Genomic DNA, 576,716 nt, shown 5'->3' with positions numbered 1-576,716 from the left:
TTGTAAATCTATGATATTTTAAGTTCATATATGGAGTCTTTATATGGCTATATATCTTAATATATATGAAAAATATTTATAAAAATGTAAAGGTTCTGTACATATAAAAATGTCTTAAGTTTGCAATTTGAATTATAGAAAAAAGTTTTATTCACTATTGGACACACAGAAAGTACAGTAAAAATCCATAGCACAGGTTATCCGGGATGAAAGACTTCAACTGTAATTGGTGTAAACTAAAGTTCAGCCATGGCAATTTAAAAAATGAAGTATAGAATTTCATTGTAGAATTCACTGGCAATGGAAATCATAAAAAAATTAAAATAAAATAAAATAATAGGTCAAGAAAAACTATATATTTTTATAAAAAGTAGTAATATCTACTGTTGTTATAATATAAATTGGGAAATATTCGTCATATTTCAAAGCTTAAATCAGCATAAACCAGAATGCAACTTAGTATGAGATTCAAATTGTATCTATAAATTTAAATTAGATCTAAACCAGCAAAAGAGAAGTTAAGATTACTCTTCTTACTTCAGACCGAAGATACTGGATCCTTCTTCCTTTTCCCTGCAGGCCTTAAAATTCTCTGTGATGTTGTTAACCTTGAACTTATTGCATTTATGATCTTTATATAGGGAGATTTAAAAGAGATTCAGAGTAGTGACGTGAATTGTGCAGCCTCATAAAACTGTTTTTACTGAACAAGCAGAAATATGCACACATCCCAGAATAAGTGCTGTCTAAACCAGTGAGTCATGTAAAATAGTACAGTCTCCTGTGCAATTATCTATGTGGTTCCAACAGCATTTATAATTACATTTGTACTAACACAACAAAAATGACACGGCTACATAGTTTCCAAGCCTGAATCAGCTCACATCCACCTCCTGGGGGGGGAGGTGTGTGTCTGCAATATGCTTTCATTGTTCCTTGCCATGCTGAACATGGCAAGATCTAGTCATGAATCCTACAGAACAAACCTCTGAGGGTTTCGCAGGTCTTGAAGTATTACACTCTCCATTGGACCCCATTACTTCCAGCAATAGCAAAATTTGTAGAATTTTATGCTTACATATTTCCCTTTTTTTTTAAGGTTTGGTCTCCTGGACTCTTTTGGAAATAAAAATAATGAAGTAGTACCATAGGAGCCTGATCTATTATAATTCTACCCCCAAAAAACACAGTCTCACAAATACTGATGAGATCTGTGTTCCACAACCATATTTCCAGCTCAGAAAGTTTTAACTGAACAAAGGTAAGTGTCCCTATGAACATGAGCTCAACAGCAACAGCAAAAGAAAAGCAGCAGGGATTCTGCACAAATAATTACTATGTAAACATCTCAAAAAAACCCATTTATACAGCTAAATAGCTTGCAATGTCCAAAAATGTAGAAAAGTATCATTGAGCTACATTCACATAGCATTAATTGGTTCTTTTGCAAGATTACATCACAAACTATCTAACAGATCTAAAGTATACTGCAGGGATAGATGTTATTCAGCTAGATGGCTTCCTATTCAATCCATACAGGTCTGCTTTGTGGCAGATTTTTGTTAAATATTTTTTGCAAAACCATTCCTAATTTACATAGGAATACGTTAATTAACTAGACAAGTATGTGACTTTAAATCTATTGCCTAATCTACTTAAATAATACATAGTTGGAAAATTGTGTCTTTTTGCTGGCTTTGTAGGAATTGCTGTGATCAATGTCTGACTCCTTATGGATAGCACTAAGATCTTTATTTTATGTTCTTTTCAGCACCTTGGCTATAACATCATAGAATCTAACATATAAAGAAAAAAATTAGCTGTAGACTAAACATCGTAAGAAGTTTGCCTGACATAGACTCTGGAAAAATGGCTATAGATCTTTCAGGTAAAGATAAAAGAATAGAGTTATGCAATTCTTCTATTTCTGAACATACCTATCACACTGGAAAACACAATAGAAAATTTATCATGACTGAAAATAAATACAGTTATTTAAAGATGTCTGAACTGAGAGATCAAATTTGTATTAGCGAAGAAGGAATGAAACTTCTATTCATAGTTCATCACACTCAGAGTTGTCATTTATTGCACAGTTATAACCATCTTGCCTCTATGCTACTTCATTTTTAACTGTTCAAAGATGCTGCAAATGCTGCTGTATCATTCCAATAGTCAATATTTTTCTCCACTTTTATGCGTCACCTCCAAGAGAGAAATAATATACCTATCGGTTTAGGAGTGGGAGTAAGAGCTTCTCTTTTTTTAAAGAAAAAAAAAAAAAAAAAGAAACCAAAACCAAAACTAAAACAACCCCAAACATAAGTTGGGGTCCAGGTATAATTTTTAGTTAAAGACCATGATTCATTTTGATTACTGATGCTTCTTGCTGGCAAAATAACCAACGTGTCTTGGAGTAAAGGCTGCATGAGGATGACTATATTTTATATTTTACCCTACCTTTTGTATACAGATAAATAATGAAATAGTTTAGACAAAAAGGGAAGCGCACATACAGTCATGAATAGTGACTAAACTTATGCTCAAAAATACACGGTATAAGAGTGCCATCTTCTGGAAATAATATTTCTTACATTTCTTAGTTCAATTTAATCCTTGGCTCACAAGAAATATTAGTTAAAGATTAATGATGTTTACTTGCCTGTTTGCCCTGTATTTCCCTTTTCATTTGTCTATGCTAGTTTTAAAATTAGTAGTCTCTGTACAAACTCGTTTCTATACAAGGACCTAGAAAGCGTGAATTTAATAATCAGCCAGAGTTTAGACTTTCGGTTTTATAAAGACTTTTACAATCCCTAAGGGTTAAAACAATCTGAACAGTAACCTTCTCTCAACAGAAAGCAACCAACTTTGTCTGGCTTTAAAAAGTTTTAATCCTTTATCTTGATAAGCTTCGACAAAATATAAAATAAAATGAGACTGTTACTTCTCATTGCTGTCTGTAACTTTAAAATGAATCCTCTGCTCTGTTCAGCCTGTTCTGCATGAGAAGCAAATGACTGATTGTTAGAATATGAAATTATATGTGCCTCTGAGGCAGCCACACACCCACATGCTCACTCTACACACAAAGTCTACAGAACCTTGGAAGTGTTTTTCAAGAAAAATAATTTGGACTAAGTATTCACTCTTCCAAATACACATTAAATTTCTACTAACTCTGATAAAAATATTCTGGTCAAAGTACCTCTATTTCTAATAAAAATTATGGAATACAGTTAATTTAATCCCACTTGTAATAAAGAAACCCCTATGCTCTATAAACATAAACAAATCAGGGAGCCAGTAACAGCACAGTTATCCTTGCCTTACAGAAGACGACCTTGTATCCATAAAGTGCACATTTAAAACACATGTTAAGGCTTTGCATTGTCTGGGAGTGAGGCCTTGGGGAAGTGATGTATAAAACACTGTCCTCCCTTCTTGCCTTGGAACCCAATAAAATCACATCTCATCTACTGTACTTCAGATAGGATTTTTCTGTCTGTATTTTTTTGTTTGTTCTTTTTTTTTGGTCCCTAGCCTTCATTTTTCATGTCATTTTTCATATTACCGCTACCAAAACCAATAATCATTTGTCCTGTATCTCACTCATTCTTTGTGCACTTAAAAGCCTCCAAAATGAAATTCCCCTTTTTCTCTGCTCTTACCTTCCCAGATTAAACATACCTATTTGTCATCCTTCCAAGCTCTCCACTTTCTGTTGTCAACAATCAGTCTACCCTTTTAGACCTTCTGTCCCAGAGGGATTTTCTCTTTGACCAGACCCTATTTTCCGTTCAGCTAATCAACAGCTTGCTCCACATCTTCCTTCAAGGAACTTTAAAATATGTTCTTATAACTTTTGTAGATATTTCTTCCTTTTCAGTTCAGAGTAAAGATGGAAAAAAAAAATAAATTAAAACTTTCTAAAGATGCTTTGATCGAATTAAAATTCAAGTATATATAACACTTGTTTAAGGTTATCATATTATCTGTATGTGCATTAAAACAGTTTTTCACCTCTTCCCAAATGATAAGCCCTCTAATTTGCTTAAGCTGGTAGTAACAGAATATTTGTGTTGCTTTGGTTGCTGTTTTTCAAATCCATAGTCCATCTTGTGTCATTTCCTGTAAACTATTAATACCGATTTTGGAATTTCAACTCTCACTACCATATTCTTGTATACCAACAGTTTGAAATTACACTGTTATAAGCATTCTCAGAAGTCTAGAAAACTGGCATTCTTAAACACAGATGTCTTCTCTGTCTTGTCACTGTTCCTCTGTGGATGATGGATGCAAATTAAAAGACCCATGCAGAGAGTTTGGAGAGGGTCCAAGAACGGTAAGCAAGTCAAGACTCAAGATATGGACATAAACACATTACAGTACTATAAACTGTTTTGTAGATATATAAAACTTCTTTCTTGCTCTAGCACTTTCAAAATCATATTTCAAAAAAAAAAGATGAAGCAACTTAAAGATATATTTTGCAATACTAAAGAGTGCAATAGGAACATTTAATAGACTAAAAGATCAGTTAGCAAAAACTTCTTACAATCTAATATTAGTTAGGAGGAATTGAATGAAATATAATAGTATAAGAGACTATTATGAGACACAGTGAAAGATACAGGTTAAAACAAGCAAAAAATGCATATTTACCGTATGTTGGTATTCTAAGGTCAAGGTTTTTAAGCTGCTCTCTGCAACCACATGAACAAACTAAAAGCAAAGATTTGAACAATGTTGGAAAACAGAAATGGAACAGACTTATTCAGACAGTATTCTTTTATTGTAAGAAACCGTGTATCACAATTTAAAACCAAAATGACAGTGCAGAGACTAAATGGACTTAGATACCAAACCTCTTCAATCACAGATGCACAAGATATGTGCTGATATATGCAGTTTTACAAATTATACAACTTCACTGTCCCATGGGTAAGACTGCTGTCCAGGAGGAAGGTTGAGCAAGCCAGTGCAGTGGTCATAGCTTGAGGTGCACCATCCTGGGGCCGGGCTATGGGGTCTGCTGGATGTCACCTCGGTGCCCTTTCCTGCAATCTCACTACTACTGCCTTGGAAATAACTCTTCCTTACAAAATAGCTTTGCTTTGTTCTTTTATTTGTTTGTGTTTGTTTTTGTTTTTTTTTTCCCCCTATTTCTTCTCTTAAAGCCTAATCCAGAGCCTTGCTTGGCTTCATATGTCTTTTTCATAAACTTCTTCCAATTTATGGGGGTTTTTTTATTCACAATAACCTTTTGAAAAGTAAAACAGCCGGTTCTGTTTCCAAATAAACAAGGTCTTTCTTAGAGTTTATTGAGGAATGGAATTCCATCAAGCCCTCAGAACACAATCTTGAAGTCTATATTGTGACCTAGCATGTCACTTGTCCAATTTAAAGTAATTTCCATTTTCTGTATGACATCAGAATCCTTTTCTATCATCTCAAACAATACCATATCAAATTCCATGTTCTCTGAAAATGTCAAGATACCAATATTGTCTAGCTAGTCCCTTACCTAAAATATTAAGTATTGCCTCAGTACCCATACATGCAGAGCTTCAATAATAAATTCCCAGCACACTAATTATTCCTGGTTTTGCATAGCCTTTATCTCTTCCCCCCCCCCCCCTTCCAGTTTATCCACTTTTTTCTTTTGTGACACTCCTCAGAGACTTTTAATGAAGTTCAGGGAGATTTTCTAGACAAAAACATCAGCTGACAATGAAAAAAAAAATCAGATAATCTGGTACAGTCTATTTTTAATAGAAGTTAATGTTGTAAGTGTTACTGCTGCAACATTAAAAAAACACTATCATGAACCTTATGTTAAAATTGTGTTAATAACATCTTCAACTGAAAGTGACCACAAGCTTTGCCAGTGATTTCACTGAAAGTTGCTAGACTACTCTTAAAAGATTTTGAAAATCCTGTCCTTAATATATGAATTTTAATTGGATCCATATTTTTATAGGTCCAAGATTTAAAAAAAAAAAAAAAAAGCATGACATTTTAAAGTTATTTCCAATTATAGAATTCTGTCAAAGTATCACCTCTGAACATTCACTGTGACACAAGCATTAGAAACAAATTTGGTAAGACAACTTTGTACATTTAGAAGGCAAGCTACAAAATGGTAATGGACAAGCAAGACCCTTTAGCTACAACCAACCTACCGTCCACATGTCAGGATACATTTTTTTTTTTAAAACTTGACTTTCATAGTTTGACACTGACTTACCTGGATGTCAAAGTCAATTAGACCAAAGAAAGGAAATATTCCTACGTAATAGTGAATGGGTCTACTGTCTTTTTTAAAAAACATGGCTAATTAGGTAGTTACAATCCAAAAAGATTTTTTTTCCTTTATCATCCTACAGGTAAAAATAGGCAGAGTTGACATTAAGATGAACTTTGAATCTTTGCACATACACAGAATCAAATAGCTATAAGGATTTTAAGTTTGTCACAGAAAATGCTCTCTCTTTCATTACCTTGTAATTTTATTTTTTTTTAACCCAAAACAACACCTTTTTCTATCTAACCAATGACTAACTAAAAAATCTCACCATAAATACATATTGTCACAGGAGTAGTTTAAATGAGTATCTGTAAGAAGTTTAAAAATCCACAACTCATTTTCTGTTTCAAGGATGAAAACAGGAGAGAAATCTAAATTTATTCATGCTGAAATATTTTCACTTATATCTGATAGTGAGTCATCTTCAGTTCAAGGTATGTCTTTGAAACCAGGACCTAATAAAGAAAACTGAAAGGTTCTAGAAAAGATTGCTTTTCTGGTCCATAGCTCAAGAATACAGCCAGAAAAATCCATGTAGCTCTGCTTTGTCAAAACTACAAAACTAGCAATATTCTAAATATAAAATTAGTAATTTCTGGGTATATACATCCTAAATGAAAGGATGTCAAAGCATGATTCTCCCTCGTTAGCTTGTCAGACAATCAGTTCAAGAAAGTCAAATACATACATACATACATACATACATAAAGTCAATCACTCTGAAGTCCTCTGTAAGAAATCAGAACACAGTGATAGTGTAGTAGGCAATGAGTTAAAGGCAGAAATATTCTTAATATTTTATTCAGTGTTTTGACCTTGGCTGAGAGCTTATAGAAAGATGATATTAGAGGTCATTCCTATACACAAGAAAATTCTTTTAAACACTGATGTGAGGCTATTCAAATAAATATTCTGAGTTCCTGAGCCTTTTGATGTCATTTTGTAACAGGATAAGTAAAATTAATATGGAGTTATCTGGAATCTGAACAGTTAATTTGTCTAAAAGGAAACATACCTTGCAGAGTTCAGTGTCTGATATACATATGCAAACTAGATTTATTATTTCAACTATTTGAAAGTCTATATAACCTCAGCTACACTAGTGAAAAGAAAGGAAGGATAAATACATGGGCTTGCTTCACAGGCTTCTCTTCCTCTAACTGCCAAAAATTCTTCCATGCTTTGTGACATCTTGCTAGACCGCTGTAATATACCTTTCTTCATTTCTTTGAGCAATTGCTCAAAACTCCCCTTGACATACCAGAAAATTCCTTGGCACACTGGTATTACCTCAGCAGAATTTACTTATCTTTAACCAAGATAATAAACATTTGAAATCCCACAACCAGTGTTTTGTGTTTTTTCTTTCAGTTTGTTCCTCTGTTACCAAGATCTTCCAGCATTAATTTTTCAAGTAGTAATAATTTTTTTACAGAGTAATACTTTTTTACTCTTGATGATAACTTATTTGTTTTTAATGTGCTATGCTTCTCTAATATACCTGTAAGAAACACTTACTAGAATGTAGAGTGAGGGTGGGAAAAGGTTAATAGAATTAGATGAATATTAGAAAAATATCTTACAGTCAGATTCTGATAAAGCACAAAAAGAAGGTTTAGAAGTAAATAAATAACTATTTGTAAATACCTTAAAGGAGAGAAAAAAGAAAGTATTAAATGAGTCTTTGTTTTAGTGAGGAAGGACATAACAGAAAGCAGTGGATTGACATTTCAAAAAAGATTACTTTCAACTAAAAAAAAATTACGGAAAAGGATATGTGTTGAAATAATAGTAGTCATTAATAGTAAAAATTGCAAAAGATTAATATGGAAAGTACTGAACTGTTCACATCTTTAAATCCAGATAAATGCCCTTCTGAAATATAGGTTTAATGAAATAAGTTATTGAGCCCAATGTGGAATAAGTGGGTAGAATTCCTGTGATATAGGAGGTCAAACTAGGTGATCTAATGGAACTTCTAGCCTTAAAATATATGAAACTGTGAAGAGTTAACCAATAAACCATATGGAGATAATTTTTTCTGTTCAGCTCAGCTATTTATATGCAATAAATCCTCCAGGAACAGAAAGCACACACTCCAGGGCCTCATCTTTACCTGTCTTTTGCACATTTATATCTAATTTTGAAGGGTAAGTTCTGTATAGTTAGACAATTGTGCCTTGATACATGGAGAAATGATGGCTTTTTGTAGCTTAGTTCATGAAAGACCAAAAACAAGGCTAATAAACATAATCTCCCAAAACCTGTTGCTAAAAATTCAAAGGTAACTACATTTATGAGCTTCTCAAATCTGCTGAAATTTATTGAGATAAAACTTTTTTGTCTAAACCAAAAAAGAAATACAGTTAACATACTGGTAGTATTGGAACTAATTAGTTAAAGGTAATTTTCTCCTTTCCAAAACGGTCATATTTCTAATAGCAATCCAAATACCATTGGATTACTTTTTTAATCAAATAACTTTTTCCCTGATTTGAATCAGAACTAATTCAGGACAGTCCTGTAGTGTGCTGTGCATGACTTGTGGTCAAGATGATCAGAGTTATTTCTATAAAATATGTATCAACTCACCTCAAAATACATATGTTACTTAAAAAGAGATCTTGATCTTGCATAAAGAATTTATGAACTAATGATCTTTCAGATGTGTCACCTATTATTTTAAAGCAGGTTGTTTAGGCACAGAACATTGAAAACAGTCATTTTTGAACACACCATGATAAAAATACAAATCCTTACAGTGGGTTTGAGGACAAGTCACTCACCTTCCCCTTTATAGACAGTATGTTATCTTAGAAGTTAGTAATATAATTCCATCACTTCTCAGATTGTGATGATCCTGTGTATTAGAAGTAATTTAATCACGTTACGAGAATTTGTTTAAAACATTGCAGAAAATATTTTTGTCATTCATCATGCACATCATAGTAGTCCTTTGCTTTGAGAATCCTTGGTTCTATAATGTTAAATCTGACTTTTCCATTCCTCCTTCCTGTTTTCTGAACCAAAATATTAACTGTGCAAGATTAAAAAAAGAATTCACAGCACTTAAATTTGTAATAGGAAGAATCTAATAATAAAAAAAAATCTCTTCATCTGATTATGTGTACCTTTCTTTGCTGATAAAATCAGTACTGTTGGGGCTATTATTTGACTTTTGGTGTCAAAAAAGCTACACTTTCATATGTTTTTTTCTTATCAGAAGAATAATCCATAGACTGAAGCCAATTTTCACTATTTCTATTTCATCAAACTGATCTGGTAAAGTGTGTTCCTCCTCAGTTCCTCTGTTCTGAGCCTTTTCTAACTCACGTGTGAACTAGACATAACATTTGTTTAACTTAAATTGCAGCAAACAAAATGAGCTTTAAAATTTAGGATACTTAGCAATGGATGTCCAACAGTTGGGCAGCAGTTTAGTACATTTCAAACAGATGAGGATTAAAAAACAGTCTATATTTCTGCAGTGCCAAAACTTTTTGTATTGTTTCTTCTTCAAATATTCTCTCTCACTATGTAGGGAACACATTACAAAAGCTTAAATTGTGTCCTTACAGCAATGAAAACTGAAGGAGAGGATACAAATAATTTAACCTAAACCAAAAGAAAACAAAATCTTTAAACTTTTAAAGTTCAGGTCTTAGGTAGAAAGACATCATGGGGAGATGACAGATCTGCTGCCACTGGGTTAAATTAAAGCACCTATAAATTACATCACCTGGCTACACTTCTGTCCCACATCCTCATACTGAATGAAGATCCATTAGACAAAGTCAGCTTAAAATGAATTTTACATGAATGAATTATCATCTAGTTAATTACAAGTAGAATCTAGTTCTTTATATTTCCTGAGCAACAAAGAAATGTATTACCCCAACTACGCTGAAACCTAAAAGCAGCATCGTAAACTTATCTCAGCTAGAAGCTGAGCCCAGACTAACCAGTCTTCCAGGATGACCGCCAAGAGAGAGGTGAGGTGACAGTGAGAAAGAAGCTTTCTGAGATACATCTTCATGGATTACATTGCCCACTGATTGAAATCAAGCATTCTGAATGGAATACTTGAACTGTATAAATTGGAAAATTCTTAAGACCATGTCTACCCTGTTGAAGTCATAGTAAGGGAAATTTTGTTACCTCAGGATTTTTGCCAGGTCAGGTGTTGTGGTTTAACCCCAGCTGGCAGCTAAGCACCATGCAGCCACTCACTCACTCCCCCCCCCCCCCCCCCCCGGTGGGATGGGGGCGAGAATCAGAAGAGTAAAAACGAGAAAAATCATGTGTTAAGACAGTTTAATAGGTAATCTGGTCTGGCAACATAAAGGTGAATTATTTATAGCTCAGTGGGCCAGCTATAGCCCAGGGGTTACTTTGGTGTTTCACAAGCTTGTTGTGTTTCACCCCACAAGGGGTTCGATCCCACGGGCACCTCTGGTCCATTTTATTGGGTCACTGCTGCACTTGCACTGCTTCTTGTAAGGTTTGTCCTCCGTTGGTTCAGGTGGTTCCTGCTATAGTAATTCCTATAACATGCAACTCAAATCATGGGTTACAATAAATTCAAAGGTTATTTCCATTACAGTATTTCCTGGTTTTGGCTGGGATACAGTTAATTATCTTCCTAGTAGCAGGTATAGTGCTGTGTTTTGGATTTAGGATGAGAATAATGTCGATAACATGCTGATATTTTGTTTGTTGCTATGGAATGTTTACACCAAGCCAAGGACTTTTCAGCTTCTCATACTTCCCTGACAATGAGGAGGTTGGAGGTGCACAAGAAGTTGGGAGGAGACACAGCCAGGACAGCTGACCCAAACTGGCCAAAGGGATATTCCATAACATGGGACATTATGCTCAGTATATAACTTGGAGAAATCTCGCTGGGGGTTTAGACTGTGGCTTAGGAACTAGCGGGGCATCGGTGGTCTGCGGGTGGTGAGCAATTGTGCTATACATCGCTTGTTTTGTATATTGTTTTATCATTATTAATATCATTATTATTATTCTCTTTTCTGTAATAATAAACTGTCTATCTCAAACCACAAGTTTTAATTTTTTCTCCTGATTCTCTCCCCCATCCTACTGTGGGGGGAGTAAGCGAACATCTGTGTGATTGTTTTAGCTGCCTGCTGGGTTAAACCATGACAGATCTCCACCCCTGGGCCCTTTGGGCCAGACCATAAGGTTTAGCATGGGAATGAACTCCTTCCCTTACTCCTAGCCTGGCTAGCAGCAAGGCGTTTATGCTATAGTAATTCCCACAACATGCAACCCATATCCCAAGTTACAACTATTTAAAGGTATTTCCATTATAATCTCCACCCCTGGTCCGTTTGGACCAGACCATCGAATTTAACATTACAGTCATCTCCTCCCCTCGCCCCTGCTCCAGCTTGGACTTAATCACAAACTGCAGTCCCTTAGGGGTGTTTCAGTCTCTCTAGGCGTATACCTGCTGTGGCATAGACTTATCCAGAGCCACAGCTGCTTTGAGGTGCACCTGTTCTAGCATGGCCTTCTCCATAGGCCACAATGTCTTCAGAGATATACCTGCTCCAGCGTGGCTTTACCTGCAGCCACAGTCTTTTCTTTAAACCTGCTGCAACGTAGCCTTACCCATGGCTGAAGTCCCTCCAGGGGTGTACCTGCTCTGCTGTGGGCTTATCCATGGCCACACACTTTGAGATGCTCCAGCATGACCTCATGCACAGCCACTGATGCTTCAAGGTGTACCTGCTGCAGCATAGACTTATCCACAGCCACAGATACTTCGAGGTGTACCTTCCCCAGCGTGGACTTATCCTTGGGCCACAGTCCCTTCAGAGGTATACCTGCTGCTGCACAGACATAACCACGGCAACAGATACTTTGAGATATACCTGCCCCAGTGTGGACTCACTGATGACCACAGACACTTCAGGGTGTCCTGCTCGTGCATGAACTCACCCACAGGTCACAGTCCCTTCGACTCGAGTGCACACAGGAGTTCCAGCCTGTCCAGGACAGCAGCACAGAAACAGCAGCAATGCCCTGGCCACCTGCCAGCCCAGGCACATCGCCATTGCTGTTATCAAAATGTTCCCAGGCACAGCACAGTGAGATGATCACCAGTACAGCACTACAGCAAGAAACGAAAGCAAAAAGCAGCCACGAACGAGCACTAGACTCTACTACACAGTAAGACAAGTAAGACCCATGGCAAGTACAAGAGCCTGCCAATTAATAGCTAAACAGCAATAACAGATATAAAGTGAATCTAGCACATTACAATCAAATCTGTCTTTATGTCAAACTCCTGTGTCCCACACTGGATGCCAAAAAGGCCTGTCATGATTTAACCCCAGCAGCTAAACACCACTCAGCTGCTCACTCACTCTGCCCTGGTGAAGTGGGGGAGAGAATTGGAAGCATGAAAGTAAGACAACTCGTGGGTTGATACAAAGACAGTTTAATACGTAAAGCAAAAGCCATGTGTGCAAGTGAAGCAAAACAATGAATTCATTCACCACCTCCCATGGGCAGGCAGGTGTTCAGCCATCTCCAGGAAAGCAGGGCTCCATCACGTGTAACAGTGACTTGGGAAGACAAACGCCATCACTTTGAATGTGCTCCCCTTCCTTCTTCTTTCCCCAGCTTTATACGCTGAGCATGACGTCATATGGTATGGAATATCCCTTTGGTAAGTTGGGGTCAGCTGTCCCAGCTGTGTCCCCTCCCAACTCCTTGTGCACCCCCAGCCCACTCACTGGTGGGGTGGTGTGAGAAGCAGAAAAGGCCTTGGCTCTGTGTGAGCACTGCTCAGCAATAACAAAAACATCTGTATATTATCAACACTGTTTCCAGCACAAATCGAAAACATAGCCCCATGCTAACTAGTATGAAGAAAATTAACTCTATCCCTGCCAAAACCAGCACAGTAGATAATGAAGAAATAAAAGTGAAAACATTCCTGTCACAGTTATGAACTAGAGAACAAAGAATTCATCAGAAAGTTTGTACTTGTTTCTAACTACAGCGTAGAACGCTGCAGTGCAAAGACCTTTTTTTATCAGTGAGGTTCTTAGAGATGAAAATTAGAAATATTTCTTTTGCAGACAGATGTGATACACTAGTTTTCAGGTTTTTTCAATGGCAATATAACCCTTACAAGTAATTTAGAAATGCCTTTGAAATATTTCCTATTTTGACTCATTAGTATTCAGAACAAGTTTTCCTCTGATTAATCCTTGATGTAGGAAGTTAAGAAATGAAATATTAATACAATTCGGGGACATACTATAACTGCAATTCATTTTTCCTAATTAGAAACTTAAGCATTTTGTATAACAAGCTGCATTTTCCTTACATGAGCTGGATTTCAAAAATAGCCACAGCAAGACCAGCAATATGGCAAAGCAAAAAAGTGGGTAAGAATTACGAATAATCACTGCCCAAAATATTTACAATCAGAAACAGGCAAAGAAGTGATGCACCACCTGTAATATTCCTTTTAAAATATAGGGAAACAAACTTTACATAGTGATTCCTTCACACCCAGTATCACTGTAAAAAGACTTTATATAGAACAGCAAATTTTGGGTATACTTAGAAATGTAGGAAACAAACTCTAAAACTAAGATTCCAGCTGAAGGTAGTAAAATCTGGTGTCTAGAAGGTAAAGACATGAGTGGAGCTGTGGGTGGTGCAACTGGAGCCCTTGCTGGTGAAGACTGAGGCAAAGTCATTGAGTACCTCAGCCTTCTCCATATCTTGGAGATAACCCGGGTAACTATTTCAGTCTGGAGGTAGCCCACATTTTCCCTAGTCTTCCTTTTATCACTGACATACCTACAGAAGCTTTTCTTTTGCCCTTGATGTCCCTGGCCAGATTTAATTCTACCAGGGCTTTAGCTTTCCTAACCCAATCCCTAACTGCTTGGACAATTTCTTTGTATTCCTCCCAGGCTACCTGCCCTTGCTTCCATCTCTGTAGGCTTCCTTTTTGTGTTTGAGTTTGTCCAGGAGGTCCTTGTTCATCCATGCAGGTAGAACAGGTTGCCCAGAGAAGATGGGGACCACCACCCCCCCACACCCCCCCCGAAGTGTTCAAGGCCAGGTTGGATGGGGCTTTGGGCAACGTGGTCTAGTGGAGGGTGTCCCTGCCCGCAGTAGGGGGGTTGGAACTAGGTGATCTTTGAGGTCCCTTCCAAACCAAACCATTCTATGATTCTATGATGTAAAAATACATGGCATTTTATTTTATGTGGAAATATGATTTATCTCAAGAAGCGTTAGTCACTGAATATTGCTATGATTCTTGCATTATGTTGTTATAACACTAAATGAATACTATATAATATAATTTCATTTACAATGATGGTTAACAAAGGGCTCTCCTTCAGTAGACATTCTGGAACACCCACAGGGAAACTTTCCGAAGGAGATGGGAACCATATGATCACTGAATGGCTTTCCACAGTTGCCTGACAATGCCTCTTCCTTCCTTGGACCCTGTCAATCTCAATTTTAGCACCCAGAAGGAAGACACTAATTTATTTCTGATTCCTTATGCTAAGCCAGTGAAGAGATCAAACCACTGAAGTTCTCAAGAGGCTAACCTACTACCTGCTGTTGGAACTGGGAAATCAAGCTGCCACAGACACTTGCAGAGTCTGCAAGAGCAAGGAACTATTTAGATGAGATATGGTCAGATAGTATTCAAAGTTCTGACAGACCTTAGTGAAAAAAAAAAATATTGAAGTCATTACCAACATAATGATGAATCGGGGAGTGGGAAATTGTCCATAAACCTTGCAATCACTATGTTTTGTGATGAGAAATGGAATGTGAATACAATACCATCTCCCATCCGAGCATCATGTGTTGAACTCACTACTCCACTCCCAGTTATTACCAATCCCTGTGATGCTTCAGTAAAATGAACAAAAAATCAAACACAAACTTACAGAAAACCTGAATAGTAATGACCAGGGATGGACCCATTTTTAGGAAAATAATCCTTCCTGAACAACATTAAATCCTTGAAAAACTAAGGTTTTTGCTTTTAAGAATTCTTTTCCTTTTTTCTGATTTCTTTTCTTTTTTATTGAACCTAAATCAATGTTTCTTGAAAAATCTTGGAAAAGCTTTTTACCCTTTAGTCTCTGTGTAATTAGTGTTCTTGCCAATTTATAAAGATACCAGTGAGAGTGGAGAAATGTTACTGAATAGTAATTTAACTGTATACTGGAGAAACTTCCCTTGCCTCCTGGCCTAGGCACTCAAAGAATCCAGAATTTTTAAAGACATTTACTTTGGACTAAATAAAATATTTTAGTCATGAGAAGTTTTAAATAAATAATTTTAATTTAAAAAAAAAAGACAATATAAGTTTACTTATAAAACATTTTAAATTGAGAAAAATCAAAACCAGTTTTAATTATGAATATGTTAAATGAAAGATTTCTTCCTCGTAGTTTGTAAAGTTGAATTGATATTGACAAATTAATAGAGTGGAAAAAAAAATAAAAATAAAAATTGTCTGTTGTGACTGCCCAAGGAGGGTGATAGGCATTCAGAAAATCTAAACTTAAACAAACTCAGTTCCCATCCAAGGCTGTAAGCCTTCCCAATAAGCAGTTTACAAAATGGTTTGATAAGAAGAACAAAAAATTGAATTGAAGTATCATTGTCATGTTAACGCAAATAGTGGTAAAGTGGATGACACTTGGCAGAATTCCTTGTTTCTGCAGTAGTTGTTTAAAAAGAGTATGGCCAGTATTTATATTCCTATTCCATTTGTTGTGCTGTTTTGCATATAGCTTTGTTTAACGAGGAAGATGATGTCGGAGAATGAAATACTGACAGTATCATTGCTACCTCTTTTCTCATTTTTCAGAATCTTCTCATTTTATCAACTTCCATTTTCCTACATACACAAAATTCAGGTTTCTTGCCACTAGCTTTAGAAATCTATTTTTTTTTTTTTTTTTAAATCAAAACTGGAAACCTTTCCTCTTCTTTTGCCTGTGCTTCTGACACTTCTTTTTTCAGTTTTCTGACCTAAGGTAACCATTAGTCACCATCCATTTGTCTAGGCTCTTGTTTCAGTCAGTGAAGGGAGGGAAGTACTTCCAAAGGGCTATTCTTTCCTTAACATATTTTTGCAAAGAGCTTCCGTAAATGGTAATTTCTCTGCATTGAAAGGGACCTAACCAATTAACTGAAACTTCAGTAGTGAGATAGATAAAGTTGGGTGAGATGAACCCGAACTTCAAGAGCCATTTGCCAATTATTGTTATGTTGTTATTTCTGACTAGAACAATCTTGGCATCACAACTGATCTTTCCCCTTCTCTCTAGTTCAAATCTGTCATCCTTTCATCTTTACCTTTCAACAGCTGCCACCCTTTTCCAGTGTGATATTTGCCTTATATTTTACCACATCACCAGGACAAAATAAAGCAAGCTACTCAAGATTAAACACCTCAGGTTATGTTCTTCACTCATTTGAGATTAAGTGCTATGTGTAAGGGACGTTCATATACCTGAAAAATAACATGGAAAATTATCCCTCAGTTTTAAATTCTTTCAAATATTTCTATTTGTGATTAAATATGTTTAATACTGAGCATTGGCATCAGTTTTACATTGCTAGAATATTCAAAGTAGAATTTGAATGATACTCACGCTTTACATGAATTCAAAATAAGGTGAGTTTCTGAATATATCTCTGTTGTGGTTTAACCTGGTAGGCAGCTAAAACAACTACAGCTGTTCAGTCGCTCCCTTCCCCCCTCCCCAGTGGGATGGGGGAGAGAATCAAAAAGAAAAAGGTAAAACTAGTGGGTTGAGATAAAAACAGTTTAATAGGACAGAAAAGGAAGATGAAGATGATGATAAAAGAATATACAAAACAAATGATGCATAGCAGAACTGCTCACCACCCAGAGCAAATGATCAGCCAGTTCCTGAGCCAAACCACCTCCCAGCCAACTCGCCCAGTTATGTACTGAGTATGACATCACATAGTATGGAATATCCCTTTGGCCAGTTCGGGTCAGCTGCCCTCCCACCTTCTTGTGCACCCCCTGCCTTCTCATTAGCAGGTCAGTATGAGAAGCTGAAAAGTCCTTCACTGTTTAACACTAAAATATCAGTGTGTTATCAACATTGTTCTCATCCTAAATCCAAACCACAGCACTATACCAGCTGCTAGAAGGAAAATTAACTATATCCCAGCTGAAACCAAGACAATTCCTTAATGTAGGTAAAGAAGAAGTAAGGAGAGACCTTTACTAAATTCAATGATCAACTTATACTTACAGACAAAAAGAAAGAAGGGGTTTTGTAATGCAAAAATAATGAAGAATGATTATCAATCAGCTAAATTATCTGTACGTGAAGTGAGATATACAATAATTCAAGGAGACATAGAAGTCATTAGATGTCAGATAGTTCTGTCTCATTAGCACAATAAAAACTTAGTTTGATGTTTCGCATCACTTGATCATCAGAGAGCAAGATCCATACATAATTGATAAAAACAGTGAAAAGCCAGAGATTAGGGCAAACGCATCTAAAGTTTTAAAATGCCAATGGAACTCGAATTTGAGAAAATAGAGAAGAAATTACATTGCTCATACAGTAAAGCTCAAAAAAGAAGGAAAGAATGGATGCTAAAGTTGTTTAAATTATTGACACCCAAAAATATGTATGTGATATTCAGACATAGGTTCCTATGCATTTCTGAAAAATCCTTAGGGCATTTTTTTGAAATTTAGCTGCATGTATGCTTTAAATTTTGACCTACTCAGTAATAAATGCAGCAAACAGGAATTATGAAAGAGAGTACTGCATTAGTTAGTAGACAAGGTGGTAAAGAATTTAGCCAGAGGAAAAGCCACACTTGATCTTGGTATCAAAGTTATTATTAGGAGCAGGTGAATAAAAGAATCTTGGTGTTGGTGATCAAAAGCTGTTGACTACAATGTAGAGATGTGAAGAACACTTGGAGCGGCCAGAAAATTCAGTGCAATGGTTGTAACAGAAGAACTATTAAAAAAGCTATCTGAAGCAAAGCTGTTTTCCCAACATATATCTGGTAGAATAAAATATATTACTTCATCAAAGGGATGAAATAAATATAAGTGACCCTGTGTGGTTTCATAAGAGATATATGCCAAACCCTATTTTTTTACACTAAGCTAATGCATAGATTTTAGAATAATTTTTTGTGCAGCTTTTGGAAATAAAAATACCTTGCATTATCAGTTTCTAGCTATGAAGATATAACTTCACACTCCAAAGTCATAATGTAATCAGAGATAGGGAGAATATTTTACTATTTTACTTTCACACATTTATTTAGACAGTAGCTATTGACATGAGGCCTCTGTCACTTAGCAAAAGAGTTAAGCAAGTTTGTTCAAAATATTTGTTTTTATCTAAAATATTTAAGATTTTTTTTTCTTTTGTACTGTTCAGTACATTGAAAAACTTCTGAAAAAAACTCTGCTATGACCCAAGTTGGAAAGCCATCTTTTTTTTTAGCAATCTACAGCATGGTGGAGTGTTGTAAAAGCAGTTCTGGTTTTAGGGGTCTCTGCATTCAGAGTGTTTTAAAATCATCCTCATCATGTATGAGATAAAAGAAAAAGAAAGAAAAGCATGTAAAATTCAAATACAAACAAGAAAAGATACACATAAAAAGAAAAAAATTAAGTAAAACTAATAAAAAATTTACATTTCACATCAGATAAAAGATTCCTTTATTACCTAGCTGATAATCTGCTTTAACGCTCAGCTAGTCATGAGATCATCATTCTACAAATCTTGCAAGCCTAACATCTTCAGGTTGTTATTATGCAATAGAATTTACTTTATACTATGTGTGCTTGTTTTTATGCCTCATCCTTTCTGTTGTAAGGTATGTTGATATGATTGGTTATATTGTTGTAAGACATTAATAATAAGAAGTTACCAGGATATGATATCTAGGTACATAACTATATCTCCTAAATGTACTGTTATTTTTGTATACTGATGGCTAGATTTTTGATACTATGGCTAGCTCAGGGTTATAAAATATTACATATATTGGGCAAGCCATATCCTGATGGCTTTTAAAGAAAATTGGGGTTATAGCAGGAACCCTAATAATATAAGAACAAGGTTTTAGCAGAGAACAGGCACAGTATGACACCAAAGACCTCAAGGCTATATAAATAAATAATCAATCAAACAAACAAGTAAATAAGTAAAAGAAACCACAAAATATAAATTACTGCTTAGTCAACAAATAAACAAATTCAACCATAAGATACAATTTCAACCTATCAACCAGTTTTAAGGTGCAACTTTAACATGTTTAGAATTTTGTTATAACCAGTTGCTGTTGTATGCTAGTGCAGTTTATTACAGTACAAGACTAATGAATACAACTAGTCCCAAAGACTTCCTATTTCAGAATGGGGTATGATCCAGCCACTTAAATAAACTAGTAACATTATTAATTCAGCTGGAGATGAAATATTTTTGTCTACCTGGCACAACTACACTTAAGATCAACACAAGTTTTTTTTCTCAGAACAAAACCTACAGTTCATATAACTTCTGATCTGACAATCCCACATCAATGCCTACAACTCACATTTGGGTCCTCTTTGAAAACTAATATAGTAATCAGTCATAAAAAGCAGTGCATAAATATGCAGTGTAAACCCTATATAGAGTTTAGAAAGAAAAAATAACAAAATCTAACCTTGACTATATTTAATATGTATCTGGTTTGGAATTAGAAAAATGAAAGACTGGTGGTTTTCAGTCTGTTTGGTACGAAAATCTGAGTAAGAAAAGGTTTTCAGTCTGTTTGGTATGAAAATCTGAGTAAGAAAAGAATACTTGTTAATAATTGCAAGAAGAACAAAGACATTTCTCAGTCAATTGTACGCAAATCAAAGCAAAAGTAAAAACAATTTCTATGTGTATAAATACTGCAACATGTTACTTAGAAGTCCAATTATTTTTAACATGTCTAAATTAAGCCTACAAAAATGAACAGGACATCTTAATTTCTTGATCTCAGCAACAAAACTGAAAAAGCATTAAAATAAGCATTTATACAAATGCAACAGACATTCTGATTTTTCTGCTTTGGAAAATTAATTCAGTCTCCTCTCTGCATCACAGAAACACATACTAATTCTAAGTTTAAACATATTCTAAATGAAATCAGAAGTAAAAAATTTTTTTTTTCTCTTCAATATGCATTTCAACACCTTAACTTATTTCTTTTGCAGGTATTGTAGATTAATTTTCTGATTTATATCTTTTCTCCTGTGTTGTTTCTTTTCTTGTTGATTTCTCATAACTGTCCTTTTAAAAAAAATCCTGTAAAATCCTGTACAAAAAAATGTATTTTAAAAATGGTAAACGCATGAAAAATATTTCTGACAATACCACAAAGTAAACATTTTCTAAGCACTTATTTTGAAAGAATGGCTTTTTCTATTCATTGCAATAGGCGAATAGCTGTAGGCAAAAAAAAGATGTACGTCATCTGAAGTGGTGAATAGGACCCACAACACAGTACTATATTATTAATGCAAACACTCCTTTGTTAACTTTAACAGTAAACACAGAGACTTGGGTTCTCTTCTGATCTTCTTAACATTATTGTATAAAAGTAAAGCAGGCTGTCATAAAAAAATGGAACTCAGTTACTTCTACATGTCAATTTTCAGACACACATTGTAGTTAGTATAGCTTAGAGTTTCAGCTCGCTCTTAAAAACACCTATTTCTCTTTTCAGATGCCTACACAGAGCTTTCTAGTAATGTCTGGGATGCTACAAGGTATTCCCCCTGGCCCCTACCTGCTGCTTCAAAAGGATATTAGCTATGGGTCCTGTGCCATATCCATTATTCCACCTGAATGACTTCCTATCCCCTGGGACGTTTTAGAGTGGGCAAGCTGTATATTTTTAGGCAACTTAATCTTAGCAGTCAAGTAAGGTTTTAGTTATCATAAATCTAACCAAGATCTCTGGTTTCAGTAATGTATGTAAACAAATATTGCATGAAAATAGAATAGACCTCTGAGAAATCACAGGTTTCATGAAAAGTGAATTTCTTACTTCCACAGAATCACAGAATGGTAGGGGTTGGAAGGGACCTCTAGAGATCATCCAGTCCAATCCCACTGCTAAAGCAGGATCACCTAGAGCAGGTTGCACAGGATTGCATCCTGGCGGGTTTTGAATATCTCCAGGGAAGGAGACTCCACAACCTCTCCGGGCAACCCGTTCTAGTGCTCGGTCACCTTCAAAGTAAAGTTGTTTTTTCTCATATTCAGGTGGAGCTTCTTGTGTTCCAGTTTGTTCCTCTTGCTCCTTGTCCTGTTGCTGGGCACCACTGAAAAGAGTCTGGCCACATCCCCTTGACATCCACCCTTCAGATATTTATAAGTATTGATGAGATGCCCTGTAACTCTTCTCCAGGCTAAACAGACCCAGCTCTCTCAGCCTTTCCTCATATGAGAAGTGCTCCAGTCCTCTCATCGTCTTTGTAGCCCTCCCCTGGACTCTCTCCAGCAGTTCCTTGTCTTTCTTGACCTGGAGAGCATAGAACTGGACACAATATACTCTCCAGATGTGGCCTCACCAGGGCAGAGCAGAGGGGGAGGATAACCTCCTTCAACCTGCTGGCCACGCTCTTCTGAATGCACCCCAGGATACCATTGGCCTTCTTGGCCACAAGGGCACATTGCTGGCTCATGGATAACTTCTTGTCCACCAGAACTCCCAGGTCCTTCTTCGCGGAGCTGCTTCCCAGCAGGTCAGCCTCTAACCTGTACTGGTGTCTGGGGTTATTCCTCCCTAGGTGCAGGACCCTACACTTGCCCTTGTTGAACTTCATTAGATTCCTCTCCACCCAATTCTCTAGCCTGTCTAGATCTCACTGAATGGCAGCGCAGCCTTCTGGTGTGTCGACCACTCCTCCCAGTTTAGTACCATCAGCAAACTTACTAAGGGTACACTCCCTCCCCTCATCCAGGTCACTGATGAATATGTTTATGTTGAAGAAGACCAGACCCAGCACTGACCCCTGGGGCACACCGCTAGCTACAGGCCTCCAACTAGACTCTGCACCACTTATCACAACCCTCTGGGCTCTGTCATTCAGCCAGTTCTCAACCCACCTCACTGACCACTCATCTAACCTCCACTTCCTAAGCTTATGTATACATACGGGTAAGCTTACTATACAACTCTAGTTAGACTACCAAAGAAAAGGCAAGATCTCCACATATGTGGTCTTCTTTGGAGAGTTAGCTCACCTCCAGCACTGACTGAAACTCAAAAGCATCTCCCTTTCCAGTCAGTATCAAGGAGAAACACCACTTCAGACTTCAGCATCTAGTTACAAGTAGCCTTGCTAGGGAAAAGCACTAAAAAAGGAAACACATCTAGTGGCCACTGGTGCACCCCACACCATGATCCTGAAAAAGAATCTGTAGTTCCATTGAAAAATGTTTGATACATGCTGATGTTTTTCAAAGTTTTCCTTTTTTCCACACCTTAGCTCATTTACCTGGGGAAGCATAAAACATGTGTAGGTCTTCAGAACATTTCACATGGAAAGAAAAAGAAGTAAATACATTTTAATCTCACAGTTAAGTTATGGGCTGTTGTATAGCAAAAATAGTTGAATTTAAATACCTTTGAAAATATTCTGTTAATTGAACAGGTGTTCACACAGTGCCTTGTCCCATGATCGTACCCTCAAAATTGTTCAGATAGGACATCACTTGCACCTATCTGACATGCACTTGGGCTTTTTAAGCAAATGATACTGTGCAGTGTGGCTAGTGCTACCTTATTGTGAAGCTGGAAATGTCTGAAGGACACAGCCAACAGCAGGAATTACATGCTAGTTTCAGGTGCTTTCAGCTGGACCTTGCCACTGAGTATCTTGATATTTCTTGATAAGTAACCTTTTAGATGATACGGGAAATTCATAGTTTCACAGATTTATTTTTGTATATATATATATATATATGTATACAGCCAGAATATATATGGATTATTATAGAATACTATGTGTACATTGAGTCAAGATTATGTCCATGTTATTATACATTACTATGTATTTTATATATAGTTGCATCACATTACCTTATATAGAAATAATTCAACAACTGAACAGAGTATTTTTCCTTTTTATTTCAGAATCTTTATATTCTGTTTATGTCTTCCTTTCAAATGTTTTAAATATGTGAGTCTCTTAGTTTCTGTTATACTTCTGTGTATACATACTGTTATGGCAACCTCTTGGTTTCCCTCTAACTTCTTTACAGTATTCTCAATAAGGCAACAGTGGAGTTTTAAAACCAGTAGCAAATATCGCCTCTGAATGAATAGTTGTTTTTCTTTTTGCTTCTAGGATGCAACAGAATCTGCTCTCTATATCAAAAAGTACAAGAACTGGGCAGAACCTCACAGTTAAGTGGTCTTGGTCCAACTCTGGTCATCACTGAGTGTACAGTCATGTCTTCAGCTCTTCCATTGAAAATCTTTTCCCACTGCATTCCAATTTCTTCAGCCATGTGGTGATGCATGAGCCAAATCTAGAAGTGCACATCTAAATGACAAAGGAGAAACCTCCTCTCCACTGTCAGTCTGGAGGATGACTCCAGAGCAACTTTTTATTATCTAAGTCTATATAAAACTTTCCTCAAAAAAAACCCAAACCCACAACCAGAAATAATGCGGATATTGTGAAATGTTCTGAGAAACATGGAAAAAAGACACAAAATGTCCAAAATGTCAGCTTAGTAGCAGCTGAGTGAGCTATCATTATCACAGCTAGCTTAAGTGTACCATAGCTGTTTTCTGCAGGTTCCTCAACTCTCTGCATTTTAAGAGTGCTTATTGACTCTGGAACCTCACTATAGCTGATGCCTCTTTGTTTCTGGATCAGTGTGACAACCCAAGAAATCCTCTGGGACCTGGAACATGAAGGGTGGTGAGGAATACAGGGAAGAAGTTGCACATGGCTAACTTCGCTCTGGCAGAGTTTGTTGATACAGGTTCTTTACCGTGGCATTTATAATGCTTTTGAACTTGAGCTTGACCAAAAGACTGTATACCTTGCTTTTTTTTTTTTTTTTCCTCCCACGATATTTGAACTATTAAACTCCATAAAATCCAAGCTTATTCAAAACAAGAACCAGTTCAGATAGCTTAGCACCCATGGTACTGACAATCTGAATCAGATATAACAACTGAATAACGGAGGATTTTTGTAGTTTTTGGCATTGCAGATATCGCAGAGGATAAATCTGGTCCACTGGTTACCAACTGACCACCCTATTGGAAATAAATAAATAAGAATATTTTTTCAAATAAATGACTGATTATGTTTAAGAAATATCTCTCTCTCAGAATTTCCTTTCTCTGTCATTCCTTGACCTGTTCTGTATATATATTGTATGTTATGTATATAAATTAATTCAAATTTATATTTCCTCTTTGCTGTTTTCCTTTCACTTTTTGAACGAATGAATGAATTAATTAATTAAATTAATAAATACTGCAGTATTACTGTGTGAGTCACATAAGTTGTTTCTAAAAGAGCCCATCGGGGATTCTGCAGCATGATTACTACTCCGTCTAAATACTCCTGATAGCATCACATAGCTGGACCCAGCTATTCTCCAAGTTTCTATGTCTCATAGGTGGCTACTTTTCCACAACGATTTTTCCAGTTCGAAACATAGTAGTATTGATTGTCAATGTTTGACACACAGATATAGAGAAAGAGCAGTTAGGGACATAATTTTATACATGCAATTAGTTTCACAGGGCTTAATTTTGCAGGAATATATAACCCTGGGTGTAGTTGTATAATATGAATAGGTGACAGTAAATGGTAGAACTCTGGCTAAAGATCTCTTGTGTTTGCACACTTTGCAGTCAATGGGAAATATGGTCCATGTATATTTTTCAGATTATTTTTCCTGATATCCCTAAGACATTTTTAATTGAAATTATCACTGTAAATTAAGGACCTTAGTACCTTGTAAACACACATGAGTGAGAAGAGACCTTTCTGTCACAGAAACAAGTAAAATGTTAATAAATACATTGCCCATTGTGAACTGTAAACTGTATCTTTGGAAAATTGTCAAAGTAACTTACAGAACATGGTGCTCACATTTAGTCTGAAATAATGACTTTAGGTACAGAATGGCAAATACTGTAATTTTAAGAGAAAAGGAAAGTTTTATTCCATAATTAGTACTAATTTTCAAATACTAAGCTAGTCAAACACTTCCTTCAGTATATTGGATACTTAATGTGCAATAAGCAGATTTGCAAAGCAACAAAACTAAACTGATTCAACGATTTTAAGAATACAAACTTTTAAAAAGCAAAAGAAAACTAATCAGTAATTTTTAAGCATTATTTAAAGTAATGTAGTCTGGAATTTATTCTGATGGAAATAGACATATTCCATATCTATTTATCTATCTATCTATCTATCTATCTTTAAAGATACAGTTCTGAATGAGTTTGAATATCACATATATTACATAGTTTAGTGTAAGTAAACTTTTACATTTCATTCCAATGGCAAAATCTTAAAAATATAGATACGTAACAGAACTAAAATAGAATATATCTTCAATCTAAGTCTGTGCTTGTTTCGGCTAGGATAGAGTTGATTTTCTTCATAGTATCTAGTATGGGGCTGTGTTTTCGATTTGTGCTGGAAACAGTGTTGGTAACACAGGGATATTTACGTTCCTGCTGAGCAGTGCTCACACAAAGCCAAGGCCTTTTCTGCTTCTCACACCACCCCACCAGCGAGTGGGCTGGGGTGCACAAGGAGTTGGGAGGGGACACAGCTGGGACAGCTGACCCCAACTGACCAAAGGGATATTGCATCCCATATGATGTCATGCTCAGCATATAAGGCTGGGGGAAGAAGGAAGGAAGGAGGTATATTTGGAGTGATGCCGTTTGTCTTCCCAAGTACCCGTTACACGTGATGGAGCCCTGCTTTCCTGGAGATGGCTGAACGCCTGCCTGCCCATGGGAAGTGGTGAATGAATTCCTTGTCTTGCTTTGCTTGCATGGGTGGCTTTTGCTTTACCTATTAAACTGTCTTTGTCTCAACCCACAAGTTTTTTCACTTTTACCCTTCTGACTCTCTCCCTCATCCCATTGGGGGTGGGGGGAGGAGGCGAGGGTGTGGCTGTGTGTTGCTTATCCGCTGGCTGGGGTTAAACCACGACAAAGTCCAAGGTCTTTTCAAACACAGCTCATATTGGTTTATGATTTTCTGTTTATTATTATGACATTAAAAATATTTAGATAAGACAGTGATGATATCTACAAGTGATGTACATCTCTGTGATTGATTTTGAAAAATAATAGCCCAAACAACACTGCTATCTAGTTCAGAACATATAACTGTAAAAACACTCAGTGACTTTAAAGCATATTTGAATTTGCAGATCCTGGCACAAGCCTAACTTTGAAAATGGAAAGCATGATTCAAATAACCATTATTCTTTATGGAATAATTCAGTAATCACTACTCCTTGTTTCCATGAAAATATTCTAGCACTATTTAGGAAAGAGAAAAAAAAAATAGCCATATCACATAGACTTAACAAAGGAATAAATCATTGACACATGGTCAGAAAGATAGAGGCATACGTGAGTGAGATTTTCAAACTTTAATGTATCCCTGTTTCTAAGATTCCTCAAAGTCTTCATAAATGCTCCTTAAGAAAATATCTATAAAGCAAGAGAAAACCATGTAGGCTTCCTGGTTATCCTCTGTTCAGAGCTCAGTAGAGAAGAAGAATAAATAGGTAACCCCACATGTTTCATAAAATGCCTACTGAAAATAATAATAATAATAATCCCTATTTCTTTTTACTAACACATTGAGATATTAATTATCTTCATGAGGGCTGAAAAAATAATCTTAAACTACAGTTAGTCTTCCCAAAATTATTTCAGTTTGCAGAGGGACTATTTCATAAAGTGGAGTAACTATTTCAGAAACTTTAGCAGAAAATAAAGATTTTTTTAATTTATGTATTTTTTTCTTCTTCCCTGAGCCACATGACCTTGTGCAGTAAACAAGGTATCCTCTGGCAGACACCCAGGAACTGATTTATCTGCTTAAAGCTAATGCTACTAGAGATACCTGAGGCTATTCAAGACATTTCCCGGTTGTTGGTAGGTATGACGTGGGGGCTACAAAAGATTCACCCTGTCTCTCTAGCAGTAGTTAGAGGCAAAACTGGATACCTGAGGGTGTCTAAGATATCTCTATGATTACTTTCAAAAACTGTAAATTAGGATATCTTCCCAATAAGTTAACCAATTTCATTACCAAGATGTAAACAGTCAGTTTCTGAATGAAGAGCAGCTGACTCCAGGCAAAACTGAGATGATTTCTGATAGACAGAAGAAAAATTTGCAAAAAACCTCTATAGGGTATTGAGTCTGTACTTTCTATTTACAGTGTATGATTTATATTTTATAGATTTATATTTATATTTTATAGTGTGACTGGATAGTAGCAAAGAATCATCCTCTCTTATAGAAAGGCTAAACTCTGAACTTGAGATAAGGAATCTGTAACATTCAGAGTAAGATTAATGTTGTTATCTGTCTCAAGACCACATTTTTTTATCTATGTTCAAATTAAAATTTGTTCAATGGACCCTTTCAGCTTCTGTGCTCCTTTAGGACAATACAAACTACAGTAAGATCAGTTAAGGCTTTGAGGTAAAAAAAATAAATAATTGTGATCTGAGAGGTGGGGTTTTTTTTTTAGGTAGGATGGGAGGTCCCAATAAAACCTTCCTGAAACAGGTTTTAACTACATTCTTTCTGCATGGCTTGCATATTCTGATCTCTCTAGCAAATATTATGAATATGATAGCTTTGCAAGTTTCTAGGAAATAAAAGTTGAGTCAGTATGACTGAAAATATCTGATATGCACAGATCCCAGGAGGAAAAGTAATCATGAAAGTGAGAGAATGATGTTTTATGATAGGTAGTTAGGTAAGCCAAGAAGGAGGAAGTGCAGTGGTTTGTTTGGTGGTATCTCCTCTTCACAAAAGCTGGGTTTATTTCTAGCATGAAAAGCACTAAACATCTAGGAAGCAAACATTTCCCTCATAACAGTGAGAAATCCCTTCAGCTAGTAAAGGAATTCTACCATGCATTAAAAATGTATGCGTCTGTATCTACAGCATATCTCTTTTATTTCCAAATTAAAGAGGGCCAGACTCTCCGGTATGTGCTGGAGAATTCTCTTTCACTAGTAATTTATTAGCAGCCATTACGTTCAATTATTATGGTCACAGAGAGTAAAACAAAACTAAACAGTTCAAAGCTGACTGTACAGTCTGAATATAACCTCTTTCATCTTTATCTTTTCACTGTTTTCCCAGGCAAAGTCCTGGCTCTGTTCCGTGAACTTTCCTGCCAGTTTTTGAATCTCACATAGCCTGCCAGGTCTCTCCTCACGCACATCTGCTGCTGTACTGATTCCCCTCAGTAACCTGCTGGGCTATCAGATGCTGGCTCAAGTTTCTGTTCCTGCCAACACAGGACATGCTGAGACCCTGTCTGGCTGCTGGGTTAGCCCTGACTGTGGTATTCTACCACTGCTGCTTCTGTCTGGTTTCCATTCAGTGGCCTGAATTTCCTGCTGCATCACCTCTTTTGTCTCAAAAAGACCCAGAAAAGTTCTGAACATACCTGTGCAAGGGGTCTGTTTGCAGTGAGGTACCTTTGTTCTTCATGTTCGATTAATTCTTTTCTACCTCTCTATGTCTCTTTTGCCTTTGGTTCTTGATACTGACTATGCACTGCAGTATCTCCTCATCCGAACAGAAATAATAGCGTGTTTGGATTTTCACTAGAATTTAGCACTGCTAGGCTAATGTACCTGAAAAAGAATTGGCTGGACACTATTCTGGCATGAGCATTAATCACAAAACTGCTACTTGTAATACGTTCCTTGTTAAAATTTTGTGTTGAAGAAACCCCAAACTACTTATTAAAACCAGAAAAGTTTCCAGAGGCTGAGATCAGGCAGCTTTCCGTCTTCAAAGTAACACCACGGTTCACCAACAGCCAGCTCACTCCTCTGAACAGTTAAAATGTTGAACTGACAAAGCTACTGCTTGGTACACATTGCAGCAATGTTCCTTCTCACCAACTTCTATATTCAGTAGAAAAAAATTGTTTTCCTGGACCTTATGTAACACCAAATAATTTTTTTTTAATGAGTCAGATGCTCAGTTAGTGATTGTCCAAGTTACATATGACAACATAAGAGGGAAGAATAAACATTTTGTGAAAAAGATTTTCTTGTACAAATATTGTTTTATAAATGCTTACCCTACAGATTCTTATTAGGAAAATCAGTGCTAAAAAAAAAAAAAAGGAATAACATATATTTTTATGTATATATATTCACATTCTAATTCTGTGTGTATATATGATTATTTATTTATTTATTTTAAGAAGTAATTTCCTCAGAGGTTAACCATGTTTTTATACTGTAGATGTTCTTAGACTAAGCAGTTTACACAGCATATAACCCGTGACAGATCACAGAATATATTACTTACCAAAACTGTTGGTCCAAGAAGGTAAACAATTTAACTTTTAATTACAAAAAGCTGCATGGCCATACTTTTCGGCATAAATTCGATTCAGTCTATGTAATACACCTGTTGCTCTTACTATGTAGTTTAGGTAGGTTTATTACTTCTTGAATGCTAGCAATATATTTTATGCAGTAAAGATAGAAGAGGAATATGCCCTAAGATTCTATTGCAAATTAGAGTTAGTGCTGTCCTAAGGCCTTAAAAGTTCTTTTTTCTCCCAAGAGGGGAATATTTTTAATGGGGTTCTGTGAAAAAGCCCTGCTGGACATATGGGCCATATGACTACAGGAATTGGAATTGTCAACAACATGCATTTTAAAAATGCATTTTCAATTCTCTGTGTTTGTGTAATGGTTTTGAGCCTTCAGGATTTATATTTTCAAAGGTTTACTTCTTCTAGCCCAAGAACTAGAAACCATACTCTTTTTTCATGACAGCAGAGATGCTTCTGTAACTAAATCATTCTATAAGCTAGGAATTAGGGAAGATATATCGTATATATGTTTATGTATATGTATAAATATACAAATAAAATACATACGTATATGTGTATATAGCCATTCTAAATATGATAATATAGACTTACAGGCCATATCTATTAATACTACCTTTTCTTCCTTAGTGATAAGTTGCTCATCACCACTACTACCTCCATCACCTTGGAAATACTCTTGCTTAATAATAAAAATATGTTTTCTTCAAAATCAGTATAAGCAACTGTAATGACAAACTGTAAACTTCAAAATTTGTCACAGAAGAATATTGATATGTTTTAGAATTTTTCATTTTGCTTTCAAACAGTTTTTCTAGTGTTCTAGGTTTCCATTATTCCCAAATCATAAAATGTACATGAATGAGAAAAATCTACAAAAATAATAGTATATCACTGTCACAACTGATCATGACCAAGATACTAATCATGACTGCTATTTGACTATGCCCCCTATATGCTCTCTGAGCTCAGCCAGAACAATCCTGTTGCTGGAGTATATCTATCAGCTTGTTCTGTGTTATGGCAGAAAGGAAACTGTTTTCAGGGAAGAATCCATTATTCAGTTCTTATTCAACAAAGAAAACAAAAGACTGGAGTTTCATTACCTCCTGAGCACACAAGTCATACACTTTTATTTCTCTTCTGAGGAATAAATATTTCAGTATCAGCCTTATTGGTTTGGGAGAGTAGACAAGATTTCGGGAATGAAAGTTTTTTTGCTCCAGCTATAGCACTTGAACAAATAAAAGTTATTGTTCATACTTACAAACTTTGTTTCCCTACATCCTTCGATCATCATAGGTACAACCTACATCATTAGATCATGAAAACTACAATAGTTCAAACTTTCTATATGTAAGTAGCCATTTTTTTTACATTAGAATATATTTTTCTCAATATGTAAATCAAAAGGAAAATATTTTATTTTCCATGACTTATTAATAATTAACAGAAAACAAAGTATATGTGTCTATATGTATATATATTCACATTTTGGTATACTACAGGTTCCTACAGAGCTTTGGAATCTTTTGATCCAAACTTGTGGTTTCTGAAAAAGAATTTACTTCAGGCTCTGAAATCATAATATTTTGACTAATGTATATAGTAGGCAGAATGTCAGATGGTGTCTTCCATAATTGATTGCCCTTCCAAAATTTCTTCCAAAGTAGGTTATAGTATCTGATAGGCAATAAATTATAATGAAGTGAGTTTTGTTACTGAATTCATAACGTGTCTGATTCTTTGGTGTGTAACTTTACAGCAAGATGCCAAAGGATCATTTACTTGGGGCCCAACATGGCTGATAAAAATCTCCCTATCAAAATTTATTGTTTTGACTTATGGTTTAAAATGATAAATTATGTAGAAATGAAATTAAACTGAATAGCTGGTAATTATTGATAGCTATTTTATTTTAAAGGTAATTATAAATTATATTTTCACTGATTGACAAAACTAAGCTGTGATGTAAATGTTAAATTCACTAAAGAGGCAGAAAAAGACATTCCAAAGTGAAACTGTGACAAAGTACTTATTATTAATATTCATTTAGGATGGACTTATAAAATGTCTTGCAGGAAGGAGTAAAACCAGGGCATAGCAATCATATGCCAGTTATTATTTTGTCAGTAAAATCACAGAATCACAGAATGGTAGGGGTTGGAAGGGACCTCTAGAGATCATCCAGTCCAATCCCACTGCTAAAGCAGGATCACCTAGAGCAGGTTGCACAGGATTGCATCCTGGCGGGTTTTGAATATCTCCAGGGAAGGAGACTCCACAACCTCTCCAGGCAACCCGTTCCAGTGCTTGGTCACCCTCAGAGTGAAGAAGTTTTTCCTCATATTCAGGTGGAGCTTCCTGTGTTCCAGTTTGTGCCCGTTTCCCCTTGTCTTGTTGCTGGGCACCACTGAAAAGAGTCTGGCCCCTGCCACTTGACATCTGACCTTTATATATTTATAAGTATTGATGAGATGCCCCGTAACTCTTCTCCAGGCTAAACAGATGCAGGTCTCTCAGCTTTTCCTCATATGAGAAATGCTCTAGTCCCCTCATCATCTTTGTAGCCCTCCCCTGGAGTCTCTCCAGTAGTTCCCTGTCTTTCTTGACCTGGAGAGCTCAGAACTGGACACAATATACTCTCCAGATGTGGCCTCACCAGGGCAGAGCAGAGGGGGAGGATAACCTCCTTCAACCTGCTGGCCACGCTCTTCTGAATGCACCCCAGGATACCATTGGCCTTCTTGGCCACAAGGGCACACTGCTGACTCATGCTCAACTTGCCAACTGAGGCAATCATCTATCATCTATGTATCTATCTATCTATCTATCTATCTATCATCTATTCTTTAGATTTTCTGTTTGTACATGCAGCATCCTGTTTTGGTTGAAACATGCTTTATTTCATGAAGCTCATAAAATAACATGAAATATTTCAGATTTGATATTACTTCTGTTAAACACACTCTGCATTTAACTGTTTAGGGGAGAAAATCTCATTAGCTCTGATTTGCATAATGTTTTCTTATTTTACATTAGATCAAGAATGAATCCACAGAAGGTGAGAAATAAAATTTTCATCAGGAAAGAATATTTGTCAGCAAGTTTTATAGTTCTGAAGTCTAATGTTCTCTAAATTCTTCTTGATGTGTAACTATTCCAGTCAATACAGCAGTATCACTGTAAAAGTATTAAGGGTCAAGACTCACTAGCACTTTTTGTGGTGTTATAAACTTTGTCTGATGTGCTACTCATTTCTTCTGAGATGGATCTATAAACAAAAACATATTGCAATGCTGAAAATCAAGATGATGAAAGGAAAAGAGCTGATATTCTCCCTTTTTAGTAAAAGATAGTATGCTCTGCCATACGAAACTCAAATGCTTGAGACACCACAAGCTTATACAGTTATACATCTCACAGTGATTCAAGGCTGAAGGAGAGCCAACATCTGTAGTCTCTTTCCTTGGCATGGCCATAGGTCTGCAGTGATTTCCCAAGAACATACGAGTCTAGATGGAGGCAATGCTGACAACTGGGCTGAAGAACAGACACATAAGAAAAGACTTTATGAGGTCAAACATGTACTAACCACAACAAACAGCACAGTAGTTACTGAAACGTTCACTGAGAAAGGACAGAAACAGTGGTATTTCATGTTAGAAATAAAATGAATGTGTGTTTTGTTATCCAACAGCACTTTAAATAATACATATTTTAGTGTGAGCTAGTTGCAGCTCCCACACTTACAATGTTTATCAATCCCTTTTGTAAAATACTGTGAATTTTTCTGTAATGACTCACCTTGTTGTTTTCACAAATCCTGTGACTTCATTGAGGAAAAGATTTCAAATTAAAAGACATGCAGTCATTTGTATCAGAAAAGTTTGGCCGAGATGCAAGCTTTTACATGCGTACGCGGAGCAAAGCATGCATGTGCACACACACACACACACTCTCACATCTTCCTTTTCTGACTGTTGAATTCCTCAGGAAAATGTTGGCAGCAGCTTACCTGAGTAATGGAAGATAACCAATGTGCAGCTGGGCCAATTTGCCTGTCATGTGGATAACCCCTGAATCATGCCTGGCTTTGGGTGCCTGAAACACTGAGAGAGGCAGGGGTGACAACAGAGAGATGCTTCACCTTCCTGACCTCTGTAGCACACATAGCCCAAGCATATGGCTCTCCTGAACCCAATTGACAGAGTAATGACAGTCCTGTGCTGAAAACCGATGTGTTACTCACCTTGTAATGCAACCTGTGTGTAACAGCTTTGTGAATTCAGCTTTTCAATTCTACGGATCATATATGGCATTTTAAAAATAGGCCTTGATGTTATATTTCTCTATATAGTGCAGGATGTGAATGTACAATAGTGCAGTACATGCAGTATGAAATGCTCTGGGTTTATTTAGAAGGGTAACTGGGAATCTGAGGGAGGAGCGTAATGTTTGTCCTTTTATTTGTCTATTTATGTTTCTTCCATAAAAAAAGTAGTTTTACATAGTATTGTATACTACACAAAAGGAAAATTGATCTTGAGTAAATTCACTTGCTACTTTAACCTCCTCAATCTGACAGAAAGCAATTTAATCATTATGGCATAAGCTGAAACGTCATGTTTTGAACGAGTTCAGTCACACAACTTGAATTACAAATTTTGGATTCTATAAGAAAATTGATTGCAAACAATATATCCTAATATTGTTACTTTAAAAAAAAAAAAAGACAAAAAGGCAAACATATTCAGGAACAAAATTCAGGAAAATGGTTGAAATTGAGTTGCATAACAAAAAATTAACTCCCACATCTATTCAATTTTATGTCTCATTATTTTAATTTATTCTTTTATTTTGGACATTTTGTTTTCTTCAAGTCGGCTATAAATGATTTGCATTTGGCCTCATCGTTTCCTTGCAGTGACACATGGTTTCATTGTTTTCAGACAGTTCCCTACTGGGTAAATTTCTTATTTTCTGCTACCCCCAAAATTCTCTATTTCACATACAATTTCACAAGTGCACATTATTGCCAGTAACAAAATCTAAGTTTGAGTCACTGCCGCATTTCTCTAAAAATTATGAAAAGCCATTTAACACTTCACAAATGCAGAAATCTGGCAGGAATCTAGGATGAACTAAGTGCCTCCCCTAAGACACTCCTCAGAAGTACCGGTTCAACATGGGACATGCATCACTAACTTGATTTTACCAACAGTAAACAGTAGTAACCATGTAGCAGCCCCTTAACTTATCTACAAACTGATAATGTCAGTTTCACATCCTCTATTAATATCTTCCCTGCACCTATTTCACTGTTCAAAGTCCCAGAAGAGCAGTAAGTCAGCTTTGTCTCTAACCATTAAGGAAGAACTACCTGCTCCATTCTTAAGATGCCAACATATGAGCCAGTTGAGTTTTATTAAGATTTGACATCCTTAATATTTCTGTGAGTCCTGAAAGTGTTATTATTTCTGTTTTCAGAACAGCAAAATGGGGTACAGAGATGAAGTAGCAATCTGTGAAAGCATGTGATACCAAAATGCTTCCATGCTATGTTACACTTAAAAAACTCATGTTTGTTTTGTAACATTTAACTTGATCTTCATCTGAAAAGAAAATGTCTTTTTTTTATAATTTGAGAACACATCTCAGTTACAATTGCATATCCATAATTATCACAGACCACTGAGAGCACATATGATTAAAGAAACTGAAATCCATGGTGATATTTGTGGAACTTCAAAATAACATACCTGAAAAAAAAAAGAGTTTGGAAAATGTTTGCAATAAATTAAAGACTGGAAATGAAAATATTACTCTGACTCCACTAATTAGAACTATTCACAGATCTTTTTTTCCTGATTTGAAAATGAAGAGAAATAATTTAGATATACAGGCTATATATTCTGATCTATTTGTAAATAGAAATGATCATGGTAAGACCAAATGCCAGTTTCAGCTGTGTCCCTGTACAGCCTGTGAAATCCAAATGATGCTTTGCTATTGTAGAGGCTTTAAAAAACCAGCCTCCAGCTAATCCCACAAACAGTAACATAGAGGTTGAGTTAGGGAACATAACGTCTCTGATTCAGTTCAAAGATACAATCTGGCTAACAAGGGACAGACATGGGGGATCCACCACATAGCTGGCTTGTGCCTTGACCTATGCAGGACCTTAGTTGAACCTCAACACATCACATGCTTGAGAAAAGGAGAATTAAATGGGTAAAACACAATAAAAAGTGGAATCCACACTAACTCTAGGCCCCTAATGCTCAGGGCTGCTCTGACATGTGCATTGTATATGAGCAGACTTCAGTGTCTCAAAGCCGACTGCAAAGAGCTGGGCTACAAGATGAGATGGAAACATAATGGTAAATTTTCTTCATACATGACTATCTCATTAGATTGCTCAGTCTCAAGACCTCCAGAAAGGCTGAATCCCAGGCCTTTATACTGGCTGTGAAGACTGCAGGCAATGTGCAGCCTGTTCCTCTCCTTGACTGGCTATCGGGGAGCACTGAGCATGGTGCCAGCACTCAGTGAGGCACCTCCTCTAATCCTCCCAAATGGGAGAGTACCATCTTTTCCTAGTTAGTTTCCAATTTTTCAACCAGTTAAAGCAAATTGGTAGACTTTGCTGATATTTGTGGGTTGGGTTTTTTTGTCTGTTTGTTTCAATAAGAATTCTAACAGTTAGTTTCCTTCCTCATTCACTTCTACATTTTTTCTTAATGTCTCTCATCGATTTCCAGGGGAAAAAAAAAAGAAAAAAAAGGAAAAAAAAGGAACTGATTATATTCATCCATGGACCCCTGCTGTTCTACTTCTAAATACTAAGGAACATGTACTAGTTTATACTATGACCGTAGGGGCAAAGTACTTAAAGAACAAAGATACTTTGGTCCTAGGTTTTAAAGATGAAGGAATAGGGAACCATATCACCTAAAGGATACTACAGGAAGGTCTGAATTTCTTTCATATAGAAAGCTTCAATTTACAAAATATATGCTAATAAATGTTATCATTGGCAAAAAGGAAGCTGACTCAGTAGCAAATATTATATTAACTTTTCTGTATTATTTGAACTTAATAAGTCAGTATATCTCTGGTAATAATGTCTGATAATAAATCTATGATGAAAAATGAGTAAAGCTCTGATGACAGCTCTGACTGATAAAAGTATTTAAAAAGTATAATTGTCTTCCCAATTATCACTGACACTCATGAAGATCATTCCAGAATAAACCTTAGAGATATTTTGAATCTAGAAAATTTCTGCAATTGCTGGCACACTGCAATGTGGAGACATGCACACAAATATTGGATACAACGAAATTTAAAAACCTGTCATTAAAGCACTTAATCTAAGGTTTGTTCTTCATTTAGCCAATGGACTGGAAATCAACTATCCTGAGATGTATCTAATACAAATGAGATGACTGAAAATGCCACACTCGTCTATCAACCACAGAAAGAACTTAGAAGAGAACAGACATTTAACTTTCAGCTGGTTAAGCTAAAATGAAATGAACCCATCATTTTTTATATAACAAAGTAATAATGCAAAAAGCTTCTTGTTGATTTTCTTCACAGAGGATTCTGCATTAGTGTTCAGGCAATAGGTGTTTTCTCAGCAATGCCCCTGGGAAAATCCATTCACTGCTTTGTGTCTGTTTTTCTGTCTTCTACTTTCCATAAAAGCTGGGGAGCTTCACTGGCCTGTTTTAATGTGCTTTAAGATATAATAAAAGTGCTAGATATGAGCCAGGTATTCCTACACTGCATGGTTTGCCTAGTTTATTCATTCAGGTGCTAAATTATTCTGGTTACTGAACATCATTGTAACTCACATGCAGTCCTACTCAAGAATAATAAAAATACTCTTCGTTTTTATTATTCCAACATATACAGAAGTTTTTGGTTTTTTTATACAAACATGAATTTTCCAGCTCACTAATTCAAACCCAGACCAAATTGAATCCCCCTTCACAGTGCATACCATGAGAGAAAAATTAATATATAAAGTGATTGGATTCCAAATGCTCTGAGGACAGGAACAGGAGGAATTTGCAGTTAAAAATATCTCCTTCAAAGGTAATGTGAATAGGTAATAATAGGATTAAGGATTAATTTTTACAAGGTCAAATATTACAGTTAAGTGATTTATTATGAGTCTCTGTTTCTACTTCAGACTACTCTGTCATTGCAAACTGGGCCCCAGATTGGGTTTATTGTTTGTTATTGTCTTATTTTCTTTCTTAGATCAGTAGCCTTTGTTCAGTGATTGACTTGTATGTAATAACAAGGATACCTGTGTTCCAAAATTTAATTCCCAGTTTTTGCATTTTTCTCTACGTACAACTGATGTATATTTTGGGGCAAAGATAAATATTTAAGAAGCTTCTAAGTTTGAGCTGCTTGGAAAACAAAACAAAACACAACAAACCCCAACAAAACCAATAGGGTGAAGTCCAAGAAAATGAAAAAAAAAAACAGACTGCAATTTTATATGAATTGCTTTTAATTTCAAAGTGAAAAGCTTCAAAATATCATCAGGGCTTTTTGTTTGGTTGGTTGGTTGCTTAGTTTGTTTTTTAAATCTGAAGTTGTGCATTTGGAAGAAGTTTTGGAAGTCCTTCTAAATGTAAACTAAAGTAATAAACATAAGAATATTACTGTACAGAACCATGCAATCAGCAACACTATGAAGAGACTGTCCTGAGTAGATCTGCAAGTTGCAGTGTTTTGAGAAAGCAATGAGGTCTTCAGAGCACTGTAAGAGATTAGGCAGATGGCCTCACTGATTAATGAATTTTGACAGTTTCCTCACCTCAGGGAAAATAGTGTTTGTATGCTTGTGAAGGGAATAACCTCGAGTGGAAAAAAAAGCAAGCAAAGAAACCAAACATGGAAAAGGGTAAAATTAATTAGAAATCCAACAATGGAGTAGGTAACTTTAAGCAGCAAGTCCCTTTCCTAAGAAGCTATTCATCTGTTACCCAATCAACAGCATAACAGAGTATGAAACAAGATGGAAAAGGAATATAGCCACTAGATTTTGACATATACACATCCCAAGATGACATCTCATAGATTTATAGCTATGACGTTTAATGTAAGTAATCTAAGACCCATTAATGAGATTTAAACCCTTCTGTCAGTTATAACAGAATAAAATACAGAGTGGAATAAAGCTTGTCAAATGAAAAAAATGCCGGCAAAATTGCACTAATCTCTGAGCAATTTTAGTCAACACGTCTAAAGGTGTTAAAAATAGGCAATCATTTTATGAGGCAGACAACCATAGGGTGAGTTATGAAAACCATCTTCAGGATTATTGAGCAAGTAGCTTCTAGGAGAATTGATCTTTTTTCAGATGATCATGTCACATGGGAAATTATAAATTATAAGAATTTGTTACCTATGTTTGGAGAATACAAACTTCTTATCCATTTGACAACAACAAAGTACAAAATACCGTTGGGAATATTTCAGTACTTATGCATTAGTTCTTCAGGGAGAAGTCTTTTCTTCTTTCAAAATTTATTTTTGTTTGTTTTAAAGACTAAAACAAACTCAGCTTTTAACATTCAGTTTTTCCCATTGGTCTCTCTTTTGCTTCCAAACACAACACATACATCTCATCTAAACAGAAGGTTATTCACTATGGGAGAACTGACAGGAAAAATATATATGGTGTCAAAAATTATAATAAATTTGTCTTTTCTAATGCAGTGATATGAATGAAATTAGAAAGCAAGGTAACAATGACAACAACCAAAGAGTCACATGTACCTTTTCCATGTTGACTACTGAACCTTTAAGTATTTACAACCTTTATAAGTTTTTGGAAGGTTGTTTAAACCATGTAAAATAACAGAATGTATTAGAATTTTGATCCTCCAACACTGAATTAAAACTCAAAATAATCAAACTGAAAACTAGTATTTATTATATTGTGGTAACTGAATTTTCTAAGATATATTCTGGTTGTTCAGGTGGACATTGGGGGGACTGGGTGGGCAGGGGCATTGCTTAAAGTTTCCTGTTCAGCACAAAGAACTACACTGAATTCAATAATTTTATCTTTGATTTTTCTTGAGACTAAGAAATCTCAAACCAAGCACAATTTGGATTAACAATTTAAAGCATAACAAAGGCAACCTCTTTAGTCCCAGACCATAGAACTAGAACTTTATGTTTATTCTTAATTTGACATTAAAGGGGACATATCATATTAACTAAAGTTGATTTAGAAGTTTTCATAACTCACATAAGCAGAAATTGTCATGTTTCCAGTCAGGATATACATTCTTTGTACAATTTTTGTCAGGGTTTTGGCTAGGATAGAGTTAATTTTCTTCCTAGCAGCTGGCATAGTGCTGTGTTTTGGATTTAGGATGAGAATAATGTTGATAACACACTGATGTTTTAATTGTTGCTGAACAGTGCAAAAATCAAGGTCGTTTTGGCTTCTCACACTGGTCCTGACAGCGAGGAGGCTGGGGGTGCACAAGAAGCTGAGAGGGGACACAGCCAGGACAGCTGACCCAAACTGGCCAAAGGGATATTCCATACCATATGATGCCATGCTGAACAATAAAACTGGGGGGATTGGCTGGGAGGTGGCATCCACTGCTGGGGGACAGGTTGAGCATTGGTCAGCAGGTGGAGAGTAACTGCATTGTGCATCACTTGTATATTGTTTTATCATTATTTTTATTATTATTACAATTTTCCCTTCCTTTTCTGTCCTGTTAAACTGTCTTTATCTCAACCCATGAATTTTACCTTTTTTTTCCCCAATTCTCTCCCCCATTCCACTGAGGCAGGGGAGCGAGTGGATGGCTGTGTGGTGTTTAGCTGCCTGCAGGGTTAAATCACAACAATTTTTTTTTCTTTAATGTTATATGACCAACACATACCACTATACCAATTATATATGACCACCACACATTTAGAGATGACCAACACATACCACCACATTGCAGACAGGAGCCATATCCCTGATTTCCAAAACCTTACAGAGTCCGGATTGTGCTATTGTGATGATTGTGCTACTACTGATCCTTAAGTGGCCCTCTTGTTGTTTACTGAAAAAATATTAGGACACGTCATTTTATATACACAGAAGGAACATAAATTTGATTGACAGGACAAGAGGCAATGGTTTTAAACTGAAAGAAGGTAGACTTAGATTGGACATAAGGATGAAATTCTTTACAACGAGGGTGGTGAGACACTGGAAGCAGTTGCCCAGAGAAGCTGTGTATGCCCCATCCCTGGAAGTGTTCAAGGTTGGACAGGGCTTTGAGCAACCTGAGCTACTTAAAGATCTCCCTGCCCATGGCAGAGGGGTTGGACTAGATGATCTTTAAAGGTCCTTTCCAATCCAAACCATTTTATGATTCTATGAAATTTATTTTTAAGAGAGAAAATCCGTGGAAATAGGTGGAAAATACCAAGGAAACAAAAGGAAAATATCTTCTACTCTGAAAGTTGGTCTTTTCATTATCTTATGATCTGTCATGATGTCATGAGTTTCCCCATGCATTGTATCCTCTGTTTCAGCTCCAACCAAAACAATAGCTGAAGAGTATCAGATAGCTACTGTTAGAGAAACGACAGTATTTTAATTAATGGCACAATTCAATATGCTATTCTATCCCTCAACTCCCAAATGTACCTATATTTCTTCCCCATGCTTCTCTTGGTCTTAAGAAAAGTTTTGTGGGAACTATGTGCTATAACTCAAAACATTAGAGCAAGGTTTGTACCCAGATTTAACACAAGGACAGAACTGCTAAATACATAAAAGTATTATTCATATTCCTATGTCTTATTCTCTTTGCAGTTCCTTACTCTGAATTGCATGATGTATAAATATTTACAAGAAAAAGCATATCTACTAGTAACAAAGACATGCTAAAATTGGAAAGACTGCTTCTCAGATACCAAACCTTAGATAGTAGCCATAAAAGATTTATTTGGCTTTAGGTCTGACTTTTCATAAGCTTACTAAAGTTTTTTAGTTAAAACAAAGAAAAAAAGCTAAACTTGCAAACTAGCAAATGCTCAAATAATTGTGAAATATTTCAGTATGAATATAAGATTGCTACCACCTGTTTCCACATATACATTTGCTTATAAGTAGGAATGTCTTCTTCAATAACAGTTGGTAATATCTTAGGAACAAGACTGTGTCATATATTTTTCCATAGGTGGTTGCTAGCTAACAAGACTTAAATGGCAGGCACTGCATAGGTCAAAACCCATTCTGCACTCATGTTGTACTTGATAATATATTCAGTTTTAATAAAGTAGAGAGAAGTGTTCGATGAAATACAGCTCTCTCAAAAGATCTTAATGTAATCTGTTGCTATTTGAAGATACAATTCCCACTGCTCAACTGAAAACTTTGTAATCAACAGGTTTTTAATCAATAATTTGAAACCTAAAACCCAACAACCAAAACAAGAACATTTTTACTAGCCTCTGTATTTAATTTAGTAATGGACTACTAAAATAATTGCTGCTGGCCTTGTTAATTAAAAAACTATGTTAGAAAGCTTCAAGAACTTGACTGTAAAGTGTATATCCTCTGATATACATATATGCATATAAATTCCTATGAGCCAGATAGATCAAAAAATAATACAAATAGGAAATAGGAATTGCACAAAAATAATATGATAGGGTATTAAACACCTTAATAAAACACAAAAGTAACATAAACATTGGCTAGCCTATTTTTATGTTCAGAACCATAAAATTTATCAAGGTTGCAATAGGCAAAAATATATGTGGACAAATTAGCAGAGATGCTAGTAACAATCATAAATTTTACTAATATTTTGTGCATTTTATAAAATAGGATGTCTTTTACAGGTTGGTCTTTTTTTTAATTTCTTAGTAAATTATCTTTAATGAATGCAACGAAGAATAGTAAATGTTTTCAATATAAGTTATCTGGTTACTGTTTCCATCTAAAGCAAGTTAAGAAAACAAAAGACTTAAACTTCCCCAAATAAGCAAATTTTGTATGTGGAGTTGTTATTGGAGCTATAAGTGAAATTATTGAACTCTTCCTGTTACAAAAGTTAGGCTCATATGTAACTTTGTGAAGCATAAGCCATTTAGAATGAAAATTTCCAATTTACATTAAAGTCTCCAGCTAAATTTAATAGGAATAAAAAAAGGGAGAGGGGAGGGGAATAAATTATCAACATTTGTAAGGAGAATTTCATTAATTTTCACTGAAGATCTTGATGCTTGATGACAAGGAAGGGGGGTGCACTGATTTACCAGTTCTGTCGTCTACCCAGTAATTCACATAATTTTGGCAAATTAAAAATATGGTGATAAGCTTTTGAGTTTTCAGAGAAGATTTACTTCAGGATTTTGCAGAAAAACATCTTAGAGATTGCATCTGCAGTATTCATACGTTAACTCTTCACAATTCCTATTTTCCATTTAAAGGGTGTGTGAGATATTAAAAAAGCAGACAAGCCTACTTGACCAAAAAGGACTAAGGATTTTCCTTCCAAACAGTATGTGCTTTGAGCATAACACCATACACAGAAAAGCAAATGAGGTTTTCTTTCTTATACTTCCATCTATCCTTCTGATGGTGCCAGCTATATTAAAGATGAAAAATCTTGAATGACATGTAAGGAGGGGTACTAAGCAAGCAACAGAGAAAAAAAGGGAGGAATACCTTCTTAGAGGAAGGTTCTGAGAAATGCTTACAGAACATAATGGTTACTGGGAAAGCATGAGGGAAGGGTGAGTGGGGATTACAACTGAGAGTGCTGGGGAGGAGAAGACAGTTTAAGGAGAAGACAGTGCAGACAGTGAGGAAGACAAAGTCTTTTGGAGTTTTATTTACCATAGGCAGAGTTCAGTGTTAGGAAAAAGATAATGGAAAAGGCTAGCTGGCAGCACAAGACCAAAAGTGTGTGTAATTATGACAGCTGTAAGTACAGATTATTTTCCTCAGAATCAAAAAAGCAGCTGAATTCAGTGATGGATGAAAAAAATAAAAGCAAGCAAGTTCCTTCCTACAGCTAAGTGAAAAGGTGCCACTTTTACCTAGAACCTGCCTTGAATTGAAAATTATTTCCTACTACTACCACTGGTTTCTGAGATCTTGAGGAATGAACATCTTGTGATTCTTACTTTCCAAGGCCTACTAGTAGCATTTCCCCTCTCATGTGAGTTCTTTTTCAGTTTTTTTTTTAGTTTTAAACTGGAAAATAATATGATAAGAAACTAGGTTAAAAATCAGATTGTAAAAATGAGAAATCTTACATTCTTTTAGAACATTTACCTAACGCTTCATGTTGACTGAATACCAGGGGATTTTGAGACGTCATGTGCCTAAAGGAACTCACTGAACTGGGATGTAAGCTTAACTAGAATAGGGACATATGGTTAATAACAGAGAGCAGAATGGTCCAACCATAAGAGCTGTGGAATGCATTCACTTCTCAAACATCCACTTCTTCCCTCTTCTAGAGGTGACATTATTGTTGTGAAATGCAAGAAGATCACAGTAAAGGTAAGTCAGAAGTAGCCCCATCTGAGGTATGTTAGAACTGTTGGGACAGGAAGAAGGACAAAACATACTTATGTGAAGGGACTCGCACATGAGTAGGAATTCCCTTTGCCTTCCAGACTTCAGCTGCATTTTCAGTATAACATCTATATTTCTCACAATTGAACAACATTTCACCAAATGGTATCTCAAGCTGATTTTTCATGTAAATATGCTTCAAAAACATATGGGGTTTTTTGAATAAGAACTGACCTTTTGTGTATTTCATTGTATGTTTTGTTAAAATAAAAGAATCAGATTAATATCTAAAAAGTAACAGAAAATAGTTCTGGTATGGACAGCTTCAGAGTCTTTATTTTGTGCCAACTTTAGATGATTTGCCTATACACACTATAAGCTCCATAAAACATAGCACTTGTGATGATCTGAGTTCTGCATATTATTTATATAATGTAGTCATTATAATGTGCAGGTATACATACTGATCTTTAGAATATAAAATCCATTTCATTTCTGAATTGGTCTGATTATGCTATTTTGGGGGGATTTGGATTGAAATTCCAGAAGCTAATGGCTATTGATTATCCTGTAGTCAGAGATTCATACACTGCAAAAGACTTTTACCGCAAGCTGAGTGCTATTAACATTATCACAGTAAGTTGTTGTTATTCAGACAGTATTATATGCCCCCAAACAACCAGCCAGATAGTTCCCATGCTGATAGTTTCCTCCAACTGAGGAAAAGCTGACCTTGTAACAAAGACATTTAACTATATTCAATGACAACATAAACTGGATTGGGGCAGTTTGAAAACTGCAGTAAGTTGATGGCAATGCAAAGTGAGGATTGACTGTTTATGGCAGAACTGAAATATGGTTGGACAGTCAAAAATAACTCTAAGTAACTCCTAGAAGACTAAAAAGGGCTGACTAACAAGGATAGGGAAATGAAGGAAAAAATACAAGGTCCTGATTAAACAGCACTGATCAGCACCAATATGAATCCCAATCTGGAGGTGGATTTTTCTTTTACATTCATAAACAGGAGATCATTTAACTGGCTTTAGGTCCATCAGTTGTAGCTGCCTACTTAGGGAATGTGAACCTTGTGTCTTGCTGACAAGGAAAGATGGTAAAACTGTGATGATCCACCAGCGACATTGAAATGTAAAAGATGGATAGAGGAGTAACAAAGTAATGAATCATCAGAGAGCAAAGGCGTAAGCATTGGAGACTTAGTTAAGTGCTAAAGCCCACTAGTAGCTCTGCTCATAAAGGAGTTAATAGTAAGAGGATGTAATGTCTTTCTCAAAACATAAAAGAGAAGGAAAAAGACTAGAAGATTGCAATGGAAAGGGATTTTCTAGTATTTGGAGGAGAGGCTATACCCATGAGCATGTTGACTATTAGAGAACTGAGTAAATTCCAGAGAGTGTTTAAAATTTAAATTCCAGAGAGTGAGGAAACTGAGGCAGGAAAAAATATAAAAGTTAGGTGGTTTATGTCTTGCTCTTTTTTTATATTGATGTAATAGTGAAAGAAACTTGTCCAAGGTCAATGAGGTCAATGATTCACCTAACAGAAAAGGTGATCTGTAAGAACAGAATACCTGGAAGTTTGTAGTACTAGAAAAAGTTAGACTCAATATAGACATACAGACAAGGGCATATCTCCATAGTCAAAAAAGGGAGAATCACAGACCAGCCTCTGACTGACTCGCATTGGTAGATGAGAAATAGCTTAGATCGTGAACACCAACAAACAGCAGGTAACTGTGGGTGTGGGTGAATGTTGGCAATTGAACTTTTGAACTCTCAAGCATGAGCCTGCCATTTGCTACCTGCAACCAGGAAGGCCTCTGACTTTGAGTGGGGAAGCAACTGAGAAATTGCATGTGATAATCAGGTAGGGTAAAAGCTATACTCTCATTGGGTTTTTTTTCGTTTGTTTTGTTTTTTAAATAAACCTCAGTGTCCAGATCTGCTATAGGTTGTCATTACTTCTCATTTCATCCACTCACATCCACAGTGCTTAGGACTATCTGCTCCTGGCCAAAATTTGTACAGAAAAGAAGTGGTTAATGCATCCAAATTGGAGCCAAAGAGTAAACCAAGTTGTTAAGCTCAGTTCCTGGTTGGTTTTTTTTGTTTGTTTTTATTTAGTAGTATTAAACATGCCCATTGGAACCACTTCCATAAAACTATAGGAGACTGACCTCTGATCTGAGTGCAGACCTAGAAAGCCTGCTTGAATTCAGCAAATTATTCTTTTCTGTCCCAGAACAATGAATCTCAATATAGCAATCTAATGAGTTTCATTCAAGCATTTCCAAGAGGGCTGTGACAAATCCCATTACAGTTTGCAAACAGAATCTACGCATTATCACATTTGAAACAGTTTGCTCATATCTTGTGCAGTTAATATAAATTGTAGTCTTACACCTGGTGATAGCACACCTTCTTGTCCTGTGTTAACAAGGTAGAGACAGGCAAAATACATGATTTAGAATGCAGTTGTTTTATTTTACAATTGCATGTTTCTGCTTTGACATTATATCATTTCAGGGCCAAATTAGAGTCTTGCCTGAAAAGTCTGTTATATGTCATTTCTTCTTGCAACAGAGGAAACCTGGACTAAAAGAACTGCCTTCATTGGAGACACCCAGATTTAAAATAGAATTTCATTGACAGCTTTGGACAATGTACGTCTGGAGGGAGGACTGAATGGATTACTACCAGCTGAAAAAAAAAGAATATTTTTTTCTTTCCTATAATAGCATCTAATCAGAATTTCTTATTATTTATGTTAGAGTAGGATTTTTCATTTAAAAGACATAATTTTATTTCCTCTTTCTCACTTATTTCACAGACTAAGCTGTCACAAAATATACTGTCCAGGCAGTGTGGGGTTGGGGGGAGGAATTTCTCTTTAACATTAAAGAAGGAAAAAAAAAAAGAGAAGTATTTCCAGTTAGTATAGTATAAACCATGCTATTTTCTCATGAGTTTGCTGCTTTTCTGTAAATGTATTTCCCCATAAATGTTATTGCATGAAAACAAATTAAAACAAGCCTTAACTATTAATCAAGCTGAAATTCTACCATGTAGGCAGACATCTGATTCATAATGCAGAAGACATTCACTGTCTTGCCTTACCACATTTCCACTTACTAATGAAATACCACAGACGCAATATCTCATACTGAATAGCCTCAAACTTATTTAAATTCCAATTTTTAATTTGTCAGCATTATTCCACATTGAATTTACACTAATTTCCAAGAGCACTATGAAACTTAAATTAGACGAAACCAACCTACACCATTTTTTTCCCCCTTGGAAACATGCTAGTAGGAAATTATGTTCTTTGTATATGACCCCAAGCATGGCAGGTTATATATTCCAACATACACCATGAAATTCATTAATATGGAGAGTGTGTGAGGATTAATTTATCTTCTTATATTCTCTATCATTCCCATTGGTATAATACTATTATTTATATATCTTTGTTCATGCATGGGATTAAAAATATTGTAACCATTCTGTACGTTTTTATAACAGAAAGTTGAATGTACAGACAAGTTGTACAGAAAACTTGATTTTCAAGTAAATACTGACAGCTAGGGAATGTCTTATATTTAATTTTTCATTTATCTAATTGAAATGACATCTCAAACTTTTTACATATAGCTGATATTGTTGTAATAAAAAAAAGTTTTCTTGAAAATATAATTTTGCAGTCAGGGAATGCATTTCCTCGATTTTAGTCCTGTCACATCATTTAAAAATAAAGATAACCTATTTCCATTTTCCCCTAAGATTGCATAAGGTTTAAATGAAGCTGTCAGGACAGAAATGTAAAATGTGAAGAATAGTCTAAAAGATTACAAAAAACTTTCATTTATGCTATGGCTCTTCCATCAGAGGCTATTTGTTCCAATTTTCATACTAGCAGATGATGCAGTGTATGTCACCATGAGCAGAAAAAGAACAAAATAGATAGGAGAGTGTATGGGACAGGGAGAAGAAAAATATTGTAGGGTTGATCTAAAAAAAAAAAAAAAACCCAAACAAGCAAACCAACAAATAAACCACTTAAATATAATAGCTCCCCCCAAAAAAATTACACTGCTAGCTTCCCCAAATTTAAACAAGTAAAATCACAATGAAAGGGTATGATTCTGTCACCATTATGCAACTGTCAACAGCTCTTTAAATTTATCTCTCTCAAAACCCAAGATTCCACATCTGACCTATGTTTGAATTTGGGATGTTGTCATGAAGGACAAATAATACTCCTTATATTGTATTATATAAATAATACCTGTGCTTATATGGGTAGATTTTGTTTTCAGGATGGACTGTCTCTCCAAGTACTGCAATCCCTGATTACACTGAATTGACACAACCACTGTTTTACTCCCTGTGTCAGATGCAGCTGGTCTACAGGTCATCGCATTGCCCTAAATTTGTGAGATAACTTCAAGCAGTCTGTAACAAATACTCTTTATTGTGTGCCTGTTAAAGATACCCACTAGATCATTCTCAAGCCTAAGCTATCCTCTTTCTTACAAAGCCATTTTCGAAACAACTCAGGCATAGTTTTCCAGGAAAATATTCTGGATCATGAAGAAGTTCTAAATCAGAAGTTCAAAGAGCAACAGATGTCTCCTGAAGTCTTATGGGCATGATTCAGCTACTGAAGCATTGCATGTGGTGCCATCTAAGAGTTCCTGGAGCATCTTGGGCACTGGCATGAGATTGGTAGACACAGCACCTCGACTACAAGAGATTTGTTTCCCCCTGGAGCAGTAGCTTTCCTGGCAAATGAACCCTATCTTTGGTATCTGAAGGGTGGTATAACTAATATGTACCAACCTATACAAAGCCAACTTTTGTTTGTTTGTTTGTTTCTCTAATATACACACAGGAAACAGTAACTGAAGGCATAAGTGTGGCTACTATATAACTGAAATTATTAAGTGTTCACTTAGCCCAACCTTAGAGGAGACCGTGTCTTAAGACAGTTCCTTAAACCATGACTATCTTGTCTGGGAGTTCAACAGTTGTAAGTTACAGGAATACTTTACCTGAACTGTTGCATTATTAATTTCAGGTAGTTTATTAGAACTGATGTTCCCATGGAGATAGGTTTTTGATATTCATTGCAAATTATACTGCTACTATTCTACTAACTCTGTGAAAATAATCAGTATTAATTACATGTTTTTTCTTTTCAAATTGCTCGATAAATGTGTTATGACGGTGACACTATTCAATTTACAAGCACGTATTAGCTACCTTCTTCCAGACTATGTTGCAATGACTACTACTGAGCATTTAATATGTTGGGTTTTTTCTTTCTAAAATGGCATAAGCTAAGCTAGTGTAGAAGTAAACACTGAGGTTCAAAGAATAAGAATGACCTCTCTACAGGGTGCATGTCTAAACCTATTTCTACTACAATGTTAAGTTTCAGAGTTAAAATTTACAATTAGTTGATAATATGTGGAAAAGCAGCAAATGCTTCAAATTGTTTGGGCTTTATTGAGGCCATGAACTCCATGAACTAGAAGAATGTCAGGTTCATCTCTGCTAAGATGGAATTTGGCCATCAGGTTTCAAGGGATGAAAATGGAAATGCGTATGACATGTCAGTGACAACTACTTTTGATTTACAGAAAGAAAAGCAATACACCGCTGTTTTCCTTTCTTTTATATATTTTGGTTTGGTTTTGATATATAGAGAAAATTCTTAATAAATTGGAAAGTCAAAGCTTCACAGGCCTCTACCTGATATTTCTAGTACAATAGCAGAGCTCAACACACTGTTCTTTGCATTCTTATATATATTAAGATCTCTACTCTGCCTTATTCTGTAACCAACTAACCACATGACTGAAAGTGGCCAGGAACAGAAATCTTTAAAATTAAGGGTTTTTTCCTAATTTGTTTCCTAATCACCTAATATGTTGCAGGCGCTATTGTAAAGGAAATACATCTAGAACTGTGGTATAATTGACACTTATAGCAAAGGACTCAGAGGACAATAATCTCACCTCTTTTCTTAAATTTATACAAAAGAAAATGGTAAAATAAAAATTAAAACAATGTTATTGGCTTAAATATAATAATAATGATTTAATACATGACTATTGTCATCAGCTCAGGAACAATAAGTTGCCATCATCAGGCCTTGCAAAGGAATGTGGTGTCTATATTTCCTCTGTTGTATCATTCTTGTCTAGCCACAACATTTCCTGAACTGAGCATGGAAAGACTGAATAACACTGCTATTCATCAGTACTTTCATTTTTTAAGCATCAGTAACCAGTAAAATCAGCTTAGAAATATGATTTATTCAGCAGAGACACTGCTAAGGAGAGTACAAACATTCCTGTGAGTGAGAGGTTTTATAAAATGTTTTTTCATTGAACACCAATCTCATTATGACTTCTCAAATTCAGACAAAAATGACATATTCTTCAGCAGAAAGATAAGAATTTCCATCAGGATGCATCTTAAACTGAGTAAAAGAAAATGTATGTGGCTAGATTTCCCTTATGCTATAAAAAAAAGAAGACAATATTTTATTTACTTTTAAAAGGGAATTGGAAAAAAAAAATCTTTTTCTCAGCGCAAGAAGAGTATTGCATTGTATAGGTTTCATGGAAATTAACTTGTACCAAATCTAAATTTCACAATTGGTGTGTTTAGTATTAACAGTGAGAACCACCTGCTTTAAATAGGCTGATATGCAGCTAAATAGCTGAAACAGGATTTACTATTATAATTGTCCCCCATAAGAAAAACTTGCAAGAAATACTGAAAGCAAGAAACCCTAAGAAACTTCTGCAGAAATTACAGCTGACACACATCTGGAGGAAAAATGGATATCCCATCTTCATAGCACACACCCAAACACAATTTTCTTAGTTTTGATAGATAGACAGGTAGCTTTTTCTCATTCAAAATCTTAAGAGGTCTTTTTTTTGTATCTCTTTGCACCCAGAAGAATAGACATAAAGCAGAAAAGCCATTAGACATCAGATCTAATGATCAGATCCTTTTAGCTACATCAGTGTCCTTTTAGCTATAGTCTGTCTGTTTACTAAATATAGTATTAGATAGTATTTTTAGTATCACCTTCTACTGGATAGCATAATACAACCTGTGCCTGCTGCTTTTGTTAAATAGGCTAAAAGGAGATCACTAAAAATATAACTTTTGGGGAAGTTAATATCTATTCCAGACATTATACTGAATAATTACAACCTAAATTAGTCTTGATTATTCTTCAGCTTATAAATTAAAAATTGGACCTGTCAAAAGAGTATTTGTAAAATTTAAGGTAACACTTCAAATTACTTTATTGAGCTCTACATCACCTAGTGGGAAGTAACTATTTAGATGTTTACAGTGTAAATATGTGTGTGTGTCAGTGTCTGTGTGTGTTTGTGTATAGACAGTGTTTATATCACTGATAAAATATTGTATTTGTATTTATTTAGCTGCTAAAATACAGATGTACACATCTGGCTTCTAACAAAAATTCTTTTATAGATACAAACTGGGAGCCTAAGGACTAGATTATTACTCATTCAACACCCACAACTGCTAGATATATTTACAGCTTGAGTATAGGATTAACTACTATGGCATTTATGGTTAATGGCAGTGATTAAGTTTTCTAAATGCAGAAAAGCAAAGAACCAGTATAAACTATAACCAAAGAAGAACTCTTTTTCATAAAGGCTGCCTCCGCATATGGAGAGTTTGCTTCTACTTTTAACATTTTTAGTACCATCCCATAAGAAGTATATATTAATCAGAAGCTAACTCAACTAAAACCTAAAATTTGAACACTAGGAATTTTAAGTGTGTTTCAGCTCCAAATCATAAACACATAAATTTATTTCTCAAGTGCAGGTGTCCATGTGGGAGAAAGACAGGTTCTCTCCTACTGTAATCAGTTGATGTCTAGGGAAGCATCAACTGCACAGTTATCCACTCTTCAGAAGTAGTTCCTTCTTTTTCTCAATAACTAGCCCTTTCTCAGTAGTTAGTATAGGTCAACTGTATGAATATTTAGCAGCTAAACTTCAGGTGCGTTTAATCATGAACATATAGAAAATAAACAGGGTGAAGTAACATCTGCTTTGCTTGCGTCTTCACTTTAAGTGATTTTATTTGCCATAAAGTTAACTTTTATCTGATATTTTCACAGTATAAAAATAATCTTCACTTGAATTTTGGTTTTATTTTTCTTCAATTGAAAGTCTTCAAGCCAAAATGAAACCTCAAGTCTGTTTAAAATACATTTTGTTTCAGAGGATGAATTTCTTAAATGTGAGAAAATAGACAAATTATATAGTTTCTTTCAAATAACTTTTTTTTTTAGGAGACATTTCTGTTATTGAGATCTTTTACAAAAACTGCAAAGATTGTTGTCCATTGAAAATCCATTTTCCATCAGTAATTTCCTTTTATTTTTGTGAATTCTTCTAAAAAGAATGCTATACATGTTGTATTTTTTTGTCTTGTTCTATACTTTCCTCCATGTGCCACATTCACTAACTCAGTGTTTCTATGATTCATTATCAATACTTTTTTGCCATGAAAAAGGTATAGGACATATTCTAATAAGGTCTCAAGGTTAGTGGAGAATGGGAACATAAAATATTTGAATGAATGACCTGTGAGATCTTGACTTCATTTATTCCAGGACAAATCTATTGACTTTTCAATCAAAATTCTTCAATAACAAATTTTTTCCTAAAATTCTAAAATTTTAATTTTCCAATGAAAATTAAGAGAAAAAAACAGAAAAAAAACCAAAAAACAACAGAAAACCCCACCCCAGAAACCCCCCAAAACCCCCGCAACCCTCAGTGACTGTTCCAGACTGTTCTGGCTATTATGTTGTCTCTGTTTCTATATCTTTATACATTTCTTTGTATTAGTTCCTATATTTTCTTCTGGATTATCTTTACTCTTCCTTAACAGAAAGCAAGCTGACTACTTTGTCCTCTTGACTGAGTACTATCTTTTGGCTATGCTACAGTTCATTTAAAGCATGGATTATAAAGCCACACTAATGTGCAATTGCATAAATGCAAACACATGGAAATACTACCTCAGGAGCAATTTCAACTATTAGTCCAAGTGAGGATTAAACACAGGGTATTTGGCTGTGCAGTACTACAAGCCTAACTGAACAGACAATTGCCAATGAACCTTTAAAACTAGTTCTATTGCACATACAAAGTAATTGCATATACAATTTGGCTTTGTCTTGCATTGTGCTTCACAGATTTATTTTTTAAATAATAGTTCACTTTTTATGGTATTGTTTGTCTCTGAGAAAATTATTATTCTTACAGTTTTTATTTGTTTCTGTGTATTTGGATTTATGATTTCTTTCTTTTCAGTTCCTGTACGACAGCAATTTTCTTGCCAGTTAAGAAAAAAAAAATACTACTGGGGAAGATTTTACTAAGTATCTTTTATGTGTGTTTATTTGCATCAGTAATATTCTCACAATCTTCCAACATGAGTATATTTAGATAGACTTTCAGAATTGGTCCATAGATAAATACATTTTTTTAAAAACTGTATTTTTTTATCAGAATATGTATTTTGCTTCTATCAGAACACATATGCAAAGACATAGGAGTAAGAGAAGCTAGAGAACATTTCATATAAGATCATTTGGAAAAAATATAGGTATCCTCACTGGAGCAGTGTAGGGTCTTCTTGGCAATAAGTGGTTTTAGTCCAAAAGCACTGAGCAAGCTGGGGAAAGCAGTTTCAACAAGTGTCTTTTTGTGCCAGGTATGGAGACAAACAAACAAAACAGCTTAGCAAGAGGGATGCACTAACCTGTACCAAACTTTCTATTTTGCCATGTCCAATGCCTAACCACAATGTGTGAGCATTTACAGAGCTGGTAGGCTAAACTTAGTTTTTCAGAGTTCGTCTTAAATGGAAATTCTCCATTGCCCGAGCTTGCCTTTTACGAATACTAGTGAGTCATTCAAATTACACTACTCTAATCTTTTAATTTAATTTTAACAGATACACCTTGGATAGATGCAGATGTAGCTCATTTAATTTGCATTAAAGCAATGCAGGGAAAAAAAAATTGTTGAGAATTCTTCACTCCTCTTTCTTTTATCCATAGCTCTTATGGCATGCATGCCAACGTCATATGATACAGGTGAGGCTATATGTCTATTCAGCCTTCCTGGTTAGATCAGGACTGTGTCTATTCCAGGTTGTGCAATTTGAAAAACAATGATGTATTTTGGTTCTGCCTCTTGAGTTCTTGTTTAAACATGAACAAATTAATCAACTACCTCTTTAGGTAGGAAATGTTCCATTCAAAATTGCCATTGACAAATGCATTTCAGGAAGCGTGATGGTAGTTTGGGTTGTTTTTCATTTCTTGCTATTTGCAGCAACGGAAGACAGGGTGAATTAATTTGGGAAAGAATAGATGGGAGAGATGAGATGAAGCTAATTTAGAAGCTCTGTAAAACTGTTTCTCTCTTTTCCTCATACCACTTATGACAGGAAAGCAAATGCATACTCATAATAATTCTGTTGGCACCAATGGAGTTATTCTGTGGAATAATTTGACCTTCAAAACCCAGTTTTCCATTTCCTTACACCTTTTTGAAGTCACAGATACACGCTCCAAATAAACACAATAATTCTGGTATTTTGTTGGTTTATATCTACTTCCCACGTAGGTTGAATTAAGTTATTATTGGTGAGGTTATTAAAATGTGGGATGACTGTACCACCTCAAATTAACTCCCTCAATACTACATCACAATTAATAGTGTTTAAAATATTGTAACTCTGTGGTATTGATTAAATATTTGCAAGGCATCACATGAGATTTAATAAATGCACTTTAAAGGCTTCTATTGTCATGTCCACTTTTATTAAAATACAAGTTTCAAATATACATATAGATGTTTCAGTTTATCTTTGGTAAAAATGCAACATTTTATTTGGATTATTGTTTACCTCACATTAAGGTAGAAAAGCTTCTGGAGGCCACATAGGATACTGCTAATGTCTTTTCACATACCACTAGACACCTATTCTTCAGTTGAATCCCAACCTGACACTATTGCTGACATTCCTAGAGGAACCCAGCTAGTTTGTCGGCTGAAGAGCCAGTAGGATCTCAATTCAACTTCCCCCACACCAGTGTCTAGTGTTATTTGAGGTTCCCTTGTAGACCTCCCATGACCTTCAGGAGTTGCAGCAGTAAGGCAAAGATCCATTCAGGGCCCTGCATTCTCTCTGCCACTTCCATGCCAATGATTATCTCTAGAGCACCTGGAATGGCACTAAAGAAAGGTTTGTGTACAGGCAAAGTATCTAGTTCAAGGTTTGAAATCCCAGTATTTTCTGAATAGCCACCAGTATATGGTGACAACCTCTTCCCATTTAACTCAAAAGTTCTCTAGTCAAGTAGGAAACCTCTCCTTATGTTTATTTAGACCACAAACTGAATATTGTGCTCTAAACTCGATATAGTGGCAGATATTTGGCATTTCTCTTCTTCTATGGCCCATCTAGATATTTCTCCATTTGATCCCTTGAAGGTGATTCCATTTAATATCGGAGAACCTCTAACATGTATTGACAAGGTGGACACAATTTGTTTGCCTATCTCTAGGTATTTAGTGCCATATAAGATATCCTGAGGTATCCTGGTAACCCACCTGGCTTCCACCTTCCACTCTAGTAGTTCTTAGTCTTCCATACATCTGGGACTGTATCAACAGAGGTTTTGTGTACAATAAATTCCAGAAAAATTTGGATTTTAAATCTACTTACGTTCTGGATTTTATTTTTTTTTCCTGTTGGCTAAGATTAAATCATTATCTTCTAGCTTACTGATGTTTTGCATTACATCCTCATGGACATAATTACAACCTTATTGTGCCAGAAGTCAGGTGTACAGATTCTTAACAAAAGCTTGTAGCTAGAAAATAAATGATAGAGTACATCAAATCATTATATGATCTTTGCATTTTGCATTTCACATATAAACTTTTCTTGACTGAAATCTACTATTTTCTATTGTTTATCTTACATGGTAAATAAGTGTTTCATTAATTGTTCATGTACAAGCTGTTCCAATATCCAGAGACAAGGAGATCTCTGTGGCAATCCCAAATTATTAAAATCTGTCCAGACTCCTTAGGATATAACAAGCTAGCATTTCAGAGATTAGACAGTGATATTAAAGTCTACCATTGTGATCCACTCATTTTTTAAACTAATTTTGCACAGAAGTAGACAAATATCTGGGTTGCAAATTATGAAAACAAAATAAGAACTTAATATTTTATTTAACAGCTTTTGCTTCTTGAGGTTTGCCAATAGAAGTAGAGTTCTCAATGTAAAATATTTTAAAAAGATTCTAGCTTTCAGAAAATTGTAGTTATTCACTGTTTTCAACCCTCCCAAATAGTATGTTGAGGAATTATAATAAGCACAACAGGAAAAAGAATATATGTCAAAATTCCTAACTAAAGGTCACGTCTTATTCAGTCACTCAGAAATAACAAGATTAAATGCATTATGCAATCTGTAGATAATAGATCTTTACATTTCTTGCATTACATGAAAGTTATATTACCAAGTATTCATATTTCTGCAAAATTATTTTATGTCTGCTTTAAAGATCAGAGTTGGATACATTGAAATCCTGGATACAAATGATTTCTCATCAGTTAGTGACACTGCTTTGCTGCCACTGTTTCAGCGCACTGCCACTCAACGCTATTTTACATGGTTTGGAGGAATATAAAGATTTTTTAAAAGCCTATTAAAATGTATGCTATTTATGTAATTTGCAATTCCTGTCCTTTGTAAAATGAAAAAAAAAAAATTAAAAAATCTGTATAAATATCTATCACTTGAACAGAAGAATTTTGCTGTGCAGGGCTATTTATAAGCAAAGAACTCACTCCATTCACAGAGCTACACAATATTACACATTTGTGCTACTACACAGCAATTGTGATTTTACAAAATATTATTGTATTTTTTTCCTCAAAAGTGTCAGAAACCACATCTTTTATACCTTGAAGGTATATTTATAACAAGGCATTCTGTTGCATTTAAGTACTTCACAATTCAGTACCAAGAAAAAATAAAGTCTCTTCTTAATTATCCCAGTTAACTTGTGTAATAATTGCATTTTACAATATATGTAGCACACCCATTGTTATTACGAAAAAATAATCCCAAACTCTCATAAATTCTGTTAAAAATTTAGGCTTGCATTGGGTATTCAGATGTTCATAAGTATTGAGATGTCTGTATGTATTTCAGTCATAATTGCAGCCACATGGGCTGTGTTTGGGTGTTAGTGCACTAGCAGCCCAGAATCCATGTCCAGTACAGGCTGCAAGTGAAGTTAAGCTAGATCCTGATGACCTTGCAGATTTTATGGAGTTTGTTCTATATCTAATTCCTTTAGGATCATTACCCTTATTTTTTGTGCTATAGAAGAATTTTAAAAGCATTAAATAGAAAAAAAAAAAGGCATTTTTTTTTTACTGCACATGCATCGTTGTTTAATAGATTTTCATTCTTAAGAACCTATGAAATGCTAGGCTGCTGGAGAGAAGTATAGTAACAATTTGAAGAGGTAAGCAGATTCATGCTATTTCAGGTTGTTTCATTTACAACTGTATAGATTCTGTATATATGTATACATCACACATTTTCATAAATTCAAGAGGAGACACCTGACAGTGAGGAGACAATTTTTAGCTGCTAAAATGAATGATAGCTGACAAGGACTGCCACTGAAAGATCTAATAGGTTAAACAATTTTAAAATAAAATAAAAAAATATATATAAAAGAAGAAAAAATCAGAAGTCAAAGGACAGAGCACATGTTGTAAAGTTAACGGTTGATAAAAGACAGCTTCTGGCCTTTTGGGAAGACTAAAGGGGAATGGAGGAAGATAAAGGCATTCGCTATTTCTGCTTCTGATAACAGCAGAAAGAGGAAAGTGAGACTGTCAGTACAGTGTTTTCAGTAAATAAATAAATAAATACCACCATGCTGGCAGCAGTCAGGCTAAGTTTGATATGTTAAGCCATTTTTGAGGAGACTGGCATTGAGATTTCCAACCTGTTCTTCTGCTTTACAGGGCTGAGATAACATTTGTTAACATATTCAAACTTTGGCAGGCTTTTCCAAACTAAAAGGAGCTTGTGAAACTTCAGAATATTACCTGTCACTGTCTGAATGCTCTTATTCACACAGATATTTAAACTTCTTTATGTTGATTCCATGTCTGCAACTCAAGATTATTTCACATGGCAAATGAAGGAAACAATTTAGGTGATGTCATGTAGTCATATTAGCACCACTGGAATTACTAAAATGTACTCAACACACCCATGGGACTGTTAGATATGACACAGGACCTGCAGGACAATTGGGCCATCTGTGGGTGATAGGTATCAGCCACATAGAATCATAGAATGATAGAATGGTTTGGGTTGGAAAGGACCTCAAAGATCATCTAGTTCCAACCCCGCTGCTGCGGGCAGGGACACCCTCCACTAGACCACATTGCCCGAAGCCTCATCCAACCTGGTCTTGAACACTTCCAGGGGTGGGGCAGCCACAGCTTCTCTGGGCAACCTGTGCCAGTGCCTCACCACTCTAACAGTGAAGAATTTATTTCTAACATCTAATCTAAATTGACCCTCCTTCAGCTTGAACCCATTACCCCTTGTCCTGTCACTACACTCCCTCATAAACAGTCCCTCTCCAGCTTTCCTGTAGGCCCCTTCAGGTACTGGTAACCCACAGTTAGATCTCCCCGGAGCCTTCTCTTCTCCAGGCTGAACAATCCCAACTCGCTCAGCCTGTCCTCATAGGAGAGGTGCTCCAGCCCTCTGATCAGCTTCGTGGCCCTCCTCTGGACTCACTCCAACAGCTCCATGTGTCTCTTGTACTGGGGCCCCCAGAGCTGGATGCAGTACTCCAGGTGGGGTCTCACAAGAGCCCAGTAGAGGGGCAGGATCACCTCCCTCGACCTGCTGGTCACACCTCTTTTGATGCAGCCCGGGACACGGTTGGCTTTCTGGGCTGCAAGCGCACACTGCCGGCTCATGTGGAGCTTCTCATCAATCAATACCCCCAAGTCCTTCTCCTCGGGGCTGCTTTCAATCCATTCCTCGGCCAGCTTATAGTTGTGTTTGGGATTGCCCCAACCCACGTGCAGGACCTTGCACTTGGCCTTGTTGAACTTCATGCAGTTCGCATGGGCCCACCTCTCAAGCCTGTCAAGGCCGCGCGCTGCTCCGAGGTCAAGATGGCGGCGAGGGCACCCATTGCAGGAGCTGGTCGCCTGTTAGACAGGATTCGCAAATGGTATTATAATGCAGCTGGATTCAATAAATTAGGATTAATGCGAGATGATATGTTGTATGAAGATGATGATGTAAAAGAAGCACTGAAGAGACTTCCAGAACATCTTTACAATGAAATAATATTTTGCACGAAGCAAGCGCTTGACTTAAGCCTGAAACATCAGATCCTTCCAAAAGACCAGTGGGTGAAGTATGAAGAGGGTAAGCATTATCTTGAACCATACCTAAAAGAAGTAATCCATGAAAGACTTGAAAGAGAAGCATGGAACAAGAAATAACATGTGTTACCATATAGTAACTAAAATGTCATCGTGTTCAGGCACCAGAATTACACAACTTCACTTTTAGTAAGAATCACGTAGGTAACAGATGTTAGCCTGAGTTAGACCCTGCAATCTCCCTCAAGATTAGATTTTCTATCCATGCAAATAGTGACTATGATAGGTTGGCTCTGCGTACTTTGTGTGCACAAGCAGGACCAGAAGACAAGTATGCTGCAGTGTAGTACTAAGATCAGAAGTTATGCCCAGACAGGGTGTTTGTTTGCTGTCTGCAAGGACCTCATAGGAAGAAGATGCCTCTTTAGAAAGCTATTTGGACTTCAGCTCTAAAGCCTGTAAGGCAATCTTTCAGACAGGCATAGTGTACTGATGATCACAGAATCATAGGATCATAGAATCTTTAAGGTTGCAAAAGACCTCTAGGATCATCAAGTCCAACCATCAACCCAACATCACCATGTCTACTAGACCATGTCCCGAAGTGCCATGTCTATACGTTTTCTGAACATCTCCAGGGACCGTGACTCCACCACCTCTCTGGGGAGCCTGTTGCAATGTCTGATCACCCCTTCAGTGAAAAAATTTTTCCTAATATCTAAACCTCCCCTGGAACAATTTGAGGCTATTTCCTCTTGTCCTATCACTCGTTGCTTGGGAGAAGAGACCAACACCGACCCCACCACAACCTCCTTTCAGGCAGTTGTAGAGAGCAATAAGGTCTCCCCTCAGCCTCCTCTTCTCCAGACTAAACAACCCCAGTTCCCTCAGCCGCTCCTCATAAGACTTGTGCTCCAGACCGTTCACCAGCTTTGTTGCCCTTCCCTGGACATGCTCCAGCACCTCAATGTCCTTCTTATAGTGAGGGGCCCAAAACTGAACACAGTACTCGAGGTGCGGCGATGGTATGACTTATTGCATTGCACTGTAATTTAAGGGTGATATCACTGAAGTTTTTTAAGGTCACACAGATCCAAGCCACTGGCAGAAGAAAAAAGAATCAGGTCAAATGAATTGTGTAAAAGTGGTTGTTCTGTTGCAATTGCTATTCCTCTGTTTTCTGAGTTAAATATTTCTCAACAAATTGCACATGGTTCAAGATTCCAGCAAGACTCTGTATGCATTCCCATGCACTCCCTTTAGTAAGGGAGGTAATGAATTTATTACTAAACAATTTTCCATGTTCAGAACTATATTGATCAGGTTATGTATAATAAGGAAAAATATCACCCCAAAATAACTAATTAGTTATATATTGTGTCACTCTGATGATGAATATTTTACAGAAAAAAAAAATAGTAACACATTGATAAAATGTACATTTTCAACTGGCAATGTATCTATTTCTGGATCCGAGCATTTTATGTCATCTAGATAATGTTATCATTCAATCTTGATAATCAGATGCAGTCTATTCTGCCCCAGCTACTAATATCATTAATTTGATATCTCCTTTTTAAAACACTAGTTTTCCCAGGAGAGTTAGAGTAATGCCTTTGAAGATTGAATTTGACTGAAAAGTTTAGAATAACAAAAAGAACACAAAGAAAATCAGAGAAGTTTGCCAAGATGCTTTCTAGCTATCCTAGATGAGTTAATAATATTAATATCCTTCTGGAGGTGCGTTATTTGCTCTAGCTTAAGCAAGGACCAATCTCAAAATTATTACACAGTCCCCATTTAGTAAATCATAACGAAAACGTCTTTAACAGCAGAACTTCAGTCTCAAAGAGTAAAGGAAACAATTCATCACTAGAATATTATACTATTTCTTGTCATAACTTAACTTTTGCTTAGCTGTCTATGACTCCTATTCACAAAGAGACTTTGGGACAGAGTTGAATTTACAAACCTGGGTCATTCACTTTGGATCCCTGTAAAATACATGGAAAGATGTTGATACCTATTGTTGTGATCCACAAAGCCTAAACTGATGAGTTTGAAACCAAAATAAAACACAGAGAATATTTTAAACACCCATCCTCAAATAAACACAAGCCAATATTGAGGGAAACTGTGGGCTGCACCTGTGCTAGCAAACTAAGCTAGCATCAAGGCAAAGTAGCATAGAATAGCCTATGCTGATAGTCTTAATTAATAGTCTCTGAATTTCCAAAACAAGAACTAATGCTGAAGTTGCGCAACAGCCCATGTCTACTTCTGAATTATGCCCATGATCAAAACCCATGTCAAAGATCCTTGAAAGAGCACAGCAGGATAGATGATCAAATTTGAGTTCCTGAATGGATTCCCTGCATGTTTGATTCATGAATACAGAAATATCTTAGTTAGTAAAATTCTAAATTTCAGTGCTTTTAACTTTGATACCAGGTAATTGCAAGCATAGTCTGAACTCCTGTAACAGTGAATCCTGTTCTGGAATTAGACATCATGACTTTTTCAGTCCTTTCTCACATTGTAATGATTGATCTTACTTTACCTAGCATTCAGCGTGTATGAGCACAGATACCATGTGTAGTGATCCTGATCACAAGACCTTTGTGTATCAAGGAGTTAGCGATCCATGCAGCCGTTAACGTGAGTAAGTCCAGGTCTGTGCTGTGCCATGCTGTGCCAGCAAGTATGCCACCTGCAAGGCCTCGCCTTTGTCTAAAAGTCCAGCAAGAAGTTCTCATGTAAACACCCTTTCTATTTGACAGCAGGAATGATAAATAGAGTTGTTTTGTTGTAAGAAAATCTTAAACCAGCTCAAAATACCAAAAAGAAGGAGCTTTTCTCCACAGACTGGATGTGCTCAGAATGCTGTGGGTAAATCCATATGGGGTTTGTCTGAAGCTGCATGAATGGGGGAGTCCCAGCATCTGAAAGACATAAGATTTAATCTCTCTCTACATAAGATTTACTTACTTTCTGCATTCCTCTTTTTAGTCAACCTTATTAAAGTGGATATTCTATTAAGTCATCTGTTGTTGGACCTTTCCTCATCTGTTTCTGAGATCCAGGAGGAGCCCTGCACTGTTCCTCTCTCACACCACAGCCCCACCCTGGTGCACAAAACCTTGTTTCAGAGTCAGAATTACAGTCTCTACTACATCTCTAGTGAAAAAGATATCAAAATTATCACAGATATCATATCAAGCATTTTATCCCAGCCAAACCACCTCAGCTGGGGGCTGAGGCGTGCCCTGCGGTGGGTGGGTTGGAGCCGGCTGGAACCGGCTGTGTCCGGCACGGGGCAGCCCCAGCCTCTCCTCACAGAGGGCCCTGCAGCCCCCGCTGCTGCCAGCACCGGGGCACCTGCATCCGGTGCAGTTCTAAACACCAGTTCTCCCAGTTGCAGAACGCACAGCAACGTGGTGGTGGATGTGGCACTCAGGGTAGTACATGAGATGCTACCTGATTCTTTACAGGAAAGGGCCACAAATATATTAAGCCTACAGGAGCGGACAGAGGAAATACAAGGGAACATTTTAAATGTAGATGTGTAGATGTGTTTTCCAGTATGGTAAAATTAAAAAAAAAACAAACCCAAAACAACAACAAACCCCACCTGTATAAGAAAAAAAAATTCCAAGTTTTCATGTTATCTGTTTCATCTTCCTCTCCTGTGAGACACAGTGGGTGGCTGGCAATATCCTCAGAAATATCCCACTGAATATACTTGAGCAGCCCAGAGACAGAGGGAACAGTTGGCTGCAAGTTCTGGGCCTGACACAGGAGCAGGAACAGAAGAAGAATTTCCACAGTCTTTTCCTTTTCACTGTTGTAATTGCATTGCACTTCCTCCTAAAGACAAATAGCATCCCTAGCCAAACAGAAATGACTGATGTCAGGCCTCTGAACAGATACAGAGATACTTGTTCTGAACCTTTAAAAAACAATCTAAACAATTCTTCTGGAAACCAAGTTGCTTTAATAATATCCTCACACTTCAGAAGGTTTTTGTATATAGTATCTGTATATTACTAAAATTTCCAGTACAAACTACAGATTTAAGAATGTATCTGTGTTGTTATTAACCACTTAAAAATCTTTTCATAAATGACCTAAAGCCCTTCTCAGATATTTGTTACTGTGTTGAAGGTGTGTTGTTTATGCAGGAGTAGATGACTTCTTAGATTCCTACAGCCCTTAACACATTAGGACAACTAAAGAGGTGCTCTAGAATGCAACACTTGCTAAAGGTTGCCTTCTCTTCAGCAGCAGTAAAAAGAAACTGTAGAAAAAAATATAAAGGACTCAGGAGAATGAAGGTGACAGGTTAGCTATTAAATGATTTAGATGTACAGCTCTGATTTCTCTAAGTTTACAGTTGCAGACCTGAAAAAATAAATCAGTACAGAAAAAAAAATCTGTAAAAGGTAAGTCCTTTGTAATAAAGAGTAAATAGGAACTAGATTATTTTTTTCTTTTTTTTTTCCAAAAGAGTGTTATCGAAGAAGAGATCCTTTACTAAAGGAAAGGGTGTTTTTGTTTTGTTTTGGTTTGGTTGTTTTTTGAGGAAGGAAACAGGAATAGAGAAGGTCCACTTCAATGATTTCAATGTCCAAAAGCACTTTCAAAATGTACAAGTCATAGGCAGTGGTACTAACAGATTTTGCAAAATACTGTCAGTTCATAATATAAAACAGCCTACATTATGGAGGAATTCAATACTATTTTTCCCCATAATTTTAATCGAAGTATTGATGAATTGAAAGGGCCAGTTTCAGAGCTAAACTTTCTGTACTTTAAACAGTTTGATATGAGAAAGATATATATGTGAATTAAGGCAGTAGTTGCAGGCAAATTAATTATATATATGACTCCATGCCTATAGATTTCATAGGCTTTTGTAAGGCTAAATAATGGTCCTTTGTGTTTTCTCTTAGATGTGAGCAATAAAAAGCACTGGAAAACTGGACTATGGACATAAAAGCAATGCAGTAAATAGTACAGATTGGATTTGAACATAATTACCCCAGGTCTATGCGATTGTTAATATAATATCAATCCAATATAAAACAGAGGAGTTCAAAACATGGAATCACCTTTACAAATCCAATAATTTTATTCCTTCATTAAAATTTTTAGACATGACCTTGAATCGTAAGCCAGCAGTTTCCCTTACATTTCATCAAATTTAAAACTTCTTCAAATATTTTTTGCGGAAAACCTTCATCCACAAACTTTCCTAATAAAATTCAGTTAAACTTCTATACTATCAGTATACAGCATATAAATTTGGTCTGCTGTATACAGCCAAGCCTGTATTTTCTTAGTCCCGTGACTGAGTGTCATCTAAAGAAATATTCAGTGAAATACTCATTTCAGCAAGCAGAAAGTCTGATAAAGGAGAATATTCAGGACAGTTAGGGCAAGATTCCAAGTATATACCTACAACTGAGCAAGTCAGTTTAGGCTTCCATGTTCAAAGGTGAACAATTAATGAAGAACAATTCATACAGTCTATTTTAGGTGCCAAATTTCAGATGAGATATTAATTAATCTTGTAAATACCCATTTTACTGTCAAAGGATTCTGTACATAACAAATCCAAATGTAGGGTATTTATCTAACTTCAAGTTCTGTCATGGTGTTTATTTGGAAAGGCAAAAGCAAATGAAGAGATACTATCTGCCCTGAGCGTAGAAGACTATTAATGATTCCCAGAAAAGTTATGTGTCTTTTTAAGGAAGGATTATTAAGTGAGGATTTTGATTTCAGGTGCATCTTTGAGCAAAGGATCTTATGCTATTACTAAGAATGATGAGGAGAGCTACAGTTTCAGCCTGTCACTGATTGAACAGGTAGGAGTGGAGGCATGACATGCTTCAAGATGTTAATTCTTCCGTCATATTTATGTCGGATCAAGTTAGGAAGAGACTGTAAAATGTCCTTTTCTCTGTCAGATACTGATTTGGTATGTTCCAGCAAATTATGTCTTTTTCTCTTAAATGACCTGTGTGCCCATGACTATGAATTTCACAAAGTCATTTTCAAAGGAAATTAAAAATGCTATCAACACTTAATTTCTTGATCTTTTATTATATTTCATCTTATAGAAAAGATGTAATAAAAGAAACTTTTACATTTGAGATAGATGTGGAGATGTTCTCTGACAGCTGCTTCTACCTTTGTCTTACATGATGCTGGATCAAACTACTTTATTTACCTGAAATATAGATAAGCTAAGTATAGATAAATATAGATATAGCTAAGTCTTAGCTAGTCAGTTTGGATTAATGAACAAAAATAAACACATTTAGATGATAATAGTGATTAATTTTATTTCTCTTAGATGCCTATGTCAATAAGAGATGTATCTCCCCCTGGAGATATGTATTTCTCTGAAGAAATGACTGAAGAAAATCTAAAGTTACTTATTTGGATTAAATGCTTAACTATTTAGACATCAGAATTTAGGTGGGAATAATTTCACTGTGTGTGAGATGAAAATAAAAAAATTGATACGAAGCCACCTAATTTGTCATTTATAATCATATCTATATATATTACATTGTATATATATTAGTGTATATATATGATAGTATATATGCAAACATATAGATATATTTATATGATATATATGGTTTGCCGTTAGCAACTAGGAAGATAAATTTATTATCTTATTATTTAGGAAGATAAATAGATCCTTTCCATAATTAGTCATGTTGAAGTACAGCTAAATCCTTGTAATATTCCTTGCTCTAAAACAATTTTATGGGTGATTTCGTGAATATGAGTTTCCAACAGAATAACACCTGTCCCATACAACCGGTGGCTTTGAAATACATATTTTCCACAGATGTGATTACTCACGGTTGCGCTCAGTCAGTTCGTGTTTTTCAATGGAGAAATCTGGCTTCTAGAAGCAGACTCTACTGAGCAGACTATGCAGGTGTGCTAGCAGATATACATATTAGGTTATGCATGCCCACAACAGAGTACAGAAGGACAATAGTGGGAGAGGGATCCCAAGTAATACCCTGCCCTGGCTATTCTCTGGTCCATCACAGGAGCCATCACCCCATCAAAGGCCCATCTCCACAGAGTGCAGGGGCACCATGGCAGGCAGGAACCCAATTTAAGGACTCAGAGGAAGGAACACCTTGTCCGGCCCTGTCCCAAGACTGTCCCGGGAGATCCTCAAACTCTGTGTTCCTGTTTGAAACCTACCAAGATAATACAACGTTGGAGCTCCTTTTGGACTGAGGTGGGTTGCTGCCTGAGGGTGCAGGACACATTATGGCTGCGGGAAGAGAGCATTTCAGGAGTGCACAGAACTTATTATGGGATGTTTTGAGGAGGAACCAAAGGAAGAAAAAATGGCTTTGAGTGATTTGAGGAAGAACGAGGAAGGGTGAGAAAATAAATGCATAAGGGGGTAAAAAGGGCCCAGTCATGTGTCAATAGTTTGCTGGTCAGTACATTTGTCTGACCACACCCTGCACCTTGTCAGCACAGTCTGCCCTATTTAGTTATTAAATTCTTTTCTAACACCTTCCTGGATGAGGCAGTCTGTATGTGGAGGGCGGGAGGTGTATGGGGATCTTAGTGCAGCCACTGGAGTCAGACCACAGGTTGGAGGGCCCGTGTGTCCTTAATACCAGTGACTGGAGAGGCTGGACGGAGTGGCCATAACTGGCAGCCACTGGAGTAGGACCTGGGGTCAGGAGACCCCTGTATTAGTGGTGCCAGCACCTGTAGAGAGCGTGGGCATGCAAGTGAGTGTGTGACCTCTAGCAAACATCATGCTGCACTAGCCAGGTGAAGCGGCCTGGGAGACAGAAGGGTGTGTGTATCTCCAAGAGCAAGACCAGGGAGGCTGACTGCTGGGGGACCAGTTGAGTCCTGACCATGGGTGTGTGTGCGTGCGTGTGTGTGTAGTGAGAGTGTGTGAGGGGGTCTGTACTAGCAACTCAAACAGGGCTACGGCTTCAGGGGTTCATATGTCCCAATGCCAGAAGCCAGGGAGACTGGGATCCAGGGGCAGCTACTGATCTGTGTTTGAGCCCAGCTGCTGGAGGCAGCCACCTTGTGCATAGCTATATACATACATATACTCTCACCAGCAGACCATCCTGCTCAACCAAGGAGGGGAGCAGGATGAGGTTCCTGGTGATGGCAGTGCTGAATGTGTCTGTCTCTCTTGATCTGCACAGTCAGCCATACGTATATGTATATATGTGGTGAATGTGTGTGCTCTATATGCATGTGCCTAGTGGGAATACATGCTCAGCCTCACTACAGGGTCCACCTGGGAGCGTGGAGCTGCAGCAGCCTCACTTCTGTCAGGTCATTGGATCTGGCCCAATATTTTTCCCTCACAATGCACACTTGCCTACATATGTGGCTCTGAAGTACAGCTCTGTCCCACATCTGATCGCTCAGATACAACCAGGTGAAAGCACAGAAGTGATGTTAGAACATAGCCGTAGCCCTTCACTGGTGGATCCACTGCTGTTTCTTAGAACTTAGGGTATACAGTATTTCATCAGTTCTCTGAGTAAATAAAGCGAGGATGAAGCATAATGACGCATGACTCAGCTTTTCTGACATGTTAGCAATATTGCCCTGTATTGTGTTTCCACATTTAACAAAAATAGCAGTTTTGCTTTCCTATTGCTTTTTACAATTACGAGCAGATACTGCATTCTCTGTCCTTGGGATATATGAAAACTATGCTTTCCTCGTGCCTCTTGCATGCTCTTTTCATAGTTTAAAATTCAAATATTGGTTCTGTGAAAAGATTATTCTAAAATCCAGTAAAATATTGATTAGTGTTTGTATTTTAAAACGTGAATCAAATCACTTAGAAGATTTATTTCAAGTAGCATATGTGTCTTGAGCCATTGAAAATACAGAAAAATTGTTCAGTATACATTATATTTTCCCCAAAATTCAAGGAAAATAATGCATCAACTACAAAATAAAATCAATCCATAATTATTGGTGGTAGCTGTTACTTACTGAACTTTATACTTAAAAACATTGGATGTTTCTTACACATTTTATAATAGCCAATATTATCTCAGTACTTATGAATAATAAAAATAGACATGATCCCAATGTGATTGGCATGAATTCAGTTACTACTGTTGTTCAAATTTGAGTTAGGAACTTGGAAAGCTAATTGTGATGTGTTTCTTTTTGTGTTAAGTGAACATGCAGGGATATAGCAGTCTGGGTTTAAGGCCTTTAAAGTTTACAGACACTGAACAGAATATTTGATACAAACCAAATGATTGGTGGGCAGAAAATCTGTTTTATTACTCTCTCACTTTTTCCTTCTGCTGAAATAGCTTCCTCTCTCGCTTCCTCAACTCTTTCTTTCTCTCTTACCCCTCTCACTCTTTTCTCTCTCATATTGAGTGACTGAAGGAAGGGAGGGAGGGAGGGAGGAAGGAAGGAAGGAAGGAAGGAAGGTAAGTAGGAAGAGTTTTCCACAACGCATGAAACAGACAGTTATTTCTTTTACTGCTCTTAATATTGTCTATGATTTGTTCTATTAAAACAGTCTGATTAGGAAGCCATGACCACCATTGTTCCTGGTTATTGTTTGAGATATCCTAACTGCTTTCAGGATCTGACATAAAATTCTGTATTTCCTCCTCCATCTCATGCAACTGAGAAGGCATGGGATGAAAACTCCATGGTTATTGCCAATGGAGTCACTGATCTCAAATGTCACTTTTCAAAGGAGGAAAAACACTCATGAATGAAGCAATGCACTGTTAGAAAGTGAATCAGCATTCAGAAACTCTCCTCACTGTTATAAACTTGAATAACTGATATCCATAAAAAAGAGAATGAAAGAAGAGCAATATTTTCTGGTGTTTCTAAACAAAACCAAAGCAAAATAGCTGATTGGAGATTTAATTTTGAATTTACAAACTGTGGAATTTACGGTCACTAAATATTTCACAATTTTATGGTTTACAGCTGTGTTTAAATAAATCTATCTAATTATATTGAAGGCTGCATTGTAATCACAGGCTAATCCCATTTGCCTGCCCAGAACATGATAACAATAAGCTCCATTGGGTTATTAAGATTTACAAATGGAGCGGGTTTTGCATTTATCCTCAGCTTCCTTTCTTTCTTTTTTTTTTTTTTCCCCCCCCTCTAAATGTGATTGGCTTTCTGCTTCAAAAGAATCATGTTTATGACCTTAAACCAAAAGTAAGATGGACAGATAAGTCAATTCTTGACACTTTCCCACAAAGACCAGACCATCTGGACACTTTGTATTTGTAACAGGTGCTTCTGGGACTTAGAGCCTAATTCTGGCCCAAATTCTGTTCTGTATGGGTGACTCCGTCACTGTGTGCAACTGCACATTGCATTAATTGAAGGGACTCAAAAAGGCCAAGTACAGTAATTAGTCAGTTGGTCATGCAGAAAGGAGACTAGTGGCTTAGTGCCACCGAATGTTGAATGCACAGATGTACAGCACCATCAACTTTTGCTCTCTGCGGTACTCTGCTAATCTCTGGCAGGTAGAGCAAAGATCTGTCTTAGTCCAGGTTTTCAGTCTCCTGGAAGCAACAACATAAATTTTATATCCACTTGGGAGAGAAATCATGAGTTTGAATGACCTAAAAAAGAAGCCACATCAGCATAAAATCGTCAGAATACTAAAAGTGCCAGATGGGCCAAATATGCTAGTTAGGTTTTTTAGGTTCCTGTCTGAGTTTTTAGGTTTGTCCAACAGCAACTGGCATATGTAATAGAAGCTATGAAATGTGTGTGATCTCAATTTTAGAAGCTTGCTTTTTTGAACTATGTTGTTTTTCTTTGCATGTACTTCACTTTTTTGTAGGCCTAGTTGTTCTGAGGTAATGATCAGAGATTGATCAGAATTGTTAGCTAGTGTCACCTAAAAAGGTAAGAATACGCCTGCTGTGCTACTCATTGCCACTGAGCAGTATAGTTAACTGTGGATAGTGGGAGCATTCAAAAAGGATATAAGTGAAACTGGTTTGTATTTGAGGTTTTGCTTGGCTTACAGCACAAACAAATACTTTTTCTGCATCCTTTATGAATGCCATGTATGCTATTGTGCTATACATCCACTCAGAGTGGGTTTCATAAAAAAAGCCTGAATTATTGCATTTCACTGTGATGTAAAATTTCTAGACTTTCTGGTCAGAACAATCAGAACTGGTAAATTGAAATCATAGTTTGCTTAGGCCATTATTTTCACTATTATATTAGGTCCTTACATTCGTTTGTCCCCTTGAAATCAGCATCTGCACCTTACATTGCTGTGATATACTACCATTGCCTTTGCTCATAGCACTCACTACAAGAATTACATATAATAGTAAAATGTAGTGTCTGAAAGATTATAAAAACTGTTTTTTCTAGTGGAGTAAATCATTACTGGTGTAATTATAGCTGCAGTGTTTTACTCTAACCATGGACTGGGTTCATAAAATTCTCTTTTCCAAGCTCAGATTATCCTTTCTGTTCCTACGTGGGGTCCTGAGAAATCAAGAGCATAAGACCCAGGAGATCTTGAGGAGGAAATATTGCCTTATTCTTTGTCACTTGTGGAAATCAACAGCTTTTTACTACTACTTATATTCCTAAATTGTAAAAAGAAGTGACCTACATGTCGAAATAACCAGTGTTACTTTAAACTTTACACATTTAAACATGAAAACACCTACAACAGGTACTGGCTGACTTACCTGAACTATTTTTGCTTAATCACAATGACATTTTTAGGAAAGCAGAAGAGAAAATTAACTGGGCTGTAATGTTCAGACTTATATTGGTAATAAGCGTGAAAGAAATCACATTTAAATTGTTCCTGAGGAGCTAAAGTGAGAAAAAGGACTGGGAAAGATACGTGAACCCAAGATACTGATCTAGTTTGATATTATAGGTTTCAGTATTACTCATCTGCTTTGCTTATTTAATTTGCTTGAGCAGACAGGGGAATCAAATATCCTGGAGAAAAGGATTCAGAGGGCTGATCATCCTGCAAAATTTTCAGTGGGAGTTGTGTATATTCATCTCTTGGGATTACTGAGCATTTAACATGCCATATTTCAGTTCCCTACCTAATTAACATACAGAACTGAGCTGAGAGACAGCACAAAGAGATGATGTGATGTGTTCAGTGATTTAAACAAAACTACCAAATCTCATTTAAGCTCACTGGACTTGAAAGTGCCTCGTCCACTTATTTTTTTAATATCCTGAGCACATAGTGTATGACTAAAATAAACATATTGGTTGTTTTGATCGGATAACAAATATTGGAAACAGGTTTATACTTTAGTTGGAATGTTACTGCACAAATGGCAATAAAAACTTTCCAAACAGAAATGCAGTTTAGAAAGCCAACATTGGTTTATTCAGTGCTGGGTGCATGGGGGATCTCTCCTCCTAACATGCACACCTAGCCTTTAATCCCTTATACAGTTATACCCTTAGGTTACAAAATCATTACAAAATTACATTTACATCACCTAGTTACCTTATTGTGATTGGTAAAAAGTTTTCTCGCTTCGATTTAAAGCTATATGCTTAGAGAAATTCAAAGAGCATGTCCAGTGGGGGGTAGTCATACCTCGAAGGCGGGTAGCTTTCAGAGTGGAGGTGTGTTTTGGTATTATAATTAGATTATAATGAACAAAGTTCAGTCAAAGGACATGATTTTGACAGAAAATGAAATATTACTTATACCCACTGCCAGCTATGTGCTTTATCTATTCTATCGTCCATGTCAGGCTGGGGCTATACAATGGACATAATTGGCAGCCACAAACTGGTTAGCAACATCAAAGTAACACAATAACCCAACCATCACCACACCATTCTGCTCAGAATGTTCTCTCCCCATCACCGTGATTATCCATTCAGTTACAGGAATATAATAGTCTTCTGCCCCAAAAAGTTCATAAAGAGTGGACAAGTTACTGGTGTAATCTAAGATGTGCATATGTCTTAAGTAATTCATTCTCTTATTCAAACAAAGCAAAATGATTGTCATAGAATGCATGTATTTTGTTTGAGTTGGAAAACAGGAATGTCATCTGTGGTACAGTGAAGATTGCAGGCAGCCTACCATCATCTTCTTTTATAATATAATTCTCACTTTCCATGTACATTTGCTAAATTTACTGAAACATTTGTAATTCCAAATACTAATCCTAGTCTAATTTTTGTAATATAGAGACCATATATTGTTTCATCTACAGAATTTCTGTAATTTAGAAATAACTCCAAATATAGTTACCCCAAATTTGTGCCGAAGTAGCCTGGAGTAAAAGTTCACTTTCAGAGTTTATGTAAGAAAATATTTCATGGCAGCCATCAATACCAGTAGCAAGAACCATTCAGCCATCTAGACAACAATGTTTTGAATGAACATAATGGATGAAGAAACATGAAAAAAATATTGAGAAGTACAAAGACTGTCTTGCTAGAGCATCCTAACCCTGCAAATGCTTATGCTTACCTTCAGATGATCACAACTTTTATGATCACCAGTGCCATTCATTGTTATGTCACTGATACTATGTGTTTTGAAAAGACATCACTGAGGGTAGCCTCACCTGACAGCTCTGCCATGAGCTGCCAGATGGCAGACTGATTCAAGGGTAACACAACAGTAAGTACTGTATGATTTCCTTAATTTACCATAATTTTCTTGCTGGATACTCCACAGATATAATATAGTTTCTCTGAACATCTGGGAGTGTCTTGTTGTATACATATCATGTATACGCATTTAGCTGTATATATGTTATATGATTAAGTAGCATAGTGGCTAATTGTTTAGTGCTTTCTAGCAAACACCAGGCATATATCCAAAACATGCCTGATATTACAATATTGTCACCGAAATCCGGGAATAAACCTCGTAACACCAATGTAGTGCTAAAAGGCAGGCATTCTTTATTGCAGGGCTGGATGCACAGGTTATGTAGGATCAAAACACACATATTCATAATTTTTCTCAGAAAAGGCAGTCCTATGATAATCATTTCTTAGAATCCATTTCCATATTCTCCTCCCCATCACGCATGCCCAGTGATTTGAGATGGTGGTCCTCAAGGGGTCTCTGGTGGTCGTCAGTGGTCATGCACCCGTGTCCGCTGGATCACCCCCTTCATGCAGGCATGCGCAGTATCCTTGTTGTAGGTGCACCTGTCCATAGCAACTTACTTCATAAGATTAATATCTCCAAACCTATTGTTCAGTTTGGTAGGGACTGTACATGGAACAGAGTAGCATTGTACCTTGCCATGGTCAGTTAGCTTCATTACCTATTACCTTGGTTACAAACTAATTATCTCAACCTGATTCTATAGTTTCTGTTTCACGGCCCCTATCCCACAGTTACAATATTGTCCTATGTATAGAAATTAAGCTCTTAAAAATTCTATTTAGCCTGTACTTTTCTTCAAATTTAAACAATATAAGATTCTCCCAGCCAAGTAGAATAACGAATAAACAACAAAAAGTGTTTAATTGCACATTATCTTAGTTATATAATCAAGTCTAAAGAGAGAAGTTCATCAGCTCTACCTCTGAAAGCTTTATAGATATTTTTGTCACTTTGTATATACATTTTATTGGTCTTTATTTCTCTGAAAGGTAAGGTAAGCTCAAATTCAAGGCTGTCTCTGGTCTGGGTCAAGATAGTTCTAATAGAAACAGCATTGACAGCAAATTCAAGTGTAAGTTAGGTGATAATTCTAGAAAAATAAATACTCAATCACACAGTAAAAATAAATTAAAAAAATGGTAAAAAAGAAAAGCAAAGAAAATTACAAGATACATGTTAACAATTTGGATTCCTCCATGAATGCATATCACCTTTCTATATGTCCATGAGAAAGACTGCCAAAGTTTTAAGGCTCTAAAAGGAAGTATCCCTTCTTTTTCTACATTATAATTAACTCAGCCTTGTGAAATTTAATTTGCTGTATATACTTCAGCACATGCAAAAATATACAATAATTGTCGAATATCAGTATGGTTTAACCATTATTTTTATTTCACATTTAGTGCTATATTTATTTATTTACTTATTTATATGTTATTCTGAGTAGGATCTTACGAACACTTAATCTCTATTCTCAGTTCTATCACTACTGAATATGAAAGGTGGAATCACCCATCTGGACCATAGCACAGCCCCTGAGTGGTTCAACTGAGTCACAAAATGTCTGATTCAAAGGGTGAAGGTTATTTAAGGAAGATCAGCAATTTATCTCTGCTGCCACCATCTGCCATCTGCTCTCACATGACACAATTTAACCAAACACTATGGAAGGAGAATCGGGCCCTTCGAGAAGAGAATCAAAACCTTAAGCAAAAGAACAGAGCTTTTCGTATGGAGAACAAAGCCTATTATCAGGAGAATCAAAGCATCCAAAGACAGAACAAAGTACTTTGGGAAGAGAATAAAATCCTTCAAGAGAAGCATAGAGACTCTTCAGAGGAAACAAAGCACCTTGAGAAACAGCAAAAGGCACTCCAACAACAAAATAAAGCCCTCAAAGAAGAGATTATGGCTCTCAAAGAACAAGAAAGAGCTTTTGCAATAGAGGAAAAAGCTCTTCAGCAAGAGATTTTAGCTTTATGGAATGAAAACAAGGCCTTCAAGGAGAAGCTTAAGGCTCTGCAAAAGGACAACAGGGCCATTCAGGAAGAGGAGAAAGCTCTTTGTGAGGAAAAAACTGCCCTCAGTGAGGAGAAATTTGCCCTCCAAGAGGAGAACAGGGCCCTTCAAGATGAGAAAACATCGCTGCAAAATCAGGAGAAAGCTCTCCAAGAAGAGCACAAAGTCCTCCATCAATGGAATAAGATACTTCAAGAGGAAGAATAAAGCAATATAAGCAAAGAATCAAATGCTTAGGGAGATTTAGCAGAATGAGTAAAGAGTTTACAAAGACAGTAATTTTCATTGTTAGCCAGATATCGTGGTCGAGTCTTCATAACAGAGCATTGGCAGCGACTAATGGATAAAAACAGTCCAAAGTATATCTGTTAGGCTTAGTGTAAAAGCCTAGGAAGTTTGAAAGCACTGAAACATGGATGTTGGTATCTTGGATCCCTGAAGCCTAATAAATTACTGCTGACAATACATAATGCATATCTGCAGATGTCATCTTTATTAAGATATTGAATACCACATAAAACAAGTTTCTTATTATAGTATTTCAAAGTTTAGATTAACACTTTTTTTTTTTTTACACTCCAGAATATTGGAGGATATTCATAGAAAATGGATTCTGATGGAATAAACACTAAAGTCATATACAAGTGAGACTGCGTCAGACTTCCACTTTTTACATCTGGACTTAACCAGTAAAGTAATGTTTCTGAAAATAGTTGGTATGAAATGCTTTCAAAATATGTTAATGAATCCTTTGCCTCAGAGATTTTCCTTCAAAGATCCAGTTTTAACATGAGTTTTGAGAAGAAAAAAAACAAAACAAAAAAAACCCAGTACATCTGTGCTACTAAAGACAGAAGATCAGGAAGCAAGCTTGAACGCTGTCTTCCTGGACCATCCACAGTGCAACTTTTCTCTATTTCTGCTCTGTGCAGCTCCAACAGACAATTTCAAAGACAATAGGTATGCACAATTACTCCCAAAAGCAATGGTTAGATGAGTCAGGGTTTGTCTTTAATCTTACACATTCCTCTAATGTCAGCCTTGTAGGCTTTGTACCCTTGGGCATCTGCACATGTATTTCTATCACATTCCAGTACCCATAAACAAAAATTTTACTATCATAGGGTACAACCACCACCCTTGTGGTGTGCAAAGGTATTATTTCAATAGCTTGGAACTGGAAAACCACACCAAAATAAAACCAACGCATTAACACTACCTGGTGTGCATAGGAAACCAGGGACAAGAACTGTGTGGATGTGGTCAGGCTACTCTATCTGCATTTAGCCATAACAGACTGACACAAGCTAATATTTGACACTTGACTTTGAGTCCATACCTCTGGAAGAGATTTCCGGTTCACCTAGGAAATCAAGTTAGCAACAAAATTCTGTATTAAAATACAGAATACTTGTTAGTGTAGAAACAAAAGGACTAGAAAAGAAAGTTCTCTAGTCATGGTTCCAAAATCTCAAAGTGAAGTGATATTGCAGGCAGTGGAGTGAGGACATGTGTAGCTAGCACCTGAGACAAACAAATTAGTATTTCTTTTCTTTTGCCAAATATTAAACTCTTAATATCTCTGACCTTAAAGGCCAGAGAGGTTTTGGAAAGTTGAGCAGAGTGGTGTACTAGTGGACATCTAGCCTGAGAAAACTGATGCAATTTGGAAGGCATATTGTCCTGGAGAAACATCAAGAGTCTTTTTCTTGTACAGATGGTTTCCCAATGAGAACCCTGATATATGTGTCCTGGTTCTGGCAAGGATAGAGTTAATTTCACAAGGAGCCAGGACAGGTGAGCCAAGCTGGCCGGGGGCTATTCCATACCATGTGATGTCATGCTTACCATAAAAGGGGGCTAGTCAGGCAGGGGTGGGTTTGGCATAGCTCTGCGCCTGGCCTGGTCAGTCACTTGTCAGATCGGTAAATTGTTTTCTGTTATCACCCATTGTTACTATCTGTTATCAGTACTGTTGTTGATTGTTTCCCTCTCCCTTGCTGTCCCAGTAAACTGCCCTTATCCCAACCCTCGAGGCTTTGCCGTTGTTTTTCCCTTCTCCTCCCCATCCCGCTGGGGGAGGGGTGAGCGAGCGGCGCGTGGCACTTAGCTACCGGCTGGGGCTAAACAACGTCAGTCCTTTTTGGAAAAGGCTACTGGTGGGCTTTTGGAATAGCTGCCTTGGAAGCAGAGGAAATTGAACCATTGTCTAGTTTGCCTGGTCTCTCGGAGGACCCTTCTGTTGTAGGGTTGCTGAGGGTTGAAGAGCAACAGGTGCCAATTGCTACTACAACTGTGCACCGGCGGCAATACCGCACCAACAGAGACTCCCTGGTTCCCATCCACAAGCTATTTTGTCAACTGAAGGGTCAGAAAGTGATCAGCAGAACCCACTCACCCTTTAACAGCCCCATATGGCCAGTGCAGAAGTCCAATGGAGAGTGGAGGCTGATGGTAGACTATCGTGGCCTGAATGAAGTCACACCGCCCATGAGTGCTGCCGTGCCAGATATGCTGGAACTTCAATATGAACTGGAGTCAAAGGCAGCCAAATGGTATGCCACAATTGATATAGCTAATGCATTTTTCTCGGTCCCTTTGGCAGCAGAGTGCAGGCCACAGTTTGCCTTCACTTGGAGGGGCGTCCGGTACACCTGGAAGCGACTGCCCCAGGGGTGGAAACACAGCCCCACCATTTGCCATGGACTGATCCAGACTGCACTGGAAAAGGGTGAAGCCCCAGAGCACCTGCAATACATTGATGGCATCATTGCATGGGGCAACTCAGCAGAGGAAGTTTCTGAGAAAGGGAAGAAAATAATCCAAATCCTGCTGCAGGCTGGCTTTGCCATAAAACGAAGTAAGGTAGTATTCCAATTTTTAGGCATAAGGTGGCATGATGGACGGCGTCAGATCCCTATGGATATTATCAACAAAATAGCAGCCATGTCCCCACCAACCAATAAAAAGGAGACACAGGCCTTCTTAGGCGTTGTGGGTTTCTGGCGAATGCACATTCCGAATTACAGTCTGATAGTAAGCCCTCTCTATCATGTAACCTGGAAGAAGAATGATTTCAAATGGGGCCCTGAGCAACGACAAGCTTTTGAACAAATTAAACAAGAAATAGTTCATGCCGTAGCTCTTGGGCCAGTCCGGGCAGGACCAGATGTAAAAAATGTGCTGTACACCGCAGCCGGGGAGAATGGCCCTACCTGGACTCTCTGGCAGAAAGCACCAGGGGAGACTCGAGGTCGACCCCTGGGGTTTTGGAGTCAGGGATACAGAGGATCCGAGGCCCGCTACACTCCAACAGAAAAGGAGATATTGGCAGCCTACGAAGGGGTTCGAGCTGCTTCAGAGGTGATTGGCACCGAAGCACAGCTCCTCTTGGCACCCCGACTGCCAGTGCTGGGTTGGATGTTCAAAGAGAGGGCTCCTTCTACACATCATGCAACCGATGCTACATGGAGTAAGTGGGTTGCACTGATTACACAGCGGGCTAGAATAGGAAGCCCCAGTCGTCCAGGGATTCTGGAAGTGATCACAGACTGGCCAGGAGGGAAAGATTTCGGAATGTCGCCAGAGGAGGAGGTGACACGTGCTGAAGTCGGCTAGCTCAGTCGGTAGAGCATGAGACTCTTAATCTCAGGGTCATGGGTTTGAGCCCCATGTTGGGTGCCAAAAAGGACTGACATGGTTTAACCCCAGCTGAGCACCATGCGCTGCTCGCGCACCCCTCCCCCGGCGGGATGGGGAGGAGAATGGAAAAACAAAGCCTCGAGGGTTGGGACAGTTTACTGGGACAGCAAGGGAGAGGGAAACAATCAACAACAGTACTGATAACTGATATTCACAATGGGTGATAACAAAGAACAATTTACCGATTTGACGACCGACCGACAGATGCTGCTCCAATTCAGATACTTTCCATGTTGGAATCATTCTTGGCAGAAGTCTGTCACACAGATCTTGTTTTATGGTCACTCAGAGAGAACCAAGAAGAGATGAACAGTGCACTACAATTCAGTACTTGAACTTTTTTCTGGATGCAGGCTAAATCATGTGACTACCTGTGTAAATATTATATAGTAATTGTTGAATATGATGTGAGCTTAAAAAAGTTAAAAAACAGTATAACCATAGAATAATTTAGGTGAGATGTGACCTCTAGAGGTCAAATGTGTCTTTTCAACAACAGTCTTGTCACTGTTTCCAGATTTGTCTCCTCTTCTGCAATGTCAATGGTAGGCCAGGTACCTCAGGTATGTTGTGGTAGCTGTTGTGGGCAAAACGGTCTCAAATTGGGGAATTTTACTTAATTTAATGTGTTGCTAATTAATGCAAAATTTATTTTTTACTCTCATATTGAGGGGGAAAAAAAAAAGAAAACCTAAATTAACAAGGAAATGCCTTTCTTCCTTGTGCTCAACTCAAGTCCTCCCCCTTCCACATCTCAACCTTCCTTGTTTTCATCTCACATTGCACTTGTCCCTTTCCAGTCCTTCTGGCCATGTGGAAGGGTGGGGTCGGTGAGCAATGTTTCCTTTCTGCTGGTCCTTGCTTCTTCCCCATTTGTATGCATGGATCACCCATGGCTGTAGTCCTTTGTGTCGCTGCCCTGACATGGGTCATCTGCAGTCCCTCAGAGGTAACAACTCCTCTGACACAGCGTGCCTCTTTTCAACAGTGCAGCTCCATCTGTCCCCCCAATTCTATTTCCTTCCATACATCCCCTCCATTTCTCTGCGGTGTTTTCTCCTTAATTTTCTCATACCTTCAGTAACTGGTGCTCTTTCCAGCACAGTTACAAATCAGGGCACTGGGGGGTCCCCTGACTTTCTGCAGTTCTGGTGCAAGGTGAGGTATTTACAGCAGTGTAGGAACCCACCAAAGCTGGCTGTGACTGGCCTAGAGCAACTCAGAGCCACCTCCACAGAGGGCATCCAGCAGCCACCCACTACACAGTCAGCCTACCAGTTACACCTGGTACAGTGTTCTCGTAGCTGCTTTGTTACATCACCAGTGAAGGAATGGTGCTGTCCCTGAGCCTGGACCTGGTGTCAAATTAACTCATGCATCTAGGTATAAAGTGGATATGTGGGTACATTCCAATTATGTTTTTTCCTTACTGGATGTACAATTAAAGTTTCCGTGCAATTTGACTTCCAGCCACCATTTTGCACCTCCCCTTTTGTCCTACTTTGCCCACTCAGAGTTGAAGTGCAACTAGTTCCTTCAACAACACATCTAACTGTGACTTGCAAAGCTCAACAGCTTTCAGTTTTGTCTGCACTGCAGTAGGGAAGCCTAAGGGTTGATTCCCACAGTTGGCAAAGGAGTTTGTGACTTCAATGGAAAGAATTTTAAAATTTTCATGCAAAGCCAAAAATTGTTTTCTGGACAAGGAATCAGAGCAGTAAGTTGGTGCAGTTAAGACATGCATTCTGAGTCAAACTTCAGGCTCATCCAAGTTAGACAGCCCTGATTCACATACGATTTATGTGCTAGCCTATGCTTTGGCTGTCAGACAGGACATGTAAGGAGAGAACCCTTACGCAGACATAAGACAGAGTTTGCTGTCATGTAGGAGAAAGTCTCTACCTTTATTCTTTACTACCTGTGTGGTGACCAGCAGATGGAGAGCCACCACTTTCCCCCATGGTAACCTGTTACACCTTGCTGTGCATACTAGGAGACACTCACACACAGAACTTGCACCTAAACTCATGGCTTCTCATATCTGTGAAGAGAAAGGAGTTCTTCATATATTCTGATAGCCTGATATTCTGATATATTCCAACTTCTGTTGAAGAATATGAGGCTACTCTTTTAGAGCTGCTTTCTCTAATCTTTTTCTTCCCTTGGTTCCCTTGGAATTTTATTATGTGTTTACTTAGAATTAGAGACTATAATAATAACTTGGCAAGATTATGTGCTAGTGATGGGAATATTCCTTTTGGAAAATGCTGCATTTACTTCTAATTACATTAGAGGTTATTTCAATTCTGGGTTTGGGTATTCATATAATGAAGAAATATGGTGCTTTAATTTTTCTTTATAGCATTAATATGATTAAATGTACTTGCACACAAATAAATTAATTATTCCATAAATACATTATGTTTAAAACATTACAAAATTATTGTGTTTAATTATATACTTCAAGTATGATTAACAGTGTTTCAAAGTATTTTAAATTAGCTGTTTATTTCTTGTGAAAAATTAAACACCACTGTGGCATTAGGAGCAATGATAAAGCTTTAGCTGAATGTATATAAGCAGCCATACACTGACTATTGTGTGATGCTGAAGGTCTTGGGTTTTGATCAGCAGAATGAAGTCCTGCTGGAGGCCAGTCACCAGCAGTGTGCACCAGGGATCAATACTGGGGCCAACACTGTTTAACGTCTTCATTAATGACCCAGAGAATGGGATGGCATGCACCCTCAGCAAGTTTACAGATGATGTAAAACCAGGAGGAGTGGATGATACACCTAATGGGTGTGCTGCCATTCAGAGGGACAGGCTGGGGACTTGGGCAGACAGGAATTTAATGAAGTTGAGCAAAATGAAATGCACAATTCCCCAGGGAAATTACCGTGGAGCAATAACCTCATGCTTGTTGGTGACCATCTGGAAAGGAGCTTTGGAGAAAAGGACCCGGGGGTGCTGGTGGACTCAAGTTGAACAGGAGATGGCAGTGTGCACTTGTGGCATAGAAGGCTAAGGGTATCCTGGGCTGCATTAGAAAAAGTATTACCAGCAGGCTGAGGGAGACAGGTTGAGGGCAGTAAAGAATTTGGAGCCAGACTGTTCTTTGTGTTATCCAGTAAAATGACAAGAGGCAATGGACAGAAATTAAAATACAGGAAATTCAAGTTAAACATAAGAATAAAAAAAACCCAAACCTTTTATTCTGAGAGTTGTCAAACTTTGGAATAGGTTGTCCAGTGAGGCTGCAGAGTCTCCATCCCTAGAAATATTCAAAATCTGGCTCCATCTGATCCTTCTTTGAGCAGGGGGTTGAACTACATGATCGTCAGTCCTCAACCATTCTGTCATTCTTTGACGTACCATACCAGACATCAAGTCCATTGATGAATACTAAGTACCTTCCACTTCTAACCTTGCACCAAGGTTTCTTTTCTTTCTATAGGATTTCTGTAAATCTGTAAGAACCCAAGCAGAAGAGTCTCAGGAACATCAAACATAGAAGTTTTACAGTGAAAAACAATCTATTTAAAGAAAAGATGATATTATTATTATTATTACTGCTATTGCTATTACTGTAATAATCATCATTGTAACTCAGTTCAGATGAAGGTTAGGAAAATATCCCAAACAACTTTTTCTGAAGATCATTTCCATTGGGCACTTAGCATCTATCTAACCAAATGGGATCTGACTGAATTGCGAACTTTAAAATAATAAAAAAAAAAAGACAAAAAAAGATAAATACTTCTAAAAGCCTATGAATACAATTATAATATATAAGTAAGGTGTTCAATCTTAAGACCTCTTGAAAATAAAAACCCTTTAACATGATCTTTTTTTCCATATTATCCTTTTATCCTTTATCCCTTACATTCTGTCCCTCTTATCCTTTTCTATATTATCCTTTAAAAATGGTTAAAAGTATAAGATAGCAAGTAACTAGCATAAATTTAATCTGCCTTATAATAGATACTTTTAAAATCTGGGAAATCTCCAAACCTGAGGGTAAACAACATAGGCTACATATTCCCATTGCCACAATGACAGAAAAGAGCGGTTACAGGGAAAGTAACTGCACAGTAACAGTATTGCAACTTGCCTTCTCAGGGAGACAAATTCAATGTTTTGTCAGTTTCTTTTCCCCCGATCTCTCTAAGCTTTTAATAAGCATGTAAATGACTCATGAGTATGTGATCATGAACATTTGGAGTTACCTTCATAGACGCTTTTATCATACAGGAGATGATATACATTTTTTTGGTTACACATTGCATGACTGTGTAAAGGAGGATGCTAGCTGGAGAGACTGCAGGCTATCAAATGCTAACACTGGAGGTCAAGGTGAAGTGTAATCTGAAAATCTTATTTATGTATGTTCAAATAGATGTGTTTGTACTTTGGCATCATTTTCACAGATTCACATATTCACAAATTGGTAGGGGTTGGAAGGGACCTCTGGAGATCATCTAGTCCAACCCTTGCAACCTAGAGCAGGATCACCTAGGGCAGGTTGCACAGGATTGCGTCCAGGTGGGTTTTGAATATCTCCAGGGAAGGAGACTCCACAACCTCTCCAGGCAACCCGTTCCAGTGCTCGGTCACCCTCAGGGTGAAGAAGATTTTTTTCTCATATTCAGGTGGAACTTCCTGTGTTCCGGCTTGTGCCCGTTTCCCCTTGTCCTGTTGCTGGGCACCACTGAAAAGAGTCTGGCACCATCCTCTTGACATCTGACCTTTATATATTTATAAGTATTGATGAGATGCCCCGTCACTCTTCTCCAGGCTAAACAGATGCAGGTCTCTCAGCTTTTCCTCATATGAGAGATGCTCCAGTCCCCTCATCATCTTTGTAGCCCTCCCCTGGACTCTCTCCAGTAGATCCCTGTCTTTCTTGACCTGGGGAGCCCAGAACTGGACACAGTATTCCTGATGTGGCCTCACCAGGGCAGAGCAGAGTGGGAGGATAACCTCCCTCAACCTGCTGGCCACGCTCTTCTGAATGCACCCCAGGATACCATTGGCCTTCTTGGCCACAAGGGCACATTGCTGGCTCATGGGTAACTTGTTGTCCACCAGGACTCCCAGGTCCTTCTTCGCAGAGCTGCTTCCCAGCAGGTCAACCTCTAACCTGTACTGGTGTCTTGGGTTCTTCTTCCCTAGGTGCAGGACCCTACACTTGCCCTTGTTGAATTTCATTAGGTTCCTTATTGAATTTCATATGGTTCCTTACTGCATTTCATATGGTTCATATGGTTCATCATGAAATACATCTTCAGAGAATGCTTCCAAATGAGGAACGTTTCTGTAGCATCAAAACCATCATATTTGAGGATTGTATTGTGAACAAATTCATTATATTGAGAGGAAGAGTAGACTAAATTTCAAATATCAACAAAATGTTATATGTCCTGAAGCAGTCTTAGCAGCTCAGAAATTATGTCACTCTCCAGAACCCTTTGAGATATAACAGGAAAGTAAGAGGGCTCTTAGTTCCCAGGAAAGTGTACTGCTACTAGCAGAATCATAGCAAAAATGCAGAGAATGCACATCTCTGGGACTTTACTGAAGGAGCAAACATGCCAAAGAACATGAAAGTACAGTGCTGAAAAGGAAGACTTGTAGGTGCCTCACAAGAAGTTTACAGGAAAAGTACATCACTAAGATGATTCAGGAGATGAGGCTGTAGGGAAGAAATCCTCAGTCTCAATAGGGCTCTAACTAAAAGCTATACCCATGCATAATAGTGAGTTTTATCCTCATGCCACTCAGTGTCAATACCCTTGTGGTTCCAACAGCAGAAGAGCAAACAGAATCCTCAGCGTGGTAGCCACTACAGATGGACTTAGCTCTGTCACGTGTTTGTCATGCAGTAGTGAATCTAATAAAAGTCAGAATCTTCTGAAAGTTAAAAATTATTGCTAGAAGAATCTGGAATAAATATCAACTAGAAAGCAAGAACATTTTCTTCTGGATGAAAAATATATACCTTTCATTGCACTGACAGAGACCCTCTATTCTTGTCAGATGTTAGGGAAAGTTGAAGTTACCATAGCAGAAATGTGTTTAGGTCTACATTTAGCTCCTACAAAAGAATCTTTTAAGAAAGTTTGTGCCAGCTTAAGGCAAATCTATGAAAATATGGTTTTGTGTTAATTGTGCAGAAAAAATATTTCTAACCTTTGAAAATACTACATTTTGAGTTGCTCCAGGGAATTTTTTCAACTAAGTAGATATCTCATTCAAACCTCCTCATGGCACTGATTCGGAATATTAAATATAATAGAAAATAAAATATAAAATCAACAGGAGGTCTAGGAGGCAGAGCTGGCTGTTAAAATAAGGTTTTGATGCTTATTAAAATGGTCAAACTATTGAAAGTCAATAGAATGAAGACCATTGATGTATAAATCTAATATACAAAGTCTTTGTACTAGGGAATGCACATATATTGGTTGGCATAGCGGTACAGCTTCAAAAATGCTCTGAGCCAGAGACTTACACTTTTCTGTTTCTCCCCTACAGTTACAGACATTGGATATGCTTCCTGTAACCAGGAGTTTGTAGACATAGACATAAATTAAAGGCATGCTTTTGTAACTTAGGCAGAATTTTAGGAAGGTGGCAAAATAGACTGGTGTAGCTTTCACTGGATTTCCACTTGCTGGTTACTTTACCTGAAGCGTAATATTAACAACATTTCTGAGTGAGGAAAGAAAAATAAATTAAAAAAAAAAAAAAAAAAGTGCTTTAGTCTAGGACTGCCCATAGGGTGAAATACTTTTTCTTGGATCTCCTGTGCAGGAGTAGAAAATTTTAAAAGTACAGTTCTCTTGCACAAGGAGAGGTAGGTCAGTGAGAAAAATATCTAACAGACCCAGGACATCCAGGCTCTCTACATATATAATGAACAGTTTGAGGAGGGACAAGAAGAGAAAAAACGATAACCAAAACCATGCATGATCAGATTCCTCAGAATGATGGATTGGAGCAAAAATTATGATAATCCTAATATTGTACTCACAGAGTGTATCAGTGTTTACACAGATTCTAACGTCCTTCAGAGTGAAATATGACTAACAGACCAGTCTGGAGTAAATTTTAGGTCACAGATCATTCTAGATTACAGTGATTAGAGATTTCTTCTAGATCATGTCTCTGTACTACTTGCTTGAAAGTCATTTTCATAGTAAACTGCAGTTTAATCCAATATTCAGTGCATATTGATTTTCCCTCAATATTTGATACACAGGGTATGCGGTCTGCTGTCTTTTTTGTCTTCATTACTGAGATCAGAAAATTCATACTTTTAGCTCTAAAGGTATCCAATTCATTCCCCAATATGCTGATCAAAAGAATAATCACAAGCCATCAGACATACATTGAATTATTGTATTTGTATACAGCAGGTTAATGATGTGTATCCTAGAGTTTTTGATAAGCTGATTCAAGGAGATTAGACTAAGAATAATAGCATAAAAGTGAGTAGTGGGAAACAGAAGCTGAAAAATCCATGAAACTTTCCAAATTAGAATATGTCTAGAGAATTTTTCTCCTAATGAAAATTGTAGAAATATCAAAGCTTGAGTCTCATAAAACATTTCAGTCATTCAGATATATACTATGCTAAATAATTGTCAATTTACAATTACAGGAACAAGCTAGCCATCAGGAATAGGTCCTTCTGGGGTTTGGTTCATTTTTAAACTCATTATTAAGTTAAATGAAAGAAAGACGTAACATCCAACCATTAAGAAAAAGTTCTTAAGAGTCATGGGTGCTCAATAGTTTACAAAACATAACTGCATTTAGAAATTATGGGTCTCTCACCTGGTTTACAACTCAGTCTCCATCCAAGCTTTCTCAGGGTTCATTCAGAGTCAGGAATTAGGTCCGGTCTCAGCCAACCCAGTAGGATAAAAATTAACACCTGGGACATCCTTATAGTATGTTGTTCAGGGTTTCAAGATGCATTTAACTTAGGTTTATTTTATTAGTATGTGCAACAGTCTTCACAGAGATCACTAAATCTATACAGAATTTACTGTTTACAAGATTGCTGGGAGGAATAAACAACTCAAAAAGGGAATGAAAATAGATAATCTGCAATGACAAGATATAAAACAGAGATTATCCAGAGTACCTGGAGTAGTCTCTTCAGTTCTGGGGTCCCCAGTACGAGATAGAACTGGTCATACTGGAGAGAGTCCAGTGAAGGGCCATGAAGATGATGAAGGGGCTGGAGCATTTCTGCTATGAAGAAAAGCAGAGAGAGCTGGGACTGCTTATCCTAGAGAAGGGGTTCACCTTAGGAGAATCTTATCAGTCCAGAGGAGGGCCACGAAGCTGATCAGAGGGCTGGAGCACCTCTCCTATGAGGACAGGCTGAGAGAGTTGGGATTGTTCAGCCTGGAGAAAAGAAGGCTCCGGGGAGATCTAATTGCAGCTTACCAGTACCTGAAGGGGCCTACAGGAAAGCTGGTGAGGGACTGTTTATGAGGGAGTGTAGTGACAGGACAAGGGGTATTGAGTTTAAGCTGAAGGAGGATCGATTTAGATTAGATGGTAGAAAGAAATTCTTTACTGTTAGAGTGGTGAGGCACTGGAACAGGTTGCCCAGAGAAGCTGTGGATGCCCCCTCCCTGGAAGTGTTCAAGGCCAGGTTGGATGAGGCTTTGGGCAACGTGGTCTAGTGGATGGTGTCCCTGCCCATGGCAGGGTGGTTGGAACTAGATGATCCTTGAGGTCCCTTCCAACCCAAACCATTCTATGATTCTATGATTCTAATGTATATAAATACCTGAAGGGAGGGTGTAAAGAGGATGGAGCCAGACTGTTTCTAGTGGTGCCTAGTGATAGGAACAGAGGCAATGGGCACAAACTAAAACACAGGACGTTCCCTCTGAACATCAGGAAACACTTGTTCACTCTGAGGGTGACAGAGCACTAGCACAGGTTGCCCAGCGAGGTTGTGGAATCTTCATCCTTGGAGATACTCAAAAGCCACCTGGGCACAGTCCTGGGCAACCAGTTCTAGGTGTCCCTGCTTGAGCAGGGGGGTTGGACCAGAAGTCTCTTCCAATTTCAACCATTCTGTGATTCCATGAATCCACAAGTCTATGATCAGGACAGCTGTATCTCAGAAGTTCAAAAAGTAAAATTTAAAGGAAGAATTAAAGAAAATAAAGTGAGTGGTAAAAAGATTCTCCATGGACATATATGGAAGGAGGATGAAAAGAGAAGTGGACCAGAGTTCGTGGAGGGAAAGATACAGATCAGGAATGATATAGGTGTTGCCAACATACTAAATACATGTTTTGCTTCTGTTTTCAGTAAGGATGATGATGATGCACCTAATACCAATTGAAAAGTAATTTAAAGACAATCAGAAAAGGGTATTAGAACATCATATGTGAGCTGTAAGTAAACGTTGGTCTGCTTGCAAAGATTATATTGTATATCTGAAAAATCTATATCCAGACTACTAAAAGAACTAACATATTAAATAATACATTAACAGACCCCAGCAATATAGTAGCAGAATAGAAAAAAAAAAAAAAAAAAAAAAAAAAACCAAAACAAAAACAAACCAAAAAACCACAACACAAAAAAAACCAAACAACAACTCAGAAAAAAGAAGAAAATAATTAAGCAGAATGAGACAAGTGTAAGTCTATTACTTTATTCTAAGTATCATGAATTTTTTTTGGACAGATTTTGTTTCAAAAACATCAGTATTATCAGAGACAGAAGGAAATGGACAATGATATAAAACATAATTTGGTTTATTAAATATATATAACATTAGAGTTTTTAAATATCTTTCCTAACAAGATAATTTCTGAGATAAGGTTAATACAAAAGACTTGAGATCTAAACACTATTTAAAAACATATCAATGAAGTTGGAGATCTTCCATGGGTTAATAAAAGAATTATAAAATGGATAAAGAGACTTTTTGGTGGGTATTAAATGCAGATTACTGAAATGAAAGGGAGATTGAAGTGTTCCTCTGGTTCAGTTTTTCAATAAATATTTAATATTTTCATATTTGACTATGTTGCCAGGCATAGGTCATGAAATCCATGTAAACACAAGGTTGAAGAGTTTGACCAATACTGTGGAGAGCAGATCATGACCGAGGAAAAAACAAATTAAGCTGAAAATTTATATAACAGAAATTGTGATGTAAACTGAAGTACGTAAGATCACTGTAAGCTAGGCACTTATTTTCTAGAGGCCATGACAGAAGAAGAGAAACTGTGATGACAACAAGGTGCCCAGGTATTGAAGTTTTCTAGAACTTCAGGTAAAAAAAAAAAAAAAAAAAAAAGCATGGAAATTTTAGAGTTTTAGTAATATCTTTGCAGAAGGCAATGTTAGTATATGTGTAGTTGCATCCAGCTCTGGTCACCTACTCTCAGGAAGCACGTATTTGAACTGGAAGAAGTGAAAAAGAATGGAGAATCTATTTTACAATATGAGAATAAAAATCTATGGCTAGCTTAGTCTAGCAAAATAGTGTTGAAAAACATGATTCATCTCAGTGGAAAGTACAAAAGAAGGAGATCTATCTAAGTACAGAAACTGTGGACATGCATTGCTCATAAACAAGTTACTACCAATTATTAAAAAAAACACTTCTCACTGCAAAATGAATAAAATTACTCAGTGACCCTTCAAGCAGGATAATTAGAAGCAAGGAACTCATTGCTTCACATGTCCTTAAATATACTTCCTGTAAATGCTCTTATTTGTTATTTGTATTGCACTTAATATCTAATACTTTGGGGATTCTTCTGGTTACCAAACAGGATTAAGAGGTTTTCTACTCCTTACCTCTCAGCCCAGAACTTGGCTTCTCTTTCACTGCATTTACATAACCAACTGCTACATTGCCAAGTGGAAAGGAGCAGTACTTGTTTTGACATCATCTATTATAGTTCTAGGACCATACATTCATGTGGCGTGTTTACCAGGGATGTAGTCTGTGTCAGTTGTATTGTTCCCAGGAATGACTGATACATCCGTAAGAGCTAAGCACTGGAGGACCTCCCATCTACATTGGTTGTGGTGTGCCTTAGATGTGCCACAAAAGTGACTTTGATCATGATTCCACTGGGAGGGAAATCTCTTGAGTGCACCACTGCTGTGCTCAAACACCTACTGTAGGACTGCAGATAAAAGGTGCAAGGGACATCCACATCTGAAAACAGCCTATTGAGTTGTTGAGATGCACCTATTGAGGACGGAAATACCAGAGACCTGCCATAGCTAGGAATTAATGAAGACAAAATGCACTGATGTTACTTAGCATGCCTACAAATATGTTTGCACACATTTTGTGGGTACACAGGAGCTTGCCTGACTGATACTCAGTGTTCTGAAAAGATGCTAGAGCTGAAAAAGTACCTTGAAACCAGGCACAAAATAAATGACTGGAAAAATAAAATAGATATACTGTAACTGATAATTTTCAGCACAAATTTTAGCAGTTACTGTGGCTTAGCCTCACTAGCTTTAAAGATTTTTAAGATGCAGTATGTGATCTATGGAAGGCTTATAATCATGGTAAGAGACTTTAAGCAACTGTGTAATGACATTTGTGAAGGGAGGTTGTTTCCTTAACTGAAACCTAAATGAAAAGAATAGGGTTTTTTTGTTTTGTTTCAATTTTTTTGTGGGTGGGTTTGGTTTTTTATTTTGTTGGTTTTTGAGGGGGTTTTTTTGCATTAACTGTGTATAAAAGTATCACAAATATTTCTGGGAAGACAAAGGAAACCTATAATACAACTTTAGGGGATAAGAACAGTCCATATATGGCCAAAATGTCTGAGAAGGAGACCACAGTTAATGAACACTAAAAACACTGTGGCAAATAATTATGCAATTTTGATGACAGGTACATTGAGTATCCAGTAACTTTTGGGTTTAGTGTCAGCAGCAGATTCTCAGTATCTTTGAAATAAGGACAGTTTTTAAGGTGTCTGAACATGGATTTAGATGGACAATACCTTCTGCATTTGTCTAGACACTGAAAGTTTGGTGGTAATAAATCATGCAGTCTGCATTTTGTGTTTGATAATGTGTTCAGTGATATACATGTGCTTTGGGGTGTGTACAATATGTATTCTATAAATTCTTCTAATTAAATATCTACTTTATTGATGTCTGTAGTTACTGAATATCATAAGCCATGCAGCTTTGTTTGAAAGAAATAAAAATACAAGTCTTTTCATTCAAATAAGAAAGCCTTCGGAAGGCACTGTGTTGAACACAAGTGTAACTTTAAATACATTCATAATTACTGTGAAATTACATCATTAAGGAAAAGCAACTGTTTAAGTACTTGGCTGAATTGTGGCCACCTTGGCCATAAAGGGAATGTTGACAATATCTGATCAGCAGATTAAAGGTGCAAAAGTCTTTTCTGTATTACATCAAATGACAACAGTTCTCCATCATTCCCATGCAAAAGGGCAAAACTACAAATTAATTCCTGTCTAGACAGAAGAAATAATGGTTTTTATCTAAATTGTCTTGGGCCACTGCTGGGACATTCAATGAAAAGCTCTACTACTAATGAATAAAAAGACAATTTTTTTACAATTAATGAGTCATAGATATTTTAAGCACTGCAAGTTGAGGACAGAAAGCTATTAGATTTAGAGGAAGAATAGAAGAAAATAATGAGATCAGAAGGGTGAGCTATTTTGGTACCTGAGAAAGGTTGTTATTCTAATTCAATATTTATCATGCGGTAGCAACTTTAAAATGAGGAATCTAAAGAAATGATGCTTGGAACTTGGATACCATCTGGAAAGTTCAGCTGAAGAGAATCATGCATAAGGAAAGTAATAACATTAGTAACTGAAAATATGTCTGTAAAACACATTTTTTATTCAAAGCAGAAAAAAAAAGAAAAAAGCAGATGGTAGAATTTGGAAGAGAAGATTAGAAATTAACATATTAATGGCCACATCCTGCAGTGACTGAAATAAACAGACTTTTCCATTGATTTTAATGAGAGTAGAATAAAGTATGTCATCAGAAGTGGTGAGAAAAGGTTGTAAACATAAAAGACCACACTCTCCAATTGTGCAGTTTTCTGCCTTATAAACACAAATTGGACTTCAAGGAGCTAAACATAACCACTTGCCAAGTCCTCTAATCAGGGAAACAGTTCTTGGGGAAAAAGTTAGCAAAAGTAGCTTCATTCCTTTGGATTTAAATGCGTTTTATGAAGGCAAGATATGACATCAGAGACAGATACTCATTTGTACTGGTTCAGTCACTGACATAAACTAGGGCAGCATTGTACTTTGATCTTCAACAAATCTAGGTATCTCAAATCAAGAAGGAAGATCTAGCTTGCCTGTGATCCTGTGCTCTCTATACGAAGTTCAGTTTGGTTTTGAACTAGGTAGGGTATCTGTCACTAAGATGTAATTACTGTAAATTGCAGAATTCCACTGAGTTACACAATTATGTGTATTATGCTCTATCCTGCATTTACAAAGCATCCTCTGCTAGGGCATTATGGAGAGGTAGGTCCTTCTAAGGTCTCAAAGGTGTAAGCTTCTGTTTAAGCACCTAAAAAGGTATAATTTAACCTGCAAAGGACATGAAGAAGAGTTTATCTAATATAAACTCTTTTCTATAAAGCAAAGACATTATTGGGGCTGCAGCTGCATTTTGAATTGATATATTTTATCTCTAAGGGTCATTGCACTGTGTAAATGAAGAGTGAGGGACAAAATGTTAGAGAAAATCTGCGTAACAAAACTTTGTCGTTATTTCAAAAGGAATGTAGCTACATGCATGTTATTTACTAGTTCTTGATGTTAATTAAAAACAAATAAAAAGGTGAATATAAATGGATTTGGGAATACCATGCTAATTTACATCAGTGTTTAATTTCCTGAAATACAATAATTAAAGTAAACACTAATTACTAAAACTATTTTTCATTGTTAAAGTGCAAAATGTGCTTATTTCTCAAGCAGCCTTATGTTTTTACAAGAGCACTCTCTTGTGGCTACAATAGTTTCTGCATTGTAACTGGTTCAACTGTTTTGAGGATCTTTTTGAAAAGAATTTTATACAGCAATTTAAAGTAATAGGAAAAGCAATAACCTTAGTCTGTCCAGCCATGCAGCAGATAATGAAAAAATAACTAAAAATCTGCATGAATCTTCTAAAAATCTGTTTTTTTCACCAAGGCATAAGGACTGTTGAAAATAGATTCCTATATTTTAATCTAATAGGAAGGCTTAAAATGATAGCCAGCCTAGAAAAGATAGCAAGAACCAAACATAATCAGAATACTATGCTGCAAAAGCAAAGATAGGGTAATCAAAATAAATGTAACATATAGGCAGGAGGGCTGGTCTATAGTCATACAACGCTGGAGAACTCTTTAAAAACAGTGAAGGAAAATGGCAAAGATGCAATTGCTTCTGCTTCTTTTGTGCAGTGATATACCTCTGTTTATCCACTGTATCTTGCAGTAACAAGAATATTCTTGTAGCAGATGAGAGATGCTCAGAAAGGGGTTTGAGCCAAGTTGTCCAGTGGTTTTTGGTAGTGGTCATCCTATAGCGGGTACTCATTAAAGTGAACTGTGCCAAGGACCTGGTCCACACAATCTTCTGACTGCATTCATATCTGACCCAAACCTTCTGCCTGCACTGGGATGACAACTGCCTCATTCCTATAAAAGGGGTCTTCTGGGAATCCCTTAGTGGCCTGGATGTCTGGACTACCTCCTTTTCCAGTTGGAATGGAGGGATTTTTCAATAGTAAAGTTTACTCATCGGGAGACAGTACAGAGCGAAACAGCTTTTGGGAAATGGTGCCATAAAGGAACTGTGATTGCTATCAAGGATTAGACACCTCATCTTTAATGCAGAACTTGGACATATGAATAATGGGAACTAAAGCTCTTTAATAGCAAGAAAATAGCAGTCTGGAGTCCAGTACTAATGGGAGTTACACTCACCAATGTTTGGCAAGTAGATTAATTACTCTTTACTAACCTGCTGTCATCAAATGGTGATGAAATCTCTTCAGGCAGACTGCAGGTTTTTTGTTTGACATGGCTTTTCTGCTTCACAGAGCCGTGTACTGATATGTAGTTGCACAAATAATAAATGATAAATCCAGCTCTCAGTCTTCCCTAGCTAACTGATACGTTACAAGTTTTCACTGACTCATTTGTTAATGTTTTAGCAATATTGTGAGATCCTCAGATGAAAGATGCTATATCAAAACAGATTACTGTCTCATGAAAGGTATCTGAAGAAATTAAGTTAAAAATATCTGCAAATACTTTTTTTAGTGTACTTATAAGTTTCCATATAGCTAATACAGATTTTCATAAAAAGGGCAACAGTTGACACTAGAAACCAAAAAGCTGTTCTTTCAAATTAATCAAGCTCTTTTCAAAGTACACCAATCTGTAGTTTGGATATCACTAGAAGAATATGATGAATGAAAATCTTCAATCTCAGAAGTTAAAGCTATGTCAATAGCAGTAAATTACACAGAACTCAGAAACCTTCCTGGGCACGGGGTTAAATGGAATGACCCATATCTATTAGTATATGCTTTTAGCCACAGGAAGATAGTGGCTGCATGCAAACTGCTGGCTGACATTTAGACATAGTAGCTGGAATATTTGGCTTCCTAAAACATACCCATGAATTAGTTCAGAGCTTGTTAGTTGGCCCAGGTCAAGATGATTCCAGAGAACAGTCTAAAAGCTTAAAAATACAGACAATTGCATTTCAGTCCTGAGAGTATTGCCTTACTGTCTCTGATTAAGTTACTAACATAGATGCAGTCTACAAAGTGATTGTGCACAGAATAGATGTAAAAGCTGAGGTCAGTGAAGGGAGTTGGAGGAATTTATGGTGTGATTTAAATATTTTTTCTAACCACTAAAGATTTATCAAACTAGTTTGAAAATATGTGTCATTACACTCTTGGCTTAAAATAATTCCTTTTTTCAAAGTTGGAGAGAAAAAAAACAAATGGAGTTAAACCCAAACTATTGTTGAATTTCGCAATATAGATAAAATTATATGCAAAATAAATAAAATAAATGTCACAATTCTCAAAACATTTTGTGATTTGACAATACATAGTAGCAAATTGTCAATAGCTTTATTCAAATGAGTAGTTTGACTGACTTCAGAGGCTATATGTCTACAGATTTAAAACATTAAAAAAAGTACGACTGACAAGCCTCAGTCCCAAGGCTATGCAAACTCAGTATGAAACCCATGGCCTGATACTACCTGTGGTAGGACTGTATTTACTGTGCTACAGGACAGTGCTCTCAGACTTCACCCTCTGGCCCTGATCTATTGTTCGTCTACTGTACCCATATGTGGAACCTAGTTGGTGTGGGGAAATAGATCATGTTATGTCCCCATCTTGGCAGGATGGCAACAAGTTCTTCCAAGCGCCTCTGATGGCACTGACAGCTTTTTACTGACCTTCTCTATTTCCACGAGTGCTTCTGATTCAATTTAGAACTGGACCATAAACCAGGGAATAAGAACTGGAAACGGGCATTTCCTGTGGTGAAGCTGTTAAGGTACATTTTGAAGCTTAGTAAAAAGCAGCGAAAAAGAGTGCCAGGCCTCAGCAAGGGAGATGGCATGATTGCCATTTTCAGTAGAGTCATTCCATGAAAACACAATAATCAATTGTCAGTTGTCTATGAAATTGCACTGGAGTTTCATTTTAGAATATATTCCACAGCTTTTAAAAATTCTCGCCGCTGGAGCTGATTTGTCTGGTTGGTGATAAGAGTTGTACTTAATGCCCTCTTCTCCTCCATCATTACTGGTAAGATTTGACCTCAGGAACTGCAGGCAATTGAGACCAGCAGGAAACTCTGGAGCAAGGAAGACTTACTGATGATGGTGAAGGATCAAGTTGGGAAATACTTAAATAAACCGGACATACATAAGTCCATACTGCCTGTTGAGATGCATGAAAGTGTAGTAATGTGAAATGCATGCCAAGATTTTAAATCATATCAATGGTCGTCAGCGGTAGTCGTGCCTGTTTTTCACATTTTAGGCAGATGTTCTGAAGTTCAGAAATGTGGTGCCTATCCAGACATGATGTATCCTGCTTCTTGCTCTCTCTGATCTGTGAATACGTGATCATTGCATGAGACAGTGTGGGTGGGAGCCTTTTCATCTGACTTCTGATGCCTGTACTGCAGATGTGAGTCTTAGGCACCCTGTGCCTCCTTTTTTTCTGGGTTGAGAAACAGTCACTTTCAGAGCATGATTAATTTGCCCAAACACAAATAATTATTTTAGGATGAGGTGATTAATATTCAGTGGTATCTATTACTCTTCCATGATGGTGAGGAAAATTGATAGGCACCTGATTGGATCAGTTCAGATATCCTGAATGTTGAAATTTAATCTACATATCTGCTTTCCTCAGCAGGAGTACCTGTTCAAAGAAATGCTGAAGTTGTCTACGTGACATACTGGAAGCACGTGGACAATCTTGTATGGTCTTCCAAGTCTTCTGAGAAGGTAGGAAGCTGTGGTAGAAATACAGGTAACAGACAGCCTTGAATAGCCTTTAAACAGTGTCTTCAGCTTCCTCAATGCACACGGAGACTGAAAACCACTCTGAAGCTTGCAGTAATAACTGCAGAAATTTCAGAATTGCAGTAAAAACTGCCGGAATTATATATGCTTGGTACAATTTAAAGCAATTTAACTCCTATTTCAATTCAAAGCTATTTTATAAGGTCAGCCACTCTATATTTTTCTCCTTACTTTCCAAACTAAATCTGAAAAGAAATGTCATTTCCATAATTCTCAAATACCGATCAAAAAGTTTTTGATTATTGAATTTATGGGCCAACAGAACCACAGCTTTGCTGTTAATTGTAATATTATTAAAATTCTCAGCGCAGAACTAGGAACATAAATGCTTTTTTCTCAGCATACTTGCAGGTAGTATTTACTTTCTCAACAATATTAGAGAAACTTTTGTCCATGTTCAAATCTGACCTGGTGGTTCTATAGTAGATTTTCAAAACTATCAAAATAGAACTTTAATTAGCTTCTTCCAACATGGTCTTGATGCATTATAAATTAGTTAAAATTACTTATTTACTTCCCTCTTTTTTATTTAAAAATAAATTAGTTTTATCAAGAAGAAAAATAAATAATTAAAACCAATGAAACATAGCTGTCTTCAGTTAATACCTCCATCTTTTTACCATCCATCTGCAACTTTATTGTACAATTCTACATATCTAATCTATTAAAATATTTCTGAGTAATATGGAAAAATCTTTTTTAAAAAAGAGGTCACTAGTATATCTATTTAAAAAAAAGTTTTTTAAAAAATAGATCATATATAGATACAGAGTATTTCCTGCCATTTCTCTTGGCAACCTATTCCAGCATTAATCGTTGCCATAGTGAAGAATTTTATCTCATGTTAAGACCTATTTCCCTTGAACAACTTTTGTCCATTGCCCTGTTGCTGTTCATTGTTATGAAAAGAGCACCTCCATTTTCCCTACAACTACCTTTTAAATATTGGAAGAGTGTGATTAGATCCCCCTGAGTCTTCTACTTTGACCTTTTCTAAACCAAAGAAGCCCAAACCCTTCAACTTTTCTTCAAACGTCACATTTCTCAGACCTGTAATTGTCATGGTGACCCCCCTGGTGGACCATCTCAAATTTTTGTTATGTCTCTTGAACTGTGTGAGACCAAAACTAGACACAGTATTCCAGGCATGGCCTAACAAATGCTGAAATAGATGCCTTGATTTGATGGATTTGCCTTATATGTTATATTTCCAAGGCCCATGTACACCAAAGGAGGTGTAAGGATTTCACAAAAATGAAAAAAATATTATAACAAGTTAAGCTATTAAAAGTGATGAGGTATTTCTTCCATGTTACATAGCTGAAAAAAGGCTTTCATGAATGATTATGTTTTAGTAACTAATATCTTAAAAGATAAAACTTCATCAGAAGTCAAATCCAGTCAAAATGTACATACTGCAATAAAATTATTCATTTTCCAGTTTCATAGCCTATCTTTCTCTCACTTTGTCTTACCATTTTTTTTCTCAACAAATATTCAGTAGATTTTATTTTTGTTTTCTTATCCATCGTGTTCTTGATTTCACATAATTTTTGAAACTCCCAGCCAGTTTATACAGCTAGTCTGTTCACAGAGCAGTCTGTGGTGATACATATCACCTGTCATCCTCTAATATGGAAATATTAATAGTCTTTAAAATATACAGGAAGCAAATAAGGCTTCTGTGCTTCATCAATGTTGGATGTGGCCCTAATTTTATCAGTGCACAACAGAGCATAAGCGATAAAAATTGAAAAAAAAAAAAAAAATATTTTAGAGTAAGAAACCACACAAAAATAAACGAACACAGAAGACATTAAAGAATCTGCAAAATTAAATGATAGCTGCAAGAATTCACTTTGGGGGTTATCATTTTGAACTGCTGCAAGCTGAACAGATCTGTAGAACAGACTATTTAAGTTGGAAGGAACCTACAACAATCACCTAGTCCCACTGCCTGACCACTTCAGGGATGACCAACTTAAAACATGTTATACGGGCACTGTCCAAATGCCTCTTAAACACTGACGGGCATGAAGCATCGATCACCTCTCTAGGAAGCCTGTTCCAGTGTTTGACCACCCTCTCAGTAAAGAAATGCTTCCTCATGTCCAGCATGAACCTCCCCTGATGCAGCTTTGAACCATTCCCAGACATCCTGGCACTGGATACCAGGGAGAAGAGCTCAGCACCTCCCTCTCCACTTTCCTACTCAGGAAGCTGGAGAGAGCAATGAGGTCTCCCCTCAGCCTCCTTCTCTCCAAATTAGACGAGCCCAAAGTCCTCAGCTGCTCCTCACGGGACATACCTGCCAGCCCTGTCACCAGCTTTGTTGCCCTCCTCTGGACGCATTCAAGGACCTTCACATCCTTCTTAAACTGCGGGGCCCAGAACTGCACACAGTACTGCAGGTGAGGCCGCACCAACACTGAATACATCGGGATAATCACATCTTGTGACGGGCTGGTGATGCTGTGTTGGATGCACCCCAGGATGGGGTTTGCCCTCTGGGCTGCCAGGGCACACTGCTGGCCCATATTGAGCCTGCTGTCAGCCAGCACCCCCATTTATTCTTGACAGCATCTGTTCCATGATCCTTAAACACAGTCACATGGGCTAGCAGCCAGTAAATGCTATAATATGGGGATTTTTGCACTAGAGACAAGCTAAGCTATGTCATATACTGCCAGATGGACATACGTGAATATAGTCATATGTCTCCAAATGGTCTCACCTCCTGTTATATATATTTTAGAAGGTACATTTGTTTACAATGAAAACCAGAAAATAATTAGATTTTCTTTGGAAAGCTGTTCTTCCCAAATGTCACGACAGAAACAGAAATCTTGTCAACAAAATGTTTACTCAGGTTTTATTTTCTCCCAAAAGTGTTGTTGGAAAGAGGACTCAGAACTGCAAGTACTTTCTTTGAATGAACAGGACACTAGCATGTAGTACCAGTAGTAGTTTTCTTTGAGTGTTCCGTTAAACATCCACCAGATGTCAGTACATACTTGCAGAATCGTCTCAGTTGTGCCACAGAGAAGTTTCTAACACAAATCTTACCGTTCTCATACATAATACAGAAATGCAAAGTTGCATATCACTGATGGTGCTGCCAAAAGTGCAAAATAGTGCAAAGAACATCCTTATACTTTATAAATTACAGACAAAAAAAAAAAAAAAAAGGATTGTGAAACTGTATTGTTCTTTATCTAGCACTTATTTGGCTACTAGCTAGGTAAAACTGCTCTGAAGCTTTATTTGTGAAAACAGAAAATATGGGGCAGAGAACTGGACTGTAGACTGGTCATTCACATTCTTAAATATGAGAGATAAGGAAAAAAAGAGAGATCTAGACTTCTTCAGTCTTAATAAAAGACAGCTAAGGAATAGTTTTATTGTTTAATATCAAATAAGTAATAGTATATATACTTAAATAATAATAATATAAATAAATAGTTTAATATCAAATAAGTTGTTATAGTGTAGAAGGAGCCTGATTGTTCTCAAACACAGCTATAGGATGTAGGACAATGGATACAAGTTGCAATAAGCAAAATTCTGATTTGACATTAGGAAAAAAACCCACAACCCACACAAGAAAGTAATTGGACACAGGAATGGGTCACCCAAAAGCTTGTGGAATCTGTCTCCAGAGACATTTAAAAATCAGCTGAACAAGACTATGAGCAACTTCATCAAACTTTGAAGTCAGATCCAGCTTGAAAGTTGGTCTAGCAGGGTTCGGACCAGATGAACTCCAGAGGTCCTTTCCAACCTAAATTATTCTCTGTTTTTCTTTCAGTAACATTTCAGAAGCAGGATACATTAAGGCACATAAAATGTCATTAGGCTCCAATCTGCTGGCAGATATATATATTTTTTTTTAAAGATAAAAAAGATTTTTATATTATAAAAAATAAGGAAATAAGCCTTCTGCCTATCACAGTCAGATACTTCTTTCCTCTCAGGCAGCTGGGAGCTGCACTGAGATGCCTCAATGATTTTCTGTATTTCTTTCTATGAGGTATCTCCACATACAAAAATAAGTATCATGTAAACTGTTCTCAGTGACAGTTTAGCACTTGAAATGTAGTTATTTGGGTTTGTTTCATTATAAAACCGACAGCTTTGTTTTATTTTCTGACACAGTATTAAATAGACCACATAAGTCCAGTGATTTTTAACTATGACTTCATTTAGGAAGTTGTTTCAGGACCTAGTTTGAAGAGTTTAAGAGAATATGCTGGAACAACATAAAAACCCAAACTAAAACAAAAAAACCCCTGAAGTTACTATCTACCTTAAATAAACAGATATTTTCACTGAATGTAATGAGAACAATTTAAAAAATGTAGTAAGATTTTAATGAGAATGACTCTATGGATACTTAACAGTGATCCAATACATTTTGCTCTGAAAATCTATGACTGTATTACAGAATAATTTCATTCCTATTCATTTTCTTTGCTAAGTTACTCTTAAAAATTCTTCAGAAAAAAAATAAAATTCTGAATATATAATTATTTCCTATCATTTCCCAAATTTTGGGAATCCTCAATATTTTTTGCAATACATCATATCCAAAGTAATAGGAATAGTTTATCATGGTATTGAAAACAGTGGTTGTATGGCTCAAGAAGTTTGGCAACAACATTCCTATTGTTTTTGGTTTGCCTTTTATTTATTTTCCTGAAGGACTGTTTCAGGCCATTCTTACAAGAATACTGTTATTTTACCCATAAGATTTATCAATGCCTTGTATAAACTAAAACCAGATGAAAGCTATCACGTACACAACCCTTAACTGAAATGTAAAAGAAACCTTAATTATTTTATTTTAGAAATAATTGAAAAATGTTTATTGTTTCTAAAATAATAATGTAATTTGTTTTGTTCATAGAAAGGATATACTGTTTTCTGATGGTGATCCCCGGAGACACAAAGCAATCTCCATAGAGGCACTGAATGGTTGCAGTATTGCCCGCTACTGATTTTCTCACAGAGGCCAAAAGCTGCTCAGTGTAACAGTCAAAATGTTTAATACTGGCTGAGAACAGTGTGTTGTACTCCAGGGACGCATTGATTCAGGGTCTAACAGCTTTTTCTTTGCAAGCCTTAGGCAAAAATTAGAGGTATTAGGATATTGTCCCAACAAAACCAGAGCCTACTTCCCCACAGGGATGAGTCCCCACTGGTGCAGGATGAGATGACAACCATTTTGCCTCGTTAATCATGTTTTTCTTCTTCTCAGGATTCCAGCTAGAGCCAGTCTGCTGATTTTTCAGCACTCAGAAGAAGCAGTCTTGAATCTTCATGTTTTCTGATTTGGGAGGAGGAAGTATGTTTAGGGGTTTTAGGGGTTTTGTGTGGTTGATTGGGGGGCATTTGATTTTGGTTTTGGTTTCTTTTTTAGCTACTCCACAGTTCTCATTGTTTTCAGCATAAGGATAACTGAAATCCCGTATGATTAGTGTTCCAGACATTTCACCATCTCTGCTTATCTGCATAAACAATTCATAGTCTACTTCCTTGTTTTACCCTGGAGATATAACAGTTTTTGTTTGAAACGCCTCTACAAAATCTGCCTCTTTTACTTCAGTTAGCCGTTACAGTTTCCAAGAGCACTGACACATAACAAAGTTTTTATTTCCTTTTTATTATTTTATAAATATCATCACATGTACAATATATTTATTTTCTACCAAAAAGAATATCCACTGAAGAATTTTACATTTGCAAAGACAAACATCTAAACTGTGAAGTACAGTTTAAGAATCAGGAATATTTCTTGGTTTTCAGGGATACCTTGTACCACATAGGTACAACCTATGTGTGTTTAAAAATAAATAAGTCCATTTCTTAATAGTTCTGTGAAATGAATTATATTTAATAAAAGAGACAGTCTAATTAAAATATTAAAATTTGATTAATTCATTATGAGAAGTGTTGTGGTTTAACCCAAGCCAGCAACTGAGCACCATGCAGCTGCTCGCTCACTATCCCCACAGTGGAATGGGGGAGAGAATAGGAAGAGTCAGCAGACTCGTGTGTTGTGATAAAGACAGTTTAATAAGTAAAGCAAAAGCCATGCAGGCAAGCAAAGCAAAACAAGGAATTCATTCACCACTTCCCATCAGCAGGGCGCACAGTAAGCTGTCCACTACCCTGGACTTCAGTAAAGCAAACTTCAGCCTCTTCAGGGACCTGCTTGGTAGAATACCATGGGACAAAGCCCTGGAGGGAACCAAGAAAGCTGGTTAATATTCAAGGGTCACCTCCTCCAAGCTCAGGAGCAATGCATCCCAACAGAGAGGAAGTCAGGCAAAAACACCCGGAGGCCTAGATGGATGAACAAGGAGCTCTGGACAAACTCAAACAAAAAAAGGAAGACTACAGAGGGTGGAAGCAAGGGCAGGTAGCCTGGGGGAAGTGGTGGGTTGAGCCTGGCTGGGGGCCAGGTGCCCACCAGAGCCGCTCTATCACTCCCCTCCTTCATTAAACAGGGGAGAAAAAGTGCAACAAAAAGCTTGTGAGTCGAGATAAGGACAGGGAGAGATCATTCACTAATTATCGTCACGAGCAAAACAGACCGAACTTAGAGAGGGAATTCGTCTAATTTATTACTAAGTAAAACAGAGTAGAGGAATGAGAAATAAAATCAACTCTTAAAACACCTCCCCCCACCCCTCCCATCTTCCCAGGCTCAACTTCACTCCCGGCTTCAACCTCTGCCCCCCCTCAGCGGCACAGAGGGACAGGGAATGGGGGTTACAGTCAGTTCATCACACGTTGTTTCTACCGCTTCTTTATCCTCAGGGGGAGGACTCCTCACACTCTGCCCCTGCTCCAGCGTGGGATCCCTCTCACGGGAGACAGTCCTTCATGAACTTCTCCAACATGAGTCTCTCCCATGGGCTACAGTCCTTCATGAACTGCTCCAGCATGGGTCTCTCCCATGGGGTGCAGACCTTCAGGAGCAAACTCCTCCAGCATGGGTCACAAGTCCTGCCAGCAAACCTGCTCTGGCGTGGGCTCCTCTCTCCACGGGGCCACAGGTCCTGCCAGGAGCTTGCTCCAGCGCGGGCTTCCCACGGGGTCACAGCCTCCTTCAGGTGCCTCCACACGCTCCGGCGTGCGGTCCTCCACGGGCTGCAGGTGGAATCTCTACACCCCCTCATCCTTCCTCCATGGGCTGCAGGGGGACAGCCTGCTTCACCATGGTCTTCACCACAGGCTGCAGGGGGATCTTGCTCCGGTGCCTGGAGCACCTCCTGCCCCCTCCTTCTGCACTGACCTTGGTGTCTGCAGAGTTTCTTACATCCTCTCCCTCCTCTCTCCGGCTGCAAAAGCTCTCTCTAGCTGTTTTTTTTTGCCTTCTTAAATATGTTATCACAGAGGTGCTGATTGGCTTGGCCTTGGCCAGCAACAGGTCCATCTTGGAGCCGGCTGGCATTGGCTCTGTCAGACACAGAGGAAGCTTCTAGCAGCTTCTCACAGAAGCCATCCCTGTAGCCCCCCCCCCCCCCAAAAACCTTGCCACGCGAACCCAACACAGAGGAATACAGAGAACAGCCAAGGATCAGTTGAGGAAAGCCAAAGCCCTGATAGAATTCAATCTGGCCAGGGATTTCAAGGGCAACCAGAAAAGTTTCTGTAGGTATGTTGACTACCTATAGATTAGGGAAAGGGAAAATTTCCTAGGAAGACTAGGCAAAAATATGGGCCCTTTCTGTAATGATACAGGAATACAGGAGAGCTGGTTACCTGGGATATGGAGAAGGCTGAGGTACCCAATGACGTTTTTGCCTCAGTCTTCACCAGCAAGGGCTTTAGCCACACCGCCCAAGTCACAGAAGGCAAAGGCAGGGACTGGAAGAATGAAGAACCACCCACTGTAGGAGAAGATCTAGTTCGAGAGCATCTAAGGAATCTGAAGATGCACAAGTCCATGGCACCTGATAAGATGTATCTGTGGATCCTGAGCGAACTGACGGATGAATTTGCCAAGCCACTCTCAATCATATTTGAGAAGTCATGGCAATCTGTTGAAGTTCCCACTGACTGGAAAAGGGGAAGCATAACCCCCATTTTTAAGACGAGAAAGACTGGGGGATCTACAGGCTGGTCAGCCTCACCTCTGTGCCCAGCAAGATCATGGAGCAGATCCTCCTAGAAACTACGCTAAGGCACACTGAATATAGGGAGGTGATTAGTGACAGTCAATATGGCTTCACTAGGGGCAAATCTTGCCTGACAAATTTGGTAGCCGTCTATGATGGGGTTACGGCATTGGTGGATAAGGGAAGAACAACTGACATCATCTACCTGGACTTGTGCAAAGCATTTGACACTTGTCCCACACAAAGTCCTTGTCTCTAAATCAGAGACACATGGATTTGACAGATGGACAACTCAGTGGATAAGGAATTGGCTGGATGGTCACACTCAAAGAGCTGCGGTCAACAGTCCAATGTCCAAGTGGTGACCAGTGATGAGTGACATTCCTCAGGGATCTGTATTGGGACTGGCACTGTTTAACATCTTTGTTGGAGACATGGACAGTGGGATTCAGTGCACCCTCAGCAAGTTTGCCAACAACATCAAGCTGTGTGGTGTGGTCGACACGTTGGAGGGAAGGGATGCCATCCAGAGGGACCTTCACAGGCTGGAGAGGTGGGCCCATGTGAACCGCATGAAGTTCAACAAGGCCAAGTGCAAGGTCCTGCACATGGGTCGGTGCAATCCCAAGCACAACTACAGGCTGGGTGGAGAATGGATTGAGAGCAGCCCTGAGAAGAAGGAGTTACAGGTGTTGGTGGACGAGATGCTCAACATGAGTCGGCAGTGGGCACTTGCAGCCCAGAAAGCCAACATTATCCTGGGCTGCATCAAAAGAAGCGTGACCAGCAGGTCAAGGGAGGTGATTCTGCCCCTCTACACTGCTCTTGTAAGACCCCACCTAGAGTGCTGCGTCCAGCTCTGGGGGCCACCCAGTGCAAGAACAACTAAGACCTGTTGGAGCAAGTCCAGAGGAGGGCCACAAAGATTATGAGGGCTGGAGCACCTCTCCTATGAGGACAGGCTGAGAGAGTTGGGCTTGTTCAGCCTGGAGAAAAGAAGGCTCCAGGGAGATCTTATAGCAGCCTTCCAATACCTGAAGGGGGCCTACAGGAAAGCTGAAGAGGGACTGTTTACAAGGGCATGTAATGACAGGACAAGAGGTAATGGGTTTAAGCTGAAGGAGGGTAGATTTAGGTTAGATATTAGGAAGAAATTCTGTACTGTGAGGGTGGTGAGGCACTGGAACAGGTTGCCCAGAGAAGTTGTGGATGCCCCCTCCCTGGAAGTGTTCAAGGCCAGGTTGGATGAGGCTTTGGGCAACCCAGTGTAGTGGAGGGTGTCCCTGCCCATGGCAGGGGGGTTGGAACTAGATGGTCTTTAAGGTCCCTTTCAAGCCAAACCGTTCTATGATTCTATGATTAATAAAAACTCTGAAGTTCATCATCAATATTATATCACTTGAAATGTGATTCCAGTAAACGTATCAAAATTGACTATTGCTTCTGAATACAACTGTTAAAGTGCTATTCAGTACAAATAACAGCAAATGACACCTTTGTATATTACTACATCTACAGGCTGATAGCAGTAGTAATGCTGGATATTCAGCACTTTAAAAATATTCAGTGACAAAAAAACAGATATGAACACAAATTCTAGTTAACTGCTCATTTAGCTCTATATTACAAAATATATTTTTATTTTTTTTTAATGTGAAGAAGAGGTTCAGAAATTCAGTCAATGTTTCTAAACAGCTACTCATAGCAATTAAAAATGTTTTTGTAATGGTCATGCTTAGATCTTTTTTTCTTTTTACTAGAAGTTTCAAACACATTTTTCTAAAAACTCTTTTATTCCTTCTAGTTAATGATCTGCAAAGTAAATAATCTTGTATTACTTTTTGGCTGATGCATCCCTGCGGTTTAAAGCCTTGTGTTCTCATTGCAGCACTGAAATAGATTTTACACACCCAGGACTTTGAAATTCATAGGAAATAATAAATGTTTTCAAATTTTCCAAAGTTTATGTTATAGAATGGATCAAAGTTCCATCTCATTTAATTCCTGTTTTTTATCAATTAAGAATCTGACCCAGAATCAGTGAATACAGTTTTTTAATAGTCAGTTCCTTGACTGTGCAGTAATACTCTGTCAACAAGGATTTTTCCACAGTAAGTCTTTTTCAGTCCACAGAACTACCTTAACAATCTTTACGGGATGATTTGATATCAATAATCGATGTGTTCTTTGACTATGCATATTTAAACAAGACACTGAGGCTTACAAAGGGAAATATTCAATATATTTATGATGTTTATTTTGAATGTTCAAAATATGTTAATATTTCCTCTTCCTCCACTCCCCCCAAGCAAGTACTGCCTAAAGTAAGCACATACTTCTGTCAAGATGTCTCAAAGCAGTTATCAAATTATGTCAGTTCCATTGTCCCTCTTTTACAGATGGGAAAAATAGGTATATAAAGCAGACTTACTTTCAGTGAGAAGAGTCATAGTGTAGCTTGAGGCCAAAAGTAAGTCCTTTACGGAATAATGACAAAACTCCTACACATCTGTTTACCTGCATCATTCAAATAAACCTTGCAGGCAACACAAATGATCAGAGTCTATCATAATATACACAGCGTAACTGGGTAAAACCAGCAGACAGGATCAAGGCTTGTATGATCTACTTCTATCCATTTAATCTTTTTTTTCTACCCAGACTAGGAAATGCTTCCTTGTAAAATAGTAATGCTCTATAAAACAATTCCAAAGTTACTTCCACTTAATCTTGCAATTATTTTAAAGAGAATATTTTCTTGAGTTAAACAAAGTGAAATACAGCTTTTCAGTCTTTCCCAGATTTGAAAACATTTTCATTTCTCATTTCCTACTCTATGTCCTCACATCTAGCACTATATTGAGCTTTTAATTCCTCCTTTATTTATTTTTCCCTTTCTGTTAAATTCCCAAGCAAACTCATTAGGTCCACATTAGAAATTACAAGAACATTGAAGGATCTGACAGGTTTAACAGCACAAACACATAGCTATAGCCCTTAAAGGATTTTTTTTTTTTTTTAAATTAACTCTTTGTGACCAATACCTTTGAAATTTGTGCCTACACACTATTCATTTGTAGTTACTTTTCTCTCTTTGGGGAAGATCAGCCTAGCTGAACAGAGAGATTTGACTGGCACTCAGGAAAAATAGGAGAGTTTATGGCCTTTGAAAGAAGGGGCAGGCAACTCAGAAAGAGTACAAAAATGTCATTAGGCTATGCAGGGAAAAAATTAGAAGGTCTAAAGCCCAGCTAGAACTTAATCTAGCTACTCCCATAAAAGATAATAAAAAATGTTTCTATAAATACATTAACAACAAAAGGAAGACTAAGGAAAATCTCCATCCTTTAATGGATGTGGGGGGAAACATAGTGACAAAGGATGAGGAAAAGGCTGAGGTACTTACTGCCTTCTTTGCCTCAATCTTTAGTAGTAAGACTAGTTTTTTTCTCTGGTTACCCATCTCCCTGAGCTGCAAGACAGGGACAGTGAGCAGAATGAAGCTCCCATAATCCAAAAGGAAATGGTTAGCGACCTGCTACACCACTTAGACACACACAAGTCTATGGGGCTGGATGGGATTCACCCAAGGGTACTGAGGGAGCTGGTGGAAGTGCTCACCAAGCCACTTTCCATCCTTTATCAGCAGTCCTGGCTAAGTGGGGAGGTCCCAGTTGACTGGAAGTTAGCCAGTGTGATGCCCATCCACAAGAAGGGCCGGAAGGAGGATCCAGGGAACTACAGGCCTGTCACTCTGACCTCAGTGCTGTGGAAGGTTATGGAGCAGATCATCTTGAGTGCCATCATGCAGCATGTACAGGACAACCAGATGATCAGGCCCAGTCAGCATGGGTTTATGAAAGGCAGGTCCTGCCTGACTAACCTGATCTTCTATGACAAGGTGACCTAGTGGATGAGGGAGAGGCTGTGGATGTTGTGGACCTGGACTTTAGTAAAGCCTTTGACACCATTCCCCACAGCATTCTCGTGGAGAAACTGGCTGCTCATGGCTTGAATGGACGTACACTTCACTGGGTAAAAACCTGGCTGAATGGCCTGGCCCAAAGAATTGTGGTGAATGGAATGAAATCCAGTTGGTGACTAGTCACAAATGGCGTTACCCAGGGCTCAGTACTGGGGCCAGTTCTGTGTAACAACTTTGTCAATCATCTGAATGAGGGGACTGAGTGCACCCCCAGTAAGTTCGCAGATGACACCAACTTGTGTGGGAATGTTGATCTGCTTGAGGGTAGGAAGGCTTTACAGAGGGATCTGGACATTCTGGATCTATGGGCCAAGGCCAACTGTATGAGGTTCAACAAGGCTCAGTGCCGCGTCCTGCACTTGGGTCACAACAATCCTATGCAACACTGCTACAGGCTTGGAGAAGAGTGGCTGGAAAGCTGCTCAGTGAAAAGAACCTGGGGGTGTTGGTTGAGAGCTGGCTGAATATGAGCCAGCAGTGTGCCCAGGTGGCCAAGAAGGCCAACAGCATTCTGACTTGTGTCAGGAATAGTGCGGCCAGCAGGACTAGGGAAGTGATCGTCTCCCTGTACTCAGTACTGGTGAGGCCGCACCTCGAGTCCTGTGTTCGGTTTTGGGCCCCTCGCTACAAGAAAGACATTGAGGTGCTGGAGTGTGTCCAGAGAAAGGCAACAAAGCTGGTGAAGGGTCTGGAGCACAAGTCTTATGAGGAGCGGCTGAGGGAACTGGGGTTGTTTAGCCAGAGGAAAGGAGGCTGAGGGGAGAGTATATTGCTCTGTACAACTACCTGAAAGGAGGCTGCAGCAAGGTGGGTGTTGGTCTCTTCTCCCAAGTAACAAGCAATAGGACAAGAGGAAATGTCCTCAAGTTGCACCAGGGGAGGTTTAGAATGGATACTAGGAAAAATTTCTTCATGAAAGAAAGGGTTGTCAGTCGTTGTAATAGGCTGCCCAGGGAGGTGGTTGGGTCACCATGCCTGGAGGTATTTAAAAGATGTGTAGTTGTGGTGATTAGGGAGATGCTTTAGTGGTTGGACTTGGCAGTGCTAGGTTAACAGTGGGACTTGATGGTCTTAAAGGTCTTTTCCAACCAAAACAATTCTGTAATTCTATGATTCTATGATTTTATCTACCAAATCTTTATCAAAAGCATAAAAAAAAGATTCCTGAATTAGATATCTAAATGAAGGATATTCAATATTACCAGACGTGTTAAAATTTCATGCTAAATATGCCCCCCAGTTTTAAAAATGGAAAGCACAAAGGAACTATTTGTAATCAGTCCCATCTCTTTGTCTTCCATTCTCCTGAATTTGTACTTAAGTTATTATGAATGACTCCTGACAAAGTATTTTTTCCAAAAAGAAATAAAAAAGAGAAAAAATAATTAAAAGAAAAAAAGAAAACTTATTTAATTATAAAGAGTGTAAACCATTCAATGCTTTGACTCATTATGAAACCAAATAAAAATGTCCACACTGCAGTTACTCACACATTTACTTGCTATAGAACTTGTCCATTAATGCTTGCTTTTCATTTTTCATCTTCATTGAAGTATCAGAAATGGCTTTCACTTAACGAATTTTCATTTGATAAATCCTCAACTGTTTCAAAAGTATAAAAATATTTCTTTGGTGCTGTAGAACAAGCAAAAGCTAATAAGAAATGAAACACTAAAAGAAAAAGCAATCACTTTGCAATGAATCACACCAAAAACTTACTAACATAGTTTCAGTTTATGTCTCTCCAATCTAGAGACAAAGATGTCATGCGGGATAAGTGTCAAATGTTTTGCACAAGTCCAGGTAGATGACATGAGTTGTTCTTCCCTTATCTACCTACACTGTAACCCCGTCATGGAAGGCCACCAAATTTGTCAGGTGTGATTTACCCTTAGTGAAGCCATATTGGCTGTCACCAGTCACGTCCTTATTTTTCCATATGCCTTAGCATAATATGCTGGTTTTGGCTGGGATAGAGTTGATTTTCTTCATAGTAGCAAGTAGGTGGCTGTGTTTTCAATTCGTGGTGGAAACACTGTTGATAACACAGGGATGTTTTTGCAGTGCTTACACAAAGCCAAGGACTTTTCTCACACCACCCCACCAGTGAGTAGGCTGGGGGTGCACCAGAAGTTGGAAGGGGACACAGCTGGAACAGCTGACCCCAACTGACCAAAGGTATATTCCATACCATATGACATCATGCTCAGCATATAAGGGACTGGGTGTTGTGGTTTTACCCCAGCTGGCAGCTGAGCACCATGCAGCTGCCCGCTCACTCTTCCCAGGCAGAATGGGGGAGAGAATCAGAAGAGTGAAAGTGAGAAAACTCATACGTTGAGTTAAAAACAGTTTAATAGGACAAAGAAAAAAAAAGGAAATAATAATAATAATAATAATATTATACACCTTGCAGGAGGTGACCCTTGAATACTAGCCAGCTGTCTTGGGCCCCTCTTCCTTTCAGTGCTTTCTCCCATGGTACACTACCAAGCAGGTCCCTGAAGAGGCTGAAGTTTGGTCTCCTGAAGTCCAGGGTAGTTAGCTTGCTTTCTCTGAATTCTGTTGAGACAGATCTAAAGATACTGAATTCCAATCCTTTCATTACCTGACAAGTATATACAGTTTGGAAGATAAGCATATAAGGTTGGAGAGATCACTTAGAGAGGAATTATTTCAACATTAAGTATATATCTCGGTTAAATGAGAAACAGCATTTCAGCATATTGAGTGAAAAGAGAATGGCAATTAAGATAATAATAATAAAATAACTCCTCTCAGTGGTTTATGGAAACAACAGGTATTAGATTGAACGTCCTTGCAATAAGCTCTCACAGCCAATGTAGTCTCCTGTGGGAAATGGAGAGAGTTATTTCTCTTGAACATTTAAAAGTAAATTAGGCAAAACTCTGTTGAAAACATGACAAGGAGCAATTATGAATCACCAGACTGATGAACCATATGACAGAATACATCTTTTTCCCTAGTTAATTTATATGATTCTGTTACTGAAATTATGTTCTTTCTCATTTCTAAGCAGAAATCTTCCTTGCAATGAGTGCTTTCTTCACAATGAAGATGCCAATCATTTTTGTCTGAAATGGCAGCTTTTCTCATGAAGTCACATTCTTTCATTTATGTGTTTGGACTTCACTGCACATGTTTTTTATCAATCTATTCATTTTGTAAGGCTCAGCAGACAGGAATTCACAATGTTGCATCATCCATGTATTCAACAGCAGTCACTGTTAAGTAAACTATTTGACAATGATACCTGCTATGAAAGCAAAATATTAGAGGTTAGTTAATTTAAATGAGAATTATAAAATAAACCTTTTTTTAATCCTTTTACACATTTTACTAAATTGTGAAATGGATATTAGCTATTTATATAATTTGGTGAAAATTCTAAGTAACACAAGCAAAACTTTAATAGCAGCAATATCTGTTCTCACAAAGTCTTTATAGTATACTACCAATGATCAATTTCATGAAAGATTCAGTTGAGTAAAACAGTCCTTCTGAAGCTGAACTTTCAATAAATTGAGAACAATAGATCAGTGTTTGTTCAATCCAAACAAAGACTAGGTCCATTTTTTTTCACCTTTCATTTCATAGATAACTTATAAAACATCAAGTTAGCTGACTAAATTAGATCTTCTTGAACAGAAATTAATCTTTCATAAGCTTAAATATTTTCAGTGCATATTCTACATTTAAATCAGTTGCTCTTTCCTTCCTTTAGAGTTACTGATTAGGAGGAACCATTTTGGTATGTGATACATCTAATCTATTTTAGGATCAAAGGAATGATATTTAGCTCTTTTGATGATAAAATGCAAGCAAGGTAATAAGTTCAGGTGTGAAAGTTTATATTGATAGCTCCTGAAATTAAGGGAGAAACCAGAAAATAAATGATCAGAGGTAGCAATGTTCTTGTCATGTTATTTCATAAATCTGGAAATCATATATCAGGAGTCTAGACTTAGAATATTAGGACCACAGGCAGGAAGGGACTCAGGAGGTCCCTGGTCCAACCTTCTGCCCACTGCAGGTCAGCTGTGAGATCAGACCATGTTGCTCAGGACATTATCCAGTCAGGTCTAGAAATCCTGCAAGGCTGGATACTGCACAATCTCTCTGGGCAACCTATTCCATTATCTGACTGTCCTCAATGGGAAGAAAGTTCTTATATCTAGTGTGAGCCTCTCTTATTTAAATTACGTGGCGTAACCTAAAGCAGTGTTCAGTTGGCAAGGAACACAGTGGTAGTTTCTGTGGCTGAGCACTAGACTGAGGCAGACAGGGGTGTTCCCAGAGCCAGGGAAACATGAGGAAGAGCAGAGAGAGCTGCCAGAGAGCCACCAGGAGCTGGCAGCTCCAGCAATGTGCCCTTGTGACCAACAAGGCCAATGGTATCCTGGGGTGCATTCAGAAGAGTGTGGCCAGCAGGTCAAGGGAGGTTATCCTCCCACTCTGCTCTACCCTGGTGAGGCCACATCTGGAATATTGTGTCCAGTTCTGGGCACCCCAGGTCAAGAAAGACAGGAAACTACTGGAGAGAGTCCAGTGGAGGGCTACGAGGATGATTAGGGGACTGGAGCATCTCTCTGATGAGGAAAGGCTGAGAGACCTGCATCTGTTTAGCCTGGAGAAGAGAAGACTGAGGGGGGATCTTATCAATGCTTATAAATACCTGAAGGGTGGATGTCAAGAGGATGGTGCCAGACTCTTTTCAGTGGTGCCCAGCAACAGGACAAGGGGCAATGGGCACAAACCAGAGCACAAGAAGTTCCATCTGAACATGAGGAAAAACTTCTTTACTTTGAGGGTGACAGAGCACTGGAACAGGCTGCCCAGAGAGGTTGTGGAGTCTCCTTCTCTGGAGATATTCAAATTCGCCTGGATGCAATCCTGTCCAACCTGCTCCAGGTGAACCTGCTTTAGCAGTGGTGTTGGACTAAATGATCTCCAGAGGTCTCGTCCAACACCTACCACTCTGTGATTCTGTGATTCTGTGATTCTGATTCTGTGATTATGCCCTTTGTAACTCATCCTCTTTGAATACACTGCTGTGAAGATCCTGGCTCTGTCTTCTCAGTAGCTTCCCTTTAGATAATGGGGGACTGTTGTTAGGTCCCCCCCCCACAGTCATCTCTTCTGCAAGCTTAAACAGGCCACTCCCTCAGATTCTTCTCACAGGAAAAGTGTGCTCCAGCCCTGACCAACCTGGTCTCCCTCTGCTGAACTTGCTCCACCTTACCAATGTCTTTCATGTAGTGGGGAGCCCAAAACTAGTTGCCATGTTCTAGATGTGGTTCAATGAGTGCTGAGTAGAGGGATAATCCCTTCCTTTGATCTGCTGCTTGTGCTCCTGTTAATACAGCCCTGGATGCTGTTGGCCATCTGTGCTGCCAGGCCACACTGCTGACTAACATTCCTCTCGCTATTCCCCAAGGGTCCTAAAATCCTCTTCCACAGAGTAGCTCCCCAGACAGTCTTTTTCCAGACTGTATTGCTGCCAGGGGGTCTTCTTTCCCAGGAGCGGGACCTTGCTTTTGTCCTTGTGGACTTTCATCCATCCATACTGTAACATCTTAACTTAGAAAAATATTGTGGGAGACTGTGTTGAAAGTCTTGCTTTTCAAAGAAAGACTTTGTTCTGCTCCTCTCCTCTAATCCACAAATCCAGCCATTTTGTCATATAAGGCAATCAGGTTGGTCAGACTTATCCTTGGCAAATCTATACAAATTTTTCCCAGTCATTTTCTTATTCATGTGCCCCAAAGTGTGTTTGAAGATGATTTGCTCCATTATTTTCCCAGGCAACAAAACGAGGCTACAAAGAGGGGAGTAAGAATAAGCAGGAAAATGGAAATACCTGCTGTACAGGTCATACTGACTGAAGTTCTTCTCTGTGCAGAACATGTCATTTTATCTAACCCGGCTGTAGATATCTCTAGCTAAGATATCTTACATCTAAGTCTAATTTAGTAACCTTTACAGACAAGATCTAGAAATAGAAACTCCAGATGATTATTTTCTCTGTAATGCCTTAGAATGAGATGAACTGTCCTCCAGAGGTTTCTGTTGCTCTCCATTGAATATAAAAGGGTCTGATGTTGTCTGTGTAAGGCATCTGGCATGGGATTCAGCTCATAAATTGTCAAATGCATGGTCAATGAAAATGTTAGAAATCAGCATGGCTGTCCTCATGTAGAGGTATATTGACATTTAAGATGCCCCAGAGTATCTGAGATATTCGTAACCACCTGTAATGCAGGACTTAGTGGAGTTCTTTTTGTATTTGTAGCCTTCTCAAGTGGCAGTTGAATACCAGACAGGATACCCCAAGGCATCTCAAATAACATTAAATAAGTGTGGAAACTGAAATGAGGCACTAATCAACAGTTAAGGGGTCCAAAGAGCCATCGACTTAATCTAAAATGTAGAATCCTATATGCAGACACAGACATTTAAGTTTGTAAAATCTGACCCTTAACTTTCTCATGTTCAAGTTGAAGCAAATGTATATCTCAACTACAGATCCCCTCAGGGCCATTTATGTCCTACATCACTTCTACAGTTCTGACCATGACTTATCATTGAAGATAATAGACGTCATAAAATGTTCATCTTGAGATAAAGTTCTTCCCCATACTTCTCCCTCATGCAAAGGACCAAATTGGGACTTACCTGGATCCACTGTGTGGGAAAAAGCATCATTATCTGAAATTCAAAAAAGGAAAGTGTCATATATGTAATGGCATGCTCATTTTATGACAGTGCATACAATTGTACAGGGTTTTTTTTGCCAAATCCTACATTCATTTGCACTTACAAATCCATCTTGACTTCACGAGTGAGTGAAAACATGCAAATTTGAATGCAAATAAGAGCAGTGCCCACATTTATAGTACTAACATAAACTGCAGTGTTTCATGAAATTTTAAATTGGAAAAATCCACTCATTCCATATGAACAACTTGTAACTAAGTGTGAATGATCATTGTTATGAAAAATAAATATCTTATCAGCTAAAATAAAAAAAAAAAGCTTTAATAAAAGATAAAATTCAATTAGAACTGATTTTTTAATTATATTAATTTTAAAAATAAATAGTACTAATGGTATTATAGGCAAAGAAAAGTACGTTAAAAAGAATCTGTTAAAATTTGTTACATTTCATAGAATCATAGAATCATAGAATAGTTTAGGTTGAAGATGACATCAAAGACCATCTAGTTCCACCCCCCTGCTGTGGGCAGGGTGTGGTGGGTTGACCCTGGCTGGGGGCCAGGTGCCCACCAGAGCCGCTCTATCACTCCCCTCCTTCATTAAACAGGGGAGAAAAAGTATAACGAAAAGATTATGGGTCGAGATAAGGAGAGGGAGAGATCATTCTCTAATTATCGTCACGAGCAAAACAGACCGAACTGAGAGAGGGAATTCATCTAATTTATTACTAAGCAAAACAGAGTAGAGGAATGAGAAATAAAATCCACTCTTAAAACACCTCCCCCCACCCCTCCCATCTTCCCAGGCTCAACTTCACTCCCGGCTTCAACCTCTGCCCCTCCTCAGCAGCACAGGGGGACGGGGAATGGGGGTTACGGTCAGTTCATCACGTGGTGTTTCTGCCGCTTCTTCATCCTCAGGGGGAGGACTCCTCTCATCGTTCCCCTGCTCCAGCGTGGAGTCCCTCTCACGGGAGACAGTCCTTCACAAACTTCTCCAACGTGAGTCTCTCCCACGGGCTACAGTCCTTCATGAACTGCTCCAGCATGGGTCTCTCCCATGGGGTGCAGACCTTCAGGAGCAAACTCCTCCAGCATGGGTCCCCCACGGGGTCACAAGTCCTGCCAGCAAACCTGCTCTGGCGTGGGCTCCTCTCTCCACGGGGCCACAGGTCCTGCCAGGAGCTTGCTCCAGTGCGGGCTTCCCACGGGGTCACAGCCTCCTTCAGGTGCCTCCACACGCTCCGGCGTGCGGTCCTCCACGGGCTGCAGGTGGAATCTCTACACCCCCTCATCCTTCCTCCATGGGCTGCAGGGGGACAGCCTGCTTCACCATGGTCTTCACCACAGGCTGCAGGGGGATCTTGCTCCAGCGCCTGGAGCACCTCCTGCCCCCTCCTTCTGCACTGACCTTGGTGTCTGCAGAGTTTCTTACATCCTCTCCCTCCTCTCTCCGGCTGCAAAAGCTCTCTCTAGCTGTTTTTTCCTTCTTAAATATGTTATCACAGAAGTGCTGATTGGTTTGGCCTTGGCCAGTGGTGGGTCCATCTTGGAGTCGGCTGGCATTGGCTCTGTCAGACACAGGGGAAGCTTCTAGCAGCTTCTCACAGAAGCCACCCCTGTAGCCCCCCCGCTACCAAAACCTTGTCACGCAAACCCAACATACAGGGACACCCTCCACTAGACCACGTTGCCCAAAGCCCCATCCAACCTGGCCTTGAACGCTTCCAGGGAGGGGGCCTCCACACACTTCTCTGGGCAACCTGTGCCAGTGCCTCAGCACTCTAACAGGAAAGAATTTCTTTCAACATCTAATCTAAATCAACCCTCCTTCAGCTTAAAACCCATTACCCCTTGTCCTGTCACTACACTCCCTCATAAACAGTCCCTCACCATCTTTCCTGTAGGCCCCTTCAGGTACTGGAAGGCCGCAATTAAATGTCCCCGGAACATTCTCTTCTCCAGGCTGAACAATCCCAACTCGCTCAGCTTGTCTTCACAGGAGAGGTGCTCCAGCCCTCTGATCATCTTCGTGGCCCTCCTCTGGACTTGCTCCAACAGTTCCATGTCTTTCTTGTACTGAGGATCCCAGAGCTGGATGCAGTACTCCAGGTGGGGTCTCAGAAGAGCAGAATAGAGGGACAGAAACATTTGTTTATACATGTTAAAAATTAGACTGTTGTTGTCATAGAAGAAATATTAATAATAGGACAAAAAGGGTGAAACATGAGGAAGTGAACCACTTGAGGTCCTTGATTTTACAAAATGATTACATATTAAGAACCCTACACTTTCCTGGATACCTAGATTTCCAAGCCACATCTATGTCTCAGGCTCAAGAAAGATCCTGGGAGGCCCAGTAAAGACCCAGAATTTTGTAGCAGTTTACATTTGGTTACCAGAGAACTGTACAGGAACTTAAAACTTTGACAGTCAGGTAGAGCTGCTTTCAGCTGATGAATTCAAATGTAGACCCACACAACACTGCTCAAAATCTAACCAAAGAAACTGTAAATAATTTTCTCTTTAGTTTTGGTGTTGGGTTTTTGGGTTTTGGTTTTTGGGGGGGTCTTTTGTTGTGGGGTTTTTTTTGGTTTTTTTTTGGGGTGGGGGTTTAATAATGTTTTTATACATAATATATATTGTGGAGCAGTTATGAACTATTTGTGTCATGCAAAATGTATTGCAGAAGGTAGTGGGATTTAAAGAGTTATACAATGCAGACATGGCCAATATGTTCTCAAGATGTTATGGTACTACTAGAGGACATGAACACTTTTTTTTTTTTTTTTTTAAATAAAGATTAGCAAAAAATGATTTGGCAATGTATTTTCAAGTTTATTGTAGACAGCAGAATCAATAAATCATAGGGCATGCTGAACAGAGGAGATTTATGGATCAGCATTTCTTGGGCTATGGTGGCCTAGAAAATGTGCTGATATGACAGATGTGGAAGGAAACTTGTTACCAGAAGAGTATCAATCTTTATGAGTTTACCTCAACATCATTCAATATATCAATTTATTCTGAATCTTACCTTGAGCAAGTCTGGGTTGCTGTTCATATCTTTGACAAACAATATGGAAGGCAGTTCTCCTATATTCCAGATCTCTCTGAAGGAGTTAGTAAGCATGTTGGATAGAGCCCTTACCACATGTCTTGAAGAAAATAAGGTATGATAGGGTGAAATAGAAAATTGTTCTCAAATGACTAGTAAAAAGACTGGAGACAAATTTGCAGGAGTAGATGGGAAGCTTCAAAGTGGAAGAAATTCACCAATGGAATCCCATAGGGATGTCTGTGTGCATCCTTGCTAAATATGGACACATTTGGCAAAATATGTGAATTTTGTCATTTGTAACCTGTAAAAGGGCCATAAATGACCAAGTTCACATATTTTGCCAAATGGTAAAGAGTTACTGACGGATCTTATACTATTGATTCATCAGAAAATAAATGGCCCTTTGCCATTGAAAAATTACTTTTTCAAAGTGAAAATGGTTTTATGAATATGTCATCTCTATGCTCAAGGTTGACAAGCCATAAAAACAAACAAAGGAAATATAATGTTTGGAAAATAATAACAAACATGGCAGAATAAATTTTTTCATGCTACTGTGTGAACTATACATCTACATTGGTTTATACTATAGTGTATGCAGTTCTGATCCCCCATCTTGAACAGGATCCAAAAGTTATGATGAAAGTACAGAGTAGCAAAGACAACAGATTTGAAATGGCTTCTGTAAAAACAACAGTTAAATAGAGTAGAACTCTTAACCCTGAGCAGAGATAACAAATGTGGAATCCATCAAAACCTAAACAAAATGTTGCCCTACATTTTCAGGTTAAAAAAAAAAAAAAACAACCTCACTGAAATACATTACATGCTGCAAAATAAGAATATCCTTATCCTTTTATTTTTCACTGAAGAGAACAAAAAATCCTTATTATACATACTATATTTCCCCATATTGATTGGGATTTATTTTTGTAATATAGTACAAAGTATTCATACTAACCATTTTTGTTGGTTTTATAAAGTTGGTTTCTTAGGAAAAGTAAGTAAGTGGCTGGTATATTGCTGCAATGGCTGGTATAGTGATATATACTGCATAAACCTGATAAGAATTAATTTGATATAATTTCTTTATTAAGCGAGAATGGTTCTGTCACTTTCAAAGAGGCATTCTGCTTTTCTTACATCACAAAAAAAAAAAAAAGGTTTGCTTTGTCAGTTCACTGACTATTCAGCCCTAAAAAGGGTTTTAATAATAACTTGTTTAAAACAAGAAGCCAAAGATCATTTTATTTCTGTTTTGTATAAGATACATTTCAAATTACAATCTTATATGACTTTGCCATGGGTTTTGGAGGGTTTATTTTGTGGTGTGTTTGGGGGTTTTGGGGTGTTTGTTTGTTTGTTTGTTTGTTTTAATGAATAGGACATGAAACATTTCAGGTATTTACTAAATTAAATTTTAATTTAACTTAAAGTACCACAGTTTGTAAAACTAAAGAATTGACCTTGAAATTCAGACTCAGTGTATAAAAATCCAAGCACTACTTTTGTGGGGGTGGATGGAGAGTGTAGGAGTGCTAACAAAATCAGATATAGTAGGTTTAGTCAGCAGTGCATTAAGTACCAAAGAAATCAGGAAGGAAAGCATACAATCTTAGGGCAAAAGATACAAAACATGACAGACATTTTTGACAGCTCCTACTCTTAAGAGACTGTACCCCAAAGGTCTGACTCACTTCAGACAGAGCCAAAAGTTCTATAAACATACATTTCAGATGACGTTTTATAATGTATATCACTAATTTGAAATAAAGAGAGATAAGCCTTTTATCTTGAAATATCTTCTCATCTGGTGAATTTGTGCTCAGTTCTGAGCTTTCATGCTTGGGAACAGCCACATCTTGACATTATCGCAGGTTGAGACTTAGGAACTACCTCTTTACGTGCAACTCAGTTTGTGTGGTGAAAATGCCCAGAAGTGAAGGCTGGAAAGAGATACGTACATTACCAAAGTCAGATGCTTTATCTGAACAACTGAAAGACCGCAACCTCAAAGTAGTTTATGATATACATCCATTCTCAAGCTTATTTAAAATACAAATTTTCTAAAGGAAAGTGGATTTGCTGTATCACTATTCTTTTCTTCTAACTCTGTTTACTTCCTAATCACTTGGACTGTTCTTTTGAAGATAATTTTACTGCCTAGGGATTTTCTTTGCTGAAGAGTTACCTTGTGTAAACACTTTGAGCTAGCTGTGTCAGACAGTCTAGCTGTGGAAAGCTCAGCTGTGCAGCTAGGAAAATCAAGTAACACAAAATGACTAAATGCATTACAGAGTATTTCAAAAATTTCTTCCATACAAATTCAGGCATGTTGTATCTTACACACACTTCATTTCGTATTTCTATCAGGTCAGACGCACTGCTGACAGAGATATTTTGGTGTGCACACACGAGATTTATGAGGGGCACAGGAGAGTTGCTTTCTGACCCCACACAATGGGAGCCTAAGTCTCTCCCGTTAAAATGTCTTCTAAAGTTGTTCTCATGCTGAAAACATAAAAAGAAATCTAGTGTATTTTTTGCTACTGAAAGTACATTTGAAAGTTATAATGAGTCATTATCCTCCACTTACAAAAAAGCTTGGTTTGAGTTCACAAAGCTTTTATCCTATGAGTCTTTTACACAGAGCTCATTATTCAAACAAAATACAAAAAAGGTAGCACAAAATAATTTTCCTCTTTGAAAAACTCTTCTCAATTCAAAAAGGGAGTAGGACTTGAATTAAAAAAAAAAAAAAAAAAAAGAGACTATATTTCTTTTTTAGATTGATAACAAATTGACTGTTTTATCATGGACATTTTTCTTTTGATTCCCTTAAAAGACCATGAACAAAAATGGTAGTACAAAGCAGACCTCAGAAGTTATCTGAATAATAATAACACAAAAAAAAACCTGATAGAATTAATTTATATTTGACTTGTTTGACTAAGACAAAATATGTGGAAGCTGATTTTATAGAGACAATCATTATAAAATGTTCTGCTAATTTATGATAGGTGTGTATCTCTGTGTTCTTACTATAATTATTTTTGACAATATCTTTTTTTCACTTCCTTTTGAAAGTACAGTCTTAAACAGCTCACTGAAGAAAGGAGCTCTACTAAACCATGCTATCACACAAGAAATGTTACTGTGATAATTTGTTATCCACTGAAATACAAACCAAGAAATGCCTATAGCTTGTAGTTTTCTGGATAATTATATTAAATAAAACAAAGAGCAATGGCATGATCCTTTGATTGTTTGGTTATTTGAAAGCATACCTGCATGTTGTCTAGAAATTTCATATGATTTTAGTTTCCAAGTTCTGATTTTGGTTCTTTCAACACTACATAAAATCATACAATGAGATGATAAATTAAACTTAATTTACATAATCCTTTAATTTACGTCATCCAAATTCTATCCCTCTCTCTCTGTTTTGGTTTGGTTTTGGTTTTTTTGTTTTGTTTTGTTTTGTTTTATTTCTTTTCACTTTATAGTTATTTAAGACTAATGAAGTTTGGAAGTAAAATTGGCTATGTTGACGCAGTACAAAAAAATTTATCCTCTCTCAAGTGTCCTGGTTTAGGCAGGGATAGAGTTAATTTTCTTCCTAGCAGCTGGTATAGTGCTGTGTTTTGGATTTAGGATGAGAATAATGTTGATAACACACTGATGTTTGTAGTTGTTGCCAACTAAATTATTATCATCATCATCATCATGATCATTATTATTATTTTCTTCTTCTTCTTCTTCTTCATCTTCCTTTTCTGTCCTTTTAAACTGTCTTTATCTCAAGCCACGATTTTTACCTTTTTCTTTTTGATTCCCTTCCCCATCCCAGTGAGATGGGAGGAGTGAGTGAATGGCTGTGTGGTTGTTTTAGCTGCCTGCCAGGTTAAACCACAATGTCAAGCAATAACGTAAATTGTTCCAGTAGTTACTAGTCAAAAAGAGCTAGTAATATCACCTAGCATTCATATATTTCTAAGAAAACCAAGAAAAGACTGTGAAAGCAATGGAATATTTAATGTACTGCTTTGGCATTCTTTACAATGAAACTATTCCCCGTACAACTTCAAATTCTGATGCCTTTGCAGATTGTTCAACAGTATCTATCTGTACAGAAAAAGCTTTACCTAAGGTAATCATTCACTAACAGCTGCCTTTTGGAAGCACTTTGAATAATTAATAAGAAATGCATGAATTTTTCTCAAGTGTAGTAGAATACTTCAGAAGACAGTCCATGTCTTCATAACTAAATGCATAGTAGATAAACCCCTGGTCCTCCAGCCAGATAATGTAGAATTTCTTGTGTCTACGTTTGTCAGTTAAGGTCCATCAGGGTGGACTGGCCAAATTTAACTACAAAGAACTTTCTATACCCTCAGCAACCATTATTATTTCTTTAGTACTTTTTCACTTAGGAGTACCTGAAAAAAAAAAAAGAGGATTGTATCACAACTCACTAGGATAATATTTTCATTACAAAGATGTACGTTAGATGTCCTGCAGTGACATTTGAGAGAATGTAGTGGTCCCTAAGGGTACATACCTTGCTAATCTGTAGGGTAAAGGGAATAACTTGGGGCTAATCTACCCATATTGTTTATATGGGGAGTGCCTGTGGAGTGAACTTTCGTGAGAATTGCAATTGTGTCTTAAAGATAATGTGTTGCTTTAGTCCAAAGGACAGTTGTGGAGTAAATAAGCATACACTGCAGCTGATCAGGAGATGGGGGCCCAAGAGTGGACTGTAGATGCATGTTGTCTGATAGTATAGACACACATAGAGCATCTCAAATTTATTTTATGAAATATTCAAGTACTAAGAAATATAGAAATGCTCAGTTTCCCTTAAATACTATGAAAGAATATATAATTTCAGATAAATTATTTAGAAGACTATTATTTTTACCATGTTTCATTTTCCTGTACTTTTCCAATCTTTAGATTTCACTATACACGAGGATGGTTTCAAAGTTTCCCGAGAATAATTGGTGGATTTCAAAATTTATGTCTGAAAATATTTAAATTTCTGAAATTAATACTCAACATCACAGAAAACAAAATTGCTATTCTAATTTCAGCATTGTGTTAAGAACACTCAGGAAAAAAAAAAAAAAGATACCTTATATTACATTTTGGGTTTTAAACGTTATGTGAATTTTAGCAAACTTTTACATTGCAAGCTTAGACATTATTTAGTGTTTTAATTATGTCACTATTTCTTCTGACAATACCATATTAAAATTTTAAATAGCCGTTGGGGTTTTTTTCCCTTATGTTTGCCTAAATAAACAGCCATAAGGATTTTCAACAAGATTCATCGTTATCACCTTCATCTGGCAAAGTCAAATCATTATTCACCACAGCAGGAGGTGTAGAGCAGGAGAACTTCTGAAAGTTCCCCCTAAAAAGATGACAAGCATTCAACATGCCTTGCAGTCACTTGATCAATTACAGGGATGGCAACATTACCAAATGTGTTTTAAAAATAGAGAAATAGGTACCTTAGAAAGACATGGCAGAAAACGTTTGAACATAGTCTGATTTTCTCTCCACTGAAAAAGCATACCTCAAACTGACAAATGTGAAAATTATAATGCCTTTTTTTTTTTTTTTTAAATTTTAGATCAGCCTGTCTATTATAGATAACACCTGCAAAAGTAGCACAGCACATAAGATGCACCCAATACAGCCCTCAGAATGATTGGAAGGTATACATCAATATTTGCTTATCTAGTTCTTTTGTGTACTTTTTTTGACATGAGAAGAACTACAGATAAGGACTGGGAGTTATCGTGTATGCTAAATCATATGAAAGTGCTAGGTTGTAGCAGTAAGTTTATACAAACGATATCAAAAAGGGAAGTGCCAAATACATGACAAATCTGATTCATTCAACCTTTCCAGTGCAAGCCAGAGATTTTTCTGGCTTTTCATATTATACGGTTAGACTATAGCTTCAAGCATATATTTACATACAATGTGTCAAATGTGCTTTTTTATTCCTAAGCACCACAGTGAAATGGATAGTATAAAGTGACTTGCAGTGATGGAAGAAAAAAAAAAGGAGTTGATACTTTAAATGCTCTGGAGCTCTTAACCATGCTGCTTGACACCTGCAGCTCCTTGGGATTCTCAGATCAGCAGGGAGCCTCTCAGAGATGTAAGGAACTTCTTCATTTTAGCATGACGATAGAGTCAAGTTGAAGAGATATTGCCTCTGTATATCTAACAGACTTGGCAGAAGTACAGCTTGCTTACAACATGGTGACAGAAGATTTTCTCTGTCTCCCCAAGCTGGGGTAAGTACATCTGAAGGGCTGATAACATCTTTCCCTGAAAGACTGCCATCTCTGCCTTCACAACTTTTATGGCTAAAAAGTGGCAATCTATAAATCTCTAAGGGAAGCATTTCTTAAATTATTTCTTAAATTATTTTTTAAAATAATCTCTTAAAATATTCATTTAGATTAATAATTATCCCTATGCCACATTCACTATAGCTACATCTGTACTGATAAATGCAATGAACCCAGGGTTCAATCACCCTCCCCTCAAGGTTTGGCAGAGCAGAATGGTTTTCAGACACATTTCTCAGGTTTAATCTCTAAAGTCAGTTGATCAAACTACAGAATGTGTGGTCCTGAGTCCTCTTAGCCTTCATGGCATTCCTGGGACCCTAAGGTGTAACCTCTTCAGTTAAAAATGTCTGAAATAATGTAACACATTTCATCCCTCTCCTACCTGCCTTCCTACTTTCCTTTCTCTCTGTCTGCTCATCTGCCTGTCTTTCTGTCTATCCATCCCTTTCTTTCCATCTTCCTCTTTCCATCTGTTTTTCTTTCCATCTTCCTTTCTTGTCTTTCTTGTCTGTGTCCCTTTCTTCTCTTCTTCCTTTTCTTCTGCCTTCTGTTCTTCCTTCCATTCTTTCTGCACAGCATTATTGCCTGAGATGTAAAGCAGGCAGGTTTTTAATGTCCTAGGGCAGTTCCTTAATGTAAGTCCATTTTTTTTTTCTTTTCTTAATGACTGTCGTTAATGTATTTCTAGAAAGTTGTGAGCAATATTGTAAAGGGGAAAGAGCCCATACCAGGCTAAACTTTTTTTTAACTGATTTTACAGAATAATTTTTGTTGTGAAATAAGCCCTCAAAGTCATCTTCTTGGGATTTGTTTTGTCTGGAATTAGTTCATTACAAAAGAAACACCAGAAGCAAACTAACATGGATGCCGTATGGATACTGGGTTGACATTGACCTGAAAGACAATTATAAACCAGTAACTTGATGGTGAGTATGTGTCTAAAGTCATTCCACCCTAGTTCCCTGCCAACAGAGTATGATGTTACCAGCTGGGGCACACTATTACTCTGCAAATCTAGTTTTCCTTTACATGGCACCTGGAATGTGGGAAGAGAGAAATGGATAATGAAGACATGGAGACAGGACACTACCGGGGAATGACAACACTTCATCCCAGATGCTAGGAAGCCCTACATTTGTTTGGTTTTTTGTACTTCAAGATGAGCTTAATGCACAAAACAGATTTACAAAAAATACATAAAATCTTTTTCTTCCTTCATACCAATATAATCTTTGCTACTGAAAATCAAGCTGCTGTCTGAGGTAAGTATTTGAGATTTCAACAGCCATTAGGGGACCAAGAAGGAAGGGTAAATATCGTTCCAATATTGCTGGTTAAGCTGCACGGTTTTCTGAATTATTTGATTGGTCTTTTAATATATCCCTCAGGTAAAGAAGTGTTCAAGAAGCTCAGCAGGAAAGATAGTGTAATGTATTCACCCTGGATCATTAAAACTTTGGAAACAGGGTATTTTTTTTACCCACTCTTGGGCAGGGATTAGAAACTGTATTATCAGTTCTGCAGATGCCTGGCACTGAAGCTACTGTTCTATTCATACCTTGAAGCTTTCTATCCCTAAGGATACTTTCTTTACGGAAACTATTGATTTCTGTCATCTGATGAACAGTCACTCAAAGTATTCTAGTTTTCTGTTTGCCTGTATGACTTTTATGGAGGAAACCATTGATTTTTGCTCTTTTTTTGTAATAGGTTTTTAAAATAGTTCTTTAACAACTTACCTTTCTTCCTCTTCGATGTCAGTAGAAAGAAGAAAAGTGAAGAATATAGAAAGGAACTACTTTGTCATTGAATCTGTGATGCAGGGGGATGCATATATGCAAACTTTATAGGACTGTTGCACACAGTAGCTGTAGTTCTATGAAAAATTGAGCCTAATTTGCATGTAAAATTGTTATTATAAAGGAAATCAAAGTTAATAATTTGCCAGTATTCTTTTTATTTTGTAATCATGTCGATATCATAATGATATTCATGTTTCATAAAAACTACTTAACCTTTGTATAGCTAAGGCATGCTCATTATAAATTTCTACAAATGAAGTTTTACATCAAGATGCTTGTTAGATAAAGCTCAAAACTGTAAGATTGTATTCAGTTTTATGTCAGGAAGATCTCAATCTTTTTTTTTTTTCTCATTTGTTTTACTCTTCAGAATGCCTCTTTAGAACCAGTGACAACACATCTATTCCATTGTCTTTATTCTCTTTTGACATAGATTATCATCACCATCTTCTGAGAAAGCTCATGAGTGCATGCTTTTTTGTTTACCAATATCAATATGAACTTTTATGTAGTGATTTATTACTTACTTTCTTACAGACATATGGATGCATGGATAGTTTGCTCTGTTACTAATGTCCTGGTTTTGACAGAAGTATTCCATACCATACAACATTATGTTCTGTTTATAACTAGGGGGTGGGCTGAAAGGTGGGGCAGCTGGCAGCCTGGTGCGGCATCTGGGGGTCTTGTACAGCATCAACTTTGGAGTGATGGTGTTTACCTTCCCAAGTAACTGTTACGCATGATGGAGCCCTGCTTTCCTGGAGATGGCTGAACACCTGCCTGCCCATGGGAAGCGGTGAATGAATTCATTGTCTTGTTTTGCTTGCGCATGTGGGCTGGGAGGCTGGGCAGACGCAGGTCTTGCGTAGCATTTACTTCAGGTGGGAAACTGCTGTTCATCACTTGTTTTGTATATATTATTATTATTAATATTACTAATATTAATAATATTATTTTCCTTTTTGTGTTTGTCCTATTAAACTGTTTTTATCTCAGCCCACAAGTTTTCTCGCTTTCACTCTTCTGATTTTCTCCCCTCTCCCATCTGGGCAGGAGGGGAGTGAGCAAGTGGCTGTGTGGAACTTAGTTGCCCGCCAGGGCTAAACCACAACTGTTTCAGTTTACATCTACAGGCATGATAGTGTAGCAATATTTTTAGTTACATGTGAAGAGGAAGGATGAAAAGTCAACTGTTTGATATTTCAGATACAAATCCCAAAGATTAATTAAGTAGGCCAATCAAGCTTCTATTAAACTTATCTCTAAGAGTTCTTAAAAATAAAAAAATGGAGGCTTTGTATTTATATGTACATATATTTAAAATATTAAGAATTCTTATTTATATATTATACATATATCCCTGTCTACTGTAAAATACTATATAAAATTTGAAAATGAGTGGAAATGTCAGCATGAAGTCATTTTCTTTAGAGAAGAATGCAATTTTAGTCAGACTATTCAGATGAGTTATTGTGCTGCAGCAGATTATTGAAATTTACATTACAAGGCACTGACTATTTTTCTAATACGTAGTTATACAAATAACTCACATAAAGATGTCATGAACACTATTATTCCTAGTCGGGGTTGAATTCCTGACTCTGTTAATGGTAATGAGAGTTTTGACATGATTTGAAGAGACATGAGAGTTTCATGGGGATTCAGCCCATTGCATGTTCATCTATCAGGTATGAATACGATCTGAAAGATTCTGTGTGTAATATGTGTATCATTCAGATAATTTTCAAGTTTGTTTACAGAAACTGAGAAATGTTAATACCTTCTGTTCATCTCACATTTTTAACTTTAACCTCAAACAGGGCACTACCCTAGTCCCACAGAATTGTTTTTTCATACTTATCTGACAGTTGTAATTGACAATAGAAATACAGAAAAATATTAGAAAATCCATGAAAGTTCCTCCAAAAATAGGATGAAATACAGTATGACTAATTTAAGTACCTTTAGTCTGTTAAAAAAATGTTTAGCTTGCCTATATAGTCAAAGGAAAGAGGTAGGTGTCTTTGATGGCATTTAATGGAAGAATTTGACTTCTTGTTTACTTCTTAAATATTTTTGTTTTGTATTATAGGTTTTAAAGACAGTTAGGGTCAAGTGAAACAGATTTTTTAGAACAGAAATTGAGTTAATATGTCATGGTTTAACCTGGATGGCAGCTAAAACAACCACACAGCTGTTCACTCACTTCCCCTCCCAGTGAGATGGGGGAGACAATTAAAAAAAAAAAAAAAAAAAAAAAAAAAGAGTAAAACTTGTGTGTTGAGATAAAGGCAGTTTAATAGGACAGAAAAGGACAACAACAACAAATACTACCACCACCACAAGTGATGAACAGCACAATTTCTTACCACCTGTACTTGATGCTCAGCTAGTTCCAAAGCTGCCCCAACTCGCAGCCAACCCCCCAGTTATATACAGAGCATGACATCATATGGGATGGAATATCCCTGTGGCCAGTTTGGGTTAGCTGTCCTGGCTGTGTCCTCTCCCAGCTTCTTGGGCACCCCCCACCTTCTCATTGGCAGGGCAGTATGAAAAGCTGAGAAGTCTTTGACTGCTTGGCAACAACTAAACCATCAGTGTGTTATCAACATTATTCTCATCCTAAATCCAAAACACAGCACTATACCAGCTACTTGGAAGAAAATTAACTCTATCCCTGCCAAAAGCAGGACATAATTGAACTTCAAACTTTTAACTACATGGGGATCTGGATCAAGTCTTAAATGCTCCAACTCAAATATTTGTGAGATGTCATAGTGGAAACAGTATAGTAAAATGCTAGTTTTCCCATGGAGAAACAATTAGGTTGTAATGCAATATTTTCTTTTTATTTAATTTTTTATACTCATAATCCATCAAGGCTAAAATAAACATAATTTATTCTGTTTGTTCTTAATGAAATTCTACATAGATTTGAATCTACTGAAGATATGTCTGCATTTTTGAAACTGTTTGTCACTACTTTTCAAAAGTCTTCAAAAAAGGGTAATAATATTCTACAAAGATATGAGTGAAAGCAGTGACTGAATTTATTTTAAAAAACACATGAACTGTGGCAAATCACCTGGAAAAGATAGACCCCTGGCATGTTTTATAAAAGAAGGCTAAAGCTCTTTACAAAAAGGTAATCAAAAACTCTTCAGTGAAATAAGTACTATAGAGAATTCTTCAAACCATGAAGACAACAGTAATTCAACACATTTTGGAATATAAAGACCCTACCAATGAAACTATTGTTTATCTAAAGTTATTTTAAGCTGCAGCCTGTATGTAGTGTAGCCTTTTTAAAGATCTGTAGGCATAGCACATTCAGAGATATTGGGAAAACACACAAAGAAACATCTGCAGAAATAGCTACACTTAACAAAGAAGTTGATAAATTAGAAAAGCATATCAATGAAAAACAAAAGAAAAGAGGAAAAAAGTCAAAACTCTGTTCCTCTTTTTTGTGCTTCAAAAGGGTACGACTGCAGCTTCTATCAGGTACCTTTTTAAAAGTGTTGGTTCTGGGCTGTAGGATCGTTGATCTCTCTCCTCACTGAGAAAATTTGAGTCATTTTGCCCTTAATGTTCACTGAACTGCAGAAAGACTTTCTTTTCAGAGAATATGTTGAATATCCATGAAAATCAGGAGGCTGTTATGTGATGAAGAACAATTTACCTGATGGTCTAGGTTATATTAAAGACCTGTATAGTGTTCACCTGTCATGTAGATAGACGAACAAATAGATGAATAAAATAATAAGTCATTTTGCAGTGAACATTGCATAAAAGCAGAGTTCCGTCATGAATTTTAGGACACGGTCATCCAAAGTACTGTGTAATCAGGGAATAATCACACAAAATGCTTGAATATTTACTTAACTTTCAGTGTGAGAATATTTACTGTTGACTGGAAAACAAGGAGATATGTTAAATGATGAAAGGGACATAGGATGACAAACCTTTTTCAAAGTTTTCAAAATATTTGTTTTCTCCTTCAAATTAATTTCTATTTAATTATAAAATTTGTATCCACCCTTTACTATGAGAAAGTTATGTCACTTTGTTTGGCTTTCTACTAGATAAGTCCACTAACATTTAGAGAGGAAGGGGCATGTCTCACAACAGTTCATCATTTTTTGTCTCATTGAATATCAGCTAAAAAAGAAAGAATTGGATATAAAGGAGAGATTCTTTTTCTCAATTTGTCCCTAGTGGTTTTATTTTATTTAAACATGGCTTATATCAAGTCTCTGATACTTCCTGACTTCCTCTATATGCCTTGTGGGCTTAAACCTTAAGTTGTCTTCACACGATACTCTCTATTCTTAGTATTTTATTTTCTCAGTATTTTGCAGACATTTTCCACTTTGTACAATTTTATCTTTTTCATCAAAAGTTCCTACTTTTCTGATTGCAAAATATGTGTACACATGGAAGAGTTCCTTCCCAGCAGACATTCTTTGTGAAGGTGGATCTATAGAACCCCGAATGAAAATAAAGGGAATTTTTCTAGTAATACTATGATTTGTCTTTACCAAGGAGAAAAACTGAAAATGAGTATGTTCTTACCTTAATGTGATCTTTTCCTTATGTTGCATTCTTCAAGTCCAATATATTGGGGTTTTTAGGGTGGATTTGGCAAGAGGATTGTCTTGTAAGATCTTGTAGATTTACTGTTACACTCCTTTTTCCCCATTCACTGCATTTTCTAGTTTTTCCATGGCTGGGAAGTCTCTGATGCTCCTTCATGGCATGGATGATCAGTATTTTGTTGAAGGCCTCATTGTACTTACTTAAGGGACATAAGATTCTGTTATTAAAACTTCCAGCAAAATGCTCACTTAATGCAGTTTAAGGAGGCAGAATACCACATCCTCTTCACAGTTTTCCAGTACAACAGGAAGGGGTGGTGCAATAACATCAACACAAACTACTTAACCTACAGATCTCTTCCATATCCTCATTTCTTGTTATTTTTTTTCTCTGGAAAAATGGAATTTTCTGTTTTCCACTCAATTTCCATTCCCTCTATAATGCCAGAGTAGAACAGGTCTTTTCTCCCAGAGGCAGAGAAATGGTAACTATAACAGAGTCACAGAAAGGAAACATGTAACACACAAACTTTAAACTAATGCTCAGTTCTTTAGCTCAGATTTGGGTATAGGTCAGATGATCTTGCTCTAGACTGCTGACAGATCAAAATTCTGTCCTTTTTTCTAGACATACAGGTGAAGAAAGTGATGTTTTCAAATACTTCAGTTATATGGAAACCAGTTTGCACAAAAGCATTCCAAGTAATTTTTCATAGTGGCTACATACCTACTACTCTCAGCACTGGGGGTTGTGCAAGAGCGGTATAGGGTCCTCAGGAGGTCACCTTGGCCACCAATATTTTTCTAACAAAAGCTGCTATACAGTATCACTCTGACAAATTTTGTATTTAATCTTGCCGTTTACTAGCTGTTTGCTTTAAAGAAGTCTGGGGTTATTACCAAAGCTTTGGAATTTTTTTCACATATCTCTTAAAAAGGGATTCATTTAGACACTGTTTAAAGGTTAGGTATCTAGTTAAAACCTGGAAGTGCAAGGTCCGTTTAAGCAGGGACAGGAACCTTTAGTAGTTCTTTTTTCCCATTCTGAGACAGAAATAGGTTTGGGGTTTTTTTGGCTAAATACATAAATATGTTTAGATGAGTGAAATCCCATCTTTAGCTAAGTAATTTTTCCTCTGGAATGTTGAAGAATTTCAAAGTTGTTATACCCTGCATGCTCTCCAGGTATATTTGATTTTCTATTATCTTTTAAAGGTGAAGAATCAAGTGTCCATGAAGTATAATATATTTGATATAGCATTATTTCTATTTTAATTGATGCTTAACATTACCAAGACCTTTCCTTTGTTTGGTGAAAACCTGTGTTTGATTACAATTGCCATCTTATTGTGAATAATCATTTCATCCACTCAAAAATGCAATTAGAATATTCATACTTGACTAGATATTTGATAGGAAGCACTGGCCTAATTTCATATTCTTTAGGACAAAATCTTATAAATCAGATTAAAAGAGTAAATTTAAGTAAGTTTTATGCAAAATACTTTAAGTTTGTACAAATGTCAAAGCTCAAATATTAGATAGTATAGTCATAACCAATGATCTTGATATTATTTTTCATCATTTTTTACAGTATCAATATCAAAAATTACCCAAAGAAACTTTTTCCCCTGAGGAATGGGAATAAATATAAATAGATCAAGAGACTAAATACTTACTACCTTTTTGTTATGTGTAATGTGTTATTTAAGAACAAAAGTAAAACATGTAGCCTATACATACACAGCAGCAATGGTTAGAAGGTTTGGCCATATATTAATCATACAATTATCTTTCAGTAATAATTTATAACATATTCTCTACCTTTGTGTTGTGGTTTAGGTCAAGACAAACTAAACACATTAACTGCTATGCAATAATTGGATCTGTGTGAAGGAGTCTGGATATTTATTGTCATGGTGACAGACTGATTAATAATGCAAAGAACACTGCAAAGTTACAGAAAAGTGACAATGTCTACTCCCCTCTTCCTTGCCGACAGAAGCAGTGGATGTCAGAGGCCAGAAGAAGCAGACAGCTGAACGTGAGAACATCAGGCAGCTCCAGCCATGAGAACTTGGTCCTGGGAACTCTCAGAGGTCCTCCACAGTCAAGTGTCCCCGAAGGTAGAGTCATGATGCTCCCCTTTGGTCTGGGACTGATGAGTTTTATGAGGTGGAGAGTATCTTACAAATAGGTTGATCTTTGCTAGTTGGTGGACCACTCTGAGCTGTTGCTCACTGACTGGTTGCTGTAAGTTGCTCGGCAAATATTCTTGTATAACTTTGGTTCTTCAATATCTACCAACTTTTTTATTACTGTTATTATTAGGTGTTTCGTTTTTTTCCCCATAACATTTACCTAGTTGTGTTTTAACAGAAGTTATATCTCTAACCTGTATAGCAACATTTTGAAGGCCACACTGTGGACCTCTTACATCAGCCTTAATACTCAAGTGGTCCCAACTCAGTAAGCTAAGATGCCAGATTCTTGTGACTTAAGGAAGCACTGATACCTACTCACACATATTCAGCTACCTGACCAAATATTACCTGGGAATCCATAGTTGCTTGTAGGGCTGCCACACAATGAAATAATTTTAATCCATCTAGTTGACATTCAGGTGCTATGTCTTTCTACTTCTGGAAATACTTTATCCCTTTGTGTTACATCCTTCCCTCTCAGTATACAATTCTCCTTGTTTGAAATATTTTCCCCTTTGAGATGATTACAACTCTTAGGCTTTCTGGTCCTTGTATAACACGTTTTTGATCACGCTTAGAAGCCATGTAAGAACAAGCCACCTTAAACAAACTTCCTTATGTAGTTTGGTCAGGCAGATGAAATGCTAGAAATAACACAAAGTCTCACGTATTGTAAATAAGCAGCTGAAAATAGAAAGGAACTATTGTTTAAATTACCTGCCAGCAGCAAAAAACTGACTATCCTCTTTTAGAACAAGGTTAGTTTGAACTGACTTCAGTACTCATATGAGCTTTATTTGACTTTGCATTCAAAAGGAGTATGATCATGTACATAGTAAACATGTAAGATGTAACTCTTAATTTTTATGTATGACTTAGCCTTCAAAGGAAGCAAAGTTCATTTAACCTTTGAATGACATGAAGCCACACTGACCAAGATCAGTTCAAACATGACTATTCAGTCAATTTCTCCACAATGTGATTAATTTGTGTCAAGTTTAACACTTATTAGTGGAGCAAAGGCTTTTTTTTTTTTTTTTTTTTTTTTAAAATATGTTTTGGTGGGAAGAAAAGATGCTGGGGTGGGGTTTTTTGTTTGCTTTGTTGGTGGGTTTTTTTCCAATTCTGATTAAATCGGTCATCCTTTTCATAAACGTATCAGCTGCAGCTACTTTTTCAGGAAAAGTGTTACTAAATCTATAACAATGTTTCTGTTTAAAACTGATCATAGAAAACTGAAAAAAACAGTAACATACAGATATGCTACTTACTTATGATATGGGAAACCCACCTTTAGATCCATAGTTTGCATCACTCAGGGTCATGACTTGAACATGGGTCTAAGTATTAAGTTTATTCCTGTTACATGAAAATACTTTGAAACAATTTTTTCACTAAAAATACTTCTCTTTTTTTTTTTTTTTCCAAATTACAAAAAATTATCTCAGCATGGAAAACTGTTTTCCATTCAGGTCTACTTATAATTGATTGATCACACTTCTATCTGTCTTCACTTCTGTCACACTTCTTAGCTACCAAATATCCAACCTGCAAAACACCTGGCATCCACCTCTTCTGACAGTGGTGTTTAGCTAAGAGCTCTTCAGACAAACTTCACTGCTGTCCTAGGCAGATCATCTTTTTTTTTTTTTTTTTTTTTTTTTTCAGAAACAATTCACCATTGTCTTTAAACTACTTTAGTTTTTCTGTTTAAGAATGCCAAGTGAGATTACACTTCACATTACATTTTATATGCACAGCAGTTTGTGTAAGAATGTTGTTCTACTAAGAAGAAAGCAATCTCTGAACTTGTTCCTGCAAAATTGCTATTGTCTGGGGAAAGATGTGTCAGATGGAATTTTATAAGAGCTAAAATTAAACTTCAGAAGTTTTATATCCCTCTTCACTCCCCTTTTGAGTCATAACAGTTCTGGCCCAGAACAGTTGAGAACAATTTGTCTTCATCTTTTTTTTAGCTAAGGAGAAAGAAATAATTACCGAAAGGATTACAAGGATAGAAGTCAGTCACTGAGGGGAGTTGCTCCAGAGCCAGCCCAGCCCACAGCAGAGCAGCAGACCGTGGCACACAGGGGGTTTCCTGAGACAGGGAAATGGCAGGGGAGCGGAGAGACCCGCCAGGAGCCGGCAGCTCTCGCAGGAGACACTGACATGGCCTGGCCATCGCCAGAGCCGCTGTGGCCACCCTCACACCTACACAGGGCAGCCCAGGCAGCACGAGCTGTTCAGGCGGCAGTTCGTGTGGGAGGGTGTGCAGGGAGGCGCCTCTTTGAAGGAAGGACTTTCCACTGGCCAGGTGGGAGACCTGAAGTGCGCATAACCCAGCAACTGGGCACCGTTCTGTAATAGGTCAAGGTCACCCATCCTACCTGACCCTCAAGGCAGAATGGTAGGCACTCATCTGAGGGCAAAGGCTGCAGCGACAGCCGGGGCCTCCACCCAGACGGAGCTGCTGAAGGGAGAGGCTGCAGTGCAGACCTCAGAGGGCCCAGGCCTTTCTCCTGGGGCAGGGATGGGTGGCAGACCTGCCTGCAAAAGGTGAGCCCAGGTGGAGGACCTCCTGCAGCAGGTGGTGAGAAGGCTGCGTAACATCAGGGAGGCTGAGAAGGAGTTAGATAGCTGATTCCAAGCACAGTCTGCAATAGACCCACAGCTCACAGCCAAACAACCAAAAATTCCCCCACTGGCATGTACAGAAGGGAGGGGGGCAGAAATGCAGAAGAATGGAAGCTTTCGACAGCAAGGACCAGCAGGAGGAAGAGACTTCCCCTGAAGGCTGAGGTGCCCTTGCAGAACCACTTCATCTCTCTGCAGAGTGAAGAGGAAAGACCCTTTTGTTGTAATCAATTAACAAAGTCCCAGTAATTTCAAGATGGTTTAAAATGGAGCATTAGAAAACAAAATCTCCACAGTTTTAGCAATAACATTGCAGATATCAGTAAGAAAATGAATAATAAAGCTACAATATGATTCTTCACTTTAAAGAATAATTTTGGCTTATCCCTGACTCTTTGGCTGATATGTGGAACCTACACTGGCTAAAATGAAAAAAAAACAGAAGATTACTCCCTGATGAGATTTCTGTGACATAGTCTAGGTCCTACATGGTGCTTTATATTATTACTTATCTTGTGAAAACTAGAAAAAAGAAATTAAGAAATCTTTACTTTTAAGCATTTCTGTTAAGCTAGTTCTCCATAAATATCCCTTAATTTTACTAATGTTAAAGATTTTCAGAGTACTACTTACCTCATGATTCTTCACTCTGGAGTGCCCCTGGGTGAGTATAATACAGACTTCAAGCTCCAATATCTTCCCCAGCTATAGATTATCAATTTCCGATGAGTAAGTTTATTGTATAGATACAGGCTAGTCCTAAACTAAGTTGTATCATTATGGGTGACCTGTAGTAACCTTTCTACCATTTCTGGCTTCTGCATCTTTGACCTTCCAGAAAACTTTTCCCTCTCTTTTCTGCCTACAATCTGCATATTATTATGCAACTCCCTACTTGGTTTTATGGTATTCTTCAGCTGTGTTCCTTATATACATCTATAGTGAAGTTGTGAGAGAGATATATGACTTTGAAGACCTCCAGAGGGTGATTTAATCCACCTAAATTAGTACTTCAGCTGTCAGTAAGTTAAACATGCCCAGAACTGTTTTCTGGCACTGAGGCCTATCTGTACTATTAAACAGTCTTCACCTCAGAAAATATTTGGCAACATCCAAACCGAGTATGGAAGATGATCCTGGCCCATAGCAGCTCCTGAGCTCTGCCCAGGAATTGTCAGGGAGAGTGTTAGTTGTTCAAGTCCAAAACCATGCTGGCGTTTGTTCCATCTTTGCCGAAAATATGGTGACTCAATTATGCTTCCCATAAATGTTCCCTTGCTATTCTAATGTACTAATGTAGCAGATCTAAGCCTGAAAAAACAAGCTCATATTTTATTGTTTGCTTGCTTGCCTGCCGGATGCCAATGAACACAGTACAGTTACTCGGATGGACAGCATGTATGGCAATATGTAAAAGCTTGTTCGGTGGCATGTATGTGGAGGGCAAAATAGGAGAAAGGGTATTTGTCTTCTAATAAATTGATTATCATCTATTTGAGTTTAGTCCTTTAAAAGCAGAGTCCATAACCAATTTCTATTAGTTATCTGATTACATTATCTATCTCCCTCACAGTGTCAGTATTATATCATCATGTAGCATTATCCCAGAGAATCCCAGAATTCAAGAAGTCTGTTCTGAAAGCAGCAGCTGAAAAAAAAAGAAAAAAAAAAAAGGTTAGTAATTCCTCTCTGTCTCCGAGCACCTATGTTGTTGTTAATGTGTGGAGAAGTGTGGCAAATGTCAACCTATGATAGCTCATCTCTTGAGTGGCAGTAGAAACAGATAACTGAAGGGGTTATTCACACTATCTGCTTTGGGCTAGTTTAAACATGCAACTGAGATGTGATTGAGATGCTTTGGGCTAGTTTAAACATGCAACTGAGATGTGATTGAGATTTGGAAATTAGTTCTTAATTCCCTATGTAGCTAATAGAGTGAAAGAGAATAACCAACAGAGGTGTCAGAATACTACAACTGGATGATTAAAATTAGATGGTAGGAACCTTATAATCTCTAATACAAGTCAGTAAAAGTCACTAACTTCTAAACTCAGTGTGAAAGGAAAAAAGATGTTGTACCATCTTTTAAATACATCAGTCATGTTATATGAGTCATCCTAGCCACTAAAAACATGCTTTCGCTTGCAAAACAGATTTGATAATGACCACTTATGCATAAGGGTGAGAGATATGAATAATGACAAGAAGTATTCATTCAGACTGGAAGTACTGATGTCTGTTGCATGGGTATATTCAAGAGAGAGCCAGGAAATAAATTGGAGTGGAGGTAATGCAGGTGTTTATTAATGCTGGCCAAAGCTCTACAGCTTTTGCAACTCTGCTTTTGCTGGAGGAGGAAATCAGGGGTAAATACCTCAGGAGGAAACACATGATGTCTAAGAAAAATCATATAGGACTGCGGTGGGTTGACCCTGGCTGGAGGCCAGGTACCTACCAAAGCCGCCCTGTCACTCCCCTCCTCAGCTGGGCAGGGGAGAGAAAACGTAATGAAAGGCTCGTGGATCGACATAAGGACAGGGACAGATCACTCTGCAATTATCGTCACAGGATAAACAGACTCAACTTCGAAAAAATTAATCCAATTTATTACCCAGAAAATGGAGTAGAGCAATGAGAAATAAACCTAAATCTTAAAAGACCTCCCCCCATACCTTCGTTCTTCCTGGGTTCCACTTCACTCCCGATTTCTTTACATCCTCCCCCGCAGCAGCACAGGGGGACGGGGAATGGGGGTTGTGGTCAGTTCCTCACACATTGTCTCTGCCGCTCCTTCCTCCTCAGGGCAAGGACTCCTCACACTCTTCCTCTGCTCCAGCGTGGGGTCCCTCTTACGGGAAACAGTCCTCCATGAACTTTGCCAATCTGAGTCCTTCCCATGGGCTGCAATTCTTCACGAACTGCTCCAGCGTGGGTCCCTTCCATGGGTTGCAGTCCTTCAGGAACAGACTGCTCCAGCTTGGGTCCCCCACGCGGTCACAAGTCCTGCCAGCAAACCTGCTCTGGCATGGGCTCCTCTCTCCATGGGGCCACAGGTCCTGACAGGAGCCTGCTCCAGCGCGGGCTTCCCACCAGGTCACAGCCTCCTTCGGATGCATCCACCTGCTCCAACACGGGGTCCTCCATGGGCTGCAGGTGGATATGTGCTCCACCATGGACCTCCATGGGCTGCAGGGGGACAGCCTACCTCACCATGGTCTTCTCCATGGGCTGCAGGGGGACAGCCTACCTCACCATGGTCTTCTCCATGGGCTGCAGGGGAGGGGGACAGCCTGCCTCACCATGGTCTTCTCCAGGGGCTGCAGGGGAATCTCTGCTCTGGTGCCTGGAGCACCTCCTCACCCTCCTTCTTCACTGACCTTGGTATCTGCAAAGTTTCTCACATCCTCTCACTCCTCTCTCTGGCTGCAAAAGCTGTCACTATTATTTTTTTGTTCTTAAATATGTTATCCCAGAGGTGCTACCACTGTTGCTGATGGGCTTAGCCTTGGCCAGTGGTGGGTTCATCTTAGAGCCGGCTGGCATTGGCTCTGTCAGACCTAGGGGAAGCTTCTAGCAACTTCTCACAGAAGTCAGCTCTGTAGCCCCGCCGCTACCAAAACCTTGCCATGCAAACCCAATACAAAGACTAAAATATAATTAAACTTAATGTATTTTATTGTATTGAAATATTGAGGATTTGTTGGTGTTATCCTCTCCTGGAACAGGATTGTAAGATAATAAATGGCAACACTTCCCCTCTCATTTTAGGTTGGTTGCTCAGAAGTTTTAGGAAGATACTAATTTTATCCTGGAAAATGCTACAAGACTACACTAAAATATTATCACATCACTTTCCAGCACTGAGAGCCACCTTGGGAAGAATTATCATCCAACACATGTTTTCACTGGTTGAGTGATTCAAATATACATTTCAGAATTAGTCCTGTAACTCAGAAATAAACTGATGGACAGTTCTTGGAGTTCCCCAAAAGATTTTTAAGATTTTCCTCGTATCAGAAAAACTTATGATCAGGGGAGGAAAGTATGTTAAATGATCATTTAACAAAGCTGAAAAATATTTTTTTTTTTACAATCTCATTGGCATTACTGCAGTAATAGGACAGCGTCTCTAGGGAAGATCACACAGCCCATAACTGGCAAAAATAGCTGTTAAAGTAGAAATGATGGTAAAAAATGGGGTGTGAATGAAATACCCAAAGCTTTCTGGAGGGTGCCTGCTCAAAGACAAGCTTTTACATGTGAAAAAGAAGATGACTAATCCACTGCATTAAACAGTAACCAGGGAAGACTCTTCAAACAAAGAAGGAGGCAACTTGAAAAGAAATCAGAGACCTCAAAAGGAAGCAGCAGGAGTCAAACCTAGCTTGACATTGCTAGAAGACACCCCGCAGTGCCCCAGCCCTTGCCCAAGCAGGACAGAGCAGCCATGGGGCAGTGTAAGCAGCTGCACTTTGGTGAGTGGGATGGCACTGTAGGGTGTAATACTCAGGGTAACAGTGCAGGGAATACACCTCAATTGTGCAAGCGTGAGCCTGTGGGGTGCTTTCTCAGCAGTGTATGCATCAGTGGGGTGTTGGGAGTGGCAGAGTTACACTCAGAGACAGAGCACCCTCATCTCCCACAGGAAAGTTGCTTACAGAAGGGAACCCACCTTCTTATAATGGTTGAAAATATGTTGCCAAAAGAAAGAGGAAAACAAAAGTGCTTCCATTTCTAAATATCTTTCAATACATTTGTTATGGGGCTTCTTCCTCAACAACTGAAGAAAAAAATTGCCCTTAAAAGTTTAATTTTAGAGTCTATAACTATTATTAGTATTATACCACAGAATCATAGCATGGTTCGGGGAGCAAGGGATCCTTAAAGTTTGTCTAGTCCAATCCCCCTTCCTTGGGCAGGGACATCTTCCAATAGATCCGGTTGCTCAAAGCCCCATCCAATCTTACCTTGAACACTTCCAATGATGGGACTTCTCTGAGCAACCTCTTCCAGCGTCTTACCACCCTTGTCATGTAAAGTTTCTTCCTTATGATCAATTTAAACCCACCTTTTGGTTTAAAACCATTGTCCCTTGTCCTGTCACTACAGGCCTTGTTAAAAACCCTCCCTCCATCTTTCTTATAAATCCTTTCTATATACTGAAAGGCCACAATCAAGTCTCCTCAGAGCCGCCTTTTCTCAGGCTGAACAGGCCCATCTCTCTCAGGCTTTATTCATAAGAGAGGTGTTCCAGTCCTTTGATCATGTTTGTGGCCCTCCTCTGGACCTACTCTAACAGGTCCATGTCTGTCTTGTGCTTGGGACCTTGAAACAGGACTCGGTATTCCAGATGGGTTCTCACAAGAGTGGAGTAGAGGGGGGAGAGTCACCTCCCTTGACCTGCTGGCCACAGCTCATTTTATGCAGCCCTGGATATGATTGCTTTTCTGGGCTGCAAGTATACATTGCTGGCTCATATCCCATTTTTCATCCACCAGTATCCCCAAGTCCTTCTCCACAGGGCTGCTTTTAATCCATTCATCCCCCAGTTGGTACTGATACTGCAGATTGCCCTGACCCAGGTGTAGGACCTTATACTTGGCCTTATTGAATTTCATGATGTTCACATGGGCCCACTCCTCAAGCCTGTCAAGGTCCCTCTAGATGACACCCCTTCTCTCTAGTGAATCAACTGCACTGTTATCTGCAAACTTGCTGACGGTGCACTGAATCCTACTATGTCATTGATGAAGATATTAAACAGTATTGGTCCCAGTACGACCCTTGAAGAACACCACTCATTACTGGTTTCCACCTGGACACTGAGCCATTGACTATATCACTTTGGACACAGCCACCTATCCAGTTTCTTCTTATCCATCTAACAGGCCATCCATGAAAACCACATCTCTCCAACTTAGTGGCAAGAATGTTTTGGGAAACTATCACAGGCCTTACAGAATTCCAGGTAGATGACATCTGTAGTTCTCCCCTTGTCCACTGAAACAGTCATTCCACTGTAAAAGGCCACTAGATTAGTCAGGACATTTTGCCTTTTGTGAAGCCATGTTGGCTGCCTCTGATGACCTCTCTGTCATCCATATGTTTTGACATGTCTTCCAGGAGGATATGTTCCATAATCTTACTGGACACAGAAGTGAGGTTGACTGGTCACTAGTTCCCAGGGTCCTCTTTTTTTAGCTTTTTTTAAAAATGGGTGTGATGTTTCCTTTTTTCCAGTTACTAGGAACTTTGCCTGACTGCCATGATTTTTCAAACACAATGGAGAGTGGCTTAGCAACTGCATCAGCCAATTCCCTCAGGACCCTGGGATGCACTTTGTCAGGTCACATGGACTGGTGTATGTTCAGGTTCCTCAGATGGTCTTGAACTTGATCTTCACATATGGTGGGAGAGACTTCATTCCCACAATCCTTGCCTTGAGGTTCAGCGGCTTGAGAGATTACCATTGAAAACTAAGGCAAAAAAATTGTTCAGTACCTCAGCCTTCTCCATGTAGGTTGTCACTTGTTTTCCAGTCTATAAAGGGGGATGTGCTGGTTTTGGCTGGGATAGTTAACTAGGGGAGTACATTTTCTTTAATCTTTCTTTTCTGGCCAACGTACTTGTAGAAGCCCTTCTTATTATTCTTTGCATCCCTTGCCTGTCGCATAAAAGGGTACAAGTCTAATGGGCGGCTGAGGGAGACCCTCCCATTGAGTCATGAGGTTCAGAAAAGACCCCTTGCTTTCTAAACTTCTCAGAGAGGAGCCTAGGTGCAGCTAGGTCCAGTCTTAATCCCAGACTTGGTCAATGGTTTATGTCTAAAGGATTATGTGTGTAGCCGCTTATCAGAGTCAACGTTTGCCTGTCAGAGCCCCACTAAGGACTTTCACTGAAACAGTTTTGCAAAGTTGAAAAGAAAAATTGGTAATTTATTGAGGTGACAGATATAAAAAGTTCGGAATTGCCATTGATAAATGCTCTTACTGCAACAATTTTGATCTCAAGTTAATAGTTCAGCGCTCTTGTTAATGATAGTTTTCCTGGGGTAACATCCAACATAATCGAGGCGCAAGTCTTACCAAAGAGGCGTCCCTGCTTGGGGAGAAGAGAGGTCCAGGCCCGTCGACCCATCTGTATAGTTGGAGCTCTCGTCCTCAAAAAAAGAGGATTCTAAATGCCAGATTATACTTTTGGCGAGGTGGGACTAAGTCAGGTATTGTGTGCCAATTGGCCCTTAACAAGGCTTGTTGTGCAGTCGAACAGGGCTGGTGGGGGGGAAGTGGCGGAGAACAAAAGCGTTCAGTACAGAGGAGTGGTGGTCTGTTTAGTTTTACGGAAGCAACGTCAAGCTGTGAAGGCTTCCCCTCACCCCAGGTGTCATTTAGTTTATTAAGGAGTAGACCATCAGGCTCCACATGAGTTAAGATGAACAAATTGCTCATCTCCTGCCCCTGTTCAGGTCCAGTGCTTATCAGTACAAGATAAGCAAGTTGCTCAACCCCTGCTCTCACCCAAGTTGGACCCCCTTGGGGCCCTTTCTGCTGACTCATAAAGGCCCTGTATTTGGTACCAACAAGCCTGGACAAGGCTCCAGTTGTGCCTTAGCTTTCCTAATAGCATCCCTACACATCCGGGCAGTGTCCCTATATTCTTCCCAGAATACATGTCCCTGTGCATTTCCTTCTCACACTTTTGTTTGACCAAGAAGTTTTTACTCAGCCATGTTGGTCTCCTGTCTTCCTTGCGCAGTTTCTTACACGTGGGAATTGAGAGCTCTTGCACTCCAAGAATAACATCTTTAAAGAGCTGTCAGCTCTGTTCAGCTCATATTCCAGTGAACAGATGAAACAAGATATACTGTTAAAATAACACACACAAAAGATGACAGGACTGTTCTATTTTCTTTCAAGGTTAAATTTTGTTACATAGACATCCTGTTCTTTGTTTAGAATTCTATATAGATTTTTTTTAAAATAGAGAAGTACATAGGGATTAAGCCTCTGACTTGCCTTCAAATCCAGTAATAATACCAATAAATCCCCTTGGATTGGTTTGGAAATTTAGTGCCTAACATTATGTCATTAAAAACTGAGCTGTGAAATAGCTGGCATCTGAACAGTAGTCAAATACTCATATTTTACAAGTTTATGGTATTACAAGTTATATATCCAAAATCCTCTAATTGCTCCAAGGTTGTAATTTCTCCCCTCAAAGTATAAAGGAATTGAATTTGAGTGAAACTGAAATGCAAGATTTTTCTTCATTTACTGAGCAAGCCTGATGTGATGACACCTGTCACTCCAAAACCTAAAGTACACTATTGAAGTATGTTGTTAGAAGCAAGCGAGAAAGCAACATAGCAAGCAAAATAAATCTTAAACAAAAGACTCTTGATATAAGCTAGCTGATGCTAGTATGGAAAAAGTGTATTTGCAGAGTTTTAGTAAGCATTGCCTAGTAACTAAAGAAATGTCTGATTCAGTTGCTAACATTTTGAGCATCTGAATATATTTTTTTTCTGACATAGTGTTTAATATCAAAACCTAATAATGTTCTGTGTTTTAAAACTATTATGTTTTTTATGGTATTCTATTCTCTAGACATAAAAACATCTTTTACAATAAATAACACAAATTTGCACATATGTATTTAACATTGAGCCATATGGATCTGCCATTTTCTCTCATAATCATTACTAGAGTAAAAAAAAAATAATTCAGTTGCCACTAGTAGTGGCAACTCTTTTATGCTCTAGAAGGAATACTGCAATGTTAAAATATATTACTCAAATCCATTTTAGCACAGATAGTTTTTGTCTGCTAAGATATTCTGTTATCTTCATTTGAGAGACTTCTTGAAATATAGACAATACTGAATTAAAATGAGCTGAGTGCATTCTGCATTTGACATCTCAGCAGAAATGGAAATAACTAATTACTTTTTTGAGAGAATTAATCATGCTTGACAGGAACAACTGATAGTAATACATTTTGTTTCCAAATTCATCTAGTAAATGAGGCTAATATTACCTTCCTTAGTAACAAAGCAAAACATTTAATATGTTTGGCTTAGGATTTATCACTGGTGAGCCTAGACTAAAATAACCTCTACACTTGAAAACCTGAAGAACAATTGTAGAAAATCTTGACACATGATCCTATTAAAACTTTGAAAATATAAAAGCTATGATAACAATTGAACACTATTTTCACAGGAAAACTTGGTTTTCTGGATTATATTTCTACATAATGTAGTTCTGTGTTTGATTACTGTAAATGAAAAATGAATGCCCAATGGAAGTAGTAACATGTATTGGATTGTTTATTGTGACAAAACACTTTCATTGGATTAATACACAATGCAGTGTATTAATGCATTAATACACTGCATTGTGTATTAATCCAATGAAAGTGTTTTGTCACAAGATTTCATATGCACTGTTACAGTTGGCAATATGAGTCTGTATCCGTTGCAGGAAATGCCTTGCTAACTCCAAAACCACTTTTATTCTCAATTTATGGCTTGTTTACTCTATTAAAATACTTTCCAAATACCGTCCTACTATCTAAATGCTCTACTTGTCTCTGTGGATTGCAGTAGCTGTTGCTGTCTACCTTGGCATCACTTCTGACTCATTAGCTTAATTATGCAGATGCAGAGAGCAATGTTTGTGTAAATCCTTAAGGTCTGACTGGAACCAATGGACTGCAGGACCAGAGGGCATTGTCCCTCCTGTTGTGCTAACACGTACCTACATGCACACATATACGCCTTCTATAGACACAGTCAACTGCCCATAAATTAACAAATAGCAGTGCCTTTACTGACAGCACCTTACATCCAAACACCACTGACATAAGTGTGAACAACAGAAATGGCTTGATCCTGCTTTTGCTTGTTGCCTGGTCAAAGCCTGCTAGCAGATCTCACCACCCCGCAAAGCACATGCACAAGCATGGGTCCTGCCAGTGTCTGGCTGGGACCTCTGGTCTGCCCCTCCAGTGTCCAGTCCTCAGACCCCTGGTCTCCGGACCATGCAGCTGTGGGCTCTGTGATAACTGAGACACCTCAGCTTCAGGAGAATTAGTCCTCTGCGGTACATCTATGCCAGCAAACGTGTGGCATCAATTCATACTTCTGGTGAAGCAAGGAGACAGTTGCTCCTTTGTCAACATTAGAGATAGACCAAGTTCAAATACAAGAAGAATAATTTGATCTCAGAAAAGTTCCTCCAATGGCTCCCAAGTCTACTAATTCTCTGCTATCTATCACCATCCTATAAATCAGCCAGGCCCATCAGCTGCTAGAGGTATCTCACTGTAGAAACAAGTATCTCACTGTAGATACAAGGTTCTCACTAGAATCTACTTGGCTTGCCCCATTGGCTGTTCAGACTTGGTTATTACGTACTCTTCCCTCAGCATTGCTCCAGATGGTGAACTTTGGGCATATTCTCTTCACTGGCCAGCTACAGCCTGGGTTTTTATGCATGGTTACTAGAGGGTCTAGGGCTGTAGGAGTCCTTGTCTGTGGCAATATGCAATTTCATAGCTCTTCAGTCTTTCAAAATCTTCTCTCACTTACAGGGCATGCTTTCATTTAACAGCTATGCAGTCATGCTACCTCTAACAATATTATCTTCACCTGCCATGTCCTTTTCCCTCCCCTTTCTGTTTCACTTGCTGCCTGTTATCATCAGCTGTCTCACTGGCAGAATGGATAGCAGAAGAGGTTAAAGGCAGACTGTACACTTGAGATCTTTTCCATCTGCTTGCACTGCAAACGTGATGGGGAAAGTCATAGTAAGGTTGACTGCACAAGTAATACATGCCTGTTTATTGCATATTTCAAATCACGCAACTTTGTTATTTTGTGACTTGCTTTTGCGTGGGCTTGTAAAAGAAGAGGGGTTTTGTTGTGTTTTTTTTTTTCTAACTGCTCAGTACTTCAGTCAACATAACAGATCCCTGCTAAGGGGTTAGCTGGTTCTAGCTCCTCCCAAGAATCAGGGAGAGTGCTTCTGAAGACACTGTTAATAAAAACATGTTTTGCCCCCCCACCCTCCAGTAGCAGCTGAAGTATATTAAAGCCAGCTATCTAAAAAAAAGCAATAGCTGAATCTTAGCTGTGCTCTATAGGATTGGTATTTCCAATGGAACTGTATCTTCAAAATACTGTATTCCAAAATTTCATTTCAAGAGACTTGAATGGACTTGATGTTTTCCAGAGATCACTCTTCCCATCACAAATAGTGGAGATCATATTACTTTAGGTACAGTGAGGTCCCATAGGAATAAAATATAATCAAAGATTTTTTTCTAGCTTTTATAGTTCCTTTCTGTGGCAAATAAGGAGTAAATGTGAACTGAACATTTGGTTTGCCTGAGGCAAGCTTATGAACACAGCTCCACTCTTTTTGCAGCTTATATTGTCTTCTGTTTGGATTTGATAACTCTTCAAAATAAGCCTAGATTCCCTTCTCTAGTGTAACTGTCAGCTTCTGTAGTGATCCCCTCTGAACTGATTCTTCTCAACAAAATGATACAGCACGATTGCACAAACCTCTATGTTCTTGGAAGAAATAATAAGGGTGTGCTTCAAAGAAAAAGAGTAAATTCAAACACAGAAATAATTTATTTTGCTTTCAGTCTGTTAACATTTAGACTCTAATAATTCTACTTAAGTAACAGGAAAAAATCATAATCTTCTATATTAATTATGTCATTATACCATCTAAATTTTTTCTCTTTGGTATGGAATATAGGAAAATATTGACAGTTTATTTTTGTCTTTATAGAGCTTCAATTTCTTTACACCAAACTTTACACTAAATATTGTAAATGTTTAGTAAATCCTCGCCCTTGTATGGAATGCAAGATATCTTTTAAAAGGCTTAACCTGGCTATATTTTCAGCTTGATTTCCAATGCAAGTTCAGCTAGGAATTAAGTTTTAATTAATTGATGTTGCTGAAGCCCTGGAACATTGATCACAAGGGCTTTTTCTTTGCTTTGTTTTGGGGGATTATTTTTCAGGGTGAAGAGTCATGGGAGGGTGCTCAATTTTATAAAAGAACAAAGAAAGGGAAAACTATTTACCTAAAAAAAAGAATCTCTGGAAGCACGTCTTATGCGAGGCTTTTCTTTGCATTATTAAAATGCTGCATTTTTAGATATATACATACACATATATATATGGGTGGGTGTATATATAGCTATAGGTACTTAAACTGCAACCTCTGTCATTACAGAATTATGCCTTAATACAGAAATATTTGATTTATGATAAAAACAGAAATACTAGAAGAAATAAATTCGTTCATAGCATATAATATTAGAAACTGAAGACACCTTTTTGTCATGTTTGTATCTATCTCAAAAGTAACATGAGTCCACTTGTAGGAATTCAGCAGTTTGCAATTCACTAATATTACACCAAGTAAACATATCTTATCCCAATGAAATCTTTCATATTTTCTATTTTTTTCTCAAAGTATGTTTCAGTATAATTATTCCATGTTGTGCCAAGTAGCATGTAATGTTTTAATTTCTTTATGAATTTATTTCTATTTTCAGTTCATATGCTGTCCAACATTGTGAATTTTTATGGCATTATTTGTATATTAATAGTGAAAATTAGTGACGACAGTTTATGACAGTGCTATAAGTAGAAGTGTAAAGTTCTGCACCTGAGGAGGAACAACCCTGGCACCAGTATGTGCTGAAGGCCACCCAGCTGGAAAGCAGCTTGGCAGAAAAAGCCCTGGGTGTTCTGGTGGACACCAAGTTCAACATAAGCTAGTGATGCGCCTTTGCTGCAAAGAAGGCTAATGATTTCCTAGGCTTCACTAGACAAAGTATGGCCAGCAAGTCAAAGGAGGTGATCCTTCCCCTCCACTCAGCACTGGTGAGGCAACACCTGGAGTGCTGTGTCTGGTTCTGGGCTCCCCAATATAAGAGAGACATAGACACACTGCAGGGAGTCCAACGAAAGGTGACAAAGATGATGAAGGGACTGGAGCGTCTCTCCTGTGAGGAAAGGCTGAGAGAGCTGGAACTGATTGGCCTGGAGAAAAGAAGGCTCAGGGGGGGATCTCAGCAATGTGTATAAATACCTGAAGAGGGGGGGTGCAAAGAGGAGGTAGCCAGGCTCTTTTCAGTGGTGCCCAGTGAGGACCATAGGCAATGGGCACAACCTGAACATCACTGGCACAGGTGGCACAGGGATGTTGTGGAGTTTCCAGCCTTGGAGATATCCAAAAGCTGGACATGGTCCTGGGCAACTGGGTCTAGGTGACCCTGCTTGTGTGGAGGGTTAGACCAAGCGATCTCCAGAGGTCCCTTTCAACCTCACCTGTTCTGTGATTTTGTAATTCTATGACATCTTTCCTCTATCATATACATTCCTTTTTAAATTCAGATATTATTTTTTTTATTCAAGACTAAAGATCCTGTGAAGCTGACAACGCTCAAGTTGCTTTCAGAAAAGCAAAAAAATTCACATATACATTTGCATTCAGCTAAGCTGAGAGTGGCAAGATATAATGTGGATGTGGAGTTTTTTTCAGAGAACAAAGTAAATGCTAATATGTACTTCGAAGGAGACTTAGGAGGTTACTAGTAATATCTTTGGCTCATCACGGGTTTTGGACCAGTTTATCCCCAAATTGTGAAATCCTATGAAGATTGAGGTGTAACTCATAACATGGGGATGGAAAGCTGTGGTACAGCTCAATGGCAACCTCAGACAGTGAAGGGAACATCACTGTTCACTACAGAAAGAGTTATGCAATACGGTTGTGAAATTTAGTCTCTATTGGGAGGCACTAAGGAGATTTACCGAAATGCAAAAAGCATTAATCTCATGCAGGAGGCGTTCCCTGTATGAATTATAGAAAACATAATTTGTAATGTCACTTTTTAACATGGTGCAAAAGGAGTGACTGATGACCAAGGAATGTATAGATGAGCAAAAAGGTGGATGACATGATGATATTGATGGCATTTTCAGAAATAGGGAATTTATTCAAGTCATTGTATCATTGTAATTATCCAGATTTCAGCTGGATAATTACAAAGGTGAATCAAATTTTATAACTTTTTGTGAATGGAGAATTCAAATTACAAATAAAGAATAAAATTTAGAATAATGCAGGGCTTTGAGGGTGGAGGGATGCTAAAATCCACAACGGCATTGTGAGGTTTTTTTTGGGGGGAGGGGTGTCAGTTACTGCTGGCTACTCATGGCTTATACAGACATACTCTTCACTGGGTAAAAAAAGGGCTGGATGACCAGTTCCAAAGAGTGTGGAGAATGGAGTTAAATCCAGTTGGTGGCAAGTAGTGTTCCCCAGGGCTGAGTACTGAAGCCAGTTCTATTTAATATCTTCATCAATGATTTGGATGAGGGGATCGAGTGCACCCTCAGTAAGTCTGCAGATCATAGAATCATAGAATGGTTTGGGTTGGAAGGGAACTTAAAGATCATCTAGTTCCAACCCCCCTGCTGCGGTCAGGGACACCCTCCACTAGACCACGTTGCCCAAAGCCTCATCCAACCTGTTCTTAAACTCTTCCACGGATGGGGCATCCACAACCTCTCTGGGCAACCTGTTCCAGTACCTCACCACTCTAACAGTAAAGAATTTCTAACATCTAATCTAAATCGACCCTCCTTCAGCTTAAACCCATTACTCCTTGTCCTGTTGTGCAGGATTCTTGATCTGCTTGAGGGTAGGAAGGCTCTACAGAGGGATCTGGACATGCTGGATCTATGGGCCAAGGCCAACTGTATGAGGTTCAACAAGGCTCAGTGCCGCGTCCTGCACTTGGGTCACAACAATCCTATGCAACACTGCTACAGGCTTGGAGAAGAGTGGCTGGAAAGCTGCTCAGTGAAAAGAACCTGGGGGTGTTGGTTGAGAGCTGGCTGAATATGAGCCAGCAGTGTGCCCAGGTGGCCAAGAAGGCCAACAGCATTCTGACTTGTGTCAGGAATAGTGTGGCCAGCGGGACTAGGGAAGTGATCGTCTCCCTGTACTCAGTACTGGTGAGGCCGCACCTCGAGTCCTGTGTTCGGTTTTGGGCCCCTCGCTACAAGAAAGACATTGAGGTGCTGGAGTGTGTCCAGAGAAGGGCAACGAAGCTGGTGAAGGGTCTGGAGCACAAGTCTTATGAGGAGCGGCTGAGGGAACTGGGGTTGTTTAGCCTGGAGGAAAGGAGGCTGAGGGGAGAGTATATTGCTCTACTACATACAACTACCTGAAAGGAGGCTGCAGCAAGGTGGGTGTTGGTCTCTTCTCCCAAGTAACAAGCAATAGGACAAGAGGAAATGGCCTCAAGTTGTGCCAGGGGAGGCTTAGATTGGATACTAGGAAAAATTTCTTCATGAAAGAAAGGGTTGTCAGTCTTTGTAATAGGCTGCCCAGGGAGGTGGTTGGGTCACCATTCCTGGAGGTGTTTAAAAGACACATAGATGTGGTGCTTAGGGACATGGTTTAGTGGTGGACTTGGCGGTGCGAGGTTAATGATTGAACTTTATGATCTCAAACGTCTTTTCCAACCTAATTAACATTTATGTCTTAAAATAATACAACTATTTCTATATATAGTTTCATACAACTGTATTGTAATTGTGAAAAAAAAAATTATTAGAAATGCTATATATAACTCCTAAAAATAGATGTGTCCAGTACAGTAAAATAAAAAATGTTAATTGTTTTCTTTTTCAACTGCTCTGATTTCAAAAGCATCTACTAACTTGGGGTTTTTTCATCTCAAAAATTTCTCAGCAACCTCAATGAAAGTATTAATAAAGTATTAAAAATAAAATATATAAATAATATAATAATACTCTGAAGTAATTAATATTCCAGAATTAGTTGAGAATTGTCACAGATTATATGACTTACTGTGAAAATAGAGAACTGGAACCTGTGAAGCAAGAGGATCTTTCCATCTAATTTTCAGTATTTTGTGGAAAGCATAAATAAAGCAAAATGAGAATGAAATGCTATTTTTCTGCATAGTCAACCCTTCCATTAAGTAAGGCAATTTCACTGAATTGTCTGCCTTGCTTTAATTTCACAAATCACTTGGTGAATTCACGTAGCATGTATTAGACCTTATGATTTTACTACATATCATTGATTTATATTCTAACATTGGGGGATAATCAGTATAGATCTGCTGAAACTGTGCTGTATATGTTAAATATGTGCCAAAAAGAAGTTGTAAACTACAATAGCTCATGGTTTTAAAGACATAAACTCAAAAGAATGGTAGGGCATTTCATAAATGATAAGGCTTTATCATCAAAGTATATCAGGTAATAATAGAGTTTATCTCTATTAGGTGGTTAAATATATGACTAAAAATAGATGTTGTTCCTATATTTGGTAGATGTCCTCTGTGTCACTGTCCCTATTTTAGCAACTGTTTACTTATTTTTGAAATTGCAACTGTTCCACATAATCATCCATCATTGAATGGAGATAGATCTTCAGTTATGACAACAATTTTGAGACCCGGAACAGTGGGCCCTAACAGGTAAAACTATGAAGGAAATCCAAAAATGAATTATAGCTTTTCAAAATAAAAATAATTTGGTTTTAGAGATAAATACCTCAAGGCTACTAAGATTGACATTAATAGTAGTTTCTTTTTAAAGATCTCGTCCCTAATGTGTATCAAGTAGCAAAGTACTAGATTTTAAAAATGTGACATTTATTCATGAAATAGATTACTGACATAAGGTAGCATTTCACTGGGATCAATGCCTTCTCATTTGAGAGAATTTTTTCAGCATGAAAGCAATCAGCTATTACAATAAACTTCTTAAATAATATTTAGAATTGAGGAAGACTCAAACAAAATGTTTAGTCTGTGACTAATAATTGCAATTTGCTTATTCATCTCCTCAGTAGGCTTAGAACCACATATCTTTCCACATTACCCTCAAAATGAACGAACATGCAAACAACCATTAAGAAACACGGCAGTTATAATTTTTGCTGCAGGACAATGGTTATAATTGTTGTTATCGTCCTAAGACTGAAAAAGGCTTTAGCTTGGATTCTGCAGGGCAGCATTCTTCTCATTCTGCCAGCCATTTCTATGTAACCCAGTAGTTTGAAACATCCTGGAAACTGTATTTGCTCCCAAATTATTCAAGATCATTTCAGATGCAAGGAAGTATAGATTAGCCAAGAACTATCCTGAGATATACACACAGTATACATCTCAGGAAAAACAAGCAAGCAAGCAAGCAAGCAAGCAAAGAAATATTGCCTATCCAAACAAACTAAAGAAACAAAAGATTAAGAAAAAAATAAATTAAACTGATATTAAAGCAAGATCGGAACACTCCCCAGTTTTGAAATGATTAAAAAATGCCAGAATTATCATAAGGAAGTAGGTTTGTTGCAGATTGTATACAAGGTTTTAGAAGCACATTAAATGAACATTAAAATACTTTGTATAGTCAAGTGTTTAACAGACATGAAATGCTAAAATTAATGTTAAATGTGAAAGCCTGTGAAGCTTTAATTCACTTGTTTCGTATCCTTGCTTTTTTGCATTGAAATGTAGTCTTTGCTTACTTAATTGACTATATTTCTTCAGACAGATCCCAACACATTCAGAGCAGATGGAAGAGTAGTGTTCACTTAAAAATTAACAATTCATTATTTTCTTTTTGTCACATTGATTAATGTTTAATGTTTAATTTCATAGAAAATTTTCCAGTCTCAATTTCCCATAGAAATTGTTCAAAAACTAATTTGCAAATTTGTTCTGAGTTTTTCTGTGGCCTTCATCACCATACGATTAGAATCTACTAACATATCTTAACAACACTCATGTATCCTCTTGAAATAGTATTATTCTTATTTTACAGAGTGGAAATTGAGCTGTGGAAAGATTACATTACTGAATTTCCACTCACTTTGGGTGAGATTTGATACAGGACATTATTTTTTTCAGCACATTTGTGATTATTTAGTAGCGAATACATCAATGCTGCAGCTTTCAGCAGTTATAGCAGTGAATGGTCGGGATTCAGCCCTGAAAGACTCTTCCAGAAAAGAAGAACACTATACCAGGGACAATTGATTAAGAAGAGTCTGGAGCGGCTTGTTTCATATGTGAGCAAAGGAAGAGAGAATACAAGTCATTAAGGCAGCAAAATATTCCCCATGGCAACTCATGGAAATGCACACCCTTTCTGGGCAATCTGTTCCAATGTTTACCATCCCTGCAATAAAAAAAAAAAAAAAAAAAAAAAAAAAAAAAGTTTTTTTTCTTATGCTTAAGTGGAATCCCTTATATTTCAATTTATGCCCCTTGTGTTTTTTCCTGTCACTGGGCACCACTGATAACAGCTTGGCTCTGTCTTCTTTAGTCCCTCCCATCAACTATTAATACACATTTATAAGACACCCCCCCGAGCCTTTTCTTCTCCAGGATAAACAGTTCCAGCTCTGTCAGCCTCTCCTCATGTGACAAATGCTCCAGTCCCTAGTTATCTTAGTGTCTCTTCACTGGATCTGCTCCAGTATGTCCATGTCTCCCTTGCACTGGGGAACCCAGACCTGAACTTAGCACTCCAGGTGTGTCTCACCAGGGCAGATGGATCACCTTTCTCATCTTGCTGATAATGCCTTTTGTTATGCAGCCCAGGATGCTGTTGGTCTTGCGTGTTGCAGGGGCATTGCTAATGACTTATGTCCTTATCATCTTAGCACTTCCAACATCAACAAGTAACATCAGGATCCTATGGATGACAACCTCCTTTATTCTGTAAATACAACCTTCAAGAAAGAAAACAAAAACAAAACCAAAAACAAACCACCAGTCTGGTTCTCTGACAATTCCAGAAAAATAGCTGAAAAATGTGGTGCTCTATTTCATGTGGAATCACCTTCTTTCTTAAGTAAATTACAGTTGTTTAAGCACGAAGAGATGTAGCTTATCACCCCAATTAAAGATTGTATCTTTTAGTATTTGCATGTACAGAACTCAGCTTTGAATTTTCAACTGGTTCTACTAAAAAGATGAATTGCTGTTTCTTAAAACTAACATCACCAGCAACTGAAAAGTTTGAAACAAGCTGATTTTGAAACATTTTGTGTGGAACACAAAGTGTAACTAAAACCTGGGCTGATATCTTTTGTGCTTATGATTGAGTATCTGTATATAATGTGAGAATGTGGTTTCCGTGGATCTAGAAGGGCTGTTAGTTGTCTGAGCTGTTGGTTGGCCATGGCTGCTGTGTCAACAAGTGACTCATTGATTCTTTATTATGGGATTGGCACATTGCCTGTTCCAAACTCACTGGTGAATGTCCTGTATGTGGTCCTCTGATTATCCAAATCAAGAAAATCTTGTGATGCTGGGAAACAGAGCTGATCTTTCTGTCTACCTGCCCATTACCTAGCAGTGAAAATAAGGGTGAATGGCAACTACATAGACGTCCTTCATTGTCTGAGCTGGAAGTGAGGTTTTGAACCCCAGGTGGTAGGAAATGCTCCACAGCCCTACAGTTGCACAGGACTAACATCTTTATATCACCTTAAGAAAATATCTAACTTCTTTTCTATTCAGTTGCTCCCTTTGTAGCATATACAAAATATCAGTATATTATCCTCAACCTCATTTATCTTTTCTTCAGAAAAGGTTTAGCATAATGCTGGATTTCCCATTTCCTTCAGTCCCCATGGATGGAAAAATAAGGTGAAAATAAGGTGTTTAAATATGAATGGTCTGTAACATATTGAACAGCAATTTTTCAATGTTTTAAGGGAACTTTACATGTTAGAAGTTGTCTTGAATTTTTACAATACTCTGCAATAATAATTCTTTATAAGATTCATGTACATAATCACATAATGACATAATTAACTCCTAAGAGCTAATTGTGGTCTTAGTGATGTATAGGGTGAGTCTTTACACAAATACATCTACCATTTAGTCAAACTTTTGGATTAAAAAACCAACAAATCTGCCATGAATACTGTTTTATTCTAAATAAATTATTTTTAATATGGTATCAGTTTGCATATAAGGGAGGCATTACAATAATATTGCTGCTTAACAAATAAAATTTTATTATTTTTAGTTGCATCTGTCACGGTTGAGATAAACTTTGTGTTTTAAATGGGCATTTTCTGCCTTTTGGGACTTTAGTATTTGTGAAGGTCTCATTTATGTTAGAGGAACTTTGAAGTTCTACAGCTGAAACAATCTTTTTCTTTTAGCGTATGACTCTCAAAGTATCTCCTTCAAACGGACCTGAGGCATGGGTGTGGGTGTATTTCTCTGTGATCTGAGATTTCTTTTCCAATTGCTATGTGTGAAAGCTTTTATGCACGTTCTACTGAGAAATCCTCAGACTAATGAAACTGCACTCTGGAATGCTGACTTCCTTTTTTTTTGTGTTTGTTTAATAGGAGTTTGAATAACTTTAATAATGACAGAAAAGTGATAATTTCAGAAATGTAGTTAATTAAGGAAATTCTTACTAAATTAACATTGTTAACATTTTCAAGATTCTTTAAAAAGATTTTGTAATACTTATAATACTGTGAAGATGAGGAAAAGCAACAAACATCCAAAAATCCAGCAAAATATCTTTTTCTTCATGAATACCAGCCACAAAATTGCAGGAACATAAAATGAGAAAATTCTATGCAAATATTTATCTATAATTATGTTTGTAAATAAGCATCAATGGTTCATTTCCAGCATGACTTAAAGACAAGTAAGTGATCATAGAATCATGGAATCATAGAATTATAGAATTGTTTGAGTTGGAAGGGACCTTAAAGATCACCTAGTTTCAATCCCCTGCTATGGGCAGGAGCACCCTCCACTAGACCAGGTTGCCTCAAGCCCCATCCAACCTGGCCTTGAACACTTCCAGGGAGGGGGCATCCACAGCTTCTCTGGGCAACCTGTTCCAGCATCTCACCACCATCATAGTAAATAGTTTCTTCCTTATGTCCAATCTAAATCTACCTTCTTTTAGTTTAAAACCATTGCCCCTTGTCCTTCCACTACAGGCCCTGGTAAAAGATAACATTAGGATCCCATGGACAACAACCTCCTTTATTGTGTGAGGACAACCTTCCAGAAAAAAACAAAACATCAATGTTGTCCACTGATGACTCAAAAAAAGTAGTTGAGAAACCTAGTGCCATATTTAGAATGGAATGGAATAGAACTATTTCAGTTGGAAGGGACCTACCATGATCATCTAGTCCAGCTGCCTGACCAATTCAGGGCTGGGCAAGTTAAAGCATGTTATTAAGGGCATTGTCCAAATGCCTTTTAAACACTTATCCATCATGTTCTTGATATCACATAACTTTTGAAACTCCCAGCCAGCTTATACAGCTTGTCTATTCACAGACCAGTCTGTGTTGATATATATCATCTGTTATCCTCTAATATGGAAATATTAATAGTCTTTAAAATATATAGGAAGCAAATAGGATTTCCATGCTTCATGAATGTTGGATGTGGCCCTAATTTTATCAGTGCACAACAGAGCATAAAAGCAATAAATATTGAAAGAAAAATGTCAGAACTCTGGAGGAAGAAGGGTTGAAAAGAGAAAACTCAGCAGTGAGAAACAGAATACATCAGGATAATCACGTCTTGTGACGGGCTGGTGATGCTTTGTTGGATGCACCCCAGGATGGGGTTTGCCCTCTGGGCTGCCAGGGCACACTGCTGGCCCATACTGAGCCTGCTGTCAGCCAGCACCCCCAGATCCCTTTCTGCAGGGCTGCTCTCCAGCCACCCCTCTCCCAATTTATACTTCTGCCCAGCATTTCTCCATCTTAGGTGCAGAATCTGCCATTTTGACTTGTTAAGTTTCATCCCATTAATCACTGCCTTATGCTCCAATCTATCCAGATCCCTCTGCAAGGCCTCCTGTCCCTCAAGACAGTCAGTAGCACCTCCCAGTTTGGTATCATGAGCAAACTTGCTAATGGTGCATTCAACTCCTCCATTCATATTTCATGTGATATCACATGAAAAACATGAAAAACAGTTTCCCATTATAAGGAGTTTTTAATAAATTGGAGAAATAATTTCTATACTAATATTGAAACTGATAGAAGCAGCTTTTTATAGGTTTGTGTAAAGAAAACTTAAAATTTGCACTTGTATTTCTGAATTTATTTGGGTTTCAGTGATCCAAGATCTTGGGTCATGCTTACAATACTTAATAAAAGCAAGAAACTGATGAAATATCTTTTGTGGCTCAGTGAATAATCTAACCTATGCATAGTATAAGTGGAAGTCTCACTAAACTTTAGGCATTCAAACATAAATCAAGTCAAAATTAGTCTCCTAGTCTTTTTTATGAGCAAAGGAAGGAGCTAAGTATCCTCAGAAATTGATGCAGCTACCCTCGTACAATTCAACTCCACATCATAGCAAAAAAATACCTAATATCCAGCTCTGACTCAGAAGCATATTCTCATAACAAACTCATAGCAAACCTAATAGGCCAGGATTGGCAGTGTGCAAAATAAGACACAGTGTAAGAGTTAAGGTTACATTACTAGCAACAGTCAGCCATACTTTTTTTACTGGATTACTGTCCAGAAAGGTGAATCAAAATTTCTGTAATTACAACTTACATTTTGTTAATTTTCCTTTTAAATAAATTTGAAACAAATTCTTATTTAACTATTACGCTCACTAGTCTGTGTGATTAACATATATCTAAATCACCATGACAGTATTAGAATGAAAACTTTCATAACACTTTAGTCAAAAATATTTTTTCTCATTCACCTGCCAGTGGAGGAGCTGGTATTAAATCCAAATAAGATCAGACCCACATGATTTTGTTCTAGATTCACTGCAGTAAACTGCACAGACCTTTCAATAGATATTGATTTGTTCTCTCAGCAACAGAATATGATGAAAAATAAAGAGATCCATGAAAGGACCAGACGTATTGACACTGTCCAGGTTATCAAACACCAGCAGTGGAAATCAAAACATGGACTACAAACTTAGTCAATTTTACCCTCCCAATGCATCAAGGAAAGCAGAGATCATTTCATTATAGATCATCATCCTGTCCATCCCCCTGACAGGACAGAACTGTCTACTTTACTTTTAATTGTGTTATTCACTGGCAGAAGCTAAGATTTTCTATCCCAACTTTGTTAATATGTCAGGTCTCACTATTAAAGGGGGAAAAATTAATGAATCATAAGCCATATCTGAAACCTGAGGCATCAGTGTCAACTAGGTGTCAGCAAGAGTCCCTAACAGACTAATAAGAGCCCACAGAGTGTACCTGTTTATCAGATCTGAAATGCTCATTACTCATTACAGCCTTATGTTGCGGGTTAACACCAGCAGGCAGCTAGGCACCACACAGCCACTTGCTCACTTCCCCTCCAACTCCTGATGGGACAGGGGAAGAGGAAAGTGAGACTAAAAGCAAGAAAACTTGGGGGTCAAGATATATATATATATATATAAAAATAAATTTGTTTATTATGTGAATGATAAGAGGAAAAAGAGAGGAAAACAAAAGAAATGATGCAAAGCTCCCACGGGTATATTGATGCCAAGCCAGTTCCTGAGCCAAAGATGGCTGACCCTCCTAAAACCCTCTCTTTTCACTTTTGTTGCTGAGCATGACATTATATGGTATGGAATATCTCTTTGGTTAGGTCATGTCATCCATCCAGTTGTGTCCCCTGCCAGCCTATTGCGCACGCTCCAATTATTCACTGAGGGGGCAGAGTGAGAAACAGAGGAGGACATGATGCGATGCAAACAATTTCAGCAAAATCTAAAACTCAGCACCATATTTTCTATGAAGAAAGCTAACTATAGTCTAGCCTGGCCCAGCATGCCTTACTACGACTGTCCAATGTATCCTAGTTCAATTTCTCTCTCTTTCTCAGCAAATGGTGAGGAGGGGGAGGGGAAGAAGAAGGAATTATATCATTCTCAAAGAAATGCAGGAGCAATCAAGGCTGTATCAGATTTATTTTATATTCAGGGCAAAGCATGTGTCTGCTTTTTTCAGCTGTACAACCCCCAAAAAAGGGTATTGAACAAGATGATATTCTTCTTCACAGTGAAGTGAAAATATGTCCATCAGTATCACAGAATAAATTTCAGTTCAAAGAATAAAGACATGAAAATACACATAAAGCAGTATTAAAAAGCCCTACAAAAATTAGATAATGATGAATATGAAAAAACCCAGATCCATATATCAGTAGTATGTTTGCTGTAAAAAGGAGATGAGATTAAGGGGTAGCACTTAAGAATATACAAATGAATAGTTTTGACATAAGATAGTTGATCTGAGGGTGAGTCAGGACACTCAGATTTTTGGAAGCTTCTGGGTTCTGATATTGACTGGGTCCTTTTAGTGCATCATTTAGTAAGACCATTTCTTCGTGTAGTGTTTTAGAGAGGATGGTAAGCTTTATCAAAGGATTCATGACTTAGAACTGCTGATACAAAGTTAGTGCATTTTATTAGGAAATATCAGGTAAGTGTTGATATTTTAAGAATCACCTCAACATACAATAGTTTGAAACTCTTCTATTGCTAAAAGCAGAAATTATAAAGCAGAAATTATTGAAGTGGCAGTTTAGATTTAACACTGCATACATATACAGAAGGCAAAAATCATATAATAAGCTGATCAGTAAAGACTCTAAGGTGCTTTACTGGCAAATTTGTTATTTGTAACAGTTCTTTTCTAGCAATTTTACCAGTATGTTAGAATCACTGAACAATTGTTGGTTTGGGGTTTTTTTTGGTTGGTGGGTTGGTTGGTGGTTTTGTTTTGGTTTTGTTTTTTGTTTTGGTTTTGGTTTGTCCTGGCACACTATTGAAGCTACAACAAATGCTGTAGTATGGCTTCTCCAATGAGACATAATTGTATGGTTGCACAAGAAATGCATGGGATTAGAGCTGAATAGATAAAATAAGCCTTAAATTAATCCCAATTAAATTCAGTTCTTATATAATACAACCAGACCCCTTAGCCTTCCTACAAATTCAGTTGAAATTCAGAGCAAGATAGAAATGAGAAAACCGTCCTTTATGTGAAGTGTGTGAGGTCAAACTGAAGTTAATTGGAGACAGAGATGCATCTTTCAAGATCTGTACTGTGATTCCAATTCATATTACTTGTAGATACCATTTAATATATGAAGATATACAAACTGCTGATAATACATTTTTACCGAGATAAAGAATGTATTAGCTGCTTCCATGAAATCCAAAAGGGATCAATCAGGTTTCTTAATGCTACTCCTGTATCAATCTTTTTTGAGAGACTAGCACTGTTGCAGTATCAATATGACAGATTATTTCTTAATTTGCTCTCTTGTGTTGTGTTGTGTTCCCTTAAGGAAAGAACAAGAAGGTCATGTGGACCTCCTGGGTGTCCAAGGGAACCTGGTATGCTTCTATAGACAGTTTAGCCTGCTTGGGGAAAAGGTGTTTCCTGGGGCAGTGAAAGAAGAAATGGGAAGATTTTAACTTAGAACAAAGAGTTTGCCCATCATGCTCAGAGTGAGACACCAGTGAGGAGGAAGAGAGCAGACTGCTGAGCTTCTGAGCTTTGGAGAATAGGTCACAAACAGAAGACAATTTCAAGGGAACTAAGTGGGACTGTGGAGAGTTAGTTTCCATTGAGGAAGCCACTGAGAGACTAACCCCAACCCCAAAGCTAGTCTGGAAACAGATTTGCCTTCCCACGATGCAGTAAAATAAAATGGGTTTTAGGGTTTCTGCCTTTTTTTTTTTTTTTAATTAAAAGTTACTGCCTTTTTCGTAACTTTGAAGCACTGCTCTAAGAAAAAAAATCTAGACAGATCTGTTTCAAAGCTCCAGATAATAAAAGTCCTATTGAAATCACTCAAGGCAATGTCACTACTCTGGAAGACATGAATCTGGCCACCTGGAAAGGTTCAGAAGAAAGATGATTATTATGTCCAGAAGGACTTTTTAACTTGTAATTTGGCCAACCATCTAAATAGACCCTATCATGGTTTTCTGCAACTCCGACTTATACAGCAGGAAAAAAAGCTAAGTTACAGGTATCTGAGATTATAGTCAGAAAAAGAGGTCACCCAGGGTAAAAAGTAAGAATCTATGGCCTGCTGTAAGGTCAGCTGAGATGACCAAATTCTGCTGAGCAGTGGAAAAGTCCGGGTAACCTTTCATGAACTTACAGTATATTTTCCTTGGAACAGAGATAAATGTTTATTCAGAGCACTCCATGTGTCATTTTACTGCTGAAGAAAAAAGGCATCCAGAATAAAAGTTCATGAGGAAGTACTGTCAGATATAGTAGTAAAATCCTCTGCAGGAGTATTAATCCATCCCAGAAGTCATATGTTCTTGTCAAAGTACAATTATAATGTTTAATCCTTCTTTTGTCTCCTCAGTGAATGTCACTACTGGGGAAATGTATGTCCAGCAATGTCAAAGTCACCACAGTAGTCTATGCAGGGAACATTTATCTTTTCTTTTCAGATGTTCAGTGAACTGCAGCAGTATTAAATCCACATTTATATGTAGGGTTATGCCCAGGATGATCAGGAACTCACAGGGACTCTATTCAGTTTTTGCTCCTTATTAAAGGAGAATGTGCTTCTCTACAGAGATAAAGGGTCTGAAGGACAAAGGTAATAAAATGTAAAATTAAGAAAATTTATGTTGCAGCAAATGAAGGGAGATGAGGATAGAGGTGCAGGGAACTCTTCCACTGCAGTTGCACTGGTTTCTCTATTTTTGACTTTGAAAATACGGTCTGTTTGTGAGCTAGTCTCCTATGGAGTGTGGTTCTTTCTGAGCATTTGCTAAGCATAATACATACAGAAGGGAGAGGGAAAACCACAAAATAAACAACATCATAACTGAAGATAGACTATTATTCTATCAGTTGCCTTACTTGATTCAATACGACCTTTGAATGACATGTAGGCACTCTTCAGTGTAATTATCACAATTTGGTTTTCTCTGAATCGCATAAAATTATAGTGTTCCTATCTGACATTGCCAATTTTTTCATTTTTTGTGTGTGCTATTCCTGAGTTCATTCATCTTCAGATAGATACAACATCTTATCTCAGGTAGTTAGAGAAGAAAAACAACAACAAACCCCCCAAAAATGTTTACAGGCTTTATTCACCTTCTTAATTGTGAGTTTAGATGCTCTGAAATTTGCACAGCTGTTGTCAAGTTAATCAAACTACTGTATGTTCTGTATATGTGAACCCAGAAGATTGAATGTGGCATTATGAAAATATTGCCAGTTATTAAGTACCTGCTGAACAAGATATTTTAGAGTTATATATCTGAGTTAATAGGCTTCCAAGACACTTCAAATTAATATAGAACTGTAAATGTGTTTTTTTCATAGTAGATGTTAATCTGTCAGTTTATTTACCAAACAAAAGGTCAATAATAATAATTAAAAAAAAATCTATTTTTAGATGAAGCCTGGTATCATAGAACTGAAATCAATGATTTTCCCAGAAAAGCAAGAGTCAGTGTTTCTGGATGGTCTCAGAATATCTTCCTAAGAATTGTGTTCAGTTGTGTCTGTGAATAAAGATAACAAAATTGAAGTTTTCCCTTAAAAAATTCTTATGACACAAACATTGGCTGTAACTTGGTGGAATTTGTGTAAGAAATTTGTGTCAGAAATAGACACAGTGCATCCATTTTTAAATACTTTTGACTTTCAGTGCTAGATCTTATAAGGATGCCTATTAGGAGTCATGACAAATTGATCAGGACAGTTTTATGGCCACACATCACACAGTGTATGGTCGTGCATGGTACCCCTCAAAACTGACACAAGGAGTCACGTGAGACTATCTTGGAACTACATCAGCAGCTATTCAAGTTTCAGCCAGAAACTTGGAATGAGTATTATCCATATTCTTATTTATATATGTGTATAAGGAGTAGTTGTATAGAAAAACAAACATACATCTATAAAAAAATGCATTTAAATATTTTATAAATCTATACAATAAAGTGGGACTCATCTCACCAAAATTTAACTAAGAAAAAATCTTTTTGAAATCTGAAATACTTGGCATTGATCTAAAGTATAGGTAAATATAAGCATTTTTTTTCTCATATACTCTTGCATCCATCTTAGAAACAAATATTACTATGATCTGTATTTGAATTCTACGGGAGCAGTACAGAAGTTACATGTCTGCTTTTCAGAGAACTTCACATAACAACTTTCTCATTTCTCTGCTGTGGATGAGTAGCCATGCTTTAAATCCTCCCCTGCTGGCTGTCATCTTAATTCTCCAAGTGAAAACTTAATCTGTGGTAACCATGATCTAAACTGAAACTCAGAAGTGGGCCAAAACTTTTAAACTGAAAACTTTTTGTTTCCAAATAGTCTCTCCTTTCTGGAGTAAAATAATAATATACTGATTCTTCAGAACCTATGTGGGTCTCACACCTCTGCATCTTCGAGGTTTTCACTTGCAAGTCCTAAACATCGTAATTTCCTTCCTCTTTCTTCCCAGTGGGATTCATTTTTGTTCCTTGCATGACTGTCTCTACCAATGCAGTTTCTCCATAAAGGAGACTGACTTTTTCTGTCTCTCTTACAACAAGAAAAAAAAAAAGACTGGTTTGATCCCTTCTCTAGCAAAGAGAAACAACACAATGTCCCTGTTGCGGAAATGTAATAATACTACATTCTAGTTTTATTTTTAAGGTATATGTCTATTATTTTAACTACTCCATTTTTATGTAATAAACTTTATTGCTATGGAAAAAAAATTCCTTAGGAATATTTGCCCTCCAAGTGGAGCAGCTGAGCCATTCATTGCTTGGAAGAGGAATTAACATCAAGGACAGAGCAATACTGTGTACAATTCATATAAACATGAGTTTACAAATCATTGCACAGAAATTTCCAGTTGTCATTATCTTACTTTATGAACATTTCTGGAGACTAATTTTATGACTGTCAGTTTTCATTACTGTAAATGACTCTGAAATCAGAAGCTGCTCTAAGTCAAGAGATTCACTATCAAATTTAATGGATTTAATTATTAAAGTTAGACACTATATGGTTCTTAAATTTGAACCTTAGGATGAACGTTGACATTTCATGTAGTATTCATCTCACTTAAGTTTAGTTGTCTATAGCACAACTGTGTGTATCTGAGCTATTTAATTAGGTGTCCTTTATGAACAGTAAAAAGAAAGGTTTCTAGTATTTATTCCTCTTTCCCAAATTAGCTGAATTAATTCATCTAATGCAACAAACCACCCTCAGACAGCTTTAGACATGGCTAGATCCTATGAAATATTCTTATTACTTCTTCCTTTTCAGCCTAAAACAGTAGTTTGCTTCGAAGGATATAATTTCTCTCCATGCCTTAACGTTAATGAACTGAAATATGGCTGAAAAGAGTTACAGTGAAACACTAGAGAAAGGAACAAGAAAAGAAGGGAGAGCTATTGTGGAATATGGAGTGTCAGAGCACAATATAAGTAGGAGGAATTTGAATACAAGAACTTTATCTTTAGTGGTAAAGAGGGACTGAAGGAATGGAAGACTGAAGATCTAAGGGAGGGAAGGACAGAGATAATGAACATGAGACTGAGAACTGTGAAAAGGAATGATCTGCTGAGGCTTGCATAGGGAGTGGAAAAAAAGACAGTCATTGAATAAAATAATTTAAGTTAATTTGTTCACATACTCATTTTTCTTTTTCTTCTTCAATGGGAATCTCACCATAGAATTTTAAAAATGGCAAGCACACATAGCAATGCAACTTTTCATTTATATTTTAAAATACTTCATTTATTCTATTAATTCCTTAAATCTTTTTTTGTCTAAAAAACCTTAGAATTCCATCACAGACATGTCTAAAAGATCTAAAAAATAATTAATTTGTTTAATATATAAATATTTAAAACAACCACATTTCCTGACACAGTCCACTGTGGCTCCTATAATGCTTTCTTTACTATCTGTACTCAATACAATGTTTCAGGAAGAGTCAGAAAGGCTTAAGAAAAAGGCTGTGCAGAAATAATTATGTTTTTCTGAGATCTGCTATGGTTTCCACAAAAGTATCTAGTAACTCTAATGCTAAGACTTCTGTTTGATCCATCAGACACACTCTCAGGCCAAAAGTATGAGCCATTTACTGTTCCTCTACTGTGGTAGTACCAGATATACCCTTATCTGATAGTTTAGTATTAATTTTAAGAAATCAGTCTTGAAGTTCTGAAAATACAAGCTCATTTTTAAGTTCTTAGGAGTTTTTATGTAAGTGTACTTATTAAAAAGATTCTGATCAAACTTATCATACCCTGCTCATATTCACGTACAGGATAAGTAGTGAGCTTGTCTTACTCAAGTTACATTTTTCTTTTGTTGGTTCAAGTCAACTGACTGAAATGAGATGAAAATTCAATATATTGTATATTTCATGCATCAAAAGCCTTTTCAACATTCATTATTAACTTTTATAGCAAAGGCTATCATAACTATGCCACAATATTCATATTGTATTAGGGTTTTAAAGCCTTCAGCCATTTATCTTTTACATTGTTGGCATATGTTTAATAATTTCTGCTTACATGAAATGCAATACTTTCTGCTTTTTTGTTTATGAAACCATTGTGACCATTAAAGTGTTCTTCCCATGCACTTGACCTACTACTGAAAATTCACTTCTTCCTTTGAAATGGCAACTGCTATTGCTAGCATTAATGTCATTAAAGTTAAATTGGTACATATGTTTTACCACATTTTTGAAAGTAAAGCACAAGTGTAAAACGTGACGTAATTGAAGCTGTACAAGATTTTCAAATGTGTATCGACTGGACCCAAGCAATATCTTCTTAGTGCTACTGGAGAATTTCACACAATTGCAAAGAAAAGGAAAATCACTAACAGGGACATAAATAGTCTCTTATATGACTTCACAATTTACATCACGCTCAGTAAATCTCAGGAAATTAATATACAAATCACCTTTTTATCTAAATACTGTTGACCTTTCATAAGTATCTCATAGGTCAAATGAAGGAGCATCCACTAGTCTTGGCATTCATCAGCCCTTTGTGGCACAATGAGAAAAAATATTTTCATAAATTACTTTGCAATTACCTAATAACATATTATTAGTGAGAAACAGCTATGTAAGTATGACCACTTTGAACTCAAAGTCAACATCTTTGAAAGGAAAAAAAACAACCCTCTGCTGTAAAGAAACCCAAACCAAATATGGGGAGGGGGGAGATATAGATAAAAATAAAAATGAAGCTTGATAAAAGGAAATAAGGAAATACAATGGAACAACCAAAAGGATAAAATATTGGCGAATGAAATATATTATTAGAGACACTACACTGGCATCTCAATATAAATGTTTACTACCCATCAAAACCAACTCAAAAAATCTAAACTGCTGAAACAAAAGATTAAAGCATGCGTATGAAGTGAAATAAATCCTCAACTGGTAAAAGATAAGATGGATCAAAGAAAACAGGAGAGACAATTAAATCTAAAGCCTTAATGAAAGTAGCCAAATGAAATTTTGAGAAAGTACTTGCTGAAAATTTAAAATAATTAACAGAAACAAATTCAAACATCTCAGAATCAGGAAGAATGATAAAAGTGTTAAAAATAATTAACCAGGTGCACAGATGATCATGGTATAAAAGAACATACAAGAAGTGTGAATAAAATCCAAATTTGTAGAAAACTGAACTATTTCAATTATTTACATTTGTTGTGGAGGAGTTCGGGAAATTTGCCACATTTAATTGTTCCTTTACTGGGAGGGAACTATCATTAAAGACAAGTGTCGTCAGAATAGACTAAGTGCTAATCAATAGAATAACATACTCAAATTTCCAGAAGCAAGTGGTATTTACCCAAGAGTATTAAAGGAAACCAGACATAAAATTGTTGAAATATTAGGTGTGGCTTGAATTGACCTCAGGAAATGATGTGTGGAAAATAAAATGAGTTAATAAAAAGATTCAGAGTCATATGAGAATCTGCACATCATTAGGTCTGAATTTTACATAACTGTGATTGTTAAAAATTGTGCTAAATAATAAAATTATTAGCTTAACAAAAAATGAGGAAAAGTCAACATGGTTTTCTTTTAAGGAAATCACACCAGATAAATAAATTAGAAATCTTTGAAAGATTTATTTAATAAGGTGTACCCAGATTTCCAAAATTTTTTAAGGTGATCTTGTAAAATTTATTAAAGGGACTAAGGCATCATGGTATAAAACCAAGATCCTGACAAGGATAAACAAAAAATAGGTGAATGATGATGATGTTTGCAGCTGATAAAAAATTATTCCAGACAGTAACACCAAATCCTAACTATTCAGAGTTCTACTAAATTTGTAAAAAGACATAAAATTAAAGATCAATGCATATAATCCATGTGTAGAAAATTGCCCTAATTGCACAAAAACAAAGTTTCCAAATTGGCTGTTCTTAGGGAAGAGATCTTGTGTTCTTTATAGAAAACTCTGTAGTTGCATCATTATAATGTGCAGTCATCAGCAAGAGGTAAATATGCTACAACTTCCTACTAAAATAAATGAGAAAATAGTAAACATTTTGATGCCACTGAGAACCTCCAGGACATACTTAAATTTTGAATACTGAATGCAGTTCAGAACTATGATATTAACATGGTATAGTAAAAGATCCTCAGAAAAAGTAATAAAAGGCTGACAAAGATAACAGAAGTTACAGAATAGCTACTGTAGAATGCAAAGAAAATATGTCTCTTTAGCTAGGAAAAAGATACTAGAGATGAAAGATAGCAAATTTTGTAAAATAATGAGTGCTGTAAAATGAAAAGAGATTGAGAGGACAAGGAAAGATCTTTCATTCTTTCTTTATTACAACACAGGAATTATTTCTTTATGACAACACAAAAATTTGGGTCACCCAGTGAAGTTATCAGGCAGTGGCAGAAGATACACAGGAGTAGACAAGAATATAACCATATAAGTTTTGTTTTGTTTTGTTTTGTTTTGTTTTGTTTTGTTTTGTTTTGTTTTGTTTTGTTTTGTTTTGTTTTTTTCTGAAGCTGCTGCTGCTGGTCACTAGTCAAAGATGAAATTTGAGAATCGATGGATCTTTCAACAGAAATGGTTCAGACATTTCTATGTTCTTACAGGTAGTTTTTATTCTTTTTTTAAACACTCAAAATCACTGAAGGCCTGTGATGATGTGTTACCAACTAATTTCCATCATGTGAACTATATTTTTCTTTCTGCAACAACAGGAAGCCCTCCATTTCATTCTTCCTTATACACTAGAGCCATTGTAAAAGAAATTTTGTTACTGTATTTTACCAGTAATACAGATGTTGCATCATCAGCAGATGCCCTCTGGTGTTTATTGTAAACTCTCTGATCAAAAGAGTCCTGTGTTACTAAAGGTCTAGACACCTTCCTACCTTCACGCTGAGCAATTCTGACATATTTTAGCAGTCACTATTGTGTTTGTGTTATACAACCATGGGATTCCTCAAACCCTTCAAAAGCAGTTTGGGGCAGCCTGAACTTTGAACTTTGACTGTGTTTGTAACTTATACCACAAATGTATTTTGGTGCGATGGTACCAGGCATCAGACGAAGGCATCTGTCAGGCTATGGAGCTCTCCTTTGCCTGTGGTCAGACAGCCTCTCTCTCATGCCTACCTGTTTGATGAAGGTCCTTGACTTGCAATATAATAATAATTATAAATAAATAAAATGAAAAAAAAAAAAACCTACCACAAAGCATTAAAGAACTCACACCAATTTTCTGCTCTTTAATGCTCTGAATTAGAAGAATTGGGTATATTTTGAAACCAACACCAATAACACCTGCATGAGTGAGGAACATAGGTAATTGGGCTATATAGGACAAAACACAAAATAAAAAATCACCCCTACATCCATTTAGCCCTTTGACTCACTGTGGGTCACAGGCCACCATTATAGATGAGACATGTCATAGCTTTTGATACAAAGAAATTTGTATCTTCCATTTCCGTAACTCTTTTTTTCAGCTGCCACACAGGTTTTATAATTCAAACAATCTTTCTTTGCCCACGAGATTTAGCAGTTTCCTGGTCCTAGTAATGTAGGCTAGAAAATGCATGAAAACATACTCAGTGCAAAATACTTTCTTACCTTCATCTAATTTGGATAAAGTCAAGGAAATTTATTTCCATCACTTCAAAGCTAACATCTTTACATTCAGAAATCTGCCCACATTTTTCTTCCCTTAGGCCTTTAAAATTCTTGGAAATTTCTTTACACTTGTTACAGGACTACTTGTTGCTAAGCAGCCATTTTCACTCTGTGCTCATCCATTTATGAAATTGTCAGGCTACTTAATGCTATACCAACTTTAAACTTCACATCCACAGTGAAAGATACATAATTTTTGGATGTCATTTGCTAAGAATATATTTAAATAATATGTACTGGGTATACATGAACTTCCTCTGATCAAGTGCAGGTCTGTGGGATTGTGTTAGAATGCCTTAGAGCTTCTACTAATAAATCTCCTGAACGTTAAATATTTGTGTTTAGGTTCATCAATTTGCTTTAAGTAATTTGTAGAGAAGGAAGAGCAAAAACATATCTGTCCAGGCAGATGTAAACATAAGCTCATGCACCTGCAATTGCCCGGGAACAGGAATCTAAGCTACAAATGCAGTGTACAAAACCAATCAGCATGCAAGTGAGAACGACCTAAATTAGCTGAGAGAAAATGCTGAAAATGGGAAGCCTTGGATCCAGGACTTCATTTCATTGATGGCTATTTTGCCTAATATCTTTTTAATGTTAAAGGATCATAAACTACAAAATGTAATCTATAAAACATCTTATGCAGAGCCAAAACCCAGAAATTTTGTATGATGAATGCCCAGTTTAATAGATTAGAAAGTCATATTCCTTCTCACACTTGTGCTCATGCTCTCTTTCTCTGGCCCACTGAACCCTTCATGCTTTGCTGCCTAATGACACGTTTGCAGCAATGTGGAGATTGTGTTACATGAAATCCCCTTATCATAGTTTGGGCACCAACTGCAAGGTCAATGGGTATAGTAAATGTAAAAGTTAAACATGAGGTTACAGAGAGAGTATAACATCATGAATTCACAAAGTAACACTTTTTTCAGTCCTTGGGCCAAAGGAAATTGTGGATCAAAACACCAATGTCATTTATTTCAAGTTTGGATTTTTGTTTGTTTTTTTGGTTGGTTGTTTTTTTTCCCCCAAACAGAATTAATAAGGTGCTCTGAAAAGAAAATAAGACAACAGAGAACTTTGTGGAGATTACTGGAAAAGCTGGTATTATATTAATTTAAGAATCTTGATTTAATTTTACAATTTGTAAAGAATGACATAAGCTTTAGGTACCTCCCTGTCTCATCATTTACTTTTTGAGGTTGCAAGATGATAAAAGTCTTCTCAGGACAATTGGGGGACTGGCCAAAATGTGGTAAAAAATGAGCTTTGTTGTATCAGGAGTAAGGAGATCTGAGACAGGAATAATGTATGATATATGTCCTTTGGAATTTATGAAAAAAAAATTCAGTTAACTTCTAAGCATTCTTGTTAGAAGGTATTTCCATAACTTTAGTCTTCTCCTACTTAAACATCTTATTTCAGTTTCTATCTGCAGTTTACTCTTAACTATTCTAAATGTATTTTTTCCCTGCCCAATATGATCCTGTAAATAATTGTTTAGTCTTTGTTGTTTATCAATTTTTCATAGTCTGTCTCATTCTTAATTTAACTGTGTTCAACAATGACTACAACAATGAGAAGAAAATTGAAAAAGGAGGGAAATAGAAATCAGTATAGCTTATTAGAAGGAAGAAAACATCCATATGAATGGGACAGAAAACTGGAATTGACAGTAGGATGAAACATGGATAAGGAAAAAAGAGGAAAAGATGCATAAAAGCATAAGTAGTAAGAGAGCAGAAATGCAGCTTCTTTCCAGGTCTTACGTTTCCATGCAAGAATTCAAAACCAAATCCTGAACCACAAAGTATTAAATAATTTAATATTTGCAATACAGTGATCAGGGCTCAAAACCCATCATATTACTTTTGGAAAGTTATATTAGTATGCCAGACAGGTTTGACCACATAGTTTATTGGCAGATCCAAAATTACATAAATTAACGCGATTTAGAATGCAGTTTATGGCCACTTTTGACAGACTCCTTTTCATTAATTTGAATTATAAACAATTACCCATTGTTTGAATATATATTACTCAAGAGAAATGTTGAGACCATGAGAAAAGTTATTTATATGGCAAAGGTTCATTGTATCAAAAGTTAAACTCAATTGAACAGAAAGAGATTTTCTTGCTTAAATATTTTCTAACTTCTATTATAAGAAAGAATTTTGACACTTCAGCCCTCATCCAAAAAAAATTAAGATAAATGTTAAAGTATGTTCTCAGCAAAGTTTCTGCATTTATACTGTCCATGTTAGAAAGACTGATATTGGTTATTCAAAATTCATGCTTATCGATGCAGTCATATCTACAGTATTTGTCTCTTCAAGGAGTTTGAAATCTCTTGATGCAAATTCTAGTATATGCATTCTTCATGCTTCAGGAGTCTCTATTCAAATTTGACTTTGGCAGAACTTTTAACCTATCCATCATGCATTCCTCTCACGTCTTCATCAACATATTTTAGAATATCTTCTCATAAATCCTGTGTGTGTTAAGTATACAGTATGATCCATGTTTTGCAGAGCAAGGGGGAGGGTTTTTAAGAACAGGGAATACACGATTCTACCAGGTTATACATGAAAACTGGGCAAAGGGATTGAATCTTGGTCAACCTGAACTGTACTCCCATCTGAACCGTCCACCCATATAGCAGAGAGTGCAGCTGGTTTCACCATAGGATGAAGTCAAAATAAATCTGGAATGTACAGGTGGACCCATGTGCTGGTTTTGGTTGAGATAGAGTTAATTTTCTTCATAGTACCTAGTACGGAGCTGTGTTTTGGATTTGTGTTGAAAACAGTGTTGATAACACAGGGATGTTTTCATTACTGCTGAGCAGTGCTTACACAGAGCCAAGGGCTTTTCTGCTTCTCACACAACCCCACCAGCAAGTGGGCTGGGGGTGCACAAGGAGTTGGGAGGGGACACAGCTGGGACAGCTGACCCCAATTGACCAAAGGGATACCCCATACCATATAATGTCATGTTCAGCATATAAAGCTGGGGAAAGAAGAAAACAGAGAGGGAACGTTTGGAATGATGTCATCTGTCTTCCCAAGTCACCGTTACATGTGATGGAGCCCTGCTTTCCTGGAGATGGCTGAACGCCTGCCTGCCCATGGGAAGTGGTGAATGAATTCCTTGTCTTGCTTTGCTTGAGGCTTGGCTTTTGCTTTACCTGTTAAACTGTCTTTATCTCAACCCATGACTTTTCTCACTGTTCTGATTCTCTCCCCCATCCCGTCGGTGGGGGGAGTGAGCAAGTGGCTGCATGGTGCTTAGCTGCTGACTGGGGCAAAACCACAACAGCCCAAGAAATACAAAGTACTCCTATATCCTGCAACACAGATTTGTTTTATATCCCAGGTTAACATTTTAGACACTAAACCATTCCAACTGTGTGTGATTCAAACCAGTTGTTTTGCCTGAAGAGGTATATTTTTTGCCACTGAGAATTTATTTTCTTATTGATCATCCAGACTCATTTGCAGTTCATGTGTCCTACTGTAATTAAATCCTGAACCACATAGCTGTGCATGTAGACCTTTTTTTTTCTTTTTTGATGGGGAGGAGTTTTTTTATTATGTTTCCAGTAAAAGGAGATCAAAAGAGTTGGAAGTCTGACTTGTTGATGTTACGTTTCGTTACATTATAGTCTTGATGGTCTGACTTAAGAAAAGGATAAATGACTTTAATATTAATGTTTATCAGAGTCTTAAGGTTCTTACCCTATGAATTTACATAAGGTAAACTGGATATGGGCAAGTTTAAAACATGCAAGCCAAAACCCTAATTCTGTTACCATATCCACTGAAAAGAATCACTTCTGCAACACATAGAAACAGGCATATTTATTTTTGCACAGTGACATTTTCAGGATTCCAATTCCTTAAAAACAAGTTATGTCAAACAAAGCCAGGTTACAAGTTTAACATTGTGCTCTATGTCTTCACTTGCATTCTATACACACATGTCCAAGATATAAGGGAATCATAGTAAAAGCATGACATTCAGTAAACTGCTCTGCAAATATTGCAAAACCTAGGACAGCTTAATTGAATGTATTTACAACAAGATTTCTACATTTTCATAATGTATTTATTCTCTCACATTCCAAACCATTGTACACTTGTTTTGCTCTTTAGATCCTTACCATACTAAATATATTCATACCTCAACATCCCAAGATACTTCTTAAATACTAGTTTTGTTTTCAACTAAAATTTAATAACTTCTGACTGGACTAGTTTGACGCAAAAGTCATATAATACATCTGCAAACAGTTGCACTCTCATATGACAGCACTGGAAAGTTCATATTTATGACACACAGCTAACCACATCATTCCTACTTCAACTATGTCCCACTTGCAGGGAAGACTTGGTCCTCAGTTGCCAGTCTCTTCTTGCACAGAGCAAGCAGCCATAGTCTGATACAAGCTCTTTTGGTATGCAAGATGAAGGCAGAAGCTTTTTAGTTAAAGATTAAAAGTCACTCATTAGCATAAATCTGCTGACACTGTATCTTGATTTGACAATTCTAGAAAAATTTTTTTTTTTTCCTCCAGTTAAAGAAGTCATCTATTCTGTGCATAGCAGTTACTTCTGCATCATTTTAGTAATAGGTCTTTCTTCGTCTAATTGTAAATTTATAATTAATTATAATTTATGACAATATAAATTAGTGAACATTGAAATTAAAAGGACATAGATCTTATCTGCTTATCATTTGGAGGGGTTTTGGTTTTTTTTTTTTTTATGGTTGCTTTTTAGGAGGGAAAGACAGCAGTCAAGCAAGTAAAGTTCATGGAAGACCTTGTATTAATTTGGTTTATATTTTTTTTGTGACTAATTCAGCTCCCTAATATCAACTAAGCATAACCAAAACTATTTTAGTCTCCTGCCATAGAAAATATATTTTTAAAAGATCATGTGTTGTGTAATCATGGCAGAATCCTGCTATGTGTTTCTCTGCAAGGTTCCACACACATGAAGATGTGTTACATAAACATCTTAAATAAAATATAGCCAAAATTTAAAAAAAAAGAATAAAAAATAAGCATCTGAATTTAAAGACAAAAGAAAATGGTCTGTGATTTAAGAAGTGCTAAACAGTCACGATTTACAATTGAACAGTCAATCCATTGGTTGTTCAGAACTGCTCAAAGAAAGACCATGAACACGCATAAAAACCAAGCAGTTTACCTATAATAGCTGCATAATGGATCCATTATTTCAAAAGTTGCCCTTAATCACAAAAAATATATTTCTTAAACTGATAGGAATATGTAGGAAGGTGTAAACTATTCACGAGGTAAATGATAACATGGATAAATCTATAAGAAAATTAAGAAGATTTACAATTTCAGACAGATCACACTATTCGTTATTTTTCTACAATTCAGTGTTGGGATTTCTACTAATTTGGGGTGCCTAAATCTGGGTTAGTCATGTTGGCACCTTTATAAACCAAAGAAGAAAACCACACATCTCAAGTGGGTGATTTATTTGTATGCCTGTATTCGGAACCATCTGGTGGAAGGTGTCTCTCTCCAGTTTTTCTCTTCCTATAGAAGGCCTTGGAATAATTAATACTCATTGATTACAGAAATCTAATGAATATAGTGTCTTTAAATAATCCTATTTTATGTTCTGAAGGCTTCTAAAATTTAATTATATGGATATGTTGTGCAGCTTACTGTACTAAATTGTTTGTTTATCCCTGAAATCTAGCAGGATATCCAAACCTTAGGTAGCCAGGAGCCGCAGCTACGATTTTCTGAATACTTTTTCTGTTTCTAGGTTAATGAAGAGATATCCTTTACTTCTTTTGCATGTCATTTGGCAGCTCAAAATTATCCACTTTCTGAAGATCATAACAGCACTTGATTTCAGAGCAGGGAAGTTGGTTTTGTTCAGTACATAGTTAAGTCTTGCAGTTATGTTCTAAATGGAATTCCTGTCACAGTTATTTGAAATAAATGTTTGTATGGCCAGCTCCTTCTAGGCATTTATCAGATTTTAGAGATTCATCTTGCCCAACTTGTATATTTGTCTTAAGAAATGTAGGTGTCCACAATGTGAATGTCTGCATCTGAACTAGTCATTTTAGGCACCTTTTGCAGTCAATGCAGAGAAACACACTTTTACAGTGTGATTTATTTCACCTTTAGAATGAGATGAATCATGTCCTGGAAATACTGATTTTGCTGCTCTAGCTATAAGAAAAAGCTTAGGATGTATAATTCTGATGTGGACATATGCACAGTAGATATTTGCGAACACTCTATATTAATGAAATAAAGAACTGGATATTTATTCATGCAGCCTGCAATTGCAAGTCTTCTTTCTTTATTTCCCTTCATATGGGACAAATGACCATTTTCAATTAATTGATATCCTGGAAAATATACAGATATGGAAACAAAAGAAAAAACCCTAAACCCCAATACACTCCATTTCCACAGTATGCCTACATGTGAGATTTTCCACTATGTGACTGCAATATACTATCCAAATCTTTACAGAATTGCACTTGGAAACATTTTACCATTAAATAGGAAAACAAACCCAAGAACTCTACATTAGGCAATAGCAACTACCGTAGATGTTTTTTATAACAAACAACTCTGCTGAGTAAGGGTGATTTACTCATAACTTTCTTACAGAACAAATTTCTGACTGAAGTGATGCACAAAAGCTAATTATCGTGATAAAGAGAATGTCTCTGAGTTAGCATTTCCCATACGTAACCATATCTTGCCAGTACTAATGAGTATTAATTTACTGTGCTCTCACACCTATGTTCACTGTATGTGTCATTCATTGGACAATTACCATTAATATTTTCAAGCTTAAGCAACTGAAGCAAACATTTTTAAATTCAGCCTTTCTCATCATGCAGGTGGGTCGCAAGATGCCTACTTCAAATATCTAATGACACTGAATGATATATATATATATATATGAGGGATCATAGATTCTATTTGTCTACACATAAGTACCTAATATCATCTGGGATACTTTAGAGCTTCCCCTTTAAACTTCTGTTGCCACTCCAAAACTTCATCTGTGTCATACCTGCCAGCCCGATGTGGATGTCTTCGATAATTTTGGGCCTCTCAGATGGTATTAGACACTTACATGGGGGTAACTAAACTGAATGCTCATCTACTTAATTTAAATATCTCACCTTTGGAACAATATTTCTTCTTGGAGGCCTTCAAAGGCAGCCCTCTCCAGTGACTTTTGTTGGGGACAGCCTCTATATTAGAAATAGTTCACTAAGGATAACAGACTTTACACACAATCTAGCTGCCTAAGTGAAGAAGACTGAATATGCTCCTGGTTCACAGACCTAATTCAGAAGACTAGTAGACTTCTGCAGGAAAGGATTTTTTATTTCTTTAAAATTTTTATTTATTTTTTAAGCATCGTACCCTCATCGAAAATCTAGGAAAATCTGGGGTGACAGAAGTGTAAGTTCTTTATACTTTTTAGCTTTGACTGCTTTTCAAACCCTTAGAGGGTGATGGATTTGGCAGCTCCATAGATCCTCAAGGGGAAGCTGTGGATAGCCAGTGATTACAGACTGTATTATTCCCTGCCACTTCATTTCTTACCTTCACTGGTAATTTTCTTTATGGTTTAATTTCCAACAGTTGCAGTCCTGCATGTGGAAATCAAAATTTTGCTGATTTAAGCATTTTGAGAGTCTCTCTGCCCCTAAGTGTACCTAATCCTCATGTACTATGAAGCAGAACTATAATGAAGGGAATTTGCAGTGAAATGTAAGGTTATGCCAATTTGAGCAGCTTTACACGTAGAATAAGGCTGAAGAATAATTATTCTGCTGAATAATTTATACATTCCCATTTAAGTTAGAACAGATATATTGCATGGATAATCTATTTTTAAAGAGAAATATTTCTGAAGTTACTTTTACACACTGAGATTCTCTTCTGAGTTGGCAGCAAGCCTGTATTACCTAGTATATGTACATCTGTTTGGTACAGTAGATGCAAAAATGTCTAAGAACTTGATATTCTCAGAATTTAAAGTATGTAACTCGTTACTGACTTCTAAGATACATTTGAGCTACTGTTTTTAAATATTGAGATGTTAAGTATTACTTTAGGATAAATAATTTTTTTTTTTATTTTATGGTAAGTGTACAAAGTCAGGTCCCTATTTTACGAGAAAGAATGTAAGAAATGACTGCTTTCAAATAGTGTTTCAATTTATGAGTCACTAGATTGGTTGCAAAGTTCTCTCCCTAAAATCAAATTGTTTTTGTTGGGAATAAAATATAGTACTCTTGGGGAATGTCTTCTTACGAACAATAAAAATCTGTCTCCCTAATATTCTTTTTACATTTCTGAGATACTGTTATTCTACTGTATTATCCTTCACACAATATTTTTTATTCTGATGTTTTGATAAATATTATACCAATTATACTGGATGCTATATTTGGTAGGAAAGCTAACTTTGAATCATACTTCTACCAATGTTGGAAACACACTCTGTAAACAATCTGGGATCCTGATTTCTGATTTGTGCATACCAAACAGAAGCTTCAAATGTGAGTCGTAAATACTGCATTTGATATTTTATTCACTCAGCTGTAGATGTCTTTTGGATTAGAAAAAACCTAGAGACATGAGACATTCACAAACATGAACATCTACAAGAGATCTGGATGCCAGCACCAGGATTATGATAAATTGTGCATGACTGAACACCCAGTTTTTTAAAGTTGGACTAATTTCTGAATAGTTGGAAGATCTCTATTAAAAACGTTTACGTTTTAGAAAGTTTACGTTTCTTTCTTCAATGTGTAGATCTTTAAAAGACTGAAGACATATCAAAGAAATTTTACTTTGGAAAAGAAAAAAAAAACTTTCTTTTTTATGTGATGTACACCCACTTTGCATATAGCGTGGTGAGGAACTGGTTACCAGTATGGTGTACTATTATACTTGCTACTTTCATCAGAAACAATTCAGTGGGAAAATGTGCCTAATGGTAGAAAGCCTCTGCAATATAAACAGAAACTGGGAGTGGGGATGGGAGAGAAGTGAGAAAGCAGCATTGTACAAAGAGCCAATATGCAGTGGGATTATGAGGATATAAAACTAAACACAGGTGTATGTGTGGGAGGTGCTAATGGCAAAAGAGTGCACCATGTCCTCTTCCAGGCTGTGAATTTGACATTAGGTAAACAGTTTTATAATTGATTTCATACCATCAAACTCCATACATGTACATAGCCAAATGTCTGTTTCCCACAATATTACAGAATTATTCATGTAATTTATTACTACTATTTGATAACAGTTATTTGATAACAGTTTTTTAAGCCTTTGCAGAAATGCCTTCTTTATTTATTCTTAATGATATTACTAATGCAAAGTCATAGACAACAGGATATATTGTGTTATGTCCAGTCCATTGTGAGCACAGTAATAAGGAAGGACTTCTAGAGTGTGAATTCTGCTGTGGAAAACCTGTAGTTCATTCATAATCACAATGCGCAGTGTTTCTGGTCTTTGCTCATGGACATCAAGGTCTGAGCCATTAAAACTTGCATAACTTTAAACTCATTTGTGAGTTATTTTTATTAAAGTAATTGAAAAATGTTTAAGTCATTGAGAAATACATTCAAGGGAATTTATTTGGGCCTTCTAAACATATAAAACAATTTGAATAATATATAGAGTTTTCTAGATACATTTTAATATGAGTATTTTTTAAATGGTCAGTTGATGGCAGTTTTCTGTAGAAGAGAGTGATAGTCAGGCAAATCATCCTTTGTCTACTCCAAAATGGTTCCCTTATGTCAATTACTGTTAGCTTAACAGAGTAACATTATGAGACAGGCAACTCCTTGAAAGCATCTTTAAATTGCCTTAATAACTGGACCAATTTCATATGTTAAAGTGTGTTCTATATGCAAAAGGAAGTTTGAAAGTTTATTTTGCTTTTAAACAATATTAGTATTTAGATTGCAAGAACTTATATACAAATATGTATTGAACAGCTATAATTAAAGCCAAAGTAACAATATTCTTACCTTCAGATCTTTTTATTGACTTATTTGTGGCTTTGATTTCAAGGCACAGATTTTCAATAACATTGGACCACAAAAATGTCAATAATAAAGAGCTTTATTAAATTATGACTATTAAATGAAATTTTTCTATGTAGATCTTTACTAATACTGATTATATTTCTAACATCCATCACTGTTGATAATAAAAACTGCAAATGAAAAAAATAGCTTGAAGGAAAGGTGCAAAACTGCAAGGTTTCATAAAAGTTCCATAAACAATAGAGGGTCACGAGATTAGTCTTTCTTTTGCAAAATGGATTTTTTTAACACTACTATATTGGCAGAAACAAAGTAAAAATGGCACCCTCAGAGTCATACGAAAAGATTTACCTATTTTGCTTGATAAGTTTTCTATTGAGTTCAACTTGAATTATTCTGTATTTATAAAGCCTCTAACATCATCTAGAAAATTATATTCTTGGAGTTTAAGTATCTAGCATAAATAAATTAAATCAGGAAGACTAATTCATTTCAAAATCAGACATAATGTTATGGTATTTTTCTTGATTTGGTTTACTTAACCAATGAAAAACTTTCAAAATTGTAATTTCTGCTATGAATTCATTAATAATTGTATTAATAAACATTAACAGCACTGTCACAGATATAACACCGATGACTTTATTCCCTGTTCAGGGGAATCCACTTATTTTGTCTTTTAGGTATTGCTTCTATAAGCACTTCAAAGATGACTATTGTCTTTTGTGCTTCCTCTGGTTTTTGGTTTTTTGTGGGTTGGGGGGGTTTGTTTTTTGTTGTTTTTTTTTTTTCTTTCCCAGCAGCAAATATTTTACACTCACTAGAGAAATAATCAATCAAAGGAAAAAGAGAAAAGAACATATTGCATCACAATTGGCTGTCACTGATCCGTAACGTCTCAATGGGTTTGAAAAGAGTTGGGTAGGGAAACTGAAGAAAGAGTATTTCTTTGTGTCCATCCAAGCTTTTGAATATAAACTCTCAGGCACAAGAATGACCACTTTCAGCCAGTATTGTTTTCTTTTAAAAACAGCTTTTCTAGCACTCATGTCCTTGACCTTCTTCCTATCTCAAAAGCAGTAGCAGTGAGAAAGAAATTAATAAAGTCTCTAATAAACAATAAAAACAAAAGATAAAGGCTTTTTGAAACATAGAACAGAGAAATGCAAGGCTCCTCAGTAGTTCCAGAGGACCTTAGTTTTAATTACCCCAGAGGACCTTAATTTAAATACTTATTTTGATTAATACAAAAGATGTTAATATAATATAGGAAAAAATAGGTATGACTCCCATGTATAAATACAGGCCAATGTGAAACAAAGACTTTCTAGTAAAACTGGTTGACATTCTGAGGAAAAAAAACAACCCAAACCCGTCCCCTCTTCCCACCCTCTCCCCTCAAACGTGACAACGAAGAAAAAGAATTGGAAAGATAGAGAAAATGCTGGCATTTTAGAACATACTTAGAATATTTATCTACAAAATTTACAAGCAGCATTTTGAGGAATTCAGTTAGTGATTTCATTGATATTTGTTGCAGATCTGATTCCACTGTGATTTTCACACTGTGAAATCAAAGGGATTATTTGAGAGAAAAGCTACTATGCTAGATTAACAATGATGAGATAATCTGGCTTTTGAAAAGACTGCTGCTTTTCCTGTAAATGTAATATTATTTAGCACAACTCAGCCTATTAGAAGTGATTTTAACTCTTATACATAAAAAAGGGATTTTAATGGATCATAGAAACCAAGATTAAGATTCTACAGCACTTTGATTTAAATCCATTCCCTTTGAAGTCAAAGGTAAAACTATTGTTTTTAATTAGAGCAAACAGAACAGATAAAAAACCTTAAAATTTAATAAAAAAAATTCTCCCTAAATTCTGTATAGAAGAAACTCCAGATGTAGGTGTATAGAAAGAATCTAAAAGCCAAATATAGCTCTTATTGTGGCTAGATTTTACATAATCTAAATAAAAGAAATTAATAATTTTATTCTTTCAGCATAAGAGTAGCATAGTAGTATGAAAAATTTCACGTATGAATAATGTTTCCTTTTGGATAAAGACAAATCGAAAATATGTAAAAGGAAATTGAGAATAAAATATAAAATTGAGGATAAATTGAGGATAAAAGTGATCAAGGCACAGAGAACAAATATGCCATGGATTGCAATTAATAGAAGTAATCATTTTTCGAAGGTCAGTATATAGGTAATCATATTTCTATTGTATATGAATATAATGTAATCAAAAGGAAGTTCTGGGAATAGAATTAAAGTTCAATTTCTAAGTTCATTAGGTATCTGTGTAGGAAAACTGAATGCTAATGTCTATATTTAATTGCAATTATAATTCTGAATCTTCTTGATTTGGTCTCAGAAGCCTTTGCTTATGTGAAGCAAAATTTGTAGAGGGTAACATCTTTTATTCAACAAGTTGTTATAGTTGGGGAAAAATGGACATGGTTGTCCATGGAAGAAGAATTAATTGCAATTCAAAAGTTTTTACTGTGGAAAACTAATATTGAAGACTTTGCAGCTGATTTCTAATTAGGAAAGAGAAGCATATAAAAAGATTTAAACCAGTATACTTAGGCTTCAGAATTGAAGTTTAGTTTGTGTCAGAAAAAAAAAATTGCCATGCATGCTGATGCTGTTAGAAGGAAAGACACATCTTCAAATCAAACGTCCCAAGTAGGAGGCTGTATGTATTTTTTCTTCTCAAATGGTTTCAAAGGTTTCCACTAGGAAAACTCTTCTAACTAAACCAGAATCCTCCCCAAAATTGCTACTGACAGAGGACTGTGAGGTTTCTGCTTTTGGACGATGAAATGTTTCCTAAAGGATCAGCAAGGCTTTAAAGAAGAGGTATATTTGATAGTCCTGTTCCAGAGCCTGTGCGTCCCTGAATAGCAGAATTTCATATTCCATTAGTGGCCTTAAGATTCTAACTGATTCAGCTGAGCAGATAGAAAGCATCAACGTTAATTCTACTGCCAAGGCAAAAGCTCAAAGTATCACTACTGCCAGAAATGATCAACCCTAAAGGGAAGCACAGATGACACTAGTATATTTACCATATGAACTTTATTAGATCAAATGGTCTAATTTTCCTTATTCCACTTGCATTTATTCTGAATTCCCTACTTCAGTTATTCTCAGTCATAAGTGGAAAGCAATAAACTGGCAGCTCTAATCAGGCAAAGTTTCGTATGTACGAGCATCAGAAAGAAATAAAATATAGTATTTTCATCCCTCTTGAAATGTTAGAAGAGGCCCTATAGACTGTTCTGGTCATGGTTCATCTGTTACATGATGCGGTGAAGGAACAGTATCAATTTTCCAGCTTTTCATGAGCTTCCAACATGCAGAAGATGCATTAAAAAACTATATCAGAGCCCACATGCTTAAATTGAGTATACGATTAAGAAAGAATTAGGAAATTGTTCCTTTGACTCCCACATTTGCAACAAAGCCCCAGTGCAGCCAAAGGATTGCTTTGTGTATCATTAGATTAAACATACAGGCTTCCCCTTCAATGGTCTCACTTACAAGATGCATTAACACTAGCAAGGAAGTACAATCTGAAGTTAGAAAAAAACGTCATCTTGGAGGTTTACTTTTAGTTTTGTTTTTCTTCCTACTGTATAGCAACAGCTCAGTCATTATGAATGAAACTTGAATATCCAGACTTTTCTACCTCTTCCCTTCAGTAAGAACCAAACTGCCTGTTTAAATGAGAAGGTCATAACCCATTTGAAGACAAGACCTGAACAGAAAAATTTTATATTACTATCTACTTTTCTCTTTCAAAAACCACAGTTTAGAAGTGATTAAATGTACTTTGATGTTTCTGCAGTTAAAACTCTTGCGGCCATGAAAACTGTTCTTGTACTTCTTCCTGCTCCTTGTATAGAACTGTCCCTTGATTATCCAGTTCTCCAAGACACATTCATGAGAACAGTATCTGAACTTACTACTCCACGTTCACATATTTATGCCTATAACAGACTGATTTTTTTTCTTGTTCATTGACTGTGAACAGTTTTTATGATTTTATAGGGCATAAATACTTAATGTTTCTCATTTCCAAACTTCTTCAAGTTTGTGATCAACAAAGTATTCACTGTGTAAATCCTTCTTCTCATGAACTTATCATTCTCATTATCTGATAGAAAAATAATCATTTCACAGTCAGTAAAATCCTAAGCAGTGCTGACAAAGTCATGGTTGTTTGATGACTACAACACAGGCACCAGCTCTTCCAATATTTAGGGAAGCCATCTGCAGAAAAAAAAGATACAAATTAACTGAACAGGAGCAAGCTATGCAAGAGATTGCCAAACTGCCGTGTCTACATTATTCTAAAATGGTCAAAACTAATGGGAGTATAAACTGCTAAAAATAAATACAAACCACAATATTGTAGTTTTAAAGTTATTTACTCACATCTGATATCTTTGATTTGAAAGTGTGAGATCAGAAAAAAAAAAAAGGAAATTATTTTAGAGCTGTCATCAATTTTGTGAACCGTTGATATGCAAGGGGTTTCTATAATCTGATGCTTCCACTTTGGTCCCTGAGGCAAGGTCAAGGCTACCAATACCAAAATTGTATGGTTCCAATATTCCTAAACAGGTTCAAATGTCCATTAGCATAATTTTGATGCCTTTAGTCACTATTCAAGACAACACAAGGATTAATAACTTTAGAGACTGGATCTTGCTGAAACTAACACAGTAGAGTCAGCTTATATGGCATGAAACAATAACAGTAATGATAACACACCATAATTAATGGTAGTGTGTGTATCAAAGCAGAGGTGTTACATGTTTCCTAACTATCTGTCCAAATGTGGTTAATAATATTTTTTTCTTTTTTCTTTTTTTTTTTTTTTTTTAATGTGGATTGGTAGATTTGGGAAAAGAATCTCTCCAAATTGATTTCTTGTTTCCTACAGAATGTCGTAAAAATGCTCTTGTCATTTAATTAATAGTAGATAAAAAAGATGGGCTTCTGCATTAACTTTACACAATGTATGTCTACATTTAAGCTTGACAACAGAAGTCCCCCTTTACAATCATAAAAAGAAATAGGTATTTTTTAGTATAATACATCTGGCCTATTTGAAATACTTATTTTAGGATAAGATCATGCTTTCAAAGTATGTACTTTTCTTCACTAACTTTAAAGGGAACTTACGGTGACTAATTCAGGTGTAGACATCTACACTGGTGGAACAAATTACTTTTTCAGAAAATCTTAAAACAGAATTAATAACAGAAAGTGTTGAAGCAATCCTTTTTTTTTTTTTTTAAGTGTTTGTTATGAATCTAAATCTTTCCAAGCACTACTATGACATAAGAAAATACATTATTTCTACAACCAAATCACTAGTCCCCAGCTTCTTGTATTATACTTTTATTTCTATTATATCTATTAATTCTTATATGGTTCAACGTTAGGAACATACATACAGTTTGACATTTCAAAATATTCATCAAACAGAAGAAAATGGAATTGAAGAATGAAATGAAAACTTCACTCTACATAAAATAAACAAATTTTCATATGATCTTCAGGATATGCTGGTTACCAATTAAAATTCCAGATCCATTTTGATACTTTTTATGACATTTATTCTGCATGAAGAAAGATGGAAAAAAATGAATTTGCTATAGAAATTTATGTTGGATCTAATCCTCTCTTTTCTATCTTCAGAAGAAACTCCTGACATAAAACTTAATAAAATACTAGGACTACCTTTACAGCTATGACAACTTCAGATCCTATGCTTTTTTTCAGAAAAGTAATGTTTTTATGTACAGCTATCAAAATACATTACTGACAAAATAAAATAAAGACTTTATGATTACCTGTGTCCATTCATTAGTTTGAGGGTCATACGCTTCCATAGTGTTCAGGTATGTTTGACCATCGTAGCCACCTACTGCATATAATTTGTCACCAAGAAGACAGACACCAACAGCATCTCGAGGCATACTCAGTGGAGCCACCATTGTCCATGTATCAGTTTTTGGATCATATCTGAGGAAAGAGAAAGGAAATTGAATGTCCAGGGAGAAGATAAGTATCAATTCATGCTGATCTTCACTTAACTATATTTTTTTTTTTTTTGGTGGAAAAAAATAATCCTTTAACATCCTATCAAAAAATATTCTTCCTAACAGCAAAAAGAAAACAGATCTATTGCATTCCCAATTCAAACCTCTAAACATTCATTAGGAACTTTTTCTCAACTAGCCTTTAGGTATAAACTAAGGTATTTGTGAGGTAAGGTGTCATGAAAAGAGATTTGAGAAGGATATAAGAGCAGTATCTGTATGTATGTATATTTTTATGTATATATTTTAAATAGGATATTTCTTCTGGCAGATTAAAAATATTATTTCTAAAATTATATGATGCTATATTTTAAGTTATAAAGTTATACTATGCAATGTTCACAGCCAGAAATCCTCCCTAAGAATTCAAGGGATATGCTTAACTGCATTAGAGTTAGATTGTCCTCCTGATATTTGCTCAAGTGAAGATAGTAGTACTGTTTTTGAGACACAATCACCATAGAATTTTTAAAACTGAGGGCAAAATTCCTTTTGTATAATGAGAGTAGTTCAAAAATTAAACATTCAGTTTAAGTCATTAATTTAAATATTCATTAGCAATGTAAAAATTAGTTAATTTCAGAAGCCATTCCATTGCATCTATTTTAGACATCTGTAAAATAGAAATGAATCACCTTTTGATAGTGCCTCTCAATTTGTCACTAAGGATGTCTGGAGCATTAGGTTAAAGTAGATACCTAATTTTTAGATGACAGATATTACTAAAATAGAATAATGTATCACAGTATGATAGAATTAATTTCATCTGTCCTTAAGCATCTCTACTATGTAGTAGAATCACTTGATAATCAGTGGAGAAAATAAACAGTTTAAGGATACAAATCCTTTGACAGACTTTAGTCATTTGCTTAAGTGTAAGGTAGATCACACTTTGGGCATGATAATTTCTCTATAATAATTGCAAAAGAACTCTATAATGGCTAAACATCTTATTCATTTGCAAGTCCTCTAGCTACTATATTGTAATATAAAATTAGACACCAAACCACTTCTACACCTTTAAGAGACAGTATTGGCTATAAGTTCATTTTTTTTTGTGGCAATTCAGGTTCTTTCAACATATTTTCTTGTAGTTTAAACTTTATTAACTAGAAGTTGATAATCTACAGAAAGTTGTATATACATCTGCTTTACAAAAAGGAAAATTCTAGGTTTTACTACAAAGGTTGACTATAAAAGCACCTGTTAACTATTTCAGTCATCCATATTTTCAATAAAGCAATTAGTAGGAACACTGTTTGAAGTCCCACATTGCATTTGAACCATGGAAATTTTAAAACTTTTCAAATATAAATATTGCCACAACGTTACAGTGCTTTGTTTGTAACTGCCTTTGATTTATAAATATGACCTTTGAATTGGACAATAACAGAATTGTCTTTAACCTTATTGAATTGTTCTTAACAGCTAAATAAATTTTGGGAAATAATTCTGCTCATCTACTGGCTGTTAATCCTTCTGGCTTTATGGGGACTTCTCAGAAAATAAGTTGTTAAAATTTTATGTTCAATTTTTTATGTCTAAAATACCATTGAATTAAATGTGTTGTTCATTTTACTTTATTTTTTTAAATTTTTTATTTTATTTATTCATATTCTTTCATTTTGCTATATTTCCTTGAGAAGTTTTGAGTTAAATAGATATATGATAAATGTCTTAAAACTTGAGAGGAAAATAGTTTAGAACCATACTTGAATATGTAGAAGGGAAATTCACATGTAACAAGAAAAAAAAATTAATTTTGAATGGATTTTTTCAAAGAATGTGTGACTTTTTCAACAACAGCATCATATGCCTCTAGCTGAAAGAGTTTCCCAACCAGTGAAATGCACCAGTTTGCATTGTATCTTCACCTGCATAAAGGCAATAAATTTTAACAGACTCTTTGATACACAATGTTTGAATTACAAGGACAAAGGTGAGAAGGTAGACAAGCAGGGAAGCTAAATACGATTGACAGATTTGGACTTTTTTTTTAATAAACAGGTATGCAAGGCTAAACAGAATTCTTATAACTCAATTCTGTCAATAAAATAGAACTGCACAAGAACTTGTTTTTTTATAATTGCCAGGAAACTGGCTGAGATTTCTTATATCCTTTCTTCTGCTAAGAACAACAGTACATTTCATCTTTATAACTAGGTATGCCCTAGGGTGAGAAGGGTTATAATAAAAGTTCCTGAACATGGAAAGAAATCAATTTGAAATCAGGGTGAGATGAAGGGGAAAAACTATAGATCACTTGCTTATGTTTTTAATAGCTGTCAAGTTTTGAGTAACATTTGAAGAAGAAATCTACTTGATAAAATCTGCCAAAATATCTCCAAAATCTTATAATTTTTGAAAAAGAACTAGTTATTTTACCTTTAAAAAGGAACACAACATTGTACTTTCCCAACTTGTGAAGTGCAAACATAACTATTATTTTATTGTAGAATGCTTGAGTCCGTAGGAAATCCTTTACAATTGCATCAACCTTAGAATAGTTCAATCTGGGAGTCCTAATCACTACTGAGGAGGATCTTAGCAGTAGCATTGAAAAAACATGTCTGCTCTCACTAGTTTTAATCTCAAAAATAATTTTTAAAATGTTATGTCTGATTTGACAGTCTTCCAGGAGCAAACTGGTATTTGAATAAAGCACATCCTATCAGGGATGTATCAGAATGACAAAATGACCGAAGAAGAGACTCATTCCTGAAGACGAAAAGAGACTTAGTTAAAAAAGATGCCCTAGATATTTACAGAAAGCAAAACTTTCAGAGACATATAAAATAAATAGCTTACTCTAATAGACCTCATTATCACTTACTAGTCTTTGGTTTCCTAAGTTATTGAGATGCTTTTATTTTTTGAAGGTGATGCATTATTTTTGAATGTAAAAATAGACACATGCCAGCCACCTTATAATCTTATCAAACACTGGCAGGGCCATGAGAGTTTTTTCATGTTTTAGTGGAGTTCACTGGTTAATTTACATCCACTCTATGCAAGCTAATAGCCTTACAAGTTCTGATTTGCTAGTCCCAAGTTTTGGTCTGGAAGCTAACTGTCCATGAAGTACATTATTCACATTTTTTGCTCTCAGTGCAAAAATACCTAGACAAGGAACACTGTATAATGTCATTCAGATACTAGTACATAAAATAGCTTAATGATATGTGGTTTAGTTCATGGTTATAATCCCCCCTGAGAAAGACAAATGTGATGGGATGTGGTTTGTCTTCAACACCAGAAGGGCTTTCTTCTCAGAGACTGAAAATTGAAATAAAAGCTCCCTTACAAGTACCAACAAGCAGAAGTAGTTGGAAAAATTTCATACTTATTAATATTGTCACTAGTAGTCTTAATATAAATTTATTTCATTGAAAATTCTGATTTGTCCTTATAAATAGAAGCCCATGAGGATAGGCCTTGTAAGTACAGGCATCATGGGATTTCTCTGTTGAACTTTCCATCTGTTAGAGATGACAAGTAAAGTATTTGGCAGTCTGTGATCTTTGCTTACATACAGTAGAGACGAGAATGAGTCTAAGACTGAGCAAAATCATATGGATAACATAAGGAGTAAGTTTTAACTTATAATTTTTGGATTACTTATTAGGTAACTGGTAAATGCCAAGCCAGATTCAGCAGAAGCAATAACTGATATCTAATTAAAGTTTAACCCCTTCAGAAAACAAAAAACAGATAAATCTCTCCCGGTGCTTATCTTTACTTGTATGTTAAGACAAACCAGCTACTCAAAAATATTTACTTTAACCTTTGCAACCTGTAAGAATTTGGAGAGTGTATTTTCCTTATTCTATTTTAAAGCATACAGAAATAGAAGAAAGTCAAACCTTCATGAAACATTTGAAGAGTATCTTCAAAATGAATGCTATAATCACTCCAAGTGTGCCCTATTGCCTTACTAGATATTCCTGAATTTGCAGAATATCCACTTGCAAAATTCAGGGTACTGTAAATGCAATGTATAACACTTATATCAGCATGTCAGAAAGTGGCAGTGTTGCTAAAGGAAGCAACATCATGTACTGTAAATATCCATCACTTAAGCAGTTCTATATTTCTTCTTTGCTCAGCTATGTTTTTAGAGTTACAAAATACAAAGCACAATTTGGTGTTATAAAATTATTTCAAGGCTGAATTTTTATCTCTGCTAAGACGAGTTTATGACTCTGCAATGTGTAATACCGTGCCTTAAAAACAAAGATTTATTAAATGAGGTGTGAAAAGAGTTGATTTTTGTGTCCATGAAAATATATAATAGTACTGTGAAAAAAAGGGAAAGAAAATAACCTTCAAAGAAATTGTCTATTACAAACCTCTATGGAATTTTTCAAGTAAATAATAATTTGCAATTTATTGGGGTAAAAACATCTGTTTAATTTTACCATCACTTAGCTATGAAAATGATGCTACTTGAAATTATTTTGTATTCAAAAAATGCATGCATAATTGGATACCTTTCTACATAGTCCAGCAGTCGGGAACAATGGTTAGAAGCAGGAGCATCATGGCCTCCAACTGCATAAAGAAAGCCATCACATGTAGCCACTCCTACACCTCCTCTTCTCTTACACATAGGAGCACACATATTCCATTTATTTGTGTGAGGATCATAATATTCCATTGAACTCAAACATGAACTTCCATCCCGACCTCCAACTGAATATAACCTAAGAAAGTCCACATGAATAAAAATGTTAAAAAAACCAAGAGCTCAGAACTGTAGGAATAAAAGCAAGGAGCATCTGGGTTTTTATCTGACATCAGCAAACAGGAAAAAGAAAAAAAATATAATTGCTCAAAATCATACAAATTTCATATGGTCAGCAAACATAGATGATTTTAATATTATTACCAAATTCACATACTACTTAGTGCTTTGCCAATCTGAATACAAAGGAAGATATTTTCTTTATGGTAAATGGATATTTTCATTCTTAGATTACAGCATACACTGCCATAAGTGTCATAAGTGACATGCAGATTTGTCTCTATAATTTATAAATGATGTAAGCAGGGTTGCTGCCTAACTGCTCATCATCTGTGAGGTGGAAGTGCTAACTTATACTTGATAATTCAGACAAACAAGAAATATGCAATCCATTTATTATAGTTTCTCTGTGTTTTTATCATGCATCAAAGGAGTGGGAATTAGCTTGACAACTCCTGTCCTGTATGTTAATATTCTATCTTTTATAATTCTTTAATACTGAATAGATTCACAAGCTTTTAATTCTCCCTTCTTGGGGGGGAAAAAAAAAAAAAAAAGAAAAAGAAAAAAAATGCTGCATAAGCTCTGTATAATAAAGTACAAACCATATGGAAAGCTGTAGTCAGTCTTTGATCCAGTATTCAGCCTATTCCAAATACAAAACTATCAATGGGACACTCATGTTCAGAATGAATTTTACACTTACAACATAGTAGAGATCACATATGCAGTGTATTGCAGAAAAGAATATCACATTATGTTTTAAATATGGACTTTTAAAAAGTACTATGTCCATTTCAAGGACTTTGGTTACACTGAAAACAAGTCTTGCCCACACTAACATTAACATGTCTACTCAGCAAGAAAATGATACCCCCAGGAACTGTATGCTGATTTTCTTCATCAGAATATATTATGAGGATTGAGTTCTGTAGGGAAGTCATGGAAAACTTCTGAAAATATTTTAAATTCAAAATGGCAAAAATGTGGTTTAATAAAACATATGTTGTGTTTGTAACTATCTGCAGTCAAGAAACTTGTTTCCTTCCTTCCCTCTATAATGGTTCCCAGGAGGAAACAGTTCTGATTGTTATTTCCCAGTATTACCATGCTGCATTCATTTCTTATATGAATCCTTTTGCAGTCTGTTGCCTTTTCTACAGTGCCTAGAGATTAACTAATAGAAACACAGGCTGTTTTAAAGTCCATCCACTGAGCAATTTAGGATGCAAGAGCTGTCTGTGTGAAGCAATTATTCATTTGGAAGCTTTTACTGTCCTAAGCGCTCCATGAATTCAGAGCTACTTAAATGTGCATTTACCATTATGTTTCCTTGGCATGGATGCTGATGAATAAGGAAGTACCGTACTACTAGTAAATATGTCACTGAAGCCATAGAGCGTTTTTGGTACTGCCTGACAGACGTACTTGTGTTCTGACTAAAGTAGCCAGGAGAATCCATACTCCTCTAAGAGAGATGTTAATGAAAATATACTTTTTTGGCAGCTATTCCTGTGGATCCAGCCCTAAGACATTTACCTTTCTATGTGATTATCAGATATCTACAGGTGAGATCCAAATCGAGATTAAGACTTCTACATGTAAATGTTAACCTGTGGGTGTCTACAGTGTCTAAACTGCTGTTATGCTCAGGGTAGTCAGCTGAGCCTAGAGACCAGCCACAATAATTTTTTTCTTCAGCAGAGAATAAGAATTTCAGAACAGCACTAAAAAAATTTAAACATGTGATCCAAATACATTTACATTAATATAAATGTAAATATAAGTATTTACATGTAAGTGTCTGCAAGCATGTTATCTTTATTTTCAAAGATGGGACTTGGTTCAGCTGCCCAGAGACAGTCATCAAATCTTATTTATGACATCTAGGGTATGGTGACATTCCCTGCAGGCTGGCAGATAAGACAAAGACTACACAGGAAAAACATGCACAATTGCTGGAGGTCTAGTAGGCTATCCTGAAGCAATTCAAATGGCAGTAGACAATTACATGTAGATAAGTGAATTGATTCCTAAATATGAATACCATGGTTATCAAGCCTGAGATTTCCAAATAGCTTTCTAAGTAAATATTTGGACACCTAAACACTTCACAAATTTTAAAAACGCAAAGTACCAACTCTTCTGCAGAGTTCAGTGTGAATAATCATGTGTGACCCTAGTCTAAATACCTACCACTTTCTTTATTACTTCTGGCATGAAAAGTTCTCATCTATTCCATTGTCTTTCAACTGAAATAAATCTGTAAGCTGATATTTCCACATTGAAAGTGAAGCACATTTTTTCATTCCTTCATTTCAATTAAGACAGCTAGTAAAATATAGCTAAAGGCATTCCTGAGTTGCTGGTAAAAAGACAGCAAATGTTGTTCATAAGTAACTGATAAAAATTTCAGCCAATGATTGAGACCACTTAGATTTTGTTAAAACGCTCTGTGCTATTCAGAACAAAGCAAAATTAATTTCCAAAATCAGATTTTGGAATTATTATTTAAAGTTTGATTGTGTTTATATCTCAGCCAGGAATAGTTCATAAGACTAACAATAAAATTTTATTTCACAGAAGTCTAATTCAGACAAATAAAAGTTAGAAATCAAGTAATTGTTTTAAAGCTCTGGTTGGGGCTGAGCCTGAACACTTGAGTCAGGAATTGCTTCTACTCTTCAGCCAAGTTTCCTAATCCATAGTGACAAAGGTCCAAAATTACTTCAGAACAACTCTGCAACCTGTGCTGAATATTCAGGATACTGTACAGCTAATTGAAACTTTTGCAATACTTATATCCAAAGATATTTGCTAGTCTTACTTCCTTCTTAGTGGTTAGGGTCCTATTTATTAGATGACTCAGAATGAATCCATTTCTGCAGCTTTGTCTTTCTTGTAACAGTTTATAGTAAAATTTTCTATAGGGAAGAGTATAATGTATTTCTCTAAAAAAGCCTGAAAACCCGGCATTATTGAGATCAGATATCAGCCCTGAAATTGTAAGGGCTACTTTTATGCCTTTTAACTATATTCAGTTCTATTACTTCAGTTACCAGGTGTGAATGATTTGTTGAAAATACTAGTAAGTAGACTTTCATTTTCATGTGCAAATTCTTTCAGAATTCAGAGATGAAAGATAATCCAGTGAGTCTGAATTTATGAAATGCAAGTTCCTCAAATTTTGCTTTGTTTGTTAATTTCACATTGTTAATTTACAATATTATCTAGTAATTTTACCTTACCTAAATGCTTTGTACTACTTCCAGCTGCTCTTTTACTATACAACTACCATAGGGATAGTATATACACTATCCCCAAAAGTCTAACTTAGCATCAAACACATAGCTCATTTTTTCTCCCAGATTACTGGTGTCTATAGGCTTCTTGTAGATGTCATATCTCTTAATAGCTTTTGAGTAGCTACAATATTGTAAGAATTTTATTTTCAACATTGTACAATTAAAAAGAAAGCTTGAGAAATAAGCATAATCACAGTCATGTAATACTCATATTTTAATTCATTTTTGAGTTGGGAATATTCTGTTAACTGAATTGCAACTCTGTGTATCCCATCAAAACTGGTGGGTGTTCTATTATAATTATCATTGTTTAGAAGGGAAGATCGACAAGGAAAAGAAAGTATCCAGTAGTGAGTACTTTTATCTCCACTGATCACAGCGAAAGTTTTGCCTGTGGAGATGTTATAGATTTCTATTTCCCAATGGTCTACATTTCAGCTTATTCAGACTCTGTGCGTAGATATGAATTTAGACCAAACTCAGTCATCTCTGAGCTGGAAATTTCTCTTTTCAGGGTTTGGTCACTTCTTTTTGTATTAAGATGGATAGAGATTCATAAATGTTTGTGTGTATATGTGTGTCTGTGTGCGTGCGTGTGTATATATACATATACACGTATAAAATAGCTAGAAACTGCAGTGGAGGTTTCAAAGTAGAAAACATTAGGAGAAATCATGACTGCCTGGATCAAAAGCATTTATCCCAGTGCTATCATTACAAACCTTTGATAACTAATCAGAAAAGCCATTTTTAAATTCAGTTTGACAAGCCAACCTCAAAAGACCAGACTGCCTTTGATGTGAGGTAGTATGGCTTGTGAAAACAGTTGAATCATGCCTTTGCTGCATTTCTTAACAAGGTTTTGCCTTTCAAAATTCTTTCACTGTGAATATCAAAGACTGAATATCCAGTCTTTTGCTTAGGCCCCTTTGCACCCTCTTCTGCTCTTTCAGTGTGCCTGAAAGAGCAAAAGAGAATTACTCTGGCACAAAGTATATCTGCCTGGTAGAAGTGAGGGGAAGGTAATAATTTTCATCAGTGCTGGACTTCTGTGTTGCTCAATCAGTCCATACCTGGCCTAGGAATCAAACTGTAGGAGAGGAAAGATATCTATCCATGCTGCCTTGGTCATGCCAAAGAACAGCAGTTCACTAGCAAAAGTTGAAAAAATTATAATTTTCTGAATGGAAAGCATTAATGAAGTCTTATGTCTGTGTGTAAATTTGGAATGGTATTTCATGTATTTGGTGTAGTAATGCAGTAGTGGAGTAAATTAAAAATACATACAGTTTGATCAAAAAAAAAAAAGAAGGAAAAAAGTAATAAAGTGTCTGCAATTAAAGAAATAGTAACTATTCATAGAAAATATTGAGAGAAAAGCAACCTTTGCATGGATAATATCATTACAGCAAAGTTCCACTTCATACACTAGAAAGTATAGTTTCCTAATAGAAAGAACCTGTTTCAAGTAAATTTAATTCTAATCAAATTATATTGGTTACCTTATCTTTGCAAAAGCATTGATTGAATGCAGATTCCACCAGTGAAAAATGTTCTTGACTGTATCAGGCTATAAGACAGTTAAGGTAAAATAATCTTCGTAAATTAATAATTTACTACAGCATGAGCTTAAGGCCCTTTATTTTCTCTCTTATTTATTTAAAAAAATACAGTGAATCTGTCATTAAATAAGAAATTGTTATTGAATTCACAGAATGACTTTGTGCTATACTGAGCTAATATGTTTATGATATTAATCTTCTTTGTGAGTTTAATAATTTTAGACCATACAGCTGTTCCATTTTATTCTGCCTCAGTATCCATTTATTGCACGATTCTGACTAAAATATTAAAAAATACCTACACCTTTCTGTAGTTTCTACAGTTAATGAAGAATATTTTCAACATGTGTCCCTTTTTCCCTATAGCAGGAGGCAGAATAATTGTCTTTTTTGAGAAATGAGTTTGATCAAAAGCAGCAGTTAATAAACAGCACATTTATAAAACATTAGCAGTGTCAAAACTGTCATAAAAGAACCTGAAATAACTTCTAGAGAATTTAAATTAAGGTATAAATTTATTTATAGGTCAAAGTATATTTAGAGTAAAATATAGTAAGAACAGAGACAAGATTTAAAAAGTTTCTACAAAAAAAATTCTAACACTGACAACTTGTGAGTTAGTCTTTGAAATGTTTGTCTTTCTCCCCATTGCAAAAGCATTTTGTAAAATTAGTTACATTTATAAAATACCTAATAATTAATTAATAACATCCTAAGTCAAATTTTGTTTTACTCTCTAGTTGGGTAGATAATGTAAGATCTATTATGGAAACAGACGTGTCAGGGCGTGAATATTTTGATACGGAAAAGCACTGCTGTATTTCAGTATCAGGCAAAATATTCATGTCATTCATAAAATATGGATTTAAAAGTATTTGTTTGTAGTCAGTGAGAATATTGGGGGCAGAAATCTTGCAGTATGAAACATATTTTCTCTCCTTACATGACTATAATTATGTATGCCAAGTATAGTATTGTTCTTAGTTCAAATGGATTAGTAAAAGAATAACTGAATCATCAATAAGGCACAAGAGCAAAGAAACCCTCGAGCAAAAAAAAGCCAGGAAAAAAACAGTTCTGATGGAAAATATAATTGTTTCAGACATAATTTCTTATCTTGTTAGATTGGCATGAAATTTTGAAGTGTTAGTTCAGCTTTAAAAATCACAATTACAGCATATTAATACTTCATTTATTTAATAACATTGAGCCAGTTCCCTAGTTTTTACTCAAGTATGAAAATTATCAGTGCATTGCAATTATGTGGATGACTTGGAAAAAAGTTTTAGATCATTTAGTCTGTGACCTTCACAATGAACAAATCCTTCTCAATTCAATGAATTCAACCAATAATGAAAGATTCAGTTGAAGCTGGTCTACCAAGTCAAAAGACATTTAATTTTACCCCAATATTAGTTATTAAGAAGTTAATCAAGTTTCAAATTAGAAAAATAGAAATATCAGTTAACAGTGGAGATGGCATGGTATTCTGTTCTGCTGAGTAGAGTAGATGTTTGATAGGCTGTTGCTTATAAAGATATTCAGTTGAGTGTTGAATTAGATATTTAGCTTTCTTTAATTTCAGTAAAATTTAGATGTTTAAATAGCTTTCCATATTTCCACATATGAGGGAATAAGAAAGTATTTGTATACATGTGTATATATATACACACATGAATACATATGTGCATATAATTCAGGTAAATGCCTACATTTGGTCAGGGGAGTCTCTCTAGACTTTTCCAACTGCACTGAACAAGAGCTTCCTTCAGGTTCCAGAGTATAGGCACTAAGTACTCTTTGAAAAGACAGGCTGGGATTCTCATACTTCACATCCCACTGAAGATTAAATGCCAGACTTCTACAATAACCCAGAATGTGGATTACTAATATATTTTGCAGTGTTGACCACGAGAGATAAAAGACAGTGATTGCTGAATGTCTTTTAAAAGTTTCCACTTAATTGTGGAAGCTACATAAATAAAAAATTAGGTGTGAATCTTTCTAGGCATTATCCACACTGCCTCCTACTGTCTAGATTGGTACAGATACTACATTTAAAAACTAACGTTAGAGTGATGCCATTGCCTTTTCCTGTCAGATATTAGGACTAAGTTAACTCACTGTGTCTGCTTGGTCTGAAGTACCCTTATATGCCCAAATTAAAGCATACCATACTATGTCATGTTCATTATCTATGTAGAATTTGTTGTTCATTACAACATGTACAGAAAAAACCCTGTGTAGTAAAGACAAGATGTTTGTTATTACAAAAACTGAATGGCAGACCTTACAGCAAATGACAGTCATGCTAGCTGTATACCAATCAACAGTCATCTAGTCCAAAAAACTTGTTTGTGTGGGTGAAGGACAAAGAGAACTGCATGGTAGGGCACGCCCACTAAAAGATGTAGTGTGCAGTAAACATGCAAAACAGAAAGATGACCTAAGCATCTGGGAGCCTAACCATAACATATCAAAAGAAAACAGGGTCATCAACTTCCCACCCTGCAATGTAGCAATGGATTTAGCATCTGTCACGTTTCCTAACAATCACTTGGGTTCTAAAGAGAAATACATCCTAGCTGTATGAGAGACTGCCTTAGATGCAGGAAAAATACCGGTTTTGCTGTAAAGTGTCATGATTTTTCATTGTCCTCTTCTAAGAGTCACATATATTTACCAAACTTGTGTAGGTTCTAGGCCTTTTTAAGGCTAGCCTAGCCACATGAAAAGAAGCACAACTCTGCAGAGACTCCTCTTTCACAGGCTGGATGTAAAATACCAAGTTAAATCTTGTCTGAAAAAGAGAGAATATGATGCATATTGAACTGAATTGCACATTCATTGAGCTGCATGGGACCCCCACATAAGAAATATGAATTTGTGTGCAAAAGTACAAAAGATCAGACCAGGGCACTAAATTAGTAATAAGTCTTAATGATTCGGTTAAGAGAAAATGCCACAGATAGTTTATTATATGATGCATGAAAGGTAAAGAAGCAGAACTCCTGGAGGAGGTTGTAATCAGCCACGCAATCAAGTTTTGTAGGTGGTTATATAATGTAATGCATTGCTAATTCTCTTGTGCCAAACACTGAACTGCTATTAAGGACTTTGTGGAATTATTAACCTATGCCTCTCTGAGGTCAGAACACAGTGTATATATTCCTGTGAGTGACTAACTACAAGACAATTTTGAGAACCTTTCTTGTGAGCACACTAATTTGTTTGGGATTTTGATATTTTCTTGAAAATTAAGGTTCAGCTAAATTTTCTGATGTTCACTTTGTAATAATGCATAGTAGTCATAAGGGACATATTAAACTAAAGCAACTGCAATTTACCATAGGCACAATATTGATCTAAATAACCCAAATTTCATTCCAGCTTTGTTTCATTAAATGACCTGAAGACAAAACATTCCCCTGCACATATGCCAATGTCTATATTGGCCATCTCTCTTTGCTTCCCATTCAAAATGAAAAAGAGAATAGCTGGAAAAGTACTGCTAAGACAATAATCCAATTTATGGAAATGCATTACTAATTGAATCCAACTATAGCAAAACTGCTGGAACTGAATGAATGTAATTGGATATAAATAAATAAAAACAATTTTTTTTTAAAAATAAAGCTAGATGTTATTAAAGCCTCTCTACCTAACAAATGAAATTGAAAATATAACAAATGAATTTACATGAGTGTGAAGGGACAAAACAGTAAATATTTTTATATATATGTATTTTTTAAAAAAATCATTAGTATACTCTCTTTCTACGAATGAGAAAGTAATTCTAAATTCTATCTGCTACAATCAAGCAACAGACAAAAATCTAACATTGTCAATTGATAATAAATAATTTCATAAATGACATAACAACAAAACCACATTTTTATTTTGGAGTTTCTTTCAATGAAAATTCAAAATACATTCAAATATCAGTGACTAAGATAAACAGTAAAAAGGAAAGAAACATAATTGATGGAGAAAGATGGGGCTTTCCAAAGAACTCCAATGACAAAGATGTTGGATTGGACTAAGAAGATCTATGTTTAGTGTTTTGTTCCTATGAAAGAAAATATCTCTGGGTCAGTTTAAGCATCTTTCCCTTAGTATTTTTCTTCATATTCCTGGATTTAAAAAAATCATTAGTCATAATTTTGAAGTCTTTTCTGAGATTATAAATTGTGACTCACATCCTCAAGACTGTTTGAGCATTTGGTGACTTCCTTTGGTACCAAACTTATGAACAAGAACCATATATAGAGCTTTGGACCCAACCTTTTGAAAGCTGAAATGTTTCAAAAATGTTCAATTTAGCATTTTTTTTAAAACTGCTACCAAAAAAAAAAAAAAAAAGGTGGACCCTGGCCAGAGCTGGTCATTTGGCCCAGGATGTACGTGCTGCTTGGGTACTTAAAGCCCATCCCATTCTTCATTTTTCACCTTTGCCTATGAAGCCAATTTAAATGGCTTCATTATGGGTTTCTAATAATCTTTTCTTTTCCAAACACCATTTAGAAAACATTCGATAGGAAACCTGATCTCCTAACTCAACACAAAGATCATAGAATCATAGAATGGTTTGGGTTGGAAGGGACCTCAAAGATCACCTAGTTCCAACCCCCCCTGCCATGAGCAGGGAGGGATGCCCTCCACTAGACCACGTTGCCCAAAGCCCCATCCAACCTGGTCTTAAACACTTCCAGGGAGGGGGCCTCCACAACCTCTCTGGGCAACCTGTTCCAGTGCCTCACCACCACTCTAACAGTAAAGAATTTCTTTCTAACATCTAATCTAAATCGACCCTCCTTCAGCTTAAACCCATTACCCCTTGTCCTGTCACTACACTCCCTCATAAACAGTCCCTCACCATCTTTCCTGTAGGCCCCTTCAGGTACTGGAAGCCACAATTAGATCTCCCTGCAGCCTTCTCTTCTCCAGGCTGAACAACCCCAACTCTCTCAACCTGTTCATAGGAGAGGTGCTCCAGCCCTCTGATCATCTTCATGGTGCTCCCCTGGACTCACTCCAACAGCTCCATGTCTTTCTTGTAGTGGGGACCCCCAAGCTGGATACAGTAGTCCAGGTGGGGTCCAGTATGTGGCAATTATTTCATGCTGAAATGTGCAAAAATCAATGTTGCAATTGTACCGTCTGTAAGTGCCCTGGTGCTGGCAGCAGCGGGGGCTGCAGGGGCCTCTGTGAGGAGAGGCTGGGGCTGCCCCATGCTGGACACAGCCAGTTCCAGCCGGTTCCAACCCACCCATCGGAGGGCACAGCTCAGCCCCACAGACAAGGTGGGGGGCAGCTCAGGGAAAACGTATTTAAGAAAGGGCAAAATGTCACACAGGCAGTGAGGAGCGAAGAAAAGTGTGTGAGAAACAGCAGAGGGAACACCAAAACCAGAGAAAGAGGATTTGGTGCTCTGGCACCAGAGCAGATATCCACACTGCAGCCTGTGGAGGACACCATGATGGAGCAGCAGGATATGTCACAGAATGGTAGGAGTTGGAAGGGAGCTCTGGAGACCATCTAGTCCAATCCCACTGCTAAAGCAGGTTCACCTGGAGCAGGTTGCACAGGATGGCGTCCTAGACACTTTTTAATGTCTCCAGGCAAGGAGAATCCATAGTCTCTCTGGGGAGCCTGTTCCAGTGCTCTGTCACCCTCGCAGTTAAGAAGTTTTTCCTCATATTCAGGTGGAACTTCCTGTGTTCAAGTTTGTGCCCGTTGCCCCTTGTCCTGTTGCTGGGCACCCCATCCCCTTGACATCCACCCTTTATGTATTTATAAGTATTGATGAGATCCCCTCTCAGTCTTCTCTTCTCCAGGCTAAACAGACCCAGCTCTCTCAGCCTTTCCTCATACGAGAGATGCTTTAGTCCCCTAATCATCCTTATAGCCCTTCACTGGACTCTCTTCAGTAGATCCTTGTCCTTCTTGACCTGGGGAGCCCAGAACTGGACACCACATGATCTCCAGATGTGGCCTCACCAGGGCAGAGCAGAGTGGGAGGATAACCTCCCTCAACCTACTGGCCACGCTCTTCTGAATGCACCCCAGGATACCATTGGCCTTCTTGGCCACAAGGGCACATTGCTGGCTCATGGATAACTTGTTGTCCACGAGGACTCCCAGGTCCTTCTTCACGGAGCTGCTTCCCAGCAGGTCAACCCCTAACCTGTACTGGTGTCTGGGGTTATTCCTCCCTAGGTGCAGGACCCTACACTTGCCCTTGTTGAACTTCATTAGATTCCTCTCCACCCAACTCTCCAGTCTGTCCAGGTCTCACCGAATGGCAGTGCAGCCTTCTGGTGTGTTGGCCACTTCTCCCAGTTTAGTATTGTCAGCAAATTTGCTAAGGGTGCACTCTGTCTCCTTGTCCAGGTCATTGATGAATATGTTGAAGACCGGACCCAGCACTGACCCCTGGGGCACACCGCTAGCTACAGGCCTCTAACTAGACTCTGCACTGCTTATCACAACCCTCTGAGCCCTGCCATTCAGCCAGTTCTCCACCCACCTCACTGTCCACCCATCTAACCCACACTTCCTGAGCTTGCCTACGAGGTTGTTACAAGGGACAGTGTCAAATGTCTTACTGAAGTCAAGGTAGACAACATCTACTGTTCTCCCCTCATCTACCCAGCCAGTCATGCTATCATAGAAGACTATCAGATTGGTCAGGCATGATTTCCACTTGGTGAATCCATGTTGACCACTCCCAATAACCTTCTTCTCCTCCACGTGATTAGAGATGACATCCAGAATTTCCTGAAGGACTGCAGTGTATGGAAACCCCAGAATCAAGGGAAATATGTGAGGAGGAAGGAGCTGCAGATAGGAGCAATTTATGGACTGACCACAACTCTCATTCCCCTTCCCCCTACACTGTTTAGGGGTGGGGGCAGAGGAATTGGGAATGAAAGACATAAGTTGAGCCTGGGAAAGGGGAGAAGAAAGGTGGTGTTTTAAAATTTCTCTTTATTTCTCACTATCTGGAATTTGGTTTTATTAGCAATAAATTACATTAATTTTCCCCAAGTCAAGTCTGTTTTGCCTGTGATGGTAGTTGGTAAGTGATCTTGCTGTCTTTATCTCAACCCATTATTTGATGAAGGAGAGTGAGTGAGCAGCTGGGTGGGCATTTGACTGTTAGCCAACGCTAACCCACCGTAGTAATGCATTAGAACCTCCCAGTTCACAGCATCCCCTTTCTCTTCCCCTCATTGTACAGTGCCTAAACACAGATAGAGACTGTAAACACAATTGTAATAGAAATACTAATACTAAATATAATAATAAAAAATACGTTGCTGCTTCTCTGTTGAAAGAATCAGATACAAGTCAGATATTGACGGAGAATAACATTCTCCTGCAGCATTCCTTATTGCTCTTTTACTGTTCTTCAGAGAAAACAAATACTTATAAAACTTTTTTTTTCTCAAAAGAAAAAAGTTCTATTTTTAAAGGTTAAAATTAGACAATTCCTTGCTTTTTGTCATCTACCATAGATCAATAATAGTGTGTGATATTTCATATAAACAACAGCAGCAGGTGGAAATATCAAGTTTACTAAAGCACATCTTTAAGGATGTGGCAATCAATAAAGGGCAGAACTCCCTTCTCCTTGGTTCTGCAAGATGTTACCATGTGAATGAACTGCTTCCCAGTGTATGCCAAAATAACTATATTTGACGCTTAACTCAGTGTACTGCTGTGATGTTCTACTATTTGAAGTCAATCTGCAGATCATATTAACAGCTGAGTAGTTTTTCCTTTTGCAGCACAGATTTATTGATATCTATTAAAGAGAATAAAAGCAAAAGTCTTTTTGCTGTATAAACTATAGTTACATAAAAAGAATGTTGATAATTTACAATGTACAAGGAAAAAATTCAGAATATTTCTTTATAATGTAATTTTTATGGCTGTATAATAGAAAAAATCTAGAAAAATTTCAATTATGGTTGTGTCACGCAATTATTTGAAATAACATAAATCTGTATGACACATAGAGTCTCTTTTAGGTATATATTCCAGAATAAAGTGTGCAAACTTAATTCCATTTTTATTTACAGTTACTCCATTAGAATAAAATTTGTTCTGAAATTAAATTGCATTAAAAAATTAGTATAAAGGTTCAATGTTCTTAGGGAATGCATGCTTCATATATTAGAGACTTGTTAATAGAAAGCTAATAAATAGCTACTGTTGCCTTGGAGGCAACTACATTTTAAGCCACTGAAAAAAATAGTATTTATGGGATTGAAACGCTCACCAAGATTTTTTTCTTCTTGATTTTAAAAATGAAGAAATGAAGACATAATCTTGAAACAGTAAGTGACAATTTTTAAGTTTCTGGAAAAGGTAAGATTTCTTTTTTGTATTTTTGATTCCTTGGTGCTTCTAACTTACACTGTAGAAAAGTACTATGGCCTCAGCATTATCTCCTATAAACTATAGAATAGTCTGGTCTTATATAGTATATATTGCATACTAGTTACATGTTACTTACGACAGACCCCAAAGCCCCCAAATAAATCATCCCAACTTCTGATCGCTCCCATTATCTGTATATATAAAGCACCATCCTCTCCTGATTTGTTTAAACTTCTAAGCTAGTGTAAGTATCCATTTCACAATTAATATTTTAACACCCATATTTGTTGCTGATGTGAGAGAGTTCATGCACTCTTTCTCTTCCAGTCTATGCAACAGGGTTGCAATAAGGCGGAAAAGATGCTGTTTCCAGATCAGGAGGAGCTACTGACCATGTTTCATTCCATGAAATTCTACAGCCATGCCAAGTCCTACAATAGCTACTGAAGTGTGTTAAAAATTAATAAAGGCATCAAGTTAAATATACACTGAGTTAAATATACACTAAGGCTAACATCCTTCACACTTTCATTATTGTTTAACTATAAGAAAGGTATGAAGATGAAGGAGATGGAATCTCCACATGCTCAATGCAGATCATTACTGTTACACAGCAGCAGTTGTTGATTTGGGAAAACAAAGGCATTTTACTGAAAAGGAAAGTTCTTGGATTCCAGTCTTTGCTTTTGCATGAAAACAGATAATATTACTCTTGCTATGAACCAATAAACATGCATTTAGAAACGGATGAGAGTTTTGTGTACACCCTCTTTTCTCCCTATCATTTTTCTTCTCTCTCTCCTTTCCCATCTGAATTTTATCTATTTGTATCCATCTGTTCCTGTGCCAACTGCAATGCTTCTGCTGCTTTTCTTTGCTATGATAGGCGCTCTTGATAATCATGGTATCCCCTATTCAAACTTCGCATTTTCAGTTACACTTTCGTCAATATGCTTAAGCAGAATTGGACACCATAATACAAATAGCATAGATATTTCCAGAATGAAGAAAACTTTATATATTCTTCAGTTGCATTTCCTTTTTCACAGATTTCTTCTACTGGGGGTTTTTTGTGTTTTTTTTTTTTCCCCTGTACTAACAAGGTACAGAGTTTTTTTTTCCCTCTGCCACTTTCTATGATTATTTTTCTTCATAGACTTGTTCATTCACATACATACTATTAAATATCCCATTTGTGTTGCTTCTTAAGGTCATCCAAATACTTTTGTAGAATAGTCCAACATGTCCTATATGATAATGTTCCCTATGGTGTCACTTCGAATGGTCTGATAATTTAATTAGCATGCTCCTGCTGTTGCACTCCATCTCAAGGCCGATCTTTAAAGAATTCCAACAGTAACTTTGTAGTGTCCTAGTTGTCACATGCAGTTCTTTTTAAAATCCCTGAACTACTCATCTTTTTCCATCTTAAATATTTTTTTCCAGTGTAACATAAGATCAGCTGCTTTACTGTAAATCTGGTAGAATAAATCTGCTGTGTCTTTCTTTTATCTACAAAACGACCTATCCCTTTTATTAGCTATTCTAGCTGCACCTTAAGTTAAGAAAGCTGCATAAGAAAAGGAATATTGTTTGTGTTCGAGATTGAAGGATAGCAACTACCGTATCCTATTAGCATGGGAAATTTGAGGGTAACAAGCAGGTCACATGCATGCTTGTAGAGGAAGGTGTTCATTAAGCTCTCATCGGTGAAACAATATGGCAACCTCAAAATGTAATAATGTAACCTGATTATACAAAAGAACCCTGTCAACTGGACTAAGCTTAAAAAAAAATAAATAAGTACTTAAGATTTATTTTTCTGAATTTCTGAAAAATTCAGCAAGATTTTATAACTTCAATAGATAAAAGTTTTTCCAGATTGGATTATGATGCACATATTGACATAATTCTTTTCAGGTTTTAGGAAAGTGTAATGTATAATATATTAATAGCTGATAATATAATATAATTGATATAATTTAGCATTTTCAGTTTAAATTTAAAAATGTATTTCAGTGAAATACCATATATTTCTGTGTACCTTTTTTTGCTAAATACAGATAGTATCACTTTCCATTTGTTTGAGCAGCAAAATAATTGATGATTTATTTGCATGGTCTGTAAAAGTGAGCTTCGAAAATATAAGCAAGCATAAAAAGGTTCAATACATCAAGAACTAATAAGAAGCTACTTACAAACCAATCATCTCAGAGCCTAAGGAGATCAGCATCTGAAAGTTTTTATTTTTTATCTCATCTCCACCATAAGCTTATAGAAAAATACAATTTTCATCCAATTTTATGGTAAAACGTATAATTTTTTCTGCTTACAATGGCTTTAACTGGAAAGCCAATAAGGCAGACCATAGATGTATGGAAGATCACAAATGTAATATTTTCCAGTGTTAAAGCACAAAAGAAGAGACTATATTTTTGCAAGTATTTAAGAAGCTCACATTTGAGATATTTAGCATACAGTATCCCTTTTATGTAAAGTGCCCAAAGCAGTGTGGGAGATGATAGACACATAGAATAGTTTCTAACTCTCTCACTTCAAAGATAGTCTAACCCTGCTGCATTTTATTTATTTACTTATTTAATTCAGTGCAGAAGAAAAGAAATATAAGGAAAAAAACAGAAAAAGACTCCACAGAACATCCATACTAAAACAGTTTCTCCCCTGTTGACTGTTAAAGCCAACATCTTGTTTCTCATTGAGACATCCATTTTTAATATCCCTAGTATTTCTTTTTTTTTTAAAAAAAAAATCCATAACTGTTTGCCTGTTTCAAAGCGAGAAGCTCAGATGAGGAATGCAGCATATGTCAGTTGTGTGGAATAGCAGTGTAGTAAGTTTCAACCAGAGACCTGAAAGTTTTGCTCCTTACATATGTTTTCAAGTTTCAATTCTTCACATATGGGATGTTTTTAAGAAATCATTATTCAAATAATAATAAAAAAATAGTATATTTGCTGTTTGCTTCAGTGAGACCACTGCTTTTCAGTTTTAAATGGTATCCATTCCACTTTTCTGAGACATAGAGAATATCTCTTTTCATTTAAAAATGTTCTATATAAATCATGCAGAATTGAATTGAGCATTTATTAATTGAGAAGCAATAAATATATGCTCAGTTGTGCAAAAGAAACATACCTGGCATATATAAACATAATTATATGCAGCTCTTCATAATTTTAGATCTGTATTTGCAGTGTTATTTGTTTAGGTCTTGTCTCTGCTAGTTTGCTGCATGACTCATACACTATTAAAACCAGATTCTTTTAGAGTAACAGGGTTATTAAAGCAGCTTTGTCCATTTGATCTACTCTGGAACATTTCAATGCCATTGTAACTTAGTAAGAGAAAACAATGACAATTAAGCTTCAGTGTTTTGCAGATGATTTCATAACATAAAACTAAATCCTAATGTCATGGATGAGAAGTAGATCATCTGAGCATATAATATCAAAAATTAAATAATATAATATTAATAATAGATGCATCCAAACCCCCTATTTAATGCAGAGTTACTCTGCAAATAGGACACAACTGTAACATGACAAACTCAAAAAATGAGTCAACACTTTTAAGGTCTGTAGTTTTAATTAATTTGAGATTCAATTTAAAAGAAAACCTGCATATTGTCATAATGATGGGATTATGGGTACTCTGTCAGGCCTCCTGCTGCTGCTACAGAAAGGTACACAGTCTCCTATAGGTCTTGTAACATGGTTGTGGGCTAAATTAAGCTCGTTTGACTTACTTATATATTCAGTGACTCTTACAGTCAGTGGAAAGAGTCTGACAATCCCAGAAATCAATTCAGCCTACTTATTTCAAGCCTGTATCTTAGGTATGATAAGCATAACCGAATATAAAGGATTTTTTAGAGTTTATCCAACTGTATAATCAAAACTGAATGATTTTCAACTAGAAAAAATTGGGTGGGCAATATTTAGTGGGTTGTCGAATTGTGCAACGGCATAGTCTACCCTGAAACCCAATAGCCTTAATAAGACTATTTTTTTCCCTATATACTTTTTATACCAACTTTTATTAACTATTTTTTAAGTTCCTCAACATTTACTCTCTCATTCCATCCCACATCTGCAGCTGTTTCTTATCCTTTCTTCATTGCTGTTCAGTAGCGATAAAGTATGAAGAAAATAATATTCCAGAAATTTGTCTTATTCCATTGCTCCCACCATTACCAAGGGATTCTTTACTGACTGCCCTTTATTTATGTTCAGTGGTCTACAGTGAGATTCATCTTCCCCGCCTAAGATAGCAAAAGCATAGAAGTCAGAATCGAAAACAGAGTCCTTAGGTGTCCTATATATTTAGTAGAGAAAAATAGGCACTTAGAGAGCACAATTCATTCTATCCTAACATAAATGTCTAAAATAAGTAAGACACATGATAGCTGAAAAGTACATATTTCTTCCATTGACCATAAGGCAAGCTTAGGACGGTTGGCTTAGTTGTAGATGTCTATATAAAAATACATGAAGTTAGGTGTGATGAATTCCTCCCCTACCTCTAAATTATTACAGTTCACACCATATTCTTTTTAGCCACATAGCTAAAAGCAAGTACTTTAAAAGTAATAAGCAACAAGTAATACGTAAAATCACGTTACTCTAAAATGAGTTTTAGTAAGTGCCACATTAAAATTTTAAAAAGTGAAAGTTATAAAAGAGAAATTTATAATCTGAACACAATAAAAATTACAGGTTTAATGCAGTCTGATTGGTTTGACAAGAATCAAATTTTGGTTTATTTCCTGTGCGAATGTAGTTGCTTTCAGACAAAGAAGGTTTCATAGGTCAATGTTTGGTTGAATCAAGGTACAAAATGCATACATAACAAACCTTATCACTGGGTACATGACAATATTAGTTGGTTAACTAAACCTGACATATAAAACATATAAAAGTCAGACGAGTCAACAGAGAGTTTGTCCTGAATTGGATTATACCATGCACACTGCAATTTCAGGTCTATATCCTTAAGCATTTAATATAAACATTAAATAAAAATAATATAGAATATATATATAAATTACTTATTTTGATAAATGCAAGAGCCATGAGATATAGGAGGGTATGCACAACGGTGTCTTTATTTCAAAGACACCCTTTATTACAATATGTTAAATGTTATTTACTACTGTATGTAACAGTTATTCATCCCTCTAAGAAATGTGTTTCAACCATATGAGAATACCCTACTCACTTGCCATTTAATGCTGCTACTCCAACAGTGCTTCTGGCAATTGACATACTTGCCACAAATGTCCACTGCTGACTTTGAGGGTCCCACCGCTCAACTGTATTCAAATAACTCCAACCATCATGTCCTCCCACTGCATAAATAGGCCCTTCAAGCACTGTAACTCCTAAAATGGAGGAGAGAGTGAGAGAAGATAAAAATATGCTTTCTTATATCAATAAAAAAATAAAAATAAGTTTTCCAAAACACAGCTAACAAATGAACTTGCATATTCAAACTGAAAATGGAAACACCAATTCCAAGTTTGATTAATTAAGGATTAACAAACAGGAACAAAATTAATGGCACTCCACATGGCTTCATGAAAAATTAGTCTTGTCAAACAAAACTAATTTAATTCCTTGAGAATATTGTTTGCTTCATAGAATAACCTGTCAATGATGTGATAGTCTGAGATTTCTGTATACTGTTTAACTTATTATCTTGTAACATTCTGATCATGAATTAGCTCTTTAGAATATCAGTAAAGCACATGATAAATAAATTATGGACTGGATTCCTGACAGATCTCAAATTATTGCCAACCTAAGGGGGATTTCACTGAATGTAATTGCTTCTATGACAGTTCCACAGGGAAGGAAAAGAAGTCTGATGTTTTCAGCATTTTTATCAATTACATAGAAGAAAATATATGATTTTTCACTAACGGCAAGCTTTACAGACTGGTATAGAATAAAAAAACATATTCAAAGGCTTGAGCAAGTAACTTACAGTGAGAAACTTAAGCTGCTTCATCAATTTACCTTACCAAAACCAGAAATAACAAGAGAATGGGTCTTTTCACAGGAAAATAATGTTGTATATATAAAGATTCTTTTATCTAGTGAAGAAAAATGAATCAAAATGTAAAGCATGGAAGTTGACGTAGGAAAAATTTAAATAAGAAACAAATTTTTAACTATGAGGGTTTTTAATCACCCATTCAAAGGAATTCATGAATTCTCTATCTCACAGTATCTTCGGTTAGGCTTAAAAGACTCTGGACGATAAGTTATAGCTAAGCACCATTTGTTACAATACAGTGAGCTCAATAATTCCATTCTATGAATCCATAATCCCAAATGAGCATCATTCTGAAAATCTCAGGCTAAATCCAATCTTATTCCTAAGTCAGTGTCTTTTTTTCCACTCCATTTCACATGATTTGAACTCATCAAAAAGTCAGAAAACAGTAGATCATTAAAGTTTCAGAGAATGAGTTTATTTTTTCCTTGCAGAAAAGTCTATCTTTCATTTAAAACAATGTAAAGTTTCCACTTTCTGTGTAGAACTGCGTTTTGTTCTATTTCATAAAAGTAATTCATTCAAAGCTTAATTTGACATTAAAAAATATATTTATCAATGAATTTGAACAAGTCTTATCTCAGTGTTCAGAGAAAGTGTTCCTTCACTTTGGGTGTTGGTTTTCATTTTTTGGGTTTTTCTGTTGGTTTTTTTTTGTGGGTTTTTTTTTTTTTAATTAAAAAAAAAAAGAATTTAAAAACCCTACTAACCCTTACTGAAATTATTCTTCTTATAAAGTCAACCTCATCTTTTTCTGTAGAAGCTTCTGTGGTCTCATTCTCCAATTTCTTCTGGTATGAAAAGTGTTGCTTATAAAAGTTTTTTTATTCAATCAGATGTTTCAGCTATAATTTTTCCAGAATATTAAAGTGGATTTTAAATTGAACTCATGGTCTGTATAGCTCAATAACTTATCTCTGAACACAACGAGCAACAAACATGTGGGAAGATGTATCAGTGTTTGAATAGAAAATCAGTAGATAATATGCTGTAGTTGTGAGGTTTGGAGTTTTTTTGTTTGTTTGCTGTTTTTTTTTACCCTAATATCTAATAGCTATAAATATTCTTAAATCCTGAACAAACAGGTTTACATTGTCAAAAAAGTATTTCCTATAATTTGTTATAATAACACTGTACTCTTTAGCTTTTCATGTATATACTCTTCACTTAATGCAAATTTATATAGAAAATCGAATTCTTCTTGGGATAAAAAATTAATTATATTCAAAGAAAGTTTAGGTATGTGAATGTTTGTATACACAGACATGCATATATAATTGGTGTCTAGATAAGCACAAAGCCTCTCTCATCTTTACACATAAGCAGAGTTGCATTATTATGCAGTGAATTTCACAGAAACTATGATGCATGTCAAAACACATCTAATCTAATTTTAAAATTTCCACCTTTTACTCCCTGGAATTACTTATTTGCTCTTTCATTAGGACAAAAAGAGTTGTCTTCAATTTACTCTTTTTATTTCATTCACTATTTCATACTTTTTGCAATGTCCTTTCATATTCAAGTTTTATTCTTGTCTTTTTCCCTGCTGTAAATTAAGCCATCACAATTATTTCAGTCACTTTTTTGTAGAAAATTTCCTTTGCTCTTAATAAAAATACTGTTCTTCCTGCATTTTCATGGATTTTTAGCCTTTTTTTTTTTTAAAATGACAATGAAACCTGTTAAGCTCATTGCATTAATGAATGGATTTTCTCTCCGCATTTCCTGTCATACTCTTTAACCAGGTTTCATACTGAAAATAGTATTCACTGACTTCTCTATAATGAGAACTTTACTGGGTTTATACAATACATCTAGAACCCTGTGAGATGCACAATTCCTTCAGATTTTTCCCCAATGTCTTTTACTTTGCATTTACTACTTGCTGTTGTGTTGTGAATTCAACTGTCTTTTAAAGTTCATCAGAGTGTTCTCTGAACTTATCTGACTTTACTGAATAACAACTTCTACATACTTTACTATCATGACGTTCAATTCCATTTCCACATAAATTAATCCTATACTGACACAGGGAAATGTTGCAGTTAGAAAACTGCCAAAATAAAAATGCTGATTTGGTGTGAGACTCATGTCATGCTCCTCTGCCAAAAGGTGTGAATATAGTTACAGCTATACCAGTGAAGAAATCTGAAAGTTTATTTTGCTTGGAGAACTTTAAGGCATTGTCGTGGTTTAGCCAGGGATTCAATACAGCCTGTTTCATTGTGCCAGTTTGCATCGCTTCTATAATAGGAGAATTTACTGGCAAAGGTATAGGAAAATTATGCTTTCCATACAGGACAAAGACAGACAGGCTTCTGTACAAAAGTGATCTTCCATGCTGCTGACTAGAGCACATACTAACTTGCTATGGTTTTACACATTTAAAGTCTCTTCTCTACGGAATACCAAACGCATTGGCATCCTTACATTTGTTCTTTAAGAGCTGGTCCACTTCTGGCCCGCTATGTTTAAAAACACTGGAGAAATACATTCAGCAATATTGAATTTTATTCTGTTTTAGTATAGTTATGGTTGTATATGTGAGGGTAAATCATCATTTTGGACTCTGTAAATTCAATATATGAATTTTCAAAGTCTAGTTCTCTAATAAGTAATTAAAAAAACCTAAAAAACAAACAACAAAAAACCAACGTGCTGCATTCCATGAAAGTACTATTATGTCTATTTTAAGTATTTTGTCTCCTTTTTTAAAATTTTGCTTTGACATCTGTAGATATCTGAGAAGCATAAATGCAAAGTGGAACAGAGAAAGAGAAACCTGTAGTCACAGCTGTTAGTGAGTTCCTCTAACCATACACCCATGAAAACTAATGGATACGGATGTTGTACATGTAAAGAATCTAAGTATGGAGGAACTTCAGGAACAATTACAAAAGAACCATTAAAAATCTGGAAATCCTGCTGGAAATTCTGTAAGAGATATAGGGTTTATCAAGATATTATGCCTAAAGAAAAGGTTGTATGATTAAGAGTCTAACTGTGAGAGGAATAAGATCTAATGACTGGAACTAGTAATCTCTTAAATTAAGCCCAAGAATAATATTCTATATTTTAACCAATGATGGTAAGGTGTATCTGAATTATGGATTTAGGAATGTGCTAGTTTCTGTGTTGCTTGAAGTTTTCATATCTACACTGATACATTTTTAGACAGACATTCTCAAATTCCTTGAGGAGGCATGTCCTCAAGACAGAAATGACGGGGAAAAATTGTGTTCCTCTTGCAGAAAGTCAGTCTACATGATCACAGTGGTAACCTCAGGCCATAAAATCTATGAGTCTTTATAAATTTGCTAAATTTGGGCATGGGTATCACAGTCTCTTTGACTTTGGTATAGACTCCATCTATTTCATTATTTGTTCTGGATGGATTCTGTCTTGTCTTCCCAAGTTAAGAAATCTGAAGGTTGGGCTAGAAAAACCTGTCAAATTGATAATTGCAGGAGATCTATTGGTGGGAGGTTGAAATGACAGAAATGTAAGATTTAGCACATAATTTGATATATCGTGACATAGAGAGTGAGATGCTTTATGGGACAGACATCTCTGTGTGAAAACCAGCTCGGCCTCTATAGTGAATCTAATTGCATAATTTTTTTTTCTTTCTTGTTGTTTAACAGTAAATCCATTGTTTCTCTTCTACTCTTCATTCATGCACTCTCCTTCCCACTCCAGTGGGCTGATAAACTAATAAATCTCCTTATCTTCCATCCATTCTTCATCTATTGCTTAACAGATTACAGATTCAATAGCAGAGGCATTATGGAGCAGGGGGGACAGAAAGTCACCTACTGAAAACTCACCACTCTATTATGATATATCAGAGATCTTTCGGTGATTGGGTCTGTCAAATAACACTGTCAAATAAGAGCAAACTGATTGAATACTTATTCTTGGTTTCTCAATCATACCTCTTTCCAGTAAGCCAAGGCAAACCAAATAGTTTCCTCTGCAGAAAAAGCTGGATGCTATTTTAGAAATAGTTTGCTCCAGAAACAATTCTCTATTACATACGGATAGGAGGACTATGCCAGATTTGCTCTGTCTGTTGTCCAAAGATGATTCTGGTAGACTCAGTGTTCTCATTGCCAATATAAATTCATGTCACTCATCAGAACTTACAGAAGCTGTCTTCAATACCACACCATTAAACACTTTTCTACAACTCTATGACATTTTCCTCACATTATTTCAAGCTATTTGAGCTGAAAAAAAACCATTAAAAAGTTAATCCAAACCTGAATGAACTCAAAATAATATGATATTAGGAAGTATTGTATACTGAAAGTATACAGATTTTGGTTATTAATGGGATAGGCATATACAGGTATAATTAGAAAAGTCGAGTTGAGTGTTCAAGTGTTACTTCCCTAATAGATGCCTTCATCCCTTTAAACAACCAATAATTTGCTTTATGAAGCAGGTATAAAATACATGGCTTCAACCACAGATATAATAATTTTATGAAATAACTTGATGATTGTTTTAATAAAATCAAATTGATAAAGGCTGTTACATCTGTGCTGCAATGCCAATAAAAAGCTTTCAATCCCTCTTCACTATTAAAATGATAGACAATATTTGTTAATAACAATATACAATGATGTATATATAGAGGTGGAAAAAAAAATAACTTCATACATATTTGAGACATCTATATCTGTGTGACAGAAAAGGCAGCTAAAGAAAACAAGTCCAAAGACTTGTTGGACTTGGCAGACAAATTCCCATCAATCAGTAACTTGTTTTTATAGAAATGTTGGGGTTTTTTTCTCTTCTTTTTTTTCTAGGTACTCATGCTATATACTTTTCTTTTATTTTGGTTTGGGGTTATTTTTTACAATTATTAAAAATAGTATGAAAGCATTAATCACACACATATTGAAAAGTGGAGACATAGAAGGCTAGACTTAGAAAATATAAAAATCTGTATTCTTGGTGAGTCATGCTATGAAGCACTGCTAATTTCTTCAACTGCTTTTTACTCGGAGGACTGTATATTGTTTTATAGGACACAACAGTCTCCTTGGCTTTCATCCCTTCTGAAAGTGAAGTTGATGATGTTGATTCTGTTTTTGATTTCTCCTAAAAGGAAGAATGTCCAGAAAGAGACATTCACCTTCTTCCCTGGCATGATGGTGATAGGCAGTAGGAGAAATATTGACTGTAATCCATTAATATGCTCAGCTTTCTGGTTAAGAAAGTATATCATGTACAGATTAGGCAGTTACATTTTGTAAGATTGGACTAACTAGACCAATTTTCCTTTCTCCAATATGCAGCAGTAGCTTGTTTACTGTCAACCACTTTCAGCTTACTTTTCAATGCAAGTATCATATGGGAATGCTAAGATGATACCAATTTAGTCCAAAAAAGAAAGTGTGCTGTAAATTAAATGACCTTTAAAGGCTTCTGCAAGAAAACTGTGTTTTCTCCCTAAATCTGCCTGTTCTGTTACCACCATCATCCTCTCCACTCCTTTTATTTCACCTTTTTATTTTCACCTATCATCTTTCTCTTATCCATATCAGCTAAGGGATTTTTCTACACATTTTTTGGATAATGACACATTACTTGACAAGATCAAAAATTCATTCTAGAAGAATGAAAATGTAGTACTGAAAAAAATCAACATCTAACTTTTGTTTAAATTGATGAATCAGCTTTCATTTAAAATGATGAAATGAGAACAACAAGCCCCACAAATTTTACCAAGTCAGCTTCATAGATTTAGTAAGACATGTTTTTGGTTTTGTGTTTAACACTTTATAGTAAGTATACCAAAATACAAATAATAAATAAATACATTTTAAAAACTGTTCAGTAAGATGAGTCATTTTAATCTAAGTATAGAACTGCTTAAATAAAATTATAACAATCAAATGAAGCAATGCAGAAATGGAAGTCCTGCTATTACCAATGACATTCATTTAAGAAAAAAGAATGGTTCATTGCATCATCAGCAACTGACTGTAGATTCAACAGTGTACTTAGAAATGGAATAGTTATTTAAGAACAGCTGATAAGCATGAGTTACAACCACTAAGGATTTATAAAATGTGTTGTCTTCAACACGCAATGGTTGAAGTTATTTAAATACAGTGTTAAAACTGACAAAATATTAATAATTTGGGAATGTTCTGTGTGTTATTATCATCTAATCTTGCATCAGACTTAAAATAAAACTGATTGAAACCTGAGAAACAGGCTGTTCAATAGGCTGTAATTCTGTTCCCATTGTCCTACTGTAGTTTCAGACTCCCAAAATCACTTACAGTAGATCTGTCACAGAATGGCTGGTATAGTGCTGTGTTTTGTATTTAGTATGAGAATAATGTTGATAACGCACTGATGGTTTTACTTGTTGCTAGGTAGTTGTAGTGCCTACACTAAGTCAAGGACTTTTCAGCTTCTCACGCCCTGCCAGGTGCACAAGGAGCTGGGAGAGCACAGCCAGGACAGCTGGCCCAGACTGGCCAAAGGGATAATCCCTGCCATAGAACATCATGCTCCATATACATATACCTGGGGAATCTAGCCGGGAGATGGGATTGCTGCTCAGAAACAGACTAGACATTGGGTTGTTTGGTTGGGTTTTTTTCCTTCTGTATGTGGTGAGCAATTGCATTTGTGCATAACTTGTTATTATTATTGTTGTTATTATTATTGTTATTACTATTATTCACTTCCTTTGTTATCCTACAAGATTGTCTTTATTTCAGCCCACAAGTTTGTTTTTCCATTCTCCTCCTCATCCTCTTGGTGGGGGGGAGGGGTGGGCGAGTCGTTGTGTAGCGCTTAGTTACCAGCTGGGATTAAACCATGACAATCAGTCTGTATTTCACTCAGTATCACTGAGGACACTGTGGATCTACTTACTTTACTTCCTCCCATCAGTTATTTATATACATTAATAAGATCCCCCTGAACCTTCTCTACTCCATGCTAAACACCTCCAGCTCTCTCAGATTCTCCTTGTGTGTGAAATGCTCCAGTCCGTTAACCACCCTTGTGGCCCTTCACTGGACTCACTCCAGTAAGTCAATGTCTCTTTTGTACTGGAGAGCCCAGAACTGGATGCAATATTCCAGGTGTGTCTCACCAGGGCTGAGTAGCAGGGAAAGATCGTCTTCCCCATTCTCCTGGCAGCACTCCTCCTAATGCAACACAGGATACTGTTGGCAGCCGTTGCTTCAAGAAAGAGTTACTGACTCTTGTCCAACTTGTTGTTCACCAAGACCCCCAGGACTTTTTCTGCAGACTACTTTCCCCCCAGTCAGCCTCCAGCCTCTTTTACCTGTGTTCAGACCCACCCATCTATGAAATCCCACAGTCTGATTCTTGCATTATGTTTTCTAAGAAGTTGAAAAAGTTCTAAGCAATGCAGAACTATTTACTTTCACCATTAGGCAGTGCTTGCATCATATGTTTCAAAAAATTATAATGAGTTGTAGTGGTAAGGTAATAATCCCCCCTCCTTTTACATAAATAAGTACATCCTTTACATTACAGCAGACTGTGTCATATATGAAGAATACAGAGTAGATTGTGTGATATATGAGGAATTCAATATTCAAGCATTACTGGTTCGTATGATTTGCTCTCAGAGTTAAGATGCCAGAACTTCTATGTGATTTTTATATCACACATATGGATTAAAGGGGAGTCTCAAAGGTGTTGCTTTTAGCCTCCGCATCACACAGTACAGAGCGCAGTACATCTCACCTTTGTATCAAAACCTGTACTGAAGTTACTGAGCAGTCCATGATAACCACAAATGGCAATACCACAATCGAAATCTTAAGGGATACATTCTACCACGATCATCACAAAGGAAAATATTTTCCAGTAAAATTGATGAAACAAGACTATTCTCTTTTCTCAATGTTCCGGGTCATTTGTTTTAATAGAAAAAAAAAAAAAATCATTTTAAGTAGTCTGTGTTGAAATGTCAGAGTTCCAATCCTATTAGCACACTGTAGAATTCCTCCTCCTTAAAGAGCAAAGGTACTGAACTCTATATGTATGTTATTTTTTCTAAATGCTGCAGCCAATTTCTGCATGGTCTCTCGAGATAAGATTTCTCATCTTTTTGTAGTCAGCATACTGAACACTCTGTTAGAAGATCAGAGTTCATCTTGACTTCATGAAACAGGTTTTCATGTTCACTGTAAGTGTCCTACACTAAACTGACACCAGAGTACATAATTTTGTTGTTTTCTCTGTTCTATGCCCACTAGATACTAAACATCCATCTAGATTTACACTCAGAATGTAGATAATGTTTTTATTAAAATTCATTATATGGAATGGTTTTTTCCTGTTGCTAAATGAGAAAATAACAATTTCCAGCTGACACTTGAAGTCTTATTGTCATTAAGCAAAATGAACACAAGAATGATACTGTGATCTCTTTCAGGACAATTTGCTAAGAGAAGAGAAAGGATACAAGTCCCTTGCAGCTCTTCTTCCTGTACCTCATCTTCAACAATTTGACAAAAATGGTTTAAGACACAAATGAAGAAGAAATCCTCTTGGACTTCATTTTCCACATGATATTAGTGCTGCATTGTTTGCTGAGAAAAGAATCATACATCCAGAAAGGAAGGCTTTTATTGTAAGTGAATTACAGTAAAAATAATCAAGGTTATTATTTATCTGAATAAAGAAACTGGAAATTGGTGGAATCGGATCTTACTTTTTTTTTTATTTTGTAGAAAATAATAATTCTGGCATTGAGGGACTAATTTATCCTATCCATCTTCTGATGAATTACGTTCATTTTCATGACATTCTGAAGAGTTTGGCTTTGCTAGTTAGCATACAGTTACTGGACAGCTGAGACTAGAATTCCAACTATGAGGATTTCTTTTAGGAAAGGAAATAACTTTGTTTCTTAAGAGGACATATGTTTTCAGTAATATATTGAGCAGCTAGGTGCAGTAAGTACAGTAGAAAGAAATCTTAGTGTTTCCCTGAAAATGATGAAAACCTTAATAAATCAATGTTTGTTATTTATTCAGTCATACAGCAGTCAGTACCTATTAAACTTTATTTCCTGTAATAAAGATACTTTTTGAGGAACATGTATAGTCTTGATTAAGTGTCCTAGCTAAATTGTTTCTCAACATACTGCTCTTTGTGAGTACAATCTGAAACTTTTAGATTCCTGAACTAAAAAAAAAATAATTAAAAATTAAAAACACTAAAATAAATTTTGCAGTCAAATTGTACATATAGGGAAACAAAAAAAAGAAAAAAGTACAGGAAAGAAGGATAATGAGTTGCAGTACCATGTTAGTTACTATATACTAGGAAGAATAATTTTTTTCTACCTGGAAAATAATTCTCCTAAGCATTTAGACTTAGGGATTTATGAAACCAAACAGTGTTATTTTTTAGCTAAATGAGATCTAAAAATGAATATTGTCCAGTGTGCAATGGCAGGCATTTTCCTTTTGATTGCCTTCACAAAGCTATGTAGCAAAAAACCTATTATGTCTAATTAGGTGCTGAGTTCTGTACAGTTTCAATTATTTATACTTGGAGATTGGAATGGGATTTTTAAATTGCTTTTCTGTGATGTTACAAAATAATGGAACACTGCCTATCATATTTCTAACTCTGCCTTTCCTTATCTGCATGGGAGACCTTATTTCACACAGTGAAATTTTAAAAAGTGTCAGTTTTTATAAAATAGCAGGAAATATAGTTTCATACTGACAGTTTTAGATACAAAATGGCAAAGAAAAAATATCTATGGTATGAGGTTTACTGTAGTCTCTGCATTTTGATATTTATAGACATACAGAATTTTAACTAGGAAGGATAAACTTATAACCAACAACTAATTACCTTTTAAGAAGAGAGCAGACATATGCTGTATCATGACACTGAAGGTGAATAGACAAATAAATCAGTGACTTGTTATCCAAGTATTAAACTGGATTAAGTAACACTCAGACTTTACTCCACCAATAAAAGCTCCGCATTTTTTTAGTTTCCAGGTAGCTGTAAATTTCTAACATCTCCTTTCTCACCCACATCCATAGAAGCATACTTTGACAATTCTGTATTAATTGTAACTAACATTGCTGCTTTTCCTCACTCCATTCTTGCCCTCTTCAAGTCTTAAACTACTTTTCTTCTATGCTACTGGTGTCAACATAAAGAAAAGTAATGAAGGTAAACTCCAATTTGTTCTAAATTATGCATCAATTAATTAAACCTGGTATTTAATTTTCAGAACCATAATCTTAACTGGGTGCGAAATACAAGTATAGTTGTATGGATGCTGCATATAGGACTGCCATAGGCCAAGCTGGCAATTTAGTATGTGATAAATTGGAGAATTAGACCTGACCTACCTTCCTTAGCAAATATTCAGTCACACATTGTTGAAAATACCTTTTCCTATGTTTATTCACAGGCAGGTATCAAGGCTGATTAAAAGAATTATAAAAATCCCCCTGCCCTCTTGGGCTGGAAGATATTATACTGACATGTTAATATAATGCAAATTTTTAGAAGTAAAGATCTGCCTGCCACCTCTTTATTTACATTCAGTTTTGTAGATGAGACACCAGATTCTCAACTCTGCCACACTATTATCCTGAGAAACTGACTCAGAAATTATTATAAGTGTTGCTATTATGATTTGTAGCTCTTTAGTGAATTGGGTCATGATCTACAACTTACTAAGGGTGCAAAGTACAATGACAAGGTACTTAATAATTCACAAAAAAATATCCCTGTAATGCTCCTGATGATTAGCAGAAAAATCCAAAGCAAAAATCTAATATACATGCAAATCAATATCAGAGAGAAAATACTTTAAAAGGCTCAGGTCTTCTGTCAACAAACAGCGAAAGCTAGAATGACATATTTCCCCTGAGATTTCAACATTAAAAAATAACAGTAATTTAACTGCATAGAGCTACATGGTACTAGTCAATATTGCATAAAAGAAAGATTCTCAAACTAATCTCTAAACAGCTCCTTCTGAAAGGGTAAACAATACAGCTCAGAGTGCTGCTGTGCTCTGGTAAACTAGTCTGTTGAAGAACTATTCCACTCTACTTAATGCTTAGGTGATTATAGGTATGGGGGTTTTTGCTTGGTTGGGGGTTTTTTGGTTTTGCTTTCTGTTTGGTTGGTTGGTTTGGGTTTTTTGCGTATCTGTGGCTATGCATAGATATCACCTCACAGAGGCAAAACGCACCATTTCTGGCATAGTACTGCCTTGTGAGATGCTGAGGTACCTGGAAAAATTTACCATTGCAGAAAAGCAAGATATTTCCAACAAGATTTGCCTCAAAGATCCTTTTTAGGACACATGACATGAGGCTTTCTCCTTGAGCTGTTCTGTTTTCTATTCCAGTCATACTGTTAAATTAATGCTAGTGAATAATCTTTTGTACAAGAACGTAAATGAAGAAGGGACAGATTAAAGATGGAAACTGTTTCTTCATTTTACACAAATAACAGTGATGGACATTTTTGTTTGTACTCATGAAGCACATATATGATATATGAATGTGTTCTTCATGACTGAAAGTATTGTTTATAACTGCCAATATGTCAAGGTCCAAAAGTATTTCAGATTTCCTGAGTGAGCAGAATATAGTGCAGATTTGGCAGGTATAGAATGCATCAAACTCACAGCTCTGTTGATTTAAGCTTGATTTGAACAGATACCATTGCCATTTGCTCAGAGTATCTAAATATCCAACAATTGAGCTGAAACTACAGAATGTCATTGCTTAATGCAGTAGAATTTGGTTGGTACTATACATGTGTGGTTATATGAAGAGCTGTACCATTTTCAGGCTGATTATTGGAGTTGATTGATTTTTTGTTTTAAAATAAAAAATGTGCAATGGGCAAATCACAGATATTGGTATGCTATAACAAACTAATAGCTGAAAAGTTTCCTTCATCCAGTGTTCTAGCTTTTCTCATTACAGCAAACATTCTGCAAGAAAATATGATTATATCTTTCAAGAATTATTTTCTTTACAAATACTTGGTGTGCTTATAGCACTTTTGGGAAAATGAATTAATCATAAATAATTACAGGTTTATCATAATAATAGGGCATAAGCTACTACAAGATCAGTCTGTTGGTTTGAATGCTAATTTAATTCTCATTTTACTGACATTTTGCTTGTCCTGTCTTTCATCTCCGGCCTCCTGTCCATAAGGACACTGCAGTTCGTATCTGCCCTCATATCCATAATGGAATCTCAGATTCTCATGCATCTGTTATTCACCTCTCTACTTTTTTCTCTTCTCATAGCAGTTTCTTCTACATACATACAACATACATAAAATTTGGAATTATTTTGCTATAAAAATTAAAAAAAACCAAATAAAAAGAACCAAACACAACAACAAACCCCTACTTAATTTTATTTTTTTTTTCTTGTTTCTTAACGGAAGATGTGAATTTTCCATTTTCCCCCCCCTCTATAGCCCAGCAATGGTGGTACATAAACAGAGGATGCTATCCTACAAGCTAGAGGACAAAGAAGAAGAAGGATCCCCTTGATTCTGTACAGTTTTATAGTTTATTTTACAGTTACCATGGAAGTAACTGTTAAGGCTGTATCAAGCTTATGTTTATATTTATATTCTACTTTAATGGTTCCTGCTTTGCCTTGAATGCTTTTTTGATAGATTGTAACTCCATAGATAAATATGTACTTATTGAGGCTTAAGCACTATCTAAAATAACATAATTGCTTAACTGCCATGCCAAAAGTTTTTAAAATAGGAGATGAAAGTTAAACTCTCACTAGCTTGAAAGTTATCCTTCGATTTAGGCATAAAGAGTGGTATCATTCATCATTAGATTTTCAGTGTGGAACAAGCAATAAGCTATTTTTCATAATGTTTTATGAAAAAGGTAAAACTTAGAAAGCCTATACACTGTTTTTGCTATATTGCTGTGTATCTAATCTACTCTGCCCGTGAATCCTCTAGCCTGTTTTCCTGGTCAAAGTGTTTAAAAAAACCTCATTCTTTAAAGGCTTTGATTCCAAACAAAGTTTATTTTGCATAAAATGAAGTAAGGTGATCCTTCCTCATATTCACCTTTGATCTGCAAAATTTTTATTGTAATAACCTGCTCATTATAAATTTGTGGTATCAACCTATTTGTTACCTTTGGATTCTTCTTCACTTATTTCATTGTGGTCAGATATTGTTTTGCTATTATGGATCTGCCAAGGTCACTAGTATTGCAAATTTTTTCTAGCATTTGCACTGAATAGTTTAAATATCTGATGAAATTTTAGACATCTATTGTTAAAAATACAGGTTTTTTTCTTCATTTCATCAAGAGAAAGCAAAAGAATTAAAATATTTGCTTCATGACTATTTTATTTGCAGAACTTTCATTATGCAGAATAAATAATTTTAATAATTGATTTATTTTCTTCCCCCCTCTACCAATTTATTACTTTATGAAGGAATAACTCTACAAGAAAGTACTAAACTGGTAAGCAGTTCCATTAATACTACCTACTATGTTACCTCTAGCATTAAGACATTACATACTTCATTACTTCGTTGGTTTTATTTAAGTAGAAGCTTTCCTCCAAATTTACTATATTTTTTGTTTTAGCTTTTCAAGAATGTGTATTTTTAGAATCTCTCAAATCATACATACGTGCATAAATACCCAATACACCACCTTTGGATTTCTTTTTAAAAAATTTAGTGCAACTCATTAGTGGAATCTAAGTTATCTTTGCTTTACCAGAGATACAACTGGCTTTCCCCCACCCCCTCCCCCAGAGAATTCTAGGTTAATGTACTTGTGAAATTAACAAATCTAAAATATAACCTGCCTAATCTACTTATCCTGAAAAATACTTTTATTCATGCTTAATTATAATTTTTCTTTTTTTTTTCTTATATTTGGCTAGCACAAAAACCAACATAAAAATGTGCCTGTAAAGGAGAAAAAACAGACTTTTCAAAAAAGAGCACTTCTTTTTTTTCATAGGCCAAGACTGAAGCTTTTATTCTAGTTATATTTGATAGAAAACTCTTGTATCCATCCGAAGCTGAATTTTAATATGTTGATAGTAAGAAAAATATTTGACAGAGAGTCCAAATCCTCACTGCAGAACCAATGTAACGGCTGAATCTATCAGCGAAGTCTTACCTAGATGGCACTTTGGTCCAGGACAAAATGCAATGATTTCTCTGTAAGATTTTTGGTTATATGTTGTTATGTCCAAATTAACGCTTAAGGCTGAATAAAGAACCACATAAGGCTAGGAATAGGCTAATTCTATATGTTCTTACATAACCGCAATTGCCAAATTCTACCTTTATTTAGAAAAAAGTTCTCAGTCTTGTTTCATAGAAATTAATTACTTATTAGAAAGCAACACCTGGTAATTCCTTTGCAAAATATTTTCTTTTTTTTCTTTAGGACATACCTAAACAATTGCAACTACATAGGACTATACGGGACTGACTGAGAATATTCTGTCTCATATGGCTAGGATGAAGTTGTTTATAAGTGTTTTCTTCTGTGTTTCAAAGAAAAATTACAACATTTATTCAAGATTCTGCAACTACACTTGGTGCATTTATTCCCTTCATTTGTGTTGTCACAGTCAAAAATCACGCCATAAGCAAAGAGTGTAAAATGGCATTTGAAAGTCAACGGCCTTTATGACTGAATTTGCGCTATAGAAAACTGTCATTTCTTTGGGTCTGTTTCTGTACAAATTCAGATTTTTAGTTTCTGTATAACTGATTAAAGCTAGCTCACACTATTAGTTTTAATTTTTCACCTAAATGGAAGAAAGAGCTGTCTACCGCCAAGTACAGCTGATAAAAAGTAATTTAAGATGTGGTACCCAAATCACATCTCTAAGTCTCTAGATTGAAATGTCCTAATAAAGAATGATTTAGACTCTTCTGTCGATCTAGATGGGAGAAGACTATTTAAGTCTGATCAATTTTATGGTTAGATTCTGGGAATTCCTTTGTAGATAAAGAAATTTATATTAGTACTAACATTCTACTTCACAAAAATTCTAAACCAAAAGATTTATAGCTTTATTTTCATGCTTTAACCTGACTTCAGTAGAATATAACTGATGTAATTCAATACTTTGCTGACTGATAGTAGCCAACTTTGTAAATGGGCGGTCCTCTGTTGTACAAAGCTTACTTGCATTTGAAATGTGAATATGACTTGTGTGGGTCCTTGTTTACACTTGTCCTTTAATTCTTGACCTTTTACCCTAGCATATATTAGATTAAGATGACATCTAACTTTGAGTCATTTATTTTTCTCTTGTTACCATAAAGGGAGTTTACTCAGATGCAGATACTTAGATTTGGTTAAAGTAATACCATCCAAGTTGCTTTGCCAGTTTGGGGATGTAATTAACTTCTAGATTATTATTTCTCACTTGTTAAAAAAAAAAAAAAAAAAAATTTTCAGAAGTTACTTTGAGATTTTTAAAAAATAAATAAATTAGAAGTTAGAGGATTATGCTAAGTCCTGGAAAACAACCTAGTTCTAGGTTAACTTTCTTAACATTTACTCTTTATTATTAGTTGCATTCTTGTCATTTTGTGAAGTGAGTGAACTGTGGTTGCTAGCAATAAAGTTATCTACTGTTCAGTCAAAAAGTAGTGAACAAACAGCAACAGATTCACTCTAACCTAACAAGGAGTTAATGAATATGCTGTAAATTGCCAAAAGATCTTTCAATTAGACAGTAGCAGGGTAATCACACTTATATGGCAAATATGACAGACCATTACTGAAATTACTATAAGAACGAACTGTGGAGCCTAGCCAAGATGTTCTTTGTTGACTGCAGAAGAAGTACCTTACAGTGTAAAATTTTACATATATACAAATATATATATTAATTCAACAATATATATCAAATAGAATATAAAAAATTAAAGTTAGCTTTTAATATATTTTTCCTTTCATACTAAAAGCCATGGTAACAGATTTACAGTCAACTTCCAATATGGATAAAACTGATATAGGCTTTTTTATTAAAAAAAAAAAAAAAAAAAAAAAAAGAGAAATAGAGATTCAGGAAGCATATTTTCAGTTTTAAATCTTCTCAATAATCTTCATTGTACCTTGAGAGGCAGGAACTCCTCCCAAAGCACAAATTGTTTAATCCTAAATATGCTACTTTTTTTTTTTTTCCCCCCCCATGGAAATGGGAATATGCCACCTCAGTTGTTCTGTTATATTCCTACTTAGGGGGATGAATCCTACCCTAAATTCTTAGTTCTCTAAAACTGTAGAGTTTGTAAATATGCCTTAAGCTATCACACAGGTTAAAAATATTTGATAAACAATAATTACTTTTTGAAAATCTAAAAAATATTTGCAAAGAATCTTATTAATGATAAATCATTAAAACAAAAAACAATGAAATATTTTTTAAAGTAATTTTAAAATATTTTATAAATTATCATTTAATGATTTAAAAATGTATAGGCTTAGATTTATTAATTTCTTTATATTTATACATGTATTTTCCTTCTGAGATTTACCACGTTGTAAGAATAAAATCAAAGCCAAGATGAATTATTTGCGCAGGAGATAATTTTTTGTGACATTTTGCATTGATGAAAACATAAAGTTAAATTTACATCAATTTGCACTTTAGTCCTCATCTTCTTTATTAATAGTCAGAATCTTCTTCTGTTGACTCATCAGTAAGGGTTGTGGCTTATTTGCAAAGACCACGCATTTGTCCTGGTGAATGAGCTCTTTAAGCAGTTTCTGATAAAGAAATTATCACACTATGTTCCCATGACATGTTGATTTAACACACTTTCTCTTGGACAGCTATAGACAGTGATTAAAACAAAGATAGAAAAAGCGAGAATATTCTTAATAGTTAACAACAACTTGAATTATTATATAATAAGCATTGCCTTAGTGGAAATGAAAGATTGAGTAAAATTATCTAGTAGCAAGTAATTGATTTTTTCTATTAACAATAAATTTTCATCTTAAGAATTTTAAATGGCATAAATAATCAAAAGATTTTTCACTATCATTCCATCGACAGTGATTGCATGACACAACTCTGTCATGTGCAAGTCTGCACATGAATCTTACAATTCTTTCTGTGGGATATAGAAAATCACTAGAAATAATGATCTAAGAGAAATGATGAAAATTTGATGTAGCATTTCTAGAACTTTTTCAGAATGAATAGGAAATTAATTTCTTTCAAGTTCAAGAAAGCTTCAAAATTTGTCTTTGAATAGGCAGAATTTAAATATTGTTATTAGATCATAAAATCATAGAATGGTTTGGGTTGGAAGGGACCTTAAAGATCATCTAGTTCCACCCCCCCTGCCAGGATCAGGGATACCCTCCACTAGACCACGTTGCCCAAAGCTCCATCCAACCTGGCCTTCAACACTTCCAGGGATGGGGCCTCCACAACCTCTCTGGGCAACCTGTTCCATTGCCTCTCCACCTTCACAGTAAAGAATTTCATTCTAACATCTAATCTAAATAGACCCTCCTTCTGCTTAAACCCATTACCCCTTGTCCTGTCACTACACTCCCTCATAAACAGTCCCTCTCCAGCTTTTCTGTAGGCCCCTTCAGGTACTGGAAGGCTGCTATAAGGTATCCCCAGAGCCTTCTCTCCTCCAGGCTGAACAACTCCAACTCTCTCAACCTGTTCATAGGAGAGGTGCTCCAGCTCTCTGATCATCTTCATGGCGCTCCCCTGGACTCACTCCAACAGCTCCATGTCTCTCCTGTACTGGGGCCCCCAGAGCTGGACGCAGTACTCCAGGTGGTGTCTCACAAGAGCAGAGGGGCAGGATCACCTCCCTTGACCTGCTGGTCATGCTTCTTTTGATGCAGCCCAGGACACAGTTGGCTTTCTGGGCTGGAAGCACACACTGCCGGCTCTTGTTGAGCTTCTCATCAATCAATCAATACCCCCAAGTCCTTCTCCTCAGGGCTGCTCTCAATCCATTCCTCTCCCAGCCTATAGTTGTGCTTGGGATTGCGCCGACCCACGTGCAGGACTTTGCACTTGGCCTTGTTGAACTTCATGCGGCTCGCACGGACCCACCTCTCCAGCCTGTCCAGGTCCCTCTGGATGGCATCCCTTCCCTCCAGCGTGCCGACCACACCACACAGCTTGGTGTCGTCGGCAAACTTGCTGAGGGTGCACTCGATCCCACAGTCCATGTCGCTGACAAACATGTTAAACAGTGCCGGTCCCAGTACGGACCCCTGAGGAACACCACTCATCACTGTTCTCCACTTGGACACTGAGCTGTTGACCACAACTCTTTGAGTGCAACCATCCAGCCAATTCCTTATCCACTGCGTGGTCCATCCATCGAAAACATGTCTCTCCAATTTAGAGACAAGGCTGTCATGTGGGACAGTGTCAAATGCCTTGCACAAGTCCAGGTAGATGACGTCAGTTGCTCTTCCCTTATCCACCGATGCTGTAGCCCCATCATAGGCGGCCACCAAATTTGTCAGGCACGATTTACCCTTAGTGAAGCCGTGTTAATATATGGTTAATTTATGGTGGTTAGTTCCCTATGTTGAGACAAATCAGAATAACCTTCCTTTCCTCCAAAAAAACAACCAACCACAAATATCTTGCTGGGTAAGCAGTTCACTTTATTAAACTCTATGTAACATCTGTTATTCTTAATACTCATAAGACATTTAACTGCATTTATATTCTCTGTATATTTTAATATGTATAGTTCTTTTAAAGAATAATAATAGTTCTGTAAATCTAAAGTTCCATGCCTACATTGGCAATTTCCACCTTGACTGGTGTCAGTCTTTTGGATTAACATTTTGTCACTAGCATTTAATACAAATTTACATCCATAAAAAGTTAATCGCACCTCATAATTTAGGAAATATTACTTTATTCAATGTCTTGTACTTAAGGTGCAGAAAAAAAATGTAGAGGAATGGAAGCATTGACTTTAAGCTTTTGTATTTTTTCAAAAACAGTCTTCTATGCAATGTAAAATTACTAAGAGAAAAGTATTCAATAAACATTCAAACCTCCCTATTATTATGTTTCAGGAATGTAGTGACAAGTATGCAGCTACATTTGGAATTCAGCTATCAGTTAAACTTCACACTTGGACATCACATACATTATAACTGCTGACAATGTGTCCTGGTTTTGGCTGAGAGTTAATTTTCTTTCTAGTAGCTGGTATAGTGCTGTGTTTTGGATTCAGTGTAAGAATCATGTTGATAACACACTGGTGGTTTTGGTTGTTGCTAGGTAGCTGTTGTGTCTCCACTAAGTCAAGGACTTTTCAGCTTCTCACACCCTGCCAGGTGCACAAGAAGCAGGGAGGGCACAGCCAGGACAGCTGAGCCAGACTGGCCACATGACGTCATGCTCCGTATATACAACTGGGGAAACTATCCAGGACACGAGATCGCTGCTCAGAAACATACTGGGCATTGGGTTGTTTTATTTTCCTTCTGCATGCGATGAGCAATTGCATTTGTGCATCACTTGTTTTATTACTATTGCTTTTAATATTGTCCTTTGTTATCCTATTAAAGTGTCTGTATCTCAACCCACGAGTTTTCCTCTTCCAATCTCCTCCCCATTCCCTTTGGGGTGGGAGAGGTGAGCGAGTGTCTACAGGGTGTTTAGTTACTGACTGGGGTTAAACTACGACACAATGCAAGGCAAGGACCCACATAATTTCTACAGGCACACAGATTTGGAAATAAATGAATTCTTCTAACACAGATAAACTGGTTTAATTAACTTTGTTACGAAGTCAAGGGTAGTTTATAACTTACAAGCTGAAAATCCAGAGGGATGTTGACAGGCTGGAGAGGTGGGCCCATGGGAATCGCATGAAATTCAAGCAGCCCATGTGCAAGGTCTTGCACGTGGGTCAGCGCAGTCCCAAGCACAAATAAAGGCTGGGTGGAGAATGGATTGAGAGCAGCCCCGAGGAGAAGGACTTGGGGGTGCTGGTGGATGAGATGCTCAACATGAGCCAGCAGTGTGCACTTCCAGCCCAGAAAGTCAACCGTGTCCTGGGCTGCACCAAAAACAGCGTGGCCAGCAAGTCGAGGGAAGTGATCCTGCCCCTCTACTCTGCTCTTGTGGGACCCCACCTGGAGTACTGCGTCCAGCTCTGGGGGCCCCAGTACAATAAAGACATGGAGCTGTTGGAGCCAGTCCAGAGGAAGGCCACGAAGCTGATCAGAGGGCTGGAGCACCTCTCCTATGAGGACAGGCTGAGAGAGTTGGGGTTGTTCAGCCTGGAGAAAAGAAGGCTCCGGGGAGATCTAATTGCGGCCTTCCAGTACCTGAAGGGGGTCTACAGGAAAGCTGGAGAGGGACTGTTTATGAGGGAGTGTAGTGACAGGACAAGGGGTAATGGGTTTAAGCTGAAGGAGGGTCGATTTAGATTAGATGTTAGAAAGAAATTCTTTACTGTTAGAGTGGTGAGGCACTGGAACAGGTTGCCCAGAGAAGCTGTGGATGCCCCCTCCCTGGAAGTGTTTAAGGCCAGGTTGGATGGGGCTTTGGGCAACGGGGTCTAGTGGAGGGTGTCCCTGCCCGCAGCAGGGGGGTGAAACTAGATGGCCTTTGAGGTCTTTTCCAACCCAAACCATTCTATGATTCCAAATGTTACTATTTCTATATTATGGACCAAAGCACTGCTAGTGCTATGAATAATGTCCCCAGAAAAAAGCTGCAGTAAGTTTAGACTAATCAGATACGTGTGTGTATATATATATGTATATATCCATACACACAGGTACATCATGATCTATATGACATACACAAGTATACATATATATACACATGTATCATATATTTTAATTGGTATGCATATATATGTATTTATGTACCTTTATTATTTATGGATCAAAAAGTGTAATCCTTTCTTTGATTAAGGCCAAAATAAATTGAGAGTCCTATCTTATTTTTGATTTGTTAATTTTACCTGTTCCCTTTTATCTTACCAGCTTTTGACTCATACTTCAGTTTCTCCACAAACTTTTCCTCTATTAAACATTTCTCATTACTACTTAAGTATTTCAGATCTATCTCTGCTTTTTTCCCAGCTAATCTTTTTTTTTCCCCCTCCCACTGCCTTGTACCTTGGATTCTAGAGCAGTAGGCAAGTGGAAAATCAGTCTGGGTCTAAGAAGCAGGGTGGGTCATTCTCTTTCTGTGAAATGTAGAAATAGACCTTTGTGCAAATGCATACTGCTATTTGATATTTTTGTTATCGATGTCTGTCCTGGTTTCAGCTGAGAGGGTTGATTTTTCTTCGTAGTAGCTAGTGTGGGGATATGTTTTGGATTTGTGCTGGAGACAGCACTGATAATATAGAGATGTTTTTGTTCTATGGACCTGTTGTTGAGCAGTGTTTACGCGGGGCCAAGGCCTTTTCTGCTCCTCGCACTGCCCTGCCAGCGGGATGGCTGGGGGTGCACAAGGAGTTGGGAGGGGACAAAGACAGTACAGGTGACCCAAACGAGCCAAAGGGGGTATTCCATACTATGTGACATCATGCTCAGCATAAAAGGGGGCTAGCCGGGGAGGGGCGGCAGCAGCTTCAGGACGCGTGGCTCGGGGACAGTCCGGTTTCGGGGCAGGTCTGAGCGTGCGGTCTGAGTTGTACGGTCCTCGGGTGAGAAACTGCATTCTGTATCACCAGTTTCGTATACTCTGTTAAGTACTGTTTTGTTTTGTTTTGTCTTGTCTTCCCCTCTCCCTTTGCAATCCTAGTAAACTGTCCTTATACCAACCCACCAGGTCTTGTCTTTTTCCTTCCCATTCTCCTCCCCATCCCACTGGGGGGGGGGGGGGGGGGAAGTGAACAAGCGGCTGCGTGGTGCTCAGCTGCCGGCTGGGGTAAAACCACGACAGTCCTTTTTGGCGCCCAACGTGGGGCACGAAGGGTTGAGATAATGACAGATCTGCCCCTAGTGTGTTAAAACAAAGTTGTTATAAGTATTTATTGTATTATTTTAAATAGCCGGTGGTCACAATGGTGTTTTATTTCATCACGTGGCTGTGGTATCTAAACCCCTACGTGCTGTATGCATTCCTTGCAATGTTGCTGTTTATCACCTCCGGGAGAGGGGTCCAGGTTCTCATGTTGCTGTATTGTGTGATATCAACTTATGATATGATAACATCAATGATTATGAGTTTAATTTGGTACTTGTATTGGGTTTTGCTGTCATGCCCATGCCTTGGATATCTCTTTGAATTGATTAATAATCGCATTCAATCCACAGGGAAGACAGAGGGGGATACTTACTCCTGCTCTTTCATTCCCCTTTTTCCCTATAGGTTAGTTGCAGCAGCTTTTGAAAATTTTGATTATTCTTGGGATGTTCAAACCATTGTGTTCATATTATTATGTCTCCTGATTGTGTTTCAAGTTTTGTTTAAGGTTGCAAAAAGATGTTTTAAGAATATCACTCAGACACCTGCCCCGAGGCTGAATAGTCAGGGCTGGCATGGCATGTGGGAGTGTGTGGGCAGATATCTAGAGACCTTCTCACCCCCAATGTTTTGGAACTTTACCCCCGAACAACTACAGAACCCTGAGAAAGTGATAGAATATTTGAAGGGAAAATGCTGTGGCTATTCCAAGGAGGCACAACTTACTGCACTGTGCTGGGCCCTGGCCTCGATCTACCAAACACTGCTCGATAATAGGCAGTGTCATCAGGGGAAAGAGAGGGAAAACAAACCCACTGACACCACAGCTACCCCAGCCCCCACAACAGGCATGGCAGCTACCTCAACACCCACGGCTACTCCAGATCCCTCAATAGGCACCGCAGCGACCCCAACCCCCGCGGCTATTCCAGACCTCACACCAGGCACGACAGCTACCCAAACCCCCGTGACAGGCACAGCGGCTACCCCAACCCCTGTGGCTACCCGAATCCCTGCAACAGACACTGTAGCTACTCAAACCCTTGTGACAGGGACTGAAGGTGAACCAGAAAACCAACCAGTACCAGTATCAGTCGCCCCTATACAGAAGAAGAAATACACAAAGAAGTCAGTTCGCTTAGTGAAGGATGATGATGAACCAGGACCATCACAGGAGGAAGAGCCAGAACCAGAGGTAATCACTCGATCCCTGTCCCAGAGTGAGTTGCGAGATATGAGAAAAGATTTCAGCCGCCATCCAGGTGAGCACATCATTACCTGGCTGCTCCGATGCTGGGATAATGGGGCCAGTAGCCTGGAATTAGACGGCAGGGAGGCCAAACAGTTGGGATCCCTGTCCAAGGAAGGGGGCATTGACAAGGCAATTGGGAAAAAGACACAAACTCTCAGCCTCTGGAGGAGACTCTTGTCAAGTGTGAAGGAAAGGTATCCTTTCAGTGAAGATGTTGTATGTCGGCCAAGCAAGTGGACCACCATGGAGCGAGGTATCCAGTACCTGAGGGAATTAGCTGTGCGGGAGTTGGTTTATTATGATCCAGACAATGCGCAGTTACCCACAGACCCTGATGAAGTCCAGTGCACACGACCCATGTGGCGGAAGTTTGTGCGAAGTGCACCATCATCGTACGCCAACTCACTAGCAGTAATGGACTGGAAACCTGAAGAGGCACCAACAGTGGATGAAGTGGCTGGCCGACTCCGTCAGTATGAAGAAAGTCTCTCTTCCTCCCTCATTTCGGCGGTGGAGAAACTGTCCCAGAAACTGTCCCGGGAGTTCCAGCAACTTAGAGAGGATATGTCTTATTCCCCACCTGTACGGACCAGTGTTTTGGCTATTCAGAGCAAGCATTTCTCTGTTCAAGAGAGAGGATATAGAGGGTACACACCACGAGGTACCCTGTGGTTTTACCTGTGTGACCATGGAGAGGACATGAGGAAGTGGGATGGAAAGCCTACCTCAATGCTACGGGCACGAGTACATGAGCTGCAAAGTAAAACAGCCACAAAAGGGAATTCTTCCAGGAAAAATGCCGCTCCAGTTTCCAGTGGGCAGTTCCCCAGAGCGAGTGGAAGGCCTACTCATATGTATGATCCTCTTGAAGGGACTTCCAAGTCCTTTTTGCAAGAAGTGAGTAGCGAATATGATGAGCAGGATTAGAGGGGCCCTGCCTCCAGCCAGGTGGAGGAAAGGGACAATCGGGTTTATTGGACTGTGTGGATCCGATGGCCTGGCACGTCAGATCCACAGGAGTACAAGGCTCTAGTGGACACCGGTGCACAGTGTACTTTAATGCCATCAAGCTATGAAGGAGCAGAACACATCTCTATTTCTGGAGTGACAGGGGGATCGCAACAGCTGACTTTACTGGAAGCTGAAGTAAGTCTAACTGGGAAGGACTGGGAAAAGCACCCCATTGTGACTGGCCCAAAGGCTCCATGCATCCTGGGCATAGACTACCTCAGGAGAGGGTATTTCAAGGACCCAAAAGGGTATAGATGGGCTTTTGGTATAGCTGCCTTGGAGACGGAGAAAATTGAACCATTATCTACTTTGCCTGGACTCTCAGAGGACCCTTCTATTGTGGGGTTGCTGAGGATTGAAGAACAACAGGTGCCAATCGCTACCACAACGGTGCACCGGCGGCAATATCGCACCAACCGAGACTCCCTGATTCCCATCCATAAGCTGATTCGTCAACTGGAGAGCCAAGGAGTGATCAGCAGAACCCGCTCACCCTTTAACAGCCCCATATGGCCAGTGCGGAAGTCCAATGGAGAGTGGAGGCTGACGGTAGACTATCGTGGCCTGAATGAAGTCACACCGCCCATGAGTGCTGCCGTGCCGGATATGCTGGAACTTCAATATGAACTGGAGTCAAAGGCAGCCAAGTGGTATGCCACAATTGATATCGCTAATGCATTTTTCTCGATCCCTTTGGCAGCAGAGTGCAGGCCACAGTTTGCCTTCACTTGGAGGGGTGTCCAGTACACCTGGAATCGACTGCCCCAGGGGTGGAAACACAGCCCCACTATTTGCCATGGACTGATCCAGAGTGCATTGGAACGGGGTGAAGCTCCAGAACATTTGCAATACATTGATGACATCATTGTATGGGGCAGCACGGCAGAAGAAGTTTTTGAGAAAGGGAAGAAAATAATCCAAATCCTTCTGAAAGCTGGTTTTGCCATAAAGCGAAGTAAGGTCAAGGGACCTGCACAGGAGATTCAGTTTTTAGGAATAAAATGGCAAGATGGGCGTCGTCAGATCCCAATGGATGTGATTAACAAAATAGCAGCCATGTCTCCGCCAACCAATAAAAAGGAGACACAAGCTTTTCTAGGCGTTGTGGGCTTCTGGCGAATGCACATTCCGAATTACAGTCTCATTGTAAGCCCTCTCTACCATGTAACCCGGAAGAAGAATGATTTTGAATGGGGCCCTGAGCAACGACAAGCCTTTGAACAAATTAAACAAGAAATAGTTCATGCGGTGGCCCTTGGGCCAGTCCGAGCAGGACCAGATGTAAAAAATGTGCTGTACACCGCAGCTGGGGAGAATGGCCCTACCTGGAGTCTTTGGCAGAAAACACCAGGGGAGACTCGAGGTCGACCCCTGGGGTTTTGGAGTCGGGGATACAGAGGATCCGAGGCCCGCTACACTCCAACTGAAAAAGAGATATTGGCAGCATATGAAGGGGTTCGATCTGCTTCAGAAGTGATTGGCACCGAAGCACAGCTCCTCCTGGCACCCCGACTCCCAGTGCTGGGTTGGATGTTCAAAAAGAGGGCTCCCTCTACATACCATGCAACCGATGCTACGTGGAGTAAGTGGGTTGCACTGATCACACAACGAGCTCGAATAGGAAACCCCAATCGCCCAGGAATTCTGGAACTGATCACAGACTGGCCAGAAGGCAAAGACTTTGGAATGTCACCAGAGGAGGAGGTGACACGTGCTGAAGAAGCCCCACTGTATAATAAACTAACAGAAGATGAGAAGCCATATGCCCTCTTCACTGATGGGTCCTGTCGCATTGTGGGAAAGCATCGAAGGTGGAAGGCCGCTGTATGGAGTCCTACACGGCGAGTCACGGAAGCTGCAGAAGGAGAAGGCGAATCGAGCCAGTTTGCAGAGGTGAAAGCCATCCAGCTGGCTTTAGACATTGCTGAAAGAGAAAAGTGGCCAATGCTTTACCTCTATACTGATTCATGGATGGTGGCCAATGCCCTGTGGGGGTGGTTACAGCAGTGGAAGCGGAGCAACTGGCAGCGCAGAGGCAAACCCATTTGGGCTGCCGAATTATGGCAAGATATTGCTGCCCGGCTAGAGAAGCTTGTTGTGAAAGTGCGTCATGTGGATGCCCACGTACCCAAGAGTCGGGCTACTGAGGAACATCAAAACAACCAGCAGGTAGATCAGGCTGCTCAGATTGAGGTGGCTCAGGTGGATTTGGACTGGCAACATAAAGGTGAATTATTTATAGCTCGCTGGGCCCATGACACATCAGGCCATCAAGGAAGAGATGCGACATATAGGTGGGCCCGTGATCGAGGGGTGGACTTGACCATGGATGCTATCTCACAGGTTATCCATGAATGTGAAACATGCGCTGCCATTAAGCAGGCCAAGCGGGTTAAGCCTGTCTGGTATGGAGGACGGTGGCTGAAATATAAATACGGGGAGGCATGGCAGATTGATTACATCACACTCCCACAAACCCGCCAAGGCAAGCGTTATGTTCTTACAATGGTGGAAGCAACCACTGGATGGCTGGAAACATATTCTGTACCCCACGCCACTGCCCGGAACACTATCCTGGGCCTTGAAAAGCAAGTCCTGTGGCGACATGGCACCCCAGAGAGGATCGAATCAGACAATGGGACTCATTTCCGGAACAACCTCATAGACACCTGGGCCAAAGAGCATGGTATTGAGTGGGTATATCACATACCCTATCATGCACCAGCCTCCGGGAAAGTTGAACGATACAATGGACTGCTAAAAACTACGTTGAGAGCAATGGGTGGTGGGACTTTCAAACATTGGGACACACATTTAGCGAAGGCCACCTGGTTAGTTAATACTAGGGGGTCTACCAGTCGAGCTGGCCCTGCACAATCAAAATTCCCACGCCCAGTAGAAGGAGACAAAGTTCCTGTAGTGCGCATGAAGAATTTGTTAGGGAAGACAGTCTGGGTTAGCCCTGCTTCAGGCACAGGCAAACCCATCCGTGGGATTGCTTTTGCTCAAGGACCTGGGTGCACCTGGTGGGTGATGCGGAAAGATGGGGAAGTCCGATGTGTACCTCAAGGGGATCTGATTCTAGGTGAGAATAGCCAATAAATTGGAATGTATATTGTTAACTGTTAAAATAACCCTGTCGTATCTTATCATTACTACAATTGTTATATGCTATATCAATGGTATTACAGTAAGAATCAGCTAAATTAACGAAGGATGAATACTGCGATGATGGAATTAGAACTGGCCTTAGCAACTGGTGCCGCAGCAGGTATATCTCAAAGCGTCTGGGGCCGTGGTTGCGTCTATGCCACAGCAGGTGTACCCCTGGAGAAACTGTGTCTCATGGATAAGGCTCTACTTGGAGCAGGTACACCCCTAAGGGACCGCAGTCTGAGGATAAGTTCAAGCCGGAGCAGGGGCAAGGGGAGGTGTTCATTGCAATGATAAACTTGATGGTCTGACTCGAAGGGACCAGGGGTGGAGATTGTAATGGAAATACTTTTAAATTGTTGTAACCCATGATTTGAGTTGCTTGTTACAGGAATTACTGTAGCAGAAACCACCTGAACCAATAGAGAACAAGCCTTACAGGAATCAGCGCAAGTGCAGCAGTGGACCTGACCTGAGCTGGTTTTGGTGCCCAATAACTCCACATGTCAACCACCTGTCCTGTCCTGAGTGACCACCATGGTGGATGGAGCCCAAGGTTGTGGACCAAGTGAACCCAATGGACATTTTGTGGACATTTATTGACATTTTAAGAGGGTAGTCCACAGACTAAGGGAATGATATTAATATACTATTAAGGGATGAGAAAGGTGGTAGTGGTTAATGAGGATGTATTGAATTGTGTGGGACCTAAGCATGATGTAAATAGTATGGAATAAGGGGTGGATAATGTCCTGGTTTCAGCTGAGAGGGTTGATTTTTCTTCGTAGTAGCTAGTGTGGGGATATGTTTTGGATTTGTGCTGGAGACAGCACTGATAATATAGAGATGTTTTTGTTCTATGGACCTGTTGTTGAGCAGTGTTTACGCGGGGCCAAGGCCTTTTCTGCTCCTCGCACTGCCCTGCCAGCGGGATGGCTGGGGGTGCACAAGGAGTTGGGAGGGGACAAAGACAGTACAGGTGACCCAAACGAGCCAAAGGGGGTATTCCATACTATGTGACATCATGCTCAGCATAAAAGGGGGCTAGCCGGGGAGGGGCGGCAGCAGCTTCAGGACGCGTGGCTCGGGGACAGTCCGGTTTCGGGGCAGGTCTGAGCGTGCGGTCTGAGTTGTACGGTCCTCGGGTGAGAAACTGCATTCTGTATCACCAGTTTCGTATACTCTGTTAAGTACTGTTTTGTTTTGTTTTGTCTTGTCTTCCCCTCTCCCTTTGCAATCCTAGTAAACTGTCCTTATACCAACCCACCAGGTCTTGTCTTTTTCCTTCCCATTCTCCTCCCCATCCCACTGGGGGGGGGGGGGGGGGAAGCGAACAAGCGGCTGCGTGGTGCTCAGCTGCCGGCTGGGGTAAAACCACGACAATGTCAAACATATTCTGGGATATTTTATCCTACAACCCCCTAACTTCTTGTATTTTCTTTCCACTTCTGATTCTTGAACTTACTCTTTTAGATATTCATTACTGCACATCCCAGTTTCATGACAATCATATTTTAGGCAGGTATTCATTCTAATTTTAAGCATAAACTTTAGGTTCTTAGGAATACACTTACATTACATATTTAGCTGGTTCAGAACAATGGGTTGAAGCCATAACTCACTGTGTAAACTGAGACTGGAGACTCTTTAAGACCTCTGGGACCATTCACTCTGAGAAGAGTGAATTCCACCTACCCTAGGCCTATATGCTATATAAATAAACATAAGGCTTTGTAGCTGACTGCTACTGTATGTGGTTTGTCTCGACAGTGCCGCCGCGCCGCCACTTTCCTGCGATGACATCCTGCCTCGGAGGACGCTGCCTTCGTGGTCTGCGGATGGGTGCCGCCTTTGCGCATGCGCAAGAGCCAGGGCACGAAAAGGCTTCCTGAGGAGGCAACATGTACCGCACGTGCTGCACGAACTGCATCTACGCAGCCGCAATCTGCGCATGAGGGTGGGACCCCATATAAAGGAGCGCACGTGCTCTGGTAAAGGGGGCTTTTTCTCCTTCTTCCTCTACTCCTCGCGTATTTTCCAGGACCTGCTCCGACAAAACCTGCGACACTTGGACACCATAGAGGGAGCTAACGGGACATCACTGGACTCGGAGTGGTGGTAATTAGACTTGTTCCCGACTTGGTCCCTCCCCCTCTCTATCTCCCTCTCTCCTTCTCTCTCTCTCTCTCCTTTGCTTTTCCCCGCTCTCCTGGTCGTCTCTTTATATATAGTTCTTTTCTCCCTGTTCATAAAAAATAAAGCTGAAAGGTTGTATGACATCTGACCTCGTTTGTGTCTTAATCTCGCTCTTGGGATCGTATCGAAACATCCCCAATACTGGATTGGGACAGGCTTTCCCATCAGCAATGCATATTTTTATAGCATTTATAGCATTTTTACCCAGACAATTCCAACTGGCAAAATACTCTCTTCCAAGAGGGGAGGAGGAAAAATATGTAAAGTGCCTGCACTGTAAGCTGCACAGGAGTTTGTTGTTAAGTAATACTATGCTCTGTTATCCTTCTTCCCACGCTGATCATCTTGCAAATATATGTTTGACTATGGATAGTGAGATCAGTATATTTACAAAGCCAAAGCCCAAAGCTCAAGTCTAGGCTTAACAAGCAGTGTAAATCTAGCCTAAAATAGGAGCTTAGACACTCTTTACATAGTTCATGGAAAGGGCAAGACAATTTAGGACACTTACCTGAAAAGACTGCTCTTCTCCCTTAACTATATTGGAAAACTAATTTTCTTACTGAGACACTTAACTTGTTTACTTTGGAAAGACAAGCTGAGTATCAATCTTTTGTTTGGTTCCTTTGTTTTGTTTTTTTTTTTAAAGCCATGGTTCCACTGGATTTGATATCTAAAGTTTAAAATCAGTCTACCATTGATTCCCTGTTTCCTCTCTCCCTCCTCCTTCTCTATGTAGCCTATCAAATCTTTTTATGGAGAAATTCTGCACCCACCTTTCCTGTTGTTGAATTTATAATCCACAATCTGGTTTACATTTTTTTCCCCTTTTTGTTCTTTAAGTGCCTTTTTAGCCTTTCTTATATGGGTTTTGATTTGGTCCTTCTGTTTCTCAGGTTTCACCTTCCCCATATTTAATTTCTGCTTTTCACTGCCTTTCTGGCTTCTTATTACTTTTTCATATTCCATATTGTTTTATGGCCTACTTGACAGAGATATTAGAATCATTGTTAGTTGAAATAATAGTTTTGGATCCCACAGTCTACCTGTTCTTTTTTGTACTTTAGCACCACTTACTCCAAACACTACCACTGCCATAGCTTCCACTCACCTTCCATTGACAGTGGCTGAAACTGCCTAAACATACGACTTCCTACTCTACGTACTTTCACTACAAGACCTGTCAGTTTTCCTTTTCTCATTTTTCATTTCTACAAATATAAACTTCTACACAGATAGTTCTGTTGAAGATCATATGAAGAGGGAAAAAAATTAATTGTATTGCCTGGTTGTGACTTTAGTTACAATGAGGTACATCTGAAATTTTTTTGCTTGATGTCAACAAAAAGACATCAGTCTAAAGGATGGGTTCCTATTTCTAACTTTTTATACAAAATCAAATTCAAACAGCTGTAGCATTACCACTACATGGATATAACATAACACATATTTTATAAAACTAATTTTAAAAAAAATTCTTATTGCAGATTAATTTCTCATTACAAAGGGCATTTACTAAAATAATAATTTTATGTGATTCCTGGGGAAAAAAAAATTAAAATGAAAAAAAGCAATGAAATTCTATTAGCTAAGCTTCTCAGGAAATAATATATCGTGATTCTTACGCAATTCTAAATAAACAAAAAGAGGGCATCTCTACTGCTTCACAAACGACTGCATTTAATCATTTTCATCATCACCAATAAAATTCCAGTTTATACTTATTTCCTCATTTTACACGTTGTTTACCAAAGTCCTCAATTTCTGCGCTATAAAAATTCAAAAGTGATTCCACACAAAACGAAGAAACCCTCAAGTGGTCAAATGTCTTGTGTGTTCCTTTTTTTCTCCTGTAGAAAACATACCAGTTTTTCTCCAGTCATAACCTCAACATTCCTGAACAGCTTTACTTAAATTACAAAGGTATTTTTAAAATCTATTGACAAAAAGAATGTGTGGCATTATCAATCCAAAATTATACACATTTTTTGAGCTGATAACAAATGGGTTTCAATCATGGCTCCATCTCTCTTGTCACTGGGAAGTTCTTTGTCTACCAAGCATTCCCTAATGTTTTATTAATACTTTCCTGTGTTATAGCTGAAGTTGTTGCATTTTTACCACCCTTGGGAACAGCATTGAAACTAACAACAGATTCTGTAAAATTCTGGAACACTGGCAAAAAAAGGACATTACATGTATTTCTGAAGCATTATAATTAAATTTAAACTTAGGAAACAGTTTCAAATCACAGAGCTATTTAGTGTCATGATGCAATTTGACACAGATTCCCATCACTACGTTTTATTGCAAGACATGTTTAATAGCAAAAATGCATTATGCCAGCCACTGTACAAATGCATATTATAAGTGTCAAATGATGGGAACGGGGAGAGGGGAGAGGAAAAGCACATTCATTTTGTGAGATATTGGTACAGAAGTACATTAAAGGACTTGCTGCTGATTGTAACTCAGGGCAATGGACATGATAACCTAGCATGTCTTCTCCATTTCTATTTTTTATGATTATGTAATGATTCTATCACACCAGGTGATTTTAGCAGAACAGATAATGAACAGTTCATTTTCCTATACCTTATACAAGTTATATTCTGGTGAGTATGTCCTATAGATTCTAAATTCTTTATTTAAGTGAGAAAATCTCATCACTCTACAGTTCAGAATAAAAAAGGATATTTTTGAAACATCGCAAACTTACTTATGTAATTTAATAAATTAGAGCTTTTTTCCTATTGTATATATGTGATATACATAATAGAAAGACTACTTTTTTTTTTTTCCAAGGAAACAATATAACTACCTTTTGCTTAAATTAAAAAATAATAAAAACTCCCACCAAACATATATTCCTTTGAGTGGAGAGCAGTGATATAACGCTGACAGTGGTATGGATAATGCTAATTAAAAAAACCCAAATCAAACAAAAAAACCCCAACTTATCTGAAAACAGGCTATGGGAAAATTTGCTCTCCGTCATAATGAAACTATTGCTACAAATACTTTGTAAAGTACATCAGCCCATCACTGCAACAGTATTTATAGCCTTTATTTCCTATCATGCTGGATAAATGAAAACACATAATACTTTGATTACAAATAAATAATACCTTGATTGTTTAGTAAAGATGTCCCTTTTCAAAATCAGTGCATACAAACCTGAATTTTCTCACTAACCTGTGTAATTTTTGGGGTTTCTTTCGCTGTTCCTCTGCCTTTTCCTTTTTTTTTTTTTTTTTTATTTCTCCCAGTATTATTTTGAAAAATAGTAAAAACCTTCTATATATTCTTAGTGATCTAACAAGAACAATGTAATCAGTTATTGCTACTGTTTAAAGTGCTATGATAGCTTTAAAGTACTGAGTTTTCCATTACAAATTATACATCTGAAAAATGTGATGTCTTTTTAAAACATTTTTTTTTTCCTTACCTAAGCCATGCCTATGTGTTGACATTGGTGGTAACACAGTCCAAGCCTTGGTCTTTGGATTGTAACATTCAACAGTGTTTAATGTCTTTAAACCATCCCGGCCTCCAATGACAAACAGCTTGTCATCGATGACAGCAACACCAAACTGAAGCCTCCTGCCATTCATCACTCCAGCCTGGATCCATATATTTGTTCTGAGATCATACTTTTCAATAGTTGTAGCACCTGATAAGACATAATGATAGGGTAATGTATACAAAATGTATACAAAATTGGCATTGGCCAGTGTTAAAAAATTAATATTATTTTCTGATTACTTCCAATATCTTAACAAATATTTTCTGTTTCTTTAGATAAAGTAGTCCCTGGAATATATATCTATGCATGTGTATATATATACACACACACACACATATATAAAATTTTTTCCCTCCCCAAGAAAAGTGAAAAAAAACAACCCCAAAACCAAACTAAATGGTCTCTATAAAATCAAAGTATTGCAAGTCTGGATAACAGTATGCTCTTAACTTTATGATCTTTTCTTACAGTTCAGTGGCATAACTATCTACAACAACTGATCTCGTAACACTTGATTCCAATCTTCCATAAAGTGTAAAAAAAGCCTGTGAAATTACATGATAGTTTCATCAAAGATTAGAAGTTGTATTTTAATTTGGGTTAATATTTTCTTTATTTTAGGTACTCGTGTAGTTTTTTCAGACACTTTTCTACTGGAAGTACAGAATGTTGTATTTACAATCTGAAACAAAATATTTTAAAAATGTTTCCATATACAGTCCAAACCATTTCCTTCTGAACTTAGTAATTTGATTTACTTTCACAGATGAACTCAAAAGCTATAAAGAGCATTCAGTTAATCATTAAAGACATTAAGAAGTCTTTGTTGTTAAAAGTAACTTGTATGGAATATACAAAAATGAAATACAAAATGAAGAGTTTATTAACAAAATGGAATAATTGAGTTCACATGGCAAGGTTTTGGTAGCCAGGGGTCTACAGGGGTGGCTTCTGTGAGAAGCTGCTAGAAGCTTCCCCTGTGTCTGACAGAGCCAATGCCAGCCGGCTCCAAGACGGACCCACCGCTGGCCAAGGCCGAGCCCATAAGTGACAGTGGTAGTGCCTCTGGGGTAACAGAGTTAAGAAGGGAAAAAACATAAGCAACTGCAAACAGAGAGAGGAGTGACAAGATGTGAGAGGAACAACCCTGCAGACACCAAGGTCAGTGCAGAAGGAGGGGGAGGAGGTGCTCCAGGCACCAGAGCAGAGATTCCCCTGCAGCCTGTGGAGACGACCATGGTGAGGCAGGCTGTCCCCCTGCAGCCCATGGAGGGCCATGGTGAAGCAGATATCCACCTGCAGCCCATGGAGGAGCCCACGCCAGAGCAGGTGGAGGCACCTGAAGGAGGCTGTGACCCCATGGGAAGCCCACGCTGGAGCAAACTCCTGGCAGGACCTGTGGCCCCGTGGAGAGAGGAGCTCATGCTGGAGCAGGTTTGCTGGCAGGACTTGTGACCCCGTGGGGGACCCATGCTGGAGCAGTTTGGTCCTGAAGGACTGCACCCCATGGAAGGGACTCACGCTGGAGCAGTTCGTGAAGGACTGTAGCCTGAGGGAAGGACTCATTTCGGAGGACTGTCTCCTGTGGGAGGGACCCCAGGCTGGAGCAGGGGCAGAGTGTGAAGAGTCCTCCCCCTGAGGAGGAAGGAGCGGCAAAAACACCATGTGATGAACTGACTGTAACCCCCATTCCCCTTCCCCCTGTGCTGCTGAGGGGGAGAAGGGAGAGAAAATCAGGAGTGAAGTTAATACCAGAAGAAGTGAGAAGTGGGGGAAGTGTTTTAAGATTTGTTTGTATTTTCTTATTATGCTACTCTGATTTGATTGGTAATAAATTAAATTAAAATCTAAATTTTAAACATCCCTACAGAAAGAATCAACATAATTATTAAGCTTTACCAACTAACTATTTGGATTGTAATAAAAGGTTAGAATTCCATGGGAAATAATTCTTTTAGGATTCATGCATTCTTTGTAACAGAAGAGCAATGAACCAAGTGGAAACAAACATCATGTACGCAATACTTTTGTTAATTGAACTAAAAAAGATATAATTTAAATTCAATTTGTATCTAAGTGTAGCAGAGCAGCTGCTGTATAATAAGGTACAATTCAACTGGATGTATTAAATCCCCCGCTAGTTTTATGAAGCCATGACATATGAAGCAATTTTTACATTCAATTGAGAGACATATTTATTTATCTTTTTGCCCCTGATTTAAAATTAAGAACTGTGTAAATGCATTAATCTTTAGGTTAGAAAGAACAAAAATACAGATTATTTGATACAACTGTTTGGTGGTGCTGAAGGGCATATTGTAATGATGCATATTAATAAAGTTATGTTATAATGCTTGTAAATTTTTTATATATGAAATCTATTCATGTTTAAAGCTAGAACTGTAGCATATGATTTCTATAACACTGTCTACTTCCATAGTAAAGAGGACAGTTTAAAATCTTTGTCATTCTGATTTCAGGAAATCTTAGTAATGTAACAAATACAGTCTTTGACTTATGCTCAGCTATGTATTTTCTAATATTGGTTAAGTCTGAGTTTGCCACAATGTTTTATTAAATTACATATTAAACATCTAATCCAGCAGTTTCTGGAGTGCCTGAATTCTGTTTATCCAGTAAGGTGCCTTGCTAATCTATAACAACAACAATAACAACAACAACAATAGGAATAGGTACTGGTCCTATAAAATTATCTTAGTATCAAGAACATGAATATAATACATTCCAGATGGCAATACAGACAAGAATAGAAGACCTCTCAAGTTACTGTAGTCCTTGAATGAAATCAGCTCATGGATGAAGAAGAGGTGATTAAATCAGCTAAAATATTACAGATAATTTGTCAATAGGCAGAAGAGCATACTTTTAAGTCTGTTTTGGCTGAATTCTACTGAATGCAGCCCAGTTAGTTCAGTTCCCGGCACTGGAAGGCCCATAGACTCTCCATGGATTCTAAGATTGCATGAAGAAGAATGTGGAAGTGACGTCTTTTTAATTGTAATTGCTGACAGTCTTCCTACAGGAAGAGCTCTAGGCCTACAATTTCTTCTCAGAAATCATTAGTCACTATAGGCTTTTTTAGTACATATCATCGCTGCATGCAGGCCAGCTGTATAATTTCATACCAGTCTTGCACTCTCTAGCCTTTTTACAAAAAACATTGAGTCAAGTTAAAAATCTCATTCCTTGACTTTAGTGACTCTCAGCATGGATGATCATCCTGCAACTTGTAAAGCAAGTAAAACTTACCAGAACATCTCAACCAATCCGCCAGCTGCAGCTGTACACAACAAAGTCTAAACAGAAAACAGCTGTGTAGAAACTATCTACAGTCTCTCCCCCTGTTCCTGCAGTAAACAGAGAAGCAGCTGTGACCTTTGCTTATAGCCCCAACCACAAAATAAAGTAGTATTTCCTGTTCTACACCTGCATACGGGCCTGTCCAAACAAACAAACAATTTTTTTTTTTTAAATGGTGCTATGTCCTCATCATGAAGACAGTCAAGAAAATTGAACAGTTTGTCCATAGAGGTTGGGCAGTCTTCATTGTTGAAGGTTTTCAAGACCCAAATGGATATGGTCTGATCTCATAGCTGACCCTGCTTTGAGAAGGAGGTTGGACTAGAGACCTCCTGAGGCTCCTGCCAACCTGAATTATCCTGTGACTCTGTGATTACACAACCTGGGATGGAGATTGTGGCCATCAGTTTCTTTTCATAGGCATGATTAACTTTCAGTAAGAGAAAACCTCATACGTGATACAGCTTTATTTAGGATTGTGAAATGAAATACTGTGTAAATAAAAGACCCCTGCAACCCTCTTCATCTTCCACTATGTAATATATTTTTCTGCCTTTCTTGTTATTATTATTTACATAAACAACTATCTGTGAAAAATATACATAGTCATGAACTAAAACCTTAATTGCTTGCCAACTTTCACTCTCAACAGAACTACATGAAGTCCTCTGTTTAACTTGAAGAGAGGAAAACTTACCCCACACCTACGATATTAGTACTGTTTTGAACATGCTTTCTCAAATTTAATAGGCTATAAGAATACAAACAAAATGGTTTTAATGAGCATTAAGCCATTCCTAATTCAGGTCATGGGATTACATTTGGTTTAATGACACACAGATCACTATTTCTGATTAGGTACTTGTCATAGATGAAAAACCTCAAAACCTGTAATTAAAGAAAAAAAACCTGTTTTGCCCTAGTGCTGTTCTGTTCTAAATTGTTTTTACTGCAGTGGTTCTGCAGAAGTAATAATTAAACTGGAAAAATCTTTCAAGAAAAAAGTGGTGGAACCACTGAAAGTTATCATCAACAGAGATTTTAGGAAATATTTAATTGGAGATTAATGAGAACAAACATATTTCAATCATACTAAACTTAATCCTACAACATAGGAGATCTGAATACATGAATTTGGATTCCTCTTACAGATCTACAGCCCATGATTCCTTAAATTTACCCTAGATGGAGGCAATGAGAATTATACTAAGTTTGTTTGCATTTTAAGTGTACTTCTTTTTATGAGGTTTAGACTGTTCTTCATTCCCATATGGAATGGAGAAGTACTGGGACAGCTTAGATTAAAAAAGAGAACAACCTTCTACATTTCCTAGGAAGAAAACTGGGTGATTATTTCTGACAATGCAATAGATTCTTTTCTTTAGTTCAACTGATTTGATCTTGAAAGTAAAAGGATTTTCTGCACATAGGAGAGGAGAAGCAGCAAAATCCTGATTAAGACCAACAGGATTTTACTAGACAAATCAGTTTAGCTACTTAAGTGTCAGGTCCTCTGGGTATACAAAATCAATAACATATTGCAATATTGATTTTTCATTCATCATTTATTTTATGGTTTGTATATACTTCAGAAAGAAAGTATTATTACATTGCTAAACGTGAACATCACAAAAATGCCAAGAACTAATTTACTTGTTCTGAAAAAGAGTAAAACCAGAAGCTCTGAAGTATCACTGAAAACTTACAGAGCTTGTCTGCTAAGTGAAGGGCAATGGGACATTCAGGACAACAGGCATAATCTGTATATGAAAATCTTACTTTAAAGACTTTCTGTTAAAGATTGGAGTCTTTATATTAATTTTATTTATATTAAATATTTAAAGATGCTAGTACAGAGAAATAAATAATGCATAACCTCTTTAAAAAAAATGGACAGATTCAACATAATGCTTTAAATCATCTCTTCTAGCTACAGCTCTTTGTTTAGGTATATTGCCTTCTTTAGTAGGTGTATTCTCTACTTTATTGTAGGTTTCCTAAAACCTATTGATTGTATCTGTAGCCAGTTTTGGTAATCACTCCTGTCACTGAGTCAAGACTGTTTTGAAAAAAAAAAGTCTGTTTTCCTAATTTTTAAGTATCTTAATTCAGATGGGCAGCAATGTCATTCTCAGATTCTCTCACAGCCTTTTCTGCTGATTCTGTAATGACCTCAAACATTAAGGCTAAGGAGCTAAATAATTCATAAACTTTTTTTTTTTTTTGGCAAATATTTTTGAATTCTATTTTAACATATATTTAAACACCTCATTATGGGCCCTAAAGATCCTCATGTGTTTTGGGGAGTCAGGAGTTGTGACTCTGCTCTTCTTAAACCTGAATATTAGACCTCCAGTAATCAAGTAGTAATAGAAAAGCAATAGAGAAGGAAGGGGAGGAGCTAAATGGTCTTTGCTGTATGAAGGACAATCTGCCAGTGTCCCATCACTGTCTGTTTCTATTCTGACAGAAACACCAAATGGAGTGAGCCCTCTTGTTACTTTGAGTAGCCTACTGAGAAACGGAACAGGTATTTGATAGCAGGAGCCAAGTTTGAGTAAGAAATATCTCACACAATAATGCTCCCTACACTTCTAAAAGTGGGGTGGGCTATATAGATCCAACAGTCAACTATGTTAGCGTACTGATGGGAGTCTTTCCATCATTACAGGTGATTTAAATTGCTCTAGATAATTTTGAGTACTTAATGTATATGAAATTGGCCAATATTTGCTCTCCAAGGGGCTTTATCTTTGAAGAATAATGAAAAGACAGCAAGTCTAAGAAATTTGCAGAGTTGTGAGAAATTTTGGTGAAACAAAGTCTTCACTTGCTGCTATTTTCCTGGTTCCTGTCTAATGCCTGTCCTACATGACAAAACTGCCAATTGATGATACCTTGCCTCCAGATCAAAGATGAAGATTAGCCAAAATTTCTGCAAAACTGTTCATTCCATACCCTCTGTTGTGGTTGGCTGTTCCTTGACTTTAGAATACGGAGGACTAAGCTCCCTATAATGGAGAAATGTCTCCAAAGTTTGTTTTACTTTGGGGACTGTGATTATCTTTTGGAAACAAAGCTTGCAGAAGAGGATGAGGTGGATGAGGTGCCAAAAATTATAGGGACTGGGAATTTGACAAGTAAGCAGTGCTTGACTAGCAAAAACCCAGATGAACTGTAGGGGGAGTGAAAGGCTATGTCAGCAAGCATCTTTTTACTTCACAGTTCACAAGAACTCTTGCAGTCTTTGTCATCCTGAACTCCATTTGATATCTTCTTCTGCATGTCAGTCTCAGCAGTTTGGACCTGACACCACATGGTCCCCTAGAGGGTGTGAAATAAGCATCATGAATTGTGGAGAGATGGTTGGAGATTTATGCATTGCCCTCTTACCAAAGCATACAGAGAAATATATTCACCGCATTTTGATTCCTGACACAGGCATGCTTGACTGCAGAGGATACCTTAACATGCAAAAAGGCTCCACAAGCTCACTGCCATATTCACCTTCTAAGTAGGTTACATATTAGGCTGCTTCGGTGAGAAAAGCTGTGGGGTTTGCTGTAGTGCACTGTGACAGTCAGAGCTTTTCCAGAGGCTCTTAAAAATCCTATTACAGAGGTTTTTGCGTCACTGCTGCAGAAGGCCACATTTGGCTTTAGAATAGGTTATTTCTCATCTTCATCATGTTCTTGTACCAGTTGGCCTCTTTGTTAACATTGACTTTGGGCAACTGTCAGACAGAAGCATTCATTTTCTGCATAAGCCTGAAATCTGTCCTGCAAATCTTCTTCCTGATGCTGACTAACCAGATTGTTTCTTTGGTTATATCTGTATTGATATATCTCTCACCTCTCTTCATGGTCCAGTCCCCTACTTGGACAAGAACTGGATAAGCACCAGGATTCTTCCTTATCCACAACCTTTTCCACAAATTTTTCTTTTTAAAGGAAAGAAATCTAGGTTACAGACTGGAATAAAGCCATGAGCCTGCTTTGAGCAGCCATGAGGCCTGCTAAGCCTCTAATACCAGCTCCATCGGACTGTGCCCACAGCATCCACCAGCTGGTGTAAAGACAGCCCTCTTGCGCCCAGCAAGCCCCTGCAGTAGTCCTGTCATACTGATAGGATAAGATTTCAAAGAAATGAGAGCTGCTTTGTGAACTGCAGTGTGCACTCCACTGTAGTAGGACATCGGACATTTGTCAGGGTAGAGCCTGAGAGCAAGAAAGTGCTGGTGAGATGAAATGCAACATCAAAATAGAGGCATACCATTTCGATCCATCAGTTAGCATCACTGACTAACATCACTACATTTTCTTATCTGATGTAAACATGCAGGCAGGTGAGAATATGAACTTGAATGCGAGCAGGAATTCAATTTAATATTATATATATGTATACACATATGTTTATATACAATGCATATATTTTATGTAGATACTTGCATATATTTTTAAACATACATGTCAATTTTTCATCTGTAAATAAATCAGAGAAAGTAGAACAGAAAGTTCTACTATCTTTAAGTCTCTATTTTAGAGATAAATAAATAATATAATGACAGGGAGTATAAGAGTTCCTAAAAGAGAATTTCACAAGAGCAATTCCTAATTATGATTTTTTTTCTTCCCAAATTGATAGTGGGTGTTGATGTCTAGTCGTTGAGACTCTGGAGTGACTACAGCTATTAAAACAAGATGAACAGGCAGAAAAGGAGTGACTCATCAATCCAATTGACTGTCAAATTGCAGCAGAACACTGCAACAAAAGCTCACTGCACAAAGCTTTAGGAAAGTATACTAGTCAGAAATACATCCTTAAACATGCAATAAAATGCCAAGTCATAGTCTTTATCATCATGGATGAAAGTATAACTTGTTTTCCTAAAAAAATTCAGATAATAATAAATTTATGGATGTTTATAAAATACTAGTTTTTCACTAGAGTAGTGGGGCAGTAACCACGGATTGCAAGTGTACTTATGTGAGTAAAAATAATGTAAGAACTTCAGAAAAATATGAAATATGGCAGGTATTGCATCATTCTCCTGTGAGGGACATTTTTCCATATATATTCTCAATAAGGGACACCCACTGACTTTAGGCAGTCAGTGGTATTATAAGTATTACGGGATTATGCAGGTCAAAGTGATTATGATGGATGTCTATCTTTACAGAAAGTAATCAGTAAGTAATTAAGAGTAAATTATGAGTCATATTAAACTTAACCTTTGTATGTACTTCAATTTTTAATTGATATTCCATCTCTCTACTTGTCAGTAGAAAGGTGATGTAATTTTAGTGCCTTGTTCATCTTTAAATATGTTGCTTTCTTTTTTTGTTTTTAGCAGATATAATGTCCTTTCCTCATTTGTCATACCAACTACCATACTTATTCTCTACAAACTGATAAAATAATTACATGACTGGAAAAAGAAGAAATAAGCAAGTGCCTTATTAAACTAGTATGATATGAGAAAGCAAGCAGGAAACTGGAAACATTACTGAAACAGAGAGACCATAAATGGTCTAACTGGTCTACAGGTCATAAAGGGTCTATAATTTTCTAATCAACTTTATAACTTTTTTATTTTTTCTCTGTAGGCTTTTCACAGTAACTACATATATATACATATATATGATCTCAGAGGAGTCCTTTCATAGTATAGCTAAATAACTTAGGCACACATAACAGTGATAATTCTCTTGGAGGCCTCAGGGTGTTAGACTAAACCTCTGTTACACAGGTTCGGGAAGTTATGATTTTCTCAGATGCCACAGAAAACTGTCAAGTATACAGCAAAAAAAAAAAAAAAAGAGCAGAAAGGAGAAGAAACAGAAATAAATAAAATCAACACTACATGTAAGAGAAAAGAGAGATTCTAAACTCTGTTGAAGCTGCAGAAAACCAAAATGATCAATGGAGAGCTTATTGGTGAATTTACTGTAATGTTGATGTGATTTTATTGTGTTAATAGCAATGTGGTAGTGCACTTAGAACTGTGAATAGTCATAAATTTATTAATTTTGATTTAAGTAAATAAAAACAAATAAATGCAGGATTTAAACAGGCTGTAGATTTCAGGGTCAGAAAAATCTACATTATTAATCACATTTTTTTGTGGTAGTATGTGAAGAACTACTCACAAATATGTCCCATTGTGTTAGGCACCGCAAAAATCAATGTAAAAATCAACTATAGCAATTACAGACTGAAAATCAGGCATAGGCAGAAGAAGACAACATAAAAAAAATAAATAATGTGATGATAGCAGTAAATGTTGGTTCATTCTATGGCCAGATCCTTATTTGCTGGATTGGTGGAAACAGACAAATATTTTTGCAGAGCAGAAATGAAGACACACCAAGATGGGTAGAAGATGAATTTAAACAAGAAGAATAGAATGGTGATATTCCACTACAGCCACAGTGCTATAATATTCTCTGAACAGACACGGTTTCTTCCTTTGTTAAATTTCCTGGCTGTGTGTGACAACCAGGACAGATTCAGTTCACCCTATTGGGAATGGGGAGGGATACAGCTTCAAAGATGAAAATGTAGGTATCTTTAATTTGAGGCATTTCATAAGCTCCCAGGGTAGTCCTGGTCAGCGCTGCCAATGGATTCTGTACAACTACCCTGTCTAGCAAATGTTGGTCTCAACTAGACCAACTACACTATCTCCATCTCTATTGACTACAGTAGGCACTAAGTGTATGGTTTAGGTGTAGACATGTATAGTGTAAACACTAAAATTTAGGTGAACCATATTCTAGTTCTAGTGTTATTTGTTAGTACCTTCCTGTAGTAGAGGGAAAGTGGAAAAACCATGCACGTTTTGGTAATGCAGGCTACAGCAGTTCAAGACAAGGGAACAGATCCCAGGCAAGTTTTCTATTGCATTTGTTTTCTATAAGAATTCAGATAAAACAACAACATTTTAAAATAACTTTGAATAATAGATACTTAGAAAACAAAAGTTTTAGGAGGCAAAAACTATTTTCAGTCTCCATCTTTCAGGTATAACATGGTTCACATACATAACATATTTCAGTAACTGTACTACAAATGTTTTTGTTTCCCTATAATTCTCATTCATTTTAGCTAATGTGAGGAATCACATTAAATGCCCACAAAGTACAAATTATTAGATAACATTTTTATGTAGTACCACTGCTGCATGTTCCCTAAAGAAACTAACTTCACAATTTCTTTCAGTATTCACAACTCATTATCATTTTATTATTAGAACTTCTTGCAGATTTTCATTCTCTTGTTTGAAACAGACACTGTGACAATAAAATGTTTCGTTGTCAAGCTCCTTAACTGCCTGTTATTGTACCCTGTTCCCTCTTCCTGTGCTACTATAGCTGAGCATGGCCCTTGAAATATTAATAAGATATAAAAATATATCTTCAAAATACATAATTTTTAAGGAGGGATACTTATTCAATTTAGAGTACTGAAATATGCCAGGCTATATTTTGTATATATGGATTGTAGTATCCTCTCCAGATTCATTTATAAAGGCATGTAGGGACCAAGGCTCATTCCCAGCACCCTACAGAGCATTTGGAAAGTGCTTTATAAAGAACTTAAAGATAAACTTTCTGTTCTGAATAGCTATTATTCTTGAAAGATTAACTCTGCCCTCTGAATGGTGACTGAAATAACTCCTAAATTTTAAAGTGGACAATTTGCAAAGTATGAGTCATAAAATATTTTAAAACATACTTGTTAATACTTCACAACTCTTCTACTTTCAACTTATTGACACCCTTTCTAGTGATGATTCTACTCCTTTTATAAAGTAAATATGGCCTTGAATTTAACATTGGTTTAAATATTATTTAAAATTATCCCCCAATAAAATTATGACAGCCTGCACATAGAGATTTTTCATAAGTTACTGACCCACAGCTATATAATAATGTTATATTACACAAATCCATATGGTTTGACTAATTACTGGCCCCAAAACTATATAACCATATGTTATACATGGCTATCTCACCTCTTTTCCCATCTGTTTCTTTACATGCTCTGCCCTACATATTTCACCTTTTACAGCAGCCTTTGCGATTGCCCCAGACTCTTGGGGAAAAAAGAAAAGAAAAAAAAAAAGAAGAAAAAAGGAACTTTTCAGGCAATTATTTCTCCTCTGAAGTTCTCTATCTACATTCTCTAAAATAACAGCACTACCTCACACTACTCATACTTTACCTCTAATTTTTTAGAACAGTTCGGAGGGGGATATAGAAGTCAGAGGAGAGAAACATGCAAAGAAATAGAGCCAAAGATGTAATGGAGGGACAAAAGATGTGCGATAATACATAGGAGATTATGAGACATGGGTTTGAGAAGGAAGATTGTAGGTAGTCCATAAAGAGAACACATTTTAATGTAAAGCCTAAGACTGACATCAGTTAAAGAGTTAATAGGGAATTTTATGTTCACCTAAAGATAGGATGTTGCAGGGAACAGAAGAAGACACAGATAGCAGTGTTGTTACCATTATCCTACAATGTCTTTTTCTTGTCTGCTCCTGAACTGGAAAGCTTTGAATCTCACTGTGTCAATGAAGAGTTGACCTTACAGGACTTATTCTAGAAATGTCACTTTTCCATCTTTTATTTATTTATTTATTTCACAAAGGAATTAAGATCTTCTGGAGCAGGGAGAAACATCAACAGTTTGAGGAGAATTATTATCCTATGGTTACCATATGAATACCTTTTGCAATTAATCTTTTCTGCAGAACAACTGTGTATTTTATTTTTAGTTGTAGCAGAGTGAGGAGAAGATGAGGGATAGGAACCAAGAGCAAAGTCTAAAAGTTGCATAGTGCATATGACTTAAGACACCTCTGACTTCTGCATTTCCCTTTCAACTAGCTCTAGACAGCATCTTGATACATGCATTTATGTTCACAGTTCCCATTCACTGAGCCTGCTCTCCTTGTGTCCTGTAAATAGAAGCAAAGCACTTCGCACAGGAATCCATTCTAGGAAGCAGCTGCTTATTGATAGAGTGTATTCACACTTAACATTTTGGTACCTAAATCCAATATGGGGATTTTCTTTCTGCTGTCTGTGCTTGAGTTTCCTGCTAAATAAAAAGAAATAACAATATTTTCATACAGAAAAGGATAACATGTTGAAGACTGAGGTACTTGGGAGCATTATGATAGGCAATACATATTTTACAATATAAAAGACTTGTTTAACATAGTGTGCTTGACCTGTACTTAAGCCCTAGACTTTGGACTGATAAGACTACTGCATTGGCCTCGTGTCTACATCCAGTCAGCTTTCAGCTAGGATCTAAGAGTAACCAAATTAACAGGATGCATCCATACTGCCAAATAGCATGGCCCTCAGCTCACTCCCTGGTCCTAAATGCTTATATTTCATGCATATTTGTTCCTTACTAGGTTCTAGTGGGAGAAGTAAAACAAAAATGGAATAAACATCTGGGTGCAGCGTTTACTTCAGGGTCCACTCCTCACTGGCAGACAGGATGAGAATGCAGCACGTTTGATTCCTTCCATCCTGCAGTAACTTTGAAAAGGATTTTTGCAGGCTTTCCAAGCTCAAGCACCTCTACACAATTTTAAGCTTCCAAAACCTGATATAAAGACACAATTCCAGTTGTCTGTGATACTGGCCTCACGTTATTTCATTAACTCTGAACAACTGCATACATAAACAATTATTACATTGCAAGGCCACAATGCTATCTTTGTGGTGTGGTCTGCATCCTTGAGCTGTGAGTCATTCTTGCACCAGATTTGGACGGACTATAGAGTATCCCCTGAACAGATGCATCCAGCAGAAGGAGAGAAGGAATCATCTCCCCATTCACATTCACCACTTCTAAGGTATCAGTATCTAGAGTCAAACAATTTATTTTAAAACACCGTGGTGGCACAGTGGAGGAACAGTCACTCAGCCAGATGCTGGTTCCAGTGAGAAGCAAAAGTTAATAGCATCTGTGGTGGGTTGACCTTGGCTGGATGCCAGTTGCCCACCAAGCTGCTGTATCACTCCTCCTTCTTCACTGACCTCGGTGTCTGCAGAGTTGTTCCTCTCACATCTTCTCACTCCTCTCCCTGGCTGCTGTCACCCAGCATTTTTTTCCCTTTCTGAAGTATGTTATCGCAGAGGCACTACCACCATCACTGATGGGCTCAGTGGCTCTATCAGACATGGAGGAAGCTTCTAGCAGCTTCTCACAGAAGCCACCCTTGTAGCCACCCCTCCACTACCAAAACCTTGCCACACAACTCCAATACAGCATCACATCCCAGCTGAGATCAGGAAGTCTTCTCCTCTCTGCCATTATTAGTAGATGGCAGAGCCAACTTCTAATTGAAGCAACTTCCAAACTGTGAAAACTCAAAGGAATGAGCAACGTTAGTTAATACTGCCTGCCCCAGTCTATGTAGGCTGTGTTAGGATGTCTTAACAATGTTAGAAATCTGTAGACAACTACTTTTTTCTAATTCCATGGACAAACCAAAGTAATTATGATTAAAGGTTTCAGAACAAAGGAAAATCCAATTTCCCAAGAATAGGAGGATGGAAGGAAGCAGTTGGGAAGAGACTATAGTATGTTTTCTTAGGAAAACAGGAGATACAGGTTTAATGTGAAGACATGAATAAACTAAATAGAGAACAAAATCATTATTCATATTTGACTGTAGCATATGTGGTGATTATGCAGAGATAGACATATTTTCCTATAAAACACAACAGATGGAATACCACAGTATAAATAAAACACACACAGGCCCAAATTAAAATACTACTATCTAAAAATTATGTGAAATTACATTAAATATATATTTGATTATAGTTTATTTCACTCATGTATCATTCTAGTAGTTTTTTAGTCATCTAACTGTAAAAAGGAAAAACGTGACTTATTAGACTGTATCTTTAAGATACTGAATATGAAACTGCAATGACAAAAGAAAATCAAATACATAGAATATTGAGGTACTTATAATAAACATACTATGCACTCAGGCAATTCCTCTATACATACACACGTGCACAAACCACTTTTTTTCAGATGGACAGATCTCTAAAAAAGCCTGAGTTATTTCAGTGATTAGTACTGAGGACAGAGTATATGAAAAAGACATAGGTAAAAAAGGATTCATTTAATAGCTATATGCATGACAAACAATAGTGTGTGGTAAATTTAAAACCTATACCATGACTGTTGCAGCACAAATGATTTCAAATAAGAAGGTAAGGATTTTTCTTGATGTTTTGGATGCATTTTAGTTTTTATTTTTTTTGTAAACTGAAATTCTACTTATCATCCAGTTGGGTATTGGATGAGATTAGCTCTGTGTATTGTGCATACTTTCATGGGCATTAAAAGCCCTACTTAATCAAGGTTTATGAAGTAATGAGAGATCTACAGAGAAAGAAAACTTTAGAAATGAAAGTACTGTAGATGATCAGGGTATTTTTGTGTGAATGTCTAACTGCCGCTGACAACTCCTATGTGTACACAGCAGATGTGTGTGTGATTCTGCCGTCCAAGGTTTCTGATGAAACAATAAAGTACTAGATCTCACAATTTACCTTCATCTACAAATCGGTACACCATTGCACAGTACAAATTTCTATATTTTGTTTTAGTAATAATTGCTAAGCTTGTGAAATTGTTTTGGTGAAATCTTTTCAAGTGATCTTTGTCTTTCTATTACACTTACTCTTTTTTCTGAAGTTAAGCATATTACATTTCCTTGCTACTGTTTCGTAAATCAAAAAATTTGTACAAAGTTGATTGCCATTCTCACCTTTTTGGCATAGTTGATGATTGAAGACTAATCATATAGCAAGGTCATCACATGAAAAAGAATAAAAGTATTGCAAGATCATTTGTAACTCAATGTTTTAAGTTAAATGCAGCAATATCTAGCACCTGTCTTCCACAGATATTAGTAGGTATTTTTGAACAACCTGATGTAGGCTACATGAAGTCAGACAAAGTTCATAAAGAATGTCTGAGACTATGAGAGCAATATATTCATTTCAGTTAATTATAAATGCAGGAATTTTGGCATAAACAAAGTGAAAATTGCTTCAGAAGCACATACAAATGCCTAAACATTCCCCCACCCCCCAAACTCTACTTTTGCATTCAATGTAGACATTTCCACAGTAAAGGCTTTTCTCATAACTAGAACGATTCTGTACTTAAAGCCATGAAGAAGGGTAGGAGTTCTACATTTATCATCACAGAATTTCTACTTTTTTTTTTCAGAAAGTGTAAGACTTTCTGCTGATTTTTCTATTACTAAAGCAGAGTACACTAAAGCTATTTCTGACGTGTACTCTGACCATTCTGTTCAAGATTTAGAGATGCTGCTATGAATAGGTGCAAAATGACGACCTTGATCTAGTGATCTGCAACATCACATTTTGAACTGAAAAGATGGTTACTCAACTGGAATGAATGTGACCTAAATAGGTTACTGACACAACTATCAAGGAGAATCTCTTGGTAAAGAAAGAGCTATATAGAAAACAGGGTAGCAGTGCACTACTCTTCTCTTTAGTTAGAAATTCCTTTAAGCACTCCAAAAATATGTAACATATATAATAATTCTTATATTTTTGGAGTGGAAAAAAAAATTAATATTAAAGTGTCAAAGGATTTGCCATAAAATGACATGTACAAATATCAGAAAACCTTTGGGAATATTCAGTTATTAAATATGATCAAAATTCTCTAAAACTAATACAAGTCTTTTTCCACTAATGTTTATATTTTAAAGAGTATCAGAAATGACACCTTTTAGACAGTCATTTTAGGTAATGCCTTTAGTGTTGGGTGTTTTCTTTTATAATATAGTGTTATGTTTTATAACATAAAACATTCATGTTTTATTTTATGTTTTCATGTAGTCTAGAACTTAGAAAAGTCCTTTTTATTAATGATTTATATCATGCAGTATGCTAGTCTACCTCTGTTCATCAACAAAACCCACATGTCTCTTCTTTAAAAGCAGTTCAGTTCCCACTGGAGCGTGTGCAAATAAGGTGCTAACAATAAAAAAGAAAAGTTCTATATGTGGACGGCAGCAATGCTGGGGCAACTGCATCTCCTGCAGGAGAGGTGTGCACCCAGCGGAGCTCCCATCGCTGGGGAGGTGGTGACGGTGACCCCCACAAACCATGAGAGAGGGGCTGCATGCATCTGTGTGTGTGTGTGTATGTGTGTGCACGTGTGAGTCTGCGACTAGAACTTTTGGGGATTTGCTCAAGAATGGTGTTCAGAAATTTTGAAGAAGTTAATTCATATTTTGTAAGTGTCTAGTATTGCAGTTTATCTACTGCATAATTGATAATGATCCTAAGCAGACAGTTCATCTGATTGCCAGTTAATTATGTATCATAAGTAAACCAATAAGCTGCTTTGATCATAATTTGTTTTAAACTATGTGAACTGAGCAGTCTGGCATCGCAACAGCACCAATTTCCCATTACCCTCAGTCTTCTTTTATTATTTATCATTATAGTTATACAGATGCTCATCCGCACTGCTTTTAGCTGTTGGCTCAGTTCCTGGGAGATTCTGTTTAGCTTCAATTACTTCCCTCTGAGGTAAACCTGTTGTGAAGGGTGCTATCCCTAACTTGCATGGATAGGAGCCAGCTAATGCCTAGGATTCATTGGGGTCTATATGGTGCCTTCTGTAGTCCAAAAAGATAAATTTGTTTATTTGTTTTTCCAGTTCGGAATGTTAAAAATAAGTTGAGAGCTTTACTGAGGTGTACTTGGATGTTCTTATGCCTGAAACTATGGCCTTTTGGAGCATTTCCTAGATTTTGGCATGAAGATTTCTGAGGTGACTGAAGATGTAAGATAGAGCTGGAGGACTGCACAGGGCAGGAGGTGATAACATTTTTGAGGTCTCATCCACACTGGCTATTGAGGATGGTTCTGGCAGTGAACTGACTCTAGAACAACATCCAGGATTTGTGCAGGAAGAAACTATTTGGTTTACCCCAAAGCCAATCCCAGTAGTAACAACCATTAATAAAACCTGGGTGATCAGGGAACAAAAATTGGTTAGTGTATGGAAAAAGTTAAGGTTTCCGATGGTATAGAGGTTCTCTAAATTACCAAGCTGACATGCATGTGTCCTCTAGATCATATAAAAGGTTTCCTTTTTTCCTGTGTACTTTAATCAGTGATAAAATACCTGCACTGGAGATGTCAGAAAATAAAGTCAGTAAGCAGCAGGAAAGCAATGAGGGGGGACACAGGGATGCTCTTGGGAGAATAATCCCCTAAATATTCCCACAAAGGCAGCAGTGCCTTGTGCTGTCTGCTTGACCCCGTAGGCTGTAGCAATAGGTGTGAATATCAGGATAACAGACTGGCAAGGTGAGGAGCTTGTGGGATGATCAAGTATGTCTTCTCTGTGATACCTTTGGCTCTTGCCCTATATTTGAAGCCATGCAGGCTTCAGAATAGATCGCTTTAGGTTCTTCTCTTTATTTCATGCTGTAACTGAATCAGCAATTTCAGAAGTTAACTACACTGAAAAGATGCCAGAAATTAAGTTATGCAAAATAAGTACTGAAAAACTACCAGATGGTGCTACAATCTGGATTTTTTTCTACTCAGAAATGCACATGTAAATCAAAGTACTGTAACTGCAAATTAGCCTATGAGGCTGAATGTTCTGGAACACACTGAAATTCACATGAGTGAAAAGAAGCAAATAATAATGTTAATACTTATAAGAACTGGATGAGAAGAGAATTTTAGTGTGATTTTACACATTTAATTATCTCATCAGTCATTAGCCAGTGTATTTCATATTCCTCTGGTGAAGTAATTTACCAAGCTCCATCTTTACAATTACGCTATCATACTACAGAACCAAAAAAATCATGGAACACTTGAGGTTGGAAGGGACTTCTGGAGGTCATACGGTCCAAGCCTTCTGCTCAAACAGGGCCACCTGCAGCAAATTGCCCAGGATCTTGTCTAGACTTTTTTTAATATCTCCAAGGATGGAGACTCCACAACCTCTCTGGCAACCTGTGCCAGTGTTCAGTCACTCTCACAGTAAAAAAGTGTTTCTTGATGTTCAGAGGGAAACCCATGTGTTTCAGTTTGTGCTCATTGCCTCTGTTCCTATCACTGCGCATCACTGAGAAGAACTTGTCTTTGTCCTCTTTGTACCCTGTCTTTAGGTATTTATATACATTAATAAGAACCCCTTGAGCCTTGTCTTCTCTGGGCTGAACAGTCCCAGATTTCTCAGCCTTTCCACATAGGAGACATTCTCCAGTCTCTTCATTACCTTGGTGGCCCTTCACTGGAGTCTCTAGCAGCTCCTTATCACTCTTGTACTTGGAAACCCAGAAGTGGACACAGGACTCAAGGTGTGGCCTCACCAGTGCTGAGCAGAGGAGGATCACCTCCCTTGACCTGCTGGCAATACTTTGCCTAACGCAGCCCAGGATTCCATTAGCCTTTGGTGCTGCAAGGGTGCACTGCTTTCTCCTGTTCAATACGGTGTCCACCAGGACCTCAGGTCATTTTCCGCCAAGCTGTTACCCAGCTGGGTGGCCCCCAGCATGTACTGGTGCCTGGGGTTGTTCCTCCCCTGATGCAGGACTTTGCGCTTCCCCATGTTGAATTTCATGAGGTTACTTAATGTTATTTAATTAATTATGATTCCTCTCGCCACAATGTTGTGTTGTCAGCTAAATATAACATAAATGTATTTCTTAGGAATTGAAACAGTTCATTTCAGTTTCAATTTATTATTGTGTGAATCAAACTAAAAATCATACTCCCTTTGCAGTTTATCAAATGTATATCAGACGATGAACTCTTGGAATATATTAAAATGACTGACAATACGAATTTCTGCAAGAGATAAAGTAAGGGTCCTAAAATCTGTTGCCTTGTTTTCTGTTTTAAAAAGCAGCAGATTCTTTTTTTTTACAAGAAGCTAACTTCTGTCTGTTCTATTTAAGCAATCTAAAATGAAAAAGTAAGTTTTGATGCACATTTGCAATATAGATACTGAAAAATTCAGTTGTTCATTCTCCATACCCTGCCTGCCTCTTACTTTGGTATTCTAATTTTCTCAGGAAAACCCACCATGATGGCAAGCTCATCACTATGCTAGGTTGATGACTCTAATGAGAGGTACATTTTTGTTGTTCCTATTTATATATTCCATTATTCTTTTCCAGCTGAATCTTCCAGAAAGGGTGAAAAAGAAGGAAAACAGAGATGGTCATTAGTACACAGTGTTGACCTACATCTAATGGAATATCACTTGTTTACTAGTGCATTTTACAATTAAGGTAAATTATGCTATAATTGTTTCCCATTAGCAACTAGGGAATGACTAGGGAAACACTGGTTTATACCAACACATATTTTAGTGGTTTTTTTTTTAAAAAAAAACCAGCCTACTAAGTGTGTTCATTTTTTGGAAAAAATGGACTCCAGAAAGTATAAGAAATAATACTAAAATTTATCACATGGAACTGAGTAAACTTCACATTACAACCGTCTATCTAAGTAAAATCACTCATGATATTTGAAAACACTGACATTGTATGGCTCAGACAGAACTGTAACTTAAATAGATCAGGCAAGATTTAAGAGGACAGTTTTAGATATCTGAATAAAAGTGGTGGGCAGACAGCTGCTTGGAATGTCAGAGGCATAATTTATTCTGGCATATCATCCTCCTGAGGTATTTTAAGGCTATGACTACATGATACTTTAATTGAACATAACAAATGTCCTCATGGAAAATGTACAGGTGAAAAAAACCTAGCACTAGAGGCAGAAGAAACTCATACAGAGGACTGGTGAGGACGGATATATGATGTTATCAATAAAAAGAGTAAGATTGCAAAAGGGACAGTCCATTTCTCAATTCTCAGATAATCTGTTGTGAACATCTACTTATTTCATGAGTAATAACACCACGTTTATGTTCCTGCTTCACAGGGGCAGCTCCTGGAGTCAGACTGAGAGCGTGGGTACCCCTGGACTGTGGTCAGTGGCTACTGGAGTCAGTGGGGGGGTCTTTAACCTCCAGCTACTGGGGCTGTGTCCCAAAAACAGCTACCAGAGGGGGACCAGTGTGAGGGAGGAGGGCAGAGGGGCCGTGCCAGTGCTCAGGAATCCGGGAATCATAGAATCATAGAATCTTTAAGGTTGGAAAAGACCTGAAGATCATCAAGTCCAACCATCAACCCAACACCACCATGTCTACTAAATCATGTCCCGAAGTGCCATGTCTACATGTTTTTTGAACATCAAAAACCGTATGTGCTTGTGAACCTAGAGAGTGTGGTGTGCATGCTGCACTAGTGACCTTCTGCCTCTGCCAGCCCGAGAGGAGGAGGGGACGTGGCTGTCTGTGCCTGTGTCTGGTGTGAGTCCTGGGTGTGGGAGCTGCTGGGGCAGCATCTTGCCTCTGGCCATCTGTGTGACCGGCTGTGACCGTGTCCTCTGTGCATGTGTGCCCGTCTCTGGGACACATACTTAGTTTTGCTACTGGTTGAACCTGCTTATGGGAAAAGGGCAGATGCATCCCTCAGCCCAAGCAGAGACCCCGGGTCCCCAGGGGCACCTTGCCAGGCTCCAGCAGCCGGGCAGGAGAGTATTGGGCTGAGGCGGCCAGCGGCTGTTCCTAATGTTTCTTAGCAGTTTGTAAGCATGGGACTATTTACGTGTATTCTAATAGCTGAATAGGAATAAGAAAATATACCCAGTTCCTTTGGGAAAAAAAAAAAAAAAGCAGCTTAACAAAAATACATTATGAAGACAATCTATGATTAAATGCAGGAAGCCCTAGCCATGAATTCATTTGCTTGCTGGATTAAGGAACCGTTTAAGCACAACAGACAGGGTGGGGTATTTTACCACGCTATAGCCTCAACTTTTAAGAGAACACCTCAATAATTCATATTACTTATATATAAGTTTATATATACATCTATATATACTTACAAAGCATGCATATTTATATAAAACTTTTCAAAAAGCACAGCAGGGAGCAATGTTCTGTAATAAACACATTGGACATTTTTTCCCTTTTTTTTAGAAAAGAAGATACTATACCTTCTTAAGTGGGTTTTGCTGTTTGTGTATTATACAAATACAAAGACTACATTCTGAATATTAAACTCAGTGAGACTATATTTTGAATGAAAATACAAATAAGATGAAGATGTTTTTTCAAGATAGTTATGTACATCAAATGAATAGATAATGAATGCTGTCAAATGTTTTATGTATGTGAAGACAAAGTGGTTTGTAGTAATTTCCAGAACTTGCAAAATGCCACGAAATGGCATTCCATTGATGGAATTTACTTTTTTTTTAATGAATTCCCACTAAACTGAAGATGAAGGAGATGATAGATAGATTTTCAAGTTATAGACATCTCAGACACATATCTTAAAAAAGCAAGAAAAATTACCCAAGAGGAAAAAAATGATCTTTCCCTTTTTCTGCTTTTATTTACAGTAATTACAATAGGTTGTCCAATATTTCAGAATTTAAAAAGTATCCCTATATGAGAATGAAAAATATAAAATTAAAATAAATAAGGTTTAAGTGGTGTGCTGTGAGAAATGTCTTGCTAGAAACTAAAAAAAAAAAAAAAAGAAAGCAGAAAAACAAGGATATCTTAAAAGTTCACCTGAGCAAAAGTGACTTCATGTAGCCATGTTAGATGACATCTCTGTGAAATAATTATATATAAGTAATAAACCACATTTGATAAACCATATTTGTAAAGAAAAAAGAAATATTACAAATGATTGAAAATCATTAAAGAAAAGGCAAAATATGCAACATGGGAGTTTAAGGAACAATGACTGGAGACCTCACAATTTCACATTTCAAAAGATTCATTTTTTTAATATATCTGTGATGATATCAAAGATCTTTCTAAAAATATCTAAATAATAATGAAAGGACTTTCAATATTGTTTGATGTAGACTAACTATGTACCTCAGCTATTTACCATGAGAGCATTTTTTTGTGATAGGTTTTATATCTAATCAGAAGATTAATGAAAAACACATATTTAATATCAGTGTTTCAGTATATCAACTTTTTACTTTTTCTTAATGACTTGTCACATTTTCTTGCTCATGTAATTTTTCATTTCTTTTTCACTTGTATTTATTTAAAGACTGTGATCCAGTAAATAATGAACTAATCTAGCACTTTGATGAACTAATCTAAGACTATTCCAAAAGTAATAGGTACCAGTGTTTTTGGATCATGGTTACCCTGACACTTTTATTTTCTTTGGCTTTCTTTTTCTGCAGATTCTCCTTGTCCCTTATTATTCTACCTGCTAGGTAGTGAGACAGGTTAGAACACATCATGAGAGATCAGTCAGTATTCTGCCATCAGTATAACACTGCTCAACAATTTATACCAATCTCCTCTTGCTGTGCCAGTATATTTTCCTCATCAGAATTTTCCATGGCACTAACATAGTCTGTATACGTCATGTTCTGTCACATGGGTTTTGTTCTGCATTTGGGATCCCAAGACAGCTGCAAGAAGTCAGTGTTTTACCATTCTTACAAAGTGGTGTATGACCACTTCTTGCATTTACTTGTTTATTTCAGCCTAGCAGCCTCCTTTATATGTGCATTTAGACAGCTTTTGTATACTACTAGATGGTTAAATCCTGATGATCCAAACTACAGAAGTCAGTGTGACAACATGAATAACGTGAATGGAACATTGTCAAAAACATGTACCTCTAAACTATTAATACATCTCATTCTATAATTGTAAACTTATAGAGAGAATCTGTTTCTTACGTGTGCCTTTCAAATTAAAAGAATAAATAAACAAAGGTGTATGGAAACAGAGATTTAAATGAGATTTTGTACATTAAGGAAATTAAAATTATGAAATGATCTAACTTTGTTCCTTTTAATTCTATGTAGTTAGCACTATGCTGCATTAACTTTTCTCGTCAGGCATAATTCCAGTCACTGGCTGCTGGAGTTTAATTATCACCTCTTTTTTTATGGAAAGGAAGATAACTACAGAACAGATTTCAAAACCAAACTTGATTTAGCATGCTAGGCTACTTTTTATGTGATGGGCCACATAACCTTCAAATACTTTCATAATACTAGCACTTACCCACTGTTTTGTATGCTAGCTAATAAATAGCTAATTTGCTAAGGTCATCTAGTTCTTATATGTAACTGTTTCATATTTGGTAGTAAACACCCAGAGGCATTAAAAATACATCACTGTGAATCGCAATCATCCACGTCAGCATTTCAGTGGAGAAAGTTGTGGAAAATAAAATAAACTATTAATTATTGAGGAGAGATAATACAGTATCAGCATTATGTCATGGCCCAAATATTGAGGCGTGCTTTATAAACTCACAGTGACTGCACGCAACCAGCACTCAGGTGTCCTGAACTGACGTGTGGAAGCAAACCTCACTGGGCCTAAAAGCTAGACAAGGACACATCAGCATCACAAAAGGGATGAGCTGAGCAGATGCAAGTCAAGGTCGCATGGCTGCGGATCCTGAGTTATCGGGAACACACATTACATCAGCTGTAATAAAGTCTTCGACACAGATGCTGCTCTGCCATACCAGGTCCCCTCTCAAAGCAGTTTTTATCTGCTGTAAATGTATATTAGCCCTGGTACTTTTATTTTGAGTCAGAGTTCATATTGACAGAGGGCTGAACCTCTATCATGCTGCATTCTCTCCTGCTGCTACAGAAATAAACTGTTTCTGCCTGGCCCGACTCTGCAAAATAGGCCCACGCTGATGCAGCGACAGTGCTACGCTCTGTGCTGTCTTCCTAAATATTTCTGTATTTGATTTCCTTTGTGAACCATGAACACATCTGTATAGTAACCTAGAACAAACACAGCTGCACCTAAATTGGGTTTATAGTCATTCTCGCTACCTGAATACTTAAAGTGTTCATCGCCATTTGTCCTAAGTAAGAAGAAATTTGTATTTCAGGTATTTTATGATCCAAAGGCAATGCTCACTATGAAAATTCATGCCTAACATTTAGCTACAAAAACATTTACAAATGTTGAAAGGGTAAAAATAATCTGCAGCTATAATAAGAAAATATATGTATTGGTTCTTTACTCCACGTTTTTCTATTCTCTCGACCTTTCTTATTCACACAAGCACAGATGTCATACATCTTTCCCATTGGTGTAACTTTATGAGAAAAACATGCAGTGTCCTTTTGCAGATGATATTGCCACAGCTATTTAGTAAAACAACTGCAATACCTACACCTAGAAACAGACTTGCAAAATACTGACGATCTAATTTTATATTATACTTTTTTAAGCACATCTTATTTTGTATTAGAACTAATATTTCTGAAGGCATATTCTTCAGTCTAAATATTGACATGAAAATGTAAGATACTGTGGAATTGTAATGAACTACAAGTAAAAATAATAATAAAAGCCTTTCTGAGTATATAGGCTTATATCATAGCTAGCTTTTAGTTGGAATATAGAAATATTTTATTTCATTCAAGAAATCAGTGGATTATACTTCTTTACCAGAAATAAAAGCACATAATCATAATTCTTATTCCCAATAAAAAACAACAAAATATTTTAATATAATTTCCACTACTTCCTACTATTCTTCACAGTAAGATGGGAATAATTTCCCCTTCCTTTGTTGACAAAGTAGTGATCTAGTTTAAGCTAGCTGTCTAGGCTTTTTCTCTAGATGATTGATAAATTTCTCCATTGGAAAAATATGAATCATCCATAATATTTCAGATAACTACTTACGGATGGAATACGCTGCATATTAAACTGCCTTTTTTTTCATTGATTAGAAAAGATATGTACATATTTGACTGATTCATAAATGAAACATAATTTCTAGAAAGCTAAAACTACGGTAAATGAATGTCACTAGATTTTCTGTTAAAATTCTTTCTGAAAATTGCAATCATTTTAAACAAAGAATCAACTCAAAACTCAATTTGTTTTTCTCTAACAGTATTATATTTTTCCTTAAATATCAGTAGATTTTCATTGGACCAAAAGTCTTGGCAGCATTTCTTGACTGACTTAGACACTACCCCCCCGGTCTTGGATAGAAAGTTATTTCACTATTTTCTAATAAAGAAAATGCAATATACAACTTTTATAAAGTAACAAATACCCTCTAATACCTTTGTTGTTATCCATTCCTCCAACAGCATAAAGTGTCCCAACTGTAGATTTTCTAGGTTTAGTTCTTGGACTTTGCATGAGAGTTCTTCTCTCTGGTAAAAGATGGTATTTCATGGCTTCCAGAATAAGCTTCTGGCATTCTAGGTCATCCTTAAAAAGCGCATGGTTTTCTAGGTCAGCCAAGATCTGTGAATGACATGATCATGAATCAAAAAAGCTAGAAATTCCTAGAAAAGCAGTACCATGCAATGAGAGAAGATCACAAAATGGGTAAGTATATTACTTCATTGCAGAACATATGGGTTTGTAGGGGTTTGGTTTTTTTTTTTTTGAGGGGCAGGAAAGTAAATATTTAGTTGATTTTTAAAAGTCTCTAGGCAAGTTTTAGATCATTGTTTCACCATCCTGTAAGACTACAATCTTATTACTCTCTTACTGAAGACATTGAAGAAAATTAAGTATTGTTTTGCAGTCTACAGCCTGACTTATCTTTAATGGTTTCCAACATAATGCTGAAAGAATCCACAAGGCATCTCTTTGCAAGCATCTTGAATGTGCAGTCATATAACATAACAACATTCTACAGTATTTTAATTAACACTTTACAGGATCATCCCTTATTTCTAAAATGAAACCAAACCCAAAAAATTAACCCCCCCCCCAAAAAAAAACCCCTCAAAAACCAAAACAACAAAAACCCAGAAAAGAACTTATTTCTGCAAGTTTTGAATCTAATGTTTTGCTGTCTTATTGGCAAAATGAAGGATTAATTATCCAGATAATGTAATCTTTGCAATTGGCATAAAAAATATGATCAGTAGTAACCAAAACAGATGCTCAGTGCACAGAGCTGAAAGAATATTCCATTACATTTCCAAGAAGGCCACAAGTTGTAAATGTTAAGTGTTTGATTCATTTGCCTGTATATACATATCTACTGGCTTTTGAGGTTCTGTAAATAACCTTGTAAATTTTCAGGATCCATTGGACTAAGCAACCTGGTCTCACCTCATAACTGACTGAGCTTTGAGCAGGAGGTTGGACTAGAAACTGCCTGAGGTCTATTCCCACCTCAATGATTCTGTGATTCTGTGATCTTGCTGATGTCAGGCCAGAAGAGTGCAACCATTATGCAGATTTTGTGCTATATCTGACAGACCCATGTAGATGTCTCAGACACCTAAAGCATCTGAAGTTGATCAAACTCTTGGTGTTTATGTTTAGGCAATTGAGTTTTACCTCTGGATGCTAATCCCTATATTCTGTTCGCTATCAAATTAGAGCAGGTTTTAATTGCATATGTCAGCATACCGGTACAGCCTGGTAGATTTCTAGATCTCATAGAACATCTATCCAGGAGACCCAACCATTTCCAGAGAAGTGGCTGAAGGCCAGGAAGCAGGAGAATTTAGTTGCCAGAGTCTATGAGGAGGTACCTCCCTCACAGACACATGTATGCAAATATATGCAAACTCCTTTGCAGTTGCCTAAACACAGGCAGCTAGATTCCTTTTAAGGAGCCTCAGCTATTTCATCTGGACTTCAACTGAAGAATGCATAAATGTCCTTTGTCAATCTGTCAGCCTTCCTTTTGCAGATAACATGTTCTGTGACATCTAAAATATTAATAGCTTGTACATGTAGACAGCAGACTCCTGCTTCTGATTTTAGGTGTCAGTCACGAAATTAATCTATTTAGGTCCAAAGAAAGGCATTACACACTGCCATATTTCAACTGGTGATCCAGAACTCTTATTTTATATGGCTGATGACCTAACAGACAATAGGCCTGCTTATTATAAGAAGTGATTAATGAGGTTCATTTAACTTAAATAAAATGTCTCCAACTGTGGCTATAAGTCAATATTTAGGGAGTAAACTATTTTCAAATATATAGTAATTCCCCTTAATATTTCCAACTTTCAGATCAGGGATGTTATGAGATGAATGTCTTTTCCATGCATTTTGTAATTCTCAGGGACCTTATCTTCCATGAACTAGTTCAATCTTCCTTTGAACTCATGTAAATTTGTTGCATCCACAATATGTTTTCATAACAATTTCGGCCTATCACTTTTTGCATATGAAGGTTTACCTCCCTCTGTTTGTTTCAAACCTGGCTCCTGTTTCTTCATTTGCTTTGACTCAATTTCATTCATTTATTTCTTTCAGTGCCCCCTAATTCTGATATTGAAAGAGAAAATCAGTAACTGAGCCCTGCCATACCAAATTCCTTATAATATTCTAGACTTCAGTCATATTCTCCATTAGTTGACTGTTTTCTAGACTGAGGAACCTTAGCTTAGTTAATTGTTGCTTATATGAAAGAAGATTCATATCTTTTATCAGCCTTGGTGGCTTTTTTTGAAACTTTCAGTTTTGTTAGATCATTTTGTGAACGCAGCAGAAGAGGAACTTAGAAGGAAATATAGAAAAGTACAAATAGCCCTCATCACTAAGTAATTGAGCCAGTGTCAGGGAGAAAGAATAAGACTAAAAGTGTGAGAATTTAGCATAGGAAAGCTAGCAATACACACAAAGCCTTTGGGTTCATAGCAAACAGTAGACCTGACATTAGGAAGCATTTGTTTACAGACAGCGTGGTCTAACATTGGAACAGGCTTCCTAGAGGGGTGGTCGATGCCCCACGCCTGTCAATGTTTATGCTTTAACTTTTTGGTCAGCCCTGAAGTGGTCAGGCAGTTGGACTAGATGATCGTTGCAGGTCTCTTCCAACTGAAATACTTCTGTTCTGTTCTGTAAGCTTGCAGAGGGAACAAGTAATACATAGGCAACCATGGAATTTATTAGTTTGCACAATGACTGCAAAAATAATAAATTTACAATAGTAAGTAGCAATCCTAATAGTCATGTCTTCTGCTTCTTAGGAAGTAAATGCTATAATAAATGCTATATCACAAAAGTACAATTAAGAAGGCTAAACCAACATAAAATATTTATTTTGGACACCAAACCTATGGACTAAACACAATAGTGTTGTTTTACCACTTAAGATACAAGAAAGTTGAAAGAATGAAAATGTGAAAACAAAGACAGCTATGTTCCTTGATGACAATGTTTTCAGAAAATGTTGCTGAACATGGTCCAGGTTAATAGCTTTATATAAATGTTTTCAAACAGATTAAGCATCAACCACAAATGATCCACAATCATGAAAGTAAAAATAAATGTGTGAAAGGAAAACACAGATAAGATGCAAAGGGGCTGAAAATGTATGTATTGATATATTTTTGGGACTTCAAATATCTTTCAGGATCTCTGAATACATTGCTGTCAATGTCCCAAATCTGGATTAATCTAACAACAAATGAAGGGATGAGGTCTGAAGTTTGTCCTCCTAATCAATAATGAATGGCTCATGTGCTTTATTTCGTTTCATATTTTATTTTATTTCATATTTCATAGACAGATTAAGTTTTTTCAAATTGTCATATCAACTTTCTACATCTTGTGGGACTTTTCTCATATTACATGGAAAATGAGACATAGAAGTCTCTCCATATATTTGTTTTCCAAAACTATATTTGCTATTATTTTCTAATAAAACAACAGTATCTATCATATTCATTTTTATAAATACATGATTATTGTATTAACAAACTACTAAAACATCTTTGAAACAGCAGCAGCAGGATAATAAACAACTGACTGGAAAAACAAGAAGAATATTGAGATTGGCTAATATTAATTGAGCCTCAGACAAATGTTACATAAAAGATTTGAAATTAAACTCACTGCTCTTTTAGATTTGTCACAAACTCGCATTCTGGCATCTCCCCAGCATATATGTATCTTTTAAACTAATTAGTTTCTACTGATCTATATACTCCAAGGCTATATTCCTTTGGCCACAGAAATTCAGTAAGAGGGAGCCAAAATCACATACATAATTATCTTATATTGAAGGTTTACTCCTCAGAAACATACGTGCCTCTGTCTAGACTTCAGATAATTTTAACAAGAAAAAGTCTCTTTTGGAAAAACAAGTTCACTAAACAGGCGTTAACACTATGGTCAGCTTAAAGGATGAACACTTACATATGTAATATGAGTGCTTTGTGGCTGAACACTCAAGATGCTGAGTTGTCAAGAGTCTTATTAAAATAGCATGAGGCACAGGCAGAACACAAATAGACACAAGCAAAAACCAGCAAAGACATTTATGTTCCTTGATGGTAGCATTTTTAAAAAGGGGTGACTGTACATGGTTAATAGTTTGATATAAATATTTGCAAATTAATTGCACATGAAATAAAGTTACATGCAAAAACATTCTTAAACTTTGATATTAACTTCTCTCACAGGAAAATGTCCAGATCCCAAAGTCTTCTATTTTCAATCAAAATGGCAGCCTCTCAAAATTTTATCAGGAAGTGCATTGAAATGTATACCACTCTGACATATTTATTGAACTGTATTATGATCTAATATATACTACCTTCATGTCTAACATCATGAATTTAAATATCAAGATTCTATTCTCTCCCCTCATAGCTGGTGAGGGTTTTCATGTTGATTGTAATGTTATTATGGAAAATATAGTATTTCTATCTGTTTTTACATTTAATATTATTGAGCTGGGGTCAGTACAAAATAGTAGAATAATCACTGGGATTTTTACTGTATTTCTTAATTTCAGCAACAAGAAAACTGAGTCTATGATTAGAGTCCAATTTATTTTCAAATTTATTTACCTTCCCTAGTGCATAGAGGAAAATACAATTCTTAGGAAGGTATTTAAGCTGCTATTTTTAATAACTTTTCAGAGTGTATGCTTATAATCTTGGCACCCACAATATCAATGGATGGGCTGCAAAACTTCAGATTATCAGGAAACTGATAGCAAGCATTTTGTATGTTGGATATGATAAGGATTCGTGTGTATGTGTGCGTGCATGTTCTGGTGTTATGCAATTAATGTTACTAAATAAGAATATTAAAGTGTGCTAACAAACAGCAGTAGTAAGTATATTTCACAACACTAGGTTAATTTATACTTCATAATATTAAGACTTCTAATATATTCTTTTTGTGATTTTTTTCCCCTTTGAAGTTCTCAGCACACTACTCAGTACATTAAAAATCAAAGATCAGAAGACAAATCATGTTCAGAGTTTAGGCAGGATGATGCCTTCTCTTGCAAAATGATTTAACGTACATTTAGGACTAGTGAATCAATGTCAACAGTTAATTTAACAAAATACAGGCACAACAAAGCTGAGAATCAAATTAGCAGTTTCTCCTGCACAAATTTGAGGTAATATATGAAATTACTTATACTTTCTAATGCTCAATGGAATTAGTGGAATTGATGACAATGCTTTTTATGGTAGGCTTCTCATATCAGTAAGGATCAAAGTCCAACAATCATATTTGTTGACTTCCTATCAAACAGCTACTTCTTTATTCTGATGTTCCAATCTGTGCCTAGGCTCTTAAAGGAAATATTTGTATCTTGCTTTTGTCTAAGATTGAGTTAATTTTCTTTCTAGGAGCTGGATAGTGCTGTGTTTTGCATTTAGGATGAGAATAATGTTGATTGATACACTGATGGTTTTAGTTGTTGCTAGGTAGTTGTAGTGTCTACATGAAGTCAAGGACTTTTCAGCTTCTCACGCCCTGCCAGGTGCACAAGGAGCTGGGAGAGCACAGCCAGGACAGCTGACCCAGACTGGCCAAAGAGATAATCCCTGCCATAGAACGTCAGGCTCCGCATATATATATATATATATATATATATATATATACACACACATAAACTGGGGAAGCTGGCCGGGAGGTGGGATCACTGCTTGGAAACAGACTGGGCATCAGGTTGTTGTTTTTCTGCATGTGGTGAGCAATTGCATTTGTGCGTGACTTGTTTTTTTATTATTGTTATTGTTAATTATTCTCTTTCTTTGTTATCCTACCAAACTGTCTTTATCTCAACCCAAGAGGCTTTTTTCCATTCTCCTCCCCATCTCCTCGTGGGGATGGGAGGGGTGAGCGAGCAGCTGTGAGGCGCTTAGTTACTGGCTGGGGTTAAACCACAACACTATGAGATCTTCTACTTCAGTTCCAGGTGTTTCAAATAAAGAATTGATAATCAGTGAATACTGTACTTTCCAACAATTCTGAGATTTCATGTACCAACCACAAATAAAGGCTGAACATCTTTATCTTTCTGATTAGAAATTCATCCTAGAATTAAAAAAACCCCAACAAAACCACAAAACATTTCTAAATAAAATTTTTTAAAAAGACAGAAACCTGTGCTTATTTCCCTCAAACAAATACATTTTTATGCAATGGTCAGATAATGTTTTGTCAATAACAACAACAAAATATTAAGTACCTAAAGAAGTAACAGTAAAAGAAAAAAAATCTTAATGGGTAAAACATAGGCCTTTTCCCAACTGTTAAGATAGGAGGAAAATAAATTTGAGAAATATATTCATTCCTCCCTCTTGCCCATTTATTTTAGCACATGGTCTGACTTGTGATAAACACTGTATTTCTGAATGTCCTAATGGCTAAATTGTGTGAAGGAAAAAAAAAAAAGTTGAAATTAAAGCTACTGTTTAGAAACCAAAAGTCATATAAAGATAACTGTTTTATGCTAAGTTTCAATAAATAGCTTCAATGCTTTTCTACTCCAACTTTCCTTATTACATCAAAATAATCAATATATTTTTATTAAATCAGGATGCACTTCATCAGGAAATTCAGTTAATAAGGATGTTTCCCTAGAAACCATCATATGTTCAGCTTGCTATTTCATGGCTATGACATACTTCATTAAGAGAGAATTGGATCTAACATTTAACGAAGATTTCTGGGTTTTGTAACATGAGGAAACTCACAGAGCTGTCGCTTCTCAGGAGACCCATGTCAGTGCTACTTCAGCATAGTTACTTGTAGCATTGATAGAACTTTTCAGACTTGCAATATCCTGAGAATTTTTAGTAACTTCCTGTCATCACGCTTCTCATTTTTCCCAGTTAAAACCCCCACCAAGTCCTTTCTCAGCTGTACTTCTAAATTGCTTTCAACACAATGCTGCAGATAGCAGGCATCCTTCAACTTGGTGAAGCACACTCATTTTGAGATCTGGAGTGAAAAGTAAGTTAAATCTCACATACTTTACATCATCTGAGAGATGAGACAGGTCCCATTCTCCCCTGTTGAATGTGAGGCATCTAGGATGAAATTCAGCCATTACTAGGGACAAAGAGGGTGCTACCTGCCTGGGAAGGAAATAATGACCCTCCCCTCTCCTGCACCCCACTCTTGGAAGAGACTACAAAACAATGGAAGAGCCAGAGAACGGCCTCATCAAAACCTTCACAGTATCCTCATCCTCCTGAAGAGGCACAGAACATGCCCTGGTTATTTAGGTAGAGTTTCCTACCTTGTGAAAAGGGTGAGATGTGAGAATATTTGCTCGGTCAGTATGAACTAAACCTCAAATTTCACCACCTCGGTTTGTGCCTCAGACACAGTAATTACCCAAAAGGGGAGACGAGGAAAAATCACAGGATTCCTACCATTAAAAGGAAAGACTTGCATATTTCCTCCAGGACAGGTGCCAGGGCTATAAATACTGAACAAAGTGAGAAAGTCTTCCCTGCATGCCAAAGAAAGATGCTAAGCACATACAAAAGTTTTTATCTTCTTTTTTTTCCAAGTGATAGTTGCTGCCAAAAGGGGCACAGAAACATTCAAAATTATGCTTTATGTGGTCTCTATCTGCCCATGTCTATTTATTTTGATTCAGAATCTTGAATAGTCCTCAACAACACGTAATTATTCTATACCCTGAATAGTATTAAATTTCACAGGCCCCCACATGTTAATTTTGTGGTAGCCAAAAAGTTAACTTCCATTTCTCTAAAAATTATCCCAGTATGTAGATGTATTCTCCCTGTAAAAAACCCTAAAGAGTCCTGTGCCCTCAGAAACTTACATGCTAATGTTATGCAGAACACAGGATTAGTCTTATCTTAATAGCATTAACAATCATAATAGAAGAACAAAAAGCTTAAAATCCTTTCAATGAACTGTGAGTAAATGAAATGTGGATTTTCATGGCACATTTTGTTTAATAAAGCCCTCAAGTCTCTTTCTTGATCCAAAATTCATCTGAAGTCACTTGACAACCTTGAGTCAGAGAAACACATTACCATATGAAACAAAAATCTGAAGAAAGAATGACCTAAAGTTTGCCTATTGAATGGTTTTCAAGAGAGATATTTGATGAGCCGTCATTGTCCTTTTATGTGTCGTCTTCCATGTACAGCTTTATTATGGCTGATTATTGTTGATGATCATAGTAATGCAGCTACCAGGAAAGAATAGATGCCTATGAAATGTAAGGTCATGATTGTTCTTTGTACAGATTAAAATGAAAAGCAAATAAAGGGTTTGTATGAACTTTTGGAAAGTATAAAAGTACTGGTTTAAAACTTTTTTTTAAAGAGTCCACTTTCAAAGCCTTACCATGCTTATGCTGCTCTAGTTGTTAGGAAACCCTGTGCACCTTTGGACAAAACTCCAATTAGAAGAATCTTTTTAGCTGTCTAAAGCTTGGAGAAAAAGAAGTCAGTATTCCTACATCATTGTATTGGTATATGAATGGGAGTGTTTCAGTTGCCTAATGTGGTAAAAAGAAAAAATTGTTTGACACTTTGTATTTTCTGTCTGTAAGATAACTGCAAGAAATGCCTGTAAATACTATCATAACTGTAGATTTCAACTTAATTCATTGTTATTCTGATTAAAACTGTATATACCCATTTTAAGATATATCAGCCTATTTACGCTCCACTGCAAACACGAAGGAAAAAAAAGTCCCTCAAAGTGCTACTCTTTGTTACAAAACCAATAATCTCTGAGCTGCTCCTGTTGGATACAAATGCTCTTGTTATAAAGACTAATTGTTTAAAAATGTTTAAACTTCACATCCTTATTTAAAAACTTTTGAACCTATGAGATAAACAAAATAGTGAGTTAATTACTTTTTGTGTGTGTGTGTGTGTTTCATCTTAAGAGTTTGCTGAAATGCTCAATTTTCAAAAAGTGTTTACAGACTTCCTTGAGAGAACTGAACATAGGTTCTGCAATTGGCAATTGATCAGCGATTGTCATTTACATTTTTCATAGGTAAATTGATCTTGGAGACAGTATGTTTTTCAGGACAATTCTACAATGATTGTAAATAGTTTTGTTATTTCTTTTTCCAAGAACCGCCTGATGTCAAACTTAATTATTTCCACTTAAACTAGAGCTTATAGGTAGAAACACTAGCATACTGAGCCTATATTATTAACAGCATATCAAATGGATCTGCTTCTGTATGAATACATTTGGTCATGCATCAATTAATTCAGGATTCTGTCTGAACAAATATATCCATATCTTTTCTGGGATTAAAACAATGGTTGATACGAACAAGATCTTTGGTTTAGTCTACAGGTATTCAATAGACATCAGCCATTATTAAAAACTTAAATAAAATTGATGGCAGATAATTTAAATGCTAATCTCACTAAGAAGGTTTAAATCAGGAATAATAGGCTTTCACATAAATTGTGATTTTATATTATTATAAATCTTGTTAAAAATTAGCTAGAAAAGAATGAATGCTGCTTTTCATGATCTAGGTAACAAAGCACTTTAACTTTATTTTCTAGAAGTGATGGAAGTTTTTTGTGGATTTTTTTTTTTTTAAATTATAAGTCCAATAAGGTTGAAAAATGAAACACGATATCAAAGGTGTTGCCTTTTTTCTAGAAGTCATGATAGGCTTTGCTCAAATGAATTTGATTTTCCAATGCAGACTCCTAATTTTTAATCTAGGTTAACACATTCCAGATGATTTCCAAACCTCATTATATTAAGTTTTATCCTAAATCATTTTATCTACTTAGTATCACAAAGTATATTAGGAAAATCATACTGAAAATTCTGAAAATGAATATAATATGAACAGAGAAAACTCAGACTTAGCACTTATCACTAGGAAGTATGATGTTACAAGTAATTTTGAGTTAATCAATTACCAATAAGTTTTCACAAACAGGCATTTTTTAAGAGGCCATGTATGTTTTTCACATCTATGCTGATTATCTACCAGGCATTACAAGGAGATTCAATCTAATTATTTGACTCCCTGACATATACCCAAAAATGAAAGTGTACATGCAAATGCCCTTTGTGGGGCTCAAAAAGATGCATGAGTAGGCTTTCGGTGACAAGAGACACGACACCAAAAATTATCAAACTCTGCCTGCCTAGTTTCCCATGTATGTCAAAATAAAATGTTATTTGACTTTTTTTATGATGTCTTTTATAGACAAAGACACACAGCATTGAAAACACATACATAATACTCTATATATTACAAAAAAGAAAGAGAACCAAGAGTGAATTTTTTTCTTCTCCAAGATAGAAAGAACTTTCCATGAATAAACATAACTTTCAAATTAACCGTTTTTGAGTTTTGGACTGATATCTTCAGAATTTAAAACTTTTTACAAAACATGGGGTTTTTTTCTGCAGAAAATATATCCCAGTTCTTTATAATTTTTCTTACTTCTCCTATTTCAATTGAAAATTTACAGCCCATTTTCTGACCAGCTTCTCCAACCTTAAACATCCTTCCTGCATAGCTTTTGTTTTAAAGTGCTTCCATGCTTGAAAAAATGGATAAAAGCATCTCGAAATCAAGAATCCTCCGTTACTATAGGTTGGTTCTAAAATAATTTTCTTCCTTTGTCCAAAGTAGAAATGAAAGATAATTATGAAATTAATTACAGAAAGGTACTGGGGAATAGAATTAAAGTATGGCTTGCTTCTTTCAATTTAACTTTAATTTTTGCTCCTGCAATATTAAGTGAATTTCCTGCTTAGCATCTATACTTGAAAAAACCAGATTTAAGTAAGAGAGAATTATGGCTCTCTTGACAATGCAAGATATTAATTGAAATGACTGCAATAGAGCTTTAAATGGTTTCTACTAATAATATTATTAACTATTCTCAAGTAAAATGATCGAGATATTTCAGTCATTGGTAATATTTTCTAATAAGGAAACATACACAACAAATTTTATTTTTATACATACCAAATTAATTAGTCAAGAAAAAAATACTAAGACTACAGGAATGAGAACAGAAGCATGTTTGCAGTTTACGTGAGTAACTGGAAGTATTTGGGGCTATTGATTAAACACACATTATTAACATGTTTAAGAATTATATTCAGAGAACAACAACATAGTAAAAAAAAACCCTTTAAAATTTAGATTAAAATTTAGAATACTGCTTAGAAAAAAACATCAGAAACTATATACTAATTTGGAAATTGGGCCAGCTTTGTACATAAACAATTCACTTAATTTTGCATAGCAGACGGTACAACTTCAGGAATCATATAATTATAAATTTACTACAAATATATTTTACCACTTCTTTTAACTCTTAAATTACTGTATTTTGAAAGGAAAATAAAAATGTACTGCAGTCATAAAATTATTTTCCACCAATTTTTGTGCTTTGAGGATGTGCTAAGTTATTACCAACAGTCTCATTCTTTATCCAGATCCTGATTTGCAAATAGTTTTTAACTAAAGTAGATTAAAACACTTATTCCCTCACTCTCTCCTTTAAGTCTTTTAAAAAATACAGCAGTTGTTATCTTTTCTGTACTCCTAAATGTAGAGATCACAAGGACACAAACTGATCATGTATGGAGCGGAAGTTTAAACTCCATTCCTAAATCCCATTTTATCCAACTGAATCTTAGCAATATTACTTAAAGACCTTTTTGTTTTGCTAGAAATTGAGTGAATTGAGCTAAATCCAACATAATAATCTGCTTTACTCACTTGACTCTTTTGTAATTAGGAGCCCTAAATTGAAATTTAAACAAAAGCTTATACCTAATTTATCTTTTTGTGTTTTTACTTGGTTTTAGAACAACTGTTTCAATATATTGTCTTAGAAATAAAATAATGAAATATATTCGCAATTAATAATTTCTCTAATTTAGCATGTCTTATTTTGTTTTGTTTTCTACCATTTTCTTTCAGCTCATCGAACATTCTGGATTTGTTTGGAATTCTTTCTTTCTTATTCATGTTTAATTAATGATTTCAGTAAACCTGTTTTAGCTCAGAGATGATTTCCAGGCATTTTTCTATAGTAACACAAATATTCAGTACATGAAATTCAATATTTGTGTTGCGCATGGACTAAATTATTCATAATGTTTGAGTGAGTCAGTCAAGCCAGCTGCTCAACTAACTCACAAAGAAAGAGACTATACTAAATCCCTCAGATTTCTGTATTCTCAGAGAAAGGTTATTTTCTCCTCAGCAATAAGATGCAGCAGACTTAAGGATCTTTAAGAAACTCTAGAACAGTTCTTTCTTGAAAGATACAGCTAATCATTTCTATTACAAATAATCTGCATTAAGATTTACTGCTTAGACACAATAGACTTTCATTAATCTGTCTGCAAGTCTGTGATCTGTGTAGGCACGCAGGTGATAATATATTGCAAAGAGATCAATCACATATAGCAATAATAGTGAACGGTCTTGGACTGGAATTTTGGAAAGAAATCTAATTGTGTTTTCTGTCTAACAACCAAACTCTGACATCTGCTAATCACAGTCTCTGGCAGAGGAAATGTGTTCAGTGTTTAATTGATTTGCAATTCCAACTTTTTCCCCACACATTGAAAATAATTTCATATTCAGAAGAAATTTTAAACTGGCTTTCAGTTACAATCCTGAGTCCTCCCTATTCCTCCCCCACATCAGGATACAAAAAACAAACTAAAACAAAAAGAATATACCATAGTTGAAGTTTGTTTTCCTTAACATAGCATTAGGTTACCAAAATTAATATATTAGGTAAACAAAAAATATCACACAAACATGCATTCTCTGAGGCTTTACATGTGATATAAAAATGAAGGAACTGGGTTTTTTCCCCACTCTCTTGAATAAACTAAGTAACAGGATTGCAATATTCATTGGTAGCATCTGTGGTAAGTAATTAAACTGTGGTGTTGAAATCACTTTCACAACATTAAGACTTCCCCAAAGCTTATGATTTAATGAGCCCATTTATTAAAATCTTCAATATTATTTTCTGTAAGTGATCCCTTGTTATCTTTTATCATACTCTTCAAACTTTAATTTTAACTCAATTTGTAAATATGCCCGCACTTTTTTGGCACACACACTGACTTTTGTTGGACTACTAGTACTACTGGGTCTATCTTGAAACTGGTACTAATTTGACCAACTTATCACTGTGATGTGTTGTTACTGATTCAAATGTTATTCAGTTTAGGAAAACAGTAATTTTTTTACTCCTCTCCTCCCCTAACTTCTACCTCTAGTGATGTCTTTTCACAACGATTTTATCAATCTATGTATTTTACATAGTGGCTGAAATAAGGAGTGCAACATATAAGATGCAAGCTTTCTACACACTTAATTATACTGATGCAGAGATTTACATTTAACCTCATCATGCTAGGCTCTCTCCCCAGTAAATGAAAAAAAAAATCTTTATTTCAAGATAAATCCCTTCTTAAAGTAAATATCTATCTCATATTTTAGATATTTACATTCTAGATATCTAAATTTCAGTGAGATGAATCATTCTTAGAGTACCTTGTATTTTTTCTTTTCTGATTCTTGAGGAAAAAAGTAATAAAATCCTGAGACCCATGCATATTTTGCAATAGTGTTAGAAGTAAGAGAAGTTCTAGAGGTCAAATTGCATTCATAAGGGAGACGAACAAAAAAATCACATTAAAAAAATAGAAAATAAAAAAAAATACCCCAACACTAGAAGCAACAAAAAGGTTGGGCTATGATAAAATATTCTTATTGTCTAGTTTCCTTTGGTTTTTATTTGAAGCTTTTCTGAATCTAATTCTTTTTTTTTTTCTTCTCAAAGTGATAAATTGAATAGAAGATTACATAAAAGCATGACAGATGCCAACAAATGGAACATCAATGTTAGTCAGTCAGTAACAGGTAATAGCCTACATTTTAAAATTACTGGATTTTTTATTTTTAACTGTAGTTACCTGTTAACTGTAGTTAAGTGTAGTCTACCAAAATTGATGTAATTTTGATAAAACTCCTATAAGAGAAGTACAAAGAAATGGAATACAAAAGAAACATCTTTTCCCTAAATAATGTTCTCCTGTTTCAAACACGATCTTCAGGTCTTAGAAATAGGCATGAAATGTTGATGGCTCAACTAGAACTAGAGAAGAAAATGTTTCTGATTATGTGTTTTTCTATTATGCAGAATTAATTTAAGGGAGAAGGAAGGATGCAGAAAACAGCACTGCACTGCAAAAATAGGAACTTAACATTAGAGAAGGGAAATCCAACCCATCTCTTAGACCTCTCATTACCCTTTTTCCAGGAAGACCATTCAAGGTACCCCCATTGTACCAGTCCAAGTATTTGCAATCCCTTTTTCCTTCCTTCTTTAGTTAAAAGTGACAGATTTCAAATGAGCAATTGTCAAGAGCAATAAAGGTTTCTCCTTTTAAACCCACCTGTTGTTAACAATTGCTGAGAGTAGTGATTAATCTTTGCCTTCACTACTTTCAATGAGCTATGTTTGCATGATCTCTGGAGGCATGATCTATGGAACACCGACAACTAGCAGTAAAACCTGCCATATAGAAGGATAGTTTAATCTTTGCTAGGGTCAGGTCTCACAACGTTACTATTCTGATAAGCTAGTTACTCTAAAACTAGCTTAGATACCTCTACACTGAATTACAGAAATCATTACTGATCTGGACGATGGGGAAGAGTACACCCTCAGCAAGTTTGCTGATGACACCAAACTGGGAGGAGTGGTTGACAGTGACTGGGAGGGTTATGCTGCCGTCCAGAGGTACCTCAACAGGCTGGAGAAAGGGGCTGACAGGAACCTCATGAAGTTCAACAAGGACAAGTGCAAAGTCCTGCATCTAGGGAGGAAGAACACTCAAACACAAGTATATGCTGTGCACCAACCAGCTGGAAAGCAGCTTGGCAGAAAAGGACCTGGGGTCCTGGTGGACATTAAGTTGAACAGGAGCCAGCAATGTGCCCTTGCCACAAAAAAGGCTAACAGGTAACCTGGGCTGCTGAATTGCCAGCAGGTTGAGGGAGGTGATCCTTCCCCTCTACTCAGTACTGGTCCAGCCACACCTGGAGTGCTTGTCCAGTTCTGGGCTCCCCAGTATAAGAGAGAGAAGGGAAATAAGGGAAACTAGAAACTAGCGACTCCAGTGAAGTGTTGCTTAAATGGTTAAGGGATTGAAGCATCTTGCTCCTATGAGGAAAAGCCGAGAGAGCTGGGACTGTCCAGCATAGACAAGAGGGGGATCTTATCGATCTGGCTCTTCTCAGTAGTGCCCAGTCATAGGACCAGAAGCAATGGGCACAAAATGTATCAGGGAGATTCCATCTGAACATCAAGAAACATTTTTTTTACTGTGAGGGTCACTGAACACTGGCATAGGTTGCCCAGGGATGTTGTGGAGTCTTCATACTTGGAGATATTCAAAAGTTGTCTGGACATGGTCCTGGGCAAGTGGCTCTGGGTGGCCCTACTTAAGCACAGGGGTTGGACTATATGACTTCCAGAGGTCCACCCCTACCTCGACCATTCTATGATTCTGTGATTATAAGCAGAAAATAAGTACTCCTCACATTAAATAGGTACGAAAATGTTATACATTATAACATGGTAAACTTAAGACAGCTGGGTTTGACTCAGGCAGTCAAGATTTCAGGATAATTAGGTGTGCAATTTAAGCTGTGCCTTCCAGGGACTGTACAGCACGCTGATCTCCAGGTAGCTACAACATAGTTCCTGAGCAGACAGGCTGAATCTACTCCATTGACAGATTTTAATGTCATTCTGGTTTGGGGGTATTTGTGGCCCACTTTGAAAGGTCTTGCTACCTTGTTCAGATCCCAACAGAACTGTGAAGTCTGGGAAATCTTGTTTTTCTCCTATGATAAAAATTTTCTCTCCTATTTCTTTGTTGTCCTCATTAATCAAAATAGAGCCCACTGCTACATGAGAAACTTCACAAAATCATTTAAAAAACCAGTAGCACTGGATTTTTGCTACTATTGCCACTCACAAGCAAAACACATTACTGGAGAGTGAAACAGTGTTCATTACATATAGTGCAGTTTTGTCCTGGTTTCAGTTGGGATAGAGTTAATTTTCTTCCTAGCAGCTGGTATAGTGCTGTGTTTTGGATTTAGGATGAGAATAATATTGATAACACACTGATGTTTGTAGTTGTTGCCAAGCAGTCAAGGACTTTTCAGCTTCTCATACTGCCCTGCCAATGAGAAGGCAGGGGGCACTCAAGAAGCCGAGAGGGGACACAGCCAGGACAGCTGACCCAAACTGGCCAAAGGGATATTCCATACCATATGACATCATGCTCTGTATATAACTGGGGGAGTTGTCTGGAAGGTGGGCAGCTCAGGAACTTGCGGAGTATTGGTTCTGGGTGGTGAGCAATTGCTTTGTGCATCACTTGTTTTGTATATTCTAATTATTGTTATTTAAACTATTATCCTTATAATAATCCTCTTTTTCTGTCCTATTAAATTGTCTTTACCTCAGCCCACGAGTTTCACCTTTTTCTTTTCAATTCTCTCCCCCATCCCACTGAGGGGGGCAGTGAGCAAATGGCTGTGTGGTTTTTTTAGCTGCCTGCCAGGCTAAACCATGACAAGTTTCAATCTGATGGCAATTGTCACGTTGTGTACTTGTAGATGAAAACACAGCTAGGACAGGTCTAAGGGAAACAAATACCTGAACAGATATTCAAAACAAGATTTCTAAAAGTGGTCAGCAACTTGCAGCTCTGTTTAGCAACATAAACTACACTGGTAGACTTTCAAAAGTGCTTAGCACCTATCCACTTTCATTAAAATTGCTATGAACAGCTGGGCGTTAAGCATGTTGGCAAGTCTCAGCATATCAAGTAGATGTCTAAATGACAGTGGAGCTTTACTGAAAGTTATGCTAATTTTGATTGCTGAGATCCATGCACGCTATTATGATGCAGTTTATTTGTATGATTAAAAAATGAGTATAAACCAGAGTTTGAACTGGAAAATGGTATGGGGTACACCACTGTCATTCGATCCACTCCCATTGCGTTTACTTTAAGTAGGTTCATTGAACATACAGGATTTTCAGATATGAGTTATAATATCCTGGCATCTTAATCAGTTAAAATTTATTGAAAGAACTTAAAAATATGTTGCCAAATAGGATGACTGAATAGCCACATATAGATTGAGCAGTTTCTGCAACAATCTGATATAATCAACAATCTGGCAGTCATCAAGACACAAAAAGATAGAAAGGTGCCAAACAATGACTATAAATAATATGACCTTGTAAAAACATGTCTTCTCAAAACTCGAGATATCATTTTATGCAAATAAAACTGTAGTACACATTTAAGTATGCACTGAAAATGCTGTTGTTTTGAAGGTCAAGGAAAGACATTCTCTTATTTATATGATCAGTGCTTATAATTGATTTGGACAGTTAATATAATCTAATGTATCAATAAATAGGTGTTTTCACATGGACACACTCTATACATTCTAACAGGGACATTTATGAGAATAAATGTTTCACATAGAAAGAACTGCATAGAATGAGCAACAGAAGTAGAATATTTTTATCAGAACATTGTTCTCAACCTTTGGTAATACAGAATTAATATAAGGAGAGGAAAGGTTTGCATTTTCTATTCATCATTGTCATTCCCCAATATTTTTATGATCACATGCAAAAATAATTTCCCTAGTGAAGATCTACTCTTCCACTAAATGAATGCTCCCAAACAGATTTAGTAGAAAATCATATGCTCAGTATATCATGAGACACTGAATAAAAAGTCAGGTAAGTTGCCTGTGTGTAGGATAAAGAAAAGTATTATAGTATTATGTTGCCACAACTTTTTATTTGAACAGCATCTCATGACAGCTTCAAATCATTTACTGATACTTTACTGATATTTACTGGTATTTACTAAACTTTACTGACATAAAACCATACTTAGAAATGAATGTCACACATAACTGTGTTGAATGGTTATCATTTTCACTATTTACAAATTTTCACACTGTCACTTACCTACACAAGAAATGCCAGCCATATTGACAGGACTTTTGAACAATTATAGAATTATGTAAAAGACAAAAAAGGTCCCCTTGGATCATATCTGCACACTTCATTGAACTACCAGAGTTCTAAATATTTCTAAAATACCAGCTGACAAGACACTTTCACAGCCAGAAAAGTTGTTATAAAAAAAGAAAAAAATTAGCTGTACTGCACAATCTCTATAAGGAAAGTAGAGAAATGAGAGCATACTCTGCCTGTACTAACTAAAATCAACTAATTGCCATTTCACAGGCAAGTGAAATTTCAGGCTCAAATTTCTCCTACCCTGATAAGCTAATAGAAGACTATGGAGATTGTCCTAGAAGCTTGCCTGAAACCTCCTTTTTTATGGACTGAGAAGTACTAATTCTTAATGTAATCAGTTTATTTTTATTTACTTGACTTTGCAGAAAAATTAAAAATATTGTCAAACTTCCTTACATTCCCAAACTTACATTATTCTGATACAAGTCAACATGCAAATCAAATGATTGCTTAATTCACGTGCATAAACCCAAGCATTTAGCACTATTTCAGATGCCACATGGTGTCTAAGAATACACAAAGCACTAGTAAATATGGCACTGGATTTATGAGGGAACACTTCCAGAAAATCTGCTGGGAGCCAGGCAGCATGATAATCCATGACACCTCTCCAACTGGCACATAGGTTTGTTCTTATGTGCTGGGAATTGCACTAGAACATCATTGCCTACAGTGGGAGGTCAGGAATCTACTTGATGTGTAGAAGCCTACACACATAGGTGAATAAAGACATTGAATCATACCTTCAGTCCTTTCAGATGCAAGTTATAATCTCCTGACATCTAATTCATTTAGAAACGATTGAAAGAATTCACAAAATGTTGTAGAGGATGACTGAATATACACACATACTTAGCATTCACCCCAGACCAGTAGGTGAGAACCGCTCTAAAAAACCTAGAACTCCAGTCAGGTATGAATTCATATCAGCTGCATTTCTTTAGTGATGCTAGAGATGGTTAGAGAACTGAAAAAGATTATCACTTCATACTAACAATCACACTGCTCTGAAGGAGAAAGTTAGAGATTGACTGACATATAGTGATGCCCTCCATTTTTGCTAAGCAAAGGATCCTTCAATTGTTTCATCTAGCCCAATATACATTGAAAAGGTCAGAACTCGATGAACCTGTCTGACAACTGCCTGGTTAATTGTATTTTTAGCACTACAGAGAAATACCTCTTTTCCAAATGCCAGCTGAGCTGTGGAAGGAATTTACAAGTTTGCCTTACAACGTCAATTATCCAAGCTAGGATTTGAAGGGTTTCTTCTCAATTATTATATGCATATTCATATACACTTTAAAAATCATGTACGGCCAGATGTAATATGTGCATTCTGAGGAGATTTAGAGGCTTAGCATTTCCTACAGGTTTCTTACAACATCCCTGTATAAATAAGAACAGAAGCCAGGTGGATCAGTTCACTTTCTCTCCAGTGACTTACAGGGTATTTAAGTAATTCCCTTTATAAGGACTGGATTGTTTCTGTCCCTGGGCAAGAAACCTAATTTAGATGTTTATATTAGTTTCACTGGATCTGAGTGACAGTGTATTTAATGCTCAAAGACTATGCATTATCCTACTGATGTGATTTGCAAGCCTCAGAAAGTGATATTATTAGAAGTGTTGCAGAGAAAAAGGCAATAATATCTATGCTTTACCCTATGCTAATTTTTAGCTTTCATAGTTAACCAATGATCCACTATCACAAGTAGTTGCAAAAAACATCCATTATAAACACAGCACTGGTACTGGTGGAGTACAAGTTATCTTTAACTTAACCATTTCTGCAAGTAAATATTTGTACTCTTTTTATCATGCACATCTTCGCTGAGAAACATTAAAACAAAAAAAATAAAACAGGCTCATTCTTTACTAGTCATGCGATTCTAGGCACTCGTAACTCCTAACTCTTGCTTGTAAATTCCTTCAGCAGCCCAACTGCCATTAGCAACTTCTCACACTATTAAGAAACACCATAAAAATAAAAGTTTTGCCCAATATCATCTGCACACATTCTTGGCTCATGCTGTAGCCTCAACACTAACAGAGACATTACACCGTGTACAGACAATCAGAAAAAACAAGCTTTTCATCTTAGCAAATGTGATTACATCACTAGTAAACAAAATAAGGGAAGGCAGAGGCTCAAACATGCTTTTGAATTGCATTGAATGCTTTCAGGTAGAGCCTGAGTCAGAGAATGGCACATAAAGCATAGAAAAAAACATTCTGCATTGGGAAAGGAGGAGAGAAAGATAAGGAGAATTCATGGATATAAACTCATCTATACTGTTTGCCTTCAGGGCTAGAAGTTTATGTTTTAGCTTCAACTGCAGACAAGGTTAGACTTTTGCTCATATAGAATTAGTGAGGATTCAGATGAACTTTTTGCTCCCTGAGCTGTGGGGATTGTAATCACTGCATCACATGTCATGGGGAAGGTAATCATTAGGTGATGGTTCAGGACAGTCATCAGGGAACAAGGTGAGAACATCTTTAGCTATTCTAGCCAGATCTTAATGGGTATGTCTTTCCACACCTATAGATTTTCACCTCTGTAATGAGTTTGCGTGGCAAGGTTTTGGTAGCAGTGTGGGGGCTTCAGGGGTGGCTTCTGTGAGAAGCTGCTAGAAGCTTCCCCTGTGTCCAATAGAGCCCATGCCAGCCGGCTCCAAGACGGACCCGCTGCTGGCCAAAACCAAGCCCATCAGCCATGGTGGTAGTGCCTCTGGGGTAACAGAGTTAAACAGGGAAAAAAAACATAAGCAATTGCAAACAGAGAGAGGAGTGACAAGATGTGAGAGGAACAACTCTGTAGACACCAAGGTCAGTGCAGAAGGAGGGGGAGGAGGTGCTCCAGGCACCAGAGCAGAGATTCCCCTGCAGCCCCTGGAGAAGACCATGGTGAAGCAGGCTGTCCCCCTGCAGCCCATGGAGGGCCATGGTGGAGCACATATCCACCTGCAGCCCATGGAGGAGCCCACGCCGGAGCAGGCGGAGGCACCTGAAGGAGGCTGTGACCCCATGGGAAGCCCATGCTGGAGCAGGCTCCTGGCAGGACCTGTGGCCCCATGGAGAGAGGAGCCCACGCTGGAGTGGGTTTGCTGGCAGGACTTGTGACCCCATGGGGGACCCACGCTGGAGCAGTTTGTGAAGAACTGCAGCCTGTGGGAAGGACTCACATTGGAGAAGTTCATGGAGGACTGTCTCCCTCTCCCCCTGAGGAGGAAGGAGCGGCAGAGACACCGTGTGATGAACTGACCACAACCCTCATTTTCCGTCCCCCTGTGCCGCTGAGGGGGAGGAGGTAGAGAAATCAGGAGTGAAGTTAATACCAGGAAGAAGGAAGGGGTGGGGGGAGGTGTTTTTAAGATTTGTTTTTATTTCTCATTACTCTACTCTGAATCAATTGGTTATGAATTAAATTAATTTCTCCAAGTCGAGTCTGTGTTGCCTATGACAGTAATTGGTGAGTGATCTCTCCCTATCCTTATCTCAACCCACGAGCTTTTCATTATACTTTCTCTCCCCTGTCCAGCTGAGGAAGGCAGTGACAGAGTGGCTTTGGGGGGCACCTGGACTCCAGCCAGGGTCAGCCCACCTCAACTTCTAACTAAAAGGTTCATAAGAACATTCTACTATAAAAGAATTAAATAAATGAGTAAGTAAATATGCATAGGTATGCATATGCATGTACCAATATATGCTGGGTGTCACCCAGCTGGAAAGCAGCTTGGCAGAACAGGAGCCAGCAGCGTACCCTTGCTGCAAAGAAGGCTAACAGTGTTCGGGACTGCATTAGGCAAAGTATTGCCAGTAGGTCAAGGGAGGGGATCTTTCCCCTCTACTCGGTATTGGTGTGGCCGAACCTGGAGTGCTGTGTCCAGTTCTAGGCTCCTCAGTTCAAGGAGAGACATGGACATACTGTAGAGAATTTAATGAAGGGTCGTGAAGATGATGAGGGCACTGGAGCATCTCTCCTGTGAGGAAAGGCTGAGAGAGCTGGTACAATTCAGCCTGGAGAAGAGAAGGCTCAGAGGGATCTTGTGCATAAATAGCTGAAGGGAGGGTGCATAGAGGATGGAGCCAGGCTCTTTTCAGTGTTGCCCAACGAGAGGACTAGAGCACAAACCAAAACACAGGGGTTTCCCTCTGAATATCAAGAAACACATTTATACTGTGAGGATGACTGGGCCCTGGCACACTTGTTGGAGGTATTCAAAAGTCATTTGGACATGTTCCTGGGCAACCGGCCCTAGGTGTCCCTGTTTGAGTGGAAGTGTTGGACCAGATGACCCCCAGAGGACCCTTCCAACCTCAGCCATTCTGTGATTCTGTGATTATGTTTATCATATCATGTCAAAAAACACATATTCACAAACTGTCTTTAGTGTTTTTGCTTTGTTTTGCATGTACTAATTTTATTTGATTTTTTAAAAGATTAAAATGGGTTTATTCAAATTTCATTTAAAAATACTGCTGAAAATTGAGGGCCACTGTGGTACCTTTCAGCCACAAAACCTAGTTTCTTAGAGTTTTTGAAAAACTGACACAATAAAATGTCAGCTTAACATTATTTTTTTGTTTCTTAACTTGTTAACTTATTCTCAGTGAAGAATGATATTAAAAATCACAGGAAAAAATATTTATAATAAGCTTGTAAATGAACAATTCAAGTAAATAATCTAAAATACTTCACCATTAAAAATGTTTAAGGCTCCCACCAATTTTTTCCTCTCCCTGAATCCTTTAAGAGTGAAAAATGAACACAAATTCAAATAGGTTCTCTGTGCTTGGAACACTATTGAAAGGAAGTAACTAAATCTTACCTATTATAACATGAAATAATTTCTTATATTGGTCAAGCCACCAATCTTTCTAGTTTGATTTGAATGATGAAATAAAAACTATTTTAGTTTAGCAGATGGTTTCAGACAAATCAAAGGAGCAAAATTAAACTAAAGTTCTATGGCAACATTGCAGGTTTTATTATTCCATTTTCAGCTTCATGATACTTTTCTTTTAATATATTAATACTGATTGGCTTCTCCTAAATTCTTCTATTGAATTTTGAATTACATTGTTTGATATCCTATTACTCAAGTCTGACTACATTGCCAATATAATTACTGCACCTTGAAAGTTAAATGAGGTATCATAAAAACTCAGGCTATAAATTTAAGCCTTCATTTTAAGAGGTTCTCAGTACAATTCTTCCAATCTGTTAATAATCTTTGCAGTCTATGACTTCATCATTTTTAGTGAATTTAAAATTAAGGAACCCAAATCTTTTTTTCTCAAAGGTCCAATGATTAGCTTTTAATTTTGACCTGGCCTCCCTCCAGAGAGATTTCAGTTAATTTTCAATGCAATGAAAATGACAAGAGCATTTTATTTGACTTATACTTAAGTATAAACCATAGTAGAAAAAATTTCACCTTTTGGTAATAAATTTTAACCTCCAGCTCTCAATAATTCTCTGTTGAAACTTTGTTATATCTTAATTTTAATTTGGAAATAATTTTAAAATACTTTTTTAGCATTATAGAAAACCTTTATATGATGCAGTACTCAATTATAGATAAGCACCAGTGCATAAGGGTTAATTTTCAGATTAAATTGAACAAAAAACACAGAGAATTGCCAGAAGTATATCACTCTAAAATAATTCTTTTTGAAACTCCTTACAAGCAGTTTTAAAACTGTTTTTGGTTAGTTTTAGGGTTTTTTTTCCATATACTCCAGTCACTGGTCACCTGGCTCCTAGCTATTCAGAAAGAAACATATTTTCTCTAGAAGCTGGACTTGAATCTGAAGAAAAGTTTTATGAGAAACTTCCTAAAAGATTCACAATGGGAATAAGTTTTAGGTTAACACCGTTTGAGGGGTTTATAGATGGGTGTCAATGATTTGAGATACCAATGATACATGTTTACATTTGTGATCCTTATCTATGGTAGGCAGTGGAAATTTAGGATTTAATTCAGCTGCTAAACATGGGATATAGTCATACTTTAGATAAAGTGTCCAGGATATTCTCATGATGATGATTTACAACAAAGTGGAAACAATTCAGCTGCATAAATAAGGGGCATTCGTGCTTTGGCAGTCTCTCAGGGTATCCTTATGTGTTAAAGCCACAGAGACAATAGGAGCAGGTACTGTGGAGTGTGGACATAGTTACTCAACTATACAGGGAATTTCCTTTAACACTATGGATAAAGAGCTACAGCACTCAGCTTGGTAATGTGCAGATCACTGGTTTACATGCAGTTAGCAGTGCAGAGGTAAGAAAAGCATGTGATGCATAGATGAAGTAAAATCCTTACTGACTGGAGGAATACAACTAAATTTTACGAGTCATAATTCGTAGTGGGATTAGAAGCTTCTGAATACAAAATAGAAATCTTGCCTCTAAATTATTTCAACTGATACGTTATTTTCCATTGAATCACAGAATCATGGAAGCGACTTTGAAAGATCTTCTGGTCCAATGTTTCATGAGAAAGGGAGTCTAGATGAGAATGAGACCATTACATACCTTGCATACACACATACATTACCTAAGGCTATTGAAAAGGAAAGTAATATTTTTGATCTTGGGTCTATTTTTCACAATTTTCAGCAATTCACAGAACAAAATAGTTGTATTCCTTTCATCTGACTTATATCAATAGCCTCATTTAACTCTGTAGTGGTAGGTCTTATAGACATTAAATATAAAGATAATTATTACTAAGAACTAGGGGAGGTACCAGTAACCAACAAAGCCTGCATCATCTCATTTTACACAATAAGAGCTAAAGGTGAGGTTGGTGTGTGAACAGTTTAAGTCACCTCCTGTAAGTGCCTGGCAGATTTAAAGAATCATTTTAGACTGCAGTAATGCACAGTATTGTGTGTGTGCTGGTTTTGGCTGGGATAGAGTTAATTTTCTTCATATTAGCTAGTATGGGGCTATGCTTTGGATTTGTGCTGAAAACAGTGTTGATAATACAGGGATGTTTTCATTACTGCTGAGCAGTGCTCACACAGAGCCAAGGCCTTTTCTGCTTCTCACACCACCCCACCAGCGAGTGGGCTGGGGGTGTACAAGGAGTTGGGAGGGGACACAGCCAGGACAGCTGACCCCAGCTGACCAAAGGGATATTCCATACCATATGACGTCATGCTCAGCATATAAAGCTGGGGGAAGCAGGAAGGGGCAACATTTGGAGTGATGGCATTTGCCTTCCCAAGTACCCGTTACACACGATGGAGCCCTGCTTTCCTGGAGATGGCTGAACACCTGCCTGCCCATGGGAAGTGGTGAATGAATTCCTTGTCTTGCTTTGCTTGTGCACACAGTTTTTGCTTTACCTATTAAACTGTCTTTCTCTCAACCCAAGAATTTTCTCACTTCTACTCTTCTGATTCTCTCCCCCAACCTGCTTTGGTGCAGCTGCCTGGTGCTTAGCTGCTGGCTGGGGCAAAACTACAACAGAGTGCTAGCTTCTCAATTGGCATAGATGTTGAGAAATAAATGGTGCAATTTTCTGGCAAAGAAACCTTCAATGTTTTCCTATTTGACTGCTTCATTTGTAGCACATTTTGTATTGGAAAGTAAAACAAAAAAAACACCCAACCCTCTCAGATCTCAGTATGACACAAAGTGCCTGTAAATCTTAGCATCATGATTTATGATGGTACTTGTTTTAATCATCTCCTTTTTAACATTCTTTTCTTGATCCCTTTCAGAGTGGGTACATTTTTTGTACATTTTAGACATTACAATACCAGTATCTGGTTATGTAGTAAGCTGCCACTCTTAGCTTACCTTAATCTTTCTTCCCATATTCTTCAAAATACCATCTGAACAGAATAACTACTTAACCATGTCAGAGAATCATATGCTACGCTTATATTGGTAAAGGAAACATGGCAAGAAACGACTGAGTAGCACCAACTGGGGCTACAATGCCCTACAGCATACTTGTCTGGAAGAGAGATAACTGGAGTGCTTTGAACCAGAGTCAAGGATTGAGCTAACAACTGAGTAATAAAGGTGACCAAGATCAAGGCCTCTCCCTGTTTTTATTTTGCAGTGTCATATACCAAAGATGAAGGAACCTCAGGGTGTTATTTGAGGATTCCAGTATTAATGTTTATTTGATTTTTAAGCAGATTTGAACTTGGATTTCTTTCTTGATTTTGGACAAGCAAGTCATTCTGGAAAGTTAATATCCAGAATAGCAACTAGGATTCACAACTGAAAGTATTTGCCATTGTCATATTATTTTTGTCTTTTTTTCTTTTATGGTCTGAAGGAAATAAATTTTGTAGACTCAGACAGAGAAGAAATAGCTCAACAATATCTTTTGCTCTATCAGTGACTCCTTTTTTTAATTCATTAGACCCTCAGCTCAGGATTTGACCTCTAAGGAAAAGTATGCTCAAATGAACATGAAGAGATTTAGATATGTGAGAACGTTGTCTCTGGCTTCCTATGTAGAAATAACTCCTGTAGACATTGATATGATCTGATATTATTGCTAGTACAATTATGGAATTATCTAAAAGTCACCATCAAAAAACAAGACTGAAATGGCAGCTGATTCTGACCTTACTCATCACTGCCCAATTATCAGTGTTGTGACCTTCCTCCTAAGAGTCCTTTTTGGTGCCGAACGTGGAGCACCAAAAAGGGCTGTGACGCATTGACCCTGGCCAGCAGCCAAACACGCACCATGCCTTTCACTCACTCCCCTCCTGTGGGATGGGGAGAAAATGAAAAGGACGGTGAGAAGACTCAGGGATTGAGATAAAGACAGTTTAATAGGGAAAACAAATGCTGCGTGCACATATAAGCAAAAGAGGAATTAATTCACTACCTCCCATCGGCTCGCAGATGTCCAGCCACGTCCTCAGTACATGTAATAGGGGACGTCACTTGGGAAGTTGCTTGGGAAGACAAACACCATAATGACAATTGTCCTACCCTTTCCTCCCCCTTTCCCTGAGCTTTTTATTGCTGAGCATGATGTCATACGGTATGGAATATCCCTTTGGTCAGTTGGGGTCTGCTGTCTCATCTGTGTCTCCTCCCAACCTCTTGCCCACTGCTGACCTACTGGCTTTTGGAGGGGTAGTAGGGTAGGGAAGAAAGAAAGGCTTGATGCTGTGTAAGCACTGCTCAGCAATAGCCAAAAAATTGGTGTGCTACCAACACTGTTTTAGCCACCATACAGGCTGCCATGAAGAAAGTTAACTCCACCCCAGCCAGACCCAGCACACTAGCTGAAAGGAGAATTATTATCTTGAAGTACTAAACAGAAGAAAATTGCTATTTACTTCTTTGGGGAAAAAAAAGGAAACTGAAGCCTGAGTCACAGAATCATAGAAGAATTCATAGGAAGAGATCTCCAACAGACCTCCAGAAGTCAACTCACTCAAATCAGGGCTAATGCCAACACTGGATTTGGTGATCACTCGGTCTAGTTAATTCAGGAAAACCTTCAATGCAGAAGATTGCTTAGCTTCTGAAAAACTTGCTGCAGTGGTTCACTGCTTTCCAAGGGATTCCCCCCACCAGCCAATGTCCAACATGAACTATCCATGCTACAACTTGGGGCGTTTGCCCCTTCTTACATTTTGTGGTGCTTCCAAGAAGAATTTGGTTCCATGATTTTCCCTCCAAGAAGTCTTAAGTTGCTATTAGGTCATTGCTTAGCCTCCTTTTCATCAGACTAAACAAGCCCGCTTCCTCAGCCTCTCCTCTCCTAACTGACATACTGCCTTCGTACCTCATCACTGGACTTTCTCCACTTTCTTCCTATGCCTTTCAAATTGTGGAGTGCAAAATTGGAAACGATTCCAGGTGTAGCCTTAGCAGCACCAGGTATTATGGAAATAATAACTTCATATGACTTGTTGAGTTTTTCCTGATGTAGACCAATATACAGTTTTCCTCATTCATATTGTTGGCTCATACTCAGCCTGGTATCTGCCATAATACCCAGGGTTTTTTTTCTGAGAATATTTAGTATTTTGTCTGTACTTCTTAGCATATTATGATAGCTGTGGATACCCCTCTTCAGTTTCACAGTTCTGCACGTCTCGGGCATCTGTTGGCCCAGTCCTCAAGTTTATTGAGGTCACTCTGGATGAAGGGCTGCCATTCATTTTTTCTAATTCTGAACAGTTTTGCTCTTAAATACCCAGAGTATACAGCAGTTGTAGATTATAAACTGATGAGATTTTTCACAATAACAGTTATTGCTGCTGTTGTTGTTGTTATTATTATTATTAAAAATAATAATTAAAAAATACCTGAGGTGGAAGCAGTGGTAATCTGATATAAGCAAGTAGCATACTTAGGTCATTGCATCGCCTCTGCATATCATACTTCACCCACATCATTAAGGCATGGAAAATGGTCTCTTCATCAGGAACATTCACATCATCACTAGCAAGAAGTTTATGGAGTTCTTCAGCTGGTAGAAGTAAAAATTCTTGATTTCTTATAACTTCCATTATGTTCTCCTGAGAAGAAGAAAGTATTTCAGATTCAGTAATACTAGAATAAAATAAAAGCTGCTGTTAAAGCCAATAAACCCATAGGATTAGTCAGTATGTGCCATACATGGCAGCTTTTACAGCTCATGAGAAAAACAAACCAAAGATTAGAATTAAACAGCTGTAGTTGTAATTCATATATGAATGTATTCAGAAAACAATTTGAAGATTATATGGTAATACTGTAATAAAAATTGTAAAGACTAGGACAGATCTGCTTATTGTTTGAAATTTTTTAAACTCATTTGTAATTGAGCACATTAAATATATTGTAAATCTTTACATGCACATACTAAATTTTCCTGTATTTTTTCACTATCATCTGATTTATTTCTTAAATAACTTGTCAGTCATATACAGCTATATTATCAATATCCAGATGATGACTGTCTATACGTATGACAAGGCGAGAGGAAAATCAACACCATGAACTTAGCATTATTTCTTGAACTTGTTTAGAACAGATTGTTAACATCCAGCTAGTATGCAAAATGTATACAGCAATTAAAATCTCACAGTACTGAAATTTATAATACATATAGGAATAACTACAAAAAACTAAATAACTATATAAACTATATAACAACATATAAACTATATAAACTAAACAAAAATGTTTCATTTAGTTGACTGAATCTTGAGAACTGAATTAAGCACTCTGTGAACTACCCACCCTACATTAACAGGACACAGCAGAAGCACAGTTCTGCAGGATATCTTTCTCCAAAAATTTCTTTTAGGGTGCTTGATCTCTGTGAAGAAATTGCAAATGTGTTCTCATAGTCTTGATTTATAGATAATTGTAAGAAGAAAGTGAAGTAGGTACAGACTGGAGGCACAAGAGCCTCCTCTTGGAAAAAACCTAATTTTTGACATAAAACTGTAAAAAATCTTGGAGGTAGAAGTAAATTACAATACCTGATAAATAAAAGACAATCACTAATTCCATAATGATATTTTGGATAGACTTCGTGAGAGTAAAATGAGAAGCAGGGAAGGAATGAAAAAACATCAGTCAAGGACTTAAGCATAAGAACATCAAAATTGAGGGAAGTGGATAATTTCACTGCTACACCCACTCAATTAAATTCTTAGCATATTAAAAGTCAAATTAACGCTGTCTATAATTGTCTATAAGAGCCAGGGGAAAGACTGACTGGTCATCAGGAACTGAAACAGAAGTAACACAGTATTACTGAGACAATATAACTAATACAGAAAAAAAAATGGTGCCACACTTAAAGCTTCAGAATTATACTCTGGCCCTAGTATGTCACATGTTGTCTTCCCTCCTCCCCATGCAATACAAGGAAATTATTATTTTAATTCTTCAACATATTTTTCGAAAGTTACTGCTTAAAAGAACCTATTAAAACCTGCATATTATTTTATATATGTAGCAGGTAGCAGAGATAATACAGACACAGACATGACAAAATCATGACAGAAATTCGAAATGCGTAATGTAATTACACATCAAACACATATGTGCAAATAGAATGAATTAACTAAAGCTGAAAGTGATGCTTATTATTATGAATGTGAATACTCTTATATGTAAAACTTAACTTTCAATGAATAACTTCTTAACTCTATATATACATGCAAAATGGGATGCTGACACAACAGACAATCAAAGGTATATATATGGTCATGGTCTGCATTAACCATGCTGTTATCTTTAAATAACTGATAATTAGATCAAAAAATGACTTGTTTTTTATTTTTTTTAAATTGCTTGATTAAATGTCAATAGGTACCTAAACCCTAGATTTTTATGGACTAAGGTTTTAATGCACTGACTCCTGATAAAGTTTAAATTGTGCGACTAGAACATTGTACAATAGCTTGGAAATGTAAGGGAACTAGTTTGCAGACACTTAAGCACAAGTTGGCTTAATTCATTTTAATTAAAAAGCCATAAAACTCAGAAAATTTCATTGCACTTCTCAATAAAATGATTTATAAGCCAAAGTTTAATTAAGGCTGGTTAAACGGACATTAAATCCCATTATGAAAAAAATATAACTATACTTCTTAATAGGAACCAACATCAAACTTTGCAATAGCATATTAATCCAAAGACCTAATATTGCTGAGAAGTATTGCGATAGTGGAATAGATTTTATGAACTCTCAGAACTTAATTAATTTTGAATAACACTCAGAGCAGGGGCTCAAAATTCAGAATAATAACTTTAGGTTTTATTAAGATTTTTTATCATTTTTAATTGTCTTTTCATTTGGATATATGCTTAAGGAGAACTTATTCCAGCCTCTGTACTGATTTACCATTGACTGAAAGTAGAATCAGACAAAGTTTTCATACAAAACATATGAGCTCAAATCTGTTCTTCTAAACAACTGGACTTACACTAGTTTAATGTTACTCAGGGCCAAGTAGTGTAGAAAATGCTATTTAATAAAAATTCTTTATATAACTGTAACTTCTGTATATATATATACACATTTATATGGTATATTTATATACATTTTATATATGTAAACCAGCAATAAAATTCAGGTTCTTGATCTTCAGAGCTAAAAACTGTCTCCTTCAAGTATTAAGCACTTCCTAAATTGACTATTGAATGTTTAGAACTTCATAGATCACATTTTAATTTCTTGAGATTAATTTCATTTGGAGCAGCAAAGCATATTTCAAAGACCTGCTTTTTTATCAGAACAGAAATAATTTTTATATGCTTATTGTGGAAAAATAGCTGCCTTTCTTTTAAAAGATAATTGATTTCAATTCTGCACTTTGGGGAACAGGATACAAAAGATGTCTGTGACCTACTGGTTAAAATTTTCAGGATAAGTGAAATAAATTTTAAATTCTTCTGAAATTAAGCTGCAATACAGAAATTGAGCTACCCAGTCCTGCTCTAGCGAAGTGCTTTCAGGAATGCTTAGGTCATCACGGGCTGAGAAACCTTAATTTTGATAATGAGGGTACTCAGCATTTAAGACTGTCCAGAGTTATGTGACAGAGGTATATAAGTATTCAGGACTCGTAACTTTTGGCTAACACCTAAGAAGCTTTGTAGATCTGGTCTTCACTGTCTCATAAGTCTCATAAGATCAACTGATCTGTGACTAATGCCTCTCCTGCATGGGTCATTCACTTAGCCTTTCCCTTCAGCAAGAACTGTAATGTTTTAATTAAGTCGAGTAGTGGATTTTTGCTTTTAAATTAGAAAAGGTAACTTAAAATAGAAGGTATGAAAGTCTCTGAACCCACATGGAGAAAGCTATGTCTCACTTGGTTGCCCTTCCACTTTCTCAAAATGATCATGCAATAACCATTGCTGTGGGGTTATAGCATTTCCATGGCAGAGCTGTCTCACTTTTAAACCTTTTCAGCAGCACACAGGATTAGAATTAAATGAACATAAAGTACTAGCAGAGTAGATTCATGTAAACAAAACATCTGTATTTAAAGGAAGATAAGCAAGCACCTGAGTATCTGAGTATAGCAGATTGTGCATCACAGGAACATAGAATTACAGAATCATAGAAGGGTTTGGGTTGGAAGGGACCTCAAAGATCATCTAGTTCCAACCCCCCTGCCATGGGCAGGGACACCCTCCACTAGACCAGGTTGCCCAAAGCCCCATCCAGCCTGGCCTTGAACACTTCGAGGGATGGGGCATCCACAGCTTCTCTGGGCAACCTGGTCCAGTGCCTCACTACTCGCAGAGTGAAAAATTTCTTTCTAACATCTAATCTAAACCTACCCTCTTTCAGCTTAAGGCCATTCCCCCTTGTCCTATCACTACATGCCCTTGTAAACAGTCCCTCTCCAGCTTTCTTGTAGGCTCCCTTCAGGTACGGGAAGGCTGCAATAAGTTCTTCCCAGAGCCTTCTCTTCTCCAGGCTGAACAATCCCAACTCTCTCTCAGCTTTTCTTCACAGCAGAGGTGCTCCAGCCCGCTGATCATCTTCGTGGCCCTCCTCTGGACTCACTCCAACAGGTTCCTGTCCTTCTTATGCTGGGGCCCCCAGAGCTGGACGCAGTACTCCAGGTGGGGTCTCACAAGAGCAGAGTAGAGGGGCAGAATCACCTCCGTCAACCTGCTGGTCACACTTCTTTTGATGCAGCCCAGGATACGGTTGGCCTTATGGGCTGCAAGCACACATTGCTGGGTCACACTGCACTTTTCATCAATCAACGCCCCCAAGTCCTTCTCCTCAGGGCTGCTTTCAATCCATTCTCTGCCCAGCCTGGAGCAGTGCTTGGGATTGCCCCAAACCATGTGCAGGACCTTGCACTTGGCCTTGTTGAACTTCATGCGGTTCGCATGGACCCACCTCTCCAGCCTGTCAAGGTCCCTCTGGATGGCATCCCTTCCCTCTAACGTGTCGACCACACCATACAGCTTGGTGTCGTCGGCAAACTTGCTGAGGGTGCACTTGATCCCACTGTCCACGTCACCAACAAAGATGTTAAACAGCACCAGTCCAAATACTGACCCCTGAGGAACACCACTCGTCACTGATCTCCACTTGGACATTGAGTCATTGACCACAACTCTTTGAGTGCAACCATCCAGTCAGTTCCTTATCCACCGAGTGGTCCATCAGTCAAATCCGTATCTCTCTGATTTAGAGACAAGGATGTTGTGCAGGACAGTGTCAAATACTTTGCACAAATCCAGGTAGCTGACGTCAGTTGCTCTTCCCTTATCTACCAATGCTGTATCCCTGTTGTAGAAAGCCACCAAATTCGTCAGGCACAATTTACCCTTAGTGAAGCCATGTTTGCTTTCACCAATCACTTCCTTATTTTTCATGTCCCTGAGCATAGTCTCCAGGACGACCTGCTTCATGATCTTGCCAGGCACAGAGGTGAGACTGACCGGCCTGTAGTTCCCCAGGTCTTCCTTTTCCCCTTCTTAAAAATGGAGGTAATGTTTCCCCTTTTCCAGTAGGTGGAACTTTGCTGACTGCCATGACTTCTCAAATATGATAAATATTGGCTTAATAACTTCATCTGCCAGTTCCCTCAGGACCCGTGGATGTGTCTCATCAGGTCCCATAGACTTGTGCACTTTCAGTTTTCTTAGATATTTTCAAACTTGATCTTCTCTTGCAGTGGATGGTTCTCCATTCTCCCAGTCCCTGCCTTTGCCTTCGGTGACCTGGGCAGTGTGACAAACACTTGCCAGTGAAAACTGAGGCAAAGAAGTCATTGAATACCTCAGCCTTCTCCATATCCCAGGTAACCAGGTCTCCTGTTTCATTCCAGAGGGGGCCTACATTTTACCTAGTCTTCCTTTTATCGCTGACATACCTATAGAAGCTTTTCTTATTGCCTCTGATGTCCCTGGCCAGATTTATTTCTACCAGGATGTTAGCTTTCCTAACCTCATCCCTGGCTGCTTGGACAGTTTCTCTGTATTCCTCCCAGGCTACCTGCCCTTGCTTCCACCCTCTGTAGGCTTCCTTTTTCTGTTTCAGTTTGCCCAGGAGTTCCTTGTTCATCCATGGGGACCTCCTGGTGGTTTTGCCTGACTTCCTCTTTGTTGGGATGCATTGCTCCTGAGCTTGGAGGAGGTGACCCTTGAATATTAACCAGCTTTCCTGGGCCTCCAGGGAGGAAGTTCTAATGAAATTAAACTATTATCAAATATAATTTAATAAAAATATATTCTACTACATATATATTTATAATGATGTTATCAATACAAATGAATTTTTTTTTTTAAATCAAGACTTGTAATGATCATTATTTTTCATGGAATCAAATTATCTTTGAAAAGTTAGTTCTCATTGATGTTTATGTCATTGATTTCACTAACTAGCATTTATCAGTTGTAAGGATGAACCTGAGAATAATTTCTTCAGTATTATAAAAAATATGAAATAATTTCCTACCTTGAAGCATGTCACGTTCTGAGAGTGATATTTAGAACCTGTTACATCAGAGCTGCTGGGGCATTAAAATGCTTAGCAGGTTTTTTGGTTTTGGATGTAGGGGTCTTACTTAAGAAGTTTTATATTTTATTGATTTTTATGCTGTGGCCTTTCCAATACAAAAATGAGAAATGCATTAAACAATGCTGAACAAAAGGTATCTGTACACTAGCCTTTCACCTAAACAGTAAATGACTAGTGTCAGTGAATATTTTAAGCCCACACTGCTTTTAGTTTAGAACCTAAGTTTTCATAAGAACATTTAAATAAATGAATAACTAGTGCATATGATTTCTATATTAAATCATATAATATACTTTCTGAAGTGCTAAAGACCTGAAAGCCAATTTTGATTTTGGTCAAGCTCCAAACTATTTCAGTCTGGAATTATTGCTGCTGTGCTACATTGAATTCAGCCCTCTTGTTTTATACACTCATTTTTCCCTATCAGCTGTATATCACACAAGACTACATCCTGTTTGCAAAAACTGTCCTATTGTGTATCTTCTTTCCTAAGGAGAAGGGAGTTTTGTGCTGCTTTTGGCTGGGAGAGGGTTAAATTTCTTCACAGTAGCTATATTTCTGATTTGTGCTGGAAAGTGTTTATAATACAGGGATGGTTTTGTTATTGCTGAGCAGTGCTTACACAGAGCCAAGGCCTTTTCTGCTTCTCACACCACCCCACCAGCGAGTGGGCTGGGGGTGCACAAGGAGTTGGGAGGGGACACAGCTGGGACAGCTGACCCCAACTGACCAAAGGGATATTCCGAACCATATGATATCATGCTCAGCATATAAAACTGGGTGAAGAAGGAGGAAAGGGGAGATGTTCAGAGTGATGTCATTTGTCTTCCCAAGTAACCGTTACGTGTGATGGAGCCCTGCTTTCCTGGAGATGGCTGAACACCTGCCTGCCCATGGGAAGTGGTGAATGAATTCCTTGTCTTGCTTTGCTTGTGTATGCAGATTTTGCTTTACTTATTAAGCTGTCTTTATCTCAACCCCAGAGTTTTGTCACTGTTACTCTTCTGATTCTCTCCCCCAACCTGCTGGGGAGGAGTGAGCGAATGGCTGCGTGGTGCTTAGCTGCCAGCTGGGGCAAAGCCACAAGTTATTAGAATCAGGGAGCACAATTTGGGGACCAGAAAAGCTGGAATATTTGTGTTCCATGACTTGAATTGGCCCAGATTGATATATTTGTCATTGGAAGGGTCCTCAGCACAATTTCAAGAAAACAGCAAAAGAGATAGGCACTGTGAATCATACAGAGGTGGTATTTTGGACTGGAAAGGCTAAAAGTGGCAAAAATAGGGACTCCCAGTGCAAACTGTCACATTGGTGCAGTATTGTGAAGTGTGGATACACACATACTGACTCTTGTGACTGTCTTGTTTTGCTTTTACTTGTATAAAGTGTACCCTTAGCACTCCCCAAATATGGAAAATATGAGCTGCTCCAACTTTTTAAACTGAGCTGTTTGCACAGCAGGAATGCAACCCTTCTCACCTAGGTAACAGAATCACAAGTTTCTGGGTTAAATTATAACACTCCAGGGAAGTAGTCCTCATGACACTCTCTCACTCTCATAGCATGACTTTTCTTGCTTCCCTATTCTGCTCCTATAATTATCCTCTGGTACAAGTTTGCTGCCCCAATCCAGCACTGTTGTCCAATTTACAGTCTGGACACAGTGGCTTCCCTAACCTGTAGTGATCTGTAGGTCACAGAATCACAGAATCATTTAGATTGGAAGGGAGCTCTTGAGATCATCTAGTCCAATGCCCTTGTTCAAGCAATGTCAGATAGAGCAGTTTGTCCAAAACTGTGTCTAGTCCAGTTTTGATTATCTCCACAGAAGGTCACTTCACAACCTCTTTTTGCAATGTATTCCAGTGTTTGACCACCCTCACAATAAAAAAGTGTTTTCTCATGTCCTGATGCAATTTCATGTTTTTAAGTTGTGTTCTCTTGTCCTGTCATTAGGCACTACTGAGAAGAGTCTGCCCCCCTCATCTTCAGTCCCTTCTATCAGGAATTTATACACATTGACAAGACTTCCCCTGAGATTTCACTTCTCTAGACTGAGGAGTCGCAGCTCTCTCAGCCTCTCCTTATATGAAAAACGCTCAAGCAACCATTGGAGCAACCACTGGAGATAAACCACTCCATAAATGGTACCTCCACGGGAAGAGGAATAGAAACATTTTGTAGGATAGGAGGACATAAGGACCATCATTTACAATGTCATGAAGGGCACGATAATATCAGGGTAAAATAATGAGCTTAGAGAAGTGGGATGTCTTCCACTAAGTGCCCCATTCCAGCCATTGCTGGAATACTCTATCCATGGATAGATGAAAACTCACTCAGTGTGGGAACACACATGCATACATCCTCTGTAGCAGGTACAGCAAGTACTAGCCCATATTGATAAATCAGCCCTGGTAGCACACCGTATTGGAGCACTCATGACTGTGGCCAAGAGCTGGAATTGCAGCTTATGGCATCTTACGCAAGATGAGTAAAGACAAAGCTAAGAGAACTCTCGGAAGTAGCAGCTGTTTGGCATTGGGTTGCTCAGCAAAGGTTACAACTACGTCTCAAGATATAATGTAATTTGCTGTGCATGACCCTGGTGTTTGCTGGAGCCAAGGCCTGTGGATTAATAAAACAAGTAAGTAATTCTTTCAGCCCCTGTGCCACATAGTTCACTGTGCCATGATGCAGAATCCACAACTAGGGAGGATGTTCGTATTGGTTACAGAGGTGTGCTTCAATCTGTGTAATCCGACCTCTGAACCATATCACAAACCAAGTGTGGATACAGAAAAGCACAAGCGTAACCCTTCAACATTTATGTCAAGGTAAGAACATATTTTTACATGCTCCTAATGGAGCCTCTGTCTTGTTTACTCTGATCAGGCATAAAAAAAAGGAAAACAAGGAAAATGGAGGGTAATAAGCCTAACAGGAACCTCACCTAAATCAAATCTGATTAAAAGAAAGCTGGGAATCAGAAAAAAAAAAATAATCTTGCTATTAAAGCATTGAGCTCTAGAACAGTTTTCCAGTGGGTGGGCAGGGAAGAGAACCAGTGCAAGAATTAGAACGTGGTTTACAAAAAGGGATTACATGAGGTGGTTTCCCAGGACAGCAGGGAACTTCCTTGGGATCCCTTTCAGTTTTGTTTTAACCCAGTTACCCTTCTGTTGAACCTAATAACATCTGATTCACTGAAGATTGCTTCCTATAAAGGCATCATCTCAAAGACATCTGGAGATGGATAATTTGCTACTTTTGCAGTAGCTTTCAGAAGTAATCATCCTCAGCATTAAAATGTGTGTCTGATTTCCCATTTGAACTAGTCTGTCTTCCACTCATACATACTGGTTCTTATTATGAATTTCTCACTCTGATTAATGAGCCCATTAGCACCAAAACTTAAAGAACTCAGAATAATCTCTTGTGTCTTTAATAACCCAAAGGAGTTGAGTGGTTATGGCCTTGTTTTTACAATTCATTCACAGTACTGTGTCCTGTAACACCAAGTTGTAATGTCCAGGAGTGAAAACAAGATACTCGGTCATTAACATTGTTTCTTGTGGTAGCACCTACAAATTCACTGGTAATCTCATAATCATTCACTGACCTATCCTGACCCTACTTAGCCTGTGAAATGTGATGGAATATAGCACAAAGCAAAGGCTGAAGGCATATGCAAGATCATGTCTATAAAAAAAGTTTCCACTTTCATAAATGATTAAGAAATACTGTAATTAAGATAATATTCCAAAAGGCAATTGAAATCTCAGTCAGAGCATTAGACTGAAATCTTTTCTCATATTCCTGTACTCAAAACTTGAATTAAAAATAAGTAGCCATTAAAATGAAAATGCATCTAATGAACCATGGGGAATTGTACAATCATAGAGGAAAAACGCCTTTTTCTATTGCTCTCCTTTCCACACTATAAAGATTTGCAACAACAGTGTTTCTTCTGTCTTCAGTAGCTATCTCAAAGCATGTGTGTTCTGTGTCTTGTGTGATATATGCTACAGCTGGAGAATTTTTTAGTTACAGTTTAAAGGAGTGAAATGTTTAAAAACAGTAGTTTATGTTAATATTTCAGATTCAGCAGTCCTTCTAACTGAAACCAAATATTAAAAAAACCCAAAACCAACAATAAAAAACCCCAACCCCCACAGCAGAGACATATGAAAACTTTAGCATTTCTGATTAATTTACAGCAAATTATTGTATTAAAAAACTGTATACTTTCCAAGAGCATTCTAGAAAAGAAATAGCCCATCATACAAAAAATACAAAGTCCAGGAAATGCCTGAATCATGTGCCTGAATTATTCTCTCACACACTTTGTTTTTCATTGTCGGACTCTAATCTACCTTTCAACTAACAGCAAGCATAATTTGAAGTATTCCGGAGAGTCTTAATTAGTATGAAAGAAGAGAACATAATCCAAATCAGAGAAACATTGGAACACAAAAGGGATTCTGAGAGAGAATCACCTCTCTATGTAAAGGGGACTTCCAAAGACTTCCACTCCATAAGCAGGTTTGAAGAAAGTCATACAGTAATTACTTTCTGACAGCGCTTACAGCACTCAAGCACAGCATTAAATCCAGATTAATTCTAAAGACACAATGTTATGGTACAAAGTTAATTCAAATAGCCACACATACTCCTCCCCTAGATAACAGAAACTTTCGGTACTCTACAGTATTTCAGAAAATAGAATAATTCACACAAAGATGCCTGATCATTAACAATGTCGATTTCCATACTCCTTCCAACAAAACAATGATATACATTATAATGAACAATAACCACTGTATTTAGATATTAAGTGGTTCGTCAAGATACAAGGCTGCTGAAAACTTGTCACATTAACTTGTTGTCTTTGATAGAACACTTTAAAAAACCTGTTAAACAATTGCTGAAAATATATTAACCTACTGTGTGAATCCCAAAAGAAAAATTTCAGACTGAAGTGAAATTGTAAAGCATTTGTCATCCTGCACATAATATTGATTAAACTGACAGTTACTCTTGTTTTATCGGTGCTTTGGAAATTACAAATTTGGAAGGAACAGACATTACATTTCACTCTCTCCAAGACTGCATGTTACCATTAAATAATTTCATGCTGTCAACTAACTATAACATGCAGTAATTTCTTAGCGTCAGTTCTTTATTGGGAAGGAGGAGGAGGCAAAGAAAACTTTATAGCTGTGTCTGGTTGTTGTTTTTTTAGGTTGGGGGTTTTTTTTAATTAGCTTGTGTTCAAGTTCTCACACAATTTGTAATCATTCTACTTTTGTAAAATCCATTACTTAAAAATCATCTGTACTTTTAAAAATAATGACCTGAGCAAACTGCACCCAAACTCAACTTTCCAAGCTATGTTGTTACAAAGCCATTGGTTATTTACATAATTAAACCTTCCCTATAAAATCCAAAAAAGATTTCTAGACTGCTTTTCACTCATCTAAAATCTCATTTCTTTCTTTTCTTTTTTACTTATCAACACAAACAAACATTTTTTTTTTCTGGAAATAAACAGAATACTACTAGACGAGATTTACACCTGAAATTATGCTGCAGAACACAGTTGACTTTAAAGCAGAACATAGTTATAAGCAGTCATTAAGATAAATAATTTAAAATATGGGGATTTGCTAAATTTTTAGGATTGGATCTCCTGATACACTAATGCTTTAGAAAGTACTCATTACATTAAAAGCTATGTTATTTATTCACATAAGCTTATCGATAGCTGATGCAGTCTTGCACAGAATTTAGGTACCTAGATGTTATTTGGTGTTTAAGTGTTCACAGAACATAAAAAGAGTTGTATGGGTTTAGAACAAGCAAAGGTCCATTTGTGACCAGTGACCAGATGTAATTTTGACAATGTTTAGAAGAAAGTTTAGAAGGTAAAAGTTAGATCTTCTCTGTGTATCACAGATTTTGGAAATTTGTGATTTTTGAGATTTCTTGTATGAGATGCTTAGAAGACCCTTGTGGACTGCTCTTCAACTTATTTAATAGCACTTTGAATCTATTTAATTTTTCCCTCCACACAATCCCTTGCAGTCAACTACACAACTTAAGCACATACCTGTAAAAGGCAAGTATTTCCTTTTGCTCGCTTTTAAATCCGTTACTCAAATGAATGTGATGAAGCACAGTTCTTGAATTGAGAGAAATAATATCCCACTCTCCCTTTCCATGCCATTTATGCCTTATGTCTATTACAATCCCTTCAGCAGTCATATCTTCCCCATTGCCAAAAAAATCCCCAAACCACCACCAAAACACCTCTCTTGTTATGGAGATAGGGGGCTTTCCCACATTTTCAATTATTATTCCATTTTGATCCTTAGATACAACTAAACAGAGTGCCCTGGCTAAGCCATTCCAAGATGACATTACTCCAGGTGATCCAAGGAGAGATGAGAACACCAACCAGCCTCACCTTGCATGCTTCTTCCCCTGAAAAGGAAACCTAAACATCAGGATTTATGTTTGATCTGGACGGCAGAGGATTCAGACTTCAGATCACTCTGCAGCACATACTCAGAGGTCTACTTAGATGCAGTCATCACTGATCCTTTTATTAGTGCTTTTTGGTTTTCATATATTCTTTCTGAGATTAGATAACCAGAGCTACAAGCAGTATTAAAGATGCAAACAAACCATGGCGTGGATTTGGTGTTTCCTGTTTTGTCCTCTATTCTTTTCCTAATACTCCCCAGCACTCCACTTCTTTTGCGGAGTGCTCAGCGCCCTAAGCGCTCACCAAACATTCTCATAAGCAGACAACTGATCTAAATGAATAAAAGTTTGTATTTTTTTTTTCCCTCCTGATATGAGATAGCTAGTTAAGGTCTCATCATTAAATGAGTACAGATTATTTCTTCACCTGCATTACTTTAACCTTACAAATATTTGATTATATTCGGCAATATATGCTTAGCATCACCAGATCTTTTTGCAACTTCTTATGGCCAGTTTGTGGCTTTTACTATCCTCAGTAATTTCACACTGTCCATAAAGCCATTTTATTTCATTATTTACTCCTTTTCTGTACAATTTATGAGAACATTTAATTGAGTAATTCACAACATATTTCCCTTGTGGTCCTTACTGGTAACTTTTTACACAGTGGCATCTGTACATTCATTCTCATCATTTATTTCCTAATTGTTAACCAGATATTAATCCATAGGCACCTTTTGTCTCGTGCCTTTAAGTCTATGTTTTCTTAAGGGTTGCCAGTAACAGACTTTTCAAAGGACTTTTGGAAATGCAAGTACACAATACAAAATTTGTCCACAGACTCCCATAGACTTATGAAATGGAGTTTACATCACCAAAATTTCACTCACGTTTTTCCATTTTTTTTTAATGCATCTTTCTGCCTGTTCTCTTTTATTATGGTTTAACAAATGTATACAAAAATCAAGCTATTTATTTGGTCTCTGGCTTTTTGTGGGACTTTTCTTTTCTTTTTTTCTCTTTGGTCTCTCTCTGCTGTCACATTTATCAGCTGCCACTTTTTCTCTTACCAAGGACAACTTAGATGTTAGGTTACATATCACAGCTAACACTTCCTTCAGCATACTTGGGTCAATACCGAATGGTCTTAGTGATCTGTCAGCATTCATATAATTTTGACAGAATTATTCTAAGTAAGTTGTCTACTTTTTAAAAAAAAAGGTTAATTTATGGTCTAAGATCCTTGGTAGAAAATATGAATCTAAACAACTCATTTAAATTTCTGTCTCTTGCCTTATCTACCTTGAACATTCATACTGAATCTGTTTTATCTCAGCCATAGAGTTTCTCTGTCAAGATTTTTGTTTTTAATGTTTTTGAGAAGAATAGAATCTAAAAGTCAAACTGGTTGGTCAGGCTCCCTACATAGTGCATGAGCAAAGTTAGTCACTAAACGGCAAGCCAAAATCCTATACAGTAAATAGGATGCTACGTTGAACATGCCAAAAGGAAACACAGCATCTAGTGACATTTTTTCAATCATCCCACCTTACTTCTGCAGTGAACACACTCAGATTATGGAGTACATCATATCCTCTCTGGAAGGCAAGCCACAAAATCTTCACAATAGTATGTGAAGACTACCAGTAGTCTGATGTCTATGTTTCAAACAGTGTAATAATTCAAATAGCTATCATCTGAGAAATTCCAGAGCATAAGACAAGCCTCACTCTGAATGAATCCATTTCATCAGCTCCCAAGAAAATATTCTAAGTGTTCATGAACAAGACATTATTCAGTGCACTTCCACTGAAGATGATTTTGAACATATTTCTGTGCATCAACATTTTTGCAATAGATATTGGACTTAATATTCAGTCACGTCCATTGATGGGATATTAAAATTTTCAAATCTTAAAGCAGTTAGTTATCTTAATCAGATTTAAAACCCTAACTAATACTAGTTCTTTTGGATACAGTTTCTTAGGAGGAGTTCCTAATCATCATTCTAGGCTATTAAGTCAGGGAAGAAAAGATTGAAAAAGGTTTAAAACTGCTTTAATTCGGTATGGACAGAAGATAGTGCAATAGGCAGTGCAGAACAGAGTAGTAAGTGGACTAAACTGGGTCCACTCAATGAATTAAACGTGGTGGACTTGTGCTTTGACTTCTGTGCTTCCTCATCTTTGTGTCACAGACTAATCCCTCCTCCAAATAACTTTTGGGCATCTGCATTTCAAATTAAATATGCTAATTTGTCTCAATACAGGAACACAGGATACACATGTAGTATAACGTAACTGCACATTTTTATCCTGTGAACAACACCAAGAAGAAATCCCTGAGACAAAACACAAGGCTCAGGCTTGGATGAAACAGGCATTGCAATATGCTCTATGTTTGTTCTTTCTGTACGCTGCTTCATTCGCAACAGAAATATAGTAAGAGTAGAAATAGGAGCAAGAATAAGGTAAGGATAAGGATAAGGGATGAAAACCATTGATATTTCATAACTGCCAAGCACATTTTTTTTCTTTTTACTAAGAAAGATAGTACATAATAAATACAACCTTATTTAAGACAAGCAAATTTTCAGCTAACATTAAATTTTACTAAAAATCTGCATGTGATGATTATCTCTGGATGCTTTTGTCTCTTCTCAATTTTAACTAAACATAAAACCAGACAGCAGTAGATATCATTGTGCATTTCTACTTCATTGTACAGCAACATCTTGAATGAAAAAGAATTAAAGTATCTATATTTTCATATATTTACTTTTTCCAGGAGGTATTTCAGAAAAATCTTTAAGCGGTACTGAACTGGGTAATGTATTTCCAAAATATATTCCAGATATGTCCAATCACTTCTTAGAAGGAAGAGGTTTTTACCAATTGTACAATAAATAAGTTAGTTGCAATATATCTTAGCAGGTCCTGATGGCTATAGCAGATTAAGAATGTTGAGAACTAAGATTATTTTAACATGTTATTCAAATGCAATTTAACTACCAAAAAGAAAAAAAAAGAAAAAAAAAGAAATAAAGAAAAGTGGATTTTAATTCAGAAATTTATTCTGCAGAACTCATTAATCTATGCTGATATGTTTGAAATTTGTAATAGAAAAACACAAGTCCTTAAAAATATGCTTGCAAAATCCTTTCTGTGGAAGCACATTGTGATACCAACTTTTATGAGAAAGTCATGGCAATAGGTTTTTAAGATTCACTGCAAATAGGTAAACAAGCAGATATACTTCTGAAGAACATCTTAGATGATAATTTTCAAAAATTATAAGAAAATCCTAATTAATATAAAGGTTTAACCACCCCACGGAATTTCACAACTTTATCTCAGATTTTGTCTGAACCATAAGCAATAAACCATCAAAATGAGGTTTGAGTAGGTTTTAGAGTGAGTTACATTGGCTTAAAGAAAATGTTTGGCACTCTAAAATACTGATCCTCAGAACACTAGCAGAGAAGTTTAGCAATATTTTTAGTGCTTGCTCTGTGTGTCAATACATGGCTCATGTCTTTAGAATCAAAGCGATCAATGTGTTCAGTGTTTGTGAAAAGCACTAGACTGATGGAAGATTGATTTTGTTTGGATACAATCTTGTCAGAGGTCTAATTCAGAATAGAAATAAATGTTTTATAATGGCTAGTGATTTCCACAGTTTCGACAGTTTCCCTTATGTGGGGAGATTATACGTACAAGTTGTTATCTTCTAAATATGTAGTTTAATTTATGTGTGCTACACTACTTATTAACTCCATAGTTTGTGCATTACAGAACTGCACTATAGTAATGCAGTAAAATTTACAGTTACAATCCTATGTTGAGAGCTTTGCCTTTTTAACCAGTACATAAACCAATAAAAGTTCCCTTTCTTATTTCTCTGAACATAAATTCACCAGTGGAATGTGCTTAGTTTACAAAGTCATCTGTCTAGCAGCTACTATTTACATTTTACTATTTACTGTCATAACTTACAGAAATTACTGCATTTCTTTGGAATTATCTTCATTTCAATTACATGAATAGTAAGTCCAAAATTATGGATATTATTGATTAAACTGTGATTTTTTTAACGGGAGCTTGAACAGTAAGACCACAAATGTCTATATGCACATACAAGTGTATGTGTATATGTATATACATACACATATATACCTACGCTGAAGACATTCCATTACAGGGTTTTGAATCTCACCTGAATCATAGCTCTAATCTCATGAAAATAAACAGCAAAATAAGAATCACTACTGATGGAATAAATTCTACTGAAAATTGAAAATTACGGAACGTCACAAAGAATTACATCTGATTATTTTGTGAATATTACATTTTCCCTTGATTAGACAGCAATGAAAGGTAATGCATCAGGTTGACTTACAAAACAGAATCATAAAATAATTCAGGTAGAAAGAAACCTCTGGAGGTCATCTAGTCCAAGCCTTGCTCAAATCAAGGCTAATTTCAAACATAGGTCAGGATGCTCAGGGCCTTGTTGAGCCTAGCTTTGACTATTTCCCAGCACAGAGATTCCACAGCCTCTCCAAGAAAACTGCTACAGTGAGTACCACAATCACTGCGAAGGAATGTTTTTCACTTGTAAATTGCAACTTGGGACTGCTGCCCAATGTCCTCTCATTGTGCACCTTCAAGAACAGAATCATAGAATGATCTTATCTTTTCTATAACCCCTGACATGCAGCTGAAAATACTGAGTCCCCCTTAGCTTTCTTTTCTTCATTAATGTCCCTTCAGGTTCTCTTCATATATCATGTGCTTCCTGCTTCAGCTTCATAGCTGGTTCAATTTGTTCTTGAATTGAAATGCCATCAGTTGGAAAATGCATTCCAGTTAAGGCATCATGAGTTCTAGGTAAAGGGGAATAATTATTTCTTTCAACCTGCTGGCTAATGCAACTGAGTATATGGTTCATCGTCATACAGATGCAGCACAAAATTTCATCAAAAGAAAAATTCTGAAATTTCAGTGGTGAGCCTACACAGTTGAAAACTGATAATGTTGACCAGACCTACATATCATTCAGATGGTCTGCAGGCTGCAGACACTCTCCATCTGGCAACATAAAGATCTGTATAAAATCTTTATGTTAATCAAAACTTATAGCAAAACAATTCATGTAAGAATAGAATAAGATAAACCCAAAAACATTTTGGTATGTTTTACCAACATGAGAAACAGGAACACTGATCAATCTATAGAAGCATTCCAGAAAATGCAGAGCATTCTAGGTAAAAGGAAGGGAAAAAACCCAACCAAACAAAAAACCCAAACCCCAAACCTGAAACAACAAAAAACCCCATAAAAATACCTGAGATATAATAAAAGAAAACTAGCTTCGACTCAGCTTGAATTTATTCATAGCAAACTACAATGTTACTGCATGCCGATTAACAATCCTGCTGTGTAAATTAAATAGACGGGGGGGGGGGGGGGGGGGGGGGTTGATGCATCAGCACCTTTTTGGCACACACTGAAAGTTATTAGATGCTAAAATAAAAAGGATATAATTGTCTGAATAACAGGAGAGATTATACATATCTCACATATTTATATAAATATATATGTGCGTATGCAGACAGAAATTAATTCAATCCAAGATTCAAAAAGTGTACAAAAAAGGTCTTGTGATTTTTCCCAAATATTTAATTTTTTGTTCTATTTTGATTTTAATCCTAACATCTTCAGTCTTCACACCTACACATAAGGAAACAAACACCAAAAACCTTAAAAGAATAACTGGGTGTTTTTTTTTTTTAAAGCTAATAAAATTTTCAATCTTTGGAGATAACACACCACCAAAATTATTAGTACTGCAAAACAGAGAACAAAATAACTGACCTGCATGCTTGCAAAATGGATATGAGACAAATAAGCTCATTATTCCAAGTGCAGTACAGAGATAAATTCTTTACTTACATGTTTATTCAAGGTGGAGCAGTTCATGTCCATCTAAAATAGAAGTTAACTCTGAATATTACTAAACACATAATAATAATAAAAAATCATTGGAAAAGGATTTTAAATAAAACTCGTCAATCTTTTCTTTCCTCTAACTTTCTCTTAAAATGAGCAGTTAAAGAAATTGTGCCTGGCAGGACTCAGATGCCACATTAACACTGGGCCAGAGGGATGTGAGAGCTACCCTAACCTAAAGCATCCACAGGGCAGCTTAACAGATGGTCTTGCCATTGAAAACACCTTTACAATTTTCTTTCATTTTTCTTTTTCATTGTTTCCTCACTCCTTTTAAATAAAGTCTCATGTGCTGGGTAAAGAGACCTTATCCTGATAAGTTAATATATTTTCCAATCGCTTACTACTATTTGTAGTATTTCAGTGGACTTAGAATACTTTGAAAAAGCCACGCTTGTAAAAAGATCCGTATCAGCAACTAACACATGCGAATGTTATATACAACCTGGGAAGCAGTCCGCAATGTTTTCTGTACATTAAAAAATATTATATATAGTTATGTAAGCAACTGAATGAGCCCTACTTTAACGGATTCTGCAGTTTTGAACTTTTAACTAAAAGCCTTAAAAACCCAATTCTGGGTAGGGTACAGAAGAAGGGGATTGGACTATACTACCTGTAGAGAAATCTTTAGTGAAACACAGTTGAAATTATTATAATAATTATTATTATTACCTTTAACCTTTATATTTTTGGGAAAAGCAACTTCCTTACATATCTGACTGTGATAGTAGCCTCATAATGCTTTGCTCTGCTTTGTTTAACCCTATTGCAAACAGCAGCTACACTGACTAGACATAACTCTGTTGAAAGGGGTTGAAGGGTGGGATATTTTTTTTATTAATGTTAGCAGTGCACAGCACTTCACCTTCTGAACAATTATATTGCTGTCAAACACGAAACAATGTTCTTACAATGATTAAAAAAACCCAACAGGTTTAGACCTACTGAAGACTTTACACTAGGCTATACTGATCCACCACCACCAGCACAATTTGTTTTTGTGAAACTGCAGATCTAAACAAAATGCATTGTGCTAATTTACATCACTTCGATTTCTTTTGCAAGTTAGCTAACATAAACGGAACTCAACTCCTCAACTGCAATAGGAAGTGATACATAAAATGGTCAGATATACCTTAATTTCACAAATAGAAAAGAGTCTTTGCAATTCTATTAATTTATCCAGTTCCAAAACCACTTTGGAACAGGTTCCTGCCTTGCTGCGCCCTCCCAGAATGAGGAAAAGGAATTTCCTGATACTCTCCAAAATGCAGTTTTGTATCAAAGTACTGATACACCAGTACTTATCCTAGAAGTCAGAGTATACTAGTGAAATGTCCTGCATTTAGGAAGACCAAGTTAAATTAGCAGAAGTATAAAATAACATATCAGAATTAACAGGACCTCAAATTAATGGAATTAAAACAGATGAAAAATCTTTTGATTTTTAACATCTGTGTCTTCACAGTATGATGTAGTTTCTAAATCATGTCAGATTAATTTCTTGAGCAGCCTTGTCTAGGCAACTCATTGTAGGCAGGGAAGACTAGAGAATTCTACCACAGATGTAAGAAAATAAAACACAACAGAGACTGATGGAAACACACTGCTCAGAGAACGTTCAGAAAGATGAGTTGAGTTTGATTCACATTTTCATTGTTATATTTGAAAATATATATATACTTAATAAAGTAATAATTGTTGAACTAAACTTAAATAAATAAATAAATAAATACATAAATAAATTGTGACCTCAAAAAGAGTACTTGTAAAAAAAAAATAATTTAATGAAGATGTAGTCACCGAATAAGGTGGTAGAATTTAGTTCATTTTCCCTATTTAAAGATGATGAAATATTCCAGTGGACACGAAAGCGTAAGTTCTGCACCAGGACTGCAGATTGGATCCACAATAATTAGAATTAATGAAATGAAAAATTTTGAACAGAATTCCTCTATTTACAAATTAATACCCATAATCTTGCACAGAATACTCCACAGATCTATTTAAATTAAAATTCTATTTGGTGTCAATCCACAAATTAGAATTAAATAAACACTGGGAAATGTGAAAAAAAACCAACAAAACAACAAAAAACCCTCAGATTTTGGTGGTGGAATCACACTGAAGCACCACCACCTAGAACAGGTCACAGTCTAAAAGATAAATAAGTTATGAAAATGAACATCTAGGAAATAAGTTCTTGCTTTCATTTATCTATTAAACTACATCAACAGGAACTAATGCAGAATGTTTTGTCTCTTGCATTCATTAGTTAAATAAACCCAGAAGCCTCTTCCTAAAGCTTTCTCATCCTAGGCATCTCTGATCTCAGCATGCTAGAAAACTGTCAGATAAAAATTGCATAATTATAAAGCATATAATTTTGTCATACTGAAAAAAAGAAGACTTGCTAATAAGAAGAAAGGAAACAAAATTGGTTGTATGTTTTTCAGGTTTACTGTATTCTGGGTATTGGCCAACATGTTTTTATTTAAAGTATGTTGCATACAGATATATAATGTAAATGCAAAGGATATTTTTTGGTCTAAGCTAAATCAATGTACAGTCTTTACACACAGCTGCTGAGAACTGAAAATGTATTATACATGGCAGTGTTTACACCTCACTTTTCTTAAATCAATCCACAAAAGCTTTTCTATTATAAAATAAATGAATGAGTGAAATGAATTATAACCTGCTCCCTTACAAAACAAATACATGTGCTGAATAAATATTAAATCACAATAGCAAATAAGAAATCACTGCTTATCCAACTAATGAAAATGGAGTATCTGTCCTTGTTTATGTAGAACTATATGCACCACTAGAATTTAATGTCTCTGTTGCAAAGAATGACCTTTTCCACTGAAATACAAAACTTCTGAAAAGAACTTTAATACTTTGGCAACCTAGGCCCTGGAGCACAATCCAGAAGCCTGTGTTTGGTTCTTCATATTTCTACCCATACAAAGCAATCTCAACAGTGAAATCCAACCAGTTGTAGTGAATGAGGCTACACCTGACTAGAGACCAGCCACCAGTGGTGTTTCTCAGGGCTCAGTTCTAGGGCCAGGTCTCTTCAACATTTTTATCAATGATCTAGATGCAGGAGTTGAATGAACAATTAGCAAGAACATCACTCTTTGAAAGGAGCAACCTGTGGTCACTCTTCTCCATAAATGAGGAGGTGGAGGTCACCTTTTCTTCAGTACCTGAAGGGACCCTACAGGAAAGATGGTGAGGGACTGTTTATCAGGGAGTGTAGTGACAGAACAAGGGGTAATGGGTTCAAGCTGAAGGAGGGTCGATTTAGATTAGATGTTAGAAAGAAATTCTTTACTGTTAGAGTGGTGAGGCACTGCAACAGGTTGCCCAGAGAAGCTGGGGATGCCCCATCCCTGGAAGTGTTCAAGGCCAGGTTGGATGAGGCTTTGGGCAATGTGGTCTAGTGGAGGGTGTCCCTGCCTGCAGCAGGGGGGTTGGAACTAGATGATCTTTGAGGTCCCTTCCAACCCAAACCATTCTATGATTCTATGATTTTTTTATAGTCATTATTCATTGACGATCTTGAAGACTCAATGTTAATTGTACTTTCACATCCACATCTACCAAATTCTAGGACTGCACCCAAGCCAGCTGAAGAAAACTAGCAACACTCCAAAGTCTATGTGGATTGGTATTTGAAGATTTTGCCTAAATGCTTAAATTATGCAAAATAAATTACAGAACATTACATTTTGCTTAAGTGCTTAAAAGAATTGGATGACTCAAGGTTTTTTCCACTGGACATTTATGCTTATTTTCTGGTACTATGGCCATGTATTACTATTATGTTCAATAATAAAACACTCAAACCTTAAATAACAAATAACATTCAGTATTCCGTATGGATAATGATCAATAAACAACAACCTGTTTAATATTCTGTTTTATTCCTATTGTGAAACACATTTCTCCAAGCAAAATTTACTCCAAGCTAATAAAGTATTAGAAACAAAATTAATCAGTTACCTGACTTTTCTGTGGTGCAATACAGCATCTATCCATGTATATTTCACCAAATTTAATTATCTTCACACTTTCTCTTAGAGATTAAGTAGTTTTATTATCTCTATTGTATAAATCAGAAAAAGAAACACAGAATTTACAGTGGAAAAAAAGGCTACAACTTTCCAAAAAGTTCAGTTTGAAAAGTTTGAGACTACATTGCTTAAAGCACTACTAACACTTCAAGAATTCTAAAATAAAGGTTCTTACATTTCCCATATAATGATTTCTCATCCAAGGTCTCAAGCAAGGTAACTATAAAGCAAGAAGTATTATTTTAGTGAACTTTTGTAGAAAAAGTGCAGTTTCAATTATTTAATATTACCTAGAAGGAAACATGATAATAGTGTATCTAAATAAAGGCAATATCCAGTTTCCATAAGTACCGCATACCTAAAAGTTACATATTAAGAATGGGATGAGAGTCCTTTGCTACACAAAATTGCTTCTATCTATCTTGTGTGTTGAACAGAAAGAAGAGATTTCATAGAAAATATTCTATATGATTCTGTAATTAAAGATTGTGCAAGTACTTCTAATTAAGGCACACACAGCTTTGATTCTGGCATCTGAATACTTGATTTTGTATTACAATATTTTTGAACATATTATTTTACATATAATTGTCTTTTAAAAAAATTCAGCAAAAAGAAATTCCCTGTATTTATTCTTAGAAATATTGAACTATTTTTTTGTTGACATGTTTCCAGGCAAAACAAACAAACAAAAAAGTGCATTACGACTGATAGCTGGCTTGGAAGATATTATGACCAGCAGAACGTTCCAAAACTTTTGTATGTGTAAACAGGAACAGCTAGATGAATTTAGGGTAATGTGAATTAAAAATGTGAATCAATGAGTGAGAAATTGCACTTTATTTCTTAAACATGAAAAAGAAATGTTCCATATTTAATCTGAGTAGCTGTTGTTCTGAGATTGAAGTTGAAGACAGATGGCATTTAAATGTCCTTTGGAGAAGCTTCTATTTCTCTACTGACAACAGAGGAAGCTTGGACACCAAGGTAAGACTAGGCAACTAACATTAATGTGACCAAGTCATGCAAGCTAACTCTCGCTTTTTATTTACATTCTGAATGTTAAAAGGTGAATATGAAGTTTGCACTGGTGTAAGTATGAATTCATGGATGATCTAATATTTATTTTATTGGGAGAAAGCTATTCATTACTGACAATTATGTTTGCAATGAAAACCGAAAATTAGATGTAGGCCATATGGATTTTTTAAATGCTAAATCATTTATTTAAACATATTAGAAATTGCAGTAAATTTTGCCAGTCTAATGTTGTATAATTTTCTACAGTGTTTTTCAGCTCCAGATACACTATTCTAAAGCCATGAACACAAAAAAGAATTATCATTGTTTTAATAGTATAATAATAAGCTAAATTTACCATCTGAAACAAGATTGAAGATCTGTTTAAATGGAGCTGCATATTGTACACATTTTACATGGCTCTGTATTTGTGGATGGAAAGATAAATTCCCAAGTATGCAAGAAAAAAGGAAGTTTTAGGTTTTGCCATTCTTTGAGCAAACCATCCAGTAGCTCTTTCTTTTATAAATATACCTTAGAAACATTTTAGCTGTAAATGAACCTCGCAACTCTTTCTTTAGTGAAAAGGAAACTTCTTTATTATCTCTACGATATAAGGGATACAGTTAAAAGTATTGCATCTCAGGTAAACTACTAATCATCTGAATTTCATCTTGGATGATTTTTAATATATAACATCTAAGAATTTATTTTCTCCAATAATAGAAATACTGATGCTTTATTTATATAAATCAATCCTTTATTCTCTGAAGAGCTAGTATACTTACGTAAATTTATATGAATTTACATCTGTACAGAGGTTTTTTATCCCACATATTAAATTATTCTTTAAACTAAGATATTTAGTTTATTTAAGGGTACATAAGATATGTGTGAGTGTCATACCTTCATGGTACTGAAAGCTTGACAATCAGAGCTTCAAAAGAATGGTTAGACACTAAGAAAGCTACAGAATCAACTGAGCATTGAGTTAAATTCCTTGCATTTTTCCCTTAGTAAACACACAAAACCAAACTATCTTCCTGTTGACTAAACTGCAACATATTCCTGTGCTGCAACAAATTCTACATATCTCCTGTGAGGAAAAAAGCATCTTTTATTCATTGCCTCTAAGTTTCAGCTGACTATCTGCTTCCTACTCAGCTAAGGAATTTCCTACCCTCCCCGATACTGTGGATTCCTTGTTTAGGAAATTCTCTCTAATGACACTCTGAACTCCAGAATATTCCCTCTGCTGAACTACCTGTTAAGGAGAATTTAGCCTTTCTCCCACACAATTCCTCTTTACTCAGTTTTCAGTATTCATGACTAACAAAAAGGCAGCTTGCTTTTCTATTGCACCTTTTTAACAGGACGTAAGATACATTACGCACTAACAAGGAAACAAATAGATTAGCATGTCTTAGATATTTAGAATTAAAGCCAAGAAGACTGGTTAGATCATTAATCTAATTTCTCGTATATCAAATATATTCTGCACATACAGTTCACCAATTACCTTGGGACTAAGCATAATTTCTGCTTTGGCTAGATTTTATTCAAATGCATTCAATCTTGAGATGACAATATCTAGAGATGGAGAATTCAACACTTTTCTCTGCAGCTATTCCAGTTTACTCGAATGTTTAAGCATTCTTTTTTGATGGAAAAGTGTACCTTATTTCCAATCTGTCTAAACTGAATTGGGTCTTGCTAAGCTTTCTCAACTAGATTTAAAGAGCTCTTTAGTTCACAGTAGTTTCTCCCTGTGGAGATACAGTGTAATATCAAGTACATCATCTTATCTTCCTTTTAATAATCTGAAATAGCCTGAGCACTCTTAAGACATTCATTGCACGACATTTTCTCTTGTCCTGTAATCCTGTGTGTCTCTTTTCTGCACACCCTCCAAATGTCAAGTGCTATTTAAAAATGGTGACATGAGAACTACACAAAGTATTCCAAAATCCAGTCACATCCAGAGATAAACCCTTCCCCCCCCCCCCCCCAGTACCACACTTGATCTTCTGCAGCTAAAATGTCCAGACAGCACATACCACATATTGTTCTGAAATGCAAATGTATTAGCTATATTCTTTTTCCTTTTTCAAAGAAATCTCAATCTTCTTATTAAGGAAAGATGTTGCATACATCTGACATGATCTCGCCTTGGCAAACCTTGTGTGTTTGCACGTGTAATATATATACATATATGTAGATATGTGGACAGTTATACATACATACATCTAAATATGTATATGGCATGTGTATACATACATATGTACAAGTTTAAAGATCTAAGTCTCCTCAGGATCTTAGTCCTTAATCTGCTGGGTCCAGTTGGCTAGTTTATTATAACAACTTTTTTTTTTCCCTTTTGCAATCAAAAATGTTAAGTAAGTACTGCCCACACTTTATTTATCCTTCATTTCAAGTACAGTTTGCTCATCATCCCATGAATTAATTTTATCTTCAACAACTAGTGTTTCAAAAGTGGTCTTGCATCATGAGGTCATGAACTTACTTTGGCTTATTAACTATTTGGTAAAGAAAGCTGGCAACTACTACATCCAGAAATGACTGGCTCCTACTCTTGTTAGCAATATTTATTTACTACACTTTGTATGTTAGTGAAGTTCAAATCTTCCATAATGACAATGTCTAGTACTATCTCTCATTTTTACAACTTAACAAACAACACCATCCATTTACAAAACTAGTTCTGTTAGTCTCTAACAGACACTTTTCTCTATTTTAATATTCTTCTCTTTACAGTTTATCAGAACTTGTTTTATATGTGCTATCCCCTATTATTTCCCTGCCCATTTACCACTTTTACTTCTCACTTTCTGTAATTAATAAACCATCCTCTGACACTTGTGGAAGATGTGCACAATAATCAAGTTGTGGTTACCTGTATAAAATCTATTTTCACACATGAACTAATAAAAGCTTTTCTAGTTAGCTGTTCTGTCTTAACACTATAAATAATTACATGGAGCTAGAATGTGAGTTTCTTGTCCAATACGATTCCCTATGTTCTAGCTTGTTTCTTTTGGTCCTTCTTACCTACAGTTCCATTTCAAATTAATATGCTTCATTCTTTAATTTTCTGCTTTATGGTATATAAGTCACTTGTGGGCACATTAAAAAATAATTAGTTTGTTAGTGTTAAGTAATCAGTGCAGGCAGTTCTCCATGGTTGCTGTTTCTCATGACTATTTATTGCTCTGCCAATCTCATATCATCCATAGACTTTATTGGCAGTGATTTAAATTTTCTTCCAAATCACAGATGATGAAAACATTGACTGGAACTGAACTCAATATAATAATACAATAATACTATACAATAATTCCTCTCAAGGAACTTAGATCTCTATTGACCTTAGAATCACTGAAAAAATGTCATGGATGGAAATCATCTTTCTGTCAATGCTCTGCCATCTGTCAAATCAGGAGAGAATGGAGAAAAAACTTGTATGATGGGAAAAGGACATAGAGAAACAACAATTTGGCATAAAGCGTAAGTGTAACCTTTGTTTTCCTTAACTAGAACACATCACTAGCATCAACATGAGATCAGCCTTCATCAAGCATTAAACATAGTGAAGAGTTTACTTTCAGGTTACTAGAGTTAGACTATTCAACTGATTAGAACTGGGTTTTGTTATGTTTTGCTTTTGTGTTTGGGGTTTTTTGCATATGTGTAATGTTGGTATCCTCTACTTTATTTAAAAAAAAATATGTACTCTCGATGTACTTCGAGAATTACTATCAAGGTAAATAATATATATAACCATACACAAATAAAATGCTAACTGAAATCTTCTTAGTACTTAGTCATAAAATTAGCCTTTAAAGTCATATTCTTTAGAGATTTTTTGTTGTTATTGTTAAACAATAAAGCAAGTATGTTCATATTTTAAATAATCCACCAGAGGGAGTTCTATGAATAAAATAGGAATATTGACAACAAATATGAACCCTTGGAATAAGAATTTAAATGTGCAACTTCCAAAACTTACACTTTTTATTGAACACTAAAATTTTTAGTCAAGCTTAAGTCAAGAAAATGAGAGTTTAGTAACTATGGATTCAACTTGAAATTCCCAGTATTCCACAACACCGGTACAGGGGAAAACGAAATGCAGCTATCTGATACTGACTCTAATCTGTCATGGCATGAGTATTTTTGAGTAATTACTGAAGTAAATTAAATTTAACCATAAAACCCAACTGCTAGTCTTTTATCATGGGCAATACAATGGTACAGAATATCCTCATGAGTTCTGGTTTTAGCACCATCAGTGCTAAGTGGCAGATTTCCCAAATATTTTCATCCCACAGAAAAGCCCCAAGAAATAGCCCCACAATTCTCTACATCTTGCTCTTGGTAAAATTTTCCTTATGAAAGACACTCAGATTACAACTATACATTCAACACTGTAAAACACTAGCTAAATAGGTTAACACTAAGTATGCTGTTAATATGGCACCATTTTTAAAAATTAATTCTGGGGGTTACAAATGAAGATAAAATATATGAAGAATTATGAAGGAATATACAATACAGAAAAAAGTTGAAACAATCTTAACAGAGGGATTCTAGAAGTACACATTTGATTGCCAGCTGGTATAAACCAGCTCAGCTCTAATGACTTTAATGAAATTACGTCAGTTTAAATTAGATGATTTTTTACTACTCTAATTACTTTTTTAGTAGTCGATGTAATAATGATCTCAAAATCAAGTAAAACTATTTCCTCCTTCTGTTGAAGCATACTTTAATTCAGAAAGAGTCATCTTCAAACAGGCTTTTGGAATTCCAAAAGATTAGAAATTATTTAAAGGAATTAAATAAAGAGGGAGTTTTCTTCTTTCCTTCCTTCTTTCCTTCCTTCTTTTCTTTCTTTTTATTTTTTGAGTCACTCCTCTTATGCTAGGGGAATGTCAACTATCCCTAACTGATAGAAGTTAGCCATTTCCCAGAAAATGTACACCCTTGCCCCAGAAATAATTACTGCTTTCATTCCATGTCAGCATGGGTCATATTTTCAGAAAATTTGAGAAACATTTTATGAATGTTTTAAGTGATGAGGTTAGCCAGTTCCTCACATACACTTAGAAACTAACATATGTCTTGGTTGTACTGATTTTGGCTGGGATAGAGTTATATTTCTTCATAGTAGCTGGTATGGGGCTATGTTTTGGATTTGTGCTAAAAACAGTGTTGATAACACAGGGATATTTTCGTTACTGCTGAGCAGTGCTCACACAGAGCCAAGGGCTTTTCTGCTTCTCACACCACCCCACCAGCGAGTGGGCTGGGGGGTGCACAAGGAGTTGGGAGGGGACACACCCAGGACAGCTGACCCCAACTGACCAAAGGGATATTCCATACCATATGATGTCATGCTCAGCATATAAAGCTGGGAAGAACAAGGAAAGAAGGGAGGCACATTCAGAGTTATGGCGTTTGTCTTCCCAAGTAATTGTTACACATGATGGAGCCCTGCTTTCCTGGAGATGGCTGAACATTTGCCTGATGATGACTAGTGAATGAATTCCTTGTTTTGCTTTCCTTGTGTGTGTGGCTTTTGCTTTACCTATTTAACTGTCTTTATCTCAACCCATAAGTTTTCTCACTTTTACCCTTCTGACTCTCTTCCCCATCCCACTGTGCAGGAGTGAGTGAGCAGCTGTGTGGGGTTGAGCTGCGTCCTGGGGTTAAACCACAATAGGTGAATAGTCACAGTAGAATTAGAGGATTTTCATAAAAACAGATGCATACATCTGTTAAAGTGTATGGGACTTCAACAGAAACATCTGAATTCTCTAGTATTTGATGGGATTAGGTCAAGTAATTTCAATTCCTTGTATCTTGGTTTCAACTTCACTAAGTTGGGGATAAAAATACCCACTTCTGTTTAGATTAACTAATTGGGATTTTTACTAAATACTACTAAGGGTGTAAGGTAATAGAGTGCAATTATAACAGAGAAATGCAGCAATTTAGCACCTGCTTATAATACTATTTATTTGTAAGCGTACAGGTTGTAAACAGTAATAAAGATCAATACGTGCCCAGAAATCTCCAAATAAACTGTAACTGCTGTTGAGAGATATTTGACAAATCCCACTGATTTCATTTGGAGTCCCAATGACATTGATGGAGGCAATGAAAACACATCATAAAGAGCAGAAAAAAAGGAGAGGAGACAGAGAATGAACAGCATAACCCAGCAGTGAAGCTAACATACGCTGTCATTGCCAGTAATCCTTATTGATTTCTCTGTATTTTCTGCATTTCCAGCTTAATTTTTAAGGTTTCAGTTACATATTCTCTGTATAATACACAATTACTGCACACAATTATTAAAGTGTGTTACTACTTTAAGTGACCAAAAGGTCAAACATCCATACAGGATGTATGGAAAAATAGTAGAGTGGAAACCAAAAAGAAGGGAAGGGGGGAAGGAAAGAAGGAAAACAGGCAGCAAGAAGGGAGGGCAGGAAGACAGGAAGAGAAAGAGAGAGAGAGCAGAAAGCGACAGATGGAAAATGAAAGGGAGGGAGAGGAAGGTATAGAGGAAGGAAGGAGGGAGGAAGGAGGAGGGAAAAGCAGAAGAATTTATGACATTGTGAAAGACAGGTAGAGGCAGAAAATGAAATTATGTAATTCATTAGATATAGCTACAATTCTTGGTCTACCCTTCTCATGTATTTTATATGTTGATCATATAGAAATCACATGTTGATCTTATTGGTGCTGTATCCTTTTCAGAAAAGACTGCATGAAGAAAGCAGATCAAATGCAGTTGATGAGCTTTTTAATAAAGATGTAATTGCACCTTTCTGATTTTTAAATAAAAGTATGTGGGTCAGAATATTTCAAAATACTTTTCTTTATATGGCCCTCTGTCCGAGGTATCATCTATTACAAAGTCTTTAACACTTTTAAGTCTAAATGAGTTCCAAAAATGTAACAGTTTTTAAATGATATATTTGCATATCGAAAGAAAGAAAAAAAAAAGGATTTATTTCTGGTAAGGAACATTTCCAGTCAAAATAAGGCAATATGGTATTTCTTAGTGCCAAGAAAAAAAGCATGATGACAGTTGTCAAGGGGGAGGGGGCAGGGAGAAAGAGCACCAGACAGTGTGATGCTGCACAGTTCAATTTAATAACTGAACCAAAGCAGCAGATAAGCTGTGTCAGGAAAAACTTCACACTCCCACTCATACAACCCACTCACAATTCTAGTTACTGAAGCTGGCCCTAAATGTGAGTTGGCATAGTGGTGCCTGGGGAAATGCAACACTTGCTCCAGCTCACTGTCACATATCTGCACAATATCCCCCATCCCCTGCCCTTCTGGCCTCAGTCTCTATTACTGGGGAGATGTCACACAAGCCGCTAATAAAATCAGTCCATGATGATATCACGAACCATCTTTTCACCACCTTCAGGATTTGTTCTCCTCCTGCTTGCTGACCCATAGCCTGTATCAAGGCTTTTCACACTCTTGTCTTTGTTTGCATTGTATTGTCTGCCATGGCTCATTATATTCAGTCACCCACCCTCTCATTAAGGCAAGGTTGTGATGTTCCCATGAATAAAGTTAAAACTCTGTGAAAGTTTGCAATACCACAAGAAATTTTCTAAATGTGAATAAAATGAAATAAAATTAAATTAAAATAAAATAAAATATTTTATGAACCAGCATTTACCACAATGTTAAGGCTCAAGCTGGAGTAACATGTCAATGAGATGGAAAGACCCAAGTCTTGTCTATTAATAATGAATTATTTTTTTTTAATATAGACTGAATAAGTGAGAACATGCACCTTTCTGTTCCCCTGGCTCCAGTTAGGAAGAAATACTTGAAGATGATGTTTTTTCCCAGTATCTCTGTGTTATGATTCTCTGACATCTGTCACTATTGTATTGAAGGACACCTGTACATTGACAGAACACTGTAAAGCTTCAGTTTCTGATACTGCTTCAGGGAAGAGCGGGGCTAACCATTACTCTAAACTGCTCTCTTTTTTTCCCCAGTACTGAAAGCATCAAAAATGGTATCATTCTTCAAGATTTTATCATCTTTATTTTTGTATGACCGCAAATTCTTCCTGTCTTAGTCAACAGAGAAACGAGCTGTTTGCCCTGCATTATACTGAAAACATTAATGCTAGACAAGATCAGAATGAATACTCCATCACTCTCAAGTCTTCACTATTATCACAAAAAATTAACCATCAGGTATGTCTTGCCCTTGGAAATGAGGAACACCATCTCTGAATCAGTAACTCAAGATGTCTTTTTGCTTCTGAAAGACAAATCACACACTCTTATCCTGACTGACAACAAATACTCCTTAGTATACCATCCAGTGCTTAAGATATAATCTCACAAGTGGTATGTGTTCTATATCACAGCTTAATGAAAATAATATTAAAACTAAGTTGTAAGCTCTCAGGATGCACCATTTTAAGAATGTGAGTCACTGGTGATTGCAAAAAGCAAAATAATGACTAGAGACAAGAATCTTGGTGATAATCTTGGAAGAGCTTCTGCAAAGTAGGATTTCTACTGGTCATATACTCTTCTGTTTACTTTCTCAATCATAGCCTAATACCTAAGGATGACTTTTCTATTGTGTCCCACTCCTGCATCTTCCCTTCCTCTGTTTTTCCTACCCAAGTTTCAGTTCAATCATCCTGTCTTGTGTTATTTCCTTGACCCATCCCACCAGCTATGCATTCTAGCTAGGCTATCTCCTCTGCTCTGTTACCTGAGAAGCTCACAAAAAGCACTAGTGGGTCTTCTTTCTACCCTAAAGGACCTAAAGTATTGGGAATAGCAGACAGAAAATACATTTCGAGGTTAAGTCATGCTTTCTTGGTACCCCTGAATAGGAACTTTAATACATACATTGTCAGAGAATTTAGCCTTCAACTTCTAATTTTCTACTATGCATACCATCTAAGTATTCTAGAGGGGTTTTTTATTTAGTGACTCTTGGATACCCTTTCATGAAAACAAAGAATATGTATCCCCAGTACTGGGACACATCCTTCAGTCTTGCCTAAGACATGTACAAACATCAGGTATTAGATTTTACATTAGTTTGCATTCAGAGGCTTTGAATTTACAGCTAAACATTCAGCTGTCTTGATTCTCATCTTCACTGTTTTCCATGAATGCCAGGAAAATCCGCTAAATCACTGTCTTTGGAACAATTTTTTAGTGTGATATTTGAAGTTATGTATGTGCTGACACAGATTCATGGTAACTGATTTTCCAACAATGCTTTTTAGGTTAAGAGTCTGCTTGCCCTGAGCTACCTCTGTGGACAGTAATTTATTTATGCCTAGAGTTTAGTGAGATGAAGCAGGTTTTATAAATTGATATATTCTTCACTCAAGAGATTGAGATGTAGCTCTGTTGACCTGGCAGACAAACCATCACCAGACCCACTGAAGAAAGAAGAGACATATCAGAGTACCCTTAATATGAAATGATATTTCTGCTAGCACTCAGGTACATAGTAAGTATTAGTTTGATGGGATACTAATGTTACTGCTGAATATTCAGGTTTCTGGAACTAGAATCAACTTGAAAAACAAATCAAAACCATAGGAACCGTTGAGTCCTGTGTATAATGTAAAAAGATCATTCAGATGAGAGTGCTACTTGTCATAGCAGCACTCTCTAGGAATAATACAGCATTCTGCCATACTAACCTTTTTTAATGTGGCATTTAGGCAATAAAATGGAAGTTCCTGATGATAAAGAAGCCAGCAAATTGTGATTAATGCACTATAGACTATTTGCTTAACTATTTTCCTGTAGATTTCACAGCATTTTACTACCAGCAGTTGTCTTCTCTATTTCCTATTAATTATCTTGTTGTCCATATGCTAGTTCTTGAAATGCTCTTACTTTCCTCTTCTCCTACTGTGTCTTGATGGAGTGGTACTGTAACGTGCCATGTCACAGCTGTATTAAGCAGAACTTATAAAAAAGCAGCACACTGTGCTAAGTGCTGATTATTACTTTCAAACAAGCATCTTAAAAATATCAGAAGTGTGAAAAGTGATCTATGAAATACAATTTATTCTCAAAGAAGAAAAAAGAAATTGGAAGCAAGAGTCATAATAATAGTCATAATAAAAGTTTAATGTCATAAAAAAATAAAATAGAATGATACTGTAATATTTTAAGAAAGTCATACTATCAAGAGAAATAAACTAGTTTAAGTTTAGTTTTGTACACAAAGATCAAATTTTGTGTTTTGGTTCAAAGTAAGATCATCACGAGCATTTGGGGACTTTTATTTGTGTTTCCACTGTTTCAGCCTTTTTCACTTTTGTGTATTGCCAGTGTGGCTTTAAAATGGTAAAATGGAGATAATTCTAAACCTCAAAAAAAGTATTTCTAGGTAAGGCATAAGTGATACAGTGAGTTCCAAAATGTTTTTCATCTCTGCATCTCTGGTTTTATTATTTCAATTATTCTGGTTTCTTCAGAATATTTTCAAGTTAATTTTACTAGTCCAAAGGATGTTAGAGAAATAAAGGAGCTTAAAAACCCCAAGCAATCGGAGTGTCAAATTAACAAACTTTAACAATGAGAATTTAACTAGAAAAGTGAAGGGATCTGATTTCTTTAATTAGCATTCTGTGTAGACCTAAGAAGTAGAGACATAATTAAACTTTTTACTCCAAGCTAGTGTATTTAAAATCAACTCCTTTGAAAGGAAAATATATAAGCAATCTGAATATAGAATCATAGAATGGTTTAGGATGGAAAAGATCTTTAAGATCATTCAGTCCAATCGCCAACCTAGCACTGCCAAGTCCAACCACTAAACCATGTCCCTAAGCACCACATCTACATGCCTTTTAAACACCTCCAGGGATGGTGACTCAACCACTTCCCTGGGCAGCCGGTTCCAATGACTGAAAACCCTTTCGCTGAAGAAAATTTTCTTGATATCCAATCTAATCCTCCCCTCGTGCAACTTGAGGCTGTTTCCTCTTGTCCTGTCCTGTCGCTTGTTACTTGGGACAAGAGACCAACACCCACCTCACTACAACCTCCTTTCCCCTCAGCCTCTTCAGGCTAAACAACCCCAGTTCCCTCAGCCGCTCCTCATAAGACCTGTGCTCTAGATCTTTCACCAGCTTCATTGCTCTTCCTTGCACATGCTCCAGCACCTCAACATCTTTCTTGTAGTGAGAAGGTCAAAACTGAACACAGTGCAGGGGGACAATCACTTCCCTGTGTCCTGCTTTTGGCTGTGATAGAGTTAATTTTCTTTATAGTAGCTAGTACGGGGCTATGTTTTGGATTTGTGCTGGAAACAGTGTTGATAATATAGAGATGTTTTCGTTATATGGACCTGTTGTTGCTGAGCAGTGCTCACACAGAGCCAAGGCCTTTTCTGCTTCTCACACTGCCCTGCCAGTGGGATGGCTGAGGGTGCACAAGGATTTGGGAGGGGACACAGCCAGGACAGGTGACCCAAAATGACCAAAGGGGTTATTCCATACCATGTGACATCATGCTCAATATAAAAGGGGGGCTAGTCGGGGAGGGGTGGCAGCAACTCCAGGGCGCGTGGCTCGGGGACGGTCCGGCTTCAGGACAGGTCTGAGCATGCAGTCTGAGTTGTACGGTCCTTGGGTGAGAAACTGCATTGCGTATCACCAGTTTTCTATATTCTGTTAAGTACTGGTTTGTTTTGTTTTCCCTCTCCCTTTGCTATCCCAGTAAACTATCCTTATACCAACCCAAGAGTCCCAGAGACTTAACGTTCAGTGATATTTCAGCAAGGTTTTGACACAGCATCTTCTCACCTCTGTTGTCAATGGTGCAGGAATAAATAGTAAGTGCACAACTATGTGATTTTTAAAGAATATGTGTAACTTCTTGCAGTACACAATCTCTTGAATACCGAATATTCCAAATTTTTACCACAAGGTAAAAAGCATAAAACAGAACAATTACAATTTTCTATAGTTTGGTTCCAATCCTCTCTCCCCTTGAAAAATATGTTTAAAGGATTAGATGTCCATTTTAGTCATAGATCTATGGAGTAACTTTATTTTTCAATTAAATTACACTGTTTTTTCTTCCCCCAGCATGCCCCAAGATAATATCTTGCACACACTTAATTTATATTAAACTTGAGTCAAAAATCTCAAAAACTTAAACTGTTCTTAAAACATCAATTCACTTTTAAAAGCGCATGCAATGTGTACTAAAACCAACATTCCCATTACACTACAGTAGCTGCAACATTTCCAGCTGAGTAAACAATAAACTGTTTCAAGTTAAAAACAAATAAATACTGCTATGGATGGAAATGTCCTATTTTAAAAGTGTTCTTTCTCAAAGTATTGTCCTCAAAACTATTCTTTTTTTTTTTCCTCCAAGTGTTAACAACATAATATATTGCATTTTTAGACAAATAAATGTTCAGCAATATGAGTAACAACGACACCTTCCAGTGTGTGACAGTCAAGTACTGCAATCTATCACAATATCCTCTGGTGGCTGGACAAATGTTTAAATAGGACTTTTGAAGAAGCAACAATAAAGCAAAAAATAAAGCTAATGAAAAAAAGTTCTGTTCCTGTCTGGAGTCACTCTAGTTTTCTATGAACACTATCTATCCTAAGAAAAAACATCTTACAGATCATCCATTAAGTGTAGGATGCCATAAAGTCTAAACACAGCCTGTACAGGTCTTCTTGCAGATTTATATTTGCTGTTTACTGTGCAAGTAGGACATTTTGTACAATAATATATTTTGGAAATGTATGCCTGACAGAGCATAAGAAACAGAAAATTGCAGAATGCTTTAAAATTTCAGTGTTACTGCTAACTTGTTGCTAACATGTTACCAATAGCTTGTTGCTAATAAAAGTCAATTAAATGTTAGCTCTGCTAATCCCATCTGTTGCACATTGAATAAAAATGAAATTCAAAAAATAAAAAAAAATATTTGAACTTTTGCTTCATGTTGTCCCTGGATTCACAGCTCATATCTAAGACCATTGAAAATACACAGGAGATATACATTTAATAGCCTCATAGAATAATTTTGGTTCAAACTGACCTCTGGAGTTCATCTAGTCAAACTCCCTGCTCAGTGCACGTCTAACTACGTCGAGTTACTCAGTGACATTTTCAGTCAAGTCTTGAATGGCTCCAAGAACAGAACTCAAAAACTCCATTGCTTCTTGCTTTTCTACTATTTGACTACCCCCCATAGTTAAAAAAAAAAAAAAATAATCCTAATATCCAGTCAGGATTTCCGATGTTCCAATTTGTGTCTGTTACCTATCACTCTGCACCTCCAAGTCCGGCACCATCTTCTCTGTATCCTCCCATCAGGCAGATGTAGAAAGCAGTAAGGTCTCCCTTAGCCCTCTCTTACCTAGGTTTAACAGACCAGATTCCCCAGATTTTCCTCATATGTCATGCACTTCAGCATCCAACCAGCTTGGTGACCTCCACTGGACTCCCTCCAGTATATCTACGTCTCTCTTGTACTGAGGAACCCAAAAGTAGACACAGCACTTCATATGTGGTCTCATGGGTGCCCAGCAGGGAAGGATCACTCTTACTAAAACATCCCAGGATGCTCTTGGCTGCCTTTGCTGCCAGGGTACATTGCTGGCTGATGTTCAACCTAATGTCCATCTGGACCCCCAGGTCCTTTTCTGCAGAGCTGCCTCCTAGACAGTTGCTCCCCAGCCTGTACTGGTGCATGAGGTTATTTGTTCCCAGATTGTAGGACTCTGAATTTCCTTTTGCTGATCTTCGTGATGTTCCTGTGAGCCTGTTTCTCCAGCCTGCCCTCTAAATAGCAGCCCTGTCCTCAAACATATTGATCTTCTCCCTCTGCCAGTTTAGTGACACCTGCAACTTGCTGAGTGAGAACTCCACCCTGTCATCTAGATCACTAATAATGATGTTAAACAGTATTGGACCTAAAAGTGATCCCTGAGGAACATCACTATTTACTGCTTACCAGCTGGACTTTATACTACAAATCACAACTCTTTGAGCCTGTCAGTATGGAGTATTGTTACAATATTTCAATATACTGCAGGATGAGCTGCTGTAAATTGAACTGAACAGGAAAGGTTTTACATATCACTCCTTCCCCACTCCACCCCACCAAGTTTTAACTCTGAAATTCTGTGGCTTAGATAATAAACATAACTAATAATATGATCACTGAAGCTCTTCACCATGAAAGATCATTTAAAAATTTGCATAAAGCACACATTTCACATAAATGAAATGGTTGCTCCATCTGCAGTATAAACAGAATTCTCAGTAAGTTAAAGGGTCTATATAGAGTGAGTACATGTCACCAAGATTACTTACGTGCTTATAATTGAGTTTGAGTAATGTTTTGCTGCGCTGGGACTAATGACCCTTGCAGTGTGATGCACAGAACTGCATTTATGAGATACTAAACACCTTCTACCACCGTATCCAAAGGCACCTGCAAACACTCTTCATCTCCCAGGTTTGGAATTGCAACATATGTTAGGGTCCTTTATATTCCTAACATTTTGACTAGGTTACAGACACATCAATCACTTCATTCACATGTTCTGCTCATGGAAATTTTACTTATGGCCATCCTCCTACTCAGTGTCTCAAAGTAATTTGAAGATTTTCCAAGTTTATGTTTAGCAATTCATCTTGGAATATGGTGAAATAAAAATGTGTATCAAGCTCTACCATCTCAATTGTCAAACTGCAGTTTCAAGATGCAAGTTGTTCACTGAGCTTTAAGTGAAGTTTCTTGAGAGTTAAAGCACTAACAGATTAAATAGTTCTATCTATGAGGTATTTCAATTTTCCATTCGAAACAATCAGGCTTCAGTCAAATGGTATGATACGACAGGGTTACAGTGTTGGTGGATAAGGGAAGAGCAACTGACATCATCTACCTGGACTTGTGCAAAGCATTTGACACTGTCCCACGTGACAACCTTCTCTAAATTGGAGAGACACGGATTCGATAGATGGACCACTTGGTGGATAAGGAATTGGCTAGATGGTCACACTCAAAGCGTTGTGGTCAATGGCTTGATGCCCAAGTGGAGACCAGTGACGAGTGGCATTACTCAGGGGTCAGTATTGGGACCGGAACTGTTTAACATCTTTGTCGGTGACATAGACAGTGGGATCGAGTGCGCCCTCAGCAAGTTTGCTGACGACATCAAGCTGTGTGGAGTGGTCGACACGCTAGAGGGAAGGGATGCCATCCAGAGGGACCTTGACAGGCTGGAGAGGTGGGCCTGTGAGAACTGCATGAAGTTCAACAAGGCCAAGTGCAAGGTCCTTCACATGGGTTGGGGCAATCCCAAGCACAACTACAGGCTGGGTGGAGAATGGATTGAGAGCAGCCCTGAGGAGAAGGACTTGGGGATCCTGGTTGATGAAAAGGTCAACATGACCAGGCAATGTGCGCTCGCAGCCCAGAAAGCCAACCGTGTCCTGAGGCGCATCAAAAGAAGTGTGACCAGCAGGTTGAGGGAGGTGATTCTCCCCCTACTCTGCTCTTGTGAGACCCCACCTGGAGTACTGCGTCCAGCTCTGGGGCCCCCAACATAAGAAGGACATTGAGCTATTGGAGTGAGTCCAGAGGACGGTCACAAAGATGATGAGAGGGCTGGAGCACCTCTCCTATGAAGACAGGCTGAGAGAGTTGGGGTTGTTCAGCCTGGAGAACAGAAGGCTCTGGGGAGACTTTATTGCAGCCTTCCACTACCTGAAGGGGCCTAGAGGAAAGCTGGAGAGGGACTGTTTACAAGGGCATTTAGTGACAGGACAAGGGGTAATGGCTTTAAATTGAAAGAAGGTAGATTTAGATTAGACATTAGGAAGACATTTTTGACTGTGAGGATCTATTACAAACTTTCAGCAATAAACATATAATGGTTCAAAGTAATGTACATTATAAAAAGTCATATTCTGAAATTCTAAAAAGAATTCCTTCCCAATAATGTTGACATTACAATTTTGAATTAGACTTTATTCTGTTTTATAAAGAGACAGATAAGACCATATACTACAAGTCTAATTTCTGGTAAGTATCACAAGCTGATAATTTCCTGACTTTAGAGGTTTACTTCCCTTCATGTGAAAACCATAACTACAAGAATAAAGAACTGTCACTAAAAATGTGTTAGAAGAAGATGCATTTTCTTTAGCTTATTGATATTTTCCATTTTGTTGCTTTTGTGGTTTTTTTTTTAAAGACATCACATGTGTATTTCACTGTACCATCATATAACTCTGATGAAAAATTAGAAATTTAAAGTTATCAGACATATGGCTTTGCAGATTGAAAAATTACAGAAATTGACAAGGTAGCAAAAACCCAGATTGTAATTAAGAAGTACAGAAGTCTTAAATCAACAAAGACATGGATATTTGTGCTGTCATTTAAATTAGTAGATTCATTAAAAAAGATAAAAAAATACACAAATCAACAATGCACAAACACACAAAAACCCCAAACCAAACAAAAAACCCATAAACCCATATCATAAAACACTGGCAGGGCAACTTCACACCTCAGAAATAAAACAACCCACATTAAACCTGATGTGCTTAAAAAAAAAGAAACTAATGAAACTTTGCATTTTTTGCTATTATTTTTAATTTCTTGCTTCTAATGATTTAAGTTAAAATGTTCCTATCCAAGTTCCTTTTATAAAAATTATGGGGAATGAAAAAATTGAAATTTCCAACTTTCATTGTTCACTAACTTTTTGTTAAATCTACCTTTCTCTCTTCCCCCACCAACCTCATAATGTGCTATTTGGATAGTGTATTTTTTAAAAGATTTTTCAGATGTTCTCTGGTTTTCCTTCACTGCTTTTCTTATCGTCATTTCCTCACTGCCTCCCCTCCTCCATGCACACTTTTTTCTTTTCCTTGCTTAGATTTTGCATTTCAAAAGAATAATTTGACATTTGACACTGAATACTAAATATGTTAGTAAATATTCCGGATATTGTAACTCTGCTCATGGAAAGGGATACATAAACATACAGTTAATGAATTTTACTTCCATTAGAAGCTTTGTCCAAGCTTAGCAATGACTCTTTGCATTTTCAAAAAAGTTTGTCACATTTGAATTAAGTTGGGACATACTTGTGTCAACTATGCAAACAAAAATTTGCATTCATGGCTTCTACAGTTTTCATGGTTGAGGGGACTTGAACAGTTATCTAATACGACAAAAAACGTGTTGGAAATTACATATCTCCTGACGTCTACAGGATTGTTAAATTCAGTGGTCTGCTCTTCAGCAGCCATTTCTTTTTCAATATAATGAAATTTCCAACCTCAAATGTCTTGCCCTCATAACACATTATGTGAAAGCCCAAGGCAAACTGATTATATATGAATATACACGTATATATAAAAAATATTTTTTAAGGAACAACACTGTAATTCAGAACTTAAAAAATATCAAGTCTGACACTAGACAAGCAATTGCTTTTAAAAAATGAAAATTAAAACATTTATGGAGATTCAATGAAGCAAATTCTTTTCATGAAAATATATTGAATTTCATTAAAGTGTTATTGTGAAGAGAATTGTGAATGACTTTATAATTAAAACTAATTGGTGGAGGAAAGTTGCAAGACATTTGCCAGGTACAATGCAGTCTCAGAGTTATCCTAAGATTCCAGCACTTTAAATGAGCACCTCAACTAAGGGCTACAGAGAATTTTTTTTTTTTTTTAATCAATTAATATTTAATTTCATCTATGTGATTAACTAAGAAGCAAGATTATTCCAAGATGAGATTTGAGTCATATCTCAAAATTATTACACTATCACATATGCCATGTCTATAACTCTAGTTTTTGCAAGACTATTCAAAAAACTTTGTCTTGTTCCCTCTTCCCATAACCAGTACAGAATTAACATGTCTCTGATTTTTTTTTTAATCTAAAAAACTTTGTGGTACAGCACTACTATTTCTTGTCAGGTCTAGCTGTATTTCTCTATAGCATTATGGTTAATGGAATAAAAATTATTATTTTTGGTTTTGACCGTTCTTGGCTACAATATTTAAGAGATACGATGGGGTCAACAAGAATTTCTTGCCCTTTCCCTAGAAAGCAGAAACACTCAGACTTTTAAAGCTGCATTCACTATGTTATCCTGCCTTCATATCAAAAACTTCTTAAGTTATTTATTTTCTATAGCTTTCAAAGAATGGTAATTTTTTACAAGCAAACAACCACACAATATGCCAGAGTTAAGGGACTACCATTATTTCCTATTCACAACAAATGACCTTTTACAAGGATACCTTGGAAGAGGATTCACAGAGCCAGAATTTGAGATACATCACTTGTAATCCTTAAAGAAAGTACCCTGAAAAGCCTTAAAGAAAAGGCATCAAAGCTCTCTTGAAATCATGGGAACTTTTTTAAAACAAGGATTTCCCCATCCTTTTTCAAGCAGGGCTTCCCCTCAAATCCTCTACATAAGACAAGTAGTTGTTAACAAGCTCCTCCTTGCTCTACTTTTCATTTGCTCTCATCACAGTCCGTACTATTGCCATGGAGTCTGAACGAAAAAATAATGCTTTCTGTCACATCAGAGACTATGCATCTGCTCTTCGCTCTGCTCATCACTTTCCTACCCTTTCTTCACATCAGAAGGTCTCTGTTTGCTGTTCCTCTACTACACTCTCCAGGGTATTTTCCTTGCACTCTAGAAGTTTTTCCTGGTTATGCATGCATGTGGAAGAAACAATCACTTGTCTACTTTGTAAATTCTCTCTGATCCAGAGTGTTGTAGTCAAGACAGGCAATAAGGCACCCTTCCCCCACTCACAACTGGTCATCCACACCCTTTGACACAAACAATAAATCAAATAGATGTGAGCTGCCTCACACCTAAATGTGATGACACAATGCCTATGAAAATATGATGCATTATGAAGCTTGACTTTCAGGATTATGTTTTCACTGGGTCAGAAGTTTAATCATGAACAGAAAATATACTGCAATTGCATAACTGAATAGATGTGATTGTGATGTGATTGTGTCTTTCTAGCAAAGAGAGTGTCGCTATCATGCATGCTTGTCAATGTAACTGTAGTTACATCAGAGCTTGCTTATTAATTACAACTGCCTTGCTTTTTGATCTTCCATCTTTTGTTGGTGATTTTTCCCATCACACATACTTCAGTTTTTAGACCTGAACATTAAAAATGGTAATAGATTATATAATATACCTAATATCTTAGAAATGGGCACAGATCTTTGTGAGCTTTGCGATACATAAGATGTATCAGCCCCAAGTCTTCAAATGTACTGTAAGGAGTAATTTCATTCACCCCAAAAATCTTTCAATAAATTTTTTTACAGTATCACGAGAATTTTTTAAAATTGAGGTTTTTCTCTATTAGGGTTTTTAAATTTTTTTCATGGTTCATTATCTTGCTTTTCACTTAAAAAACCAATCAAAGTAATACATAAATCTAAAAAATACATTGATAAAAAGGTTGATTTTTTCAACTCATAGCTGTTCACTTCTAATGCAATTTCATTCTAAGCTACGTCAGATGAATTCCGTTCTGACATCTTATTTCTCTCCACTGACAGACAAAGGTTTAACTGACTAGCTTGGACCTGGAAAACTACATTTTAGATGTCTAAATACAGAGAAAATTAAAACCAGTCATAGAACTAGTTCCATAAGTGTAAAATGGATATAACTACCTGGGCTGTAGTGGTAAGAAAAACACAATTAAATCTGTGAATTACAATATGGTATTAGTTACAGAAAAGAATAAATAAAATAAGGACATAACTGCTGGACAAGCCAAGCAGATTCATTGAAACCTGCTGCATGACTTCGATAATAATTTCAGTATACACCTTAAGGGACCATTATTTCTCAGAAATTATATGTAATCTACTCTTTATGTAAACTTAATTTCAGGAGCCAGATGTTTTTAATATTGTCAAACTATGAAGAATCAAATGGCTACCGATATGATTTAGTTTCTGAATAAGTAGCATATTTTTGCTTCATTGATTCCGACTAATTTTTAATATTAATGCCATACCTAGTCTGTCAGGTGTAACTGGAAAAATTTAAAATATTGCCAGATAAAGTTCTTTATGTCTTCAACTTTCTGTTTTAATCTACTTCACAGATGAATAAAAGGACACACAAAAAAAAAATCCCAAATCGTCCCTTGATATTATTCCTGTGCAGAACAATGCTTACAAAGCTTCCCTAAAACTAAACAACAAGGAATAGTGATTAAAATGTATTTTAAGGACTTACAGATACTTTTTACTGTTATCACCTGTATGTGAACATGCCTCTAATTAAGGCATACACTGTTCTAAGTCAGCATTCATCATAGCAATCCAATTCTCATAACTTCACGGAAGTTGAGAGGAATCACCACTCCTATCATTTTAAAAGGGCCACTTATGAAATAAAGTTCCATACAAGTACAGAACGATTTCATGCTAAAAACCAACAAGATATTTTTCCTCACAAAAGATATAGAGGATTCACAAGGTCATAATTCAGATATTCTAAAACTGTCTTACCATGGTGTAGTTGTGAGCCACTTTCATAAGCTCTGTGCATCCTTGTGCATCAGCAAATGCTCGTATTCCCAAACAGTTGGATGGGTGCAAAAGCTTCATTAGAAAATGGCAGCAAACCTCTACTACTTGTGGGAGCTGGAGAAGGCAGGCAGCTGCTAGAAGATTTTCAATGGTGTCTTCTTTCAATTCCAGGCAGCCTAAAAAAGGATTGATAACACATGCAAACTTATTTACTTGGTATTTACAAACCATGCAGTATCAAAAGATTTTTTTTAAATAAATGTAGTTCGATATAAATAACTCTACACAAAAAGTGAAGAGCAGGAGGAATAGTCTCTCTGGACATCTCAGTGACCTGAACAGTATTAGAAACTTTTATTTTTAAACTACTATTAATTCAACTATATAATAGGGATACAAATAGACCCTGTGAAGTGTGGAAAGGAAGACAAGAGTTAGGAATACTGGTTTTGTTTCTATAATGAGACTAAAATCTGAGTAACTATCTGGATATCAACCAGGCTGTGATTTTATTTTATTTTTTGCACTGAAATTGGTGATAAAACTTTCATTATCTTCAGTGTACGGAGCAAAACTCACAGCCATTTACCTCCCTGCAAACAATGAAATAAATGCCTAACCATAGTATGACTAAAAACATAAAAATATCATCAAAATAGGGCTTAAAATCTTCAAACTTCATGTTGCTTATTTGCAATGTGACTTTGGAATTAATTTTATCTGAGTAACATATGGCAGGCCTCTCACAGCATATAGTTATTCTAAAAGACTTTATATTAGCTAAAAGAACACATATGGATGCATAATATTTGTCTTTAATTAATACTTATATTGCACTTAATTTCGTAATTTCACAATTGTCTTTATCTTGCAGACTGATACACTTTTTAATAAATAAAAGGTAAAACAGAATAAAATAAACTTAAAAACTACTTTGTTTTAGTGAGGAATAAGTGTCATTCTTGCCATCAAGAACCTCCCAGCCAGCATTTTTAAATGATTTTTTTTTTAAGATTAGTATCTCTTATAAATCTCTTACACTGGTAACTTAATAAACTATAAATCGGAAATCACAAGAATATCTTGGAGAACTGGGAAAAAAGAATATGAAATTAAAACGCGCAAATATAAATTGTAAGAAACTAACACTTGTGATTTTATTTTGCTGTGCTTGGAAAAATCATTTCATACTATAAGAGGATTAAGTGTATATTGATATTTCTGTTCAAAGTAATATAGTTCAACAGTTAGATAAACTCATTCTTTCCCCATAAAATTTTTGTATTTGTTGTCACATAGAGAGAAATCTACAAATCTTAATAGTTCTATCACACGGTACTGAGCAGTTCTAAAATCCTCAACTTCACAATAGAATGCCATTGAAAAGAAAAGCTGCTTTATATTGCAATACCAAACCCAAAATACAGTAACTATAACACTCAAGATTTGACCTGTTCTCCTTTTTTCACTGTATCTGGAGCTTTTAATATAAGATGGGAACTGGGAAGTTACACTTTTCTAGATTTAGTTATAATACACAACATCCTTTTGCAAAGGTTAGAGCATGAGATCAAGTACACAGCATAATTTCAGTGGTTTTTCTCTGCTTATTTTTATGCTTCTATTAATGTCACGAGTTTCTCCTGATGTTATCTGATTTTTCTCACTATTTCTGTCCACCACGTGTTTATGCAATGTGGTCAGAAGACACACTCAGCAGCCAGTTCTTGGCTGACCCATATATTTATCAATGACACCTCCCACATTTGCTGCATGCTTTCAGGTAACCACTGACTCAACACACTAATCATTATCTAGAATGTAGTTCCACTGTGTCACGTGGAAGCTATCAAAAGATAGTTGTTTTCAGGTTAAAACTGATCATCCCAGTACCAGAAGGAAGAAAAATAAAAATGTGCAAAACAGCTGTGAAAAGTAGATGACTGAGAAATGTGCTGATGGAAACAAAATTAGAAAAATGAGTTTTAAATCTCCTTTTCTTATATGCTATTTATTTTTCAACAACGAGATTAACGAAGTCTCTGGCCCTACAAAGCTGATCCGAGTGATGTTTACAGAATGACATAAGGATTTAAAGAATCACCACCCTTTATGAAGAAAGGTAATAGTGTCATGGTTTGGCTTTTTATCACTAAATGTAGCCTTAGAAGAAGAACCGAAAGGAAACAGTTGAAGCCACATCAATCTATTTATTTTAATATTTATTTTCAAAATTTGTTGATTTTCAAAAATCAACAGATATTTTCTGTAAACCTTAAGGAAAACTAGTACTAATAAGGTACTAGTCGGGAACTAGCAGGATTAAAATAAGCTTAAGTAAGTAAGTCAATAAAAATTATTACCTGTTTTATAAAGTATGTATTTCTTTATGTAGTCAACATGACCATTTTGAAGGAGATCCATCACATTTTTATGGAAGAGTGTGAATGAGTTTCTGCCTTACATATTAATCGAGGGACTAAATACACAATGGCTTCTGGGATATCTAGGGATATGAATATATTATAGCTTGGCTTATTTTTAACTAAAATCAGAAACACTAATTTACTACTTAATATATCTATATAATAGAGCTAGAAAATTACACTCAGCTTGAGTTAGAGTTTACTGTGCTTCTTTCTTTCAGTACTATCTTATTCTGCTTTTTTTTTTTTTTTTGTGCACAAACATGATAACAAGTAAGATAGGGGTCTCCAGGACCTGTTTTTACAAAGCATTAGCTTCAAACTTATCTTCATTTTTAAACGTCAAGATACCTTTGTAAATTTGGTCTCAAAGGCTGTATTCACATTTTCAGAAGGGTGCTATGACATTTTTATGCAAATTCCTCTGGGATATCAAGTGTTTAGCATGGTCAGAGTTTGAAAAAAAACAAAGTTGTTAAGAGACTCAGTATATACAATGTCAACTCTTCAGACAGTTTAATATTGACAATTAGAAGATCCAAGCATCTATTTAAAAATGTTTAATAGAATATTCAGGGGGCATTAATATTATTGCTTCTTCAATTCACCTCCCCCTCATATTTTTATGTGATGAGGAGCTTGCACAAGTACTTTGTTCTGCGCAAAACAAATTAACCAAAGCTTAAAATCTCATTTTGTATTACATTAATTAGGATAAGGGGAAAAAAAAAGAGAAAAAAAAAATCAAAATAACTGTAATGGGTTCTAATTGTTATTCTAAATTATAGTTCTATTTGTGACAAATTTTATGTGCATTGCTTATGCAGAAATTAAAATGCCTGTCTTTAGGATGCATCCTCATAATGAATACATAAATTTTATTACCTCATTACCAAATGTGAAGCACAGATAATATATAAAAAATCCCTGATTTCTTTATTCTTTTGCTAAATCTTTTTCCAAGTTAAGGCACAGTTTTTGGATTTGTTTTTTTTTTAATCTTATCTTTTGCTTTTATTCCTTCTGCTACTCCTTAGGCTACAATGTTACAACTCATTTTGTGTATAGGGAATCAGTGCATCTTTGACTACCTTTGCATGATGTTAATAAGGTCAGTGTGTGCCTGCCACCAGAAACTCTATTGGTCTCTCTATTGACCAACAGGTGTCAATATAAATATGGTGGGACCACTCAGCAGTTATTGCTCACTTGCTCTGTGCATAAATAATAAATTTAAACTCAGATCTCTAACACATGGTAGTATCATTTTCCCTCATTTGTACTGTAAATTTTTTCTCTCCTGTAATTACCCATTTATCACAGAATCATAGAATAGAATAATATAATTGTTTTGACCTTTAAGATCATCAAGTTCAGTCATAAATCTAGCACTGCCAAGTCCACCACTAAACCATGTCCCTAAGCACCCCATCTACATGTCTTTTAAATACCTCCAGGGATGGTGACTCAACCCCTTCCCTGGGCAGCCTCTTCCAATGATTGACAACCCTTTCATTGAAGAAATTTTTCCTAATATCCAATCTAAATCTCCCCTGGAGCAACTTGAGGCCATTTCCTCTTGTCCTATTACTTGGTACTTGGGAGAAGAGACCAACACCCACCTCACTGTAGCCTCCTTTCAGGTAGTGGTACAGTGTGACTCCCTTCATAGCAAGACTATTCAATGTTCTTAAGACAGCTGTGAATAAGGGTGCACCAGTGAAGTCATGGGAAGTGTCAAGGAGTTAGAAACAAAGGTTAGAACAAATTCCTTTTAATCAGATATTTATCTTTTTAACCTTTCTATTTCATGTGTATGGATCAGTTGTGTTGCAGTTTTGAAGAGTTGCTGAATGGAACTGTTTCCATAGGCTAACTGGTCATATGAATGCAGCTTCTCTATTAGGCCTCCATTTTTTAAAATAAAGGCAGTAAATGGTATCAAGATAATATTTATTCAGGTTTTGCATAGCAGATGAATTGCTTGCAATTATGGTTACAAGAAGAAGTTGCTTTTCTGAAACAGCAATGCATTCCACTGAAGACTAGAAAAAAATTGTAAAAAAGGTGCTATGTTTCATATTGCTATAACAGACCTTTTTGACATTGCTTACCATTAATCTTACCAAAGCTTAGGTATCTGCCAGGTAGCCACCTCAGCTAATCATCTGAGATCTCATTTTACAGTCAATAGAGAGAAACAGAAGAGGTGTTAGAGCAGTTTTCACCTGCCCTGTTTTAGTCACCTACTTTAGAATGGGATGAATCACTCCTTAAGAGGGGCTATTTCTTGCTTTTAACAATAAAAGGAGCACCTTCATTTGACTTACTGAGACACTGTTAATATTTATATTTGCTGATATGAATTCAGTTCATCTGCTCCCAAACATACAGTACTGGAATCATTGGAATCGTAAGGTATCAGGTGATGAAGTGTCTGGAAATGCTTTACACTCTATAAACACGCTTTGGGTCCAATTCTGATGATCATTCTCTCTGGTACCGTCAACTCCTAGTAATGACATAACGTGTAGTAATCACCTCTTACATCCATCCATGAATAGAAACCAATGAAGAACACAATGAAAAGTATTTTCCCTGTAGCAGAACATCTTTTAGTTTCCAGGTGATTTCCTAAGTGAATGTTAAGGGTTTGATTTTGACCTATGCCTTAAAAGATAAATTCTACATTGTATCATCCCCCACACTTTTCATAAAGATGAAGTTGTTCTCAGAAAATAAAACATGACAGACAGTATATTCACTTTGCAGAGGTTTCTCCTGATCAAATTATTATTTATTTTCTATTAATTATTGTGGTGAGTTGACCTTGGCTGGACACCAGGTGTCCACCAAACCACTTTGTCACTCCCCTCCTCAGCAGGACAGGGAGGGGAGAAAAATAAGATGGGGAAAAAACCCTCATGGGTCAAGATAATGACAGTTTTATAAAGCAGAAACAAAAGGTCATGCGTGGAAGCACAAGAAAAAACAAAAAAATTTATTCTCTACTTTCCATCAACAGGGGATGTCCAGCCACTTCCCACGAAGTAGGGCTTCAGTATGCATAGTGGTTGGTCTAGAAGACAAACATTGTAATGCCCCCCCTTCCTCTTCCTTTCTCTCAGCTTTTATTGCAGAGCAGACATCATATGATAAGGAATATCCCTTTGGTCAGTTTGGGTCAGCTGTCCTGGCTGTGTCCCCTCCCAAGATCTTGCCCACCCACAGCCCACTGGTGAGGGGGGGAGAAATGTTGTCGAGACAGCCTTGGTGCTGTGCCAGCACTGCTCAGCAGCAGCCAAAACACCGGTGTGTTACCAACACCTTGCTGGCTACCAATGAACAGCACAGCACCTCTTTTTAATCCCTGTGTACAAAATTCAACTCTTGAAAAGGACAACTTATTTTAACTCCTCTTCACAGAGGAGACTTAAATTATTTTTTAAAGTAATTTTAATTTACATTTCTATGAAATAATCTCTGAAATCATTTAAAGTTAAAATCAGGAAATTATTCAGTTGATTCAGATATGTAACTTTTGACTATGATTAGATACTTGATTACATTGTCAGTTATGGTGTTAGGTTTTGAACTCTTCACTACCAAAAATTACTTCAAAATTATGGGAATTTGTCATTTCAAATAACAATTTTTATATGAAATTTAGATTTAAGTATTATTATGTATATTACATATAAAAATAATTTCATAAATTATTCTGCAGCCATAAAAATATGTGGTTTGCCAAAAATGAAAAAGTTTCCATTACAGTAATATGAGAATTCTTATCAAGAGAATTCACTCTTTTAAAAAAACTTAGGATTATTTACACCCTAATATTGCTACATCCTTGTTTGAGTAAGAGGACTAAACTAACCTAATCACATGGTCATTTACGAGTACTGCCAAAGTCCACTGTATTTCAATGGTGTGGAAAATTACAACATGACAGAATGATAAGGAAATCCTATTAACAAATTAAAAACTCCCCTGAGCAAGAACCTTCTTGCAAATGTCTGGCTAAAGATCAGAAAAGTATTTTAGTCAAAATACGCCATAATGTGGTACCTTTTCATCTCCTGGTCTGAAAAAAAAACCTTAGTTTCCCTTATTTCTTTTTAGTCCATGGACTTCAATACCTAGGTTTGCTTCCAGGCTGTAGGTCTTGCTCATCATGCTGCACACGTTGAAAACCACTCCAGGAATTTACTTTTGTAAACAAAAGCAAAATTCATACCAAGGAGGGCAGGGCGAAGTCTTGTTCCAAAAGACTTCTACCGAATACTAGGTACATTTCAGGGAGATTTTATTCCAGTGGTTGCTTTCTATGGGTGATATGACGAGGAGTGTACCACCTTTGGCTTCCAGCGCACTGCCCAGCCTTCCAGAACTATCCCAATGACCTGCCTCAGACAGGTCCTTTTGCTACAATCAAAACCACACAGTACATATTCTCAGTATCTATATGTCAGTGAGATATAGCCTTTGTATTACACTGAACATAATAAAGCCCTGACCTCTGGGGAAAAAAAAAAAAAAAAGGAGAAATGTCTCAAGGACAAAGGAGCTCAGCTTTCAGGTTTGAAGGAGCACTATTTTATTTTCCACATGTCTGAAGCTAGCTCAGAAGCAGGAATACTCATCTCTGCCAGAATAAGCTTCTCAACCTCTCAGGCAATGATTTGGCAGCTTGTGCTATGGTAGCACAGAGCAGTTCAAATCCACGCTTAAAGAACAAAACGTTACAGAGATGGAGGCATCAATTGCCAACAAAAGAATTTTGCTTATGAGTCTCACAGCCTAATGAAATCTGCTTTGCTTTGGGCTAGATTCCACTGCTGGGAGAAGCGAATACTACAGCATCCTGTTCTGTGGGTACATTTCAGCACAGTCACTGTGTGATGGGCACAGAATAGAAAGGTACGTTTTACAGTGCAGGGACAGGAGCAATGAAATGCGTGAAAGGTGAGGACCTTTTTCACAAACTGCCATTGTGATTTTCCTGATTTTTTTGCTTTCTTTTGGAACTGTGGATACACAGCTAGGAAGCTGAGCTCAGCAGAGTGGATATGGGTACACGTCTCCACTGCAGCAGCTCCAGAGAGAAGCACATTAAAGATGTAGCCCATACTACAGCAGTCTGTCTGACCACTTTCCTGATGCTGTTTAGGCAACAGCATGGCACACGCACCAGATGACAACACAGAGGGATGACACTTCACTCAAAGGAACCCTGTCACTTTTCAGGCATGTCCTGCATTAATGTTCAGAGCTTGGCTTATTCTCTCTTCAGAGACAGAGAACTTTGAACTTGGCAAGGGACAGCTTTAAAAATGCACCTCGCAGTGCACTCAGTCTAATCATTCTCCCCCCTCCACACTCACCGCTTACCTGATTATCTCTGAATTTATTCTCACTCACTTCGCAAGAGTAGCAGGTTGCACCATGGTACAAGGAGACACAGTCACTAGCTATCTCCCCATAACAGTCTGATCACTCTGAATACTCAAAATTTATGGATATCCAGTTCAGGGCTCTTTTCCCAGCAATTCTCATATACTGCACCAAAAGAATGAGAAAACAGCTAGTTCGTAATACTAATTGTAAATTCTGTTCCTTACTGGAGCATCCTGGGTAAACAGAGGAATAATAACAGTTCATTTTATTGTATAACTCCAAAAAAGACCAAGGACTTAGAGTTTCAGTGACAGGAATGTAAAACATCTGCTCCAGCTGGACACAAGATCCTCAGAGCAAGGATTGCTAATAAATAAATAAATAAGGAGGCAGTCAGTCTGTGCAGTTGGTTAAGCTAAATGGGTCTATAAAGATCTTTCCCACAGACCTGAATTGCATGAAAGCCCACAGCTTGTGTTAGGATCAGAAAGGCATTCAGTGTAGGAAGGTATTTGATTCCAAGCAGGCTGACATCCACAGATGGAGGAGGATGACAATCTAGTCCTACAGTTACAGTGGGGAACTTCGGAAGATTCTTGCATTGTACACATGGACAGTATAGCTGATAATTCAATCTAGGAATAGTCCTTGCTGTTGCACTAAGGCTTTGCTGATGCATAAATGAGAACTTAACGAGGAACACTATATGAAAACATGAATATTGTCAATTGCTCCAGCACTAGTAAGAAGTGGAACTGGAGCAAAGGTACATCCGATCTTGGAAGTGTAGTCAATGCAGAACATCTGTGGACAAATAATCTGAATAATGGCTTTGCAGATCATGAGTTCACTGCCACCTTCTCACTTCCTAAATTGGAGCAACCCTAATAAACAAGGCTTCTGTGGGTAATTGCACCTCTCTCTTTATTGACTCCTGAAAAGGAGTTTATGACAAGTATCTTCTCCTAGAAAAGAACTTCACAGGGGTTCTTTCATATCCGAAAGTTATGTTTATTCAAGGTCTACCACCATCTTTATGATTTATGACCATTTTTCTGTACTCTCCATTACATAATGGCTAACAAAGTCTTCCAGGTCAATTCAAGTACCTTAACTTGTCCTTTTATCACTGATTCCAGAGTTCCTGGAACAATTAATCTCCCATCTGAAGTGAACGGAAATTCACAAGGGCTTATTCTGTGAAACTGCAAAGTCAACCTTTAAGTACATGGCAGAGCAAATATAGCGGGAAAGCAGCAGGTGATAGTCTTTTGCAAAAAGTGCTAGATGGTCCATGTTCACAAGGGTCTTTACCATGATACCACAGAACAACTTACACAACTTGTCGAATTTACTCAACATGTCACAGAGGTAGAGGGAAAGATCTTCACAATATGCACAGCATCAGGGATCATTCCAAGTCTCAATGTAATCACTATTTCCTAGAGGGGAGTAGCCTGAAACACTGTAAACAGGTTACCATCACCTAAGAGTCAGGAATTGTTTGTCTGAGCAGATGCCTTTAATAATATACATACAGCCTTACATTATATCTATTAAGTTAAGCTTGTCTGAGACTTTTCTCTAGCACTGAGGCTAACTGGAATGAAATGGCCTCAGTTACATACTAAACTCTCATCCATGGCAGTCACATTCAAACTGCATGTTGAACAACAATTCTGTGGCTGCGATAACCCCTGCACTATATGAATACTATAAACTGGCACAGCCCAAAACTATGCTAAGAATCATTCTCACTGTTTATTCATACAGACAACTGAGTTTCAGCAATAAAAAAACCCAACAACCAACCAAAAAAAAAACCCACCAAAAAACCTCAAAAAAAGCCACCCAAATCCCCAAATCAAAAAACAAACCTCCCTGGGGTATTTACTTAGTAAAGTCTCTGTTCTAAATGAACCTAAGGGTCCTGGTGCTTAGAGGCAGTTTCTTGCTACATCCCTGCTGTCTGCCCTGTGTGTGTTATTAGATATAACACTGACAGAGAAGACACTTGACAGTACTTTAATTAAAGAATCTCCCAAATAAAATCTAATTAAAAGCTATGCAGTAGGGCTTGAACCTCTTCCATGTATGATCCATGCTCTATTTTTTTTTTTTCAGATGTGCAGAAGTAAGTCAAGGATATTTTGTTTTCTATTAGTTAACTGATTTTCACTTTTTCAGTTTCATTAACAGTATGAAAGCACCAGCCTATTCTTCTGATCACTGTTGGGAACGCATACTAATTAGATAGCCTGATCCAGTATGAGGAAATCTATAGTAACTTCACAGCTCTGTTGTAACTTCAAAGGAAGGCTCCCAGAATCACCAATGGCAGCAAAATACCAGAAGCTCAATCTCTAGCTCCAGTCCTATTTAAAAAATTTAAGCATAATTGCAAATAATGAAAACTCAAGTTTTAAGATCAAGAAAGAAGCATTACCTAAGAAAATGAAGTAAAGAAATACTCTTCTGTTATACTGCTTATCTTCAACTCTAAAAAGATCAAAGAATACATGTCCATGTATCCCAGGCCACTAAGATCTCAATCATAGATTTTCTGCTATCAATCATGCCGCTTCTTGAAAAATGAAACATACTTTTTGCATAGCCATTGCACCTAAGTGTTGGCTTCAGAGTTCCTCAGATGGCTCACGTGAAACATTTAACAGACATGCAAAAGAGGAAGCTTTGTTTCCTCTTAAATTATAGTTCTGTTGTATGACAGACAAAACATACTTTGTTTATTTGAATAAACCAACCAAATGTAGCAAAGTGCAGATAAATTAAACTTGTACCATGTATTGAAGTTGCATATTTTTAACCAGTCAAATGTATCCTTCAAAAAAAAACAGTGGGAAAACCTTGTTGATTTACCCTTCTGAATCTATGCAAACTAAAAGAAATAGATAATTTTGATGCAGCATTTTACTAATAAATGTACATCATATGTATAAAATTTGAAGTATACAACTTGTAATTACATTATAATTTAGCTTATGTAACCAGAAAACTTTGTGCTTATTTCAGATAAAACAATACGCAGCCACTAGCTTATTATTTACAGAATTAAGTTCTTCAGTTATAATGCTTATATATATATTAAAAAAATACTTCCAAAAGAACCCCAAAGCCCATCTAACATAGCATTTATAGTATATATTTTAACACATCTCAATTTTTCGAGCTTTAATCAAATTGTGTTTTATAGTGATATCTATCATTAACTTTAAAACTAGTCATGTTGAATCTTCACTGAATCTTTAACACTTTTTACTATTTTTAAATCATTATTTTTGGCAGTCTAATTTTCTGTCTTCCTGTTACTACTCTTAGATGGACAGCTCTCTTCACTTAGGAGCAGCTCTTATCAAGGCTGTACAGGACTTGATGCTCTGCTGGTCACCATGTAATTCTACCTTGCCAATTATTTAGAACTCTATTTGTTTATACATGAGTGAACACAGTCCAGCTTCACAGTGTGTCATGACTCTGTCATCTACCTATTTACAAGATACAGGGAGAACAATTTACCATTGTATATGGCCTTTCATAATATAATTAAGTGCTCTGACTCCATTATTTAACAGAATAGTATTGTCTTTAGGAAGAAAAAAAAGAAAAAGTCAAAAAGTACTGCCTATTTTAAAAGAAGAAAACAAAGTTTAAAAAAAAAAGTGAAGCAAGCAAAAAAATTAACATTGTATCTTACTTAAGCATTTGTCCAACTTTACTCATATGTATAGCCTTAAAAACACAACTGGATTTATTTAATATGCTGATTTCTCATAGATTGCAAGATCTTCCTCAAGTTGATTAGAGTTTAAAATGTTCATTTTCCTTCGCAAAGTCAGTAATATCTTGAATGTACACAATTAGCAAAAAGAAAAAAACACACCTTTTCTGGCTGTTTTTTTCATTTGTTTGTTTGGGGAAGGGAGGGTTCTAAATTAAATTCACTAGTGTTGCTACCTGGCTACCTTTTCTTTGTGTCCCATTGAGATAACATTTGGTTATTTTTAACATGGTAAGATTTCTTAAAGGCTCACTATCTGTACAAAAAATTGCTCTTGATAATAAACAAACACAACATCATCATGAAAATGGGACATCCTGAAAATAAATGTAGCCTTTAATTTGTAGAGTAGCAGAGAATTTAAAAAAAAATAAAATTGATCTCTACATATATTTTTTTGTTTATATATCTGCATCTTTTATATCTATATAGATAAATAAAATTGTTTAGGACCTATTGTAACAGAAAACTTTTTGAATTATTAAATACAAAACCAAATAAGGAAAAAATACTTCTTTTTAATTAGGTCAAAGAAAATTGAACATTTTCCCTTAAAAATTAAAGCCTGAAATACAGTTTGTTTAAAAGATTTAAATCTACTAAATGAACAACCAAGATTGACAGAAAGGCTTATGGAAGCTAATATGATGGTAGCAAAATATTATCTTTAGCTCATGGGGTAAAGGAATTCCAATTCTCTACTGAATCAGAATTCTGCTTTATCAGAAATATCATTAAATTCCAATATAAGTTTCAAATAAACATAGGAAAATACCCTAATTTTTAAATAAGTAAGATCTATTCACTTTCTTTTACATTTTTAGCAAAACTAATTTTTGTATTTATTTTAAAAGATTAAGACCCATAATCACGAGTTCTCTTTCAGGATTTCGTGAGGGTTTTTTTCAATGCTGAAACAGGGAAGCAGCTTTCTCACTCCCTATTCTAAAACTCCTGGGAAAAGTACATTTGTAGTCAGAAATTACATATTTAAAGGAGATTATAATAACAAAATCTACCTTTTTCTTTAGAAAAACTTCAAAATCACATTTAGACCAAAAATATATTTCTACGCTTATATTTCTCTTCTTTTATAACTGGAATAAAAATATACCAAATACGTTCTAACATATAATATTTTATCTATAATAAATATTATATAATAATATTTTGGATGTTTCTTACTAGATTCAAAATGCATTGAGGTGTAGAACTGAAATTATAAAAATTCAACTATCTTACTGATGGGTTAGTTTGGTTCTGTTCTTTTCTTCTCACTGATGGCTTAGAATAACAAAAGATAGTATCAAAGGGGTTGTCAAACAGTGACCAACTTGGGCCCAAACCATGATCAATTATGCTAAGGAAAGTCTAAAAATAGGTTGTATATGATGGTAATAAATGTTGATTTTGGAATGGATGAACATTACTCTCTGTGTTGCATAGTTTCATTTTTTTTAAGCTGTTCATGATGTTGGCAAGTAATCTGCTAAATTAGGGTTTATTATGTACAACAGTAACAGATAAACTAATGATTTGCACAAATGAGGTGAAAAGGAATGATTATTTGTTATTTCTCACATAAGTAGAATCTATAAGAAAACAAAACTATCAACAGCAAATTTGGAAATACCAAAGGAAATGACATATTTTACAGTTTAACTCACTACCACAGTATGCTGTAGAGGCTGAAACTACACATGCTTTCAAACGGATTAGACAAATTCACATTTAATCACTGACTACCAAACTAGATGAAATTATGTTCCACAGGAAGCTAGGAGGACATGCCAGTCAAGTTATGACTATTCATATCATGCTACAAAATATCTACTATTAGACATTATTACTGGCAAGTCTTTGAGTTAATGCATTTATGGTCTAGCCCAATACAGAGGCTCATCTACCCACAGTTACAGAATGTGTTTAGAAAGGGACAAAACAAAAAACATTTATTAATGATTTTTAAAAAGTGGACAATATAATTTTGTTGTTTTGAACAACCTGCAGTTATCACCTATTTCAACAATTTAGATGAAATGGCATTTAGCAGCAACTTCAGAAATTCTGTCCAGAAAATCATGTCCTTTCAGAAGTCTACGGATTTTTCCAGAAGCACAGGGAAGAACTATTTTAACTACAGGAGTTAAGAGGAAAAAATGAAGACACACAAAGCAATGTGTAACTAGTTACCAAACTAATATTACTCCATTTTTTTGTACTGATGGATATAGCAGATGTTAACAACTCTCCTTTTAGATAAACATATCTATCTTTCTTCAGGCCTCTGATGTACAAAACCTCTCCTTCACCAAACTTTAATTCTGATATTTTGCAACAGTATTTGATTTTATTGCTGGAACTGAAGGGTCTGGAATCAGTACAGGATACTTTTATCTACAGTAATACTTTTCATAGATATTTAACCCTTCTTGAACTACTATTTAATATGTATGATTCACAGTAAAAATGAAATAATTTCACTAGATTCTAAAAAATATAAATCTAACTGAATTACAGTTAATATTGTGGAAATTATTCCCTTTTTTAAATCCCATCTAAAAATATTTGCAGTGTAATACTCTTATCTTCTAAGTGTTTGCAAACAAGCCCATGTTCAGCTGCATTCTCCTGAAATGTTCAGTTGTCCCCAGGGAACAATTCCTCTCTTACAGCAGCATCTATACGTGAAATTAATTTTCTTCTTAATCTCCTTTAGCTAAGGAGGTAGTGACAGGAAATAGAAAATAGAAGAAGAGTGAGTAACTGCCCATTTGTCAAAATGGTTTTCTTTTCCTGGAGTAAAAGAATAACGAGCTAAACTGGCCAGAGCCATGAGTTGCTGAAAACTTTTTCGCATACTGTGAAGTCAGTAATTGGAATTTGGCAGCTAAATTCTCCAGATATTCTGTCTAGACAATGTATGCTCCAGATTACAGATTAAAAGGCTGAATGGGAATTTCTGTTGGCTGCTACACTGCTGGCTATCAGAACAGTGGCTATTTCCTTCACTTTTCAGTGTTCCCCTTGCCACATCCATGCAGCAAGAAGAAAATGAACTGACTTGAAGGAAAAGAGGATATGAACTAAACTGGTGGTAAATAAGGAATCAGAGGGCAAGAAAACAGATAAGAAACTATGAAGCTAGATAAATCCTGAGAGATGATGGAAATGAAAGGGAAAAAAACCCAAAAGGTTTAAGGGTCTTGATCTGGCAAAGAACATGGGAAAAAAGAATGATTAACCGAGAAGCAAAGCCTGTGTTTAATTTCAATAAACTGAATAAATTTGGGATCATGTTCTCAGAATTCCCTGATCGCCTGTGAGTTATCAGTGCATTGTCAATAGCACTTTTGAATGCTCTTGCCTTCTGTACAAGGATGGCCAAATTCATGACAAGCCTTCATATCCAGGCTATATCCAAGTTTTGTTAGAGAGATTGCTAGTTAGATTTGGCTAAAACTGCCAAGATCAATATAGATAATTGTGTTCCAATACCTGCAATTTTAATTTACTGCAAATGTTTAATTTACTAGCATACCTGTAGCTAGGAAATTTAGGAGTTAGATAAGACATGTGATGCAGAGAAAAGGAATGGAGAAAGAAATAATGTAACATGAATTTTAAGAAATAAAGACACAAGCTGAGAATAAATCAAGATAAATCGGAATAAGTGAGGATGAAGAACCTGATGGAACAGAAATGCTAGAAAGATTAATCAAAACCAGAATGGTCCATGGCATCTAATACTTGTTCTCTTTTAGCATGCAAAATGGACTCATGTTTGCTAAATCTCATCACTCTTTTCTTGTCAGCAAGTATTTGTGAAATTTCCTTTTCAAATGTGAACTTGAGAAGACATTTTTTAAGCCTTATTTGGTCTCAAAAATGGATTACAACTAAAAGGATAATGGTGTATTACCACTGCAAGTGACAGAAATTAGACACCTTTGTTACCACCTTAAGTTTCTAATTCTTCAAAGTGACATTACAATGGCACATAATGTTGCCATTTTTAAGGTAGCTTGGGCATTATGTGACAGTTTAAATGAAAGAAGATTACAGATGCAAATTCACATGAGGCAAATTAGAAGACACTGGAATTATACTACCTGTGGAGTTCTCTCTTCATCTGTTTGTGAAGGTTGGTCCTAATTACCTAACCACAAGACGAAACCTCCAAGTTTTCCACCTCATATAATAAACAAAGTACATCACGTAGCATAGACAAATCAAGAAGAGTAAAGCAGCTGAAAGCCTTGATCTTTTGCAGAAAGTGGAAGGAGTTTGTTTTTTCTAGATTTTCATTACTTCATCCAGTCTCCAAAGTTCTCAGAGATAACCAATAAAGTTCTGAGATAGCTTTCTTCATATGGAAAATGGTTAAGTATTTTTTTTGCTCCTTTCTGTTATCTCTTTCTTTTCATAATCTACACTTACTTGCTATCTTTTGTTGCCAATATTAACTGTGCTGTGTTTTTACATGTGATCATTTAGTGAAAACTGAGCCAAAAGAACCATGCAGTACTTCAGTATTTCCAGAGTTTTGTTCCCACGGCGACAGTGTCCCTCATCTTTCTCTTACCTCCTCTTCCTCTTACAGAACAACTTAACATTACCAGTAAGGTCTTTTGCTATTCTGTGCCAAGGTATTCTTGATTTTGCCCCAGTATTCCTGTGCCATTCATTCTACACTCATACCCAGTAATCAGATTGTATCCTTCTCATGCTTGGTGAGAACTACATACACATTCTTCATTTCATGGTTCTCTAGCTTGAAACCCTCTGGATGATGTACATTCCTGAACGGCAACTTATGATTAAATTAATAGATGTGTATTTAGAGAGGATTAAAACTGCAAGGTATGGGCTATTCATTTAAAATTGATGTTAAAATCAAATATTCAATAGAAACGTAATGATAAAATATTGTTAATTTAAACAATATGAGGATGTCTTTTAGGAAACAGAAATAGAAAACAACATATATTTTATACTTACATGATTCACAGTCAAGGGGAGAAAAATTCAGACTACAAATCTTATTATTGTCATTTCCTCTCTTTTTATTACTTTATTTTGTAACTTTAGTATTCTTTCATATTCATGCGCTTCAGATACATTGTGCATAACAGCTTGTTTAAGAAGGATAAAACCCAAATCTATTATGCTTTAAAATGTAATAACTATTCGGAAGGGAGTTCTGAGTTATTAACTCTGAGTTATGAGTTATTCATAAATTTATATTACACAATACAATCCCAGTCTATAACAGGAAATGAAAGTGACAACGTCCAGCTCATAATAAATTTTTTTTAAATGTTTCATTATTTTAAATTTTAAAAGATTTATGTAATTATTTAAACTGAAATTTTACTAGAAGAGTAATATAGGGCTATTCTTCAAAAAATGCAGCTGTTCCTTCAATGATCTCATGTAAACTGAATCATGTGCATATGAGGCACTCTTTTAAAGTATTTTAAAATAAAAAAATATATAATTTTCCATACTGTCCTCTTCTACTTGCCAAGCCTGACATATTTAACAGTTTGGAGATAAAAGATAGCAATTTAAATTCATTCCTAGAAATGGAAAATAAGTCTTTCAACTGATTGAAATGAAAAAGAAAAAAATGTTTAGAAAAAAAGTATATATAATTGGCATGTAGCAAACAAAACTATCAACATCTATCTCTATAGGAAGTATAATGTATGCAGTACAATACCTGTATATGCAAACTGAACAAGATCCCACAGTGCGTTGGGGTCTATGCCTTCCATTTTGATCTCTTCTTGCTTGGCTTCACAAACATCACTTGTAAACATGGCAGCAAAGTAGTCAGAGACAGAGCTGAGGACAAGTCTGCAGAAAAAGTAAGAAAGTGGTTTCATTTACATTGATATCTGTATTAGAAATTTCATATATTAAAAAAAAAAAAAAAAACAACAAAAAACCCAACTTAAAAAACATATTTTCATGGCAATTATAACTTACCAGGAGCAATATGTTATTAATGCATGTAGGCAGCAAAATACAGCATGACATTTAATTCTTTTATTTTTCTTCCTGTGATATGAACCAAGTGGCATATTAGCATACTACTATAAAACAGACATAGAAATTAGCACTCAGTCTTTCCGATAATTTTCCAATCATGCAGATGTCCCAATTGTTAACAAGATAACCTCTCAGTAGCAAAACCAACTTATTAGTGAAACACATTTCATACTCCAGAGGTACTATTCATTGTTCTTAAAAGGCCTAATTTTTATAAACTTTAGTAATAACATGTAACATTACCTAATCATTCAACCTTCAGTAAAATTGTTAGTAGCTTAACATGTTATTCACTAAAAAAAAATTTAAAATTGTGTTATGCAATGTTTTTGTTAAGAAGCATTTCCAAAGGAAAATAATTTCAAAATACTTACAAAATGTGCATGGCTTGTTTGGGGTTCTGATTTAGGTATATCAAAACCACAGCAAGAACCAGGTATGACTGTCATTACCGGAGCCTTAAGCTAAGATATTCTTCTAAATACCATCTACAGTGATATTATGATTTTGTTAGGAGTAAATATTCACAGATGATCTTGAGTTAGAAATGTGGTACAGCTATAAATAGTGTACCATATGCTTCCATAAAAGATGGTCACATTTCTGGCTTAATTTAAAAACATAATACATAAACACATTAATAAAAGACACAAGGATCACAGCTGGAGAACTTGGAAACCAGAGGAAAATATTTAGCCATCAGTATATAGTTAACTGGTTTGTCCAAGCAAAAAAACCCAAACCCACAAACCCAAAGAATAACAAGTTACCACTTATCAGCCAGCGTGCTAGTCGATTGCTTTTGCTCTCTTAGCTCATCCCAATAGCAAAGTAAATTATGACAGTTTGAATTGGCTTCATAATTTTACAGTGGTTTAAGCTACTATATTTTACCTGCAAGTAGGGCTGCTTGAGAACATATATCTTTACTCTGGCTCAAAAGATGAGCAATGACTAATTAGGTGTAGTAGTTTTATCACTGTGTTCAACTCCAGCAATCATGAACTTTAGAAGTAAAGATCCTAATTCACAAACAGTTCACATTTATATTCCTGTCATTAATAAAACCAATAGATGGCTACAAAAAGATGACATTAGAAATATACTTTGTTGCTACCTCCAGAGACCCCTAATTCACTAATGATTTATTTATTTTTTAACCACTGAGGAACATTTACTTCTATGTTTATTTATTATCTCAAGTGAGTACCATAAGTGTGTATTTAGTCAATCAAGATAAAGGTACAATTCTGGATAACTAAAAATCTTATAATCCTTCCTTAAATACTTTTTCTGACCACTTATAAATAAGTGACTTGATTCACTGTTATTTGATGCTTGATTAAAAAAAAAAAAAATCACAGCAAAAAACAAAAAACATGACAAATTGATGATTTTCTATGAGACATAATCTCTCACAGCTAGCAGAGATGCAGTTTAGGTCTGTGACTGAGATTTCCATTTGAGAGCATTTTTCATCAGCTATTCCTTCAGATTTATTAACCACCATTTAAATTCAACTACGAGACTTCAACTTGATCACTTACTAAAAGCAAAGCCAAAACCCTTTGCTGCATCAAAACCAATGGACAAATTAATGAACAGAAATTTTAATACACTGATTGATGATCAATTGAAATATTTTAAAACAGTAGTATATCATATTTATAATTTATATTATTTATGTTCAGACATAACCTAAACAAGCAGCCCACCTAAACAAGCAAGTTTTTGAAGGAAAGAGGATTTTTTTTTAAATTCCGTTACATTAATCAATAGTTAATATAAATAATAAATCAGGTATCTCACTAACTGAATACAACAACAAAGTGAACTGCTTTCAAGACACAAACTTTTTTCTTGGGAAGTACTTCACAAGCTGAATTAAAGCGAAAGGAACTTGCTAATTGCACTTAATTCTGAAAGATGACATGTTCTGTAAATCTTAATTGTGTTCCAGTGTTGAGATATGAAATGAAAAATGAGAAATCAAAGGGATCAATTTATATGTAATAATCTGCTACTTTTTGTAGCTCAGAAGGCTCCAAACAGCTCTAAATCTTGGTTTAAAGGCATGTTGACCTATTCACGAAGAAAGGTCAGGTGTCTCAGGATGTCACCTGTTTTCAACTACTGATGTGGCAGTCAGAATACATAATAAATTCTTTCATCATTGAGAATCATAGCAGGTAACTCATGGCTAAAAATGAGTTTGTGGACCTAGAAAGATTTTCTTCCAGATTGAGGGACTTCTCTACCTTTACTAGAACTAAATTCAGCCTCATTTCTTTTTTTCTTTTATAATACAGAATAAAACTGATTCTTATTGTGACTTTTTTGCCCTATTATATCAGATTTTATTTTCTTTTATTATAGAATATTTCCTTGCAATTTTCACAATTGTTTTCACATCCTCCTTTCATACAGAATTCCCTCAACTTGGTTGGTGCATTTATTAATTAAAAGAAATAAACAAAAAAAAAAAAAAATAACTAACCTTGACAACTTATATTCTTTAAGCAAGCTCGATGATATTTTACTGCTGAGTAGAATCACGGTAGAGTTTCAGTTATGAGTACCGAAAACTCATAGGTATGACACAACTTTTTTCCACACATATTAGGCTAGTTCATATAGGACTTGACTTGAATATTCATTGCTTTTAAATGTGATTTGTGGCTCTATAGAGGACACCACAGCGAGTGTCTTTACTGATAGTGATGCTCTACAGCTCTTCTTACAGCAGACAAGCATTTACTACATATATGGAGAAGGCTTCATGATTTCCCAAATTTTAAGGCTTGCAGAACATATACTAAGGTATATCCATACATGCACTTGAAAAAAATTCAGGCAAAAAAAGGAAGCACACACTGGCTGTCATTTCCAGAACAATTTTGGGAGTACAATCAAGACTGCCATCTTTTCTGAGTAAAACATAACAAAGGAGCAAGCTGTGGAACAGATCAACTGTTTTGGATTACACCAGGTGTAATTTTCAACTCAGCTTCAGTAATTCCATACTTTGCTTGTGCAAAGCATTTGACACCGTCCCTCACGGCATCCTTGTCTCTAAATTGGAGAGACATGGATTTGACCAATGGACCACTCGGTGGATAAGGAATTGCCTGGATGTTTGCACTCAAACAGTTGAGGTCACTAGCTCGATGTCCAAGTGGAGAACAGTGGCATTCCTCAGAGGCTGGTATTTGGACCAGCACTGTTTAACATCTTTGTCAGCAACATGGACAGTGGGATCAAGTGCACCCTGAGCAAGTTTGCCAATGACACCAAGCTGTGCGGTACGGTTGACATGCTGGAGGGAAGGGATACCATCCAGAGGGACCTTGACAGGCTGGAGAGGTGGACCCACATGAACCGCATGAAGTTTTCAACAAGGCCAAGTGCAAGGTCCTGTACATGGGTCGGGGCAATCCCAAATACAGCTCCAGGCTGGGAGGAGAATTGATGGAAAGCTGCCCTGAGGAGAAGGACTTGAGGATGTTGGTGGACAAGAAGCTCAACATGACCCAGAAAAGTGCACTTGCAGCCCAGAAAGACCACCACATCCTGGGCTGCATCAAAAGCATGACCAGCAGGTTGAGGGAGGTGATTCTCCCCCTCTGCTCCACACTCATGAGACCCCACCTGGAGTACTGCATCCAGCTCTGGGGCCCCAACATGAGAAGGACATGGATCTGCTGGAGCGAGTCCAGAGGAGGGCCACAAAGATGATGAGAGGGCTGGAGCACCTCTTCTATGAAGACAGGCTGAGAGAGTTGGGGTTGTTCAGCCTGGAGAACAGAAGACTCTGGGGAGACTTTATTGCAGCCTTCCACTACCTGAAGGGGCCTACAAGAAAGCTGGAGAGGAAGAACAAGAGATAATGGCTTTAAACAGAAGGAAGGTAGATTTAGACTAGATAAGAGGAAGAAATTTTTTATTATGAGGGTGGTGACACACTGGAACAGATTGCCCAGAGAAGTTGTGGATGCCCCCTCCCTGGAAGTGTTCAAGGCCAGGTTGGATGGGGCTTTGAGCAACGTGGTCTAGTGGAGGGTGTCCCTGCCCATGGCAGGGGGGGTGGAACTAGATGATCTTTGAGATCTCTTCCAACCCAAACCATTCTATGATTCTACGATTCTATGATTCTATGAAAACAGCACAAACCCAAACCTTCTTGCTCTGTACTCCCTCATGGACTGTGCGAAAGTAGAGAGTGTTTGCTGTAAAAGCTATTGGTTCCTGGAGGAATTTTGCTTGTCATTTTTTTATCAATGGTAATTAATTGATATGATTCTAGAATTTATTTGTTTTGCAATATTTTCATTTTATTTTTCTTAATCTGTTAATTATAGTTTTTTAGACTCTATTTCACTTTACTTAAGATCAACATTAAATATGTAATATTGATTCTCTGTTGAAGAATTCAACATTACATATACCTTCTACCTTTTAACCTGTCATCTAGTCAGCATCTCAAATCTAGAATTCTTTGCCATCTACTTTTCTTCCTTTGCAGTCAGGACACTGAAATGTTAATTTGGGCTTGTTACTGCTATAATTGCCTCCATCTTCTGAATTTCTAAGTATGTAAAGAAAGCCATGAGATGTATCATAGATTATTCTTGTCCATAAAATTCTAACAAGATTCTCTAATCACATTGTGTATCTTGTCTGCAGGAAGAGAACAAAAAAATTCCATTGACCACTTATATATTGCAAGCTTTTCCTTTAGTTTGCACCAGCAGACATTGTTCATAGATTCTACTCCATCCTTCTCTTGTGGATTAGAGCAGCTGCTTTTCATTCCATTGACTAACTTGATGATCAGAGACATTTTCAGGAATTGTCATTTTCAGAGACAGCACACTCTTTTGCAGTCTCTCCAGGGTTTACATTTTCTTCCTCCTCTCTAAACCAAAATTGCAATCAATCTTTATGGAACAGTAACATATTCAGGGGAGGTACAATATATTCAGTAATAGGGAGGTACCACCACTGGTTTGGAACACCCTGAGACACAATTCACCAGTGGGTGTTGAAGTATTTATGTTGGCTATGTTTCAAGATGTGGAACTCAAAAACTACTTTTCATAAAAGAATATTGGGAACTAATAAAGCATCTGCTATATTATTCTATTGCTTGTGAAGAGTATGTACAGCCAGTCATTGTCTATTCTGCCCATTGACTCTGGTTTGCTCATGAACAACTTCTCTCCTTGAATCTGAGTTTTCCTCATCTCAGACTTGCTTGCCAACAAACCGTCAGCTACTTTGATTTTCTACATTGTCATTACTTGTCCCTTCAAAGCAGAAATCATTTACTTTTTCAGAGGCAAAGGAAATATGTGCTATCTTAGGGCAAGAAAGATGGTATATCTAATAAATGCTATCACATTGCAAGCCTTGATAGTATTGAAGATTGAACAACAGAAAGAAAAACTGATGAACTGTCAGTTCGAACTTTGTAGAATAACTTTAGTTGATGAAACTATGTGTCTGTAGGCTCTAAGTGACTAATAGGTCCCAATTAATAGTGACAAAAAGCTGAGATTACGTATCAGTCATCTGAATGGTACACAAAAGCAACTAAGTCTCAATAGTAAGATGCATTCAAAAAACATGCTTTGTGTGAACCATTCCATTGTTCATTGAAAATTCATTTTTATTTCTTCTGGAATTTGGAGCTTAAAATTGCGGATTTTTTTTAAAAAAATCGTATTTATGAATACATACATATGAGTGTATATATATATTCACACTTTGACTTTGATATCTGTCAAATTGAAAAGAACCCATACATTTTAAAGAGAAAAAAGAAATAAAAAATCTGCCAAAAATCACATGGCAAAATTCTAAATATTGTTTCCCCAGTCTTTGTAAATGAAAGCTGTTCCTGTGAAGTTAAAAAACCAGGAGATAATCTGGGAGTTAATTTGGGATTCAGTATCCACTTAGAGCTATGATCATCACGCAATCAGCTTGCTAATAATTCAGCAGCATCAGATTAGCTCATTAAAATATCAGAAATTCACATTTATCACAAAGAAGTGGTCAGTGAATATGTAACAGTTAAATTAATGAGAATTGTCTCATCCTTCCCACGGTAACTGATAATATTGATAGCTTGTTCTTTGTGCTTATCTCATTTTGGGGAAAAGTGGAACAGAACTACATGATAAACTTTATTCTCCCTGACCATCTGTGTAATATTTATAAACTAACCTATTTGTAAAGGCAATTTCATTTAGAACAACATCATCATCATCAATAATTAAAAATAAAAAAGCAAAAAAATCTCCCCAAACCCATATACAGTCAGATGGAATTTTTGAAGATAATTGATTAAGCCTGAAACAAGAGTGTTTCCTTTTTGTCTTTACTCAAACATGGTTTTCTTCCAATTTAATCTCTTATAAAACACATAGCTACAAGTATAAACGATAACAGTGATCTATACTAAGTGATGTTCCCTCTTTGCCCTCACAACCATGCTTTTTGAGTGTACATTCTCTTCTTTGTTTCATCATCTTTTAATTCTTTCACTGACTCCCAGACATTTAAGTGTAAATACACTAAGTGGCTCTTTATCTCTTCTACAGTACAAACTGAAACACAATTTTACAAGTCATTACATCTCTGAAGTTGCCACAATGTTTTTAGGAATGTAACACAAATTAGACATCATCATTTCCACCAAACACACTATGTCTACCATAGCTTTAGTTTTTTCCAGAGACTTCAAGTAATGCACATATCACGGCTGCCAGACTTGACTACAAAGTCCATTGTCCAAAACATTTTGCTGTTGTCAGTTTGCGTTCTTGTGTCAGTTTTGAAGATTTCTGCTATTGCAGCCAGTATCTTGAACTATATGCTGCTTTGAACTAGTAGAAAGATGAAAAAAATAAAGAGAAGACAGAAATATGAATCCAAGCAACTTCTCAACATTTGGGAATGGGCAGGAGAGGCAAAATGTCACAGTGAGGAATCACAGAATCATAGAATCATTAAGGTTGGAAAAGACCTCTAAGATCATCAAGTCCAACCATCAACCCAACACCACCATGCCTACTAAACCATGTCCCGAAGTGCCACATCTACACATTTTTTGAACACCTCCAGGGATGGTGATTCCACCACTTCTCTGGGCAGCCCATTCCAATGCTTGACCACTCTTTTGGTTAAGAAATTTCTCCTAATATCCAGTCTAAACTTCCCCTGGTGCAACTTGAGGCCATTTACTTTTGTCCTATCGCTTGTTACTTGGGAGAAGAGACCAACACCCACCTGCCTACAACCTACTTTCAGGTAGTTGTAGAGAGAGATAAGGTCGCCCCTCAGCTTCCCCTTCTCCAGACTAAACAACCCCAGTTCTCTCAGCCACTCCTCATAAGACTCATTCTCCAGACCCTTCACCAGCTTCATGGCCCTTCTCTGGACACACTCCAGCAGCTCAATGTCTTTATTGCAGTGAGGGGCCCAAAACTGAACACAGTATGAAGATAAGAGCTGATGAAGATACATTATGATGCAATTACAAAATATAGTTCAATATTTTTCTCCAGAAAAAACCCACATCTTCAGACACAGCATACATAGTTGAATATAGAAAGACAACACAATCAACTGTGATCCTCTATTTGTGGGCTTAATGATTTTATTTATTCACTGCAACTCTAAAAGGAAAAGGGGAAAAAAGCTTGCAGGAGAAGGAATAGTTCAATCTTAGATCATTTGAACTATTGGGATAAATGTCAGAAACACAGAGATTAGGTTTGACAAAAGTATATAGATCGATCTGTGAAGTCATTAGAATAAGTCCCATTTCTGCATGTGCAAGATCTTTAACTGGTACATACTCAATTATGTGAACTTAAGGTCTCTTATGTCTGAAAAAGGTCCAAATAAAATCAGAAGAGTTCCTTGTGGAGATCACAGAAATGAATTTGAAAATATTAATGCCATTCTCAGTATTAGGAAATATTCTTTATCTACTACTCCTTCTTCTTAATTAAAAAAAAAAAAGAATAAAGTTATCAATCAAGGTTAATATTGAAAGCTTATCTAAATTGCCTTCCTGCTTTCTCTCTAATAGCAGGAATTTTTTTTGTTGTTGTTCTGTCCCAACCATATTACTTGAATAATTTGTTTTTAAACTCACGGACAGCAGGTCCACAGTTTAGATGCAATGTTTGACTCGGGAAATTCCTCAAACCATAATTTCAGATATCTGGGAGTGAACATAGGGCAGCAGTACTGCTTATACTCTCTGCTTTCCACTAGCATCTGTTACTAATGCAAGAAAACAAGCTCAGTCTTAGGACTGTATATCGTGCATTCTGCTTCTTTCACCCCCTGCCTTTAAATTGTCTTTCCTTATCTGCCTGGTTCTTTATCTTTCATCTCTCCTTTCGTCTTTAACTTTCTCCATTTTTTTCATTTTATTGATACTGTTTTTTTCTTAAACTTCACCTCCCTATAACAGAATTCAAAATACATTGAAAAATATGGCCCCTCTCTTTAGAGAACTAAAAAGAGAACATAAATTAGAGTTTGTTGAAAAAGGTTTATTAAATTTATCAGGATGATAGCAAATAAAAGCTGTACTACTTCAGAGCTAAGCATCCAAAACAAGTTTCAGTTGAATTTATTTCAGTATGTATGACGAAAAATTTAAGCATTGTGTTGAAAGAACGCTTTTTGCTTTTCATCTTTTCTTTCTCACTTGTAGAAAGATTTGAGTATCCCTATGTTCTGGTTTTTGGCTGGGATAGGGTTTGTTTTCACAAGAGACTGGTATGGGACACAGCCAGGACAGGTGACCCAAATTAACCAAAGGGGTATTCTATACTATGACATCATGCTCAGCAAATAAAAGGGGCTTGCTGGGGATGAGGGCCTGCTGCTTGGGGATGGGATGGGTATTGGGTTGTGTGAGCAAATTTCATTGTCTACCACCTGCTTTGTATATTCTAAGTACTGTTGTTATTCTCCTCTCCTTTTGTTGTCCCAGTAAACTGCCCTTATCCTAACTAAAGAATGTATTTGTTTTATATGTGAGTGGTAATTTTCTATTCATTCTATGCTACCTTTTCCACCATGGTAAGAGTCACCCCTGACCCTTATCTTGAGTATCAAAAAGAACAGAAATGTCTATGTTTCTTTGATATTAAGTGAAAGAAAATAAACAAAAGAATTCAGATTTCTCATTATAAACTCAGCTATACTTGACAATATTAAAACAACAACAAAACTAGATTTCTTGGTTTCTTTTAATTCACAGTCTTGGGTTCTCACCAAGTGAAACGAAAGTCAGAATTGCAAGTTGAGGATGTAACTCTCCTATATTTTTTGCATTTTCTGTTTTTATTGAATTTTGTGGTTTATCGTAATTCAGTCTTTGTTATATGGGTGTTTTGTTTTAATTGAATAGAGATAGGTAAATTCTATGCTTCTATCACTTTTTTCCTTTTTTTTTTTTTTCTCCAGTATTGAGTTTCTGTATAACTCTGTGCACCATTTCCAGTCAAAATCCAACTTGTGGCTTAAACCTTAGTCTGAGTTTAGAGCTGCCTATAACATTTACACAATCCTGGGTGGAAGTTTTGTTGAACTCTCCAGTGTGAGTATTAGAGGTCTATCTATCACTTGGATTGACTTTGGCTGGTTTTGTGTCAGAATTTTTGATGTTTATTCAGAGCTGTAGAATATAGTATTTCAAGTATAGTATTTAAAAGCAGTGTGATTCAAGTGAGTTGCAAGTGAATTGCTTTTACTCAAAACAACCAAATTATTTGTGGCAAATATGTATTTTTAATTTCATGTTGACCCATGGGATTATTACTTCATGAAGAATTTTCTTTAACCTTGGAAATAAATGGTGGTTTGATCATGTCACTATAGTTCTGAATAACATTTACTTCCCAGTGGTTTTGTGTTTCAAATGACATTTACTAGCTGCAGTCTAGTGAGATTTCTAGATACAACTGCATTTGGCTGATTGTAACCTGGATAGGAAGTAACAATTACAGTGTTGGTTTTATTTGTTTGTTTTCTAACAGCAATGCCTGAGTTCCTTCTATTCCAAGCACTTTAAAGTTAATATATGTTTCTTCTCTTAAAGAGGTTTTATTCTAAATGAAAGGTACAGAAAATGAGAAAAATATATATAGCATGCATCTCCAGAGTGAGTCAAGAAACTACAAACTTCATTTTCATAATATTTTAAAATTAGGATGTACTGTTTATAATGCAACAGCTTAACTGAAAGGAAATTATTATTTTCTCATTTTTAGTCTCTTTAAGGGATTTTACATTTTTGCATTTGATTGTTACTTATATAGGTCACAGCAATATTAAAAAAATTGAGGTTTACTTAATTTTTCAAGTTTATTTAAATGTCAGTTACTTTAGCCCTCTGAAATGCCTGCTACAGAGGTCTTCCTACTTTCTCAGTCGCCTTTTTGGTTGCCTGCTCATCATTACAGTACTTGGTTGGTTTGTACCTCCTTTTGCTATTCCTTCATTTGAAAGATTACACCTGTAACCTGTTTAGTGGAAGATTAGATTACACAAACATGATGTTCAGGAGACAACAAAAAGCTTGAGCACATTATAACTTTAAAGTTGAGTCACCCGAACAGAGAAAAACAGCTATAATAAGATTGAGAGATTGGCATGGTGCCTCCAAGTGGGGAACTAGAGCTCAGTGATTATGTTTTGTGATCTCACTTCTAATTTGACTTTCTCTCTTTTTTTGTGAGAAAGAAAAATGTAAAAAAATACCCCAAAAAAATCAAAACACAAAAAATACCACCAATGACAAAAACTAACTTGGCAGCATTCAGGCTATGACCAGAGCTTACCTGATATTCTTCCTATAAAGATATCAGGCTTTAGGTATCTTCTGGTGTAGAAATAATGTCTCCTCTGAAGAAAAACTGATTTAAACAGATCATCAAAGGACATAATCAAGATATGTGATTGGAGAAGAGGGGAAAAAAGAGCAAGTACTGTCAGGAACAAAACAAGAAATGTCACAGAGGTTATAAACTGGAAGAATCTGGAAAGATGCACAAGAACTGATGGCAGAGTAACTATTTTTGGTGTCTTTCACTTCATTTGATGCAATATACTGACATTTCTTAACTTAATTTTTACTTTTATAGAAATAGAAACATTGAGACTACATTATTACATAAAACATTGGTTTTGTTTGAGTTTTTCTAAAACAGAGGAAAATGAAGAAAATATCATGTTTATACTTGTTACTGAAAAATGTAGAAAGTTTTGCCCTTGTTTTCTGAAAGTGATTCTTATTGTACTACATTGTAGCATATTAAATCTATCACATTTTCTTAAATTATTCTATTAAAAAGAAGAAAGTATGTGAAAACCATTATTTCTAGGCAATTTTTCTGAGTCTTATTTATCAGTTTGTAACATATTCAACATTATAATATGTTTTAATTGGATTTCAAAATAAGGGGGTTTTTTATCTGGGATAAGATTTTATAAACTTTCTACTGGGAATGCTCTACCAAACTTCTACCTATCATGAAGTATCAATTTTATAAACTCCACAAATACTGATCACGCATTGCCCTCTGCAAGCAGGCTTTTTATATGTTCTCAGGAATGCAAAATAAGTATTATCTAGCCTACTTTGTTAAAAAACTTTAATTAGAGGGGGTACTTTGCTGGATCTTCTGCTGACAAATCTGGAGGATATTAAAAAAAGGACATGTGAAAACTGATGGCAGGCTTGGCTGCAGTGACCATGAAACAACAGATTTTAAGACAATAGATCCTGAGAGTCGCAAATTACAAACCTGGATGTCAGCAGTGACTCCTGATTGAGGTGAAATGCAAAAAGGGAGTAAACAGAAAGTGAAAGCAGGGATGAATGACCTGGGAGAAATACAGAGACATTGCTTCAACATGCAAAAATGAAATGAGGGAAGCCAAAGGTCGGGTGCAGATGAAGTTAGCAAGGGATGTGATGGGAAAGAAGGGTTTCTGCAATTACCTTGGCAGCAAAAGAAAGACTATGGAAAATTTTTGTCCACTGCTCAATAAAGCTTTCTATGGCTCACTTTTTTTTTTATTTTAGCATGGTCTGCTTTCTGGCCTCCCAGGTCCCTGTGCCTAGCAGCAGGATCTGTGCGGTATCACTCACAAGAGAGGAAGATGTACCTAGGGTGCAATTAAGCAAATTGAACTTATAGGAGTCCACGGGACCAGAGAGGATGTGTTCAAGGAGCAACAGCTGAGGGAGCTCAATAATATCACTGAAAGGCCACTCTCTTATCTTTAACAGATCATGATAATCTGCAGGAGGTTTCTGAGGACTGGAAAAAACAATTTCCATGCCCATCCTCAAGAAGGAAGATGTGGGTAACTATAGATTGGTTTGCCTTACCAAGAAGATCATGGAGTAAATATTCCTAGAAGCCACATTCTGAATCACTAAAGACAGCAATGATAATCAAAAACTGGCTGCCAAGAGAGGAACCTCAACAAGCGGCAATATTTAAAAACTAACTGGGTATAATACTCAATGGCCTAATCTAACTTTGGACTTGACCCTGCTTTGAGCAGGGGGAGTCGAATCAGACTCCAGAAGGTCTCTTCCAAATTCAATTATATTCTTGGATTGTAAAGGCCATGTTAAAAATAAACAGCCTTTTTCTGTGCTTGTCCAGCCATACCTGTCTGAAACAACATAGAGCAAACACTATTAAAAACCAACCAAACAAAATAACCCCAACAATAGAAAATTCAGAACACCATTTTATCTTGTTGGACAAAATTCTAGCTTATTCAGAACATAATCTTTTCGATTCTGCATAATTCAAGAGTTGTTTTTGCCAGTTCTTTGAGATTTGTTCTTTTGACTGCAGACCACAGAGAAGTAGAAAATCAAATGTAAAGTTGTCTGAAGGTTTATTAGAAAATCTAAGTAAGATTTTGGCTATTACTTCATGGTCAATCTTCTTATTAAGGTATTTTTCCAGCTCCAGAGGGATTTAGATATGCTGTAGAATTGAAATGACAAATGTGAAATTAAATTTACTACTGAAAGGTGGGCATACAAATATGAACAGCTGTCTTAAAATTAGTGGAGAAAATGAACTAAACTAATGTAAAAAAGCTTACAGTTTCCTCTGTCTCCTTCTCTACAAACTATGCAGTTTACCAAAATATTCAAAATAGGCAAAAAAATATGCTGGTAAAAAATGTAGTGATATATTTTATACCATCTATATTAAACAGGGCAAATGATACCAATTGTGGAATATTTCTACGTATCTAACAAGCATTTTTTCTGTCAGTTTGAGAATGTAGATTCAGACATTGCCTTTTTTTTTTTACCTCATCTCTGTTGAAAAATGTGAAAAGCAAAAATAGACCAAGTAACTGTCAAGAAAGAACAGCAAAGTTCTCATTATTTCTGAAAAATTCTTTTGATTTTATTAATATATAGGGATGTAAAATTAGACACAAACTAGAAGGCCTTAGGTCATTATCCTTCCAGTTTTCATTGTGATGCAAGGCACCTTAAGGCAAATCTTGCAGCTCTGGAACACTATAAATGCAGATGGACAGAAGGACTGAAGTTTAATATTATTGCCTCTGTACTTATACCCATAAAGGAACGATCTTGGTGATTTAGATAAAGATGGCATCACAGCACAACTACCAGGGGTGTGTAAAGTGCCAGATGCATAATACATTTACCAGTGGCAAAAAGCCTGGAACACAGGAGTTGTATCAGTTCCAAGTCAGTGGGTAGAAATTGCTGGGGACTTTGTTGGCATCTGGGAATCCGAGTATATCAAGGCAAGGGAGGAACACTAAAAATGGCAGCTTTTAGAAAACAGGAAAGTAGAAACAAAGTCTTAAGAATTAAAAATGCTGAAAGAAGAGGAGAAAGATTTCTAGGTTTATTACAGCTACTAATCTGAAACCAAGCGGACTCTGCTTCATGTGCACTGCAAACTACCCAGATCAATCTAACTGTTACTGCTTGCTAAGTGGAGTTATTTTCTCATTTATTATAATTATTGGGGCAATTTAAATATTTTAATGAAGATTTCTGTCTGGTTTTATTTTTTAGTATTTGAACAACAGCTTTGGCTTTGCAGTCTTGCATATTGCACCTTTTTTTCTGCTATTATGGGAGCTGGAATATAGAATATCCAACTTTTCTGTAAAACAGAAGAAGAATAGTCTCTGTGTCCATCTTTACTTAGGGCAGAAGGAGCTTTGTAAGGTCCAAGTTGCCAAAATGATCTTATACTATTCCTCTACACGAGAAAGTTAATTTATGAATTCAGAAATACATTGGCTGTTTTTCGGTTTTCCTGCTGGAGAGCTATAATCCTGTTCTGGATTTAGTAACTCAGCAGAGAAACCAGGGCACAAGCAGGGAAACAGGTCACCCATAGTTTGCAGCCTTAAACAGAGTTCAAATGCAAAAAAAAGACTTGCTAACCTGGAAACTCAAAAGTATTCTCTATATTTTAATCTAAACTCCAGGACTGGATTTTTATTTGCATGCACTAAATCAAAGGCTATAGCTAAGACCAAAATCTCAGTGAATAACCATTTTAAGCTCTACTTACGATCCAAAACCAAGCATAGTTTCATATATACTGGCTGCTTTAATATCAAATAATCTTACAGAATTTTAAAAAATATGTCATTATGATTTTCATATTCACAATTATCATTGAAAGTAATTCATATATTTTTAAGTTCATTCAAAGGAACAGTTCATGGGAAGTCAGTGCTCAGTTCCATTCCACTATAAGTATCTGAGAGACTCCGTATGACAGACTTACCAGACTATCACGATCTTAAGCTAAAAATGATGCCGTGTCCAGTTTAACTGTGTAACATGTCATTTCAGAAATTTCCATTCTCCTCACTTATGAACAGCACACTCACGATAAAAAGTGTGCTAGTTGAGTGCTACTTGAACTTTTGAAATCTGTACAAAAAAGCCCCATCACAACTTCAAAGGCCCAACCTTCAAATATCCCCTTCTGCAGTTACTCACACTTGTGATGTTTGAAGCAGGAGGGAAGCAGGTATAAGGAGCCACAGAAAACACTGTTCTAAGAAGTAAGCATACCCAAAACATTTACTTTTGTAGTTTCAGTATCTTGTGCTTATGTCCTACCTATGTGCAGGTATCTTGCGATTCCCAGCGATCAGGATAACATCACAGAGCTGCTGTTGCTTCAGGTAGCTCTCCATCTTTCTGAAGGTTTGCTCGGCATGGTGAACAGCCTGGTAGAATTCCTCGGAGCTACACGAATCCATGTCGCAGTGGGGTGGCAAGGGGTGGCTGGCTCCTGACATTCTGTAAGCCACAAGAGAAACTCTGTGTTGATAAGATGTGACCGGTTGTCTAGACTTCATCACAGGCTTCTAGAATCTGCTGTAAGTAATCAATGCATCCCTCCCAGTTCTCATCACTAGAAGTACAAGATGGAAAAAATCTTACAGCATTGGGAGGGACAACTGAAGTTGTAAGTCTTTTAACACTGAAATTATTTTTTTTTAGCACAGACACAGAAGTAATCCACTTCTTTCTTCTTTGATAAAGTTATTAAAAATATAAGTAAGAACAACAAACAGAAATTCAGTATATTCATATTAAGCTTAACAGCATAGCTATGTCTCCATTATTAAGCTATGATCAGGCTCTTTAACTGTTTTAGCATTTTAGAATAAAATTATTTTACAGAATTAAACAAGCTATTTATTTTTTCTTAAATATTAATGTGAACACACCAAATAAAGATAAAATGGAAAAAGCAATACTATCTTTCCACTGATTCTAAGAGTGCCTACTCTAGTTCACTTCTTCAAATTCACATTCATTTTATACCACCTGGGAAAGAAAAATAAAACTCTAATTCACTTAATTTGTAATGAATTGGGAATATTTCCACAATGTAAATTACACAGCTACTTTTTAACCAAAAGGCTTATTAACACAAAGTGAATTTAGCCTACAAAGATAATGATGTCTACAATTCAAAAATATCACAAAAAAAAAAACCAGGAGAAAAATGCAATTTTTTTTAATAATATATATAGCAGTATAATCTTAATTCAGATTTACTCTGTTCAGTATTTCTGGTTCAGACCTGTACTGAAAATAAGGAAGTGTGTCAGCAAGTACTAGCCCTTAAGGAAACTAATGCTAGTGCTTTCAAATAATTCACAACACAGAGGATACCCTTTTCTTTTACAAATATGTAATGAGATTGTTTCAAATGAAAGCTATAAGATTTTATATATCTTGTGGTGCTGAAAATGAAGGATTTTGTAGATGAAGGTGATTATGCTTTTACTTCAACTAGATATATACAAAATAGCTTACATAATCAATAGAAGAGCATCAGAGGACATATTTTAGTCCAGCATATCAAATGATACTATCAATTAATTCAAACCAATCTCATTTTATATATATTCTATTGAAATATAAATATTAAGGAGCACATAAGTAATTTTGATAATTTACAGTAATAATACAAGAGTTTCATTATATAAGGTTTGAGATTAAGTAGGTACTATATTCTAAGAATTATATTAACAGACCTGTAAGATAACACAATCTGCACTCCTGGTGCTGGAAAAAATTGACAAGTACCTAAATATAATAATTCAAAAAATTAAAATGAAATAAAGCTATCTTAAAAAACAAACAAAAACTGTAATATTTTTATTGACTCTTGGTAAACTCTAACATAGTTCAGAAAAACAGTATTTCCTTTTGACATATACTAGTCATTTACTTTTGAATTAGTTTTTGTCCAAAAGTGTTCCACATGCTGTCCTTCAATCATTGTACAAGGGTCACAGGGGAAAGGAGGAGAGGCTGGTCCATCTTTCTGCCACAGTAATTGCCAGGCTTCACAGCATTCCTTTAAAGTAGCTGGAAGCCTGCATAATTGAAGGTGGCCTGCAGATAATTTTACAGAGAACCAACTCAGTTACCTTTGTATCTCACACCGCTCTCCACACTGTGCTATATACAGGTACTAACTTACTAGAATGAGTTGCTTTTCAAAATTATTACCCACAGTAACTTCACTTGTGCAGCATTAAATTAGATCCCGAGAAATCATCAGCTGGTTTAAATTAATCAATGTTGCCATTTGTATGCCGGTAAGGTTGTATGCGTGAGCCTGTCTATAGGAAATTGAACTGGCAAAATTTTATTAACTATAATTCCTCCACAGAAACAGTTATGAACTGGTGATTTAGAAAGGAACATTTCCTGTTATATGCAATCTTGTTATACAGTCAAGCAGTTTATGCTATCTACCTCTTTCAAGCTCCTCCTAAAGGATAAAACAAACATATTCTGCGAATGACATAATCTGCTTATGTGTTCCTATGCAACCTGGACTGCCAACCACGTTGATCAGAAATCCAAGTTTATTTTCATATCTTTGGATGATCAACAAATACTTTCACATAAAATTGTAACGATGGAGCTAAGCTCATTAGTATGGGTAGTGGGTAGGTATTTCAGCTTTGTTCTTCCTTTTTTTTCCCCCTCAGTTTGATTGTAGCCCTACACAGACTTCTTCAGTTTTATTGCTGAAGAATTAGAATGACAAGTAATTTACAAGAAATAAATCAGTGCCTAATTTGTTTGCTAGAGTTAAACAGGCACATTTCTTCCCTTCCTCCAGGGAATTCAGAAGTGACAACAGCAATTCTGAATGGGTTCATATTGTTTGTTAATTCCGAACTTAGGTCTAAGTCAGTTTACATTTGAACAGATAAGGTATTAATCCTGCCTCTTCTTGGCTATTCAAAACATGCTGCACTTTTCAGGTCAGAAAAGGAGAAGTACCCTGGCTGAATTTATGCTAGTCCTATAAAGTTAGATCGGGCTGAAATGAGCTTAGTCTATTTTGTTCTTGAATGGCTAGACAGTGTTTGCCACAAATTTTACCCTCTTTCCTGCTTGCCATTTATAAACAATGCTTTCCACCCTCAAACTCATCAGTATATCTGTCACTTAGCAAGCCATTAAATTACTACTCAAATACAAGTACTGAATGAAGGCCCAGCACATTTTAAATTATTATCCTGAAAACTGGCAAGTAATAAGCTTAGTAGAAGACAGTAAGTTAATCTTTTATTTATTTTCTAAGAAAGCCTAGATAAAAAGTCTGCTACTTATCCCATTTAGGAGCTACCTCATCTTCATTATAAATGTTCTGTCTGCATAATTGACGCTTTAAATTCAGTCAGCAGCTTGTTAAAATAGGAATTAGTTAAAAGAGCTTCAGACAGCAAATACCAGTTATTTTCTACCAGTTCATGAAAGGCATGTATAGGTACTTATGACCAATTAGTAAAATTAAAATAACACCTTCTGCTTGCATATATTGTTTTTGCTGAGGTACAGGTTACCTGAACACATATGTAGTGAGACACTTCCTGAATGCATTGTGCAGGAACACCAGCACAAATTCATCTGAAGATTCCTTGAGTCTTTCAAAACTCTTTTTAGCACTTGCGTACCTCAAAACCCTGTAATCAGTGAACAGGACAGACTGCAGATGGGCTTTTTCCATCATCTTTCTCAGCTGGCAAGTGAAAAATCTGAACTTAGTGCAAGAATTTCAAACATTTGGGGGTTGTTCAGTCTAGAACACTCTTTTATCTTTAAATTACTTAGTACAGAAATAAGGAACCCAAACCTTTCACAAGATTATGACAATGATACTGAAGGATGAGAAAACTAAAAGGCTCACAAAAATTACCAACGTTGCAAAACAACCAAAAATCTCAAAAATTTCTTTATGGAATAGCAAACCAGAATGCATATTTCATTTAAAAAAAAGGAAAAAAATCCACACCAGCAACTTTGTATAGACTAATTTTCAGTGTTAAGAACACCATGCTGTCCTCAAAAGAGAAATCATTTAAGAAGAGCCCAAAAGTGTTGATGAGAAAATTCAGCCTTTGAGCCTTTACAGCTCTTAAATCAGTGTAAATAGAAATAAATCTTAAGTCTGAGGATATACAACACCTCTCTTCCGAGAAAAAGCACTTTGATTTGAACAAGGGCGCTATTCTCTAATCACCTTTCACCTGCTCCTAACTTCTTTGAAAAAACAGGTTAAAAACGGCAGTAAAATCCCAGTCAAGTTGGGTGTACTGACTCTTCCCTCAATTTAACATCCCTTTAAGTAAGCACTTATGGTAGCCCACTCTAAGTAAAGAAGGAAAAGGCACCCTGGCCAAAGGTCTCCTAGGGACACTCTTAAGACCTTCAGCCTTTTTGTCCAAGATTAGATTTATTCAAGTATGTATTGGGTTTATGTGGCAAGCCGAACACAGATTAATCTTCAGAAGATAATTTTGACAGACTAATTGGTACCCTGCAATTATGTAGATATCTAATCTGCTGTTCCCTGTGCCTTGTACAGTTGTTCACTCTTACAAACAGTAAGACCATACTACTCAGACTTGATTTTTGCTCACTGACTTTAGACACAAATAAGCTATTACATAAAGAACAGAAAAAAGAAAACCCTCAGCTCACAACAATGCTGTTGGGTGTTAAAAAAAATGCTAGGAAAAAAAGGACCTCACATACAGGTTTAGCTACCTGTAACTTTATTCCAAGGAAATGGGAAAGTAATTAGTAAAACTGCCACTCCTGGGCTGCAAAGGTTTGAGAACAGCAATAGCAAACATCAGTAGTTAAAACCATATCCTGAATAAGGTTCAGAAGGAAAAAGAAAAAAAAGTGCTTTGAAAGAGAGGTGAGAGAACTCATGTGACTTGAAACTATTTCTCTGAGTAAATAGAGGCTTAGATTTAGAAATGGTTTCCATTCTGGAAATGAAAGTCATAGAAGTGCAGAAAACAGCTGTATCACTGTATAAAGCAGAGCATTTTATGGAGTACTTAGGTATTTTACATAGTCAATTGGAATATATTTCTCATATGTTCTACTGAAGCCCTGACCTCAAATAAAGAACTCTTTAATCACAAAATGTCATACAATTTCAGTTACCAGAATTGCAAAACCTTCTATATTTAACTTTTGTTCACTTTTCACTTATGAGGGACTGATCATGCAAACTTATCCAAAACCAGTTCAATGTAATTTAGTGTATATTACTGGGTACATATCTAAAGTACTTAGTCAAGAAATAAAATATGTCTGGTTCTTCAGTAAAAAAGTATTGTTTTGCTATTTATAACTTGCAAAAGTATATGAGAAATACGCCATATGTAACACTAAAAAAAGTCTTCACACAATTTGTTCTCTAAAAATTGCTCATTGAATGCTTAGAAATCAATATCCCGTAGAATTGCACTTAGAAAGATGGACTGTCAAAAGTCATGGCTCTCATTAGCGATCACTTACAAAAATGCAACAAAGAGAGTTTTATAAAGACTTTAAACTATTTTCTTACAGCATCAGCAGGGCTGAAGTTTTGTTTGTGATCAAAAGGTATACTTTTCACACTGCTACCAGCAATTATATCTGCAACTGAAGGCTCTCTACCCAGAGTTTCAGCAGGTTATGATGAATTTCTTTTATAAAAGACAAAGTTAGGTAGAAATGCCAGGAAAAAAAAAAAAACACCAAAAAAACTGAATATCAAATAGGGCTTTTTAGTTACAACAGTTCAGCTCAGAGATGCATTACTGCTGTCTCAGAGATTCCTTTTCTACGCAAAAAAAATAAACAGTGCAGATTATACCTATGTTGTTCTCATTCTACAGCTAAATCTGTATAATGCATAATTTACAATGGTGTATTCTCCTAAAGGTAATTTGGGGATCAAACTACTTGCAATGTAACTTACTCTTTGGACACCATAAGGCAAAATTCAGTCAATAGGACATCTGTGTGCCTAGCAAAAATATGCGTAATTCCATTGTTGTTCTCTCTTTTTCTGTGCATCTTAAGAATATTACCAGCCTCAATAAACAAAATGTTAGCTACAAGTTTATTGTGTGACCTCAGACAAATTGAGCAGCCCTTCAGAAACAGGAGGACAATAAGAAGGGACCACTGTGCTATACTAAACTGCTTCTATAGAGAAGTATTTTCCTTGATTATTAACTGACAAAAAAAAAAAGTAGAAGTAGGGTGAGAGAAGGAAGAGTTTGCTCAGATGGTGATTTTTCCAGGTTACTAATAAAACATGCAAAGCAAGACTTTTGTTTTGGTTCAGTTCAAAATACTCTCACTTGGAATTTTTCTTCTCTATTGACTTTCACCAATTAATTATCTAACCTAAGCTACAAGCATAGACCAGTGGTGAGAAATTAACATATGTAAGGATTACATATTACTGAAATACTTGGAGTTTAGTTATTCAGTCCTTTTCAAAATTTCTTATTTTTTATTTTCTAAAAATAAAAGGTTACAGAAAACTAATTCAATTAATGAGCAGTTAATGAAAAAATCTCATGTATTTGCAATAAACTACTTACTAAATTCAGTTAAATTATTGACAAATGCTTTCTCTTCTCTTCAGTCTTCCCCCATTCTTCCATTACTGTTATTAATGACAGGAGTTTGGCCTATGGCCTATGGTCTTGGAACCACTTCAACTGTTGGGGAATTTGTTTGTTTGGGGTTTAAGTACTCTTTTCAATTGATCCTTCATCTCTTCTCACTTTTCCAGCTTTTATCCTCTGACTGTTGGGGCTACAGAAAACTAATTCAATTAATGAATAGTTAATGCAAAAATCTCATGATTTTGCAATAAACTTAAAAATTAAGTATTCTTTTCAATTGATCTTTCATCTCTTCGCACTTTTCCATCTTTTATCCTCTACAGTCTTCCAAACAATTACTTCAGGCTTTTCCTATTTCTTCTCTTTTTTTCTTCCACCGTCATTTATGTCCTGTCTTAAAAATTACCTAAGTTTTTGATCCCCCTTCACTAGTACTTCCAGTACTCACCTAGGACTAGGGTGCCCTACCTTCTCTCAGTTTTACTTTCAGCTTCTCTCTCCAATATTTACAGCTCCCAGTAATTTAGAGGCTCTTCCATGGATAAACAACTAAATGGGCTCTGCAGTCTGATGCAGCCCTGACTGATAGTCAAAAAGGAATTTCCAGTTAAAGATTGAGCCTGAGCAGCCACAAATATGAATAGACTGTTACTAAACTTTGGAAAAATATTAAAGCAAAATAAAATAATATTTGTAGAAAATTTAAATATATGTAAACTTTTTTTAAGTAAGAAAAGGTCAAACAAGGTTAGAAAGTTTCATTTTTATATCATTGTTTAAATTATACCTATAAACTCTGGTAGGCATACCAAAATATTTATTTCTTAAGGAAAGCTTTGTCTCAGTTATATCCACTACGAAAAACTTCATATATTGGATTTTTATGAAGATGTAATACATAAAAGTCTTCTGATATAGAAGTTCCTCATTGAAAAATGCCAGATCCATCCTACTACTAGGTATGTTTACTTTCCCAAATAGCTATTCTGAGAGATAGAATGAAAGGTAGCCTGGGCAGAAATGGTGCCATTACTGACAAAATATACATTTTATATACCCCTTCAAGTCAAAAAAATCGTTAGCAACTATTTTTGCTCAAGTCACGCAAAATTCCCAAGGAAGCATGTTTTTATTAAATAGCAAGTTTGCAGAACTGACTTCACTTAGTTTTGCATATGTTAATTTATTCATATTGCTCTTTCTTTTTTTTTTTTTTTAATTTAAGAATCTCATTTTAACAGCTGTTGAGACACCTGATTTTATTTCTATAAGGAGATGACTAGTTGACATATTCTTTCAGATTTTAATAATTGACAGATGGTAATTTAAAAGTTATCTTTCTTCAAAACCTCTCTGCAAATAAGAACTGCATGTTTATTTTAACAATTGTAATTATAATTTTATAATTATTCTAAGTATAAATGGTAAGTATTTGTAAGTGACCTTGATATTCAAACACTTTCAGTAATGTCCACGTATTTACATAATGTCAGTTAAAAGAATGATTTGGCTTCAAATGAGATGCCATTCAGGAAAAAAAATACAAAAGAGAGATAACGTATAATAAAACTACTGAAAGGAAACAGTGGTGCCATTAAAATGAAATTTTATCAGATATTATCTGTAAAAATTGTCAAATCACTCAGTTAAGTGCAGACTGGAAGTCTGATTGCTCAGTCCATTGCAGGAGACCTGACTGGGACAGGGTAAGAGCAAAAAAAGAAAGGTCTGGTGGCCTGAGAGCCTTTGCAATGGCAAAAGGCAGAAAGAAACCATGCACCCTGCACCATAAAACAGCAAAACATTTTGTACTGTTTCTATTTTCCCTAGGAAATCCAAAATCTTCAAATCATGACTAACAAATAACAGATAACAGAACACAAAACTTTTTTTTTTTTTTCCTGACATGAATTGCAAAAAGCAGCATGCATTTCTCTTCCAAATCTATACGTTGCTTTTTAAGGTGTCTTTGAAACGCAACTAAGACCTCTTACTGTTTCTTCTCATCATGTCAAAGTATAACAATTTATTGCAGTATAACACAATGGAAAATTCTTTCATACCTAAAATCAGTCTCATTATCCTTTCTGAAACTCATTTCAACATGATGATCCTTTTATAAACCCTATTTCAAGTTCCCATCATTTCCTCAAATCCAGAGGAAACTTTCGAAGAAGAACTGACTTTTTAAGGTTCATCATTCCAGTCACACCAGGTGCCTGACAGCTATAGTACTAACTGCACTGCTACAAACCATTGTCACAAGTGAACAGCCTTCATACACCCTTGACAAACTACATTTTCTTTCCACATCTTTGGCCTATTCTGCCTCTAAACAGTCTTGCTATGCAACAACAGAGAAACGATGCTGACTCTCTGCTGGACTGCTCTCTCCCACCCACAGTTAATAGTCCATCCACTGCGTTTTCAGCTTTGCATGATTTCCCCGCATGCTTTCCTCACTTGCTTTCCCCACATAGAGGGGGCAGTTTGTTCCAGCTGTTCTTGGAAAGCCGATGATTAACTTAAATGAACATACAGTTCTCCTAGCTTCACATAGACGTATTTTAATGACTTAGAAACTTACTGGTATATTTTCCACATTCACATTACTAACAGAGCTTTTTGTCGTATTGGATCTTGCTGTCTGAATTTATTTTTTTGTATTTGGAGGATACAGGAAACAGAAAGCTTACAGGTATAAAGCCCTGCAAGTAGATACTAGGTGAATATAAACCTACACAATGAATCAGCCTTCTGAAAGGGGGCAAGCCCTTCTTCTTGAAAACAGAAATCAGGAAAGATGTCACAGGAGACCTCAATTTTTAAATACATATGCCATTGAAGAACAACTGAGAAGCACAACCACCTTTCCTTAAGTTACTGTCAGTAGTTCTTCTCTATTTCTAGCTCAAGACTCAAGGGACCCTGGTTCATTAAAGTACAACTCAGCTGCTCTGCTCTCCTTCCCTCTTTCCTTTTACTAGTGGAGAAGTAGACAAAATTCCTATTGCAAGGAATCAGCTTAGCTTAAGACCAGAAGTAAGGTTACTACTTCTTCAGATCGGTATTCTTTCCTTCTACCTCCCCAGTCCCACCAAAATCACTGCCTTCATTCACCATGTCTTTTCAGTTAATGAAGATTTTGACTCCAAGTAGGAATAGTAAGTAAATAAATCTGTGCCACTGTACAAATTAAATCTCTTATATTTTGGGACTGCTTGCTTCCCATTATTTAAAAAAAAAAAAAACCACAAAAAAACAAAAAAAAAAGTTGATTTATGATCTTCCAAACCTCTTATGGTAGATAAATACATAAAACAGGAAAGCGTCCTGCATTCGTCACAGGCATCAAGCATTCATAATGCATTCACAGTACATTCATACTTTAATTACCCAATTGGTAATGTAACAGAGAAATACCCTCTCCATTATGAAGACACATTGTCATCATAAAACTTTTTTAATACTTTTGTGAAACATTGTCTAGCATATATGATTCCACAGTTCTACCAACCAAAAGTTGAATGAAAAAGATTATTATGCCTCAGAAATTCAAAACTGCAGTTTTAACCTAGGCTGTACTTCCCTGCTAAAGTTGAAGCCCTCTCAGTTCTGAAACATAACAACAAAATTATATCCTTTCTACATTGTTCATGTCATACATGCAACTTTCTGTATTTTTATTCTTTTGTTTCATAATAATAATTTACATGAAATCCTTTAAAAAAGATTCTCCGCTTTCTTTGATCCTACCCATTAATGAATGTAGGCAAATAACAAAAGTTCATGAGGTAGCTGTTCATGGCAGACAAAGCCACCAGCGAGGTTTAAGTTGGGTGAGAAAGAACTTTGTGTCTGCTGTGGCATTTACACAGTTATTAGCTGGGAAGTCTGAAATGACGGGTAAAGGCTGTTGTAAATGAGGCTAATGTTACTGGCCTGAGCAGTTAAATGTGACAGGCTGGAGATGTATTTTCCTGTCGTCTTGCAGATGTGAAGTGCTCATGACGACTACTCATTCCTCTGGCAGCAATAATCTGACAGGTGCAGGAAGAAAACCAAAAAATAGATAACATAGTGGAAATGAGAGAGAGGTGATTGCTTTTCCTTTCTTAATAACTCAAGAAATTTATGACAATGTATTGTGTACCACTGTGCACTACCAGCTGAGCAGTGCTAGCAAAGACACAGACTCTCTGCTCCCACAAAGCACAGACTTTCACAGTTTCCTTGATGGCCAGTTGTAATGATAACTCATTCTAGGTGATGATCTGCACTGAGCCTTTCTGAATTACTTAAGTAGTCAAACATAATATAGCAAAATAGTTCTCCTATATCATTAAAGTAATTCCCTTATCCCCCAATGCCACCTTTTACCAGGTGGCAAATGCCAAATGTGTTGGCATTTTTTAACTCAGCTATAAAAAAAGGACTGAGTTTGAGCCTGAAGATGTGTGAATGGATATTGTTATGCACAGTCTGTCTTAGTACCCTTTGTAGAGGGGAAAAAAAATGTGAGCAGCTGGAAAGACTATCCATCCAGGTCTACAAAGAGACTCAGGTCATATGCCTGGTACCAGATGTGCTTCTCACAAATAAAAATAGGCTTCTGGTGTGGCTAGTTATAATCGAAAGTTGTTTTTTTGGGGTTTTTTTTTAGGGATTGATATTTTGATGGATGGTAAAAACTTCTGCAGAGAAAAAACAGCGGTATTAAAATTAATGTGGATGGGCTAACTTTGGTTCATTTAACAAATGAGAAATTCTGCTGAGCATTTCAGAATAATTCTTAGAACACAATCTTTATCCACTGATTCTATTTTTTGTTTTATTATTCATACTTACTTAGTTATTGATAAGATTCAGACTTTCACTAAGAATGACTTTAAGTCAAGTAAGTGAATAGAGAGAATACAAAAGAATACCAAGGTGAAAGGCTAGAAATTAAGACATCAACTGTCTGATAATAGGGCCTTAACAATATTTACAGGCCATACAAAATAACATTCACTGAAAGTTTTATTATTTCAAATCATAAAAATATTATGATAAATGCAACTATATTGTATTGACTTGCTTTTATGATTTTTATCATTAAAATAATAAGTATTAAAAAGTTTACTGCCCTATACTATACAGATACATGATAAAAAAATAAAATAGTAGAATTGTGAACTCATTTTAACTTAGGCAGAGAAATTAAAGAGGATGGTTTCAGGCTTAAGTATAACAAGGAGCTGATATCAGTTAGCATTTTAATTCAGAAGTGATGCATATAAAATAACTTGTGGTTTTATCACTACCCACCATTTATGCACATACTTCCACATAAAGTGAGAATTTTACAAATGCAGGCACTGAAGACTGTATGTTCAGAAACTGCTGAAGCACACAACAGACAGAAGACACCTCTGATATACTATGGAGGGGAAGCTCCCCTATCTTTCAGGTGGCTCTGCCTGCAAATCCGTTAGTTGCTGCTATCAGTGGTGTGCAATTCTCCAACAACTGCCACTTCATAAACTTCATAAAATCGATGCCAGTGGCAGTAACATCGCAGCCCTCTCCTATGTTAGTCCAGTAACTACAGTGGGAATAACGCAAAACTCTCATAAAAGAGCAGTGCTGAATTTACTAGTGGGATGGCTAAGAGAAGGAGAAAAAAAAAAAAAAGGAAAAAGCAGAGAAGGAAGAGAAGAGATGCAGGGCACGCTCCATGTTACATGACAGGAGAAAGGCTTTTCTACCCCAGCCCCAGCTGATCCCTTTACAGCTGCTTTCGCTTCCTTCCTTACAATAGTGCTGTATTTTCTGAATGGATGGCTTGCATTATGCCTGAGAGAGATGTTAGTGTCATGTGTTAACTATCTTGTCATGACAAATGGCCATATCTGTATGGAAAAACTAAGTAAATTAGCTGGCACAGTTACTCATTCAGAGTGTGTGCATAAATATATACAAGGATGCAGATATCTCTCTTATTGAGAGACATTTTCTTCCAGCATTTAATTTATGATACAGGTACTTTATGTAAACAGAAATCATACATGTGAAGGATGATAATGGCACACAAAAAAGGACAAGCAAATATTTTATTACTATTGCATTTAGCATACATTTCAATAAAATTTCAGTGTGTTGCTGTATTATGTACTGATATTCCACCACACAGGCAGCATGTCAGAGTTTAAAACACCCTATGACTGCAATGAAAATTGTGTCAAAGACCATGGAAATCCGAATCTCTAAAAATCCCAGCTTGAAATTCTGGTTCATTTAAACACTGCACTTGGTGAGGTGGGAGATGACAACATGCATGCATGCACACCCACCTCCCCACACCCCCATTCAGTAATCTGTATGAATGATACTTCCACCCATGTCCTGTTGCAAGACAAGCTTTTAGGGAGCTTGCACAGCATTCGGTAGCAAGCAGCATACAATCTCTTCCTGCTATTTGTTACACACCCATTGAGTGTCACATATCTTTTGGTGACGCTCATGAATTTCATGGTCCTGACATGCCTGCCTGCATCTGCAAACCAGTGGGAAAGATGCATCTGAAATAAAGGAATACATCATAAGTCATTTTGCCACACTGTTTTGAAGTGTCAATAGATTTTTTGCTAATCTCGAAAACAGCAATTAAGATTGGTGAATCCTGTCTAAGATTAATTTGACGGATTCAGCTTCTACACTACACGATCACTACAAACCTGGGAACTTAACTGGCAAGCAATTAAGGACTACCTATTCCATAACAGCTACCGGTCCTTAACCCTGCACATACCCAAGCTATGTTCTTTAGAGTATATTCAATATGAAAAAGGTCTAATTAATTTTTCATACACGTGTAGAGTAGCACAAAAACCTAGCAATTAATATTGTTTTGGTCTACCACAGTATTTGTAAAATTCTTATCTATAGAAGCTGAAATCAGGCCATAAGAGTGATATGCTAGACCGCTGAATTAAAAAGGTAGGTACACACACATCCAAGTTAAATACTAACTTTAATTTGCAAACTTGTAGATACGGAATCTCCAGCCAAGGCCACAATACTACGTGCAGTTACAGAGAGCTACAGGGCAGCCTGTGGCATAATTAGTGCTTACCTTATAGAACAGAAGAAACATTAATTTTTCCACATTACTGTTTGTGATTTAAAGATTGTTTTATATATTTTACCTAAAGCATGGCACAAACTTAAAATCAAAACCTGGAATTCAAATATTTTATATTTTTTTCCATTAAAGGAAAGTTAATTCTTTGTACCTCTCTACTTTGGCTTAATTGTTCTTAGAAGATGAAGTAGCCGAGACGCTTTCATTCTCTTTCTCTTCCACAGACTAGTCTGTAGACCCCAAAGTAATAAGACCTTGCCCTCCACAGGCAGAGGAGGAATCAAGTCCAGAGCACGAGTTCTCTGACCACAAAGCTAACTGCAAAAAGCACAGAGAAGCCAGACCTTTGTAACCAGGCATTATGCACAAGGCATATGCAAAGGTACTACAATAGACATGAATGTTTAACTTCTTTATAGAGATATAGGGATGAGGCGCTCTTCCCTGTGATTCCCACGCAGATGAAGGTACTGCCAGGAATACACATGAAGAAAAGCAGGATTTAAAGAAAGGCATTTCTTTTCCTCACCTGCCCTACATTGGCTAGTTTAGGAGGACTCTCACTCAGTATGATGGCTTTTGTGGATCTCCATTTTGTGGTACTTAGCCTTTTGCATTAAACATTTAAGGAACCTAGGTATCTTTTTTAATTCTAGGTACTAAATATATGGGCATTCTAGTACTTTTAACATTGCAGCAAGAAAGTCTCCTTTAGAAGCTGAGCTCTAATTTCTAGATTTCTGAGCTATGTTTGTATCTACATTCAATCTAATGCAACACTGGTGTACATGAAGAGGGGTCTTCAATAGTATTTTTTAACAACACTAAAGATTCCTGCTTATGCTTCCAATTTTTTTCTTAGGCTATCACATCGCAGCAATTTTTTTGAGGCCATTCTCATTCTTTCCTTTCCCACTTTTTGTTTAGATAGAAGACAAGAGAAACAAACTGCAGGTCATAGAGAGAGATAAAAACTATTCCCACCTCTTGCATGTCTTTGATGACTGTGGACGTAACAGAAATTGCACAAATTCCCTTACTGTCTCAGGTCAGCTTTAAAGAATGTCAGCAATGATTACTTGCCTGTATTTTATGTTTACTCCATACAGAATATTAATGAACTTGTAAAAAGTTAAAAAAATCCCTACTTCTACAACAAAACATGCAATCCCTTAATTTTTCAGGTCTACAGAATTGTAAGCATGCACTTCCAACTAGTTTCAGTGAACCCCACATCACCTCAGAATTAAGAATTAATGAGTACAATAAGATTTATTTTGATCAGGCTTGTTATAAACCAGGTTAATCAATGCTGTCACTGTTTGCACCTCAGAAAGTGCCTGCCTACTCAAGTCTAAAGTATAGGTGATTTTTTTTTAATTGAATGTGCTTTGTTTTGCTTTCTAAATGTGTGCCTTCAAATGTCAAGCTAATTTCAGTGCATATGGACTCATTTGAAGAGCCTTCCATTCCCTGATTATCTGAATCAAACTCAGTATATAAGAATACTGTAGCTGTGAATTCTATTATTTTTCAAACAGTAGTTAAGACCTGTGATTTGGCAGATTTTTTTTCCTACTTATATATTCCTTTAACTTTGGGATAAAAACAAAATTCTAGTTCAACTATACTTGAAAAGACAAAAATTTAAAGTTCGTGTTAGTCATTCAAAATGGATTAAAAAGATTACAACTTCAAGAACTCCTGCAACCTTTATAAAGCTATCAAATAGCATCAAGATATGATTACCAAAGCCAAATTCTGAATAATTTCTCAAACTCTTTAGATTATTCAGGAATCAATTATATAGTTTTATCATGGGTTATTCATTCAACATAATTAATGTGATATCCATCAGAATCAATCTCTGTGGCAACATACTTAAAAATGACCACTGATTGTAAAATTTATCTTTAATTACTTCTCTAGTTATACAACTTATTAAAAGAAAAAGATCTGAAAATCTGCAATAATATCTTCCACAATTGTTAGTCAGGAATGTTCTTCTCATCGCAATACCAGATATTAAAATACATTACATTAATTATATTCTATTATAATAACATTCAAAAGATAGTGCATTTGAGTATTTTAACTTATTAGTCTTTCTTGATCAATCCAATATTCACTGGAAAGGTGAAAATTAATATAAAAATAGAGAATAGAAATGTACTTCTAATCAAACTACTTTAAAAATATCTGTAACACTGCCTACATCTGCACCACCAGATTAGAAAGATTTTCATCAATTTCTTTGCTATTCTTTGGATAAAATGCAAATAAAACAGGAAACATCTGAATGTATTAAAAAAAGAAAAAATATGTATAAAGACAACTTAAATTATCTTATTAACTAAAAAAAAGAATGTTTAACATTACCTGAATTAAATGGAAAATGACATTTTAAAGCCTATTTAGATTAAAGTAATCTTACTTAGATAAGTGAAGTTCTAGGAATGTATTAGTGCTGTTACTTCACATGAATCAGAAGGTATAGAAAACCTTGCCTACTGAAAAGACCATGTCTGCTACTTCACATGAATCAGAAGGTATAGAAAACCTTGCCCACTGAAAAGACCATGTCTGCTATGCCTCAAACTTTCTTGAGAAAGCTACTCACAACTTCCTTCTGGGCTTAAACACCCAAAAATCAGGAAGAATGTAAAGACATAGGCACACTGTCCTTTAGATGCATACTTAGATTTTTTATTTTTTTCCTACATTAGTTTACATGGAAGTTATGCACATACATTGGCTTCACGTGTGTTTTCTAGTGCACCTTCACAATTGTCAAAGTGGTGACGAAAACCAGTTGTTCTACATATACAAGATACACAGAACTACATAAAAATTGCTTTTTCAACAAATCAAACATAGTAATCTATAGAACAGCAACGCTGAGGCTCAAGTAAAATTTTTCTTCAATCACTTTAAATCCAGGCAAGCCACAAACTTAACAACACTATAAAACTGCATTCATTACAATATGTGAGCAACAAAACCAGTCATAATTTCATGTCTGGCCTCACCATGTTTCATATAGAGCCCAAATAAGTGTGTTGGCATAGAGTATCTCTGAGGAATCTTTTAATCTGTAAGGTCATTGGGACTGTTCACTTCTGGACTTAAATTTGAATAGCTCTATGGTAGTCTGATTTCAGCAAACCTGAAATGGTGGGTTTAGCTCCTCAGCGTTTGTTGGTGTATGGCACAATTTTTGCCACCTCAGTACTCCTCCATATCAGAAGTTGGGGGGAAGGTGAGGAGAGGAAGAAGAAAATTACATGTAACAGGAATTCCTGCCATTAATTTAAACAAAATTAAAAAAAGAAAAAAAAAAGGAAAAAACCCCAAAACAACCCAAACTCAAAGTAACTGCTCCAGTCTGAAATAACTTAAATACCTCTATCAGTGGTTTAGATGCTTTTCTAGTCCTATGCACTGCCTTGGTAGGTTCATTATTTATTTAATTCAACAGCTAATATTCATTAGGTATCGCAAGCATTATCTGCTGTCATATATCTTTTTATTTGGCTGAGATTATTTTGCTGAAAAGCCGTTTCTAGTAATGATTGAATATTTCCATATTTTTGGCAGCTATAAGACAAAGAGATGGCATTTAATGCCATAATTACTAGCCTACCTCTAAGAGTGATATAGATGTGACAATTTTTCACCAGTGAAATTGCTGCCTGAGATGAGTAGTTTACACAATGTGTAGTTACAGAGACCTTAATTGTGGAATTAATTTCATTTAGTTGTCACTTAAAAATCCAACTTGCATAAAAAGGTTTTATAACTGGAATACATCAAACTATCCTACACATGCTTCAGGGCAGAATGTGACAATTAGGCAATGTTATAGCTTAGTCTCTTGGTCAAAGATGTCTGTAGGCTAACAGAGTTTTACCATCAGCTTTTTTCCTACACCTGAGCAACTTACATACATACACAAACTTAGCAAATAAATCAATACCTATGAGCATGCCTCGGGTTTCATTAGGGTGTTGTAAAACTAACATAACAGTTTCCTCCAATCTTCTTATTCCAAAGTGAAGATAAATTGTCTACCACTTTACACCATGCAGTATTTTTTTTTTCAACAAGAAGCCATGTTAATGATAATTACTTCATTACGCATTTCTTTCATGGCTTCTCAATAAAACACTGGCATTTTCAGTGAAAATTCAAGAATCTTTACCCCACATCAGTACGTTCCAAACTAGACCCTTTTTTCCTTAGTTGATGAAGATCTTAAACTCCACGCTAATGAAAGACTGAGGCAGTACATCTGTACTTTTTGATTTATGTTACAGTGGAGAACAATGTCTCTATTTCCAAATCATTTTGGCAATCCTAATATTAATTATCATTACATTTTAGTAGCCAGAAACTAAAACAAGAGCTACTAGCAAACAGGGCACCAAACACGTATATCTTCTCTGTAGACTGCGTGTGACCATAGTAAAGCCATTATTAATACATGTTTGTTGGTAATTACAATCATTACTTAACATATATCATGAAATTAACTACAGTTATGTATGAGGCTGACTCTTATTAATGGACTACACCTGCTAATTATTTTGATTTCTGCCAAGCTTTGCTATGATGGGTTTCTCAGCTGTTGTATTTGGACATCTGTCAAGTATGCATTATGCTGTTGACTGGCCACAGATTTCCAAGAAATCATTTTTCATTGAATCTTTTTCCATTGTGCTTGACATAAACCTTTTTCTCACTGTCAAAAAGAGGGATTCATTTATCCTACAATGATATGAAATCTCTCAATCATCATGTGTAACTGCAACAGATTACAAAATACTACTCATTCCTCCCTGGACAGACCTTTCATATTTAAACCACCACTATTGACAGGACATCAACAGAGGTTATTTCAAAGTCAGAGCTCCTTCCAAACTTGTGCTTATTCAAACTTATTCTATTTGTCCTTGTCTAGAAGAATCTCATCCCTAAAACACCATCAGAACACCTAACCTCCAAAAAAGCCTGATTTGCAATGGTTATCCTTGCCATTATATGCTGTCTCTGTATCAAATTTAATTTTCTTAAAATGACATTTCATTAGCACTTTCCTTTTAAAATAGTATGGTGACCTTCCTTAAGTGATTAGTAATATATTTACCATCGTGTGTTTAATTTAATGTAAATTATTATTATGTCATATATGTCTATGGCTATGCATAACTACATAACTAAAAAAATTGCATGCACAATATCATTCTGCTTAAAATAAAAAGGACTAAAAGGGTATTTATTTGGGGGGTTTTATTTGTTCTTTTTTTTTTCCCCTGAGAATACATCTTCTGATGATTTAAAAAAAAGTTGAAATAGCAACTAAGAAAAATCAATTTAGTACATTAATTTCACAAGCATTTCTGACTATAAAAATATTCAGGAAATAATTTAATCCACTAATGTATTTCACAAGAACTCACCCTTATACATGACAGAAGTCTTAATTCTGTGGTAAACCTACTGCAATATTGCTGAAAAGCAGATTAAGTTTAAACTAAACAATGGACTCAAAAGTGAAGTGTAACTATTCCATGTTCTTATGTTACAAAGCATACATCACAAATTTACCCTGATACTGAAATGCTTTCAATTAAGTGCTTGTCAGTTTTAATGTTGTGTTGTTGCATTTAGGACACAACTGCAATATCTGAAAATACATTGGTTCTAATAGCAAAACATGTTTTAAATTTTAGACTGAAAGAAGAAAATAATTCCTACCACACAGAATGCTAAAAGAGAAATCAAGTGGGTATATTTTTGTTTGAAGGAAGGGGAAAACATTTTTTTTAACCATAAGATTCATATGGGATATTGCACAGGAGACTTGTGTATTATTTCACCAGTTTAACTATGAAACTTGAGAAATTACAAAGTTGTAAATAAACAAATACTGTTAGGAGAAATTGCAATGCTTAGAAAGATTTGAATGAAAAATTTAGCTTTCAGAGCAACAAAATCCTGACAGTAATTAAAATCAGCAAAAGGTTATTTGCCCACAAAAAGCAGCTAATTAAAGATAATGGTAATTGCATTCAAAAGTCTTTGGAAGATCAGATTGCTGCTCACAAATTTGGAAAAATGTTTTGATTATGTTGTAATGCAGTCTTAATAAACAGATAAACCTGGAATTCTGATGGAAAGCTGTCAATATACACTGAGTTTATAAGAAGATATCAAGCCAGTACACTACTGTACTTATTTCTTAAAAACTAGACAAAATATTAGTAAGTTTATTTTTAATTACTGCTAAAAGTGCTATCAGTACAATAAATAATAGTTAGTAAAACAGACTAAACCAGAAATACATAGTAATTCTTTTTTAATTAAGAAAACATGAAAATATGTCATTCTTTTCTTAGAAGTACTGTAAAAGAGTAAAGGAATAGAGAGTTCAATCAATGCTTTTAAATAAGCACCTTCTTAGATATCCTAAACCTGAATGCCAAACCCTGTCTTTTTATAAAATAACTTGACAGAATTTCATTCTGTTTTTCTTCTTCTTCTCTCTTAAATGTGTTTTAAATATACTTAAACATGTAAATACGTGAAAAACATGAAGATGGCTCTTCTTTTAATCTAGGCTTGATTTTAACAATAGTAATAGTTTATATTACACTACCTAGATGCCTTGACCAAAAACTAGAAGCCTACTGTGACAGTCACTTCATAAGCACTTCATGAGAAGATCTTTGCACGCATAAACACCTGAAAAGCCTCAAGCTGCATGCCTGAATAGCAGAGACAGAGATGTACTATTTTGTCCACCGAGTCCATTCCTTGAGAATTGTATCCTGCCAGCTCATGGATTTGAGAGCCATGTAAAACACAGAGAGCTTTACAGAATTAAATACAAAACACTCAAAAATTGATTATACGGTCACTAATTTACGGCAAAGGCTCTAACAATGGAGGTGTTTCTCAGCTGTTCATTTTGCTGACTAGTCATTTTAACAGACATCCAAACACATAGCACATGCCAAAACCATTACGCCTCTAAACTTTTTTTTTTTTTTTTAAAGTACTTGTTCCACACCCAGCTCAGTTGAGTCATCAAGGTCCAGAATTCATGTGTTCTTTGGTATTCTTGGCCTGATCCTGGTGACCCTTTTTTTCTTTTTTTTTTTTTTCCTCCAACAGCTGTCACAAAAAGCAGCGACTCAAAAATGCAGTAGTGATGGTGCTTCTGTTATAAGGCACTGAGGAAGAGGAATTATTTACTTAGTGTTAGAGAAAAATACTGGGTGGATCCAGCAGTCTGAGAGAGGTCAGGCTGCTGCAGCTCCATGCCTCCAGGTGCAACCAGTAGCACGGCAGAAGATCTGATCCCAGCAACCACACGAACAGAGAGCACACGTACACCAGATATATACATACACACATAGCCAGCCACACAGACACTCAGAGCACCCACATGAACACAAACAGCACCAGCTACCTCATCCTGCTCCCCTCGCTGGCTAAGCAGGATGGAGGTTGACTAGTGAGAATATATATGTATGTGTATATATATGTACAAAGTGGATGTCTCCAGCAGCTGGGCTCAGACCCATACTGCCCAGTTGCTGGTATTTGGACATAACTTCTGCCAAGGTCACAGCCTGCTCCGCTTGCTGGTACAGATCCCCTCCCTCACTCTCTCACATACGCACAGATTTTGTTCCCCAGTCCAGAGAGTCTTCATGTAAGATACATCAAAAAGTTATTGAAAACATGTATCAACACCTATTAGTGGAAAAAGGACCACAAAAGAGTACTTCTCCCCCAGGGACAAATGCACTAATCATCAGGCTAAGCCAGATTTCCTCATATTATACTTAAAGAAGTTCCTCGTGCAATAGAGGAAAAGATTTACCAATATAGCATTAACTTATGTCTTATAGTCCTTTGGTGGTGTATTGAGACGTGGAAGCTACAAGCTGCATTTTCTTAAAAGAAAGATAGAAACCTAGCATTATACCTTTCATCTTCCACGGTTGTGACAAACTATTGAGTCAAGAGAAAGCGGACCTTGGTGCAGCTGGTGAGCCTGAACACTCTCTTCTGGTGTTTTCCATTGACTGTAATGCATTAGGCATTTGATGTTAATTTTATAGATGTTAACATGTATGTTTATATATTTGTGTGTCTATAACACTTATACATTTTGTATGATTGAGTTTTCATATTTATATATACATGCGCATGTATGTATATATGTGTACACATATGTACATACACACAGAGACACAAATAAACAACTCAGCAAAAATTTTTTGCAGATCAGATTTTTGTTTTCTAACTTTCTAATTGTCACTGGTATTACACATTATTCTGTTAACTTTAAATTTAAGACAAAAGATTATCAGTGAAATTGAAAAGAAGGAATGAGAGCAAAAATTTATCAAGTACTGTTAACAGTGCTAGCAGTATTGCTGAGTTACACATGCAGGAGGAATTCAATAAGGTCAGTGATCATCTGTGAAGTTTCAAGTGATTCACGGCTAAGTTCACCTATTTCACATGCATTTTGCGCAATAATCATGACCATAGCTGTCAGATTAGAGCATAGCTTTGTGACCTCCTCTAGACTGGATAGCTGTAATTAAGTTATTCTTAATGATGCTTTGAGAGGAAATCAAAAACTTCCAAGGATGCACAGTACATTGTGACCTAACTGCATTGTGAACACATTATCTGCCTATTGACTTCCTGGTACAGTTCAAGATGCTATTATGGATCTCAAACATTGTATGGTTAGGATATTAGTTTTCAGAAGATAGCAGTGATCCACTGTACATCAGTTCAGTCAAGTTCAGGTAATGAACTTATGTAGCACCTAACTGCATTGTGAACACATTATCGGCCTATTGACTTCCTGGTACAGTTCAAGATGCTATTATGGATCTCAAACATTGTATGGTTAGGATATTAGTTTTCAGAAGATAGCAGTGATCCACTGTACATCAGTTCAGTCAAGTTCAGGTAATGAACTTATGTAGCACCTAACTGCATTGTGAACACATTATCGGCCTATTGACTTCCTGGTACAGTTCAAGATGCTATTATGGATCTCAAACATTGTATGGTTAGGATATTAGTTTTCAGAAGATAGCAGTGATCCACTGTACATCAGTTCAGTCAAGTTCAGGTAATGAACTTATGTAGCATTATGTAGATTGGATTTTATGTATGTCAAGCTATTCTCAACCAGAGATTTTTGCTCACCTATTAGTGAGCATATAATTTCATATAATGCATTTTCATGTGTGATACATTTAGGAAGAACATAAATATGTAAGCAACTGACTGCTTTAATTTTCTTATACTTGAAACTAAAACAGATTAAAAGGTTAACAGTAGGGTAGCACATCATGACTTTGTATGACCCTTCTTACTAATTTATTCTTACCAATCTAAGATTTCCATTAAATTCAAATATTATCTAGATATATTTTGCACATTCAGCATCACTGTTCTTAAAAGGATGCTGTCATTATTAACTGCATTTTAGTAATGGAGAAACTGCATCATCAACATATAAAGTGGTATTTCTAAAAATCCACTACCTGGCCAATAAAAAAATGAAGCAATAAATGCCACAATGAACCAGTTGGTGTTTGGAGTTTAACACAATGCTGACTTTTCTGTAAATAATCTAATTTAGGTAACCAAATGTAAAAAATTACAATAGTTCCATCTCTACTAGTAAACAAAATACAGCAGAACCTGATCTTGACATAGCTGCTATCCCATGTGATAAAATCTTCCTGCCCCAAAGCATGGGGATTTTCCCTATCAGGAAGCATCTCTGGGGTGTGCTATATCTTAGATTGTGTCCTGACACTGGGACAAACTTCCATCATTAAATTTGCTACTAAATGGCATAGGTGACAGAAGGCTGCTTGAGCTTGTGTCCTGGTCTGTGTTGTTTATAGTACAGACTCAGCCAGATGCTATTATTCCCCATTAAATCCTATGTTCATCACAGATCACAAAGAAAGTAAAAAGGTATCTACTGAATTGGCCTTTATATTTCAATTTTTTTTTTTTTCAAATAACAAGTTAAGTGAAAGATCCCAGAAGCAATTAACTTACTAGCATTTGATGTTTTGGGGGGAAAAAAAAAAGGGGGGAAAAAAAGAAAAAAAAAAGAAAGGTTTAAATAAGATAAAGGAGTGGTATTTCTTTCAATGACACTCTCATTTTCTTACCATAATTTTGATGAACAAATTCAATAATTATACTATAAAACTTTTATATGTGTTAATTATATTTGGAACAATGCATTTATCTTGTCTTGCAAAGCCTTGCAATAGTTAAAACATTGTCTCCATATTTCAGCGTGGCTTGAGGTGAGAAGCAATAGGGTTTGGTTTTCTGACAGCTGGATGGATTGTATTTTGAAAGTTCTTTGAGGGTGTGTTACTGAAAGAAAAAGGATTTGTCTGAACTGTCATGTTGTGTATTCTTGAAGGCCCATGTGTTCAAACATCCTGGCAGATTATTCTGAGTTCCAGAAAAAACTAGCTTTAAACCCTACAAGCCAGCTTTTAACAGCTTAAGTACATTAAGCCCAGGAGCTAATTTAAAGAACAGTAATACAAACAATGTATGTTAAAAAAAAAAAAAAAAAAAAAAACAAAGCATTTAAATCACATTAAAAGACTTAGATCAGTTTATTTACTCTGTCCTAGGTAAAAATAGCCTGATACTTGAGTGCTCACACTTCTTTACAGGCACACTGTCATTCTTCACCCAGGGAGCCTCTCCATGAAGGAAAGGGAAAAAGAGAATGCTGCAGTGATTAGCAAGGGAGAAGGAAGGATTCTCATCCTCTCAGAGCCCATAACATTGATCCAACCAGCAAGGTTTTCCTTTACAATCCAGTATGGACTTTTCACTGTCAGTTCTTACTCATTAGCACAGGTATATTTTACATGTATATTTGTGGAATAATTTGAAAAGGGCAGACTCAGAACAGATTTTTGCATAACTGTAAGACCAACGCACAAACAAAATTCCAATGTGTCAGAGTTGCAAATCCAGCAGGATAACTTGTGGGGTACATACAGTTTTGTACTACTGTGAAGTACATTTGACTTTCAAAATTAATTAATTTTGTATGCTTGGAAAAGGATTTGACTTCATTTTTAAAGGATGATAGAGTTACTTAATCTATTCAAAGGTTTTGGCATGAAAAACCAATTATACACAACACATTTCTACTCTCAGACAAAACTGATGTTCATTCAATTGCTGGTGGCTTTTATAATAATAAAAAAATGCTTGAAATATAAGCTATTGTTTTTAAGAAAAAAAAAATTGATTAAAAAACTCAACCAAAATTAAATCCCCGTCTTTTCCAATTAAAAAACCCCAAACAAACAAACAAACCTGCCTACCATGAAAAGGTGCTTATTGTCCTAACAATGTTTTGAATACATACACACACTAAACATGGTGCAGTACTTATGCTTACATATTAAACCATCAGCTATTGTGCTGTTGGAACCTAATGCAACAAAAGAGTGCATTTATGTTTCATTTTAAGATTAGCTTTGCACCTTTGTTGCGGTTTAGCCCCAGGCAGCAGCTAAGCACCATGTGGCCACTTGCTCACTCCTCCTCCCTGGTAGGATGGGGAGGAGAATCGGAAGAAAAAGGTAAAACTCGTAGGTTGGGATAAGGACAGTTTACTGGGACAGCAAAGGAAGAGGAAAATAACAACAACGGTACTTAGAACATACAAAGCGGGCAATTTGCTCACCTCCGAGAACCCGATGCTCAGCCAGTCCCAGAGCAGCAATCCCTCCTCCCTGGCCAGCCCCTCTCCCCCCTTATATGCTGAGCAGATGCCACATGGTATGGAATATCCCTTTGGTCAGTTTGGATCAGCTGTCCTGGCTGTGTCCCCTTCCAGCTTCTGGTGAACATTAAGTCTATCTGAGCTGAAAACCAGGACAACGTGAATTCAATTCCATTTCACACTGATAAATTCCTAACTCCAAATTATAATACTCTCTCGTTTAGAGCTTTAAACCATTTAAACCTAAGAGACACAGAAACAGAGCCAATACAGCCTTCTCATCAAGCTCTATTATGCTGTCCAAGTGGACAGTAATTCACAGATGAAACGTGGTATATGAAATGACCCCTAATGATCTTAACAGCTGTTTGTTGCCATGCCCTGACAACCACCAAAACAAACATAAATTCAGCATTTCTCTTTACTCCTGGAAATACTGTCTCAGCAAAGACTTACGTCTTATTTAAATTTTGCAAATGTGCGCAACAAAGCAGGCTGATTCACCTGTAAAATTACAGATCTACCAGATTTTAAGAACCAAGATAGCAGATACTGTAACCCTTTATCAGTTAATCCTTGATTGCTTTAAGAGGCGTACAGCTGGGAAGAAAATAATGCCAGGTAAAATCTGCCTCAGGGTGAACAAAATCCAAGCAATATGAGCCTAAGTTAGAGTTCAGTACGATCACAGATATTACTAGATGACTAACAGAATGACTATTAATTCCAGAAATAAAATTAGTACAGTGCTTCTAATTTTTCTATAGGTGGAATGGTAAAAGACAAAAACCTTGTTTGTTTCCTAACAGCTGAGGTACCGGAGGCTGGGACACCTAACCAAGCCAGCAGGGAATATCATTGAAAGGAACAAGATGGAATTTCCTTATACTGTGTGACTGAAAAAGCCTCCCTCACAACTCCAGCCTAGTACAAATATAAAACAGGGATGAAGAGACACATACCCATTGTGGAGTCATTTGTCTACCTACTTGCCTTCAGAAAGAGTAACAGTCCTTAATGGCTCAGGGTAAGAGGAATCGGTTCAGGCAGTGGGAGATCTGGGTCCTGTACTGTATTGGGTTTGCATGGCAAGGTTCTGGTAGTGGGGGGGCTACAGGGGTGGCTGCTGTGAGAAGCTGCTAGAAGCTTCCCCCATGTCCAACAGAGCCAATGCCGAGCCCATCAGTCACAGTGGTAGCACCTCTGGGGTAACAGTTATCCATAGGGAGAAAAAAAACCTGCAGCAGCAGCCGGAGGAAAGGAGTGAGAAGATGTGAGAGGAACAACTCTGCAGACACCAAGGTCAGTGAAGAAGGAGGGGGAGGAGGGCTCCAGGTGCTGGAGCAGATATTCCCCTGCAGCTCATGGAGAAGACCATGGCGAGGCAGGCTGTCCCCCTGCAGCCAATGGAGGGCCATGGTGGAGCAGATATCCACCTGTAGCCCATGGAGGACCCCACGCCGGAGCAGGTGGAGGCACACAAAGGAGGCTGTGACCCCATGGGACACAGCCCTGCTGGAGCAGGCTCCTGGCAGGACCTGTGGCCCAATGGAGAGAGGAGCCCACACCAGAGCAGGTTTGCTGGCAGGACTTGTGACCCCGTGGGGGACCCACGCTGGAGCAGTTCATGAAGGACTGTAGCCCATGGGAAGGACTCACGTTGGAGAAGTTCGTGAAAGACTGTCTCCTGTGGGAGGGACCCCACACAGAAGCAGGGGCAGAGTGTGAGGAGTCCTCCCCCTGAGGAGGAAGGAGCGGCAGAGACAACGTGTGATGAACTGACCACAACCCCCATTCTCCGTCCCCCTGTGCCACTGAGGGGAGGAGGTAGAGAAATCAGGAGTGAAGTTAAGCCCAGGAAGAAGAGAGGGGTGAGGGGAAGGTGTTTTAAGATCTGGTTTTATTTCTCATTACTCTATTCTGAACTGATTGGTCATAAATTGAATTAATTTTCCCACATTGAGTCTGTGTTGCCCATGACAGTAATTGGTGAGTGATCTCTCCCTGTCCTTATCTCGACCCACGAGCCTTTCATTATATTTTCTCTCCCCTGTCCAGCTGAGGAGGGGAGTGACAGAGCGGCTTTGGGGGGCACCTGGCCTCCAGCCAGGGTCAACTCATCACACATACCCAGAACCATGGGTTCTGTGATATTATATGTATCTGAATAAAAGCACAACAGCATAATCCTCTACTGCTGTCCATTCATAATTTTCCTACTTTATAAATGGACAAAGTGCATAAAGCTTATTTCAGGGTATTTCACACATTTGCTCACTAAAAATTTCCAAACCATAAACACTTGAAAGATGGTCTTGAGTCAACATAAATTCTTCTTTCTAAACATATTGCTGTAGGTTTCTAAATGAAACTATTGCAGTGCATTTTCACCTTTACATTTTGTCTTGAGATTTTAATGTATACAATGCTAAGCTTATCATTGGCAGAAAACAAAAAATAAGGGCAATAACATGGGGTTTTTGGGATGCTTTATTTCAAGACCAAGGACCTGAAAGTGTGCCTTTTTTTTTCCCCACACACACTACTTTTAAGCTGTGTAGAAATAAAGTCTTAGCTATCAGTTGATTAGATTAATCTTCCCCAAGCTTTTAATGTGTTTTTAACAGATGTTAAAACATTCATTATATATATATTGATGAGCTGTATATTCTAAAGAATTCAAGCTTGTATTCACAATTAATCTCTGAAAGCTCTTTAAGCTGTTCTGTACCCTCTTGTCAATAGCAAACATATCTTTGATGAAAACAATTAATCTAATTCCTTTTACAAATGTTGGAGACACATTTATTGTTTAATGTACTGCACATATTTAAATGTATTTTAATCCCTTTAACCATAGACACTTTTTTCCCAATTATTTTTCTTCAAAGCTATCTGCCCTTCAGCAGATACGGCTTCAGTATTTACTTTTCAGCATAGCTGCCACATTACACACTCATTTCTCTTTTTTTTTTTTTTTTCCTAAACTAAACATTACTTGCTTTCTAATGCAGAATTAACTATTTCAAAATCTTAAGATTCCTTGACAGAATGCATATAATTCTAAGTTCTGTTTCAATACATTAATGGATAGTCCAGAAAAGCAAAATAGACAATTATGTTTTGGCATAAATGTTGAATAGAATGGCTTAGCGGAACACCTGCATCTTTTCATGATCTCTTTGGGTGCACCCCTCAGGGTATCTGACTTCACACCTTTATGAAGTGCTCTTTCTTGTTCAACAAACCAGACTGAGCTACAGGCTTCTCTTTGGAGAAGGTGAGGTTTGAGCAGTGTTCCCCATTGATTGAAATGTGCCTTTTTAAATAAAGAAATAGTTTTCTAAACCAAAACAATAAAACAAACAAAAAAAAATTAACAAAGGAAACAATAATTTAGATGAAGAAAAGGATTTGTAAACACTTGCTCTCTCAATCAACGTAGATTACTTTATTCCTCCTAAATAATTTTCCTCCCCCCAATACCCTTCTAATGTCTTTTGGTGGGTCTTGAATTGCTCTGTCTTGGTTTTCCAGTATAAGCAAGGATGCAGTTTATGTTATGTTTTCCTTTTCTTGCTTGTTTTTGTTTGGGGCAAACATTAATTAGACATATTCATACAATACACAGCCAAAAAGCAAGTCAGCATACAGCACTTAAAAATTATGACCAAAAAATTATGAGTATCCTACAGTTATGTTTAATCACTGACCTCAGTTCCACTGGTACCAGACTTTCCTTCTCTGTCATATTTGAAAATTACTATATTTTGCTAATTTGTTTATAAGCTATAGAGAGTCATGACACATTCAAATAAGTAAAAGATGACAGAATGCAATTTGAACTGATAACTTCATGGTGAGAAATTGGTTTTGGCTGCATAATGACTTTATAATCTTTCTCAGTGTTAAATCATTTATCAGAATAATTAACATTTTCAGCAGTACTTCACAGAAATCATGATGTCACCATCCTATGGATTCTCTCTCCCCTTACAATAAGTTTTAACAGTTCAACTGGAGAAGAACAAAAATGCCTAACTGCATCTACGCATCAGTATTCATAACAGTATGCTAAGGAAATCCTCTGATATGAAAAGAAGGATCTATCAGTTTGCTGCTGCTTCTTACACAATTATCCTTTTCTAGTTATTTTTTTTTTATTATTAATGGTATAGCTTACCTAAATGTAAAGAGTTTACAAAGATGTAGAATTACTTTTTTTGCCATAATTGGTACATCGAAAACTATTCTCAAAGACCCAAGTATCACTTACTATTAGAATAAGACCTTCCTTGAAGCATAATACAAAGAAAATTAGAATATTTTTATATTAAAGATCATGTAGAAGCACTGAGATTAAGCGACTTGTCCACAAAATTACATTAAAAGCTTGAGGTAAAGCTAAAAACTGAACTTAAATTTCTTCTGTATGAACACAATATTTCAATGACAGAATTATCCTTGCTTTTCATCTAAATCTTGTATTTCACAAAGCTAACTGACCCAAAATAAGAATAAATAAGCCTAGCTAAATACTTTTCTAGAGTCACAGAAGTAAAAGCCTTTAAGGTACAGTGGCTTGAGACGCATACTTTTCATTAGAATTATGGTTTTCCAGTAAATAACTAACAAGAATCAGAGAAAAGTATAAACTGCATAGTCTCAATAGAGAGAGGACAATTTATTTCCCTCCCTTTGCACATTCCGTTGTCTGGAGACAAGGCAAAATTGAATAATATTAATACATCTCAAAGCTTATACCTTCACCAGTCAGTATAGTTATGTTATTTAAGGGATACTACTTCAAAAACTTCCTGGCTTCCTCTGAAAGACTATATGTCAACAGTGACAGAGAGGTTTGGGGGTAGGAGAGGAGAGATAAAAATATTTAAAAAAAATAAAGTACATGATCTTTTCACATTATTTCCTCCCTCCCTTTATGCATTTTATTGGATTAAAATATTATTTACTTTAAATATACATGGAATTTGTTGGCAATAGAAACACAAAACCAAAACAACCAAACTATTGCCATATTACAAAGAAAGCAATAAATGGAAAAAAAATACTATTATCTCCAAAACATGTATTAATACATATCACCTGTAATTGTGTGCATGTTTGTCGGGAGCTTCTGAGCTGGTTCAGACCAGCCTCCTTGATTATGCCTCCTTGATTGTGTTCAAGAGTCCAAACTGTTACCAATATCCCTGGAAGAAATTTTTTACTGAGTCAAAGGTATGGTTGGCTGCCATTAAATACACATTTACCAACATACCTGAGAGCAACAGAGGCAGAAACAGCCCCAGAATACATGAAGAAGTATGCAGCCATGCATATGTGGATACATTACATGACACAGAAGGGTATGATGCAGCAGCCTAGTGCTAAAGTCACCACAATCATCTGGAAAAACATGCACGAGAACTTCATTGACTTTAGTAGAAATACCCACATGCTTCAAGTGAATAATATTCCTATATATTTTGCTTGATCAGAAAAGATACGGATTTGCAAGATAACTCAAATCTCAGACCTGAAATCCAGAAAGTCAGAAATCATAGTTTTAGCAAGGTAAGGCTTTTGCATTAACTGAGCTCTAGGGTATGATAAGAAAATGCTTTCTTGTGTGCATATATTTGGATCATGATCAGATCCTTTGTCAACTTTCTCCTTCAATAATGAAAACAAATTACCCTGTTTATTAACTTTCTCTAAAGCAGAATTACCAGACTTTTTTTTTTTCCCTACAGTTTTTTGCTTTGCTTTGTTTTGTTTTCTGACCCATATTTTCCCCAAAGTGGATCCCAGCACAGGACGCATAGTTCTTGTGATGTTTTCATCAAAGCCACATATTTACTTTATTTCTATTTTCTTCCTTAATTTTTTCTTCTTTTTGCATTCAGAAATTATTGACCCTCTCTTTAAATGATTTTTATCTTCCAGGATGCTATTTCCTGTCTTATGAATACATTTTATATTCTTAGCAGATATACATAGACATCTTGTAATAGCTTGTATTTAAAAGATCTCTTTGCATTATCCCATTACTAACTGTGATGCTGACTTATCTGTATCACTGGGTAATTGTTATGTAAGATTCCATAATTTCTGAATCATTTGCAGATTACATCAAAAAATTATTTATATATTTTCTTTAGGACCAATAGTATATTTATGCATGTTGACAGCATAAAGTCTAGAGTCCTGAAATTAATGAAATAAATGTAACTCATGCTTCACTTATCTGGTAAAAAACTATTTTCTTTTTAATTAGAATCTTACGAAAGACTAATATAAAACCTTACAGGTGTCAAAACGTATTAGTGTATTATAAGATTGTACCCATCTCCTGCTTTTAACAAAGATAATGATTTGATAAGACTTATCTTCCATGAAGCTCTTTTGTCGTGCATTAATTCCTTTATAGTGCTTACCATATCAACTTTACTATTATTTTCTTAGGATTAATGTGAGACTAGTTAGCCTGTAGCATCCTTTTTAAATATTAGAAGGAAGAAACAAACTTTTCCTTAGACTGCTGAATCTTCCCCAACATTCTGATTTTCTTGTTAGACTAACTCAAAAATTTGTTCAAGGAACTTCTCAGCAAGTGCAGCAGGCACTTTTAATGAACATGTATATCACTGACATGTCTGCTTTCTAAATATTTACTTTTACTAGTTCATGATTAATATACTCACAAATTAAAAGCTGATTGAAAAACATTTCGATGAAAAAACTTACAAATGCACAATATCCGGCATAAGATTGTTGTATTTTCATTATGCAATACCGAGTTCTATTGTTAGCAAACTACATTTCTTCCTAATTTTTAGAAGAATGTCTCCTTTCTTCCTTAATCCCGCTCAGAATTTTCATGGATATTTTTAACCATCCTTATATGCCTTCAGTTCCTGACTGCAGTTCTTTAGTGTCTCTGGCTATATCTAAATTGAAGGACCCACAAGCACCTTTCAAGAATATTTCCATGGGGGAATGAAAACTGGGAAGGCAACACTCTTCCCTCTAATGTCTATAGAGACTGGTGGTCAAATAGGCTTGATTTGAGTTTCCTGAGTTACTGCTGAGTTTGCAGGCCCGCAAGGACTTACCTCGTATTTTAAAATAGTTAAAGTGGAAATTGAATTAACAGGAAAACTCCACCGCTGTCCGTACTGTAGCCTCATCTCCACTCATGTCTCTGGCCTTGTCTCCTTTTGCTCCTGATTCCCTGGAACGACCCTGGCTCCGGCTTGTTGCTTGCCACGTTGGGGATGTCAGTAGTCCCAGTTACCTGCCCTGGGTTCTATCTGCTGTGCTCACATACTGTAGGGCTCCACCCCATCAGTGGGGACACTGTCTGTGCTGTGGTCACCCTTGACTCCCTGATCACCTTCCCAACAGGGACCAGTCCTTCATCTCCCTTGTCACAAAAATATGTGATAGACCTTCACAATAAGATCCTTTGTGAAGACCCATTCATGAAGTTAAGTAAGGTGAGAATTATAAGATAGCCCAACAGTGGTTTTCTATTTGAGTTAAAAGATAGTTCTATAACAATGTTCTGCAAAGGTTATTTTTATTTTTTTCTTCCCTTCTACTCTTTCTTGTTCTCTGATGCTATCTCACAGGGAAATTCATACACTGAAACTCTGTTTTGAGCATGAGAAAGTTACCACTCTAGATTAAATGGTAACTCAAAGTTGGAGTTTGTTCTCCAGAGCTTGCTCTCATCATGTCTTGTGAGCTTGTTCTTATTACCTTTCTATAGGAAAATTTAAGTGGTGAGGGTTGGGAAGGGAGTAGATATGGGAGGGCCTTTCAGGAGAATTTTTCATATTTCTGGTTAGGGAGAGGGATGAAAGACTTTGCAAGTAATGGGTTTGATGAAGACAAGCAGTAGCATAAATTACTTATGACCATCTACAGTTGTTAATATGACCTAGTTATAAAATGATAACCTATTTTAAAGCAAAACTGCATTTATGCTACAGGAAACTGAATTTCTGGTTGAGATCTGCATTCTAAACTGATAACCAATATTCAGCATAGATGTAACAACAGTAGCAACAGCAAAAATACAGATTTAGTGTACTGTGATTGATTTTGTTCAGAAAAGATTTTAAGATTCCGTAAAGTTCATTGCTAGCTACATACATCTATATGGACTTTTTTTTCTTCTGATAGACTTAGCCACAGTTAAGTTTTAGTCGGCCCACTTACCAGTGGCCAAAATAACAATAAATAGAAGGACTTTGAAGCAGTACCTCATTAACTACAGTTATGGCAGGAATCATGCTGATTCCTGAGAAAATATGCTGAACTGAGAAAACAGTTGATCCAGAGATTGATTGTTTACTTAGCTATCTAACTGTATCTTAAAAAGGAGAAACCTATACGCTTCTTAAAGGATTGCTTCTTGCAAAGATGTTAGAGATGTGGATTTTTAAAAAAAAAAGTTAATAAAGCTGGAATATGTCAATAAATAAGAAAAATTAACTACAAAAAAGTCAGTATACTCTTGATAAACATGTTCCATCATAACTCACTTTATGGAATGAGAGAGTAGATGAGCAGAGGAAAAAAATTACTCTCAAAATCACAGCAAAAGCTTTTCACTTTATAGTAAATAGCTTGGTTACGTAGTCAGAATGCTCTGAACTCCTAAAGAAAAAAATCTAATTTCAGGGGGTTTTTCCTACTTTAAAAGTAATCAATAACAGTACAGACTTCATCCAGATGTAGATAGCAATTTTTGTGAAGATGGTTTGTAGCCAGTTGTAGTTACATTGCAAGGCTATCTCTGCATCACACTTGTGTGTACATATATACATATGCATATGTGCTGAACTGCACATTAAATTGGGAGAGAGAGTAGAATTTTAAGGATGATCTTAGGACTCTACAAATTTTGAGGAAGAATATGTTTTTCCTTCTTGAGCTTCTATGAAGAAGTATCTTCTTGACAATAACAATACTAAATATTTTTCTACCACTTGTTTCCATCCCATCTGGTTCCAATGTCTGGGTCCTGCTCAGTAAGGTGAGCTCTTCCTCCCTTTCATGCAGTGAATGGCAAGTGCAGACAGAAACTCAGTGTTACTGAAGAGAACAACTGAGTAGCAGCTTGCAATTCTGAGAAGCAGACAGTAAAGCAGGGAGCAAGGTCAGCCTGCAGGACAGATGCTGACTTGTTAGAACAGAAGATGGCTAATAAAAATAATGATAGCTGAGTTTGACACCGCGGATCAGTTCTTCTGAAAAGTTCACAGCACAAACTAACTGAGCTAGCACGTAATGCTAGTTGGGATGTGAAGACTAGAAAAGACACAGAACAGAGGAAGGCTGCTGTTGTGATCTCAAAACAAGCTACAGTAAGATACAAATTTGTTTTGTGAGTCCCCTTTCCTTATTTTCTCACACACGGTATTGCTGCAGTCCATTTCTTTGTGTAACAATACCATCAGTAAACAGAGCAATTCTAAATTGCCCTGAGATTATTAAGGAGACATACACACTCCAGAAGCACACCACTTCACAATGTCCTTGGACAGCGGGTCGTGAAGGCTAATGGAAGGCGTGGGTAGAGTAAACGAGTCATAGCAGGTTGCTTAGGAGATCTGGCATCAGCTTGCTGGGAGGGGGGAGCAGGGGACTTTATATCTTTCAGATAACATTGATATCAAGACAGTATTTGTACACAGATGTCATTTATGAACACACAGTAGATTAGTTTAACGGCACACTAAATAGTCTGACAAATTCAGAACGGGTGACACTCACGGGGCACTCTGTGACTGTGAACTACATGAGGAGAGGAGGGAGCATTTGAGTCAGGAGTGACTCAAAGGTGTCCTGGTGAACAGGCTAAGTGCTGATCATTTGGATGCATTTGGCCAAGCAAGAGACAGGAGATGTGCTCATTATCTTAACTGTAGTGGGAAGATATATGATTCTGATATAGGGGATGAGGAGCTAAACTGGAGTGTAAATAATTCATCTATTTGCTATTGTTCATAAAATATTTTATGACGATATATTAGCTTTTTTCTTCCTGCTTCTTATTTCCCCAAATCTCCATGCTAAGAATGAAAAGGTATAGGTAGTCTAGCTACAACTGTATCTAACCAGAATGCAGAAGGGAGAAACTGTACGCTTATTAAAGGGTTGCTTGAATATTCCTTCCTTTTAGTGTTTGAAAGATGTGAATACATAATAAATCTGAAAAGCATCATGAGCCAGAAAAGCCAACTACTACCATTCAGTGGCCATCTTACCTGCTAACAAAGAGCTGTTCTAATTTGTACTGCCATCTCCATTCAGCCTATCCCTCAATTATTCAGACACTAGTTACCAAAAATGGTTCAAAGGTGAAAACAGAGAAACAGATACAGTCACAACTTCCCAAGCAGTATACAGCTTGGTGACCTGCTACTCTCCTCAGATAGTCAAAGTGCCAAAACTGCAGCAGGCTCAGAGGTTACCATCATGACTACTGCAAGTGTGAGACTGGGACAATTTTTTAGTTTTTTCCCCCCTCATGGACTTTAGCAATGTTCAAATGATTTCTAACTAAAAACTGAACTGGAGGACTGAGTTATTCTGGGGGCTTTACATTTCCACGAGGAGAACCCAAAAGAAAATAATTTTAACTGATCAGATTGTATTGCATACTAAAGGCGTACAAAATTACAGAGTTATGCACTTGAAAGTAGATAATATTATAAATGCTTAAATGTTTAATCTGAGCCTCTTGCAAAAGTGTTGTAATATAGTTTTGTCTCAAATCAAGTTCAATTTATGGCTGCAAAAAATATGACTTGACAATCAGACAGGAACTTGACAGCAGAGCTGCATGCTAAGGGTTTCAAATGTAATCCTGAGGATGAAAAGCTAAACACATAACCTGCAAAATTAATTTACAATAAAGCCCATGATAAGAACTATCATGGTGATATACAAGGGAAGATATGTAATGTCTGGGCTGTATTCAGTATTATTGCTGAAGATACCTGTGGGCCACTGAGTCTGCACTAAGGTTTATAGGATGAACACTGACGAATTGTTTCTACAGTGTGAATTTAGCTGGTTTATATCATCAGCACAGGAAAGCCTGTGCTGATGATATACCTGAAGGGAGGGTGAAAAGAGGACAGAACCATGACCAATGTCAGGATCAGAAGGCAGGGGGCACAAATGGAAACACGGGAGGTTCCTCCTGAACATCAAGAAACACTTTTTTTTTTTACTGTGAGGGTGACTAAGCACTGGCATAGGTTGTCCAGGAAAGCTGTGGTGCCTCCATCCTTGGAGATATTCAAAAGCCATCTGAAGATGGTCCTGGGGAGCCTGCTCTAGGTGTCTGTGCTTGAGCAGACAGATTGGACCAGATGACCAGAGGTCTCTTCCAACTTCAGTATTCTGTGAAGCCAGTCTACATCAATTGTTCCAGAAACAGAGATTGTTACCTGAGGAAAAACCCAAGAGAACCTGTGCACCTATAGCTGTAGATGATGACCTGCTTGGAGCCACGAAGAAAAATCTCTGAACAATAGGGGAGAGATACCAGTTCTCTAGGTCTTTTTGTGCTTCCTTTTTCACAAGGGAAATTCAAGATAACTGGAAGAAGAACTAACCAGAGAATTAAAATGGAATAAATCTTGAAAAATTATTTAACCATCTGCCTAGTTAGAATTAAGCGCACCTAGACAGTTACTGAAAGATGTCTGCCTAATTCTCAAGACTAAAAACTTTTCAGCAAATGAGATTCAGAGTTATCTATGGTAATCTTTTTAGTGTTTAACTATGTCTCTAGCTAAACATGTTCCTGAAAGGCAGTACATATCAGCTGGTCAAAATTTCTGTTCTTAGCCACAGGTGCTACAAATCTGAAATAGCTTATCCTTTGTTGCAAGAGGAATAAGTTAATTCAAATTACCTTGTATTTGCTGTGGGATATACACATCTGTGATTATTAAAGCAGTACCCATGGGTACTTTGCTTGTGTGTCTGAGCCTTGTGTTTCAACATCTAGATTTCAATTTTTTTTTCTTTTTTCCTCCCAAATGATCCAAGATCAATGTGAGCTCAGACTTAGGTTTGCAAACATTTTTGGAAGACTTGCCTTTCACCTGCAGATTGTACGTGTATGTATTTTATTATATTATTCAACCAATTAAAATAGTGAATGAAACTGGCTTCAGAACATAACTGTGTTAAATGTCCTTCCAGCTTAAAAACAAGCCTTTAATAACTATTCTATGAGTGATTTTTAAGCAGTTGAGCACTCACCAGAGGCTGATTATACCTCCATCATATGTCATTAGTTCATTTATAAGTGTGCTTAAGTACCAAAATCTTCCCTAGGTTTTAATTCATAGGGTCTGTCAATCTAACAAAGAGATTGATTAGACATGATTTATTCTTCACCTATTGATGATAGAAGGATAGGTTTTACCTCTTGATCCCAATCTTATAAGATTGGTATTTATTCATCACAGAGGTACCTCAGTGAAAATCTGTGAATGTCCTTTATGTGAGTTAAGTCAGTGTAATGGTCCCGTCTGGATTTAATTGTTATAAAACTATCACTTCTTCACTGCTTTCAAACTCCTGATGTGAGGGCCAGCAGCCCTTTCAAGTAAGAAATTCAATTAATGTGTCATTAAATAAACCTTTGTAGTCCAGTGTCTCTTGAAAGTGAAAAGATGCCTCCAAAACTGTGTTTCTTAGATTTACAATCACAAGACATCTTAAGTAAATATATAGGATGAAAAATATACAATATAGTCTCCCTCAAATAATTGAAAGAAAATTCTTTCATTCAGGTTGGAGTGACCAATTTAAGATGAAGAAATTAGAACATTTAAAGAAATCCATAGCAAAAATTAATTAATGTCTTTGCTCTCTGGCCACAAAACTTCATAAAAGATTTCAGAATATAGGCAAAACCATAAAAAATAGAAATAGATGTGATATTTGAATCTTAAATATTTTCAGGAAGATTTTTTTTTCTTCTCACCATCATCAGTAACAACTTGTATTTCTCTACTGAGACATCATACCTAATTCTGGTAATTAGCCTGGATTTTCATTGCTATAGTTGTGCTATGTGGGCATAAATCACAATATAACATGGCCTATAACTTCTTTTTTTTCAAAAAAGAAATTAAATAATCAAAACCAAGTTACAGTACAGTCCATCTTCTCTTCAATATGCTGGAGGTTTTTTTATTAGCAACAGAGGCTGCTGTATGTGTGTATTAACTAAGGAACAAGGATTTTGTATCATGGGCAAGTGTATTACCCTATTATCATGCTATTTTAAAATAGAGAAATTAGTAAAACATGTAATGTTATACTCAGAATTATGAAATGAGCTTTTCTACAATACACTTGGGAACCGTCTGTTCACTAGGTAAACACAAAGTACATCTGTACATTTAAAATTATTCCTCACTGACAAAAGTCTTTATGCCTTGAACATAAAGATGTCACTTTATGACATTCTTTATGCTATCAGATATCAGTTCAGCTGCCCACATACAGGCACCTCGAAGCAATTTAAGATGCTCTCACATATCTTATCTGGTCTTCAGATGGCAACACATAAAGCATGGTCTCCTCTCTAGATCCAACGTAGTATTTGTCAACCCTTAGACATCTTAGGGCATGTCAGATGACACTAGATGTCTATGCATGGGGAACTGAACTAAGCTATTACTGGAGCCTAGAAAACTATTCATCCGGACATTTACAGGAATTTTCTTTAGCAATGAGATGACTAGCTCTCTGGGTGCCTTAACTGTTTTTCTTCTGATAACAACCTGTGTTTCAATTGCTAGACCACATTTTAATATCTGCATTACAGGCAGAGAGGTCAAGCAAAATGAATTCCAGTTTAAAGCCTGCTCCCGAAAAGCCTGTAGAAGGATTTAAAATGAAGGAATTGGACTAGGTATTGTTTTGACCATTAAATGCAAAATAAACATTTGTTTGTTTTTATTTTCCTTGAGTTTAATAGTTAGATTGCTACAGCTTACTCTTTATTATATATTTAATAAAATTAACAAACAAGAACAGCATTGAAGAGGATCGGTACATGCATCCAACTATGCAATGGGAATTATAAGTCATAGAATCATAGAATCATAGAATATCCTGAGTTGGGAGGGACCCATAAGGATCATCGAGTCCAACTCCTGGCTCCACACAGGACCAGCCAAATCAGAGCATATGACTGAGAGCATTGTCCAGATGCTTCTTGAACTCAGTCAAGCTCGGTGCTGTGACCACTTCCCTGGGAAGCCTGTTCCAGTGCCCGACCACCCTCTCCGTGAAGAACCTTTTCCTGATATCCAACCTAAACCTCCCCTGTTGCAGCTTCATTCCGTTCCCTTGGGTTCTATGACTGGTCACCAGAGGGAGAAGATCAGCGCCTGCCCCTTCGCTCCCCCTCGTGAGGAAGCTGTAGGCCGCCATGAGGTCTCCCCTCAGTCTCCTCTTCTCTAGGCTGAACAAACCAAGGGATTTCAGCCTCTCCTCATACGTCTTCCCCTCTAGACCCTTCACCATCTTTGTTGCCCTCCTTTGGACACTCTCCAATAGTTTTATGTCCTTTTTGTACTGTGGCACCCAAAACTGCACGAAGTACTTGAGGTGAGGCTGTACCAGCGCAGTGTAGAGTGGGACAATCACTTCCGTAGATCGGCTAGCAATGCCAGGGTTGATGCACCCCAGGATACGGTTAGCCTTCCTGGCAGCCTGGGCACACTGTTGACTCATGTTCAACTTGCTGTCAACCAAGACCCCCAAGTCCCTTTCAGCATGGCTATTCTCCAGCGTCTCATCACCCAGAATGTATGTACACCCAGGGTTGCCCCTTCCCAGGTGCAGAATCTGGCACTTGCCCTTGTTAAACCTTATGCGGTTGGTTATTGCCCAGTTCTCCAATCTATCCAGATCTCTCTGCAATGCCTCCCCACGCTTGACGGAATCAACAGCTCTTCCCAATTTGGTGTCATCTGCAAACTTGCTCACACCACCTTCTAGTCCTACATCCAAGTCGTTTATGAAAACATTAAAAAGAACTGGCCCTAAAATTGAGCCCTGGGGAACCCCACTAGTGACTGGCCGTCAGCCTGATGTAACCCTGTTTACCATAACTCTTTGGGCCCGACCTGTCAGCCAGTTGCTCACCCATCGTACTATGTTTTTGTCAAACTGTATGGTGGACATTTTGTCCAGAAGGATACTGTGAGAGACAGTATCGAAAGCTTTACTGAAATCTAAACAAGTGACATCAACTGGCCTCCCTTGGTCAACTAGATGGGTGACCTTTTCATAAAAGGAAACTAAGTTTGTTGAACAGGCCCTTCCTCTCACAAACCCGTGTTGGCTGTGATCAATGACTGCATTGTCCTTCAGGTGTTTTTCGATAACTCCCAGCATAATTTTCTCCATAATTTTACCAGGCACTTCAGTGCCTGGTAAATAATGAAATACAAGCTCAGAGCTTTGGATTTGTCTAAACCCTGCAAAAAGGAATTCCACATTTCATCCTTTCAACTAAGGAAACTACTTAGTATAGGGTTTATAGTAGCCACATATAGGGTAATCAATGGATAAATATTGTCCTAACTGCTCCCATCTCACAAATGTTCTTTAAGGCAAAACTCTGCTGCAGCTGAAAGGGTCCTACCAAAGCTGCTAAGTGGGAGTAACACAACTGTCATCCTCAACAGTTATTTGCATACAGTTCGTAGACAGTGGCACACAAACCATCAGTTGTCTCATGTAACAAGCAAATGGTAATATTATGATTTCCCATGTATCACTTTGTGGGAGTGATAAATAAATGAATATTTTTAAAATATAACCTCTGTATCAGAATCACAAAGATGATTCTCATGCTTAAAAAAAAGAAGTAAAATAATAACAATAATTTTTTAAGTATTTTATTCTGCTGAATTAAATATTAGTGATGCTATTTTTAAAGCCTCCTAATAGAGATGTTTAAAGAGATTTCCATGTATCCGTGCCTGCCTACCAAATCATCTTGACATGTAGCTGGCTAAGTACAACACCATGCAACTCCCACTTAATGCTCAAGAATAAATAAGGAGCTTAGTTACACATTTTGTTGTAAGGAGATATCTGCAATACTTGTTGATTGATTGATTGATTGATCAGCATTCCTTAAGGCAAACAAAACAATAGGAAGGAAGGTAGAGTTCATTTGCCTCAATCCATGAATAGCAAATTTTAAGAAATGGACAGCCCTTATTCAAGGATTTCCAATATGTGGCAGTTTAGATTTACTTGGTTTAGATTTATTAACTCAGTAATATTTAAGTCTAAATAAACCTGTTCTCTGGTTCGAAAATACTTAATAGTTTACCAGCCTGTGTTATACAAGAAATAATCATTGCAACATTTCAGTACATCTCCAAAGAGTGACTTTTTAGATGTTGCTCTCTGGAACATTTTGCATACGTTGATGTGTAAGGACAACGGTTTGCTTTTATACATCTTTTCCTTTGACGTTAGGCACACTGACTCAGTTTATTCTAGTATTATGCTAAGAATAAGCATCATAATGGATGACAGCTTTGCAGCATTGAACCCATATGCATGCAGAACACTCTCAGTTAAATGTGGCTGACGCACTAAATTTGTTCAGTTGAATCAGTAGAAAAATACACGATTGTTTCTGAATTTCTAATACCTCATGTATTTTTCAAAAAGGTATTTGAAATCCTATGAGTTAACAGTCTCATTGAAGGTCAGCAGACCTATGCTTCTAAATTAGTAAGGTAAAAATCTATATCTATTTGGATTTTTGTCCATAATAAAAATAAAGCAGTTTCCCAATGCCATTTAATCTGCCTGATATTGAATTCTACTTGCAACTTCCTTTAATGTTCACGTTATAGGTTAATCTAAAGGTAGAACAGAGGGAAAATGAGAAGAGAAGCCTACAAGATATTACCACAGCAAGTCAAATTTTTCTGGAATAATTTCTAGAATAATCTTGGATTTACAGAAGTAAGCAAGTCAGCTTCCTCTAAGTAGGATTCCACATATTGTCCCATCTCATGGCCTAATAATGACCTGAGAGTAATGGCTTAGAGTGGAACAGACTTGTAAATGTCTGCTGGGAGTGCTGGCAATGATTTCCCAAATCTCCATAAATGGAGGCTGATTGCGTACTTTTTACAACACTACCATATGTTCCTCTATTTTTCTCTTGCCTCATTTTGAAGGAGTCAGAATGGTGAAGGAGCTAGTTTACTTGGAAATACTTTTCTTTTCCTATTATGGTTATGGGAAGTCCTCATGTTCCTCATCTTTATGCCTCAACTAGATGCCTACAGCTAGGTGTGCTTAGTCAAGGCTAAGAGCCACATACGGGCTCCTTTGTGAACACAGGGGGAGGCACATAGAAGGGAAACATCTGCCCTCACTTCCCTATTTAGCAGAATGAAGAATGCCAACACTGCTTCTGGGCCCCAAACTTACACTCATATTTTATCTTACTTATTGACAACTCTGAAAACTACTGTTAACTTTTAACAGCTCCTAGACCTTTTTAGTATAACGACTTCAAGCTGTATATTCATGAGCTCTCTTGTGTAAAGACTTGTTTTGGATTTGTTTGCAGAGCACTCTGAATATTACTACCTATTAAAAAAGTTAAGCAATTGATTATTTATTCACTTTTTAACACTATTGTTCTGTAGAGCTTTCATGAAGGAAGAGAACTGGTTTTTTCAATTGTTCGTTCAGTGGTCAGATGTTGCAAGCAAAATTTTACTTGCTGGTTTTTATGGCAAAAATTAAAAAAAAAAACATTACTGCTGTTAGGTGTTGTTTTTTCCCTGTGTATTGGTGAAGAGCAATTGAAATTAAAATATCATTAATGTAAGCTCCTAGTAAGGAAAGCAAATACCTTCTTACTTAAATTGGTGGGACTTAAACATTAAGTTTTCAGGAATGAAGTCTCAGACTTCAGAAAGAGGGCAGACACAGCACTTTTCTGTTTTCTGATTTATTTTCAGTGATGTATTTGAAAGTATGTGCAGTTAATATTAATACCAAACAAATATTCTTTGGGAGAGAGAAGTGGGTTTTACTTATTGGAATTCACAGCTTCTGAGTCTGTCCAAAATACAAGTACATCCACAGACTACAGCCAATTATAAAACTGACTTATTTTTTTTTAAAGAATTTGAAGTTAAGAAACAAAATCAGGCTATATGCAGTTCATCAATCCAAAGTATGTTTATTTATGCTTAGGAATATGGTTTACTGGTGGACTTGGCAGTCCTACGTTAACAGTTGGACTTGATGGTCTTAAAGGTCTTTTCCAATCAAAACAATCCTATGATTCTATGATTCTATACACTATTAGAAATCCACAAGCTACCATATATAAAACCTTAAAGACCAGCAGCCTATCCACAAAACTATGAATCATCAAAATACACCAAAAAGCCCTAGTGTATGACCAGACCTTCAGGCAACGTCTCCTTTCATTGATGAAAACATTCATTGCACATTATCATTGCACAGAGAATTTTCATCTAAAAAATTGCTTTTCTTCAGATCTGAATTGTATGCTTGAATGAGTTACACAATTACAAACCAGGTACTTTCTACCTGACAGATAGAAAAAGGTAGATATAAAAAGAAACTTTCTATTGAATTTTCTACTCCAGTTGCCACATTCCCAACAGAAAAGTGTATAGAATACAATTGAGCAATGACAATCCATACCGGGATGAGCTTATGTTTTCTATTAATTTTTTCATACAATTCAATGAATGGAACAACTATGCTGTCATTAAAATGACTATAATGATCACTCTCCACAGATCAACAAATATCAGACACTAAAGTAATAAATGTAAAATGTGTCAGTGAGTTTTAACAATCCTTACACTACGTGCTAGACTCTTTGACACAGTAATCCACAAATACTACACAGGTTCAACACAAATTCAATATACTCTATCCAGATGGCTTCAAGGAAACTGTTGGTGAATCAAACCAACACCTTCCTACCACAGTGAACTCACACAAGTGTTAAAGGACCTTATCTTAGTTACTAGTGATAAACTGTTTCTCTGACTCTTAGTCCTCATCTTCACAGAACACCTAGAAAATACCTTCAAAAGGCAAGTCTGAAAACTTAGACACTTAACTATATTCAATACAAAAAAAAAGAAGTTTCAAGAAACATGTTTGATTTTACACTTCTTCATTTTTGACCTGATTCATACGTTACCTCTTTTTAATTTTCCTTTTTGTGTCCCACTAGGGCTAGTAATTTCACATCCTCTTGCATTACAAAAACTTTGTTCCACCAGTACTAAAACCTTTTTTTCCCTCTTGAGTATTACAATCGACACAATTCAGTTTATTTAAGAATTACTATGCATACTTTATATTTCCGCTTCTAGAAAAATATGTGAAAGAGGCCCTGTGCCAGAAGGCTTCTTAATTTTATCCAGCTGTATGAGCTAAAAGTTCCTCTCCTTAAGGAAGCACTCTGATTATATTATATTATATTATATTATATTATATTATATTATATTATATTATATTATATTAAGTAGAATGTGGCAAACATTATCTTTGATGGGTAACTTCAGATTACATTGATGTAACAATTATCCACAATATTCTCCTAGCACTCTGCTGATGTTAAGAGAATATGCATGGAAGACATATGAGAAAATAAATGATTGATTATAGCACTTTCATAGAACTGCCACACTTCATTAAGCTCTCCACCTCTCTCATGAAACAGAACAAAGCAAATGTATCATTTTACTTTGCAGAAAGCAAAAAGGCTTTTCGTATCTCTTCCATATTAGTTTGAGATTTTGTGTAAGTCAACAGAGAAGGCCTTAGTCAACTAAGTCAACTTCTAGTGGAGGGTGTCCCTGCCTTCAGCAGGGGGGTTGGAACTAGATGATCTTTAAGGTCCCTTCCAACCCAAACCATTCTATGACTCTATGAACTCCACTGATCTCAGACTGTGAACCAGGACACCCTTAAATTGTAAGTAAAGACGTTACTATCTGAAAAAGAGTAATTATTCATAGCTTAACTAAATGTCAGAAAGTAACAAATAGTATAAAAAGATAGTATAGAATACAATGAAATGTCAATTTTGTTGTTAGGTTAGCAACATGGTTTTTCTGGAGTGATTACATACCTAGGAACATACATCATGTCTCCATTCTCCCATTGTTTTCCTAAAAATTACAGTAGATTTCCCCACTTAATATAGTATAATTAATATAATTATTTAAAAACCTAAACTAGAAAATAAGATACAATAATAATAAAAAATTAGAACTATTGTAGAGGTAACATAATGTTTATCAGATTGAAGTCAAACCAGTAGTTTTAATAGCATTGCTTGGCTGGCATAAATTCAGAAAATAATCTCTTTCTGAAAATCAAAACAATTGGCATGTTATTTCCAAACATTCTAATTTATTAATTAATTTAAGCTAGAATGATTCAAAATGGCATGTTATATGATGAATGATAGAAATATTTTTAAGTATTTTCATATATTTTCATTAAAACATGTTGATATCTGCACACAAAAAAAGAAAAATTACATTTGTCAGTATTTTATGTATATATCTCACTTTAAAACCACAAATATTTTAAAATATGCAATTGATTTTGAAATAATATTGCATATGCTCTATTTTGAAAGTAGTAAGGCTTTGTAGAGAGGAATTCTTAAACTTTAGAAGTAAAACTTTACAATGCTCGTTTTGCATTCATTGCAATAGTCTTTTTATCAATTATACACAGAGTTTATGGTATTATTGCATTGCATAGTTTTCAAATATAGTTTTGACTATCATTGATTTGTTTTTTCATCTATGGGTTATGGGATGTACTTGAACTTTCAGGTATTCCCCACAGGGCTGGGTGGAGCTATTCAATTTCCTCTTCATCAGCCTTCCAGCCCTCTATCCCCTTTCAGTGGAGGGAGGGTCACTAGTGGACAGAAGTGAGTATTTACTGTAGCAGCATCCAAACCTATATTTCCCATCCAGAGTTTCAACACATAGAGTGAAAAGGTATGATATGACTATATATACATATGAATGTACAAATAGATAGATAGATGTATGTAACTAACCTAGAAAAAACATTTATATTAATGAGATTGCCTGTCCTGAATACATGCTTCATGTAAGCTGTCTGTCATAAGTTAGTCTGAATTTTTCCTCATAGGTGCTTTTAAAAGTGAGCAGGAAATGAGGTGTGATTATATAATTGCCTAATTATGCTTTTAATTTGGTCTATTATGTTTATGAAGACCTTTACAATCCCTTAGTCAGTACAAATAATATTAAAAACTTTATAAAGAATCAAGGCAAGCTTTCACAAATAATTCAGAGATTCCTTCAAATTTCCCTAAAACAAGAAATTAAATTAAAATGTAGGGGCTTGCTTTTTATTTAAGATTTTTTTTAAGGTCAGTTTGGCTAAAATTAACACAGCAAAATATTGGTCACAGATTTCATTAGCGTCTTAACTCACCATCATATTACAAGTTCTTATAATTCTGCAATTCTTTATTAGTTTTACTATATTATACAAACGTTGACATTGAAATATTAATAACCAAAGTAAACTGATCTCTTCAAAAGGGAGAATCTCTTTCTTGTATTATTTTCCTGCATTTGTAAGAAAAATTAGTAGCTTCCAGAAGACTCAAGAGCAAATATGGTTAAATGGTAATATCTATCAAAATTTTGACATTAAAGCTGATTTATTTCTGTTAAGTAAATTAGAAGTCAAATAAATAAAAATAAGAATAAAAACAGGGAAAAAACCCAGAAAAAATAAATAGAGAGTTTAGACATCCAATCTAGTCAGTAACAGGCATGCATATGTTCTGATTGCATGTCCTGAGCTTGGACTGTCTTCATGAACTTTGGTATTTATCTTAGGAGACAGTTTACTTCAGTAGACCTTTCATGCGGAGAATAACCAAATGCTGAGAACATTTAAATGGCATTTAAATGACTCCTGTTTTCCTCCCTTCTGTTCTTCCTTTCCAAAAGATGCTTTGTTATGTATGAGTAATGTAAAATCATAAGGAAGCTAATCCTTTCCTTTTGTAAATAAATGGTAAAACCTCATTAGCTCAAATGAGATTCACTGAGCATCAAATGATCTATATGTGAGATGTCACAATACCTCCTCGTACTAAAGAAGGCAGAAGGCTATTTGCTGAGCTTTTAACATTCATTACTAAACATTTGATAACAGAAATTTAATATAATTAATTTCAGAATTATCCATTTCTAAAAAAAATAAAAATTAGTCTTTGTATTTACCTACTAAAAGTCTTCATCTTTATCATGTCTCTCACTTTGCCTTGCATACAATGACAGAAAAATTAAAAAAAAAAATCTTTCTTCCCATTCTATTTTTTTTTCTTATTATGAACTGGTATTTTTTGATGCATTTAAAAAAGCTTGACAGAATGAAGGTACGAACTCAAAAACCTTTCAGTTTTATGTACTTGGATGCCCATTACATTTTGTTGAGACCCATTTGAAATAAAGACAATAGCTCTAGCAAAGAACAAGAAATTGACAGTAGAAGAAGTATTGTAATGCCTCTGCACAAAAATATGCATTTATCAAGATTTTAAAAATATGGAAAATCCTATGCTTCACTCAGTTTTGTTTTGTTTTGCGTTTTTTTCATGCATTTTCTCATTTTCTATTATTTACAACACAGTTCAACCAACCACAGAGGAGCACATGTAGGTTCTCTAACCAGATGTCTTCTTTTACCGGAAAAAAAATCTGACAAGTAGTGACAAAATTAAATTGCTAAAAGAAAAGGTTCTGGAATAAATTTATGAAATAGAAAATAATAAATTGTCTGGATAATTTGGTATTCACCCACTAATTTTCTATGAAATACATAGCAAACTGCTAAACTGTTAGTTCTGTAGTATAAGCTATTACTTAAATCAGCTTTGGTATAGAATAATGGAGAGAAGATATTGGTATGACACGAACTTTAAAAAGAGCTCCAGCCATTGTCTGAATTGTATTACAGGGGAATTGATATAAAAATAAAATAAGGAACAACCTTCATATACACTTGAATACATAAGATACTTTTAGAAGTCTCAAACTGGCTTCCATGGAAGAAATCCTGCCCTTACAAGTTTTAGTTGAGTCATGTGAAGGAATCAGTATCTATGTGAATATGATATTAGCAATATGTACTCTGTTTTCCAATAAAACTTTTCTTAAGGTCTCCCATCAAAGTCTCTGAAAGAACCTATACTGTTTTAAAGAAAGAGGAAGACCTTTAATGAAGTAATAACTAGCTAAAAGACAGAAAAAGGATTAGAATGAATGGTCATTTTGCATAATGAAGAGATCTCTACAGAGGCATCCCTGAATAACCTTTGCTGCTCGGTTTGTTGTTAATTATTTACCAAAGAAAAAAGAATATGTAAAATCTTTTATTTAAATTATTATGGATAATCAAATCTAACCTGATCACAAAAGTATAAGAAAGATCTCACATTTTTGAATGACTAATACATTTGAATGTTAACAAAAGTAAATTAAATTCAATGTTGATAACTGCACACTCAAGGAGACTGGAAAAGAATCATCACACATTAAAAAAAAAAAAAAAAAAAAAGGGTCTAAATTGGCTATTACCCCTTACAAGAAAACTCTGAATTCATTGTGGGTAATCTCCTTTTTCTTAGGAAATCTAGTAAAACATTTCATACTCTTTCCTTATGCTGATATATGTTAGCAGCCACTTCCTAAGTCAGGTGCTGGGATCTTTGATCTGGCAGTAGGTTTTTGTCTTTAACTTATCAAAAAAGATGATACAATAGTGATTTAATTTTAATCTTATTTGTTTTAGCATTCATATTTTGCTTTCTTAATAAAGATCATTCTTTTTAAAAAAACTTAAAATACAGACACAATTTCTTTCTGAGATATTTTCCGTATCCTTATACTATGAGAATGGAAAATTAATCTGTGTACGTGTCTATGTGCACTCTGTAATGTTTAACATACCACCACAATAATGTATTTAAAAGAAATATTTCTTACAATCATCTCTTGAATCACATGCCATAGACTTAAGATGATGCAGAGCAGACGCCCTGGTGAGCATCTTATCCCTCGTTCCATCTTTCCTGCATTGTGTATTTCTTTAGTAAGTCAGTTATTGGTAATATCTTTCAACTCCACTTCTTCCAGATGTAAAATGAAGAGTCAATAAAATTTATATGATTTTATTGAATTAAATCTTCTGAAAGTCCCCATGAAAATTTGTATGCAATGAAATTAGAACCAGACCTTTATAAAATAAAAAACTAGTACACAGAAGCTATACAGGGTTCCAGCAATCTGCGCAACTTTTGATTTCACAGAAAACTCACAGTAGAGACTTCATGAATACTCTTAAAGAGGAAGACAATTCGTGGTCGTCTGATTAACTTGTGGGAAAAAGTGGTAGTATAGTTCCTGTAGAGGCCATGCTCTTATTCTTCAGTACAGCACAGTACGTACTGCAGCCATTATGTAGACTTAATAGGAAAGACTGACTTGGGTCATTTGTCATGACTAGCGATTTTATTATGTTTGCAGTTTATAAAGTAGTATTTTCATGAGGCAACAACAGCAACACAGCCCAGTGCTGTAGAATGAGAAAATAAAAAGCAGCTAAAGGGTGAGAGAAAAGAAGAAGGAAAGATTATTTGGGAAGGTTTTTTCCTTTGTTCTGAATACAATTTTCCTTCACATTAATGCTTGCTGCAACTTGCGTAGTCAGTGGAAAGGTGACCTTTACTTCACACTGCTGTAAACTACAGAGCAACTGGGGCATGGAGAGGAAGCAAAGACAGACTGAAACAAAATGCCCCTCATTTCAGTCCTTGAAGCTATTTCTGAGTTGAGGATTGGACAGAAAAACACGGGATATCCATCAGTCATACTAGTTAGACAAGATTTCAACAATACAGGAATACCAAACAGCTTTAAGCAGCCTACTTGTGGCTGGTAGAACTTGGCCTAACTCGACCACTCCATCCAACTGTGACCAAATACTCCTGGTCTCAGGGATGATTCTTTAGATGGACTTTCTTAGAAGCTTTTTGTTGTTGTTGTCGTCATCATTTGTGGGTTTAGTTTTTGATTTTACTGGGACCACTTCAGTCAAGCAGAATGGAATAGTCAGTTGGAATTAACTGAAAACTCATTCAACTGATACTACTGAATTCCCACAATAAAATGGGGGTTGCAAAGACTTCAGTCTGAAATACATATCAATCATTTCCCCTTTATTCATTTTTCTTTAAAATATTTTTTGGAAGGTAAAGCTTTTATCAATGCTTATTTCAAAATATACTTATCCCTGAGTGATGATATTTTTAATTGACATCAGAAACAAGCATACTAAAAAACACAAAGGCTTGCAAATATTTCATATGCTTCTATGCTTGGTATTACTAAAGTAACCTTTTCCAAAGGTTATAACTAACCTTTTGATGGTCTTTTTGTCAAAAAAATGAACATTGACATTGAAGCTGGTTCTTGTAACATGAAATATTCACAAATGACTTCAGTGCTTTCTTCTTTGTACTAAATAACCCCTTTCAAAACATTCTTATTCAGCAACTATCTTCTGCTGATATTAAACTTTTATATCAGAGTTAAAGTTTTATAAGGTTTAAGGTTATAAAATATTAAGACAAGAGCTTGTGGTAAGTTCTATTTAACAGAGAGCAAGTGTATCTACCAAAAAGGAAAGAAATGCACATTTTATTACATTGCTGCTTTACAGAGATGCTTTTCTGATTCTTCTTTTCTTTTTTTTTCTCATGCTAAATTAATTTTTAGTAAATACATAACAGAAAAACAGGAAAAAAAAAGAAAATAACCTTTGAGTTTCAATAAAATTAAATTTTTACAAACTTTCTTTCAAAACTTCCAATTAGTTGGTCTGGAACAATCACAAAATTTGATCAGGCACTACTAGTCACTAGAGGTCAAGTGTGTTTTAGTGAAAAGTACTAGCAAAATTATCAATATCTATGAGACTGTAAGACTGGGCCTCCATTTGAATGCATTCTGTTTGAATTCAGAAATGTTCATCCAGTATCTCCAAACAGTATCTCTATAAGAAATTCTTATAGCTCTTAAGCATATTTAAAAAAAAAAAAAAATCAAACCTATTGAATGCAGATGTTTCAGACATGTTAAAGAATTAAAAAAAGTTTGGTTTTGTTTTTTGGGTTTTTTTACTCTCTCCATAGGTAAATAAATACATGCCTTGGACTGCAAATATTACTTTAAACTGCAAGAGTAGCTTTAAAAATTGTATTTATCTTCCAAAATTTTCATTTTGTATAGCAATTTTTGTAATTAAGTCTGTATTGCAAGTCTGTATTGTGCAATTCTTGTTTTCTATCATCTTTTGATTAGAGCTTTCTGTAAATGGACCTATATTTTTATCCTACTGTCTTCTTTTTTGTAGTAGTAATTGTAATTTCAAGTAAGTGCCTATATATGAATGACAGGACTTAAAAACTAGTTTTTACTTCTACTGTTAAATCATGTTTATTGTCTTTTAATTAATTCTTTCTACCATTTTAAGTTAAGCTGATGAGGCTTGGGCTGCCTTCCCAGTAATGAAAGCACATTAGAAGGGTATAATTCAGATTCTGCCTGCTTCGGTCTATTGCACCTTAGTCTATACATAGAGAACTTTTATGGAAACATGGGATGGGCACTGTAGAAATCTAAGCACTTCTGAAGCAGGATCCATTCCATATTACTGTAGACATCTGATATATGTCAGCTGAACCATGAGTTAAAGTACATATTTCTCTCCATTGGCTACAGAGTGTAGAAAGACACCAAAATAAGTAGTCTAAATGTAAATGACTAAAATGAACTGAGATACTCCACTTCAGTGATGACCTTCTCACTCAAGAATCCTGCTTCTCTTGTGATATGAGAACCTAAAATGCCTCTTCCTACCACAGTACTAAAGTTTCAGTTTCTCTTACTGAAATGAATATTTTGCTTCAGACCTGAGAATCGTCTAAGCAACAAAATAATAAACATCTGTAGACAGTCCTGGTTTCATTCCAGACCAATAATGTGGAGCCCTTCACAACAAGTTCTGGAGCAAAGTGAATCATCCATCCCTTCCAAGCCCAACTCCTTTCAGACAACTTTTCAGGTCTGTGGATACTAATGTAGATGTAAATCAAGAATATTGGATAATACAAGACAATTAACATCTTTCATTCTTCTATTTTATTGAATAAAGTGAAACTCTTCACATTTAAAATTTCCAGTCTCAGGATATGTGCAGATTCTAGCAAGTGAACAAGTTGACCTATCTTATTACTGTTTCTCAGATGACATACAGTAACTGTCCCTGCAAATGCTCCTGAACTGATGTAGCTAGAAAGTAAAATGAATTAAACTGCCATGACAACAGTAGCAGTTCACATTTTCCTTGCAAGTATTTTTTCAGTTGTTTTGCTTTATACTTCCTCAGATCTATTTTTCAGTTGAAAGAAAAAATCATTACAGTGATTTGCAGTCAATTACAAATTAAAAGATTAGGGTCCTAACAATCACCAGTGGGAGGTTAGTTTTTAACCAAGACTTAATTGTTAATATTTTATTTAAAGATAAAACTCTTCTACAAACAGGAAAAATCACACTGTAATAAAATTAAGCAAATAATTTTGTGAACACCAAAACTAGTGAGGCTTGATTTCTTATGCATTTTTGTTCTTTGGGTTGAATTAGAACAGATTTTCTGTTATCTCTTCAGAGATATATGATATCTTTCGAAAAGTACTTTGGTGGTGGTATGTAGGCTGCCATGTTAAAGCAATCATGTTTTACAAAACTTGTAGGAACGGAAGTATTTTGGGTACTTATCTTAATATATCATTTTTCTTCTGCTGTAATAATCAGAAAAGGTTTGGATGCAAGAGGTACAACACAAAATTATACTAAGATGGTATGAAATCTGATCTGAAGGGAAATCAGACTTAAAACATGCACAAACAAATGTTCAGTGGTTAAAGTATTATGCTTATATACTTTTATTTCATAAACTTATCTTGCCACCTTTAATTCTGTGGTGCATCTACAGCAGGTTAACAGTAGTACTGTCTGAGTAGTAGTTATCAGGATTCATCCAAATAGTTGAATGTCAGACACTTCACCACTTGCGTAACTATTTGAAGCTATCTTTGGACTGTATAAGGAATTTCTGCTTTCATTTGTTTAGCTAATGCATGTAGTTTCATCACACAGATAGAGGACTCATTTTGTCCAGCATGTGCCACATCTTTGTTCATATCTACATTCAACTGTTGAGTCCATTAGGCTGGCTAGATTACTACTGGACTAGACGTCTGTCTTTTAGATGAGTAAAATTAAATTGGACAAGCTCCTACTGGTAAACTAATACATCACTGTAAAAATAAGGCTAAAATAGCTTCATCGACTGCAGTTTTAGCAAAGAAAATTTGGCAAAATTGTTAAATTGTTTTGGAGCTGATAACCCAATACACAAAAATAATATTAAGAAAGGTTATGGTAGTCTGAAGAGGATTACTAAAAATTTAGTACTCTTCCTCTTGCTTCCATACCATTTCTCCTATTTTTTCTGATTATAATACCTAAGAATCATTCTTTTATTCTCAGAAATTAATTTCTAATGCAATGTAGAGATTTAAAAAGAAATGCCATTTTAGAAGGTCATACAACAGGGACAATACACAGCATGTGATAAAAAGCTTAGCAGAAGAGTAATACTGCTTTTTTGCCCCTATTCAGCTTTTAACAAAAATGGGATTTCTGATATAAGACTGCTATGGCTCATTCACCTTTGACATTTCATCTTACTGAGTACTTAGCAGTAATGGAAAATAAGGTTGAAATATTATGTTGATAGTAATCTATAAACTTTAACATAAGACTAATTGAGTACATTTGTTAAAAAGGCAAGGAATACTGTAAAGTTTATCCATCTAAAGCTGATTATTGTTATTTAAATCCTTGGCTGTTGTAAGGCCCTGATAACAAGTGAATGTCGCAAACACCCGTCTTGACATGGACAGGGATGGGTTGATGATGACCAGGGAGTGTTGAACAAGAACGGAGCCTGCGGAGGCAGGATAACGTCTTGTGAGACCACTCTTCTATTCCTGAAACACGTAAACAATGACCATCTGTGCCCTGTGCACCATGTGCCTGTGACAGATCACCACTCACTTGGTCAGCCCTGAAGGGGGGGGGGGGGGTGGGCAGTGAGACCCCCAGGACACCCACAACCCACTGACTCATTTCTAGAACATTTCTGAACATTCCTGAGCACATACTGCGCCTGCTCAGTGATGACAGACCCCTGCCTATGGGGCGGGCACTTCGGGTTATAAAAAGTGGAAACATGAGTTTTCGGCGCGCGCCCACCACCTGAAGGCTACAACTACGAGCAGAGAACATCGCTGGATCCAAGGGTGGTGATATCTTTTCTCTCTCTCTTTTCTTTCTCTCTTTCTTTTCCTCTCTATCACTCTCTTTGTCTCTAACTTAATTTTGGGCACATTAGGGTAATATCGTCACATGTTTTGCTAAAACCCTTACCTTTCATAGTTCTGCTAAATTTTAAGCACTGTTATGACCTTTGCCAAGCCTCTATCTTTTGTAGTGCCACTGAGTTTTAAGTAAATTTATGACTGGTTTGAACCTCTAAAGTAATTGTTGTTATTTCTGATTACTGTGTAGAGAATTAAAAAGTTCACCTCACCCTCACCCCCTGAGTGGGACGGGACAGCTGTTTTCAATGATATACCAAGTATGTGTAAACATAGGACACTCTAAAAAATAAAAGATTACTGAAGTGAGATTTATAGATTTAGAGAATCACAGATTGATAGGAATTGGAAGGGACCTCTGGAGATCTTCTAGTCCAACCTCTCTGCTAGAGCAGGATCACCTAGACCAGGTTGCACAGGATTGCGTCCAGGCAGGTTTTGAGTATCTCAAGGGAAGGAGACTCCACAGCCTCTCCGGGCAGCCTGTTCCAGTGCTCGGTCACCCTCAGAGTACACAAGCTTTTCCTCACATTAACATGGAACTTCCTGTGTTCGGTTGGTGCCCATTGCCCCTTGTCCTGTCACTGGGCACCACTGAAAAGAGCCTGGCACCTTCCTCTACACATCCACCCTTTACCTATTTAAAAGCTTTAATAAGATCCCCTCTCAGTCTTCTTCTCTCCAGGCTAAACAGACCCAGCTCTCTCAGCCTTTCCTCATCAGAGAGATGCTCCAGTCCCTTAATCATCCTCGTAGCCCTCCCCTGGACTCTGTCCAGTAGATCCCTGTCTTTCTTGACCTGGAGAGCCCCGAACTGGACACAGTATTCCAGATGTGGCCTCACCAGGTCAGAGTAGAGGGGGAGGATAACCTCCCTTGACCTGCTGGCCACGCTCTTCTTAACACACCCCAGGATACCATTGGCCTTCTTGGCCACAAGGGCACATTGCTGGCTCATGGAGAGTTTGCTGTCCACCAGGACTCCTAGGTCCTTCTCTGCAGTGCTGCTTCCCAGCACTGTAACTACACACAGACAAGAACTTCTACTAATAACAAAAAGTATACATTTTAAAAACATTCATGTGGTGGTAAAATTCCCAAAAATAGGATCTGTGATCTCAGAATTAATTAAAAAATATATTTTCCTTCTTCCACTAAACTTATAGCCATATCTTCAACCATTTGATGGGATTTTGAGATTAGTAATTTTCCAGGGTTCTGACAAGGCAGTTAGAACCTTGATGATTTCATGAACCAGAATTCAAAAATTAGTAAATAAGAAGTACTAATCTGCTCAATTTAACACATTTAGTATTAGGTTTTATAACACTCTTCGGGCTTTTTAACTATCTAATTACGATCTTTGAAGCAAAAATATTTTTTAAAATAAGACTGTAGCCTTTTTGTTCGTATGTCATATAGGATGCTTCAGTAATTTTGAAGATCTTCTTAATTATTCATTTTAAATCAATAAATCATGCAGTGGAATCACTCCTTCCCACTATTTTTTTACAAAACAGTATTTTCTTACAAAAATGTTTTCATGGAAAAATCATGCTCACCTGTGCTTTTGTGCACAGAAAAGAAACATCAAATCTTTTTTGACTGACCCTTCCACAGTGAACTGAATTAGAACAGAATGATCACATTATATACACAGGGATTATTTTTTAACACAATTTGATCTCCATTAATTTTCAAACAAACCTAAAGGAACTTGCTGTAAGAAGGACTAATTTAAAAAGCACTCTTAAAAATCAGACATTATTATACGGATTAGCATCAGAAGCAATTTGAAAGATAAAGCAAATCAGGGACCGGAAAAAAAAGAAACAATTTTGTAATCTTTTTATCTTCTGTTATCATTCATTACAACATGAACCATAAGTTTTATATTTGGACATGAGATATGCTTTTAAACTTAAATCGTTGGCCCCAATAAAAATATTTCCAAATATTTAAAACAGTTGTCAAGAATACAATCACTGGAAGCTCTCAAAGACTTATTTCTGAATCTCTTTCTGATTTCTGGTATGTTGTATTTTTTTTTTCCCAATTACATCCATGTTTCCAATTCCTAATAATGCTCTGAATTTTCCAGACTTCAATACTGTACAAAAGTTTAAAAAAGAAGACTAACATTACAGAGGAATAAGTTACAGAAAAACTCACAAAAAATACACCTAACCTTACAGGATTTTCTGAAAATCCACACAGCAAAGACAAGGCACGCAATATAATTTACAGAAACAGTCATTAGGAATACCTGGTTTCGAGACATCACTTATCTTTACATTAGATCAGCTTTAGACTGAGTTTTGATATTCTGAAACTTGTCTACTGTCCATGTCATGATGTTTGTGTTTGGTTCATTTTTTAACTTAAGTTTTTAGACAGCGTTCTGTTCCTGAAGAGAAAAAACACCTACAATAGTGGAAAAGCCATCATTAAAACTGCTGCTTACTCTGAAAGGATACCGGAATTCATTCTCTGACAAAAAGATTGCCTGTTACGGTAATGGTAAGGAATCTTAGATAAATTAAGTTTCATCTGCATGCAAAGGGGAAATGTGTTTTTCTGAGCTCCACCCAAGTCTCCTCCCATGTAGTCTTTTTATGAAAAGACAAAAAGGCAATAATATAACCTGTATTTTTTTTTTCTAGGAAAAAATGGAATAAGTAATGAAGAAATATAAAACAATAAAAATAAATACAAAATTAGTGAGGAAACTGGGACACATTTACTTGGCCTTTCAATATGCTCAAACGTGCTAAGATACAATTTTTATTACAGTGTTGTGGCCCCAACAGCAAAGTTTGGGGCATATAATCAAAACATGACATTTGAATAGAAAGGCAGCAGTACTTCTGAAAATAGTATTTTTCCTGGTTTCCCAGCTTGTCTATCTATATTTATATACACAGAACCATACAAATGTCCATATGTTGAAATACATAGATTCTTCACCTTTTACCATAAAAAAGACATATTGACATTTTTCTGCTTAATTCAGGCCATAATCATACTTTCTTCAAAACTTTTAGCAGACAATGTTATCTGCATAATACTAGCCAGAGCACCTATCATCTGCTTGTAACAGAATGCACAAACCATCTGTTGGGTAGGGTTTTTTTCAAGTGCTGTTTTCATATGCTAACATAAAAAGCAAAACAAAATAAAACCCCTGAAGTATATTTGAGCTTTTCCTACAGCACAGTAACCATGGGCGGCTCTGTTTAGACTACACAAACAGGCATGAGAGAAAAAAAAGCCCCTAAAGAGTGAAGTTATTTGACTTCACCTTGCAAAATAACATATGCCTAGATATGCCTCTGTTGTAATATAACAATTAGATTGCAGAAAAAAGAAAAAAAAAGAGTTCTTTCCAAGAATCATTCTTGAGATTAATCTATCTTACTGCTTTTTTTAGTTTTCTATATCTTTAACTTTTTCATTGATCTTTTCAAAATGTTCTTGTGTCATGCAAAGGGGAATTAATTTCAGTACCAGACAAAAGATTTAAGAAACATCTGTATCAGTTGTTAATCTCTGAAATTTGGAAAGAAACCTGCCAATGTGTTTCTCCTTCAGAAGGCAGCCTCTTAGAAAAGGGTTACATAAGGCAAGGCAAATTCCTTCCTCTCTTAATTACTCTCTGCCTTTTTTGCTACATAATTCCCAACCACCACTACAAAGGAAACAGAACACTTCAGACAGCAATCTCCTTGAATAGACAACTATGTTTGATTCTGCACATTACACTCTGAATGCTGCGTACTCTCTTATTATGAAAGTATTAAGAGCCTAGCACATTAAAAGATCTTATTTCAACTCTGAGCTTTAGTAATGCTTGAAACCTGTCATGAAAACAGTGTCACCTGAAGAGCAATCAACCTAACAACATAGATGATGGTGAGACAGATGGTACTAGAGAATACTTAATGCTATTAGGAAACTATACGAAACTACTTTTAAGTCTTTATTTTAAATCTAATTCATTATTTGTTTCTGGAAGCAAAAAACTTAATGATATTTTCCACAACCTCTTTAAGATGATACAATGAGAAATATGACATTGAATGGGCTCATTGGGGGGATATCAATAAAGATGGTGCACAAAAAGGAACACACTAAATTCCACATAATTAAAATTTTAGCGTGAGGAACTAAACATGCAAGTTTTGATTATAGACTTTAACATCATTTTTGTGAGTACTGTCGAATTTATTTTACTACATTTACTTGAGGAAGATACACAGTCTTGTCTTTAAGGACTCAGACTCAAAATAGCTAGTTTCAGTTTGTAAGTTTCCTCATGTAATTCAGTTATTTTTGCTTCAATGTTCTGTCTTAAAAAATCACATCATAGTACTGGCACTTACTTCCAATTAGTATAATTTCTTTAAACTCTAAGTTTTTTAAGATATGACTATGTGTGTATGTTAAATGCCTAACATCATGAGGACTGACTTTGGTTACGTGTAGTCATGAGATTTGGCACACCACAGTACTCCAGTGGAAGAGCAAACCAAATGAGGAAGAGAGGAGGTACATAAATTACAAAAGACATATTCAAAGAATGTTGTAAAAATGCGATGATAACAAAAAACTTTTAATCCCCATATAAAAGGTTAGAGTTTTTTAACTTCTTAGTCAGCATCTGTAGCCAACCTTTTCATAGAGAGATACTGACTGACAGTTTGTGAGAAATTATTTAATGCACTTCCTGCGTCAAGGCAAAAGGACTGTCACGCTTAAACATGTCGTGCTTGTCAGACATTTGTCTAACCTATTCATCTAATCCCAGATATCAACTAGTCCACACCACTCCCAGGAAATCTGTTCCTGTGCATCAGTATCTGTAGAATCAGCTTCTTACTGATCATCTCATATGTGATTTAAATCCTTTAAGTCTTTTCCAACATTCCTTTCATAGGAAGAGTAGATGAATATTGCTATCTAATCTTACAAAACAAACAAACAAAATTCTCTTTTCTATGTTCATCTTTTTTTTTGGTACAATATGTTTCCTAAACTCTAGTGATATTTACCTAGAATTTCTCATTTCTACAAACAAATCATACCTTTCTTGACTGTCCTAGACAATACAGTAGAGCTGAGGCTCTACCAGAACTTATCAGAGAAGAGGAATTACTAAGTTGTTTTGCAGGCTATGTATTTGTTTATATATTCCTATGATCACATTTTAGCAGCAGCATGGCATTATTGACTCATATTTTACTTGCTGTTTACTAACTGCAAAACTTCTGCAGAACTGCTATCTAGACATTTGATCCCAATGGGTATCTGTGCTAATTATTCTTGTGACAGGATAGCAAGTTGAACTATTCCATATTCATTTTTTCAGAGGATGTCTCTCGTTTTTCAAGATTATTTTGCATTCTAATTCTCTCCTGTAACATACTGATGAATCCTCTAACACTTTTTTCATCTTTATTTTTAAGAAGCATATGCTTTATTTCATTATTTAGTCATTAGCGCCTACAAGGAAAGTACTGGGCCCAAAAGAAACATATGAAGAATTCCAACTGATACAACTATTGTTTCTAATTTTGCATGTGAACAAGGCTTTCCTCTTGCATCCCTTTTATAGCAGTTTTCATAAATTCCATTTCCATCCCAGATGAACATTGTACAGAAGCATTCACTTTAATCTAAATTTCAATCCTCTCAAAGACTATTATATTTTCAAACAAAAGTAATTAATCTTCTAAATTAAAATAACAAGAGTCAAGATATGCAAAATTTAATTCAGGAGGATTAATTATAATCAAATATGTTGGTGAAGGCATTGCTGATTACCAAACAATTATTTATTGAAGCTTTATCTATTAAATAAATCTTCTGAAATGTGGCAGTAGTTTGAAGTCCTCATGTTTGTCAACAGAAGACTAAAAAGATTTTAAAAAATTGTTCCCACTAACAGAAAATATTAAAAAATTGTTTATTTCATATTCTTTACTTCTCTCTCCCTTCTTTCTCCTCTCTCCTTTGTTTTGAATCTTATCTATTTTGAAGTTTTGCTTACTATTGCTACTTTAGGGTGGGTTATTTTATTTCTTTGGGGGTATTTTTGTTCTTAACTTTAGATAATTGATATAAAAAGTAGGTTATCATTGTGGATAGATTAATAATAAAAATTAAGACAAAACAACTGACAAGCAAAAATTCAACTTGCATAAACAGAGCCACCAGACATTATACATAGGTGTGCATTTAGCCTGATGAGTATACTATAAAATTCTCTGATAAATCATTTTATAAAGATATTATTTCAGACATTCATAAATTATCATAATTCCATTTATAAAAATATAACAGTGCATGTGGAGATTAATAATGAATGGATATATACTAATATTATTCCCCATTCCAATTTATAAGTAGAGAAATAACAGGGAATTTGAGAAAAAAGTGGTGAACAAGGTCAGTCTGAATGCCTGGATTAGTGACACACCTAACCTGTCTAAAACATAAAAAGAACTTACATCTCCATAGGCAGCCAGAAGTCCATCTAAGAACAGAAAGTTGAGTATGTGAAGTTGAAGTGCCACATATTCTTGCAAATACAGATGCAGTATTCTTTTCTTTTTGTGTGTTTTATCCATACTTGCCCAAAAAACATAAGACAACTTCTATGCCCTGAAAGAATTTCTTCATTGCTAAATTATAAGATGTTCTGGAAGGAGACACAGTTTCAACAAAACCACACAGCACAACAAACTTATGCATTAGGTATGCATCCTGTATTTTCTCTCTCTAAATATTTCTACACTCTATTTACAGGTATAAATCATTTACACAATTGAAGAATCACTAGAAAGAATTAGGAGCCAAAACAGGATTCAGTCCTAGGACTGTATTCAGCAAGGAGAGCATAAGGGTGTTATTATAGCTCTTCAGATCAAAAAATCTTTTATTGGATTTGGGTTTGGGTTCCTCTTTGAGCTTTGCACAAAGCAACACTACAATAGCAGCAAAAAAGACACCACAGGGTCAAAGCAATGCTACTTCTTCCATATGGTTAGAGTAGGAGGAAGGATAAAAACAGATCACAGGTAAATCCAAGTGTTATAAAAGGTTGAACATTTTAATGTTGATAAGACATAGTAAAACAGAAAACTTGACTGATGCAGTTTAAAAAGAATGAATGGAAGGTGATGCATTCCACACAGTGAACTCAGCCATTTATTAGACAATAAGAAAGTAAGTAAGTGCCTTAAATTCAGACAATCAATTCAGTGTAATAAAGAGTATTGGTTTAGACTCAAGAAATAATTTTTAAATGGCCTTTTAAAAAAGACATTTTTGTCTTTCAAACTCATTTTGAGATAATGGCAAATGTTGAAACAATGCAAAAGACCAAACCAAAAAATCTCTTATTTTCAACCGGATCTAATTTTAAATGTTTTATTTCTAATATTGTTTTACTATAACAAGCTGAAGCAAATAATTCCAAACTGTGGAATACGTACCACATTGAACTAAGTCTTAATTCTCTCTGCACGTTTCTGTTGGTTTGTTTCTGAGAATTATATACTCATGTTTATCCTTTATTTTCCATTTTATCTCATTCATTAAAATCAGTGTCTTTCATGTGAAAATATCATTAGCATGAACTCCCATAAATTGATGTCTTTCGTCTGAGGTAAAAGCAGCTTCTGTATAAACACTAGGCTAGGACAAGCGTCCTCTGATTTCTGTAAGTTACTCCTAGGACTCACCGTAAATCTTTTATGTTAAAGGCTTTAGACACGTCAACTCAGCTGGGTCAAGTAGAACAGATCAAGTTCCACATGAAGTAGTGAAAATGGAAATCTAGAGATAAGATGTGCCCAGGTAAGTGAAAGGATGGATTCTGGATCCTAACTGCTAGAAAAGGTATGTGTGACACAGCCAAAATGTGCCAGGGAGATGATACACAGTAAAGGACTGATGAGTGAAGAAATAGGAGGTATGATTAGAAATGTGGTTTGGAAAACCAGGCTACGCATGACAATGACCTGTGATGTTCTGAATGTATATCTTTATGACTATATAACTGTAACACTGGTCTAAGCTTACAGTAATCCTCAGCATTGCCAGAACAAATACTCAAAATTTAAGGTGGAAATAAGAGACATGGAATTGCAGTCATATACCTTACAGATAATATGGTATTTCTTGTAGCTGATAAAATAAATGAAAACCACAGACAAGAATGTGCCCTTGTGGCCAAGAAGGCCAATGGTATCCTGGGGTGTGTTAAGAAGAGCGTGGCCAGCAGGTCGAGGGAGGTTATCCTCCCCCTCTACTCTGACCTGGTGAGGCCACATCTGGAATACTGTGTCCAGTTCGGGGCTCTCCAGGTCAAGAAAGACAGGGATCTACTGGACAGAGTCCAGGGGAGGGCTACGAGGATGATTAAGGGACTGGAGCATCTCTCTGATGAGGAAAGGCTGAGAGCTGGGTCTGTTTAGCCTGGAGAGAAGAAGACTGAGAGGGGATCTTATTAAAGCTTTTAAATAGGTAAAGGGTGGATGTGTAGAGGAAGGTGCCAGGCTCTTTTCAGTGGTGCCCAGTGACAGGACAAGGGGCAATGGGCACCAACCGAACACAGGAAGTTCCATGTTAATGTGAGGAAAAGCTTGTGTACTCTGAGGGTGACCGAGCACTGGAACAGGCTGCCCGGAGAGGTTGTGGAGTCTCCTTCCCTTGAGATACTCAAAACCTGCCTGGACGCAATCCTGTGCAACCTGGTCTAGGTGATCCTGCTCTAGCAGAGAGGTTGGACTAGAAGATCTCCAGAGGTCCCTTCCAACCCCTACCAACCTGTGATTCTGTGATTCTGTGACACAGGGATATTGATCACCTCAAGAAGATATGCAACCATTTATTGAGGAGCACAATCTGCTTCAAACTGAGGGCTTGATCTTTGAGCCTCACTAGTGTCAGGGACGTGGGCTTTTGCCATGCTGGGAAAAGGCAGCCTAATTTGATGAACACAGACGACTTTCAAAAACCACACTTCACACACACTTTTTGCAACTTGGTCAAATGATCTCAAGATGATGCAGAGCTCTCACCCCCATCAGAAGGTACATGCCTCCTTCCCCCAAAGTGACAGAGCCACTGCCTAGGCTGGGACATGGTTACCCATTCTATCCCTTCTGCTAGTGCAGGGCTGGGAAGAATCAGACACTTCCTCAGCATGTCCTGCTAGGGAAAGGAGGAGGTAGGAAGATGAAGAGAAGAGAGAGAAGAGAAGAGAAGAGAAGAGAAGAGAAGAGAAGAGAAGAGAAGAGAAGAGAAGAGAAGAGAAGAGAAGAGAAGAGAAGAGAAGAGAAGAGAAGAGAAGAGAAGAGAAGAGAAGAGAGAAGAGAAGAGAAGAGAAGAGAAGAGAAGAGAAGAGAAGAGAAGAGAAGAGAAGAGAAGAGAAGAGAAGAGAAGAGAAGAGAAGAGAAGAGAAGAGAAGAGAAGAGAAGAGAAGAGAAGAGAGGAGAAGAGAGGAGAGGAGGGGAGGGGAGGGGAGGGGAGGGGAGGGGAGGGGAGGGGAGGGGAGGGGAGGGGAGAGGAGAGGAGAGGAGAGGAGAGGAGAGGAGAGGAGAGGAGAGGAGAGGAGAGGAGAGGAGAGGAGAGGAGAGGAGAGGAGAGGAGAGGAGAGGAGAGGAGAGGAGAGGAGAGGAGAGGAGAGGAGAGGAGAGGAGAGGAGAGGAGAGGAGAGGAGAGGAGAGGAGAGGAGAGGAGAGGAGAGGAGAGGAGAGGAGAGGAGAGGAGAGGAGAGGAGGAGAGGAGAGGAGAGGAGAGGAGAGGAGAGGAGAGGAGAGGAGAGGAGAGGAGAGGAGAGGAGAGGAGAGGAGAGGAGAGGAGAGGAGAGGAGAGGAGAGGAAACAGAAACAGAAACAGACTAGAATGAGAATATTTCAGTTGGAGGGGGCCTACAAGAATCATCCTGGCTGCGTAGCCTCAAGGATGTTAGCTCTGGTGCAGGGAGGGAACTGCTAACAGGAGTGGTCTCTGGGTGCAGGATTGTTTTCTACCATGGCCTGAGACAAGAGGAACAGCACTGGGTTTGTCCTTGGGAACCGAGTGGCAGAGCAGGCATCAGGGACACCCAGCAGCTGTGCCCAGTGCAAGGCCAGCAAGGGCAGGGACAGCCCCTTGGGCCTCCTGGGCACAGGGACTGCCTCAGAGCCAGCACCCCCAAAGGTCTTCCTTTCTCCGAAGGATGCTGGGGGGGGGGGCAGCGGGCAGAACCGCGCATGAGGGACCCCATGACCCCCACGTCACAGTGCCACCACCCGGCAACACAGCAGTCACAATGCCCCGGGGCAAGAGACAAGGGGATATCCTCCCATGTCCCACTGCCAGCCTGCCCGGCTTGGCCATCAGGACAGAGCTGGCCCGGGGCCAGCCCCAAGACATCCGAGAGGAACTCCTTGAGGAGCCAGTGGAGTGACCTGGAGGGGGCTGAGGGAGGAAGAGTGGAGGCTGGATGAGGCTGCTGGAGCTTCTCCACTGCAAGGCCAGCTCCCACTGGGGCCACCAAGTTCAGAGCTCATCGGATGGAGGGAAATCCTTTTTTCAGCTGGAGAGCAGTGGCCAAAGCAAAGGAATGCTGCTTTGAGGAGCACTGCAGAACTCATCGTTCTCATCCTCCTGCAGAGCCAGAGGCAGCAGCTGTAAGAAATGAAATGCACAGATGTGGCCGGGATGTCAGTGCTTTGGAGCACCCACCGGGGTCCTGCCCAGCGCAGGAAGGATTCTTGCCCCCAAGGCAGACCAGGCCGGGGGCCTTTTGCCACTCTGGCAAGCCCCTGAGATGATGGCTCCAGGTGGAGGGAGAACAGGGCTTGGGCATCTCCTGGGAGGCGTGAGCAGCCCATGGGACGAGGAGGCCGGTCTTGCTCACATGCTCAGGGAACAGCCAATCGCCAGTTCTGGGGTCAGGAAGGAATTTTTCCACAGGACAGATTGGCACTGGTAGCCCGGGGGGTTTTTTGCGTTCCTCTGCAGCAATGAGCAGGACCACTTGTCAGTCAGGGCTCCTCTGCTCCCTTTTGGCTCGGTTACTGCCTGCTGCTCATGCACCACGAAGATGGCCTCTCATGCCCTGCAGCTGAGGGGAGGAAGGCTTTTTCTCCCCCAGGGTGGGCTAGGAAGTGTCCCTTCCTCTGTGGCTTTGAGCATGGCTCATTGCCAGGGCTCCATTTTGGCCAGCTGCCTGCTGCTCATGCTCCACGAAGGTGGCTCTCGTGCCCCACATCAGAGAGGGGAGGAAGCTGTTGAGACTCCCAGGGTGGGCCTAAGGGTAGCCCCCAGGGGTTGCTGCTTGTCCTCTGGAGCATCGAGCACAGACCCTTGTCAGGGCTCCTCTGGGCCCTTTCGGCAAGCTTCTTGCCTGCTGCTCTTGCACCTCCAAGGTGCCACTTGTGCCCTGGCTCTCTCGGGCTCTCTTTCCCAGTGCAAGTTTGTAGTGGGAGTGAGCTCTGCTCTTCCCTCAGCTCCATTTCCCCAGCGGTTCTTGTTTGAGCGAAGCAGCCTACGCTTGCAAGGGCTCCAGGCTTGCTGCACCATCCGGAGCTGCCACTTTGTTTTCAGCTCTCCCTGCAGGCAAGACACAGGCAAGGCAGGCACAAGAGCGTTTGTCAGGCATCCCTGGCCAAGCAGCACAGCAGAGCAAGTTTTGGAAGGCACAAAGTGTGCCTGTCATCGATAGGAGTCAATACTTTGGGAAAAATGCCACTGTACCACACACCACTTCTTTGTCTTCTTTTTTCGCATGTGGTTGGTCCTGACCCTCATTCTTCCAGTTCTCCCTCTTCCCGAGACAGGGACTGCTTGGCCTGTATTCCTGCTGCTCCTTCCTGTGGCTCTGTGGCTTTCCTTTGCCAGACTGCAAGGGATCTTTTCTCAAGCTAAACTGCAGGATGCGTCAGCTGGCTCCCAGCTACACATGTGCATTGTGTTCATGGTTGTGAGCACTGGCTCTGAAACAGATTCCGAAAAGTCAAATAAAAATAAAAACCTATTGCCACTTGTAACCTTTCTGATTTGTCTCCTTGAAAGTGCTTTTGGAGCTGAAAACCCTCTGGCTTGCCCTTCAGGCAAGTAACAGTCTCATCGTTACCTGCCTCGTGGTGAGGGCAGAGAAGAGAACAGTTCTGCTGTGTCATGCCTAGAGTTGTGCATGACAAGGTATGACCTAGGCTTGAGGGCTCCATGCAGGAGAGCAGCTCTCTGCCACGCAGATGCCAGGCCCATGCAGGATAGAGAGGCAGAGACGGGCACAGCTACAAGATGGCTCAGGCAGGGACCTGATGCCCCAGGCTGAGCTGAGACACGTCCGTGGGGCCCTTGGCAGGTGACGGCGTGGGTGAGGGTCCCAGGGGAGGCTGGTTCCAGCCATTGAGGCCTGTGAGCACCCCCACGACCCTGACAGAAGGAGACCTGCCCTGCTCATATGCTCTGCTGTAGACACTGAGGGTTGGCCAATTTGGAGACTGCACATTGGGCCAGATGGGCCTTCATTCTGAGGGAGAGAGGGAGGGAGTACTCATTCTTAGGCTCATTTGTTTTGTTCTGTTTTGGCAAGGGAAACAGCTCAGGCATTTCTAAAAATGAGTACAAGGAGAAAAAAAAACAACAAACAAAAACCACAGGGAAATGAGCAGGTCTTGCTCACCTCAGAAAGATTTGAGACCATTCATTGAGGAGTATGGTTATGATGGCATGACCAGCTGGGTGGATGAAGGGAGAGCAGTGGATGTTGTCTCCCTTGACTTCAGCAAGGCTTCTGACACAGTCTTTCATAACAGCCTCACAGGCAAGCTTAGGAAGTGCAGGTTAGATGAGTGGTCAGTGAGGTGGGTTGACAACTGGCTGAATGGCAGAGCCCAGAGGGTTATGGTAAGTGGTGTAGAGTCTAGTTGGAGGCCTGTAGCTAATAGTGTGCCCCAAGGGTCAGTGCTGGGTCTGGTCTTCTACAGCATATTATTCAATGACCAGGATGAGGGGACAGAGTGTACCCTCAGCAAGTTTGCTCATGCTACTAAACTGAGAGGAGTGGTCGACACAGCAGAAGGCTGCGCTGCCATTCAGCAAGATCTAGACAGACCAGAGAGTTGGGCAGAGAGGAACGATGTGAAATTCAACAAGGGCAAGTGTAGGGAGGAATAACCCCATGCACCAGTACAGGTTAGGGGCTGACCTGCTGAGAAGGACCTGGGAGTCCTGGTGGACGAGTTATCCATGAGCCAGCAATGTGCCCTTCTGGCCAAGAAGGCCAATAGTATCCTGAGGTGTATTAAGAAGAGCGTGGCCAGCAGGTCAAGGGAGGTTATCCTCCCCCTCTACTCTGCCCTAGTAAGGCCACATCTGGAGAGTATATTGTGTCCAATTCTGGGCTCCCCAGTTCAAGCAGGACAGGGATCTACTGGAGAGAGTCCAGGGGAGGGCTACAAAAATGATTAAGGGACTGAAGCATTTCTCTGATGAGGAAGGGCTGCGAGAGCTGGGTCTGTTTAGCCTGGAGAAGACTGAGAGGGGATCTCATCAACACTTATAAATACCAAAAGGCGGATGTCAAGTGGATGGGGCCAGGCTCTTTTCAGTAGCAACAGGACAAGGGGCAATGGGCACAAACTGGAACACGGAAAGTTCCATCTCAATATGAGGAAAAACTTGTATACTTTGAGGGTGACAGAGCACTGGAACAGGTTGCCTGGAGAGGTTATGGAGTCTCCTTCTCTAGAGATATTCAAAACCTGCCTGGACACAATCCTGTGCAACCTGCTCTAGGTGATCCTGCTCTAGCAGGGCGTTGGACTCAATGATCTCCAGAGGTCCCTTCCAACCCCTACCATTCTGTCATTCTGTGATTCTAAGAAGAAGCATCTGATTACATTGAAAATATATATTGAAATTTTCAGATTAATCTTAACATATATTTTGAAGAAACTTCTATTGTTTTGTTTATTCAGAAGTTAAATGCTTTCATTTCTTGTTCTGTAGTAAATTAAAGAGTATTTTAAAAGTAAATTATAATATTCTAATCTATTATTACAGTTAATTACATTTTAAAAATATTTTTATATAAATGAAGATTAATAGAAAAAGATTTAAACAAAATTATAATCATAAGTAAACCACTCTTACAAAAATAAATTTTAATATTTTGGATCTGTGTTTGGCTTAAATAATTGGTAAACTATAATTTTTTGAAATAAAAATTGTAAATTTTAGGCACTACTGAAATTATGGTTTTGGTAAAGTTTAGGTTTTGCACTTTGGGGGGAGAGGGGTTAATGTTACTAAGGATGACTACTTTCTGTGAAAGTTGCAGCAGTTTTCAAGTTTTTACAGGTTAGATTTCCTTTTTCAAACTTTCAGTGGCATATATCAAGCTATTTCCCTAGTGCAAATAGTTTATTTTAGGTCATCAATCCTGTATTCTTAAAAATTGTTCAAGGAACACCGGGGAATTTGTATACTAGGAAATTCTACCAAAATATTGTAGCATAATATTCAAGGAGCAGTTTTCACCTAAAAAAATGCAACTTTGAGATATAAAAGGAAAGAGCAATCTCTTAAGCCGCTTGCATCAGAGTATAAAAAATGTGTCACAAGGATAAGAACTATCTTTTAGAAAGCAATGATCACGTGCTACGAATATGTTAACCTATATGTAGCAGCACTATCCTTATGAATTTAGCACAGATACCACCAATGTGCTCTATTTTTTTTCCATGTATACTATTTAAGTGAACTTCACTGCTCACAAAAATAGCATAGGGAAACCAACTATAATTCATTTATTAATAACTGTGTAGGAATTCAAAGATTAAAACTATGTGTATATGCATAAATATATAAAATATGCATATACATATACATATTTTAAATACATATATGTATGCTATTGTTTATATGAATAAAGAAACACAGATGATTGATAGAGATTTAGATGTCTGTGTGCACATAAAGACCTATATATGTCCATACTATTATTATTACAAAATTGGTTTTATCAGGGAAAAAAGATATTCAAGCCACCAGTATTTCTGGAGGCTTACCTATACAGATTCAGCATCAATTAGATTTTCCAGAGATAGCTGTTCTCTGTACATGCTTTCTCTGTTACTATGGAAAGGCTGAACAGCATTTCCCTTTTCTAATGCTGTTTGATGTTACCTTTAAGACCCCAGTTTCAGAGGTATTTTAGTGATTTAGCTACTGTCTGTGCAGCTGATATTTCCATTGCCAAATCTTTTCTTCATGTTGAATCTTTTGGAAATACTCTGGCAAAACAGTGCAAGCATTTCTGAAAATAAGTCCGGAGGGAAAAAAAAAGTTATTTTAGCTAATGTTTAAAGTATGTGGATAGCAACAACAAATATAACTGTCAAGCCTTGCTTTCTAGTGGGTTTAGTGGGCCCATGTTTCAGATCAGCACCCTTACATGTACTGGGATGAGAGATATGCTTTTTACTAATGCTATGAAAATCTACCAAGATTTAATTAATTCTATCCTTTTAGAACAGTTTGAATTTGCAATGTAGACTTCAAATGATGTTCATTTTCTCAAATTTAATTGAACATTAAACATTTAAATTGTGCACTTAAATCTGAACTAGCCACTTTAGACTACTGTTACTTTCAATGAAGAGAAATAGGCATGTCTAGAAGACAATTCACCTTACTCTAAGATGTGCATCTAAGAAAGAGATAAGATAAATCCCCATCACTGACAGAAGGAATTACTCAAACTTAAGTGTCTTACTGACACATTAAACATAGCAAATGGTACCATCAACTTGGCAGCAGTTGAGGAAACAAGTCAGAGGAACACAGTAAAACTGGGAGAAGACAGGAATGGGAATTCTATTAGGATTCCATTAAAACTGACAAAGGAGCTGGAGGAGGGCATGAAGGATACTGAAATTAAAAGATTATAAAATAGCGGCAGAGAAACAGAAGAATGAGAGGCCCGACAAGCTGTTAAGGAACTAGGCGATAATTGGACTTAATTTGTGAAAGTATCTAGGAGAAGATACAGGAAAGGACGGTTCTGCATTAGAGTAAGTAACCTGGTGAGTAAACCAAGGAGGCAGATGGTAAGAGAAGCCAGTAAAATCAAGTAACACTGTCTGGGTAAGGAACTTAGGATTTGAATAAGGCAGCCAGGAATAGTTTGAGACTGTGGAAAGGAGAACAAGGCAAGGATAAGATCCAGAAGGAGAACATGAAATTAAAGAAAAAAGAGTTTAAAGAGGATGAAACAAAAAGAAGTAAGTTTGGGAGCACCAAGGAGAAAAATGTATCAGTCTGCGCTTGCCACTGGGATCTCAAATGCAGCAGAAGATTCTGAAGACATGCTACCCCTTCAACTCTCACATTCCCCAATCTCTCCACAGAGAGAGTATACAATCACCATTGTAATCATCCACACGGGAAACAAGAACTTCCTTTTGCTGTCAATTATTCTATTAGTTGAAGTGGCAGTGGGATATATAGCGAATCCTCAAATTTCAGTCTTGCATCCTAGTGGTGGAGAAAAGAAATGACAGCACATGAAGTGACGTGTTCTGCTTCCTTTGTTAAAAACCAAAACTGCTAAACAACTCGCATTAGAAGTCCTGTTCTTGAAGTAGTAAAGGCAAAGACTTCACAGTTAGGAAATTCCAGAACTAGACTTTCCTTGAAACTTTAATTTAATTCCATCTATGTATATACGTGCAGACCTTAGCTATACGATCGTGCACTATTTTTATCACCAGATTCTTTTGTATCCCATGCACAGAACATACATGCTCTGAGAATGAATCAGAACTTTGCAGGAGAAAGGTCCGTGGTCTGTGTTGTGTATGAATCCTGCCTCTTTTGTTGTGAAAGTCAAAAGTATAAAAGCATAGAAGTTATATAACCATTTTTAAAAGTTTCATAATCAAGTTGAAAAGCCAGCTCATGGTAAAGACAAATGAATTATTCTCTTCTGATTCCATAACCTAGAAATGCAGAGTTGTGTGATCTATATTCCACCCCTAGCATTAAATTACATTCCTAACAGAGCAGTCTATATGAGATAGCCAAGTCAATGGAAAACATAAGCAGCTATAAATTTGGCATCTCTAGTATCTAATTTTAGGATCTGGCTACCATAGTTGCATCCACAGTATCATATTTGGATATCTAAATAATACCAAGAGGATAGCATCTCAGAAAGACCACAGCCATGTTCAGGTGAAAAAATACTTAAAGGTGTGAGAGCTCACAAGATGGACTAACACACGGGAAGGTATCTTGCATTTCCTCTTTTTGTAAGCCCAGGCACCAAGTTCAAAGCTGTAAGTGGGAAACTCCATTTACTTAGAAACCAGAGCCCAGAATCCTCTCTTGAGACTAGATACATATACAACAGTGCATCAAGCACTTCAGCTGTAAATTTTGATGACAATTTTATCTACATTTTCTAAAATGATCAAAATATTTTCTCATTAAATTAGAAAGCTGCATTGAAATTCTTGCTCATCCTGACAGGTTTCAAACTCATAACTTTCTACAGCAGCATGGTAACCACAAGGTAGTGGGTTGGCAAGAGGAAGACTTAGAAGATTAAAGGGCAAAAACATCAAAATGTAAGATTTGTGGGGTCAAAACAGAAAAATACAAAAGAAATGCTTATCCAACAGTGTTGATTCTATAGTTTAAAAATATACATGTTTATGTTCCTGATTCTACCTTCATCATTACTATTATTTTTTATCAAATAATTATTTGATTTAATTTAAATAAATATTTTTGAGTGTAGAGACTAGTAAACCAAGTTGTTCAGTTAATGTTGGAATTACATAATTATGCTCTCCCTTTTTAACCTTTCAGACTCCCATTAATTCTGAATCTTTGACTTCTCAGTGACAAATTCGAGAAAAACTGTAGAAAATGTTCTTTCTGTTTTTCTAGTGAAGCAAGATATGAGTGTGAAACTCTACCGTGTGAGGAGGTCACAGAACTCAGCCCTTTCACTTCTTGCTTTACAGTACACTATTAGACAGTATCTAATAGTGGGAGGACTTGCCACCCTCTTTCAGAAGCTTTTTCAAACACTTGTATGTTTTATGAAAGACTTCTGTACTGTCAGTACTTGGTTTATGTGGGTTAGCTATATCTAGCATATCCTTCTTGGAGCTGTCTCTTAAACACAATGTTAATCCTGTGTTCCTCATTCCTCTTGCACACAGCCAGAGGAGTCTGGGGCTGGTTTGCAGAAGGGCTCATCATTCACGAGTGCAACCAAGAACACAAAGTAGTAAGGGAAAAATGCTATGTGCTCTGAGACCAGCAATTCAACTCTTTTCTGCTTTTATCTCTCTCTGTTTTACTCCTCCATTGTAAAATAGGGCTGTTGTAAAGATAAACCCATGAATAGTTTGTGAGGCACATACTGAGTGTAGTGGTGACCAGTGCTGAGGGCTCATGAGTAATTGCATCTTCATAGGATTTGGACAGTGTAAAGCAAGCAAAGCATGCTAGCATTCACTGAGGAAGGAGGAAAGGAAATACTGACTCTGCTTATCTAGTGAATACCATTCATGTTGAGGGTTGATTAATATGTCATGTGGAAAAAGCAAACATGATCATGCAAAAACTCCATTATAAACTCATAGGAGCTGATGTCTATATAGGAAATCTTAGCACTGGTATTTTCCAAGCGTTTTGTTGTCGATTTATAAATCTTAATTGCAAATTCATTCTATAGGTACTTTTTTCCTAAAAGCTTTTTCTTACATAATTAAGATCAAAATAGAACCTATGTTTAAATATCTACTGGAGTTATTGCCTAATTTGACATGCAAGCTCTAAAACAATTTGATATGCAAGTTTTCAAGCAAGCAATTTCAAGCAATCAAATAGTGTTTTAACACTAATTGTTCACGGCAAAACATTTTTTTGTTTTTACAAATCTGGAACATAGAACAATTATGTCAGTACTTTATAGCACACATGAACTCTAACCCTTTATCTTCTTAATGCCAATGGGACTACCCACATAACCTTAGTTACACGTATGAGTACCTGTACAATTAACATGACAGGATGTTCTTTAGAAGCACACAAAACCAAATTAATAAAGTAGAATGTAGTTGTTATTACCCAACCATATTCTCTCATTAAATAAATTCCATATTATCTAACAGAATATTTACAGTAAAAGTAAGAATTAAAGATCATTCAGCTAAGTGTTTAACTTAGATGTGAAAACAGAATAACTACAAATCCACAAATAGCCAAAACCAGGAATTCTGCACATGATATGGGCTGAAAAAGGATTCCAGTACATTATTCATGTATCAAATAGAGGACAGCAACCAGAAAAAAACAAAACAAACTCTTCTGGAGATACAAGGATCCCGAGTAGAAGCCAAAGGAAAAAAAAGTGCAATTTTCACTTGTATATACATATTAACAGTAGAAATAACAACAAATTTATTAATCCCTAGCATAAAAATAAAGCCACCTTGTTGACCTGCTCCTCACATTATGCCCTACCACTGGGTTACTAGCTAATACTGCCCAGAAACCTCCTGTTCACATCATTTGAAATATCGTGGATATGGTCTACATTGAAACATATCCAAATGTTGAATTCTCACCATTTTCACAAAACAAAAATATTGTTTATAGAACAGTCCTGAAGTATTAAAGTCATTGCTAAAAATGTACAGGACAAAATATTAAGGACAGCTGGGAGTTAACAATTTGCACTCACTGTACCAAACATGCAAGTGTATTACTAAAGGCTTGGTGGAAGTTCCATATATTCACCTGTTTACGTATTTGGTGGTATCTATCATTCAGGACTAAAGGGTAGTTTATATATCCTATAGTCGTAATAAAGTAAAGAAGTTGGCACTTTATAAAATTAGTCTTTATAAAAAGACTAATTTCTACAGAAGGAGTGAGACATAACTTGTCAGGGCATAAGACGACTGTTGGATCACAGAGCTTTCAAGCACAGCACTGCCATTTTTGCAGTGCTTGACCACCTATTGCCATAGCATTCAAAATTCATATAGGTAAGTGAAAGGTTCTTAGATAGAAAAAAGAGAAGGGAAAGTCTCAGACACTAAAACTATCTTCAACATTTTCATGTCTCAAAAAGTGGCATTTTTATTGATAATAAAATGGTATCTACCTGCCTTAGTTATTTTAAATCTGAACAAATTTTAGCATATGCCTTCAACAAGACTACAAGCTACCGATGACTGGATATGTTGTTTCAGTAGCAATGAATGAAGAACATGGAATAAATGCATTATAAAAACCCAAGAACAGTGAGAATAAATCAGACCTATATTATCACAGAGTACATATGTGATGAGGAAGTTCATTCTAACAAGTCAACTTTTAGGAACAAATTAAGTGGTGCCATTAAAATTCAGTAAGCTTCTGTCAGTATGCAGATCTCTGAAGATTCTCAGATCAGTGACGCACCTAATATAAAATCTATAGAATGAGATTATATTTGTACCAGTTTTTAACCTCTTCTATTCAGTTCAGAAATCTTGAAGACATTATTTTTATTTTACCTGTCTTTACAGCGTATCTTGATAACTTTTTGTATTGAATCCTAGGATAAGCATCTTCTTGTTCAAAATAATAACTTCCAATGTTCGTGAAAACTTCAGCATCACTTTTTCTTTAAAAATGTACCCTAAGTCATTCATCAGCTGTTCCACATTTGTTTAAACAATGCAGCTCCTATGAAATGAACCACACGAACTGACCAAACAATGAAGAGTTTCAAGTAGAAAATATATGCTTTAGGTCTCTATGAAAAAGCTTAACATACTCAAAGTTATATGCATGTGTATGTTTATCTACAACAGTATTAATCCAAACAAACACACGGGGCTGTCTCTTTAATAAAATATTCAATACCATATGCTTTACTTTCAATATGAAGAACACAAATCTTTTTTTTTTTTCTTTTCCTTTTAAAAATAGAACCATACATTTCTTTCCATTAAAAAAGTAATAAATGACAAGGGAAATGAAAATTAAATTATTTTAACCATAGGGAGGTGGAGGTAAGCAGAGTTAAACCAATGAAGCATTTTATCCTCAGGATTATCTGTATCACAGTATTTCTGGAAGCTCTACATTTGCTACATTTCCCACTTCTCATGATTTTAATTTCTGTCTGGGCTGGAGGGGGAGGGGAGCAGTGATTGAGAAAGAAAAGCAATTCAACATTAAAAGAAGTTTCATACGAAACACAAGCACCTGGACGTGTCTCGCTTTTTCTTACACCTTCTCAGGTGTCATTCAGTTGATGATTCATAAAACAAATTTTTATTTTTCTCTGAGGTAGGCTGTGAGACGTTTTAGTCGCTGAGTTCCAGCAAAGCGGACGTTTTACTTTTTGAGCTTTCACCTGGCATCGCAATATTCCGAACAACATCACCTCCCCTAGCATTTTAATGAACTTCTGAGAAAGTTGGGTGCCGACGATCCCCAGCGCGAAGCGCCGGCTTTGAGAGGCGCCTGTGCACGGGCCAGCCCCCCGGGCAGCACAGGGCAGGGCAGGGGAAGGCAGAGCAGGGGCAGGACAAGGGGCAGGGGCAGCATCCCCTCCCCGCGGCACTCCGACCCTGAGGCTGGCTAGTCTCTCCCGGGACCCTCGGGCAGCGCCCCCCGCCCCCCCCGCCCCGCCGCCCTTCCTGCACAGCGGGGGTGTCCCGTCCGTCCCCCCCCCCCCCCCGCCGCCCCCAAACCCTGCCATTTCACACGGAGGAGCCCACCCGCGCCCCGGCCCCACCACCCTCCCACACCAATGCCCGCACACTTTCCCATCCGCGCCCCACGCTCGGGAGGCCAGTACCTCCCCGCGGCCACCCGACCAGCGGACGCCGCGCAGGTCGCGCCGGGGCCGCCGCGCTTCCCTACCTGTGCCCGCCTCCGTCACCTGTTGCCCGGCTGCCTCCATCCGCGCAGTCCCCCGGCGCCTCCTCCCGCTCTGGCGGCGCCAGGGGCTTCTCAGGCTCCCGAGCCACCTCCATCCCGCCGGGCACCGCCTCCGCCTCCTCCTCTTCCTCCTCCAGGGACTCCACGTAGAAGACGGTTCGGGGCAGCGGCGGCCCCGGCCCGTGCCCGTGCCCCAGCCCGTGCCCTCCGGCCGGCCGGCCGCCGGCGGGCAGCAGCGTCCCGTTGGGCGGGCTGGCCGTGGTGGCCGCCGAGGAGGCGGCGGAGGAGGCGGATTTCTTCCAGAAGGCGCTGTTGCCTCTCTCCTGGCTCTTCAGCAAGCGGCTCTGGCTGGGCCCCCAGTGCTCGAAGCTGCTGTCGGGCGGCAGGCAGCCGCCCCCCGCCGGGCCGCCCGCCGGCGAGGGGTGGCTGAACAGTTTCCAGCGAAGCCGCAGGATGTGCTTCACGTCGAAGTCTTTCCTGCCGGAGCCGGACATGGTGCCGCGGCGGGCGGGGGACAGGCGCGGGCTGAGGCGGGACTCACGGCGGCCAGGCAGGGCCGGGCGGCGGCGGCGGCAGCGCGGGGTGGCCCCGCTCCTGGCAGCGGCGGCGGCGGCTCCTCCGGGCAGCGCTGCGCCTGCAGGGCGAGGGATGGTAGCCGTGAGGAGGAGAGAGATGCGCGCACACACCAGTGCAGAGAGCGAGAGGGAGGATGGATGGAGTGATGCACGGAGCCGAGAGGAGGTAGAGACACCCAGCAGTGAAGGGAGAAGGAGAGAGGGAGATACCCAGAGCTGACGAGAATTGCACGGTGATCAGTGGAAAGGGGAGGAGAGAGAGGCAGAAATGAGAGACACCTCTCAGGGGAGACAGGCACTTGCGAGGGAAGAGCGGGTGAGGGAGGCTGCGAAGACGCGCTGATCTGATTAACGGGGGAGCGAGCGGAGCTACAGCCCGGAGAGGACCGGAGGCGGCAGCTGCCACGCTGGGAGGCAGGTGGCTCTTCCTCAGTCTCTTAGAGCTCCGTGATCGAGTGCAGCTCGAGAGGGAAAAGTCACCTGGAAGCCTATCTCCACCTCCCGCCTTCCCATCCCATTTCTCAGGGGAGTCCCATGCCTGTAGTTATCTGGGATGGCAAAGCCTGAGAGCTGGCACAGAGAGAAAGCGGGGCTCCTTTATATACACTGTACGTAGGAGAAAAAAAAAAATCACACCCGTGAGGCTGTCAAGGTCCTCACTGTACAATTTTCTATCTCAGCGCCTCTCACCAAGCCGCCCCCTCCTCTGCATGTGACGCAGATGTGCTCTGGGGCCGTCAGTGTGAAGAGACAGGGAAAAAGAGATGCTTCAGTCTTCCTCATGCAAGTAAGTCGGTACTAACTGTCTCTCATAGCCTTCTCCTCCCCTCTCTCCAGTGCAGGTCTCCTCACCTTGGTATTTTGGTTCCGAGACCACTATGTAATACCAGGAGCAAAATAAAGCGAAACGACAAATGCAGCAGCTGAAGTAAACACACAAGTGTGAATCATAGGAGTACAAACTTAATAGACCACATGCAGACTGTACGAGGTTACAGGTTAACGATTTATTCTGCAGGCTCCATTCATTAGCCTGTCGGCTCAGTATTGCTGTACCAGTCTAGAAAGCGTTGGATAGAGGGACAGCGTGTCAAACAGAAATAGCACTGCACATGTTTCTTACCTTTTATATCTGCTCTTAATGCAGTCTGACAGTACTAAACCCAAGGGAGGGTCCTTCACAACAGAGAGATCTGCTTAGGAACATCTGCCCACTTGGGAGAGGTGTCACGAAGTACACTGCATCTGGGGCATAATTAGAGAATTAAAAGCTTCATGGAGAAATGTAGGAGAGGGATACAGGGGCAAAACTACACTGCATGTCATCACCTGCCAGCTCATAAATCCCCATGCGTGAAAAGTTGCCAGCACTAAGATGATACAAAGAATGCCTGCAATCCACCTGTACCTTAGAAAGTAGTATTTCAGAAGATTTATCCATAAGAAAATTATGAAAAAGATTATATTTTTCTCCAGGTACTTTTTGCATTGGCCAGCTTTACCCAGGCACTCGTGAGCTATCACAAGTTTGCTATACTAACTCTTTGTGAATTCAGGAAGTACAGTTGAAGGAATTCTTTCCCTCAAGCTGGAATGTTTTAACTCCTCATTCATAAAACACTATAGCTTGAAAAATTCTCCAGAGAAACACAAGTCAAACATTAATTAACAATTTTATTACTTTTTTATTTAGTTTATCACTGAAGTAGTGTTTCTGGGTACAAACCAGTATTAGGGTTTGTGTTTAACATTGATAAAGTTCTGGATTTAACATAACAAGAAATTCAGGACATAAAGTCCTACTTTCAAGGGAAGAAGAATTGCCACTGTGCATTTTAAATATTGATTTATGCCACGACAGCTGGACTGCAAACTCTCTAGTGCCTCAATTTTGCTCTCAGTATTCAGTGATAAAAAAAGACAAAAAACCATTCTAAAGCAAACAGAACAGACAGTTCATTTTTATCCAGGAACTGATCTAAGTGAATGTGTGCTACTTGGGAGACCAGCTGGAAGAAAAGCCTAAAAATCTTCATCTAGAATAGGAGAGATGAAACTTTCATCATTTCAGAGACTTTAGAAATGCATCTCTTACAGCAATATGTATGAAGCCATCTACAGTGAATCCTGGCTACTTAATGTCTAGTTACAAGCATTAAAAGATGTGGATTTGTACATATAAAATAGCTTTCATCAATGAATACATATGCTATCTATTCTGTATTTAATACCTCTTAATTGATTAGAAAAATCCAGAAATATTCTGATTTGAGGATAATTGCATCATTTCCTTGCCACATTATAAGTCTTAGACATTTTAAAATCTACATTAATATTTTAGTTGGTCATGTGATGTGAACAGTTGATATATTAGATTTTCTAGCTTTATTTCTGTTACATAGATAAATATAAATGACAATACATTCCAACAAAATTGTTCAGTTTTATATATATAACTGAAATAAATAGTCTTGGAATTTTTTTTAATAATTAAAATCTCAACTCTTCAATATATCGTGTATAGGCTTTGATATGCTTTTTAACATTACTTGATTCTTTCATATTTCAGTACATAACCATTTTTTACAAGTAAAAGATGGATCCATTTGGTATGTATACCTGATTTTTCCTGTATGAAGATGTATGAACACTTCTCTATCATAAAATGAAATCTAGAAAAGTCTCGTGATTTTCTTAGCTCATATCACATTCATAATTATTTTGTCAATGTACAGTAAACAAGAGCTACCCAAAAAAAAAGCTGCACTGAAGAAGTAGCCATTGTTGCTACATATAGTTAATGAATAAATTGGTTTCCCGAGCATGAAGTAAAAAAAATGAAACAGTTCAGTTTACTTAGGTTTTCATAGTTGCTTATCTTCATGTTTTCCTGCAACCACTTTTGTCATATGCCACTGAGGTAAAGAACATATTCTAGATTATTGCATGATAAGATGAACACAAAATGTCTTTTGAGTGTCAGCTGAAACTTCAGGTACATAAAAGGGTTAACTTGACACTATAGGTTGTCTAGACTTGCTTTTCCATCCAGGAGAAGAAAAAATGGTTATGTACTGGAGTTCTAGGGACCTTGCTCATAGGAATGACAATAAAGTCATTAGTCTACTTGTCAAATACGTCTTAGTCTACTCATATGGGGTTGACAGAAATATACAAACAGAATTGTGAAAATATGCGTGTGTCTAAGTTGTTCAAGGGGAACATTTTGATGCCTAAGAGCCTTCCATCCATACCTTACACATCCCTTGAAGCGTAGCCAAGATATAATAAACATGGGTTATCTGTCTGGTGTCTGTTGGTTGCATGCTGGAGCATAGTGTATTACATTGTATTTTTGTTTATTAAACAGCATGTTTCTGAACTTCCTCACCTGTTGAAGTTTCCCCAGATTATTCATAACCACTCAAATCTTGAATAACTCCAGACTTTGCTTGAAAGTGCTTTTTTTTTTTTTTTTTTTATCTATTAGTTAGGCAAACAGATGAAGGTGGTTAATCTTTATGTCCCTTTTATGACTCAGATTCCTGACACTTTCTCTTTGTGTTTTTGTCTTTCTAATGCTCTTCAAATGAATTAAATTCACATAGTCATGTCCCTAAAGAAATCTCATGTTCATGTTTTGTAGGAAAAATGGCTTGGGTATATATATCCTTTTAATAAATCCTCCAAGTAGTAAAATCTTCCAAAGAGAAGAACTTTGAAGGAGGTATCCAAACTAATCAGATTTTATTAACCCTCTTTTTTCCTTCTTTCCATTGCAAAGCTTTGGAGTATTGTTTATTCTTGAGTTTCAGATGTTTTACATTAAGCTTTTTACATGTTGTACCCTGTACCACAGGGAGAATTGGTGGATCAGGAATAAAGTTCAGTTGTGGTGGCAGTTATCAATTGCTAAAACAAGCAACAGAGGAACCATCATGCAAAGTAATTTGCTAACAGTGTCCTTAGGGTTATGAGTAGTCCTAGTCTATGTGAGTTCCACATTACGTTTACATAAAATCAAAAGATATACAACAAGTGAGTCTAACGGTGATGAGCATATGTGTTAGTGTGGAATGATAGTTATTAATAAGAGAAGGGGTATACCTCAGCAAATTAAAAGGACAAAGGGTAATTTTGTTACTGAATTTTAACGTGTCATGTATTTTTAATCCAGAAGACACTACATTTTGATGAAAAGAAGCAGAAAAAAACCACCCAAGAGACATCACTGTGCTTTGGATGAGGATGATACTAGAATGAATGGTTTTAAAACACTTCTCACTTGAATGTGGGAATTCTCACATGAATGAATGAACGTGTACTTCAGCTATAAAGATGCTGGTTTTGTGGGTGGTTAATTATACATTCAGAAGCAAGAATCTGAGGGTGTTAAAAGGATGCTGTGAAACACATCTATAGAATACTCATGCTGAAGAGAGTAGAGAAAGAAATTGATCGGACTGGATGTCCATTGAGAGATCAAAACTTACTGAAGAAAGTGTCCGTGTGCTAAGTGATAAACAAATAAATAATGTATTACACTTATTCTTTAAACTTTTGTTGTGTACAAAGCCTTTGAACAAGCTTTATGAAATGTAGATGTATTCTGAATTGGTTTAGATAAGTAAACTGTGAAACACTGCGAAAAGACAGTAGTAGTGGGAAACTAAACTGTTATGTTGTATATAACGTGTACATATAATGCTGTGGCGTTGCTGTGAGTCAGGAAGGGGATTTTCAAGTTGTTGAGCTGATTTTCCTCCCATAGTAGTATTTGTAGACAGATTTAAAATACTATGTCTACACTTACTAACTATGATTGTTTTCTAATGGCAAGAAAGGAGTAACAAAACCAGACAAACAGTAAACCAGAACCAATTCACTTAGCTCTTGTGTGTGGTTTTTTTGTGAAGAGTTTTCAACTGGGACTGAACTTTTGACAATGAGTTCACCTGTGATAACTTAAGGGATTAAATTATGTTATTTCTCAAAATTAACAGTGAGCTAGCACAGCACAGGATAGATTTCTGTAAGTGTGGTGACATGACCAGCTACATTTATTTCAGGGGGTAACAAAAATTGCTTCTCCATAGTTGTCGTTTACTGCCTCCTTAGTAATGCTGGATAAAATAATGATATATGAATTGCCCCCAGTGGTGATTTGAACAGATACATTTTATTCTGCATTGCAGGAGCCTAGAAGAGCACAGTCAGTTATCTTATATTAGCTTGAGGGGCAGTAACTTCTTAAACCATTTCATTATGATCAGAAGCAGTTGTATAAACACACCCTAAAGCGGTTTTTAAATGGTCAGAGAATTTCACTTAAGAAGAGTAAGTGCTGCATGATTTGTCATGGATAAAGATTCACAAGTAAACTAAGGCTAGAGAACATAACATTATGAAACCAGAAAAATAATTATTACATTTAGAAAAGTAGGCAAATTAAAGAATATTAAGGTTCTTTGATTCCGAAATCATTTTGCACAGTTTCTTTGTTTGCAAAGGCTTTCAGTTCTCTTGAGGAATGCATCATTTTTACCTGCAGTTCCCAAACTGGCAATAGACTACTCTCATTTGAAAAATGTGTTATGCCTTCTTTCCCAAATTATGATCAAGAGAAACAGGTGAACTCCATCTAGTACAGGTTTGGCAGAGCACACACCTTTGAGCTCCTATGCCATACTCCACATGATATCCTTAGACCTTACCATGAGGAAGCCACTCATCTGTCGCATTTGCTGATTCACATGGAAGTTGTTCCTATCTATTTTAGGTGATGGAATTTCTTATTAAAATCACTATGGTGTTTTGTCTTGATTTAAATCTAACACTTTTAGCAGTATTTCTATGAATGATATCTTATCAATCTCTCTTCTCTGTGGAAATTCTGGTGATGCAAAGAAAATAGGATGTTTTTTCTTAGCTAGAATCAATAATAGTTGCTGTCATTTTTCCTGTGACTCAGAACCTTCTTAGAACTGGTTTGCTTTCATGTTCTGTTCAGAAAAATATGCGGTTTCATGCTGATCTTTTATTTAACATTTATTTTTCAATCTGAAGTAAAAACTTCTGTCAAATATTATATATTAGCAAATCACAACAGTGGAGACACCCATAGTTTGCAAAGCAGGCTATATAAAAAAATAAATACCTAGAATTTTACCACTACACGTATACTAGTAAATTAAATTATACTTAATTAAATTAAACAGAGCCAATGGAACTGGCATAAGATGGTCAATAAGTCATTATCACAATCGTTAAAATGGTTTGGGGTTGTACTAGCTAGCATCTCACAAACTAGTTCAGGAGTTAGCTTAAGTCAGGAAATATACTCAATAGGCTCTTTGGATATAGCCAGTGTTTTAGAGGATAAGAGCATTTAACCATATGGAGGTAAATCGTGCCATGCCATTTGGCCTGAATCCCAGAGCCTGAACAGGGAGAAGAGAGAACAGGCACTGGGCAATTTTGTGTTTACTGTTCTAAACATGACCTTATGATGCTTGTATTTCAGCTTCTAGGTTCTTTTGAAGTTAAGAAAAATATGATTTCAGGAGAGTTTCACCCTTGAAAACCTTTTAGCATTTGACAGAAAACAAAAGACTTTTAGACTTCTCTTAAGAACAAAGATCAGTTGGGATAACAGCAGATTTATAAAGTCACATCATTGGAGAAGTTATCTTTTGAGTAACTTTCTTTCCAAGTTGCTATGTCTTTCTCCAGCATCTGAAGAAGCAGCAATCTTAATCAATGTCAGAAGACTCTGGGATGTAGTAAAGTGAATACAGGCGAGTCACTGAGTATGAAGGAAAGAAGTTGGCTGGTTCAGATGAGCAATAAACATGGGTTTGGTATTCACCCACAACTGATACGAGGTATTTTGTAATGTCCTTCTGTGGATAGGTTGTTTTAAAAGAAATGTTTCTTTTTTATACTCTGACTTATAATTTTATTTATTGCTTTATTTTATAGGAAAACTTACTCTCCCTATATAATTTAGGTTTACAAATCAAAATGCTTTATCTAAGTAACAGGATATTGGATTATTTTAATGAATCTTGTCTGATAATATTATTTATCATTCTAAATTACAATATTTGTAATCAGAGTAGAAAAATAGGTAAGTAGAAAGTAGAAAAAAAATCAACTGTACTACATTATATATAAACATTTTTATTTTGAGGAATACATAGGTGAAAGCATTTAATTGCCAAGATTAATACTTCTAGTAAAAAGTGTAATAATCTTACAATTTTATGTTAAAGTTTTGCTATCAAAAGAAGTCTTTAAACTGAAAGAGGCTAGATTTAGATTAGATATTAGGAAGAAATTCATCCCTGTGAGGGTGGTGAGGCACTGGAACAGGTTGCCCAGAGAAGCTGTGGATGCCCCCTCCCTGGAAGTGTTCAAGGCCAGGTTGGATGGGGCTTTGGGCGACCTGGTCTAGTGGAGGGTGTCCCTGCCCATGGCAGGGGGGGTTGGAACTAGATGATCTTTAAGGTCCCTTCCAACCCAAACCATTCTGTGATTCTATGATTCTATTTCGGAAATAAAGTGAAGAACAAAATACTGCCATCTAACAGTTATTGTTGCATGTGTTTCTAAATGAATGTTTTCCACTTGCGGCCTACAATCAAAGTAAAATATTTTCAAGTACAGAACAGCAACTAACTTCTATTAATGTTAAAAATAAACTTGTATTTTTTTCTTTGCCATTGAAAAGTATAAGCAAAAGTTCTGTAATTAAGCTGCACCAAGATAAAATCAAATAATCTAGAAATTCACACAGAATTACTAGACAGTAAATCTTGTTGCTCTTTAAATGCCTGTAACTGAGACTGAGTATTAAAACAAGCAACATATCATGATCATGATGTCTCCTCACTTTTTCTTCAGTCTCAAGTCTCATTGCCCTTTGGGTGTAGCTTCCTGTCCATACTGCTTTAATTTCTTATGAATACATGCACTTACAGGAGAAGCAGTTCCCTATTTTCAGGTGTATCTCATGGTATGGAAGACCTCTGTCCTCACAGAGGTGTATTCTGCCGCTTGAGTCGTTATTTAGCATCAACCTTCTACAGCTTTCTACTTCAAATGCTTTCTGGCCTCAGTAAACAGATTCTTAGACTCTGAAAAATTGTATACTTCCAGTTTAGGTAGTTACATTTTTTTTCCCCACAAAAATAAACTTTGCAGTTGCAATTGAGATACTTGCTGCTGGTGCCAAGAGCTTTATCATCACATTAGTAAAATTAGGTGGAAATTTTACATTGCAGAGACATAGACATTGCTTCTGTTATTCTCATGTAATGGTGGATGTTTGGTCAGGTTCTGACTTTATGTCAGAAGTTTTCCTTTCTGGGAAACCTAACAAGGAAATACACATACAGTAATGCTGGTGGGGATCTCTGAATGCCATCTTAATTTTAAAGTAACTGCTAATAACAATGAAATCTTTATTTACTGTGCATATTATTGTTTTGTGTCTTGTATCACAATCAAATAACTCATTCAAAACTTTGGCAAGAAGTTACAGTGTTTCTTGCAGAAAAGTGTTATTTCTTTAAAAGAATTTGTAGCACTTAGTATAAGGCAATAAAATAAGCACTTGTATGCTTCTCTTGTCCTTTCTTTTGAAAAGAAAAGATGGGGCTTTGTTTATCATTATATGTGTATATAGTCTTTCATTTGTTTACATTCAGTGTCTGAGCAAATTAAAAAATCAGGTATTTGAGGTTTTTGGCTGGGGTTTTTGTGTTTTTTTTTTAAATCTTGTTCACACTTTCAGTTGAACTGAGTGCCCCAGAGAATATACTGGGGTTTTTTTTTCCATTTGAAAAATGTTTTGTGATTCAGATGAGATTATTATAATTGCTTGAGCAATTTGAGAGAATAGTTTGCCATCCAAATTCTCTGACACCTACTGTAATAAGTGTTGATGTTAAATTTAAGATCACAGATTGGTTGAAATTTCCTCTTTTTAACTACATAATACAAAAGCAGAAAGGGTATGGTCAGTTTGTTGGGGTTTTTTTTAAATGTTTTATAGTGTCATATAGTTGATGTTTCACATACTTCTAGTTGTTCTTATATGCAGATCTGCTTTCCTACTGTGTTTTCTCTGTTTTTACCTAATGAACTACAGTATATTTTTAATCTCTTGGCCAGCAATTATACTGGCAGTATGTCATAGATTTCAGTGTCATGAGACTGTAACTTCTGACATGGCAAGTATATTCTAACTTCATGTTTCAACATAGTCACTGTCACGAAAAGTCTAGACATAAATTACACTGTAGAATTAGAGAACAGAGATGAACCTGGGGAAAAAAAAAAAGTAATCTTTTCTTCTCAAAGCTGAGTGAACTATAACTACTTCTGACAGATATTTTTCTGTTTTTTAAAAAATGCTTGTGATAGAAAGTCCACATTTTTCCTAATTTATTCCAGTACTTTTTAGCAGTTACATAAGGTTGCATATAATTTAAATATATATGTAAAGTTGAGACGTGATATGTTGTTTGTAGCTGTAAGTGTATGAAATAAGGACTGACATAATTTTCTTTATTTTGGTATAATTTGAGTTTGGCAGTTGGATTACTACAGCATGTAACTAATAAGGAAGCATAATTAATTAACAAAGGTCAGTAATTAGACTGCTGTGATGGCCAGAACATGTCTTACCTGTCCAATAGGAGTTATATGAGCAGTACAAAGTAAGATCTTTAGATATGCTTGAACTTTAGTAGGAAGAAACCTACAAACAAAAAAAAAAAAAACAAAAAAAACCTTACTATTTCTGATGATATAAAGGAGGGGACTGAAGAAAATCCTAATTGATCAAATCATTCTGGTAACCTTTCGGGCAATTTTTTTATTTGCATGTGCTGTTTGACAATCAGGCTGTAGTTTTTAAGTGAAGGTAACAACAGTCATGTTCTTTTAAGCTAAAAATGCATTACTGTCAGCAAACATTCTGTTTGGGGAGGTTTTTGGAAGATAAAAACCTTCAGTTTCTCAAGATCATTTGAATTTTAATGTAGTCTCTACAGTCCAGTCCAGTCTGAAGTGATCTGCAAATTGAATGGTGTACGCTATTTTCTATTATGAAATGATAAATGTGTTGAACAGTACTGAAGTAAAGACAGATACATATGTAAACACTCTCAATATTTTTTCTTGTTCTACTGTGAGCAATGAATAACAGCTGACAATAACAACCATTTATATGCTCACCTTGCTGCAGATTTTTCTTCACTGTAATTTTCTAGGTTGTTTAAGAAAATAGTACCAGGCACTGTCTGAAATACCTATTATTTTTAACATACTAATGAGATGAGGTACCCTGTTGAAGGAAATTTGTTAATGGCATGATTTATTGGCTGACAATAAACACCTTTTGATTTTCCATATCTTTGTACTAACATTTTTCATCAACTGGAGCTAGATAACTGTGGCCTTTTCCCTCCTTTTTAAAAAAAATAATTATGTTTGCCCCTTTCTAATCTTCTGGAAGATCATTTATTCTCTTTGTGTTCTCAACAATAATGCTAACATGAGATTTCCTCAGCGATTTTTCTAAGTACTCTGCAGAAAATTTCATCAAGCCAATGAAATTGCATCTAACTTATCTAAGTAACTTTTTTTCTTTATTCTGTGTTGCTGTGATGTCCATTCATGCATTACCTCCCTAATGAAAACTGAAGCAGGAAAGGTGTAAACACTTCATCCTTGCCAGGATCAAGAGTGTTTGGTGCTTCTTAAGTAATGACTCAACTCTTTCTTGCCTATCCTTTTACTTCCAATAAACTCATAGGATGTTTTCCCTTCCTACTTAGATTTTTCCTGTGCCTTGGCTGTCCTGACTGCAGCTAATTTACTGAAGGCAAGGGAATGAATACTAGCCCAGTGGTCAAATGGAAAAAGACTGCTTAAACTTAGCCATTTTAATGACAGATTAGTCTTGAAGATAACTAAGGACAGATGTGCAAAAAAAGAACCAGTAGTAAATTAGCAGTTAGGCACTGTAGGCAATCAAGAGTAAAAATCTTTTCCTTGTTCTCTTTCATCCACAAGTGTACTTGAGCCCTTTAACTTTTCCTTAAGGTGGTGCTTCTATATTGTCGTTCAGCTATGCAACCCAGGTTACAATATTTTCTGATTGTGTCTGAACTGGGCACTATGAGTTTTCTTCATAATCAGTGGGAAGAAGACAGCATCTCCAAAGGGTGGTTCATCGTATGTCATCTTGAACATCTGTCTGGGGTGATATGAACCAATGTCTGGAAATTATCTTTGTTAACTGCAATAGTAGACTAAGGTGAGGAGCTGTTATTTAAACATCTACAATGTAGATGTCAGAGTTAAAGAAAATAAAGTTTCAACTTTTTTTTTTTTATTTCATGTAATTGAAAGTTAATGGTTTTGTTCAGCTGTACACAGAAGGTAATTACGGAGAAGAAATAGCAGGCAGTTCTAGTCCATTTTACTTGCTCTTAAAAGTCTGAAAATGGACAGATAAATTTCATTACTTAGCCTGTACTGACGACTTTAATAGAACCAATCATGTTTTGTTTGTTTTGCCATCATTTCAGATCAACACAATGATTTTCAAGTGAATAATAGTATTGTTTTCTTAGAGCTGCAGTTCTTAACTTTGGTCAAGACTTTTCTGGAAAATGAATGTTTACATTTACATTCCTCTACTGTTTTGCTAAATATGAAAGCAACTCAATTATTTTGTTGATATTGCTTCATCATTCATTTAGGTTTAATGCTAAACATGAGTCTCTGATGATGTTCAAAAGATGCATTGCATTTTAGATAATATTCTGAGTTTAAGGTTTACAGTCGAAAAAATTAAATAAAATTATAAATTTGGAGAAAAGGCATTTGAAGTTGTATTGTGATAGCTCATGACTCATTCATTTATCCTGGAAGTCTAGGTGCTCTTTTCATCGTTTTCTCAACATTATTTTTACCACTGCTTTGTCTTCAAAGAAAGATATGTCCTACAATCACAGTTTTATGAATGACACACAGACAAAATGGATAAATTTGGCTGGCAAAGAAATTGCTATTTTATCTATGATGTGGAGAGACACTCCTTTCAAACCAGTTGAGCACATGAATTTACATGCAGAAGTGGAAAATGGTAGGGGGGTTACTCTGCAGACTTTGCCTATGCTATCAGTATGTATTTTTGCAAATATATGAGTGTCAATACATAATGCTGACATACATGAATGTAAAAAGGGGAAGTGAAAGAAAACTAACCACCTTTTAACAGTATTGTGGCTGACATCAAGTATACTGTAGACATTCTGAGCAATTTAAAGAATAACAAAAAAACAAAACATTTTTGACCTTCACAAGTATAAAAGCTGCAGCAAGATACATGGCATTCTTTCAAAAATGTTATTGAGTGTTATTAAATCAAATTTGTTTTGTCTTTTCTTCATTACATAGTAGCAAATATGTTTAGGAAATGTTGTTTAATGAGGTATAAAACCATAGTTCAAACAAAAACAATTATACTAGTACAATTTAATTTTCATATTATTGAGATACATCTGAACAAACTAGATCTAAACCAAAATAGAAGCATACTCAAAATTATTCCAAATTAAAATCTGTCACCATAACACTAACCTATATTCAAAAACTTAATGCCCTTTTAAATTCTAAATCGCATCTTAGTAATGCCTTAAACAAGGTATTCTCTATAATTGAAATTATCTTAAACTGCAATTCTTGAAATGATGATTATGTTAATAAATTTTAAAATTAGAAAACCTTCACTAGTTTTCATCCTTGTTTGCATATTTCTTTCAAATTTCCTTAGTGTAATGATTGTGAAGTCTGGGTTAGCCTTACTGTACCAAGAGTAACCCTCTTTTTCTGAGTCACTTCATCTGGTTTTCTATCATAAAGGACAAGACTGTCAGTAAGATATGAACAGCTTAGGAGTGGAAAGCAAATATTTGTTGGCTAATACATGTGGTAGATAGCTGCAACCAATAACATGCTTGCCATCTGTAATAGTTGTCCCTGATGAGTCTCAGTTGGCCGGGCAGTTAGCAGTCAGATGGGGAAGACCCTCCTTGTTCTTCGAACAGGCTGATCCTTCCTGTTGGTGATTTTTTTTCAGGATTTTATAGTTTTTAATGTCAGAATTTTTCATACTGAATCTCCAACTTGCTGATTAACATTGTCTCAACACCTACACTTTTTTCTCCCTCGTCCCCCATTTTTTTTTTTTTACCTTCCATGGCTTTAGACCGCTTACTTTCTTACACTTCAAATAATTTTCTCAGCAAAACTGTGCCAAAGTTACACAGCTGTGCTGCAGAAAGCTAAGCCTTTGATCACAAACAGCTGAACCCATTGGTTGAGGGTTACACGAGTATACTGTAATTTGTTATTTGCACATTTGCATAGGATGTATCAGGTTTACTGTATTAAAAATTGCAATATTGTCAGTGAAAATAATTAAAACATTTAGAGATAACACGTGCTCAAGTCTAAGAAAATGTGTGGATTTTTAGTTCAGTATTTATCTTAAATCTATCTTCACAAATTTCTGAAAGTTTACTTTCTTAACATTGGTATAATTTCTAATTTTTAGAGAGAAATAACTCATTTTCCAAAACAAAAAATTGAAAGAACTTATCCAATGTTAAATATAAATTTTTGATTTGTGAATATTTATCTTAGTACCTTTAAAGATAGCTGCCCACCAATATTCCCAAGAGACTGACAGAGAAGTTAGGAATTGCAGGTGCTCTGACTCACAAAACACCTAACATTTAGTCATAAATTAGATCTCTTTGTTAAGTAGGCTGTATGTCACTCTTGAATGAACTGGCATATATACCTTTTAATATTTATTTAGTAAAATGTGCATCAAAATAAAATTTGAATTTTAGATATACTTTAAACTTTGTTAAACACCACTTATCTCTTAGCAATAGAAAAATGTATTCCCATTAATTGGAATTTATGTGAAATACTGTCCTGATTAAATGTAAATTAGTATTCATTAACATTGGGCAGTAAACATTTCTTGGCAAAACCTCAATATAGCCTTCGTTTTTATTCACATAAATAGCACAAAAAGTAATAATATGTTGTATTTACCTCATGTTTTCCATTTCAAACAATTGAAAAGCAAGGCAGTGAAGACCCGGTAAAAAATTTGACAAGCCTTAGTACTGCAACACCTATGTTAGGTATCCAGGTTGCGTATTTCATTTTTAAGGTTAAATTAGCATCTCAGTTACATTTATGGTGTACATATAAGTGTATCACATAGTAGAAATAAGGACTGCATGGCCAGAAAACCTAAAGACAATAGAAATACAAAATGATAACTAAGAAGAAAAGGATTTAAAAGGATTTAACTGAAAGTGTCATCCACAGGAGTTATGGTAGGTCAAGATAGACATGAGTTAGACATCTTCATCAAAGACAGTTTCAGAGCTGAAAGCCTCCTCATGAATTTTTTCCCAAATTACAGTGGAGTTTGTAGTATCACTTTTGGGGTTTTGGGGTTTTTTGTGGTTTGTTGTTTGGTTTTGGTTTTTTGTTTTTTTTTTTTTTTAAACTGGTCATAAAGTATCTGGGACATTTCTGTTGATAAGAAAAGAACACAAATGCAGAAAATTTGATGCATCAAAATTTGATAGGATATGCTGAAAAACACAAAAAGCTATTATTTACATGTAAGTCCAGGTCTTTTTTAAATTGTTTTCTGGATTTTCCCACATAATTAATTTTTTTTTTTTTTTTTTTTTTTTGAACACTCTAGCATGTAAGCTAGAGTGTTGAACAAGGCACTTCCACAAGGCGATGAGTTAACTTGTGAAGGATTGCCTACTTAGGAGTTCCAAAGTCATTGTCACAATTCACGCACTCATCCGTGTCTCCAGCAGCGGACTGTAGAGTGCCATTGAGGTTATAACTTTCATGGTATGATGAAAAGAGAAGGAATCGTTTCAAAGATACCTTTCAAAATGATCTCTCAATGACAGAATTGCTGAAATATAACAATTGTAATGAATGTGACCCATGCTCACTAGGAAAAAAAAAAACCAGTAATGGACAGCTGAATGTTTTGCCTATACATTTTAAACTGATATTCATTATACTAAAATTATACCAGATTATACTTTTTTTTTTATTGGAGAGGAGTTTATATCTATTAAACAATATTTTTTTAAATCTGACTGAGTATTATCCCTTCTTTCTTCATCTCTTAAAATAATCAGATATTATTCTATAATTTGATCACATATTAGCTTTTTTTTTCTGTCCTGTACTGTATGAAATTTGAAATATTCCATGTTCCATGTTTTGATAAATTTTCTTTCTTTATTGAACATACTAAAGTGCTCCAAGACCAAATTCTTCATTGAAGTTCATAATATTACAAATGAAGGATAAATTTATAGATGCCAAGATGGGAACTTTCATTTTCTTAAATCCGTGTTTAATTGTTTCTATTCAAGGAAAAAAATGTATCATTAATGGAGTAGACTTCTGTTGCTTTCTGCTGAAAGATTCTGTTCTTCCTTCTCTGCATTTGTTGTATGTCGCTCCATAAATTTAGTATCTTCCGTGGAACTAGATGTAGGATTGTAAAGTAAATGAGGTGAAAATATTTTAGATTAATAAAAACTTATGACACAAGCATTTTGTACTGTAAGTATATGTCATGGTGTAAGACCAGCTGGTAACTAAGCACCACGCAGCCACTCTCTCACCCCTATCCCCCAAGGGGATGGAGAGGAGGATGAAAAAAAAAAACAAAAAACCTTGTGGGCTGTGATAAAGACAGTTTAATAGGATACCAAAGGAAGAGAATTATAATAATAATAGTAGTAACAATAATTACAACAACAACAACAATAATAAAACAAGTGATGCACAAATACAATTGCTCACCACATGCAAAAGGAAAAAAAAAACCAACCCGAAGCCCAGTCTGTTTCTGAGCAGCAAATCTGCCTCCCGGCTAGCTTCCCCAGTTATATACAGCGCATGACATTTCATGGTAGGGAATATCCCTTTGACCAGTCTGGGTCAGCTGTCCTGGCTGTGCTCTCCCAGCTCCTTGTGCACCTGGCAGGGCATGGGAAGCTGAAAAGTCCTTGACTTAGTGTAGGCACTACAACTACCTAGCAACAACTGAAAACATCAGTGTGTTATCAACACTATTCTCACCCTAAATGCAAAATACAGCACTATACCAGCTACTAGAAAGAAAATTAACTCTTATCTCAGCCAAAACCAGGACAGTATCTACACCTTATTCATACCATCTACATCATGTCCAGGTCCTATATTTCCCAATACATTCCAATTAATCACCATCACTTTCCTGTCTTTTGATATGTACACTCAGATATCATTCCCTTAGTCTCTGGGCCATCACTCTAAAATATCTGTTGAGTTCATTTAGTCCATGACTTGGGCTCCATCTGTCATAACGGTCTCTCAAGGGCAGGAGAGATGGTGTGTGATGTTGGAGTCTGTGGGTTGAAGATGTTGATTTCAGGGAAGTTGCTGGGCACTCATTGCTGAAGCAAGTTCTGGTTTCATCACCTCCGCACCTTGTTTGGTGTCCTGGTTTCAGCTGAGAGGATTGATTTTCTTCATAGTAGCTAGTGTGGATTGTTTTGGATTTGTGCTGGAGACAGCATTGATAATATAGAGATGTTTTTGTTCTATGGACTTATTGTTGAGCAGTGTTTACATGGGGCCAAGGCCTTTTCTGCTTCTTGCACTGCCCTGCCAGCGGGATGGCTGGGGGTGCACAAGAAGCTGGGAGGAGACACAGACAGGACAGGTGACCCCAACTGGCCAAAGGGATATTCTATACCATATGACGTCATGCTCAGTTTATAAGGAGCTTGGGGGAAGAGGGGTGGGGGGGCGGTGGCATTCGGAGTGATGGCATTTGTCTTCCCAAGTCACTGTTATGTGTGATGGAGCCCTGCTTTCCTGGAGATGGCTGAACACCTGCCTGCCCATGGGAAGTGGTGAATGAATTCCTTGCTTTGCTTTGCTTGTGCGCGCGGCTTTTGCTTTACCTATTAAACTGCCTTTATCTCAACCCACGAGTTTTCTCACTTTAACTTTTCCAATTCTCTCCTCCATCCCGACTGGGGGGAGTGAACAAGCGGCTGCGTGGTGCTCAGCTGCCGGCTGGGGTAAAACCACGACATTTGGTTTCATCAAAGTTCATTCTTCATTAGTCTAGGTGATTCTTACTGTAATACTGTTGTTATGGCATATAGCAATCATAGTAGTAATGACATGCTTAGTAATAGCCGTAGTAATAGCATTCTCTTGGAGAAACTGGCTGCTCATGGCTTGGATAGGTGCAGTCTTTCCTGGGTGGATGGCCGGGCCCAAAGAGTTGTGGTGAATGGAGTTAAATCTGCTTGAGCGTCGGAAGACTCTACAGGGGGATCTGGGCAGGCTGGATCTTCTGTTGCAGAGGTGCTGAGAGTTGAAGAACAACAGGTGCCAATCACTACCACAGAAGGGTTCTTTGAGAAACCAGGCAAAGTAAACAACTGTTCAATTTCCTCCATCTCCAAGGCAGCTATGCCAAAAGCCCACTAGTACCCTTTTTGGTCCTTGACATACCCTCTCCTGAGGTAGTCTATGTCAAGGATGCATGGAGCCTCTGGGCCAGTCACCATGGGGTGCTTTTGCCACTGATTCCCAGTTAGGCTTACTTCAGCTTCCAATACAGTTAATTGTTGGGATCCTCTTGTCACTCCAGAAATACAGATGGGTTCTGCGCCTTTATAGCTTGATGGCATTAGGGAACATTGTGCACCAGTGTGTACTAGAGCCTTATACTCCTGGATGTCTGATGTGCCAGTCCATCGAATCCACGCAGTCCAGTAAACCCAGTTGTCCCTTTCCTCCACCTGGCTGGAGGCAAGGCCTCTCTAGTCCTGGTCACAGTATTCGTTACTGACGAATGGATTCATGTAGCACACATGGGTTTGAATCTCATCCTTGTTACTCACTTTTTGTAAATATAAATCAGAAGCTCCTTCCATAAGATCAGAAGTAAGATCAGTCCTCCTGCTCTGGGGAACTGCCCACTGGAGACTGAAGCAATTTTCCTGGAAGAACCCCCATTTGCAATTGTTTTTCCTTGCAATTCACATACCCGTTCCTCTAGGTTTGAGGTGGGTTTTCCATACCACTTCCTCATGTCCTCTTTGTGGTCGCACAGGTAAACCACAGGGTGCCTCATGGTATATTCCCTCTATATCCTCTCTCTTGAGCAGGGAAACACTTCCTCCTAGTAGCTGAGATACAAGCAGGGAAATGGACATATCCTCTTTGAGTTGCCAGACCTCCTCAGATAGATAGTTTCTTGGAACAGGTTTTCAGACTTTTCAGACAGTCTTTCTGCAGCTGAGACACAGGCCCGTAGGGAGGAAGAGAGATTTTCTTCGTACTGCTGGAGTTGGCCAGCCACTTCATTCACTGCTGGTGCCTCTTCATCTTTCCAGGCCAGTACTGCCAATGATTTGGCATACACTGGTGGTGCGCTCTGTGCAAACCTCTGCCACATGGGTCAGGTACATTGGGCTTCCAACAGATGGCTGCCGAAGTACAGAGATGAAACTGTTGCTGTCGCTCTGCCGCCAATGAATGCAAATACAAAACTAGTCTGAATATTGATGATTTTATCATACCATAAGCCAGTAGTACACCAAACAACAGATCAATAACCATAATCCAGCGCCCAGAGGTGACAAACCACACATCAACACTGACAACCAGTATATGTGGCAAGTAAGGTGTTACGAAACACAGCTCTGAGAAAAACTGTGAGAACAAATAAAACAACATTGTGACCAGTGGACCAGTGATGATTGAACTAATATAATGAATGCTTATAGCAAATTTGTTTTAACATTGTCTGGTCAGATTTGTCATTATCTTAACCCTTCATGCTCCATTTTGGGAGCCAAAAAGGACTGTCGTGGCTTAACACCGGCCAATAACTAGGCAACTTGCGGGCGCTTGCTCACCCCTCCCCACCAAGAGGATGGAGAGGACAATGGGGAAAAAAACCCCAAACTTGTGAGTTGAGGTAAAGACAGTTTAATAGGATTACAAAGGAAGAGAATTATAATAAAAGGAAAAACAACAACAACAACGATAGCAATAAAAATAAAAAACCAAATTGCTCACCACATGCAGAAGGGAAAAAACCCCCAACGTGATGCCGAGTCTGTTTCTGAGCAGCAAATCTGCCTCCTGGCTAGCTTTCCCAGTTATACAGGTACAGAGCATGATGTATGGTAGGGAATACTCTATTTCAGCCAAAACCAGTACAGTATATGATTTAGAGAGGGAGGGAGAGAAGGTATGGAGAATAATTTTAGGCTCTGTTGAAATTTGCTTGATAGTAAAGATGAAGGTAATAAATCTTTAGTCTTCTTGAAGCAATAGATTCTACAACAGGTGTAGCACTTGATTCTCAGCTCAATAAATTACATTTTTTGCAGTTTATTCTGTACTTTTTTCCAAAGTAGGCATTGAATATTGAAAGTTCTCTGTGCAGATCGTAAGACTCTATGAAAAAAAAAAAAAAAGAAGGAAATTTAATAAATACTTTTGAACAGAATTTTCTGTCTTCTTACTACAGTATATTTTACGTATTTATGTTTTATAGCCTTGTTGTCGATACCATTTAAGAGAGTTGCGGTCCAGCAATGTTGTATATGTGTAGGCATGTGCCATTTAAGGACAATAAATTCAAGATAGTATTCTTCCTCAGGTACTGGAAATTAAATGTCTCAGATCTCAGGCAAATTTTTTCTAGTAGTTTAATCTATCCCATGTGCATGCACAGTCTTTGTTGATATCCTTTTGCCTGTTTCACATTTCCATCTGTTTGGAAGTCAAAGAAAGAAGTATTCTGGTACTATTAGATGTACAAATTGTTAATTGTGCTTGTAGAAATCCTAAGCCATGAATCAGTATTTTTTAAAAAAAATAATTTAAGAAAAGTCTTGTTTTGACCTCTCTGGATCAATAAACATTGATATCACTTTTCCAGTGAGTGCCTTTTTCTTGTTTAGAATTACATCAGCAGCTAAAAAACTGAAATCTGAGTTGCATGAATTGCATGGCAAGGTTTGTGTCAAAATATTATACTTGTTAGAAGTGATGGGCAGATGTGCATGCTGTCAGGAACAAGACCTGACCTGGAGATACTATTGATTTGCCTGTCCAGATGAGCTCCTGTGAGAGAACTCTGTCCAAGCCATCCTGCCTGCAGGGTTGACTTCCGTGTTATTCTCAGAGCAACAGGCTTTGTCTACGATCCAGATTTAGGCTACACTGATCAAGTGTGGGGCTGCCCAGCAGGTATACCCAGACAGCAGCAATTTCAACATTAGCATACCTTATTACTGCTTTTCTTTTATCTTGAATCTCATTTTTGCCACCCTTGTACCTCCCTTTGTATGCCCCAATCTCTCCCAATTGCCCTCAGTTACTTTTTCCCTATTGGTCCCAGTTTTGCTACACCCTTATCCAAATTTGATATTTCTGTTACCATTACTTAGGTAACCTCAGCCTTGTAGGTTACTGCTGATGAGGTTACCTTGGCACTGCTGGTCTGCAAGATAGTACTATCATGAAGCTCCCCAGTACTCCCTCCAACCACCTGTGAAATTCAGTCATTTCTCAGCTCTGCATTAACCACTTGTGCAACCCTGACATGCCTCGTGATGTTCTCTCTAATTTATGTCAGCTTCTCACACTGTCATATCTAGCAGTTTCCCATGTCGTGTCATGTCCTGCTTAGTTAACGTAATCTGAGGGCAGGGTCTCACCAGCAGTTTACTCATGGTCTTGCAGCCCTCACAAGATTCCACGTTTTATGTAACTTTGCAGGTATTTAAAGCCAATCTTCATGCCTATGGACACTTCTTTTAAGTACAGACTTTTTATTATATTTTTAACACAGGTAACTAGGAGAACCAAAATGCCAATGATAAAAGGTTGATAATAGGAGAAATAGCGATAAGTGCTTATCACTTTTGTGCTCCTCTTCTTAACATACCTTGACATATGTAGTCAGCTAACTTTTCCAGTGACACCATTAATAATATTGGCATTGAGTGACTTCAAATAACTATTACTACATTCTGGTTTTGATTCCTTTTCTCAAATGTTCTAGCCCTAAATAAAAAGTTTACTTCTATGTCATTGTCTTATCTAGTGTATATAATCTGTCAGGTTTTACTTATTAATTATTTCTTTATTAACTTTGACATCATCTTCTTACTGAAATTTATACATACTGTAAAAACATACTTTAAAAACTCTTTTATTAGAAAAAAAGCTTCCTGTTTTCATATTTTGTTAGACTTTTAAATTTTATTTAAATGATCCTTATAGTTTAATTAAGAAAAAAAATGTTAGTTACAAAGCTATGTCTGACAATTTTGCAGTCCCCTGTATTTCTATTTTCTGTGTGAAGATTTGCCATCAAGTAGGAGAATGAAAGATTTTAGCTAAATAAAAAAAGACTACATTTGTGAAAGCTACAAACAGAATAAAAGATTTTATTATGTTAAAATGCTATTAAGAGTAAACTGTGATTTAAAAAGTGCACTCGAAGTCAATTGCAGTTTCAGAGCTATCGATTATTCCTTCTGTTCTCTCCATTTTAACTATACAGAAAAATACCACCAATTGCTGGAGTTTTACCTTGAGATCTTAAAATGAATCTATTTTAGCAAGATATTGCATTTTATCATCTATTTCTGAAAGAAAACATGACCGAAACATACTTGCTAATTTAATTATTATAGATTCATACATTAAACTCCAAAAGTGTATGTTTTAAAGGTGTGAAAGTAGTACATCAGTGGATCTAGTTTTCTGTACACATACTGTCTGGAACTTGATCCTCCTGTGAATGTGTCTGACAGTTAAAGTCTTTGGGCTTGCTGCTCACATATGGAGTAAATACTCAGACTATGCTCTCTAGTTCCTGTGCACTGTCTTCGGGTCCCTTTTCAAATGTGGTTGTAGGATAAAGTAGCTGTAGTGTCACACAAGGTGGGAATTAGCTCCAGACTGCACACACTAAAATTTGTGTGCATTTAGATATTACATGTAATTTTGAAAGCTAAATACTGTGGTTTACATTATAGTCAATGGTAAAATCAGGGACCATCCAGTTACCTTGACATTCAAAGAGATATGACAGATATGACACAGTCCCTGTGCCCTTCTCAAGTGACTGCTGCATAAGATACCTACAGATGCCTCTCTTCTACTGGTGGTTATTTTTGATATTTGACATTTCATTAGATATTGCCTATTTATTAGGAAATTTTTATATACTGTTTTATATTACTCTTGCTATAGTATATTTGAGTCCTGTAGAAGTCTCTGATTTGCCTGTGCATTCTGTTTGTATGTTTACACAAGGTAAATTTTGAAATGTTGTGTTGGCTTTTATAACTGAACTAAGTGTAGTATATGGACAGATAGGTAGATGTAATGCCTGAGTGAAGTTCTTCATACACTTGAAAGCTGAATGACACCACAGTCACTAAGTTGTCAGTACTTCTTTACCTGTGATTTACTAATCTATATGTTTAGATTTATATAGATGCTAGAAGGAATACCTGGTCAAACAAGTCAGATGATAAACTTACTTTAAAATTCATTGAAGTTAATGTCCAGCATAAATTGTGGAAGCAGAACCTAACATCATTAGACTGTCAGGTTGTATCATTCCTCCTTGATAGAAATCTAGCTGGGTGGAGAGAAATCTAACTTGGTAATGGGCCCTGCAGAGCATCGTGTGTGGACTAGTTTTGGCCAAGCGAAATTAAGAAGTCCTATAAGTTGAAAGTCAGTGATGCTACAGAAATGGTAATATAAATAATGAGATGGAGAAAGGTTAAGAAGGTAAATTAAAAAACAAACAAACAAACAAACAATAAAACAAACCTACACTTGATTTGGCATTTGGCAATGGATTTGTTCCTTCTGTTGTTCTAGAGGTTCTTTTTGATCTTCATGCACTTTTAGGAATGATACCCTGGCAACATGGTGGAAGAAACTGGAAGAAAAGAAGGTGTTGGAAGACATCAGAGAGACAAGAAGCCTTTTCACGAAATATATGTCTTCTGTCAGAGTTGGGAATGAGTTCACTGGTGAAGATTTATAGAATAATTTATATAATTTATATAATTTATAGAAGTTTTAATTTAATTTAAAGAGTATGGTTTAACCTACAAAAATTCTAGCCAGAAGGTTTTAGAAGTATTTTTCCTTTTAATTAAAAACAGAGCATAATGGTTTGCAATATGTTAGTCTGGCATTTAATAAGATGACCCAGAATCACAAAAATGCACCCAATTCTATTTTTTTTTTTTTTAAACTTCTTGTTTGAGCTGCCTGAAGATTTACTCTGCCCGTATACAAAGTTAAATTGATAATGTAACTTATAATATAATTAATATCCTTTTCTGACATAGAAACATTTCTTATTATGACTATTAAAGAAAATGTATCCAGAGTTGTATCGTCCAAAGAACAACTCTGGACTGCCATCTGAGTTCTTAGAGAACTCAAAGAACAAAAATGCCTTGTCATGCCCTCATCCAGATAAGTCATATTTGTTAGGTCTCTCTTCTCTCTTTTGCCAGACTGCTAGGGTAGATTAGAAATTATTTTTGCTTGCTTGTTTGTTTGGGGGTTTGTTTGTTTCAATGCTTTTACAGAAGCAATTAAGGCTGTGTACTTCAAAGTACATCAATCCAATTTCATGACATAAATTAGTCCAATTATGTTAAAAGCAAAATCTATTCTATTGTAGTTTCAAAATTTGTGGTTTTTTTGACATAATTACTTTAGATATGCTTAGTTTATGAATAGCTCATTTTGGAACAATAAAAAAATACTACTCAAGAAGTATTGCTACATGTTTCTAGTATGATTAACATACTCCATTAATAGATAGAAACAAACAGTGTAAGTGTTGTCTGAAATTAATATGGGATTAGATCTGAAAAGGAATTTAGGCACTGCAGCATATTATTGCAATACCTCATTTTTAAGTCTGAAAACTAGACATGTCCACTGTAGACTGAAATCCCAGTCATTTTTGTTAGACTATTAGCTTCCTACACAAAGTTATATATTTGAGGCTGACTAGAAGACTACAGTGCTGAATGATAAGTCAATAGTTAGCCAATAGTGAGAAGTATCTGTTCAGTGCCATTACTCTTCAGACAACACCGCTCTCCAGAGAGGATATTTTCTCCACTCACGATTAACAGTCCTTCTTAAAATACAGAGCACAGCAAGAAGAGATTGGCTTCCCTTTCTTGTGGCAGTTTATTAGGATGTAGTAGATGGAGATTCAGATTCCTTCATCTCCTTGAAGATTTAAACCTACATTTTTTCTGATTTTTTTGCATATGCACTATCCTCCAGGCTATAGATTATCGTGGAATAAAGCTGCAATTTGAAGAGCAAGATTTAAAGTATTTATTTGTCTTGATAGGAAGAGAAAAGCATGAATAAGCTACTGAATGAAGATGATCATATTTATCCACATATCTATTAGTCCTGTCTTTTGTGGTTTCTTAATTTGTTCAGTGTAAGCCAGAGTTTTTAAGATGTGGTTCTCTGCCTACCCATGAAAACTTCTTTAAAAATTAGCCATGTTTACTCCTCTGCAAGCCAGGTATCAATGCAGTTTTAGACAAAAGATCACATGCTTTTGATACAAATTAATCTGATTCATCCATGTGAGGTGATTTGTTCTTGTTTATTTATGCCTGTGCCATAACTTCTACAATCCCTTCGATTTCAGACAAATCCTCTGCAGAACCCTTTGCAGAAAGGATTCTGCTGTGATAAGTGATGTCTTGTGTCAGTTGAATAGATTTGAGTACATAAAATTAAGTCATTTGAAAATACTTAATATTTAATAAGCAAATTGGAGACTATAACTTTTGAATGAAGAGGTTTATAAAATACAATTTTGGCCTATATCAATATATTAAGAGAGAACAAGAAAAACGTATAGGACTATCCTCTAAGCTTAAAATTCTGCCTGGCTTCCACTTGGATGTAATATGTTCAGTATTTCACCTATTGTTACTCTGTCTTGCTTGACCTCAACTTCTCCCAGGAACTGCTAGTAAATTGTTCTTGCAACTGTAATAAGTTTTCTATGTAAACCAATCAACACATTTTAGGGGTTTTTTTTTTTGGTTTTTTTTTTTTTACTGAGTGAAATAATTGGAGTGTCTACTTGACCTGTTGTTGACTTTTAAAATCAGAATAGACTGATAATTTATCTGTGTCTAAATAGTAATAACAAAGGCATTCCAAGGCAAAATGTCTTTTATCTAGTGCATCTTGATGCAAGAGGAGCACTGCCAAGGTGTGTAATGACCCTGACATGTTTAAGATTCTTGAATTTTTATTATTGCTGAGAAGAAATCAGTAATATAAGAATGAGATGTTATTATTTTAATCATTATTTATCCAAATAATGGTCAGCATGCAACATGAAGTTTATTTAAGATAACTGTTTAAGACTGTTGGATTGTATCTCCAGGCTTTATTCATATAATGAAAATAATTAGAGCTATCTTCTTAAAATCTGTGAGGTTTTAGTTCCTTGTTCAGTGGTATTTTAATTCTTGCAAACTTACTTGTTTCTCAGTTATTGAAAAGGTGTTTTGTTGTTGGTTTTTGGTGGGTTTTTTTTTTTAATTTTGGATGCTACTGGTATCTGTTACTAAAGTAATTTTTGTGTTCATTCCAACTTATGAAACAGAATAATATTGATTACCTGTGTTAGATGGAAGTTATTAACTTGTGAAATTATTAACTTCTGACATGAATGAGAGGTAAATGTGAATGCTTTATTTCTAAGGGCACTGTAAGTTCACTTGTTGAACTTAACAGCTCATTACCTAAGGAATATTGGGCTAGTTATTCTTGCCAAGAACTATATATAAATAGATACAATATGAAACATGACAAAATTAATACCTAGCATAAATCATTGCTATATTGGAATTATACTGGAGAATAACTCAACCCACTATCCCTACAATAAGTCACATTCAGTAAAACAATGTAGTATTCATAAATAGGGCTTCTAAGTTACAAGGGATTCAAAGAAAACCGGAGCTCAGATAATGATGCTGGCTGACTATCTTGCTCATATAATTACAATGCAGCACTAGTTTGTCATATGATTAATAAAATATGACAACTGCTATGTTTTTTTTGGTGGCTCTGCTGGTTCTGCAAATGCCATATGTTCATTGGATTTTATACTGTGTTGTGCTTAATAGTGTACTTGTAACTATAAACAGCATTTGTGTATTATAATTAATCCTTGATAAATGAATGTCCATATCAGATTACAGTTAGATCATTTTAATTAAGTAGATATATTTTCTCTACATTACAATGGCAGGGGTAAGACTGTTGCTATGTTCTTACTCATTCACATTTTGTGATACTGAACACAATTTAATCATGTTTCTCAAAAATCTACTGTGGGCATTAAGTGCACTGAGCACTCTTAGACATCTTGCTGGCAGATTTGACTATTCCGAGCTGATATATCCAGGCTGGAAAGTACTGACACTTTACAGAGGCCTTTGCAAAATAATAGCTGCATGAGTAACTGGTAGACCCAACATGAAGCAAATGCTACCCCTGAAATGTGATTACAGGCAAGACCCAATAGGTAATTTTGGAGTCGTATTTTGAGTTTGGGAAATTTGGCTTTGCCCAAGCCCAAAATTTGGATTTAGCATGTCATGCAAAAATAAATATATAAATCCCACCCCGGTTTGACTTTAAAAATCACTAATGTCACGGTGCTTTGTTTATGTGCACGCTTATAGGGAGTCTCATTCTGATCTGTTCGTATAACCACAGTCTTGAACCTTGATGCTGCATACTGAATTCAGTGACTCTGCCGACATCTTCTGAGTGGTTGTATAGAAATCTCAAACCAAAATGAAAAAAAATTTTCACCATATTTGTCCTTCATAAATTGCAATAATAATCACTCTCTCTCAAAAAAGTATTATCAGTAATTAGTTAATTAATCTGCAATAATAGTGCAGCAGTTGAAATGCTGAGAGAAATTGAAAATTTATTATTAATTTGTTTCTCCTATTTCAGAGGCACCAAATTCTTATCATCCAATTTTCAGAAGATATAGGAGTTATTTTCACACTTGTATCTCTCCTGACACATTAAATGTTGTTTTTCTTATTGCATAACAGCACCAATTCAAAAGGAGGAACCAGGAGAATTTGTCTGCTCCAACCCAACATCAGTTAGAGTAGTGTCTAAGGCTTTTTCCTGGGAAGTCCAGGATGTTTGTTTTACCCTGTTGGTGTAAGATGTGGACTAAATGAAGGTCTTTGACAGCCTGGACCAGTCCTCTGACCGTAAGGAAATCATGTAAAATAGAACCAAGACTCCAGTTTGTCTCCTAGCAGTTGTTCTTTAAAATTAAAAAAGTCACAAGTCTTGTCAATGGCTTGGAAATAACTATATTTTTTAATAAGGTCTGTGGGATATACATGCTGGTCTACCAATAGATTCCCCAGAAGCTCACACCAAAGTACTTCTATGGATATTCAGAGCTAGAGAGGGACATAGCGAGTTTAGATGATTTATTCACAGTACTTGTGAATCATAAGGTTTGTACCTACTGAAAAAGCAAGATTCGCTGTATAGTTATTATCAGTATGCTAGTCAGTAGTTAAGTGAGTACAATATGCCTGCTTATAGCAATTTGTGTCCTGCCATGGTTCATAAAGCATACTTCTGCTGGAACTTGATGTAACTGAATGAGAATCAGTAACCCAAAAGAGCAAGGGAACCAGTGAGTAGCAAGGTGGAGGACATACAGTGACAAACTGTACGTGCACTTCAAGCGTTGAAACAGCTTCTGCTCAAGACATTTCTTTGATTATACCTTGATGAGTTCCTACCATTTGGAGATGACTTTTTTTTTTTTTTTTCTTTCATAGATGAATGTCTCTTTCTATTAGGGTAATACTTTTTTCTTTTCCAGGGACATACAATATAAGTTTTTGTGACAAATCATAACAGAAAATAAAGACAAGAAAAGTTTGAAATTAAGAGTGAAAAGGAAAATCTTGATTTCTAATCATCTCCCACCTCTGTATAAAACCATATTGACTGGCCTATAAATCGGGCAGATTGTGGCTGTCAGCAGTGGAATTAATATTCTTGGGTGGTATATATAACAGATATCAGTTCCTTATATCTTTTCCAAGATATTATTCACAGAAGGTGATTGGCAAAGTTGTTGCCAAAATGGTTTCTTTCTTTAAGCTCCATATCTGAGAGAACCATAAAGAAGAATCTGACAGTAGCAGCAAAAGGGACTATGTTGTCAGAGAAATATGCAGAAAATACACATTTACTGTGGGCCATATAAATATTGTACAGTTTTGGGCCTTATTTGCAAGTCAAAATTATCTGGCAATTTGATAAAGGAGCTGCTTTTATACTTATTTTTCCAATAATAGAAAGAAATAATAAGTCTCAGAAGTCAAATTTCACAGATTCCAATTATTTTGTTCTTGTCATGGTTTAGCTCCAGCCGGCAGCTAAGCACAAGGCAACTGCTCACTCACTCACCCCTCCCGCCCAGTGGGATGGGGAGGAGAATCGGAAGAAAAAGGTAAAACTCATGGTTTGGGATAAGGATAGTTTACTGGGACAGTAAAGGAAGAGGAAAATAACAACAGTACTTAGAATGTATAAAGTGGGTGATACCCAAGGCAATTTGCTCACCCAAAATCCAGACACTCAGCCAGTCCTGGAGCCGCCGCTCCTCCGCAGCCAGCCCCCTTTATATGCTGAGCATGACGTCATATGGTATGAAATACCCCTTTGGCTAGTTTGGGTCACCTATCCCGTCTGTGCCCCCTCCTAGCTTCTTGTGAAAATTAATTCTATACTAGCCAAAAATCAGGACAGTTCTTGAGTATACATATATATTTACATTCTTAGAAATACCAAAATGATCATGATTTACATCCGTATTCTGCAGCTGCAAATGACTGCATGATCAAGAGCACTATAGAATTGGATCCCTTCTGTTTGACTAATATATTTTTCCAGGCTCCATTTGGTTAGGCTGATTTCTAAGTATTTTTCAAGTACTCTGCTTTTGTTTAACAGAAGTCTTTCAACTCTTCATGAATTCTCGTATCCTTCTTGACAGTTCTTAGAAGCAAATTTCCATTTTTAGATATAATATTTTATACAATGACAAGAGTTGATTTTGATTATTGAGAGCAGATGCAGTTATTACTGAAAATAATAAATAGCCCCAAGTGTTTTGCTCTATTAATATTAATGATGTTAATAATGTATTAATAATAGAAGGCCAAAGTCTATTGCAATGCAAATTGGCACAGTTCCCTAAATTTGGTAGGACCATATCCAGTAAAGCTGTCTAAGAAAGTGATGTAGTTTCTAACTGAATCTAGATTTTTAAAGTGTAATCTTGGTATTTATGTTATTTATGTTATTTATTATTCACTAAAAATGAATGGGTTTGATTCTTGTTTTGTTGTGTTTGTTGGGTGGTTTTTTTTTTTCTATTTCATTACCATTTCTGTAACCTTGTTGCTCATATACATTACTTCTGAAAATCATTAGTGACTAAGAAACGAATATATCCCTGAGGCTGTCAAAAATGGATGAGCTGCTTCTTGGTGAAAATATCTAGTTTTCTCTCCTTCTAAAGACTACAGAGTTTCCTGAAGACTTGATGTATTTCTTATATTTTATTTTATTTCAATAAATGTGATAATTAATTTTTTCTGTGGTTATTTACCCTTTCAGACTGCTTTAAATTACATTTAAAACTACTCTTCTCCATTATTGAGACAGATTTGTATACCACTCCTCTGATTTTAAAAAGTGCTGTTCCCTTTGAATTTGAATGGATTTGTGAAATCAAGACCTCTTCTTTGCTAGTGTTTTTCCAGGAATTTATGTTTAAAAATGTAAGATTGTATAATTATTTTAAGATGTCCTATGTCATCTTTTTCTTTGAAAAAGATGGAAGGGAATTGGGAAACCTATACTTTTATATTATACTTGAATGTATTTTTTATTATTCTATCAGGTGTTCTTGCTAAAACTTATTATGTATGAATCTATATGCATATGTGGGTGTATATATGTGTATACACACACATAAAAATTTCGTGTTATTACTGATAATTTTTACCCTAACTGTTTTTCAGTCAATATTTAACTGGAAATGCTCAATTCTTTTTGAGTGAGAGTTTTGTGTTAGCAGTACAATTCAAGTAACAGAGACTGAGAAGCATAGATACTCAAATCTCTTCTTATTTCTAGGCATTGTTTGTTTTCAAGTAGTAAAAGGATGTGTAATAAAAATGACAGTTCTATAGGACTAGTCAAGACTGGGGTCCTTATTGAAGAAATTTTGGAGGGCCGAGCTTTAAGTATGTGACAGCTGTCTATATGGCTCCGGGGTGCAGTCATTCACAATTCACACAGGCGTTGTAAATTTTGCAGTAAATGAGCTTCCATACTGATACAACAGAAACGGTCTTTATTTGTAATCACATTAAATGTCACAAATTGGCCACAGAAATATGGCTGAATTTTAGTACTTAAATGGCACTTGAAATATTAACCACACAATCTCAGAATATTTTCCTAAATTGTTTCAGTAAAAAGTCATACTAAGCTAGCAAAAGAAGTTTTAAAATAAAAGTTGAGGAAAAGACTTGCAGCCTTGTTTGTTCTCTGATACATCCTGCAAGTTTTTAATCTTGTTTGTCAGAAAACACTATAAAATATAGCTAGGAATTAATTTAAATTCTTTATTATAATTAGTAAAATGGGGGAAGGGGACAGAAATTGTCCTTTTTTATGCATGAAAGAGATTAACATGTCTAATTACCATTATCAGTGATCAAGAAAGGAATCAAAATAATTATTTCAATGTAATGATTTCCTCCAAATTTCAGAGCTGCTCTCATTTAAAATCAATAATAATGTTTCCAGGTTAACACTGTACTCATTTAATATACTGAGGCCCTAGGGATAGGGGACATTTACATGGCAGCTCTTAAGTGATTTCACTTGCTAATTCTGCCAGTAAAATCAGATGATCTCCCAAATGGGGAGAACTAATTAAAAATTAGATGTCTTCCTGACTTTTTCACTTAGAATAAAACCTCAGAACTAGAATGTCACAGTCATTCTGTAGGGAGGATTTGTCAAATCTCTTTTCTTTAGGGTTGATGAGCTTCTGGATATGTAAAGTTAACATCTTCAATCCACAGCTTAAATCCTCATGATATAAATAAGAGTTTTACACAAAGATGAAGGGAAGTCCATGTGCTCATGTGTCTTAAGCCTCTCTAGGAAATGTGGGTGAGTCAGAAAGACAGGAAACAGAGAGACAAGCATTCACATTATACAAAAAAATCTATCTAGTAATTATATCATGCTCCAATGAAATCCTAACAAGACTTTTCCCCTTTTCCTTTTTTTTAATACATCTTACACATAAACTATATATATATAAGAATCATCTGATATGCTTAAGAAATTTAAAAAAAAATGTAATTTAGCACTGCATATGTCCAGGTCAGTCTTAGCCCTGAAAAAAAGCCAAGAAATCCCACTCAAGCATCTGCAAAATAGTTATTGATACTAGAAACCTTAACAATACACAACCTCCTGTCCTCGCTTTAGCTCTGGCTGCTGATACTTTACTCTACAGCACTTCTTTAGACTGCCTCAGAAAGTGAAAACTTGGTGCTTTAGGGCAAGTTATGTGTTTGGAAAGAAAAAAAAAAACCACAAACAAAATAACAATTCTTCCCTTTCCGATCAGAAAGTAACTAGTTTACAAGACAATAAAAACAGTAAACCTGCTTACTGGGAGGAAAAAGTATATATTTCACATATAGTAGAAACAATGAAAAAAGATTGTCCATTAAGAAAGACTTGAGATTGTCCATTAAGAAAGTCTTGAATCTTAGCAGCAAAATATGAGAGTGAGCTCTGAAAAAGTGAGGAGGGAAGGAAAAAAGAAAGGAAGATCTGATGCTAAATGTCCATGTATTGGACCTGAGTGGCAGGTTTGGGTAGCTGGGAGCTGCAGGGTTGCCTGGATGGAGGAGGCCCTGAAGGTCCAGTTGGCTCTGACACCGCTGTAAACATCCTGTTGCACCCCAAACTGCAGCCAGGCAGGGGACCCCCAGGTGCTCTGGCTCACGTGTATTTAGGAAAGAGGAGCAGCTGCAAGGCACAGGAGACATAGCAGGGAGAGGCACTTTCGGAGACCTGGAGGAAGAGGTACATGGGGAAACATGTTGAGGAGAAGCACCTGAAGAGACACAAGGGGATAGACTTTGGGGAGACATGAGGGGAGGGGCACTAGGGGAGACATGTGTGGATGCTGTGCAAGGTGCAGTTTGAGACATGCAGAAAGACAGATATTGGTGACAGAAGAGAGAGACTCCAGGGGTGCACAGGAGAGGACTGAGGCAAGACCAATGGGACTGCAGAAGGCGGCGGCAGCAGGGTGACAGCCAGGTCACCCCACAGACCAGCCCTCTGATTGTGCACCACAAAGCTGTGACCGCTGGGCTGACCTTCCTCCTGGATTGCACTGTCTACCCCATGAGATAAACAAGGTCATGTAATTTGTAAAATTGCACATGTATCGGTGATTAAAGTGTTTTGTATTTGCCAATAGAAATGGCAACGGTGACATGCCAATGTCATCTTAAACTGCAATGTTCCAGAGGTTTGATTCCACACCTCTATTGGCGTTATGGCTCTTTATTAGCAGATAGTATGTAGTTATCAATACCGTTGTGTTTCACAGACACTATCATAGAGAACAGTATTAACACCAAAAATAAAGAAAAAACAAACAAAAAACCCCAAATAGGGATACAGATTCAGTTATAGGGATACAGATTCAATAATTCTGTCATTATTTAAAAAGGTATTTTCTGCAAACCTATGCAGTATGCAATTCGGTCCTTTTAGCTTTAGAAATCAAAGAACATTCTGTCTTGAAAATAGTCTGGTAAAACAAAGTCTCATAAACCATATCAACAAGATATAAATTTATTTCACTCCAAGATGCATATTGGACAAAATACATCTTGAAAATGCATTCACAATTACTCTTAGAATAACAAAATGCAAAATAATTATTAACATATCTCATCTTACTGCAGTATTTTAATATGAGGCATTGCAGGGGAATTGATTTATATTTCTTTTGACATTAGTCTGTAGCTAAAGGCATGCCAGTGTAACCCATGAAAAAGGAAAAATAACATGTCTTCTTTAATTTACTGGTGTCCCTATATATCTTAAATACTTGATTTTATGGGCCCTTTTGTGTTACATAATCTTTTACAGAACCTTCATTTTACTTCAGTGGTAACAGAATAAGACCTAAACCTAGTGTACCTTACCTAATACTTTTTCTTAGAAAATAAATTATTCTTAAATATTTTTTTAAAATTTCATTTATATATTAATACATGATAACTACATTCTGTCTGAATAATAGCAAAGTCAGTTCATCATATATTATAGAAGAACCACTCCTTTGGTTCTATACTATAAAATTTGAAACAATGTAAATCCTTTTGTTTTTGATCAAATACAGTAGAAAGCATTTACCAACTTGGATTTCCCCAAAAATATTAAATATGAGCTCATATGAATATTTGGTGAAAGGTTTATAAAGATTTACAAAAATAGAATTTAAAAACTTTGTGAGTCTCATTTTTTTTTCTATCAAAAGTCCTGTTATAGAGCATTCATAACATTTTTTTATACGAATTTTAGCAAATGTTAGGGACATGGTTTTACCAACACTCATAAATACTTTTGAAAATTAGATAGAAAAATTTTGAGGATCAGCAAATGGATGCCCACTCAGCCATTTTTCAAACTTTAATATCTTGACTTTTCCTAAATACTTTTTTAACACAGGCCCTAGGACTGAATATCATTGCATAAGGATGCTTCTTGTTTATCAGTTGTGTGCTAAAGCAGTCTGCTTGCAAACCAGAATTTATTTTCCAGCTCTTGGCTTTTCCATACCCACAGTCTATCACGGACTGCTGCTTTGCCCCATAAGGAAGGGAAGTGGGGTGGATGTCAAGGCAACAGTCAAGATACTGTGTACTTTAAACACATTGTAGTCTGTTTACCCTAGCAGGGTTATTCCTTTAAGGAACTCTCTGATCCATCTTGTATTTATCAAATCCATTAGGAAGGATTACATGGAATCTGTCCTGAGGGGGCTCCCAAGTCTGCATTTGTAAGAACAGAGATTATTTCAAATGTGAATTTTCTACTAATGCTCTGTAGCTAATAATTTTAAAAGTAATGGAGGAAAGAGCTAACGATCATCATTCTGTATCCTCAGACAGAGCACTGAAATGCATGAATGGAAACCATATGCTTCTGAGAAATGCTGTATAACAAATGTAACATTGGGACAGAGAGAGAGTGTATGAAAAATTTGATTAAGAATAAATTGAGGAAAGATACTCTTTTTAATAACATTAGGCTTTTAATTTTATATTTACTATACATTATTTTTTCTATTGTTTATCACGTTATTAACATAGAAAGGTCAATGCTCTGTCTTTTCTGAACTCCTCCTACTCTTTATTTCTACAGTTTTTCTGATGAAAAATAATATTCAATTTCAGATCCTCTACCTGTGTGTCTTTTTTATTCAATATTTTGTCCAGGCTACTTGCTTTATCAAACTAACATATCTAGGATTTACATTTTCATAAAAGCTCCTTCTTTTTTATTTTTATCAGTGTTGTATAGGTACCTATGGGTGAGACAGAAATACCAGAAAATAGCAGGTTGAAGGGAGAAGGAGGTGCTGAGGGGTAGCATCTGAAAGTCTCCCAAGACCTGCAAGCCTATGGAATCTGCTGCAAGAACTGAAAAAACTCAGGACACCATGAATCTGCCATGTCTATTCAAGGCCACCAACACGTGCTGGTGTTGACAATGGCCTGGGTAACTCAGAGCACATCCAACAGGGCAGTGGCTGTGATATCCATAAAGTAGAATTTTCTGATTTACAGGGACAGAAATGTGTTTGGGTGTGGTGGGTCGACCCTGGCTGAGGGCCAGGTGCCCACCAGAGCCACTCTATCACTCCTCTCTTTCATTAGACAGGGGAGAAAAGGTACAATGAAAAAAAAACTTACGGGTCAAGATAAGGACAGGGAGAGATCATTCTCTAATTATCATCACGAGCAAAACAGACCGAACTTAGAGAGGGAATTCATCTTATTTATTACTAAGCAAAACAGAGTAGAGGAATGAGAAATAAAACCAAATCTTAAAAACACCTCCCCCCACCCCTCCCATCTTCCCGGGCTCAACTTCACTCCCGGCTTCAACCTCCGCCCCCCCCAGCGGCACAGGGGGACGGGGAGTGGGGGTTACGGTCAGTTCATCACGCGGTGTTTCTGCCGCTTCTTCATCCTCAGGGGGAGGACTCCTCTCATCGTTCCCCTGCTCCAGCATGGAGTCCCTCTCACGGGAGACAGTCCTTCACGGCCTTCTCCAATGTGAGTCTCCTCCACGGGGTGCAGACCTTCGGGAGCAAACTGCTCCAGCGTGGGTCCCCCACGGGGTCACAAGTCCTGTCAGCAAACCTGCTCTGGCGGGGGCTCCTCTCTCCACGGATCCACAGGTCCTGCCAGGGACTTGCTCCAGCGCGGGCTTCCCATGGGGTCACAGCCTCCTTCGGGTGCCTCCACCTGCTCCGGCGTGGGGTCCTCCACGGGCTGCAGGTGGAATCTCTACACCCCTTCATCCTTCCTCCATGGGCTGCAGGGGGACAGCCTGCTTCACCATGGTCTTCACCACGGGCTGCAGGGGGATCTCTGCTCCGGTGCCTGGAGCACCTCCTGCCCCTCCTTCTGCACTGACCTTGGTGTCTGCAGATGTTCTTACATCTTCTCACTCCTCTCTCCAGCTGCAAAAGCTCTCTCTGACTGTTTTTCTCTTTCTTAAATATGTTATCACAGAGGCGCTGATTGGCTTGGCCTTGGCCAGCGGCGGGTCCGTCTTGGAGCCGGCTGGCATTGGCTCTGTCAGACACAGGGGAAGCTTCTAGCAGCTTCTCACAGAAGCCACCCCTGTAGCCCCCCCGCTACCAAAAGCTTGCCACGCAAAACCAACACATTGGGTTAGTGCTTAGACACTGTTTAATTCATAGTTAAACACACTACTTGCTTTGTTGATGACTATACCTTTGAAGAAGAGCTGAAGGACTGATAAAAAGCATGCTTTGCTAAAGACAATCGTTAAAGGAGAGCTGAAAAACTGATAGAGGAAACATGCTGCCCCAGCAGGCACCGAGAGCTGGGTGATTACCAGAGAGGCCTCAAGTCAACAGGAATCTGCAGTAACTAGGGGATGGGAAAGGTGGCTGGTGGACTTCACGACCACCTACCCAATTAAAGGACTATGCAAATTACACCTCCCACACCCTCAAGGAGCATGCGTGCTAATTTAAAGATGCTTGATCAATAGAAGATGATGTGGTAATTAATAACCAATTAGCGTGAATTTAGGTGGGTTTTTCTAATCCTGTAACAAGATAAATATGTGGTAGATTCTGGGTGTAGTGTGCTAGCTTTGTGGAATTACCACCTAGCACCCATCTCTGTGCAGACATGAAATAAATAAAATACCTCTGCTCTGTGTGTATATTGGTGTACTGCACACCAGGTAAATGATTCCACTGTGGGGACAACAGCTGTTCTGTGCAGGCAGAGACAACAGAATTATGCTCATATACAGCTGATGAAAGAAGGAAACACTTGAGGGTCTTCCTGAACGCCTACCTAGAAGCTGTTGGGGTGCCAGTATGACTCTCCACTCCTGAGCTGGGGTTGGCCTCCCAACTGTTGTGCCAACTACCTAACTGTGTGTGCGTGCACGTGCATGTGTGTGCATGAGAGAGAGAGAGGCAAAGGGAGAGGGAACTTTGTGAGGGAATGGTTGAATACACTGTGCAAGTCGTATCTGCTATGAATAACAGTTTGATTCCATTAATAGCAACAGCTTAATTAATAAAGGGTGTTCTAATAAATGTTGATTGTGATCACTTTCTGATGCCCTAATAGAAAAGGGAATTTACAACACTAGATGCTTCTTACTGACTGCTTCCAATTTCCTCACTGAAGTAGATACAGTATTTCTCTAAGTTACATTGCTTATATGCAAGTTTATCTTATTAATATTAACGCTTTTATTTTTTTGTTGTCTAGCAGCTGATGGGCATCCTTATTCTCCTGATATTCTTCCATACCACACATGGAAACTATATAAACGTATATACTTTCTGTTTTTTTGTTTTAGATGTTTAAAATAAACTTAATTGTTTCAGCCTCTACCATAAAAGATTCTTTACTTCAAGTGCTTCAGGAAACTCCCACTACTAGGAATAGTGTGGGATTTTTCTGCGTATACCTCTCTAAACAGTTTCCTGTTCTTCACTTTATTGTTTAGATAACACTAAAAAAATCCAGTAAAGGTCATAGGATCACAGGATCATAGTATTGTATGGTGGTTCATTTGGGAAGGGACCTCAGGAGGTCTCTAATCCAACCTCTTGATCCAAGCAGAGTCAGCTACGAGGTTGCTCAGGGATTTATCCATTCACGTTCCTGAAAACCTCAGAGGACGGAGACTGCACAACCTCTTAAGGCAGCTTGTTCCACTGCCTGACTGTCCTCACAGTGAAAAAAGTTCTTAGACAAACTAATGCTTTACTGGTGAAAAGTGAAAAAGAATCTGAACTTTTCTTGTTCCAACAAATATCTATGGTCCATTGTGTCACTGTGAAGAGCTTAGCTGCAACTTCTTTGTGGCCTCTGAGTGAGTTAGCATGTTCTGTAGTTCCAAATTCTGGAAACACTGGACAATTCCGTCCTCTGTGAGGATTATTTTGGACACAGGCACTCACATATTGCATATTTGATATGTAAAACTGGCACGTGGGAGCTGCACATCTGCTACCAGTTAACAAAGCTGATCATGCCAAGCTAACCTCAAAATATAAACATGCTTTCTAGTGGAGCTAGAAACTTTAAAAAATATTAGTTGGACTGGGGCTAATTACAACTAATAAGTTAGATAAAGAACTTGATTTAAAAAGAGACAATAAAATTTAAGGAGTAAAAAGCATCTAGAGGAAGCTCCTGTTGGATTTTCTTAAGATTCAGTCATGAGAACAAGCTTATTGAATATTTTTATGACTGATTCTAATATTAAAATAGGAATATTCTAAGTAAATTTTCTCATGACACAGAGTTGGGAGACATCATTAAGACACACCCAGACCTGAATATCATAAGGGAATAATGAGATAATCTTCCAGAATAAAGTAATACAAATGGGACAAAATTTAGTGGGGTCATGGGACTTATAGAGTGAGTTTCTACTAGATTAACTAAAAGCTTATTAGTAGAATATTACTTCAATGACCATGACTGTACACTGCCAAATTAATACAGAAATGGAAAAAGTGAAGGGAAAGTCTAAAAAGTGCCATGCAAAGTATCCCTAGTAGTGTTAAGAAGGTATTAAAATTATTATACAAAGGTATGGAATGGAACAGAACAGAATAGAACAGAATATTTCAGTTGGAAAGGACTTACAATGATCACCTAATCCAACCACTACAGGGCTGACCAAAAGTTAAAGCAAATTTGTAAGGGCATTGTCCAAATGCCTCTTAAACACTGACAGGCTTGGGACATCAACCACCCCTCTAGGAAGCCTGTTCCAGTGTTTGACCACTGTCTCTTTAAAGAAATGCTTCCCAATGCCCAGTCTAAACCTGCCCTGGCCCAGCTTTGAACCATTCCCTTCCATTCTGTCACTGGGTCCCAGGGAGAAGAGACGAGCAGCTCCCTCTCCACTTTCCTCCTCAGGAAGCTTTAGGGAACAATGAGTTTACCCCTCAGCCTCCTTTTCTCCAAAAAGCCCAAAGTCCTCAGCTGCTCCTCATAGGACATGTCAACCAACCCTGTCACCAGCTTTGTTGCCCTGCTCTGGATGCATTCAAGGACCTTCACATCCTTCTTAAATTGTGGGGCCCAGAACTGCACACAGTACTGCAGGTGAGGCTGCACCAACACTGAATACATCGGGATAATCACGTCTTGTGACGGGCTGGTGATGCTGTGTTGGATGCACCCCAGGATGGGGTTTGCCCTCTGGGCTGCCATGGCACACTGCTGGCCCGTACTGAGCCTGCTGTCAGCCAGCACCCCCAGATCCCTTTCTACAGGGCTGCTCTCCAGCCACCCCTCTCCCAATTTGCACTTGTGCCTGGAGTTACTCCATCCTAGGTGTAAAAACTGGCATTTGAACTTGTTAAATTTCATCCCATTAATCATAGCCCAATGATCCAATCTATCCAGATCCCTCTGCAAGGCCTCCTGTCCCTCAAGAGAATCAACAGCACCTCCCAGTTTATGAGTCATAGTCTAGAATACTACTGATAACTCTTATTCCATGTGAGAAGAAGATAAATAAATTTGCAAGACACTCAGAGAAAGGTGACTTGGGTGATTAGGAAACTATAAAACCTGTGTTAGGAATAGCAGCTACAAGAGCTAGTACTGTTAGACCAGATAAAATGAAGCTTGAAAAGACAGTAGTAAAAAGTAGAGCATAAAAATAAGAGTGATTAAAGCTAAAGGACAGATGTTGGTGCAAGAACAAATTGGCATAAAGTGACTGAATAAAGTAGACATCTAAATTTGAACTTTCTTTTAGTACCAGAATTGGTGAGACAAAAAATGACCTGTTTTATATTGATGTTTGCTTCAATGTAAAGAGATGGGCTGCTGGGGGTTGGACAGCTTCCCATATTTACAGGAACGGGGGTTGAGGAGCAAAGAGGTTCCTCCCAGTCCTGCACTCGGGTTGTGGTACAGCGCTCTGTCTCTTGGGATGTGAGCTATTTTGATATCATTACTTTCTCTTAGATTTTCTGGTTTTTAATAACCTTTGGATAGTTTCCTTTTCCTTCAGGGGGAAACACCGTATTGAAGTACAGATCTGTACTTAGAGACCTGCAGCCAACTAAAAGTAACAATTTGTTGCTGATAAAAGCTCTGTGCTTCGTTTCATTGACAGAAAAAAACCCAAACCAAACCGAACAAACCACAAGCCAAAACCTAAATACTCCAAGAATCCTAAACCACAAAAAAAAAAAAAACCCAAACCAAACAAACCCCAAACCAAAAACACCAACCCCAAACCAGACAGGATGCAATTTGTCTTTGTATTTTGCTTGTATTTCTATCTGAATGGTGAGACAAGATTGCTAATAATAGAGGCATAAGTGTGAAATCAGTTATAGACATACCATACGAAAGGAGAAAAGAGGATAGGATGATTTCCATCCCCCCCCCCCCCCCCCCCAAGAAGCAGATCTGAAAAACTATACAGATCTTAAACAAAAGACCAGTTCCTTCTTTATACCTGCAGGTAGTTAGCAGCTTACTGATTGCATGTCAGGCTTTCTCCAGTAGGTTTTACTTAATACCCACTGCTGTCTCTGATAATGGACCTTATCAGAGAGTACCTTTTTCATCAGTGATTAAGTGTTCCACAGACAGTCAGAGTATTTGTGAATTAAAAAAAAAAAAAAAAAAATCAGAGAAAAATAAAAAGGAAAAGGGAAAAAGGAAAGAAAGAGAGAAAGAGAGGGAAGGGGGGGGAAGGGGGAAAAAGGGGGAAGGGGGAAAAGGGGGAAAAGGGGGAAAAGAGAAGAGAAAAGAAAGGAGAAAAAAGGGAAAAAAAAGGAGGAAAAAGAAAAAAGGAGAAAAAAGAAAAAAGGAGGAAAAAAGAAAAGAGGAAAAAAGAAAAAAGGAAAAAAGACTGATTATTGGGGTCTTTGCATAGAGTAACACTCACATGGGGAATCAAATATCTCAGACAGGATGGTCAGTCACTGTTCACATTATGATGGGTGCTTGTAACAGTGTTTTCAGCTGAGACTCCCCAAACTATTCTTCGTACATCTTATAATCCAGCTGGGCTGTGTTCCTGTGTTGTCAGGGTCCTGAGGGTACCAATGTGCATTAATTGCCCTAACGGCCTCACCTGCACCCTCCAGCAATGCACCCACTGTACCACCCCCCCTGCTTTGCTTACCTGGCTCAGGTGCCGTGGGACTGCACCCTGCAGATAAGTGTATTGCCCAGGGCCTGTGCTGGGGTCACCCATCATGCGCCAGGAAACAGCCCTGCTCTTGCTGCTTCCTAACATGTGTGACAACTCCAGCATGTATAAGATCTGTTACTGCTGATTATCTTAAACCACATGCAAAACATCCCCTGGTTATCCTTAGTATGTGCAAAAGATTTTCATGTGCGATCATTTCTGTATCTGCATAGGCACTTGACGCTGACTGTTTACAAGAGTCTTACCTACGCAAAGGCTGGTCAGTTCTGCACAGGAACTGTCCAGGGAGTTTCTGAAAGGGCCAGGTTTCCCACCCAGCATGTCAATCAACACATTGAACATATAGACTGGTCTGGGCACAATATTTGACCTGGGAAAATCTTAGGAACAGTTTGAAATTCCGACCTGGAGAGCAGCTCTGCAAATTAGTCAAATGCTTTGTTGGGAAGATGACTAGGAAAAAGTTCAGTCAATAAACTTGTCTCAAGCCGATTCATTATCTCAACTACAGAGATAACTTCACGGGGAATTTCTGGACCACCTCGAGAATGACAGACTTACGTGCACTTGGTGTCCACAAAGGCTCAGAACTCATACCCAGCTATACAGCAGTTAGAGCTGAAGGACAAAACTGAAGCCAACTTGCATATTATATTCCATACCTTTTGCCATACAAGAGAGAAACAACAAATGAAGTTTCTACTAATGCTGTGAACAGAAGAATAGCACAATGACAACAGCTTAACTGGAATCAAATGCTCAGTTAATATGTCGCAGCGAATATATCTCCGCACTGAAGCTGAAAACAATACTGAAAAATAAGACAGTAGAAACACCTACCTGCCTGGAAGTTTCCAGGTCTGCAAGGACAAGGCTTGTACTGACCAAAAGTTGAGGTAAGTTTTTGAAAATGGTCCCCCTCAAATAAATCCCATGGTTCCCTATTGCAGGGCATTTTTGGTCATCCTCATTAATATAAAACTTTGCATAATATACTAATATAATATGTAGTGGTCTGTCTTAAAAAACCCTCAGCCCTGCAATTGATTGAGTTATCACCACGTCACTACATTTGCAATGGCAATATGCACAATAATGGTTTTGCTTTAAAAAGAAATCATTTGAAGTACAATATTCAGCAACATGAATTCAATCATATAAATAATTAAAGATGGGCATTTATTATAGGTATGAGTTAATGAGTATAGTACAATTAAGGAGCCTTTGTTTAATCACATATTTAGATGCTAGAAAATATCTTGCTTCCCAACTGCACTCCTGAAAGGTATGAACACAATTTTAATTTTAGTCTTGGAAGCACCTCTCCCAATAGATTAGTTTTAAATGTCAGTGTTCCAGACTCTAGCCAAATGCAGCAAATGAAAATGTGATAATAAGAGATGTGATGGCTGTACAGCATCTATAATGCATTAATTGACATTACCTTCTAACTTTTCCTACATGCAATATCTAGATAGGACTCAGAAGCTTTGTAGTTCCTCCATCAGTTGCTAATTGTTAAAGTCATAATGATTATTCTCTCCATTATTGTTTTTCCATGATTCTTTTCCTTGAAGGCTGAATACCAGATCAACCATAGCATATTTTTGTGATCCTATAAAGTATTCTCATATTGTCTATAGGAAATTTGAGAGAGGGACTGCAGGGTGATCTTTGGGCTCACACTGACCACTCACTGTACTTCCACAATTCTTTCCATTGAGATGTGATTCAGATCCTAAAAATAGAGATCTAAATTTAAGCTAGTGCTTCTTCCAAACTGCATTTAATCACGAGATATCTGCCTAAAGGGAGACATCCTGTTTACACAATGGAAGATATTATGGATAGACAGCCTTCAGCTGGAGTGATTCAGGTGACTCAGCTTTATCAAGATGACAGTAGAGCAACATGAAGGAAAAGTGCTGCAGGGCATCACACTAAAACCCCCTCCTCCCACTCTTTCCCTCCATATTTCTGCTCAGTCTTGCTCCTTCTTCAAATCTGTCTTTACTGGGTTCGGCAAAAAATCCAAACCTTGGAGGTTTATTTTCCCTTCTCTGCTAGCAAGACCTCTTACCCCAGATGAACTATCTAGAAAATAGAAGCAGCGGTTTTCATGGACAAAAAGATGTAGCCTCCATAAGACAGTTCTGAAAGAAGAGTCACAGCTTCTAGTGTCACAAAGGCACTAAGCTTGCAAAAGCTGCCACACCAGAACGCCATCGTTTCCATCTGTCACAGCCAAATCCAAAGCAGGTAGATCGTGCAGATATCATATATGTTCAGCCAATAAGTATTATAGTTGCTGCCTGCAATGCAGGGTGGTTGATGATTTACCTAGTTTCTGGCTATAAGGGCATATAGACGCTGGCAGCTGAAGGTTACTCTCTCACTGAGTGCCATATAGGATTATAGTGTTTTCCCACTTTGCCCTGTAAGGTGAAAGAACCCCCATAATATAGGACAACACAGACTAGAGGAGGGAGGGGGGGAACTAAGAGCAGGTGGGGGTGTCAAAGAAGGACATATAAAGGATGTTCTGAGTGTGCCTGGGAAGATTATATATAGATGCAGTTCCCCACTTTTCTCATTGTCTTCGCACTCTGTACAGGATCAAGATACAGGAGCCAGGAGTACTGCTTGCAATAAATGCCTTCATGCAAAACACTTACTGCAAGAAGTCAATACTGACAGATTTCTACAGTGACATAATACTTTCACAGATCTGACAGCAATGCCTGACCTTTCTTGTAGTAGTGCCAGCATCCTTCCAACTGGGCAAACTGCTCAAGTTCCATGGCTAACCAGAAATATGGAACAAGCTCCCAGGGGCACATCAGTGCGGATGGCTGCCCGCGAGCTACAAAAGCCAGTGCTGAATCATCCACCCTAAGCATGAAGTGTTTGCTTCAGGTGGTCAGCAGGATAAGCCCTTCTTCATGAGCCTAAATTTACATTAGTTCACTTTGTGAACTGGCAAAACCAGTCAGAATTTATAGTAACACAAAGTATGGGTTTATTTATCAAGATAGAGAAGTAAAAGTCAGAGACACAGACACAAGGCTTAGAAATAAAAGTGGCACTGAAGTAAATCCTAATTTATGCCTTTTCTTTCAGTAGCTATTAGTAATTGAATCTATATTCCTCTCACACATGGAATACCTAAGAAATAAAGAGAAAAATGGGTTTATGAGGCTTAATACTTCTATACCTTTGCTCCTCCCCCTCCAAATCCTTTCCATATTGTTAGTCTAAAGTTTTGGAGTGTGGTAGTTGAAGAGTATAGTGTCTTGTTCTGATCATTGTCTTCAGTTGCCAAATTCAATCCTGTACAATATAAAAAGGGGGAGAAGAATTCAAATTAAACTTCCTCACACTGTTAGTGAGTACACTGAATGGACATCTGAGATGGAGAGCCACAGGAGTCACCTACTGGGGGGGAAGTGTTTGAAGTTGGATGGAAGCTCTCTGTGCCTTAGAACTGTTCATTCAGATTATCCGTTCCTGTGCCTGTGCAAAGTATACTTAAAAGCATTAAGGCTCTAGTTGAATGTATAAGGGAACTACACATAGTCAAAAAGAGAGGTATGACATTTTCTCTTTGAATGGAAGCAGCTGATAATCATATGCTGTCTTGGGTGTGGTACTTCTGTTGGTGCTGTTGCTAGACTCTAGATGTAAGTAGATATCCCCATAAAGCAATAATTTTGATAATAATCTAGGACACAATGCAGTATCTGTATCCAGATACACATGCTTGCAGAAAAACCTGCAAGATTTTCCACAAAACTCAGTCTTTGATATAACTATTCAAATTAAAAGAAGTTAAAAATGTCTTAAATTTCAAGACTATGGTACATAGCTGAGTGTAGGCTGTAGAGCAGTTCTAAGGGCTGATGTTGCCAGAACTCCACAACTTTTCATTTATGGAACTTGTACCAACGTGAAAAAGCTGGACAGCATTACACATTATTAACTCTCATAAATTTTCTTTCTGAAAAGCATGCAGTAATACTAGATAGCACTTCAGGAAGTTTAAGGGAAGAGTGGATGGAGTTTTGAATTTAGATCCTTCCGTCTACAACTGTCATGACACAAATCCTTTTCTCTTCTCCTTTTTTAAATTTTTTTTTTTAAAGTCCATTCATTCCTGACATTATCTTAAGGTACACAGGTGCACAGACCACAGTGGCATCTTTACTCTTTTACTAATAGCCAGTGCACAAATGAATACGCATGCACAAATTCATGAAAATAAGTTTAATAAATGGATGCCTTTATACGCAGATTTTTTTTTTAAGATATCTCACCCTTTTCTTGATTATCTGTTTTCCCTTTGTAGAGCCTTTTGCCAATCTGTACACTAGGAATGATACCAGAGAAAGGTTGCTAGGCAACATAAAATGGAAATCATGTAGTGGACTAGCAGGCATTTCTAATGTAGGTGTCTTGAACCATACCTTTGTCTTCACCCCTCACAAGTCTGGGATTATGGACTGGTGTAACAGATAGGCAGCGGTCTCCAATTAGTATACGCTGATGTATAGAGAAGTAGCATGCCAAAATGAAAGTTATTAATGAATGCAAGATACATATTTAGTATTCAAGGTCACAGGACTCAGAAATGACCAGTTAGAGAGGTTTATTGAAAGCACAGTTATTCAATTCATGTATCATTCAAAGTTATTCAATATATGTAATATAAATTATCTAGCTGCCTAAGTTTGAAGTAAAGAGTTAAAAATTAAATGGAATGGTAAATAACATCAGTAGTGTAGCCTTTGGTTATGTCTATATAAGTAAATAAAACAGTTTCTGGAAATGCTCCTGGACTCTGTATTGCATATTCTGACAGTATTCTGTGCATATTGCACAGTCTGACAAGACTGCTAAAATGGTCCCCAAAAAGATTTCAGGTTGTGCCCATAACAGATTCCCAAAGCATTTCTTGGGACAGTCTGGGAGTTAACACTGGGTATGGATGACCTCCAAAAGGCACTATTTCTGTACCCATGATGTTCTGGAGCATAAGGGAGTTTAATCGTTTAATAATATGAATGCAGGTTGTTACCCAGAGTTGCCCTCAGTGACAGACAAAAATCTGAGTCGTAGATAATTTACTAGCATAGGTTTAGCTTGTGAGGATTCAGCTGTGCATTTTCAGTCTTGACATATTTCTTGATCCTTAGATTCTACCACTTTATCCAAATGTTCTGATTTGCACTCTTATACTTTCTTATATGACATTCAGAAACTTTTGATCACAACTAGAATCTGTAGTTTTCTACAAATCATATCTGAGTACAAGTGATACATATATGCAGTTTACCAGATTGTCTAGATCTGCTGTTTTATAATATAAAAATGGTTATTTGAATAATTCACCACATGAATTTCAATTTTTTAGAAGGTTTTATTACTCAGTTCTGTTATTCTGTATATTTCCTTTTATTTGCAATGTTGCTTTGACAAGTGTGGGCATGCACAATGGCTATTGTGCTCCCATGGTGAGACATCAAATGTGCAAGCTCTTATAATTTTGTCACTAATTACATAATACATGATTCCAGCTTGAAACTCACAGGATGTTTCTCATTGTCACTGCTTCTGTTGAGTTTCCTTACTGTTTAATTCTCTTCTTGCCTTCCTACTCACACTCTGAGTATCTCCTTTCCTATTTGCTGTGCTGAGTTCTCCACCTCCATACCATCTTTTTTTCTGATTTGAACTATTTTTAATTAAGCCGTGCAAAGTCAAATCATTGTAACAGGAAGGAGTGAGAAATTTCAAAATGTAATATATTTTGGTTCGTTATTATTGAAGAGATGAAAGATGTGTCTTCAAATCTTCCTATGCGAAGACTATCTTGTGAATATCTCAAAGAATATCTGTGTGCAGGTATCTTGCATCCTCAGCAAACGCTATAGTCATTTCTTTGGCAAATTTTTCAGAAGTGCTGCGTTTTGAGTTTTACAGTTTATAGGTAGGGTTTTCTAGATGTTGAGAATGAGCTTCGCCTCACCTAACTTCAGACATCTGAAAGTCATTTAGGCTTCCTAAATAGAAATACAAACATCTGCAGAGAACAGGAGGTGGGATTCATCTTTACATGTGTCTTTAACGTAGGTATCTACATCTGAAGTGGATTATAGTCAGAGTTCTGTTCAGTACAGTCAATGAAGTTTAGAGAGTTGATAATTTTATTCTATAGCATATATCCACTGAGGCTGAAGGGCTCTCCACGCTCCAGTGCCTACTAGTCATCTCAACGTAATTATTTCAATCCTTGAGTTGAATCTTAGCAGAAACAAAGTTTGTCAAGGTGAACTCTACCCAAAGAATCAATGTTAGGTGGAACAAACCAATTACTTTTCTGTCAATTTAATATAAAGGGACTCTAAAGATTCAATACATTAACTTAGGTAGAAGGAATCATACTCTTTTTAGGTAGCATGAAGTGCACAGTATTGACTACAGGAAGAAGCAAAAAAGCATGCAAATGAATGTGTAGTGCAGTCAGCAGAACTTAAAGAGAATCACTGAAAGAATATTTGCTTTGTATGTAAGAGGAATCTGTGATATATATATATGTACAGAGTGCTTAAACATGTTTTTCATTCATGTTTAAAATTTCAAAGTAGATGAAAAATATGATATAAAGAATTAATGGCATTTAGTGTTAGAGGATTTCTTTAAAGTATACATATCTAGCCACCAACTTCCCATTGGCAATTTTTCCATTTTTAATTGCCTTTAAAATCTATAATTTAATGTTTTTTGTATAAACTTTTTCCTTTTTTGTCAATATTTGCATGATCTTTAACACTGGCACAAATTTCTAGAAATGGTCCAATGGCCTGCTGTAATAATTTGTAGAACATTAGAAATCATTTGTGTTGTGCATAGAAAGCAAAACCATAAAATAAATTAGTCACTATTCTCGTTATGCTTACACTGTTTCTCCAGCCACCGATCAAAGACCATTTTGAATTATTTCCAGGATCCCAGAACACACTCACACTTCTCATCTGGACTTTTGAGACCAACATGTTAGTACATTTATTTCCAACATCTTGCTGAAAGCGCAGTTCCCACATATATTAGAATCTAGACCTTGAAAAAATAAGTGCATCAGGTCATCTACTCTCTACTTCTTTTTCCTGGTGCATTTGCTTGTAATGCTCTGACACTGATTGTTACAGATTTTGGTTTCCAGATTTTAGTTTTCCTTCAGAAAAGCCAAAGTATACATAAAATACAATTTGCAAAAATTTGCCACATTTCCAAAGCAATGTAAATAATTCTACTTTAAATAAATGTTTAGTCCCAAGTATCTAGAAACAAAAGGATCCAACCATTACTTAGTGACATCTGAAAAAGGTAAGAGATTTAAATTCAGTGAGTTTTTCTCTAGTGATCTAGATGATAGCGCTCTACTAAAACCAAGGATTTTGGAACACCATTAATAGGGTTCCCTCCAAATCACAACATCCTTAAAGCTATGGAAAGAAAAATGCCCAGCTAAGTCATTTGTACCTGTATGCCAAGGTTGAGACATGTCTTTCTGTGAAATAGTCTATTTTTGAAAATCTGACACTAAAAATGTGTTTCCAGTTGGTTCATGTTGCATGGTAACCACTAACTTCTATGACAACTCTTGTAAATTTTAGATACTTTCAGAATCAAACCCTAAATAGCTCCTGATAGAGTTATTTAACTTTATAAAAAATAAATATGTTTTGTAAAAAAACAAACAAAAACAATCAAACAACCCCCCCCTCCCCCAACAAAACAAAATAAAAACCCCCACAAACCCACAAAACATCAAAAGAAACACTTTATGCAGTTGCAAATTTTTCACTGAGATTCACAGATTCACAGATTGGTACCGGTTGGAAGGGACCTCTAGAGATCATCTAGTCCAATCCCCCTGCTAGAGCAGGATCACCTAGAGCAGGTTGCACAGGATTGCGTGCAGGCAGGTTTTGAGTATCTCCAGAGAAGAAGACTCCATAGCCTCTCTGGGCAGCCTGTTCCAGTGCTCGGTCACCCTCAGAGTGAAGAAGTTTTTCCTCATATTGAGCTGAACTTTCTGTGTTCCAGTTTGTGCCCATTGCCCCTTGTCCTGTCACTGGGCACCATAAAGAAGAGTCTAGCCCCATCCTTTTGACACCCGCCCTTTACATATTTATAACCACTGATATGATCCCCTCTCAGTCTTCTCTTTTCCAGACTAAATAGACCCAGCTCTCTCAGCCTTTCCTCATAAGAGAGATGCCCCAGTCCACTAATCATCTTCATAGCCCTCCACTGGACTCCAGTAGATCCCCGTCTTTCTTGACCTGGGGTGCCCAGAACTGGACACAGTACTCCAGATATGGCCTCACCAGGGCAGAGTAGAAGGGGAGGATAACCTCCCTCGACCTGCTGGCCACGGTCTTCCTAATGCCTAATTGGCCTTCTTGGCCACAAGGGCACATTGCTGCCTCATGGATAACTCCTTGTCCACCAGGGCTCCCAGGTCCTTCTCCACAGTGCTGCTTCCCAGCAGGTCAACCCCTAACCTGTACTGGTGTGTGGGGTTATTCCTCCCTAGGTGCAGGACCCTACACTTGCCCTTGTTGAACTTCATTAGATTCCTCTCCACCCAATTCTCTAGCCTGTCCAGATCTCGCTGAATGGTAGTGCAACCTTCTGGTGTATCACCCACTCCTCCCAGTTTAGTGTCATCAGCAAATTTGCGAAGGATGCACTCTGTGCCCTTGTCCAGGTCATTGATGAATAGGACCAGACCCAGTACTGACCCCTGGGGCACACTATTAGCTACAGGCCTCCAACTAGACTCTGCACCACTTATCACAACCCTCTGGGCTCTGCCATTCAGCCAGTTCTCAACCCACCTCACTGACCACTCATCTAACCTGCACTTCCTAAGCTTGCCTATGAGGCTGTTACGAGAGACTGTGTCAGAAGCCTTGCTGAAGTCAAGGTAGACAACATCTACTGCTCTCCCTTCATCCACCCAGCTATCAGATTGGTCAGGCATGAATTCCCCAGTGACCTTCTTCTCCTCCATGTGCTTATTGATAACCCCCAGAATAAGTTGCTCCATCATCTTCCCAGGGATGGAGGTGAGGCTGACTGGCCTGTAGTTCCCTGGGTCCTCCTTCTTGCCCTTTTTGAAGACCAGAGTGACATTGGCTTTCCTCCAGTCCTCAGGCACCTCTCCTGTTCTTCATGACCTTTCAAAGATGATTGAGAGCAGCCTAGCAATAACATCTGCCAGCTCCTTGAGCACTCGTGGATGCATCCCACCAGGGCCCATAGATTTGTGGATGTTGAGTTTGCCTAGATGTTCTCTAAGCCAATCCTCCTTGACTAAGGGAAGGTCTTCCTTTTGCAAGGATTTCTCTCCTGCCTCCAGGTTTCCTGAGGGCCAACCTTAGCAGTAAAGACTGAAGCAAAGAAGGCATTCAGTAACTCTGCCTTCTCTGTATCCTCCATCACCAAGGCACCCACTTCATTCAGCAGTTGGCTGACATTTTCCCTAGTCGTCCTTTTGCTGCTGATGTACTTGAAAAATCCCTTCTTGTTTTCCTTGACTTCCTCTGCCAGTTTTAATTCCAACTGGGCCTTAGCCTTCCTTGTTGCATCCCTACACACTCTGACTATGTTCTTATATTCCTCCCAAATGGCCAGACCATTTTTCCACAAACTGTAAACTTCTTTCTTCCTTTTCAGTTTTTCCAGCAGCTCCTTACTCATCCATGCAACTTTCCTCCTTTGCTTGTCTTCCTATTCTTTGGGATGCACTGATCTTGAGCTCAGAGGAAGTGGGGTTAGAATACTGACCAGCTCTTTTGGACCCCCTTACCGGCTAGAACCCTAACCCATGGGATTCTCCCAAGCAGGTCTTTGAAAAGGCCAAAGTTAGCTCTCCTGAAGTCCAGGGTTGTAATCCTACTCACTGACCTGCTCCTTCCACGTAGGATCCTGAACTCCACCATCACACGGTCACCGCAGCCAAGACTGCCCCCAACCTTCAGATCTTCAACCAGTCCTTCTTTGTTTGTTAGAACAAGGTACAGCAGCACCCCTCTCCTTGTGAACTCCTCCACCAGCTGTGTCAAAAAGTTGTCACTCATCTTCCACAATGTAAGGGTAGCTCTTAACAGTTTAAGGAGGAGAAAGTAATAAAGTCTGTTTGAAACAATATTGCTTCTAAAAGTATTTTTGTCTGAACATTGTTACTATGATTTTCTGTACTACGTAAGTGGTAGTGCTTGCTTATATGATTGTAATTGAAAATATTACTTATTAGTATTATTTCTACAGTTTGAATCAAATTAAATTGTGTAACATGGTTTGGTTAGAGGAATAAAATGTATATATGCATGTATGTATGTATGTATGTGTCTGTTGTACAAATAAGAATGAATTTGGAACCTAGAATCAATCAAAGGTGTATGAGTTTAACTATTTGTATGTTCTTATGACAAAATTTTAAAATAGCACAGCCTTAAATACCTCAGATTGCACCTTTAAATTGCTGCATTTAGGCTGAATAAATAGACAACATGATGCTGTATCTTTAAAATAAAAATCTTAGTAAACATTTTTAGTAATGTAGATTTAATGTGCTTTCCAAATACATAGCACAAGTCCATGGGACCTAACGAGTTGCATCCGCGGGTCTTGAGGGAACTGGCGGATGAAGTGTCTAGGCCACTCGCCATCATATTTGAGAAGTCCTGGCAGTCTGGCGAAACTCCCGCTGACTGGAAGAGGGAGAACATAACCCCCATTTTTAAGAAGGGAAAAAAGGAAGACACAGGGAACTACAGGCCCGTCAGTCTCACCTCCGTGCCTGGCAAGATCATGGAGCACACCCTCCTGGAGACTATGCTCAGGCACATGGAAAACAAGGAGGTGACTGGTGACAGCCAACACAGCTTTACTAGGGGCAAATCGTGCCTGACAAACTTGGTGACCTTCTATGATGGGGTTACAGCGTCCGTGGATAAGGGAAGGGCAACTGATGTCATCTACCTGGACTTGTGCAAGGCATTTGACACTGTCCCACATGACAGCCTTGTCTCTAAATTGGAGAGACATGTTTTTGATGGATGGACCACACAGTGGATAAGGAATTGGCTGGATGGTTGCACTCAAAGAGTTGTGGTCAACAGCTCAGTGTCCAAGTGGAGAACAGTGATGAGTGGTGTTCCTCAGGGGTCCGTACTGGGACCAGCACTGTTTAACATCTTTGTCAGCGACATGGACTGTGGGATCGAGTGCACCCTCAGCAAGTTTGTTGACGACACCAAGCTGTGTATTGTGGTCGACACGCTGGAAGGAAGGGATACTGTTCAGAGGGACCTTGACAGGCTGGAGAGGTGGAACATGAAGTTCAACATGGCCAAGTGCAAGGTCCTGCACATGGGTCAGCACAATCCCAAGCACAGCTATAGGCTGGGCAAGGAATGGATTGAAAGCAGCCCTGAGGAGAAGGACTTGGGGGTATTGATTGATGAGAAGCTCCACATGAGCCGGCAGTGTGCGCTTGCAGCCCAGAAAGCCAACCGCGTCCTGGGCTGCATCAAAGAGGCGTGATCAGCAGGTCAAGGGAGGTGATTCTGCCCCTCTACTCCGCTCTTGTGAGACCCCACCTGGAGTACTGCATCCAGCTCTGGGGGCCCCAGTACAGGAGAGACATGGAGCTGTTGGAGCGAGTCCACAGGAGGGCCACGAAGCTGATCAGAGGGCTGGAGCACCTCTCCTATGAGGACAGGCTGAGAGAGTTGGGCTTGTTCAGCCTGGAGAAGAGAAGGCTCCAGGAGATCTAATTGTGGCCTTCCAGTACCTGAAGGGGCCTACAGGAAAGATGGTGAGGGACTGTTTATCAGGGAGTGTAGTGATAGGACAAGGAGTAATGGGTTCAAGCTGAAGGAGGGTAGATTTAGATTAGATATTAGAATGAAATTCTTTACTGTTAGAGTGGTGAGGCACTGGAACAGGTTGCCCAGAGAGGTTGTGGAGGCCCCGTCCCTGGAAGTGTTTCAGACTAGACTGGATGAGGATTTGGTCAACGTGGTCTAGTGGAGAGTGTCCCTGCCCATGGCATGGGGGATTGGAACTAGATGATCTTTGAGGTCCCTTCCAACCCAAACCATTCTATGATTCTATGATTCTATAGCAAGCTCACAATCCTAAATCAGCATCACTGTTATTTGTCCCTCTTTTTCTATATCAGCACTAGATTGTTCCAAGAAAGGAAGATTAAACTCTAGGGTTTTACTTAGAATGTAATATTTCTATCTCAAAGTGAATGCCTACTGTCCAAATCAAAGGTGCACACTTTTAAAAAAATACATATACTCTGGTAATATGTAATGCAGCTGTAGATTGTCTTACTTAAAAAACCAAAACCAAAAAACAACCAACAAAAAACAACCAACCAACTGACCAACCAAAACAAACACACAGAAACCAAACCAAACCAGGCCAGTTTATTTTAATTTGTTACAGACTTTTACTATGCTCCAAATTTCACTACTAACTTTTGGCAATAACTTTTAAAATGTATTGCTGAAGAAGTAACCTTCACAATGAATTCCTAACAACTTCCTTTTGAGAAGTGGAGAACCTAATTTTCACTAAGTCTAAGTATAGCCAGAATTTTCCCACTGAAAGGTAAGTTTTTGAAAGGGTAAAATGACATTATGGAGAACAATAGTTATTTGTATTGGGTCTGGCTGAGCTGGAGTTAGTTTTCCCCACAGCAGCCCTCACAGTGCTGTGCTGTGCATTGGTAGCCAGCAAGGTGTTGGTAACACACCGGTGTTGTGGCTGCTGCTGAGCAGTGCTGGCACAGCACCAAGGCTGTCTCTACAACACTTCTCCCCTCACCAGCAGGTTGGGGGTGGGCAAGATCTTGGGAGGGAACACAGCCAGGAGAGCTGACCCAAACTGACCAAAGGGATATTCCATACCATATGGCGTCTGCTCAGCAATAAAAGCTGAGAAAAAGGAGGAGGAAGTGGAGGCATTCGTTATTTATGTTTGTCTTCCAGACCAACCGCTATGCATAGTGAAGCCCTGCTTCCCAAGAAGTGGCCGGATATCACCTGCTGATGGGAAGTAGAGAATAAATGTCGGGGTTTTTTCTTTTGCTTCCAGGGGCAGCCTGTTGCTTTATTAAATTGCCTTTATCTTGACACATGCGGGGTTTTTTTCCATCTTATTTTTCTCCCCTCCCCATCCCGCTGAAGAGGGGAGTGATAGAGTGGCTTGGTGGGCACCTGGCATACGGTCAAGGTCAACCCACCACATTATTCTGCATAATTCATAGGAAGAATTGAATATTGTGATAGATGACCTTACTGTTTCAGAGGAATTGACTAGTCTGATGAAAACATTTTAGATTTTCCAAAGGAAAAGGAAGGATGGATGGAGGGAATTTTAAACAACTCACCTTTAAGTAATTGATAGGCAAGCTCCCTTAGTCATCGCTTGGTGTCTTTGCAGCCTGCAGCTTAAGTTCTCCCTACTCCAAAAGAACACAGAAGAAATGGAAAGGCCTGGAGAAGGTTAATCAAATGTATGTGCTCTTAGCTACTACTTGAACTAAGATCATGGCAAAAGGTGGATCTTCCATCTCGTGAGTTAGAGTTCTGCCAGATGAAGGCAAAGGAACTGTAGCGATGAGCTGCAGCAGCCCAGCATCTGGTCTGGTCTCTTCAGTTATAAGCTTTTTCATTTTTAATAGATCCTAAATTCTACCTGGATTTATGGTGCATGTTTTGCATAGATGTTCCATATGTTGTAATTTGCATAGTTATAATAATGTCTAATTTCTTATTTTGCAGGCTAGAAAATATTGGCTGAGTACCATATATGCTCAACATATTTTTCATGCCAAATTACTTTAAATTATACTATGGTTCATTCATTTTAGTAATTTATAAGTAGTAATCTGGAAGACCTGATATGAAACTTGATATACTGCTGCTTATTTAAATGTTTCCTGTGAAAACTGCTGTAGTTAAACTAAGTGCAATGAAAGGTATTTATTTTCAGCTTTTCCAATGGTAGTTCTAGTTGGCTGAAGCACTGCAATATGATCGTGAAAAAATATACATGACATATTTGCACTATTACCTTTTAATTAAAACCAGCTTGCAATTCCATTTATTACTCATATAATTTCTATTACTATTGATGTACTTATTATCAAGAGGGTGGATTTATGATTTGTCCATTCAAAGGTATATGTCTGTAATTTAATTAAGTGTGTATTTATTTCATACCTCTTACAAACAAAGCCTCTATTGGACATTTTTATGGGGATGTGGAATCAATATATATTTCACTGCATTTGTAGTGACTATGCTTCCACTATTAACTTCCAGAAATCCAACAAATGAGTGACCCTGGGTTTTTTTTGTTTTTTTTTTTTTTTTTCAATTGCAAAGATGTGTTTGATCAAACTGTGTTTTTATTAACATCGCTTAAGAATTTTTCAAGTTCATCAAATCAGGTCATGTTAAGTTAGTCAGGTGGTAATTTTGGAATGGGTTTCTCACCAGGTTGTTGGCTACATTCCACTTCTCACAAGGCTCTCTTAAAGAGAATGAGCTTAGGTAAATTTCTATAATAGATTTCTTATCTTAGTAGTAGTCAAAATATATGGAATCAACTCTAGAAACATGAGCATTGAACAGTATAATTGTTCAATTACTTCAACTTACCATTTTCAATAAGATATTTATATAAGGATATTTGTAAAAATGTAAGCTTTCATAAAATTAATTGTATTTTCATAGTTATATCTCCACGTTACCTAAATGAATAAGTGTTATCTAGACAGAAACCATATGTATGGCAGTACATATTTTGGAAAGAGAGGTCTTGGTTTTAAAGAGAGTTTTTCCATTTATTTTAATGAATCTAGGCTAGGAAAAATTAAATATAGAGAGATTTCTTGAAAAAACCCACTGTACCAAAAAACGCATGCTGTTGATGTTTGTTAATCATGTCATAGATGTGTTCCTGCAAAAGATGACCTGTCATTGACATAAATATTCTCTAGTTGCTATTTTATATTCTGAAAAGAATTGTATGTAAGCACCCCAATTTAGAATAAATAGTTCACATGAAGGTGTAATTTAGATTGTGTTTACCAAATACTTTATGAGTTTTATTGACATTGGATCCAGGAAGAATACCTCTTGACTTTGCGAACCAAGACAGATTGAACAGAGAAAAAGAAAGTCCCTTCTCTGAGACCCAAAAATCACAGAACTGCTTGCCGGGGCGGCTGCAGCAGGGGGAAAATGTGCTCACCCACCGAGTAGATCTAATGTTTAGTAACTGACATAGACTAAGTGTGGATGTATATGATTTTCTATCTTTTTATTAACCTTTTTTCAATTATAAAAGGATTTTTCCAGTCAAATGAAAAACCCTCCTATATGTCTGTGAGACTTCTATTTTCCAGTTCTCCATGAAGTTTAATTAAATGCGTAAGGGCAATCCTGAACTGGATGTTGACTATTTAGAATATTTTATTTCCACCTGCATAAATTAATTTCCTTATTTTGGAAATATTTTTGTTATCTAAAGTAATAACTTCCAATATTTCTTTTCAGAAGGTATGTCCTGTAAAAATTGAGATCATAATCTGTTTCACAGAAATAAAAAAACCCCAACCAACCAAAAAGACCCCCAAGCTTAAAATAGTAAATAGTCTGTTCCATAGTTTTAATTTTATGTTTCTGAGTTTTCAGTATGTAACCTGAATTGTCACTTTAAAACCACTGTGTAAGCATTTATCTTTACAAATTTATTATTTATTAATTTTCATACTTCAAAATGATATTTAGGGAGGAGTCATCTGTCATTACTGCACATTTTGCAAATTAATGTCAAAAAGAGAGAGAGAAGAGAGAGAGGGGGGAGAGAGAGAGAAGAGAGAGAAGATTATAAAACTCCTGCAATATGTGATATTTAAGTGTCAGGACTGTCACTAGAAATAGTAATGTTAATTTAAACACATATATGAAATGAAAACAGTTAAACTCCTTAGACTGTGATTTCTCAGTTCCAGTACTTTGCACTGAATGCAGCCCTGGGAAACACCGAAGGCTTGGGAAATTTTTTGACTTCTTCCTCTCTGCAAGGATTCAGAGTCAGTTGTTTGTGACTATATTGTCCTAAAGCATGTATTTAGAAATGGACAACTGGAACATTGCTTTCTTTTAAATATGACTAGAAAGAAGACCCAAGAAAGTTACTAATCTAAAATTGTCATCTTTTGCACAAAATCTCATATTTTTTTTTCCCATTCCAGTCTTCACCAACACAGAGATTTGGGGAGGAGGGGTTTGGGGGAGTATTTTGCTTATTTGTTTTTATAAACTATGGATGTGGCTCTGGTAGGACTATTTTAATTATAGACAGCTGTCATTAAACAAACAAATAAACAACAACAAAAAAAACCCCACCAACCCCAAACCCACAAACCCAAATCAAGCGATGTTGCTAGTTCATCACAAAGGAATGGGAGATGTTCATACCTATTAGACCTATATAGATATCTCAGATAACTCAGATCATCTCAGTCAGTGCCAATATGTTAAAAAGTAGCAACAGAATAGCATCACTAAATTTATGTGTCTTAACTCCAAGCTGAATATCATTCTTAAAATTAACAGATAAAGCCCGGAACAGGTTTTCATTCACATGGTTTCACGATCCTGGGAACAGCAAAGTTTACTACTAGACCAATAAATGGTTTAAGTACGGTGGCCTGCAACAGACCAGACGTGGACTTTTTTGAAAAACACAGTCCAATCACAACCTTTCTGTCTTAAATAAATCTTAAAATACTTCAAGTACTATGATATCACAAATTGACACTTAAGAGGACTTCTACTGCAAATATTTCTTCCTTTAATTCTGCTACATCACATTTTACCTTGAATCAAACAGTTATTAACATATCTTCTAGGACATATGATGTGCCTAATGGTATCATATCTATTTCCCTATTTTAGGTAAGATTGTTCCTGCTAGATCATAAAGCACTACACATCAATTCATGATTTTGGTATAGTAATTTTTTATTTATTTATTTATTTTTTTCCTAATGCCCTGAGTACAGATGAGTGTAAAAGTACTCGTAACCCCTCTGGTTAGTTTTCCAACAGCTATAGTACATAGTGCGGACCAAGAGGAGATGAGATGTCTTTAAACTACCTTTAAGCTACCAAATTTCACACTAAGAAAGGTCATGAAATGCTTTAATTGAATGATATTTTTGCATAGCTATACATAGGCTCAGCAGTATTTTGGAATACCTATAGCACTGTGATAAATAGAAATCCCCTACCCTGACTATCTTCCTTATGCAGGAGCCTGTGGCATTATTTCTATCCTAAAACTGCTTACTGCTATTGCACAGTATGAATACTGTCCTGAAGAGCTGTGGCTTTATTGCAGGCACGATGTGCTACACTAGGGGCTCAGACCATTATTTCTATTAGAATTGTGTGATGATCAACCACAGGATACTATTTATTGTTCTTCATTGTGGTACAGGTAATAAATAGTTGATTGCTTTAATAAAGGCACACTTGAAATAACAAGAACTAAATTCCAAAGCAAAATTAATTTGAGAAAGAATCCCAAACTTGTGGTCAGTTACCCACTGTGTACATTTATTGAAAACTACATTCCTTGCAGATGTTATGATCCATGAACCAAAGCCAAGTGATTTAAACTACTTAGGACAGAAGTTATGTTATACTGGCTTACTGGAATATGTTATTGCAGTTATAAAATAATATTCTGAACATTAAGAGTGATAGATTTGTATCACGAAGTAATGAAGCAGTTTGGTTTAAAGTAAAATTAATTTTGAAGGAATTGAGTTTTGGGGATAGCACAGCAAGATCTCAAAAATTCAATGCTAGCTTAGTTCTCTGGTTCAGTAACAAGTGAAACAATTCAGGACTGTCCTCCTGTGAAAATAGTTTACAGATTCCTCTGCACAACAGTTAAAAACCAGCATCAGAAATGTGTGCAAATAAACTACCAGCCACTACAAGTTTGTCATCTATGAGTGGTAGTGTAACATCAGATTCATACCAGTGTTGTTGTTGCTGCTATGCCTGTTAGAATAGACAGAAAATAACAAAGAAAAATATTCTTTTTTTCCAAGTAATTTATTTCAGTGTTGGTGCAAAGTCTATTTTCCTTCCCTCAGCAGTCAGTGAAAACTGTCAGCAACTGGAATGCTTCAGAATTGCAAGTGATCTGAATCCTAAATATTGCTTTTCAAATAAAATCTAAAATGTAAAGCATAACTATAAGGCAGATAGAGCTATTTAAAGCTGAATGTACTACAAATATGAAAATGTTGTCAGAGAGAACCATTGTGTCCTAGTCTGTTTAAAAGTCTACTGTTGCTCCTAAAGAGCTTGTACAGAACTAATGTACTTAAATGGTATTCTCATTTCAGATTATTTATACTCTTTGTTCTCACCACATCTACCAATAGATTTCCATAAGTCCTTAGAAAACAGTAATTTTATTTTTTTTGTTCTGTGAAAAGAAAAAAATTAAAGCAACAAAAATGATTTGTACTCCCTATTTTCTACAAAGTCTGGACCTCAAGCCTTAAGAACTTTATATTGAATTTTATTTCATATATAGGTAAATCTTTTGGGAGGTGGGGAGAGTGGGACCCTCAACATAACTTTCACTATATATTTAGGCTTCTAAATCCTATATTGTCTTCTTACTTACCTACGATAATAAATGGAAAGAAAGTAAATTAGAGTTAGCAGCCCTTGGAGATTTGCCTATACTCTTCCATTATGTGCTAAAGGTCAAGGACAGGTTTCTGGTCCTCTCCACAAGCCGCAGCTTCCTTCAGGGCACATCCACCTGCTGAGGCATGAGGTCCTCCATGGGCTGCAGTGTAGGTATCTGCTGCACCATAGCTCTCCACAGGCTGCAGGGGAACGACCTGCTTCACCATGATCTTCAGGGAATGCAGGGGAATCTCTGCTCTGGTGCCTGGAGCATCTTCTCCCCCTCCTTCTCTCACCTTAGTGTCACGGGGCTGTTTCTCACACTTTTTTTCCTCAGTCATCAGTCTGTGTTCAAGACTTTTGCCCTTTCTTAAATATGTTTTCACAGAAGCGCCACCACTTGTCTGATGGGCTCAGCTGTAAAATGTGTTTTGCTAGAAAATTACATGCTACACAACAATATTTTTTTTATAAAAGGATGGTGGCAGTAAAAACATACCGCTAAAGAACTGGAAAATCCACCAATACTTCATTACAATATGTGCCTTCATTTTGCCTTTTTTCTCCTGAATACCTGAGAGGACTAGTTGGCATAAGACAGTGTTGTTTCAAGGAAAAGAATGTTTTAGGGTGATGGTGGGTGTGCCCAAGTTTCTGCTGACAAATGGCACTTGTCTTTGTAGTGTCACTATCCTTTTGTGATAAATATCATTGCCCAGTGTATTATGCTACAAAATATCACTAGTGACAAATTCAGAAACCAGCAATAGTAGATTAAAATCTGGACAGACAAAACAATATAATTTCACTGGTCAAGATACTGGCTAGTCACTGAAATTAGCACTCCATACACATGCTTCATCTTGTTTCTTAGTGAAGAAATTGCAATAAACATCTTCTAATTGGTTTCTTTTATACCTATGCAGAGACCTTCAATTATGGTGATGCTTTTTATCCCAACAGCAGCTGACTTGACATTTACACATACAGCAACAGCATACTTTTCCTGCTGTTACTAGACTTAACAGTTTTACAATCTGTGAATCAGTGACCTTTGCAACTAAATTCAGACCTTCAGCATTTCTCATAAAAATAATAAAATGTCCTCAGAAGAACAGAATACTTTGCTACTAACTCTCTAAGCCTACAGAATATATTGTGATGGTGTTAGCATTGCAATAATTTGCATACAGACCATATACTCTAACAGGGAAAAATTAAAATAAGAGACATGTTACACAGCAACACATCTGGGAAACAAAGAGACTGTTCCCTGAAGTGTGAACATACCTGCAGGAACATAGATATGGTATATCTGATTTTGAAAGGCTATATCCTTGATAGGCTAAATTGGAGCAGATTTCCTGTAGAAGAAAGAAAAAGGAGCTCAAAGTGGAGACAGAAAACTTTTTCACATAATGAGAGATAGCCAAGCATTTTAAAGATAATTAAGGATCCTGGTGGACTGGGCAGAGAGGTTAGATCTGACATGCTGATTGAATCTGGAGGACTGAATTGTGAAGGACTATTAAGTCATATCTGCTCCTGTATAAAGTAAAAGAGATCCATCGATATTTCTTTGTATGGTTAAAGTGTGAACACTCGCACTCGCTATGTTATCACTTTTCATAGGATATAAACCAGCTCCAGTAACAAAATGAAATTAAACCCTTACAGCATCTTGGAACGGGAAAGTAGGTTCAGAAGAATTCCCACCGCCCCCCCCAAATAAATCATAATTCCAACAATTCTGGATTGTTTTCAACAGATGATGCCCAACATGCTGTTTTTGTTAGAGGCTCTTGCTCCTTACAGGCATCATTACATTTTTGTAATATACTGTTTTTTCTCCACAGACATTAGAGTTTTTTTGATCTCTTTTCCAAGGGATACCTTTTAAAGGACTGTGTAGCCCTATAAATAAGACTTCCCTGTGCTTTCTCAAAGCTTTTTTCAGAGTATTTTTTAAATTGCAGCATTCTCAATGGCATAGGACTCACTGAAAGCAGAAGTTAAAAATAAATCTTATCTCAAAGAGACTGTTAAAGCTAATGAACTGCCAATCTTGGCATTTGTAAGTTCCTAAATCCTTTTCATTTCAAGATTTCCTTCCTGAATTTTCAGTTTAATTATAAAATATTGGATTTATATAACAGACCTAGTTCAACTCTTTCTGCAAATTCACTTTTATTTTATATAATTGAGCTTAAAGTGACCCTGTTTAGTTCAAACTTTAAAACTATAGATTTGACATCATATGTGACCCTTTACTCTCTTTGAACTGTATTTCAGTGTATGAGTTTCTCAGCGGTTTCAAATAAGGACAGATTCCTTTCAATTCACATAGCACATTATCTAAAGATCTCCTGCCTGCTTCCTTAACTTCCTTTAATGGGAAGTTAAGGGAAATGCATTCTGAATGTTATCTTTTATAGTCTACTTCTACCTACCAAAAAGTTTACATCTACCAGAACCAATTCCAGCTTGAAAGACCATATTAACAAACAAAATGTATTTATTAAAATGGACAAAATAATACATAAGATTTAAAATCTAAAAAATATATTGTGGCAATATCATTCTAGAGAATGCCATATATCTAGGAAAAGTAGGAAAAAAAGGCGTATTTTCAAAGGAACTTCAAAATCACCATTTTCTATCTGTTTTTTGTTTGAAAACTCTGGCACTTGTCTGGTTCCTTGGTGAGTTAGTCCAGCTCACTGAACTGGTGGGAAAGCAGTTAAAAAAATGAATAGAAAAACCTATAGGGAACAGGATACCACTTCACCCACATGCAGTAAAGTATTATGTCAGCATTCTGTATTCTGGAAGTATGCCTATCATTTATGAAAGTCAGCCCATAGCACTTTCTTATTTTAAACTTATCATTGCTACTGAATACCTAAATGCCTAAGATGGTTTAAAAACAAACACCCAGCCTTCTACCATACTCCCAAAACTATTGGAATGGAGTAACTTTATCAGGTGAAGAGCTGGCTATGCAGAACCTGAACATGGCATCAGGGATATTTTATCGTGGATTATCCTTGTTTGGAATTGTCTACCCTTACTCTGTCAATGTAGGTATGTAAAATAATAGGGAGTAACAAGGATTTTACAGCTGTTGTATTTTGGGCTGTTGTGTTTTGTGATAGCAAGGATTTAGGGGTGAGTGCTAGTATTGACTTTATTACCTATTCATTGATTTTATTACCTTTTTTTGATTAATTGCCTCACATTTCAGTTTACCAATCAGTAAAATGAAAATAATGGTATCTTTCTTCCTGCCCAAAAGATATTTAGTTATTATCTGTGATGTCATGGATTTAGATATGAAAAGTATGATTGTTTATTAGGATTAAAAGAGAGTATCGAGAGGCCACAAGGTAACTGTAGTGATCCGTGTTCCCTCGCTTGCTTCACTATGGTTGTAGAATTTTAATCAGCAGTTCAAAAAATTTTTCTCAGCATAGTCTGATGACATATCTCTATAGAGCACAGTGTGTGATTTATAGAATCATAGAATCATTTAGGTTGGAAAAGATCTTTAAGATCATTCAGTCCAACCATAATCAATCAAGTTCAACTGTGAATAAATGGTTTAGTCCTTGAAGAGAACACATGTTTTTTCTGGTAAGCATTGCAAGTATTTGTGTCATCACAAACATACATGTCCACAGCATTAGATGGAAATATAAGAAGATATTTGTATAAATAAACAGAATGATACTTAGGATAGGATAGGATATTTGCATGATTAGTCCTCCTTCCTGATGTTTTCAAATGAATTAGTTTTAAGTTAATGATTACAATTGTTACTGTTTTGACAGTTCTTACTTTCTTATTCACATTTTTTATTGGCCTATGAATGACAGTTAGGATTAATTGACATAGTTTTTCAGATGAAGACCAAGATTCAGAGTTGCTTAAGCTGGAAGCAGAAATGTTTAAATTGTTAAAATTTAAACAATTTAGAATTTAAATTTGTTTAAATTAAACAAAAATGTTTGAATGTTTAAATTCTCCAGCCTCCTCTTCAGTACACACTTTGTATTACAAAATCAATGCACAACTTTGTCCCCTTAGGTCCAGCTGTCAGCCAACATAAACTGAGGTATCTCAGTTTATACTAATAGGACTGCATTAATATGCCTCACATGATGCTGACACACAAAGAACCTCAGTGTGCAGCTATAGTTTATGGTAATTACATGGGATTGATGATCAGAGGTCTGGAGCACCTCTCCTATGAGGACAGGCTGAGAGAGTTGGGGTTGTTCAGCCTGGAGAAGAGAAGGCTCCGGGGAGACCTTAGAGCAGCCTTCCAGTACCTGAAAGGGCCTACAGGAAAGCTGGAGAGGGACTTTTTATCAGGGAGTGTAGTGATAGGACAAGGGGCAATTGGTTTAAACTAAAAGAAGGTAGATTTAAATTAGGTATTAGGAAGAAATTCTTTACTGTGAGGGTAGTGAGGCACTGGAACAGGATGGCCCATCCCTGGATGTGTTCAAGGCCAGGTTGGATGGGGCTTTGGGCAACCTGGTCTAGTGGAGGGGGTTGGAACTAGATGATGAAAATAACTTAAATAACCTTTACTGAAAAAAGATCTACCTTTCCCTACAGACTGCATGTGAAGCTATATGCATTAGAAGTACTCTTCCACTGAGCATCTAAAATATAGCTGAGTTTAAGTGGACTGAATCAGGCTTGGGAAGCAGAAAAGGGCAGGTTTTCAGAAATATCTGGCATCCAAGTGCTATAGAAATTGATGTGATTTTTATGTCCAGATGTTTTTATAAACAGCATATAAGTACTTAGTCACCTAACATTTTTAACCCAGAACAGAAGGAAAGTTTTAACCAGCAGGAGCAAAGAGTTTGAGTATTCACTTGTGAAAGAAACCTCACATCATTCATAGCTTGAAGCTTTGTTCTTAATTTTTTTCCTATTTTCCAATTCACTTATACAATTTATTTTATTGAGTAATGGGAACTCAGGTTGTCTAAATATTTAATGCTATATTTTCAACTTAATACTATTTTTTTTTCCTGGGATTGTCTCAGAGAACATATACCTGAATCCTTACTTCCCCATAGTCATTACTATATAAAAAGATTTTAGATATTGTATTTTGATCTTAAATGGTGTGTTTATATTCAGAAGTCCAAGCCTCTATTGTTAGCTGATAAAGTATTTACATGGTTTCCCTGCTGTTCTAATTTCACTTAATTACTCTATTCATCTACATATTTTTGCAGTAAGGTGTCACAGGGCTCTGTGAGAAGTTTTAATATGTGAAGGAAAAATAATGTGCAAAATACACGTGTGACATACTCTACATATGTCACATCTGAAAGTTACAGTATGCTTAGATAAGCTGAAACAAATAAACTTAACACAATAATTCTAAATCTCAGAAAACCGTTAACCAAACTTTGTCCGCCTTTATATGGGTGAGTCAGTTTGCATGACTGTGTGCAGATGTGCAAACGTGGAGTCCAAGGAAAGAGCAGAAGATGTATGAGGCAGCAGTGCAGAAGATTGCTCTGGGGAGTGATATAAGCAGGACTGCATCCTGTAACAGATGGCAGCTGCCTCTGCTAGCGTGAAGGTAGAAAGTTTGTGCCACCAGCCTAGTTTTCTGGAGACATTTGAGCCTGAGCATTCTTGAAGGCCTGCAGACCTGAATGAATGTTTTTTTTTCTTATGTACATGACCTGATCTGGTATTGTGTACTGTATTGTATAGTTTTATAAACTGATATATTTCAACTGTTTGAAAATAGTATTTGAAAGTTAGGCTAGAATAATGAAAATAATTAACATATTTTAATCACATTGGTTGAAAAAATAATTTGTTTTCTGTTTTAAGCACAATATCAGCAGAAAAGTTCAATCCACTCCTATGATACAGATTTATGTTGAATTTTCAGGGTAATTTGCATTAGTGGTGGTATTGCATGTGCAATAAATATGACTTGCTTGGTTTCTAATGATGTTTATAGTCCTCTGTGTATTATTATGATGAGAATTGAATCTACCATCATTATTTGCCTGTTATTATTATGCTGTACGGAAAAAACAGTTTTGCATTAACCAATAGATAAAATGCATGTTTGTATTTAACATCATTCTTGAAGGTAGTCCTCACCTCTGAAAATACCTCTTAGAAGCTGTATCAAGCAGGAAAGTTAGACAGATGGCAGAATACAGAACCTGCCATTCAGGACAGAGAACAAAATAAACCCCAACAAATTCTCCATGGATGCTGCATAAGTACAAAGGCACCAGTAATTAAACTTGAAAAATAGTGCAATGTGAAAATTCTTAGATGAACAAAAATCTATGGAAACAAGAGACTGAAGTGCCAAGTATGCTACAAGGCATTATTGTAATTAACATAATTTCCAACATTAGAAAGATACTATTTATATTGTAAATTGTTTTAGAGGACACAACAGTTTGGAAAAATGTTTTTATTATTCTACCTATAACTGTCTATCACTATAAGAAATATTGTAAACCTTGACATTTTTTAAAACAATGTTATTTTAAAGGTTAATTATATTCATAAATACTTCACATGAACTAATTTATCATTCTGTTAAACCTGAAGACTCTTAAAGGAAAATGTCTCTGTTGCACACTGTTGTCTCTAGTACAGGGGCACAGTCTTACCTGCATTCTAATGCATTCTTATTTTCCTGATGCAAGGTCCAAGTATCCTTAACTCAATAACCAAGATGATTTCCATAACAAATGACGGGAATTTCTGCTCATGATATTGGTGAAACTATTCACCATAACAATTATTTGAAGTCAATTTGAAGCTTTTTTCAAAAGGAATTTCTTCCTTCCTAATGAAAAACATCGCCCATAGTGAACCTACTCAGTTCTTCAGGAAGGGAAATAATAGGCCAACACTCTTCAGTTTCCTCAATATTTTCATGAGAAGAAAAAAAAAAGTGATGCTACTTTTTCCTTGTTATTATACCACCTCAGACTTACTTTATTCTAAATAGTTATAAAGTTTTGAATTTATATTTATAGCTAACTACTTTCACTGTGTTTTATAACATATGTACAAAAAAGCACATATATACCAGAATACAGATATATACCAGAAAGTGAGGTGAAAGGTTATATGAACAAACCAAAAAGTTGCAATGATATTTTTTATCTTATACAAAATTAAACAACACCCCCCCAAAAAAACCAAACCAAACCAAAACCTAAACCAACAAAACTTATAAAACTGAGACCAGCAACTGATGTCTGTAAGACTGTTGCTGTTGGTTTCCTTTTTCTAGCACAGTGTGCAGTTGTCCCTAATCCTATTTCTCCTTCTTTGATTATTGCATGTAACAGTGGTGATTCAAGACAGTTGTCTCAGAGACAAATTTATTCTCAGGATTTTATCAGATTTTTTGCTTTCTCCCTTCTTCTCAGACATACAGTAACACTTACTAGGAAAGAAAATGGGGAATTTTAAATTACAATTTCTTCTTCTATCAAAACCAAAGTGGTTTTCTGCTTTTTCTTTAATTTCCTGGCTGACACTCTATTTGAGTGGAATGTTTCAGGCAAGACTTAATCTATGCAAGATAAAAGGGAAAATACGGAACAAAAGTTCATTAGCTCCCCTTGCTGAGATTACCTATTTTTGTCCAAGAGATGGGCCATTTGAAAGTGCTTTACAGAGTACCCCAAATAGACAGCCTGCAATCTGTACATGACTCATGCAATGGTTTCCCCTGTCACTCAAACCTCCCAGGAATCTTTTTGCTTGTTTACAGGAATTGCCCAGACTAGTTGCAAGTTGGAAGCTTTTAAAACAGGTTTTCTGGAAGAAATCTATGCTGCTCCTGGACCCAGCAGAATTTAGCAAAGAATGACAGTACCTACGTATTTTTTTTCTCGACAGAATTCGTGTCTGCTTGGGCTCAGTGCCAGAACATCAAATCCATCATATAAAATATGCACAACATTCCCTACCCTACAACTTCAAAATCTTCTATGGATGAATAAGCATCTCTTTTTTCCCTTGATCTGCTTAAAAGTTTTAGATCTAGTTCTTGCTACAGTTATCTGCAACTTTGGCTTCTGGACTGGGTTGTTGCAATGCAGACTGCAGGGTCCTATTCTGAGCTTCCACACAAGAAACAACAGCTGCTGCATAGCGTTGCTTTCTTGTCCTGGAACAAAATCAAAGCAAAATGGTATCATATTCTCACCTTTTTGATCTGTAGGACTTGTTCTGTGTGGCTGTCCTGGAACTGTGTGCTATCGTGGCCCTTGAGACCTAATGAAGTACCCAAGCTCACAGTTTACAGATTGACATTCCTGGAGCACACTGAGCATTCTCAGTGAAATAAAAGGTCTCCCACTGCCTTGATGCAACCGGTGGCTGACAAGGTGATAATGTATCTCAGGTGTTTTGAAAGAAAGGAACTATAGTTGAAGAATAATCAACTGAGTGGTTCTTTGAGGGCTCATTTGGCAAGAGAGTCAAAACTATGTACGGCTTTGAAGATGTTTTCTTTTCCTAGGAAGTGTGGAAAAATTTGCAATGGAAAATTTGCCATAAATAGGGACTGTGATAATATGTCAGATACGATTTATTCTCAAGTGTAAGGCAGTTAGAAAGCCTATATACTTAACCTAAAAAAAAAAGCAAACAAACAAAGTAAAAATATCCCTTACTCTCTGCCAAAACCAGGAGCTGAATTACGAAGGAGGAAAAGCTGTTAGGGACAAGGGAAGAACTGATTCATGGATTGCCATTGAAATCAATGGCAAAATTCCCATCAGCCTGTGATGTGCAAAATCATATGTTCAGTTTTTAAAGTTTTCTCCCACTCCTTAGCCTCAAAGAAAACCTGTGAGAAAGCAGATGGTGTCATTTTCCCTGAAATCCAATGAGTTAGACTGATGTCAAGATGTGGGTTTTATTGCCCTGAACCAGCAAGAGTTATTCATTGTATGATTACAGTATGATTATTATAATTGTTTTATAAATGAAAAATGTAAGGCATATATATTAAAGTGAAGACTTTAAACAATCCAAAACTCGAGCACATACACAAATATGGTTATGTAGTCTTCTAACGCTGGCATATTACTGCTGGTGTAGAGATTTGCCACGCCAGCATTTGAACTGGCTGTATTTTAGTCATGTTCAAATTTGGTAACGGTACAACTTCTTTTATTTGCCACACTTTAGCAAGCAAAAGAGCCATTTAGCCCTTAGGCACTATCATGAGTCCCAGAGAAAGAGGCATGAAGTGATAATGTGCCCCATACTGTGTGAGGAGAGCTGAACGACTTATTTCTGGGATCAGTCCCCTTTCTGATGCAGAAAGTGCCCAGAGGAGTGTGAAGCACAGCCTTTACCCTCTTTGTACTCACTGGTAAATTTGAGACAGAACTTGCCTCAAGCTTTTTGCAAAAATACCTTTTTTATGCCACTGTTAACCAGACAACATCTCAGGGAAAAATTATGGTGGCAGAAAGCAACTACTTCCTGGAAAACCACCTGAAATTGTTCAGAAGTTATTCCCATTCACTGCTACTAACCTCCACTGTCTAGCTGTCAGAAATGTTTGGGGCCATGTTAAAAGTTAAAATAGTTATAAACAATATATTGATGTTGCGATACTGAGTAAACATAAATATTTACACAGTTGCCATGGAAAAAAACTTGATATTGGTAAAAATGAGTTTAATATTAAAAAAATAACATGGCATGGTAGGAAACAAAACAAAAGACCAAAACAAAACTTTGCCTCAATAGAATGAAGATCCCTAGGATATTTACTTTTAAGTCAAACAGAGTGGACTTTTTTTTTATTCAGTTTGTGAGAGTATGAAATAGTAATATTTTCTACAAAACTGGTGCATAAGAAGTTCAGGTTTCCAACTTATTAAAACCATATTATTAAAACCAGAATATGTTGCCTTGTGAAAAAATAGCCAATTAATAATTTTCTCAAAGGTAGAATTATATCAAGTGTCCTACAAGACAGTATCACTACTAACAAAAGCTTTTTCGCATGCATTAAACTACAGGAAACTTGAGAAAGCAGAATATAACTGTTTTCTCTTATTACAAGGCTTTTGCTTCAGCAAAATTGTTAATGCTGAAAGATAGTCTAAAGAAAACCTGTCAAAATAAAAAGACTGTAGTATAAGCTACTGTAAATACTGCATAATAGGTTCAGTTCCAGCCAATTTTAACTAGCAAACTACTCTAGTTGCATATTCTGATACAGAGATGGACTATATTATCACTAATTTAATGGAGAACCTGTATACAGGACCAACTGCATGTGAAGAGGAAAGTATTTGAGGGTTAACTGCAGTCCCTTGACTTTACAAGAAACTATGTCCAGTAATTTCATCTGTAAACATATATAGCTCCATTTTGAAATGAGTTGTATTTATTGTCCTCTTCTCCTCCTATATGAAGAAACTGTGTTTTGGACTAATCCTTAAAATGTCATGGCTAAAGCATTTAAGATGCCTCAAATCTTTTTCTCCTAGAAAAAAAAATGCCTTGAAACCTCTTTAAAGCTTTTTCCCTTAAGATGCAGTATTTAAAAATAGCATCCTGTCATTGAACAGGGTATTCAGAATATCGTTTACAAATTTAGATTAAAAGTAACACTTTTCCCAGTAATCTTTCTTTTTTACGGTGCAGTGCTAACGTGGGCAGTGAGGAAGTGAACAGACTGCAGTTCTTTCTGGCGCATCTTGAACAAATGCCATTGCTTATGTTCTAATCATTCACTTCACCGAAATAACTAACGATGAGAAAAAGGTTGCAAAGACATCACTAGTAGTATCATATGGCAAAGTGTGGGTGTGATTTATCAAGTAGAATTTGTATCACAGATGATGATACCTGGCAAACAGCAAATTAAGTTTGTTCTTCAGATCTCAGACTGATGTTACATGGCAGTAATTTAATAAAAGGATAACTAGAATTATATTTCTAGGAGAAATTGAGCCAGTGAACAAGAAACTTAATTATGACGCTACCACGGACACCTGGCAACTGTGGATAGCCAATGGCTGGACTTAGAAAAAATAAAGAGGAAGTTTAAAGAATCATATGGCCATAAACATTGCTAATGGAATGTATCCTGTTCATTGACTGAAATGAAGCAAAGATAGATAGGATATATGAAATATTTAATGTAGGTCAAACATTTATTTTCTAAAGTGATGCTGACAGACGGTGAACCCATTAACTTACAGATTGCTCAGTAGGTGAGGGTACCTGACTTACTACAATTTCCTGAGGAATCATCAGACTTTGGCAAAAGGGGATTTTTCCCTGCATCTGTGAAAATGTGGCAACCTTTTTTACAATCCTTTTACAATGATGCGGTTCAGTCTGATCAGCTAGGGCAAAGAGTGAATCATCAGCAGAAGGATGGCTGGCCAGGGAACTTTTGTTGAAGGGATTTTCATCTACAAGATATTTTGAAGATCTGTTTCAGCCCTGTTTGTCAAACACAGCCTTTAAAGGAACCTAAACAATTTGCCAAGCTGTGGATCATATGAAAATATACTTACTGGGATCTGTACTGGACCATATGCTCCTTATTTTCTCCCTCAACTTCTTCATCACTATCTCTCATCTGTTTCACATAAGCTATGCTCAAAGTCCACAGCATCATTTTCACAGAATCTTGAAGCCTGATATTGTATGAATATAACATACCTGGGATGAATCTCTCAGTTTTGATAAAATGTACTATATACACAAATCCAATCAGAAAATGTTCCCCCCCACACCTTCACTGCATTGTGAATGTCTCCTCTTTAAAGTCTGGTACTAACGTGTTATAGACACTACGTTTTAGTCTGAAATAAAAAATTTTTCTAAGAGTATCTGAGAGATTTGGGTGGATCACAGAGAAAACTGACACCTGCAACTTTGAATCTCAGAGGAAAAAGGAAGTTGTCAGTTGTTTGTAATTTTACTGGTTTTAAGCTTAAAATCCGAGCACTTTTTAAAAAGTGTTAAGCTCAAATGCACATCAACACATTTCAGTCATCTGTAAACTATTATTAATATAAAATGTGCTTCAAACCAAAATAAATTTGAAACTTTCCTCAAATTTTATATGCCTAAAATTATTCTGTCAAACATAAAAGCAAAAAGGTTTTACTTTGATGGGAAGTCATTATTACTGCAAAACACTCTTTTTACTGAAGACGTTGAAGCAAGGCTTTTGAAGACAATGGTCAAAATATTGATTACAGGAGAAATACCTGCTGAAGTAGAGAGGCATATGGAAAAGATATCATCTAATCAAAGCTACTTTATGCATTCTGCATGAATAAAAGAAAAGCTTATATCTTCCTTTTTTTTTTTTTTTTCCCCCCCTGTACTTGATCTGTGATGCTACTAAACCCATGGAAAGGTCCTTATCAGTTTGCTAATGAACATATATAAGAGAAATAGAAAGCATACTGGAGATAATTCAGTTCTACCTCATTCTATTCCAATGTCTTGTTGGGAGATTCATAGGTAAGACTTAGTCTTTAAGTTGCCCACATTATTTCTCCACTTTTTGTCCTTTTTTTTTCTTTCAGAAGGAAGATAATCCAATATTGTAACTAAATTACATTTAAATTACAGGTAATGTATACTCAGCATAGTACAAACGAGTAAATAGTTAATAGAGTGAATGTCTGTACTGAAGCCCATTTATTCCAAGTTCAGCACTGCTGTCAACTGTGTGTAAAAATAGATGTTTTGCATGCTTCTGGAATACTGAAAAACATCTACTTTAGGCACCTGATATCAGTGCTGCATTACCTGACAGCAGACGCCCAGATTCAGCTATCAAAGTCCTTCAGACTAGTATTCATATTTTGGTTATTGAGACTCCAATGTAATCATACCTCTACCTCTAAAAGCTTTTTACATATGATTGTGAGAATGTATATTTGCTTTTAAAAGTAAAGGATAAAGCCTCACAGCATTGATAAGGCCAATAGCAATTCTGCATTCTGAGTTTGGAAGGTACTTGGAGTTACGATACAACAGAGAACAGATGATTATCTACAAATATTTTTCTTAGGACTTCATACTAGATTCAACTTTTCACCAAAGATTAAGAAATCCATGTCCTTTTATAAGGTTTTTATGAGCCTGCTGTACATCCTGGTACAACTTATCTTGACTAGAGCCTCATGAATATGTGTGGCTAGATGAGTGGACAGTGAGGTGGGTTGAGAACTGGCTGAAGGGCAGGGCTCAGAGGGTTGTGATAAGCAGTGCAGAGTCTAGTTGGAGGCCTGTAGCTAGCGGTGTACCCTAGGGATCAGTGCTGGGTCCGGTCTTCTTCAACATATTCATCAATGACCTGGACAAGGGCACAGAGTGCACCCTCAGCAAGTTTGCTGATGATACAAAACTGGGAGGAGTGGGTGATACACCAAAAGGCTATGTGAGATCTGGACAGGCTAGAGAGTTGGGTGGAGAGGAATCTAATGAAGTTCAACAAGGGCAAGTGTAGGGTCCTGCACCTAGGGAGGAATAACCCCAAGCACCAGTACAGGTTAGGGGTTGACCTGCTGAGAAGCAGCACTGTGGAGAAGGACCTTGGACTCCTGGTGGACAATGAGTTATCCATGAGCCAGCAATGTGCCCTTCTGGCCCAGAAGGCCAATGGTATCCTGGGGTGCATTAGGAAGACCGTGGCCAGCAGGTCGAGGGAGGTTATCCTCCCCTTCTACTCTGCCCTGGTGAGGCCACATCAGGAATACTGTGTCCAGTTCTGGGCTCCCCAGTTCAAGAAAGACAGGGATCTACTGGAGAGAGTCCAGTGGAGGGCTATGAGGATGGTTAGTGGACTGGGGCATCTCTTTTATGAGGAAAGGCTGAGAAAGCTGGGTCTGTTTAGCCTGGAGAAGAGAAAACTGAGAGGGGATCTCATCAATGCTTATAAATGTCTTTTCCAAGGTGCTAATGTTCTGCTATGCTGATCCTTTGTGTCTGTAACTGTTGAACTCTTTCAAAAGTTACTGTATTGTTCAGAAACTTGAGGACAGTAAATTATTGGTTTTTATTATTTTTTTTTCCACAGAAAGCTTGCATTCTTTTTCCATCAAGGACTTAATTTAAGATTAAAACTAAAATATGAGCTAGTCAGCTCAATATCCCCAAATCAATTTTTCTTGGTAGAAAATTAGCAGAACCATTCCTAAAGTGAATGGAATCACCACTGTTCAGGTTATTAGGTATCCTCTTGCCCCTCACAGGTTGTCTTCAACTAGTTTGGCATATGGATATGTTACATTTCATAATGATGAAAAAAAAAATTCTTTTTCTAAAAATCCAAGACCCACTGAAGTCATTGAGAGTGGAATTTATCTGATTAAATGGGGAACTCTGCATCTTAGCTAGTTACTCTAAGCTTTTTTTTTATAGTTAATGAAAGAAAACAGACAATTGCAATATGTGATTCATCTGAACTAAGATATCTACTTAAGAGGAGATAAATCACATCCCAAAAATACCTGCTTCTCTATATTGATTATAAATAAATCCTGGTGTCAATACATCAAAGACAGAAATCCAGACTCTCTATGTCTGAAGTTAGATGAGAAGTTGAAGTTTTCACTAATTGCTATGGTTTTGGAATAAGCTATTTGTGCTTCTGAGCAGAAATTCCTTTGGATTCCTTATAATCTCTTTTTTCTGTTTTTCTAATCACAGTTTGAATTTACAAAAAAACAACACATAAATATCTAACATCTTGTTCATTGTCCATTCCCTTTCTTTGTCTGCCAGATGTATAAGTTTACTCTTTTAACTATAACTTTTTTAATCATCTGCACTTTGAATTGTATTACATATACATACTTGAAAATCTATTTTACTGTTATTATTGAGTACTTTATGTCATATATGAAATGGAGGGATCATTCAGATGGCTTACTGAAATGCCTTTAAAATAATCAATCAAATATTGCACTTGCTTTTTGTTTTAAGATGAAGATATAGTTTGTTGGAAATTCTACAAATTCATTCAGATCTAAATATATATAATGTACTATACATGTATAAGTACAATTCCTTTGATGTCAATTAACATATCATACCTTACTTTAAAGGTATCATCCTTTAAATCATCCTTTTAATTTCAAATTAAATTACTCTAGAAAGTAATTTGCCTTATGTTCTATAAATCCTTTAACAACAGTCCTTAGTTTGATATTGTAAAATGATATTGTAAAGTTGGGACTGTTCAGCCTGGGGAAAAGAACGCTCAGGGGGATCTCATCAATATATATACATACGTAAAGGGAGGGTGCAACGAGGATGGAGCCAGGCTCTTTTCAGTGGTGCCCAATGAGAGGACCAGAGGCAATGGACACAACCTGAAACACAGGAGGTTTCATCTGAACATCAGGAAACACTTTTTTACTGTGAGGGTGACTGAGCCCTGGCACAGGTTACCTAGAGAGATTGTGGAGTCAATATTAAATTGGCAATATTAAAAAAACATCCAAACAGGATTCTGGACAACTGGCCCTAGGTGTCCCTGCTTGAGCAGGGGAGCTGGACCAGAGGACCTCCAGAGATCCCTTCCAACCTCAGCCATTCTCTGATTCTGTGATTATATGAATCACGTTGGTCAAGAAACAGTGAATCAAAGCAAGATAAGATGGCAAAAGCAAAACTCTCTACAATTCTAAGGTATTTTGTGGTCTGTTTGGAAATTATGAAACGTGTTGTGCATATTCCTAGCGTTATTACGGTTCTGGATTTTTTGTGGTGTTTTTTTTAAACTATATTTCAGAGTTGTCATGGAGAAAATTGTGAGTGCATGGGTACTGAAAAGAAATAGGAAAGCAGCAATAGTTAAGCCCCAAATAACATGCCAGCTAAACAGGTGAGACAAAGGTCAAGTTCAGACAGATTAGGGCGCTCAAGGGATGAAACAGTGAGTCAGCAATTCAGCACTGGTCAGGATGGCAAGTGTTCTGTGTTCAGCACATAACACGGTAAAAGTTTTCCCTTCTTGATTTCTATTCAAATTCTGCAATAGTTCTATGAAAAGGACATTTGTTAGTATCAGTGGGAGTCCTGTAGGACAGGACAGCTGAAGAATATACTATTAAGACCTGCAGTGCAGATTGGAGAAAGGAATTTTATACTTTATTAAGGACTACGTTGCAACGTTTCCCATCCTTTAAAACAGACTTTCAAGTAAAATTGTTCTACTTTGTGTCTAGGTTTCTTTTATTGTCTAATTTTTATTGGTGCATTCCATCTAGCTCTTTCTCTCTACAATTTCATTTTTGTTAATTACACTGTTTTGATGCTCAACTTTTTTCTGTCCTCCATCACACCTGAAATTGCAGACCAATAAACAGTGGTCAAGCACCTTTGTTCTCCCTTAGAAAAACAATAACCTAAGCTCTTATATTTCATTGATTCTTATAAGTCTCATGCTTGAATTTGTTCTTACATATTATTTATTACTGCACTTGCTTGTCATTTTTTTCTGCCTACAATATAGACTTAAATAGATATCACATAAAAACTACCTGCTATCTATTCTGATGAAAATTTTAAAGTCATTGTAGTGCACTAGAACACTGTTGAGATAACCTGTACATACTGGACTGTTCAAACTAAAAGTGAAACCGCCTCTGCAACATCTCAGTCTAGCTGAAGCTAATTTCATATTGTCAGCTGAAGAAAAGACAAAAATCTCCCTCCCTTGTCATCTTAAGGATTTGGTATAATTGCAAGTTGTAAATTACAGCACAATATGGCACTATGTAGTACCAGCAGTAGAGTTAGAATGAAGAGTAGACCTATGGAAGCAAAGGAATAAAAGAAAAGGTCTAAATAGGGGACTCAAGTAAAAACTCCATGCTATACAATTACATTATGTTCACAGCTGCTGAGACGAGTGCAGAGGAGATTTAAAGATACTTAAAGAAATTTAAGTCTTAGAAAGAATGAGAGATATATTATAATATATATTAGTCTTATGTGAGAAACTCAAAAAAGAATAAAGAGCAAGTTTGAGACTAGTGAGAGAATATTGGAAGGTACTTAGAATCCTGTTAAACAGGGTTGTAATAGCAATCTGAGACCCAAAAGTGAGGGAAAGACTATTAAGAACTTGATTTAAACTTAGAGAAATAAATTTGTATTTTCTAAGATACAGAATTATATCAAATCTTCATGATGTATTTAGAAGAAAGAAAAAAAAAAAAAGTATGTGTAAACCAGAAACAGATCTGGAAGCAAACCCAAACCTAAATAGACAGAACTAGTACATCTCTAAGAAAAAAAAAAAAAAAAAATAATTACAAGAGCCTACAAAGAAGTATTAAAGAAGAAATAAAGTATAAACATACTGGATATAGTGACAAAGATCTTTCATGGGAAACTGCTGAAGCTGTAGCTTTATCTAATGATGAGATTGTCTTAGACACAAGTAGAACCCTTATTATTCATAAAATGGATGCCAGTGGAAAAAATAATAAAATGTCAGAAGTTATACTAAAGTTTTGGAAGGAAAAAAGTATTATTTTGAGCATAAGTAGAATTCAGAATTCAGCAAATTATTCTGTCTCAAAATACTACAAACCATTGTAGAATAAAAATATCAAAAACACGATTAGGAAGTTTAGACTTTATACCTCCCAGACAACTGGTCAGTCGGAATTAGTGAAGAAATGATTGATCATGGTGAAGTGCTCAGAACATGTAGTTTTATGTAAGTACCTAAAATATATGTATATTTCTTAAAAATACATATTTAAGTTTCCAAAAAAATGTTTTATATTTGATATATTTTCTGAGAGGAATGAACTGTGGCCTTTCCTCTGCCTTTTTTCTTTTTCTGTACTTTTGAAAGCAGAAGCAGAATTTAAGCCCTTTGAATGCAAAATCTTACCAAAAAAAGATCTTCTATTTTGTTGTTGTTGTTGAACAGTCTTTTAATTACTACCTTTTTCTGCAATTAAAAAAGAGGTATTTAAAATATCGAACCAGATGAAAGATTTTGTTAAGGTAAAATCTTCAGGAGTTTATGCTGTCAAATAATAATTAAACTTCTTTATTATGAAATACATTATATTTTTAATGGAGCTATAAAACTGTAGATGTTAGATCCAAAAAAAACATAAAAAGGGATTCCTGTTGATCTTGAAGAGTGGTGAATGAATAAAGCTTTGTGTATGGACAGTTCTGGATAGATGCAGGTTGTTATACAGTGCTTTCTAAGTCCTCTAAGCCAACCTGGCATAAGTCATCTTTGTTTCAGTAGCCAAATAAATGGTATTAGCATTAGCAACTCAATATATTTGAGGTCATAGGCTTCAGTTGCTGCAGATTGTCAGATGCTCATCCTGCTGGCACACCAAAGCAGCCAAACACAGGACAGCCATGTCCAGAACACAATATTTTTACAAATCTAAGCCCAAGTTAACATTCCTTGCCTCTTAGCAAAGCCTGTCAGCCTGAGTACAATGACAGTGTCATTAGTTTTTAGTATATTCATAGCACTACTGCTGGTGATTACTGAAGACGTTTTTGTCAAATACAGTTTATGTCATTCATTCTTGCTTATAGGCAACATCAACAAGCAGCGGGCTGGTGCAAAGCATCTAAACATGATAATACTTTGCATTCATGTAACATTTTTCTTTTCATATCACTCACAATGCTCAAGTCTTCAGCAGGATCACATTGAATTAGATAGTATCAACCCAGAGTAAAACTGAGCAGATTAAATCACAGAAAAGTTGTCTGAGGTTATAGAACAAATCAATGGCAGAGAAAATTAGAGCTCAGGAACTCTGAATTTGAATAAGCAATCCCTCGGCCACATTGGAGGTGATATCTTTGTGCTGTTAGAATGATTTTATGCAATTTGCAAGAGTGGATGATGTTTTACAAATACGTAAAAAAGACTGGTCTTCTACTTAGAATGACTTCATTTCAAAGGTCAAGAAGGCAGGTCTTTCAAAGGTCTATTAGGCAAGGACAGAAGGCAGTTTCTCAACAGAAAAACAAGGTTATTGAAAAATAACATGAATACAAAGTACTAGCTCTGCTATAGTGGCAGTTAGAGCAGTAGTTGAGCCATGGAAAAGGGTGCTATAGAGTCTGAACAGGAGAATATTTAGTATTTTCCAACAACAAAGAAAGAAAAAACATATGCTTTTCCAAGGTGACCCCAGGATCCATGGCAACATGGGCAAATGAGTCTCTATGTGATGAGGTTCTATACGGCATGGACAATAAGATGTGCATATCTGCCACATGCAAACTCCTGAAATCACAAATCTCAGCTTTCAAACTTGTACACAAACAATAGGGCAACACATTACATCAGATCTGACATGTATGGTATTGATTAGGTGTTCTGTGCACACTCTGTGGGACCCAGAGACCTCAGATCTGACCGTAGTCATGGACTGCAAAGTAAAATCATCTCTTCTGTCAGTTTTGCATGCACTCCTGCCCTCTTGAGCACACAGAAAAAGATTCCTGCGTATTTGCAAAATGCTTGCTTCTTCATTATTTTCCTGGCAACTAATTTCAATGAATACAATACATCCACTCTTACCCCATTATCTTCAGTAAGTAGTAACAATAATGTTTTTATGCCTTTGATATGAAACTAGAGAATTTTTTTCATGTAGGTATTGACAAGGTTCATGTTAATAGCAAGCTCTATTGTCTTTAAAATTTTCTTTTACTTAATTATTAAAAAATAAGTCAGTAAACCCGTATTAGAAATCCTCATTTAGCTACATAGACATTGTTGGTTATTAGACTTTTTTTTTTCCACTAAATGTAGAGCAGGAAGTCTGAATGCATAGGATGAAGACACCCAAGACACTGGATACAAGAGAGAAAATAAATCCCCAGTAGATTCTTTTGGACTCCAAGTGTTCAAGCAAAATTAATTAAGGTTGAGCTGCATAAGCTGATCATAGAAAGGCACCCAAAATCATAAATACTTGGAAAAATACTTTCTCACACAAAATATATCATCTGTTAAACTATGTATCTTACATTAAAATGGTAAATACTTATTCTTTAGGTATTGTCAAGGTAAGCCAGAAGGCAGTTTTTAAAAGTAATTGACACATAAATAACTCTAAATATGGAAACAATCTATATTAACTTTTTTTTTTTTTTGCATTTGCTACTGGTGCTAATTTGTCCATTATTTTCTCTATTTGACTTTTTGATTGTCTCTGATATATTTTTCTTTATTGAATTAAATGTTCTTCTTCACATAGTTTCTTCACTGCATAAACCAAACACAATTCTTCCTCAGCTCAGCCACAAAACCATATACATTTTAATTTGAATTTAAGAAAAGCAAGTAGTTGATTCAGAATATGTCAAAAAGCAAAGAGATTTTTTTCCCCCTTGGATCAGTTCTAAAATGTATTCATTCATTATGCATACTATAAATATAAAAGTGGAACCCAGCAGCAATAAGGACAGAATTAAATTGCAGGGTGCCATGTGTGGTTCCTTTTATAGCTGCATTCATATTGATTACATGTAATTTTTATAGCAGACCTCTTTTAACTGTATAGGTGAAGATGCCAATTAGGTGTCTGCTGTTTTTCTTTATGTTTATATAAGATATCCAGGGTATGATAGGTTTTTATATAATTCTTTCCCTTCTCTTATCCTTTTAACCTTCAGATTAAATACTAAACATTTGTGATTAATTCTTTTTTTAGTTTTGTTTTCGCAAAAAACTATAGCAGTTAAAAAGTGCATGTAAATTTACTTTTCTTTTTTTCCTAATAGTTTACAGTATACATTAAAATGTGTACATAAGAGTGCTAGTTTAAAATGAAATTGTTGGGAATGGTTGTTAAAAGATTTTATGGTTGCCTCTAAGTGACGCAGAAACAGCACAACATCACTCTTAGATAACTCATTAGAAAACTTCACACCTTGCTCATGATGAGGACAGAGCCAGAGCAGAATCACCTCTACTTGCCTATGGTCTATTTGTAGCTGAGCTTGTAAGATTTACAGAGACGTATGGCTTGTGTCCTCATTGGAATAAGTCACTACAATTATTTTTTATTGTCACGTCTGCTGACCAAGTCTATTTTTATTGTCAGCTGAAGTGCTGGTCCCCATCTTAGAGACTCTCAAGATCCCATGCATCATAATCGCACCTATGACCTACAGTGTTTTTCTGAGGCTGTGTAACTCATAAAATGGAGCCACTAAAAGATAATATCCGGAGGGAAAGACAACTCATTTTTTAAGAGATACAGATAATGGAAGGATTTCCAGTTTAGCTGGAAGATCGTGTGTGTGTGTGTGTGTTTGAGTGCATGCGTACACACTCTGCAAAACTTTTGATGACAATTCTGTATGTCTGCACTATCTAAATGACAAAAATATAAATTAAAACCAGTACTGAAATAAATAAGTATTCCATACAAGTATGGATTAAAAAAAAAAAAAAAAAAAAAAAAAAATCTTAGCTCTATGAAGTCCACTAGGAGACTCTTCTGTCTAATTTATCTGGGAACCACCTGAATACTTTGTCATATTTGTTATAGAGCATCTTAAGGCATGTGAAAGTGTGTTTTATTTCCTAATAGCGCTCACCTCTTGGAATGGTCTACAGCTCTTATTAAGAAGATTTTTGCAAACAAGCTAATAAACATTTTTTTCAGTGCCTCAAACAAAAACATGAGTGTAAGTATGCATATATGTTCCTCATAGTTCACTCCCTCTGCATGTTTTAATCATTTGTCTCAGCCAATAAAATAAGACACTGTTAGTGGTATTCTGAGCTCAAATTCTCTCCTTTTCTATATGTTTAAATGTGTATTTTATACATAGATATTCTGTAGATATAGGGGAGTTAAAAATATTTTTTTTCCCTACATTGCTTGCAGTGACGTGTTTCCTAATCTACTGGAACTATTGTCCCTTAAGAGCCAACTGATATTTATTGTGATATGCTTGGATATTTTGTCATTGGCATCAAGACTGGATTCCTACCATACATATCCTCTCCATGGAAAAGGTGGAAGTCCTGAATGCCTTGTTTCCCTCACTCTTTATTAGCAAGACCAGCCTTTGGGAATCCCAGGTCCCAGAGACCAGGGGGAAAGGTTGGAGCAAGGAATATGTACTCTTGCTGGAAGAGCATCAGGTCAGGAAATACTTAAGCAAACTGAACATATATTAGTCCATGGGCCCTGTTGGGCTGCATGAACAGGTGCTCTAGGTGGTGTTGCTTGAGCAGGATGTCCAGATGACCTCCAGAGGTTTCTTCCAGTCTCAACCATTCTATGATTCCTCCATGTTATAGCTGAACCCTTCTGGTTGGCAGACTCAGTAATTTATTTTCTTCAGGATAGAAACTTCTAGTTTGTAGTTAGAGGTGGAAAGTGGAAAATATTCAACTATTTATCTGAATAAAAATAAAAGTTTATTTATTTGTCCTGATGAAAAAGAACTTATATAAAAATTGATGCATTCTGAGAAAAAGTGCTCTCTTAAATGTTGGGTTTGGTTTTGTTTGTTTGGTTTTTTTTTTTCATAATAAAGTAATGATATACATTTGTGTGCCCTCAGAGCAGTCTTTGGAATAAACTTCCTACCTTTCACCTCCTCTTTTTGGGAAGCTGTTTTTCTGTTTATCTGATCAGTGACCTTGGTCAAAGTTGAGTTAACTTATTGCAGATGAACTAATATGTAAGTGTCCATGATCTCATTTTACCTTCTTATTTGTACTTTGCAATACCATGTAAAACTCATGAGTATGCAGGTCCTTTTGTCCTGAATGTTTAATGCCTGATATAGAAAAGGAACATTATTATACTTAGGCAAATATCAGTAACAAGCTGGCATGATGGGGAATGGATTCTACACTGCCATCTAGGCTTGCTGAACAACAAGGGTTTGGCAGAGCAAGGGGGAGTTCAAACTAAGAAGGAAAGAAGGAGCAAAGCAAGTGGCTCTGCCAGTCCTTATAACCAAATGATAAAAGTAAAAATTCAAGCAGTTTGATAGTTTGAAAATGGTACAGTCAGTCCTGAAGGACTGGAATCATAGAATATAGAATATCTCCAGTTGGAAGAGACCTATAAGGATCATCGAGTCCAACTCCCTGCTCCTCACGTGACTACCTAAAACTAAACCGTATAACTGAGGGCATTGTCCAGACATTCCTTGAACTCTGACAAGCTCGGTGCCATGACCATTTCCCTGGGGACCCTATTCCAGTGACTGAACACCCTCTCAGTGAAGAGCCTTTTCCTAATGTCCAATCTGAATTTCCTCTGACATAGCTTCATATCATTTCCTTGTGTCTTATCACTGGTCATCAGAGAGAGAAGATCAGCACCTCCCCCTCTGTTGTTCCCCCTTGAGGAAGTTGTAGACTGGAATGAGGTCACCCCTCAGCCTTCTCTTCTCAAGCTGACCGAATCAAGTGACCTCAGCTTCTCCTCATAAATCTTGCCCTCAAAACCTTTTGCTATCTTGGTCATCCTCCTCTGGGCACACTCTAACAGTTTGATGTCCTTCTTATATTGAGGTGCCCAAAACTGCACAGAGTACTCGAGGTGGGGCTGCACCAGTGCAATGTAGAGTGGGACAATCACCTCCCTCGAGCGGCTAGCAACGCTGTGCTTGATGCACCTCAGGACATGGTTGACCCTTTTGACTGCCAGGGCACACTGTTGACTCATATCAATTTGTCATCAATCCAGCCCCCCAGATCTCTTTCCATGGGTCTCCTTTCCAGCCTTTCATCCTGAAATTTGTATGTATAAATGAGATTATCCTGTCCCAGGTGTAGGGTCTGGCACTTGCTCTTGTTAAATTTCATATGGTTGTGATTGCCCAGCTCTCTAGTTTGTCCAGATGTCTCTGGAGGGAGGCCTTGAAGAGTCCACAGCTCCTCCTAATTTAGTATCATCAGCAAACTTAATATACATTTGACTCCTGCATCCAGATCATTTATTAGAACATTAAAGGACACCACCCTTAAAATTGAGCCCTGGGGAACTCCACTGATGACCGGCCACCAGCCTGATGTAACCCCATTTACTATAACTCTTTGAGTCCCACCAGTCAGCCATTGTTCTCCCAACATATTATGGACTTGTCTAGCTTTATGCTGGACATTTTGTCCAGAAGGATATGTGATTGCACAGTCACAGCAAAGAATCAGGTCGAATGATGCAATATTGCTTAACAAATGATACATGGTAGGGAGGGGGTAAGTAAAAAGGACAACAAGTAAGAAATGTTATTGTGGGCAGGGAAGAACCATGGGAGCAATGCAATAAGGCAAATGATGCCCTCTTTTCTCATTAAAATGAAAGCCAAGCAGAGAGGCTTCCCTGAAGATGAAATTGAGGCCTCATATCCAGTACTCTAGATGACAGGTGTGCCTGTAGTTTTGTAAGAAGTTCCTCTATAAAAAGGCTGTTATTTTTTTTAACAGCTCTGCCTTTGCACATTGTGTTTCGCAGAATCTGAGTTAAAGTACTGAGAAGCTGTTGTTTTATGGGTAGGCAGCTGGAAGCAAATAAGGAAAACAGTGGGCCATATTCAGTGCTGTAGAACATGAATTCATTTTGTTTGGTCACACATTAACAGGAGAGCAAATAAACAAAATATTCAAAGATATGTAGGAATTGGTCAAATAAAACCATTACCAAAGTACTGTGAACCATAACAGATACATTAATATATTAAATGTATTTTCCTGATAGCAAGTTTGTGCTAATGGTGCATCTGTTCCGAACTGTGTGTTATTTTCTGTTTTACAGCACTTCAATAAAATCTTGTGCAAGGCCCTTATGATGAGCAATGGGCAGTAAACAAGTACAGTCAACAGGTTAGCAAACAGAGAACTGGAAGCATGAAAAAATTCTTGAATGTGAATAGTAAGAATTTATAAAATAAGTAAATAAAAAACCCTCAAAGTTGAAGATAAAAAGGGCTAAGCCATTAAGAAGACATGGACACATACATGAAACCACAGAATATTAAATTAACAAACAGTGAATTCACCAGAGACAAAAACAATCATAGACTAAGTACAATCCCCAAAATACCTGCATATAAAAGTAAATTTCACATATAATTTCAATGGGGCAAAATTTAGGGCCATGTTCAAAAGGTTTAAATAGCTATCTCCTCCTCCTCCAACTTCACCCTTACAGTCTTGTTTTATTTGTTCCCCCTTGGCTCTTCTAGGGTTGCAGTGAACTGTGATATAAAGCAAAATAAATGCTTTTGTCTCTGTATCTCCTATTATTGCTTCTTCCGTTGAAGAGAGTGGCCATAGAAATTAACTTTTTCAGGAGTTATTGGTAGATTAAAGACTGAAAAAAGCCACTCACTGTTTTTGCTGATGTAGAAGGTAAGGAACATGCACTAAAGCACTAAAATCAGTGTAACTGCTGTTGGCAAGTCAGCCAAATCCGAATAAGGGCTTATAACTGTCCTCTAAGTAGTCTTAGCACATGGATCAAAGAATGCATGTAGGCTTATGTAAAATTCTGCCTACTACTCCTGAAAAAATCTCCTTCAAGACTCCCTGTTGCAGAAACTCCTTCCACCTCATTAAATTCAATTTTTCCTAGAATTATAGTTATCGCTCCTTGTTCTGCAGAGCCTCTTTCTTATATTAGGTTCGTTGCCAGTTTTGATGATGGTCTGACTTCTACTCCTCTACAACTTTTGGAATTTTTAATTTCCACCATGTCATCCAACATGCCTTTTTTATCCTGCCATGCAGTGTTTAGGTTTCCAGACCTGATACACAAATATCTTGACAGGGAAGGACATGAAATGAGGTACCATTCCTTCAAGTTACTGCTACAGTGCAAGGGCACTCTAAATCTCAACATATTTTGAAAGAACATATCAACTCATGCCTAATGCTAACTGTACAAAGCAGTAAAAGAGGAATTTTTTTTTTTTTTTTTTAAGGGACATGTGTTATTAAATGAATTGTCTGCATTAAATTATTGCTTGTGAAATGCAAACTAATACAAACATCTGATATTAAGAATGACACAGTGGATCCTCTTCTGCTTTTACACCAAGTAACTTTTCAGTGACAGGAGAAAATCCTTGAGATGACTTACCTACATCTGTTAAAACATGTAGAAGTTGAAAATCTCCTTGGCCTTTTATCAGGAACTTTCTCTGCATATTTTCTGGAAGAATACTAAAACTGTCCTGAACATCTAGCACATTCTTGACTATCGCACTATTCTTCACTCTTGGAAAATTTTCATAGCCTGATTTTGATCTTACCAGTTGGATATGGCAGTCAGAAGAAACTGATTAAAGGATTTTGGCAACAATCAGGACACAATGAAAGTGTGTATTCAGACTTGGAGGTGTTTTGGGGTTCAGTAGTATAGATTCACACTTCATTTCAGTAGAAAGAGAACCTGAAAAGGCTTTGGAAATTCTTTAGTTTGGAAAACATGTGCTGGACTCTCTTCATTTGCCTGAAGATGGTCATCTCACTGTGGTCACTCTGATTAACAAAGTCTGAACTTGTTGGACATGGGGTTGTTATGAAGCAAGTGAGGCACTTGGCCTTGTTGAACCTCATACAGTTGGCCTTGGCCCATCAATCCAGCCTGTCCAGATCTCTCTGTAGAGCCTTCCTACCCTTCAAGCAGGTCAACACTCCTGCACAACATGGTGTCATCTGCAAAATTACTGAGGGCACACTCGGTCCCCTCATCTAGATCATTGATAAAGATATTAAACAATACTGGCCCCAGTACCGAGCCCTGGGGAACATCACTTTTGACTGGCCACCAACTGGATTTCACTCCATTCACCACAAGTCTTTGGGCCCGGCCATCCAGCCTGTTTTTTACCCAGCGAAGAGTGTACCCATCCAAGCCATGAGCAGCCGGTTTCTCCAGGAGAATGCTGTGGGAAACGATGTCAAAGGCTTTACTAATGTGAACAACATCCACAAATGCAGGTGACACAGTCTCGGGACAGTAAAAAACATATGGGATCATAAGGAGTAATTGTTATACATATATAGCCCTATAGTTTCTTGACTCCCAGGACCATTCCAGAACCCCAAAAATCCTAGAAAACTTGTGACTTCTGAAACCTCATGGATGCTGAGTCATCTGACAAGGCTTTCCAGCTGGCACAAGATGGATTTGGGGTTTCTAAAACCTCCAATGCATCCAGAGTCTTCTTTTTTTCCAAGATGGCAATAGAAGCAAGGAAATCTTGAGTCCTGGGGCTCATAGAGCCCTAGAGATATCATACCTGTTTTGAAAATTAAACTGGGCTTTTCATTAGAACTGATTTTTCAGGGCATTCAGGTTCTTGGCTCCTTACCATGGATGACTGGATTATCACATCTTTGACTGTATAGTCTGCTGGCCCTGGATTTAACTGCCTGAATTAGCTTATGCTGGGGTTGCCATAGTATGACAAACCATGAAATCTCAGGTTCTGTATCATGAAACCTGCTTGCAGCAATATTCTGTATGTAATACAAAACATTGTAGTTAACATAAGAGAGCTGAAAGTGCTGCCCCTCACCACTGTAGTTTTTCATGAGGCTACAAAAAACAAATCAAACTTTGCCTTTAACCTTGCATAAGAGGTTTACTGCCAAATGAACTCCCTTTATCAATTCGCCCCAAAGTAGAACGCTCTGTAAAAAAGGAACAGATGAGTAGGATGTCATGCTAAAAGTTGGTTAAGAAATACGTGCACAAGCTAGAAAGAACTTCAGAAAGACAATCCCAATCTAATGGTTAACACATCTGATTTTTTTTTTCTTACACTCTCAGTGAATTACACAGACCACCCTAGAAATCAGTTGCTGATTTGACACAAGCTATACATCACAAGTTGTTCTTTTTTTTCTTGTGCTTTTTTAGGTGAACTAATTGTATTAATTTTGGGTTTTTTCCAATTGCTGCTGGAATTGTTTCACAGATAACAAGGCTGTTGGATGGTAGTTTCTGACTTGAGCTTTGGCTTTTGCCACAATACAAAACAAAAATAAAGCAATGATTTTATATTTTTATCTCAATATATGAAATATATTTTGTATATGTCAAGTCAGAAATTATCTTGTTGATCTCTTGAATAGATATGCTACCCTTGCTAAGGATTTCTATGTATTTTTCACAGTACAGTGCAAACATTGGAAGACCAAGCGTGTGTTTAGCAAAAGGAGTAAATTTCTAACATTTTTGCTCCTATCATAGTTTGATAAATACACATCTTAACCTGTAACATTTCCTGCTACCTTTTGCCTGCTGTCTAGTCCACACAGAGAATATCTGAGTAATATTTTCCTATTATTTGGAAGATAATAATTTATTGATAAAATAATAATGTTTTAAGAAAAATGTAACATATTTTTGTGTAGGGATATTTTTTTGTTTGTTTGTTTATTAATATATTTGTTCTCATTGAAAATAACAAATGTTATAGCAGGTTCGTAACCATCCAGACTCATTCCTGTTTTCATGATATCTCTTTTGTAAGTGTAAATGAACCCATAGGGATTTCTTTTGTATGTTTCTTTGTTCTTTTCTTGCAAAACATATCCATAACACAACAAAGTTTTGTTGATATCTAGCAAGTGTTTCATAGGCCTCAGTGATTTTAAATAACAGATATGTACCGAAGTGAAGGAAGGTGTGATTGTGACTTCTGCTGTCCTACTGTCCTGGTTCTGGCAAGGATAGAGTTAATTTCCCAAGGAGCCAGGACAGGTGAGCCAAGCTGGCCGGGGGCTATTCCATACCATGTGACATCATGCTCACCACAAAAGGGCGCTAGTCGGGCAGGGGCGGGTTCGGCGTGTCGGCGTGGCTCCGGGACGGGTCGAGCGTCCGGTCGGTCGGTAAAATCGTTCTCTGTTATCACCATTGTTACTATCTGTTATCAGCGCTGTTGTCGATTGTTTCCCTCTCCCTTGCTGTCCCAGTAAACTGCCCTTATCCCAACCCTCGAGGCTTTGCCGTTGTTTTTCCGTTCTCCTCCCCATCCCGCCGGGGGAGGGGTGAGCGAGCGGCGCGTGGCACTTAGCTACCGGCTGGGGCTAAACCACGTCACCTACTCCCTAACTATATCTGCCAGAGACATGGAAAAGTAGTGAGAAGAGTTTTGGGATGGACAATGGGGGAGAAAAGAGTGAAATGAAATGAGAATAATTACCTGGGAAAAGTCTCTTTTTTCTACTCTCAGAAAGATTCTTGGATAAAGATGAAAAGTAGGAAGTATACATTCAGTTTTGCCTCTCCTAGGTATCTAGCCAATATTAATATTAACAAGGCATGAATCAGAATGCATAAAGTAATTTGAACTTCTACTGATTTCAGAAAGAATTGTGACTGTTCATCACTTTCAACTGAGCCCTTTGCACCTTCACTGTTTAATATGTTAATTTTATTAAAATATTTTATTTTTATTGTATTAGTCTTTATTCAACATTACATTAATATGTTAATCTAAATAATTTTGTGATTATATAGCATGTTTCTTTCTTCAAATATTAACTCAGAAACTTAAATTTTGTGTTGACATGCACAAATAGCAGCTCTAAATTGCTTATCTGACTCTAATCAAAGGTGAATTTGACCAGAATTGTGAATTACTTTGGGGATAAGATTTAAGTTGGTTAAACTTCATAAGAGAGTAAAATTTCATCTGTTGCATTAGAAACAGATGACCTTTTACCTTCTACTTTAGTTTATGATTAAATACACTGTAGCATATGTCTTAAAAGTATTTCAATAAACATTTATTTTCCCAGTTTAACTTTTGTGATCTCCTACAAGTCTTTAGCATTGAAAAGGGATGCATTGATAAGGGAAACTGGAAGAAGGCTCATATTCACAGGCTGTGGTTCTCATGGTGGTCTTTATCATCCTGATATCTGCTGGAAGGACAACATAGCTCAAGCAATCCAGATTTCTAGTATGCATTGACAAGAAAATCCTGACACAGGTGGTCAAGGAGCCAACAAGGAAATGTGCTCTGCTGGACCTGATGCTTACAAACAGTGAAGACCTTATCATGGATGTGAAAGTTGGGGGCTGCCTTGGTTGCAGTGACCATGAAATGGTGGAGTCCAGAATCCTACGAGGAGGAAACAGGGCAAAAAGCAAGACCGCAACCCTGGATTTTAGAAGAGCAGACGTTAACCTTTTCAGAGATCTAATTGGAAGAATCACATGGGATGTGTCCCTAGAGATAAGAGGGGTCTAGGAGAGATGATTGATATTGAAAAATTACCCTCTTCAAGCTCAAGAAAGGTTCATCCATCAAACAGTCACACAAAGGCAGTAGAAAGCCTGCATGGATCAACAAGGAGCTCCTGTCTGAACTAAGGCATAAAAAGGAAGTGTACAGGAGGCAGAAGGAGGGGCAGAATGCCCAGGAAGAGTATGGAGTTGCTATTCAACACATGAAGTTCAGTGGAGTTCAGTCACGCAGTTAAGAGATTCGGAAGGTCAAGGCAGACCTGAAGTTGAATCTGGCAATGGTCGTGAAAGGCAACAAGAAGTGATTCTACAGGTAGATTAACAGTAATGAGAAGACTAGAGAAAATGTGAACCTGCTGCTGAATAGAGCAGGGGACCTGATAACAAAAACCGAGGTACTCAATGCCTTCTTTGCCTCAGTCTTTGCCAGTAAATTGGCCTTCAGGAATACCAGATTCCTGAGAGTAGAGGGAAAGTCTGGAGTGAGAAAGACTCTCCATGAAGCAGGACTATTTTAAGGAGCACTTAAACAAGCTGGATGTACAAAAGTCCATGCAGCTTGATGGGTGCTGAAGGAGATGGCTGATGTAATTGTGAGGCCATCCTTATCTTTGAAAAGTCATTGTGATTGAGAGAGGTTCCTGAAGACTGGAAGAAATCAAATGACACTCCCATCTGCAAGAAAGGCAAGAAGGAGGACCTGGGGAATTACAGGCTTGTCAGCTTCCCCTCAGTCCTTTAAAAGGCAATTGAGCAACTAATTCTGGAAACCATTTCCAGACAAGAAAATGATTGGGAGTAGTCAGTATGGATTTATGAGGGGAAAACCATGGTTTATCAACCTGATAGCCTTCTACAATTAGATGACTAGCTTGATGAATGAGACGAGAACAGTGGGTGGTGTTGACCTTGACTTCAGTAAGGGTTTTGACAGTTATCTCCAACATTGTAGTAGACAAACTGACAAAGTACAGTTTAGATAAACAGACAGTGATTTGGATCAAAAAATGGCTGAATGACTGGGCCCAGAGAGTTGTGGTAAGTGGAACAAAGTCCAGTTGGAGGCCAGTCACTAATGGTGCCAATACTATTCAACATATTCATTAATGACTTGGGTGCTAGGGCAGAGTGCACACTCAGCAAATTCACAGATGAAATACAACTGAAAGGAATGGCTGCTAGACCAGATGGTTGTGCTGCCATTAAGAGGGTCAGGACAGGCTGGACAACTGATATGACAGGAATCTCATTAAGTTCAACAAAGGAATATGCCAAGTTCTGCACTTGTGCAGGAATAACCTCAGGTACCAGGATACACTGAGGGCTGGAATGCTCCGCTGCAGCAAAAGACGTTGGTGTCCTGGTCACCAGCACAAGCTGACTATGAGCCAGCAATGTGCTCTTGTGGCAAAGTGGGACAACAGCCTCCTGGGTTACATTAGGAAGACCATTGCCAGCAGGTTGAGGAAGGTAATCCTTCCCTGGTGAGACACATCTGGACTGCTGGACCTAGTTCTGGGCTCCTCAATACAACAGAGATATGGATATTCTGGTGAAGGGCCACAAAGATAATTAAGGGTCTGGACCATCTGTTGTACAAAGAGAGGCTGAGAGAGCTGGCACTATTCAGCCTGGAGAAGTGAAAGAAGGCACAAGGAAACTTGTCAGTATTTATAACTTGTAGAAGGGAATAAAGAAGATGGAGACAGACTTCTCTCAGTTGTATCCAGTTGTCCCGGATTTGGCTAGGATAGAGTTAATTTTCACCAGAAGCTGGGATGGGACACAGCCAGAACAGGTGACCCAAACTAGCCAAAGGGGGTATTTCATACCATATGATGTCATGCTCAGCATAAAAGGGGGCTAGTCGGGGCAATACATGGTGGCTCCAGGACGCGTGACTCAGCGACGGTCTGGCTTTGGGATGAGTCTGAGCGTGTGATCTGAGTTGTACAGTCATTGGATGAGAAACTGCATTGTGTCACTAATTTTGTATATTCTGTTACAAGTACTGTTGTTGTTTCCCTCTCCCTTTACTGTCCCAGTAAACTGTCCTTATCCCAACCCATGAGGTTTTGCCTTTGTCTTCCCATTCTCCTCCCCATCCCACCAGGGAGGGATAAGTGAGCGGCACGTGGTGCTCAGCTTCCAGCTGGGGCTAAACCACGACACCAGTGAAAGGACAAGAGACAATGGGCACAAAGTAAAAAGTAAGAAATTCCCTCTGAACACAAGAAAACACATTTTTATTGTGAGAGCGCTCAAACACTGGAACAAGTTGCCTAGAAAGACTATGGAGTCTCCATCTCTGGAGACATTCAAGGCCTTACTGGATACAGTCCTGGGCAACCTGGTCTAGCTCACGCTACTTTGGCAAAGTCTTTGGACTAGATGATCTCAAGAGACCCTATTGTATTCAAAACAATATGAATGTCACACCACACAGTAGCAAGATTTCTAGTGTTAATATTCACAACAGCAGCTTTTGGGAACCTATTTCACAGTGATTGTTGATTTGGTTTAGGGGTTTTTTTCCCTTTTCTTTATAAATAGTTCCTGTCCAGCTCTCTTCAACTAACAGTGTCAGTTCATTTTAAATTTCAGTGAAGCATGCCTTCAGGTTCTGTTGCTGTTTAACAGTAGTCTGCCTCTACAATGAAATAGCGGTAAAATAAGTGCCCTCTCAAATAAGTCTGTCATATAGATAGCAGACACAATAGATTATTTTGTCTGTTATTATCCTTTTGGGGAAAAAGAGTGAATAGTAAAACAGAATAATATGCTTCATTCATTAACTTTTGGGAAACTAGCTAGTTTTCAAACATCTAACATATCCAAATGCCTCTTAATTGTTTTTCAAAGGCTTTTGGCGAGTTTGTACACTGTCAAATGGAAAAGAGATTCTGCAGGAAGCAAGCCCTGTCTCCTTCGGAATCTGTCAGCCGCTGAATTATAGTTATAAATAACTAAAGTACTTGCTATGCTTTTGTGTAGTATAGGTTACCCAAGTTTTGAATTTTTCAGTGACGTAGGGAATGAGTACAGATTATAGATTAAAAGCCAGGAAGGGAGAGAGTTTTTGGCAGGAGGGATAGCTTATATGGCACACAGTATATAGGAAACTGTTAAATATATAAAAGAAACTGTGGGCACAAAGTTTAAGGTTTACAAAGAGCAGCAAAAAATTATACAATTTTCTTCCAATAATGAAGCAGCAACTTCACTAGCAGATTAACATTTACTTAATCATTCTCCAGTTTTCTTAATTTATACATGACTTTGAAGAATAATTTGATAAATATATTTGAGCAGTACCCTTCACACTGGCTGATTTGCATAGCTTCATGTTTTCCATACATTCTGACATTGATTATTTATTAATCAATACAGCCCACTATTACAAGGCATGCCATAATTTGTACTTTAACAATTTTTCTCCTTTTTTTTCACATATAAAAAGATCTCAGACTTTGAAACATTGTTAGCTAGTTCATTAATTTACTTGTCACCTTTGTAATGTCTACTTTCACTATTGTGCAGATATTGTATTCATTATTAGATATTAGAAGTCTGTTACTAAGATAGTAACTCATTACCATTAATTTTACCTCTATTATATCTTAATAACTTCTGACTCTGAAAAACTTGAAGATCTCTAGGTGTACTTAATCTTTTAATATATCCAGTACAGACTGGGTTTTTGTTTGTTTGCTTGGTTGGTTGGTTTCAATAGTCAGCACTTGAAGCAACATTTGCTGAAGTGATGTATCTTGCTACGTGTTCATTAGTAGACTAAACTGTCTTGACATAGCTGATGGCATTATGCTCCACATGGAACAGGCCAACAATCCACTGAAGTGGACTCTCTCTCTCTGGGGTTCGTTACTAGACCTGAAACTTTGAATCAATATAAAAAAGCCTGTTTTAAAACTAGAACATTTCAACATAATTCAGTTGTTTTTTTTTTCAAAAGCAATTATTATCATACTTTGAACTCCCAGGCATCGCATCTTTACTCATTGGAAGTCAATGGCAAGACTCCATTGATTTCAGCTGACCCATTGTGAGAAGCACAATAACTATTCAAAAAACGATTTTGACCCTGTTTGTCCATAAAAATCACAACTGACTGGTGTTAGTAAATATTTATTACTCAGGCTGAATATATTTATATACGTACATATATACAGAATACAAATATAGTAGCAGGCGCACATATGTATGTAAATATTTATATACGCCTATGCATATTATATCTCTCAGAGAATTAGAAATCACTGTGACAATAGTCTGATTCATCTGTCTTCTTTTAAATATTAAAATAAAATTTTTCTAGACTGACTTTTATTAGGAGTACACTTAGAAAGTTACTGCCACTACTTATCAGTTCATGTACACAACTCTTAGTCTTTAAAACTTGCATTCCTAATTAACTGCGTATACAATACCATGGAGTTGATGCCACATAATTAGCACTGAGGGCTGTGGTCTTTGGTTATTCTTAGCTACTACGGTCAAGGTTATCAGGATTGAGAACAAAGAAAGTTGAACTGAAGCAGAAGTATTCTTTTTGCCTAGATTCCCTCACTCAAGCCTTGTGTTTTCATGCTGCTTGTGCCTCTTCAAAGACAGGAAATCTCATCTGCACCCACTGCTGCTTATCTTAGTCTTCACTTTACTTTCATCTTTCTCACACATTTATCAGGATGTATCACTTATTTGCAGTCCCTTGTGCTAATCCTGTTTTTTTTGTTCTCTGACTGGCATATCTGTTACTTGGGCCACTGTTTATAAGTTTTAATGTGCCTCCCACAGACAACTGCAAACTTCTTCGTCCCTTTGTTTGTCACACCGTTCATATGCATATGTAAAATGTACATATATATACATTTTGTTTGGCAATGTTGCAAAATATTTGTATAGTACTGTTGGTTATCACCAACATTTTGATTGGAGGCTTCTCACAGATGCCAGGAGGTTTGGCAGGGTACCTTTGACAATACTAAGGACATTAAAGAAAAGCTTAATCTTTCCAGTCAACGTACTTTCTACAACTTCAACCTTTTGACAGAGCATTGGTAAAATCCCGGTTTTAGCAACAATTCATTTAAACAATTTTTAATGTTAAATTATTGGTGACTTGTTTTGGATAATTTGACTATCAAATAATGTTTCTTTTATTAATTCAGGAAGGATTCCAATCTGCCTCAAAGTGCAAGAACTTCATCCACTTGTTGCACCTTCTCAGTTGCAAAGCTTTTTGGTTTATGTCTTTATAACTAATAGTTAATTAATGTTTAAAAATATATATTGCTAGCATCAAGTAACTACTAAGCACTTGTTCACATTGTAGTCACATTTTGAGCTCACAGGTGCTTCATAAGTCTTATGCTATTTAAGTTTCATTATTTACTAAGTAAATTGGTTTAGAGACTATATACATGAATAACCACTGCAGGGAAGGTAAAGGAGAGTGTGGCACAGACATAGTCTGTATGAAGTAGAAAACCAAGCCATGAGTCACACAGTTGCTGTACTACATGATGTTAAATATAGCACCCAATACCCAGACACTTTGAAAGGACATGGAGAAACACACAGCCAGAAGTTAGAATGTCACAGTGCGACAGTGGTTACTTTTGCGTTTCCAAATAAATTCAGTGCCTACAGACGGAAGATGTAACCTGCTTTTATTTCAAAGTGTCACTGGCCCAGTTTAGTCTTGAATTGCAGAGTTACTGCAGAAGGCTGCAGATACTGCACAGATACTTTACCTAGTTTCTGACAAAACAGCTGGACCGTTTGTTTGTTTTGTTTTAATATCAGTCCACCATCAGTAAATAAATATGTTATCATCTCCTCAGAGAAATTTAGCACACTTCATAATCCAAATGAAAATGGGTCTGTATAGGTTGATATTCAGATCTGTAGCCTGAAATCACACAAAGGTAGTGTCTAACCTGATTCTGTTTGGTCCTCCATTTTTTCCTTCCATCAGTAGTGCTTCCACACCACTGCACACCAGTTCTCTCTTAGCGTGAGAACATTTCAAGGTTGAACATGAAGAACTATATTCTTATTTTGCTTTTCACACTGCAAGTCATTCTGCTATTGTCAGGTAGTCTGCTGACCTTGCAGAAAGCAAATGCCCACTGAGGCAGATGAGAGATTTGTGTAGTCTTCATATCAGTCAACACTCATAACAATTTAAGTATCTGTCTTATTTCTTATTACTTTTATATAAGTAATTGCAAATCAGGACCATATGTCTTATATTAATGCTCTAGAATACCAGTACTCTACAAAATGTGTGTAATACAAATTTCCTAATTAGATTTGCTGCCTCTTCATTCTTTTTTGTTATGTTCTTTCCTAAACATCCATTCTTGGTCATTCTCAGAGACAAGATTTTGTACTAGAGAAATCATTGTTCTATCCCAGTACAGACATTTTTATGTTCGTGATACTCAGCATTTTCTTGCATGGCTTTATAATCTAGTAGTCTTCACATCCTATTATATAGGTATCAAACAATTGCGGAACTTGTATCCATGTCAGGAAACTTCAAGAAATAAATTATTTTAAATCAGTAATGGCCAGATAGCTTGTTTTTTCCACAAGAAATGCTACTAGGGTAATCTAGCTTGTGTTTTTCTCCATTATTTTGCGCTAGTATATTACACAAAGTTAAACTCTTTGTCAGTTAGTGGGGTGGCAATAAGAAGAATGACAAAACTGTAAACTGAAGCTGAATTTCGTTAGTAAGGGAAAAGTTTTCTCCATTTTTTGCCTGATTAAGGTATTTTTATTAATTAAATGTGGAATGTTTGCATTTTTTCTTAAAAGTGCTGTGTAAGTATTGTGTATATAATTTTTTGGAGGCTGTCCACTAAAAACATTTATCTGTGACTTTATTGTTAGTAGCCAAAATTTATCTCCACTGCTATAACACAAAATAAGCTTTGACTTTATTACTTCACCACATTAATTAATTAATTAAATATTAATGATGAAAAAGCCATTCAAGTGATGTTATATAGACAGCTTCACCATTGCTAATATGTTATTACCCCATTTATCAGCAGCTATGCGTAAGATGTACAAAGCAATACAACTGGTAGATGAGGTATGTTCATACCATATGTTGTTAATCTAGTTAATGGAATAACAAATACATAGCTGGGTCTATTAGATGTGCGACTTAACAATATACAGTTATGTTGAAATATTTTATCTTCCACAGACAGAATGATTACACTGTCTTTTTGATCTTAGATAAAGAATGGAGCATGAATAAAAATCTTTTCAGAATTATAATTATGCCAGGTTTTGTTTTCTGTCCAAAATGTTGCACTGACAAAAGACCTATACTGAAATAAATATACTTATTTTAAAATAAATATTTTTAAGGTTATATTAAATGTGATTAAATCTTCAAAATAATTTATAACTCTTTACTTATTTTACTTAACCCTCTTTAAATTTTCTTCATCTTCCATTTGTTACTATTTATTGCACTGCATCAATATGAATTGTCATCTTCCTTCTGTTCCCCTGAAGTAAATGTAATAAAACGTCAATCTTCTGATCTTAAACTTTACTTGAATGTCAATTTTGGAAGTTGAAATTTGTTTTTCTAACTTCAGTATGTCATGGTTATTGACCTAAACCTTTGAGGCTGGAGATTTAAAATCTGCTGTGCTTTTTATTCATTGTACTTCTTGTACAATTCCCTAAATCCTGCTTATTTCTTTTCCTTTACCAGTATTGTCTCTAGTTAGTTTTAAAAGTGATATATTTATGAAGCTATGATTTATAAATTAACGTCTTCTATTAAACAAACATTCTAATTATTTTATTTGTTATGTTAATAATTTAAACCTTAGGCATTCAACTCTATTACATTGAAAATTTGATGTTTAAGATTTCAGATTGGAACTATCCTTTTGAAAGCTCCTGTAAAACTTTAATTAATTTAAGCAAATAAATCGTTCAAAAGGAATATCAAAATCAATGCTGTAAATATTTTAAGGGTAGTTTTTTGTTCTACATATTCCAGCTAATTAGTTCTGCTTATCCTATTTTCTACTGGAAAATTGCATGTATTTGTAATCTGACATGTTTATTAGAAAGATATCTGCATTCTGCATGTAATGAACCTAATCACAAGTTGTGGGCATGTATTCGTCAAAACACTATTTTGTTTTCTAAACTACATTGTCCATAATTTTGGATTAATTTACTTTAATTAGAATATTATTTATGCTTCAATATCACTCTGATTAATATTCTTTTATGGTACTAGTAATACACTTCATAACATTTTTCCAAATAGATACATTAAACTCTCCTGCACTCTTACCTCTGGGGTAGTATGAACACGCATGAAATGGAGAGTTAGTACAAATATGGGTTTGAATGTTTTAGTAGGGGTGTTGTTTTTAAAATGAATTGTTAATACAGTGTAGCAAACTTGCAGGGCTAGAATTATGCTTCAGTTCCACAATATTTTTGAAAAAATTCACAGCAAGTGACACAAAACTTAACAAGATTAATTCAGAAGGCATCCGTTTTACTCTATCCTAAAAATCATTTTCTCTGTTACATATTATATCAAACATTCATATTTTCAGTCCACATGGAGAAATGAGAATGTGGAGAACCCCTGAAATGCAATGCAACTTTTATGCAAATAGATAGATTTTCAAGAAAACCTGTATTTAAACTGTTTTTTTCACTTGGATTTGAAATATGCCCTGTGGCAGGAGTGGTGGTGGTGGTAATCAACCTGTTGGTTTTTGTTGCCTGGATTAGTTATGCTGAAGAATTGTATTCTACTTTGACTAGTTACTGAATAAAGTGCATAAACACCTTTGAAATTCATGTTGGGTCTAGGTGTCCCTATTCTAGGAGACTACTTCTAGGACTAGCTTGCAGACTCAATCTCACTCTTGTTGTCTGTTTCCATTTCTTTCCCATTTTCTTTTCTTTGCCAAACTTATCAGTTCCGCTCCCCTCCGCCCCATTCCCTAGTCTGGTAATCCAGATGATAAACTTTTATGAGGAATTTTTAAAGCTTTGTTACAGTCAATAAAGTGTAGGACTTAGGTCATCTCTTTCCCTTCAGAATTGTAATGAAAGTGTTACATAAAGACTAATTCTTTATTTTGGGGGAAAAAAAAGAAGTAGATATTTCCAATATGTTTTGTGGACAAATAGCTCCCATTGCTATGTAAGACATGACCTCAACATGCCTTCTATGACTGTTTTGCCAGCACCTACTGTGAGGATCTTAATTGGCCTTAGAATCACATAGGAAACAATTTGCTCAGACTTACAAAGATGGTGTCAGTCTTAAGCATGTGCATCAGACAGTCTTCAGATACCTGAGGACTTTTCCCATGAAAGGGATTAAATTATGGAAGTGAGGATTTTCCTAGTGTTTTACATTCTGCTTGAAGTCCACTATAGGAACTTAAATCTCATTTTGATTTGCATCTACCTCTGTAGATAAATTTGCAATGCTAATCATCGCAATGCATTTCAAAAAGAATTCACTATCACAGAATCACAGAACCACAGAATCACAGAAAGACTGAGGCTGGAAGGGACCTCTGGAGGTCACCTGGTCCAATCCCTCTGCTCAAACAGGGATATCTAGAGCCAGTTGCCCAGGACTGTGTCTGGATGGTTTTTAAATGTCTCCAAGGATAGAGACTCCACAACCTTCCTGGTCAACCTGTGCCAGGGTTCAGTCACCTTCACAGTAAAAAAGTGTTTGCTGATGTTCAGAGGGACTGTCCTGTGTTTCAGTTTGTGCCCATTTCTGCTTGCCCTCTAACTTAGCACCACGGAAAAGAGCCTGGCTCCCTCCTCTTTGCATCCTCCCTTCAGGTATTTATGTACATTCATAAGATCTCCTTTGAGCCATAAATGTCAAAATCCTTCCTGAAGTCCTGGTAGACAATATTCACTGTTCTCCAAATCAGTCACTTCCTCACAGAAGTTTACCAAGTTAGTCAAGCATGACTTCCCCTTGATGAAGCCGTGCTGACTACTGATGATTTACTCATTTTCTTAATCTGCCTGGCAATGTTTTCCAGGATTACCACTCCACCACCTTCCCAGGAATCGAGGCGCGGCAGGCTGACTGACCTGTAGTTCCCTGAGTTGTGCTTGTTGCCCTTCTCGAAGATGGGGGTGACATTTTCTTTCCGCTAGTCTTCAGGCACTTCTCTTAGTAGCCACAATCAATCAAAGATTATTGAGACTGGCCACAAAATTACATATGCTATCTCCCTCTGGACTCATGGGTGCGTCCGAAGAGGGCCCACGGATTTAGTTGCTGTGTCCTAAATAGACAATAACTTACCGCCTGCACATTCCCCTAACAGATGATAGCACCTGCTTGATGTCCCTACTCTGTCAGTGCATACAGGAAGACTATCCTAATTAGGCTATTTGGGTTGGGATTACTAGTCTTTGAAGTTTTTTCTGCTCTGTATAAAAATTTTGAATATTCACTGATTCAGGGACCTGAACATGAAACTTTCATTTCCCAGCTGTGTGACCTAGCCTCTAAGGCTGTAGTGCCATTTTTTCTCATCGGCTGAATTAACAATTTGTTGCTACAAAGTGGAACAGCTCCAAGAGGAAAGATAAAGTCTGGACAATATTTTCCCTTGGTGATACTATTCATCTCAAATGAAAAGTGCCCAACTTCTGATCACTCACTGGTGTGAAGCTACAAGGAAGGGGAGATGGACCAGATTCCCTTCCACTGCCTTTCTCACTGCTGCTTCAGTGATCAGTACATTTATGCAGACATCCAAAAATGTAATTCTGCTGAATTATAGATTTTGGTTAAAAAAAATAATTCTTTAGCAGCTGAAAATAAAACAGAAAAATAGAGGTAATTAATTAGATGGCAGATTGAAATGAATATTTATCCTTTCCGTATTGTATAATGTTGCATATAGCAAAAGCTTGTGTTGCATCATTCTATGTGAAGTCCAATAGATTTTCTAACTAGCATATGTCTCCCTATGAATGTCCTGCCCATAACCCAATACTGTAATCTGGAGGACTGTATGTTTCTGATTAGTAGAGCACAAGGATGTCTTCACTTGCCTTTTTTTTTTTTTTTTTTGCTGATGTTTGTTCCTCTGAAAATGATGGTTTTTTCCTTTGCAATATGTTAATATTGTTCCCACAGGTCAATCCCCACATACTTCCTGTCAGAGCTGTCACTAATCAGCTATTCCCCTATCTGCCTTTGAGCAGTTGACTCTTCTGGTCTAAAAGTAGTACCTCTTCTGTAGCCATGCTCTTAGTTTTCAGTGTCATCTTGAATTCTAATCTCCTCCTCCAAAATACTGACGGTTATGTAGTCCACTAATGGAAAAAAAAATCTCTATCTATACTGACTAATTAAAAATTTTAAAGTATGCTGGCCCTAGAAAATCACTGTAGCTTTACACTAGATATCTTGGCCGTGTTTCTCTAACTAACTTGCAAGACATTTATGAGACAATTTATTGTGTGAATTGTTTAATTTGAAAAGGATTAAAAAGGGGGTGTGTATGTGCATGTGGTTCCAGCATGAGAATATTGAAATCCATAAAAGCTTCCTGAAAATGCAATAACTTGCACCCTCTATATATGGTAAACTACATAAGAAATAATGGAGCAAGCTAGTTATTAATAAAATTTTCTAATGACTAGGAGAGCATTACTAAAATCCATAGCAAGTCTGTGGAGTCTCTAACACTAGAGGCTTTGTAGAACAGATATTTGTCAGGAGTGCCATGGGCATAATTGCGCTTGTGTTGGAGTAGATAAATCGGCATGTAAAGGGAGAATGAAGTCAAATGCATCTCAAAAGGGAATCAATGAAGGTGAATATAAATTCTTTTCACCAAAAGACATTCCCAAGACCTGGTCTTCTTTTTTCACCTGAATAACCTAATGGCTTGAATATATTTTACACTTTGATAGTATTTTTTTCCCAGGTAGAGGATTTTGCTGCCATGCAAATGAGGTGAAATACATATTTATTTATTTATTTATTTATTTCCTACTGTACCAGCAATATTTTCAGTATGTTCCTGTCCAGGAAAAAGCTCTTTTAAAAAAATGTTTTTTGAATTCCTAATTGGGGGAAATGTGTGGATTGACAGCAGCAGATAGAGGTGAAACGAAGGAGATATATCTCTTAATGGAAGGTATGTTTGGAAACTGGGATTTAGACTGCATTAATAAGAAGCGAATTATGCATTAAGCTTGCAATTTATTTAACTTTTTCAGTGGCTAATTTGTATAGAAAAAAGGCTTTGTGCTATTATTACTTAAGTACTCTGTGCATTCTATTTCATCAGTTTCTAAGAAATCATAAACAAAAGGATGAAAATAATGAAGCAAAATAAATATGATAAAAGCAAGAAGAAATCCTCAAGATTAGAGGACTTCTCTCTCCCCTACTGACAGATATTTTTTAAAAATTAGTATTTTGCTGAAGTGATGCTGCAATACAGCACAGCTGAGAACAATTTGTGTAATGGATAATTTTAAATGAATAATCTTCTGTAGATGCAAAGTAATCAACCCATTGCTTCAAGAAATATGATTACAACTTAAGAGAAATGATCATTTAATGTAGTCTGTTGAATTGCAGAAGAGGAATATAATTGCTAATAACTTAGGTTGTATTTAAAAACGTTCTAAAAATATATCATTTTCCCTACACAGAGTACAGAAAATATTTTTGGTATCCTTTGTATAACAATATTGGTTTCATCTGTTTGACATTCTTCTGCAATTTTCACGATTCCTCTGCTAAATTTAAGGCTGTATCAGGGCATATACATTTAAGGTAGATGAAGTGTCAAGGTGAATAGTACTCTATTCTATCAAAGTCAGATTTGTCACACTTTGCCAGGTATTTATGACACCAATGTTTGATTAGCACAGCACTGAAAACTAAGTTACAAGCCATAAAAAGCGTCAGCTGGCACTAAAAAAGCTGTGTCCGGTACAAATTGAGCCACAGTCAACATAGCTGTGCAATGTATATGGAATCCAGCTCATTTTTTTTTTAATTTGTAAATTCTTTCCTGAAGCTGCCTTTTCCTTCTGGCTGCATCTTCTCTTAATATCTTATAACTTCAAGAGGTATAGATATTAGCTGAGACAATTAGTCTTACGAGTTCAATGGCAAGTAGATTGATCTGTAATTTGGTATTTATTGCTAATAGTGATTTAATATAAAATTGAAGAATTTACTAATGTTTCATGTTTCTAAGTATTTCTTGTGACGATATACATGAATGGATATACATGAAATTACATAAGCTATCTACACATAGAATTTTAACTTCATTGTACTTTGTAAATGTAAAATTTTATTTTGCTGAGATTGATACAATAACTTTTCCAAAGGAAAAGAAGAGAGGAAAAAAAATAAAATAGAAGAAAAATTGTATTTCTATTTAAGTTCTGCAGGGGGTAGTAGATGGAGTATAGAGAAGAGTGGGGAAAGGAGATGAAAGAATTCTTTGTAAAACCTGGCTAGTACATAGGGAGTGTGGGTACAGACATCAGTGTAACGGCATGGAGAGAGACAGAACCTTTCAATTCCCATTCCTGGTGAGGAGCAAGCGGCACGATGGCTCTCCCTGTATGCAAGGACAGCAAGACCTTGCCAAACCCTCTTCTCAGGGGGAAACAAACACTTCTTCAGATCATACTTCTTTTTTCTGACGCTTTCCAGAACATCTTGCCAGCTCCAAAGAAATGTGAACACTATATCCTCTTCTCTGGTGACAGAGTGGCCTTGCTCTGGCCCCTGGAGTGCCAGCACGCCTTGCTCTGGCCGGAAACACAACCCCACGTGCTGGCTGCCAGGATGTGTCTGTGTGTCTCAAGAACACAATAGACTCAGCAAACCTTACAGAAAAGCAGTAAAATTAGTTCAAAAGAGGCTTTCAGATAACAAATACAGCGTGCAGTTCATCAATTAATACAACATACGCATAACAGATAAAGCGAATTAGTGTGGGAAAAGCCAGTGTTCACTTAGTTTTGCTGTGTGGACATTTAACCTGTATTCAAATCTGATTTCTTTACTTTGTTTTTGCTATAAGATCTTTATAGGTATGGGTGTTCAACAAATCAGTGAACTTAAGCGTCATTTAGCTGAAATATACTTTAATATAATATTAATTGAAAGTTTAGCTGGGTTACTTAGACATTTGGGTTCATGCAATGCCTAATGCTTCAGTCAGAAACTTCACTGGTTCACAAAAGTCATCAAAAGGACTCGCTTGGTAGAATTTTGGCTGATCAGACTGTAGACATGCCCATCTCCTGTATTAAAATGTTTGAAACAGCATATAAGCATAGAAGTTTCTGGAGGAGCTTGATTTGATAGGGACATTCAGGGCTCTCCTCCTTTATTCCAGTTGATTTGATTTCTGTCAAACACAGTGAAGAAAAAGTCAACTTTCTGCATAATAACCTAATGATTAGAAAATTCAACCCATCCCCAAAATGGTGATCTGAACTCTGCCTCTTGTTAGCATGAGGACTGAGTCGATCTTACAAAAAAAAAAAAAAAAAAAAAAATGCTCTAAGGTATTTTGCTTGCAATTGCTGTCTAACAATTCTCTTGAAATTGGGACAAAGAAAAAACCAGAACAAAACAAAAAAACAAACAGAAAAAACCCCGCTGGGCCAGAGAAATTTGGTTTTACATTCCACTAGTTGTATTCCAGTCTACTCTCCAGAAACTCCTTGAGTTCTTCACATTAGACAACGATTGATGCAGGAAGCAGAAATTACATCCCCAGGATTTATTCCTCCCAATTTATGACTTGGCTTTTCTCTAGACACCTAAAGTAAGAATATTTTTTTTTCTTTTCCCCTAGCTATTAATCTTGAATGAGATAGGTGTCTAAACTGAAATAAGAGAGAATTTCAGTCACATGTGGCTCAATACATTGCATTCTCACATCTGCTGCCATGTGAGATGCCTATCTGAGACACATGCCCAGGGTTGGTAGATAGAACATGGGACCTACTGAATATCCTCAGCCTTCTTCAGGAGCACTTGTAGGTGAGTTCATAAACCCTGGGGAGTCTCAAATGACAGTTCAGTTTAGGCAACCCACCTGAGTCCTTCACTTTCTCATTTTCTGTTTTCTGTCTTAGTACTCCAGTGTTTGAGGTTTATGGGAATGCCAGTTTATGGGAATTTAATCACCAGCATTGTAAATTCTACTGCTGGAGCTGAGCAGTTACATTTCACAATTTTGAGCATCACATAACTGAAGTCCTTTGGTTGAATGCCTGCCTAGCTCAGTTAGTTTAATGCAACTGCACCACAGAATGCTAATGCTGCAAAGAAAAAAATATGTTAAAAAACCCCCAAGCAAGTCAATGTGAACTCATAAAGCAAAACGGCATTTCAACCCAATACATTATTTAATAAAAGTAATCTATCACTGTAATTACCACACAGTATAGAAATATAACTTAAATTAGAAAAAGGTATTAAAAGTGATATTCCATAAATGATAAATCATAGGGAAATCTATAAATCAATTGCTAAATCCAGGCAGAAATGTCAATGAATTAATATATACTTGTGATATTTTAAACTCATAAACACAAAACTAGATACTTCCTTAAAGCAAAAAAGACATTTTGCATGTGGTGATATATATTGACTGATCCTTTATTACCCTGACTGTTATTTATTATGTGCAATAGTCCTAAAGTCTTCAAAGTTTTCACAGCACTGCTTGAATACCAAGAAAGTAATCTGCTTCTCTCATTACAAATTTTTATTGTATATTGATTGATGTTACCACATTGTAATGATTATTCTGCTATTTTTCTTGTACTAGTATTCTATTTTTCAGCCTTCTGACTACAGAACTGAACGACCAAGATATGAAATGTGAAGGAATCTACTGACAATTCAGCACATGCTCATGGGACAAGACGGTTTTTCTTACATTTTCTTTTGGCATCCCCTACTGGTGTACAGCTGCAAAGACTCCTCCGTGAGACACAAGATCTCAAAAGGGCTTGCTGTGCTGCTTTGGCTCTCTGGGTCTTTTTGAATGTTAATAATAGCAAAAGTAATGGCACGTTAATGTGAAAATGTTTATATTCTCTTCAAGCAACATAAATTCATGCTTAGGTGAATATACCATCTCCTTAAACAATACATCTAATTACACTTCTTTCTTTCATAAATTTATTTTATCTCCTGGTCTTATAGAACTCAAGAGGTTTGCTGAATCTGATTGAGCTGGTTTTGTGTTTTGGTTTTTTGATTTTTTTTTTTTTTTTTTTTTTGGTGGGAAGGGGTTGGTTGTTTTGGTTTTGGGGTTGGTTTGTTTTTTGTTTGTTTTTAAATCTTAATAACAAAGAAATAACAAGTGGACAAATTCTTCATTCAAACTATGTTGTGATAAACATGATTTGTGATGGTGCAGTGTGGCAATGTATACTTTTCCTTGCATTCATGAGACATGTGAAGATAAGTCTGTATGAATATTCCAGTTCCATTCTCTGAGGGTTGGGACAGGACTGTTCCTCACTGTTAGAGTAACAGTATTACTTATATTTCCTCCTCCCAGAAAGAGTGGAAAGAAATCAGTGACATTAACATCTTTCCATTTGTTGTACTCATAGTGTTTCCTAATGTGGAAACCTCCCCACCTCACTTTAGGCACTTGGCATATCTGAAATCATGATCAACCCAGGCTCCCTAAAAAATCAAAGGCATAAACTAGCATCTCAGATCCATAACCTAGAAATTCTCTGTTGACTACAGAAGTGTGGGCAGCTGCACTTCTACACAAAATGTCTAAAGTCTACCTTAATCTCTAGAGTTAGTATGTGCCTGCTGACCATGGAAAATGTTCTGAGCAGAATAGCTAGATAACAGTGCTGTAAGTCTGCTTCTAATAGAATTTTCTACATTTTTCTAGGAGACCAAACATACGATTTTTTTTCTAGGAGACCAAACAACATTTCTCACCATTATTAAACATGCTTACATGAGTTTTCTTGTTAAAGGATCTCAGAAGTGGTCAACACATACCTGGTCTATGATCATGGGGTATATACATGAATAGAGGCTGAAAGATCTTTCTGTGGACACTTACTAAGCATAAAATTAAATAATTTTAAATAGAAATCAAATAGTACACTACTGAATAACTGGGTGTTGATCAATGACACTTTCTAAATGACAAATGATTTCCAATTGCACATTTTGTTCATTCTTTGAATGCTCATTAATCTCTAGTGAGGGTAAGATGGGAGTATGTACTGCTAAATATTAATACTTCCCATTAATCTTAAAATGCAATTATGATTTTCAGTTAGATGGAATAATATTATCATATGTGTCCTGTCACATTATCTATTAGACAGGAGTAGCCTCTTCCTGCTATCATAGACTACTTCGGCTATTTGCTCACACATATCTTTTTTTTCCACCAAAAGCTATGATTTCTTAAAAGATAAAGTTCACTTTTATATTTAAATGTGTATATGTGTATATATATACATACACATACACATAAAGGGAACACCATGTTTTAACCTCTTTCCCCTTCTGGATTGATTTAAAAAAAAAAAAACAAACAACCCAACACCAAACTGTAGGCTATTAGTATTTCTCTAGAGCTAATGAGTAGATGGGAATTAAGAAGCACAGGCAGCTCAGTGACTTGCTGAATAGGTAACACCTGCCTGCAGCACCAGAATGCAGGAGTCTTTGTTCCCAAGTGTATACTTTAATGATATACAATGGATTTTCTTCCAGCTATAGAATATAAACTAACGTGATTTATTTTCATTTACAGTGATCACACTTGCCATATACCTCAACTTTCAAAACAATGAAAGTCTTAAAGATATGCCTTATATTTAAATAAGGGATAGTGCTAACACCAGTGATATTAATAAACAGCCATGAGACACTTAGGCTATGTCTGTATGTATAAGCAACACAGATCCAGGAAGAAAGTTTTTCAATATCCATGCTTAATTGCCAGCACCATCTCTAACATTGTTTTGCTGTCTGCCAGCTGTTCCCCAGAAAGCATCTGGGCCTGGATAGCACATCCCACTAGGCAGCATGGAAGAACAAATTCTGTCCGGGGATGACAGAGAGTTTAAGCAAGTGGACAAAATGAGGCTTTGCCACATAAGCCTGAGAGCCAAAGAAGTGTCCCTGACCTGCTGTAGTTACTTGCAGAAAGTGACATATTCCTGCATCAAAATTGATTTCTTAAAAACTGCTGTATCTTTAACCATGAACCAGTGCATTAGTCTATACAGTCTTATACATCCTGCAGTTCTTGGGCTACACTGAATTAAATCCCGTTGTATTTCGGAGGGTCAAATATTTCATTACATATGTAGGGCAAATTATACTGCTAGGTAGACCAACATCTGCACTGGACCCAAACCTTGTCTGTTCTGAAATTTATACTGAAATCAGATGTATCCCTCCTCTTGATGTTTAGGATGTTCTATAATCAGGAAATAATATGATGTGATATCAACTGTTACCTTGTTACAGACATAGTGAAGAAGAAAGTTAAGTTTCTAGTTTTCCTCTTCAAAGTCTATCTGACTTGACTGCAATGTAGGTTCAATATTTTTGTCTATGTCACTTAGTTGAACATTTGTGTCCTGTGAAATCATGTAAAATGTCTTTATTATGCTGTTTAAAACCTTATTTCAGCCCAAAACCCCCACTATCTATACAATTTATGTTTAGCCAGATGATATAACATAGGTTGTTGGTTTACTGTAATCTAGAACAAATACAGTAAGAAGTTCTTTTCCTCCTGTTTATTAGAGAAAAAAAAAAATAGATGGTTGGGGGTCCCGTGTCTCTTTCTCTCTCTCTCAAAGGATATGGAAAGGTATTGAAGTGAAATCATATATTTCATTGAATAGTAGCTTCTGTGAAGGCAAACATTGCACTTCAGATTCCCAAAACAATCAAAAAGCATTTTTGGATTTAGGTTATATCACTCCATAAAGCTAAAACCAGTTCAAATCTTCTATCTTACTTCAGGGTAAGAGTCATTCAACTGAAGGATAAGGGTTTCTCAAAAAGCATAAATTCATTCCAGCTCCTTTTACTGTTGATACCTGCCCCACAGTAAATGAACAACTAGTATCACAAGTCAAATTTCATTAAATGTTCTGGGATGAAAACTTATACATATATACATAATAAATAATAAACAATATGCAATAAATAATAAACAATATGCAATAAATAATAAACAATAAATGATGAATATAACCATAAATACAAATTCCTTACAATTCCATAATTTATGGCTCATACAGTCAACATGAAATTATCACACATTACAAGTTCATAAAACACATTTATATCAGGTAGTCAATTAATTATAATCAAATAGGATTTAGTGTTTGTTAATTTGATACAATAATCAAACCTACTGGCAAGGTTTAACCCCAGCCAGCAGCTAAGTACCATGTGGCCACTAACTCACCCCTACCCCCATAAAGTGATGGGGAAGGCAATGAAAAAAAATATTGTGGGTTGAGAGAAAGACAGTTAAATAGGATAGCAAGGGAAGAGAATAATCAATAACAATAAAAATATCATCTAAGTCATGCACAAATGTAATTGCTCACCACATGCAAAAGGAAAAAAAAAACAAACCAAACACAATCCGATGCCCAGTCTGTTTCCATGTATCAATCCCATCTCCCAGCTAGATTCCCCAGGTATATGTGTATGGAGCATGACGTTCTATGGCAGGGATTATCCCTTTGGCCAGTCTGGGTCAGCTGTCCTGGCTGTGCTCTCCCAGCTTCTTGTGCACCTGGCAGGGTGTGAGAAGCTGAAAAGTCCTTGACTTAGTGTAGACACAGCAACTACCTAGCAACAACTGAAAACACAGTGTGTTATCAACATTATTCTTTTACTAAATCCCAAACACAGCATGATACCAGCTACTAGAAAGAAAATTAACTCTATGTCAGCCAAAACCAGGACACCTGCAAAATGAAGCTCTAATTTTTCTTGTGTGTTTCTGTTCCTCTTCTCTCAGACTCAAGGAAAGATAATGTACTCCACAGGTATTTTCTGGATGTGGAAAGAAAATCCTAGAAGTGTTTGCTTAAGTAGTTCTAGCATATCTCAGCAGTGTAACGTTGCCTATCTACCTGCTTTCCATTCCTTTTCATTCCTTTCATTCCAAACAGCACAAGGCTACTGTGCCATCATTTATAATGCAACAGGGGTAGGAGATTTGCAGCATGTTTTCTCAGTAACCAGAACACCACATAGTTCATATTTATTGAGACAGAATCAAGGAGAAAAACCCTGTTCGAGACTTTTACCAGTAAAATTGGATCCAGTTCAAAGATCTAGTTTTCAATACTCCCAGTTCCCAGTGTCAAGCAGTCATCATAATTTCAAGACTTTTCCCTTTTTCTTGAAAAGAAATGGCTTGTTAGTACATCCTAGCTATCTCTCATGAGTCAGGAAAACTAATAAATAAATTAATAAACCTTCAAGTTATGAGTGTCTTTCAGCCCTAACAACCTCTGATTCAAATTATTCTCAAAAAAGGGCTGCAATCTTTAATATACCATAGCCCCAGTCCTGAAGGTTTTCATCATAAAACCTGCAGAATAGAGTGGAAAAAAACCACACAGGGTAAGTTCATGCATTTAGTATTTAATAAAGTCTTCTTCGCATGCACAGGGGAACTATTATCCTCAATGTAACAATGGTGTAGTCAGCAGTGTGTTGCTGGCCTGAATATGCAAACTTGTGCCTATTAGACTGTACTATGCTGAATGTTGAAGCCTAGCTCAGCTTTTTTTCTTCCCTTTTATAAAACAGAGGATTTTTAAGATATTCATTCAGTTTTTGTCATTAGAATATGAAATACTAATTTTATTTTGGCTGAGGTTTAACAAGAGGTGCGTGCATACGTATGTTTGTATGTATGCATATATTCATTGTATAGGTAAAAAGAGTGTGAGATCTAGACAGACAAGATCAAGGCCAACTTTTTAATTTTACAAGGCTTAGTTGCATAATGATTGGGTTTATTTATTAACCCGCTATAATTAGCAAACTCTCTTTTATTTAAATGTAGAAGGAAAGATTTATCCACTTACTATATTATAAACAAAGTCTTCACATGACGCTTAATATAAGACCCATCAAAATCGCTGAGAACTTTTCCATTGTTTCCAACAGGCTTTATATAAGCTGATTGTCAGCAGCAAATATCTGAAGTGCAGAAATAATTATCTTTTCTCACATATGTGGCACTTGTATAGAGACTTGTTTATACTTCTGCCACTGTGATCCAGCAGGAACTAACTCAGTACAACCCATATATCCTTCAAAGACTGAAAGTATATTTCTTGTTAATGAAGTGTGTTTGCATGTTTACAATGACAATGTATGCGCTGCTTGATTTTGTGTGTACCCTCACTTCTCATTTTACTCCTACTCAACTATTAACTTGATTGAATGTGTATGCCTGACTAATCTAGTAGCCTTCTATGATGGAGTGACCACATCAGTTGACAGAGGAAAAGCTATGGATATTATCCACCTGGACTTCTGTAAGGCCTTTGATACAGTCCCTCACAACATTCTTACCTGTAAATTGGAGACATATGGGTTTGATGGATGGACTGTTAGATGGATAAGGACTGGCTGTATGCCCATGTCCAAAGAGTTACAGTCAATGGTTCAATGTCCAAGTGGAAACCAGTAATGAGTAGTGTCCCTCAAGGGTTCATACTGGGACCATTACTATTTAATATCTTTGTCAATGACATAGACAGTGGGGTCAAGTGCACCCTCAGAAAGTTTGCAGATGAGACCTTGCTGAGTGGTACAGTTCATAAGTTAGGTAGAAGGGATGCCATCCAGTGGGACTTGAACAGATTTGAGGAATGAACCCATGCAAACCCCATGAAGTTCAACAAGGCCAAGTACAATGTCCTGCATGTGGGTCACAGCAATACCCAGTATAATTGGAGAATTGAGGATGAACAGATTAAAAGCAGCCCTGCTTTTAAGGACTTGGAGATATTGGTGGATGAAAAATCAGACATGAGCTGGCAATGTGTGCTTGGAGCCCAAAAAGCCAGCTGTATCCTGGGCTGCATAACAAGAAGTATGGTGATTCTCCGTATCTACTCTGCACCGGTGAGACTCCACCTGGAGTACTGCATCCAGCTCTGGAGCCCTCAATACAGAGAAGACATGGACCTATTGGAGTGGGTCCAGAAGAGGGCCACAAAAATGATCAGAGTGATGGAACACCTCTGCTATGAGAAAAGGCTGACAGAGGTGGGATTGTTCAGTCTGGAGAAGAGAAGGCTCTGGGGAGACCTTATTGCAGCACTTAAAGAGGGGTTGTAAGAAAGATGGAAAAAGGCTTTTTATCAAAGGGCTGTAGTGACAGGACAAGGGGCATAGTTTTAAACTGATAAAGGTAGGTTTGGTTTGGACGTAAGGAAGAAATCTTTTACAGTAAGGGTGGTGAGACACTGAAAGGGTTACCCAGAGAAGCTGTGGATGCCCCATCCCTGGAAGTGTTCAAGGCCAGGTTAGACAGGGCTTTAGGTAACCTGGTCTAGTGAAAGCTGTCCCTGCTCATGACAGGGGGTTGGACTAGATGATCTTTAAAGTTCCCTTCCAACCCAAACCATTCTATGATTCTATGCATAAGCGACATCATCTCTTATTGCATTGATACAAGTATGAGAAGAGAGACAATTTAAAATCTGTTTACTTTGAATTTAAATTTTTGTGATTTTGACCCTTAATCTGTGATCTATAATATGTATATTTGTTTATTTTCATCATATAATTTTATATATGCAATACTTCATAACACATTTTAAATGCATTCTAACTAATAATAAAGTACAGAATAGAAATGGAAAATCCTTTCAGCCTGCAGGAGTTACCACACTATTTCCATAACGCATAGAATTTAAAAAAAAAAAAAAACAACAAAAAACCCCCAACCAAACAACAACAGAGTTATTCAGACAACTGTGCTGTTATTTTAAGTGTGATGTAGTCTATGATTCCATGTTTTTTTCAAAAACATACAAATAGGTACAGGCAGACATGTGAATAATGGAAATTTTAAAAAAACCCAAGGAAGATAAATGAAGTCCTCCTCTGAAATTCAGTTCATTAACACTAAGGCCTTAACCCTGCATAACTTTGTGAGGTGTGTAGTGTCCAGTGATCACACAAACCCAACCCCCAACATACACGTTATTGCCAAACAACAGTAAATTTCAGATTCCAGAGCACAGTGAAGAGGCAGAGACCAGATGTGTCTATGGAGACAGAGGCTTAATTACAGACCTTGATTGTACTAGTAAGATCCTGCTTAATTGTGCATCCTCCTTTGATAATTTAGCCCAGCTGCTCTGCAGCTATAAGAGCCACACAGCGTAATATGTTTCAGAATTCTTTATGCTTTTAGTAGAAAGATAGATAGCAATGTGCAAAGTAATGCTTAATCCAGCCTGGTATATAGTCATAGATGGTAACAGAAATCGGTTTGTATTTATTTTGTCTGCTGATAAAAGCAGATTGAGTAACTGAAATGATAGGCTCATTTAAACTACAACAAAGTCCCTTGTTCTCCCAGTAATGTCAAGGCTCTGGTTTATTAATAGATGAGCTACTCAGATATTTACATGTTTAAAGGAACACTTCAGTTAAACTAGACAGGTGAACAGGTTGCAGTGTGTTTTCCTTTATCAGGAAGAAATCCAAATACGTATAATTATGTATCAGCATACAGATGCCATTTTACCATGGATGAGTTCAAGCTGCTGAAACCTGCAATTAAAAGGCTGATATTTAAGTTAACATTGTTATTATCAAGATAAACCTCCTTAAAATCTTGTGATATCCCTGAAGAAGAGTTATGAAGTTCTTATTAGGTGAGAAAGTGGTGTTTTCCTCAGTGCAAACTACCTATAAATGATTAACAGAAGCAAGTTAATAAGAATAAGCACTGAAGATGTGGAAAACTCAGACTTATCTCCGTTGTCTCTTCTTTTAGCCCATAGTATTAAAACTATGCCAGGACATACAGTCCTTTCTTCTTGCTCCTGTGCTTCACAGGTTCCTAGCTGAACGAAATGATTGTAGAAGATGCTGATAAAACTTGGAGCAACCCCATGTCTGTTTTGCCCTTGAGATCAGTCTGGTTTCCCCATAGGAAGGAGTCAGAAAAGTCCCATGAAGTAACTGTTTGCTCTTCCTCCTTTTGCTCTGCACTGAATTCAAATTATTTAACCCCCAAATCAAGATTATTAATTCCTTGCCCTCATTTTTTCCAGTTTTCAAGTTTCAGAGGGGTAAATTTCTGTACAAGGTGAAAACCATGAGAAAAAGGTCCTTAAGGCTATGTCAATACCATTAAAGAAATTATAGTCAGTGATGGTCTGGGGGTCATGTTCATATGTATTATCAAGTTGGCCTACAATATGGTTTTCCTACAGTCCAAGTAGCACTTTCCTAAGCAACCCCATCAGAGTTTGGGGGATACAAAATTACATGGACTGTTACCAAGTGGTGGTATAGAAGAGTAAAACCTACAGAGGGTGGAGAGTTTGAATGCGTGAAATGAAATACTGCATGCCACATGATCTCAGTGCCAGAGAATGTTTCTTGATCCATTTTATTTATTTGTATGCAAAATGAAAGTCCCAGATAGGAAGCTGTTATAGGGATAACATCAGCATTACAGTTTAATAGAAGGCATCCAGGGATCCATCCCTATTCCTGAATTCAAGGGGCACTGTATACGTAAAATGGAAAGGGCCTACCCACCATTTAAGGGGCAGAGAGCAATCTATCCTGATGATTTGCCCAGTCTACCACTTCCTGTCATCTCTGTCCATGGTTCTTTGCTGCATCAGGATGCCCAAAGTCAGTGTTCTTATTTGTTCTGTTCAGCAATTTGACTGAAATGCATCTTTTGTATCAAAACCAGAAAATGACAGCAGCAGCAGGAGAAATCCAATGCATTTGCTATGCAGTCCAATTGTTTAGAAATGTATCTTCCTCCAGCTCTCCTCTGAGCTTTTCACCTCTTAGGATATTATTTTTTTTCTTTTGTCTTAAGAAGAAGCTTTTCTGTTAAGTTTCATGACCAGTGACTAACTTTGCTTTGCTGTTACTGTTGTTATCGTCCCTTAGCAACATTCCCACAGGCTCTCTACTTCCCAACAGCAATCACGATGAAGTAAAATAGGGAGACAGGAGGTGGGGTACAGTGTTTTAAGAAAGCATTACATTTTTTATGAATACACATTTTAGAAGGGACAAAGTAAGTTCTTTACAAAACTATAAATGTGCACATCTTTGTGTTACAGGACATATTTGGAATATTTGAAAATGTGAGCTGCTCAGACTTCTTATGCAATTCATGAGTTGCAGTCTAGCAGTCACGGTTCATCTTCCTCATCTTGATTCCTAACTTCACCTCACTCTTATGCAGTGAAAACATAGAAGCAATTAAAATAATCCAGATGATACAAAATTTATAATTGGTAGCCATATTTAGTGAAAAGCCTCTCAATGCAATCTCAATGAAGAAGATATGTCAGTTGATAAAAATCACTTAAAAAATCAAATGTTCTGAAATAGGATATTTAGTGGGGGTTGTTTATTCAAATAAGATTTTATTTGTTCAACTGGAAATATTAATTGCAGTAACTAATTATTTTATTATCTGATAAGTAAACAAATGACAGTGAATAAAATGTCTGTAGTTTAATTATAAGCTATCTTACCATATTATGCATTTTTTTTCTATTGAATATTAGTTCTTTTACCAGCTTCAACACCACAGTATCTAAGTCTCTTCTAGTGAAAATTATTTCACTCACCTCTACAGCATATACCTAATATATGCAGTATATAATTCTGAAGAAATAAAGATATAAAGGGAGACATGAGACACAGACAAAATAAATTAAGCAATTTGGAGGAAGGTAAAAAGAAGGAAAGGAGTAATGAAGCAGAACGTCTGGAGTGAAAACATAAAATTAGCAGGCTGCAGAATCTCTGACTCAGTGGATGGGATATAGAAACAGTGGAAGAAAGAAGAAAAACAGAGTCTCAAATAATTTCAAGGAATTCATCTGAGGCCATTTGAATATATTTGCGTCCTTTGAAATACCTGCTTTTGAAAGTACTTGATGAGAAGAGCGTATTTTTTTATTCTAATGAAAATGCATTATTAAGGTTACTACACTTGTGGATCAGGAGTAAGCTGCTCCTCAGTCCCAAGTTCTGGAGTTGCTGAATTGTACATATATTTTTAAATTTTCTTAAACTAATTATTTTTCATTTTGTAAATTAATCTCTTTATGTGAAAATCTCTGGAGCTTTCAGGACTTTCTTCTTAATTTTTCTACCATTCTGTGTCTAGTTCTGAAAATAATATAATAATGACAATAGGCTGTAACCATAGTGGTATATAAATATACATAAAGAGACTGTGTCCAAAAGCTTTTTGCCTTTTCCAGTCTTATCACCTGGCCTAATAAAAATATTACCTCTTCTTTCCATCTCACACTTCCAATGGCATAACTATCAGAATAAATTTGACACCAAATTACCTCCTCAAATTTATTTTATTTAGTAATATATCAAAATTTGACTTAGGATCTAAAACCAAAGCTAACAATTAATGCTTGTTTAATTTTGTTTTACTTTTGTTAAATGTCATTTCAACAATAGAAATCAGTACAATTTTATTGCATTAATTTGTTTTCTTCAATATTTAAAACATTGCAGAAGATTCTTTTTATGCTAGACAACAACATAAATAAAAAGAAAGAAAGACTCTATTTTTCTTTTCCTGTCACGTACCAGTGGAAGGAAACAGAGAACCTCTATCAGCTTAGATGACACATTCATTGACTTAAACTGGGCAAACCATGTAATTTTTTTCAATACTGGAAAATTTTGAGCAAAATGAGTCTTATCACAAACTTGGGGCAGCCAAAATAATTTAGATGATAGAAATGCATCAAAGGTGAAATTCACCACATGCAGAAGGTCTACTTAGGGCCCATCAAGAATTTATATTCTGCCTCATTTTCAAGGTTTCAATGTTTTCAAGCTGTCTCCTGGACATAATGCCTTTTAAAATTTTTTTAACACTACAGGGATATGATATCTTACATAAATATTTCACAGCTTATCATATAAACACCTGAATTCAGTTTTGAGTTTTGTCACTCTTATTAAATCAGATTTCAATTTCACTTCTGTTCTAATGTGTTACCCGTTACTACCAGTAACCCAAAAAAAAAAAAAAAAAAAAAAAATTATATGGCATTCCAGATAGGATGGTGAACATGAATAGACATTTTATTGCTGAAACAGTAATTTATAAACTATTTACCTTCGATTCTCATTACCATATTCCCACTAATGGGATTAGCAATTTATAGAAGTTCCTCTAGAGCTATAGGGGAGAAACTTTATGTTTTTCTCTCTCTAGTTTGTCTTGCCAAGAAGTGTGCTGGAAGCAACTGTAACATATCTGGGTGGGAGAAGTGTAGCTGAAGTGCTTTATTTTAAAGCAAGTCTGGAATGCAAAGCAGCTCGGTGACAATATAAAAGCTGTTGTGAGGACCAGCACTGCACAGTAGGCAAAATCCAGGCAGAAAGCCACCTTTGCCTGTCCTTCCCCTCTGATGTGCTTCTCTGCTCCTTGTGTCTTAACAGACACAATAGACAATATACCTTTTTCTCAAATACATCATGATATGAAGTGCATTTTAAACATTTCAAACTGGAGAAAACCTTTGCACCTATGAATGTGACATGATTGCAGAGTCTGAAAAATGAATATTCAGATACCTGTAAAAGTAATCTGATACAACCAAAGATAATGGATTTAAAGCATTTTCTTCTATCCAAATTCTTCTTTCTCTTTAGGTCTCTCTTACTAGATGAAACTTAATGAATTGTACCTCAGATGCTGACTAAATACTTGCAGGTGAATTTCCCAATTGGACAAGTTAGTTATCTTTGATAGATTTAGGTTTGAAATTACTAAAAGTGTAGGCCTGATAAAAAAGTTTGTTGCAATTAAAAGCATTTTGCAAAACTTGCGGATGTGATAGTATCTTGTGGGTTTTCTGATATTCAGTAATTAAGATCTTACTTTTGCAAGGAGTACTACATATTTCTCTGATTTTTTTCACCCTACCACAATTTTATCACAAATTAAAAATACAAATTTATTTTCTTTTTTATCTTATGAAGTATATCACTACAGAGAAAAAAAATCACCCATAAATCATTCGGTGTTTATCACAAAACATCACATTTTATTGCTCTTTCCTTTTTTAACCTAAGTACCAAGTTTGTTACACAGACTGATTTGGTCATGCTGATTTTCTTCCCGGCATTTCAATGATACATTTGTGACTCAATTTCTCAGTAATTTCTTTACATGAATCTATATCCAGCTGAGAGTTCTCATTCTGCAGAAATCTTTCTCATTGTGTGTAAATGGTCCTATTTTAAGTGCTGATAGAGAGTTTGATGTAGTTGTCCAAATGGAAATGTTTAACATTATTTGAATACCACAGTGTTTCCAAGAGATGCAAATAAAGCTGTAATTTATGACACTTCTGGAGTAGCTGGAGGTTGGGCAGGATGCCATAGGGCAGGCTGTTGAATTAGGCCTATAAAGAACAACATTCTTTCTTAACAATATTGAAATACAGATCTGTGGAACTAATGTTTTCAGAAATACCAAGAGCTACACTTTAAAATACTGAGGTCTGACAGGGCAAACAATATTTATATTTGAAATAAAAATACATTTTTAAAGGCAAAAAATTAAATAGGTATTACAGCTATGCACATCAAAGACCTGAGAACCTCAGGATATCTATCACAGGTAAAAAATTCTCAGTTCATGTAATCTAAACAAAAACATAATCAAAGTGATTTATTGATTTACTAATGACAAGTAATTAACAAGCAATTGGTGAACTACACATTCAAGGTCAATAACAGCAATACAGAAGATAAACCACAATACTAGACATTTTAAAAAGTCAATAAACACCTACATATTTCTAAACACCCTTCCGTAGCTAACGACCTTCTCTCTCTGTCACACACAAGCACACCCCCAGACATACACACACACACTCATTCACACACACACAGATACAGGTCATGCAGGTCACCAGCACCTCGCTGCCCGAGGAGTGGAGGTTGCCCTCCATGCACACCCTTCCTGTGGGACCTGGGGGTGCTCTGGCTCTGAGTGCACCCTCGCCACTCCCAACACCTTGCTGATGGATACACTGCTGACGAAGCACCCCACAGGCTCACGCTCACACGCCCAAGGTGTGGACCCTCCACTGTCACCCTGGGCATTGCCCCCTGCAGTGCCACCCCGCTCACCAGCGTGCAGCTGCTCACGCCGTCCCACTCCAAGATGGTCAGGTTTTTGGTAATATGAATTTTTGTGCTTTGTTTATGCTTATTTCAAGCTGTCTCATTCTTTGTCAGAAGTCATTTTGAATTTGAATTTAATTGAAGCAATGAGAATTTACTTCAGAAAGAGATATTTAGGAAGTTTAATTTACTTCAAGAGAAAACTTAAGTGGTTTGGTTGATCCACAAGTCCCTATGTTTTCTGTCAATGCCTCTGAAACTGCTAGATTACCGCCAGCATTTATATTCACCTTTATTTTAAAAATAATATTATTTTCAGGCAAAATAGGAAGTAGTTGGGAAATCAGATTGCTAGAATAAGGCTAAATTTCAGATTCCAGATACCTGTCTTTGAAGCTGGGGTATTTGTGTATAAATATGACAAGAGACCCGGTGTTAGGGCTGCTTGATTTGTGGAAATCCACCAAGCACACAGGCCTGAATAAAAAGCAATATCTCTCCTGTGTGTGTGAGAATTGGCTTCTTGCATACCAGGCAACAAATCCGCTTTTCGGACAAGACCACACTGCAGCGAAGGCAAGACGGGCATCAAGGGTGAGAGCACAGGCAGGGCCAAGGGACACGGTCTCAGCTTCAAAGCAGCTCCCAAGCGAAGGACGGGCAGCCCTTGGTTTCAGCTTTCTTCTCAACAGTACTTAACAAGAATTAGCTCATGTGCATGGACTCAGCCAGCTAAATTTTTTAACACAACCAAGCAATATTCTAGAAAGGTGCTCTGACAGACCAGTGGGGAATCTCTAAACGTAGTTCTTCCTCTCACAGATATATTATTACTATTTCTGTGACCACTGTCATTTAAAAATACATTCATGTGCTAAGGAGACTTGAGTGAAATTTTATCTATGAAAGTTATACTCAACATTACATTGGATATAAAAAATAGAGTCTTTATTTCTGTAGGGCCAATTTATCAGTAGTCACAAAGAAATCCAGCTGATATAAATGTGATCCATCCAATGTAGTTTACTGAGATTTCCAAAAGGCGTTTGACAAGATCCATCACCAAAGGATGATCAATAAACTAAGCAGGACTAGGATAATCTCATCTAGTCTACCAATAATCTCATCTAGGCTCCCTTTTCCATGAAAGGTTGGACAAGATGATCTTTCAAGCTCCAATCCAACCTGAGCGGTTCTATAAATCTGAGGGGTAAAATTATTTACTTATGTAAAAGACTGGCTAAACAACAGAAAAGAGAGGATATAAGTGGTAAATTTTCACTGTGGAGGGAGACCTAGCAGTGAAGCTGTCTTACCACCTCAGGATCAGGAGTTTTGTACTGAAAGATGCTGAATGAAGGGAAAACATCATTATGTCATATATACTTTGTTCTGTCAGGATCTGATGTTATCCATTGCCAAGCACAGGATATAGGCTAAGAACATCTTTCATTTACTCTTTTCTACTACAGCTATTCTTACTTTTTAACATCCTTAAGTCCCACAGTTGTCTGTGTTGGTAGTTAAGCTCTTCAATGAATTCATAAAAATCTGGAAAGGAGGACTATGAAATCATAAAGTTTGCTCAGCGAGCAAACTTTAAATTGCTTAGGGAGGTAGTAAAGACAATAGGGAACTATGGAAAGATCTTAGAGTTCTGTGACTCTGAGACATAAATGGCAGATGAAATTCACCATTGATAAAGTAACACATATGGGAAAAACATAATTCTGTGCTTAAATATTGGTCTCTGAGCTGACTAATAGCTGTCAGAAACAAGATCTTTGAGTTCCAGATGGTTCTGTGGAAACTTCATCTCTACAATCAGTAGCTATTTCAAAACAAAAATAAAAATAAAATTAACAACAACAACAACAAAGTTCACTGGGAAATATTAGGAAAGAATTAGAGAAAAACAAACAAAATACTCCAAACAAACAAAACAGGATATGCCATTTTGTATATTCTTTTTGAATTCTATGTACAGTTTAGATCCCCTCATCTCAAAAAAGTTATATATGAACTCTAACAGTACAAAAAAAGAAAATATGGAATTGTTTTTGCTGAGGAAAAATTAAATAAACTAGGACCCTTCAATTTAAAAAAAAACCCCACAAAATTTACTAAAGAAGATATTATAAATTTGCATAAATCATACAATTATAGAATGGTTTGGGTTGGAAGGAACCATAAAATCATCTAGTTCCAACCCTCCTGCCATGGGCAGGGACACCCTCCACTAGGCCAGGTTGCTCCATCCAACCTGGCTTTCAACACGTCCAGGGATGGGACATCCACAGCTTCTCTGGGCAACCTGTTCCAGTGCCTCACCAGCCTCACAGGGAAGGATTTTTCCCTAATGTCATAAGTAGTGTGGAAAATATTCATAGAGAACAATAGCGAAAGAAGAGGACAAGTAATCTGATAGGACATCCTACATCTAGCCCCCAATAAGACATCTAATTGTAAGAATAAAGAAATCAAAGTAGTTTAACAGATGGCAGGTTCAAAACAAAGGAACAGAGGTGGTTCTTATAATATGAAATTACATTGTAGAATTTCTTCTTACAAGAGGTGGGTAGTAAAATTATAAATGGGGTTAAAAAACATAGGAGCAAAATCTATGTAACTGTATTAGCTAAAATCACACTACTCCTGGGTTAGGATGTTTTGAGGCATGAATTACAGAAAAAAAAATATTCTGAGGAAATACAATTTCATGATTGATCCATTACTGTGTTCTTCCTTAAAAATCTGCTCTTAGCTACCTTTGGGAGGCAGATATTAGACTAGTTTGACTTTTAGTCTGACACTATGTCTGTTCATATGGCTCTATACCTTATTTATTTATCTGATTTTAGACAAAAAGCAATCATAAATTCAATAGTCTGTCAGTTGATCACTTTTTTTTCGAAAGAGCAGGCTAAATATGATAAGAAACTTTACTGCAATTTGTGATAACCCCATCCTAAATGTAGTCTTTAGCAATAATTGTGAAATCTAGAACACAAATTCCTGTCTGAATAACCAGGAATCAAATAGTTTAGAAATAATTCTTTTTCACATTCCAAATAGCCCATTTGGATATTTTCTATATTTTTATGAATATTTTTCTACCGACCCATTTATTATTTTAAAGGAGTCATTTCTGACAGAAGAAATGAAACACAGTGGACA

General features: G+C 36.9%; 1 protein-coding gene, 1 non-coding gene and 1 pseudogene across 2 annotated transcripts; 2 read left to right on the top strand and 1 right to left on the bottom strand.

The window, feature by feature from the left end:
* The first annotated feature begins 59,944 nt into the window (after positions 1-59,944).
* On the top strand, positions 59,945-60,295 carry LOC104633405 (cytochrome b-c1 complex subunit 7 pseudogene; annotated as a pseudogene).
* Positions 60,296-79,492: 19,197 nt separating this feature from the next.
* Positions 79,493-79,565, top strand: TRNAK-CUU (transfer RNA lysine (anticodon CUU)). The gene has a single exon. It is a non-coding gene; the product is annotated as a tRNA-Lys (tRNA).
* A 105,362-nt stretch (positions 79,566-184,927) lies between these two features.
* On the bottom strand, positions 184,928-453,447 carry KLHL1 (kelch like family member 1). Its single transcript, XM_075741724.1, has 11 exons — positions 452,936-453,447; positions 376,020-376,202; positions 360,495-360,631; positions 343,124-343,320; positions 298,678-298,890; positions 270,070-270,256; positions 244,424-244,648; positions 210,535-210,697; positions 191,788-192,000; positions 187,049-187,220; positions 184,928-185,456 (listed from the first exon to the last, which is right to left on the bottom strand). The coding sequence occupies exons 1-11, from the start codon at positions 453,445-453,447 to the stop codon at positions 185,397-185,399; spliced, it is 2,262 nt and encodes a 753-aa protein (XP_075597839.1). The 3' UTR covers positions 184,928-185,396.
* Positions 453,448-576,716: the final 123,269 nt, after the last annotated feature.

The sequence above is a fragment of the Balearica regulorum genome, chromosome 1 (genome assembly GCF_011004875.1).
Source record: "Balearica regulorum gibbericeps isolate bBalReg1 chromosome 1, bBalReg1.pri, whole genome shotgun sequence".
Classification (NCBI taxonomy): domain Eukaryota; kingdom Metazoa; phylum Chordata; class Aves; order Gruiformes; family Gruidae; genus Balearica; species Balearica regulorum.
The sequence above is the reverse complement of the archived record's forward strand: the minus strand, read 5'-3'. Positions and strand labels throughout refer to the sequence as shown.

Bases quoted from the DNA above. Each gene is read 5' to 3' on its own strand.
- KLHL1 (XM_075741724.1), bottom strand. From the start codon at position 453,447: ATGTCCGGCTCCGGCAGGAAAGACTTCGACGTGAAGCACATCCTGCGG. The intron at 298,891-343,123 runs GTAAGACAGTTT...TCTTCTTCTCAG, and splicing joins TGGCTCACAACTACACCATG to GAGAACATAATGGAAGTTAT. The intron at 185,457-187,048 runs GTAATCATAAAG...TTTTTTCTGCAG, and splicing joins AAACTAATGAATGGACACAG to ATGGCTTCCCTAAATATTGG.